The sequence below is a fragment of the Notechis scutatus genome, chromosome 1, assembly GCF_049901735.1.
Source record: "Notechis scutatus isolate UNSWTSFEM ecotype Mainland chromosome 1, rNotScu1.2, whole genome shotgun sequence".
Taxonomy (NCBI): Eukaryota; Metazoa; Chordata; class Lepidosauria; order Squamata; family Elapidae; genus Notechis; species Notechis scutatus.
This window is the reverse complement of record NC_142009.1, coordinates 195,621,519-196,198,234: the sequence shown is the minus strand read 5'-3', so window position 1 is coordinate 196,198,234 and position 576,716 is coordinate 195,621,519. Positions and strand designations below refer to the sequence as shown.

At 38.7% G+C, this 576,716-nt stretch overlaps 6 protein-coding genes across 24 annotated transcripts; 4 read left to right on the top strand and 2 right to left on the bottom strand.

Moving 5' to 3' along the window:
• The first annotated feature begins 4,174 nt into the window (after positions 1-4,174).
• On the top strand, positions 4,175-45,844 carry TANK (TRAF family member associated NFKB activator). 8 transcript variants are annotated; one of them, XM_087949862.1, is made up of 10 exons: positions 4,175-4,211; positions 4,796-4,918; positions 17,017-17,175; positions 19,879-19,987; positions 24,165-24,295; positions 29,429-29,608; positions 30,811-30,884; positions 32,257-32,375; positions 34,741-35,048; positions 45,141-45,844. In XM_087949862.1, the coding sequence occupies exons 3-10, from the start codon at positions 17,077-17,079 to the stop codon at positions 45,315-45,317; spliced, it is 1,197 nt and encodes a 398-aa protein (XP_087805988.1). In that variant the 5' UTR covers positions 4,175-4,211; positions 4,796-4,918; positions 17,017-17,076; the 3' UTR covers positions 45,318-45,844. The 8 variants fall into 8 exon arrangements, with proteins under 8 accessions (XP_087805988.1, XP_087805992.1, XP_026530325.1 ...); XM_087949866.1 differs by lacking the exon at positions 4,796-4,918 and having other exon boundaries at positions 29,429-29,587; XM_026674540.2 differs by lacking the exon at positions 4,796-4,918.
• Positions 45,845-68,279: 22,435 nt separating this feature from the next.
• PSMD14 (proteasome 26S subunit, non-ATPase 14) lies at positions 68,280-178,346 on the top strand. 4 transcript variants are annotated; one of them, XM_087949860.1, is made up of 14 exons: positions 68,280-68,396; positions 100,246-100,353; positions 124,350-124,403; positions 133,053-133,128; positions 134,711-134,763; positions 147,423-147,494; positions 148,830-148,949; positions 149,819-149,889; positions 150,776-150,926; positions 167,268-167,375; positions 170,222-170,296; positions 173,011-173,136; positions 173,801-173,863; positions 176,880-178,346. In XM_087949860.1, the coding sequence occupies exons 5-14, from the start codon at positions 134,716-134,718 to the stop codon at positions 176,976-176,978; spliced, it is 933 nt and encodes a 310-aa protein (XP_087805986.1). In that variant the 5' UTR covers positions 68,280-68,396; positions 100,246-100,353; positions 124,350-124,403; positions 133,053-133,128; positions 134,711-134,715; the 3' UTR covers positions 176,979-178,346. The 4 variants fall into 4 exon arrangements, with proteins under 4 accessions (XP_087805986.1, XP_026530202.1, XP_026530200.1 ...); XM_026674417.2 differs by lacking the exons at positions 68,280-68,396; positions 100,246-100,353 and adding an exon at positions 120,127-120,330; XM_026674415.2 differs by lacking the exons at positions 68,280-68,396; positions 100,246-100,353 and adding an exon at positions 120,164-120,330 and having other exon boundaries at positions 133,050-133,128.
• A 6,281-nt stretch (positions 178,347-184,627) lies between these two features.
• TBR1 (T-box brain transcription factor 1) lies at positions 184,628-197,873 on the top strand. The gene is made up of 8 exons (XM_087949859.1): positions 184,628-184,956; positions 185,023-185,183; positions 185,215-185,580; positions 186,684-186,838; positions 187,261-187,382; positions 188,059-188,217; positions 189,935-189,996; positions 194,587-197,873. The coding sequence occupies exons 1-8, from the start codon at positions 184,657-184,659 to the stop codon at positions 195,521-195,523; spliced, it is 2,262 nt and encodes a 753-aa protein (XP_087805985.1). The 5' UTR covers positions 184,628-184,656; the 3' UTR covers positions 195,524-197,873.
• Positions 197,874-268,980: 71,107 nt separating this feature from the next.
• Positions 268,981-445,984, top strand: SLC4A10 (solute carrier family 4 member 10). 7 transcript variants are annotated; one of them, XM_087949854.1, is made up of 28 exons: positions 268,983-269,350; positions 307,483-307,575; positions 346,309-346,390; positions 354,661-354,807; positions 374,183-374,321; positions 378,451-378,611; positions 387,666-387,854; positions 393,029-393,117; positions 395,411-395,509; positions 402,954-403,111; positions 404,164-404,251; positions 404,512-404,658; positions 405,561-405,661; positions 407,132-407,306; positions 407,461-407,594; positions 408,813-409,058; positions 418,953-419,058; positions 424,386-424,547; positions 425,740-425,853; positions 426,379-426,540; positions 428,080-428,331; positions 429,426-429,494; positions 431,582-431,755; positions 432,073-432,195; positions 435,024-435,091; positions 436,080-436,196; positions 438,533-438,569; positions 442,623-445,984. In XM_087949854.1, the coding sequence occupies exons 1-27, from the start codon at positions 269,303-269,305 to the stop codon at positions 438,543-438,545; spliced, it is 3,456 nt and encodes a 1,151-aa protein (XP_087805980.1). In that variant the 5' UTR covers positions 268,983-269,302; the 3' UTR covers positions 438,546-438,569; positions 442,623-445,984. The 7 variants fall into 7 exon arrangements, with proteins under 7 accessions (XP_087805978.1, XP_087805977.1, XP_087805981.1 ...); XM_087949852.1 differs by lacking the exon at positions 438,533-438,569 and having other exon boundaries at positions 268,981-269,350; positions 393,032-393,117; XM_087949851.1 differs by lacking the exon at positions 438,533-438,569 and having other exon boundaries at positions 268,981-269,350.
• Positions 445,985-448,961: 2,977 nt separating this feature from the next.
• Positions 448,962-525,846, bottom strand: DPP4 (dipeptidyl peptidase 4). The gene is made up of 26 exons (XM_026674536.2): positions 525,739-525,846; positions 520,637-520,724; positions 515,246-515,332; positions 513,866-513,957; positions 513,679-513,753; positions 510,803-510,855; positions 510,652-510,724; positions 509,554-509,674; positions 502,986-503,146; positions 498,998-499,101; positions 497,416-497,545; positions 496,057-496,101; positions 490,205-490,309; positions 489,890-489,957; positions 488,512-488,565; positions 486,561-486,682; positions 484,596-484,643; positions 483,279-483,377; positions 473,148-473,217; positions 468,615-468,809; positions 467,893-467,947; positions 465,303-465,402; positions 462,272-462,336; positions 454,070-454,142; positions 453,795-453,868; positions 448,962-450,843 (listed from the first exon to the last, which is right to left on the bottom strand). The coding sequence occupies exons 1-26, from the start codon at positions 525,742-525,744 to the stop codon at positions 450,745-450,747; spliced, it is 2,262 nt and encodes a 753-aa protein (XP_026530321.1). The 5' UTR covers positions 525,745-525,846; the 3' UTR covers positions 448,962-450,744.
• A 22,557-nt stretch (positions 525,847-548,403) lies between these two features.
• Positions 548,404-571,612, bottom strand: GCG (glucagon). Of its 3 annotated transcripts, none has more exons than XM_087949848.1 (7): positions 571,451-571,581; positions 565,750-565,853; positions 565,226-565,387; positions 558,642-558,695; positions 554,589-554,726; positions 551,005-551,148; positions 548,404-548,915 (listed from the first exon to the last, which is right to left on the bottom strand). In XM_087949848.1, the coding sequence occupies exons 2-7, from the start codon at positions 565,842-565,844 to the stop codon at positions 548,891-548,893; spliced, it is 618 nt and encodes a 205-aa protein (XP_087805974.1). In that variant the 5' UTR covers positions 565,845-565,853; positions 571,451-571,581; the 3' UTR covers positions 548,404-548,890. The 3 variants fall into 3 exon arrangements, with proteins under 3 accessions (XP_087805974.1, XP_087805976.1, XP_087805975.1); XM_087949849.1 differs by having other exon boundaries at positions 548,773-548,915; positions 554,616-554,726; positions 571,451-571,530; XM_087949850.1 differs by lacking the exon at positions 565,226-565,387 and having other exon boundaries at positions 571,451-571,612.
• Positions 571,613-576,716: the final 5,104 nt, after the last annotated feature.

Below are 576,716 nucleotides of genomic sequence, written 5' to 3'. Positions count from 1 at the left end.
AACAAAAATACACCTAGCCTGTATGTAGCCTCCCAAATGTGAACAAACTGCGCATCTTCCTCCAGAAAACGTTTGTGATTATTTTTCATAATCTATACATTTGGTTAAAATAAGCCTTACAAAATACTCCTGAGTCTCTCCCAATTAAAAATCATTCAACACCTCCATCTTTCAATTCACATCCACAGAGCAGAAGTTTTACATGGAATTATTGACAGGATATTAGAGTTCTACACCTAGTTTACATTTTGTTTTCACTTTAAATTCTGATTTAGTGAGAGTACAAATTATAATGATCAGCTCTCTGTGGCTATGTACAAGGAAGTATCATGTGGGGGATTTTTCAGTGGAAGTTCCCAGCTAACATCAGTCATTAGCTGAACAAGATAGTACTGTACTTCTAAGCTCCTGTTGAGAAAACTTTCTGATAATAAAACAGGCATGGAAGCAGACTAAAAAGGTGTGTTGCCAAATGATTTGAAGATTCTGGAAAGCAAAGACTGATGTTGCTAAGATAGAAGGTATATACTCTGCATCAAATCCATGTATTAAAAAGGGTGTGGGTTTTATAATTCACTTTACATTTAGTGCCTACTTCCTCTACATGCTTCGGTGTAAATAATTATAGTTGGGCTATCTGAGATTATTCTGTCCTTTCATAATTTTATAAGCAATAAAAATATTAACTCTGCAACTGGAATTACTGATAAAAACATGTGACTGTTCTTTAACAACATCCCCCAAAATAAAAGCATCACAACTTGTTAAAACAAACCAAAATGCTAAAATTAATACATGTTTTTAAAACTGTATTTCTGTTCATGAAGATACCAATTCCTTCTCCTAGCTATCTTCCATCTGTAACAGGAATTTTCTCAGCTTCTTCCCTTAAATCGAGATGCAAACATTTACTAATCCAAAACACATAAACTAATAGATTATTAATTTATGATTTGTCACACAGTCAGCCAGATGTTCAGACTGGATTTGGCATTTTTGTCTACCTACTGAGACCTTTCCAAGGATCTGAGATAGGTAAATGTGGGTGCTTGATAGTGTTATAGATATCATTGCAGGATGTAAGCTGTTCCAAGGAAAGCTGCCTTGTTGTTGTTGTTATTGTTGTTGTTATTCAGACATTATCATGCTGGGCACAACAAACTGTAAACATTTTATAATGGTGACTTAGTTTTATCTGTAAGGAAACTGTATTTCAATATTGACCACATCAATATGCGGTAAATACAGTAGGCTCAGCCCATTAGAAGCAGAAACATTTCTCGTGCTACTCAAATTTGTTTCTTTAGAAAACTTCCCAGTATTAAATTATACCCAAATAAAGATTTAATCTAGTTGTCACCCACAGTAAACGTATTTTGTTTTGCTACATGAAAAACAAGATGGGCATGGACAGGAACAGATAGAGCTAGAAAAAAATTAACCTGCAGTCACCCCTAAACGTAACTTGGAAATTATACTTCCCTGAACAGAGGAACTTACCCCTGAGTAGCACTAAAAAAAACTACAGTAACAGGAGTACCATCCACAAACAGGGAAGTTCTGTGAAAGCAGCAATCAGCTTTTTAAAAATGTATTTTAAATATTGTTACCTTTTGTGCTTCTTCTGATACTGAAGAAAATCTTAAGAAATGCGGTTAAGCCTATCAAAATAATGCAAGAATAATAAAACAATGGCTGTTAACTAGTTCAGCTATGCCATCGTGAGCTCTCAAATGCTGGCGGTCAATAAACAGATTTTCATTTCACAGCAATTGCTATTCAACCATAGCAAAGTTGGCACGTGCTCAATTTCTAAAGCAGAGAGTGTTTCAAAGAAAGAATGATACAATAGAAAAGTTCTTTCATGCGGATATAAGTGAATGTCTAAAGCATGTGGAACAACTAGGCCAGTTTTCAATTATTACTAAGGGAATATGATTTTTCCATCTCAGCAGAACGAGGTCTCCCACCCACTGATTTGGACAATATCACAAGATTTGCTAAAACAATTTTGTGTTTAAGGTAGGGTAACTATACAAGAAAAGGCTCATCTGAAGTGTCCCATGTTGGTAAGGGATAACAATGAATTCTGGCTTTGAAAGTTCTCTCATTTCTCTATGTCTAAAAGTGTCTAAATTAAAAAGCAAGTAATCTGCTTTTAATGTTCACATAATCTGCTGATCGCTTTTTATTCAAAATGGACCTGTTACATAGTTAGTTCATACATTCTAAAATTCTTTTTTTTTCCAGGCTACATTTTAGTGCCTTAACATTTGTACAGTAATATACATAATCATTATATCAATGCATAATTATATATAATGTACCAGGCATCGCAGCTCTACGATAACACACCAAATTCTTTTTTGCATCTACACCCTTTGATAGAGGATAGTTTTTTCTGTGGTAAAAATTGTGGTATTCTCTTCCTTGTTAAGAATTATTTCCAAAATCTATATATGGTCGTTTGTTCTAATGGCATCAACTATAACCTCCTGTTTTCTTCAGTAAAACAGGAGTAATGGTTTTAGATCACAGAAGAGCAGAATTGTTCCACTTTAGGCCACCATAGGATCTGCCAATCAAGATGGGCTTTATTTTGTCAATATTCTGTTGCAGCAAGCAAGGTAGGCTGCAAATATATATGGAAGTTGAGCACAGTTTCCCTTATTTCCAACCGAATCTGTCTGTGATCTGTTTTCCTCCTTCCTGCAAATACTGCATTATTAGCTTTATTGGTGATCACAGATTCATTTATTTTTTTATATATCTGTTGCAGAAGCCAAATATTTAGCCACCAATATAATAAAAAAAGCTTTATACAAGGTACTGTCCAAATGTTTATGAAAGTATAACAAGCCACTATCAGCCACCAAACTAGTTAGTTAATGGAAAATACTGAAAATGTGAATAGTTTTGTCTCGTAAATGTTCATCTTTGAAACTGCATCTGCAGAACCCACTAAATCATAGTCAGCCACATCTTAAATCTAGTATGATGTGCAACCCCTACTTCCAAAGGGGTTCAGTATGTTTGGTATCAAGTTTTAGTTCAATAGGAGGTCCAAATCCATAAAACTGAGGCAAGGACAGGTGTTCAGGCTGCAAATATTCCAACAACTGTTCCAGGGTAGCAGAGATAACAGAAACATCTACCCATTGTCTGCTATCCGGTACTCATCCAGATTTTTATAGCCTAGATAGGATAGGTGGAGCAAATAAGTCAGGATAAGCAACATCTTCTACATATGCATGGTTCTTAGATGTCCATTACGGTGAGCACTTCACTGCAACTTACTTTAGAAATTAGTAACTAAGGTACTGCTTGATTCACATACTTGGATCACTGCCTCCTGCTGTTCTTTGGATATGGAACAGGGTTACACTAGGCTCTTCCAAGCCGGATGATAAAGTGGCCTCTGTTCAACTAAAATACTGGACTTTTCCCGAATACATTGTGTTGCATACAATGATGTTATAATGCTGTGCTTTCTTACAGGGTGCTTTTCTGATTGCTTGATATTGATATTATTGATATAATATTGATACTGATAATCAATATTGATATTGCCTAGGGAAAGAGTGGAGGATTTCCGGGTGGTCCCCCGACCTTGTACTCCTAGAGACCGAAGGGGGAATGAACAGTTTCTCTCATAGGAGAAACGGAGAAGGCAGCCGTAAGGAGGAGCGCAGGCCGACGACCTTCCTGTCGTCAGCTTCAACCTCTCGCTAGGCGGTGCAGCGACCGGGACGGAGTCCAGCAACAGCCCAATTCTCCCAGTGGGGTTAGGTGCGGTTGGGCAAGCGGGCAAGCCACGGGCAGAGGTTCTTCCTGCCATTTTTTTTTTTTTTTGTTTCCTTCTCCCGGCGGGGGGACGGGCGGGAAAAGTTTCCCTGCACCGCGCTGCCCAGCCAGAGGCAAGAAGACGGGCGAGGGGAAAGCTGCCAGAAGAAGCCCATCTGCCCTCTTTCTCCGACCAGGACGGTCAGAAAAGAGCCCGTCGGGGAACCAGGGAAGCCAGCGGGGAGGGCGGCAAGGCCGAGATCCGCGTCCCTGCTGGCCCAGCTGCCGAGAGCTGGCAGGGCTTGTACGCGGCGGATCACATGGCGGCGGTGGCGGCGGAGGCTCAGCAGGAAGTTCGCTCTGTTCCTGGGTGACGCGTCGGAGTTTCGGTCTTGCTCCGAGGTGCTCGGAGCACGTAGCTGATCACGGTGGGGGCTTCGTAAGTTTCTTTTTGCCTTTATAAGATATCGCCCGCTAAGCGGCCGAGGCCGCAACTTTTCACCGACGCAATTTTTGTTTTGTTTTTGTTTTTGTTTTGACTGTATTGCTTTGCCTTTTCTCCAAGCCACGTTAACACCCAAGTTCTTTCCTCTCGGTTCCCCCAAAGTTTCTTTCTCTCCCCCCCGCCTCCACTTCTTTGTAGTTTATAGCTAGCAAATCTGCTTCCGTTTTTCTTTCCATTTTAAGCCCTGCCCGGGACTTCTTAGCTTTCGGTGGGCAGTCTCTTCACACAGTAAAAAACACTTTCCCTCTGCGCGTTCTTGAAAGCTGCCTTATTTACTTCTAACCGTGCGGTTGTAAACAAGCTTTCTTTCTGGTCCGTCTCCCCTTGATCCGGTTAGCGAGCGTCTCCCGGTTTGAGGTGTTGGGCGGAAAAAGATGCAGCTTAAGCTGCGTCCTGCATTTTCCTGGGCCCGTTTTGCCATTGTTGGCCAGGGCCTTTGGGGTCAACAACAAAGGGGTGTGGATTTCCGCGCGTCCTGTCATTCATAAGATTTTTCTCACAAAAAAGCCGAAAGCGCCTAAGGAGGAAAAGTACTCGGAGGCGCGAGTAGGGGAGAGAGGAGGCTGGGTGGCTGCTTTGTCTAAAACCGGTTCTACCTGGAGCAAAGAAATCGCCGGTTCGTTTCCTCTTGTAAGTAACACACAAACACATTAAGGTGTCTCGTAGCCTCTGGGTGTTTACGACCCAATTGCGGAAGGGCCAGGACCGGAGAAAAGTTCCTGTTCCGGAATCCTTGAACCCAGACCATGAAAGTGTTTTGTTTTGTTTTTAATTGGGAAAGTACACCTCCGAAGAAATAACATTCCAAAGAACGAGTATTTGGGAAAACAGTCTGCTCTTTCTTCCTTGGAAAGGATTGTGACTGGAATAGAAACCCTGAAGGGTGTGAAGCTCCTCCTCCAGTTTTCCTTAATGAAAAGTTTCCATCTTCAAGAGAGGTGGAAATTACCTTACTGAAGACTTCTCATAATCATCCAATGGGCACTATTTCCTGAAAGTAACAGAACTAAGTCTAATTAAGTCAGACTGCTTGTTTAGAGTTAGTGTGTTGTGTGAATCCAGCCATACATTTTGTATACTATTATGTTATATGAGTGCAGTCAATGGAGGGGGGGTTGTTTTTATTTTTTGAGAAGCCATAGCTAAACAAATATGGTTCTGTTAAAATGGTGGGAATTATTTTTTTAATCGCATGCATAGGTTTTAACTAAAAGAGCTAGGTTCACATCTCTGTATTCTTGTGCACATTAATTTAGAAGAAAACTCCTTAAGTGATGGGAATCCATTTTAGTTAGATTCATGTCAAAAGCAGGGTAAAATATGCTCTGATTGCTTTCTGAATGTGATATACAAGAGTACCTTTCCCCCCTCTCTTTGGCTTCAAGACCATTAGTCCGCTCCTCAAGATGCAAATGATTTTAGATTTCCTTCTAAAGTCTCCAATCAACTTACTTTTTTTAATGTATGTATGGTGCCTTCCAGGTAGTATTGATTTCTGGCAATTGTCTGTACAAATTTCTGCAGTTTTCATGACAAGATTTTGGAATGGTTTGCCTACCGCAATCAGGTCGATCACATTTTGGGCGCTTGAAAAGAGGCCCACATTTAGGGCTGTTTGCTGCATCCCTTGGTCATGTGATCATGATTTATGAGCAGCACGGCCTACACCTATATCCATAATTCCAGTATGATGTACATACTGACAAATCATAAATTATGTTATTTGAAAAAAGTCCCATTTCTTTCTCCAGATCTGGAATTAGAAAAAAGATAGGGCTGAAAGGTTGCCAATACAGAGTTTTGTTCAGTAGATCTCATTGTGCCCAGAGAGAGGAATATCTGCCTCTACCTAGGATCTAGGATCAAGCTCACAGGCTCTTGATTGTGAGGCAAGATCTCCACCGCTAGGTCACCACACCACTTTCAACCAATATATATTTGCTGAACATATCTGCTGAATATAACTCCACATTGGTGACAGGAAGGGCATCCGGCCATTAAACACTGCTAGCTCCATTCAGTTGCCCAGATTCCACCTCGCAAGGGTTTATGGGGTAATTAAAAGATGATGATAGGGCTGAAAGGTACTGACAGAATTCGCATATCATTCTCAGCTATAATCAAGGATGCTTAGTTTCAGATTAGTATATATTATGTGCTTGTTCAGCTGCCATTTTAAGCAAGCTAAGCTTTAGTTGAATCCAGCCCAATTCAATATGTATCCTCCAAAAAATGGTCATTGAAAGTATGTTTAAACAGTTAAACCACTTAATCATTTGTCATAATAATGCTGAAATGGCTGAAAACTCCATAGAGGAGGAGTTAAAAAAATTATGTGAGATTTTTATTCCATCACTTCAACTACACTGATGAGTAAGGCGTGTATGAGTGTAAAAACCTGCTTGTATTCTGATGCTAGGATTAGGTTCTATCAAAACATGTCAGAATTACTTTCAGCAATGAACAAAAGAGAAGGGCTGTAGCTTGCTTTCCTAATTATAATAATTAGTTTTATGCAAAATTAAAGAATTTCGGTTAAGCGTGATCATATTAGATATTTTTAAAAAGAAATTCATCACACACATACAGGCATGCTAGAAAATAACGTATTTTTAAACAAGGTTTCTATTCTATAATTCCTGCAAAGAAAAAGATGGAATATATTATATGATGTAGAACAAGCTTTAAACTAATTAATACAAGTAGCCTTTATGATTGTCCCCTTAGGAACTACTTCTTGGCAGATTTGGCAGTCACATTGGAAAAAATGGTTAGAATGAAGACTAAATCTGATTTCATTCTCATGTATTTTAATGTCATTATTATCCTCCAGTCTCAATTAACAATTTCACCCTTCAGTCATACAATTTGATAACTGTTGAGGTTATGTGGCAGTTAGTTACATGTTAAGTTTTAGAGGTTTTAGAAGAATAACACTGTTCAGGGAGTTTGAGCTATGCATCTCTGTGCTAAGAGATTCTGACTTACTCAGAATCAATTGCGAATTTCATGACTAAATAGAGAATCGGAATCAAGTTCCATGTCCAACACTTGTAGACCGTTTATGTGTATATTGACTGCTTTTAACAGTGATGTTTAATTTGTTTGCTTTTTCTACACCTGCCATTCACCATAGGAGCCTCTGTGGCGCAGTGGTTAGAGTGCAGTGCTGCAAGCTACTTCTGCAGCCAGCTGCCTACAATTTGGCAGTTCAAATCCTACCAGGCTAAAGGTTGACTTAGTCTTCCATTCTTCTGAGGTGGATAAAATGAGGACCCAATTGTTGGGGACAATATGCTCACTCTGTAAACTGCTTAGAGAGGGCTGTAAAGCACTATAAAGCGGTATATAAGTCTAAGTGCTATTGCTATTCTTCTCCCCATACTTCTTTGCATTGGTGTGTTTTTTTTCCTCTGACAGGTTTTGCACCTCAATGAACTACTTTGATTTTCAGATATTATCTTTTCCTCTGGTTCAATGAGCTGGTGAATCCACTGAAATATTTCTCCCTATTGTATGTACTTCTCTTTGGTTGGTGAGGTTTTGGTATGCTGCACATTCCTTATATTCTTTGTTATAAATAAAAATATTTGTATTTTTATGTTATTGTCTTGAACACACACACACACACACACAAAAGCTACTACTAAGCAGCTCAGGAGTAGAGATTCTGACTGGACAAATCTTCCATTTCTTTAAAGAAAGAGAGACATTTTTCTTTGCTGGCCAATGGGACAAGTTACAATTGTGGAGTTTCTTTTCTTTAAAAGAATACTCATGTTTCAAGGGGAAAAAAGGCTGACCCCAGAATGGCAACTCTGCATAGCATATTCCAAAATATTCATTTCTCTCTCACACACACATACACACAAACTTCCAGAAACCCTAACAATTAAATTAAAAGCATTTTCTAAACATTGCCGAACTCTCAAGTGAGGATGCTGAAATTTCATTCAATCTCTTTTGTAGTTTTAGTAGTCTTACTTAATAAAATCATGCAGGTTTTAGTGAACTTGCAAGATTTTGGGCAATTTTCTGGGAATGAGATGACATGTTGATGCTTACAGTCGAAGCATGTTAGAAAGCTGTGACAGTATGGAAAAATCCTTCTCCATATTTCTTTTCCAGGTGATTGAATCTCTGGTTTATGTTGACTTTGATTTTTGTTGCAAGCAATGTACCTATCTTGCAATATAGCATATTTCAAAGATGATTTTTTTTAACAAAAGGGTGTCCTTAAGGATGTTCATAAAATTGTCCTATAATATTAAATAACGTGTTAAAAATGAAATAATGAAAAGCATTATTTTGCAATGTACCCATTACTTTTATATATTTATCTTATCTGTTATAACTGAGAGTGGAGGGGAATATCCTACTTAGGTTTTCAGTAGCTTGTGGTAAGAAGTGCTTCTTTTTATTTCTTCAAGACAACTTGCAATAATTTGCCAAGCAGTACCTAGGTATTTTTAAGATAATTGTGAGGCAACTTCAAAACAGCATTACAGGCATCCATGCAAACAATAAACCATGTTTATCGGTAGATTTCACATTAAACAGCATACTTTAAGTGGACAGATATAACCCAAATAATATTCAGTTCATGGAATGAAACATAAAAATCAGCCACTTTTGTTTCTGTTTAAATTACTGTTTGTACCTTTGAAAGAAGAGTGGATTTTGAGAAATGTTTCACCAGGATCTCACTAAGTCTAATCTGGGTTATTATTTTGAAGAACTGTCTTCCAGTTCTATTTCTGATGGTCTTACCTACTTAAAAAGCTGTACTGGCACAGTTGCCTAGCATTTTCTTTAAAGGAAGCTTCAGTGAAGCAATACATTTAGAAACGAATCCCAGTCTTATTGATTTCATCTCTTTCAGTGACTCTTCAATAACATTTCCTGACCATTCAAGTTAATGCAGCATAGCTACAATATTTCTATTGTTCCCATTATCTGAATACTGTATAGTGATAATTCTACTGGGGTCAAGCAATTAGTGATTAAGAGAAGTGAGTTTTTGTACCTGGTACACAAGGAGGCTTCCTTTTCAACTTTTAATTGTAGTGGATAACTGTTTTGGCACTGCTTCTGATTTTCCTGCATAATGATTTAACTTTAGATGTCTGGAAGTTGAGTCATGGCCACTGGACTTCTTTGCTTTGCTGTTTATCCAAGTAGCTTCTTCCGTCTAGGTCCAGTGGCCATGACTCAACTTCCAAATAACTCTACCTGGATGACTGAGATTCTTCATTGACTTAATTTTAGATGGTTTTCAAAGCAACCTTTCTTAACTGTGGGTACCCTTCAGAGGGGTGGGACTTTTATTTCTGCCATTTATAGCTCACATCATCTTTTGCTGATGCCAGCTGAGAATTATGGAAATTGAACTCCAACACAACCAGAAAGTATCCTGTTTGGAAAAAACTGTTTTAAAGGCTTCCGTTGCCATCTCACACTTGCTTACTAGTCTCCGAGGTCAGTGGGAATAAGTCCCAGGTAACTTTTTTCCCCATTTGATTCATTTGTATTGAATTGCAACTGATATGGCATCTAAACCCAATTTTCCAGCCAAGTTTTAAGTCCCTTACATTAGCTCTTGGATGAGAAGCAGAACATGTTCAAGGAAAAACAAAGGAAGTCCAGTTGCCTCTTGAAAAAGAACCTTTGGGACATTACAACAGGGATTTTAAAACTTTTACAGAATATGGGATCAGTTAGTTAAGAAAAAGGAATCCCAAAATCCTTGATTAAAAAGCTCTAATGTTAGACAATTGAGAATAAAATTAAAGTTTGTTCACTATACATTACCGTGTTTCTCATATAATAAGGCCGGGTCTTATTTTTTTTTGAGCCTCGAAAAAATGGCTAGGCTGTCTTTTCGGGGGCGACTTAATTCCCCCCCCCTTGCATCATCGGGCGGGCAGCGACTGCTTGGATGTTGATCTCGGCGTATCGGGGTCAACGCAGGCAGCACCATATCCGGGTGTGCAACAAAAGTACTTCCTAACGGCAAGCCCCCCCACCATTCCCTCCATTTCGCATGTTTTAATATAGGCCTTAATTTGGGGGGAGGGGCTTAATTTCATTTCATGCCTATAAAACATGCTGGAACTTCCTATTGGGGGAGGCCGTATTGTGGAGAAACAGGGTATTTATGCAAATTTAGGAATTTCACAAACTTGGATGTACCAGTAATTACTGTCCCACAAAGTCTGTCCATTATTCTAAGTCAATGTTTCTCAACCTTGGCAATTTTAAGATGAGTTACTTAAGCACGCTGGCTGGAGAATTATGGAAGTTAAAGGCCACACATCTTAAAGTTGCCATGGTTGAGAAACACTGTTATTTTAAATGGAAAATTAAAGGCTTCAGCATACAAAAATTAAAACTAGAATTACACAATTCTAGTTACACAATAGGAGGCTGATGTTTCAACCAAGCAAATCAAAGTTCAGTAATTGGGATATGATTGCTATTCTTGACGGAAAATGTATGGATGTCCCTGGTTGTGTTTGAGCGTTTGGTTTATCTTTAAATTCTCCCAGAACCTCATCAAGTTCTTGAAGAACCTTAAGGTTCCATGGAAAAGTTTCCAAACCCACTTGGGCATTCTGTGAGCAGGGCTTGAACATTATTTTCAAGGGGGTAGGGGGTAGGCAGATACAACCCTGCACCTTCAGTTTCCTTTCATATAATACAAATTTAACCCATCACACGCATATTGCTTTGAGATTTGTATTTCTAGACAGGTATACAGTTTATTTCCTATGCATATAGAATTTATATTTGGTGCGGTGGCCTAGAGGTGGAGCTCTCGCCTCACAATCAGGAGGCTGTGAGTGTGATCCTAGGTAGCAGCAGATATTTCTCTCTCTGGGCACATTGAGAATATATCTGCTGAATATAACTCCACATTGGTGACAGGAAGGGCATCCGGCCAGTAAACACTCAGCTCCATTCACTTACCCAGACTCCACCCCGCAAGGGATTATGGGGTCGTTAAAAGAAGATGATAGAATGTATATTGGGGAGCTGCCTGTCCTACCAATCATTCTTGGTTTTTTTATCTCTGCATTGGGATCAGTTGTTTCCCTCAAAAAAATGGGATGGCAACATGGAAGCTATGGCCTCTCGTTGTGATGTTTAGGCCCCCTAAATCCTCCCCCTCCTTTATCCCCAATGTTGATTCCTGTGACAAAGTATAAGTTCGGATGCTTTCAAGGAGAAACAATGCCCACAGATTGTGTACAGGTAGTCCTCGACTTATAACCGCAATTGAGCTCAAATTTCTGTTGCTAAGCGAGACAGTTCTAAAAAATGAATTTTGCCCCATTTTACACCTTTTCTTACCTCAGTTGTTAAGTGAATTACTACAGTCGTTCAGTGAATCTGGCTTCTGCATTGACTTTGCTTGTCAGAAGGTCACAAAAGGTTATCCTGGGACACTGCAAGCGTCATAAATTTGAGTCACTTGCCAAGCTTCTGAATTTTGATCATGTGACCATGGGGGTGCTATGATGGTTGTAAGTGTGTATTACGGTCGTAAGTCACTTTTTTCAATGCCAAACCGTCACTAAAAGTCACTAAATAAACTGTGGCAAGTCAAGGATTACCTGTACTATATTTGCACATTCTATAAAAAACATTTTTTCTATATTTCTTCCAAACAGTATATTTTATTCTTCTTTATTTAAAAAAAAAAAAAAAAAGAAGTACCAGTACCTAACCAGGAAGTCCAGCAAAGCAACTACTGTAGTCAAGGGCAAGCATCCGTTTGTCTCCCTAGCTCTAGTCCTGCCTGGTTGAGTGACCTGATGCATTAATTATCAAAAAGATGCTCTCATTCCTATTTTGAAGACACAATATTTGGCAGAACAACGCAAATGTCTTTATAGTCCCCCCACTGTGGTGTGGATGCCAATTTGTGACATTTATCAAACTCTGACACATTTGGCTACGGTTGGGTTGGAAAGCTGAGCAATTGTAGAAACATAACACCATGGTAACAGTTGTCATAAATATAGAATTAATAGTTCCCTAGAGCTCTAATCCTGTACCTTTTTCACAAGGGATTCAATGGGGCTTACTTTTGAGTTAACATGAGCATTGCTGGACCATGAAAAAGAATGGAAAGAGGAGACGTCGGCAGTAAGGTCAATATGCCTTCTCAGTCTTACAAGAGGGAAGAGTTCGTTTTAGCCCAACTAAGCAAAACATTTAACTAGACCTCGGCAAAAATACTGAGTAATTTTTGACCTTTCATTCAGATCCCATTTCTTCAGGATGGTTGCACAATGGATGGAGTCGCCTGGAATTGCTCTTTGGCCTCTTTGAGTTCTATCAAGCATCTATTCGGATAAGCAATTAAAGGCTGGAAACTCAAATCTCATAAGCAACCACTTTCAGCCTACACATTTCAGTAAATTCCTTGAGTTTGGTGACACTTATGAGTTAACTGGCTTGGGAATGCACTATTAGAAATCTGTAAACCATTATGTTGTAGCTAAATTGAATGCAAAGGATCTGAGCAGGAGTAATGGCTCCTTAAAAAAATAGTTTTCCCTCAATGATAAATAGGGAAGCAAAGGAATGCTGGTGCCAAAGTTGACTCTGTTTAAATTAGAAATTTGTCACATTTAATTAATTATGTTCTGGAAGCTGTTCTTGTTTGTTTGGTATGAAATCTGAGGAAAGATAATTGGTTTTGGTTTTTCAACTAGCATTAAATCTGTGGTTAAAGAGAACTGCAACAGTTTGGTCTACACAGGGAATAAGGACTGCTCCAGTCCGTAGTAACCTTCATTACTAGTATTGCATTAGATGGCCTCATATTTTAAAGGAATTATAATGGCAACTTGAATATTTTCCTTACATATTCACACTACATCTTGTATTTGTGTTGTCACATGGTAGCGTGCTGCAAACAGGCTTAGCTAATAGATAAATCTCCTAAATGCTTTGTCCACTGATCATTTAAGTTTAAAATAACACTTTGATTTTTAACTGTTTTTATTCCATTATAGTTTTACTAATAGGGTAATATTAAATGGGAAATTATATTTGACTGCCTTTAGTTAGCAGGTTAAATTGTCTCAAAATTCAGTATTTCGAAAGACAACCCATTGTAATAACAAAGGATTTTATAAGTTGCAAATTACAGATGGCTTCTTGGATAGCCCAGTTTCAATATTTATCAGTCTGTTTATAAGGTACCCTCATTGTAACTTTTAAGGCATATGTAACTTGGATTAAATTAATTTGAAACACTTTTTCATCTCATGAATTTATCTAGATGTTAAGATTTTTTGGAAAACATATTTTGTTCCTCCACTGACTTTTTAAAGTCACACTTAGTGAGAAAATTAAGAAAGACCTTTTTAATAGTTTTTCCCAAGTCTTGAAGTTGTGTCTCCAAGATTGGTCTATTTCTTTCTCCTTTAATAGAAGCATTTCTATTAATTTAAATACTTATTATTGGATTGTTGAAGAGAGTTTTAATCAGGTCATTCTTTTTTATTGATTTTGAATCCTTTTAATTTAATTAAACTGTATAATTATATTCCTCTCTGAATACCATTTTCAAAAGAAAAATAACTTTTTAATAAATAATCTATATATAGATTACTAAGTCTAAACATTAAAGACTGGTGAAGGGCAGTGCACATATGACAATCTGATGCTGGGTTTTTCCTTAGTTTATAACTTCAAGTGTTAACTCTTATTAATCACCATTAGAAAACAAATTGCTGGGCTAGATGGACCTTTTGCTTAAAGAGAAAGGATCTTCCCATTTCCTTTGCGATAAATTCTCTGCTTTTTCCTTTCTCTTGCTCTCTTCCTATAAGGCTTCTAGGAGTAACTTATCACTTCAGCTTTTTAAAAGAAAGGTACGGTGGTGTCCATAAGGTCAGAATGCATATCAAGCCTTTTCATTTTTGTTTTCCAGAAAAGGAATACATGCGCATTTTGGATTCAAACTCTTGCAGGTCTTGCGTCCCTCTGACCTGTAAACCAGGATTTGCTTAATTATGATTTCTTAAATAAACCGCAAATGGCTGTGTTCACACAAACTACTATACCCAAACTGCAACATTTACCTTTATGGCTTAAACCAGCAGTCCCCGATACCCAGGCCGCAGACTGATACCAGTCCAAAGTCTATTAAGAATTGGGCCACAAAAGCAGCAGGTGAATGAGCAAACCTTCATCTGCGCATATGTGGGGTCTGTGTTGCATGTAAAACCTTTCTCACACACACCCCACCCACCCACCCCGTCTGAGGAAAAATTGTTTACTACGAAACTGGTTCCTGGTGCCAGAAAGCTGGAGACCACTGGCTTAAGCAATAAATGATGCCTGCTGATTTTCCAGAAAAAATAGATGATGCTTTCAGCCTTAAATATTTGTGATTGTTCCCAAAATGTGGGCCATGGACTCCTTGGGGGCTGTGGAATTATTAGAGGACATTCATTTATACACCAAACATGCAAAACGAAATGAAAAGCATTCACAAAGATCTTCTATAAATACTATTTGGGACGAGATAAGACAGAAATGCTGGCTGGTCTAATAGGGAGATTGAGAGGAGTAACATTAGGCTGTTTAGCCTGATCCTTCCTTCCTTCCTTCCTCCTGGCCAGCGGCAGTATTTCTGTCCCTCCCAGGATGCCCAGTGTATGCATGGCTGCCCACCATGGTAACGTTCCTGGCATTATTTCTGGTTGCGATGCCTGTAAAGCTGCCCATGGATACTCCCATCCCCTAACAACCTGTCCGGCCCTGGGAGGATGGCAAGCTCAGGAAAAAGAACCTGGAAATAACTTTATCGGTTGTAGGATAAATGTAACAAAATTATAAAAGCCTGCCAAAGCAATTCTCCAACTCAGTTTATGCCTAGCATAATTAAGATGGAGTCACCTTCTTTCTCATGCTATCCCCTATGCTGGACTCAAGAATCTCTTCGGTTATAGCCCATAAGTCCCTCCAGAACGTGCCCAAGCTCATCACTCATTCCATTTCATGGCCCTATAGCCACCATGGGGTCTCCAATTGTTCAGTGTTTTGCTGTTTTTAGCTACTGTACCAGGGCTTCCCAGGCACCCCTTCCATTCCAACCTCTTCTTCTTTCTCCCATCGCCATGGGACATCTCAGCTCTCAGCAATGTACTAGCAGCTTCTTTAAGGCCCGTGGTGGCGAACCTATGGCATGTATGCCACAAGTGGCATCAGAGCCCTCTCTGTGGGCACATGCACCGTTGCTCCAGCTCAGCTCCACCACGCATGCGTAGGTGCCTCCCGCTGAGGCACCTGGTCTTTGGTCCTCTGCTGTGCGGGGGCAGGGCACATGCACATGCAGGGCAAGCACGCAGGCGCGGGGAGCGTGTGCATTTTGGGTATGCGCGCGCGCTTTTGGCACTCGGTGCCAAAAAGATTCGCCATCACTGTTCTAGCCTCTTTTCTCACTGTGAGATGAGAGGCCAAAGTCATATGGCAATAGCATAGGGGTTGCCACGACTCCACCCACTTGATCCCACACTACCAGGATCTCCCCTTCACTCATCTGGAAACTCCCACGATGCATGCGAGCTGATGTTCACCTGAGTGGCCAGTCTCACCTGCATACACCCATCCACCACTTCCTGCTAACTCCTAACAGCAAAACAGGGAGAATGCTATTGCTTCTGTAAGCATGCCCAGAGAGCATCCTTACACAATAAGGAAAAACAGGTTAACAAATAATATAGATGGCTCGTTTGTAGCTTTTTTATTTCTTTCTGGAGGGAAGCAGGGATGATTGAACAAGGGGAGTTTCGACTGTGGGTTGCCAGAAAGCTTGCTTTATAGAACATAGTAATAGCAATAGAACTTAGACTTATATATCGCTTTATAATGCTTTACAGCCCTCTCTAAGCGGTTTACAGAGTCAGCCTATTGCCCCCAACAATCTGGGTCCTCATTTTACCCACCTTGGAAGGATGGAAGACTGAGTTAACCTTGAGCCGCTCAGAATTGAACTCTTGGAGTGAGCTAGCCTGAATAAATACTTGCATCGACATGGGACATGCATTTATAATTTATAGAATCCAAATTCATTTAAAAGCATTATCTATGGTTATTGAATTTAGAATGAAATGTGTTTCATTTCATGCGTTACAGGTAGACCTCGACTTAGTAACTGTTCAAAGTTACTATGGCACTGAAAAAAAGTGGTTTATGACCCTTTTTCACACTTATGACCATTTCAGCATCCCCATGGTCATGTGATTTATTCTGCTGCTTGACAACTGACTCACATTTATGATGGGTGCAATGTCTCTTTTGCAACCTTCTGACAAGCAAAGTCCATGGGGAAGCCAGATTCACTTAACAACCATGTTACTAACTTAACAACTGCAGGGATCCATTTTACAGCTATGGCAATAAATGTTCATAAAATGGAACAAAATTCACCTAAAACTGTTTCATTCAGCAAAATAAATTTTGTGACTCAGTTGTGGTCATAAGTCGAGGACTACTTGTATCTGGAGTATCAATGCATCAATATTAAAAAAAGAGATTCTCAAAAATGGGGAGGGGAACAACCCTTGTCCTAGGAAAATAATTCCTAGTAGTGTCGGATGGGGTTTCACCACATCGGTTCATTAATTTGCTCCTTTCTCTGGACAAATGTGAAGAAACAGCAAAAATAATCTACAATAACCAATATTTTTCCTTTTATTTTAAAGTAATTTAACCAGATCTGCTGCATTCATAATCTCTTCAGTGATGAAATATTGCTGGGAAGTATGGATAAAAATATTGCAGAGCAGCTTAATAAGACATACGAAGTGTTTCGACAGGCGTGTATGGAGAGAGATTTTGCTAGAAAAGAACTGAAGCAAAAGGTACGTTATGTTTTTAGTATCTAACCCTACAAGTTAAGATTTCCTTTACAGTTGTTTCTTTAAAAAAAAGGGGGGGGGAGGACTCAGATTTCCCACACAACAGAAATATTGTGTAGTTCAATAATGCTATGTTAATTATCTGCCAAAATCATGCAATCAGGGGTATGAAGCTGTGCCACGATAAAGATATTGTTTGTCTGTTTATGAAATTGAATTTTGTATCCATCAAGGATAGTTTGCCTTTCTCTTTTAACTCTTAGGCAGTTTTAACATGTACCACCAGTTGCCTCTAGGACTGCCTTTGTCAAAGGATGCTGTGCTTGCAAGGAGGGAGATAGTCAGGAGGTTGACAGTAGGGAAAGAAGTCTCCCACATTTGCATGAGGAAACAGCATGTGAAATGTTTTTTCCCCCCTGGTGCTTTGTATTACAGAAGATACAGATGAAATGAACTATAAAGTAGCTTTCAATTTTAAAATATAGTCTAGTGTGCTTGTTTCTCAACCAATTTCAATCCATGACACAATATTGAATATAGAACAGTACTGCACCCACAATTCATATAGTTTTAATAAAAATAGTTTGAAGGAACTTAAAAAAAAGAGACACTGTATGCCCGCCTAATACGAAACTTCAGAAGAGAGCTTAGAGGATAAGAGGAATAACTACTAGGGTTGTTGGACCGGGGGATTGAACGGGGGGGAACGCCGTCGGCTGGCAAGCCATCCCTCCCCTCCATCCACGGCACCCAGGGAAAACCCAACGCCAGGTGGTATTAAAGGTTCGATCTAGAGCGGAAGAACTATTGGTCGGGGGACCAGCAAACCCCTCTGCTGGAGCCTTCCTATTCTCCCTCCCGCCCCAACGAAAATTGCCCACTCCTGATCCCTTTAAGGTGGGCGGGATTAAGGGGCGTTCCTGCTGGAACGCGTGCTTTCTGGTTGGTCGCCCCTCTCCGTTCCCCCCATTTTCCTGCCGTGTTAACTTCGGTGGTTTTATCTTTTTTTCTTTCTTTTTGGCGCGCCTGGTATAGCTTTTTTATCCCCTGCAGGGCCAAGGGAGCAAAGGTTTTCTCTTTGTTTTTTTTTTGTCACGCGGCACCCAGAAACACTGCATGGGCTCTTCACCCCCAACACTGACTGGCACAAAACTTCGGCCCACGCCTTGCGCAACAGCCTTTTCCCCCTCTGGTTTCCAGGGTTTAGAGGCCCTACCGCGACTTTTAAATTTATTGCTGCTGTTTTGGTTATTTGTAGATGTTTTCCAGAGAAAGTCTTTGCCTAGATAAGTTTGTTTACTGAACAGACTTTCTTAGTCTGAAAGAAGGGCCTCTAAATGGTACAATAAACAATTTAGCAAACTTCAGTTTAGTGATCCCACTGGTGCAGGCTCTGTCCCTAAATGCGTCTGTGCTTCTGTGATATCCTGATTACCATTTAATACATTAACAAAATTAATAGATTGTGGGTGTCAAATGCCATTTGGATTCTTCCTTTCCTTAATTTAGTTCATTGGTTTGAAGTTTTCCCAAGGGCAAATTCCCAAGGGCAAAGTATAAGGCAGTTGCTTAAAGTTTGTCAACTTAGGAGTGTCTCCTATTTAACTTGGTGCGACTTAAAGAAGAGGCTTTTGTTCCGGTAACCCTCCTTCTTTTTTACTCTATGGTCTCAGGGACTGGTTGGAGCACCTGTCAGTTTATGGCTGGTGGTGGGTTCTGGTTGGCCACTTGTTTTGCTAGACTCTGCAGATCAAAGCTGTGTCAAATGCATAGAAGCCGGAGTCATCATGGCCAGATGGTACTCAATACAGATGGATATTTGGTTGTCAAGTATATCTTGTAGTTACTAACTTGTTGCTGCCATCTGACTCTAAAAGAATCACTTGTGCACGCTGGCTGTCAAAAGCATCTTTTCTTCTGTCTGTTTTAGCTGTCATGAGTGTGCTCTGTACAGAAGTGTTGACAAGACATTGCTGTTGTACATTTTCAATTTGGGTCTTAATGACTTTTTCTCTTCCTTCTGCTTCCTGAGGTCATCCAGGCTGCTCAAGTATATTGACCTCTTTGCCTTTTAATGGGCTTATGATGCAGCTATTGCTATCTGCTGAGCTCTTGTTATGTTTTGAGAAAGTTGCACCCTTTCCGTTGCCTGCTCAAGGCTACGGTTTTCAGGAGTGGAAGAATGAAAAAGAAAAAAGAAATTGTGGCACTGCTATTGTTCAACCAAATAACTCATCTGTCTGTGCCAGAAAGCTGATTGTTTTCTTGTCCATAATTGTCTTGTCAAAAGTGGGGGGAAATCCAGAACTTCTTTTAAAATGGCAGTATAGTACAGGATACTAGATAAATTTGAGTACAGCCATGAATATGATATTGATACTTTTGACAAGTCACTGTTTTGCAGCCACACCTGCCTTTATCAGATTATTGTGAAGTAAATGGGGGTGGTGTGTGTTAAACAAAGCCTTATATTCCACCCTGGTTCTTCAGAACAACAATCAAATGAGAATATAATAAATAAACAGAAGGGAAACAAGATACAAAGGCATTTCCAGCTCCTTAAGTATAAAATCAAGCTATGGTGTTTAGAGTTTGAGGCAGTAAATCTAAGCGCTAATGCCATGGCATAGCCATTCTTTATGCCTGCTGAGGTAAAACCTATTCATCAACATAAAATGATTGCTTCCAATTACACTATCATTACAGACAGACAGCTATGAGAAGCAGCTACATGAACAGCAGGAAAAAAACCAACTTCTAATGAACATTGTTGAACAACTCAAATCACAGTTGGCTTCTATGACTGCCAACAGAGGTAGGTAGTTTTCAAACGTGCTTTTTACCGACTTATCTCCCTGTTTGTGTCTCTTGCCATCCTCGCGTATCTGTGTGTTTGTGTGTCTGTCTTATGTGTATGATGTCACAGGATTCTAGTTCTTTTCACATGATCCTCTTAGTACTGGAAATACCTACATTAAAAACTTTTTAAAAAGAAAACAGGCAGTCTTTTAAAAGCTGATTTGCCTCCATTCAGAATTGTGTTACAGAAACAATTTCTGGTCACCATTTTATAGCATAAAAGGTTGATGTATGAATATTGAACAAGAAATTGGGATGAGTAAAACACAAGGACTGATTTTAACTGGGCGAAATCAGGGTCAAGCTATTTTCTAAAGCGCCTGTAAGCCAGACAAGGAATAATGGATGGAAACTGAACAAGGAGAGATTTAACCTGGAAATAAGGAGAAACTTTCTGACAGTGAGAATATTCAACCAATGGAACAGCTTGCCCTGGGAAGTTGTGGGAGCGCCATCACTTGAGACTTTCAAGAAGAGATTGGACTGCCATCTGTCAGAAATGGCATAGGGTCTCCCGCTTGGGTGGGGGGTTGGACTAGATGACCTACAAGTTCCCTTCCAACTCTGATTATTTGTTATCTGTTATCTGTATGCCAAAGGGCAAAACTTTTTCAACCAAGATACTTCAAATATCATTTACAAAATATGTCTAAACTCCAGGACCCATAACTCCCATGGAATTCAAATTTGGCAAATTTTATAAAACATGACATAAACATCTGGGACAACCATGACTGAGAATCTCCATAGATATGGTGCGGGAATATGAATGAATTTCCATAAGAATTGCAGACTACAGGAACCATTTGTGCCTTAGTTTGAGATGCAAACAACACAGACACATCCCCAATAGCCTGCACCTGCATTCAACAATGAAGGGACACAGAGCAGAAAACATCGCAGAAAGCACAACTCCACAACCCAGCAGTTTCAAGAAGGCACCACACCCATTTTCACTATTCAGGTTTCCCTAGGACACAGAAAAAACTCCAAAGTGGCCTCAAGGACTGTCTAAAAGAATGCAAATGACCAGCTGTCTGAAAGGAATATAAATCCTTCCATTCCCCACCAGGGGTGGGATTCTACCGGTTCTGTCCGGCTCTGTAGAACCGGTAGCTCTGAAGAGCAGCAGACACAGAACTGGTTCTGTATCTGCTGCTGTTTTGGCCCACCCGCCCATCCGGGCTCTTACCTGACCGTTATTTCCTGCTTTTTTAACCTTGCGCAGCACAGCTATGGTTGAAAAAGCAGGAAAAATTGCTTTTTCAAATGCTGCGCACCCATGCGCAGTGCTGCTCAGCTGTCCAGGCAGCAAGCTGACAATGTTTCACACGTGCAGCGCAAAACATAAATAACCGAACCAGTAGTTACACCGGTCAGATCCCACCCCCGTTCCCCACCATCCAGTCAGAGCTGAAGAAGCTTCTTAGAAGAGAAGCAAAATGTCTTCAAAGAAAAACAAGAAAGTTCAGTTGCCTCTTGAAAAAGCAGCACCTTTGGCATTTCCTATGTGTTGTTTGATTGTGTTATATACAGTTCAGTGCAAGCTATATTGAAGCAGATATATCTCTGAGGCATTGAGGAATCTGGTAAGGAAATAATATCTGAAAGGATGAGCCAAGGAGTCATGGGTTAGCTAGTGAAATCCTAAAAGTAGAGGAAGTGAAGGAAAACTGTGTGAGTGAATCAACAATATTTTTGGCAGCTCATTCTGGACTTTGTTTCCACTTCTTCCAGTTGGCACCTTCCATCCAGTCTTGAAAGTACTCAACTTTTCAGCCTGATCATTCGATCACCTTTTTGGATCTTGCCCTTTAAAATGGCTAATAATATGCTGCCGTACATTGAAAAACAAACTTTCTCTGTGCTATTTCATAATTAATGAAAAGCATTTTAAAAATGTGAAACTGTAACTTTGGAAGCCATGAATAACAGCTAAAAAATAGGATTCATATTTAAGTAATCTATAGGAAGTTTCTGTCCCAGATTCACTCAGCCCTTATGTGGTTTGTTTGATTTTTGATTTTGACACAGAGTTATGTAAGAGCTTATCCTTGTGTTTTAGCATAATGTGGACATGGTTGGCTATGACTTAATATGGTTTAAAAAAAAAACTAGTATATTTTACATTTGAGATAATCTGAACAGTATTTGTGAAACATAAAACAGAATTGACATCTGAATATCCTCCTCGAATGTCTTTTTGACCACTTTCTTCTATAAAGCCAGATGTGCTACCTGGGATAGAGCTGTAGACATACTGGCAATAAATGAGTGTAGCTTGTCTGAGCTAGCTCTACCTTTAGCTAAAGGGGAGCCACTACTCCAATTGGCAAACTGAGAAAGTGGACAATAAGGTCACCCCGATACTCCCCATGCCTAAAATGCTCATTTCCTTGTGCTATAGAAGAAGCAACATCTCCTGTCTCAAATAGCTGGCTTTCTTGAGCTGTCTTCTAACAATAGCACTTAGACTTATATACCACTCCATAGATATTTACAGTGCACTCTGAGCGGTTTACAAATGTCAGTATATTGTCCCCAACAATTTGGACCCTGATTTTACTGACCTTGGAAGGATGGAAGGCTGAGTCAACCTTGAGCCCAGTCAGGATTGAACTCCAAACTGTGGGCAGAGTTAGCCTGCAATACTGCATTCTAATCACTGCACCACCTTCTGGTGTTGATAGATTGACAGGTTTTCTTCTTGAAATGCCATCCCTTTATATGTATAGTACTTTGATTGGAAACATATTCTGAAAAGTCCTATTGTTTAGTTCTGCTTGCAGATGCTACAAAGGGGTTGGGAGACAGAATGGGACACAGAGTGAAAAGGGAAGTGAAAAAGCCTAAAAAATAAAGTGTAGAAAACAAATAAGGAAATAATTTGTTTTAATGAGAAAATGATGAGGAAAAATAAAAGCTTTGGGTATTTTAGTGGGAAAACAGAAAAGTGATTTCTCTTGCAAAAGAAGACTGAGAGTAAATTTTATGGTAGGGTATTAATATTACTTGCAAGAAGGTGCAGACTCATTCTCTGTTAAAAGGGAAGGCAGGTCAAAGATCAGTGAGCTGAATTTTTTTTTTTTTTTTAAAAAAGAACATTATAAGGAATTTCCTGACAGTAAGCCATTCCCACACTGGAGGTAGAGCAGGAGTAATTTAATGGTTTCCTGTAATGACCAGTAGGTTGAACTAGATGATCGAGAAAGGCCCTTCCATTGCAGTGCTCAGTCATATGGCATTATTCTGTTCCTAGAATATCTCATTTAATTATATCATTTTATGCAACACTCAAGCACTCACCCACTTGGAGGAAGCAGGTGAATGCATACATGCATTTTGTGTGCATGTCTTGATATGCACACTGAAATAGATTTAAAAAGACTATATGACAGGTGTGTGTGTGTGTGTGTGTGTGTGGTGTTTTATGGTTTAGAGATATAAATTAGGTACAAGCATTCTGAGGCATTCTAATAGGTTGTAAACTGGATCTTAGAAACTTGACTTCAAGGGATGCTCTTTCCCAAATGTTCACTCAAAAGAGCAGCTGAAATCTAGATAAGCCAGTATTTAAAGTAAGAACTGACACCCCCAGCATTTGTGAAGCAGCAAATGATTAAGGTAAGGTTCTTAGGGGAAAGTTAGCAAGCTGTCTACTTCCTCAGAAAGAACCCTTCAGTTTAGTCACTGACATTATCCCTCTTTGTGAACCCCAAGTTGGATTAAATATACTCCTAAAGAAATAAGCTTTGGTTCATTATGACTTTTAGCCAGAAATAAGTAACTGTTTGTTGCATTGTGTTGCTTATTGTTCAGTGGAGTATCCATTCTGTTTTAAACAATTTAATTAACAGATTTTGCATTGTTTTGCAGTATCATTAAATAGCAATAAAATGCTATTTTAAAATTTATGCAATCTTTTTATGGTTTTCTTTTTATATCTATGAAAAAGGGTTTTATTTAGAATGTGTGTATTGTTTTATCCATGTGATGGTGGAATAGGAAATTTTATGTATTGTATTTTTTAAATTCAAATTGGGATTTATCTGTGAAATAAAAACCCAATGTATTCTACATTTTTTCCACACCCCACCTAAATATTTAATTCAAAACAATACTTTCTTTTATAGTCAACACACAAAGTCAAGTTCCAGTCCATGAAGACAATGAAATGAGAAGAAATGGTACCTTGTTGAACTCAGATTTTGATCAGCTCCAAGAAAAGCTGAAATTGGCAATGCAAAAGGAAAAGCTTTTGAAGGTAGGACACTTTCTTTAAGATATATAGTGGCTCTAAAAATTTGAAAGAGAAAAAAGTAATTTATAAGAGTGTATTACAAATGTTAGGAAAAGCCCATTTAATGGGAATGAACTTGAAGACATCATCACTCTCCTGCTGCCCCTTAGCGGAAATATTTCACCTATGTTTTTGATTGCAGCTTGTTGTTTCTTGTCAAAGCTTGTCGAAATGTAGAGAAGCTACATAGACAAGCCTGCTTGGAATCATTTGACACTCTTCAACTAGCCAAAATTAAGAGTCACCACAATATAGGTCCACTTAAAAATGGAAAACTTCGATTCTCTCCTTTATGAACGTATTGGTCACAGTAAACTAGTGACAAGGAATTTTCTGGTGCTGCTGAATTATTATTCCCAGCAGCATGTCAAATGATGATGGATGCTAAGAATTGTAGTTGAGCAGATAGCTGGAGACCTGCAGGTTGTCTCCAGCATTGTTTACATTCTTTTGCTTTTTGTCTTACTAGAGCAGGAATGTCAAACTCATGTTGTCATGGCAGTGCCATGTGACGTATCGGGACTTTTTTCACTGTCGTTAAACCGGGCGTGGGCGTGGCCAGCGTGTGACGCATCCAGCCCATGGGCCAGGAGTTTGATAACCTTGTCCTAGAGATTATACATGATTATGAAGCCTAGTAGGTTCCCCAAGTCTGTTTGCATTAAGCAATAGATGGAATCTTACCTCAGTTAAATAGTATGTGGTTTACATGTAGTGCTAGCTTGGGTTTTTGGCCAGTTTCTACCATCACTAGCTGACATAAGAGAATTAGTATGTAATGAGAAAAACTAGAATCTTGGAAAGCTCAAAAAGATTAGTACTTGGCTAAATGAATCTTCTGATGTGGATTAAGGCAGCTTTTCTCAATTCCTAATATCGAACTCTTTTATGAAAGCTTATTTTTTAGCTTGCAGATAATGAGCTAGGGACTTGTATTTCTGTCAACTAAGCATATTTTAATCATATGTGTTAATTTGTTAATAAAGAATACCTATTTTGTCAAATTAGTGACACTTGATAATTATGTTAGAGAAATCTAATTTCAGAATCTCTCATTCTCTCTTTTCTCCTTTCTCTTTAAGCAAGCTTTGCAATTTTTGGAATTGGAAACAAAAAGAAAAATTACATTCTTCTGGTAACAGCGTAGTACCTATATTTACAGGCTGCAAATATGGATATAGCAATCATCATTGCCCCTACAAAAATAGCCTCAGTATATTTGCTTACTTGTGTTCAAGTGATATTTGCATTGTGACAACATGCAGATGTCTAACTAATATTGTGTTCACAAAGTAACCTTTCCTTAATCAAGCCTTCGGTGTTTTACCTGTGGTAACACTAACCTACTTTAGAAGAAGGTCGCACAAATTGGAAAAATAAAAGATGGAAAACGCTTTGAAACTCAAATGTTACATGAAGTGCAAATATCATTATTGTTTTTTTTTTAAATTATGTACTATTATTTTCAGTATATATATATCAAAAGGAGAGGGAGTTCGTCATACTTGAAAGTCAGGAGGAAAGAGGTATTTCCTGTTTTATCTAAACACAAGCGAAGACAAAAAGAATACCCCAGTAAAACAGGTAGCAACATGCTTATTTTAAAAAAAAAAAATGTACCAGGAGGACACTCCTTGAAGTCTTCAGGTCACCTCCAGATCAGAAAAGGAATAGGTCTATTGGGAAACACAGGGAAAGAGCAGGGTGGAAGTCGGAAAAAATAAGCATTTTCCCTGCTATACACCTAACCATAAATTGTGAAAGCAACCGCCAAGGTCTTAGTCCCACTCATCAGATGGTAATAGTGAGGATTCCTATTGAGTGTGCACGTGGTTTTGTTGGTGTGGCTATGTCATTTGAATTGGGCTCTTCATACATGTGAAATTTAAGGCTACAAGCCAATCATAGGAAAATAATGATTCCTATTTTGTCTTCTTTTTCTCCATTGTTACATTTATGCTTGATTCTCCTGTGTTCTCTTGAATAAGTGTGATGCTGTTGTTTGTTTACATAAAACATTAAATCTCCTTCAAATCACACTCTTCTCATGGTAACTCCAGGGAGGTATAGCTGTTTAAGCAACACTACAGAAGTAATTTGTCATTGAAGGTTTCAAGTTTTTATTTGGGGGAGGGGGGGGAACATGGGTTTGTTTATTTAAATTCCCAGTAGAACTTACAGCTGGGAATTTCCTGGTGTCCCCTCAATTATTTGCTAGGGTCAGTGAAGTCCTTTTTCAATCTTGTGTAGTGAGAAGCCTTCAGTCTAAAATTTAACAGTACAGAAGCAACAAAGGGGAAAGGAAAAAAATTACCCAGGGTTATTTTTACTTCCAAGGATTCACCCCACTTCCTGGACTACGTCCAAAGGAACAACAAGGAAATGGAGTTCCGGGTGGGAAGGAATAAGTTAACTGACTAAATGTTAACGTTGCTTTGTGACTTTTATAAACAAAATTATTCTTCCAGCATTCTTTTCACTTTGAAAATCAAAGATTTACGACCTTCCAGAGGTTCATAAATGAGCTCCAGGAACAAGACTAGAGACAAAATAATATTGGGAGTTACAGACTGTCAATCTCTGCTTTAAGCATTTTTAATGTGTTGTTTAGTTGTTTTGCGCTTTTAAGGATTTATTTTTAGAAATAAAAAGTGGGTTCAAATATTCTTCGTCTCACAAATAGATATAGTTATGCACCTTCTCCAGGTCCATTCTAACTTCCTTCAGTTTATCATGTGAAGTTTTAGAAAGCCCCCATCCCATTGTATTGCTTTCTATTATATTTTAAACATTTTTTTTTCTTTTAAAAAAAATCGTATGTTCCTTAGAAAGGTCAGCTTGCTTGTTGCTGTTTTTAGAAATCTGTCACTGTCTCAGTACTTTTCACATTTTTCGTTTATTTCTTCTTCTGTTATTTCTCTCCTATTATTTGTTACCATCTTCCTTGGCTCCTCTCTGAGCAAAACATGGTGCTAATAGCTTTTCCCACCCATCCAGAAATAGAAAAATAGATTTCATCCTTCTAAAATCTTTCCATCAAACACGTCCACAAATTTATTTTATTATTTACATTTACGCAGACAGCTAAAAGCACCAAATGTTCTCTAGGTGGCTTACAAAAAGAAAGGAATGACTGAGTAATATTTTTGATAGTGGTTATAGTACTGGTACTATCCACCTTATTTTCCATTTCCTTTTTTAAAAAAAATCATTAAATTTGCCCCCTATCTCGCTGCAAGGCAACTCTGAGAGGCTTGCTATGTCGAAATAAAACCATAAATATATAAATATTTATATAGTTACACAGTCACACATAAATAGAATATTTTGACATTTCAACTGGGGAATTAAAAATGTATTCTACATAGGTGAGTTTTTACCACTGCAGCAATTTTTCCTCTTTTCAGTTTGAGGAAATACTTACCTTCATAATAGCATTTTGCCACCCAATATCTATCCAGAAGTAAATCTTATGGATGAGCCACTAAGAAGGTAATAAGGCTGTACTTTGCTTCTTTCCCCATTCAAAATGGGAACAAAAGCAAATGTATTTTGGTCCTTTTGCTTGTCATTTGTTAAACAGATTGACCAGATGGAACCAACTAAGGCTTTAGCTACTCATCATTTTCACCGTGTTCCTACCTCTGAGACTCTGTTTTCCAGTTTTGACTCTGGACTGCCATTTCTCAAAACATGCACATGCAACATATAACGTGATTACAATTGAATACTGTCCTTCATAGTAAATTGACAAATGTCATGCATCCATCAGAGCTGGAGATTTTGATCTTCAGGAAAACACAATGTTGTTGCCACTGCTGCTGCTGCTGGTATAGCTTTGTGTTTTTCTTTTTTTCTTTTTTCTTTCTTGCTGATGTTTTCCCCTTTCCAGTATAGACTGTCATTATATGCAGAGAATTAATAGATTATATCCTAATGATGCCGGAGAAAAGTAGACTATTTAAAAGTAGACTATTAAGCTTATTTTTGAAGCGTAATATCTTGAATCTTGCAAAATCCTAAGTGCTAAATAGCTACATTTTAACTGTTCCAGAAATTAAGAGCCTTGAAGACTATTGTCACTTTCTTTAAATATATTTTATCTTGATTCTAGCACATGCTGAAACTAATTAAATATTAGTGAAAAGACATATAAATGGAATAAGACAACATTTCTTGCATTTCTAAGCACTAATATGCATAGTGGTGGTATGACTCCTTTTATGTATGTGTTCAAAATAAAGCACAACTGTTTTGAATAATTGTCCACAAGAAAATCAACTGCATGTTGTAAGTAAATGAATTATAATTATTTCATCTTAACCTAATGGTACTTTACTCAAATCTGATTTCATATAGGAGCAGAAAAGGAGTCCTGATCAGATCAAAGGCCTATCTGGTCCCTTAATCACATTACTTTTGAGAAGCCCACAACTTGTTTGAAGACAATAGGATTTCCCACTCAGTTGCTAAGCAGGTGCCATTAAAAAGAGCCATACTATCTTGGACCTTGGATATTTAGCTGTCTTAGTAATCACTTATCAGTACGAACATCCTTGATGGATTTTCCTCATATTGTCAGCCATTGTTCAATGGTGAATGTCATACAAATCCCATCTTTCAGTTCCAATGGATGATTCCAATGAATGAAGAAGAAACTTATCTATACATTATCCACTTACATTGTGGCTTATTATATACTCTTATGTTGTACCTCTCTTAACTTACCATTTCTATTTTCTTCATATAAAAATTGCCCCATTTCCTTGGTAATTTAATTGCTCCTTTTCTGACTCTTTTCCAGCTCCATCACATAATTTTTTTTTTAAATACAGCTACTAAAACTGTGTGCCATATTCCAAGTGTGGTCACACCATAGATTTGTATAAAGGCATGATGATATTGTCAGTTTTATTTTTCAATCTTTTTCCTAATGATCTCTAACATGGAATTCGCCTTTTCACAGCTTTTTCACAGATTGCTAAGACTTAATTTAGCCTATAACAATCTATTCTATAATGACATTCCTCAGAGCTTGAAAATTAACCAACTGTGCTCTTTCTTTCTCTGTGTGTGTATGTGGTTTTTTTTTTAAAGGAACAATTGGAAAGTGAGAGTGTAAAATTAAAAAAAGCTGAAGAAGATAGTAATTTAAAGGAAAAGAAATTTGAATCTATTATCACTGCCAAAGAAGATGAAATAAGGAATCTAAAAAAGCAGCTGAAAGAAATAAATGAAGCACAAAATTGCATACAGGTATCAAGATACGAAAAAGAGGTAAGAAAATTCAGATACTGATCTGAAGACATTCAGATACTGTAGGACTAAAACTAATTTCAAAAGCCAAAAACTAAATGCAGTGTACTCTTCTGTAAACAAAGTACTCAGAATACTGGTTATTATTTAAAGAATAATCAGATTAATTTCCTCTGCTTTATGGAGTAAAAAGCAGATATAAAGTCTGTCCTTCCTTTGTATAACTAATTTTACTTTAAAGAACCTACTATACTGGCTTCATTTACCCAGGAAAGCCTTTTCTAAATTCTGAAAGCTATGTAAAAGATGGATTAGCAGCATGTAGCAACCCCTGGCCAACCTTAATGGGGTTCTAAAGATGAGTAAGATGAGTCCAGTTAAGGGAATGCTCTGGGAAAAAAAATGGGCTGTAGGGAAAACTGATTTGAAAAAACAACAGTGGAATACCATTTTTTTTACAACTGTCAAGAAAGCTTTCAGGATATATCCATGAAGTTTCCAAAGTCGAACTCGCCTTGAAGAAGACAATATTTTAGTTAATAGGCTTTGAAATAAAACGCCCATGTAATACAGGGCTAATCCACAAGGTGGTAGTAAAATATAATAACTTCTCTCCTTACTTGAGAAAACATGTTATATTAGCCCTGGATCAGCTTTAATAAAAAGCAAAGTGGAGTTTTGCCTGATAGTTTTATGATGCATGTTAATGTACAAAGACTGATGCATAAATATGTATGGACTTAGTAATCCCTGCCCAGTTTCATTATGTGGAGAACATTCTACGTGGAAGAATATTTTGTATGAATTCTTTTTGTATGGAAATGACTGAATTATGGGAGAGCCTTTAATAAAAAAAAGAATGAAACGCAAGTCAGCATTCAATGTGTCCCTCTTATTTAGCTAAATTAATTATTTCTGAGGTATAAGTGCAGAACCAAGGTGAACAGCAGTTCTTGGTTAACTCAGCTATCCAAAATACTTCAGGCGTATTCTAGCATCTAAAAATAATGAGGATATAATCCATAGTAGATTTCCAGCATACATATTTCTAAACAATGATTTTGGATTTTATTTTTTTTGCATAAAAAGGCAAGATACCATTAACAAATGGATATTATATTAGAACTTTATGGTTCTGTTAATTTATAGGGTGATTCTTGCAACAATGTTATAATTCAAGTATTTTCTTTTTTTCTTTTTCTACTTCTGATCACCTTCAAAAGGCAAGGAGTGAAAAACATCCTTCGTCTAGACAGGAATTATCATCAGGGGTTTCTTCTACATCTGTCTGTGAAAGGTATGGAATTGAGTTTTTTTTCCCTCCTATAATAATGCATTGTTTATCCTTGCTTTCTGGTTTTAAAAGATATTTCCCCCTTACTTCTTGTCTTCTCCCATCCCACTTTTAAAGAAGATGTCTAGAACTACTTTTAGGCTGGGTTGACAAATCACAACTAATACAATTTGCTTGGTTTTGGCTTTTGCTTTGTAATTTAGGACTTAGGCAATATACGTCGAGAGGCAACTGCAAATAAGCCAAGCTTATCCACTAAGTCGTGATTAATAAAATCATGGCTTAGAATGATGTGTGAATCCAGTGCTCTAAACTGAACAATTAATAACATAAAAGCTGCAGTGGACACCTGGTGCCTTAATTAACAGAAAGGAAAGGCTTGGTCCAAGCAGAAGAGCAAATGGGTATGCCTATGAATTAAAACCTTCACTTGCTGGATTTCACATGGGTCAATTTAATGATACTTGAAGCCTGGATCATTTTTCAAAAATTCTGGATCTGAATTGGGAAAAAAGAATCAGGCTGGAACAGACTGTCTCCAAAGTCAGAATTATGATCTTCAAGAAGAGAAAAGAACAAAGTGATTATTTCACCTTTCATTATACTCACTATTCTGCATCTTTTAGGACATATTCCTCTCTCCAAACAGTTCTGGACCCTCACTCAACCTCTTCTGAATTCAAACTTCTCCAAGAGAACCTTCACTATCTGAATATGCTTAAACACTGCAAATGGGGAGACATTTTATCCATGGATGGTTATCAATAAGGGTTGCTTTCTACATACCATTCAAGGATAAATGGCAGGAATATGCTCATATTTATTTTGCTTTCATCCTGGATACCAAAATAAAGATATTATATTGGTTCATGCTGGATCTCTCTACTTAAAAAAAAACAACCTACGTAGCAGAGAAAAACACTGATATCTTTATGCCATAAGTTACTTCAGTTATTTTAATTTCTCACACTTTCCCCCTGTATAATCCCCTCATGCTCCAATATTAATTTTGTTGGAGGCCAGAAAGACAGATAAAAAATTCCCGTAGTGTGCCTTTTTGTATTCTCTAATGGGGGCTGCAATAAGTAAGAATCATTTAGTTTGTGGGGAGGAGAGGGGAGGTTTAATCACATTTCTTTGTGGTATTGTTTCAGCCAGTTTGAGAATCTCTCCTTCCCATCAGCTACCTTAAGAAGTTACCATTTTATCAAAATTTCTTGAAGGTGGGATCATGGATCCCTTCCCATAATTTCTGGCCTCAAGTCAGGGTTGCAAACATAGATGGTGCTGGTGTTTTTAATGATATGCTTGTTGGGTTAAAGGAAACAGAAAAAGCACAGGATGATACTTTACATCTGAAACCATTAATCTTTAGAGATGAACTGGAAAGTGTTTTCTGGGGCATGAAGGAAGAATTCAGTCGAATACGTGCGCTGGCAAGAGCACAGACCGACCAGCTGAATAAATGTAGCCTAAGGAGAGAACCTACAACTGGTATCATTTTATTGCATTACTTTCTTCTGAAAACTATGCTTTACTGCCTTCTAACTGTTTGCATTGACTGCGTAGAGATTCACTTTAAGATTATCCATACCTTTTTTTTTTTGTGCATAATACAATGCATTTATTTGATATAGCAATAACCCTTGGGTTTTGGGAAAAATACCAGTGCATCTTCATTTATGGCATGTGATTTGACAGCTCACTTTGCTGTGATGCACGAATTCCATTTTGCAGTGGGTTTACTGGCAAAATAAAGACTTTTGGTCACTCCAAAAATAGACTACGTAGAAGGAGAAAGGCAACAGTGTCTGGGTTACCTCACTCCTTCCTAACCACCATATACTGCTAGCAAAAGCCTACTTTGACCTCATTTGGCATAAAACCACTAGATTTAGGAATCTTGGTCAATTAGGTTTGCAACCACATTCTAATGAATACATTTACATCTTTTCAGCAGACATGTTCACTGACTGTGGGAACTCTTAAATTAAGGTGATTGGGCTAGAAAGTGGGGTCCTTATTTCCCCTTGATGCAATACTGAATCAGGGTTTGTTTGTTTTAATACCCACTGTAGTGGGATAATCTCAGTGCAACACAAGCCTCATGTGAGGCTGCTCAAGTTATTTAAGCAGGTATGAATTTGCAAGTTATTGCATGATATATGGAAAGGATACATACTGTATCACTTGAGATATCCAGAAGTATAATTTCACGGATTTAATCCACAATCTAAGATACCTGATTTCTTTTTTTAAAAAAAAAATGGGTGGCACAAAAGGATTTATCTATAACTCACATGTATTTCTAGGGATTGGGCTGCTGGTAACATTTTGAGCAGACTGAAAAAGTGGCAAACTGTGACTTAATTTTCTTCTAGAGATAAGCCGTTTAATGTGAATGTCTAAAAGCTACTGTCAGGCAAAGCATTTCAGGTTTGAGCAAATAAATACTCTATTTCAAATTGAAAGCTATTTTGCATTCAAAACAGATTAATTTTGGAAGTATTTTTCTCTCTGATAATTCCATTTTTGAGTTCAAAACACACTGTTTCAAGCTCGGAGGACTTCCGAGTGATTGAAAGAGCCTTTTTAAAATGCAAACTTGTTTCAGTTTTTGAATTTAAAACAGTTGAAATTTGAAACATTTGCACACCCCCTACTGAAAGCCCTTTCCTCACCTCAGTTGTAAAAACCATCTTTGCTAGATCAAACCAAAATCTGTCTAATCTATGACAGCCAACAGGGGCCGATCAGATGCTCCTGCAAAGTATATGTGCTTATAACCCAATTTTCGACATTCTTTGTTCTCTAATAATAGCTGCATCTGATTGCTAGGCTTGACTGATTTATAGCCAACTTCCAGAGTTTGGGCAGCTTAGGAATAGCTGATGTAAGTGCTTCACAGTATAACATGCATTGGAATAAGTTAAGTCTGGACAGAGCCAGTCATAGCTATAGGGTAAGCTAATTCAGACATGGCTTTTAAGCTGCCAGAATTGTCTGTATTTTATCGGAGACAAATGTGGGGTTAACTTAATCTCTAGTAAGTGCAGATATGTAGTTGTTTTAGCAAATTCTACAACACTGCTGAAATGATACGACCTGATGTGCTAAAAGGATGTTTTACAGTTTCTCATCCAGTAGTATCTCTCTGAGCTAGGATTTAAAACCATGGAAGAAGGAATAGTTAGTGCATTCTTCCTCCAAGGACTCCCCGCAAAGGATCTACGGAATGAAAGGGGGAAATCTCCTTGAGGGAAAGGAGGAAGAAATGCCCCTTCTCTGTGGAGTGAAACAGTTGAAATCTGTGTTAGAGCACTGAAAGAAATGAGACTGGTTTGAATGAAACCAAGCTGAATTGAAAGAACAGATGTAGTTATAGATAGAAAGGTAATTTAATAATATAGAAAATAAAGATATTTATATGTAAGTAATGAGCCCTTGGAAAAAAAGACCTGATAGTCTGTCTAATTGCTAGGCTATTAATCAAGAAAGCTTTGAGACATAAAAGCAATTGTGTAATATTTTAATTTAGTTCCAAGCAAGAATTCTAACATGTTTATACCTGAAAAAAGAAATTATCGGTTTGACATGGAGAAACACCGATATCAGCCTGCTGTGTCAAATGAGGCAATGAAGGGAATAATGCTGTTTCAAAAAAAAAGCTGAAATCTGCCATAGTGCATTGGGGGGAATTTATTTTTATATATATATGTTAAATTTGGAGACTGCCCATCTCCCTCACAGACCGACTCTGGGGGGTGGAATTTGTTAGGAATTTGTATAACTGAATGATATATTTTAATCTGGTCTGTGGGATATCTTTTCATCTTTTCCTTTGCATCTTTTTTACCAGAAATTCCTTTCTCCAAGCCTATCCAGTGCACTGATGAACAAACAGATGACCTTTGTAATCCCTGGGTTAAAAAGGATACCAACAGAGATGTATCTCTTTTCCCATCTATTGCATCAAGAGGAATGGGACCAGACGAGGAAGAAAACTCTGTGGAATCCCTTTCTAAACTTAATGTCAAGTTCCCACCTACAGATAGTGATACTGAATTCTTGGAAAGCTCTACAGAGACTATTCCAATTCTAAACACTCTGATGACTGAAAATGTGCTCTCAAATCAGCCATTTAACATGGACCTTAGGGACCAGGAGGTGAGTTTCAATAAGATGAATTCTATCTGGAGGAGTATGAGCAATGACTGTACTACATCAGTGATGCAAAACAGAGTTGGGTAAGTTTACCCAACCTTCAACTCATCCAAATGTGCTCATCCAGACTCTTTTGAACAAAGCTCCATGTTATATAAAAACATGTTTCTTTATAAGTCTGGAACAAGAGACTATAATAAATAGAATATCTCTGAATTTAATTTTCCCTCTTCAAAAGCTAATGAGAAAAATGTTGGGGCACCTCAGCTGGTATCAATCTTTTAAAATATATACTTTTATTTTTACTTATGATTGAGCTGTAAGCTGTAAGATTGTGTAGGGACTTCAGTTTCTTTCTGCTATATATTTCCAAGGCAAAACTTACTGCTTGATGTCCTAATAAAAATATCTGCATTAGTCCAGCAACATAGGGTCTGTAGGTACCAATAAGCTTTGAACCATCTGCGTTGGTATCTGCCAAGCACTTTATCCACCTGATTTATTTTTTATATTTTTTTAAAAAAATGAAACCAGAAATTGACATGCCTCCAAGTACCACTCTTTACCACAATTTTTATTTGTGCAAGTACTACTGGGTCCACCAAGATCCCAATTGAAGTAGTAAGACATTGCCAGCCTGGAACTGATTTGCTTTCTGATAATGCATATTTTGTGCCTACACCTGGCCAATTTACTGAATAGGCAAGTCTCTCATAGCAGCCTTTTCAGGATCACATGCTCGCAATGTACCCCCAATCCCCAAAAATTTGCCTGGGCATCTATTATACTCAATGTATAATAGCATGATATATTAGTATTTGAATGTTATTTAAAATTTTGCTATGCAACAACTAGTGTTCTCCACTGGTATTTATTTAACTTATTTATTCAATTACTACAGGTGAAACTCGAAAAATTAGAATATCGTGCAAAAGTTCTTTTATTTCAGTAATGCAGTTTAAAAGGTGAATCTAATATATGAGATAGACTTAGTAAATGCAAAGCAAGATAGTTCAAGCCGTGATTTGTCATAATTGAGATGATTATGGCTTACAGCTCATGAAAACCCCAAATCCACAATCTCAGAAAATTAGAATATTGTGAAAAGGTTCAATATTCTAGGCTCAAAGTGTCCCACTCTAATCAGCTAATGAAACCATAACACCTGCAAAGGGTTCCTGAGCCTTTAAATGGTCTCTCAGTCTGGTTCAGTAGGAATCACAATCATGGGAAAGACTGCTGACCTGACAGTTGTGCACAAAACCATCATTGACACCCTCCATAAGGAGGGAAAGCCTCAAAAGATAATTGCAAAAAAAGTTGGATGTTCCCAAAGTGCTGTATCAAAGCACATTAATAGAAAGTTATGTGGAAGGGGAAAGTGTGGAAGAAAAGGGTGCACAAGCAGCAGGGATGATCACAGCCTGGAGAGGATTGTCAGGAAAAGGCCATTCAAAAGTGTTGGGGATTTTCACAAGGAGTGGGCTGAGGCTGGAGTCAGTGCATCAAGAGCCACCACACATAGACGGATCCTGGACATGGGCTTCAAATGTCATATTCTTCTTGTCAAGCCGCTCCTGAACAACAAACAACGTCAGAAGTGTCTTACCTGGGCTAAAGAAAAACAGAACCGGTCTGTTGCTTAGTGGTCCAAAGTCCTCTTTTCTGATGAGAGCAACTCTTGCATCTCATTTGGAAACCAAGGACCCAGAGTCTGGAGGAAGAATGGAGAGGCACACACTGCAAGATGCTTGAAGTCCAGTGTGAAGTTTCCACAGTCTGTGTTGATTTGGGGAGCCATGTCATCTGCTGGTGTTGGTCCACTGTGCTTCATTAAGTCCAAGGTCAACGCAGCCATCTACCAGGAGATTTTGGAGCACTTCATGCTTCCTTCCGCAGACGAGCTTTATGGGGATGCTGACTTCATTTTCCAGCATGACTTGGCACCTGCCCACACTGCCAAAAGCACCAAAACCTGGTTCAATGACCGTGGGGTTACTGTGCTTGATTGGCCAGCGAACTCACCTGACCTGAACCCCATAGAGAATCTATGGAGCATTGCCAAGAGAAAGATGAGAGACATGAGACCGAACAATGCAGAAGAGCTGAAGGCCGCTATTGAAGCATCCTGTTCTTCCATAACACCTCAGCAGTGCCACAGGCTGATAGCTTCCATGCCATGCCACATTGAGGCAGTAATTGCTGCAAAAGGAGCCCAAACCAAGTACTGAGTACTTATACATGCTTATACTTTTCAGAGGTCCGATATTGTTTTATGTACAATCCTTGTTTTATTGATTGCATGTAATATTCTAATTTTCTGAGATTGTGGATTTGGGGTTTTCATGAGCTGTAAATCATAATCGTCACAATTATGACAAATCACAGCTTGAACTATCTTGCTTTGCGTGTAATGAGTCTATCTCATATGTTAGTTTCACCTTTTAAGTTGCATTACTGAAATAAATGAACTTTTGCATGATATTCTAATTTTTCGAGTTTCATCTGTATGTATGTATCCATCTCAGTCTTGTAGTTCTTGGTGGCTTACAATTTAAACATCTATTACAATTAAAAATACTAAAAATATTTTAAAACAGTAAAATCACTAAAAAAAATCACATGATGATAATGCATGTTTTTAAATTAAAATGGACATTAATTTTAGGCAAGTTTACCCATGAGTGAATGATTGCAAATAAGTGATTCCTTTATTATACGTTGTTCTTCGTTTACTTAAGGGCCTCATGTTGCATGCATTCAGATAATTCAGATTTCTTTTTCCTGACCTGTTTGAGCAACTCTCTGGATATAGTCGTGATGTATGCATGGAGTTGCCTTACAACAGGGAGCAATAGGAAAACCTCATTAATTTTTTATTAATGTTTTATTCTCCTTTACTCCTAGGACAGTCTTCCTTTATTTTATGTATTCCAGATGTGTAGCGCTTCAGAGATGGCTCAGTGAAGCCCAATACATTTGGAAGTCCGATCACAGGAAGTCTGCTTTTGGAACTTAGTACGATATCCTTGGTTCCTCTCCTTCTCCCTATTTTTATCCTTCTGTAGCCCAGTATTAGAGACAGAGGTGGTATTCAGCAGGTTCTGACCAGTTCTGGAGAACTGGTAGTGGAAATTTTGAGTAGTTCAGAATACCACCTCTGACTGGCCCCGCCCCCATCTATTCTCTGCCTCCCGAGTCCCAGCTGATCGGCTGGGTCTTCTTTTGTTGCCCTGTACAGGAGAACGGAGCTAGAAAGCAAGTTAGTGGAGTGGGGAGGGAATGGGGATTTTGCAGTACCTTTTCCTTGGAGTGGGGTGGGAATGGAGATTTTACACTATCTCCTCTGCCGCGCCCACCAAGCCGCGCCCGCAGAACCGTTAGTAAAAAATTTTTGAATCCCATCACTGATTAAAGAGCAGTGTTACTTATAGATAGCCTAGTTTCAATTCTTGCAATCCCTAAAGGTGGGTGCTGGAAAGTAATTTATTTATAATGCATGGAAGATTTACAACTTTACTTCTGAAGTGACTCCAAGATATTTAAACCTTTCAGATAACATTACAATGAGTCTTATGATTCTCCATCCACTCACTGGCTCAGCCCTGATTGTTTTTCCCATGCTGCTCCACTTCTTTTCTGTCTCTGCACTGTCTTAGCGTACTGCTGTGCCATATTGTTGCTGCCCTGTTCCATATACTGGTAGCAGATTGGGCTTCTATTAGGCTGCAAACCTAAACACGCCCCATGATCCCCTTGAATTTAATGCAGCTGCCATCTGAGTAAATTCACACCAGATTGTACTGTGCAGGGGTTCAGACACTATTTAAATAAAATCACCATTTTCATGAACAGTAGCTCCTCATCTTTAAATTGTTAAAGATTACATACGTACACCTTTATCTATTAGAGAATTTTACAACTTAACATTCCCAAAGTGTTTGAATTTTTCATACAATAAGATGAAATTTTAAATGCATGCAATCTAGATTTCCTTCAAATTCTGGAATGTTTGTTCTAATATTGAGGGATAACTCCAATTTGTATCATTTGTATCAGAGAATGGGTATCCACCCAGTCTTGCACTAACTATTTTTTTCAATCATAAAAGCATATAATAACCTCTGCTCTTTCTAGTTTTCAAATGATGAGTATCGAAAGAAAACATCTAAAAGAAAATGTCTTCTAGAACAAAATTCATGTGAAAACTATTTTGATGGGAGTACTTTATTATACACTATATATATATACACTATATATATATACACTATATATATATATATATACACTATATATATATACACTATATATATATATATATATATATATATATGTATGTATGTATGTATGCATGTATACATACCCACACCCACACCAAACTGTCTGTTTCCTTCACTAGGTTTTAGCTTTTCACCTGCATTATTTGATGACTAACCAGTTTTTGCTTTTCATTGCATCAAACCCTGAACTGAGTTGGTATAAAACAAATTAAACTATTTTTTCTATTGCTATAAAGATTCCTGTGGTGTTACAAAGCATCCATTCTATTACTTCTTACTTTCCCTTTTCTCCAATATGTCTCCTGCTTGTTCTTTTAACTAGTTAGACTGTGTATTCATTTCTCAATAGATGGCACCCTGCATTGAATAGTAAAGCATGTGAAACAGCTGGTATGGGATTCTAAGTTGATAGAGAATTATGCAGTTTAAAACAGACAGGCGAATAGAAGTTAACGTGTCATAATGTTAAAGATATTAGGCTAAGATTTTTGTTTTTTAAAAATAAGCACATGCATTTTAAAATTCTGAATAGCCAATACTGTACTATAATTCAGTGATAGCCAGGATGTCTTGATATCTTAAGTGTTTACATTTGGAAAGACAACTGGCGACAGAAAATAGTTCCAATATTTGTTAGTTGTATCCAGGAAGGAATGTAGAACATAAGGCCTTTGATTAAAATTATGTATCTTATCCAGAAACGTAGGCATAAGAAGCCAATGCTACTTTAGACTTCATTAAAGATACAGACACATGTATTTGCTTAAATATTTTGTTACTTTTCTTATCCTTAAATTTGTGCATTCCTTTCAAATATAAATTTGTTTTTATAATTTGTTTGTAACTGATCAAAATCACTGCTCAATTATAGGCAGGAAAAGAAGCTTAAATGCATGGTCCTTTTTAGCAACAGGGGTAAATGTGAAAGTTGTTTTGCTTAAAAAAAAAATATGTCCCCAATTCCTTCAGCATGCTAACATGGCTCTGGCAAGCTTGCATTAAAGTGAAGACAGGGTCCTTCACTTTTTTTTTTGTAAATTTTATTTGAGTTTTCACAAAGAGAAAAAAAATACAAATAAAACATCTTTTTTGAAAGTAGCGTAATCCCGAGTTACATTTCTTCATACAGACACAAATTCAGGTTCATGCTCATTTTTATATTCTATTCCATATCTTATTACTATTTTACATTTTCTGCATAGCTTCTCCCCTCTTTTAATTTTCTCAATTTTATTTTAATTATCTCATCTCAATTCAAATCATTGTATTTATATTTTTTGTCTGTCCTGTTTCAATTATCTATTATCTTTTCTCATTAAACAAAATTTCTACTGTAGTTACTGATTGGAGTATGATGCCTTTATATCTTTTCCCTAAAGTTGTAACATTCAATATAATACATAACTTCCATTCGGATTCTGCTTGGTACATTCTTAAAATACACACTGTATTCTTAAAAAAAGAAAAAAATATAAATGTATATAATTAAAACAACATTCCATTTCAATTCAATTCTATCATTAATATTAATATTCATTAAAGTCTTAACATCTTTAACATTACTTTTCAATTAAATATCATACTTCTATGGGAACAATTATAAGCTTTCCATAGTTAATTCCCCCCCTTCACTTATATTTTATAAAACATTAACTAATTAAAATGTTCCCATTCCTTCCTAATTCAATTTTCTCATTTATTTTATTTCACTTATTTTATTCACAAACATTTCACTAAATTACACTATTTTATCCCTCATTTTAATCATATGTTGTTTCCAATTTTCTAAAGTTATTTCTATTACTAATATAACAATACAATCTTATGTACCTTTACAGAATCCCTTTTTCAGTTAGATTTTCCCCCATTATCTCTAAATAGGTCCTGTTTCTCTATATCTTGCTCCTGTCCTTTGTAACTTCTTTTCCTTTCCTTCTTCCCTCTCTTCTTCTCTCTCCCCTTTTTACCCCCTTGTCTCTCTACCTCTGTTTCTCTCTTCTGTATTCCCCTTTTCTGTTGCTTTCCAGTATTATTCTTATTTTTCAAATTATTTTTCTTTTCTTTGGTTGTTTTTTTAAGTCTTAAATTCTCCATTCTCTCCCCCCCCCTTTCCTTTTTCTTCCCCACATAAAATTGCTTGTTCATTAAAGATGGCTTCTTCTTTGTCCCAGTCTTCTTGTTTTGCAGTCATTTCTTGTTGTTTCTCATAGTTTTAAATCTCCATTTCTAAGAATTGAAAAACGAAGCCAAAAGAACCCTTCCCTTCTTGTGCATCTTCTTTGTACTTTTTAAGTTCCATTTTCAATTCATCCAGAAGTGGTGCCATTGTATAAATTTTTAAACAACCACCCGATTGATTTTAGTCATTCAAATATAATAACCAAGAATCCAAAGATCACCAAATAATCCAAAAACACGCAAGCTGTTTCTTTTTTGCTCTTTTTTTTCACTTTCTCTTCCTGGGGTTACTATTTAGTTGCAAAGTTTCAGTTAAAATGTATCTTTTAGAAGTCTTGTTGAAGTTTTACTGTAGATTCTTTTTAATTCCAGGCAGTCTCCTCCCTCTTCCAGATCCTGCCCTTATTCTTTTTCTCTCCCTTCCTGCTTATGAAAAAGAAAGTTTTTAATGTCCAGAAATCTTTATTATCTCTTTGGCATTTTGTTTTATTTTCAGGTTAATTGCCTATTGATGTCAAAGCGGATTTTTCCGATTTCTTATTTAAGTCTCTTAGTTGGCAGTGTAGGAAAGGAGAGAGAAGAAAAAAAAAGCCAAACCTTTCCCTTTTCACTTTCCTTCGCTGCTTCCGACTCTTCTTTGGGAGCGATGTTATTTTTTGTAAGTTTAAATTCCATGGTACCTTGGTTGTTGCTTTTACAATTTAACCTGGTCAGCCAAAACTTTCACTTCTTATCTTCCTCCTGCACATTCTTTTCTGGTCGAGTTCTCCTTTGTGGTGGCCATTTCTGACCACCGCTGCATCCGCCTTCGGGAAAGGGAGTAATGGCCAGCTGAGGAGGAGAGATGCGGCTCTCCTCAACCCTGCTGGCGGTCTCCCCCCTCTTCACCACCTCTATGGGGCGGCTTAGCCCCGAAACCAGCCGGCTCAGGGCACTCCAGCGGCGAGCCCAGACAGAAACCGCGCACGATCACGGATTTCTGTTTGTCGCTGAAGCCCTTCAAACCGGAAGTCCAGGGTCCTTCACTTTAACGACAAATAGTTGGCCTGATTTGAGATGCATTCAATGAGACTGTGAGACTGTACCCTCCTGATAACAGTAGGTAGATTCACTCCCTGAGTCAGCTGAAGATAGCTTGAGGCACCTCATTATCTTGCCTGCAGAGTAAACGTAGACAGTATGAAAATGCATTTAAAATGTTTGGATCCTTGTATACAGGATTAACCTTGCTGACATCCTAATATTGCTGATTTACACACTTGATTCCCCCATCCTTTTTTTTCTTCTTCAGCAGACAAGAATTTCTGTCATGTATTTAGTACATGTGTTAACAAGTAAAGATGAGGAGGGGAAACTTAAATGCAGCGTAATTGGCAACCATAAGTCGTTAGAACTGTGGCTCTCAGTTGATGTAATAAATTTAGCTCTTCCTTGCAGACTAAATATAAAAACTTGAGTCTGCTTTCTTAGTGTATTGCAGTTTCTTAAACACCTGGATTGAAAACTGTAATAATGAAAACAGGAATGTAGACTGAATTGAACAGTTAGGAATGTTGTGCTTCCCTGTACTGTGGCTCATTTAGGAGTCTTTAATTCAGAATGGATTGCTCCCTATTTTGAGAAAAGCAAAGGTAAAGGGTGTGCCACACCTATTAAGTAAAGTACTTTACAATATGCTTAGATGTATACCATTTAGAAATACATATCCCAATACTTATACAAATACATGGTGTTTAACCGTCTGCATGAGCCATTCAGGAGGCCATTCAGTTTCTCTAACTAAAAGCTACGTTAGCAAGGAGCATGCATAAAGTAGGGTACAGCAATTAAAATGCTAATTCATTTATTTTAACCAATGGGCTGCAAGCTAAGGTCACCTTTGTTTATCATTAATTCTCTTTGGATTCTTGTTTGCAACTGAAATAAACACATTAAAGTTTTTCCATTTAATATGAAGTGGCAGCAGTAGTTACTGAATTTTAATTGTCTTTTTTAATATTTCAAACATCTGCATGTTGAAATTATGGAAATGAAAAAATATATTTCATTAATGATTAAAAGGCGACTAATTAATTGCCATATTAAAATTATTGCAAACATTCATAACAACATAACATAAAAAGGACACCATCAGCAGCAACCCAAAATAAAACCTACCCAGATATCTTAATTTCTTCTACAGTGGAAATTTAATCCAAAGAAATGCTTTCTTGGGCAATGTTGTTTTCATTAAATGTTAAGTGAAGTTGTTAAGGGGAGATTTTAAGAGAATTCTAGATGTCTAGTTAAAAGTAAGTTTGACTGTATTCAATGAAAACTTATTTGTAAATAAAACTGCAAATTAAATCAAGTTGCAACACAAAACTCAATTGAAGGTTTCATACAGCTTGTTTTTCATTATGGTTTGTTAAACAAGCTATAGTGACCTACTCTGTACAGAATACTAAGATATAACGGGTGAATTCACACATCATACTTACCCAAAAACCAAACAAATCACATTGTGACTTAGTGTCATATGTTAACCAGGCCAGTAAATAAAAATTCTCAAGAGAAGAGTTGTTGTATATATGATCAAATATTACCAATAAAGCATGAAATGCTTCCTGTTACAGTTATTAAAACTGCCAGTTTAAATGAAGGTGGAGTTGCAAATAAGTAATTAAAAGCACACTTCCATAGTGATACTTAAAACACGCATCAATGCTTAGACAGGTTTCCAAAGCAATTTACACCAACAAAAAGTAGTGTTTGTTAGAACTTGATGTAATTATACCTAATTAGCCTGGAAGGATTGATGACTGACCACAGTACAAGATGTACAAAATAAATCTGCAAAGGGCCTGTGACAAATCTTAAATATTGTTTAGACAAAGCATTAAGTCCTAAGAGAAACAGTAGCTACTTCTGTTCTCCATCCCCTTTAAATTAACTACTGTATTTCAAAATTCATGAGGGCATGGTTAGCAGTAGATATGTATGTAATTTTGTATATTGTATTTAAATATCAAAGAAAACATGTAGATTCAAATGACATGTTCTTACGTAATAAAATAACACAAAGTACTTCTAGAAATATATCCTGGGCTTTGTGCCCTTATCATTTTGTTATTGCATAATCACATATTCAAAATATATATTATCTTTAAAAAGAAAGCCCAGTCTTGAAATACTAAATGAATATTTGCTTACCAAAATTATTCTAGCTTGTGTGCCATAATCAATGAACTTTTTATTTAAGAGTTTAATATTCATGTATTTCGGTTGTTTTAAAAGTATGAAGTGCTAATGATCAAAATTCTCACATAATGTGAATACCAGTGCCTTAGCATTATACTTACAGAAGTATAATATAATGCCTATATTTATCATGCTAGAACTGCTGACCAAATTGCTAGTTAATGGTAATCAGTTCTAAAATTAAAAAGAAATATATTACATACTTCAGACTTTAGACCAATGTCTCAACCATGGCATCTTTTAAAATATGTGGATCGTTTTAGAGAAAATCGAAACTTATTATTTAGTAAAAGCTACATATTTAAGGAAACTAACCAGTACTAAACCATTGTCAGTGAGAACACAACACTTACTATGCGGAAAGCATTTACTCCTTTTTTTCCCCTGCTTCTTACAGCCTCCATGGAAACCTTACTGTACTCAAGATACTGACTTACTGGCACTTGCTTCTGAAGACTCGGAACTCAGTCAGTCAGGAATATGTGAATTCTGTCAGAAAGTGTTCCCACCATCTCGTACATCCAGAGAGGATTTTCTGAGGCATCTGAATTCACATTTCAACTTGAAGTCTTAGCATCAGTGGAAAACAGACAAGTTTTATTTAATTTGTGGGTGCTGTCTTTGATCTTGATCCCAACAGATATACAAATTTCAGAATATAAGGAGGCATTTATAACAATTTGTTGAGTTTCATGGCCAACGTTAATATAATTAAAATCAATACAAAGCCCTAAAATAAATATACCGAAACTTCTTTTGAATCAACATGTCTTGAGTTAAAACTGTAGTTGCAGAGGGATGCTGAATATTATGATCTAATCCGGTATGTAACAAATAAAAAATGGGACTGTATTTTGTATATAGAACCAGTAAGTGTGTATCATCCTTTGTATTTCTAAATAACATTTATTTATTAGTCTACTTTTTTAACATTTGGCATTGTAGTTAAGAGATACATGAAAATAAGTGCTATGCAATTTAGTGCTTACAAGTACACACTGACCCTTCCTGATATTAGGCATTTAACTGAGAACAATTTATTAGTGAACTTCTTATGTTGCCCCTTCTGTAATAAACCAATGACCCACATGTTTCACCTACTTATAAGTGGTATATTAATATCAAAATAAACCATAAATGCATTTACATATAAGTATGCATGGAACACGTATGCAGGTATGAATGCTTTATTCTGGGAGTTGAAGTCCATATCTTAAAAATTACTAAGGTTGAGAAACACTGGACTAATCAGTCGTCAGTTTACAAGTTTTCTGACTTGTGACTTGAGGAGTGACTAGGCCCGTGACTCTGGCACAAGTGCAAGAGGTGGCACTCATAGCCCTCTCTCTGGGCCCACAAACTGTTGACCAAGCTCAGCTCCGCTGTGCATGCACGTGCACACCTTCCGCCAGCCAGCTTGTCTTCAGATCTCTGCCATGCATGTGTGGGGAACGCATGTGTAGGGTCGTGCGTGCATACACAGTGGCAAGGTGCACATGCAGGGGGTCACAAGGGGTGGGGTGCATGCTCAGTGGGTTGCATGCACAGGGCACGTATGTGGGGGTTATGCATGCATGAGGGTACGCAGGGGGCACAAGCACATTGCATTTTGGGGGTGCGTGCTTGCGCTTTGGATACTTGGTGTCGAAAAGGTTAGCCATCTAGGCCAATGATTCCAGTCTAGGTTATTTTCATGTTTCTCTTGACTGGTATTATGACTAATCTTAAAACTGGAATCAAGACAAAAACAAGGAAATACCGTGTTTCTCCAACAATAAGACGTCCCCCAATAGGAAGTCCCAGCATGTTTTATGGGCATAAAATCAAATTAAGCCCCTCCCCCCAATTAAGGCCTATATTAAACATGCGAAATGGGGGGGAATGGCAGGGGGGCCCTTGCCGTTAGGAAGTACTTTCGTTGCATACCCGGATATGGTGCTGCCTGCGTTGACTTCGGCGTTGGTGGGGCACTTCATATCGGGAGACTTTCCGCCACCATTGCTTTCCCTTCTCCCCGTGCTGCCGCGGCATTTAGAGCAACGCCACAGCATTTGGCGCAGCCACGCACAGCCAGCCAGGCTCCTCCCTGCAACCGGAGCCCGGCGGAGACACTCGGCTTCAGGTGCTCCTGTTGCCGCCTTCCCTTCGCCTTCGAAGGCAAAGCCAATTCTTTTAAAAACGACGGCCTACTACTGGTATGACAAACCCTCTCCTGCCCGAGAGGGCAGCCCAACTCCACGTGGGGAGGAGAATCTCCCGGGGCTGCAGTGCAGGATCGGCCCACCCCGGGAGAAGCACCCAGCCGCCGTCCCTGCCTGGCGCCGGGCAGAGTGTGAAGAGCTTTGCCTGGGGTGCCCAGCGCAGCTGACAGGCGGGCCCTCATGCCCAGTGGCGGAGCTCTCGCCAAGGCAGCGAGCACCTCCCCGCCGGGCCCTCCGCTCATCCTGCCAGGGCCGTGCGGGCTGGGCAGAGCCGGGAAAGCGAGGCACAGGTGCGCGCCCGCCTGACAAGCGAAAGAGCCAGGCTGACCTGGGCTTGGCTTCCTTCCCAAGTCCCTCCAGCCTGAACCCGAAGGGCCCACTGGGAGAGGCCGCCCAAGGCAGTGATAGCGGCCACCCATCCACAGACAGGGAGGCAAGGCGACGGCAGTGCTGCTTCCCTGGCCGGCGGGTCTGGCGGAGAGAGCCCAAAGCCGCCTGTCCTTTCCACCCCTTGCCCAGCCCATCCCCATCCCCACGCATCTCCAAATGCGCTGGCAGCCCCAAACGCTGCAGCGGCACAGGCATCGGGCAGAGGCACTCACTCGGCAGGGCTCAGCTCGGAGGATGCAGCGCAGGCCGTCAACTCGCCTCCTTGTCCATGGATGGGTGGGCGCTATCACTGCCTCTGGCGGCCTCTCCCGGTGCCCCCTTCGGGTTCGGGCTGGAGGGACTTGGGAAGGAAGCCAAGCTCGGGTTGGGCCGCCTCTTTCGTTTGGCAGGCAGGCGCACACCCGCAGCTCACTTTCCCGGCTCTGCCCAGCCCGCCTGGCTCTGGCACGGCCCTGGCGGGATGAGTGAAGGGCCCGGCAGGGAGGCGCTCGCTGCCTTGGCGAGAGCTCCGCCGCCGGGCAGGAGGGCCCGCCTGTCAGCTGCGCTGGGCGCCCCAGGCGAAGCTCTTCACGCTCTGCCCTGCGCCAGGCAGGGACGGCGGCTGGGCGCTTCTCCCGGGGTGGGCCGATCCTGCACTGCGGCCCCGGGAGATTCACCTCCCCACGTGGAGTTGGGCTGCCCTCTTGGGCAGAAGAGGGTTTGTTGTACCGGTAGTAGGGCGTCGTTTTTAAAAGAATTGGCTTTGCCTTCGAAGGTGAAGGGAAGGCGGCAACAGGAGCGCCTGAAGCCGAGTGTCTCCGCCGGGCTCCGGTTGCAGGGAGGAGCCCTGGTTGGTGACGCATGGCTGCACCAAACACCGTGGCGTTGCTCTAAACGCCGCGGCAGCACGGGGAGAAGGGAAAGCAACGGTGGCGGAAGGTCTGATATAAAGTGCCCCACCAATGCCGAAGTCAACATCCAAGCCGTCACCGCCCACCTGCCCGAGGATGCAAGGGGGGGCGAATTAAGTCACCCCCCAAAAGACGGCCTAGCTGTTTTTTCAGGGGTCAAAAAAAAATAAGGCCCGGCCTTATTTTGTGAGAAACACAGTAATTATATTAAGGCCTAGTCTAATAATTGTGGGATATGACAGATGAAGTTTGAAACTTCTAGATCAGCAGCCCCCAACCTTTTGGGACTTGGACTGGTTCCATGGAGAAAGGGTTTTTCGTGGACTGGAGAGTGCGTGGTTTTGCATGTTGCCTGCATCTCACAGATGGGGCTTCACTTGTTTGCTCAGACTTGTTGCTGGCTAATTTTCTGCAGTTAAAGGCTGTTCCTGGGAGAGTTTTTCTGCAGCCAGAAGGTAACCTGGACATTGGGGCAGGAGTGGGATTCTACCAGTTTGCACCTATTCGCTAGAACCAGTTGTTAACATTCTAAGCAGTTCGGAGAACCGGTTGTTAAAAGAAATTACTGGCCTAATCCTGTAAGGAAGACAGGAAGGAAACATTCTGGTGTTGCTTACAGAAACTGCCTCTCCATTAACCGTTATTACATTCTTGGCAGGACTAGACTTCCTGTCTCTGGAACTTCTCTGGAGTTTTTTTCCCCTCCTTTGCTGGTACTTTGCTTGTGTGGAGTGACCATTCAACGTTACAATGGCACTGAAAAAAGAGACGTATGACCATTTTTCACACTTACAACTGTTGCAGCATCCCCACAGTCATGAGGCCAAGTGAGGAGATGCGTGCCTCAATGTGAGTGATATTGAGTTGGCCACGCCCAGCCAATAACATGACCACCAAGCCACGTCCACCCAATCACGACCACCAAGCCACGCCCATCAACTAAGCCACGCCCACAGAACCAGTTGTTAAAAAATTTGAATCCCACCCCTATATTGGGGGCTGTGGACTGGTGTCGGTCCACAGTCGGTGGGGGGGGAGGGTTTGGAGATCCTGCTCTAGATGTTGAACTATACCTTCCAAAAGTTTCAGGCCAGCGTGACCAATAGTGAAGGATCCAGTTATGGATCAGCAACATCTGAAATTCCCTACTTCTGAATTAAGAGGAAACTATGTAGTCCTAAATTGGTTTTTTTTTTTATGAAATAGAACATACAAGAATCCAATCTACAGAATGCGCTATAGATTAAATACAAGATTTTTCCCTCCAGCAATTTCCAGCCAACCAAGATGAGTGATGGTACAGTACATAAAGTGCAGTGCTGCCTGGCAATTACTTCGTTCTTTAAAGGGTAAAGAAATCCTGTACTGGAATTGTAGGATAGAATATAGTTTACAGATAAGGCAATCATCAATGATTTTCAGCCTGTGGTGCACCACAGAAGCAAAGCCAAAGAGTATATTGTATATTAACCTCTCAGTATCTCCCATCGTTAAGTGGAGGCCATTGTCTTGAAAGCAAAATTCTGCCAAGGCCTATCTAACAGGATGCCACTGTATATTCAGATCTGACCATTGCAGAAAGTAACTACCGATAAGCAAAAACTCACACCGGGATTTGGGAATATATAGCATACATGGTTTTGCTCTCCCAGATTCGGCTGCGCTATTTAGCCAGGGGCGGGTAGGAAACAATGAAGAATACATGTGTTCCTCCCGGAGCTTTTTTTGAGGGGGGGGGGAGGACAGCAATCCCCTTCTGTTAGCTCTTCTGTTACCTCAGACGGCAAGACGGAGTAAAAGCGGCCTTAGCTCAGCAGAAATGACTGCATTCAACAGAGGCCCAGTTTGGTTTTAGCGCGCAGTCATGGAAGGAAGCAATAGTTGAGGAAAGTGAGAGGTCCCTCCTATGTTACCCCACCTCGGATAAGGCGCTATTGCCATTCTCTCCTCCCGTACTGCATAAACACTCTACGGAAGGGCCCATTTTCCACGCTCTGGCAAGCGAGCGGGGGGTGGGGGGGCAACTTCCAACAAAGCGCAACAACCAGAGAAAGGCACCGAGGGGCGAGGAAGCTCGTCCGGCTTTTGCCTTGGATTCCTTTCCTCAGCGCCCGTCCCCTACGCACCGCCGCGCACCTTTCTTCCCCGGCTCTCTCCCGGCTACCTCGCCAGCTGCTTCTTGCAATTGCCGTTCCCGTAATTAGGCTGTCACCGCTCGTTAGAGGCGAGCGGGAAACGCTCTTGTGACAGATTCCACTAGTTCATCGAGGGGGTGCGATTTTCGAAGGGAAATGTAGTATATTAATTTCAGGTCTCAGCTCTGTCCTTTTTGTGGAGGTTCCCTCCGTAGTTTGTTTATCGCCACACTCAGCTAGACTTTCTTTCCTTTCGCCTTCCAGCCCGCCAAGAAGCGCCAGAGCTGAGCCAATCCACCATCGCAGCTTGGCCGGGCCTCGGGGCCTCCTTTGCAACGATCTGCCGTGAGCTAAAGGAGGCGTGCTAGAACTGCCACCCCCACCGGCCCGGGAATGCTCGCCAGGGGAAGCCGGCGACCGACCGAAGCGCTTCCTTTCGCCTGCGGCGGAGCTCAGGCGTTTCCCCCCCCCCCCTCGTCCTCCGCCGCCACCCCACTTACTAACCCACCTATTTGTCGGAAGCTTTGGTAGGCTCGCATTTCCACCCCCACCCCCAAGTCTTCCTCCCTTTGCAATTCGTGCAAGGTTAACTCAACAGAGAAGACTCAATCCAAATGGCAACTGGCATTGCATTTATTAAAAAAAAAAAAAAAAAGGAAAATCTGAAGGAAAAGAGGGAGCGTAGGGTGGGGGGGAGTGGGGGGAGGAGATCAGAAACGGAGAAAGAAAAGAGAAAAAGCAGCAGGCTGATTACGAGGTGTCAAAACTGCCAGGAGCAAGAAGGTGATAGCAATCAGGGGTGAGAAGAGTGCGCCATTCGTGCGGGGCAGCTAATTATCCGTCTCATTTGAGGTAGCAGCGTTCGAAGCAGCAGCGTTCGCCTGCTGAACGGTGACAGATTGGCGCGGAGGAGAGGGGAGGTGTTAAAACAATGGAGCCGGGCTCGGGAGCGCTGCTGCATGCTAATCAGCCGGGCCTCCTTCCTTCCTTTCCTTTGCTTCCTTCTTCCTTCCTTCCTTTTCGCTCGGCTCGGCTCGACGCGATCCCGCCTTCCCTGCTACTTACTTACTCCTGCGCCGGAGAGGGAAGCTCATCGCCGACGCTTCCGCGGCTCAGGCGCATCGCCCGCACATATGCCCATGCTCGCTTCCATGAATCGGGGGCGAGGGGGGAGGGGGCACGGTCCTCGCTTCTCCAAAACCCATTTTTTTTGGGGGGGGGGAATCCCCCGTTGCCTTTAACCCAGCCGTCGCCACCAGCGTCCCTAATTACGCGAGGCGGAGGAGGGGGGCGAGAAGGGCCATGGAGGTTGGGGGCGGGGGGGAGAACGAGCGTTTAATGGCTTGCTTGATCTTCCACAGACCAATTAGGCCGACTTTCAACCGGCTGGCGCCCCGTTATTTACCGACCACCTTATTTAACTAGGGAAAGAAGCAAGCCTGGTCGACGAACCTTGCATGCGCCCGAGTCAAGAATTCCTGCTTGCTGAACCTTTTTTCTGATGGGGCGATCGCGACCTGGACGTGGCTAAATCAACAGCTGGGGCTATTGGGTGGGAACTTGGGCCCCACAAGGGCAAGATGCCTCTTTTGATGCAAGCAGTTTTGGACGAACTGGTATATAAGATGTTATTATCTGCCTTTGGGATTGAGTCCTTTACTTGAAAGCCCTCTGTTTCACGGAAAACCTGGCTTTGAAGAGCCAACTGCCTACTTTTAAAACAAGTAAAAACTCAGTTGGCTCGCTTCCAAATAAAACATTAATAGAATTGATTTTACTAATGAATTATTTCTTTCTGTCCTGGTTTGCACTCTGCAGGTCCCTCATGCTTCTCAAAACGTCTTAAATAATCCAGCTCGGAGTGAAATAAAACCACAACTGGCCAACTTAAATCAATTCAAAATCCAAGAAACCACTACTCTTTCCCACACCAAATATAAGATTTGTTTTCCTTCAATAACAATATAAATCCTATTCAATTGGATTTACTTCTGAATAAATTGCCTAAACTAGTACTGTAAGTATGAACCTTTGCTCCAGACCATGGCAGAAATACCTATGTGAAAATGAAATCTAATTTAGCAGATAGCATCACACTTTCTTTTCTTGTGAATGTTTGGGAACAAATTCTTCAGAAACCAATTCTTGATGTAGATGTTTCTCTTCAAATAATTGATTACAGGTTACAATACATTAAACCTATAGATTTGAGTGTTAAGACTGCCCTAAAATAGCCATATTTTGGCCTATACTGTTATATGAATGCAACAATAAATTAAGATGATGGAATACATTGGTTTTAACTTTTCCCCCCATTAGCATTACTGTTTATAACTTTATTAGCATTTGTACATGCTGTCCCCACTGTATCTTATTTCAGCTTTAGAAACTATTTCTGTTCTGAGCTTGACAACAAAGGTCCTCTAAACAGTGGCTTAAAAAAACCCAACCAACCCTTGTGCAAATAAAAGAGGCTGCTACAATAGAATTCACCAGATTGTACCTTCTATTTTGGGTTGATACAGGTAGTCCTTAGAACCATTCATTTAGTGACTATTGAAGTTACCATGGCATTGAAAAAGTGACTTATGACCATTTTTCACATGACCACTGCAGCATCCCCATGGTCATGTGATCAAAATTTGGGCACTTCGCAACTGGCATGTATGGGTAACAGTTGCAGTGTCCCAGGGTCATGTGATCACCTTTTGCAACCTTCTGACCAGCAAAATCAATGGGGAAACCAGATTCACTTACATGTTTTACTAACTTAACTGCAGTGATTCACTTAACTGTGGCAAGAAAGGTCATAAAATGGGGCAAAACTCACTTAACGACAGCCTTGTTTCGTAATGGAAATTATGGGCTCAATTGTGATCATGTCAATGACTACCAGTTGCAACCTAGTTATTCCAATCCATAATTGTCATGCTATCTGAAGTTCTAACTTTTTCAGGCCAGTGACATGAGTAAAGCATTCTCTCTGTCACCTAGGGAAGACACTGACCACAGCTTTCCATATGACCTCCCTTTCCTGAAAAGGCTAGTGAAGCCCTATGGAACGATGTATACTTTGTTGTGTGCAAGTGTGGAAATACCTTGTTAAGTTAAGCAGGAATAACTAGTTGCTTTCTAGAGAATAAGACTGTCCATATTCTGACACAGATCAGCCGTATACCATCAAATAAAAACATTGGAAGTGCTAGCATATTCTGGTGCTGATGGAAAAGTATAAGGAAAGGTTGCATTATGCAATCTGTAGACCACAGACTGGTTTTGACACAACATTCTAAATGAAATTGACCTTGATCTATTTGTGGTTGATGTGTTCCACAAACTCAACAAAAGGATTTTGTCTGTGGCAGTGGTAAGTATGATTTCTCTCCATTGAGAAATACGAAGCCCATGGCTACTTTCAGTATAGTTTGGAACTTCAGACCACACAGAATTGCCCATATCAGAGTTGTAAATGGTGTTTTGCATAATAAATCACTTTGCATAGTGAAAGTGCAGCATTCCCAGCAGCATAAGACATGCCATGATTGTGAACTAAACTGAGAAGTTAAAAATGTTGAATTTGCTAGGAATACACAAATACAAATTGTAAAATTAAATTATGGAAGGATATGGTAGACCATTTTGTATTCTAGGAAACATGGAATGAAGACTTCCCAGTTCCAGTGAAATATGTTTAAATCAGTAATGGCATTTTTAGGTATTATCCAAGCTTACGGGTCATATTGGAAGAAGCACGACCTTAAATATTGTTGTCTCCAAACACAGACCAATGAGCTCACACAATACAGTATGGTAGGCTAAAATATGGTTACTTTATGGTTCAGTGGCTGTGCTCTTACTACAGTACGAAGAGGCACCAACTGATTACATACACTTTAAATCTAGCACAGTGTGCACTCAGGAAAAAAAGGAATAAATGAGTATTCCTAGAAAATGCAGTCAGGCTTACTAAGAACACTTCCAGACCATGGAGAACACTGTATTAAGTTAATTCTACCTATCATCTGTGGCTCAATGTTCATCCAAATCCAGGCAGTTAAGACTAATTTAGTCAACTATGTTTCAACTGAGTATGAAAACAGCTGTAGCATGAAGATGCCACTCCACTGTCTCAAACGCCTGGTTCCAAGTGTCAGAAAAGGGCAGCAGTTATTTGATCTGTCATTCTTCAGTTTTAACTGCCTAAGAAAGAAAAAGCTTGTAAAATTTTCTGCCAAAATAATTTTGATAGTTTTGGCTCCTGTACCTTAGATTAGGTTGGGGTGGGGGGGTTGCAGTTCCTCCAGATCCAGCACCAAAATGTCTTCCACTGATACATTCCTCAGTTCAGAATAGATCTCTAATCCCAGGGTTCAGAATTGCAGCTTAATATGACAGAGGACTCAGATAAATCCCCAGAACAATGAAAACACACCAACGGTGCCAATCTAGCTGAGAATCAAACCTTGTGGGTATGATGCAGTTCCCATGCTTGCACTAGCACCCCACTTCTCCAAAGCAGCCCGAGTTCCTCTTTCAACCCCTAATCGCACCTTCAAGGCTTGGACTCTATCCCTGCATACCACCTTCTTTTTTTAAAAAAAGCCATATACTTCCTCCATGGCAACTGGAAGCACCCGATGCCTTTTACTCGTCTTGCGAGGCAGAGGAATGAGCGTTGGATTGTTTACAGTCAAATCCTTCTCAGTTTCCATTCCATCCTGCCCCTAAAGATTTTGATTCCTATACACTTCTCTTTTAACATTAAAATATTATTTACTACAGAGTTACACAAACGGCACGGCTGTTTTTAATGTGAAGAGAGCAACATATTGAGGCGTGCGTGCTGGAAAAGGATCCCCATTAATAGTCAGGGAGCGAAACGCTTGAGAGCCGCGCGTTCCCCGGGATAATTTAAAAGGAACCCCCCCCTCCCCCAAAGCCAACGCCTTTGGGGAAACGAATAGGTTAGGCTCGGCCCGCCCTGCCAGCATTTATTCAACCGGCGAAGCCCCTTCGAAACAGGTTGGGGAAGAATGTGGGCATTTCCCTCTCTTTAAAAAAATTCGCACACTTTCCTTGGTTTGAATTCCCGTCCCGTTCATTCTACCCTGGGTCCCGCAAGTGTTAAAAAAAACGGAAGGGATCCAGTTGCTTTAGTTGGCGGGTTATTTATCCTGGAGATCCTCAGTCTTTTACTTGTGGAAGACTTTCAGAGAGGCGCCCGAGCCTTTTGCAAGGCGGCGGCCAGGGATCCAGAAGGCTGCAAAAAAAAAAAAACACCGGGGTGAGGGTGGGGGGAGAGCTACAGAAGCGGCCTGGAAGCGGCTGGTCTCTTGGACCCTCTGTCGAAAAGAGTGAAGGTCGTCGAGCTTCTTCCCGAGTCACTCACTCCTCGTTGTAAAGAAAGGGGACAGAAGGGGGACATGACGCATTTTACTCTGGTGCGGTTCCCCCGGCCAGATGGCTCTGGATATCACTGTTGTTGGTGCCTCTGGATCGTCTGTCCACGGTTTTTCTGAGATCCCACCAGATTATGCTCCGGGGGACAGAGGAACACACGGAGAGAGAGAAATAACTGAGCGGAGACAGATCCGCAGCCGCCTGCCAGGGACGTCACTTCGTTCCCTCGCGTAGTTAGGCCTGGTGAAGCGCGCGGGAAAACAGCGTGTTTAAAACTGCGGTGCGATTAACCTCGAAACGAAGCGATTTGAGACGCCTCCGAAAGTGTTTCCAGACGGGATCCGGACAGGGAATGCTATCAAGCACTTTCTGTATGTGTCCGAAAGTGATGTCATTCAGGAGAGCGGGTGAAGTGGACTTATACAGTCCACCAAATCTGATGCTGAGAAACAAGTTTTAGATCCTGAAAGTCCTCCTGGGCTCTTTGGGGATATTTTCATTAAGCCTAATGTCATTTCCTTCTCTAGGAAGCGGGAAAGAGGCGGAATAAGAATGAGCAGCCTTACCTTCCGTTTATCAATTGGACAAGATGAAAAATAGGGCAGGTGGTGTTTGTTTTTTTTCCCCTCTCCCAAATAAGTATATCAGCTCTGTTGTTCCTTTCTGGTTTTACTTGCAGTCCCAGGTGCTAAAGCGAAGAACTGAGGAGATGGTTTTCCTCCTTAGTGGGCTGAAGATAATGACAGGGATGGAGGCCAAGGCGGCAAGTAAATATTGATAACCAAAAGGTAAAATGTTTATAGGGCCTGACTTGATCAAGCAAAAATAAATAAATATCCAGCACTGTAGAATTTTGATGAGCCTGCTGGTTTGGTATATTTGCACACTCTTGTTTTAAACTCCATTTTTTCTAAGCACAAAAGACTCCTGAAATTTGCAAGCTTAAGATACTTATCTGGGAGTAAACACGGTGGAATTTACATCAGTGTAAATCTATGTACACTGCAAGACTACAGTAAAAGAAACCAAAGCATGCCACAGCAATTTCACATACAATGTGTGCTTTTTGCTGAAGAAACAGGTGTATTTAGGTAGAAGCAAACTGCACTGGATTTGTTGTTTGCAGGATTCACCAAATCCTTTGATACAGGTCCCAGGCTACATGGTCCACTGATTTTAGCAGCAAAGAGCAAACCTGATTTTAGGAACTGTTTGCTCACAAATACCCCCTACTGAGTTCCATATGGCTTTCTCTCAAGTCCTTGTATGTAGATTTTCAGACTTAATCCTTGAAATTTAAGGACTTAAAAGTTCTGTTAGTCTTGATGGTACTCATAACTTTTAAAAACATTTATTTCCACACTTTCATGCTAAAGCACCAGACAGCCTTCCAAGGCAGAAAACCTACTGATTGTAGGTTGTTGTAAACTTACTCAGAAGCAAAATATAGTTTTGGGTTGTGCCAATCAGAAGTGAAAAAAACACTTTAAAAAAAAATCATAACTGCTGGATGGTAGGTGGAGGGCTTTACTTTATTCCAAATCCTGCTTTCCTGTCTACAATCAGACAGAAAAGCAGGACTTGGAATAAAGTAAACCTTTCCATCTACCACCCAGCAGTTATGATTTTCTCAAAAAAATGTGTTTCTTTCACTTGTTGACACAGCCCAAAACTGTATTTTGCTTCTGAGTAGGTTTAACATGCTCACAATGACTTTTGCCGCAATTCAAGGTATAAACTTGTCTATATTATATATTATATATATATAATATTATATATATTAACTATACTATTAACAGTCTGACAAATAGGAGCCCAAGTGATGAAACTTTTCCCATAGAATGCATGCCATGAACAGTATACAAAATGCTCCTTGACCAATTGTAACTAGCCTAAAAATCACTCCTGTCTTTTGATACAATCCAATCTCAGCTGAAATTTGGGTCCCCTTTTTAAACTTAAATTATGCCAACTGAGTTGATGAGATACACAATATTCAAAAAGAGGTATTGAATGGCATCCAATATGTCATTAAATGTCATCGCCTATATTCAAAAATGTTTGAAATTAGTAATTTTTCCAGTAACATACATAAAGTTTAATTATTGCCACTATATATTTAAATATTACACAAATGAAATAATGCTTCTTTATTAAATCACATCCTTAAATTGCAGTAAAATGTTTTTTTTTAAAGTCTGGGTGTTCCAAGAATACATACCAGCATAAAAGGCAAGGTTATGGCTGGACTGACTGGACAATTATTCCCATTTCATAGAGGGGCGGGGGGAGGACTCATTTGTCCACAAAGCAAATAGGACTAGCTTAATGACACTGAATGGAGAACTAGAAGGGAAACTCTTCCCAATATTTTGTGGATTAAGATTCTGGCTAGTTTTAATCGATAGCACGGATCAGTGATTGGGGAGTGTCAAATACTTAACCTTTGAGTCAGGAACAGCCTTTTTAGTTGTTGTATAATTGACATACAGCCTCAGGTGTCACTGGTGGACTCAGCTACAACTAAAAACAATAACTGCTAATTAAGGATAAAAGCAATAGCAGGACTGAAGGAGAAAACACTCCCACTCCTCTGAAGAGGCTGTCCTCCATCGAGAGCCATGTGAAAGAACTGCCTATCCCTCTTGGAGGCCCAAAGTAGCTCCATCCATCCAGCAGAAAACCAGTGGACTCATTGTGGTTTTCCTCCCACCTGATGAGGTGTGATTTTTGCAGGTGGCACCACCTATCTTTCACTGAGGCAGCGGCGTAACCTCCCCCTCCCCAAATCCACAAGAAAGAGCTAAAACTGAGAAGGGGCAGTTCTATACAAGCCAAAGTCAGTTGTCTCTTTTCCTATTATGTGGGCTTCACAGCAGGTGGTAGGTCCAGATTGCTCAGTGAACAGTAACTTTACAGCCCTTTTGATTTTGAAAAGACCACTCAATCATTTGTCTTGGGGACCCTTAAACTCGACCTACCTCATGGATAAGGCTACAAGGCAACACATTCCTGAATAGCAATGAACTCTCCTGAATTGGTATAAACATCCTGAAGTAACAATTTGGCCCACTGGGTTTTAGCCAAGCACTTCCTGTGCATTCAGCCTTTGAAAACACATTGGCGAGAAAACTAATGTGCTTCAATGCAGTGAAGGATATTTAAAAAGCCAAGTACCCTTTTAGATGTTATATTAACATTAAGCAATGGAGAGAAGCAAAGGGGCCCCCCCGAAGAGATTATTAACATGCTATGCTTTTAAACAATCAGCGCAGGTATTTCTTTGTGGTATGTCTGTTAAAGAAAAAGGAAGTCCCTGGAGACCAGCCTTAATGGCGAAGTCCTGGGGAGGGCACCCTAGAACGCTGCAGCTCCTTTGCCCAAGACAGTATATTGGCACTTCTTGACAGTAACCTCATATTAAAGGGTGAGGACAATAAAATGGGGAGCCCCCAGTCTTCCACTAGATGTGAGGCCTGCCTGAAATTTTCCAAAAGAGGCTGCTTGAAGCCATGTGGCCGCACCATTGTTGGCATGCAGAAATGGGCCGCAGAGTTGAGTTGCTTATTCTCCACCTGGAAGGAGGAAACACCAGCCTGGTTTCTTTTGGCTTCTCTTAAGCACCCCACATGTGAATCCCCAGCTGCTGTGGGACTCTTCCAGGTCCATTTTGCAATTGAAGGGCCACCCAATATTTTACTTTTCGTCTCTTTGCAAGCAGAAATACAAATCGGGGCTTTGGCTAATACACCTAGTTATTTTCTGAGTAACCAAGGAGTACTGATTAAAAAAATAGTAAAGCCACAATGGGTTTGGATATACAACTGACCAATCAAAACAAACACTCCTATGGTTTAGTGTGATGACTACATGCAAGGCAGCAGCTACGGGACACAATGTTTGTGTTTCCCTTCCTGTCTCTTCTAGGATTGAGTTTACACAATTTACAAACCCATAGCATGGTTTGCTTGTTGGCTCCTGGGTTTCTTTTTAATCTGACACAGCATCCAAACTTCCCTTTTCAGGTCATCTTGCAAAAACTCAGTTGACTTACAAGGCAACAGGACTTAATGTTGAGATTCTACTGAGTAAAGGTGTGGAAGAGAAAAAATCAGTGCTGAAAATCAGGAGTGGAGAAAAGCCAGGCCTCTTTTCACAAGCTAGATTTTTGTTGGGTGCTAATTGACAAATCTTAAGTCTTTATCAGGATGTGACTTCACTTTTATTGACTGAGACCACTAACCAGAATGATTAGGGAACAGGTCCGAGCATGGGACATGGAAGGGCAACATATTGGGTGTATTCATAGGAAAGAAACTAGCCAGTCACATTTTAACCTAGAAAATTTTGTCAGCAGTTTGATAGCAGTTCATACTTTCTTGCATCATGCAGAATCGCAAGATAGGATTACAGAATAAAAGTGTGTGAAGCCAATCCAGTCACGTGCTTCTTATTGCTATCCACTTGACTATGCTGAAATCTCTTTTGCAATTTAGTGATTGGAAGTGATCACAGTATTTTCAGTGGGCAATGATATCCACAATTGTTAGACACTAAATTGGTATGCTATGTTCCATACATATTTGTCTAAATACATTTAAGATTGCTGTGACATCAGTATTAAAACAGACTGAGAATCTTAATATTTGATTTAAGCAACCTGGACAATCACTAATTCAAGGATCCTTTCTGCTGGCAAAATACTCAATCACAGTAGCTATTTCAATATTAATTATTGGGCGGGGAGGAATATAAAATATTCATTTCCTCCACTTCTATCAGATACCCTGCCAGCTTTAAGACGAGGACAGTCTTAGTAGGGCTTCAATACAGGTAGTCCTCAACTTACAACATTTAGTGACCATTCAAACTTACAAAAACACTGAAAAAGTAACTTATAACCGTTTTTTCACACTTACAACTTTTGCAGCATACCCCTAGTAATGTGATCAAAATGGCAAGGGACTTATGACAATTGCAGTGTTCCAGGATCACGTGGTCCTGTTTTGTGACCTGACAAGCAAAGGCAATGGGAAAGCCAGATTCACTTAATCATATTTACTAACTGCAGTAGTTCACTTTTCTGTGGCAAGAAAGATCATAAAATGGGGCAAAATTCACTTAGCAAATGTCTCACTTAGCAACAGAAATTTTGGGCTCAATTGTTGAGGGTCACCTGTATTTGTTGCCCTTTTGCAATTGGCCAAATGCAAAACAGTGGGTGTGGCTTGAAACATTGAAACTAATCAGTGTTTATTAGACAATATTTAATGCTAGGCCTTCATGTACAGTACTGTGCAAAAATGCTGTAAATTAAAAATGCTTTCAGAAATAGAAATTTCTGTTTATTTTTATCAATTAACAAAAGAGAAAAATAAAAGAGAAATCCAAATCAAAACAATTTTGCTATGACCACCCTTTGCTTTCAAAACAGTATCAATCCTTAGGAAACTTGCAGAGTTTTTGAAGGAACTTTGCAAGGTTGTTCCAAACATCTTGGAGAACCACAGATCTTCTGTGGATGTAGGCTACCTCAAATCCTTCTTGTCTCTTCACGTAATCCCAAAGACATAGAACATTTTGAGATCAGGGCTCTGTGGTGCCCAACCATCACTTCCAGGACTTTTTGTTCTTCTTTATGTTGAAGATAGTTCTTAATGACATTGGCTGCATGTTTGGGGTCATTATCCTTCTAGAGAATAAATTTTGGACCAATCACCCACCTGCCTGATGGTATGGCATGAAGGGTAAATATCTTCTGGTATTTCTCAGCATTGGGGATACCACTGATCCTGACCAAATCTCCAACTCCATTTGCAGAAATGCAGCCCCAAACTTGCAAGAAACCTTCACTATGTTTCACTGCTGCCTGCAGACAACTCATTATTGTACAGTTTCTCCAGCCCTTCAGCGAACAAACTGCCTCCTACTACAGCCAAATATTTCAAATGTTGAATCATCAGTCTAGAACACCTGTTGTCATTTTTCTGCCCTCCAGTTCCTATGTTTTCATGCATAGTTGAGCTGCTTTGCCTTGTTTCCACATTGGCAGTATGGCTTTTTGGCTACAATTCTTCCACAAAGACCACTTCTAGCCAGACTTCTCTAGATAGTAGATGGCTGTACCTGGTAGTGGCACTGCTGAACACCTTCTGATGTCAAAGAGCATTAAGCATGATGTGTCTTTTATCTGCTGCATTAAATTTCTGACTACTGCGTTCATGGTCTTCAACATTGCCCATATCATTTGCTTCTGCAAAACAGCTTGAACAGCATATCTTGAAACCAGTCTACTCTGAAATCTTTGCCTGGGAGAGACCTTGCTGATGCAGTATAATTACCTTGTGTCTTGTTCCTGTGTTCAGTTTTGCCATGGGGTATGGTGTATCTGTGACATGAAACTGTCTCCCACCTCACCTTAGTAGCAGAGTTTGGCTATTCCTCACCTATCCTACACAGCTGTTTCTGTTTCAGTTAATGATTGTTTCAACCTACACATGAAACTGATGGTCATTGGCACCTGCTTGGTATAAGGTTTAATCATATGCCTGCCTCTAATCCAGGGGTATCAAACTCGTGTCGTCATGGCATTGTCACATGATGTATTGCAACTTCTTTCCCCTTCGCTAAATCGAGCGTGGGTGTGGCCAGTGTGTGACGCATCCGGCCTGCAGAGCCACAAGTTTGACTGCTTTAATCCTACAAAATCCCTGACTTTGTGCAAGCATAAGAATGGATGCTGGTTTGAAGCCAAAAGGTAAACCACACCAAATATTGATCTGATTTAGATTTTTCTTCTGTTTGCTCAAAGACATAAACAATTAAAACTGTATCTTTTAAAGCGTTCCTAATTTACAGCATTTTTGCACAATTACCTAAAGCTCCTGCATGGTACTGTATGTCTCTTCTGACTCTGACCCTCAAAAGAACCATTTTCTGACATCTGGTTACTGCCTGGCACTTGGCAAAATAGGAACCTCATGACTTTCTTAGGCTATAAAGGGAATGGAGGAAGTGATACACTTTCAGATTTGTAGGATTGTCCTGGTATGGAAAATCAGACAGGAAATATGGCCAGATGAACTAATTTTACTTATTTTAATATTAATTAGGTTTTTAGATTTACACATTAGATAGAGATGACTTAGCTGTGCAGATACAGTGTGAGCACAGGGTATTTAATAGATCCTAATTACCATACTGTACTTAAAACTGCCTCCTCCTTAATCCCCCATACAAAATATTCAACAATGCTCCTTCTGATATCATGACCATCTATGATGTTTGGGAGGTCAGGAATTAGATTTGCATCTGCAAGCCTCATAATGGTTGAATATCAGTGCAATAGAGGGATGAAAAAGCTAAATTTGGGGATGAGATTTTTAAAAATTGTAAGCTGAAATGCATTGTGAAATGAATTGTGAGCTCAAATGCAGTGATTTCAGAATTACTGTGTAGAATAAAATATTCAAGTAAAACTAAAAATATATATGAAGGCAAAATTGTACAATAATGTGAACTAAAACCTATTATGCTTTTAAAATTATTACAGAAAAATATTTTATTAAAGTATCTTGAAGTCAGATACTGTTTTCTAATTATTAAACTTATTTTTTATAAAACCCTACTTGCCCATGGATTTCAACAGTAGCTTCCTACAACAATTGGACTGTGCAACTTTCTTGTGTCAATGGCTGTACAATTTTGTTAAATTGAGCAGCACCTGTCTTTCAATTGCTGTTGAACGCCTCAATGCAAAGAGCATGGAGCCACATTAAAATATTTTAGATAGTGGGTAGGGAATGAAAAATCAAATTAATTTGGCAGCAGCAGATGTACACAAATAGATGAAGCAGTTTTTGTTTGACAAATCCAGAGAGAAGAAAAATGAACAAGATTGAATATCTAAAAAAATAGGGGGAAACAGTAGAGAGATAATGTGTTGGTGCTGTAACCAAATACAATTGGCATAAATCTTGGTCATCTTTTCTCAGTTGTCATGCAAAGCATCTAGAAGGCATTAGCCTTCCTAATCCAGCAAAATTATGCTTAAAGGGAGAGCTCCAATAACACACACCCCTTAGAAATTGACGCTACTTCTGGATTCCAAACATTTAGGGGATCATCTTTTAGCTTTCAGAGCATCTTTACAAAAACTTTCTCCATGTTATGACTGAATGCAATCAAAATATATGCATGGACACTAACTCAAGACACGCTGCTCATTTTTTGAGAGTACATGTTTGAGGGTCACTAGATTCAACTACCCAAACATCTGCAATTAAAAAAAGAGTGGGTAAACCTTTGGCACAAGTAGTGCTTTTTTGGTCTTCAGCTTCCACCATTTGCAATCACTGGTCCTGGAGGGGAGGGGGAGACTGAAATCCAAGATGTCAGCGAGCATCAAGTTGTCTACTTCCTTGCTCTAAATGGGGATCTTCTTCCTCTCTATTTTCCATTTGTTGGGGGGTCCAGCAGGGGTGGGATTCAAATTTTTTAACAACCAGTTCTGTGGGCGTGGCTTAGTTGGTCAGCGTGGCTTGGTGGTCATGTGACTGGTGGATGTGGCTTGGTGGTCATGTTATTGGATGGGTGTGGCCAACTCAATATCACTCACATTGAGGCACGCATCTCCTCACCTGGCCTCTCATGACTGTGGGGATGCTGCAACAGTCGTAAGTATGAAAAATGGTCATAAGTCACCCTTTTCAGTGCCATTATAACTTTGAGTGGTCACTCCACACAAGCAAAGTACCAGCAAAGGATGGGAAAAAACTCCAGAGACGTTCCTGCGACAGGAAGTCTAGTCCTGCCAAGAATCTAATAAGGGTTAACGGGGAGGCAGTTTCTGTAAGCAACACCAGAATGTTTCCTTCCTGCCTTCCTTACAGGATTAGGCCAGTGATTTCTTCTAACAACAGGTTCTCCTAACTGCTTAGAACAGGGGTCTCCAACCTTGGCAACTTTAAGACTTGTGGACTTCAACTCCCAGAGTTCCTCAGCCAGCAATGTTGGCTGAGGAACTCTGGGAGTTGAAGTCCACAAGTCTTAAAGTTGCCAAGGTTGGAGACCCCTGGCTTAGAATGTTAACCGATTCTAGCGAATAGGTGCAAACCTGTAGAATCCCACCCCTAGGGTCCAGTATGCTATGTGTTTTCCTCAGAGTAAAACCCAGATTTCACTTTCTAGAAAATATTATGCTGCATGCCTACATTTGTAGATTCTCTTTACAACTAGTGTCACCAAGATACTTAAAATGGAAGATTTAATTTTATTACATGACCTGGGAAAATACATGTTTATTTATTTATAAATAAATGTGTTTATACAGCATACCAATGAGTTGCTATTTTCTTCTAGCAAATCTGTTTCAAGCAGCTTTAGAAGGGAGGAAAATCTCCTTTGAATCCCACGACTCCTGGTAACTTATAGCAACTTACATGGAAGTAGTTGCTATTCCCTTCTTCTTGCCTAGTCTGCAACTTTGGGTTTTCCTGCTTACCTGTCCCAATTCTAATCCAGTGAGACCCTGTTTATTTTTTTTTCCACACCAGCCAAAGTCAGAAAATTGACCCTACCTAGAAGGGTAATGATATTGATTGTGGTGCAGTGGTAAAGGCATGAAGTGGGAGATAGAGTTCTAGCCAGCTGAAATGACTCTGGGCCAGTCCCTCGCTCACAGCCCTAGGTAGAAGGTAATGGCAAACCATTTAAGAAATCTTGCAAAAAAAAACTGCAGGGACTTTTTCCAAGCAGTTACCACGAGTCAACAATGATTAAGAGGCACCAAAAAGAAGTCACCTAAGGTCGTGCTGTCAGCTCCCCCCAGTATTTCAAAGAGTTAATAGCTTGACCCTGTTCATCTGACAGCTCTCAAACTGTATCTATAGAATCGCAGGCAGGCCTTTTTCTAAAACCTGTTAAAATGCAAGGAAGCCAAGCATACCCGGCAGCCATGATCAAAAAGAAAAGGCAAGATGGCGGCCACCCCCCACCCCCACGCCTGTTTTGACGTTAATTGGAACAGGAGGAGATTCGTCTGCTCTCTGCCGTCCTGGCCTCCATCTTAACTTTTTTGACCATATGCAGCGGTCACCCTTGAAACGTAAGGGACCTGGTGCAGCTGAACTCGTATTCTGGGTTGCTCGCACTGCAAATGCTCTCTGTTACCTTCTTTATCCAGGAAATTAAGTACGGTAATCATTTTACTGTACAGAGTAAGACAATCTTGTTTTATTCAGCAGAGCTCTGCAGCTGCAAAACTAAAGACAATCTGGTTTCTGGCACGGGGCTGGCATCGCCTGGCGCTTAAATGTACGGCACCTTTCCAGTTGGGAAATGCAACTAGCTGCAAGGCGCTTGGATGAACTGGGATCCCTACCATTTTCCCCGATCTGAGACGGCGATGCTGTGCAAAAATAAATTACCTGGGGTCAGATTGCAATTCTAGACTGTTTTCTGAGAGTAAATCCCGTCGAATTATGCGGATGTTAAATTTGAATAAAGATGCAAGGAGGGTGCTCAGGTAAACACTTTAGAGTGGGACGTGGAGTGTCGGGTATCATCACGTTCTTCCCAGATATACCCGTTGGACTACCACTCCCATAATCCCAACCGGCCGAGACTACAGGTTCGGGAGAGCGGAGTTGTAGTACAAGGCGTCTGACCTGGAGGCCTCTCCAGGGAGGGAAAATTACGCCCACGGACGCTTCAAAACCAAACCAGCGAGAAACCTGGTTCAAATTGCACCCGGGGGTGGGGGAGGTATTCAGTAGATAACCGGAGCTGCTGGGACACCCTTTGCAGCCGGGCCCGTCGTAGCACCGAAACGTCCCTGAGCAGCAGGAGCCCTGGTCTAGTCTTGCCCACTCCTCCGGCGGTATCTTTCCCGCTTTGAACCGGGATCCCTCCGAGAGTGGCTGTGAACGCTATTGCCAATCCCAGAGGGACAGCTCTCTCTCTCTCTCTCAGAGCGCTAGCTGCCAAACTGGAGCCGCCCTCCTGGGTCTCTCGTCAGCTGGGGCTGTGGCGCGCTGGACGGCCTTGGCTGCGCTGCTTTCCGCAGGACGGTTCTCTCGGTTGTTGCATTGTTTGTATTAATACGAATATCTTGTTCTGTTTGTTTTGTCTCTTGGGAGCCAATAAAGCTGTGAAGTTTTTCTTTACACCAAATGCAGCTCTACGGGCGATCAATCAATGGGTAGTTTTTGGATAATCTGTGAGAGTGAGAAATCTAATAATGCAAGCAACTCAGAAAAGGAAAACAGTCTATTTTCTCTTACGTTAGCAGAGCCAGGACTAGAACCGCGTATGCAAGAAATTAGTGCATTCTGTGTGTATCCGCGTGTGCGCGCGCGCGTGCCTGTACATAGACACATTGCATATGGCTATTTTTATCGATGCACGAAAAGCATATGAAATTTATAGCTTTAATCGCATATTCTACATTACTGGAAGCACACGACTAAGGTGGGTGGGTGGCGCATTACTGAAGGCAGAGAGGAAGGAAGAAAGGGTGCAGGTTTCAGCTGGCGGCTACGGTGACAAAGGGGGAAACTTTTCTGACATCCCAATGGCCCAATTTATGCAGGTGGATTGTAGCTGTGGCAGGAAGCCGGAGGTGCCGCCCTCTGTGATCCAGGGACGAGCTATAAGGCACCTTATGTGCTGGGCTGTCCCGCTTATCATAACAGCTTTTCCGCCCACTTTTTTCCATCACCCCTTTCCCTTTCTCAAAGTGGCCGGAGGATGGAAGTTTCAAGGACAAGGCTCTCCTCCAAACTGGTGTTACCTAATAGGCCCGGCTCCTGAAGATTACATGAGGGACGTGAATCCGATTCCTGCAGGGTTTATTTTCTATTAAGAATGGATAGGATTTAGACCTGTTGTTAAAGATGATAATTGATATACCCCCACCCCCACACACTCACTTTTTTTTAGGCCAAAGATCTGACTTTAACACCTGTGGGAGATGTCATCACCCCAATCACTTTGCGAGGCAGAATTGTTGAAACGCAGGGAAAAGGCCAGGAAGCCTTTTTCAGTGTGTTAGCTTCGTGGGAAATTTAACTAAGCCACCAAAAGACACTAAATAGCTGTGGATGACCCAGCCAAATCCAGCGCTTTAAAATCTTAGTGACTTTGATCGGAAAGTTGTAGGTGTAAATTTGAAACTGAAATCAGTGGACCTGTGCTTTGGGGGGGGGGGAATCCACCCTTCAACTGCAGGTGCGTCCTAACTTTTGCATCCTGTATCCGGAAGTAACTTTTTGGGCAATTAGGGGAATCCACACGCTTGGCGGCCATTCTGTCGCCTTTATGCCAGAGACTGCCCGCCATTTCACATCAGGATTGCCTTGAGGGGGTGGGGTGGGGAATGATCCAGAAGGCCGTATTTTGACACTCCTGGGAAGGTCTCGATCCCTCCTCAGTCACGTTCATTACATCTCCTAAATCGCGGGAGATGCGTCGCTGGATTCCCACACCACGGGAGATTGCGTGTGCTGGTTGAATGACTTAATTGTGCCGTGGGAACCCAGCCAACGGAGAGGTATGACACAGCAAGGGAAAACGAACGAACGACGTGAACCTGGTCTTTCTCTGCACAACGACTGGTTCCTCACGCGCCTACTCAAAGGTAAGGCCCCTCGAGTTCAGCGAGGCTCTCTCTCCAGGTAAGGGGCAGCAGGGGCTCCACTTTAATCAGGCTGGGCTGCAAAAGAGCCCCAACCCCGCCACTCCCATTAGCGGCTGGCTGGCAGCCGGAGCCCCGCTTTCGACGGTGATGAATTGCGAAGATCGCTGGAACCTTGTTTTAAAGTCACGGGTAATAATACAACAAGTGAAGCCACAACCACCCCCGTGACTCTGGAGATGACAACTGAAAATCCCTACAAATTATTTAATCAATGAAGCGTCGAACACAACTCTCACACTTCCCGGTCGCCTTGTTAATAAATGTAATTTGAGGTAGATTTATTAAAGAGGCGGAGCGGCGGGGGGAAGAGAGCAGCTCAAGCCGCGTTAGGCGCCGTTCGCGTCTCCCAGATGCCTACGGACCCTCGGAATGAGGTGTTAAAGAGACAAAAGTGACCCATACCGCCTTTAAAAGCACAGCATGGCCATGGTTCTCCCCCCCCCCCCACCTTTACTTCTCTGCAAACCGCCTCCCCAACACACACACACTTACTTTGCGGTTAAAAAAAAAGATGAAACTTCTCTCCAACTAGCTATCACCCAGATTTAGTGTGAAAAGTAGTGTAATTGTAATTCACGCCATCAGGGTCTATGGCTGATAGACTATCAGCTGTTCTGTAGTTAGGGGAGGCCGCCTTCTTCCTTTGCTTGCTCTCTCTCTCTCTCTCTCTCTCTCCTTTTTCTTCCCTTGGAAAGAGGAAAGCTGCCAAATGCTCCGCCATACCTCCAGCAAGTTAAGCGGATGCCAAAACAGCAGCTGCACACATATGCAAATTGGCAATTAATAATATAACATTCTGGGTTGGGTGGGGGGGAAGAAGAAAGAGAGAGAGAGAGAGAGAGAGAGAGGGATTTAATATTTTCCCCCACCCCCAAAAGGGAGGAGGAAAAGAGGAGCTACCTGAAGGTGTCTAGCCTTCCCAGTGCCTGGCTAACTTGATCCGAATGTCACGCAATTAATGAGCCACTGGAGAAAGACGGTGGCCCGCCCTGCTCTCTGCTGGCTGCTCTCTTTCACACGTGTGTGGATCTTTGTGATCCTGCCGAGTTTCCCCAGCTAGAGAGTCCCAGCCATGCTGGCTTTCCAGAAGGGAATCTCTCCAATTAGCATCGCTTTTGTCTAAAGGAAGGAAAAGAATTCACCATAAAGGCAGTCTTTTCCACTAACAGCCTTGATGCCTTCACCTATGGTACCAGAGCATTATTACAGTATTGTGGTTAGTTGCATTAACTCTTATTAGTTAAGCATAATAATAATAATAATGCTCTGGTACAGTTTATTATTATAGTTATTCTACTAATTATACAAATATAAATACAATATCAGTATGTTATTTGTGGTTGTTAGCCAAATATAGTGCACATTTATCAAAGGGCCTTTCCAGATCATGTACCACAATTGTAGCATCAATTGCTATCATACAAACTGGGATTGCTGGGACTTAAGAGGCAGCTGCCTCAAATCTGATTAGAAAGGGGCTGCAATTGTTTAGCTCTTGAAAAGATGGTAATGATCAGGTCTTTTGGATTGCCCAGAAGGAGAAAGCCTCCGGGGAGATGCTCACTGCTCCTGTCCATGATCTGGTCACAGCACAGAAAATATTATAAGCCATGATTCATAGTCTGCCTCTGACTTGAAATCTGACAATGTGTGTGTGTGTGTGTGTTCATATCAGCAACCTTGAAATCGAACAGAAAAGGAAGCCGGATCACAAGCCCTATTTTTATTCCCCAATTGAGGTTGTCAAATTTGCTTTGAGCCGGCCCCTCTGCCTCGAACAGCAGTTCCCTATGTGTACATGAAGCAGAATGATTTTACTTCCATGCTCAACAGGTCTTCCTTTGCTCCATTTCTTGCAAAGTGGGCCTGTGCCCAAGTCTGGAATTACATGCATTTCTCTAGAAATATAGCAATAGCACATAGACTTCTATACTGCTTTACAGTGCTTTTACAGCCCTCTCTAAGCGGTTTACAGAGTCAGCCTATTGCCCCCAACAATCTGGGTCCTCATTTTACCCATCTTGGAAGGATGGAAGGCTGAGTCAATCTTGAGCCTGGTGAGATTTGAACTGCCAAATTGCAGGCAGCTGGCAGTCAGCAGAAGTAGCCTGCAGTACTGCACCCTAAACCACTGCGCCACCAATATAGCTTACCACCAGTAGCTGTCTTTTACCCATTTTCCCCACTTGTTGGAGAAGACACGATGGGTCACCCTCCGGCTAAAGGTTTTCAGGGTCTCCCAGCTGGAATTTAATAGGGTTGTGGTGGTGGACCTATGGCAAGTGTGCCACAGGTGGCACTCAGAGGCCTCTCTGTGGGCACACGCACTGTTGCCCCAGCTCAGCTACATCGTGCATGCGTGCATGCTTCCCGCCAGCCAGCTGGTCTTCAGGTCTCTGTAGCACATGTGCAGGGGGCGGGGGCATGCAAGGACACACACATGCACGGGATGCGCGTGCATGTTGCATTTTGGGTATGCACTTGCGCACGCTTTGGGCACTCGGTGCCAAAAAGGTTCGCCATCACTGGAATAGGGGGTCAAGAGGAAGGAGCAGAACAAACCAGAAAATTGTTCTTTTTGAATTTGGTTCTCTGGTGACATTAAAAAAAGAAAAGCTGGATGGGCAAAAAGATGGATAGATGAACAGCAGATACACAGCTTAGCATGCTAGGAAATTGATGTGTTTAATTTGCAGAGAAATACCATACACATTTATAAATAATCTTAAGGCTGTTTCTAATGATTAGCTAAAACCTCACTGGACTCAGAAATAAAATGGGCATTTGAATGGGATGATTACTACTGAAGCATGCATTTATCAGTTTCAGGATCAAAATGAGTGTTTTAATCTTGCTTTGCAAAGAGCCCATCCAGATTTTGACAGCTTGCCTCCTAATGACTATTTCCTTCAAGTGTACAAAGTGTACACTTATATTTAATATATTTCTTTCTAGTGTCATGCATATTCAGTTGCCAAATGCTATGATTTTCAGAACTTTTAATTTTTAAAAAAATAATAATTCTAAGCATAATAGGAAGTGTAGTACCCAAACAAGCACTTGGTACATTTAATAAGTATAATCATTCTGAATCTTCTAAATGAAGATAATTTAAAAGGGAAAGAAAGTAAATTGGAAATCTACCTTTGTCTTGAATACTGTTTTTCAAATTTCATCCACTATTTTTTTTTAAGAGTATCACTAATACTGTAGTTTCTTTGAGGGATACTCAAAGCACAAAGTGTGAAGCCTGCATGAACATATATGCACACATATGTTGAACATATCTTCAATTTAAATATCTCAGTAGGATATAAATAACAACCATCGTAAAATATATTAACGAGAAACGAACAAGACGTGGCCTCTAAAAATAAAATAGAGCCGTCAACCAAATTCCTAGGTATTTAACTTTTTTTAACTATTTGTAATCCCATTATCCTTTCCAATTTTAGTTTTTGTTTTTCTGTTAAATTTTTAGTTATTAATTTTGTTTTCCCCCCATTAATTTTAAGTCCTGCAACTTCCCCAAATTGATCTAACTCTTTCAGTAATTCTTGACCTGTTTCAATTGGTTCCTGTATGAAAAATACCATATCATCCGCAAATGACTGGAGTTTATATTCTTCTTTTTTAATTTTTAGTCCTTTTATTCGTGGGTTCTGTTTAATTCGTGTAAGCAATGTTTCCAAAGATAATATGAAGAGCAGAGGGGATAATGGACATCCCTGCCTGACTCTCTATTTTTATTGAGCACGTGTATTTTCCATTAATTATAATATTCGCCTTTTGTGAATCATAAATTGTAGTCACGATGTTTTCAAACTTAGTGCCTAGATTCATATTGTAAATTTGTTGAATTAGGAATTGCCAATTTAAATTGTCAATGCAAAACTCTAATGGAAAATAATTATAATAAATTATTACAGCAAGTTAAAAAAGATTTAGAGATATGGGTTAAATTACAAATCTCCTTATTAGGGTGGATTGCCACTATAAAAATAAATATTCTGCCCAAATTTATTTATTTATTCCAAACAATACCAATAAAAATACATAAAAATTACTTCGTGGAACTTAAGATAATCACCAAATTTATTTGGCAAGGGAAAAAACCGAGGATAAACCTAAAGGCAATGCAAGATATGAAGAGCAGGGGAAGTATGGCACTCCCAAATTGGGAATTATACTATAGTGCAGCCTCCTTACTCTGGTTGAAAGAGTGGGTAAATCTGTCAAATAAAAGGATCTTATTTTTAGAAGGCCATGATTTACAGAGGGGATGGCATGCATTTTTATGGGACATTGGGAAAATTAAGCAGAAGTATTTCCACAGACATATAATTAGAGATTCCTTATTGGCTAATTGGAACAAAATAAAAAAAAAAACTATTTAAAAATCCCAATTTGGATCTCAACGATGGAGGCGATGATACACCCAAATAATCTAGATCTTAATAAAATGATAAAATACAAAGACCTTCTTGATGCGCAAGGAATTCCAAAATCATGGCAAGATCTCCAAGAACAGGGGCTACAAGTAGACCAGTGGGCTTACTTGCAACTTCAAAATAGATATAGCCAGGACAAGAAAAATGTTGGAATTTATACTAAGGCACAACAAATAGATAAAATTTTATTAGGTCCAGATAAAAAAAATATAACTAAAATTTATAATTATTTACTAGAGACGGAATTAGAAGAGGAAGTAGTCAAAGGCAACATGATAGCTTGGAGCAGAAACATAGGACGTAGCATTACATTATTAGAATGGGAAAAGGTTTGGACAAGGAATAATAAAAATTACAAGATCAGCAGCATATAAAGAAAATGCCTATAAAATGTTTTATAGATGGCATCTCTCACCCTTGAGAATAGCGAAAATGTCTCCTAACATGAATCCGAATTGCTGGAAATGTAAAAAGAAACAGGGAACATTTTTTCATATGTGGTGGTCCTGCACTGAAGCCCAAAGATACTGGCATAGAATAAAAAAATGGTTAGAGGAAATAACGGTGGAGCAAATTGAATTAAAACCAGAATTCTTCCTATTGGGGATATTTAATAGACAAATTCCTAAAAATGTCAAATATATAATACTGCATATTCTTACTGCAGCCAGAATAACCTTTGCACAGTGTTGGAAACAAGCAGATATTCCAACAGAGGAGATGGTTGTACAGAAGATAACAGCCTGTGCAGAGATGGACAAGTTAACCTTAGCACTTAAGGAAAAAGAAACATCAGAATATTATAGAAGCTGGGAATGCTGGTATGACTGGATAGAACAAAAATAGAAAATATATTAGTAAATAATGTAAAATGTAAATAATAATTATATATTCGGAATAAGATGTATTTGTAAATGTATCACCAATATTGATAACAAACAAGGAACCATAGACTGTCGATAGTAGAATTGTTAGTTTTTTAATCATTTTCTTTTTTTCTATTTCTTTTCTTTCTTCTTCTGTGTGTTGTGTTTGTTTGATATTTTGGTTTTGTAATCAATAAAGTTTGTTTTTAAAAAATAAAAATAAAATAAAATAGAACAGTTTTTTAGATATTTCTATATAGATGTGGCTTTTCTCCCCGTAGCAAGAACTTTTCATATGTATTTTGATTGATTTGATGGTTCTGTAATTTCTATTTTTATAGGATAAATGTATTAGTCTGTGACAACTGCAGGATAAATATGATCAGTATTAATTTTACATGAATCATGCAAGTACCTGGAATACTTTGTTACCTGGTTGTGTCCTCCAAAAACCACTTTCCCACAACTGCTATCAAAATTAATGGTCTAAAATCAACAGCTCTCTATCCAAAACCTACATTGCCAGTTGCAATTTAATGCCAAATCACTTCCTCTTCATTGGCAGGCACGGTAGTAGTTTTGTGTGATGTTTAGTCTTTTAATCTGGTTTTGTTATTATCCCCCTTGGACAAATCACTAGCTAATGGGAAAATATCCACAAACCAGAACACTGAGCAGTTGTGATACTTCACCTTAATGTTCAGAAACTGATTTGTCTTTCTCATCCTCTCACGTCTTATTTGGGCACCTCTGAAGTTAAAGTAATGTGAAATTAAGAAACATATGGGGAAACAGCTCCCAGTGATAAACATGTGTCTACCAACAAAAAAATAAAATCCTTTAATTGATTGAGAGCAGCACCAGGCAATTTCTAATTCAATCAGATATAATTAGGCATACAGAGGGAGACCTAAGGCAGAAAAAGGATAACAGATATCCTTCCTACAGAGGAAGGATAACAACCTCTGATGTATGCCTGGTAGATCCTATAAAGTTGGTAAGCTAAAACTAACCAACCCATGGAGTATCCAGCATTTTACTTCCTTACTTTCAGTTTATTGATATTGACAATTATTTATTAAAAAACCACTTCAGTCTTTTGAATTAATTTCAGAATGCTGTAGATCTGGGCCTCTGTGTCTACCTTGACACTTTAGAAGTTGAAGAATCTACCTATAGAGACTTTACCTTCTCCTTTAATATGATTCTCCCCAGAATTACATTTGCTGTGGTTTTCCTCTGATTTTTCCTCTACTGTCCTCACAGTATGGTTGGAAGGAAGACAGTGGGAGAATTTGAGTTTAAAAATGGGAGATCAACTAGGAAAGGAAACAGCATGGAAAGAAATTATAACAGTAGATCCTGGACAATGGCTAGAAGGAAAGGCCTCCCAAAACACATCTAATAATATACCTATAATAGTTCATGTTTGTGTATTACAGTCAAAGACCAGAGACCAGAGCAAGTTAAAAACACTCAAGGAATATCCAGTTAAAAAAGCTAGAATAAAATAACAAATAATAGATAAAATCTATACGGTATTAAAATCACAATTTGGCATCCAATCTGTCAGTTGCACGTGAGCAAAACACAGCATGACCTAACTATAATATATCACTCCTTAAACTGTGAGGTTGGTAGTCATTAAACATTATTGAGGCTATCATCTGTACCTCTATAACTGTCTGGTTTGGTTCTGCAACCCAACAGGACAGACACAGACTTCAGAGGATAATTAGGACTGCAGAAAAAACAATTACTACCCACCTGCCTTCAGTTGAGGACCTGTATACTGCACACGTCAAAAAGAGGGCTGTGAAAATATTTACAGACCCCTCACATCCCAGTCATAAACTGTTTCAACTCCTTCCCTCAAAACGACGCTATAGAGCACTGCACACCAGAACTAGACACAACAGTTTTTCCCCGAAAGCCATCACTCTGCTAAACAAATAATTCCCTCAACACTGTTCATCTATTTACAAAGTGTACACACTACTATTACTGTTAATCTCATCACTCCTTATCACCCATCCCCTCCCACTTGTGATTGTAGGACTGTAACTTTGTTGCCTTGTATCCATACGATTTATATTGACTCTTTCCTAGTATGATTTGATTGTTGATTGTACCCTATGACTATCATTAAGTGTTGTACGTTATGATTCTTGATTCTTAATGAATGTATCTTTTCTTTATGTATACTGAGAGTATTTACACCAAGACAAATTCCTTGTGTGTCCAATCACACTTGGCCAATAAACTATTCTATTCTATTCTATTCTATTCTATTCTATTCTATTCTATTCTATTCTAAAATGCCAGAGAATGATAATGCTACAATAAATAATAGATAGCCACTATAGTTGTTATAAGAAATAATGCTACAATAAATAATAGATAGCCACTATAGTTGTTATAAGCCAGCTAGGTGTGGTGTTTAAAGAATCGGGCTAGAAACTAGAAGATTGTGAGTTCTACTTCTGCCTTAGGCACAAATCCAGCTGGCTGACCTTGGGCTAGTCACTTTCACTTTCTCTCAGCCCCAGGAAGCAAGCAGTGGCAAACTACTTCTAAAAAATATTACCAAGGAAACAGATGATTGAACGGAAGGAGAAGAAAATTTTATGCCTCAAATCGAAGCTATGGCAGGGCAGGAGGGGCAGGGGACTATTTTTATTCTGGTACTGTTAAAAGACTGGAGGCACTTTGGTACCAAGATGAAACATGGGGATTGCCCAGGCATTGTTGCCATTTTATCTACAAGTGGGTAAATACTGTCGTGAAGAAAGAAAAAAAATGAGGCAATGATTTGGAAAATTCAGTTTAAATCTGAATTCTTGCTTAGTTGCTTCAGGTTATTAGCATAAATTATCATATCTAATATTTTAAAAATTTTAAACATTTCAGGTTATTATCATAGATTATCGTATCTAGCTAACATTTTAAAAATGTCTTCTTTGATGTAAAAATAATCTCTAGTGTTGTGCTTCATTATCATACCTGTGCTATTTCCTAGCTGAATCATTGCTACTTCTGTTGTTTTCCACATTATTACTAAGAGTGAGATAAGCACATAAAGTAAACAACACAATGGGATCTATACAGTGCTCTAAAAATGTACACACAATTTCCTGAATCTAAAATTTAAGGACAGTTTGAAAAAAGCAAACAAAGGCCATCTTCCCTAGGATTTGAATCTTGTAGAAAGCGGGCAAAGCATAGAATTTAGGGCTTGGGAATCTTTCACTCTTAGTTGCATTGTGGCACTTGGATTAAGCAGACATTTTGTGCTGATAAAATCATTAAAGAACCATGGCTATTATTTCTGCCATATTTGTTTGTTTTGTAGTCATTTATTCGTTTATTCATGTGGAAAAAAAGAACAAAACCCAGATGCATGTCGATTCTTCTCAGCTGGCACCCACTCACTTTCCACTACACCTCTTCTAAATAAATAGTTCTGCAAATGTGTAACAAGAACACATTTGTGAATATGAAGCTGTACAGCATATTGATGACTTCTAAACAAGACAAAAAGAGATGGCACAATAAGCTCAGTTTTAAGTTTTTTGAAAAAGCTTATTGAAATGCACAGATTTTACAGACTTTGGCTTCTTTGCTTTTTTCAAAAAAGCTTCTGTTTCCCAGGGTGTTGTCAAATTTTCAGTGGAGAGTTTAATTTTCTGTAGTGTGTCCCTAAAAGTATCTAAACAAATAGAATGGTTGCCTGTGTTCTCCATGAGCCAAAATTGCATTTGTGCCGTGTGTTCTTGGAGAGAATGAAAACAGCGACACTATTCCCCATGTCTTGATGCAACATAGAACTGCACTGGGTTTTTTTTTTGGCAGTGGCAGCACACTACTGACTCATACTTAAGTCATGATCCACCAGGACACTTCTCATTTATTTCTGTTGAACCAGATATCTCCTATGCTATACCTATGAGTTTATCTGGCAAGTTTTTCCTGTCTAAATGCAGGAACTCATTTTTCTCACCGCTGAACTGCATCTTGTTGGATAAGGCCCAATGTGCAAGTCTGTCAAGATCCTTCTGAATCTTGAGTTTTACCTTCCAAAGTGTTGACAATTTCCCCCCAGCTTAGTGTTGTCAGCAAATTTGATGAGTTCCTTCTATCCTCTCATCTAGATCATTTATGAAGTTGTTGAAAAGCACCAGGCCCAAATCAGAAGCTTAAGGTACCCCATTACATGCTTCCCTCCATGTAGCGCTATTGAGGACTATATGCTGAGTATGGTTAATCAGCCAACTGCAAATTTATCTCATGATGGTACTGTCTACATTGTTTTATCTTACCAAGAAATAGGCTGTGGTCTACCTTGTCAAATGCCTTACTGAAATCCAAGTATACTAGTATGTCCACAGCATTTCCCTGATCCACTAACTTAGTCACTTTATGAAAGAAAGCAATAAGGTTTATCTGGCATGATCTGTTTTTAAGAAATTCATGTAACGTTTTCAGTAATTGTTCATTTCTACATACTCACAAATCCACTGCTTGGTTATCTTTTTCTGGATTTTCCCACTGTATCATTCTTGGCTATTTCTTGTCTCTTGCTTACTGAACTTTATGTATTTATATTTTTAAGATTTATAAGACCACCCAGCTCAAACAATGTAGAGGAGAAGACACCACAGCTTTTGATGGCAGTGATATTCTTATGTTGATTTTACAAGCAGTGTTTGTCCCACTGGCATGAACTCTTTACAGACCTGCTTATGTGGAAATGAAACCTGGCGGTGGCACATGGCATTGGAAAATTGGTTAAGAATGTAGAGTTGGATTTGGAGCAGGAAGTGCTTTTATCCCCAAGGGAGTGAAGGAATTCTACTGGATTAACACACAGCTGTCAAGAAGAAAGCCGCCAAGCCAAGATTTTAAAGAGATCAGGCCTTGAACGTGCCTCAACAGCAGCCTTTGATGGCTTCACCTAATGCATGCCAACATTGCAGGCACCAAAAGCAGGGCACTGGCTGGAAATGCATAGTTAAACCATAAATAGAGCAAGAACTTGAGGGCTTGGAAGTCAGGCTGGTAGTAAAAGCAAATACTATGAGCAATAGCAGTATATTAGAATCCTTGTCACATCTCATCTCACTTCAATACAATTTCTATTTGAGTCTCAGCTTCTGATGCAAATATAATCTCACTCCGGTCACAATCATGCAACTCAGAAGGGGATGATAAAGCTGGAGATATTCTAACAAGTACATTATATTCTAACCCAATTTCCTGAATTGAGATTTAGTTTTAATCCTTTCTACTTCTTTAAGAATTATGTTTTTGGTTAGGTTATCTGTCTTTTCACTCAAAGGGCAGGCAAGAGACCCGGACTAGCTCCATGATCCTCAAACATTTTTGTGATCTTCAAGGAATTCTGAATTTTGTGTTCCTTTTATTTGTTTACCTCAGAAAAGGGGCAAATATCCTTTATTTCCCCTCAGGTAGGCATTTATTATTTCTCTTTTATCTGTGTCTCTTGAATTTCCTTTCAAGGCAAAGTCTGTATCTCTACAATTTATCTAATCCCTAAGAATTGAGTAACAATTTTCCTCTGAAGTAAACTTTCTTCACAAAAATAATATAGGATATTCATGGTTTTTGCATTCACCAGTGGTGGGAATTATTTAAGTAGAACGATTAAATTTTACACCTACCTCTTTTATTTGGTCCAACAAATATATGTATAACTCTCAACTCTGTTCAGTAAATCTGTGTGCCTCCAAAAAGTATATTTTATTTCAATTATCCTTGACTATCATTATATAATTAACATCATATAATCTCTTGATTTATAGTTTAGATTGTTTTCCATGACATTGTGGATATGATCCCTTATGAATCTCCAATTAGCCTGAGAATTATTATAAAAATCCAGTGAACACATATAAATATTATTTTGCCTATTTAGCTTTGATCATAAATTTACCTCAGGTAACTTCAAGAATACATTATATATTCTACCAGAGTTAGACATTAGTTAGATTTATATTCTATGGAAAATGAAAATAGCATAGCTGATATGTATTCTTCAACTTTTCCTGTAACAATACTCCTGTGGGATAAATCGTGCTGAAAGAAAGAGATTGGCCACAGAATCAACCAGTAATGCATCACCATTGGATGAACCAGTAAACTTCCACAGCTGAATATATATTTTATTTGGGTCTTCCTAATCATAGTTCAACACCTTAGTTACTGAACCACACTGGCTCTTATTTAAAAGGCTGAATGCTAGTCCTATTAAAGTTGATTAACTGCCTAGGCATACCAGATATGAATTGCAAAACGCTGGATAACTATCTGATTGCAACAAGGAAAAGATTTGGTAACCTTGATCTAATATTCCTGTGATTGAGTTGAACTCAATACAATATTCAGAATCCATCTTCAGTGTAAAGGCTACATATCCCAAAATCTCAAGGTTTTTTTAATACCTTCAAGAATTAAATATCAATAGTTAAAAACTGCTAGAAGCAGTGGTTAAAAATGCTTAAAGTCATTCCAGCATCAGTATCAAAAGAAAGAACTAAATTATGAAAAAAAAGTCATCAGCATGAGAAAATGAGGTGGGAGAAACTGTATTGGTACAATTGTATATGTAGGGTTTTTCCCCCCAGTTAATTGGTGAAAAAGAGATGTAGATAGATTTGACCATAACAATTATAGAGTAATCATGATAAATTATGAATTAACAGCAACCATGTATTTAATATAATCATAATATTGATCACAATTATATCAATGAAATAAGTAACAAAAATTGTGAATGCAAATGATGGAAAACATTTAAGATAAATCAGAAAAATAGAACATAGAATTCTTTAGAATAGAATTCTTTATTGGCCAAGTGTGATTGGACACACAAGGAAAAAGAACACGCAAAAGAAGTCTTATACCAAATAGGTCCAGTGGGCCACTGAAGCTTAATAATACCAGTTATAATCACCGCTAATCATCATATTTAGGAACAGAAACCGAACTTGGGTCTTTTATATGCAGAGCAAGCACTATCTCTGAACTGAAGCCTTCTAATTATTGTATTTTATATTGGATGTAATATCAAATGTCTGTACAGTACAGGGGTGCAAGAGCAATGATGCAGCAGTGGCAAGAGACCTGGTGTCAATTGTTGACCAGGTAGCAGCAATAACATCTGTTTAGCTCCCTTTGTGTGAGAGACGATGTGGAGGGCAGCGGTCATTCTCAGTTCATTCTACCTTTAGCGGGGACTGAAGGTGGTGTTTATGCCTTTAGCTGCCCCACTGAAAGTGGGAGTGAACTAGGGTATATATTGGGGTAGGGTCAACTAATTCTTGGGAAAATAAACAAGAAATCTGACTTACCAGCTAGCTGGAAAATGGTTTTATTGGGTTGTTAGATGGACTCTGGGAGAAAGATGGCGGGGTTTCATTTCTCTACCTCTATTCTACTATTTTCCCTCAAGCTGGGATCTCTAATCTGGGGATAACTTTGATAGCCAATATATTGTGGCTCACATACCATCAGCCAGATATTAATCTGGTTTATTCCAAAATGTGCTATAATTATTCTAACTCTTCTCACAGCCTATACTTGCAATGAAAAATTTGCCTACACATAGCATGGTTACTTATTCCCAAAGATACAATTTTCCAGCACTATTTTATATCAGAAATACAGGGCTTACTAGTTTTATCATCTGCTTTGCATCAAAAATATGTCTCAAAAGCTTCTTTAGCCTTTTGGCTTCCCAACATCTTCAGCAGTGGTGCCTTCAGATTTCTGCCTTCATGCCCACCTACCTGTCTTTTATGACATCACAGTAGCTTGATTGTTTGAAAGAGCTTCAACTTTGATTATCTTTCAGAGTTGCTGTGAAATTTTTACTATCAAATTAGTAAAACTGAATAACTTATTTCCTATCTCATTTATATTTCTACAACCATCATCATAGGAAGAGCTCAGTACTGTATTATAATATAATTTGTTAACATTTCCCCATATGATTTCATTGTAAATATTAATCTTATCATTTGCCAACAACTGCATTACAATCTCTGATTCAGCATTAATGTCAGGCCCTCAAGAAAAAAATATCAGCAAGAAGAAAGAAAACAAATCTCTTTGAGAATGTGATAGATGGGAATTCATTGCGGAAGTTCAATTACTCAGCCTTCAATTTTGAAATCAAATGGATAAATTGTCCCTTTTTCTTTGCATAAAGATACATCATTTCTCTCTTTTCTTTTCCACTCTTTTTGTTACAAGACCCTATGTGTAACTTCATGAACATCGACAGTTAGGGAATATATATTCCAAGTCACCAGTGTCAAAATATTTTCCAAAGAGATCTGGTGATCTTTGCCCATATATGACTTGTTTATATAAATACACAGAAGATTTCTGTAAGATATATTTAGCTCGTGTATTGTAACTTGCTCATTACTTCTTTGCTTCTTAATGATGCTTCTGCTAGTGAGCTTGACTAGACTCTTATTATTATTTTACATCTGAAATGAAGGGATTCTATTAAAATATGGTCTAAATTAAGAGAACCATTTAGGAAATTCCTCACAGACATCTGATTAGAGCTGCCATATACTGCTAAGTGTTTCCAGGATCAAATGCTTTATACTTAGTTTATTTAGATGAGTATGTGCTCAATGCAAATCTCATCTGAGACTTAAATAGCTTTCTCAGAGTTAATTTTGTAGCTCCCATTTCATTAATTGGATTATTTTTAAGTTGTGCTCAAATCTTTTCAATTTAGCATTCAGAAAGGAAGTGTGGTACCTTTCATGGGATTTCCTTTTTTTTAAACAGGAAGGGAGGACTTCTCTATAGGTGCTCAATGACTTGTTGAGGAACATGCATGAGCTACATTCATTAATGTAGTAAGTTTCTTGTAGATTCCCAGTTTTCAAAAGTGGATTAGGACGTGGGATGGATGGTGGATGGATGGATGGATGAATGAATGGATAGATGAATGGAGGGATGTGTTGTTTTTTAAAAAAAATAAGGAGATATCATTAGGGTACTTCATTTAATGGTTCTCTGAATTGTGGCCAAGAACTTGAAGGTCATTTAGCCTAACTCGTAAGATAAACAATTCTGATCTGGTCTTGTTTTAAATATTTTAAATAATGCTGCTCTCAAGTGGCATAGAAGATTCATGCCATCTTAAAAAAAGGAAACCATTCTAACTAGGCCTTGTTGCTTCAGAACAGATGACTGCTTCCCATTTGGAAGGGAGAGAGAAATATAACAGCTATTACACACACAGCATCACTCAGCCTGAAAAAAGCAAGGAATTTCTGAACCTATCATTGACCTTTCACTTCCAACCCTCCCAGCCGCCATATTAGTGCGCTCCCACCAAAATACCAGCTTGTGTTTACAGTCTGATTTCTCCTGATGGTGAATGGGCGCATACTCACGAGCACTCGCTCTATGTGCACTCAATGGGATCATGATCTGGAGAGCTGAAAATGTAAACACAAGCTGGTATTATGGTGTAACTAGCGGTTTATGGAGCTTTGTTTGAATATTTAAAAATGGGCACACTGGGCAGAACAAAAGGAGGCAAAAGCTGTGCTGCTACACAGAGGAAACTTGGAAAGCTCATGATATTCCTTCACAATTCAAGTCTGGAATGTGGGGGATGGGAAGGGAGAGAGGCAGAGAGATGACTCAAATGTGCCCCCCTACTTTCTATTGTCAACTGAACTGATAACACCATTTCTTTTTAAAATGGGGTGGTGTTATTAACACTTCCTTTTCATTTTCCACTTTCTCAAAGATTGTATGTTATGGAAAGTTCACGGCTAGCAGACACTGAGCTCAGAGCAGCAAATTTGGTAGCACTCTTTTCGGAAGGGAAGAGAAACAGGGCCGTGGGCCAATAGGAGTGAAAGAACCTGTAAAATCAGGTAATCCATTCTCAAAGCTAAGTAGGGTTCCTCTCATTTGCTATCATAGCTCAGAACATTGGCACAGATACATTAGCAGTGGGAGAAGAGCTCTGAGATTCCAAACATCCAGAGAATGAGTGACATCATCTTTGCGGACCACTTGAAGAGTAGCCAAGATAGAAATTTCCATGGGTGAAGAAAAAATGAACACCAGAGAACATCCTTGGCTGAAGGGGAATGCTCTCTTGAGAACACTCTTCATTACTAATGAACCTTCTCCAGAAGTTCAGCTCTAGAAATTTCAGCTTCCCTATCAAACACTACTATGAAGGGACATACTACCTCCTGGTACATATCAATAACTATAAACATATATAATATCTCAAATGTCCAAACTGGTTAATTGATTTTTTTTAAAGTAGCTCCGCACATTAGTGTGGACTTTTAAACTAATCTGATCCAGCCTGACTTGCTTGTCCAATGTGGTTATTGAGGTATAGCATTTAATTTATTTAGTAAATTAGGAAGACCTGACTTGATATCCCGAATTACTTTTGAAATTCTGTGGGTACCTTTGGGCCAATCATCTAAGCTTTCTCTTCCAAATCTGCTCAGAAGGCTGTTGTGAGGATAAAATGAGAGGGAAGAAGAAATGATTTAGACCATCTTGAGCTTTTTGGATGAAATACAAGTGTAGGACTTCAATTGAGACATAAGTACTCAATAGTAAAAAAATCTAAGCATAAATGGTCAATAGTAAAACTTCTTAAGAGGAAATATGCCCTTTATTATGTCATCAGGTAGTCACACTTAAATCAACTGAAATCTAGGGAATTACATTTTCATATTAATTTCAATGGTATGATCAGCTTCAGATTTTACTAAGTTCTACTCCCTAATCGTTAATAATCATGGACTTCTTTTAGTTCAGGTTGATTAGCCTAAAATGCTGTTAGATATGGGTCAAGAATATTGTTACATATTTAACAGTTTTATCTTGGGTTTTCGAATACAATGAAGATTTGAACTGACACCTGTCTGCAGTCTTTGCTTTCTGACTATTGCACTCACATCTTTCTTGTGCACTGAAGAATCTTCCATGCAGTGAGTTTTATATAAGTGTAAATCCCAATTAATATAAATGGCATGACAACTACTGTGGCACCTGCTGTTCAAACTCAGAAAAAATAGTGTACTAGTTAAATTACTGTTTTAATCAACGTAGCAGTTAGCTTGGTTTATCTTATTATGAAGTGTCTATTGAACTTCTGCATGACATGGTGGTTGGAGTCAAGATATAACAGTTCTAAAAATGCTTCCAATCAGAAAGTGATTTAACTCCCATTTCTCCGTGCAGCTTCCTCGGCAGCATTATAACTGTTTTTTTCCAGAATGATTTTCTACATTCCCAGCCTAGCCAATAGCCCTGGAATTTCTCCATAGTCCCTCATCTAATCTAGTGAAAAGAGTGACAAAATCTGGGGGCAGGGTCAAAAGAGGGATCAGCCTAGAAGCTCTATGTAGCCACAAGCAAGTTAAGTCCCCACCCCCAAATTCTGTTGACCCATATCTAACTCCTAGCAGGAGGTAACGGTTGGTTGATAATATTCCTGTGCGTAGGCATGAGTAGCAATACATAAATTTAATTGGATCTTTCATGTCTGACATTCAGCTGATTTCCAAGCCAAATCTTGCTTAGCTTTCAGCCAAGACCAACAAGGTATTCCCAATCAAATTTTACTGGAAAATATTGTTAAGATATTTTACATAAGTAATAAAATACAAATTACAATGCAATAAAGAAGCAGAAAAACCTAATTAACATGAATGATATATGTGGAAACAGTAACCAAACATATATGAATCCGAAACTTTAAAAATATGGGAAACAATTAGAAATGCGTTTTCACTTGGGTTAATAGAAAGGTAATGTAGAATGCCAAGGAATCTGTTTGGCTATAAACTGTAGACAATTCCTATAATTCTTTTTTCGCAGGCAGGAAATGGTGAAATTGGACCTGATGATTTAACAACTGTAATTTATAATTTTAGTATGGCCAGTGTTGTAGAATGCAAGGACTTTAAGGATGAAAAGAAAGGGAGACTTTAAAATGAGAAATGAAGAATGAAAAAAATGTTCTGATTCTTATTTATCATTTAACTATGTAATTGAACTTCAAATCCAGTATAAATTTTTATATTGGTGCTGTTGCAATACCTGGTTCAATCAAATCCAATTTTAGACCCATTACCACAGGGAAAAATGTGAGTCCTTGTCCCTACAAAATGCTATTTTTAGTAGGTTATTCCACAACTTCCAGGGCTATATTAATCGTATTTGCCCACTGAGATGAAAGACTGAATGTCATCTCCCAAATACTCACTCTAAATTGGCTTTCATAGCAGGAATAGAAAACACAATTTTAATTCAGTTCAGGGGTTTTTGTTTGTTTGCTTTTTGGTTTCCCCAACAGCAAAGAAGAGCAAATATAATACCATTATATAAATCCATGTCATCTTCATGCTTACAATATTGTGTACGATATTATGCACTCCAATTTTTATTTCCTTAAGAAATTTAGATGATGTCTTTCAGGGAAACTTCCGAATACTTACATTAAAAAAGAAAAGAAAAACAACACATTTTTAATAATGACAATAATGTAGTAAATCAGTAAAGAAAAACTACATAAGGAGAAAATACTATAAATCAGATCTCTGTTCCCTCTAGATAAATTAATAGTGGTTGTTGAGGGAGGAAAGTATTGTAAGCTACTCTATATTAAGTAAGCCAGTAATGCTGTTCCCACTTTTTGACCTCACTTTGGAATAGTTGTAGAGCAACTCTATGGCCCTGAATGACAGGGAGCAGACCACATTCAATAAAGCCCTGTGAAAAGAAACTATCACTTAGGTACATGTGAACTACTAACATTATACCTCAGTTCACATGCTGTAGTCAGCTATAATGCAGTTGGTTTGATTCTGACTTGGCCCACAGAATGAATTCAACCATTGTTATTAATGCATTATGGAGTATGCTTTAGCACATAATACAAGTCAAATAAATTAAGCATTAATCTACATTAATCTACAATTTTATTTAAGCAACGGTTTAGAGCAATGAGCAAATTGAACTACTTTCCTGTGTCCTACCTCTGCATACTTTCTCTTCCTTTTACAGCAGGGATCTCCAAACTTGGTGGCTTTAAGACTTGTGGACTTCAACTCCCAGAATTCTTCAGCAAACCAGCTTTCAATTCTGCCAGTTGAAGTCTTAAAGTTGCCAAGTTTGGAGACCCGGTTCTATAGTATTGTGTGATACAGAGTGGGATACAAAATAAACACAGTCACAAAAAACAGGTGAAGCCCCTTTTATTCCTTCACTTTGCTTCCAAGCTCCAAATATCCTTGACAAGAGACAAAAAACTCCCACACATGCAGTTACAAGAAGGAGGAAATGCTGTTTAAATTATAAAGAATAAAAAAACAACACAAACCAGGCAAGATAAGGGCTTGAAGACATCCACAGATATCGAAACACACACTGGAAAGGACGCCAAACTCAGAGAGGAACAATAAACTAGAGATATTTCCACGCTTTGTTTCCAGCACTCACCCATACACATCCAGTTGTCACAGCTGCAGCCCATGAAGAGGATCAAGGCTCTGTCCTTCCTAGTAGACCATGTCTCTCCCTTATCCTCTCCTCCCTGCATGCCCTAGGATGGAGAGGGGATGGGCTTGGGTCCTCCTCTGACTGCCCAGCTAGCCTCTGCCCTTCCCCAGCCTCCTCCACAACCTCTGGAGCCACAATTCCACTCCGTCAGCTGCTCCTCCTCTCCCTCAGAGTCAGTCTCCACCAGGGGCATGACAGTATTGGTTGTCTACTCCCTGTTCAGCTGAATAAAGGAGAAAGGAGCGAAGAGAGGAAGTAACTGAGTAATCAATCAATGGGAAGATGGGAGGCAAGAAGAAGACAAGTTTGTGGGTGGGATCTGTTGGAAAGGTTTCCCCCTCTCTCTCAAGTGGAAAAATCCAGAGATGAGGCAGAAAGATGAGTTTGCAGCACTGCTGGTTTTGTGACCCACCTAAAAAGCTACATATGATAAAGGGACTGGTCCCGTGTGTGGAGAACAAACACAAAACTTATTTGGCAGTTTGAATAGATTCATCCCTATCCCCAGGGGCGGGATTCTACCAGTTTGCACCTATTTGCTAGAACCGGTTGTTAACATTCTAAGCAGTTTGGAGAACCGGTTGTTAGAAGAAATTACTGGCTTAATCCTGTAAGGAAGGCAGGAAGGAAACATTCTGGTGTTGCTTACAGAAACTGCTTCTCCATTCTTATTACATTCTCCATTCTTCTTATTACATTCTTGGCAGAACTAGACTTCCTGTCTCAGGAACTTCTCTGGAGTTTTTTTCCCCTCCTTTGCTGGTACTTTGCTTGTGTGGAGCGACCATTCAAAGTTATAATGGCACTGAAAAAAGTGACTTATGACCATTTTTCACACTTACGACTCTTGTAGCATCCCCACAGTCATGAGAGGCCAGGTGAGGAGATGCATGCCTTGATGTGAGTGATATTGAGTTGGCCACGCCCAGCCAATAGCATGACCACCAAGCCACGTCCACCCAGTCACATGACCACCAAGCCATGACCACCAACCCAAGCCACGACCACCAACTAAGCCACGCCACTGAACCCTTTGTTAAAAATATTTGAATCCCACCCCTGCCTATCCCAATGTGTTTGTGTTTTCCTGTCTTTTGCTAGGAGATTGTGCTAAAAAAGACGAATGGGCTTTTTCTGAAATACGGTACATTTATTATGCAAGATTTATGTAACACAAAAAGATGCTGATTTTAAAAAAAAAACCTCTGCAGGGAGTTATTTATTCCTCACCTTCAGCAGAGATTTGCACTGGATTTGTTACAAGGAAGTTTCAAGATTCTGGCCTCTGAGACTCAAAATTGTGTGTGGCTTTCCTGTTTTTGTTGTTTCTTTCCTCCGTTCTTCACAGCATAATTTTAAAACATTTCCTTATGACACGTTCAGTCGCTTGCATAGGCTGCCCAAGTGTAACTGCCATTATAAGGTAGAACATCTTGCCTCGTAATACATTATTCTATGTACAAACCTTTACAAAGACAGCTTGTGAGCATTTCACAAATAATAATAATGGAACCACCTACATGTATAGCCGTGTTGACAGATCTACATCATCTTATTTTCACCTGCAGTAAGTTCACACTCAGCTGCTACAGGAATATGCATGCCTCTCCTCTAAGAATATTCTGAGAACATAAGCATGCATGCTGTTTCATACAAATGTTGAACAGCAATGGCTCGATAAAAGCCTATTAGTTGTGATGAATTTCAAAGAGCATAGGAATGTAACCCTCGCCCCATCATCCCTGCATTCGCACAAAGCAGGAAAACTCTAAAAACAGCTGTAACACTTTGGTATGCAGCCATTGCTTTTACACCAGATGGACACTGCTTCATCCTTAGACAGCAGAAGACTTGCAGTGCTTAAGCAGTTGGCACAAGTTGGCATTTTCTATGGGTTTCTGTTAACAGAAATGCAACCTTATTTGTGAGTTATCTATATTATGCAACAACTGTTTGCAGGGTTGGTAAAGGATGGGACAAGCTGAGTTGTAGGAGGAGCGGAATCAACATATTAGACATGACTTCCAACAGCAGTGGTGGGATTGATCCTCTTTTTGGCTCAGCTTTCTATCTGATGGGGAGCAGTACCCCATCTTCTGCTTAGTCCCCAGCACCTCTGGGCTGACATACCCAAATGCCTTCAGATGTGCTCTGCCACTTTACTAAGGGTACTTACCACGGTGTGTCAAAGAATGAGTAGAAAATTGCCTATCTTTTAAAGGAAACCTGAGACTAGACACATCCAGTTCCTGCTCATGGTCTATGAAATATACCAGATTGCTCCCAGCCCATTCTCTGCTTAGAAAAAAACAACAACAACACAGCAACCATTTCTCAAGGTGCAAAAAGTTAAGACAATTTAACAATAAGTGATAACATTTTATCTTATGAAGCATCAAAAACAGTGTGTTTGTCTATCCTACAACAGACGCCAATCTTGTTGAGATAGGTTGATATAGGTAAAAGATTTCAGACTAAATATTAATGGAATGTGCTGAAATGAGTAGATTGACATTTGAAATCAGAGAACAAGAAGATAAACAATTTTATAAGATTTGGGATTTATTCTATCAGTGGTTAGACAATAAAACATGGTAATGAAATATGTAGATTCTTAGAATATAAAGAATATATAAAGATGTATTATTTTTAGCATAATCATAATATAATATAGGATAGATTTGGGATGATAATATGAATTGTCATAAAATAAATCAATTAAAATATGGATTATCTTGCAAAACATGAATGAATAATAGTATAGTCAAATGATTGATTAATTTTCATAGATGGATTGCAAGTTATAGTTTAAAATGTATTGTATGACATTTTTCTCAATTGGAAAACTGCTTTGTATATAAAGGAAAGCAATATGTGTGTGAGAGAAAGAACAGAACATAGTTATGTGTATTGGGAGCCATGCAGAGTCATTTGGAGTTGAGTGGCATCCAATCAATCAATCAAGAGAAATTGTGTGTGTTTTTTTAAAGAAATTGGAGCACGATAACCAAAATAAAAGAGTTTTTTAAACACTGATGATATGTGAATAGCACCACTGGACAAAAGTCTTCTTCAAGCGTGATGCTACATAGGTCTTTTAGAAAAAGAAAAAGAAACAACAGCAGTGCTCCTGTCTGTTCCGATCTCTTCTTCAGACCCCTGCTCATCAATTTATACTTCCAAGAAGAAAATGAAGATATTGAAACATGGCTGAAATTTTCTTAGCAGAACATTCAATGGCTTTTAATAGTCAGAGGAAATACAAGGGGAAATACAAGTACGTTCCCTTGTAAGTGTATGTGCACAGAAAATGTAGGGAGAGCTGGTGCTCAATGAAGAAGAGAAAGAAAGAAAAGTGCCCCGAGTAGGGAACTAAATGGAAGCAGGACAATTAAGTGCCTATAGGTGTCTCCCTGGACATCTTGCCCAATGCCATCAACTCAAAGGCTAAAAATACATTGAGTGTGTAAGGCTTCTTGCTAGGCGCTTGTTGTAAAACAGGGGTGTCAAACTCAAGGCCCGGGGGCCAGATCCGGCCTGCGGGGTGATTAGATCTGGCCCGCAGGGCCACCCTGGAAACTGCGAAAGACTGGCCTGCGGTGCCTCTGCCAGCAAAAACAGAACTCGGGTGGGCTGCACACAGCCCTCTTGAGCTCTGTTTTCATTGGCAGAGGGTTACTTACAGGAGGCCGTTGCAGCCGAAAACAGAGCTCAGGAGCCTGTTTTCTCTGGCAGAGGGCTTGGGCCACCACAGGCACCCCTGACACGAATGATGTCGAGCGGACCACACCCACTCTGGCCACGCCCACTCTGGCCCTCCGAGGTAAAATACAATCCTGATGCGGCCTTCAATGAAATCGAGTTTGACACCCCTGTTGTAAAGGAATGGACCTGCAACGGAGCCATGCAGAATTCAAATGCAAAATAAAAGGGCTTTGCAGTACGCAGAGATCTGCATGTAAGGTTAAAAATAAGGTCCCACAAACCGTCGGGGATGAAAGTGCTTTTAATTGTTTTCTGATTTTTCTTTCTACTCTTTTTTCTTTCTTTCCTTTTCCTTTCTCACATTTATGTATGTGTTGTTTGTCTATTTTAATTGTAAAATTAATAAAGTTTTTTTTTTTTTAAAAAAAAGAGATCTGCACGTAACTCCTGGCTACAGGTTCCTAAATCAAAGAGTTCTTTTCACAGGATAACATTGCAGCTCCTGAAGGCAGCTTTACAATTTTGTGGAAAATGGCAGCTGCTTTAAGAAGCTGCAGACAGGTGCTACAGCCATGCCTCTGTTCATGACTCCAAAGCAACTTTTTGCCCTTGAGTCTGAACCAGTTCTCTAAGGCTACAGAGCCCTAATCTGCAGCCTTATAGAACTCCTTCTGTCTGTGCTCTGCTTCCACAACTGCATTTAAAGCAAATATGAGAAAGAGGCACATCAGTATTCTCCCACCCAAAGGAAGCAAAATCTGAGTAGTCCTGCTCCTATTGCTTCTTACTGCTAAGAGAACAAGATTGCATCAGCTACATTGAAGAATGCAATTAGAACCCAGGGAGTACTGTATAGCTCCCTGTGCTGCCCAGCCAGGTATAGTTAGTTAGGAATTGGGAGCGGTCTCCTAAGCAGGGTCCCCAACAGGTCCGTGGACGGCCCGTCCATGGACCTAGTCCCTACGTTGGCCGGGCGCCCCCCCCCCCCCCCCCATCTTTTTGATGAAAAGTGGCCTTCGGTAGCTTTTCCCCCCCCCCCCCACCCCCCCCCCCCCCCGGGAGCAGCTCCCGGCACTGACGCCCAGTATCCCGGGCAGCTGGCATAAGGTTGGGGATCACTGCCTTAAGGTATCCCGGGAGATGTAGTTCATGTCATGTGGCCACATCTGTAACCCTGATTGGTCACTGAATTGACCCTTGGTGGGTTGGAGGAGGTTTCTTCACTCTTGCCTCATGGTAGCATATCTACCCACTGCTTCTACTACTGTGGGATGAAATATGGGATAGAAAGATTACTATCATTTACACTACGATTTCAACTGTTCAAAGAATTGGACATTAGATGCATCTCGACATAACTGTGAGTTACCTTGAGGATACCTACTATAATCCAATAAAATAAACTTTGTATGGAAGAATTTGTAGAGTTATCTATCTGTCTTTATATTCAGCTAGTGAACCAAAAGACAGAATACTCCCAAAATCTTGGGTTCAGCCTGTGCCCTCAATTTATTTATTTAGTTTAGTTTGTCAAGCATGTATAAGAAAACAAGTATAAGTATGAACCAAAGATACAAATATACAAGTATAAACTGGTATAAGCATATACATAATAAATGAGTAAGAATAAGTGGGAACAGTAGGACAGGGACGGTAGGCATGCTGGTGCGCTTATGCATGCCCCTTTACAGACCTCTTAGGAATGGAATGAGGTCCACGGTAGACAGTTTAAGGTTAAAGTTTTGGAGGTTTGAGGTAGTGAGTCAGGTAGTGAGTCAGGCATTGACCACTCTGTTGCTGAGGTCGTATTTTCCGCAATGGTCACTAATACATTGTAATTATGAATATTGTATAGAAAAAGAGAAAAGTGTTTACATATAATGGGAAGAAACATATTTTTATAAAAGTAAGTGCTTGTGATGAACCTTAAATAAAGAGTCCTTATCTTGCTTACAATTGGCTCATGCCCACCAAGGTTGGGATATGTCAGCCCTGTGTCAGCCTTCAAGATCTTCTTTCTGGCTGTCATGAGTAACGGGGGGAGGAAGGGGGGAAAGTATGGGAAACGGGCTGGAGATGTTACTAACTAATATTGTATAAACTGGGGAGGGTTTCTATTTCTTGCTTGGCGTTCTCTTCTCTGCGCAACTGCAAACCTTTATCTGAGTAAGCCAAGGTCAACTAATCATCACCACCTGGAGATGTCCACATGATGAGGTTCACAACTTTTAATTGGAAGAACCGTTTGAACTATTGGGGGTGGGGACATTTCACTCCCTTGATATATGTGATGTACGTGCCTATTTCCTCAGATTCAGCATTCTCTTGTTGCTACCACTTGACTTCCAGTAAAAGATATCTTTTCTCTAATTATAAGAGTCTAGGTATTTCTTTCTTGGATTTTGAACGGAGCACCAGCTGACACCCTGGCACATTAGTCAAAGGCCTTACCCTCCTACTTCAAAAGACGGTTAAAAAAACAACCAAAGCAAGTGAAACATCACTATTTAAGGTCCAATCTCTTTCCAAATAAAATCTCTATTCTTGAGCATTATTAAGTATTGGCTTTATTGAATTAAATGGTGCCATCTGTTTGTTTTTTAATACTTATTAATTTTATTTAATACTTCTTAAAGAAAAAGGATAGAAAAGATTTTAAAATACAAAGAAACCAATACAATTCCTGTGCTCAGGTATCTTGTCCTCCCTTGAAGCAAGATGTAGTACAATGTAGTACAACTTAATGTCTAGTTATTTTAATACTGTATATGTTTTGCACGCCCTTAATAGAATTCTCTTTTGTTCTACAAAAATGATGCAATGACAACAATGGTGATATAGCAAGAAAAGCAGCATTGCTGGGTTGAGTAAATGCATTTTGTTTCCAGGTACAGTAAATGCCTCTAGAAACTCCTAAACCAGATAGCAAAATTGTTCCATTCATCCCCTGTATTCAGAAGTATATTGCTTGCTTTCATTGATGATACTTACTTAGTTACTGTGTGATATATTCACACACATACCTAGAGGTCAAGGAAACAAGCAAACCTCTTACCATCATCATTTTATTCTTGTAAGTTTTTTTGTAAGTGAAGGGCTAAGAGAAAAGGATCAACCAAAGGTTGTAACCAGTTTGGTTTTCCCAGCTGGTCTGTTTTTGTTTTTCCATGAATTTATATGGAACAAGTAAACTCTTGTCAGGGCTACATAACTTGTAGCTTACCAAACATGCTTGCTAATGCTACTTTAGCTATTGGTTCTCTGGTGGAACATGCAGCCTGGTGTAGTACTATAAGTTTCAGGAGATGCTGCAGCAAACAGGAAGAAGGCAGACTAAGGAAAGGAGGGGAAAGAAACAAAATGGGGGACTCAGAGAATGTTATATCTCAAAATGTCATGCAATAAATAATTTTATGTTACAATTTATTCTACTATCTGTGTTAAGAATGAAAGAACACAACAAATAGTGCTCAGAGCTATTTAAGAGTATCAAATGTTCTCTATGTAACAAATACGCTCATCATGACTGCTTGGGATTACCCAAGCAAATGATTCAATACCTAGAATCATCCAATGAGTTTCTATATCTCTGCAAATCATGCAGACCCAAACTGGATCTGTTGGAAAGAGTTGATACCATTGAAACACGAATAACATTCCTTGACACCATAGTAGCATCCCTGGATGCCTTAAAAGAGAGAATATCCAACCTTGAAAAAAAAGACACAACACAAAAACCTGAACATCCAATAGCTACAAACCACATCTCTACCCAACAACCACAACCCAATCCACAACCCAATCCACACAAAAACAAGCCAGACAAATAATGATATCCCAATCCTCATCAGAGAAGCTGTTGAGTGTGAATGGAAACGTCCAAACGCCATCTTATTTGGTCTAAAGGACATCAATGATAATGATGACATCACAACTGTCTGAAACATCATCAGTGATTATCAAGCATCAGCTATCTCCCCTGATGAAATACTTGACATTTCCCGCATTGGCCGAGAGCTCAAAAACAGAGACGGCTCTGTGGCCCCACGCTTCTGCAGGGTCATTTGCAAAAATGAATCAAGCAAACGTAAATTAATTTACACTATAAATTCACTCGCCAAAACCAACACCAACCATAAGAACCTCCATTGTCACCCTGACCTAACCATACAGCAATGTGCCCGCTCCAGTGTACTCCGCACTGAACTCAAAAAACATCTAGACAATGGAGAGAAGGACCTGTACATTGACTACCATGCTGACTGTATCAAAAGTAAGTCACACAACCCGCAACTCAGCTTTAACCTTCAACCACAACCAATCCACCATCACCCAAGACTAGGCATGCACGCCCCTAACTACCTCAATTCCAACTACTGCTGGCCTTAAATGCAAGCTACTCAATGCAAGAAGCCTTGTGAATAAAATACCTGAATTTCTCCTCTTACTAAATATGGCTAAATTCGACATCATATTTGTCTGTGAAACATGGCTCAACGCATCTCTCCCTGACTCCATTACCACAGTAAGAGACTATCATGTTTACCGATCAGATCGTGAAATTCGTAGAGGAGGTGTTGTTGTTATCTTCTATAAAAAGTCCTTACATCTAAAAAACATCCAAGTTACCCAGGAGCTTGCTCTTCCTGAGACCATCATCTGTGAACTATCCTTAAATATCACATTTCGATTCTTACTATGTTACAGAGCACCTGATTATGACATCGAACATGTAAACAAGCTAAATACACTACTAACATGAGCAGCATCCTGCCCACACGCTTTTATCTTTCTTGGTGACTTCAATCTACCTCATATTGACTGGACTCTAAATGAATGTACAACTGAACCCATACACGCAACCTTCTACAATGCTGTTACAAATCTGCAACTGGAACAACTAGTAACCAACAACATTGCCTCGATCTCATCTTCTGCAATAGTTTGAATTTAATTTATGGAATACAAACTAAAGAACCCTTTTCCAGCAGTGACCACAATATGATTGACTTTTGTCTCAACATACGCCCACATAAAAATCACCACAATGACGTAATCCCCAATTATAACTTCAAAAAAGGCAACTATGATCTTCTAGACAACGATCTCTCATCCCTTGACTGGCAATCTCTATTCACTGGATGCAATACTGTTGAAGACCATTACAACATATTTTTACTTGAAGTCAAAAGAGTCATCAAACTATATGTACCAACAACAACTCCCAAAACAAAACAAAAAACAGATTACCCATAACAACAAGGAAACTTCAATCCAAAAAGAGATCACTCTGGCAGAAAAACAAATTTGGTCACGTTGCCAATTTCAAAAGCCGATATAAAAATTTATGCCACCAGATAAAGACTGAATGCACCAATTATCACATTAAAGAAGAGGAAAACCTTCTATGCACCAATTCCACCCGCGCTTTTTACAATTTTGTAAGACTCAAGGTCCATCCCACCCCTGATAGGACCTAATAGTAAAGACTGCAACGACGACACCATTAAAGCCAACATCTTTAACACATTCTTCGGCTCAGTATTTGTAAACAGCAATGGCTCATGCCCAGTATTTCCTAGCCAAACCACAGACAACTACAATGATCTAATACATATTGATTTTACAGAAGACAATGTTGAAAAAGCACTATGCAATCTAAAACCATCTCTATCTATTGGACCGGATGGAATATGTGCCTACTTCTTAAAAAAGCTATCCACTGCCATAGCCAAACCTCTAAGCATAATCTTTGAAAAATGTTTCAGGACCAGCTCCTTGCCTAACCTATGGTCACAAGCCACGGTCATCCCCATCTTCAAAAAGGGAGACCCCAGCCTAGTTGAAAATTACAGATCAATCTCCTTATGCTGCGTCACCTGTAAAGTCATGGAATCAATTATTAACCAATCCATTATCCTCCACTTAGAAACAAACAACCTACTCTCCAATAAACAATTTGGTTTCAGGAAAAAACTATCCTGTAATCTGCAACTCTTACACTGCAAAAACATATGGACTACACAACTCGATCAGGGCAAAGCAATAGACGCAGTCTACATAGACTTCTGTAAAGCCTTTGATTCAGTGGTACACGACAAACTACTCCTAAAACTAAAATCTTATGGTATCTCTGGACAACTGCATAACTGGATAGAAGCATTCCTGTCAAACAGACAACAAATGGTCAAAATTGGGAGTGTCCTATCAAACTCTGTACCTGTCAATAGTGGTGTCCCCCAAGGCAGTGTTCTAGGACCAACTCTCTTCATACTCTATATAAATGACCTCTGTGATCATATTAAGACCAACTGCGTTCTTTTTGCTGATGATGTAAAGCTGTTCAATACCACAAACAATACTGCTACCCTTCAAAAAGATCTTGACTATGTATCAGAATGGTCAAACAAATGGCAACTTCAAATCTCAAACAAATAAATGCTCTGTCTTACATATTGGCAAAAAAAATCAGAAAATAAAATACAAGCTGAATAGTCAAGATCTTGTTGATGATCCAAGCTCTGTAAAGGACCTTGGAATACTCATCTCCAATGATCTAAGTGCTAGAGCCCACTGTAACTACATAGCCAAAAAGGCATTAAGAGTTGTTAACCTAATAGTACGTAGCTTTTTCTCTGGTAATATCACACTAGTAACTAGAGCATACAAAACATTTGCTGGACCAATACTCGAATACAGCTCATCAGTCTGGAACCCACATTACGTATCTGATGAGAAAGTCCAGAAATATTTCACAAGAAGAGTTCTCCACTCCTCTACTCGTTGTAGAATACCTTATGCCACCAGACTTGAAATTCTAGACCTAGAAAACCTTGAATTACGCCGTCTTCGGTCTGATCAAATTATGGTATATAAAATCATACATTGCAATGTCCTACCTGCCAATGAATACTTCAGCTTCAACCCAAGAGCACACAATAGATACAAACTCAAGGTTAACCGCACCAAACTTGATTGCAGGAAATACAACTTCAGCAACAGAGTGGTCAATGTCTGGAATACTCTACCTGACTCTGTAGTTTCTTCCCCAAGCCCCCAAAACTTTAACCTTAGACTGTCTACTATTGACCTCACCCCTTTCCTAAGAGGTCTGTAGGGGGCGTGCATAAGCGCACCAACGTGCCTACCTTCCCTGTCTTATTGTTTTTTTATTTTTCTTATATGTACCCATTTCATGTATTCATAACTATGTATATACTTATACCTATTATCTTGTAAGCAATTGACAAATCAAATAAATAAATAAATAAAATAAATAAAGAGTACACTCCTAATGTATGAGGAATACAAGTAGTCCATGTTTAGCAACCACAATTGGGACTAGCAACTCAGTCATTTGGCAAAACAGGTAAATGAAACCACAATTGTGCTTACGATCTTACTTCAGCTTTCCTTTCCTCTCCAAACCTCCTATGTCTCTGGGTAATACCTTAACTGCAGGATAACTGGTCCCCCCACCCACCCACACCCCATGGAAATACTTGAAGTAAGAACTTGTAGCCATAGGAAGGGAAAAGTGTATGAGTTCAGGCATCCAAGCAAAAAAAAAAAAAAAGGATGGTAACAAAGAGGTAAGAACTTCAAATAATATAGTTGACTAAATGTAGTTTCTTGTCTTTGTGTTTGAATAGAATGAAGAAACTTACATTTTTGAGTTGGATGAATTTGTGTTTTCTTCACTCTAAAGATGCAGTGCAAGCTGTATTTCAGTAACATTGCACTCTGTGTATAATGAATACTTTTAACTGAACATGTATCAACTGTCTAAAATAACAGAATTTCATCCAACATTCTGTGAGTGGATTTTTGCTTGTCCAGTGAGACTTACCCTCCTATCATCCCCCCCAATCTGCTCCAAAACATTCCCCAGCAGATATGGGATGCCAGGATGAATTTGTTCCACTGGCAGATGTCTTTCTGTCAACTGATTGTCAATTGGATTCAACCCAGAAAGAATAATTCAGCCAGTTTTGTAATTCAGATACTCCGAATGGTCATATCACATGCCCCATTTCAGATACAATTCTAAACACAAAACCAGTCATTTTGGAACGATTGTGTCTCTAATGTCATTATACTTTTGAGAAGAGATAATCTTTCAAACATATGCTTGCTATTCTAAATATGGCCGTTTGCTATCTTGCCATCAAAACTTAGATAACTTCTATACTTTTTTTTTGGCTTAATCATCCTAAATTAACTTTTTTCTCTGAATACAGGAATGTACATTTAACTTAATTAGACTTGATCTGGCACTTTTGATTGGGTACCAGGGTTGCATAATAGACCCCAGGAAAGAGGGTACAGCTTTATTCTCCATAATTTCCCAAAGTAGGATATCAACTAATGGGTGGTAGCTTTACAGAAAAAGATCCAAACTCAAAATTAAGAATAATTTCTTGTCCACAAAAGCTATTAAGCAACGTTACAACCTGCTTTTTGGAGATGTAGGGGCTTCGTTGCTGGAGATTTAGATAACCATTTCTCTAAGATGGTTTGAGGATTGTTCTGCTTCCAAGCCATAGGCTGCTAACTCTAAACAGCACAAGGATTCTTGCTCTGGGTAGTGATTTAACCGGAAGACTTCCAACATCCGTGCTAGCCCTATGATTCTATGAAGCGGACAAACAGAACATAGTTCTGAAGCAAAATACTTTAGGAATATAACTCTTAGTGAACAAGACTGATAAGTAGAAACGTGCAGAGCCATAGGCCCAACATGTGGAGGATAGCAAGTTATGGATGCCAGTATTAAAGTTGGAGGTTGCTTCCCTAGGAATGAAGCCAAAAGGTGACTTAACTAAGTTGAAGAAAAATTTTCTGGAGATGCAGAAACAATACTGGATGCAGGAGCAGACTCAGGCTACAAATTTGTGTGCCTTGGGGGAAGTACCAGGGAAATCACTATGGTAGGCTGATCCATTGACAAATAGTATTTGTTCTTTATCTGGATCTAGCTTTGTTTCACCAGCCTCCTTCTTATTGATACCAGAACCCGCAAAGAACCTTTACCGTGCAACTTATTTGATGAGATTTTTTTCAAAAAGGATTTCATGTGAATGGGATAATAGCGTGGATGGTGTTAGATCGCGGGTGAAAGAAGACGCAGGACGATCAGATCGGTGAAAACGCTTTATTTTGTCTCGGCAGGAACTGAGGAACTCAAGCCGCGACAGCACCTTTTACAGCTGAGCAGTCCGCGGCTTCAGCCAGTGACGGCTATTTATTTTCCCGCTTCCGCAGTTCAACCAATCAGAGGTAGGTATGCTAATATCGAACAGATGGGATAATAGTGTAGATAGAATAATAGTGTGTCCAATGTGCTACTCACCTGGGCTGATGATACACACATAAAACATTCTGGATCTGCTGCAGAGTTTGAGAAAATCCTGCTCAACACTGCCTAGCAGAAAGAAATGTATGATGATGATGATGATGATGATGGAAGTATAATTTAGAAGATTGTATTCTTGAGTCTGGTGCTTGAGTAAAAGAAAATAACATGGTGAGAGGAAAGCCTTATGTCTTATCTGAGAAGAAACAATTGTGTGTTTTCTTACTTTATGGAAAGTGAGTGAATTGGGTGCGAACTTGAATTGAATGAATTGAATGAATGATCATTACAAATAATAAGGACAACGTTATCTAGAGGCATATAAATTAAGTCCTTTAGACAAGGAAAAGAGATAAACGTGCAGAGTCCCTTTGCCAATTACTATTTACTTAGTAATTATTATTCAACATGTCTATTGATATATACATGCCTAATATAAAGATTTTTCTAGGAATTTCTAGGACTAAGAATCTCTGGATTCCCTTCCTCTTGTATCTTTCACCACTAAATAACTGAATTAACAGGGAAGAGATCTTTGCTTGTTAACCGGCTGTGCTAGAGCAACTGAGTTTATTTTGAATGATCTAGCGGTGATATTTATTCATTTGCTTACTTTGTAAGATAATTTTTTTATCTTAAAGCTTATTCCTTTGTTAAGCTCACGCAATTAGTGGTCTTTTATTAAAATGACACAGATGGTGTGCTTAACACACATTTGCATACTGTTACTTATTTTAATGCCACAACTACTGCAAAAATGTTCTATTGCTGACTGCTAGCAAAATCAGTGCATAGAACGGATGGTAGCTTTTGACCTTATTTTTTCCTATGGGGGGGGGTCAATCCTTTAGGAGCCAATGAATCCAGTGAAAGAGACAGCCAGGTTGGTCTTTTGCAGCAAAGTGAAAGAATCCTTCAGCAATGTAATCACATTTATTCTGCCAGAAATCTAATGTTTAAGCCATGATAAATGCCATGGGGGTTTGTGGCTTGTGCATTTGCATAGCAATGTGTATGCATGTGTTTTTCAAAAAATTGTGTCAAAAAATTGTGTCAGCCTAATATCCTTGCAAGATAAAAAGCCAAGAAGAAACTAGGCCGCATTTGTCTAAAAAGGAAGTGATGGTTTTCTTTACAGACTAGGATTGAGATCAATAATTTATAAAGAAAGTAAATAAAAATGCATTTTTAAAGTTTGCAGAAAATAGTTTGGAAATTTGTATTTATAATTCCTTCAGTTAGCAACAACATGCTGAACAGATGCATATAGATTTGCTCATTTGGAATCTCTGGCCTGTAGTAATAAGGGCATTTCTGATTGAAGTGTTGCAAAAAGAAAAGGTTTTTTTAAAATAACACCATACTTGCAATCTGAAATCATGATTATATTGTCCAATTTCTTTTCCTTAAACACAGACTTTTATGAGTGCCAAGATAATGTGTATGTATGTATGTATATTTTATGCTGAACTTAGTTGCAGGCTATATAATCTTTTCAACTCCTCCAACTCTCTTAAAAAAATGTGGCAGCTGAATTTCAAAGCTGACACCTTATATATTACAGAAAACGTGTAATTTATTACAATGTTGGTAAAAATTATCAATGTACTGACTTTAAATGGAAGATCTCAGCATTAAACGGACAAGGTTAGTATTTGTTAGCTCTTTGAAGAAGTCCAGACAGGATACCAAAACCATGAATACTAATACTACCTATATTGTAGGGTAACAGTAACAAAATCTTTCAAGTTTGAAAGCACTTCTTCCCTTGGCTTTATCTTCCAGAGAACTTGAAAGGTTCTTCTGAAACCCTTTCTCTGCTCCCATTCCTTCTGTGCGCTGAAATATCTGCCACACCTCCTCCTCCTGCCTCCCAAGGTTATTCTCACAGCCCATTATGGTATTTGGATGGGAAACCTAGGAAATTCCATAGCTGTGGGCTAGATTAATAAGCTGAAAAAGCAACTTGGAACAAAGCAATGACAAATTATTTCTATATTACTATAGAAATGAACTGCATTGGTTCCAACTCAAGGGTTTCTTTGATTAATTTACTGTAAGGGCCAGGCATGTCTGTACAATGTGCTCAAATAGTCAACATGATAGCCATAACGATTAAAACTCTGCCTGTTTTTTATGTGTGTAAAAAAACAGGTGGCGCTATGTCTGCATAATGTCATGAGTACCATTTGACTTTTTGATCATATCCTGTGGCTACCTCTAGAAAAGCACTTACTAGCATATACCTGGAGCAACATTAGTTTTCTTCTATTTTTGGAATATTGTCATAAGATCTACGAAACTATTATACAGCAATTAACATATACCCAAACAGGAAAAGGGTTTATAGCCCAATCGTATTTGTAGATAAATAACAGCTGTATAATTTTGAAGCAATAAATGTTAAGATAATGTAACAATAAGGTTAACTAACTTAATGCATGTGATTTCAATTGGAATGGTATATTGATATGTTTGTAAGTTTATACGTAGACCATAAAAAGGACATCACATAAATATATTTACTTAGCTAATTTCCAGTTCATCTTGAGCTGAAAAACATTTCTAAATTCTTGTCTGCAAATGTTGATATATGATCTTAATGAAATATTAATATTTTCCCCAAGTAATCAATATTGGTGCTTGATATTCAGGTTAAAGACAGTGTTTGGTGTTTGACAGTTAATTATCCTGCAATGGTATCGGATCGCATTTTGCAGTTCACAACTCAAAAAGATTTTGTATTGGACATCAACCAAAATCAAAGCAATCAAATGATGGCAACAAATATGAAGCACTCCAAATTCATATTTTGAGATAAAATGTCACATTCATGATTGATATTTTCAATATCACTTTCAGTGACTGGTTGGATAAACATTATATCAAATATCAAATAAATAGGACATGTTCATATTCAGAATGTCCTTACCCCCATCCACCAAAAGCTGTCCACTTAACTACGCTTGCCGAAGATGCTGACTTTCAGATTTTGCAGAGTCACTAGAAGACAAAATAATGGTGTTTTTTTTATTTTGAATACTTTTGTATAATATCTCTCATTGCCTTAATAAAAAGCCAGAATTGCTACTGATACAGAGATCATTCAGTAAAACAAAAATAACATAACATAAATAGTTACGGAAAAGCAATAAAAAGCACAGGAAAAACTCAATCAAACAGATAAGTAACAAATAAAATTGTCTTGAAATGACACAGCTACTATCACCATTACCACCAATATATCTCCTGGAGGAAGTACACCATTATTTCTATTTCCGGGGTGAAAAACAAGACATCTCCTTCCATAAGTATTGACTCTGCTTGCATCACGGGCATATCACTGGAACAGTACCAAAGTGACATGGCCTTGTTTTCTAAGACAATGGTCAACACTGGTGGTCCACGAGAAACTTTTGGTGATCCACAGAAAAATTATTTGCATTTTTGATATTGCATTAAATCAGGGGTCCTCAAACTACAGCCTCTGGGCCAGATATGTGCAATGAATGTTTGTGTTGCTGCAGAGAGTCTCCCCCTTCGGGGTCTTTTTGTGCAGATCGGAGGGGGGCAGAAATTCTGACTTGGGGTCTACTTCAGCCTCCTGGTGCAGGGCTTTGGGTGAAGATTGAAGGGAAGTGCCACTGGTAGCGAAGAGCTGGAGGGCCTTGTTCCAGTGGGACTGCATCATGGCCTGGAACTGGCTGATCATTTCAGCCACTGAGCCTGCAAGTACTGGCACTTGGCCTTGTACTCCCGCAGGTCTTCCCTCTGCTTGGAAAGTCTATGCTCGTAGTCCTCAGTGAGGTGCTTCTGCTGAGCTCTTTCTCGGTCAGATCCAATTTGAACTGAGCCAGCTGTTTTCCCAACTCTTTCTCGTGCTGGCTGCTTAGCTCCAACAACTGCTTCCTGTTGGGGCCCTAAGGAGTTCAGGCTGGCAGGCGAGGAGTGGCTGGGAGGGGAGGGGTGAGTACAGGCTAGTGAGGCACCCCTCAATGTGAGTGACATCAAGGTGGCCACGCCCACCCAGTCACATGACCTAGCCATACACATCCAGCCAGGGGTGGGATACAATTTTTTTAACAACTGGTTCTGTGGGCATGGCTTAGTTGGTGGGCGTGGCTTGTGGTCATGTTATTGGCTGGGCGTGGCCAACTCAATATCACTCGCATCGAGACATGCATCTCCTCGCCTGGCCTCTCATGACTGTGGGGATGCTACAACAGTCGTAAGTGTGAAAAATGGTCATAAGTCACTTTTTTCAGTGCCATTGTAACTTTGAATGGTCACTCCACACAAGCAAAATACCAGCAAAGGAGGAAAAAAACTCCAGAGAAGTTCCTGAGACAGGAAATCTAGTCCTGCCAAGAATGTATTAAGGGTTAACGGAGAGGCAGTTTCTGTAAGCAACACCAGAATGTTTCCTTCCTGCCTTCCTTACAGGATTAGGCCAGTAATTTCTTCTAACAGCCGGTTCTCCGAACTGCTTAGAATGTTAACAACCGGTTCTGGCGAATAGGTGCGAACTGGTAGAATCCCACCCCTGTATCCAGCTGGTCATTAGGCAGATCATATTAGTGGTTCACAGGATTTAAAATTATGAATTTAGTGGTCCCTGAGGTCCGAAAAGTTGGTCACCCCTGTTGTAGAATGTATTTACAGCATACCTTCAGAGCTATAGGATTTCCTGGTAACTTCTCATCCAAGTATTAACCAGCTCTGATCCTCCTGCTTAGGTTTTGTAAATCTAATTACATCTAATTACTATCAATTTGGACACTTTTCTAGAAAGAAATAGACCAAAAAGGCCTGTTTGCATTACCAAGGCCCTTATAGTGATTTGACTCTATACTACCTCTCTCCAGTTTAGAAAGGGCTCAGAACATATCTATTTAATTCCACTGGTCTTTTAATTCCACTGTTTATTTTGTGTTGTACATCTGTCATGTTTCAAATTTAGTTTTTACGGGCGTTTTTTTTTAATCCTATGAAACTTTACATTAAGGGTGAGGGAGGCAAACAGATCTTCAAATAAATTAATAAATTCAATGTGCAGGGGGAAAAGATTATTCAGAATCTACAGGGAGGTGGGGAGTTAAAAGATCAAAATAGTCACAACTACATGATGGAAGTCCAGTCCCTTTTTTGTGTGTGTCATGCAAAATCATGAAGGTTTTTTTTTTTTAATATTGTGGTTTTCAGCTACTTAGGGTTTTGTAATGTTCACTAATCCTTTGACTTGCTAGTATAAGAAATAGTTAGTATGTTAGCATGCTAATTTGTAAGGTTGTACAAGGCTCTGGATTCAGCTGCATGCATCAGTTTGCAAACATGGTTTATACTAGAGGTGGACAAAGTGTGGCCAGCAAGTTGTGTATATCCCCAATCCCATATTTGGGGAAAAGGATGGTTTGAAAGAGGGGATCAAAGAGGCCATATATATTGAACAGCCTTCTCTCAACAGAGTGGGAGTGATACGACACCACCTATCTCCTCTTTACAACATAGTTCTTTCAACGGTTCCAAGAAGGTTCCACACCGATTTGCACTATTCAGAGGATCCTGCAGGCACCGATAAACCTCCAAGTGACCTCAACAACTCTCAGAAAGAGTGAAAATGACCAGATGACTCCAAGGGATATAAATCCTTTCATCATCCACCATTCAGTCAGAACTGAAGAAACTTCTTGGATGACAAGCAAAATCTTCAAGGAAAAACAAAGTCCACTTGCCTTTTGAAAAAGCACCTTTGGGACAACCATGATTGGATGACTGAGAAACTTCATAGACATTTAGCAAGGCAATAAGCAGCAAAAGTGGGGAGATGAATCAACCAAGTATGCTACTGGAGATCTTGAATTGGTCCCATCTGTCTCATGGAGGAAGAGGTGTCATTACCAGTTTATAAGAAATGAACAAGCCAACCCAGGGCTCCATGAAGCCCCTGTGCCTGATGCCCTGGGAGCCCTATCTGACCGAGAAGAAGGAGAAATCTGGTGGTCCTGCTTTGATTAGCAAATGTTATCAGAGGCTTTCATGAGCGAAAGCTCACTTCAATAGATGGTTGCTAAAAACTGATGGCATAGCTTTCTGCAATTTTGAGATGGGGTTATTTTAAAAACGTAATGGCTGAAATAGCTATGATGTTGTGGTTGTTTCTTTTTTAAAAAAAAAAAATTCTCTCCCCAACAATCTATTTTAAAAATTCCCATAAAATCCTGGGCAAACCACTTTGGATTATCACCCACCCTACCCATTGCATCTCCCCATCCCCACTAAAAAAAAAATACGATGCATGGCCTCTAGCCAGCCAAAGGTTGCCAATCCCCATCTGGATAGGAATGCTATCTTTCACTGTTTTGATTTTCCATTGCGTATGGTTGAATTTCTAAATGAAGCTTTTTAAACATACTGAGGATTATGATGGCTATTCCTGGCTCTGGGTTCCTGGCTGCCAATTCCCAGGCTGCAGAGGCTTTGGGTAGCCTCCAGGCTACTTCCAGATAAAGTATTTGCAAGCTAGTTGCTCATTGTTTCCGTGTTCTTTCCAATGCCATATGCAGGAATCATTTTGATTTGATCATCACTTGTAATACAGCTACATCTATCTAATTAGTCCGTCTGCTTCTAGCAATTCAGTCTTATACTACTTAGATTTATTTGTGGCTGCAACAATTTGTACATTCAGAAACGCACAGCAATGACACTCTTGCATGGAACTTGTAATCCTAAAATCATTTGAGGGTAGCTTTCAAGCACTGGATTAATAGCTAAGATACAATCAATTAAATAATACCTGCATGTACACAGCACAAAGAATATTAACTTACCAATTCCAGCCCTGTTTTTTCCATTTCTCTGCTAATTTTGTCTCCAGACTAATAGATTCAGAAGCTTTTATTTATTTTTACTGAATCCTATTTACTTCTCACACCATATAAAATCTGCTATTCCTGAACCTTATTGGGTTTTTTAAAAATTTCTTGTAAGCACTTGTGGAGGTAATCGAGAAAAGTGGTAATAATGTTGATTCTATACAGATTATTTAACTATGAATGGTCATGGTACTATTTTGAGAGGTATACTATAAGATGAATGGAAATGAATGAATAAACCCTTATTAGGTTCTCTCAACAATTGTAGAGGAAACATACTTCAAAATTATATACCTTGGCACTTCATTCCAAATAATAGGTATGATGCATTGCCTTAATGGAAAATTAACATAGGTATTGGCAGCAGTTAAAGAAACAGAAGAAAAATCTTCCTGTATCATATGATTTTATAAGTAGTCTAAACATGAAAATTTAATCAACTATGAAAGAGATAAATATTATGAACTGAATGTGGGTGGGTGTAATGTTAATAATAATAGTATTCTTGCCTTGTAAACTAAGTATTTATTTGAATTTATGAAATATTACTATTTGTATAGCCACTAAAATGAAATAATTTATATATGTGCATGTGTGTGTATGCACTCTCTCTCTCTCTCTCTCACACACACACACACACACATCATCATCATCATCATCATCTTTCAATATCCATGCTATCAGTTCTCATTAAAGAAAGATAACAGTTTCTCATATATTCTGATATAAAAATTACATTGCACAGAATGTCCGTGTACACTGTATTTAAAAAACTTACCAAATCTATTAGATCACAGAAGACTGGGTTGGGGAGTGGAAAATAAATGTATGCACAAATTATTGCTAATATTGCTATTATTGCACTGTTGGTTTGATATTACAAACTGTTGCCTTGAGCTGAGAATTTCCTATTTTCACATCTCTTCATTTTCTTTTCTTTAGTAAGAATAATTTTGCAGTTTTAAAACGAAACAATAACATATTTTAGACATTGATATTATTATTTTTAATTTCCATTTTTAAGGTATGGTAAGTCTAGTCCAGTATGTGAATTAAATATTTCACATACTGGATCAGACCACAGCAAAATAAGGCTGCAAAAAGATTGCCCTTCAGAATAAATGATAATTTGGAACTGTTTAACAACATATGGTCTCTTTTGCTTGACATATATATATTCTTAATCATTTTGATGTATATTTTACATCAAAATATAAAATACCATCTGTCAAAAGTAACAACTTGGATATTGGCTTTACAATATGCAATTAATTCGCTGTATTTCCTAATGTAAATATTTCTCCTGTTTCCTCTCTTTTCTTGTTTTGAATATGTATTTATTTTACAGTATTCCAGTATATGTATCAGTCATTAGAAGACAATACTATGACTTGATATATCATTAAAATTAACAGTGGGGATCTGTTTTCACTTTGTATGCTAAAAACCAGAGACATCTACAAGTGATCTTTAAAAATCTGTATAATTCCATCAATATCTATGGCAATTGTGACATTTATTTTCATGTTTCCTAATAGCTGAATCCTATAGAATCAACCATGTATGGGTAATATTCTATCTACCTACTTACCTACCTACCTATCCTGCCTTTCAGATAGATTTTACTTGAGGCATCTACATGGATGAGATTTCTAGGCAACACTTCCAGAAATACCTTGACGTTACCTTCTTGCTAAAACTGGATCCCAGGTCACTCAGATGACTTTATTGCTTAAGGCAGGATGGAACTAGTCTAGTACCTTAACTACTACTCTAACCTGACTCTAATTTTTTATTGCATCTGACTCAAAGGCAGGATAGATGGGTGGGTAGGTAGGTAGATATGGATGGATGGATGGATGGATGGATGGACAGATAGATAGATAGATGGATGGATAGATAGATAGATAGATAGATAGATAAAATAATACCCATACATAACTTGATTAAATAGTAGGTTATGATTATTACAATGCGTGAACAAAGTCTATGTAATCTTGAAATATTGATTGAATGATAACCATAAGTAGACCTGTATTCATTTAGTGGGCTGCCCTACTTAATTCTGTCTGTAGCCCTTCCTTTAAAAAAATATATTTTGTGGCTATGGGATCATCTGGAATGATACTTGATTTAGCATAGGAATGTACACTTGAAATGGTAAACACTATTATGTTTCTAATATGATTTTGCACTATTTTGTACTATTCAGTTACACAAATTCAATGTACAGCCAGTTCTCTTGCAAGTTTGTGCCAAGAGTTATTATGATATAGAGTGCATAAAGCAGTAAATACTTAATTGTGGAATATGATTTTGCTGCACAGTTTATTTTAAAAATTCCTTTAAAATGGAAACAAAGATATATGCATCCATAATCATTGTCAAAAACTGCACTAATACTGCCATGCTCTTCACGACAACATAAGGAGGGGAATCTTTGTTCCATAAGGTGGTCGCTTCAATTTCTGAATATTTATATATTTTTTATTTTTATTTGGTTTGTCAATTGCTTACAAGATAATAGGTATAAGTAAAAACATAGTTATGAATACATGGATACATATAAGAAAAATAAAAGAAACAATAGGACAGGGATGGTAAGCATTGTTCCATGATTGCTAAAAGCTTGAGAAATACTGATCTAATATGACAAAACCAGTGACCAAATCGTTTAAGCTACTATATCTGGTTTGGGGGGGGGGGGTGTCCAAATAACTCAATGGCAGCAGTGTTTTTAAAATCTCTTTCCTGTTATCTAGCGATCCTCCAGATTTTTGCAGCCCATATTTGGTAGCACCAAGAAGCTTCAGTAAAATAAATTACTGTGAATTCACTAGAGTGCAATGGAAAATCTATAGGCCTCCATATATTTTCAATTTTAACTCCCTGTAGTCTTGGCCAATGCAGCTAATAGAGAAAGCTGGAATCCTGGAACATCTGGAGTCCCTTCATTTTTTCATCCCTGCATTTTACTCGTCTGTTAAAGTCTGACTGCATAGTTAAATATATCTCAAAAAAGTACCCATTATCTCCATTAGGAGATACAGTCAGTTAGTACAATGCAGCCAGTTAGTATGTGTTAAAATTTCATGTAAGTTCTGTAAAAACCTGCAGGGTAAAGACAGTGCATTTTAATTATTATTTCTACAGGAATAAAGTACTCATTTGAGACTCCAAGTGTACTTAGGTCATGCACAAACCGGCTGTTATCTCTCTGTTTATTAGTGCAAATTGGCAGCAGAAATTCTGTCCGCTGAAATAAAGACTAAAACACAAATCAGGATGTATGTTTATTCATGTTATTTGTGCTGTTATCTTGGATTCATGCAATAGGTTTTAAAGAGCTTAGAAAAGAGAACCGAAGAAGCCTTGAGGACGCTAGACTCCTGTCTGGTGAAGATGTGTTTTCTCCCCTTCCTGCCTCTATTTCTGCGCTAAAAAAATTAAAGGACAAAGATCTTTCCAATAGCTTGGTGACCAATTAGAACTTCCCCACCACACTGCATTCTCGATAACTTTGTAATAAGAACCCCATACTAGAAATTATGAAGGGAAAGGGAGGAATCGTGCCAGTAAGACTGTCCCGTTCAAATATACCAAATCTCTGTGATTTTTTGACTACATTAGAAATACGGGAATTGTGATATGGACGTGAATCTCATTTCCAATTGGGGAGATTGTGGGGATTTATAGAGAGTCGGGATGGATTTGTAGTTTTTCTATAATATATAATGCCTATAATATAAAATGCAATGTATATAAAGAAGCAGAATATAGAATGAAGATTCATAACATTAATGGCCCAATACATTCATGCTTCCTATTAAATTTCTGTGGGAACTTTTGTTGTCCCAAGATTTTCTGTGCAGAGTAAAACCAGCTCTGCCTCATTTTCAGTAAGGCTTGTTGATATAATCTTTAGGTCTGCTCTTCACATGTAGTTGGGAAAAGAAAATTGACCCATCCATCATATTTTCTTCTACCTTCTAAATCCGTAGAAATTTATGTAGTCATAAATTTAAAGTTACATATTTGAAGCATTGTTCTTCAGTTAGAGCAGGGTTGTCAATCTCGATATTTTATCCTCAATAACACTCCTCAAATTTTAATAAAATCAAAACAGAAAACAATATTCCGATTTTAAGCTATTCTACTGAAAACCAACAGAAAACAGAGCAAGTAGCTATTACACTCAAAACTCACAAACATTTGTCATAATATTTAATAAGCAAGATCAAATTACTTTAAAAGGTATCCTGTCCTTGTTCTTTTGTTTTCATACAATGTATTAATTAAGCCATAATGATAAATTCTCATATTTTCTTATATGATTACTCATTGTAAGTATGACTGGTGATCTTGAATTTGAAATATAACATTCTTTATGTTTCTGATGTACTGATTAACAGAAAATATTGGGTGAAGTGGAATTTCAAATCCTAAAAACTCTATTATCTGAGGCTTTTCTTTTAATTTCTTTTTTGCTACCGTGTTTCTCCAACAATACGCCCCCCCATAGGAAGACCCAGCATGTTTTCTAGGCATAAAATGAAATTAAGCCCCTCCTCCCAAATTTAGGCCTACTTTAAAACATGCGAAATGGGGGGGAGGCGGGGGGAACTTGCCATTAGGAGTGCCCCGCGGGCAGCTACGCCTCACCATCAGCCGCTCCTAACAGCCAATCATGATGGAGCACAGAGAGCTCCCTTACCCCTCCCTTACCCAGGTCAGCAGGCAGGCAGCGTCGGCGTGGATGTTCGGCAGCGTTTCAGCCGCTTCTCAGGCCTCCGTAGTTTCCACTGTTCCCACCGGTGCTGGTGCCTCTCTCGCCAGCGCCGTCTCCAACAACAGCGTCTGAGTTGCTCCCGCTTTTCCCTCATCCCCGTAACAACAGGGAAAAAACATTTTGAACGCGCGCTGCGTTTTGGTTTAATCCCGAGTGGCTGGGTGGGCGTGAGAAGAGCCGAGTGAGTGTCTCTGCTGAACCCTTGGTGCTCCCACCTCGGGCTCTGCAAGTTTCCTGCATTCCAAGAGCCCAGGTCAAGCTGCAGCTGTCCCTCTCTCGCCAGCACCGTCTCCAACAACAGTGGCAGCAGCGGCGGGAACCGTGGAAGTTAAGGAAGAGGCTCCCCCACCCGAGAAGTGGCTGAAACGCTTCCACAGTTCCCGCCGCTGCTGCCGCGTTATTGGAGACGGCGCTGGAGAGGGACAGCTACAGCTCGGCCTGGGCGCTTGGAATGCAGGAACGGGCTGCGCACCGGGACTTTTGCAAACTTGCAGAGCCCAAGGCAGGATCACCAAGCGTAGCAGCAGCAGACACTCGCTCAGCTCTTCTCACGCCCACCCAGCCACTCGGGATTAAACCAAAACGCAGCGCACGGCGCTCCCAGGTACCTCAAAATCTTTTTTTTCCTGTTGTTACGGGGACGGGGGGAAAGCAGGAGCGACTCAGATGCTGTTGTTGGAGACGGCGCTGGTGCGCGGGGGCGGGGAGAAATTAATTCCTCCAAAAAAGACGTCCTAGCTATTTTTTGGGGGCTCAAAAAAAAATAAGGGCCAGCCTTATTTTGTGAGAAACACGGTAAGTGATATTCCCGTTATGTATAAATGAAAAGTCAATTTTCAGCAAACGCATGGAACCCAAAAGGATGAGTGCATTCATGAGGTGACTCCATTAATATTGATATCCCTTTGTCTGTTGTTTCTCTTTTCTTGTTTAATTCTGTTTTTAGAGTTTTTAATGCTTCTTCACAATTGCTAGTAATTAAGTTTTTAAGTACTGCAACTATAGTTTTATATTTATTGATTATTGGATTGTTGTGTGCTACCTGGAGACGTGAAATGGGTGCCCATATAAATTTGCTAAATAAATTGTAAAATATGAGACTTTTCCATTGTTAGTATGAAATTTATTAATTTAATCATAAGTCACTGCAGTTCTAAGTCAAGACACCCATATGACCCATGGCAGCTTTCCCCATGGTTGGTGACATTAAACATAACTGAAATTTCCAATCACTGTCCTCCCAGGTTATGCCATAGCAATGTACAGAGAGCAACCATTTCATCTCTACTCCAGATGCATTCAGGGCACACTGGGGACAGCAGCTTGATTTGGGACGATGTGATTTCTTTTCAGCCCCAGGACAGGAGTAAAGCATGGCAAAGTGGCTACGGTAGCAAAAACAGATCATGGTTTAGAAATAATTGAAGATAAGGCATTTAGTAGAGTTGGTGCTCCTATTAAACTGCCCCTTCATCATTCCCTGTTCCTTGGTGTCTTTTTGTCATTGGTATGGACAAATTTTCTTCTAAAGGAAACCAGCTTTATCATTTCATTGCTGTAGCTATAGCACATCCTGGCAGTCCCTATCTTATCCCTACCAGCGAGGTGCTAGCTTTATCTTATTCCCAGGCCATAATTTACACAGCTTTTTTGCTTTCCATACTGCCAAACACCTGGATCCATAAAATACAGAAGGGGGCAGAAACAGGTAGAGCAGCATGGCCCTGGCAGCTCATCCTGTCACCACAGCTAGGACCAAGGCCATCCCAGCAAATATGGCTTCCTTTGAAGTACAGGAGATGGCTGCTTTTCCGTAAGAGGAAATTCTGGAGAGACAATTAAGGCTTGTTCATAAAGCTATTCATCATTTTAGCCGTTGTCTATCCACTTCAGGATGAAGGCCTCTTCCACATGTTTAGAACCAATACTGTCCTGAGCTTTCTTTTGCCAATTGGGCCCACCATATTTGCTGATGTCATCAGTCCATCTTGTTTTAGGTCTCTTTCGTGGATACTTTTTATCAAGTGGAATCCATTCTATGATTGCCTTGTTCCACCTGCCATCCGTTCGTCTTGCTACGTGATCAGCCCATTTCCACTTGAATTCTTTTACTCTCTTGATGATATCGTATATTTTTGCTTGTCCTCTAATCCATGTGCAGGTCTTTCTATCTTGTCTTGTGGTGCTGAGCATGGATCTTTTTGTGGCTCTTTGCGCCACTCGTAGCTTTTAGATCAATTGTGAGGTTAGTGTCCATGTTTCACTGGCATATGTTGGAGCAGGTAGCACAAACTGATTGAAAATTTTTCTCTTCAGGCATAGAGGGAAGCTGTTCTTGAAAATTATGCTTAAAAGCTATTCAAACCTGAAAATATCCCTATAGATATACATCTTCTGGAAAGAAAAACAGTATCTGTTTTTCTTCAGTATAGTATCTTGTTACTATTGGCTACAGAAAGCAATGATTATCTCAATGAGGAAGTGTCCAATACACTAGGTATTTTATTATTATGAAAATTTGGTAGTCACCTAAACATGCAAAAACATGTCTTTTTCCAGTATGGGACCAAAAAGCCCAATGCTCCAGTTTCTGAACGCAGTGGATTTTCCACAGCCACAACTACACCCCTTAATCAAAACTATCTATTTGAATGAAAAAGTCACCTGAAGTTAAGATGACCCCCCCCCAAATTGGACCAACCGCCCCCCACATCTGTCTCAATAATCTTCTTCACAGCAAATCCTTTTCAATTTTTCCCATTTTAAAAATAAATTATTTAAGGAAAAAACTATTTCTTTTCAGGGAAACAGAACTGTAATGTCACAGTTGGAATCAATTATAGTACAACTGAGCAAATAATAGCTACCAGACTTATTTCCCTTTGTACTGTGGGTTCCCAAGAAGATGGAATATTTGATTTACATATCTTCTGGGTAGTCTGTCTAGGTTGTAGGACTACTAATTTATTTGTATTTACAGGAAATTGTCCAAGCTATTGTTAACTAAATTGGAGAGGTAGGTTTCATTGCCAGATAATGTATAGAGAGAGTGTGAAATGAAGTAGCTTTGCTGGCTGTTTTCCAGGAGAGCTTTGCTGGCTATCACCCAAAATAGTTTTGGCAGTAGCCATGTCAGGAGCCAGGATCATCACAGATGGCTATCACCATGATACTCTGCTTGTAATCTTCCCAGATGTATCTGGCAGATTGTTGCTAGATACAGATTTTGGGACTGTGGAAGGATCTTTCCATTTATCCAGAAGAACAATTGCAGATCCAGATCCCTATTATATCAAGCCAATTTCAATTATGGAAAAGTATTCCTAATCTAGAATCCTCTTATCAACTATCAGCTGTCCTTGGCCTGACGATCGGCTGTTCTTGATCTGATACTCAACAACAGAACAATAATAAGTAGAGCATATGGGCATCCACAGCATCCTGCTGCTTTTATCAGAATGAGCTACCTGCCAACACACTACTAGCTCCATCCCTTTGGGACTTGCATGGGACATCACAACACATATACAAAAGGGATAGGACTTGCATTGCAATGGCACCACATTACTTTTATCATTCTGCCTCCTGTGCACCTCTGCAGCTTGATCTCTCTGCTGATGCCATTGCCATGAGAAGCTAATGGGGGAAGGCTCTCTGGATGGATCAGAATGCTAAAGGAGGGACATATTGTTCCTCCTTTAGCATTCTGATAAAACAAAACTGCAGAGAGGAGGAAAAAACAGAGGCAGTAAAGAAAGCCAATGTGAGTACATAAGAAGCTTCATTAGTATCCGAAAAGAAAAGAAAAAGAACACATATAAGAAATGGGAAATTGGCCAAGCCAAAAAGGAAGAGTACAGACTAGAAGCTCCAAATTGTAGTGTTAATGTAAGGAAAGCAACAGAATCAGTATTCCAGCTGCTCAATTAAGAAAGCAAATAATAACAAAGAAAAGCCTTCTATTTTGGTTTAGACTTTTCTGACAAAAATATTGTAGGTTCCATAAGATCAAGCAATGGTGAAGACAAAAAAAAAAAAAAGGACAAATTCAACGGTGAGATGGGCCGCATATAAATTCAATAAATAAATAAATTTGAAAATTGAGACGGATAGAAACAGGGTTTGAAACACCTCTCTGAATTACTGTAGGTTTAATCTCCAAGACCAGGTGATTTCTATCCTGGGGTAATAGAAGTACTAGCAGATGGTCTGGCTAAACTCTTAGCTATGATTTTTAGAAATCCTGGAGGATATGATTGGAAGGTAGTAAGTCTTTCCCCTCTCCTTCACAGAAGGGAAAAGAAAAGCCCAACAACCTACAGACCAATCTATCTGGCTTCAATATTTGGGAAAATTCTAGAGTGGCTTATAAAGAGATCAGTCTATAAACACCTAAAAACAGTGCAACAATAACCAGAAATCCACAAACATTTGTCAAGAATAAATCTTGCGGTGTCACCTTATCTCACTTTTAAATTAAATAACTTCCTTAACAGATTGTAAGAATACTACAGATATCATATAATTTGACTTCAGCAAAGCACTTCACAAAGTATCCCATGATATGATAATTAGTAAGCTTAATGAAGTGTGACTGGCATGCCAATTAAATGGATACATAGCTAATTCAAACATCTACCTCAATAAGATTTAATCAGTGGTCTCTCCTCAAACTGGAGAAAAATATCAAAAGGGCTGCCACAAGAATCAATACTGAGTCCTCTGCTCAGCAGTAATTAATGATTGGGATGAGGAGGCAGAAGAAATGTTTGTCAGATTCACACAGAAGATACAAAGTTGGGTGGGACAGTTAAGACTGCAAAAAATATTAAAACCTTGATGCTGATGTGGAAGAAATCACCAGAAAATAATCAAATTAAATTCAAGAGAGACAAGTGCAAATCTCTTAGAAGACTAGGGATTCCTTGATTAATAATGAAAAATGTGGAAAAAGGTTATTGGAAAAATAGTTGATTGCAAACCATGAATACCAGCAGCAATGTACAGCTGCAAAAAAGACAAGTAGAATTTTAATTTGTACTAACAAGTATAATTACCAAATCAAAGGAAGCAACAATCCATTCCATTCTGCTTTGGGTAGACATTTACACTATTAATGTAAACATTGACCACCTACCATTGCAACGTTGAGATGGGTGACTATATAAATTTAATAAATAAATAAATTTTAACAATGGAACCAGTTGCCCATTGAGGTGTTGTTCCCTTCCATGCAAGTGTTGAGCCAGAGGCTAGGCAGCCTTATTTGCTGTAGCTGTGGTTCCTGCACTGACCAGGAAATTGGACGGAATGGACTAAAGCAGACCTGTGCAACGTATGGATCACAGACTATCAAGCAACCTTGTGTGCTTCATTGGCATTTTTCAAAACTTCAATACTCACCACTGCCGAATGTCGCATTGCTATTGTAGAAGGATCTGTCTTCACTACTCCAAAATATATACTGCTGAGCAGATACAATGCATCACCAAAACCCCACTCTAATGCTGCCTCTGGAGTTCTAGTCACCAAACAGCTGATCAACGTCAGTATTCCATTGTGACGCACAATTCTTTTTACCATGGTGGCTCTTTTTCCTTCGACAAGTTGTGCAAGCCTGAACTAAAGATTCCCTTTCAACTCTATTATTTAAGGTTCCATACCACAGTTATGAATTAAGTTTGGACAACTATTACAGTAGATGGTAGGAAAGAGATATAGTAATGGAACTTCTAAATTTGTAACTATCCAGAGGCCACTGGATCTTTGCAAGCCAGAGCTAATAAGCTCTAATTAATTCAGAGTTTAAAACTCTGATACAATAATAGTAATACCACTTAGACTTATATACCGCTTCACAGTGCTTTTGCAGCCCTCTCTAAGCAGTTTATAGTCAGTATATTGCCCCCCAACAATCTGGCTCCTCATTTTACCAACCTCAGACGGATGGAAGGCTGAGTCAACCTTGAGCCTGGTGAGATTCGAATTGCCAAATTGCAGGCAGCCAGCAGAAGTAGCCTGCAGTACTGTATTCTAACCACTTTTGCGACCACAGCTCTTTCTTTTTATAATTAGCTTTTTTTAAAAAAAAAAATCAGATGAAATCAAATGAAAATGAAAATAACTGTTGAATGTTTTAGATGTGAATCTGCTTATTTGAGAATATGGGAAATATTTCTCTCTACTTTGGTGTAATAGGGTTTTTAGCATAGATATTTGAGGATTTAGTATTATCCCATGTTACATAAGTGTTACACTTTATGAATTTTACCATCATACAAGATTAAGTATATGACTAATGTTATAATTCTATGCAAGCAGACTTAACTGGAATTCATCAGAACGAACACACTGAAATGTACAGTTGAGTGAATTCATAAAGAATTGCTATATATGTAGAAGATGGAATGCATTATTTTTGTAAATATTTCATATACCCTCCCTAATGCCAATAAACATGGTGGCAGAGAATGTGAATAATTATGTAAACGCTGAGGAAAATGTGAGGCATAAATATTTGAAAACATTAACTCGGATCCATAGCTTCTGGTAGGTCTATAGATGTTTCTTTACCTCAAAGGAAGCAGCAGCTTGGTACGCAAATCAGTTTCTGCCTTGGAATTGCTCCATCCATTGATAAGAAGCCCCTTGTCTGGCAAGTGAATGTGGGGTGTAGATTCTTGCACCAGCAAGAGGCTGTGATATCAAGATGATTATCTGGGTAAAACACTGGAATCTCATAATACCATTGCAGTAGTCACAAACTGTCTTTTCAACAGAAAGAAGAGGGAATTGGCTCAGTTCCCAGTCAATCCAATCCATACAGCATAAACACAGAACAGACCTTTTGTTATGAAAAGGTGGAATCTTCAGGCACCTTGCTGTAAGTGCCAGAGAGTGAAGCTAGATTTCCAAGGTAATTTAATTCTCATCAGTGACATTCTAAATACGCTCTAGGCACATAATTTATGGTCCACTTAAAAAAATAGTCTAACAAGAAGATGAAAGATAATTCAAAGATGTTCTTACATGATGTGTTTTGTGTTGTACTGTGTTGTGGACCAGTTTTCCACCACCTGTTTGGATGTCCTCAGCTGCAAGTGCCACAGGCCATGTTTGCCCCCAAATGGCAGAACTCTCAGCCAATGGACCAGTTTGAGGAAGGCTGAGGGGCACTCACATGCCCCTTTTTGTTAGGTGTAATTCCTTGAGATCTTGCTTTCTGCCCTGTGCAGTGAAAATTAAAAAAAACTGTATTAATCATAAAAGTATCCAGCCTGTGATGTTCCCTAAGAGCCATTTCACCTCCACCAGTTTTCTATACAGGTAGTCCTCGACTTACATCCACAATTAAGGGCAAAATTTCTGTGATTAAGTGGAACATTTGTTAAGTGAGCTTTGCCCCATTTTACGATCTTTCTTGCCACAGCTGTTAAGTGAATCACTGCCACTGATGAGTTAGTAAATCATTGTTAAGTGAATCTGGCATCACTGTTGACTTTGCTTGTCGAAAGGCTGCAAAAGGTGATCACATAACCTTGGGACGCAGCAACTGCCATAAGAACCAGTTGCCAAGCATCTGAATTTTAATCACATGATCCTTGGGAGGCTACAAATTTTGTAACTTTGAAAAATGGTCATAGGTTACTTTTTTCGGTGCCTTTGTAACTTTGGTCACTACATGAACTGTTTTAAGTCGAGAATTTACTGTACTGACGATAGCAATTTTCAAGGGCAGCATTCTTGGAAAGGGGGGAAAAGGCACTGTGTATAAATCACCAGAATTGATCTTTGCAAATTGCTGCTTATGCAGCATTCCAGCGATATTATCTTCTTTAATATCCAGTGGGGGGGGACGGGGACCTGCTGTCTACCTACAACCAAAGGACATAGACAATAGTAAGTCCAAAGCTACCCGCCTCCTCAGGGTGCAGAAGCAACTCCAACGTGCGCCTTGAGACGGGCAGAACACAGTGACGGGGCGGGACAACTCGTTGCTAGGATTCGCAGCTTGACTTATACGATTGGCTGCCAATGCAGCAACGGAAGACGGGGCCTGTAAGTAGGAGCGGGTGCCGCTCTTTGGCCCCGGAAGTGTTTCTAGGGAGTGGGGTGCTTGGGACGCTACACCGGGTTTGAATGAATCGGGCTGATTCATCGCGGCCCGGCTGAGCGGAAGGTGTCGGGCGGGGCGAGGCGAAGTGGGATTCCAGCAACCACACAACGGCGACAGACAGGTAGGCCGCGTGCGAGCTACGCAGGCGCTGACTGCGGGTGAGAGCGCGACCGTCGGGTTCTGCTGGTGGGAGAAGAGGGAGCCGGTCCGGCTTGTGAAGGAGCGCGTAGGGGGCTGTTTCCAGGCGAGCGGCCGTTGGTCATCTCCTCCTCCTCTCCCCGTTGTAAGGGAGTAATACTTGCTGAGGAGACGGCGCCTTTAAGCTCCCTTGGAGTCTCCTTTTTTTAATCCCAAGAGCGAGAGGCCCTCGGTGGAAAGAGGAAGGAGGGAACTTCACGGAGGTGGTGAGGAGAAATAAAAGTTCAGCCGGACGGAGCTCATGCCTCGAAAGGCGTCTTATCTTGACCCGCTGTGGGGGGACACTTCGGTCCTGAGGGAGCTCAAGCTGGATCTTCGTCCTGAGGCGGCTGAGAAAAGAGGCATAGGAAATTTCGCAGGCTGAGGTTGCTCTTGTCTGCCCTAAATGTCTGTGGAGATCCTCAGTCATCCAGGTCATGGTTGTCCCAAAGGTGCTTTTTTTTCAAGAGGCAACTGGACTTTTGTTTGTTTTTTGAAGACGTTTCGCTTCACATCCACTGAAGCTTCTTCAGCTCTAGAGAAGAATCTGAAGAAGCTGCTTGGATGAGAAGCAAAACGTCTTAAAACAAACAAACAGAAAAGTCCAGTTGCTTCTTGAAAAAGCACCTTTGGGATGCCTGTCCTAAACTACCAGCGAGCTTTCCTGAATTCGAGTGAACTTTCCTGAATTCGTTGAGAGCTTATATTTCCTTTGAGCCCTCCCAGCCTCAACATGATTGTTTTGAGTTTGGGAAACTTCCTGTAATCCCTTTGAAGTTGGAGTGATGGGCCCCCTGTTAAAACAACAACAACCCGGCAGCTGCTCTGGTCTTGTAGCCGAAAAATGGGCTTGTTTGGATTATGAGAGTTCGGAGCGACTCTTCCGATGCTGAGCAGCTCCAGTGTGCTTCGCTTGGCCCATTCTGTATATTTCTCATAGGAATTTTAGAAACCTGAAACAAAAACCTAAGGGCCTTCCTGAAAGGCATAGCTCCTGCTTGATCAGTAGATGGTAGCTTTGGCCAGGAAGACTTTTGTGCTATTTCATCAGATGGGACAGCTGCACCTCCTCCTGGATCTGGAGACCCAACAGACTCTCGCCGCTTAGTCACTTCATAGCTTGACTGGAAGCTTGAACTGGTCCAGAATACAGTGGCATGGGAATACTTCGATAACTTTTATTGTCATTTTTTTTCCTATGGGCACACTGATACACATTAAAAATAAAATTCTGCTGCCTACTCTCAAAAGCGTACACGTACATAACACACATATAGATATGCTGTATACGTATACTATATACCTGGGGTGTTAAAGTGGCAGCCCACAGGCCAGATGTGTTACGGGCAGGCCACGCCTACCCTAGCTCCACAAAGGCAAAGTCATGATACATCGTGATACACCACGTGATACTATCGAGTTGGACACCTGTTCTATATACATTTCTTCATACATTATACATTAAATGGGTATACTTTGTGAGCTGCACTGGTTGCCAGTTTGTTTCCAGGTGAAATTTAAGGTGCTGGTCATTACCTATAAACAACACCTTGCATAAGGCCTAGCCAGTTTGATCCAGCCCGATCAGCCCATTTTGGGTTCCTTCAATTAATACCATCAGTTGGGTTCCTGGAAGACAGCTTTTCTGCCTGGCACCTGCTCTTTGAAATTAGGTTCCCCCACAAGGTCCAGATGGCCTCACCCAGCAGGAATTTTGAGTGGCCTTTCCTAGCTCTTCATCCAGGCTTTGGTGAGATGATTAAAGACTCCCATTAGGTGGTGTGGATTTTTTTTCCCCATTCCTGTCCAGTTTTTTATTCCTTGTTCTTGTTTATTATAATTGATTTATTCCTTGTTTTCTTGTGAACCCACCCAGAGTTGTTGGGGATTGGGTGTTATGCGAATTTTAAAAATAATTTCTTTTGTAAATATGTTGAGGAAATCGAAGGCTGGCATAGAAAAAACCAAAGTTAACTCCTCACATTTGTTTCCAGCTTCTATAGGTCTAGTATACATATAATCCTTGAGTTACAACAGGACTCTAATTTCTGTCATTAAGTGTTGCAGTCATAAATCATGTGACTATTGCTTAGCAATGGCAATCTGGGCAGTTCCCATTGCTGTTGTTAACTGAATCCCATCAGTTGTTACCTGAAGATCAACCCTGATCTGAACTGTTCCAGGCTTGGTCCTCCCAGACCCAAACCTCCATTTCCCAAGCCAAGGTAGGGAGTTGCCTCCCCCTCAACTCACCCAAGTGCTTATTCTCCGCCTCCCCCATCTCTGCCCTCTTGGCTACCCTTCACCCTGCCTTGCAAGAAACCTCTAAGCCACAGTGCAGCCCAGAGAAGCCCCAGTTGAACCCAGCACTGCAGCACTGCCCTGGGAAGGTCCAATCCCCCAGGAAGCCCCAGCTGCCCCAGCCCTGCAGCATAAACACACAGCCACCCTGCACTCTGAGGTCCTGCCATCCTGTGTGCTTCGCTGTCCAAGTGATCTTTGCACTCTTCTTGCTCCTGCTGCTATAAGGCATACCCATCCTGATCCTTTGTGAATCAACCACACAAGGCCTTTTTCCTCACCTCGTATGAGGAAGCTGCTGCTACTAAGCTCAAGAAGAAAGCCTTGCCCAGCCAGGGCTTGTCTCCTGGAAGGATCAGACTGGGCATGCTTGGTCAGCAGGAGGAACAAGAAGATGCCAAAGGTCAGCTGCGGGTGACAAAGTGCAAGGTGTTAAAGGACTGCAGAATGCATGGGCCAAAATTGCAGAGATGGGGGAGAAGATGGGTAGGTAGGAGTTACAGCACCTCTGCTGTTGTAAGTTTGGGTGGACTGCCAAGTGCCTGAATTTTGATCACATGACCTTGGGGGTGTTGCAGTGGGCATAATTTGAGGAACTGGGCATAAGTATCATTTGTTCAGTGCTTCCATAACTTTGAACAAATGGTCTTAACACAAGGACTACCTGTAGTTCATTTAGCATATTTTAGCATAAAATATTTTCACTAGTTATTTCTCAGAAGTTATTCTTGCCAAGAAAGCTGTTGGATGCCTTTTGCTTTTGTTGCTGTGACAACATTATTTAACTCCATTATTATAATTTCTGTTCATTTTTTCTGTATTTCTGCTGTAAAAAGTAGATTTGAATGCAAGAATGCAGATGTAGTTCTGTAGATGTACAGATAGATCTGAAGGATTCAAAAATAAAGCATTTCCGTTTACTATCTTTTTGCCTATAATATCTTGCCCTGTATTCATATAGGTAATCTTTGGTTAACTGTTACTTCTTCAGTGACCATTCAAAGTTCAAACAGCTCTGAACAAGTTGTATTTATGACCGGTCCCCAAAGTTTCAGCTGTGCTAGCACCACTGCTATCACATGATTGCCATTCAGCAACCAGCTTGAAGTTATGATGGTTGCAGTGTCCTGCAGTCATGATTACTGGTTTTGACCTTCTCTGCCAACTTCCCACAATCAAAGTCAATTGTACCACCACCACCTTTTCTCTCAAGGATCCCAGCTACGGAGTATGAGATCCCGGGGATCTTATATTCCATAGTGTGTGCCTGCAGCAGCCACCCACCCTCACCCAGCATCAACCATTACATTCTGGCTGCGTTTGTGCTATGACACTGCAGTCACCCACCCACAAGCCTGCTTGCAAGCTGCCCAGGACTTGAGATTTCCTGCCAGCTTCCCCATTGACTGTGCTTGTTGGAAGCCAGCTAGAAATTGTCAGGTGGTTCTCATTGATGAGTTTTGGTTAAGGATGGCAATACAGACTGCTGGGATTGCTGTTGCTAAGCAACATAGTCATTTGACATTATGCTTTACAACCACATTGCTTAGCAATGGAAACATAAGTCCAATTGCTGTTGTTAAGTAAGGTATACTTGTACTTTAAAACTCAATTGACTTTGTTTTAAGATATATTCAATTATATATTGTATTTATCTTTCAGCTATTGTTGGAGTACATTGTGTGAAGTTTGTCCCATCTCAGTGATTTAGGACAGGTAAAAAAAGTAATTTTTCTATTACTCAGATTTGCACAAAAATGTGTTTCTATATCTGTATAAAGTCCTCTGATTTCAAGGTAGCAAATGAAGTGAATTACCTCAGTGTTTTTTATTTGCATTTTTGTAACAAGCATGTGTTTTATTTTGTTTCTGAACAAACAAGCAAAATTTAAAAATTAAAGAGGGGGGAAGTAGAGCAAAATTTGGGCACCAAAATCTATCACTAGTTCTCTGTTTCAAATAAATAGCTCACTCGGAAGATTAAAAAAATGCTTGGTGATAATTTGTTATACATTCTTATCTGCCTCATAAAGTCTGACACAGGGATGCCTTCATAGTAAGTGTTAGTTAATTGGGATATTTTAACTGGATGAAGAATGAAAACTAGGAATGTATAATGTAAAATGCTCAAGGTAATTAGGAAGTCCTGTTGTGGACAGTTCTTGGTGCTCATATTCATCAGTTATTAATTTTTGACAATTCAACAGCATTATCTATGTCAGGGGTCTCCAACCTTGGCAACTTTAAGACTTGTGGACTTCAACTCCCAGAGTTCCTAAGCCAGCAAAGCTATGTCATGTAAAAATATTAAATGTCATTCAGGATTTAGAAATGCAGGCATTCTGTAACAAATAGTTACAGAAACTTGATAATCATCCACTATTTAGAATACCATAGATGCTGGTCTACAGTTATCTTGGCTGTTGAGATGAATTGTAAAATCATATATATTCACCCCAAATTTACCAAACATTTATTATTAATGGGATTCAGATAACATGCAAAGTAAAAAAACCCATCAGTCTAAATACACATTCATTTATTTTATGTCTCATGAAGCCCTGCTTTGTTTTTAGCCTAGTTTCCTGGGTGAACACATCTGTCTGGCTTCAAACAGAACATTAAGCCAGTGTATTGAGCACTATATCCATTTATATCTGGTAATTAAATGGAGGATAGAATGCTACACTTAGTGTTTCTTTTGGCAACTGTTCTTCCATGTTTGGGAACTCAGTCCTCAGTAATTCATAAAACAAATCTCTTAGTAGTTTTAATATGTTGATTTTAATTTATAAACTTGACTTGGATAAGAATGGAACTTGCCCAGTTAGTTCAGCTTATATTATAGAGACAGTTTGATTGACTTTTCCACCTCTCAATACACAGAATAGCATGTATTTCTTAAATAAACAACTCTAACTTTATTTGCCAAATTGAAACTATTTTCTTTTTTAGGCTCTATGATAGTCTGAGATTTTTTTAAAAAAAGTTTATTTAAGCTTGATCCATAGTATGTATTAAGAGACCTAACTCCAAGATGAAATAGCACATCTTCCTCATCATCATCATATATTTCTGCATTCTGCCTTTCTGCAATATTTTAAGATATTTTATTGCATTAAACTAATTAGGAAGAAAAGAGAAAAACATATATTGTTTTCTTAACCTGAAACTAACTATCCTATTGGTGGAAGTGGGGTAGAAAAGAAAGCAGGACCTGCAAAAAACTTTTTTTTTAAAATTTTATTGGTTTTTAAAAACAAACAAAACATAAAAACATCAAGCTATCTTCCATAGGTGTACATACAATGTGCCGGTTGGTTTACAAATTGTTTTGTGCTTCCATTTCGTAGTCTTCAATTACAATTACATTACATATAATCTCATATTGTCAATCAAAAATTAAATACCTTAGTATCATTATTAATCAGTCATTTGACTATGCTTTTATTCATTCATGTTTTACAAGATAACCATAATTTACTTAATTTATTTTATAACAGTTCATATTATCATCCCAAATCTATCCTAAAATCATTTTGTAGTTATAATAAGAAAGAAGTACATCTTTATATATTTATTATTTTCTAAAAATCTACATATTTCATTACTGTACTTTATTGTCTAACCATTGATAGAAAAGATCCCAAATTTTATAAAATTGTTTATCCTCTTCTCTAATTTCAAATGTCAATCTATTCATTTCAGCACATTCCAATATTTTCTTAATGATTTCCTCCTGTGATGGTATTTTCTCATTTTTCCAGTTTTTAGCAAATACAATCCTAGCCGCTGTTAATACATTTACAATCAGGTATTTCAAGCCTTTACTATATATTTCAGGTAAAATTCCCAATAGAAATATCTCTGGTTTCAAGTCTTTATGTTTTTTTGTCATTTTTTCCAATCACATGTGGATTTTAGTCCAGTATTTTTTAGCATCCGCACAAGTCCACCACATATGGTAATATGAGCCAGGTGTCTGATGACATTTCCAACATTTTTCGGATTTATTCTTGAACATTCTTGCTATTCTTGTCAGGGGGAAATGCCACCTGTAAAACATCTTATACAAATTTTCTTTATATGCTGTTGACATTGTCATTTTATAATTTTGAGACCACAATTTTTGCCATTTCTCTAAATCAATCCCATATCCAAAATTCTTCCCCCAAGCAATCATAGTTTCTTTAACTTGTTCTTCTAGTTTAATTTCTAATAGATATCCATACAATTTTTTAATCACCTTTTCATCAGTACCTGTCAAAATCTTATCTAAGTCAGTCAGTTTATCATAGAAACCTTCTGTTTTAGAATCTTTATCATACCTTGAATGTATTTTGCATATGAAAACCAATTCATCTTTATACCTTGTTCCTCTAGTTTTTGCATAGATTTAAGTTCACCCTTTTCATTCAGTATTTCACCATATCTAACTGTTTGTTCCTTTTTGTATATTATAGGATACGAGAATGCTTCAATAGTCGATAACCAGACTGGAATTTTCAAATAACATTGTCTTTTAATCTTCTCCCAGTTTAACCACAGAGACTCCCGTATATAATGTCTTCTAAAATACCCCTGTGTTTTAGTTCCTTTATACCATAAAAAAGCATGCCACCCCAACAACAAATCATGTCCTTCTAATGTCAACAATCTAGCATTTCTTAATGTTATCCATTCCTTAACCCACATCAGATTTGTAGCTTGGTAGTACAATTCCCAATTAGGCAAACCAAATCCTCCTCTAATTCTAGCATCTTGCAAAAGTTTTAACTTTATTCTCGCTTTCTTACCTTGCCATATATATTTCAACACAGTTTTATTTAAATCTACAAAGTAGTCTTTTCCAAGCCTAATTGGAATTGTTTGAAACAAATATAAAATTCTGGGTAATATATTCATCTTGATTGTTGAGATTCTCCCTATTAGTGAGAGTTGTAAGTTTTCCCATTTCGCCAAATCTAGCGCTATCTGCTGTTTAAGTTTAATATAATTATTCTCTTTTAATGTACTACATCTTGCTGTCAAATATATCCCCAAGTACTTGATCTTATTCGTGACTTGAATTTTCAATAGGTCTGCCAGTTCTTCCTTTTGTCTTAATAGCATATTCTTTGTCAAAATCTTTGTCTTATCTTTATTTATTTTCAAACCAGCCACCTTTCCATATGTCTCTTATCTTTTTTATCAGTTTTGATGCTGTTTCTAAAGGGTCTTCTAAAATGAAAACCAGATCATCCGCAAATGCTTGCAGCTTAAATTCTTCCTTTTTGATTTTCATTCCTTTTATATTCTTTTCATCTCTAATATTTCTGTTTAACACTTCCAAAGTTAACACAAACAACAAAGGTGATAGTGGGCACCCGTATCTTGTTCCTTTTCTTATATTAATAGAGTCTGTCAGCTCTCCCTCTATCATTACCTTTGCCGTTTGCTTATAGTATATAGCTTCTATTGCTTGGATAAATTTTCTAGCAAAACCCATCTGTTCCAACAGTAATAACATGAATCGCCAATTCACATTATCAAATGCCTTCTGTGCATCTAGAAATATCAGAGCCATTTGTTTTTCAGGATGTGCCTCGTAGTATTCCAAGGTGTCCAAGATTACTCTCATATTGTTTTTAATTTGTCTCCTTGGCAGAAATCCATTTTGATCAGGATGGATAAAATTATTTAAATATTTTTTAAGTCTTTCTGCCAATATTGAAGCAAAGATTTTGTAATCTGCATTTAGTAGAGAGATGGGTCTATAGTTCTTAATTTGTAATGAGTCAGCCTCCTCTTTAGGAATAAGTGTAATATAGGCTTCTGACCATGATTTAGGTATCTTCTTCTTTAACATAACTTAATTCATAACTTCTAGCAATGGAAGATTCAACGATTCTTGTAATGATTTATAAAATTCTGCCGGAAGTCCATCTGGGCCTGGTGCCTTTCCATTATTTTGCTTCTTGAGTGCTTCAGTTAACTCCATCATCGTTATTTTGCTTTCTAACATTTTCTCAGTCTCTTTAGGTATCTGAGGTAAATTAGCATTCTGTAAGTACTGCTTGACTCTTTCTTCAATATTCTCTTGCATATATTATTTCCCATAGAAGTCTCAAATGATTTCCTTCTTCTCTTTGCTACCATGGCAAACTTGGCCTTGGTCATCTATTAATTGCAATATTTTCCTTGATTCTTTCTCCTTTCTCAATTTGTATGCTAACCATCTACCTGGTTTGTTTGCGTCTTCAAAGTAGTTCTGTTTAGCACCTCTAATTTTCTGTGCTAATTGTTCTTTTTCTATTTGACCCATTTTGTGTTTAATTATATCCAGTTTTAGCTTGATGTCCTTTTTCTGTGGCATTTTCTGTAGCTCTTTCTCAAGTCTTTTATGCTCATCCTCTAGGGCCTTAGAGGCTAGCCTTTTCATAGTATTCCTTTTCCTTGTATAGTCTATTATCAAGCCTCTAACATATGCCTTCATTGTATCCCATACATTCTGAATTGATGTATCTTCTTTTTTGTTTTCTCTAAAGAAAAAGGCCAATTCTTTCTCCGTCCACTGTGTGAAGTCTTTTTCCTTTAAAATAGTATTATTTAACGTCCATCTAGATCTTCTTTTTTGTCCTTTCCATTTAATTGTCATTGGATTGTGATCTGCCCAAGTACTTGTTTCAATATTTATTTCTTGAATGTTAGATATTAATTCTGTTGACATCCATATCATATCTATTCTGGACCATGATAAGTGTCTATTTGAATAGAAGATGTATTGTTTAGTTTTAGCATTTCTTTCTCTCCATGTATCTTTTAGGTTTATTTCATCTACCATTTTAAAAAAAGATTTGGGGAGAGTCTTTCTGTTTTGCTTCATTGTTTTCTGTGCTGTATAGTCCAATTTGTTGTCTACAGTTCCATTAAAATCTCCCATCATAACTATATTAGCATAGTCCAGTTCAATTATTTTCATATGTAGTTTTTTGTAGAATTCTTCTTGTTTGTCATTCGGAGCATAAATTGCAATCAGGAGTGTTTTCATATTATTGTCCATTATTTCCACCATTAGTATTCTTCCACCATCATCAGTATAGGTAAATTTTGCTGGGGTGGTCTCTTTAATATATAAAACCACTCCTCTTTTCTTACATTGGGTCAAGGAAGTAAATATTTTCCCTAATTTTGGCTGTACCAACAATTGTTCATATTGTTTTTTAATATGTACTTCTTGTAGACAAGTTATATCAAATTTTAATTTCTCCAATTTATGAAAGGTTTTCCTTCTTTTAACGGCTGAGTCCATTTATATTAATTGTAATCATTTTTTTCTCTTCCATGGTTATATTTTATAGTTAGGTTTAGCAGCTCTCGTAGATCTTAATTCACATTGTTCTTTGGCTTCCACCTTTCCACCTACTGCGCCTTCTTCTTTTTCAGTCGCCATTTGGCAGTCCTCTTGGAATTCAATTAATGAGATCTCTTTTTCTGCCTCTTCCTCTTTCCTTCCAAAAAATTCTGTATAAAATAATTCCGCTTTCTCAAGTGAGTCAATTCTGTGTCTCTGTTCTTGCCATGTGAACATTAAACCTTCTGGAATCAGCCATCTATAATTCACCTCTTTTTAAAGTAGCATTTTAGTTAGGAATCGGTATTCTCTTCTCATCTCTCTCACTCTTCTGGGTATTTGTTTCAAGACCACAATCTCCTTGTCTTTGTATTTCAATGTTTTCTCTTTTGCCACTTGCAATATTTGCGTTTTAATGGCTTTCTTTGTAAATCTAATGTGAACTTCTCTTGGTAAGCTATTTCTCATCGCATATCTTGTGAAGACTCGATAAACCTCATCTATTCCATCCATCATCTTCTTTTGGGTTATTTCCAAAGCTTCAGCCAGTATTTCTATCATTATCTCGGCTAGGTTTTGTCCTTTTTCTTCCTCTACGTTTTGGAATTTAAGATAGAATTCTGATCTATCCATCTCCCATCTCAACATACCACTTTTATCTTGTTCAACCACCGTTTATTATCAATATCTCCAATCTTCTTGTATCTTTGTTTATCTTCTTCAATTTTTTGGAATCTCTCATCATACTTCAACATCATTTGTTGGATGTTCTCCACTTTTTCATCAGTTTTCCCTATTCTTTGTTCAATGTTCTCTGTTCTTTGTTCGATGTTCTCTATTCTCTTTTCAATATTCTCTGATCTTGCTTGAATATTTTGAATTTCTTGCATAATCATCTGCAGAGTCACTTTTTCTTGTTCTTTTTCTTGCTTTAACATTGTCTGTATTGAACGTTGTCCTCCAGATGGTGGAGAGGAAGAAGTAGAAGTTGAAGAACCAGGAGCTGTGAATTTCCTACTCATTTTAAGCAATTCAAAATCTTCAGGTTCTTCTAAACCTTAATCCAATTGTGAAGTAACCAATTATAGTTCAAAATAAAAATACTAAAAAAAAGAAGCCCAATAATAATAATAAAAAAGGGGAAAAAAAGAGAGGACAAAATTTCTTCAGGTTCTTGTATACCTTAATCCAATCAATAGTAGGATAAAGAAAAAGAGCTTAAAAAAAGAAAAAGGAAAAATTCTTCAGGTTCTTCAACACCTTAATCCAATTGAAAGGTCTCAAATAGAAAAAAGTGCATAAGAATAAACCAAAAGGGTAGATGAAAAAACAAAAATACCAGGAAAGGAAAAAAAAAAGGCTTTTAAGGCTTTCCCTTTAAAATAAAAAGCAAACGTAGAGATTGGACTTCCAAAAAAAAAACAAAGAAAGAAAAACAAAGACAAGCTCCAACAAAGCCAAAAACCCAAATAGTTATTACAAAAAAAAGATAAAAAAATACAATAAAGCTGGAGAGGAGGGATAGCACAACTTAGGAAAAGTAAAAAGGGCACACTGCACTTTATTTAATTATCCAAGGCTCTTATTATAGCTCTCTTCTCCAAAAACTTATCACCTTTTCCCCCCCTACATTTCAACACCAGACTCCAGCTGTTGATAGAAACCCAGAAGAGCACCTGCAATAATACTCTCTCATGCTCTTCTCTCTATCTTAATCAAATAGCAATGTCCTTGAAAAAGAGTCTCAGTTCTTTCTTTCTCAGCTTTGTCTGGTCACAGGGAAATAGAATATTTTCAAACCTCTAGTTGGCAGTGTTATAAAGTTTCTTTGCTCTCACCTTTCCCCCTCCTTTTCCGAGCAGGATATAATGAGAATTAATTTTTTAAAAAAAGATATTTAAAAAAAAAGAATTAACTAAAGGGAGCCTCTAGCCTAAAATATTACAAAATCAAAAAGGAGAAGAAAAAAATAGATATGAACGAAAAAACCAGTCCAGTTTCAAAATACAAGATCGTAAATAGAAAATCCAGCAATGAGAGAAAAAAAACACATTACTTTGACATTCCTGTTTAAAATCGCCGCTTAATCACTTCTGTCAAAACTTTTACAGATTCTTTCTTTTCCTTAGGGTGTCCTTTCAGATCTTAGAGAAAAAAAAAGTTCACTCTTACAGTACAGCTGAACCTCTGGGTGGAAGCAGATCTTTTTATACTCAAGAGAACTGGCACCAAAAGACCTGCTTCCTACCCACCTTCTCCCAAGCAGGGAAAGCAGGGAGAATATTTCCAATATTTGCTTCCAGTTCTCTAATTTTACAGAGATTGGAGAAGTAATCATAGAAATCCCACTCCCCATTTTTCTTTTGGAGGGGGGGTGGGGTGTTTTTTTGTTTTTGGGAAAACTTGTACAGGTAGTCTTCAACTTAACCAGCACAATTGAGCCCAAAATTTCTATTACTAAACAAGGCAGTTGTTAAGTGAGTTTTGTCCCATTTTACAGTTCATTTGCCACAGTTGTTAAACAAATGTCATTAAGTAAATCTGGCTTCTCCATTAACTTAGCTGTCAGAAGTCGGCTGGGAAGCTTACAAATGGTGGTCACATGAACCCAGGACAAATTTCTGTTGTTAAAGGAATCACTGAAGTTGTTCAATTAATAACACCATTGTTATATGAGTCTGGCTTTCCCATTGTCTTTGCTTGTTAGAAGGTTGCAAAAGGTGATCACATTATCTTGGGACATTGCAACTGTCATAAATGTGAACCCGTTGTCAAGCATCCAAATGTAAATCATGTGACCATGGGAATGCTGCAACAGTCATAAGTGTGAAAAATGATCATAAGTCACTTATGATGCCGTTTTGCTTCAAACAGTCACTAAGTGAACTGTTGTAAGTCGAGGACTACCTATATAGGTTGGGTTGTCTTTTTTTAATAGAACATTCTTATACTGTAAAAGTTTGCTTAGAATTGATGTTTCAGTATATAAAGGTTTTTTAAAAGATATCTTGATTGTTACTTGTGTTTAGTAGAGCTTAACTTTGCATCTAAACTTGGAGACTCCACTAAATACTGGAAAAACATTGTAGAAAAAAAGCTGAAAACCAGGTGAGTACAATGTAAAATTAAGTACATGAACTTGTTTCCTTAGATATTCATGATAGTTCTACTTAAATTGCTCAAAAATGTCATTCTAGCATCAAGGATATTGAGATGGGCTGTGGAACTATTTGTGTGTTCGGTCTCAGTTCAGCTGATGTGTTATGAATAAAAATAAATTTTTATTGATTGATTTTTACTGAAATATTCACATTGTATTAATTAGATCCTTGATGATCTGAGATAATTAACTTTAATTAAAAGTAATGAGAATTCTTTTGGATTGTGCCCTGTGGGCATGATTATAATTCTAAATAGTTTTTTTTCATCTTTAGGGAAACCTTTAGTATTGTTAAGTTTTTACTTTTGTCTGGCTACAGTTAGACATAATGTGATAAGACAAGAGATATAGAGAGCAGCATGCAGATACAAATAGATATTAACCTATAACTTCAGCTCATCTTGCTTACTGCATTAAAGTTCATGAAAAGCACTTATTGATTCATAGCAGCAGCTACATCTTTTGCCTTGGAAGCTGTTCCCAGTTGTCTCTGCTTGCATGTGCATGCAGAGCAGCCTCTGTCCTGTTGTTTCAGAAGCATCTCCTAAAGGTTTGGGACAGCCCTCTTGAATACTGTATTCAGTCTAACTCACAGTCCAGGTCACCAGGACCAGCCAGATGTTGGTAAACTACTGCTCCAAGCAATTCTAGCCAATATGGACAATGGTGGAGACTTGGGCTGTTCAAACAAGTTGAATGAAATGTTCCTTTAAATCATTTGCACAGTCTTGTTGAGGAATACTAGATGTTTTTATTCATCCAGGAGTCAGCACTTGGTGACATGCTAATAGTATTAAAAATGTTTCTAGTCATATTACCATGTTGCATGTTAAATATTTTACTATTAAAGCAATATAACAAACAGCAATGAGATTCATTTTCTTTCCACAGTATTTCATATTTAATGATATATGCAACAACTATGTAGCCCTTAATATTTTAACTAAAGGCATTTAATGTTTACTTTATGGTGTTCTTTTGGTGTAATGAGTTCATTAAAAAAAGCTTTTGATGCTAATTCAGAAATCTAATCTGTTCAGTGTCTTTCACATGCAGTTTTGATGCTAACTGACAAGCTGTAAGTTAATTAGCACAGAACTTACTAATGAGGATGTTAAAAATCTTCACTTTTGAATTATTTTTATATTGATGTGTTCTGGATAAATTGAAGGAAATTAATCTGCTGGTGTTGAGTTTTCTTTGGTTTGCTGTGCAGATGCTTTTGGGGGTAGGTGGGATCAGAGGAGGAAATAAATGAATTTTGCAATAAAAAAGGGAGTTAAACAAAAAAAGCTTATCTTTTTTAAAACTGGGGATAACCCAAAATCAGTACACTTAAAGTGCAGTTGTTAATTAGTATGGAAGACAGCTTCTTGAATTAATATGTGGTGTTAATTAACAGGAAGTCTGATGTTGTGTTGTAATTACGACCAATATTTTTGACATAATGAGTGACTGAAGGTGAATTTTATGGAGAACAGTTTGGTAAACACATTAGAACCTAGGTATGCTATCTGTTTGTTTCTTTAGGAAATATGGATCGACTTCTACGACTTGGAGGAGGAATGCCTGGTCTAGGACAGGTTAGTATCCAGATTATCGGTAACCTTTTCTGAATTTAAATTACAAATTTAAGTCTTGCCCCTCCCTGGAAAAATAACCATTTGAGGAATTACAGAATTACAATTCCAGAAATTGAATGTATAGTAAGTGCAGAAAAGTAAGCATATGTTTTTGATATATTATTTGTCTCATTGTAGAAGAGTACTTGCACGTTTGCTGCAACAAAACATTGCAGTGTCCTCCTTCACCTCAAAGTTTGACCCTGACTTTAATTTTCCAAACAGAACTTATATTTGGTCACTTTTATTAAGAAGCAAGATCTTTTTATTTGTGATATATTATTATATATTGTGATCCATCAGGTACTGGAAAATTTCACATAATTTTATAAACAAAATCCTCCATAATTAGTTAGCAGATGTTATTCTCAAACCATTTTTGTGTACTCATTTATGCCGCTGCAACAGGACTGTCACTTCTGCTCTATCACCTCAAAGTGAGATACCAGATCTGCCCCAAAGTGTCAATAGAAGAATATCAGCAATAGAACATAATCACACCATTGGATCCAGCTATGGAATACACCATCTTTTTCACTCTTGTAATCAAGATTAATCTTTCTCATCATTATAGGAATGACAATTTCAATCATGTTATTGACTTACCCATATCAACAGTAGTTGAGAAAGATGCTCATGGATGTTTATACAACTGCTATCCACTGGTTTCAAAACAGATAAATTATACCAAATAGCAATGTTGATTTTATTAGTGTTAGACAGATTACTTACTGTCATTTTTAAATTTATAAATCGGTCTTATAGTTTTGCATATTTTAAAATATGATCTACAGCAGTAATAAAATTGTAAGAAAAAATTATCAGAACTATTCAGCCAACAAGTAATCTAATGAATACTTGTGTATTTTTTAATGTAAATGTAAAATGCCTCAGCAAAAAGGAGTGTTCATATATGATGCTGAAAGGAAAGCAAAACATCTCTCTCTTGTGAAGACTTTCCAAAGTAAAAGTGCCACCACAGAGAAGGCTTGCTGTTTTGCAAATGCATAATGTATTTCTGATATTCAGAACTATCAATGCACTTCTGACAATCTTAATGCATAAGCAAACTTTACAGGTGAAGGTATTCTTTGGCAGTGGAGCTAGATGTAAAACTATTCCTTTTGACTTCATACTGTAAGCTGAGTTTATATCTCTCCATATTTTCAATTATAGACTTTCTGCTTTAATACAAGGTAGCTTAGGATACAGATATTTCACTGAATTTTTAGGACTGTGCTATTAGGTTAGGTATTTACTTTGGGACAGTGGTTGTGCAACTAATCAAGAGTATAGTGTATTACCCAAAGCAAAGCTTTTCTTTTTAAATTTTATAGCAAGTATTTGCATTTTGCACTTTCTTCCAGGTGTTTCTCAGTGAATACTATTTAAAGATACATTTTTAACACTATGCAATTGGAACACTTCTCCTGAGCCTCATTCTTTAACACAATAAGAGATTCATAATTATTGAAGTTTTTCTTAGTCAGAAAATTAGGAAAAGAGACACATGCTGAATTTAATATATTAACTGTTACTTTGTTCTTGTAATGCAGCATGGTGTAATGGTTAAGGTGCTAGACTAGGAGTGAGGAAACCCAAGTCCTCTCTTAGGCATGAAAGCCAGATGTGTATCCTTGGTCCAGTCACTTCCAGTTCAGTCCTAATCAGCACACCACTCTGCATAAGATCTTGTTGCATCATGTACTGATAGCTTTCTTCTAAGAACAAAGTGACACAAATAATAAGTAGACTCTGCAATCAATCATGCAAGACAAATACTAGGGTAAAAGCCTCAACTTAGTTGTTTTTTGTCTCCTGTGGGGATCTATTTTGATAGTGCAGCTTTGTGATAAATAAGTCAACATATTTTTAAAATAAGCAAGAAAATTGGTAACTATCAGCCTCCTTTGGTTAAGTAATGACAGCATCGTTAAATTAATCTCTCTCATCATGACTGACACCTTTTTCTAAGGTGTATTGTCCAAGATGTGAAGCTAGTCCAATTTGTCCAGGAGGGCAGAAATCTAGAGGCAACTTGTATCTAAACATGGAAGACTGAATACTGGTTGCCTGGAGCCTCTGATTGAATGGATACTGTACTGTCATTCCACTTACTGCAAAGCATTAAATCTTTTCAAAGAAAAGTAAAGAATTTTGTTGAGTGTTTCCATCCATGCTATGTCTCATGCTGGTCTGAAGTTTCTCAAACGTTTGAGGACAGATTTGGGGGGGTTTCAGACAATAAGAGAATGGTCTCTTCCAGCTTCAGTTAGTTGAGGCATCCACTAAAATAAGTCTTTCCATGAGCATAAACACCTTAGGGGTGCTATCTGCAGTATTTTCTTTCATATAGAATATTATTAATGTATGGAAGTATCTGAAATACAATTGAACAACTGTAGAAACAAGTCTTGGATAACATGGGAGAAAAATCCTGCTTATAGCGTGTTGAAGATATTTTTTAGACTAAAAGCCGAATAGAAGTCCTTTGGAAAATCATGAAATTCTGATGCATTTCTGCTTGTTAATGGCCTAACAGCAAAATAAAATGACTTTCATCCATTGTTCCCTGCCTTCTAAAAACTATTCTGGACAATCAGAGGATTCAACAGAGAAATGGTGGTGGCATGTAGTATGGAGAGCCCCAAGAGAAAGGAGAAATTGAGGGTAATGACACAATTTTTCTGTAAGCAGAGATAGATGCGCAAACAAATGCCACTGTTGTAATAAGAGTCCATATCATGAATATTGTAATAATAAATTACAATTTACATGTGAAAATAGATTTTGAGTCTCTTTTACTTACAGTATATCCATGCTTGGATTTGGACTCCATCATCACTTACAGGGCTGTACAGGATTGTTAATTTGAGGATTTCTCGGAGGATTTTTGTACCTTAGTAGGTAAACTTGGAAGGTGAGCAGAGTTGGTCTGGTTAGCATTTCTATAATGGACCACAATCCCAGGCTCTCGGTTCATCTGGGATTTTGAAAAAAAAAACAGACGCCTAGGAAAACCATCTATGCAATTCTGCCAAGAAAAACGGCATGGATGCAATCATCAAGAATTAAGCTGAATTTTTTACTTTTTATCTCAAGATTAGATTTAGACATGTGACTGTTGTAATTGGTAGGATTTTAGCAATTTGAAAGTTGCAGTTGTAATTATGCATGCCAGCTATCCTTGGGACCTCACAGAACTACCAATGTTACATAGTCTTCCTATGTTTTAAAAAGATTATTTTGGGTTAAAAAGATTATTTTGGGTTAAAAAGATATGCCTCATTGATTACATATGAATTGTTTTCTATTACTGTATAACAAATTCTCTCATTCAAATACTTTCTTTACTTTTGAAGGTAAAATGTGTTAATGGCTTTATCTCCCAGAGCATTTTAACGTGAGCATTGTATGTATTGTTCCCTGTTTACCCATACAATTTAGAATACAGTAAATACTGGTAATAAAATATTTATAATGTTTAAAACTTTTCTTCATGAAAAGTAATGCACATTATGTTGGATAAACTTCTATATGTGTGATCTGTTAAGATGTGTTAAGATTTAAGTAGAATACAGCTTAGTTGGTTATAAACTATATATTTGTATGCCCGTGACTGACTTGAACTGAAATTTTTATATATATATTTCTAAATTTAAAAGCAGCTTATCTAAAATATTGCATACTATGTAAAGTTGCATAATTATGACAAAAGTCTAGATAAACAATTCCAACATTCAGCATACATTTTTAGAATTAGACCCAAACTATTTTTGAAATTTTCTCAGTTTTTGAAAGCAGTTTACTTTCTTTACCAAAGAATTCCTATTGTTGCAAGAAAACAAAATAATATAGCTACAATTGTGTGAAAAGAAACTGCTCCAGTATAGAAGATTGACAAAAACATGTTAATTAGTACCACTTTCTGCCATACCTGTCTGTTTCAAGAAAGCATATAGAAGTCAAAATCTGACCTGTCACATGTTTTTGAGACAACCTGGATATTTTTGTGATACCCTTTGGATTTAGACTAACTGGATATAGTTTTGCTGCTCCTGGCTATGACCCACTATATATTTTTGATTATCAGCTGAAGGCCTGTGCATTCAAGCTTTAGAAGTGAGCACTCTCATATCTCTCTTTTCTGTGCCCAAGAAAATACTCGCCTATAATAAGCCAAGGTTTGTTGAATTCATAGTTTGCTTGCAACTAAGTTTCCAGAACATTGATTTTGGATTGGACACTACATATGAATGTGACTATTACCTCCTGGAGAAAAGGGTTAATGGTCTTTTAAACTAGTTGATTGCACTTTTTCTGAAACAAATACATATTAAAGAAGGTAGGATATGGCTAAATTTTTCAAGAGCTAAAAATGTTTTCATGAATTGTATTTTTTTTAAGTTAAAGTTCTAATACATACACAGTATTCTGAACTAATTTTTTTTTGTAACAAACATGCAGAAGAGCAAATAATTCTCACTTCCCAAATAGCAGATGTAGGTATGCATGCTTGTTCATAACCTTTATAATGAGCAGAGTTAGAACCATTCTCTTGTTCTTACATTTTCTGGTATCCATAATGTACACAAGGCATGTGAGATATAGGACATAGCTATACAATTGCAGTGTTCTCAGCAATGGTTCAGAATTCACCCATGTTATCTGGTAAATTTAAATTGAGAGTTCTTGCTGCATTTCCTCTTCTGAATTTTAAAATGTCATTTTGAGTGCACAATAGCACTGACAGCTGGTGACATGATGACGTGGGTGGGTAAATAACCCAGAGTAACACTGTATACAGCCCTCAAAAAGAGTAACTGAAACGCTAAAAAGTCTGTCCTTCATTACAGAACACTATATCTTGTCATATTTGCTTAGTGCAACTTCAGTTCAGTGCTTTAAATGGTACCCAGGGGGAATAGCTAGAAAGGTAGATCTTTTATTTTAAAAATGAGCATGGAGGAGGGGTGACCTGTCTCTTAGCCGTGTTAGCACTTCTACTGGAAATAAAGAAGCAAGAATTGCAAATAGCTATTTTGTTTGAATAATCGGCTTGCCAATTAGCCATCAAGTGCTTCCATCTGTGAAATTGTTGATCAGATGGGTTGGTTGGGACACTTCCAGATTAGGGCATTGTACATGGCACTTGAAAACTGTCACTTTGAAAGGTTTCAAGAGCTGCACTGCTTGATGCTGTAGAATTGATAAAACCTGTAGCACTTAAAAGACCTGCCACTGATCTAAAAATCTTGTTGAATCTACTGGTCTAATATATGTAGATCTTAACCCTGTAATCTAATTTCATTTTGGATTATGTAATAGTAATGCTTTTTAAAAGTTCTAAATGTAAGGACTTTTTCTTTTAATATTACAAGAGTAATAGAGTAAGGTTGCTTTCAGATACTGCCTTAGGCCTCTCATTTGAAAGCTTTATGAAGTTTAATATTTCAATAGACTGATGTATTAGGAATTCCTGTAATATCTTTTGCTTTGCCATTTATCTGCTTACAGATAATTTTTGTATTTTTATTTAACTGTAAGGACATTTCTAAAGCTGTAAAATAATAAATATGATCAGTCAGATTTAAAAGATAGAATAAAAGACATATGTTAAATAATATTGGTCCACCTTTTTTCCTAAATAGTTTCTTGGGGGGAAAAAAAGCAAGATGAGGAGACTTTTTATATTGGTCTTATTATGCTGAGACTGTCTTTTTCCTGTTCTGCTCTTTAAGTAAAATTTGAAAATATGAAGTCCACTTGCTCCTAAAAAGGAGAAAGAAAAGAAGAAGAAGGAAACTTGCTTCTAGCTTACACATTTCTTTTATGTATTGGGCTAAGCATATTGGGCTATCCTATGCACTACAAATCCTCCTTTGAAGACAGGAAAGAATGTCTTCTGCTTGACAAATGTGGACTGAATCCCTATCATCCTTAAGTGCTTTACTTTTGAATTTAACTTCTTAAGTAATATAACTGAGTTTAAATGTTTTTAAAGTTTCCCCCCCCCAAAATAGAAATAATAGAAATCTGTATAAATATTGAAATAATCCGACAATGAGGCATAGGCAACCACTTGTAGCCTTTTTTTCCTTTCCAAAAAATATAGCTTTCAACGTGGCTTTGCTCAGAGGAGTCACCATATCAACCTCTTTGCAATTCTAATTTTTAAACATTGACTGTTCCCTCTGACTGCTGCTCTCTTAGTCATTCATTTTCTCTCAAATAATTCATATAGAGTATTATTTACATTATTTTAAGTTATAAAATCCAAAACACAGATATAATCAATATTCCACATCCTTTCCCTTGATCGTAAGCTCTTTAAAGCATTGTAACTGTCTGTAGCTGTTCTGTTTTTAACGTTCTGATAACCTCATGGATGGAAAATAATTTCTACTGTACCTAAAAAGGCAATCTTACAGTACCTTCCTATAAAAAAGATATTTGGTTCTGGTATTGTCTTCGCTTCTTCCATTGTGATTTCTTTCACAAGTACTTATTGACTGCTATAACATTATTTAATTATCTACACAATTTCTCACTACATTTAATAAAGTAGATTCTTTTATGGTTTGTTACTTAATAAAGTGCAGATATTATCTAGTATAATCTGTGTGCCCAATTTAATGTTCAAGAAGTAATCCAATGTATTCTGGAATGGACTGAACATAGATATTCTGGATCATTGCCAGGATCAGAAATGTAAACTGGAAAAGTGATCTTTATTATTCTATAACCTAATATAGAAAGAACATAAATGTCTATATTCCCTTTGCTTTCTAGCAGTCTAGAATGAAATTGGCAGGCAGGGTGATGGGAAGGTGATATGTACAAAATGTCATACAGGTTGATACAATGATTTTTAAGCCATGCTCATTTTAAATATATGTAAATACATAGCTGTCTGACTGAGACAAATTGATGAAATTTGCAACAGTAGTAGTCCCTACAATGAAAAAGTGCTAACAAGTTTGTAATGGGCACAATTAAAAATGTTTTGTGCAAAGACAACAGGTGTTTGTAACAAATTATGATATCTGTTATAGCTGCACTGGAGTTGATTGTTGCTGATTAAGATGGAAGTGTAAAAGTTTAACTCACTTTTATATTACCTTTCATAAAGTAGAGCAGCATTGAGTCTACAATTTTGGTCATAATTTGTGATGGTCATTAAGCGGCCCATCACATGACTGTGCCCAGTTTTATGACCCTTTTTTGTATGGTCATTAAACAAACACAGAAATCATTAAGCAAGCCTGCTATTTGCTATGGGACATTTTTTCCCTCTGAAAATTGAAAGTAAACACTGGTTTCCAGTGAAATCATTGTAAATTGCAATGATTGCAAGACACACCAAATGGCTGCCATTGAGTTGCCAAATACCCAAAATGTGGCCAGATGACCAGGGTGGGTGGGTGGGTGGGGGTTTGTTGAAAATTTGAATTTGAGTCTGAGGCCTGTTATAATGTTAAGGGGTTGCTAAGTGACCAGTTATAAGTTGAGGACTACCTATATATCGATTAAAAATAGAGTCACTGCTCAACATGAGAATCTGGAAGTGGAAGTGGAGTGAATCATAAAACAAGGTCATTAAGTAAACACGGCAGTTGTTAAGCAAGTCTACAGTTAAGGGGTAATGTTAAGGAGTTTTCTTACAGATCAAGAATTATGGAAAAGGTTATATAATTGGCTGAAGCTTGCTTGATGAACTTTATAGTGGAGCAGAAGTCTAAGCTTCTTATTTGGCCTACAACTACTTCTTCACTCAAAAGCTGTCAAAATGGTGGTGTTTAGATGTTGTGTTCTACGCTATATATGTTACTACAATTCTTCTTAGATGGCCTAATTATTAGTAAAAATATAAAATTACTTAGTTATTTACTTCATTCTGTTTCTGTGCTGTTCTATTCCTAAGACTTCTTGTCAATTGTGCCTAATATCTTAAAGATATTTGTAACTTTTGATACAATTAGGCACAATTGCAATAACATGTTACCATTTCCTTTGTTAAAGAAAATCATTTGTCCCAGACTTCTATTGTAAGTCTGCAGGCTGTTGTGCATTTCAGAATACTTGTACACTTGATTACTTGTACGTCTCCATGTAGTCATGTGTGCATTAACCATTAGATCATTCACAGATTACTTCTGGTATATAGTGCATAATAAACGGTACACATAATACAATTATTTTTAAGAAGAAAATGCCTCTTTTTGTGCCATCTGAAGTAGCACACACACTCAATTGTCTGTAGGTGTAACAGCTGAAAATCTGTACTCCAAGAGTTAAGTCAGCATGAAAGAATTCATTTCCACTTTAATGACCTAGCCTTGCTGGGTTAGGACGATGGGGAACATGCTTCTGACTTGCACTCCTATTGCCAATTAACACCTCCTATAACAGGTTGTCTCAGCTAGTCATTGAGGCAGAGGCAGTAGAAGTAGTTTACATGCATCTTGTTTTTCACACTAGTTGTTTAATACTCACAAAATTAAGTATTAAAAGGTTCCTATTTTTATTTTATTGGGTAAGAATAAACATGACAGTGTTGGATAGTTGTACATTTGCTTATGTCTGTTTTGTTGTGTTTATATTTTAAAGGGGTTTTAACTAAAGAGAATGGATGGAAATAATATTGGATGTAGCTATCTAATAATTTTGTTACAGAGGTATCCTTTATAATGACATTTTTAAGAAGTGGACCACTTTTTCCACATTTAAAAACTGTTTTTAATGTAGCATGGTTAAATGGGGAAGATTATTCAGTAGGAGTTTTTACTGATTTTCTATGTCTGTGGTTCTTTTTGTAGCTGTGGCTTTATTTATTTTCCATCATTTACATTGAAAGAAATGTATGGTGACGTAAAGGGCAGTGCTCTAAAATGACACTTTGATTCATGATAAATCAGCAGGTATTCTAATAGCATAATAAAACTGGCTAAATAATTGATACCAGTTCACACTAAGAGAAAGGTGGAGTAATATACCTAAAAGTGTTAACAAATTTGCTAAAAGGCCTGAGTAGATAACACTTTAAGGCGTTAGTTTTATGCTGTTAGAATGGCAAATGCCTTTTTTAACACTTAGTCAACAAGGGCTGCCCAAGGAAAAGTCACAGCTTTTATATTTGGATTATATTCGAATGCTCATGAAGAAAAGTAATGCCTCATTTTTAACCTCACTGGATTGATTGTCTTGATCATTCTTCTATTAGATTTTTAGAAACATTGTATATGTATTTTAAAATGCAAAAAAAAAATTAATTGTGAAAAACTACCTTAAATTCTGCATTAGCTAATAAGGAATGGCTAAAAGAAATGATTGATGCAGCTTACAGCTGATGCGATTGCCCTGCAGGCAGGTCAGTTCACTGTCTAACACTTGGTAGACAGTTTAGTCAGAAAGAAGCATCTGTTTCTTTTCTTTAAAAGTATAATCAGGAATGATTTTCCTCACTTGTTTTCTATGCACTGGATACAAAGGAACTTTTAAAAGCCATAAAGTTGTGTTATTTTATTTTTGTGGCTTACTTTAGTTGTAAGTAAACGACCAAATTTAAAGACTTGCTTCAGTTTTAGTCTTTGGTGATGATGTTAGCACATTGATTCTCTGGGGATTCTGATGCATCTGGTATATCAGCGAAAAGTATATTTACTTTTCATCACCTTTGTAGATCACTGGTTGGAATGGAAAGTGACAGGCAGATGTGGTTTGATGTATAATCTTAACAATTTAATATACAAGCACTGTGCATCTTCATTAATATTGCCCAGTGGTAAATGGGAAGGGAAGATAGGGGAGAAAACACAAGAATCTTCTACAGCTTGTGGTGTACAGATGTGCCATCTTGCATATCAGTGAGCTTATACATAGTAAAATAATCCATCATTCTGTGGAACTAAGGGTGCCCAATGTGTTTTGCTATCTACAGACAGTATTTTCTGGCCATCATTCTTAATTCTAATTTGGTGGATCAATATCTGTGTGTTTCTTCTAATCTCTTAAAAATAATTTGCTGTTAATTACTGTAGTAATTATTACAAAAATAAAAATTATTTACTTTTGTACTTAGGATGGTAACTATAAGCAATTTACATGACCGAAGATTTAAAATATAGTTATTATAATAGATATCCAGAATTTTGCTTCAAAACAGTAGCATAAATGAATCAAATTTATGTTGTTGCTCTGAAAGTATTCATTCTAAAACAGTAATATTCAGAAAAAAAGTGTCCCTGTGATAGGAATAGCAATTTATGCACTCTTATACAATACAGCATATTTTCAAATTAATATGCAAATAGGCTATATGGCTGAATTGGCACATGTAAGACTAGCTAAAAAAAGCAAGCCTAGGGTAAAAGAATCGGTTCTCAATTGTACCTGAGAAACATACCAGTGGAATGGCAACATCCAATGGAATCGATTCATTTGCCATTATTATGTCCTGAACACTAGATCTATTCTACAGTAATGATTGAGGAACCCTCAAGATTAAGCACTATGAGTAGAATGAGAAGTCCTGTTGACCAAATGGCTCTTGGCTTATGTCAAATGAAACTATCTAGTTTTTCCTTGTTAATCATAATATTTGGCATATGATTTGAAATCAACTAGTTGAATATAGTATATGGTGTAGAGCATGTTAGGAAATTTTGTTTTAAGAAATTTTGGAAGATTGAAGGAATAAGCACATAGTTGTGTACTAACAAGTTGTGGTTAAATTAAGAAATTTTGTTGACATCCATCAGTGTTGGCAAAGCAGTTATATTTAAAAACCCATAGGGAAAAACGTCTTCTCTAAGCAAATACACAAAATAACATAATAGTTCAAAAACTGGTATTAGCAGAATGAAGTATTAAAAGTTGCACTCTGTACTTAGTATTATTGAAAATAGTATGGTAATATATTAAGGATCAATTGTGTGACAAATCCAGATTATTTAACAGTAATACTGCTGTTTTTCAGAAATTAATTGAAAATGATGATTGTGTATAAAAGGAGAAAACAGAACTGAGTATTCCAGAGTTGTGAGCAATAATGTGGAGAGATCAAAATTGCTGAAACTTTCTGTCACTAAATTTTATATTTTCTAACATATTCCTTTCTTATAAAACATTCTTAATGGTTTTAAATATTACATGCTCCCTATTAATGGTGCTTTGCCATTAAATTTTCAGGACACAAACAATGGCAATTATTTTCATAATGGCTATCAGGAAACTTCTGTTTCATTGTACAGCTGTTGCCATGAACTACTCTCTCATTTGTAATATTTAGAGTGAGGTCATTTTCAGGCATTAAAAGCAGGATTTCTGAATTGTGGGCTGAATTATTTGAATCTCTTGTAAATATCCATCTTTGAAAATTCACATATTGATATTTTAGGGCTAAATAGATCTTCATTATATTTAAATATTTTTAAATATAATGAAGCAAACTAATATAGTGTTAAGTAGAACTGCTTATTGAATGCTTGATCATTAGCACATATTGGTGGATGGTGAGTTTTGGTGAAGTTATCCTTGGTCACAAATCACAATTAAAAGATCATTTTGTACTATTATGTCATTATTTATAGTAATTGCATAATTTTAATTTTGCAATGCTGTAGATGGCATTCTGCACTTGAACAATACATAATTTTGGCCTTGGTCGTCATTCACACCTGGGACAATTGTGCTAATTTTTTATTAGCTACTCATAAAGCAAAGAGCAGAATATTTTGTTCACAGCTTTTCTGCCTAGGGATTGGAGGTCCATTTTTTCTTCTCACTGCACCAATGGATCTGCAAAATGCTCCTGTAGCCTTTTTCCAAGTTCTCTTTAACTAAAAACTGATGAAGCAAAGGGAAATTGTGTTTGTGTTGGTGCCAGTTAATCATGCTAGCCTAGCAGCATTTATATTCACACCACTGTAAGAAACATGTAGTTAATTGGAGATTGTGTGTTTGTGAGAAGGAAAGGGAGAGGGAGAAAGAGCAGTATGTATTTTTTTATTATTATTATTCTGACCAGATAAATGCTGCACAACCAAATAGATTTGACTGGAATTGAGAGATGTATAAATAGTAATCAGCACTGTATGAATGGGAGAAGGATCTGTGTAATCTTCATAGGTGCAGGGCCAATACTTAAGAGTGATAGGGTTCAGGTATTGTGCTAAAATACAATGTGACATGTAAGGTTTTTGCTTAATATATGGGAATAACCATTATGCTTATTCATCAAACTATGGCACTGAGGTATTGCAGTGTGTGAAGCCAACTAGTGACTTGCTGAAAAACACTTAGGAGTTTATGACAGATGCAGAGTTAAATTAGATCTTCCAATTCATAGTTCAGTGTCTTACTAAGCTTCTTTTCATACGTGCAGGGGAGGAAATACAACCACAGTATTCTTCATATGAGTCTTTTTAAATAGTCAGGGAAGGAAAAGTTGAAACTCCTCTATATTAGAGTAGGGGTTTGAGATTGCTTACTACCATTTTTGTTTCAAAATTCTGCATTTAATAGAACAGAATATATTCCTGCAGTGTCTTTTTAGATGAAGCTCATTTTATTTATAAAATGGAGTTGTATATATTATAGAGTGTTGTTTCTTTATCTAGGGACCTCCTACAGATGCACCTGCAGTTGACACAGCTGAGCAAGTTTATATTTCTTCACTTGCACTTCTAAAGGTAAATATTTGTGTGTTTTTTTAAGTATTGCGCAAAGCACTGAATATATTATAAGCAGGATGTTTTTGCTGTGTCTTACATTGAAAGTTCCATTTTCTGAGGTGTTTAAAAATCAGGTATGAGAAATGGGAAACCGGAAGCTTTCCAGGTGTTGCAGAAGTACAGCTCCCAGCAATGGCAAAGGATGCTGAGAGTGATGTGGTCAAGCAATATCTAGATCAGGGGTCTCAAACACAATTTACCTGGGGGCCGCTGGAGGCAGAGTCTGGGTGAGGCTGGGCCGCATAATATTATACTTTATATTATACTTTATATTTATATTATACACTAATATTATGCTTTCATATCATGGTGGGGGCCACAGGATGTCGTCCTGCGGGCCACAGTTGTCCCGTGGGCCGCGAGAATGAGACCTCTGATCTAGATAATGCTACTTTCTGATACAATTGTTTGTCATATTCTTACTTCCGTTCAGTTTTTCCTCCTGGCCAGTAAAAATTGCTCAACACTTAGCATTCAATGAGTATATTCAGTTATTGAACTCTTTATAAGTTTTTTGTCCTTCATTTTTTTCTCCACTGTATATTTTATGTGGTTGATGGTATACTGGTAAGTAGCTTTAATTTTACTACTATGGGCAGCTATCTGTTCCATGCCTATAGATGCTTTACACATAACCTCTAAATGTGACTTATTCAAATTATTCATGGTTTTTATATACGGTACAATATAGAATACAAAGTAAAATGGTGCTATTTTTATAAGCCCCATTATATGGCATATATTGCATGATCCTAAATGAGAAGCTAGCAAGGCATTGATTATGACAGTTAGATGGTTGGGCAATAACTGGCACACTGATCATAGAAGAGCAGTTTTATGGTCAGAGATGACACTTGTGCTATAAAAGCAGAGATATTTTTCCCCACCAGCGTCTCACTGTTCGGTGTTGTCGTGCTCTTCGTAGGTCTCCGGGTTGTTTTTCCAATGAAGGTATTTTGAGCATAGATTTTATAGATTGTTTTATGCAAGCAGAACTAATAGGCATTGGAGGGATCATATATTTTATAAAATACACTTTTCTCTTTTTTAAAGGCATCATCTTCTGAGATAGGATCCATTCTCGTACCTGCCCATTGTCCTTTGCTATACGAATAATAGTTTACTATGAATCTTTGTGTAAGACAAGTGATACTATAGAGTTTTCAGAGAAAGTTGCTTTTGGCCTTATAGCTCTAAAAATATGAATATATAATAGAAAAGAAATTTAAAAACCACCAGAGAATCAAGCATCTGTTCCCTAAATATTATTCAGTAGAATTCTGATCTTTCCAGATGTTGAAGCATGGTCGAGCTGGTGTTCCCATGGAAGTTATGGGACTCATGCTTGGAGAATTTGTTGATGACTACACTGTCAGAGTGATTGATGTGTTTGCTATGCCACAGTCAGGAACGGTGAGTTCTTACAGTTAGCACGTGTGCTATAATACTGTTATAATTGTACCTCAAAAATGTTCCTCCCCAACATGCTTATTTTTTTGAAGAAAATATTCATACATGCAGTACATATATCCAAACTTATAAATAATGTGATGCTTTATGTTCTATATAACTTCTCCAGTCATAAATAGCTATGTTGTTTTGTAACTAGATGCTGTCAGTTGCATGAAGCATTAAAGTCTATGGTAAACAATATGAAAGGTGCAAACAATCAGGCCCATACTTGAAGATTCCAATTAATTGTTTATTGTTCAAGTCTGTGCCCAGGATCTTCTCAGACTGACAGTTTGTATCTGATTGAGACGAGATAAAGTTAAACAGCATTCAAGAGGGGTGATTTCGGACTTTGCCCTCTTGTGCTCACATAGAGATTCTAGACTAAGTCCGCTTTTGACGACTCCTGAAGCTCATTCTTTTCTTCTAAAGTATATCTCTAAAAAATTTTAAATACTACATTTATAAACTTGGGGTATTAATTAAAAGGCTGGATTTTGATGGGAAAGCTACTAGCTAAAGGGCATAAATAGTGGTGATTTACTTTTTGAATTGCTCTCAAAGCAAGATTAGATTGGATACATGGTGGGAGACAAAGTAGATCTTAGACAAAGCAGCCACAGCTCACTTCATAAAATCTTCTAGGCTTTAAATTGCTGTGCACTTCTAAAAAAGAGCAGTGAATACAAATGGATTAAATGTGTTTGTTAAAAGAAATATTTTTGTGATTTCTGACATTTCTCTTCATTAATAGATCATATTATTACTGTCCTGAATTGATCATGAAAGTTTACCTAAAATTGCCTTTGTTAATCTGCTTCCAAATGCAGGGAGTCAGTGTGGAGGCAGTTGATCCTGTGTTTCAAGCCAAAATGTTGGATATGTTAAAACAGACTGGAAGGTTAGGATTTTCTTTATTGACTATAAAATATGTTATAATAACAGCCAAGTCCTCTTGATTTCCTGCCCTATCATTTACTAGTGTTTAAACATAACCTTCCTTCTGGGTGCTTTATATGATAGATTGCTTACATTTAATAATGGCTTTAATATATTGTCAAAAGCCAGATAAGCGTTTTCAGATTCCTATCACTGTTTTTCTTCAGGTATGGAGAAATTACAATATTCAATAAGATGTTACATTTCTGTATTACCACAATAGAAAAGGGACAACTAACCACCCTTTGCAACTTTTCAACCACTGTTCTGTATACCCAATAAAGATTATTTGACATTCAAATATTTTTTAAAAATCAGGACTTCATTTGGAATGTGTCAACAGATGCTATCTTTGTGCTGAAATTTTATACTGATATAAAAGCTTATAAGGATTAATGTTAACAAAAGTCTTGACCACCAAACAGAACAGTGCAAATTGCTTTTTGAGCAAATCTCAACTTCTGGTTTAATTGATATTTAGTCTTTTGATGTCATTTGATCCTATCATCCATGCTCGAAATAGATATTCCACAGTGAAAAGCCAACTTGGCTCTAGTGTGTTCAGAGGAGATATTTCCCAGAATGTGGAAAGGATAAAAATTGGATGGGAGGTGTGGCATCAGGATGAAAAACTGAGAGCCTGAGCTGCATTTGTTACTACACCTCCCTTAATGCTAGCACTTCTTCACCACATTTTCATGTTTTTATTATAATGTGGTGAGCATAAATATAAATGTTTCTACTGGCGCTTTCTTTTACCTTAGTATTTTCTTATATAAATTACACTGTTGCCTTTCATATGTCCTGCTGCAAATAATTGATCATCCCAGTGCCTCCTTTTTTTCCAGACCTGAGATGGTTGTTGGCTGGTATCACAGTCATCCTGGTTTTGGCTGTTGGTTGTCTGGTGTGGATATCAATACTCAACAGAGTTTTGAGGCCCTTTCAGAAAGAGCTGTGGCAGTAGTAGTGGATCCCATTCAGAGTGTGAAAGGAAAGGTATGTGCTATTTTTTATTAAGTGGGCGAAATGCCTCTTTTAATGTTTTTTTAATCATATATTATGGATGGAAAAAATTACATGGAAAAAAATGGAAAATGTGTTATTTCAACCATCTCTTTAGAATATGAGAATTATCCTTCTCCTTTTTTGCTTAAATTAAATATAGCTAACTTGAGCTTAATAGAAAATTTTGATTTCCTTTAATTATTTGATTTCCTGTACTTTTGTTCTTGAAGAGCTCTTTGGTCTTTATGGGTAAGTTAAAAAGAAACTAAAAAAAACCCTTTTCCTACATAGTAAGCATTTCTATTAAATCCAATGCAATTTGTATCTTAGGGTCAAGACTATAAATACAATTTAGGTTGGTAAAACCTTCAATCTTTTCAAAATGAAATAGCAGATCAAGATAGATTAAATCCTTCTCTAGAGATACATAATGTTCATTCTTGAGATGAAATAGGGTACTTTTTGCATATTCTCCAAAATAAAAATTTCCCTAACAACTTTGCAACCATTCACATTTTAGGGCAAGTTTGCAGATGAATGATTATGCAGAATCCTTATGAAAAGAGATTAACTTGCAAAGCATATTGGGTTATAGTTTGTCCTTTGTTGAAATCTCTTTTGTTCTTGTTTGATTCTTTTTTTATTTCTTTCTAGCCCCATATGCCATTTTCCTATTTCCTGCCTCATGACAGCAGGGAGCAGCTCTATTATCACCTTCACAGAGCTGTCTGCAAATGTGAGAGGCAATTCGATTTTGCTCAGCCACAGGGAGAGTGGATTAGAAAAACTACAGAACATACAGAAATTGGCTAGGTGGTTACTGCTTTAAAATACTGCTGAGGTGTTTTGTTTCAGCATGCTTTCCTATTGTATTACAGAATAGTCATTCAATTAATATGTATGACATTTGTGCAATGTTATAAATATTTTAAGTATTTAAGTTTTTGTGTTAATGGATCTGTGATCGTAAGCTGGTTAACCAACTATAAATGTTGCCACTTTCTTGATAGGATGAAATGATCACTTGTATGAGTATAATAATAGCAACATATGGCCAAGTTAACTGTTAATTTTCTTTTTAAATGTCAGTATATTTCTATATGTGTGTCCAGTTAACAATCCCTCTGCCCAACAAAAAACCTCAAATGAGGTGACTTAAATGGGTAATTGTAAAATATAAAATTATGCTTAGCATTTCAGATTGAAATGATATTAGGAAAGGAGAAAAAAATATAAGGCAAAGAAATTACTTCTCAGCTTCAAAATTTCTCCTATGATGCAAAACAATGCTTTTGTACTATTGCAGATTACCCATTGATTCATATAAAAGCTGACAACTACGGTGAGGATTTGGGCATTGTGAATGTTTCTAGTCTGTATTCCCAGGCATTTTTTTTTATTCACTTTTCTTGATAAAGCTGGCTAATATAATCCCATCTCATTAGACATTTTTATAATTGATTGGACACATTTATAGTTGATTAGGTAAGCTTTTGCATTTCTCTGGAATTCTTAAAAAGTTAATATCTATTTTTTCTAAAATTGAACTTAATAAGAGAGATGTTCGGAGAATGAATTCTACAAGTTTTTCATAGAGTATCTCCTGACGAATCAGATTAATACTTGAGAATATTCTCCAGCTCATTTGTGCACATGAATATTAGGTAGCAGCTGAAACAGCAGTATTTTTGCCTAACCTACCTTGTTGTGCCAACTCTGTTTCTGACAAGGCCTCAAACCTGATGGTATTGCATTTAGTCTACATTATTGTTGTGAAGTTTTATATTTAGAGTGTTATCACTAGAAACTTTAGAACTGGGCCAGAATGTTGCAGAGAAAATGCTGGTCTGTGCTTCTACCTATCCTGTAAGGAGTGTTTTAGTTACCTATTTACTTTCGATGTTACCAAATAACCTTGAACATGGTGCCTTAATTCCATACTCCTTTATTTATAAGCAAATCCATAAAATATCAACTTTCCAATCCTGATGTCAGCAAAAAGTCCACAACGTTTTGGCAGAGCATGTCTTATTTAACTTTATCAAATAAGCAAACTTTATATTCCTTTCTTTTACTACTAACAGTCTTAATATTTAATTCAAATATTGTTGTAGGATTTGATTTATCTTCAGTTCTTATTTATCCCATTGCACAGATTTCTTCAAGACTTTAAAAGCCATTTTTATAACTCTAATAGAAAACATTTTCCTGGTCATTCTTTTGGTTAATCATTTTCCTTTTAATTTAGCCAGTTTTATTTTTGTATTTCCAGTAAAGTGTCCTTTTCCAAATCATTATCCTGGCCTGTCATTTGTAATTCTACTTCCAGTATTTTTTCCACACCTGTCATTCTTCATAACATATTTTGGCCATTGTATATACATAAAAACAGACATCACTGACAGTGTTGACATCATAGTTATTAATTTCTGGCTCCATTCTTCAAAGATCTTCTTTAATGTTTCTGATGTTTTGTGTCATATTCTAAGTACCAGTATTAACTGGTATCAGAGAACATGCTTGTATTTGATGACTTTTTAGATTTGTCATTCTGAAGGTCTTCAATAGCTTTAAAATGGTTAATAGACAATTTCTGAAAGTGAGTAGAAAGTGAGATTCCAAACGAAGTGTCTTTTAAAAGGCTCTGCTGGATTGTGAGCAAGGGGGATGATCTTGTTATCTCTCGGTGCTCAATCCCGTGCAAAACTAATATCCTATGGTCTCCTTACAAGGAGCAACCATCTGGAGCATGTGTGGGTGATCTCCCATCCTCACCTTATTCAGACTGACTTCTATGGAATTAGTTTATTCACTGGTTCCTTGGTCTTTCTTCAGTTGTCAGCTCCACTTTTCTGGAGGTGTCTTCAGTTTGCCGTACTGACCCCGGACGTTCCTGCAATCAATCACATTGAGGAAGATGGAATTCAATTCCTATTCCTTTCTTTTTCCAGAAAAATAGAAGCAGCTTTTTCATTTTTATAACCCAATATCTACTACTACAGCCATGGTAGCGCAGTGGTTAGAATGCAGTACTGCAGGCTACTTCTGTTGACTGCTGGCTGCCTGCAATTTGGCAGATCGAATCTCACCAGGCTCAAGGTTAACTCAGCCTACCATCCTTCTGAGGTGGGTAAAATGAGGACCCAGATTGTTGGGGGCATATGCTGACTCTGTAAACTGCTTAGAGAGGGCTGTAAAAGCACTGTGAAATGGTATATAAGTCTAAGTGCTGTTGCTACTATTGTCATAAGAAAAGAAACACGAAACCACACACTTTGATGCCCCAAGCACAGAAAGAATTGAAAAGATCCAGAAAGATAATTTTATTGGAAAGAAAGTACAGATAAAAGTTCAAAGAGTGCCTTCAAATTGGTTATTGTCCCAAATACTGTGAGATTGACAAAAAGAAAGCAGCTCGTTGAAAATATGACAATCCAAAATATACGCCCACTTCTATAACTTCTGAAAATATATCAAATTCCCTTCTAAAACCAAACTCAATTTCAGTGGACCATCTTAATTTATACTTCCATTTCATCAAAGCCTGAATTTATACAAGATTCTTGGCAGAATTGATTTCTTGAGTATGGTTTGTAGAAATATCTTGTTGATTCATAACTGCAAACACCAAGAACTGTTGTGTGCCATCTGCTCTGAGGACTAGTGTGCACACTTTGGTATGTCTTTGCTTCTTCCCAAGTCACATTGGATCATCTGGTCTCTTGATGTTCCTGTAGCTTCAGTTTTTCTTAAGGCTTAATTTTTTGTGCTTCCGAATGTTTGCCTTCATCAACTACTCCACTTTCGTATGATCTCCCATCCAAACCTAGCTCTTCGCTAATTAGTTGTATACAGCTAGCACATAACTGCTCTGGGTCTGGAGAGTTCTTTGGCGTGTAAGTATACTATAAGAGTGTAATATATTCCCAATGTCAGAAAATGACAAGTTTTTGAACTTCAATATTCAGGTGAGAGATTTGCATATAACAATGGATGCAAACTCCTCATCTACCATATTCCTATATATATAACATACACTGTTGATTAAAATTCAGCCAAATGTATCTTATTTCCGCGAAACCGATGTGTCTCTAAAATATAGAGGAAGAATCCTTAAAATACTGACAATAGAAGCATTCACTAGAAAGGAGGAGCTGAAATGTCCCCGTCTTAATAAAATGTCTATCTTTATACCAATTGTTGGTCAAATGAGCAGTCCTGTTATGTATTATGTAACTTTCAAAAATGGTTCAGCTTGAGTTCTATGCATAGAACTCAAGTACTGTTTAGAGACGTTGTTCTCTGTAGTTCTGTTTAGAGACATGATGGGCAGCAATGTCTGAAGAATCCTTCATCAATGTTTCTTACTCTCAAATCAATTAACTAATATTAGTCTATTCTCTCCTCTCCCTTTTGTCATTCATACACTCTCTGGCAGTTCTCTCCAGCCATCCAACCATTACCTTCAGTGATTCTCAATGTAGGTATACTGTCTGCCATCCACAGTTTGTTCCACTTTGTTCCCAGAGCCAGCTAATTTCTTTTCCCTAGCCTGCATTACTGTCAGTCCCACAAATAGACCACACTAACAGAGACCATGTAGACATAAATTTTATTTTTTTAAAAAAGCCGTAGTAACAGAATCTTGCAACTCTAAATGTGCTTCCTTTCTCTTCTTTATTTTCATATAAAAAGGAGAGGCTGTCTAAAACATTTTTGAAAATCTCTTTGTTAGTATGAACTAAAACTTCATTTATGTGTAAGTAGTACACAATCTGTAACCTGTTCAGAGATATTTCCTTACTAAACTGAGAAACAGAATGACCATGGTTGGGCAAAAAGGGCAGTGAGAGTAGGAGTGACTTCTGACTTCCTGCCAGCTTCCCACTAGACTTTCCTTGTAGGAAGCTATCAGGGAGCATTGAAATGAAGATCATGTGACTGCTGCTGACCATCGCAGCACTGAAGCAGCCACAGTTTTGCCAATTTTCAATTCCACGGGTGTTATGGATCCCACATTTTGGATGCATTCTGTAAGTTAGCCCGTTTGAAGTATATTTATTCAAAAATTGTTGCCCTGATGCACTATTTCACCCAGCTGACAGTTACAAATAATCAAACCAACAGGAGAGTTTTGGATGTATATAGATTGCTTTTATAACAGATCTTCCCTCTGTCCTTCAAGACATTTTTAATGCTTTCTACAATGTCTTTCTCTAATGTTTCTAGTCTGGGCTTCCCCTTGTTGCTACTTCATGTTTGGAGAGTCTACTGAGAACAACATCTCTACTTAAGCTCTACTTAAACAACAACTTACTCCCTTATAACACCCATCCAAAGTACCTTGGAGTAACATTGCACCAGACTCTCCTATAAGATATAACTGGAGAATATGACAGCAAAAATCAATACTAGGAGCAACATACTTCAAAAATTATGTAGAACTAAATGGGGGCTTCAGCTGCCACCCTCAGATCATCTGCACAAGGGCTGATCTACTCCGCAGCAGAATACTGTGCCCCTGTATGGCTTTACAACTGCCATGCTACTAAGCTAGATGCCAAACTCAACAACACCATGAGGATTACAAGTAGATGTATTAAAACCACTCTGATATGCTGACTTCCTGTTCTGAGCCATATAGGGTTGCCAGCTTTATAAAGGCAAGATGCACTAATGAGAGAATACAGAAAATTATGAACAACTCCTACCTACCACGCTGACCTTCCTTATTTATTAGCTGGAAGACTTAAATCCAGAAAGCCCACAACATCTGCCCAACAACTTTAACATTTGATTCCCAATCAGTTGTGGGATGCTCAGACATAGGAAGACATATAAATGACCCTACAAAAAAGGTACCAGACTTTGAACTACCACATTGACAGTGGACAATCCTGAATAGGATTTGTACTTCACACGGCGTTTGCCAGGACTCACTATATGACTGGGGCATAGTATTCTCCCCTCAGTGTAACAGCAGGATCCCATGTCAAACTATATGTCCCATCATGACTGGCTATAAGCTGAGGGCAGACACCAGTCCAATATCTGATTTTTTAAAAATAATAAATGATGCTGTGCTTCATTGGTTAGATAGCCTAGACATTGGTATTTGAACATAGATCCTTTTAATATTTTTATTTTATTGTGTTTTACTAATCTAGATGAAATATTAATATATATTGCTAGTCTATGTATGATATGCCATACATTAAATAAAAATAGCCAAAGAATCCATGAAAGTAGTCCACAGTACACTCGACCGAATAACCAAATACACCAAGACAGAAATACCCAGAATCATGGATCTTATCAACCTCTGCCTAACCATTTACCTTCAATTTGACAGACAAATATGTCAACAAAACAAAGGGACACCCACGGGATCACTGCTTTCATAGCAGAGACCATAATGCAATGCCTGCAATTGATAGCACTCCTTTGCATACAGCTCACAATATGGATCAAATATGTAGGTGACATCTTTGTCGTAATTTAAAAAAGGACCAACTAGAGAACACACCACAACCATCAACATAATCTTCAAATGTATAAAATTCACAAGGGAAGAAGAAAACAACACACTATCCTTCCTGAATATCCTTATCAGCAGAGATAGCAATGGCAACACAAGTTTATTGAAAACCATCCACACCCATCAAGTGCTCCACTACCTAAGTGACAACCCAACCTCCACAAGAGAAGCTGAGTAAGAACACTATTTAGACTAGCACAGACACATTGCGACAACCCTGAATATCAGAAAGAGGAAATATAGTAGATCATCTATGCAACATCTTCCAACAAAATGAATATCCACACACCTTCATCAAAATGTTTCCTGATCACTCAATGCAATATAGCACAACCAGCATAACTATGAAAAGGATAACACTGCCATACATCAAAAACATCTCAAAATCCATCAACAGACTGTTATAAGCACAGCATAGCATACAAACCAACTAAACTTATCCAAAACTTCCTAAGGGAATCAAAAGACACACATTGCAGCCACAAATAGAGCTCGGGAGCCCATTTTTGCTGGCAGAGCACGAGGGCCCCCACAGGCGCCCCCAGTACAAGAGATGTCGAGCTGGTCACGCCCACCCCAGTCATGCCTACCCTGGCGCCCCAAGGTCAAAGACAACTCTGATCTGGCCCTTAATGAAATTGAGTTTGACACCCCTGGACTAGACCATAGTTTCAACTGGGAAACTATGGCCATCCTAAACCAAGCCAAGTCCAAAAATGTGAGAGATTTCCTGGAAGCCAGGCATCTGACAAATTGGCCATCAGTGTCACGTAGACATAAACAACATCTAGATACCATTCAGAAGAGACAATCAGCAAACCAAAGACCAGAACACCCCCTCACCAGCAATCAACATCCAGATGAGCAGAGATTAACACCAAGATTAACATTAGAGCGATAAGCAAGAAGCAAACAATATCCCAATCAAGCAACTGTTGAACAAGCTAACAGTAAATAGCCCAACCAAAGAACTACCAAGACCACTTCCACCAGCACTGACAGAGCAAGCCACTAGAATATAAAATGAGAGCAAACCCCATTCCCTAGATTATGTTATCTACTTTGGGTAATGAACCGTCTACAAGAAAACAACCAAGCACAGCAAACATCAAGGACCCTTCAATCCTACAAATATTCTCCTCTAATCAAAATCAGTGGGTTGTCCATTTTTAAAAACTGACAGAGAATCTGATGCTATTTCTCCTTATTATATAGTAAACACACTGGACAAATTCAGAATTGTGAGCAAGGAGTAACTTATACAGGTAGCCCTCAATTTATGATTACAATTGAGCCCAAAAATTCTAAGTGATAAATTTATTAAGTGAATTTTGCCTCAATTTTGCCTTCCTTGCCACAGTTGTCAAATGAATCACTGCAGTTGTTAAGTAAAACAGTTGTTAAGTGAACCTGGCTTCCCCATTGACTTTGCTTGTCAGAAGGTCACTGAGGAGGATCACATAACCCCAGGACACTGCAACCGTCATAAATGTGAGTCAGTTGCCAAGCAGCCAAATGTAAACTATGTGACCATGGGGATGCTGAAACCACCATAAGTGTGAAAAATGCTCATTACTCACTTTTTTCAGTGCCATTGTAACTTTGAACAGTCACTAAGTAATCTGTTGTAAGTCGAGGACTACCTTTAATTCAATCTCTAGAACACTCAGCAATGGCTAAGTTGCTTGGTGAATTATGGGGGGGAGGGGGGAGAAACTCACTTTGCGAAAGAGAGATTCATAAATAGATTGAATCTGTTTATTGATGTCTAACTGGGAGGTATCAATTTCACAGATTTTGTTTACTAAGAACTTCAGCTGAATGATAGTAAGTACTAGCTAGCATTTGTAATTATGCACAGCTATATAACCATGTTTTAGCTCTCATGATTAGTCCATATTCTCAAAAAAAAAACCAAAAAAAACAACACCAGAAGGTATGGATCCACACAAATAGAATCTTATTTCCTCCATACCTTGACATGTTCAGCTTAAGCTGTGGTTTGCCATGTTTGCCTGAATCAGTGGACATTCTGAAACATATCCAGAAATTATACTTGGCTGGTTTCTGATTCTCCATCTGGAATGTAGGCTCTAATAAGCTTGACATTGTGGCGAACTTTGGTTAGTACTAAACAAGCAACAGAGAAAAATGTGTACTGTGTTAGCATGTGGAGAGGGAAGGAAGATAAAGAAATGTATGAGTTTGCAGCTCATTTGCAGTTGGAAGTTCATTTGAATTAAGCCCTTGTGTATTTCCAGCTTTATTTCTCTTCCATTTTTATCTCATGTTTTCTTTCTCTCTAGTAATTATTTCATAGATAAAATATACATATATATGGCATACAAATAATAATTGCATGCTTGGGTTTTTTATTGCCTTCTCAACTGTGTATAGTTATATGAGATAGTCGAATAAAAGTTCCAAATAGAATGCTTCATTAAACAGAGAGAAACTTTGTGCTGAAGGTGTTTTTTTTAATGCAATAACACTCAATTTGGTATATTTCAGAGCAGGCAGTTATTTTTGCTTGTTAAACTGCAACGGTTTATTTCCCTTTTCTAAATGAAAAAGTTTTTGAGTACATTTTTCATTTAATAGTATTAATTTTTAAATGCCTTTTACCATGGGAGATGTAGAATAATCCATCTCTCTTTGGTAAGACATAAAGCTTGGAAACTTGTGGTTTTTCTGCTTTTGGGGTTATAAATGCATGTCTTTGCTTGTCAGACCAAATGTATTATTCTGTAGTTGTCTCTCCATTCTGGATATTCAGGTTGCATAGTAAACCTGACCAAAGCAAGCAAATCCTCCAAGGATAAAGAAGGAAAATGTATGCACTCCTAAGAATCTTTTTTTTTTCAGAACTAAAATTGACATTTTTATAAATAATTACCATGTGTAAGACCTCAAAACTCACAATCACAGCAATTCAGTGGTATGCATTTGGCATGAGTCAATTTCTGTTCTTAGTGCTTTTCATTGGAAATGGCATAAAAGTAAGATTTCTCTGAATTTTTTATGCTGTGGGCTTACAGGGGACCCAAGATGTTCTTTGGTCACGGTTTTTAAGTGTGCACACCAGCATAAATATCAAAGTGGTCATAAACTTCAGCTGCACTTCGAGGGTCATAGTTCCATTTAATTTTTCAAAGAATCTAGAAACCAACTAAGCAGTTGATAACAGTTCAGTTGCAGGTGATAAAGGAGATTTTAGATGGGACATTACTTTTCCTTCCACACCTGGCAATAGTTACATTATAGCCTTTACACAGGATTTCTTATACAATGCTGTTTTCTTATAAATGTGTATGAACAATGGCTGGATGCTTGAATTGCAAAGCATCTTAATGCATTTTTTAAAGATAGCTTCTATTTGCTATGGGGCTTCGGGGACATTTTCTGCAAATACAGCGATGTTAGAAGGGGCTTCAGTTCTAACTAACAGTGCTAAGTTAACTGATTGCAGTCCATCACTAAAGATATTACACTCATATTAGGAGTTTGTTCTCCCTCCTCTCTCCTCACCCCCAAAAAAAAGTACTGTAATGATATGTTGAGATATTTAAGAAGTAGATATCTGGTGGTATATGGGCACTTGTCAATTGCAATACCTCTGGAAAAAGCTTAATTATAAAAATAAATGCATTGCTGAAATATTTTTAAGTAATAAAACTATCAAGCATATTATTCTAGAAACAGTGTCCAGAGATGGATTTGTAGATAATAGTAGGATGATTTGATGAAAAAGTTACTAGAAGAGCTGTTTGAAAGCCATCTTTTGACAAAGGCAAGTGATGGTGTAGATAATTGATTTTGAATAACAACTGAAAGTAAGACAGAAAGTATTTTCTAGATAGTGATGATTTGTAAGAAACAAGATGTAAATAAAAATGTTGTTTTGATTTTTTTATGTAGTTTCCAAATATTGGATATCCTACTTGCAGTCATTGCAATTACTAAACAATCTATGCTTTTTAATTCCATGCATCCTACAAACTAATTATATTTACAAGGTCAGAATGAATGCATGTTTTCAGAAAAAAAATATAGGGTTATATAAATGTGTCTTCTCTTTGGCTGTTATATCACAGTTTGTTGATCTGGAGTATAATGTGTACAATTCACAAATTTGTCTGATAACAGAAAGTGGTGTGTGATTGTGTTTATTTTACTAACCAGTATATTCACAGCAATCACTTCCAAATATCTCTCCAGTAAAGATGTGTTAATTACAAAACAGACAAGGTCTTCTATTATATTAAAGCTACTAACAAGAAGACAGCAGGAATCACACATGTAAATAGCATCATCAACCCCTATTTTAGTCCTCTGTTTTGATCTGTGAGTTGCGCATAGACCAAAGGTGCTATTAAAGACTCACTGTATGAAATAGGCAGCATTATATGAACAAAATTTATTCAACAAGAAAACAGACCTTTAACATGAATTTAACAAGCCTGAGAAATTATAAACTATCATATGCTGCAGATTCATGCAGTGATAATAAACAAAAAAAGAAAAGTAAGAGGTTTCCTTAAGCTAGCCAAACCGCTAATGGTTTTGTTATAAGCTGTCTACTGTTGAAGTGACCTCTGCAAAGTCTCAAGGCACTTGCACCAGGCAGAATTAAATCGTCCAGTTGGTGAGAAGAATTGTAGGAGCAGATATCATGTAATAATAAAAAGCTACCTTAATCTATACCCTTTTCCCCACCATGACATTAGAGGAAGCTCTTTATTTCTTCATCTTTGGAAGTAATTTTGCATTAAGCCTTTAGGCTGCATTTTAATGCACTTATAAATCAAATATTAATAAATCACAATATAAATCTTATAAATCACAATATAAATATTGTGGTCAAAGAAAGCTAAGATTTTAAAACAGTCAAATGCTAACAAAATTAAAGCAGTACTAATTTATTTTTCTTCAATTGACCCTGTGATCCAACTGCCTGTAAAAATTTCTTTTGCAGACTGTAAGGTTACTACATTGCTATTGTGCTTTGCAAAGAACTTCAAAGTACACAAACCTAGTGAAGGCTTAAGCTATAACATATATCCAAGAGCTCACCAGGGCTTTATCCTTGAATCTTACTGTAGCATAATTAACACCTCCTTCATCCACTGCTCATTAGCGTACTGGACATTAATGAGCCTATTTATTCTCATACGATTCTCTAAAGAAGGAACTTATTTGTTCTTACTGTGCAAAAAAAGCAATTATAAGATAGCTTAGAAATCAAAATGTAGGGTGTGTTGCTGCATTTATGCTTTTTATTGCGTCCTAGATCTAATTTTAGGCTGCAGGTTGTTCAGCATGTTAGTTTTCCCTAAGACAGTTGCTATAGTGATTGCAGTGAATTCCTTTAATCTTGGTGTAGTTAAAATGTTCCTTCTTATGGTTTGAATTGATGCTGTTAAGTAAAAGCAGAATGTCACTCAAGAAATACTTTTGTCCAGTAGTTTATAAAAAAAATTAATAAGAGTAAGGAATTGAGCACAGTAACATTTTGTAGTGCAAGCCCATAAACACATCTTCCACCAAAACATATACAACTACTGATCAAAAATATAGTGTAATAAATAGATGCAGTAACATTGGTATTTAGAATTGTTAGCCCATATTCTGCACAATAAAAAAATTAAAATTCAAGTATGTGTTCCAAAACCATTTTCTCCTTGAAATTCCACTGCAGAACACTAGATGGCTGAAGGCATTTTCTCAGAAAAATGATTAAAAATGACCTTGTAAAAATGGGCCACTGTAATCCCAGCACACTTGCAAAACTGATGCATGGCCACTTATTTAGCATCCATTCAAATAGCTCATCGTGAAAAGTGCATATGGAGCTCAAATCTGAGTAGAAACAATTCTCTTATAAAACACTGCTGTCTTGGATAGGTTCCATGTTTTCTAGTGGAGCAGTCAGTTCTAATCCATTCTAGGAATGCAAGTGTTAGTAGTACTCTAAAATACAAAGCACCTTGTGATTCTGATACAGTGCCAAGTAATTGTATCTTCCCCTCTGAGTAAATTCTTTATTTGTGTCATTTCTTATCGAGCAAATCTCTAGAGGACTACAGTGTAGGATATTTAGTTCTGTTTTTGCTTACTTTTAATTTATACTCCTTTGTGGTTGGGCATTTGCAGGTGTTCAAAAATTAGAACATATGGCTGAAATGCTGCTTCAGGAGTTTGGGAGATTCATAAGACTCAATCCATATACTACTAAAACTCTCCTGTCTGTTTCTAATCTTCAGTTAGCCAAACAGTGCATCATAACGCAAAAAGTTTTAAATCAAGGTACCTCAAATGTACTAACTAAAAAAAACAGCATATAACTGGGACCCATTACTGTCATGGCATTGAAATGTTAACAATCTTCAGACCAGTTGTATTTGCAAACTTATGGTCATTATAGCATTGGTGATTGTGATTGTGATTGTGACTTCTGACACTCCCTGCCGGCTTCCAATAAGCAAAGTCAGTGAGGAAGCCAACAGGAAGTCAGAAGGAATACAATGTCAGTATTTTTGTATTATAAATCTAATCCCCTCATTATTTGGTCAGTGGTTTTGTTTGTGATAATAACCATATACATATTTCTTGAAATGGCACATGGAATGCAACTGGTATCCAAAAGTGGTCATGAGGCAGCAATATGCAGAGCATTGGGTTACTGCATAAAGACAATTTCTACCTCTAGGAACTACTGCTAAGGAGAATCATGTTCTATTCATTCACACATTTCAGTCTAAGCAAATTTCTTGAGTGGGGGAGGGGAAGGACCCTTAAAATTATGATTGGGTGATCTGTAAAAACATACATAAATTATGCTCACTCCCCTCCCCTCCCAGGTTCTCTCTGCACAAGTTAATGCTACTGTATAATATTAAAGGCCAAAGTTGCTTGAAAACAGAGAAACACTGTTTAATATAGACCTAGGAATAAGGGTGGTACTGTAGAATTTGAGAGCAAGAAGAGTAGGATGAATATATTATAAAACCTATATACCTATTCCTGAGGTTTTCTTAATTCTAGAACAAGTTAGGAAAAAAATATGATTTTTTAAATTAATTTGTTCCACCCCATTAGGGGGGAGTCTGTTGCTGAAATTCCATATTTTAATGGGAGCCATATTGATCAAATTAGTGTGAGAACATAAGAAGCTTCTTATGTCTTCAGAGTTTTATGTAAGTGCATTCTTACCGTAGTCCTATAATGGAAATGCCAGGAGGTTTAGTATCTCTATACCACTAAAACCTAGGATCTGTAACCTTTAATTGAGCAAAGTCATAGGGGAACAGTTTTCGAACCAAGGTACCTCAATTGGGCAAACTGAAGGAATATGTTCAAAATTTGGAACCCTTGACTTTAGTGGGGTGAAATTTGGTGAATTTGTAATTGCTTCAGTGTTGCTGTGCTGCCACCCAGAGATTCAGTAGACTGATCCCACCCTAGCCTTCCAGAAGCCAGGTAGACCAGCTCATTTTTTGCCTGATGGTGATCAGGTAGACTGAATTCACCAGAGCCCTCCAGAATCCCACCATGAGCCGCTGGAGGGTTGCCGGTTGTGGTAATGCTGGCAGGAGATCAGAAGTAACTCCCTTTCCTACTGGTGTTTTTTGTTGCTGTTGTTGTTTTGCCTTTGGCCATTCGGTTTCTCTGTTATCTCTTAAACAATGATTCAACAGTCACAGGATATGCAGTGTAAAATAAATGCTTTGCCATTGGGCTTTCTTCCTTCCCTTATCAATTCATATCACTGCTCATAGAATGCTAAGCCATCATTGTTTTAATCATTGCTTGTTGAATAAATAGTATGTCTGCAAACAATTCATATAACATGCTAACAGCATGGCTTAGTGCAATGTGCAACTCAGATGTTATCTATTCTTTTCATCATTGGTAACCATATTAAAATATACAGATTGAATATTGTGTGAACTAAAATATGAAGATCACATGAACTCTAATTTAAAAGTGAGCTTATTATGTCAGCAAACAGATTTCAGATTATTTCATTTATTCAGTGCTTAAAGCAACTCTTTAGTACAGGATTCCCATTCAACTCTCTTGTTTGTTGACCAGTAAAATGTGTAGATGATACATATTTCATATCTTTGGAGCATTAGTATATTGGTTGTAGCTGTCTTGCCCTTCTGAAAAAGCATAATGACTATAAATTATCTTACATCATTTTTGAGTAACGTTTATGCATTTACCTGGTACTTCTACTGCAAAAGAGGTACAGAAGACAGCTTAAGTTCTTATCTGCTGCCCATGAAAATAAACTGAAATAAGAGCCAAACAATTGTGTAGTTTCGTAATTATTTTTTGTTGGTGGTCACAAATTTGTTTTAAAAAAAATAAATCTTCATTTATTTTAGTCTTAGGGATCTTGTTGGATGCTATTGAGCCTCCAACTTCTTCCTTATGCTTCCCTTTGTGTAACGAAACGATTGTCCTCTCTCATTGTGCCACTGTTTTGTATAGAAGCAGCATTTGGATTCAAATGCTCCTTCTATGCAAGAACATCGTACACATAGGGATATGATTGCTGTTCTTGGACAATTCATCACATGCAAATGCATGCACATTTACTGAAACCCACTGTTACGTTTCTCCAGTTGAAATTTATAGCCATGTTCATTCAATTTATACTGTTCTGTATATCATTGTGTAGGACTGGTGTACAGCGGAGAGAATGCCTTTCCAAAAGGCACCTATGAAAAGCAGACTGCAGACTGTTAAATATACAGCTCATCCTAAACAACACAAACATGCATATCTTCTTAGAATGTTGAGCTTGGGTAAATTAAGAAATGACTCAACTCTGTATGAGTATACTCTAGTTCAGAGGTTTTCAAACCTTTTCAGGCTACAGCACTGTTCACTTAAGAAAAAAAATACCTTGCCAGCTCCAATCAAAAGGCAAAGTTTTAGTGACATAAAATTGACTCATTTGAGTGAACTCCCCCCCCCCTCTTAGCCTCTCACAGAACCCATTAAGATTTAGAGTACCACAGAACATAGTTTGAAAATGTCCGTTCCAGTCTTTAATCTGCATTGCTCCACATTCTATCTTTCTTAGAATCAGGGAATCATTTATGGCATTTTACAGAATTAAAAATACATCATAAAGTTTTGAAAGTTACCAGCTATATTACTATCCTTGTGACCTTCTTTTTGTTTCCCTTTCTTTTTGCTCTCTTTTACTCTTGGTCATGACACTGACAAGGTCATCATAATCCATCCGACAGTGTGTAGCCTCTTTCTTACTTGCAGGAAATAAAAAGCATCTGACTAGGAGGGAATACATGGGGCAAGTTCCTTGCTGGCTATAATTTTGTTGTCATTTCAAGTGTTCCGTTGGTATAATTGATGTGACACGAGTGGGCTTTACACAGGGTCCCTTAGCTTGTGCTCAGTTTCAGAGTTAGTCTCCCTATTATTCAGAAGATGTTTTTAAAGTTACAATGTGTGTATATGTATATATGTATGTATGTAAACATAACTATCAAAAGCGGGTAAGAGAGCATGAAACTTAATTTATTTTCTCTCATCACCTTGAAAAATACAGTAATTGGTGTCCTCTTGCAATACTAAACTGAGTTGGTGTGCTGATGGCAGAGCCAGCAGGCGGTTCTTTTTTATTAATATTATAATTAAATAATTTTCTGGAAAAAGACCAAAAACAGATGCGACTTGATTGTGATGTCTCTGCTTTTCCTTGGTGCAATCACTTGCATTTTCTTCAGAGAATTGACTTTTCTGTCTTGTTTTTACAGGTTGTTATCGATGCCTTCAGATTAATCAATGCTAATATGATGGTCTTAGGACATGAACCAAGACAAACAACTTCAAATCTGGGTCACTTAAACAAGCCATCTATCCAGGTATTTAATATTAATGTACTTACTTTGAATGTAGCTTAAAATGTATGTGTCTATGAATATACAGACACACACAAAATTTGATTTGCTATTTAGATCTAGTGATTACTTCTTGAATTTTTAATCATTTCAGATGGCATGAAGATGTTAGTAATACATACTACTCTTTTACAGTTGCTGTGTCCTGATAAAATGTGCTGTTCTTTTAGAAATTGTCTGCAGATTTTTTCCTTAAGTTGTTCAAATCATTTTATATGCATGTTTGTGACTATTACATGATGGGGAATGGGTTGTTAATTGATGTTAATGGGTTCTGTTACTCTTCGCTTTAATTTTCCTTATGGATACAAAGGTCAGTAGAGCAGTTTAGATTATTTCTTGGAAAAAAGATACTGACTACAGTACATGTATGCCACAAATACATTTTCCTCAAGAGGCGTTGTTTATAGTTTCTCTGAGAACAGGCAAGGGACCTGTGCTTTCTTCATGAACCTGTAGACTATGGGTGATATTCATTATTAACTTTGTATGTATGGTAATAAATCTAAAAGCCCACTCATAGTATTGGGCAGAATCCAGAAAATAATTTCAGAATGAAATCCTTAATAATAGTTTATGTCTTTTAATGGAGTTACTTCCATGAAATATGCATAGGATTGCAAATTACTGTTCTTAAACTTATTTCCTAATAATAATAATCCCAGGTCCTTTGGAAGGATTTGATAGGTGGATAAAAATGCCATATAAAGGACTTGATAAGTGATCTAAAATCTGCCGAACTGCTCAACCAAGTATAATAATGATTTTTTAATAAATAAGTAATAATTTACTATTTCCTAAATAAGTTGGAACCTCAAGACTGCAGGTCAAAAAAGATGAAATCCCTCAGGAAATAAAACTTTATATTGTTATTAGTTGACTCCATTTTTCCTTTATAAAGATGTTGATTTTTAAATTTCATTTTAGAAATATGAAGCAGCCATCAAGCATGTTCCCATTCCATCATAATCTGCAGATGAATTTACATTTTTTGTTTACTGTTAAGAATTACAGTAGTACTTCTCTTAATTGCAAGCAATGCCTCTCATATTCCCCACCGGTCCAGGTTTTAAGATGATTTAGAGAATGTTCGAGAACACAGCTTTGTCTTAGTTGCAATGAAGTTTGGTGTGGATGTATTTACATCTTCTGGATGAGCTGAGAGTAAGGGAATTTGTTCTGGAAACTTGCTAGAAGGAAAGAGGATGTAATTATGCAGTTTGCTGTTTGTTTTGTAAGTTCCAGACCAAGACACTAAATTAACCTTATAAATAACATTGAAATGTGAGATCTACTTAGCCATAGTATGTGATGCATGTTCTTAAAACAAGTATTCCCCCATGAATGATTATTGCTTTGTCATTATCATTTTCCTATGCTAAAGGTAATATTGCCAAAAATATTATTTTTCTTTTCAAATGAATTTTAAAAATCCCAGTTAGTTGCCACCAGAAATCTAATTATTTCTCTGAAGATTAATTACAGGACTTCTAATAGCAACACATGCTGCAAACACAGTACTAGTAGTTGAAAACAGCAAATACTACTGTTGACTTGCAATTTTTGTTCTTATCTTGACAATAGTATCTGTCAATAGTTTATGCTCATATTTCAAACACTATATGGGCTTCATGAATAATTATCTACAGATTTCCCCAATAAAATAGAACAACTTTTTCAATACTAAATAATTTCTATTTAACAAGAATGAATAAAATTACTCCCTATTAGAATTGGTATAAACTACAAAGCCTAATGAGTATGGAAGAACCCTCTAATGTTTTTGATTGGGTGCAGGCAAGCCTGTGCTTGTATGTTTCTAGAGAATATATTACTGGGCCTTTCAAGGCAGTATGTAATGACCTCTTATGCAAACCCCACGGTATTGTACTGCTTCCTAATTTTTCTATTTTTTATTGTTTGCTTTTGGAAAGTTAAGAAGTACCAGTATCTTACTTTCAGTTTAGCCATTATATACAAGTATAGTTAGCCTATAAGATTGCTTCTTGCTTGTTTCAGCTATAACCCTGACTTGCTGTACAGTATGTTTAAACATTTCCTCTAAAATTATTCAACTTACCACATCCCATTTGTTACGAAAAGAACTACCAAAAAGGGATCTGCATAATATTTGGTAATATTTCCTCATATAAGATGTAATACAGCTGCTTCCACTACTGAAGAGGTAGGCTGCTCTTTAGTGGAAACACTAGCAACAGAAGAAAAGCTTAGCAGCAGTATTCAGTTGAGGATTTAATTCTACTTTGTACATCTGTGGCTTTTTTGGATCCTAATCAGAAATAGTTCTGGGCATTTATTTAACTTTTGTTTGAATTAGAGAATCAAATTAGAATTGAATTTTAACAGAAATACAGATTCTTGCTGGTTTGCTTATAATCATTTGAAAAACTTTTGAATTATAAATTCTCCACAATTATAATCTGTGATATATTTATGTGTTCCACTCCATTTATATGCTACCCCTACTGTAGATTCACACTACAAAACAACTGAAATCCTTTTAAGTTAAACCCATTAATTAGGACAATGATTCATTATACCGTATACCAAGGTATTATTTTAAAAGTATCTCTGCCCTATTGTATATTTATTTCCTTGCCATTAAAATATGTTTCATTGAGTTTGCAACACTAGAACATCTAGCTATATTTAAGTAGCTGCATATGTTGAAGAAAAAAAGTTCAAGTAACTCACAGCCTAAATGCAATATTTTAAGATAACTAATCTGTTTTGTTGGCAGAAATGATCACGTGCATTTTAGTAATGCTTTTTAAACATTCTCTTTCTAGGCTTTAATCCATGGGTTGAACAGACATTACTATTCCATTACTATCAACTACAGGAAGAATGAATTAGAACAGAAGGCAAGCTCTGTTTTCCTAGAATATTTTCAGTTACTAACAACAAAAAATGTATTTGTCACTTTGATTCTTTATTACAGCAGGGAAATTTTTCTGACCAAGAGCTACAGCGGATGGGGCAGCGTTACCAACATATATTGGGCGGGGAGGTTAATTACCTCAAAATATTTTTCTTTTGTTTTTTATGTTTTTCCCCAAATTATATTGAGCCTATTTTAAGGTTTAACACTACCATTTTTGAGTATTCCTTTCCAACTAGTAAGAAAATGCTGTTGAAATTTATTAACCACAATAATTTGGCGTCTCCACTTCTGACTAATGTCATATAGCTAATCTATTGTCACCGCAAATAAAATCTCAATGTGAACTCTGGTAGAAAGCAACATTTCTTCCAGAAGGCATCTGCATGCATAAGTAGTCAATGTGCTAGTAAATATGTGGTTGGCAAAAATCAGTCTGACTTAGAGAATTTATGAACATCTTTGTTTAAATTATGATAAAAATATGGCCATTCTATTTTTAAAGCTACATGTTTCTGAAAGCTATTTTCTGTTTTTGTAGTGCTATTACAATGAATCTGTTAATTTTCTTGCCTTTATTTATTTTTAAAAGCATATACACTCTTTTCTTACAAACCTGCTTACACAAGCTAGCTTATCCATATAATCCATCTAAAAATAATTCAGCTATTCTTGAATATTTACAACCAACAAAACATATAAACAGAAGCAATTGATTGAAGATTTATTTTGCAAAGCATATTAAGTAAGTTTATCAGCCTTCTCGAACACTTGCATGACTGAGCACTGGCATCTTTGTTCAAGGAGCTTCTTGTGTAACACCGGGACTATCATTATTATTCTTTGAAAGAAAAATTGCATGTTTTAAAAAAACATTTTCTGAGATAAATTCGGTGAAGGGTTATTAGATCAGCCACAGGTTTGATTCCCCCCACCCAAATATAACTATAGGTATACTTTTGTATCTATAATTCCAGTAGTCTAACTAAAAACATAACTATCCTTTTTTTCAAGTTTGCTAATTCTTCCCAAATGCAGACATTTTAATTTTTATGCCCACAACAGATTCCATCTGTTGATGATTAAAGTTGATTTTAGAGACAATGTAACTGTTCAGATACCTTTCCATACTAATTATCTTTATAGGAGAATGTAGACATTAACTAAGGTCATTGTTCAATCATAAGTGTTCAGTAGTGTTCTTCAAGGTGACAGATTCAAACTGAAAAGCAGTCTCCTCACCAGAAGCTCAGTTGGGCTTGCAAGAATTAAGTGCTAAGGTCTTTGCGGCTTCAAATTCTCACTGCTGTAGTAAACACAGGAGGGCAATTTTGTTGAAGCAGGAAACAGGCTTTGTGAGCTGAGATGCTCTATATGATATACCTGTACTTTCAAGAGATGGAAAAAGTGATATTTGAGCTGGGTTTTTTGCATCTTCTCTCCCCCCCCCTTTGCATTCTGGAGGTTGAGTTTTAAAATTAAGCTATGGAAACATTACTTTGGTTCATTTCACGGCATACACTTTTATAAAGGTGATAACAGTAATTGTCAAGTGTGATTTAAAAAGGGTTTAAGAAATGAAGACTACAGTATTTTCATCAACGTATGCAGCCTTTGCACAGTGTCCTGGCATCCATGTTTCCTGTATCTTCCTTGTCTGTATTCATGATTTCATACTCATGGCCGAGAATAGGACTTCTGCTGTTTTAACACCAATTATTTATTGGAAGCTGATAGTCTGGCAAAAGGCCTAAAACCACATGAACCCAAACATGTTTTAGCACTCAATCATGTCTTCATAAATCCCCCTATGAGTGTGGGTTCAAATTTCACAGTGACCTTACAGAGCAAACAATTTTTATCTTCTCAGATGGACTCAGAGGGAATGGATAGTTAAGTCTATGGTGTGCTAATCTATGAGACAGAAAAAGTTATCTGAGGTAGCCTCGGTAATTCGAGCTTGACACCAGTTTTCTAAATTTAAACTCCCATGCTAGAAACTTTTGTATCTCTTTGTATTTATTATGATAAAGCATAACTGGGCTGGTTTTAGGTCTGTATTCTGTCTCCTATAGACAACATGCTTCTGGTATGGCACTGGGATGTTGTCCCCCTTGAAATGAAGGATTCAGCAGTCTTTGCAGATTTCCTGTTTTTGTGCCATGTTTTCTCCTGCCCCTCCTATGTTAAAGAATGGAGGGAAGAATCTCTTTAAAAAAAAAAAAAAGTCCACAATCTTGCTGGGAGTTAGAAAGGAAAAGAACATTATTAAATATTCCCTCCCAGTCTTCTGACTCTTTTTCCCCTGTTCTGGATTAGAACTCATCTTAAGAAATGCTTGTATCATTATTTATTTATACTTATTTATTAATTTTATATGCCACTTATCTCACTGTAACAGTGACTCTGGGTGGTTTATAGCGTAATAATGAGATAATACAAAATGATTAAAAATTAAGAAACATTAAATCTTTAACCAGAGTTTTTCTGGACACCAAGACAGGCAACATATAAATTTAATAATAAATTAACAAAAAAATTAGGTCTAACCCAGTAGATATTTGTGATTTCTCATCTGTCCTCCTAATGCTACTTCCATGTTCAAAATGTATAAATTATTTTCCTGTATAAGCCACAAATACAATTATTTTACTATTTGCTCTCTATTGTTTTTCTTCTTCTTTTTCTTTTGGGTAGATGTTACTGAATTTACATAAGAAAAGTTGGATGGAAGGTTTAACTCTTCAAGACTACAGCGAGCACTGTAAACTCAATGAAACTGTGGTAAAGGAAATGCTGGAACTAGCAAAGAACTATAACAAGGTACCATATTGGGCCTCAGCCAGACAATTACTTGACCATATAATTTATCAGATTACCTTCTGGAAGCATTGATTCAAAAATTGATTTCAATGTAATGTGGAGAAAAAAGAAATACCCAACCTTGAAAAAATAAAATGGCATTAATCATTTCAAGAAATTAGCACAACTTATTTTAACATCATGGAAATGGACATACCTTGCCTTTTAATTTTTAAAAAACTCAACTCATTGCTGCAGTCAACAGCAAAGAAACGCTGAGTTTTGTGAAAAGATGTGCAGGTCAAGAATAGTGAAAAGGCTTCTTGCTTGTGTTGTCAGAGGAACTTGTGTTAGAGTCAGTGACATTTGTACAATCCATATTATTTCTGGATTTGTTCTCTATTCATTGTATTGAGAAGGTATGTTGCTCTGACCAAATTGATATTAACCACATCCCACTGAGCACTTCTAAAAATCATTCAAATAATTTTGAGGAAGGCATTGACTTATGTCCTGATGTACTAGTTAGTTCCTTTGGTAAACTACCACAGTTAGGGGTGTGTGTGTGTGTCTTAAAATAACATTAAAGCTTCAGCTTCAATGGAAAAAGACAAAGTTTATATTTTGAAAAGCTTTTGAAATAATAAGATATTAAATACCAACCTTTTCTACATTTGTTTTTCAGGCTGTGGAAGAAGAGGATAAAATGACACCTGAACAGCTGGCAATAAAAAATGTTGGCAAGCAGGTGAGGAATTACAGTGGCATGAAAAAAATTACTTTGGTGATTTTTTTTGTTCTTAATTTCTATAACAGCCATTTATTTCCACTATAATTACTTAAAGTCAGTGATTTAAAAGTGTATCAACAATAGACATAAAATTGACATTTGACATCTGCCACTGATATATCCAGGCAGTCCTTACTTAGCAACCACAATTGGGACCAGAAATCTGGTTAAGTGAAGCAGACACTAAGTAATACCAAGACTGTGCTTAGGATCTTAATTTAGCTTTCCTTTGCTATGAAGGTCGTAAATATGAGGATTGTGAAGTTATTTTTTCATCACCATTGTAACTGCAAATGGTTGCTAAATCAGTCACTAAACAAGTATCTATAAAGTAATTTTTCTTCCTTAATAAACCATCTTTTATCCCTAGCCTTATAGTGTGTTTACATATAATATTCAGGATGCCTGAGTATAATGTTGTAATCAAGAATTTATTTGTTTATTAAATCTCTAGAACACCCAACTCAATTAGTGACTCAATATAAGGAAGTCACAATTTCTGTTACATTGTTCCGTTATAATGTGCTAAAAAGAAAATCTCTAAATTGCAGATTTATAACTCTGCTTTGAAATGAAAGTGAGCGTTACAGTGGATGGATAGAGGCTGGATTATATATCAGAAATTTGCAGTTTAAACATTACTTGATTAGGTGTCTTAAGTTTTGTAGTTGTGTCTCTGCACTTTTCCTTAGTTTTAGAAATAATATTAAATGAACATTCATATGGTATATTGATTCCCATAATTTCTTCAAGCACATTTAATTGGAAATTAGTTTTATGTTGTATGTGCATTCCAGCGGGCCTGGGTTCAGAAAGTCGCTTGTCTAAAAAGTGATCTAAATATTCTTGGATTTATTTTGATAAGTTTAGGAGGGAAGCTGTGTTGAACTGTAGTTTCATCTCCATACTATAAGAGAAATTAACTCAAAAGATACTTATTTAGCTATTATTTTAATTGTGTCTTTATTGTTCAGTATCTTGTTTTGCCTATTAACTGCCTTGAATACTATCAGATGGAAAGATGGGGTACATATTTAAATAACAATAAACTTCAGCAGTCTAACCTTCATAGCTAACTATTGGGAAATATAGCTCAGGAGTCTCTGTATTTCTGCAGAACAATATCGTTGGAAGAGAAAACTCTAAACATCACAGAACCTGCAGGGTTTTTTAAAGTAGTTCTTAAATTTAACAATACAATTAAATAAAATCTGAATTATTACAGATATTAAAATAAAAAATCATCACTATTAGCTTTAGTTATTCAAAACACGGGCCCCCCCACCCCCCCCCCCCCCACCCCCCCCACAAAACAACAAACACCCACCAAACCAAAAACAACCCCAAAAAAAAAAAAAAGCAAAAAAAAAAAAAACCAAAAACCCCCAAACCCCCCAACCCCACCCCCCCCCCCCCCAACCCCCCCCACCCCCCACCCCCCCCCCCCCAAAAAAACCCCCCCCCCCCCCCCCCCCCCCGCCCCCCCCCCCCAACCCCCCCCCCCCCCCCTCACGCCAACCGCCGCTGCCGCCCAGCTTTAGTTATCTAGATGATGAAACAACAATGTGAAGTAGGTGCTTAATAGCTTTTATTTTTTCTGATCCCTTTGAAATGAATTGGGCTTTTCTTAAAAGCTTAGTCTTAGATCAGGGGTCTCCAACCTTGGCAACTTTAAGCCTGGGGGACTTCAACTCCCAGAATCCTGGCTTAAAGCCAGTCCCCCAGGCTTAAAGTTCCAAGGTTGGAGATCCCTATCTTAGATAATAGTAGCTAAGTGACATGTCTAGTGGAAGTGATTCAGGAAAGCATGACCAGAGATTTGGATCCAGTGAGGAATCTTTCTTCCAAGCTGATTTTCTCCTTAATGTAACTATGTTAACCAATCCAGACATGGACATACATCTTTTTTCACTCCAATAGCAAGCTATGCATAAATTAAACACTTCTAAAAAAACACCTTAGTGTTACTTCAGGTTTTCTACTGCAACAGGGGGGTTTTCCCCTTAAGTGTATTTTATGGTTTGTTTTCATTTATTTAATTGGAAAGTGCTTTTGTTTTGAGTGAGTATATCTTAAAATAACATGGGATGAAATCCCAGTTCCATTGGAAGCAAATGGCAAAGCTCCCATTGATTTCATTAATGAACTTGATAAATAAAGAATGTTATGATGGAGTTATTATTTAAATTGACTGGTAATTTACAAAGGTGATGCCTATATAAGTAGTTAAATATAGTATACAGTATGCGAGATGTATATATATCATCATTACTTCTGAATCGCCATGTAAAAGTAAATAATCTACTGTACATCATAAACCCCAGAACACAATTCTTTCCAGCAGCCAGCAGCCAGATAAACAGGAATTAACAGCAGATAGACATCAAGAAAAATAATAATACCCTAATCAAGAAACTACCAAAGGAAAGCCACATCCCCCCCAAACTGGCAGGTCAAGCAGACCACCTATTTATAAATAATATTGATGTTTACTAGCACTGATGATGTTACCTAGTTGGTAATGAAACATCTGAAGTAAACAATCAAATTTAGAGAGCATCAATAACTCCACAGTATTTATATTTGGTATTAAATGACGAAGAAAACACTATAGTTGGCGGTATAACGAATTTAATAAATAACTAATGCATAGAAAGAAATGTAAATCCAAGTGTTCAAAATTCCAATTTTACATCAATACTGGGACAGTAGTCAGATAGATATAAACAATATGCAGCCCTGGACAATCTGACCCTAAACCGCTTAGAAAGGGCTGTAAAGCACTGTAAAGCGGTATATAAGTCTAAGTGCTCATAATTTCAGCAATATTTTTATTAGATACTGCCTTATATTGCTTGCATAACAGAACTCTGAACTTTAATTGCTCCTTAACTATATCAGTATTAAATGGAAACCACCATTTGTAAATGTGATATTTCAATAAATTATAAACATTTTTAACATTATATTTTAGGATCCTAAACGTCATTTAGAAGAACACGTGGATGTGCTGATGACTTGCAACATTGTCCAGTGTTTAGCAGCAATGTTGGATACTGTTGTATTTAAATAATGACTTACTCATAAATGTTATTTGCTGACTATTATCATCCATTGTTTAAAGGACTGAGGCTAAGATATATTTGGATGTCAGAGACATCTGGCATCATTTGCAGTTTAAGAGCATCACTCTTAACACCTTTTCATCTATGTTGTGCAATTACTTTGGCTATTTTTTTAATGCAAGATCTCTGCAGATGCTAAAACAATTCAAGAACCAGGTTAAAAAGTGTATTTTCATTTTGATTTTTGAAGATAATTGGCAGCACATATATATATTCTTTATTGCTATGTGGCTTTTTAAAAAGTCTGTTAAACTCCTTAGTATTTTGCTGACATTGTAACTGAGAAAGAATCAATTATTGACAATACTGTACAAAATTCAACAAGGAGACAGATGCCTTTCTATAAAGACTTGTGCCATGGACACATTTTTTTTCCAAAAACTTACTCAGATTACAGATCCCTTTTATATGAATCACGGTTAAGTCCCACAGTATTTTTACCAGCTTGGACTCAACCTTGCAATACAAGAAAGAAAACAGAAACGCTCACAGACAAATGCAAAGCACTTCCCATTATTAACTATAGTGTTTCTAAAAGCCCCTGGATTAAGGCATTTAAGTCAGAGGGATGTGCCTTCAGGAAGGCCTGAACCTATTTCTGCTGCATTCGCCACAAGGAAGGTAGAGTTGCATAAGGTTTTAAAGATAATTTGAGACTATTTGGCTCTGACCTGACAAAATAATAACTGCTGATAGTAGTAATAGCTAACATTAATTTGATGATATTTGAACAATATTTGTAGATAAGAAGCAATGAGACACGTGCTATTAATCTTGCCAAAATGCCAATGAAAACCTGATCATAAATTTTGTTGAATCTTTCGTCTAATGACATTTCTGTAACTTCCACATCTGCTTTGTCAAACACAAAACTCAGTAGGCTTCCCCAAAAGTACAATTTTCTGTACCCATCCCCAACTTTCCTCCCTTCATATAGCTATAAATGGTTCTACAGTGTATGAACAAAACACAGAAGATAATAAAAGCTTGGAACCAACACCTGAAAAGTTACAACAAATCTGTTACAGACAAGGTCATCAAAATATGGATATTCTTTGTCAACATACTCTGTAAATACCATTGAAGTGCATACTAAAACATCAAATTACAATATATTTTGGTTTTTTTTTTCTTTTTAACCAAAAAAAGACACTTTTGAAAGAAAGCTGCGGGGGCTTTCCAACATTATGTACACAACTAAAGTATAAGGAAAAAATATTGATTGCTTTATGAGATACTGTTATGGGAACCAATTTTTAATTTGTAAATGAAGTACAAATTTATAAAGGAATAAAGGAATACAAATTGGTAAGAAATAGTCTGGGTCTATTTTTTTATTTGTATAATTGATCAATTTAACCATCACAGTACTTTTTATTTTTATTTTTTGTTTTTATTCCACTTTTATTATTTTTATGAATACATATTTAAAAAACCCTAATATGTAATCGCTTTATTTGCTGTGCTCTCTGTGTAAGTCTACAGAAATCAATTATTTGTTGATTTTTATCCCGCCTTTCTTATTTTTATAAATACAACATTTTAAAAAACCCTAATATACAATTGCTTTATTTACTGTGCTCCCTATACAGGCAGATATAAATCAGCAGAGATCTTATATAAGAGCTTAACATTATTTTCAATATAAGGTTTTTCTCTTTGGCATACTTTAAATTTGAAATATTTTATTTTATAAAAGAAATATCAATTTAGGTAAGCACTGAGCAGAATTTCCAATAGTCATGGAGTGAAACATCAATACTTTGCAATGCTTTCTAGCTAATTAACACTTCCTTGAGGATAGGAAATGTTACCCCCTGCCTGAAGGAGGCAGTTATTAGACTTATTTTTTTATTATTTTCTTTTTTATAAATCTTCCCTTGATCCAGCAGATCTGTGCAATTATAGGCTAGTCTCAAGACATTTCATTACTGGAAATGGTAATCATAAATATGATGACCTCACAGCTCCAGATGCATCTAGATTATGCTGAGAATCTGAACCATTTTTAATTAGACTTTTGACTGGTATATAGTAGTGACAATGGTTTGGTCATCTAAGTGATCACCCATACTAAAATGGACAGGGAGAGTGCAGCCTGCTAAATCTTTTGGGCACAGATATGTATATATATTTTTCATACCATCCATTATGCTATTCTGAACTGTGGCAGGATTAGGCGTTTAGGATATTATTTTATATTTCTGCTCCTTCCTCTGTCTAGGATGCTACAGTGTCCCACAGAGATCTCCCATTGACATGAAAAGTCCTGATCTACCTGTCACTGAATTCATAGTTGACATAGTGAATTTGCAAAATTATAGCCAACTGTCAGCTACAATCTTTCAAATCAGACTGGGCAGCAATTTCCCATGGAGTAGTTATATCCCGCCTTGCTAAATATTGCTAAATATTCTGTGTGTCTCTGCCTTTGACCATACCTTGAAACTTCAATTGGTGGAAATGCAGAAGCTAACTGGAACAAAATGCAATAATTGTGTGACACCTGCATTAAAAAATGACCACTTACAGCTAATTGATTACTGGGTACAATATAAGTCATTGACTGATCAAACAAACAGAAGAGAATCTGACAATTAAATTGAATAACTCAGCCTTCTTTTGCGCTTCATATCTGCAGGAATAAACTTGAAGATATTCCCTCAGCTTCTGATCTGTGATGGAGAGCTATTCCTGTGCCATTCCAGGCCATGAATGCACTTTATCAGAAGTCAGAAATAATGTTTCCTTCCAAGTTACATCCTGTTTACAATTTAAGTTGGCTTTAGTATTAAAACAGTTTGCATGTTAATTTAAACTTTGTTAAGTCATTTTGGGCAGAAAGATGAGTTGTAAATAACGCGTACATGCACACAAACATGTTAATGTTAAATCATATACATATGTTCTCTATGTTACATTTATTTTAACCTTTGTTATTGTTCCTAATGCATGGTGACAGCATAGTGTGTTCCAGATGTTTCTGACAGGCCTTGCTGGATAGACCTGATTAGAGATGTAGCTAAAGACACCTTTAAAGGTCTGAGAAACTGGTTGTACACATACCTGCTTTAAAGTTAAACTGACATAAAGCTGCTTAAAGTGAGATCAACTTAGAAACTTAGATCCATTCTTACAAATGCTTGGAAATACTTTAGTGACCTCTGCAAATAATAAGAGGAGATACGCATTTTCCATTGTCAGCAACTCTTAGTAACTATCAAAGAGAAAACCACATCCCCATCAACACTGACAGGGCAAGTTACTGCATATAAGAATAGGAACTAAACCCTACGCTCACTAACACTGATGATGTAACCTAGTAGGGTAAATGAAGGTCTGCAAGCAAACAAGTCCAGAGACACAAAATATTTTTCTCTGACAATTTTAAATGACCAAGAAATTACTATAGTTGGCAGAATAGCAAGTTTAATAACATAACTCTAACACAGAAGGTAATGTCACATCTGAAAGCAAAAAATCAAGCTGCAAGAGCACCAAAGAGTAGTCTTAAGTAATCTCACTGCTAAAAATATATCACACCCACCTCCATCAATGGGGAAAACATCCCAAAATGTCACGTGACTGCAATGTGACACCATAAATTTGACACCCATAATGAACTATGGGGGTCTGGATGCAGTTTTTAAAAAAATAAAAAACCTAGAAATTACAATAGTACTTGTACCAATGAACTTCAACTCTAAGAGATACTGCACTCTGATAATATTTTAATTTATCTTCCACCCTTCTTTTGGTCAGATGAGACATTTTTTATGTCAAAATCTGCATTATGTTGGATCTTGTTAACCAGTTTAAGAATAACAGTTTGCATGTGGCAATCTTTTCTCCAGTAGTGTTAATTGCTACAGAATTAACACACGAGTATTGTCTATTGGTGATGAAAACTGATCTGAAATTAAGCATGAAATTTCTAAGCATTAAAAATATGGGTTTTATTATTTGATCTTTCAAGATGTATGGTAGACAAGCACATTTAGGTATACATATATGTTTCTCAAAAAAGATGGAACTATATATTAATAACCAAGAATATGAAATTTAAACATTCCAACTGAATAAACCTGAAATAAACAAGGGGCACTAGAAAACAAAACGTGAATTTAGTGTTGATCATTCAGCCGTAAAATCGAAGTATTTATATCATGCAAAAACAATGGCTTCCTATGTTAAAAGTCACAAGTTCTCACCATTTTTAATTGATGGGAATATTATTTTTAGCATGTATTCAATCTACAGATCTTGGGCTCCTTATTGTAGCTCATCTTCCATCCTCTACATAAAACCTACCATAAACCAGTTGTGACCATTAGTAGGACATCAAATGAAAGGTAATTAGAAGTTTAAACTACCCCAATTATGTCAGGTTTCTTTAAAGCTCACAAGGCTCACAAGCTATTTGGAATTTTGGAGGCCCTGATGTTTCCATTACTCCTCCCAGTGTATTTGTTTAATCTACTATTATATACAAGCAACAACACAATTTGTTACAGCCCAAGTAAAGTGTTGCTCACTCAAAACAGTGGAAGTGCGACAAAAGTACTTCTTGCAACAAGATAGTTCTTATGCCTGACATTAGTACCATAAGATTGCATTGCTCACAACTTGCACCACCTTAAAACACTAATGACTAGATTCTGGCATAAGCTTTTGCTGAAACAGACCAACAAGAACTGTTCCTCGGGGAATGTATTAATTAACTCCAACTTAGCAGCTTTGTTTTAGAGTTTCCCTTTGAAACTTCTTGTTGTTGTTGCAATATGGCAACTTTATGGGCTACAACAGAATGTCTTGGGAAACAAGAGACTGAAGTGTGTTACCACTTTGGGGCTCGAATTCTGTACTGATTTTATATGGGAGTAAGGCATACACACTGCCAGATTTCTGTCCACTGATTGTATGTGATAGACTCTGAAGTTTATGCCTGTAACAATATGGTTAAAAAGAAAAAGAAAAACTCACAAAATCTCATTCATTATGGGAGTAAGACAAGAAACTAAAGTTTGTTTACTGGACCGGATATTTTTTGTTAAACTGAGTGAAACATTTTTCAATAAAGCACATTTTGTCATTTTCCTAAGAACTCTCATTCCTCCTTTTAAAATGTTATTCCTATCAGTATTGTGACATTGGAAAAGATTAATTCTGGAAATGTGGAATTAACTCTCGTACAGAATAAGTTATGGATTTCGGCTTGAATTCCGGGGGTTTATATAATAACCCAACTCACTTATTTTAATGACTCTCCTCCCAATGTTTAATATCCATCAAACATTGTGTGTCAGAATGGCAAAAGAAGAAAAGGGGGGAAAGGGAATTGTGAAACCTCAAGCAAATTTTAAAATTCAAGTAGGCAGTACAATAAATAACCTGTGATTCAACTAAAATGTGCAGTACCAAATGCTAGGTTCCCAATCTCCCTCCAGCTCTTTGTTGGAAAAACAGTCACCATCATATGGGAAGAGATGGGTGGAATTAATTCGGGGTGGGGGGTGGTGGGGAAGCCTGATATTCTCAACTTTAGCTGTAATCTAAAACAGTTTTTTTTTTAAATGGTGAAGAAAAACTGACCACTTATAATAAATACAGTCCCTATCTTGCCCCAAATTGCCAACCTGTGATTAGTGGAACGGACAGCCAATCAGGGACCACCCTGATCTCCACAGCGAAAAGTAAAAGAGGAGGAGGAGGAGGAGGAATAAGCACAACGGCTAAGGGCTCCTACGGTTCTCGGAGAGTCCGATTCGCTCCCCGTGGCCGCTCTCATTTTCTCTTGCTTACGGTTATGATTATCGCCACTGTTACCTCTGCTATTATATATCTTTCCTATGCTTTTTTTTTTTTTTAATGTCGTTAAAACCCCCGAAGACAATCCGGGCAAGTTTCCAGCGATTTTTAAAGTGTAAAATTCCTCTCAAGGCAAACCTACCCGGGAAAAGGGGTTCTTGAGGGACAATGGCTGAGGGAACGCGCAGCCTGGTGGCCTCTGGACTTCCAGACCGAGGGTTGCTGTTGTTTTTAAGCGAACCCAATGGGCCACGGCCGCGTTTTAGCTAAGCTCGGCGTTCTCAAACCTTTATTATTGTTTTAAAGGTGTGTGTGAACCCCCAAGCCCCCTCCTCCCCCCCCCTCGCGCCCCCCCAAATCAATCCCGGAACATTTTTTTCTCTCTCTCATTCTAGTAAGACGTTAATTTATTCCTACAAAAATCCAGGTAATTATTTGTGACAAGCTTATTATCACAGAAGAGAGCCGGGCGTGAGGGGGAAAGTATTCAAAACACCGAAGGAACAGGAGCCTAAAGGAAAGAGGGGAGAGAGGGCCACGGGGGGAGAGAAGGGGGAAAATCGAGCTCTGACTGGATGCTGGTTTGTTCTCGTGTTTTTCTCGGAGCGTCTCTTTCTCTCTCTCTCTCCCCCTTCCTTTACCCCACATGCCTGCGCGCAAATAAAATATTTATTTACCGAGGAAGCCAAGCGTCAACCTCAAGGCAAGTCAGCAGTCATTCAGGCATTTCAGAGATGACGCTTCTTTCAAAAGCAAGAGAGAATCAGAGTTGGGGTGTTTGCGGATGGCGGTTTGGGGAAGAGACGCAGTGGCGCAGTTACTCGTATCTGCGGCTGGTCGGTGGTTCCTCAGGGCGCGTGGCGAGCGGGCCTAGGGGGAGAACCCGCGCTCCCGCTTGGACGAGGAACGGGCAGCTCCTGGTCAGAATGCGCGGGAACCAGGCCGCCCAATCTTCAGGGGGAAAGTCGGGGGCCGCTTCACCTTAAGAGGTGGGGCCTCTCCTCTACATCTGACGAAACGCCTCCGAACGCCTCCGAGGGCTTTGGAGCTGCCTCCAAGGCGAAGGAAAACGCGATGCTAGGAAGCCCAGCGAGGGTAGCTGGGCTTGGGGGCTCCTGAAAGCCCCGAGTCGCGTGGCCAGAAAGGAGGCCAGCGCGAAAGGAGAGGGGAGGGACGCCAGTGCCCAAAATTCTCTCTCAAGACTTCCTACACTGTAGCCACAGAGGACAGTGAAGGGCTGCGTAGGGTCTCTCTTTATTTCTCACATACACACACAATAAATAACTCTAAAAAGTATTTTATATATTTATCTATATCGCTGTATATATGTGTGTGTGTGTATACACACGCATATACATACACATATACAGTACATATATATATATATATATTCACTTGCCTCGATCGTCGCGCGACCGGGAGCCAGGTGATTATCCTAATTAACGTCTATCTAATTAAATTACTGTCAGCGGTTAACCAATGGCAGGAGTCGTTTCATGCGTTCGGCAACCAGGGAGATCAAAAGTGCGGCTTGGCTGATTGCTGCACGGTGTCAATTGGCCAATCTCTTCTCCCAGGGAGCGGTGCTTTTGGTGGTGGCGGAGGGTGGTGGGGGAGGGAATCGTGGCTTCAGTTCGGGACCAGCCTTGGGTGGTGGGAGAAGCTGCTTGGGGTCCCTCGCCGCCGAGAGTCCCGGGATGATGAGCTGGGGGCCTTAATCAATTCCCGCTCCCCCCACACACACCCCTAAGCAACCCCGTGCTACCGTTACGCTACCCCAGGCAGGCTTTGGCCAAAAAGCGGGCCGGGTCTGGAGCCATGCAGCTGGAGCATTGTCTGTCGCCTCCGTCGATGATGCTCTCCAAGAAATTTCTCCATGTGAGCGCTGGCGGCAATGGCGGCAGCGCTTACCCGCCTGCCGCGGGCGGATCCGAGCTTGTCTTGCACGAGCACCTCCACCCGCACCCCCATCACCATCCGGCTGCCGCCGCCGCCCTCCTTTCGGCGAGCGCTGACAACCTGGAGAGAAGTTCACCTCTGAAAAAACTCGCCAGGGGGGGGATGACGAATCAGGCCGAGGCAGACAATTTCCCTGACTCCAAAGACCCGCCAGGGGACGCCCAGCAGCCGCCGCCGCCGCCGCCTCAGCAGCAGCAGCAGCAGCAACAGCAGCAGCAACAACAGCAGCAGCGCGCCAAACTCTCGCCTGTCGTCTTGGACGGCGGCGGCGGCCAGGAGCAGCTCCGTCCAACCTTCGATGGAGCGGCGGCGGCTGCGGCAGCGGCAGCAGCAGCAGCAGCGGCGGCCGCAGCCGCGGCGGATCGATACCTGCTCTCCACGTCAGCTTCCTCCGGCCAGCCCCGGCCGCTTCCTCGGCTCCCCGGCCGCCGCCGCCGCCGCCGCCGCCGCCGCCACCATGTTCCCCTACCCGGGTCAGCACAACCACGCGGCCGCCTTCTCGCTCGCCAGCCCCAGCCGCTACATGGCGCACCACCCGGTCATCGCCAATGGAGCATACAACAGCCTGCTCTCCAACTCCGCGGCGCCTCAAGGCTACCCGGCTGCCGGCTACCCTTACCCGCAGCAGTACGGCCATTCCTACCAAGGCTCGCCCTTTTATCAGTTCCCCTCTGCCCAGGCTGGCCTCGTCCCCGGCAAGGCACAGGTCTACCTATGCAACAGGCCGCTCTGGCTGAAGTTCCACCGGCACCAGACCGAGATGATCATTACCAAGCAAGGCAGGTAAGCGGCGGCTGCGGTCGAAGGGGGCCAGCCAGGCGCAACGCCGCCGAGAAGGAAGCGGAGAAGAGCCCGGGAGCCTGGCCGCGGGAAAAGCCGGCGCTCCTGCCGAGACTCCGGGCTCTGCTCAAAGTATTATTATTATTTTTCTGGCCATTTTTTCCCCTCTCTTCTTGTCCCGCACCTCTTGTGTTATCATCTTCATCAACTCTTATTATTGTTGCTGTTGTCATTATTCTTTCTCCTTCTTTGGCTGTAGACCTCTGGGTGTTCCTTTTCTTTCCTTTTTTTTTTCTTCCTTTTTTCCTTTCCTTTCCCATTTCCTTTTATTTTGCTTCGGGTTTTCTAAGATTAAAAACACCGGCAATCTTGTCTTTGGGACTGGAATAATCCAGTTCTTAGTTTTTATAGATACATTTTAAATACATCTTTGGGCCTATAAGCTTCCCCCACCCCTCCTTATTTATTGACGATATTTTCCTTCCTCGCTCTGGCTTATTTAAAAAGAGTCATAAACAAGACGAAGAACGATTGCGATGGCAGTCCCTCTTGGGAACTTGGCGCCGGGGTCTTCGGTGCGCTTTGGGCCATTTCTGCCGCACTTTCTGGCGACCAAGTGCTTCGCCTCGCTTCCTTTGCTGACCTCCCAATGGTGGGGAAGTCCATCCCTTCTCGGTTGGTTTTTGCGCATTGAAATGTGAGATTCCATCAGCCGAAGGCAAAAGGCAATGAAATCGCTGGGACTTACTTCCGGGCAAATTACAGTAGAAACCCGCGAGGATCTTTTTGGGTTACGAGCCGATGTGCCAACCCGGCAGCCCGGTTTCCTCGGAAATAACCCTCGATTTCAGCCGGATTCACTTGGAGATGAGTACGCAGAGGACCGTTGTCTCCTAGGCTCGATCCTCTAGACAAAAAGCTGCGGAGCGAGATGCCTAAATCCGTGTACCCTTCGGGTAGTTTCCTCTGCACCATTCGCTCAAGAAAAGATTTTTGAGAATTTTAGGGGGACAGTTATATATATTTATAAAATTATGATCTCCTTCCTTTTCAGTTCCCGTCACTTTTCCTCACCCTCCTTTCCCCGCCTTCTTTTCTTAAAACAGGCGAATGTTCCCTTTCTTAAGTTTTAACATTTCGGGTCTGGATCCCACGGCTCACTACAATATTTTTGTGGATGTCATCCTGGCCGACCCAAACCACTGGCGGTTCCAAGGCGGCAAATGGGTGCCTTGTGGCAAAGCGGACACCAACGTTCAAGGCAAGTCCCTTCCTCGGTTCCTCTTTCCCCTCCCGATAGCCAGGTACGCGGGCGGGCGCAAAGAGTTGCATCCTGGGCTCGGGTGGCTTAGGGGAGAAGACTTCGTTAGTGGACCTTCTTGGGCCAGTAAGACTACACAAAACTTAAAACTCCCCTCCCCCAAAAAAAACACCCTCCCGGCTTTCCCCCATTCCAGCTTTCTTTCCTTCGGTTTCCCGAGCTGAAATGCCTAAAAACATATCATACCCAGTAAATAAAATGAACGAGCAATTTTGTCTTGTTCGAAGCTGGGGAGGTCTGGGGAATGGTAGGAATCGTCTAAGAAAGGTTGGAGTGGGAAGAAGGGAAGATTCGCTGCGGGAATGTCTTTCTCTCCGATGTTTGTTCGCTCTTTGACAAACCCGGGGTTCTCTCGCCTTCAGGAAACCGTGTCTACATGCACCCGGACTCGCCCAACACAGGAGCCCATTGGATGCGCCAGGAAATCTCCTTCGGGAAACTGAAATTGACCAACAATAAAGGGGCGTCCAACAACAACGGGCAGGTCAGTTTGGGGGCTCGAGAGAGGCGGCGTTGAGCCCTGCGGGACCAGCAGATTGCATGCACGGGCATCCTATCCTGCGCTCCACATTTCATTTGCGCCTGAGCTTGTTCTGCAAATCCATTCTCTATTGTACAAACCTGGGGGGAAAAAACCCGAAGCTAAGACAGGTTAAGCGAGGGAGATGCGCTTGCACCAGCCTGTGAGCAGGAGACCGTCTTCTCCCAGTGATCCCGGGCGAAGGCTTCGGAATCAGGCGGTGGGAAAGCCCCGAAAGCGGCCTCAGCGGCGTTTCGATTAAAGAGAAGAAAAAGAGGGAGGGGGGGCAAGAGGAGCCCGGATCGGAGGAATAGCCTGGCGTTGTCCGGGTTTTTTTTTCCCCCTCCTGTTCTTACTTTCTAGCAACTTGGGGAGGTGGGGGGGGGGAGTGGAAGCGAGGTGCAGATCTGCGCTTTTGGAACAGGTGGCGAAGTCCGGCGGCGACCCTCCTTAGAACCGCGAGACTGGGGAGGGATTCAGAAAAGCCGGTTTGGAGAAGGCAAGATTGGTGTGGCGATCTGGGAGCGGGTCTGGGGTATAAAGTTGATCCCCTTCTCCCGCGCAAAGTTTTTTTTTTTTTTTTTTTAAAGTCCCCGACTTTCTCCTCGCTCCCCCTTAACCCTTTTTTCTCCGTCTTCAGATGGTGGTCCTGCAGTCCCTCCACAAATATCAGCCTCGCCTGCACGTGGTGGAGGTGAACGAAGACGGCACCGAAGACACCAGCCAGCCGGGTCGGGTTCAGACCTTCACTTTCCCGGAGACGCAGTTCATCGCCGTCACTGCCTACCAGAACACCGATGTAAAGTGCTTTTCTCCGCTCGTGGGGCCTTTTTCGGGATTGGGGGGGCGCAAGTGCAGCTACCGAGGGCCGGGAGGGTGGAGGCGAAACTCCCCGAACTGTGTAGGGAATCGTGATTTCAGACCGTTAAAGTGAGGTGGTAGATTAATGGTCTTAAAGTGTTTGTGAAATTATTCAAACCTGCTTGCCAGTCCCGATTCTTCCCAACCCCAATTTTTTTTTAAAAAAAAGGGGGGGCGGGTAAGGAGCGTCTCAGATTATCCAAGAGCAGTAAATATTTCAGATCACTTTAACCTGGGCATTTTAACCAGCTTTGAAGGCATGAAGATGACTGGTTTTGGCCCACGAGCAAAGTTCCCTCTCCTTTTCCGGGTCATATTTGTTTGGAACTGTTTACTTTTGCGACCTAAGGTAAAGCCGGCCCCTAGGATGAGGCCGCGGTCTCAAGAGCAGATTTGGCGCGTCTTTCAAGGGCAGCAGATTGGCCGCTGTTTAATGCATGGCTGCAGCTTTTGACTACCGCAGAAGGCGAGAAGGGTGCCAAAATAACTTGGTTGGATCCAGGATATTTGAGCCTTGATTTGTGGAGGGCACCTTTTGCTTCTCTATTGTAGGCCTCAAGAATGCCTTATGCATCCGCAAAATAAATAATAATTTTAAAAAAATCAGGGGCTTGGGGCTGAGTTAAATTAATTTCTAGAAAACGGATGTAGCAGCCCACACGAACAAATTCTATCTAAAGTCTGACTTCGATCACCACCTTCTTTGTGTTAGACTCTAAATCACCAACGAGCCAACTACAGGTTTGGGGACTCTATTATGTGTTTTTACTAGACATAGGAAAGATTAGTCTTATTTCACCAGGACTTTGTTTCATTTGAACCATATAATTAGCCAAGAGATGGAAGAAATCTTTGACTCTGTTTATTCGACCTGCTGAATAGCAAACCAGCCAACCATATTTCTGCCTAGTATTATGGGGGGAAACCAATCCCCTGTAGTTCATTTGTAGTTCAGCCTGTTTTGAAAATAGGAAAAAGAGCATTAAATTAAATTAATCGTGGCAAGTATATTCTACTATATTGCTGCCATTGTCAAAAAAAAAAAAAAAAACAGATTCTGAAAACCTTCCTTTTCACTGCAAATGATCTAGAGTTGTCGGTCCAGACTTAGTTTCTACAATGTTCCTGGGCTAAACATTTTATCCGCCTGGCTAGTAAGAGTCTTGTAAGTGACACTTCTGAGCATGTGACTAGATGCTAATCCTCTCGCATAGGCATAGCTATTCTCGGTGGAATTGTTCCGAAGTGAGTCTTATTAGTCTTATCTAACTGGGAGGAATTTAATTCTAAACAAGAGACCAGGTACCTAAACCGTACCTTAACTTTGTGGTCCTTCGAAGGAGGTTGTCGGAACTGCCTTGAGGCAGAAGAACAAAAAACCAAGGTAAAATTGCTCTGCTCCGGATCACAGATCCCCGTTGATCTTTCAGAATGATTAACTTTGCAGAGAAGATTGTGTGGTGCACGTGCTGGGGAAGAGACCACTTCCAGGCCGTTTCTCTTTATGAGAGAAATTCTCACAAGGAAACGACCAGCGTTGTTCTCTTAAAAAGAATCCACTGTGAAAAAAGCTAGGTACCTGCTTATCTTACACAGAGAATCAGCAGAGGAGAGACCACTGTTTGACGCTTCCCCCCCTCCCCTCTCCTCTGTAGATCACACAGCTGAAGATCGACCACAACCCCTTCGCAAAAGGCTTCCGAGATAACTATGACACGTAAGTTTCTCGCCTTGAGCCTTTTATTGGCCCTGGCACATCCAACCCTGTTAAATGGATGGCGGGTGGGTTTTTTGACTTATCCAAAGAAGACCCTGGGACTTTCGAGAGCGGGTTTATAATGCGCTATTGGGTATCCCCCTAGGCTAAACTTAGCACGTGAACTAGAGGAACGGTAGCTACAACGGCAGGCGTGTACGAAACTCTTGTGACTTTTGAAGGCTTTGCAAAAGGAGAGGTCCGTGGTAAAGACCGTCCATAGGGTAAAACCTTGTATTTGTTTAACGCACAACCTAAAGGCGGTAAATCCCGAAGGATGAGGTCTTTCCGCAGGAAGGCACGAAGCTAGTTGCTCCCTTTGCCTACTCCGGCGATGAAGACCCCAGTCATTCCCAGTTAGCATTAGACTTGGATTCCCACCCACCTCAAGCTCCTGCCGCTGTCCTGCTTAAGCTCTTTTTGGTTCCAGGAAGAGCTTTCGAACTCTCCCTGGAATACGAAACCCGACAGTGGTCCCCCAGTTTACAGTGAAGGGAATATTCTGGATGTAAGCGGCAGGAACTTCCCGCTGGTTCGCCAGAAGCAGCTCGTTATCTAGTGGGATAATATCAGTCCCGACTACAAACTCTATAAGCTTCCTCCGAAAATCAGGCCCTTGGAAACAAGCAATTAGCATTCAGGCGCGAGATGCCTAGAAGAACTCCATTACCCCCAGCGGGTCTCTGTCTAATCAGCATACCCCGTTGTTTGGCTGGACTTCTCCCGGATTATCTTCAATTACAAACGGAGGTGTTGCTGATACCCTGAAGCCTGTATTCCATTTTAAGCTAAGCTTTAGAAGAAACTAGTCATTTATTCCTCTCAACTCCTCCTCCCCCACCCTCCACCCCTTTAGTGTGAGGATAAAATCAGGGTCGTTGTGGCAATAGCAATAGTCCTGTTGGTATTGTTTTGTAGTCCACCTTTCCACTGAAAAAGGCACTCAAGGAAGCTTTATCATTCACCAAAGCCAAGAGACTGTCCTATAGTCTTTCCCCTCTACAGTAAATAGACAAACCGTCTCTGGGTTGGCAGAGGGGTAAAGCTCCATACTGAGTTGCAAGGAAGGAAAGGAAGGGAAGGGAAGGAAAGGAAGGAAAGGAAGGAAGGAAGGAAGGAAGGAAGGAAGGAAGGAAGGAAGGAAGGAAGGAAGGAAGGAAGGAAGGAAGGAAGGAAGGAAGGAAGGAAAGAAAGACCTCTTTCTAGGCGACCTGGATGCTGACGTCCAGCATGACTCCTGAAGTTTGTCACAACCCTCCCAGATTATTCAGAAATAACTGAAGTATGGCTTAGCATTCCCAGCTCAGAGTGAGCAATGGAGGCTGGCAAACACCTTGCCTTGGCTTTGCCTGGAGAAAAAGGTAGAAAGAGTGTGAGCCAGCTGGCCACAGGAAAGTAGGCCTTTGGGAAGAGAGGCAGTTCTTTTGAAGTTTTGCATTGAAGGAAAGGAAACTAGGGTAGCCGAAAGGTTGATAACCTGGCTTTTCAATGCCCTACGATCACACTTTCATCTAATGAGTTCGGTTAGATTGTCCCAAAATTCTCAGTGAGCTGTTCCCAAACTCACGGGAGAGATAGTTGCATACATTTAGATGAAAGTGATTGACTGGGGAGCAGATCAGGGGACAAAAAGGATGTCCCAAGATATACAGTGGAAGTTGAGAACGCTTCCAAAGGGTATCACGTTGTACAACTGCCTTCTTTCCTGTCCCAAAGTTCTCCAATCTCCAGGTGTGGTTCACCAACCAGATGCCTTGCCAGAGCATTAGGTCACAGTGGCCAGAACCAATGTGGGAGGGGGCACCAACCCCGTAAATGGAAAGGAAGTGCTAGTGAAATTAAACCAGGCTGAATTACAGCAGGATTCATTAATCAGCTTGCTCCGAGCAAGTTATAAACTTTCTCCTGCTACTGCCAGGACTGAGTGCCTTTTCAGCCATTTATGTGTTGCTTAATTCAGCACATTTATACAGGTGCCCGACCCACATAGAGTGACTCTGGGTTGCGTAAAAATATTAAAAATCCCAATTTAATGCTAATCCTCCCCACCCCCATCCATGGCAATGACAAGAAAACCAGACAAGCCACAATCCTGAGGAGGAAGCCAAGGGTGAGGTAGCTTATCTGGAGGATTGATTAATCCAGAAGAAATGGGGGGAGAGCATTTGTTTGCCCCCCCTCTGCCCTTGATAGACAGCTGATGATGGCATGGATTTTGAGTAAGAGTGTTTCTCTCGCCCTGCGACTGGCACTCTGGGATAGACAGAGCCAGTGTTTGGTGTAATAGTTAAGGCACCGACTGGAAACCAGGAGACTTTTGAGTTCCAGCCCCATTTTAGGCATGAACATCAGCTGGGTGACTTTGGCCCAGTCAGTCTCTCTCAGCCCAACCACCGTTGTGGGGGGAAATAGGAGGAGAAAGGAGTATTAGCTATATTTGTTACTTTGAATGATCAAAATAACAAAAGAGGGGAAATAACCAAAATAAATAAAAATAAATCTCATAGAATAAATGTGCCCAGACAGTTCCTACCCAATGTCTCTGAAGCAAGGGGTATCTGGGCCTATGGCCACTTGTCCCATGAAAGGAAGAACACATTTTGGGAGAACAGACAAACCCAACAGCAGTTTTGCAGTAATTGGCCAACCAGGGAGAATTTCTGATGTGAATGATTTCCCTCTCCCTTTTAAAAGGGCTTTTTAAAAACATGTTTTAGAGCAACATACTCCTTCGTGTGTATTAGCAAACCAGAACACAATCCATTGTTTCATATCTTGGTTAGTTATCAAACAGATCAGGCCTCTGTTGGATTACCAGGGTCAAAGAAGAGATGTAATGAGTTTCTTCTTTTCTGGATCTCCAGGTGCGGAGACCTTGTTGAAAACTCGGGGCTTGTTATGTGTGGCCTCTATTTCATTTAACGGATTAGGAAAAAGTAGCCTTAGGTGGAACGTTCTAGGAGTCCCCCGTTTTGGGAGGTCATCCTGTTTAATAGATCCAGGGCAGAAATACAGCTTACTCCTGGTAAAGTAAAATTCCTGTATCCGGATTTGGCTGCCGAATGTTTATAAAGGGGAAAGCTATTCTAAAATGCAAAGTGTTACCTGTAACAAGTTCTAAAATTTTGAAACTTTGCAGTACTGTAAGTTCACAATGTCAAGCCTATAATCCTTTGGAATAAGAGAATTTATGCAAAGATCTGCACCCAGGAGGGTTTCCAGATATGGTCAGGTGGCCACATAAGTTAATCAGCTGCTTCTAATTTTTTAATTTCTGAGGCCCACCATTTCCATGGTTCTTCCATTCTCTCCCAGAGCGGTTCTCCATAACTTTAAACAGTATTTTTCCTCCCCCCAAAGCAAGTTCCATTGGGCTTCTATTTTCCACCCTCATTTTAAGGACTCCAGCCTCATTAATCTCCCATTAGTTTTGGAATGTCTGGAGTAACCTGCCCTTGTTGCATTGGATTATCATTCTCAACTCATCTGAAAAGCAGTTGTGGGGAAACAGCTAGTTTATATGCCTCGGAGCAGAAATCAAATGTTTAGAGCGTTTATTCTTCACCACTCCCCCCCCCTTCTTTTTCCTAATTTTAGGAGAATTTTAGTCCTTTGTGCTTCTGTTCACAGCTTGGCCTCTAGTCTTAATTTATGCGAGCATGCAAGTTGATTTCTAGGGCAATCCAAAACCTCAAGCTTTTAGGATTCTAAGCATGCCCTTAGCTAAGCCGCTGTCCCTTATTGGCCGTCCCCATGGACCTCTGGAGGGCTTTTTACCCTGGGTCCACCTGCTAGGCTAGGCACAGTCTATTGTTTTCTCTTCCGCTGGGCCTACACCTGGGGAAGTTTGTGCAGAGTCTTGGAGGCGTTTCGCTTAGATCTTGCTCGGCAGAGGGGTGGAGTGGCTTGAATTGCGATGCCTGCAGTGAAAAAGGCTTAATAGCATCCCTGGTCCAAGAAGGCAGGAATTGTAAGACGGAGCGGTCCCTTTTAAATTTAGCTTGCCCAAAAGGCCTCTTCTGTCACCGGGACGCCGATCTCAGTGTATTTCCAGTCTAGAGACGAGCAGCTCCATCCAGCAGCCATCGAGGCAATATATCGGGATAGAGACGCGCTATTTATCGCCAATGCAAGGGGGCTAGCTTGTTATTTAGTTTAAGAGCAAGGCGGGCGGGGCGTCCTAGCAGTGAAGGTTCTGCTATTTTGCACAACACACTCAGAATAAATTAAGCGGATTAGTGAAAGAAGGCCCCGAGAAACCCAGGGTAGCGCCGCCTCTGCCAGTTTTGGGCAGCGGAGTGCGGGGGCGTGGGGGGGAGAGACTGTATTCCAACTTTCACTCGCAGGCTGAATTACCAGCTCAATGCACACGTTAAGACCGACGATCCTCCGTGTTTCTCGGTGGTTTGAACGCATGCCGTTCTGGTTTTGGGGCTTGGAGGGAAATGGGGGAAAGGTCCGGCTCTTGCACCCCTCCCCCCCCATCTCGCCAACCCGCCCAGTCACACCCCTTCCTGTCTGCTTTGTTTTCCCTGCCCCCTGTCCTCCCAGGATCTACACGGGCTGCGACATGGACCGCTTGACCCCGTCGCCCAATGACTCTCCCCGCTCTCAGATCGTGCCGGGGGCTCGTTATGCGATGGCGGCGGCCGCGGCGGGCTCCTTCCTGCAGGACCAGTTCGTCAGCAACTACGCCAAATCCCGCGGCTTCCATCATCACCACCACCACCCGGGAGCCGGCGCCGGAGGCGGCGTGGGACCTGGAGGGCCCGTGCCCGAGCGAGGCGTGCCTCACCCTAACGGGCTGCTCTCGCCACAGCAAGCCGAAGAGCCCGCCGCGCCTTCGCCTCAGCGCTGGTTCGTCACGCCCGCCAATAACAGGCTGGACTTCGCGGCCGCCTCAGCTTACGACCCCGCCGGAGATTTGGCGGGAAACGCCGCCACGCTATTATCTTACGCCGCCGCCGGCGTGAAGGCGCTCCCGTTGCAGGCGGCAGGTTGCACCGCTCGCCCGCTCGGCTACTACCCGGACCCCTCGGGCTGGGGGGCACGCAGCCCGCCCCAGTATTGCGCCAAATCCTTGTCGTGCTGGCCTAACAGCAGCGGTGCCCGCGCTGGAGGGAACCCCTATTTGCCCGCCGGGGCTGGCGGCGGGGAGGAACCCGACAGCCTGGCGCCCCCCGAGCGTTCCCCTTTGGTGGCGCCGCCGCCGCCGCCGCCCGCTGCCGGGCCGCCTGCAGAGGACTCCAAGCCCCCGAAGGACTTGTCCGACTCCAGCTGGATCGAGACCCCCTCGTCTATCAAGTCCATCGATTCCACCGACTCTGGGATTTACGAGCAGGCCAAACGCCGGCGGCTTTCTCCGGTGGGCACCCCGGCCTCAGAGAGCTCTTCCCCCCTCAAGAGCGAGCCCGCCTTGGCCGCCAGGGACTGCGACAAGACCTGCGTCAAGGACATCGGCTACTACGGCTTCTACTCGCACAGCTAGAGAGGAGGTGCCTTTGGCCACGCCCCCTCCCGCCCTTCTCGTCCGTCCCGTCCGAAGCAGCCGGCGCTTTGCGCTGCGAACCGGGCCGAGCGCTGGTTCCCCCGCCCCCACCCTCCGTCCCCGGTCACTTGAAAGCGGCTCTGGCTGGCCACGCACCTACAACCGCGCACGCGCAGTCTCGCTCTTGCTCTCTGTCTTTTCTCTCTCTCTCTCCCCCCTTCCGCCTTTTCCCCGCACACGCAGAAAGCCCGCAAACCGTGGGGCCGTCCCAACGTCTCTTCAGTAGGAGGTGGATGACGACGAAATGCTGAAAATCAGGACACTTCATTCTCCCCCTTGTATGTCTCTTTCCTTAGCGACCCCCCGCTTTGTTTCCCGCACAGAACAAAGCAGTTGGGGCGGCTTTTTATTTGTTTTTAAACCAGATCTCAATCTCTCGGGTGTTGCGAATAAGTAGATGGTTCCAAGATCCTAAGGAAACCCTTTAATTATCCCTGTGCCCATCCCATGTTCGGTGTGGTAAAGGGTCCTCCCCCCCTCCTTAAACGTTTGTTTGGGGGCGACACGCGCATTCAAATCTTTTTAAAGCTCCCCTAAACTTAATCCGACAACACATGGGAGCGAATCACATTCCATCCACGCATTTGTTTGAAATTAGCTCCGCGAAGTTGAATAGGTTTTGCCGCCAGATAACAGCGAAGGGCTCGCAGCTCTCCTTGGGATTCTGCATATTTTTGGATCAGGAAGGTGGATAGCAGATGCTTTTTATTCTGCCACACTAAAAAGGTGGGCAAGATGAAGGGGTATTGTGCGTGTCTAAAAGGTTTCTTAGTAAATTTGGGGTTCTCCTAGATCCCTCTCCTCCACATCTCCAGTTCCGTCTTCATTTTAGAACACAACCGTTCCCATGCTTGGACTTAAGGGGTCGTAATCCCGAGTAAACCTGGTTTTAAGATTCCGCAGGCAAACTAACCGTTTCTCCATCCTTACATCATACGCTTGAAACTAGAAGGGAAATTCCGCCTTTCTCTTTCCCCTTCCTTGTTCCGAGCTAACTATAAACGAAATGTACATGTACAGTTCGCAAATAACGAACAGGGGTCCTATAGTAGGGTTGGCTGCACTAAGCAAAGCCTAAAATATCTAAAACTCCCTCCCCTTTCTTATTAATCGACATCCATACACTTGCATATTACTATTAGGACAAAGTCGGGTGTGTGGTTCGGAAGTGTGTCAATTATTTTTACACCATTGTCCAAAGTGACTTAAACTTGATTAAACAAAAATTAAACTTATAACCATTTCAACAAAGCTAAACCTGATAAACAAAATTGTCCGAATGGATCCAAATATCTAACATCTAAATAATCACACCTCTGTAGGACTTAATTTTACTTAAATGCATGTCAGACCTTACTGTGCTTTGCACAGAAATCATTTCTGATTTAATCAACACTAAATTTCAAGCGTGGGTCCCGTAGGATAGGATTTATGTTGGTTTTAGAAAGGCAATATTTGGCTTTTTGATGTTGGAATAGAAATTAAACAAGCTTCGTATTAGTTGCCTTGCATTTTAGTGAAGTTTCCTTTAAAGTAAAAAGCACCTTTCTGCTTCGGGGTCTTGATCGGGAATATGTGCGAAACTTGACCTTATTTAAAGTATTTTGAGGAAGAAATGCAGTAGTTTTTGTTCACACACTGCACTAAAGCACTATAGTATATGCTTGGTGTAATGGTGTATGCTTCTCCCAGACATCCAGCCAATTGTGGTTTATTTGGCAAACCATGATTAAAACAAACTGGCTTCGTTTCACACGTAGAGCAGGTGCTTCAGTTGGGGTGTGACCCAATCAAGTATAAAACTCAGCCTTAAACATTTTTACTCTGATTAAGATCAAGAGGAATCCATAGGAGCGTGCCGAATTCCCACTATGGGCTTTAAAAGTCCATATAATTCCACAGGCACTTACTCGGCAGCATATTCCATTAGATTTATTCCAAATAATAACATCTCGAAAACAGCTGGAAAAAAAGGTCTTATACGCCGTTTCCTTACTGTTGTTCGATAGTGTCACCGCACCATCGCTGTGGCGATGCGAAGCCAGTCTCCCTTCCCTCCTGATGGTGCGATGGCACTAAAAATCGCCAGTCAGGAAACGGCGTGAGCTGCTTCTTCGCAGCTGGTTCCACTCGCGTTTCCTTGGAGGGAAGTCTCCTCCGGGGTTTGTGCGATCGTAGCGCCGTCGCCTTTCGCAAAGTGGCGGAAATTACTCCTACTTCTCTCAGTAGGATTTCGCTTCCCGCAAGGAGAGCAATGCTTCAATTCCCTTTTCTGGATGCAACATCTCCCTGGTCAGAACTTCTTCTCAGTGAAAGTAATCCTTTCGTTTAATAGCTCGGGGTCTATAAATAGATGAGTCCCCCGCTGGGTTCAGCAGGACTCTAGTGGACTTTTCCCTTAATTTACTCATACTAACAAGTGCCGTCGTAGGAGTACTAGGAATAAGCAGGTGGTCTCTCCAGGTACCTGTGCCTGGGAGCAAACTCTACTGAAATGGGTGGGGACATCAACTTAAGAGAGAGATGGGGAGATATGAATTCTAAATAAAGCACTTTTAAAAGTTCAAAAACGAAAATTGTGTCTGCTGTTATAGTGAAACCTGGGCTAAAAACTCTGCCTTGGTTCGCATAATACACTGCATTCAGTTGTCATTTGGTTTCAATCACAATAATTTACCCATGAAGTGTTGCACAGGGTTGCGTGTGCATTCAATACACTGAGCTACAAAGTAAGCCTGTGACCTGCTGGCTCGGCATGTTGTATGAACCTACCAGCACAGCCCTAGCAGGCTATGTTAGATTGCCATTGTATTAAGACATGATTCCAACTGATCAAAAAGGCACTTCCTTCCAAGTAAACCTATCTGAGGTTGCACTGCTATAGTTGACTTAAAACTGATATACAGCAATTTAGTTTGCAGGGCTGGAGAGTTATGACTCAGACTCCAGTAGGACCACTCTAGATAGGATGGAATCTTGCAGAGTAACTCAGGTGAATCTTACTCTGGGTCATGGAGGCGCTATTTCAATTAGACTGTAGGTTGTGCTCAATCAGGTGTGCAAGTGGGTGTATGGGAAGGGGATTTGCCCACAGGGCCATTGACTCTTTTATCAACTAAGCACCACAGTTTAACACTCTATTAGAGACAGGTGGCCAGAGAGAGTAAAACAGCTCCTTGAAATCCCACTTCAGTTCCAACTAGCATTTCACATTACCCATCTAATGATCCTTTCTCCTTATGTCCTTTTCTGTCCCCTCACTGATTCCTAAGCCCATCCCTGGTTGGCGTGCAGGTACTCTTCTCTTGTTCCAATATTTTTTCTCTCTCGCCCCTTTCCCACTTCAGTTAAATGATGACTGTAAATCTTTGTAATGAACGAACTACAACCAATGCTAAGCTATTGACCTGTTGGTGCCCGTAGTGTAGTCCAGTGAAAATGAATTTTGTGAGTTGTATATTTAAAAAAAAAGGAAAAAAAATTGCATTTAGTTTGATTTTTTTGGTTTCGTTTCATTTTGTTCTATGCATAAGGAAGTATCTCTGAAAGAGCTTTTTTTGGGAATAGGCAGCACCAGTTTAAAGAAATTTAATTTCCCTCCCTCCTCAGTGATCTTTTTCTTTTTAATTTTCTCGTTCAGTCAAGAGTTTTACACTCAATTTAGTCTTTCCCCTTGTTGATGTAGACTAGTGAGTCTTCAAAATTTTGTGTAGGAAATATATAATTGATCAACCCATGTTTAAATATTGTGGGTGGGTGGGGGCGAGAAATGAACTGTGAAATAGACAGCAGGCAAAATGATTAAGGCTAACTTGCAATCGGCAAAGAAACCTACCCAAATAGAAATTCAGGACTTTCATCCTGTATATATATATATTTATGTCCTTCTGTAATTGAGGGACATGATTTTTCTTTTTTCCTTTTTTTTTTAAAAAAAAGAAACCTCCCTTACACATTTGTTTTGTTTGTGTAGATAAATAATTGTTTCTTCAAATTACAAGTAACCGGGGAAAAATGTTTTGTTTTTTCACCCATTTATATTGTCTGTGTACAAAAAGCATAATAAAACTTGGAAAAAATAGACAGTCTTTATGTGTAGCTCCTTTTAGAAGATCTGAGTAAATTAAGAATAGTATAAAGGCTGGGAGTACATGGGAATTTTTTACAAACGGAGTAGGAACAATTTATTTCATCTAATACCAGCTACTTGATCTTCAACACAAAAATAATGTATTTCTGTTCTTCTCACCTTTATGCTGCAGCATGGCAAGTATAGTCATATCCTGCAATGATCTAAAAAAGGGTGCGAGGTTCATTGGCACCTGGATGTAAGTTACTTTGGGGCAAACTTATGGTTGCAATGCATTTAAAACAATTTTTGGCGGTGGGAAAAATGTAAACATTTGCAGTTTAGAATCACTAAACTGAGGTAAAATAGAATGTGCTGGTTAAGGATTCTATAAAAACGGAAGTAGTTAACAGTAGATCCTATGAAATAATTATTTCCCTTTCTATCTTATTGCGTGTGAACAGTTGAAGAAATCTCCAATTTCCCAGGATTAGGACATCTGAGATTCCCTGTAGTATCTGACTTCTAAAAAACTAAAAAGATTGAGGAATTAAATTTGAGGCTGGGATCTGTTCGTTTGGTGTGTGTATGAGTGCGTTGCATGCACGAACCACACTATTGAGTGATTCTGCAACCTGCCACTAGAGGTCTCTTGATGGATTGTTATTCTCCTTGTCATGAACTGCATTCTATTATTCCACCTTCTTTGCCTTCTGCCATGAAGGGAAATTTATCTTTAAACTGTGAAACTAACGTGTGTTTTTTTTCTTTTTTAAAATGTGTGATAATATTTGTCAATGACCAACTATTCTAAAAAGAAGTTAAATTATTTCAGGAAAGTGTTTTACATACTCTATAAAAGGACAGCCTGTTAGAAAACGGGTTTAACAGAGAACACTCAAGAGCTTTTAGGTATAACATTAACCAATCATTGTTATAGTAATAGTTTTTAGTTTTATTTCCTATTATTTTTGCCTAATTTTGAAAACAGTATCTTGTTCAGCCATCTCATGAGGTACTAGAGAATTATGATTCCTAATGCTCATATACAAACTTGCTCTTAAAACTATCAGATTTAATGGGAATGTATTGCCAAATAACATAACCTCCATCTCATCTAATGAAGCTTTTAAATGGGGTATATTCTGGAAAAGTTCCTTTTTTAGTGAATTCCTCTACTATTCCATCTGGAGACAGACACTGGCCTCCAGTTTCAGGCCGGCCTGTTTTCTTCAACTGTGCAGATCATAAGCCAGAAGCAGTATAAACCAATTGTATATAACATTTGATTATTGACCCTAACCTTAGTGGATGTATAAAATATTCATCCAAATATGTCTCTATAACAAGAACTAAATTATGCTGTAAAATTCTGGAACTCTTGCCTTGGAAATGGTTTATGGATGGCTTCAATAGCATGCTAGACCATTTGTGATTTGTTTTTCTGAAGCTTAGCATGATAGAGGAACCTAGGCTATAGATATAGATTTTCTATTTGGAAATTGAAATTGAAAACTTTTCAGGTTTTTTATATTAATAAAGAGTAATTAACAATTGCAACTGTTAGTAGGACATATATTCCCACTTGAGTTAGATGTGCTTTGTTATAAGATTTGTACAAGATTGACTTATTGTAGCAAATGTTTTAAGGAACTATATGGATCTAACAACAAAAAGAGAAGCAGATCAGACATAGTACATATTCCAGATCCCGTTAGGAGTGCTTGATTTCTCTGAATTTATTTTTGTATTACTATTTTGCTCAGACTAAATGTGGATCTTTATGTATGAGTAATTGTTACATTGAATGTTAATCTTTCTAAATGAGTAAATACGTGTTTTAATGACTAGTCAGTGAGTATTGTCATAAGTCAGGACAATTGCTTGTCTTGTGGCTTCCCTCTTCTTTCCTTTGTTCAAATTCCAATGTGAAATACACACCATTTGATTACTCCTTTTTAATGTTTTGGACAAAGAGTAGTACTTTAAGAAATTTCAAGGCAATATATTGGAATGACCTTTTTTTCCAAAAGTTGGAATAGCAGTAGCTACTCTGAAATGGTTGAGAGAGGTCATTACATGCCTTGCAATATGCAAATTTTATTCAGGGAATGAATTTAATTTTTTGCATTTGGAAAACAGAATTATGACGTTTTGTGGGAGTCTTGTCCTTGTTGCAAGGATTAAGAAATAAGAATGATGGATTAGGATCTCTTTTTCATCAAATCCTATATTCTGGTTCCCCAATATATTTAGGATTCCCTCATCTGTACTCTCCAGATATGTTGGATCTACAATTCCCATCCTTCCCAGTCTATATAACACATGTTGATTGGAGATAATGGGAGTCATTTTCCCAACAGCATGGGAGAAAGCAGGAGAAAGCAGGTTTATAATCTCAGACAATAACTGTGGAGTTCTTCAAACAAAGATATTAATTTGATCTAGTCAATGGTCCTTCGGAGACAGCCTTCTTACATTTAATATCTTGGGAAATAGAAACCTTAGCTGAAAAGGGAATGTGGGAAAAATGCATGGAGAAAAAACATGGTCCAGTCACAGTTGCTCACTTAGGCAAATGTACTGTATATACCTCTCTTTGCTATTTCAAAGTTTCACTGTGTCTTTAACTGCTGAGATACACACATACCTATACTGACAACAGTCAACAACTGCTGGTTTCTCATATTTTCCATAATCATAATCAATGTGCACTGATTCAATAGATGATTGTGCCTGATAGCTCAAGAAGGTGGACATAATATACTACAGAGAGGGGGAAGGGAAGGGAAGGGAAGGGAGGGAAGGAGGGAGGGAGAGAGAGGGAGACAGACAGAGTATACTGTGTTCCTTTCAAAAATAGTACCTCACTCCATGCTTTGGAATAGACTGGGTTGAATTGTAATGGTTGAGTTCCCCAACTGAAACTTGATGGGTTCACAAAATACACTAAGACATGAACCATGGTTTAGGAACAATGGCTGAGTTGCTACAACATCAAGACCCCAAACAGGTCAACCACATTTGGGCATAGAGCTGTGTCAATCACTGGGGCAAAGTCACCCCATATGTTTCCATGGATGAGTATAAGCTTGGACCTCAGCTTCTAGTCAGTGTCCAGGATAATAAACAAACAATCAAATCATATTGATCCACCAGTTTTATAAAGTATCTGGCTTTAATGGAAGTTGACAAACAGTGCAACCATATAGCAATAGCACTATAGCACTTAGACTTATATACTGCTTCACAGTGCTTTATAGGCCTCTCTAAACTGTTTACAAAGTCAGCCTATTGCCCCCAACAATCTGGGTCCTCATTTTATCCCCCATGGAAGGCTGAGTCAACCTTGAGCCTGGTGACAAATTGCAGGCAGCCTGCAGTCAGGAGTGTAGTATTGCAGGCTACTTCTGCTACCAACTTTATAGTTTGTATAATATATTAAACCATTGGGTTTTTTGGTCATTTGGTATGTGGTGTAATCATAGCATAGTTGGCATGGCTTATGTCTTTGTGTACAATGTGAATTCTGTCAAATATGTTTTATTTAAAAAGCCATAGTTAGCTGTACGAACAAATAATTAGTGATATACTGCCAAGTTTCCAACAATCTAAGCTGGTTAGAATTCCTCTAAATTTAGCACCCAACTTGGAGATGTTTGCTTAAAACTAAATCCCAGTGATTCAAATAGGGCTTCCTCTCCTCCAAACGCAAAGTCTCATTACCACCTTAAAAATGTAAGGACAAACATGTGGCACCTTAAAGACAAAGAAATGTAAAATAAAAAATGCAAAATAAAAAGTATGTATGTATGTATGTATGTATGTATGTATGTATGTGGTATTCAGCTTTGTTCGGGTATTTTCCTACGTCATTATAGTTGTGCTTTTAAAGTTGTAGCAACATTTCGGCAGAATCTCATCTCCCATCATCAGGCTTCTGTATTGTGTACACGAACACAATAGACGAACACAATACAGAAGCCTGATGATGGCAGATGAGATTCTGCCGAGCTGTTCTTAACTTTAAAAGCACAACTATAATGACTTAGGAAAATACCCGAACAAAGCTGAATAACACACACATATATATGTTTTCTTAAGTCATTATAGTTGTGCTTTTAAAGTTGTAACAACGTTTCGGCAGAATCTCATCTGCCATCATCAGGCTTATATATATATATATACACACACACAAATATATATTTACCAATATATATTGGATTACATGGCATTGGGATGGAGCAATGACGTTGCAATAAAACTAGATCTCTCTCTTTGCAACCTCATTGCTCCATCCCAATGCAACGCAGTCCAAATCTACTCAGAAGTAAACCTCATTAAACGTATGGTTAAAGATTAAAACCTAAGAACCTGATCTTCTGGAGGGGGAAAAATGTTCTGAGGTCCGTTTCCTTATTCGAGGCGCGAACAGAACTAAAATTAAGTCGAAGCAGCCTGCAATCCGCCGGCCCTTCGCAGAAAATCCGTAGCTGCTCAGCGGCAGCCTCAGGGTGGGTCTGGCCCGCCTTCGCTCTCGCGCACGTCAGAGGCCCACGCGCCGCAGCCCCTGCGCTGTGCCGGAGGAGGGCCTGCATATTTTTGGAAAACCTTTCTGAAGTTGCGCTCTTTGGTGTGGGCGATTTCGGGAAGGAAAGGAAAAGGACAGAAGGCTTGGATTTGACAGGCCCCTGGCGTGACCAGGGAAGGAGGCGGTGTCTGCTACGCCTAAAGGAAGAGGCAGGTGTGTCTGCGTGGGCAGAGTGTTTTCAAGGGTCATGTATTTTGGCGGGGATTTTCCTCCCCCCTCCACCTCTCCATGAGCAGCGTGGCAAAATTGCGTGTTTCACTTTTCCACCAAACGCCGTTTGATCTGTTCTTCTCCAGCCCCTCACTATTGTATTAAAGTTCTCACCAAATTCTCTACCCAGCAGATGCTAACTCTGATTGGATTCACACAAGACAGCAAGCCAAACCGAAGCCAAACCAGGTTACATCTTAGGGGCAACGTGAGAATTCGGCTTACAGGGACAGCAGGCTTTTGAAGCTGCTCAGCTCTTGTTCCCTTTTTGCCCACCACTACTGATAAAATGTGTCCCAAAAGTTTTGCCATCAAAGAGACTGTCGAAATAAGTAGGAGATCCTTAATGTGGCATGGTTATAAACATTCACAGGAGGAACCATGAATGAATAACCCTCACTCATTCCCTAGGAATGAAAGTGCGAGTGGAAAAATAAACTGACATCATCCATTGGTGTGTGAACTTACTGGCGGGCAAAAAAGGAACAAGAGCCCAAATCTCAGCATGTTGTATGAACTTGGTAATTATGATATACTACACACATCATGTTGAAAACCCGCCTTAGCATATTGTGTGAATTCAGACTGTGGGGCAGAACCACTGAATAATTTTCTCTCTCTCTGCTGTCTTCCTATATTTTTATATCAAAGCAGTTTTAATCCAGATTAAAGTTTGTATCTATAGATTTGTCTGTAATAAGCAGAGCCTTTCCCAGCCTGTAGATGGGGGACACTATCACTCCTGATTCCTGTCCTGGGTGTGGATGATGGGGTTTGTAATCTAACATCTGAGGAAAAAAACTGATGTGTCCTTCTGGTCAAAAAGGATGAAACAGTTTTTGTTTTAAAGAAGTGGTCTATGTTTTAAATTGGAGCTTCCAGTAAAAGGATGAACCTAGCTAAAAGCCATACTGTAACCATCTTCATCTTATTTGGAATAATATCTTGTTTCCAGACTCAAAAAAAAAAAAAAAACCCAACAACCCCAACCCCTTGCATTTTCAGTTTCATGCCAGATTTTGATTTTCTAGTTTACTAGTTATTATTCATATTAAAATAAACCCAGTTGAGTTTATTCTCAAGTATGTGTAATGTAAACCAATTTTCATCTTAGTATCTTCCAGAGGCCTTCATACTACACATCTCCAACCTTTCAGGAAATTGGCTGGGGAATTTGGGATTGGTAATCCTGAAATATTTGGGAGTTATCAGTTTGGGAAACACAGGTATATAATATTCCCATCCCTCCCTTATCTTAAGCTCCTCTTGTATAAGCACCTTCGGGATACACGCTGCTCTGATCTGAGCAGTTTATGATCCATTTCCATCATCAGTTTCCTGCTGACATGCACATTGCCTGCTTCTGGACTTACTTTCTGTGGTTTGGTTTATAAAAGCCCCCCCCCCACACACACACACACTTAAGGCATACTATACTTGTTGCAAGAAATAGAAAACATATGAAGTGTTCAGTTCAATATACAGGCTTCCTGTTCCTGGATGTTTTTAATGGAGTGTGGAGAACTAAATGTCACTTTTTGATGCAGAGTGAAGTATGCTTGAAATGAAAGCGCAGTACTCTTTAGTAGTCAATGGATCACACTGCTTCTGTTTGCCATTTTAAACAATTTACTCAAGAGTAATCCTGGTGGGGCTCAATCTGAAAGCATTTACAGGCCAGGAGGTTTTACTGAAAATAGTCCATGGTGTTACACTTTACTTCCAAATTAGCTTGCTGAGGTAATTATATACTACTACACTCCTACTACATGTATACTCAAAAATAATCCCTCTTAAAACTCAATAGATTGAAAGCATGGTTAGAGCTGTAGCCTTAAATTCCAGTAAGTGGAGTTTAGTATTTGGGCCAGACCTGTTTTTTGTTTTTTTTAAAATCTGGGCTACTAGATCTGAGCTGTGCAATCCAGATGGCTGTAAAGAGATTCAGAAAATTATTAATCTTTGTGCCAAGCTCTGTTCATCTGTATTTATGCATGAGAAAATGCCATGAAGATGCAAGTCATTTTTCCCATGGTGTCTGGAATTATAATTAGTGGGTATGTTTGTACAACAAAATAACCCATGCCTGTGGTTTATATAACTTTTTCTGACTTACACAAAGTCCCTTTTGGGAGAGATGGGTGACTGATAAATTTGATAAATCAATCAACTGTATCAACACAGTCAAAAACATATTGAGCCTTATGAGATTTCAGTGCACAGATTGATTGTATGATGAAGCAGCATCATGTTCTTTTGTGTCCAAGATCAGTTTATATGTGCAGACCCCATTCCTCTTGGAGGGATATGGATTAATGACCACATAAAGTATGTATCTTATTCCAAAGGTAATTAGGACGTAAAATTGCTTGTGACTTTTTCTGCCACTGACCTAGCATTAAGTAAACTACTGATGTTTCAGACATGTATGAGTTAAGCTGCAAGCCTGTTAGAGTTTCGTGTTCTGGCAAGGGCTATATGCTGTACAATATACTGCATAGCCTGGAGACAAAATACAGAAATGATGAATGCAGGTTTCTTTCAATATGCACTTTCAAATATCTACTAACTAGAAAGTACATCTATATCCATTAGAAAACTTGGGGCTTTCAAACTTTAATAGTTGTATATGCAAGAAATGTTAACTCTTTATAAATCATGTAACACGTTCTTAGATGCTTGGGACAAATTAGAAATATTTTTCAGTAACATTAAATATATAAGATAATCATTATAGCCTTTTTACAGATGGGAAGGATGAAGTTACAAGAACACTGACTTGCCTAACCCACCAAATGGGTTCACAATTGAAGTGATATTTGAAATATTTATTTTTACACATTTCTATCCCATGGCGATAAAAAAAAAAAATCTATGGCAGCTTACAAAACACAGAAAATCTGATTAAAACATTCATGGAATACATTTCTATAAAAGCAATAGAAACAACACCAAACCAGAAGAAAAAAAAATACCAACAGTAAAAAAGAGGAATCAAAGAGGACATTACAAAATGGAACGTATGCTCTCTGAAACTGGTAGCTTCTGAAACATTAACAAGGAAGAGGCTGGCCTGATCTTTACCAGGAGGGTGTTCACAAGGTCAACATTGTCAGGAAAAAGAATCACTTCTTGTTTCAGTCCCCTGAACTTCCCCCAAAAGGGAGATTAATAACATTTTCTCCCTGCTTGATGTGAAATGAATGGCTGGTATTGGTTGTGGTAGATGGTCTTTCAGGCAGCTGATACATTCCATCTTAATAAATACATTTCATCAACTTTGGGCTCAGTTTGTTCCCTCTGGTATACATTCATTAACACTCTTAGAGGTGCTGTGTTCTTCATGTTAATGTCTTAATTTAATTCCTTGAGGATCATTTTGATTCATGTGTTTGTGAGTAACCTTGATTTACTTGGATTTCTGCATGAATAACTGAGCTGCATTCCTGACTTCAATGGTTGTTGCTGCTTGTGGCATTTTGGATCCAATGATAATTTTTAACAAAGAGGAAAGGAGAACCTATATACTAAGAATAAAAACTAGTGTTGGTTGTCTGTTCAGTGTTAATCACATAACATTTAAATACATTTAACTTTTTGGTTCATTAATAAAAAGGTAAAATAGCTTCTTTGTGAGATGTGTCATTTTTTTTGGCTGCCCTTTATCTTAGAATCCTCTTTATCTGATTAATAGTTTGTCCCTCTATGTCTTGGAAGTTTGAAGAGAAGCAGCAAATTGCAGATTCCACTACGAATGACCTAACTAATACCAAATGGATATTGTTTATTTTAATGCACCTTTATGAAATACAGGGTCCTAAAAAGGGAGTTTATTGTATAAGGAGCACTGCAAATTCACCTTACAAATACAGGGATACAGCTATAGAAATGCTTAGAAATACTCTAAAAATGCAGGATCAGGCCCATAAAATGTAGTTGTTTAGTATCTTATAACTAGTTCAGGCTGTGTGAGTGCTTTTCAGGTTTCAGTTATCCCTCAGTGTTTCCTTCTTATTCTGCAAAATGGAAATAAGTTATATTACTTCCATTTATTTAATAATTATAATTATATAATATATAATAACTATATATTATCCAATAGTTATAATAATAAACTAGTTTGATCCCCTTTTGGTGCCAATTATCACTTAATTTTGCCTCCTATGGACAGCCTCTTTGAGTGGCTATGTAAATTGAATAAATAAATTCATTTTTCAAATGAGAATAAATAGTGATGATTTCCATATTGACATACTGGAACTGCTTTATTCAATTATTGTGTAGGCCGGGCTGGGATGTCATTTGGCCCTGGGGAGGTGGAGGTGCTAAAGGGCCAAAGTGGTGAGAGCAATGCAATCTCATTTGCTTGGATAAAGCAAAAAATAAAAGTAATGACATTTTGGTGGGAGATATCTTTATGAGGTCTTCTTTTAAGGCTTAGGCTACAGTTATCATTGGTTTTCTTCACTAAAATGGTAAGGCAGAGAGCCATGTAATCAAGGGTTCTGAGGTCAGGCCCAGAAATGGGAATTAAGATGACAGATTATATGAGTATATTTATTCCTCATCTTGATTATTATTAAACAATAAAATACCTCAAGACCAACCAAAAGGTCACAAAAGAGTGTGCAAAGTTTTAAGTTTATTAGATGATATAGGGGAAAAAAATGGCAGGAGAATCCTAAAATTTGGCCTGATGTTGCATGGCCATGAGGACTTCAGCTTAGAATCTCTTCAGTGCATTACTCACTGGAAAGGGTTGATGGTGTCTCTGTTTTTCACCAGTCTGTATTTATCAGTCTAAATACACAGAACAAAGTATTTAAATTGCAGGAAGGCAGATTTTGCTTGATTATTAGAAGAATCTTCCTAATAGCCACATATCTGGCATGCTATTTTGATTCCTGCACTGATCAGGGGCTGATCTTTTAAAAAAAAAAAACACGTTTTATCTTGCCTTTATTATTTTTTATAAACAACTCAAGGTGGCAAAAATACATACTACTCCATCCTCTGCGTATTTTTCCCACAACAACAATCCTGGGAGGCAAAAGAACAATGACTGAACCCTTGTACTAGAAATATAAAATGCTGCTCTTTTTTAGCCCTCTTCTTAGCTTGGATGAAAGGTTCCTTGTTTCGCAGAAAGTGGTAACAAACAGAATCATAATTATATTTATATATTAGAACTAGAGATTCGTTTTAGGTATTCTGATAGGCAAAAGAGTCCATTTGAAGCCAGGCAATGCAGTATTATCTTACAGGTAGTCGTCGACCCTCAACTCTAGCTGAGCCTGGCAATTACGATTGTAAGTTGTGACAATCATAAAGTGAATCGCCATATGACCAGACTCATTTTTATGTTCTTTTTGCAGCAGTTGCTAAGTACATAGGGCAGTCGTAAAGGAAACACTGAAGCTGTTATATGACCACCATGGTAGTTAAACAAACCCATTGTTCCCTGTGTAGTGTTTTTTTTCCCCAGGGAACTGGAAGTAAATGCTGGTTTCTGGCAAAAATGTAAATAGTATTCACATGTAAGCAGAGTACTGCAAATAGCCACAAATATGGGCTGATTGCTAAGTGCCTAATGTGGTCATGTTGGAACTTTAAAATGAAGTTGTAAGTCCCTTTTGCGGGTCCGACATAAGTTCACTCAGTTACTAAGCGACCAGTTGTAAGTCGAGGACTACATGTAGCTGGTCTGATTGTTTGATGAAAAGTGAAGCTTTAAACTGGTGGTGTAACAATTTAGGGGCTTCCTTATTCTCCTCCTGATTTGCAACTGGGAGTAAATCATCACAGGCAGGTGGCTTTCTGGAATGGCTTCCCCCGTTGTGGTCACTTGGTGGTCTCCTCACAACCACTTCACAAGGCACTGCACTTCCTTGAGCAACCATCCAGCTACTGAACGGAAGCTAAGTGGTGAGGCTGTGGTTATCTAGCTATCAGGGGAGAGCTGTACTGATCCAAGGAAGAGGTTGAGGATGGTGGATCCATCTCCTGCCGGAAGTGGGGAGTCTTTGGGGGTAGCTGTGGGAATTACCCAGTGCTGTTCTTTTAACCTTAGAGGACTGTCACGTGAGGATTCAGCCCCAATTTGAAAGCAACTTTGAGCTCTCTACCATCTTGGAAATACAGCTGGGTTTGAGAACTAAGCTGATTTCTTTCCCAATCTTTTCAGTCACTTGGGGTGGATATTTTTAGGGTGGTTCTGTGCAGCTGGCGAATCGTTTCTCCCTCTCTGCACCTTGTAACTCCTGAGCTTTTGGGAGGTGGCTTTGGTTTAATTCTTTTCAGCATGCGCTACCCAGGGGAATTGCTAGGATTTCTGTTTCTTTTCCTTTCTTTTCTTTTTTCTTTTTTGCATGCAGTCACAAAATGGTCCACAACATGAAATATAGATTTAGAGGGAGGAGTAATGTATTTTTTATTATCCTTTGTCTAGAATGGAGATGAGGAACAATTTCCCCTCTGTGCTGTCAGAATTAGCAGAAAACAATCATGGATCTTACTCTGACTGTTCTTAAGGACCAAGGGGAATAGAAGCAGTTATGGCATAGAGGTACCCTTAATTTGTAACAGTAAAATCTACAAATATTCCAAAATGACTTAGAAGTAAATTGTGACATATTTTTTGGGAATAAATTGTCCTCACCCTGAAATTCCTGAAGCAGAAGAGACAAGTAAATTTTCATACAAGCATATACAACAGATTAAAGCATGTCACTTGAGGTATTGTCATTGCTTTGGGAAACGGCAGGATGGATAAGTAAAAAAATATGTGCAGTTACATTTTTTAAAAAAATTATTTATTTATTTAGTCACTTTATATCATTACTGTGTGTGTGTGTGTGTGTGTGTGTGTGTGTGTGTGTATATATTCTTAAGTTTTCGTGGGTACTTACATGTATGGTATTCAGCTTTGTTCGGGTATTTTCCCACGTCATTGTAGTTGTGCTTTTAAAGTTGTAGCAACGTTTCGGCAGAATCTCATCTGCCATCATCAGGCTTCTGTATTGTGTTTGTCTGTGAGTCAGACATAAAACAACTGTAAAAGTCTGACTCACAGACGAACACAATACAGAAGCCTGATGATGGCAGATGAGATTCTGCCGAAACGTTGCTACAACTTTAAAAGCACAACTATAATGACGTGGAAAATACCCAAACAAAGCTGAATATATATATATATATATATATATATATATATATATATATATATATATATATATATATATATGTATTGTGTATGTATATGTATATGTGTGTGTGTGTGTGTGTGTGTGTGTGTGTGTATATATATATATATATATATATATATATATATATATATATATATATATATATATATATATATATTTGTGTATTGCAATCATTTACATTAAACCCTGATTTTGAAATGCATCAAATAATGTAGTAGGATGATATCCTATTGGCCTGGAAAAAAAAATGTTAGGATTTGGTCTCACTAATTTCTGAGGAGGAAAAACAAAAGTTGCTTCTGGATTACTTCAAAGAGAGTGTAAATTACAGCCCTGAGGAATGTGTAACATAAATATACATTTCTGGATGTGAGATTTAAATGTAAAATAAAATGATTTTTGGGCACCAGAAATTGCTGCATCAGTTTTAAATCAAAATTTGGACCCCCAAGGACTTAAAAAACAAACAAACATAAAACCTCTATCTTCCCAAGTCTAGACTCTCTCCCAAAGACATTTACTTTGAGTAAGAAAAAACAAAGAGAGAGAGAGAGACCCTAGTTTATGTTTAAAATAATATGGATATTGTTACCCTTTTGCCTGAAGCGATGAGTCTGTTAAGTATGCAAGACAGCAGTAAAATCCTAAGCACAGAAGTCTAATGCTGAAGAGGAAGACGAGTATGGAAAAAGATATTGCAAAAAATAAATAAATAGTGAACAGACAAATGGCTGAAAGGTGACAATAGCAGAAGTATTGTCTGCACACTGATAGCTTCCATATGTGAGATCTGATGAAGGTCAAATACAACTTGTGTTGTTTGTGTGAGATCTGTTTCAGTCATTCCTGGGTCACAGGTGTATGGTGAACATGGATAGATACATCAGCATACAGTCTGATTGCAAAAGAGCAGGCAGTTCTAGTGTTAAAATGAAAGCGTACATGAAGATGACTGTATGTGAGAATTAATTATCTCTCCATTGGAGTTCTGTCAGATCAATGTGAATACAAATTTGACACTTTGGAAGCACAATCTTTTTTATTTTTTTTCCCCACCTCTAAAACTAGTGGAAGCGGAAGTGAGCACCTTCAAGAGGCAAACTGCTCCAGTGCCAACCCCTTATCTCAGCCCGTTCTCACCAATGACTTCAAACCTCTCCAAAGTCAGGGAGAGAAGTAGGTACCTCAGGGAAAGTAAAGGAGTAATGTTTTTTTTAAAAAAAGTTTCTGCTGGGATTTAATCCATCAATTTTCTCTTTGCAAGCCCTGATTTGATGGAAGTTATTAAGATCAGGACAGTTCAACATCAGGTCTCAGTAAGGAGGAATAGTAAAAAAAGGCCGAAGGGAGAATTAAGGTAGGCCCCACTGAACTGAAGCAGCAAACACTCCAAATTAAGGGATGACCTCCCAGACCCATCTGAAATAGAAATTCCTATAGATCTCTCTTTCTAGCATCTGTTGGAGCTTCGCTGTTAAAAGTACCCTGTAGCTCTAAAAGGCAGCGGGAAAGGAATCTGGATTTTAAAGCTGGTTGTTGTGCTGCATGTATAGGTTGGTTGCAGCAGAACAACCAACTTTAACATTCAGGTTCCTTATTATCATTTTTCACACTTCAACTGTTGCAGCATCCCCATGGCCACGTGATCAAAATTCAGATGATTAGCAACTGGTTCATATTTATGACGGTTGCAGTGTCTTGGAGTCATGTGATCCCCCTTCATGTGACCTGACAAGCAAAGTTAATGGGGAAGCCAGATTCACTTAAAAGCTGTCTTACTAACAAAACAGCTGTAGGGATTCACTTAACAGCTGTGGCAAGAAAAGTCATAAAATGGGGCAAAATTCACTTAACAAATATCTCACTTGGTGACAGTAATTTTGGACTCAATTGTGGTTGTAAATCAAGGACTACTTATATGTACATTTAGATTCTTTGTAAAATTACCTTTTGTGCAGTTGTGTCCCAAAGGTACTTTTTCAAGAGGCAACTGTACTTTCTGGTTTTTCTTTGACGACGTTTTGCTTCTCATGCAAGAAGCTTCCTCCAGCTCTGACTGGATGAAGGGGAATTCAGATTTTGAGGGGTTGGATTTAGTGGCTTAAATTAAATAACCCCTTCCAACTCTAGGATTCCATGTTCTTTCCATAACTGAAGGATAAAAACCACTTGCTTTGGGGGTTCAGATCTCCATGATTACAAATGCTACCATTGTGGTTGCACCAGTGTTTTAAGATGATTCACCTGAAGCTTAGATGTTATGGCTAGATTCATTCACTGTGTTTAACATAGTGGCCTGGTTCAACCATAAAGCTAATCTATAAACACATACATCTCTAAATCAAACCACAATAAGCTCAATTTACATAACATACTGAGCCAAAATTAAAAAACCACATTATAGCTTTGGCAGAATAAATAAACCTAAACAGATAAGAAACTGAGTAAGTCCCTAGTACATTATAGGGAGCTTTTTCAGATGATGTTTAGAAGGTTTAAATCTTTCTAAAGATAAAAGAGAAGTGTTTCAGTGAATTTCTAAAATCAGAGTGGATTTTTACTTAAATCAGCAGTATTCATCTGTTAGTTGATTTGATCCTCTAAACCCAACTCTACCGCACCCTGTTCCTCTTCCCCACTTGCTCCAAAGGTAATGCTGTCAGCCATTTTTTAAAATGCTCCTTTCACTACAAAATCAATTTCTGGTTAGTATAATTACCCTTTCTTTATCTTCTCATAGTGCAAACTACAAATTTAAGTATGTCCCTGATTTTTACATTGTGGGACTTGGAACTGCTGCATAACTGGATAAGTGTTAAGTTGTTAAGAATTATTTTTAAAATATCAGTGCCTTTTTTAAAAAGGGAAGATTATACATATTTACTTTAAAATGCTAATAAACTATTAAATGAACAAGTAACACAATATGCAACAATTTTTACACCATCCCTCTGGTGCCTAAAATTTGCAGGATAAAGTTGGTGTATACTTGATAACAATTTACATGTTTATTTTACCATCTGGTAAATGTGTAAATGATATTTTGGGAAGCACATTTCAAATTCACTTTAACAACTTATCCTCAACAATATGTATCCTATCTTATGTATTGACTGGTAGGTGTTTATGTGCGTGTGTGCAGGGAAATATCTGGAAATGCAGTATTGGTAGAGGGTAGAGAAGATTAATTTATTTATCCAGTAGATCACTAAGCCTAAGCTTCCTTTGAGATGAATGGGTTTTCTGTGTCTCGAATAGTGAAGGAATGAAAAACAGGAGGGTAATTCTGAGTATTTGCCATGTCTCATGGATTGCAGAGGTTCTATCAAGTTCTCCCAGACAACAAGCTAGACTCTTGGCTACGAACAGAGCAACAAATGCAATCTATAACTCTGTCACATCTTTTCCAAGAGGTTGGATTTGCTGCCCAAGGTCTAAATGGGGACAGCTCATTATTGGATGTGTTATAGCACAGCTCAAGTGGGTTGCCTGCGTGATGTAGTTTAACAGCATTTTGACCCTAAAGCTGCCTATCTTCTTTTCCCCATCACCTTCATTTTCACTCTGCTGGTCTCCCTTGGGTTGATCATAGGCATTTTTAGTAATTATTACAATATAAGATCCTGGTTTTTCCCCCTCTCTTAACACCTTCTTCACCCTTTCCTAGCCAGAGCCAATCTCCTTCAGTGAAAGCTAACCTGTCCTCCAAGCTGAATAAAATACACCTCCATACTAATTGCCATCTGGCTGATTTGCAAATGAAGTCAGAGATTACAAAACATATTTCCAGTGTGGGCTTTAACTTCTGTAGCTATATATTCAGCGAGTCCATCTTCATATAGTATTATGAAGTCCCTCATAGAGGACTGCTTTCTAATTGGGAAATTTGGGATAATGGAGATCACCCTACTGACATGTTTATATTAAATCCCTTCCTCAAATGAATCAATCCTTCTATATTTGTTCCTGTCATGTTGACTGAGTGCCTAAATGTGCCAAAAAAGGAGCTTTTAGTTGGAATTTGAACTTCAAAGTCTCCAGTGTGCCTAGAGGCATCTCCTTTGGTAACCAATGTGCCTCATCTAATATTTTTTATGGTGCTTTCCATTAAACAATACAAAGTAAAGCTAGCTTGCACTATCTTTGCATGGAAGCATTCTCATAAAATTAAAATTATTTGAAGGACAGCAGTCCAATGCCCTGTTTGGATGTGGGCCCACCTACTCTCCCCCAAAAGACCAAAGTAAGTTGAGGTATGCAGAGCACCACACCTTCCTCAGATTTGTCAGGGCCTCTATAATTCTTGAAGGGATGCAGTGGCTCTGAAGCAACCTGGAAGGTCAAAAACAAAATATGCATTCACCAGAAATCCTCTGACCCCTTACCTTGCTTCTTATAGAAATATTGTGCAAAACCACGAAATTGCTGAACTAAAGAACTGAAAGTAAGCATGTTTCAGTGAATAAGGATGGGTCTGGAAAATAACAGAAATGGACTTCTCCTTTTTGGTATAGTTTAACATAAGAAACGCCCTGGGCTAGGCTGAGGTTATGAAATGTATAAAAGTGACGCCTCAGGAAGAGCCAGGGGTTCATAATATGCCATTCTAATGCTCTGAACTTTGTGCACAAATAAAAACCTGTATTCTCCAACCTTTCGTGGTCTTGTGTCCTGATTTGGAAACAGGATCTGCTGCAACAGCTCAGTGGCTAAGATGCTGAGCTTGTCAATCAGAAAGGTCGGCAGTTCAGCAGTTCGAACCCCTAGCGCCGCATAAAGGATTGAGCTCCCATTACTTGTCCCAGCTTCTGTCAACCTAGCAGTTTGAAAGCATGTAAAAAAAATGCAAGTAGAAAAATAGGGACCACTTTGGTGGGAAGGTAACAGCATTCTGTGCGCCTTCGGCGTTTAGTCATGCTGGCCACATGACCACGGAGATGTCTTCGGACTGTGCTGGCTCTTCGGCTTTGAAACGGAGATGAGCACCACCCCCTAGAGCCAGAAACGACTAGCATGTATATGCGAGGGGAACCTTTACCTTTACCTATGCTTCTGGTTTTTAGTTAAAATTGAATGAAACTTTTTGCATATTTTCCTATGTATCACTCCTTATTTATTTTTGATTATTTTGGATATTTGAAAATTACTTTCTTCTTTCTTTCTGCTGGTTCATGACTGCAATAAAGTTTCTTTTTAATTTGGAGAGCACCATGGTAGGCAGTTTGTTATCTCAAAGTATTTTGACTGTCAGGAGGCCACAACCACTATGGCTATTATTGTATAAAAAGAAAAACTTCCCATTTTTCAGCTAAAAAGATTCTTTTGTCAAAATAAGGTGGTTTCTGCCTTCAGCCTTACATTCTAAAACATATGATAAACATTGTAAAAGGATGAAGGGGGAAATAACAAAGCCAGGCACCACTTGGTTGAAGTTACATGCTTTTGCCATGGGACATCTCAACTTGGGGGCAGCAGGAGTCAAATGGAAGAGATGTTTAAAGAACTGATGGAAATCTCTGCCTTCCATCTCTCCTTCTTCTGTAGTCTGACAGAACAGAGCCAGCTAGATAACAATAGTATTTGGACTTATATACCACGTTATATAGCTTACATAGCACTTTACAGAACTCTCCGGGCGGTTTACAATGTCAGCAAATTGCCCCCAATAATCTGGGTCCTGGTTTACTGACCTCAGAAGGATGGAAGGCTGAATCAACCTTGAGCCACGTCAGGATCAAACTCCAGGCTGTGGGTAGCATTTGCCTGCAGTACTTCATTTAACCACTGTGCCACCAGGGCTCCTGATAGTGGAGGGCATAATCATATTACAATTTTCAATCGAGCCAGTGGATTAAGCCTGCTTCCCAATTCCCAGTCTTGTGTGGCTAAACTCCTGAGTTTATTGTGTGGCTAAAACTCCTGAGAAAGATGTCTCACATAAATACATGTCATTTTCAGTATTGAATCTATTTTGCCTGGTTGGATTAAGATTGCCGGGAACAGAGATATTTAAGGGATTTTTCTTAAAATCAAGCAGTAAATAATACAAAAAAGGTTTTTAATCTGTGAAAAAGAGGTTGCATGCTAATCACAGTTAACGTGATTTATTTGGAATTGCTTCTTGAAGTGTCACATTCAAATACATATTCGAATACAGCGGTACAGTACTTTACAGGCAGTCCTTGACTTACCCAAAACCGAGCCCAACATTTCTGTTGTTAAGTGAAACTTTTGTTAAGTGAATTTTGCCCTATTTTATGGGCAAACAAGAATTTGCAGTTGTTTAGCAATTTACAGTTGTTAAGTGAATCACTGCAGTCATTAAGTTAGTAACATGGTTGTTAAGTGAATCTGGCATCCCCATTGACTTTGCTTGTAAGACAGTCTCAAAAAGTGATCACTTGACACTGTGACCATCATAAACATGAGTCAATTGCCAACCATCCGAATGTGACCATGGAAATGCTGCAAGAGGTAAGTGTGGAAAAAACAGCCATAAGTCACTTTTTTTTCAGTGCCATTGTAACTTGGAATGGTCACTAAATGAACTGTTGTAATTTGAGGACTGGTGTATTGGTTTAGAATGGGGATTTGAATCTACATCTCATCTATAGGGCAGGATTAAATGACTTTAGCCTCTTCCTGGTTATTAATAATTCTATTAAGCTTATCAAGATACAAAATACAAAAGAAAATGAAAATAGTGGAGAAATGAGGGAGGGGGAAAAGGGAAGAGAAAGAAGAGTAGGGCAAAGGGAAGAAAAGGGGAAAGAAAGAAAGAAAAGCATTGACTTCTAGTTCTTTTGAGTACAGTAGAATAAAATAGCAACATTATAGCCTCAACTTTTTATTTTTACATACTTAATATATATGCTTCATTTAACATCTTTATAAACATAATAAAGTAGATTTTACAAACCGGTTGTAGATTTCTCCAACATGGAGCAAACTCAGACAGAAAGATGTTGCAAGTAACTTCAGCAGCACAGGGAACAGAGAGAACTCCCAGTTTCGCTTTAGTTCAGTAAGCAAGCAGAGGAGAGAAGCAGTTTCATTTTTAACAGACAGACTCAGAGCTCAACATAGCTTCAGAGCTGCAGAGGTTAATACAGAGCCACGCCTAGGCTACTTCTAGTTTCAGTTTCCAAAACAGCCCTCATTGGCTGACTTAGTTGCTATGCCTATTCATTGGCTGACCTTGTTACCAAGTTCTATTCCAGTTCATGAATATACTCTGACAGTCTTCAACTTGCAATAGTTCACTTAATAACCATTCAAAGTTACAACATCACTGAAAAAAGGGACTTATGACCATTTTTCACACTTACGACCGCTGCAGCATCCCCACGGTCATGTGATTTACATTCAGACCCTTGGCAACGGGTTCATATTTATGACGGTTGCAGGGTCCCAGGGTCACGTGATCCGTTTTTGCGACCTTTTGACAAGCAAAGTCAAGGGGGAAGCCACAGTAACCACTGTGTTATTAATTTAACAACTGCAGTGACTCACTTAACAAATGAGACAAGAAAAGTCGTAAAATGAGGCAAAACTCACTTAAAACATTTCTCACTTAGCAACATAAATTTTGGGTTCCATTGTGCTCGTAAGTCGAGGACTACCTGTAACCAGCATGGCACCCCATTCTTAAATGGCATTCTTCAAGCTTCATTATGTTTTTCTCTCCATGGAATAGAATTTCCTAACACTAAATTAAGTCTTGCTTCAAGACAAAAAAACCTTGCTATTTATAATGCCTACCAATTTTTTTTAGTAATCTCATATAATACTACATGAAAACAGGGATGTGTAAACTTATGTTTAACTGGTGTAAATGAAATGGTCACATTTTTTGCTTTGGCAATGTTATTTTATTTATTCATTTTATTTATTTATTTTGTCAAAATCTTACAATACAATAGAAATAAGAATAAACATAAGTTTAAATATAAGAAATAGGAACTAATAAATGGGGACAATAGGACAGGGATGGTAGGCACAATTGTGCGCTTATGCACGCCCCTTACAGACCTCTTAGGAATGGGGTGAGGTCAGTAGAGGTTAGTTTGAGGGTAAAGGAGTGGGGGGTTTGAGCAGGTGACATCAGGTAGTGAGTTCCAGACATTGACCACGCTGTTGCTAAAATCGTACTTCCTGCAATCAAGTTTGGAGTGGTTTACATTAAGTTTATATCTGTGGTGTGCTCTTGTGTTGTTGTGGTTAAAGCTGAAATATTCATTAAATGGTAAGACGTTGTACCATATGATTTTATGTACTATGCTTAAGTCCAATCTTAGCCAGTGTAGTTCAAGGTTGTCTAAGGCTAAAACCTCAAGTCTGGTGGTGTCTGTTGCGAACAGAGGAATGTAGTACTTTTCTCGTAAAATACTTCGGGACTTGCTCAATTGTATTTATGTATTTATACAGTGCGGATTCCAGACAGCAGATCTGAATTCAAGTATTGGTCTAGCAAAGGTTTTGAATGCCCTAGTTTGCAAATCAGTATTACCAGAGGAGAAGCTTCGTAAAATTAAATTTAATTAAATGTTTTAGTTTCCAACTATTGACAAAAGAAATAATACAAATTCGAATGACATTTAACGGTAAAAACAATTGCACAGGTTTAGCTAGGGAAAAAAGATCACTCATTGAAAAAAAAAGCTACTCCAGCTAGATCACTGATGTAGATCACATGGAAGTTTCATTCCATGAAACTCATTACCTCAATGGTGCTCTTAAAACTGTGCAGCGATCTGCTCATCAGTGTATCAGAATAATCAGAGTTGGGAGACACATCAAGCGTTTGGATAACTAGAGTATTAACTGAAACAATATAATATTTTTGATCAGCTGCTTATCTAAGGCTATGCCTGGTGTCGCATGAACAGACATCTGCTTGCACAATGTGAGCTTTCCCTGCTGTCCTCTTTCTTGTCCCCGTGTGCCTTCAGTCATTTATTTCAGATTGTCTTCCAACCTTTCCGAGCAGATTTGTGGGTTGCAGTTATGACAACAAGAAGAGAAGGAATCAAACCACCAGCCATGTGTGCTCTCCTGGATACAGCCGATATCCACAACTGGGTATCAGCCACAGAAAAGCATTTTGCTCATCTATCACAGCTCTCTTCCCCTCTACCCTAAGAGCTAGAATTACATACACCGAGTAGTAGTTCTGAGCCAGTGCAACCTACTTGTCAAGTTTGCTCTGGGGAAAATAGGAAGCAGTAGCACTACGTATGCATGCTGCCACGAGCTGACCCAAAGTAAAGGAAGGATAAAACCCTATTCATAAAAATTTAATTATGCTAGGACCAGTGCACTGATAATCTCTTCCTTACGAATCAAGAAAAATAATGATTAATGGTAAAAACTGCACTGCTTAATAGCGATATGCAATGCATGGGATTCAAATAATATGTCATCTGAATTTTAACAACATCTGCATGTTTAGAAGCTCCAATAAGCTTTGGAACTCTCTAAACAGTGAAGTTTCCTCAACATTATTGATCACAGTGCTATTCAGTTTTATTGTCATCTTATATTATAGACCTTTTTTATTTTAGAAATTCATCCTGATCAGGATTAATAAGTCTGATGAATGATACGTTGAAAAAAAAAATACTTGTAGGGATGTTTGATCAGAATAAATCTATTTGAATACCATGGGATTTTTTTTTCTAGATAATAAACACTGAGATTATACTCTCTGCCTGCTAGAAATCAAAATAGCAATGAGGATTGTACCATTCATATTAAACAGACACAAGTCTGCTAAATTAGATCTTTTTTCTTAAAATCAGAGCTGGTTATGAATATTTTCTTGCATGCCACTAGTCTCATCAAAATGGGATCTAGGAGTTGTATGGATGTTTGGATACATTTCAGTATCTATTAGCTCAATTCTCTTTAGCTATTAAAGAGTGTTTGCGGTCTGTCTGATAATCTTTTATTTCTTTTTAATATTTTTCTTAAAAACAATATATAACAACATAATGCTTCATAATATTTACTCAGTTCTCTCTTTTATAACAGGAGGAAATATAGTCCTCTTTTATTCTATTATACCTAGTTGCCAGATTAAAAATGGTTAGATTCATTACCTCACTAACAACAATGGTTAGATTTATCTTTTTATAATATCCCCAATTGTTTATATGTGTTTTCTAACAGGTTAACCTTGTGTGTGCATCTAATGTGCTTTTTTGTATTCAAAATATCCTCTATTTAATTTTGCTACATTATTAATTTTATATAATAACATCACATTCTGATGTTTCAGTACCCAAGCCAGGTGCCATCATCAGTGCTAGTGATCATTGCTAGGACCTCTCATTTCAATCCTGAGCTACAAATATTCTCCTTTATTAGGACTGTTGGCATTCTTGAGTTTAGTTTGTTACAAAATGGAGTGTTAACAAGCTTTTATTGTAACCCATTTGAACCTGTTTCTCTAATTATCTAGATATCACTCAGTATAAACCATTACCTACTTTTACCTAACTAGGACAAAAAATAAAGGCACAAGGGCTTATTGTGAGCTTTCATTGTGTTGAGTTTTCCTCAACACAATGGGAATTCTTGATATTCCAATGAAATATTTTCGAGATGTTTGTTCTGTTCAAAGTTTAAAATGTCTTCTAATTCTTTATACACCACATTTATTCAAAAAATGAAGAGCCTTTCTGGGGATACGTGGAACAGATTAATATATCAAAAATTGATCTTCCTTTGCAATGAAAATGGACCCCTTTTTTGTTGAGCGTATGCATTGATTATTAATAAATTCTAATTTGACAATCATTAAAAGCTGAGAAAATAGGGAAACAAAAATAGGAAACCCGTGTGTGGTCTGTGATTATTTGAGGCTATTCTGAGGGTTCTATTTACAGTTTGTGAACTGATGGGTTAATGCAAAAACAATAAAATTCAGGCCTTTCTTCCAGAGACCCAGAATCAAAAAACAAACTGTGGAGCTTTCTTTTTCGACTTGGAAGAGCGAAGGAGACTATATGGTTTTTAAAATGTTACAATATTGAGCTAAACCTGCTTCAAAACTGAACCAGAAAGGGTCAGTTGGTGCTGTTTAATGCTGGCACATCATCAGCCAATGCATTATGGAAGAAGAGACAGTGGTGTGAATATTAATATTTTGAGTTACCAGTCTGCATAGGCTGAGTCAGAGGTGATGTCAGCCTCCATAAACCAAGAAAGATACACAGAGTATTTCTAAGCAGTTTACTTTATTGTTCCTCACCTGTAGGCAGAATCTTACCAAGCTAAAGCAAGCTTCGACAAAAATTTACTCTGACAACTCCTAGGGAGGAGCCTGACCCTCTTCCTCCCAGCCTCACCTGACCCTTTTCCTCCCAGCTATCTTTTATCCCTTGGGATGCACTGCTATCCTCCTGGGAATCTGGATGCACTTCTATGCTCCTGGGAATCTGGACCACCACATCCTCTATGCTCTGTCCAAGAGATGAAACATGCTCTCTACGTTTTTCCATTCTTGGCCCATTGTATAGCAACACGTCTTTTTCCTTCTTGTCCCTCCAATCTCTGTAGGCACATTGGAATGAAGTCACAAAGGTACAGTGAATGTTACTTGGATTCTTTGAAGTTGAACCATCCATCCTCTCTTGCTATAAAGTAGTGTTTCCCAAACTTTACCCCAAATTGGGTAAAGGTGGCTTTTCTTTGGGTAGCCACGTACAAAACCATTTCCCAACCACAACCTTTAAAGTCACTTTAAATGGACTTAAACTGTTTTACCTCCACTGATTAAAAAGGACTTTCTGATAGGCCATTTGTGGCAATGAAGGAAAAACATTGGGAAGCACTGCTATAAAGTTTCTATGGTCCTACAGTGGGATGTACTGTAGGAGCAAAGGAAAACCCTTTCCCTTTGCTTGAACCATTGCAGCATCAAATGATAGCACAATATGAAGGAAGGGGGAAAAAAGAGTTTACCGTATGTTAAGTGTCGAAAAGAGAATTTGGGAAGGGAATATGAAGGTGTCCATGTGTGCAGATATCTGGGAAAACAACGGAAAAGGACAAAGACTAAGAAGGAAGAATAAAAGGAAAAATCAAACACAGGGAGAATCAACACAAGCAAACCATCACCTCTTGCCTTTCTTTCATGGACAGGAAGGGCATGAAGTAGGGGAATGGCCAGTCAGATCCTTCAGTAGCAATACTTTGGTCTGAGCACTAATTTAACCTTTTGCCAAACGCAGCAATCTGGACTCAGGAATTTGGCTTCAGAAACAGCTGGGAGCAGCAGCTGAACTATGCTGAATTGCCCCCAGACACAGGAGGAGCGAAGAGAAAGTTGTGAACGAGTGCCAGGCAGCACTGGACAAGCTTTCAAAGGAGGCCAAGTCTTTTGGGCACAACATGATGCTTATTCTGGAAAGTTGAGATGATAAGAAGCGAGGGAGGTGAGGTGTTAGATCAACAAGGAAAAGAAGAAGGATAACAAGTCCACTTTACCTTCCAAATTTAGCAGGAAAAATATAAAACAAAAGCCAGCCATCGTGTTTGAAAGCTAATATAGGGATTATGAGATATCTTGCATAGAGTAGGTACAAGATAGTCCTCAACTTACAAAGTTACAACAGCACTGAAAAAAACGACTTAAGGCCATTTTTCACACCCTCCCCCTTTGTAGTAGCTCCGTGATCATGTGATCAAAATTCAGATGCTTGGCCCCTGACTCATATTTATGACGGTCGCAGTGTCCCAAGGTCACGTGATCACCTTTTGCAAATTTTTGACAAGCAAAGTCATCGGGGAAGCCAGATTCACTTCACAACCATGTGTCTAACTTTACAACTGCAGTGATTCACTTAACGGTGACATGAAAGGTTGTAGAATGGAGCAAAACTCATTTAACAAATGTCTCACCGAAGAACAGAAATTTTGGGCTCATAGGTTGTGGTCATAACGTTGTATACGTTCAATGCAGTTTGCTTTGAGGTGGGCAAAATCTTTTCCATTCCATGAGCAGACTGGGGATGTTGACAGCATGCCATGAATTGCTCACAGAACAGCTGCCATGATTGGTGGGACCAGACTCAACATAATCCCCTTAGAAAAAAAAAAAGACAAACTAGTGAGATTGTTCCCTGTTGTCTCAACCTGTCTTTGTTTGTTTCCTAGGTAAATCAGAGGACTTTCAAGAAAGCGCTGGGCTGCAGCCATCCAGCCTTTTGATTTTCTAAAAACACCTTTGTTGCTGTGTGAAGTCTGAGATACTCTTCCCAATAAAATTATTACAGCCTCTCGTTTACTTCCGCAGGATGCCAGAATCCTGTTAAAATAACTTTAGAGGAAAAGTAGAAAAATTCTTTTCATAATAAAACTAATAAATTAACTGAACTCAGCTTCTCCATTGAAACTGAGGGAAACAGAAACTGGAGTAAGAACATTCCAAGAATATGAGCAGTGCCCAGGGCAGTGATGGGATTCAATTTTTTTTTACTATTGGTTCTGCAGGCGTGGCTTGGTGGGCGTGGCAGGGGAAGGATGCTGTAAAATCTCCAGTCAGAGGTGGTATTTGCCGGTTCTCCGAACTACTCAAAATTTCTGCTACCGTTTCTCCAGAACTGGTCAGAACCTGGCTGAATACCACCTCTGCCCCAGGGTGATGGCTCTTCTGCTGTGGTGAAATGTGAGAAGTCCTGACGATGGGCAAATTGGATGACTACAAATAGAGAGCAATAAGACCGTGATGTGTATGTAGATTTGCTACTTAGGTTGAAATTTGCAGGAATCTCACCATCCTGTGTAGTTGATAAATTGTGCTGGCCCTAATGCACGTCACCTTGGGTAATATGAAAGCCGGGAGTGCCAAGGTAGCAGTCCCTGAAAAACTCCCTGTGCAAGGTGAGCCAAATGTAGAAACGAGAGGTTTTCATTCATAGAGGCAGCAGGATTCATTTATTCTGCAGTACAGGTTATGTTTGGAATATACCGAGCAACACAACAGAAATAGGATCCATTTGAACCACAGTTGAATGAAACCGACAAATATAGAATACAGAATAACAGAGTTGGAAGGGACCTTGGAGGTCTTCTAGTTCAACCCCTTGCTTGGGCAGGAAATCCTATACTATTTCAGACAAATGGTTGTCCAATATCTTCTTTAAAATCTCTATTGTTGGAGCATACCCACAACTTCTAGAGGCAATTCGATCCATTGATTAATTGTTCTCACTGTCAGGAAATTTCTTCTTAGTTCTAAGTTGCTTCTCTCCTTGATTAGTTTCCATCCATTGCTTCCATCCTGCCCTTAGGCACTTGGGGGAATAGGTTGACCCTCCTCTTCTTTGTGGCAGCCCCTGAGATATTGGAACACGGCTACCATGTTTCCCCTAGTTCTTCTTTTCATTAGACTAGACATACCCCATTCCTGCAACCGTTCTTCATCTGTTCTAACCTCCAGTCTCCTAATCATCTTTGTTGCTCTTTTCTGCACATTTTCTGGACTCTCCACATATCATGGTGACCAAAACTGGACAGTCTTTTTGCCTGAGGGAGCATAGTTCTTCTCACATTCTTATATTTCATTTCCTTCAAAAACCAGGTTGGTGGCCAGAAGAAAAATTACTGTATTTAGTAAACATCTTTCCTTTAGGTTTTTCTAAAAAGGCTCAGATGACGTTTGTTCCCTTGGAAAGCCAACCTATCACCCAACACTCTTTTCTTCAGGAAGCAGATTAGAAAATCCTTCCTTCCCAGTCAAGATAGTTTGGAGGTATTTGGAGGTTATCTGCATTTTTATACTGTTGCAATCTTTTTTTTAAAACAGGTACTGATTGGTTTTTTTTAATTTCTGTGAAACCAGGTTAGATCATGCTAACGTCCAAGATTACTCCTAATTTCAGTATGATTTGCTCAGCAACATGAGACTTTTGTGTTCCTGTGATTCTGAGAAGAGATTTTAAAAACTTTTTGTTAAAATAGCATTTGAATCATATCTTCCCTTGAAGGAGTTCTGCAGGATGTAGGGTTTAAGTTTTCTGGTTTTATATTCTGTATAATTATCCCTTTTAAAATGTTTACGGTTTAATGAGTTGTAACCATCTTTAGTAGAAGGTAGAATGTCCTCTATTAAATAGAGAAGAGATGTTTAAAGATATAAGGAAATGAAATCTCTAAGGAAAACCTGTTTGATGTAGTGGTTAAGGTGCCAGGCTTGAAACTGGACTACTGTGAGTTCTAGTCTTACTTTAGGCATGAAGCCTTTGGACCAATCACCTCACTCAGCCCAACCCACCTCACAAGGTTGTTGCTGTGAAGGAAATAGGGGGAGGAAGAAGTATTGTGTGCCTTTGCTGCCCTGAGTTATTTATAAAAATGATAAAGGTGGGATATAAATAAATAAAACATTTAAAATAAATAAATAAAATATGAAAACCCTAAAGGAGAAGCAGAGCAAGTGACCCATTGTTAAGGAGAAAAATGGAGTGGGTTAAGATCCATAAAATTAGCCTTGTCTTTGTAAAGGGAGGCTACCCAGAACAAAAGGGGCTGGGTAGAACTGCAAGTGCACAGTTTTCCAAGAATAAAACCTGGCTCACTGGTGTAGGAGGCACTCAGGGTTACAGAGAGCATCAGGTGTAAGGATGACATGGTAGAGTGGGAAGCTAGTAGTCAGGGGCAGATGGTAAAGTGATGTGACCTTCTGGGGAAGATATTCTTAAAATAAATGAGAACAAATTAATTTCCTGAAAAAAAAGTGAGCCATGATTTCCTCCCCAGTATTTCATTCAGAATATTAATGAGACCATTATTCTTGCTTCTGAAGAAATTTGTTTGTATGTGACGAGTAATTGGAAAATGACATGAAATGATTCTCCTTTTCATCCTACACATACTTACGTTATTTGACATAGTGTCAGAATCTAAACTGAATTTTCCTATCTGTCAGAATACGGAGGATTTTACTGTTACATCAATTCCTGATTGTGGCATATGTTATATTGGACATCCCTTTCCTTTTCTTTCCTTAACAATTTGATTAAAGATGTTAATGTGAAGCATCTCTTTGTTTTAGTGTTTCTTTTTATTTCTAGAAAACCATTCTTGTGTGGGGTCATATTAAACCCAAATTAAACTGAATGTTTTTTTACATTTACCCTTCTGGATTTGTAGGAGGTGCCTTGGGATTTCAGAATGGCTTAGAAAAAGAATTTGGAGATGTTCTTAGTAGACTGGAAAAAGATAACGTGGTACTTCCAATCTATTTTGGTTCCACTGCTCTGATCAACTTCATGGCCTAAATGTGAGAATGGGAGTACATAGCATCTAATTTGGACCTGAAAGTTATTTCTTGCTGCTCTCAAATTTTCATTCTCATTAATGAGGAAGTTAGCTTTGACTTCTTTGTGAGAGAGGAATTCTTATTATTATTACCTTTATTGTCAGAGTACAACATGTGTACAATGAGATTGGATGAGCCTCCCTTTGTGCAATTGTTCTAGAAGTGGGGAAACTACAGTACTGCTCCTAAGAATTCTGCACTATTATGTAGAGAGTAGTGGAACAAAGTCAAAGGCTAGAGTCAATCTGCTGTTTCTATAGATCAGTTAATCCATTAATAGGGCTTCTGTCAAGACAAGTATGGCAGAACATCAGAAATTATGAAATAATTACAAGGGCTTGGACATTAGATTTTGAAGGCCATGCTAGAGCCTTCCATACAACAGTGGGATTTGTTTTGCTTCAAATTATGTATAATGCATTCCAACTAGGAATCTTTTGCACTTATGGATTCTTGGAAAACGTTTCCTTATCTCTAAGTCATTAGGTTATACATGTTATGTTTTCATTGTGCAATATTTTTTTTCAGGTGGGGTTTTAATGTGAAAGTAAATTAAAGATAAGTTTTTTCTAGATTGAACACTATTTGGGGCATTATTGTACAGAACGATTAGCATAGCAGAAGAGGGCAAGCTTGTTTCTTCCATTTATACCTTACCTTTCTTCAAGGGTATTTCATGGGGCTAATATTGAAGGACTGATTGATTATATGCCGTCAAATTAGTGATGATTGCTAGTGACCACATGGAAAGATTTTCTCCATGACAATTTGTTTCTAACCTGGCTTTTCAGGTCTTTCAACAGTGCACCCATTGTCACTGTTACAATGCCCATCTATCTTCCAATTGGTTGTCCCGTTCTCTCTTTTTCTCTTTTTCGGCATCAGGACCTTCTCCAGAGGTTCTAATGTTTTCTCATAATGTTCTTTGCCTATCCCTCTGAAGTAGGATAATTTGAGCCTGGTATTTTGTGCTAATATAACATGGGACTAATATAAAATTCCGTAAAATAATGGGATTGGAATACAATCACAATTGAACGTTGACGATATTTATATACTGTATACCAGGGGTGTCCAACCTTGGTAACGTTAAGCCTGGAGGACTTCAACTCCCAGAATTCCCCAGCCAGCAAAGCTGGCTGGGGTATTCTGGGAGTTGAAGTCCTCCAGGCTTAACGTTACCAAGGTTGGACACCCCTGCTGTATACATTTTAATATCTCTTTCTCTCCCAAACTTATTAAGTCTTCTCATAAATATGTTGTAAAAAAAATGAAAACAAACGCTCCATGAATATGAACAGCCAGTCTCTCTATTAAAATTCTCTCATATTCTCAGTTGTTATTTATTGCTTTTTTTTTTTTCTGTTGGTAAAACAAGCCGATTACTTTATAGTGAATTGGTCAGACTGAATACACGTTTGAAGTGGCATGAAGAAAAACACAGCTGTAATTTCCCCCTCATACTGAGCAATAGCAGTCTTCTCCAATCAGGGCATTCTTTCAGTACAATTTCTATCATCCTGCTTAGAAAGCCTACGTTGACTGGAAGGGATGGATGTCATAAATGAACATACCTGGAAGATGCCAGATTGAGAGGGAAAGCTGGGATAAACAGATCCTCTGAATTTATTTTTCAGAATATTTTTTTTTAAGCACAGCAGCCTGCCCTCTGGTGGATTACATTATCGAGATCTAGATATTTATTTTGCGATTGAGAATGGCCAACAGAAGGCTATAATTAAAAAGGAAAGGGTTTAATGAGTTTCTCCAAGATGGTCTGTTACACCCAGAATGCTGCAAGGACACCTGTCGTTCTTTCCACCAAAAGCCACGAAGTTTTCTTTGTCTTGCATTGCAACTCCTGCCAGTCATCATATCTCAGGTAGTTTTTCTGGCCCAGTGGGAAAATATTTGACGGTAGATGGACCTCAGGGAACTCTTCGTTTTCTACAGGGGAATTCTGCAGATTTCTTTTCTTTCTCCTCCTCCAGGTTCAGTATGGCCATTGCACAATGGAAGGCAGGGGCAGCAGCAATTGTCTCCAGATATGCAATAACACTGGCTGGGTTTACACCATTGTTTGCTTTGTATATGATTCCTTGAAAAAGCTACAGTAGCTTAAATGAAAGTCAAATAAACCACATTATGGTTAGTGCAATGTGAGACTCAGGTCTTCAACCTTTTTACTTCTTCTTCTTCAACTTGCCTCAATTCTCATCAACGTGATGCCACATGGAATTGATGTGGCAATTGATGATGCCTCCTGCATGTGTGCATAGCCAGCCTCTGGTTCATATCACATGGAAATTACAATGAGATGAATAGACACCGTGATAAGCCATGAACTATGCATGATACATAAACATACTCTGTGATTTGGAAAACCATGGTTGGTTTGGGGTATTGTGGGAATCAAACCAGTATAAACCTGGCTAATACAAGCCATTGTTTAACTGGCATACAAAAACAGCTCTTTAAAATTCTTTCTTTCTAAAAATTTGATGCAGAAAGTGACTAGCGAAGTTAATTTACATCCAACCAGTTCAGCCTAGAGAAGGCATCACGACAGAATAAAACCCAAAGTGTATATGTAAGTCAAAATCGTGAGCATGACAATCCAATTGACTGCTGTGTTGTTGCTTCTTTTTTTGTCCCTTTGGGAGAGTTTTAAAAAGTCCCGAAGTGGCTTTTAGCCCACCTCCTCCCAAATCTGAAAAAAACCCTCGAAAGGAAGTATATGGGGAGAACTTTTCCTTGAGTAAGAAGCTGACTCCATGTTTGCTCCCTGGCTAGAGTTGTTCCTCTGCTCAAAAGCTCCCCATCAGTCTTTTTCCAACTGGGGGGTGGATTGTTCTTTGTTTGAACTAATGTTGACCCACTGGGTGACCCAGTGAGTAGAAGCAGTTGCCAGTGCATATTAATAGCAGTGAAATTCATTCAGTGCTAGCAAAGAACCCCATGCGTGAATGTAAGTCCAGTTGGCAAGGTAAGATAAAATCTGAAATGGTGTTGGCTTTGCGGCAGCTGTCATTCCGTGACAATTGACTTCGTCCAATAGAAAGCAGGTGGTTCGCACATATTGTTTTTAACTATATAGCGTTTTAATTTTGCAAAGTCTCCCTGAAATAAATGGGACATTTGTGCTATTCATCGTAGGGCAGTTTAAAAAAAGAAATGCAAAGTCTGAATTTGAATATGCAGGGATATTACTTCCTATGTAGAAAAATAGCAGCTGGTGAACCTGTTTGGCTGCAGTTGCACACTACCCTAAAATATAACTAATTAACATATTAATTAGGAGGTGATTAAACAAATGTACTCAAAAGAAATACAAGTTAAAGCTTGTCTTGCTTAAGCGGGCCTTTCTAATTGGCTGGTGGAAAGGCTAATTTTTCCCATGTCTGAAATTTTTCCCATTTGATATCTTGCCTTTCCTACGTTCCGAATTCACATTTCTTTTATGAATATAGGAAGGGACAAATCTGCTGTTAGGTTGGATATTAGCATTTTATGACACTGTAATTTTATATCATATGAAAATAATAGCCAAGCAGCTACTATCGCGTGGTACATTTTTATCAGCAATGAACTACTCTTGAAGTAGTTCAGGCTCAGACCTTCCGGTGCCAGGGTAAAGCAGAGGTGTGACAGAAGGGTTCTGAAGACACATAGCGTCCCCAAAAACTTTGAGTACAGCCCCAACGTTGTTACACATTTGAATCCTGTGTATTTGCCAGTATCTGTTTGGTACTGTAGAGTTCCTGGCTTGAAAAGCATGAGCATGCCTGGAATAAAAGTGAGTGTTCAAAAATGGCTTGTTCATGTAAGTAAACTGCATGGTTGCCCAGGGCACCAAGTTAAATAGGGTGCCTAATTGTGAGAGGGGGCAAAAAAACCCTGCCCTTAAGAAGCGAGACACTGATTCCATCATTCAAGTAGTCTAGGATTATCACAGGTTGTGTTTGTGGCAAAATGTCAAAACTGATAGGTGCTGTCCTCATCCCTATTAATGAATGCTGTGTGTGGCACAATTGTCATTGAGAGCCTGATCTATACCTTCTTTATATTGCTAAAAACCACAGTCCCTTTTTAGGAACCTGTAATTCCTTAATATGGGGTAGAGAGTCAGGGTGACTGAATGGAACTGAGCGTTTACTGAGCTGGATGCCCTTCCTCACCCCAGCCAGAGTTTGCAGCAGGTATTTTTTTTCTATGTGCCGTAGAAGAGAAAAAATCTGCTGCTACTTAGGATTGAACTCTCAACCTTCTGAGTGGGAGGCAAGTGTCTTCACCACTAGACCACCACACTACTTGATTGATGAAACCCTGATGGGTGGCAGAGATCAATATCAATGGAGTTGAGATGATCAATGCTTGCCATCTGGAATTCAGAAGGCCTAGATGATAAAAAAGCATGAATTAATAAATTAAAAAATAAACATGTGTTTGCGGAAGTAAGAGAGAAGGGGAGGATGTAGAGGATCTAAAAGAAGGTCATTTGATCTTTTGGAGTTGATGACTACATGCAGTGAAGTGAGGATGTAAGCTTAATTATGAATGAAGGGGCTAAAATGTGTGGCAGAAAGTATGAATTGGTATCACCCAGGTTGTTACGGGTGTATGAAAGTATGAATCCATATTTTGGGGTTAATTGCTTGTTACACTCCAGTGAATGGTGATAATGGAAGAACCAGAGACATGTTTTTTGGGGAAAAAGTGTGTAGTATTTTGAATGAAATAATCCAGGAGAAAAAAATTATTCTGCTAAAAGACATGGACAAAATGAGAGAATACAGAAAAAGAGACCGAACAATGAGTAAGAATGAGCAATGATGAATATCTGAATGGAAAATTTTCCTTTGGATTATGGGGTTTAAGTATGTCTGTTCATGCATAAACTGTATATTACAAAGAAAGACATATGAATCTAAGGGATGATTGGTTTGATTGTGACAAAGGACTGAAATCACTTGTACGATCACACTTGGAATACTTTTGTTCACTAAGATACAGGGGTGGGATTCTACCAGTTCGCACCTATTCGCTAGAATCGGTTATTAACAGTCTAAGCCGTTCGGAGAACCGGTTGTTAGAAGAAATTACTGGCCTAATCCTGTAAGGAAGGAAACATTCTGGCGTTGCTTACAGAAACTGCCTCTCCATTAACCCTTATTACATTCTTGGCAGGACTAGACTTCCTGTCTCAGGAACTTCTCTGGAGTTTTTTTCCCCTCCTTTGCTGGTACTTTGCTTGTGTGGAGTGACCATTCAAAGTTACAATGGCACTGAAGAAAGTGACTTATGACCATTTTTCATGCTTATGACTGTTGCAGCATCCCCACTGAGGAGATGCATGCCTTGATGGGAGTGATATTGAGTTGGCCATGCCCAGCTAATAACATGACCACCATGCCATGCCCACCAACTGAATCCACCCCTGCTAGGATACAAATGTTGAGACGCTAGAAACAAGAGCAACAAAAATGATTGGGCACAGGAGGATAAAACATACAATGAACCGTTGCAGCAACTGGGTATATCTAGACCAGTGATGGCGAACCTTTTGGTTGTGGTGTGCTGAAAGCGCACATGTGCATGATAGCATACATGTGCCAGCGCTGACAATTCAATGTGCCACCCCCGTGCATGCGTGCGCAACCCCCACCCTCACCCCGCCCATTTACTTGCAGTGCACATGCTGATTTTCGGCCCCTTTGAGGCTGTTTTCGCCCTCCTGGAGGCTCAAAGGAAGCCTCTGGAGCCTTGGGAGGTTGAAAACGGGCCCGTTTCAGCATTTTCAGTATTTCCAGAAGGCCCATTTTTCGGCCTCCAAAGGCTGCAGAGGCTTCCCTCGAGCCTCTGGGAGGGTGAAAATGGACTCAAACAGGCCGAAAATCAGCTGGGAGATGTGCGCATGCGCAGTGAAGGTAAGTTTGTCTGGGGCTCGCAAGACCACACAAACAGCTCTACGTGCCACCTGTGGCATGCGTGCCATAGGTTCACCGTCACAGGTCTAGACTAACAAGGGGAAGGAATGGGGGCGATGATAATAGTCTTCCAATATTTAAAGAGCTGCCACAGAGAGGAGGGGGTCAATCTATTCTCCAAAACATCTGAGAGCCAGAGAAGACATAACAGTTGAAAACTTAATAAAGAGAGATCCAACCTAGAACTAAAGAGAAATTTCCTGACAGTAAGAACAATTAATCAGTGGAATGGCTTGCCTCCAGAAGGCGTGGGCGCTCCATCACTGGAGGCTTTTCAGAAGAGATTGGACAGCCATTTGTCTGGAATGGTGCAGGGGGTTGAATTAGAAGACCTCCAAGGGACCTTCCCACCCTGTTACTGTTATTATTAATGAAGAAGACAAGAGTAATGAGAAGTTTTAATGGGGCACAGACCATTGTCCATATCAATCAGACCATATCAAAATAGGAACTTGGGAAAAAGGGAATGTCAAAAAAAAAGGAAAGGAAAAAAGTGAAAGAAATGAGAACGAGAAAATATGACTCCTGGATGAAAAAAAATATCAAAATGATAGTTTATTTTCCCCAAAGAATAAGTGAGACATACAGGTAAGGAAATGTAATACGTGCATGATTTTTTTTTCCAAAAACGTCTATGGAATGGGATGTATGGAAAAAAAATGGTGGAATAATGAAAGATGATTTGGATGAGAAAAAGAATACATTAATAAGCTGAGCATTGTAAATTGAGGCTGGGACAAGCTATAATATGTACAGAGAAGAAAAGATAGCTGTAAAGATTTCAGTGAAAGAAAACAGAAGAATTTAACTGCAATTTGCATTGTGGTTGTTGTTTTTTTTGCCACCTACTCCTTTTGATTTTATTGGAAGCCAGATATGAAGTTGGCAAATGGCGATTGCATGACTGCAGGATGCTGCAATTATTGTATATGTGGACCAGTTGCAAAATGCCTGAAGCAGGATGATGTGACCCTGGGAACCTGATAGTCTAAGTTCCAGGGTCAATCATAAAACTACTTTTCCTACATGATCAAACATTTAAATGCTGCTGAACAGGACAGTAATTAACCAAAGACTACCCATAATACATAGACAATAATCCTATTAACTTGTATTTCATTTCATTGAAAAGTAAAACTAATTTTAAATCAATTTAGGTTTTTAACCTGACTTCAGCCACTTTGAAGAATGTGATCCTAATTTAACAAGTTGCACGCCTTGGGGCAAAGTGTCTTAAGTCAAGAATCCACATTCAGGACACAGAAAGTGTAGTATAGCAAGAGTACAGCAAGAGTACAGCAAGAGTAGTATAAACAGAAATAGGCTTGCTCCTTTAAATAAAGCAGACTTGGATCATACTACTTTGAGGACAGCCCTCTGTTTGAGGGCATTTATCGAGAGACGCAGTGGTACAGTGGTTAGAATGCAAACCTGCAGGCTACTTCTGCTGATCGCTGGCTGCCAGAAGTTTGGCAGTTTGAATCTCACTAGACTCAAGGTTGACTTAGCCTTCCATCCTTCCGAGGTGGGTAAAATGAGGAGCCAGATCAGTGATGGGATTCACATTTTTTTCTACTACCGGTTCTATGGGCGTGGCTTGGTGGGCGTGGCAGGGGAAGGATACTGTAAAATCTCCAGTCAGGTGGTATTTGCCATTTTCTCCAAACTACTCAAAATTTCCGCTACCGGTCCTCCAGAACTGGTCAGAACCTGCTGAATACCACCTTTGAGCCAGATTGTTGGAGACAATATGCTGACTCTGTAAACCTCTTAGAGAGGGCTGTAAAAGCACTGTGAAGCGGTATATAAGTCTAAGTGCTATTGCTATTTACAGCTGGAGATCAGGGGTTTCTTAGGGGAGTGAAAAAACCCCAGCTCTTAAAAGAGGTCTGCGATGGAGGGTTTTCTTCTTTTCTTTCATAATGCCAGAATTGAAATAGCAGAAAAAGCAAGCACTTCTTTCCGGATGATCCTATGAAATGTACTGCCATAAGGCTGGGTGACATTCATTAACGTATAGGTAATCTTTAAAAGATAGATTGCTAAAGGAAGGTGGAGTTAGCTGCAGTTATTATGTTTTATATCCCCTCCACTCACCTGGCCCGAAGACCAGGGGTGTTTGGAAGGAATAATTTCAATGGAGTGAACACCATCTGGATACAATCTCCCACAAAGTTACAGTATACACGATCATTTGCAGCTTATTATGATTCCATGCATACGCCGTGCATACCATATTTTAGATATTTCTGTTTCTGCTTTAGTTTTCCATTTGTTCACCATTCGTTTCACGGGTTTCCCCCCACTTTTCTCCATGGAACAAGTGTTTTTGGAAGTGGGGTAATGGTTTGTCAGTTCCAATACGTGACCAAAATCCTGTTAACTATGGGATTCTTCAAACATAATACTAAACTATAATATGTTTTTTACAATTCTGACTTGATGTAATCTCTGAAGTGGGCCACTATGATTGGCTGAACAGATTGTGATTGCGTTATGCATCATTGCTTAGCACAACAGAATAGGTACAACCTATGGTCAGAAAACCAATCCCAAGCCACGTTTTGTTATCCTGCTTTGATATTGCATCACAAACCCAATTTATGAATTGATACAGGTCTGGTGGTTCTCTTTTTTTCACTTAGCCTCCTGCTTGCTGGCTTCTTGTGACTTTTTTTGGTGTTCTCTCTCTCTCTCTCCCCACCTCCCTCCCTCCCTCCCTCCCTCTGTGGCTTTTCTCCATCATAAACATTTCCCTCAAGATGCTGTTTTCAGCAAACAGATCCTGCTCCTGAATCTAACAGATGATTCAGGAAAAGGACAAATTGTGGAATAGGGACACGGTCATATTGTGATGATGCTTTATTCTTCTTGAGAAAGAAACCACTTGTGGATTCATAGTTAGAACTTTGACTATATGACCTGGGCACTCAAGGATCGTTCCTAGCTGTCCCTGGCTTAGAATAACATACAGGTAGTCCTCAACTGACAACAGTTCAGTGACCATTCAAAGTTACAACGGCACTGAAAAAAGTGACTTATATGATCATTTTTCACACTTACAGCTGTTGCAACATTCCCCATAGTCATGTGATCAAAATTCAGATGCTTGGCAGCTGGTTCATATTTAGGATGGCGATGCAGTGTCTTGGGGTCATGTGATCCCCTTTTGTGACCTTCTGACAAGCAAAGTCAATGGGTTTCTAACTTACCAACTACAACGATTCACTTAACCACAGTGGCAAGAAAAGTCGTAAAATGGGGCAAAACCCAATTAACAAACGTCTCACTTAGCACCATAAATTTTGGGTTCAATCGAGGACTACATGGACAGCAGTGCCCCCCCCCCAACCATTTGGGGGACTGCTGGACCAGTTCCGTGGATAGAGGTTTTTCCGTGGACCAGAGGGGGTATGGTTTCATGTGCTGCCTGCATCCCATGGATGGGGCGTCACTTGTTTGCGTGGCCCAGTTTCTGGCATGCTGTGGACTGGTGCCGATTCATGGACCGTGGGTTGGGGACCCCTGCTGTATAGTACTGATGAGGTCAGCCCCGGAAGAATGAGATAGAAACATACTTCCATCAAAATGGGATCGACTATCTGTAAACACAGACATAAGGCTATTGGAAGGCATTTGCTTAGAAACCAATTCTATCCTGTAATTACTGTACCAAATTTTGGGGTTATTTATGGTCATTATTCACTGTAGATGATTAAGTTTACACATTTAAAAGGCTTTGGTTCACCTCCTTCCAAAATTATCCTGCCCTTGATGAGAAAGAGGCTTCACTTTGTGTTCTCGTAATAGTCGGATACACTGAAAACCCCTTCACTATTATTGCCATAACTATTTGAAACCACGAGGATATAAGGTGTCATGATGCCTTAATGCAAATGAGGAAAATGATGTATTGAGGTGTTGGAAGAAATATCCATCTGGTTCAGTTCCAAGCTAGGAGAAAGATACTGGAAATAAAATGGGGGCTGGAGGCTGATTGGAAAGAAAAGTCCATTTATTGAGGAACAGAACCACCAGGGTTTGTGGTGTTTGTACAGCTGACCGATTGGTTTGATGAGTAGATGGATTTTGATAAGTTTCAGAGATACTGCTGGGGGTGGGGGGTTGTGCAATGTCTGAAATGCTCTTAGGAGATTGTGCAATGCAGTGAGCTCTGTGTCTTCTGCTAAATGGGTTCATCCTATTGTGTCCTAAAGGATCATGTTCTGTTCTTCTTAATCCCATCATTCTGGAGCTGAAGGTCTTTTGTTTTGTAGATAGGCTGGCCAGGGGTGGGATTCTACCAGTTTGGACCGGTTTGGGCAAACCAGATGTTAAATTTACATCTGGTTCACTGAAACCGGTAGTTGAACTGACTGGCTAGCCCCGCCCTGCCCACTCCATCCCTCCCACCCCAGGAGTCTCCATGCAGCCCGTTTTGGATGCAGGTAAATGCAGGGTCCACGTGGAGGTTCTGGGAGGGAGAAAAATGAGCCAAACCGGAAGTTCTGAAAGTCTGGAAATGGGCCTGTTTCCGGCTTCCGAAGGCCCTTTGGGGGAGGCCATTTTCACTGCCCCAGAGGCCCAAGGGAAGCCTCTGGACCCTGGGGAAGGCAAAGAATGGGCCTCCTGGAAGTTCCAGTAGGCCACGCCCACCCTGGCCACGCCCACCCAGCAACCAGGCAGTGAATTGGTTGCTGAGATTTTTGAACGCCATCCCTGAGGCTGGCCCAGTTTTTCTTAATGGGCAAAAGATATCTGCTGGGGGAGAAGGTGCTATTAAGAAAGACTGAGCACGTTTCTCCCTTTGGGGAAATATAATATTCTGCCTTTTTAATATTTCCCAAAATACTTCATCCTTCTTGGAGGGAATGTTTCCCCACAGAGGCAAATCACACAATTCATGTCAATGAGTGCTGTAGTAGTTAAGCAGTAAGATTGGTACCAGGATACCTAGGTCTTAGCCCATCCTTAACCAGAGGATATCACTGAGGGATGGTTAGCTTAAACAATCCCTTACAGCAGAGGTCTCCAACCCTGGCAACTTCAGAGCTGGCTGGAGAATTCTGGGAGTTGAAGTCCACAAGTCTTAAAGTTGCCAAGGTTGAAGACCTCTGCCTTACAGGGTTACTGCACAAATATATAGGAGGAGAAAAGATTATGTGTTCTACCTTGAATTCTTGGGCAAAACCCAAATATAAACCCACAAATTAAACCAAGAGCCCTGTGACTTCGTTCACCCTCCTTTGTATCTATGAATGCCCATGATTCTTTTTTTATTTGTCAATTGCTCACAAGATAATAGGTATAAGTAAAAACATAGTTATGAATATATGGATACATATAAGAAAAATAAAAAATATATAAGAAAAATAAAAGAAACAATAGGACAGGGACGGTAGGCACGTTGGTGCACTTATACACGCCCCCTACAGACCTCTTAGGAAAGGGGTGAGGTCAGTAGTAGACAGTCTAAGGTTAAAGTTTTTGGGGTTTGGGGAAAAAACCACAGAGCCAGGTAGAGTATTCCAGACATTGACCACTCTGTTGCTGAAGTTGTATTTTCTGCAATCAAGTTTGGTGCGATTAACCTTGAGTTTGTATCTATTGTTTGCTCTTGTGTTGTTATGGTTGAAGCTGAAGTATTCATTGACTGGTAGGACATTGCAATGTATGATTTTATATACTATACTTAGATAGGACTGAAGGCAGCGTAGTTCTAGGTTTTCTAGGTCTAGAATTTCGAGTCTGGTGGCATAAGGTATTCTGCAACGAGTAGAGGAGTGGAGAACTCTTCTTGTGAAATATTTCTGGACTTTCTCAACTGTGTTAATATCAGATATGTAATGTGGGTTCCAGACTGATAAGCTGTATTCGAGTACTGGTCTAGCAAATGTTTTGTATGCTCTATTAGTGTAATATTACCAGAGAAAAAGCTACGTACGATTAGGTTAACAACTCTTAACGCCTTTTTGGCTATGTAGTTACAGTGGGCACTAGCACTTAGATCATTAGACATGAGTACTCCAAGATCCTTGACAGAGTTTGGATCATCAACAAGGTCTTGACTATTCAGCTTGTATTTTATTTTCTGATTTTTTTTGCCAATATGTAAGACAGAGCATTTATTTGTTGAGATTTGACGTTGCCATTTGTTTGACCATTCTGATACATAGTCAAGGTCTTTTTGAAGGGTAGCAGGATTGTCTGTGGTGTTGAATAGCTTTACATCATCAGCAAAGAGAATGCAGTTGCTCTTAATATGATCACAGAGGTCATTTATGTAGAGTATGAAGAGAGTTGGTCCTAGAACACTGCCTTGGGGGACACCACTGTTGACAGGTACAGAATTTGATAGGACATTCCCAATTTTGACCATTTGTTGTCTGTTTGACAGGAATGCTTCTATCCAGTTATGCAGGTGTCCAGAGATACCGTAAGATTTTAGTTTTAGGAGTAGTTTGTCGTGTACCATTGAATCAAAAGCTCTATGTAGATTATGTCTATTGCTTTGCCCTGGTCGAGTTGTGTCGTCCATATGTTTTTGCAGTGTAAGGGTTGCAGATTACATGATAGTTTTTTCCTGAAACCAAATTGTTTATTAGAGAGTAGGTTGTTTATTTCTAAGTGGAGGATGATGGATTGGTTAATAATTGATTCCATGACTTTACAGGTGACGCAGCATAAAGAGATTGGTATGTAATTTTCAACTAGGCTAGGGTCTCCCTTTTTGAAGATGGGGATGACCGTGGCTTGTGACTATAGTTTTGGCAAGGAGCTGGTCCTGAAAGATTTTTCAAAGATTATGCTTAGAGGTTCGGCTATGGCAGTGGATAGCTTTTTTAAGAAGTAGGCACATATTCCATCCGGTCCAATAAATAGAGATGGTTTTAGATTGCGAAGTGCTTTTTCAACATTGTCTTCTGGACATCTTCTTCTGATTTACAGATAATTTTAAATAGCAATCCATCCATTACAGCCTCTGGGAGAGCGAAGTAAATAGCAGCTCCTAAACAATTAAATGATGTAGTGGTTCCTGCTTGTGTAACTGTTGCTAAATCTGTGCTTTGCAATTTGTGTGATGACCACTACGTGGCACTACAACCTTGGCAACTGAAACCAGAAAATTGTCTGCATTGAGAATTACTTTTCTTAAAAAAACAGGATAATTTATTAAATATATGCAAATTATAAACAAGGGAACCTATTGTCTCAGATTGTTAATTCCTCTAAGTAGTTTTCTGAGTGATACCAACTGTTTAATTTCATGGTTTTTTAAAAATATGTTTAAGCTTTTAAATTAGAAATGCAAAAAGTTATTTCTGGGTCTGTATACAGTGCATATATTTTCCATTGAAGTATGGCTCCACATTTTTGAATTGACATTGTTTATAGGAAAAGTTTGCTGTGAATTGCTAGTTTTTATGGGAACACTTTAGAAATGAAGTTGGGAGAGAAATATATATGTGTGTTACAATTAATTTTTCCATTGAGCTGAAATCTTTGTCTTAGCATAAAACTTCAATAGGTTTACTGTTCATTTATTAATTTTTTACTCTGGTACTATTATAGAGACTTTTGATGCCTCACATATGTTAGCTGGAACATAATAAAACATCAGACTATAAAAACAAATAATCACATTATAATCAGTTGATCTGATAATATTTCCCATTAACTCCTGCTTCTTTTTTAAAAGATAACTTTATTAGCTTTTTTATATAGATAATAACTAACAAAAATGAATAATTAAGTAGAAAAAAGAAAAAAACTAAAGAAGGAAAGAAGGAACAAAAACAAAACTGCAAAAAGAAAAAGAAATACAGAGAAATGACATTTGATTTACAACAGATGTAAATATATATTTACATTGAGCTCTTATAATAAAAAGAGAATAACTTTTTTGAAGGCTTCTCTTTGATTGGGAAGGAAGGATAACTTGAAAAACAAAAACTGATCAAAGCTAAGGCTGATTACAATACAGGGTAATAAGTATGTTTCCTAATGTCCCCTTTGTGCAGGAAATAAGAGTCTTTCTCAAGTCATCGTTAATATCTGTTGGATACATGGATATATCCTTGTTGTTTTCTTTGTCATTTATATTGTCATCTGCTTTCTGGTGCTTTACTTCAATTGGCCTTCAATTTCCACCAGCCCCACCTCTTCCAGTGGCAGAGATTATGGTTTCTGAAGCTCAAAATATCTGGACAGCATCAGGTTATCCATCTCTGCATATTGATTTAAATGTTGAGCATTATATACATAGAATTTAACTATTTTAGCATCTGGCACTCAAAACTATTATTCTTATATAAATTGACAGGAGCTTACCTAAGGCTGTTGTTGTTCATTATATCTGAATATAGTACAGATCAGGAGTGTCAAACTCGATTTCATTGAGGGCCACATCAGGGTTGTGTTTTACCACAGGAGGCCGAGTGGGAGCGGCCAGAATGGGCATGGCCATCTCAACGTCCCTTGTGTCAGGGGCGCCTGTGGTGGCCTGAGTGCTCTGCCAGCAAAAATGGAACTTGGAAGGGCCACACATGGCCCTCCCGAGCTCCAGCTTTGGCTGCGATGACTTCCTGAAGCCCTCTGCCAACAAAAATGGAGTGTTTTGACCTAGGCTTCCTTAGAAAACATAAAACACAATCTTAGTTCTGGCAAAACCTCTTTTATTTCCACAGCTGTGAATTACGTTCATTCACAGCCTGCAAGGCTTCACAAACAGTCTTTTGGGGGAATGTTTATAAACACCCACCTTAGCGCACTTGGAATGCTGCCAAAGAACTAATTGCCAAACGCACGGCAAGGCCAAACTTGACACAGAGTCAAACAGCACTTTTCAAAGCTTGAACCGACCAGACAAACTAATTGCTTCCTGCAAAAGCTCACGTCCCAGTTGCTCCTCTTTCATGTCCTATGGGAGGGGCCAATCATCTCTGAGATGTGGCCTTACTCCTGAGTCGACCCTGCTTTCTCAGTTGTTCTTGTCTTCTGGTAGCCCTGCACATACGCAGGCTGGGAACCGGTTCCAAAAATTCCCCCACTTCACTGCTGTCTGAGTCTGAAGGCAGCTGCTGACTGCCAGCCTGCTCTGGCCCCATCTCTGCCTCTGATGCAGAGCCCTTGCCTGAGCCCTCCTCAGCTTCCAAAACTGGCCCAGGTTCCTCCCCAACCTCCTCACTACTGCTTGACTGCTGCCAATTCTGTCAGCCGCTGGCAGGCCACAACACAGAGTTCGGGATCCGCCCTCGGGCCTTGAGTTTGACACCCCTGGTATAGATCAAGACAAGACTTCATTTTATGAAGAACAGGTCTGCCAGTAGTGATCAATCATGATTCAAGCATCTGAGGACAAACAAGACCAAAAAACTGTCATCCTTATACTCAAATTGTAAGTTCCCCGACTTCTAAGATTTCTGAATTATTATTTCTAGAAATAAGATGCTTGCTTCCTGTTCTTATGCTTTTGATACTTGTAATTGTGAGTCTATTGAAGTGAATAAAAAAGGTTCAGGCTAGTCTAAAATATCCTTTGATAATGTAGAGATGATACTTTGCAGTAGGAACTAATACTTGGAATTATGAATGTTACTATTCAGGCATTTCAGGAATGTTCTGTAAAAGAAAAAAAACAGTCTACCCCAATCCCAAAATAAGGATGATGTCAGCTAAATGTATGTGTCAAGGTTCCAAGTAATACGTCCATAGCAAACAGAATCCCGAGGCAGGTATGTTCCTCAAAGAATAGTTTTATTTGACATATCATATTGGCACAAGCTGGTGAAAATCGACTCTGAATGTTCCTGCAGTTTTCGTCTAATTAAAAGTAAAAGTTTCCCCCCTTTCCCAAACAATCAGTCATATGGTCCAATCATGATGCCATCTAGTTGCCTGGTAACTTCACTCCTCCTCTTTCCAGCCACCTGTGGGAATGTCCTTGGTTCCCAGGAGAAAGTAATTTGTTTTGGCTAAAAAAAACCCAGCTATCTAAATTCCCCCCTTCCTATCCCTCAGCTCCAGTGTGGCAACACTGAAGTCTCAAAATGGCTCTGGTCAGGTCAGCTTCAAGGTTGACAGTATGTGTAAAAAGCAAAAAAGAGGACCACTCTTAAAATATTTAGGATTAAGCATAAGTGAAGAGACGCATAGTTTGGTTACTTGGTCAATCACGATTCTAAATATGAGTTTGACTATATGTACTTTTATATCTAGTTGTCATGGCCATTGCTATAGAAGTTGGAGTTTGTCATCCAACACATATAATGGGTCTAGTGAACTAGGTTGGGGAAACTAACAGTATTCTGTGGAACTGATTTATTTTTCAGGAGCCTAATACGGTCTCTCTCTTGGAATTTTAAAAATTGTTTTTCCTCCAATATTCTTCCCAGGTTCCTGTTCAAAGGAGTCAAGTTAGTGGATCTGTATCAAAGTAGTGGATCTGTATCAAAGTGCACCTGTGTCTGTAGGTGCTCTGTGCACCTTTTGAAAATGATTCAGAAAATTATTTCAGACTTTGAATGAGCAGAGACCCACCATTTAGCTATTCACTAAAACAACCTGACCTTTTTCAGACCCCCACACAAACATGGAATTGGCTGCTTTAAAAGCCACATTAAGTTTCATGGGTTGACTCCTTTCACAGAAGCTTGGAAAAGGTTGGGCTGCCCCAATGAATAAAAGGTAGGTGCTGTGTTCACACAAAGTGAAGAGAAACTTCTTAGAGGTCATTTTTGAACTACCCACTACCCAATGAATATAATGGATTAAGTCCAAAGTCTACCCATTTGAGTGGGATCCCCTAAAAAATTTCAAGCCTCAGTACTCTATAATAAAGAGAAGGGAAGGAAAAGCAGTCACACTAGATCCAATTCTTCCAACCCCAGATGAATTTGATAAATAACTATAATCATGGCTTATGAAAACACTAATCTGAAAATATGGACATACAGCAGGGATTAAAGGAGAATATCTCCATCTGTAGCAACACAGCATTTTCCTGTAGTAGATTAGTTCCCTTGTAGATTTGCTTCTTACAAACTCTATATCTGAATATAACAGGGATTATTAAAATATATTTAAAAGAAGGCTGCTTCATTATAGAGAATGATCAGGCAGGTATGATTCCAATTCCACATTAATAAAAATCTAACAGATTCAGAGAATCTGGGAATCTTTTTCGAAAACTAGTAAATCACTTTGAAGGCTACCAAGCAGGATTTTATAGCCACAGTGTGGCTATGATTACATAGTATGCTTGCTATAGCATGATTAACTCTTGTTGAATTAAACCTGTTGGTTGGGTTTGCACCATAGACTGAACCATAAACCACCAGCCAAGTTTTGGTGTCATGTAATCAGAGTCCAACTTAAAAGGTACCCTGCAGATAAAACATAGATACCTAAAATTGTAAACCTGCAAACCAGTTTCTACTTCACCACAAGCATCTGAGCAGCTGACAGAACTGGTGTTCTTGTTTGGCCTTGGAGATTAAGTTGGGTCAAGCCTGATTAGCACTTGGACTGTCCTATTAGACTTTTTAGCAGCATTGTATACCAGTCATCTTGATGTCTTTACAGATTAACAGAGTTGGAAAGGACCTTGTAGGTCATCTAGTCCAACCCACCCACACAAGCAGGAGACCCTACACCATTTCTGACAGATGGACGTCCAGTCTTTTCTTGAAAGCTTCCAGTGATGAAGTTCCCATAACTTCTGAAGGCAAGCTGTTACATTGGTTGATTGTCGTCACTGTCAGAAAAATTCTCCTTATTTTTAAGTTGAATCTCTCCTTGATCAGTTTCCATCCAATATTTCTTGTCTGGCCTTCGGGTGCTTTGGAAAATACCTTGACCTCCTCCTCTCTGTGGCAGCCCCTCAAATATTGGAACACTGCTATCATGTCTGTTAGGAATAACATGGTTACCTAACTTAGTTTGGGTAAAATAATATATATAGACTATGATTGTGTGTGTCACTTTAAATGCAGAGCATGTAATTTTGGGTGCGGTTGTAAAATCACCATAAGAGGGAGCAAGAGAGCTCACTGTTTGCTGGCTTTTACTGGATTGCTGACAATGATGGATTGATGGTGATAACTGCGTGTTTTCCCTGCTATTGCTGAACGAAGAAAAGAGGTTTGATTTTCTTCATATCTCTACTGCAAAAAGAGATATATTACTGGACTGATTATTTGTAAGTTTACTGACCTCTTTTTCGACACTGGACTTTGCTAAAGGATAATCCCCGGACGGACTGAACTAAGTGTATGATATATGGACTGTTTGACTATGCTATAACTCTTACTGGAATAAAAACTATTTAACTGGCACAGTGTATCTGATTTACTGAGTGTAAGCTACAACAACGTTTATCTCATATATCTGCCTGCCTGACTGACTACCGTTGCACGTTCTGCTAGGGTGTATATGGTCCCCTGGTCCTTCTCTTCACCTCACTAGACTAGCCGTACCCAGTTCTTAAGTTTTCGCGGGTACTTACATGTATGGTATTCAGCTTTGTTCGGGTATTTTCCCACGTCATTATAGTTGTGCTTTTAAAGTTGTAGCAACGTTTCGGCAGAATCTCATCTGCCATCATCAGGCTTCTGTATTGTGTTCGTCTGTGAGACAGACTTTCACAGCCATTTCTGTTTTAAATTTGGGGCTAGCCTACTGCTGTGCCAGAATGTTTTTTTCTTCATTCTGATTGGTTGGGAGTCTTGGTCTGTGTTTATTGTTCTTGGAGTTTGCTGTGTTCTGCTTGATTGGTGTTTCTAATATCTTCTGTCTGTTTTGTAGCTTTTTTTTTTGTCTTGATTAGCTGGCAACATTGTGTTTCCTGTATTGGAGGCTTTTAGTGCGGCTTGGCTTCAGGCAAATGGACGGCTATCATTTACCGTGTTTCTCCAACAATAGGGCCTCCCCAATAGGAAGTCCCAGCATGCTTTATAGGCATAAAATCAAATTAAGCCCCTCCCCCCAAATTAAGGCCTATATTAAATATGCAAAATGGGGGGGAATGTTTGGGGGGGCTGGCTGTTCGGAAGTACTTTTGTTGCATATCTGGATATAGTGCTGCCTGCGTTGACCTCGCGTTGGTGGGGCACTTTGTATCGGGAGACCTTCCGCCATTGCTTTCCCTTCTCCCTGTGCTGCCGCAGTATTTAGAGCAACGCCACGGCATTTGGTGCACCCATGCGCAGCCAGCCAGGGCTCCTCCCTGGAACCAGAGCCCAGCGGAGACACTCAGATTCAGGTGCTCCTGTCGCTGCCTTCCCTTTGCCTTCAAAGGCAAAGCCAATTCTTTTAAAAATGACGCCCTACGACTGGTACAACAAAGACTCCCTTACCCAAGAGGGCAGCCCAACCGCACGTGGGGAGGCAAATCTCCCGGGGTCGCAGCGCAGGATCGGCCCACCCCGGGAGAAGCGCCCAGCCGCCATCCCTGCCTGGCGCCGGGCAGAGTGCAAAGAGCTTCGCCTGGGGTGCCCAGTGCAGCTGACAGGTGGGCCCTCCTGCCTGGTGGCGGAGCTCTCACCAAGGCAGCGAGCGCCTCCCTGCTGGACCCTCTGCTCATCCCACCAGAGCCATGCAGGCTGGGCAGAGCTGAAAAAGTGAGCTGTGGGTGTGCACCCGCCTGCCAACCGAAAGAGCCAGGCCGACCTGAGCTTGGCTTCCTTCCCAAGTCCCTCAAAGCCTGAACCCGAAGGGGCCACTGGGAGAGGCTTCCCGAGGCAATGATAGCGCCCACCCGTCTGCAGACAGGGAGGCGAGGCGACAGCAGCGCTGCTTCCCTGGCTGGCGGGTCTGGCGGAGAGTGCCCGAAACCGCCTGTCCTTTCCACCCCTCGCCCAGCCCGTCTCCGTCCCCACGCATCTCCAAAAGCACCAGCAGCTCCAAACACTGCAGCAGCAGGGCTCAGCTCAGAGGAGGACGCGGCGCAGGCCATCGCCTTGCCTCCCTGTCCACGGATGGGTAGGCGCTATAACTGCCTCTCCTGGTGGCCCCTTTGGGTTTGGGCTGGAGGGACCTGGGAAGGAAGCCAAGCTCGGGTCGGCCCAGCTCTTTTGCTTGGCAGGTGGGTACGCACCCACGGCTCGCTTTCCCAGCTCTGCCCAGCCTGCATGGCTCTGACAGGATGAGCAGTGGGGAGGCACTCGCTGCCTTGGTGAGAGCTCCACCACCGGGCAGGAGGGCCCACCTGTCAGCTGCACTGGGCGCCCCAGGCGAAGCTCTTCGCGCTCTGCCCGGCACCAGGCAGGGATGGCGGCTGGGCACTTCTCCTGGGGTGGGCCGATCCTGCGCTGTGGCCCTGGGAGATTCGCCTCCCCACGTGGGGTTGGGCTGCCCTCTCGGGCAGGGGAGTCTTTGTCATACTGGTAGTAGGGCATCGTTTTTAAAAGAATTGGCTTTGCCTTTGAAGGCAAAGGGAAGGCAGCGACAGGAGCGCCTGAAGCTGAGTGTTTCCACCAGGCTCCGGTTGCAGGGAGGAGCCCTGGCTGGCTGCGCATGGCTGCACCAAATGCTGCGGCATTGCTCTAAACATCCTGGCAGCACAGGGAGAAGGGAAAGCAATGGTGGCGGAAGGTTTTCCAATACGAAGTGCCCCACCAATGCCGAGGTCAACATCCAAGCCGTCACCGCCCGCCCACCCGAGGATGCAAGGGGGGAAATTAAGTCACCCCTGAAAAGACGGCCCGGCCTTATTTTGTGAGAAACATGGTATTAGGAGGCTAGGTTTCATCTGAGTGCCTGGTTGGGGTGTGTCTGAGCTGGAGGTATGAGGGGGGATCTGTTTGTACCCAGGTGTTTGCCTGGCTTGTGATGTGGAGATTTTTTTTGTTTGTGAGTGCAAGCTTCCAAATGATTGACAGTCTGGTGGAATCATCTCTTCTATTCATGCTTTCTGGTCTTTTTTCAATCTCTATGGCTTCTCTGATAATTCTGTGGCTGGGGTTTTCTATAGTGGCTAGGGTTTTGGTGCCATTGAAGTCGATGCTATGACCTGTTGCTTTCATTTGTTGGATTAGTGAGGAAGTGTGTTCCAGCTTTTTTACTGCATTTTTGTGTTCATCCAGGTGGGTACTTATTCTTCTATTGGTCTGTCCAATGTATGTGGCAGGGCATGATGTGCTGGGGACTTCATGTATGCCTTGGTTTTCCAGGTCAATTTTATCTTTGGGATTTCTTAGGATGGCTGCTATTTTTCTGTCTGTTTTGAAGGCAGTCTTGATGTGATGCCTGTGTAGTATCTTACTGATTTTGTCTGTAGTACCTCTTATGTAGGGCAGGACAGCTGTTCCATAGGTCTGTTCATCTTCTAGGTCTCCATTATGTTTCAGTGTGTTTTTGTGGATCAGGCCAGTGATTTTGCTTTTGTGGAAGCCGTTAGCTGTCAGTACTTTAATCAGGGTGCATAGTTCAGTCTTTATGTGTGTCTTGTCTGCCAGGCGTTTGGTTCTGGCAATTAGTGTTTTGGCCACGGAGTTTATCTGTGCTGGGTGGTGGTGAGATTGGGCGTTGAGGTAGCGGTTGGTGTGTGTTTTCTTCTGGTATATGGTGTGTCCTAGTGTGCCATCTGTTTTTTTTTGTAGATTAGTACAACTAGGAATGGTAGTTCTTTGTTTGTTTCTGTTTCCATGGTGAAGTTGATTTTGGGGTGTGTGCTGTTTAGGTGTGTTAGGAAATAGTTTAGGTTTTCTTTTCCATGGGGCCAAATCACAAATGTGTCATCGATGTATCTTAACCATAGTTTGGGTTTGTGGGTGGCATTGGCTAGGGCTCTAGATTCGAATTCTTCCATGAACAGGTTTGCAATGACGGGTGACAGTGGTGATCCCATAGGGGCTCCTTCAATTTGCTTGTATCTTTGTCCTTTGTATATGAAATATGTGTTGGTTAAGCAGTGTTCTGTTAGTTCCATGAGGTGTTTGGGCGGTTGGTATTTATTTTTGATGATTTCGAGAGTTTTTTTATCGGGACTTGAGTGAATAGTGAAACCATGTCAAAACTTACAAGCAGATTTTCTTGTTCCATGTGTAGATCTTTGATCATTTCCAAGAGGTGGTATGAGTTTTGTACATGTGAAGCTGCTGTTTCAGCATGGGGCTGTAGCTGCTTTGCTAGGTATTTGGCTAGGTTTTGTAGTGGTGCTCCTCTGGAACTGACTATGGGTCTGAGAGGTATGCCTTCTTTGTGTATTTTTGGGAGGCCGTATAGTTTGGGGCATCTGGAAGATTTTTCTCTTGGGATGATCGTCTGTTGGATCTCTTTGCTCATGTTGCTGGTTATGATTTTCTTCTTGGTTATTTTTTCCAGAGATGTGGTTGGGTCCGTGTTTATGGGTTTGTATGTGGAGTCTTGGAGTAGGTCTGTCAATTTTGTTTCATAGTCTTTTCTATCTATTACTACCGTGGCATTACCTTTATCTGCTGGAAGTATGATTATGCTGCTGTTGTTCCTTAGGGCTTGCAGGGCTTTTAGTTCCTCTTTGTGCAAGTTGCTTTTGGGTGGTTTGCTTGTGCATAGGATGTTAGTGACTTGGTGTCTTATTCTATCAGCTTCACCTGTATTAAATTTAGTTAGACTGGATTCCACTCCACATATGATGGATTCTGTGGGGATTTTTTTGGGTGCTATAGCATAACTGAATCCTTTGGTTAGGACATCTGTTTCTGTTTTGGTGAGTTCTCTGTTGGAAACATTGTATACTAATTGTTTCAGGTGTTGTTGTGAGTTGTTGGGGGCTTTCTTGTCATGCTCTAATTTCTTTAGTTTCTTCAGGAGTTTGTCATTTTTGTAAGTGGTTTCAGTTTCAGCTCTCCAAGTTGTAAGTTGTTTTATCTTGTCCCAAAGTAGAGGGTGGATTTTGTTGCTCAATTCCAGGTGTAGAATTAGGAGATCTTTGTTTAACTGATAGAGTTGGAATCTCTTTCTGTGGAGCTCGTTCCTGAGTAGAGCCATTTCAGTTCTTTTCAGGATACGTTTAGTAGCTGCTGTGCTGTGATGAAATGTTAATTTGAAGCAGGTCGGTGTTGCATTGTTGTCTCTGCAGCTGCATAGGAATTTGAGGTCACATAGTATTCCTGCTCTTTTAACTTCCAGCTTCTCGTAAGTTTTGGTCTGGCTGCTTTTTTTTTTAAAACAAATTTTATTAGTTTTTAGAGACAAACGAAACATAAAACATAAGAACATAAAACCTCTTTTCTGAAAGTTATTTGTACATTTTAACAAAGCAAATAAAACATTATTTTATGCAGCATTGACACATTTCCTTATAAACACATACATATCCTTTCAAATTTCTCATTATTTCTCCCTTTACTTTTATTCAATTATATTTCTTTTCTATATTTATCTATTTTATGTTTTTATTCATTATACTTATATTTTCATCTGACTTGTTTTATTCTCTTCTATCTTTTATTCTCAATTATGCTCTTCTAACATTCCTCCAAGGTTTTATTAACTCAATCAAGCATAAACACACAAAAACACAAAACATAGAAACATAAAACTAAAACATCTTTTCTGAAAGTTGCTTAGTCCCGGGTTACAACTCTTCGTACAGACACAAATTCAAATTCATATTCATTTTATATACCATTCCATATCTTACTACCATTTTCAATTTTCTATATAGCTTCTCATCTCTTTTAAACTTTCTTAGTTTTATTTTATATATCTCATCTCAATTGAAATCATAATATTTATTATTCTTTGTCTGTTCTGTTTCCAGCTATGCATTTATCTTTCTTCTTTAAACAAAACTTCTCCTGTACACTAATTGGAGTATGATGCCTTTGTCTCTTTCCCCTACATTTATAATACTTAATATAATACATAGCTTACATTGGGATTCTGTTTGGTACATTCTAAAATTATACAATATTTTTTATTATCAATGCCAATACAAATCTAATCATTAATATTAGTATTCATTTATATCTTACACGTTACTTTTCAGTTGAATATCATACTTTTATGGGAACACTTCTGTTTTCCATAATTATTTCCCCCCCACATCACATATTTTAAGTCATTATTTCATTAAAATGTTCCTCCTTCTCCTACTTCAAATCTCTCATTTATTTCATTTCCTTCTTTTTCTTCACAAAAAATTTCACTAAAGTTACACAATCTAATCATTAATATTGATATTCATTTATATCTTAAACACTTTACACATTATTTTTCAATTAAATATCATACCTTTATGGGAACACTTATGCTTTCCACAGTTATTTCCCCCCCACATCACATATTTTAAATCATTATTTCGTTAAAATGTTCCCCCTTCTCCTACTTCAATTCTCTCATTTATTTCATTGCTTTCTTTTTCTTCACAAAAATTTCACTAAATTACACTAAATGTTTTATCACATTTTAAATTACATATTGTTTCTAATTTTCTAAGATTATTTCTAAATACAAATATAAAAATACAATCTTATGTACCTTTCCAGAATCCCTTTTTCAATAAAGTTTACCCATTATCTCTAAAAGAATTTTGTTTCTTTCCATCTTGCTCCCCACCATTGAGGCTTCTCATCCCTTCCTTTCTCCCTTGCTTATTCTTCTCCTTGCCCTTTTTACCCCCTTGTCTCTCCACCTCCCATTTCTTCTTCTGCTTCCCTCCTTTCTGTTGTTTTCTAACATAGTATCCACTTTTCACCTTATTTTTCTCTTTTTTGGTTGTTTTTCCAAGTCTTAAAGTCCCCTTTCCCTTTTCCTCTTTCTCCTTTCCTTCCCCAAATAGAGTCACTTGTTCATCAAAGATGGCTTCTTCTTTATCCCAGTCATCCTGTTGCGCAGTCAGCTTTTCATAAGTACAAACCGCCATTTCTAAAAATTGAAAGAGAGTGCCAAGAGAGTCCTTCCCTTCTTGTTCTTCTTTTTTGTATTTTTGGTATTCAAATTTCAATTCATCCACAAGTGATGCCATTGTAGAGAGAAAAAGTTTTTCCAAACAACCACCCAAGTGCTTTTAATCAAAGATAGTTCTCAGAAGTTCCAAAGTCACCAAACAATCCAAATAAGCTGTTTCTTTTAATACTTTCTCCTTTCTTCACTTTCTCTTTCTGGGGTTACTGTTTAGTCACAAAGTTCCATTTAAAATATATCTTTTAGAAGTCTTATTAATGTTTAATAACTCTTTAAAATTCTAGGCAATCTTCTCCTTATTTTCAAATTCTGCTCCAATTTTTTCCCCCTCTCCCTTCCCACTCACAGCAAAAAAGGTTTTTGTTTTTTTTTAAAAAAAGTTCAGAAATCCTTATCCCTTCAGCATTTAATTACCTCCAATGCAGGTTTTCCGATTTCTCTTATGGTTCCATCCGCTGTCACGTTAGGAAGGAGAGTGAAAAGAAAGAAAAAAAGCTTTTCCTTTTAAAATTCCATTCGCCGCTTGTAAATCTCTCTGGAAACAAATTATCTTTTGCAAATTTCAAATTCCAGGGTATTTTCTCTTACTTTGTCCTGGTCAGCAAAAACCACTTTCACTTCTTCGCGACTCCTCCTGCACTTTCTTTTTCCGGCTGAGCTCTTCTATGTGGCGGCCATTTCTGACCACCGCTCAGCTGCCTGTGGAAAAGGGGGTTTTGCTGGCTAGGGAAGAGAGGTGCGATGTCTCTCGACCCTGCCAGATCCCCCCTGTCTTCGCCACCTTCTACGGAGGTGGCGTAGCCCCGGAGCCAGGTGGCTTGGGGCACTCGGGCAGTGAGCGCAGGCAGAAACCGCTACAGTCGCGGATTCCTGCCTGCCCCGAAGCGCTGCAAACCACATGGCCAAGTTTTGGTCTGGCTGTTTATTTCCTCCCTGTAGAGGTCTGATATTTGTTTTCTTAAGTTTTCGCGGGTGTTTTTATGTATGGTATTCAGCTTTGTTCGGGTATTTTCCCACGTCATTATAGTTGTGCTTTTAAACTTGTAGCAACATTTCAGCCGAATCTCATCTGCCATCATCAGGCTTCTGTATAGTGTTCGTCTCTGAGTCAGATGAAGGATGAAGAAAAAATCATTCTGGCACAGCAGTAGGCTAGCCCCAAATTTAAAACAGAAACGGCTGTGAAAGTCTGACTCATGGACGAACACTATACACAAGCCTGATGATGGCAGATGAGATTCGGCCAAAACGTTGCTACAACTTTAAAAGCACAACTACAATGATGTATACGACCAAAATACCCGAACAAAGCTGAATAATATATATATATGTTGTGACTGGAAGGGTTGAGCCTGCTGTGAGTTTTGAATCTGATGCATCTGAAGATGGAAGGTTTGAGCCGGCTGTGAGTTTAGAGTCTGATGTATCAGAGGACACAGGTGTGAGTGGTGAGGAGGATGAGAGAGTGTTGGAGACACGATCATCTCCAGAACCTTCTACTTCATTCATACCTCAAGTGTCAGCAGCTGATTCACAGAACGTGCCAGAGGCTTCGAGTGATGATGAGATTGATGGATGTTGGCTTGATGCTAGGACTAGAAGAAGATTGAAACGTCAATCACAATCTGAAAGGAGACGTCAAGCCAGAGATTAATTAGAGAGACTGACACGCCCCTCCAGGGGATATAAGGAGGCGTGCTGGCTCTTAATCCTTGTTCGAAGCAAAGTGTCTTTTGGTTTGGAGAATGCGTCTGACTCTCTTGGCTGCAGCGTCTTGATTTATGGTTAGCTCGGACTTGCCAGACAGATTCCAGGAAGACTGCCAAGGACTGTGTAAACAGAAGCAGTTAACTCTGCCCTGTCTGTGTTTGTCTGTTTGAGCATTTGAACTTTGGAACTTTGGATTCTCACCTGTGGATACAGGTGAGACATAACATATATATATGAACATGGTGTGTATTTTAAGAATGTACCAAGCAGAATTGGATTGTAAGTTATGTACTATATTGAATGTTATAATTTTAAAGGCATAAATTGAAGTTTAAATAAGAGTTGAATGGATAAAATTAAAAGATATAAAGGTGTCATACTCCAATTAGTAACTACAGTGGAAAATTTGTTTAATGAGAAAAGATAATATGAAATTGAAACAGGACAGACAAAATTATAAATATAATGACTAGAAAGACATTGAAACTTAGAAAAAGATATATAATTGAATTTAGGTATGAGATAATTAAAATAAAGTTGAGAAAACCAAGGGAGGGGAAAATTATGGAGAAAATGTTAAAACAGTAATAAGATATGGAATAGAACACAAAGATGAATATGAAATTGAGTTTGTCTGTATGAAGAAGTGCGATCATGCTATTCTCAAAAAAAGATGTTTTATTTTATTATGTTTTTGTGAAAACTCAAATAAAATTTATATTAAAAAAAAGTACAGAAAGTAATTATTCTGAGCCTTAATTAATTGTGTAGGTGTTCATCAATTTCCCCGCAACCCCGCCCCTGAACTCTTTTTTTGTATACTTCCTTGAACATTGTCCAGACTCTCCGGATTCCTTTGGATGTAAAATATTTTAGAATATATTAGTAGGCCAGAAATTCTGACCAAATCTCCTTTGATGGCATTACAGATAATCTTTACTTAGCAACCAGTCACTTAGGGACAGCTTGAAGTCATGATGAATCTCTCCAGAGCTACTTGTTATCTTGTTCTGAAGATCCATTTCCCCCTCCTCCCAGGGTCATGTTATCGCATTTTGGGCATGTGGCAACCAGTTTGCATTTACAGTTGTTTGCAACATCCCGTGATCACATGACCACGGTTGTTTTGCATTTATTTTGCCTGGCTTTGGTGTTTTCTTCTGGATTCCAGCAGAAAACAATCACTGAAGAAGATGGGTTTGCTTAATGACTATGGCGTTCACTTATTGAACTGTAAAATCTGGCTCAATTACAGTTGTAAGTGTGAGGATTACCTATAAAGTTGAGGACTACCTATATCAGGTCCTTTTAAGGCTTCCTGTAACTCTTGGTTGCTGAGTTTGTTTATTAAAAGTGCAGTTTTACAACCCTCTACCCACCCACCCCCTTCTTTAGATAGAACGTGCCTTCAGGGAAAGATTGTAAAATGGGACATGCTAAGTTCTATGTTGTTGCTTATATTGAATTAGGAATTAAGAAGAGTTAGACTGCCATTCCATATCACCAGGTTGTCCGGCTGAAATACAGATAGAAATTTCAGCCCCTAATTTGGATAGAAAGAGGAGGGAATGAAAAACAATGGGAATCTTTTTCAGACAAAGGCAATGTTATTGTTTGAAAATTGTACTTGTGAGATGATTTATCAACTTTTGGCATAAAAGATGACAGAGAGTCCTGACTTTAGAAAATCTTTATGATCAAATTATCACATTATAGTAAACAGACCAGTTAAGTCACCCTGGTGCTTGAGGATTACACAACAGAATACAGAAAGGTTGCAGATCATAATGCAAGCATCCCACGAGGCCTTCTCTGTATTTGCAGTGATGTTCTTTTGCAGTGTAAATCTTATTACTCAATCCCAATTTATAGTTTTCCTTTGACACTTATATTGCAACAGTGAATAAATCAGCCCAGAGAAATATCTTTGTTAAGAGTTAATGAAGATCCAGTTTGAATGATCAATAAATGTGATTATCTTAGGAACTCAGAAAAAATATAAGGAAGTAATCTAAGTGGTCTACTTGTAGTCAGATCTGATTACATATTGTTGTGTGTGCCTGTGTATGTAAAGTATGTATGAATGTGTGTTTATACAGGTGACTCCAGACCCACATATATGCAAAATATTACACAAGTGGGCCAACACCCACATATGCAAAATATTAAATTATATTTTGGTATACAAAATGAAAGCATCAGAGTATACCTACCAGTGGTGGGATTCAAATTTTTTTACTACCAGTTCTGTTGGCGTGGCTTGGTGGGCATGGCAGGGGAAGGTACTGTAAAATCTTCAGTCAGGTGGTATTTGCCATTTTCTCCAAACTACTCAAAATTTCCGCTACCGGTTCTCCAGAACTGGTCAGAACCTGCTGAATACCACCTCTGGTACCTACATATAACATCAACAATCAGCTTTAAAATAAAACTCCTTTTCTTACTTTCCTGGCAGGCTCTGTTGTCTTCTAGAGCTACTTTTACTAGAGCTACAGATATACAGTACATAGTTATTTACTTTTTTAGTTATTCCTTCACTTTGTGTCGCTGCCTTTCTTTGTCTGTGACTCTGGATGGCTTACAGCACGAGTGTGAAACTCGTGGCATCACGCCGTCACGTGACATTTTGTGACATTTTATCTCTTCGCGGAGCTGGGATGGGCGTGACCTGCACATGATACAGCTGGTCTGTGTGCTGCCAGTTTGACACCCCTGGCTTACAGTAGTTACAACACTGGCTTTGTGAATAAAAGCATGCTGGTTCAAAACCCAGTAGTAAATATGTCAATGAAGTCTCAAACAATGCCAAACAACTCAATCATCTGGCTGCTTTAGACACTAGCAGGAAATACTATATTTCTTTCCTTTCCTCTGGGTTTAAAAAAATATAATATCCTTTTTCTGGTTATCCTGGGGCGGGGGGGGGGGGAAATGCAACCGCATGGTTGGATTTATTTATTTACAAAAACATTCTAGGGAAAAGTAGTATCTTGGGGGAAATAAAAATTGTAATTTGAAAAAAGAAAGAAAGAAAATTTTACGAGGTTTGAAACCACAATCTTTTATTCATGAGACAGATGTTAGAAGTAGCTGATGAAGATATTAAAGATTATGGTGATTACTGATTCAGCTGAGGGAATGTTTCTCTGAGAAGTAGCTAGTAAACTTCTGGGGTGAGCTTATAATGGAGTAAAAGTGCACCAGCCAAAACAGACAGAAGCAACGGAAGCAACATTAAAAAAGAAAAAAAAGGGGGGAGAGGAGAGGCAGAATACTTTAAAACCACAGTTGGAAAATGCACCTGAAATTCAAATTTGCAACGAGAAAGGTGATATTAGCCATTTGTGCCTTCCAGAAGCAGTGGCTAGCCTGTGATGGCCAGGGAGCAGCCAGACAGGCACAACTGATGTAAGGCATTCAAATCATTTAAGCTTCTGGGATTTCTAACAAAACAAAACACCCCACTGTTAGCCAGAGGCAGAAGCATATGGATTGGGGCATATGCAAAATAGAAGTTCAGTGGAAGAAACTAATTGCTTGGTGTTCTCCTAAGAGACAGTTTTTTTTTTACTGTACAAATACAATATTAACACAATTTAGTTTTCTCCTAAAATATCACGTTAAAATAATGCCCCACTTGGCCAAATAACTTGAAACTTGGGTTGAATATTGGACATCAGAAATGAGGAGCTGTAGACTACAGTCCTTATGAAAGAGTCTTCCCTCAGAAGTCCATTCCCTGCTAATCTGCTTTGCCTTCACCTCATCTTTCGCTTTTGTGGTGAGAAGTTCAGAGAGAAAAGAAGCAGAATTCAACGTTGTTCGCCTTAAGGTAGAAACGTTAGAAGGATCAGATCTGTTTTTGCTATGCTTTGCCTTTCCTCTTACAAAGACCGTTCGAAGTTACAACAGCACTGAAAAAAGTGAGTTATGACCGATCCTCACTCTTATGACCCTTTCAGCATCTCCACAGTCATGTGATCAAAATCTGGGCACTTGACTCATCAGGTATTTATGATGGTTGTAGCATCCTGGGTCATTTGATCACCATGTGCAACTTTCTCAGAGGGCTTCTGACAAGCAAAGTCAATGAAGCTGACTTGATGTGTGATTTGCCTGACTACCACAGCAAAAAAAAAAAAAAAAAAAAAGTTTGAAAATTCACTTAATGACTACATGGCTTAGCACAGAGGATCTGGTTCCAATTGTGGTCATAAGTCAAGGACTATTAAAGCTAGGTGACAATTTTAAAAAATGTTATGAGTTGAATGATTGGGTGGAGTCACCCTTTTTCTCTTTTCAGTTTTCCTTTCAAGGTCTGAGATGGATGACAGACATGCAGTACAAATGTTTATGCTACCAATTAAAATTCTGCATTTACAGGGAACCTTCAGGGAATGAATGAATGAATGGATTAATTAATTAATGCTATTATAGCTGAGGTAGTAAGTAAGGTTTTATTGTTGGATTTGTATTAACTGATATAGCAACAGCGCTATAGCACTTAGACTTATATACTGCTTCACAGTTCTTTACACCCTCTCTAAGTGGTTTACAGAGTCAGTGTATTGCCCCCAACAATCTGCATCCTCATTTTACTGACCTCGGAAAGATGGAAGGCTGAGTTAAACTTGAGACGGTGAGAATTGAACTCTGTCAGTCAGCAGAATAAGCCTGCAATACTGCTTCTAACCACTGTACCACCATGACTCAATATATGATTATTATTTTTCTCAGATGCTGATTATTGGTCTGCTGATTTGGGATTATTGGTTACTTTTGTTGTGATTTTTTCATTGTACTAATTATAAACTGCATAAATCTTTGAAGCAACATCCATATTTTGCAAATAAATACAAATTTAAAATACTTTATGTACCCACACAGTATAATGCCATTGAGCCATGGTGGTGCAGTAGTTAGAATGCAATATTGAGGGCTGATTCTGCCCACTGTCAGGAGCTCGATCCTGACCAGCTCAAGGTTGATTCAGCCTTCCATCATTCCGAGGTCAGTAGAATGAGGACCCAGATTGTTGGGAGCAATGTGCTGGCTCTGTAAATTGCTTAGAGAGGGCTGTAAAGCACTATGAAGCAGCATATAGGTCTAAATGCTATTGCTATTGCTATGGAAGCATGCATACCTACTGTATTTACTGGGATTTCTTCCTTAAAAAATAATGGAACCGTTCATCAAAGATTTTTGGTATCAGAAAAAAAAAATCAAATGTAACTTGATGACATTATTGGAGCAGACAAGACTAACCATAGCATAGCATGTCTTTAAACTTGTATCCTTCCAAAGTGCCGGAAATGACAATTTTTAGGATCCTATATTGGACAGCACAATTTCAGTGGAAATTCTGTAAATAGTAGACCTCACATGTGAAGGGACATCATCAGCTTGGACATTCCTCCTGGATGTCTTCTCTAATCCTAGCATAAGGCATCTACTCCAGTTTTAACACCATTCTGGAATACCATTCTTTTTTAATTTCCATGAGAATCTAAACAGCTCTAATGTGATTCATAACAACGTCCTCTGTTAATTCACAGTAGATACACCTAGGTAACATTGTGTCAGTCATATGATAGTAATTGCTACTTTTCCTTCTATAAATAGCTCATCAGGATCTCTTTTGTTATTTTACACTCACCTTTGACTCTATATCAGGAAGCTGCTAATGGTATAGCTGTGAATAGACAATGTCAGGAGGTATCAAAAACAATGATACAGCTTTTTGTTATTTGCGGAGTAAAGTGTCCATATTGCCTGGCTCAATATGGCAGGGCTCAAAGTAAAGACAATATAGATCCCTTTACAGAAATTTGCCAGGACAAAGCTTGGTGGATTGTTGCTTTAAAGTTGTTCCCCTGAAGACAGTAATGGACTTATGTGTGACACGCTATGAGACAAAGAGAGATTTGGCTGCTGCTTGTCTGATTTTAATTGGTGGCTGTTTTACTCACCTATTTTTTAGCTGCTTTTGTTTTCCAGACTGTTTATTTGACAGGACTGTTTTAATGAGAATATCAATTTGAAAAAAAAATTAAAGGAAAACTTTAAAGGGGATCAAAGAGAAGAAAATTCAGCAAGATTCTTTTTAGAGTGGGGAGAGCAAGCAAAAGAAAACTTAATGGGAGCTTTTGGAAGGTTGATGTGGGAGTTGCGCCCCTCCCCTAATGAATTTGTATCTGGGTATTCATACAGATGTCACTTTGAATCGGATGTTAGAAAACAAGGGTGGGCCATCCCTTTTCTGTTGCAGGCTGTGTTCCTTCAAAATATTTGGGGTTAGGGCTGCAAGCTGTTTTGCCCAATGGCAAAAATAAGCAACATGTATTAATATGTGCAAATATGGTACTGTGCTCTCCAAGTCATGGAAAGAGAGATAAGGGCTAAAATCTAGAGATTATGTTCATTCATCACTACAAATAAGAGGGCTTGGTTAACCATAGTTATTGAACAAACAACAATTGGCTGGGTTCACCATATCTGTGAAGTCAGAGATATGCGATAGAACCAATTAAACAACACGTTGGGGACTCCAAGGCCAATATAGAGACAGGCCCTCCCCTCCCCCAAAACTACAAAATGAGCATCACATTGTTTTAGTTAATTGTTTAATTATAGAACACAATACAAACTCCTTAACAATGACGTTACTTTTAATAGTATGGTGTAGTGGTCAAAGTGTTGAGCTAAGATCCAGGAAATCCAGCTTCAAACTCACTCTTAGGCATGGAAGCTTCCTGAGTGGCTTTGGGCAAGTCCCTATTTTTCTCCTTCACAAATGTGTGGAGAGAGTTATTTTCTACTCTAAACTTATGATAAGAGGAAAGTCAGGCTATAAGTCTAAAAAACAATTTAACTGTTCCATCTCACATATGTGTAAATATGTAGGACAGTGATGGCTAACCTATGACACGCATGTCACTCGTGACACGCCAAGGCACTTTGACTGACACGCCTGTTGGTGTGGGGAAAACCTGCACATTTAGAGGCTGCCTGTGCTCTGCTCCAATCCCTGCTCCCTGCTTGTTGCGTGGAGGTGTGGTGTCACCGCTGCCGCTGTCATCTTTGCAGCAGAGAACCAGTTTTAACCGCCATAAACTGAGGTTTGTCAGTTTCATTACCTCAGGAACGCTACAGGAGGAAAGGAGATCCATGAGGTTCACAGCCCTGTAAGGTGGCCTTCCGGTCCCCACATCCTGCACCTGCAGCCCTGAGACCAGGGAGACGAGTTTCACAGCCCTGTGTGATCACCCCAGCCCAGTCCGTCATAAACCAAATTATTGATATTTCTTGAAGTGACACACGACCTGAGGAAGGCTACACTTTTTCCCGATTTTCAACACACCAAGCTGAAAAGGTTAGCCATCACTGATGTAGGAGATGTGAGTCTCCCTCCCCAGTGAGTATCTGTGTGGATGTATATAGGTGTACGAGTGAAGCTTATGAAAGGTTTGTATTCCCTGGTAGACAAGGGGATCTGGGGAAATCTAAGGAGACTGCAGCTGGTTCCCTTTTGTAATGTTGTGGTATTCCATCAAGCATGGTTGACTACCTACCAATACAGAGTTCACACAATTTATTAAACTCAAACCAAATATTATTATTTATTATTATTATAAATATTAGCAGTGTAACACAGGTCATGGCGATATAAAACAGGAAAGGGGAGCAGAGAAGGTTGGAAAGAGAAATAAGAAATGGGAAAGGAAGTTGAGGAAGAAGACTGATGAGAGGACAGGAGCAAGGGTGGGTGTGGATAAGAAGGGTTAAAGGTAACAGGCGGATTAAAAATGACCCTACATTTTTGGCTGAAGGCTTCCCATTCAAGCACACTCTCCTGTAAGCAGTCCTGTTAAAATGTAACTATAATTTGCCTGGCTTGCTCCAGAAACATTCCTGCTTTCATTGGTTTTCATCCTTCCACCCCCCCTAAACCATGTCTGGCAGGGATGAAGGGCAGCTTGCTGTAATTAAATTGTGGAAGGATTACCTACTGGTGTTTTCAATCTTCCTTAGCAAGGAAAAGAATTGAGGACTTAACTTCCACTAAATAAGCTAAGCTCAATATAACCCAAGCCCAGTGTGGGATCCAGTCATATTCCTCAGGATAACAATAAACATAGAAGCAGTCCTGGGTCCTGCGCATCATAAAACGGCTAAATGGATTAGTTACCTCCTCAGTGCTTTCATTCAATTATCTAAAGAATGTGCAACTTGGCAATGTTAAAACACTTCAAATCAAGAGGAGTTCAAATAATGTGGATATATTGTACATAATTACTTGTAAGCTGTTAAGGAAAGGTTGTTTACACATGCAACTTTGCATGCGTTGGTTGTGTTGGTGGTGCTTAAAAGTTTTTGTCTCATTAATTCTACCTATATTTTTTTCCAATTTCATTTCTAAATTTATTATTAAAATATAAATCAGATTTCTTCTTGGTAGCTTTCCAGCCTTAATTTAGCACATTTGCAATTAAAATGCAGTATAAAATCAATAATTTCATGCTAGGTAAGAAATAGGCATCTGCTGCTCTCAACGATATAGTTGCCGACAGCTCCAATAACAATTCAGTGATGGATTTATGGGAACTATAGTCGAAAACAAATCCTGGAATAGCTTTTCAGTATTCCAATGTTATGTGTGTGCAATGATTGTCTACATTCCACAAAATATTCACATTTAGCATTTCACAGAATTTTATCTGAGAAATCTTAGAGTACACAATTTACATTTAAATCCCCAAGGCATAACAAAACATACAAAGAACATAGGTATCAATGCATGCATGTATGTATGTATGAATGAAAACTTATATGGCTGTCCACACATTCTCAGTGATTCTGGGCAGCTTACAGAAATAAAAAACCAATGTACCAACAATTAAACAATAACACCCTACCCCCTAGTGACAACAATGAATCAGATTGTTGTCACCTTTAACTCTGAAAATGCCAGCGAGCTATCAGAGTTGGAGTCTTTGTTTTAGAAATGGGGAGAAGTTTGGGATTTCTGATGAATTAGGGAAAAGGGTGGTAAGCTTGAAAGATGGCCATCTTCAACTTAGTATTTTTCAATAGATTTGTGCAGGGTTACTTTTGGTAGCAATCAGTGTAAAGAGTTAGCCTCTCCAATTCCAGAATTCAGGAATTGCTTCTTTGCAAGAAGCCACGCGACATGGCTGGGGCTATGTTTACTAGCCAGTTAAGACAATTGATCAACACTGATTGTAACAAATTATTTCTATGTAAGTGAATTCAAACAGTTGCATTTCATTTTCCATAATTTTGGCCTATGCAAATCTATTTTTTTTTCTGTTTCTCAAACCTATCAATGCCCCTCATTCATTTTGGCACACTTCTCACAACAATAAATAAAGCATTGTTTTTGATCTGAGAAATCTCCTTACCTCCTCGAAAGGGAATTAAAAATAATTAAAATGAATAAATTAGCTAAAGTTGACAAACTAGAAATTGTGAAGAAATCAGAGTACTGCCATTTTATTGTTTTCTCTCTCTCTCCTTTTCTTCCCTCCCTCAGTATGCATGCTCATCTGCTGATGAGTATAACAGATCAAAAGACAACAACAAAGGGTTTTTATATTATCAGCAAATGCAATTTTTATTCAGATGTGTATCATCAACTGTTGAGTGGTCAAGTCCTTTCATTTGCAAGTACAAAGAATGCAACATTTATATCAACCGATGTAGCATATTTAGGATATTTAAAATATTTAATATAGTTAAAATGATTGAAATATTTAATATTTAGGGTTGCACCTTTAATAAAGTATTTGTGAACATGAGGTGGCCATTTGATTTCATTACCATTTCATTTTGTAAAAATATATTTTATGCCAATACCATTTTGCATTTATGTTGTCCTGCTGGTTGTAGGCACGTTAATTGCATGTGTTCTTTAAAACAGATACAGTATAAGTTTCCAGTCAACCCTGGAGCCAACTTTGAGTGTCTTCAGGGTTGCCACAAATGGAGGCTGAATGGAGCTGTGGGAAAGGGACGGGGGAGTAGAGATAAGTGGGAGAGTATGTAGCCAAAATAACATTCTTGCCAGCACCTGGAGAGGAGTGGGTGGGAGGCTCCACGATGGGAAGAAGGACCTGATTGGGGCATGTGATGGTTGTGTGTAATGGGGGGAAGAACTTTGGACTTTGAACTGGGTGGGGAAAACCCGGGGTCTTCCGAGTTGGGTTTTCACCAGATGTGCCAATATGACATGCCTAATAAATCTATACTTCGAGGGAGCCTTTGGCCTTGGAGTTTTGATTTCGTCTGGGCTGTTACTTGGAACCCTGACATTGTGATTGGATATTTCGTTAAAATATCAGCATTTCTTTGGAGCACACTTTCACTAGTTAGAGGGAACAATGACTCTTAACAGACAGATAAAGATGAATAATGGGGCATGCTAACTAAAAATTAAGAAAATTAATTATTTTGCAACACCGAATAATCCATAAAGTATTCATGATCACTTGAAACTCATGCAGTATAAGTTGGGTGAGACTTGGCATCTAATTTTTCTTGATATTTGTGATTAAAGTTAACAGATTAAATTAAAAAAATAGTCTCATTCATTCAATGACCCCATCATGATGGAAATGCTATGTATGCATTCCTTAAATACACCAATTAGGTAACTTGGCCATTCTCTTTCCTTTGAGTGATCTACTGAAATTAGGTTCATTTGTTAAATGGTTTAGGAAAAAAGCTATCTTGTTGGAAATGTCTTTATTTCATCTCATCTAGTATTCTGTTTTTAACTCTATGCCTGAAATTGCCCAGCCAGAAGATAAAAGTGATTGCCATCTCCTCCTTGCCACTAGCAATTGATTCTCTGGTCTGCCATTTCTGAATGCCAAAAAAGCTACTTCATTATGAAGTTGGTAGGCTTACTTTTTAACAATTGTCTTAGATGTTGGCCATTGTTGAATCTCATGGTGAAGAATTCCCTCGATGTGAGATCAGTTTGGAATAGAAAGGGAGAAAATGTTCTCTTTCCCTAATATCAATCATTGCATAAACCGATCAGCTTCTCTCTTCTTTCTCTCTCTGTTGTAGTTCTACTACACAAAGCTGAAATAAAAGCTCACTAAAACAGGAGGCCTTAATAAAACCACTAATAGGAAGAAAAACTGGTTTTTGCAGTGAACGATCTTCTGCAAATTGCTGCTGAAAGTATGTTGTACACTGGTTAAGTGCAGAACTTCCTCAAGCCTACCAAAATTTGCCTGTTGAACATTAATAGCAATAGCACTTAGATTTATATACCACTTCACAGTGCTTTACAGTCCTCTCTAAATGGTTGACAGAGTCAGCATATTGGCCTCAACAGTCTGAGTCCTCATTTTACTGACCTTAGGAGGATGGAAGGCTGAGACAATCTTGAGCCAGTCAGGATCAAACTGCTGGCAGCCAGCAGAATTAGCCTGCAATACTGCGCCACTGTGCCACTAAACCAGGGGTGGCAAACTTGATTTAATTGAGGGCTGCATCAGGGTTGTGTTTGACATTGGGGGAGGGGGTAGGTGTGGCCAGCTCAACATCACTCATGTTGGGGGCACCTGGGGTGGCCAAGTGCTAAGGCAGGACTTCCCCCAGACCCTCCCTTCCTCTCATTATAATCTTCCTTCCTTCCTTCCTTCCTTCCTTCCTTCCTTCCTTCCTTCCTTCCTTCCTTCCTTCCTTCCTTCCTTCCTTCCTTCCTTCCTTCCTTCCTTCCTTCCCCTCTTTCCTTCTTTTTCCTTCTTTATCTCTTCCCATCTTCCCATCTTTTCTTCTTTTTCTCTGTCTTTCCTCTTTCCCTTTCTCCTTTCCTGTCCCTTCTTTGATGCTCAAATGCCAAAGGGGGAAACATTTCACCTTTTGTTTTGCTTTTAGTTTGTTTTGCTAGCCCGAAAATGAGCTCCATTTTTGCTGGCAGAGGCACTGCAGGCCAGTCATTACTAAATGGTAATTTTGACAAGAGGACTTTCAGTAATAATCAGCATGCAGTTAATCCAGCTTTCTCCAGTCAGGAGCATCTGAACTACAGCATTATACCGGTTTAGTATTGTGGAAACTGCAGTCTCGACATATCCTCGAGGCACCAGATTAAAGAAGACTGTATTAATAAGGTGGCTTGAAGGCCTCAGACAGGCCATTAGTGATGGTCTGGTCCAGAAAGCCTGGAAAGTTTGATGGGGATAAACAGAGATGGAATCCTGATGGGAATTCAGAAGCTCCTGAGTCCAAAAATAGTACATCCTTGAAGAACAGGTAGAGGCTGAGTTAAAGGGATCTTTTCATAATTCCATTTTTATATGTATTCTATGGCTTTTCTGGGTCAGGAGAATTTATTCACAGTCACTCATGCCTTGTCACTTCATGGGTGACTGCAGAGCACCCTATGCAGAGCTGCCCTTAAAGACCATGTAGAACAGGGGTGTCAAACTCGATTCCATTGAGGGCCACATCAGGATTGTGTTTGACTTGGGGTGTCCAGGTGGGAATGGCCGGGGTTTGACTCGCTCAACATCACTCATATCAGGGGCATCTGTGGTGGCCCGGGCGAGGCTGGAGGATCTAATTCCCTCCCTCCCTCCCTTTTCTTATTTTTCTTCCCCTCTTCATTCTCCTTTCTTCTTAAGAGGCACAGCAGGCTGGTCTTGCGTGGTTTCTAGGGTGGCCCTGCGGTCCAGATCTAAGCACCCACGGGCTTTGAGTTTGACATCCTGATGTAGAACTTTCAGCCAGTGCTGAAAGGATCCTGGCTGCCATCTTTAAAGCCCCACATAGCTAAAAGCTAAGCCTTATATACATACTTCTGGGACCACCTCCTCTAAATTAAATCTATCAGTCCAGACAGATTTGGTAGAGTAGGGAGAGAGTTCCACTGTTAAGGGAATGCTATCTTCATGTTGCTCCCCCTCTCCTCTGGAACAGCCTGTCCCCAGATATATGGACCATAAATTTGGTTTTTGTAACTTTTTGGAAGAGCCTTAAACACATGGCTCTTTGGAAAGGCATTTGGGGATGAAGCAAAATAATTTTATTCTTGAACAGCAGTGCATCAAGTAAGTTGAATTATGACTGTTTTTTTGTTTTAATACCAGTGTACTTAATGATACTTTGTCCTTGTAAATGGAGGGTCACATAAGTAAAAGTAATAAAGTAGAATTAAAAATGAAATAAATTCAAACCAACCCAGATTATTTTAATACGTTCTGGAGAGCTGAAATCTATTCCTAACGCCTTTCCAGAATTCAGGTGATCTATTGATTTCTGAGAGTGAGATCTGTGGCTAGTATCAAAGAGGTTCAAAGGATTTAAGTTTGTATCAATCTCCTCAGCATAAACTTCACAGGAAAAAATTCATCCCACCTTATTTTGGGAATATGACAGTCCAGCTTAAGGGCTCTGAAGTCAAGATAAGCAGACTCTAATGCAGGGGTGTCCAACCTTGGCAACTTTAAGACTTGTGGACTTCAACTCCCAGAATTCCTCAGCCAGCTTTGCTGGCTGAGGAATTCTGGGAGTTGAAGTCCACAAGTCTTAAAGTTGCCAAGGTTGGACACCCCTGCTCTAATGCATCAAATATTTCACTGAGCTGCTACCTAAATGAGATTTGGTTTAGACTACCATTTCTGGGCTGCAAAACTCCAGACAGTTGCTAGGTGGCAGAAAAGCCAGATTTTTTTTTTCCTGAATCTCTTTGCTGCCACCCACAGTGGTAATTGTCTTGAACTGCACAGCCCATATATAGTATTGTAGTCCTGGATATTTTGAAAGAGCGGTGACTGTATTTTTTTCTTCTTCTGATAATGGTTCCTTTCAGGTTTGAATCTGAAGTTGGCAGAATCCAATTGCTGGGATGTTCTTCGTGCAATTATATTAGATGCCCATGGGCTGTACATTTGCCTCAGTGGCCTACTGGATAGTGTGACAAGGAAGGAGGAAGGGATAAGGAGCAGCTCTGTCATGCACCTGCTTTCCCCCAGCCCGCCCCCCTAGCCCCCCCCAGCCCCCTTCCATGGAACTGGAGCTGCAGCACGTCAGATAACCCTGGCGTGTGATGGGTGGGAATCAGTTTTGATCGCATTTTTTCAAGGTCACAGGTGGTGCCCAAGAATGACCTTGGAAAGTTGTAAGCAACAAAGGAAGCCGCTCCTGTGGCCTGGACTTAGAAATGGATTCCAGCTGTTTTGGATGCAGCATCCTCGGTGCTGCTTGGGGAATGGGGGGTGGGTGTGTGGGGTGTGTGCATGCTTGGCTTTGCCACCCGTGGCCTGTAGGATTGCAAAGCGCGTCAGGATGGGCAGCATCTCATCTCGGCTCGGAGCCTTGTTCGGTGCGTTGCCTGCTTGGGTAGTTGGATAGGCTCCTCCTCCTCCTCCTCAGCCAAGTCAACCCACTGTTACCTTTCTCCGCCCTGCGGTCCTGCTTCCCAGCAGTGGGCACTGTGCGGATCGAGGAGCGGAGGGGCCGCCGCCGCCACCGCCACCGCCGCCGCCTTTCGAGGGCGACCGGGGAGCCATGTGACTCGTCGGTGAGTCCGAGGCGTGCGACTTGCCTCCTCTGCTTCAGAGCTACCTGATCCGACTCCTGAGCGGAGGCAGCGAGGGGTTCGGGCGCCGGAGGCGGGGAAACCCTCGAGGGAGGCGCGTCGCCAGCCGAGTCGAGCGCCCCAAGCTCGCCCCTTTCCAAAAGGCGCTCGGAAGATGGAGATGAAAGATCAAGGCGCTCAGATGGAGCCGCTGCTGCCCACGGTAAGGAGCCGCGGCGGCGAGGAGAGCCCTATTGGCGAGCCCGTGCCGCAAAGCCAACTCGGGGGAGGTGGGAGAGACGTGCGTGGCGGCTCGGCGGGTTCCGGGCACCGGGAGGGTTGAGGAGGAAACTAGGGAAGCCTTCCCACACGCTCGGCTGCCCCGGGCTCGCCGTCCTCGGTGGGCTCCGAGGGCACGGGTTCAAGACGCGCGCCACCCCGGGGTTTCTCCGGGCCTCCTCCTGTGGCGGCGTAGGCGGGCGGGGAAAGGCGAGAGGCCTGTGGGCCCCAAGCGCGGGGACGGGGGGTCGGTGGGTGTCGCGCCTTGGATGGAAGGGCGAGAGAGAGAGAGAGAGAGACCCCCGGAGTTGCCCAGCGCCGCTCCTTGCTTGCCCTGCACCTGATCTGCTTCGGAGATGCTGCGGCTCCTGGCGCTCCGTTCGCCGCGCATTGGCGAGTGTTGGGCCGAGGGTGGCGATCTGTCTCTTGTTATCCCGTGCCTGGCCCACTGGATCTTGTGAGGCAAGCGCAAGGACTGGTCCCTCTGCCTGATTTGTCCCAGATAAGTGGTTTGGCTTCCCATGTGCACCTGCAAGCTACATTATTATTCTGTCCTTGTGCAAACGCAGGACGCACAGACACACCGAGATTGAATGGGGAGGGGATGGGGGGAGCTGTCTTTTATACCCAAACGCGTATTTTTGCAGCAACCTGCTCTTGCACGTGGATGCAGAAATGGCTGGGAGGGGACTGCTTTACAAACCTGCACTCACCTGTTGGGTTGGTTTTTTTTTAAGGGTTCTTACAGCAGAGCTTTCACATCTGTGTTCTCTCTCTCTCTCTCCCCCTCTCCCCCCCCTTTGTTGGCATCCTCTGCTATGCATAGGTTGCCTGATTGAACAATTTTTCTTTTTCTGCCTGACATAGCATGTGTGCATACATATAACTCCACGGAGGGCTGACATGGGTTTTTCTGAAGCTCATGCATGTCTTTAGGGACCTCTTAGAAGCAAATCCCATCAGCCACATTCAGTAACCTTGCCAGAGTGAGAAGTTCTTAGACAACATGGCCTTTGAGATTCCACCTTTCCTTCCTTCCATCCTGTTTCTCATCTCACCTGTTTTAGGCACCTTCGTTTCTCTAGAGGCTTCTAGGAGAAAAGGAAGGAAGAAGAGAAGTGGAGCAGGATAGGATTTCTGCTGCCCTTTTAAACATGATAACCATGATGATAAAATAATATCTACTTCTCCCAGGTCCTTGGGAAACACTTGATAAGTGGATAAAATGCCAAATTCAGTCTCAATATCGAGTTGACTGCGTCACCAACCATAATAATGTGGTGCTGAATTTGGTGATCTTAGCAGTATCACCAACTATATTCTGTATTATTGTGATTGCATGTGGGTGTTCAAGTCAGAAGTCACTTTTTTTCTGTAAATGTGAATAATTTGGGGAATATTTTTAAACCACAATGAAATAGCTAGGTAGTAATGTCCATTGTATCTATTGATTGATTTATTGAGCAAAAGTCTTTATATTTCAGAATTGTTGCAGATGTTTGAACAGAGGCCTTTCCCTTAGAGTAAGGAGCATAGAGTAATCTATATAGTTAGGGAGCTTTCTTATTAGTGTTTGTCCATTATATAACTTGAAAATGGTATCCATCACATCTCAAGATGCTTACAATCTGCCATTCATCACCGAGTATACGCTCTCCATATGTTCAGACAAATCTGATCAGTATAGTGGAACAACAGCTGGTTAATAAAAGGTGTGCTTTGAAGTGCACTTTCTATTCCAACTTTAGATTCTCTGTTTATTAAAAAACAAAACACAACAATCTTGACCTTTATCGTATGGTGAAAATCAATTGCAGTATACATCCCTAGTTTAAAGCTCCTTTGTCAATCAATAAAGTAAAAAAACAACACCCCAGGATAGCTATTTACTGCATGTTTATGGCAAGATGGTGGTTTGCTATGTGGATCTTTTAACAAAAATATTAATTAAAGAGTTTATGTTGAACCGAAAAAATAATAATGCTAGATTATGTGATATGACCATTACATATGCTCTGTTAATAGTCTTTCCAAACCTGGGGCCTTCCAGAATTGCTAGCCAACATGCTAGCCACCAGCACAGTCAGAAAATTCCTAGAGATACAGTAGGAGGCTTAGATTACGGAAGGCTTTTCACTACTCTTGCACCTGTGCCCTTTATGAACCAGTTAATTTCTAAACCCTCTTATTTTCCCTTAGTGTAAGGCTGATGGCGATTAAGGAAGGAGGAGTTGGAACAAGTCACACATTTGAAAAAATATGCACAGCCCTTTACAATGCCTTGGTTTCATCTGAAAGAAATGAATTATAGTTTTAGAAGTTGCAAGAATTGCCAAGTTGATTAAGAGCAAAATACTGTGGTTGAAGGATCACGGAAGAGTAGGCATGCATGAAGATATAACTGTTCATGAAACTGTATAATTTGCAGTCTGTTATGATATGCTTTTTGATGCTCAGGTGAATTTGAAAGAACTTTAACCTAGTTCTTAAACAAGTTTTGCATAAGTTTGGTACCCTATGAATGTGTTGCATTGCAGGCTCCCTAATTCCTATCTAAAGGCCATGCACATTGGGATTATGGGAACTGCATTTCTGTATATCAGAAGGGTACCTGGTTGGGGAGGTTTTCTTCCATCAAAAGATCAACTGGATCAACTGGATGACTTGAGGCCATTCACCAGGAGACTGTGAGTTCTGGTCCTGCCTTAGGCATGAATGCCAACTGGATTGTCTCCTGCTTAGGTGGGAGGTTGGACTAGATGACCCACAAGGTCTTTTCCAACTCTGATTATCTGTAATTATCTGATTTAAATATCTTAGAAACCCTATTTAGGATTTCTTTTCCTTCATATGAAGCTTATTAGCCTTCCTCAGCTATGCAAATGGATTTTTAGATTTCTGAGAAGTGCGGTTAGTAAGATGATATTTCTAGGTTTACGAATGGAGAATTAAGGTCCTAGTTTGACCACAGAACTTCTTTGGCTTCCAGGATATCTCCTCATGCAGAGCCACTGTACTGTTAGAAACTGGAATAATATTTAAAATGGCAAATGCAGGGGACAATAGCAACCTCTAGGGCAACCTGTTTTCCCAATCTGTTCCCCCCTCTACAGGTGTGGATTTCCACTGGTGGAATTTTCCGCAATGGCCGTGCTGGCTGGGAATTTGGAGACCTGACACCTACACTCTGAAGGGTATTCAAGTTGAGGAAAGCTATTCTAGAGCCAGGGGTCTCCAACCTTGACGACTTTAAGCCTGAAGGACTTCTACCAGAATTCCCCAGCCAGCTTTTAAAGTTGCCAAGGCTGGAGACCCTTCTAGACTGTTCCTCCAGTTTTTTTTGATTGCAGAGTAGTTCATAGGGCCTCCCTGACCCTAAAATCTGCCTCTGGTGTGTGATGAATGATACCCTAGCAATTTAAGTGTGTGTTCACCTGGGGAATAGAAATAGGACACCATTTTGTCCCTCTCTGGCAACAAAATGTCAGAGTGAGCCAAAATCTGAGTCAAAGAGCCCTGTAAAGTCATTCTGATACGTCTTAATGAACGGTACTGCTGAGGAAAATCAGGCCTTTTGAACTTTACCCATATGATGATGGTGATAAAATGCATAGGAGTGTGGGGGAGTGTGGGGAGATATTCTCTGTTGCTGCTCCTACTTGGAAATGGCTTGTAGTTCATGAGCCCCTTACTAGGGATTGGTGTGATGAGAATGGATGCTGTGAAATTGCTTTCTTTCCCAGGCGAATCTACCCTTCAGTGCGAGGCAGGCTTCGTTTTGCCTTTTATTCTTTCAGAACATATGCTCAAGATATCGCTAGGTTGACCACTGCAGCCTCTTTCTGGATGACCAATATTCAACATTAATAACTCTGGGGAACATTATTTCAAATAATGCAATGACATTTCAATAGTAGCTTTTTAAAAATGAATGCGATTTGACTTTTTTTAGAGGGTATTCCTAAAATATATATATTTCTTAATATAGCAAGCACCGTATATATGTGGTACTCTCAGCTTGATGCAGATCCTTGCCCAGAGTGTGATTTCTAGCGAGGAGGTCCATGTTTCGTTACCCAAACTAGGTAACATCTAGCACTGATTACGTTACCTTTGTTGGTAATGAAACATCTACAAGAAAACAACTAAGAAAACAACAGAGAGCACCAAGGAACCCTCATTTTAACCCTGAGCTACACATAAAGGAGACTTTATTGGAATTCCAATGTGGTCTTATTTGGCTTTTATACTTGTGTAATAAACCCATGCATACTGACTCTGTCCCAGGTACTCTCACATGTTACAGCTTTGCCCTTTGACCCTCCTGATGTCGAAGGGTTTTTTTGCTCTCATGTACTGTAAAGTTCCCACTGTGTCAAGAGTGGTGCTTGCATTAAAAGAAACATGAGCACTGCAACTTAACACAAGAACATGAAATTTGGGGAATGAAAAGATGGGGGTTGGCTTGTTAGGAATAGCCTCATCTCTTTCACTTACATTTTTTCTAGTCTAATTAGTGTATGAACAGACTTTGCTCTAATTAATTTAAAATTTCATTTTTTTAGGAAGCAGCTAGAGTTTCTGAAGAAGCCATGCATTGATTTGAAAAAAAAAAAATCAACACAATTGTATTAGAATCAAATAATCAGAGAATAGTAAAAAAAAAAGTTTCAAATTCTTCTAGAATTCATCAACAGGCTGGATGCTAAGCAAAATGAAGAGTGGGTAAAGAATAAAAAATTAGCTTGTATTTTCTGTAGATTTCAAACAAATTGCTGAAATAAAAGGAAAAAACAACAGCTGATTTTTTATTTCTTTAAAATATGAACAAATTATTCACTAATGAGTGGACATGCACATAAATTTGTACTCTCCTTCATGCATATGTGCCTGAAATTAAATTCTATTACGAATGTTTATGAGAGATCTCTTACTTGATGGATTCATTGTTTTAATCATACTCTGACTCATTTACTGGATGCATCATTTTTCTCCTTCAAAATATGTGGAAAAAAAAACATATTTATTAAAATCAGCATTCCTTCCCTTTTCTACTGCAAACATCTTACAAAACATATGAAATCTAACATTAATAAAGCATAACACAATAAAACGTGAAGTAAAAGAAGCAGAAGTTACAGAATAAATCCAACACATTAAATGTCACTTAATTTTTTGAAATGCCAAGTTGGTATATATTTTGTTTCAGTTACTTTGTCCCAGTTCATCACTGAAAGTGAAAAGTGTTGTAAAATTTTCCAGAGGTGCTTTTTTTAAAGAGGCAAGTGGACTTTCTGGTTTTTCTTTGAAGACATTTCACTTCTCATCCAAGAAGCTTCTTCAGCTCTTTTGGGACAACCATAACCTGGATGACTAAGAATCCCCATTGATGTATTGTTACATGGATATTTTGAATCACAGAATTCCAAAGTTCTGGGATAAAAATCCAAAATGTCACATTTTGTACAACTTTCTTCACTTTCAGACTAGAAAGCATCTGGATAAATGCTTTTGTTCACATGTATGTGTGTATCTGTGTGGTGGGAATTCAAAAGAATTCACATCCTATTAGAAAACTAAATATATTTCCAGAGAAGAAGTCTAAATGATGTGTACTTGGACAGCAGGCATATTCAAAAATTATCATTAGGAAATCACTTTTTAAATGTAGGGGTATATATTAATACCATTGGTAACGTTAATACTGTTGATCTTCTCTCATGTCTGAAGCAACAACACAATTGTAGGGTAAGAAGGTAGAGTTGCTGAATTTTCCCAACAAAGTACTATATTTTGGATGTTGGGAGAAAAATGCATTAATATCTATCTTGGGGGGAAAAGTTTAGATTTTTTTTTTTGTCCCAAATGAGAAGTAATGCTATTTAAGTTCTATTCTAATCAACTTGCAAATGATGTTGGCATTCTTTCCTTGCTAGTCAGTGGTTTTATGTAACTGCTCCTTCATGAAATTCAGATGTCTCTTCCTTTTCTAATAATCCCTTGCATTTTCATATCTTTCCCTTTCACACACACACACACACACACACACACAGAGAGAGAGAGAGAGAGAGAGAGAGAGAGAGAGAGATGGAAGGAAAAACTGCAATTGTCTTGTGCAACTTTTGGATTGGTAGTACTAGGAGCTGTCCATCTGAAAACATCCTGAATTATTGAAGATAAGAGACACATTTTGGACATAAATGATTTGGCCCATTGGTTAATACATGAGGGCATTTGAATAGAGAAGAGTAGAATATACATTTCAGCTATACTTTCTTTGAGCTTATTAATTTGACTGTTACACCCGCACTGTTTTGTTTTAATGAACATTAGGTTCATACAAAACTTTAAAGCAACATCGTAGAAAATCTGGTTATTATTTGTAACAACTATGTTGGTTATCACTTCTGACTACCTTCACCTGCCCCTTCAATATTTCAGAACTAACCTGTAAGGAAAGGGCTTGGCATTATGTCTATATGTGATTCCTGGCATTTATTCCCAAACCAATTATCATAATTAGTCACATTCAAATGGCTTCAGAATCAGCCTAATTTGCAGATGAAATTCAAATTTTTGAGCCATGTGAACAAATCAATATGGCCTGGTGTAGATGCCAAGGACTATTGTTGATCTCACATATCACGCTAAATCAGAAACAAACATGCTTGTTTCTGATTTAGCGTGATATGTGAGATCAACATTAGCCCTTAACATCCACATCAGGCTATATTGGTTTGTTCACATGGCTCAAAAATTTGAATGTATAAACTACCTTAATTCTTGCTGAAGGAGGATAGACTGGAAGTCCCAGTTCTGATTTTATACTAAGCCATTTTCTTAACATATTCTTGTTTGTAAGATTGTCTTGCTAATAATAGGAGCCAAGCTGGAGAAATTAGAAACACACACTACCATATCTGTGAACATCTAGCCAATATATTCTAGAATTCTGGTGTCTTCTCTTGTGTAAACGTAACTTTGATTATTTTCTTTTTGCTTCTGTGGAGCTAAAATTAGAAAATATAGTTAGGGATGTATCCTCTTTTTTGGTATCTTCCTCATGAAAAAAAAACACACAAAGACACTCATTTCTCTTCATTGCATAATAGAGGCCATGAGTGAGTTGCTACACCTCTTGACTCCTCCGTTATATTATTTTTATAACAAAACACTGAAATTATCTCTGACATTCTACCTACAGTTTTTAAAGCTTTGCAATCAGCTACATTTTTATGAGGAAGATGATTATGTCAGAAAGCTGCCTGTGCCTTTTATATTTAGGGAGAAGTGGTACTTCTTTAAGAGAATGATTACAAATTTGTATTAATCAAGCAACTAGCTCAAGGCTGACTGGTTATCTATTATGGCAGCTTTCCTCGAGCTCATGAGTCTTCTAGATACATTGGGCAGACCATGCTGGACAGGAATTGAGATGCAATTCAACATGTATGGAAATGAATTAGGTTGGGAAGTCTGTGTGATAATGTTCTCATTGTTCATTCTCAGTAGACCACCAGATCAATCCTTTAGTGAAAATACAATTGAATGCTTTGATCAGCAGCCTTATCACCATATTAGAGCTTTCACAAGATCTGGTTCAACAGGACAATTAAAGGGACATTTAATGTACATTATTGCCAACAAAATGACGAGCAAACAGAAATAAAGTAGAAGAAATAAAAAAATTGACATTGGTACATAGGTTTCATTATACTATTAGTCGAGTTTGTTCGCATATGAACATGTCACAGGTGGATTTGTGGATATTGGATGTCAATTAAATATATAAGTAGTGCTACTTCACCTCTGTTTTTTTTAAATCAAATATCAGGTTTTTTTTAAAGAAAAAAGGGTATATTAGTTTCTTCCTCCAAGTTTGACAGAAATAATACAGTTTAAAAGGCCTGCCCTTTATTCAGACAATCCACTTTCGGATGAGTGCTCTGCAGAACACTTTCCAACTTTTTAATTTTTTTGGGCAAAGTTGAGCAGTATTGTATAAGCCGAAAACACTTGATGTTTGCAAGGAATATTCAGAAATAATCATATGAAATTTAAATAAATAATATAAATCATTTTTGCTTTTGTAAGGTTTTTGTTTCCTTTGTTTTGGCCAATGCTTATAAGTTTATATAGTTTTTATATATTTATATTGCTCAGTTTATACAGTTGTGCCATTCTGCCTTATGAGACAGACTTTACTGTCAGAAAAAATATATCTGTAGGTATATATCTAGTTCAACCTTTTCTATTGTGGTATGTTGAACTTAAACCCCCAGAATTTCCAATGAATGTGGGCTTTGGTTTTGATGGCTTAACATTCTGAGTTATAATCTAATATTAGTTTGTCTGTTTATGGCAATATAGCGTAGAGCAGGGGTGTCAAACTCGATTTCATTGAGGGCCGCATCAGAGTTGTGTTAGATTTTGGGGGGCCAGAGTGGGCATGGCCAGCTTGACATCACTCATGGCAGGGGCTGTAGTGGCCTGAGTACTCTGCCAGTGAAAACGGGCTACCAAGCTCCATTTTCGGCTGCAACGGACTCCTGAAACCCTCTGCCAATGAAAACAGATCTCGGGAGGATCACTCACGGCCCTCCCGAGCTCCATTTTTGGTGGCAGAGGCACCGCAGGCCAGTCCTTTGCTCTTTCCAGGGCAGACCCACAGGCTAGATCTAAGCACTGGCCCCTGGGCCCTTGAGTTTGACACCCCTGGTGTAGCGTGTTTATACAGTCTAGTATCTACAACATAGGCTAACCAGAAGTAAATGGTTGGATTTCTCCCAGAAAAGTGGAGGGAGTGAGGGAATGGTTACAGTAGCAGATTTTTAAAAAGAATGCTGAAGTGATTCCTTTATGAAAGAAGAAACAATGACATTGGCACCAGGTCCTTTATATGACTGCTGTACTCAGCAGGAATATTGGACTCACTGAAATAAGGAATGGAACCCCTCAAACGGCAACCTCCAATTTTCACAGTTTTACCCAGCAGAACATTAGGTTATCTGATATCTGATAGGATAGCTGATAGTCAGACCAAAGGTCTTATCAATTAGACAAAATTGGCCACTGAAATGTCTTTGGGGATCCCCCAGATAATATAATAATACAATAATATATTATAATATAATAATACCTGAAAGCAATAATTCTCTTCTATTAATAATTTTCAACAATTGACTTTCATAGTGTGATGAGTATAAAGATCTTTCCTTTCATTAATTTATCTAAATCCCTTTTAAAGGCATCTGAAAATCCATTGGTGATGTATTGATTGTGCACTGTGCAAATATCTTTGGCCATTTTAAATCTTGTCAGCCATTTGCCTTCGATGCTCCCCAGCCAGGTGTTGATTTGTGAGAGGAAAGTTCACCTTACCTTCTCTTTTCTTATTAGCTGTACCCTCATATGTTGGTGATAGGGCAGGATTAAATTCATAGTATTCAGGATGGGTGCCAGGAGAAATAATTTGTAATCCCATAAACCCAACCAAGAGAAATAAAATAAATGAATGCACTGTGTGAGATTTTACCTCGTGTGTCAAATTTGAGTGCCTTTTCATTTTGCTTGGAATACTTTCGCCTGGAGTACATGTAATACATGTGTTTCTTATCTGGGATAAATTAGTTTCTCTTTTCAGTAACTTGAATCTTCTTCCCCACCTTTCCGTTTATATAGTTTTCTAGAACAAGGAACACCAAGCAATAATATTTTTATGAGGAACACCTATTACTGCTTCTTTAAAAAAAAAGGTGGGGGGGGGGACAAATACAGTTGTGAAATAGAGTATGTTTTAATAAAACTCTTTATTCATCTTACATTTGATATATTGATTATAGAACAGAATGGCACATGTGAGTCTGCATATAATGGAATATTTCATCAGATGGTGCATCAGACCATTTGATAAAGTGCAATTGGTACAATGTTCACCTTTTCACATTCAGTCTTGGTTTTGTGAATAGCTAAAAATTCACTTTCACAAAGATGTCTTGATTGTACATCTCTTTGACTTCACATAGGAAATACCTTCAAGTTCTTTGGGAAATGTATTTAAGAACATTGTTCTAGAACAGGGGTCTCAAACACAATTTACCTGGGGGCCGCTGGAGGCAGAGTCTGGGTGAGGCTGGGCCGCATAATATTATACTTTATATTATCCTTTATATTTATATTATACACTAATATTATACTTTCATATCATGGTGGGGGCCACAGGATATCATCCTGCGGGCCGCAATTGGCCCGCGGGCTGCGAGAATGAGACCTCTGTTCTAGAAGATCCTTTTTATTCATTTGGGAGGATGAAGTTAGATACACGCTTAATTTTGTTGACGTTGAATTTTGCAAGATAGTCCAGAGCAGGAAACCAAAACCAAGAATATTAATACTACCTATATTCTAAGGTTACAGTATTTATTTCAGTCTGAAAGTGTTTCACCCTTCTACTGCCTTTATATTCCAGAAAACTAGGGAGGGTTAATTTTGAGATATTTTCTGTACCCCCATTTCTGCTTTGAACTCTCATTAGAGCTCTTCCTCTTATCTTTCAAAGCTAATCCCACAGAGCAACAGCTTCAATTCCCAGGTATCTTAGATAGTGATTATTTTAGGATTATTCATTGGGCTTCATTGCTTGAAGCAGATAATTCAACTCTGGTCTCCCCAGCTGTTAATTCCCTCTTTTTGCTCTCACACCATAATGGATCTTAGGTCTTAAAACTGAAAAGACCAAAATCACTTTTGATAGCAGAATCACATGAGAATGCTAACAAGATTCTAGCCAGAAATGACTACTTAGAAGAAAAAGAAGAGTGAACAGTATATAATAATAAACATAGAACAATACTAACCTTGAAACCTACAGTATCTCTTGGAGACAGTCCAAAGAAGACTGAAGATATTCAATAGTCACAGAATGTAAAGATGAAAAAATACATGGGGTTGAAAAGAGGCAATAAAATGGTCTGGAAGGGAATGGCCAAATCATTGAATGACTCTTTCGGGACAGACCATCAATTATGCCACAGGAGTCCTTTTGTTTTCTTTTGGCAGAAGCCGATGTCCAAAGCAAAATATGATGAATTTATCTGACACTGATAATAATTGCTGGCCTGTGTCTGTGCGTTGGTCTCAAATGAGGATTGTGAGAAGTATGGACAACCTTTGGAGGAACCTTTATTCATAGTATATATTAAGAAGTTGTTAGATTAGTCCCTTGTATATAAAGTTAGAAGAAACTGATAGCAGGGGATTGGAAGTTCAGAGAGGCCTGCCTCTCTTCTCTCCCCCAGTCAGGGGAACATTTGGCAAAAATTGTGAAGGGAGTATTTTGAAGGTCATAAGAAGAGCCCTGTTGAATCAAACAATAATCCCATCTTCTTCAAGCTTCTGTGTCATCAGTAATCAACTGAATACTTTTTGGGAAACCTACAAGCTTGGCCTTTCCACTTTCTTCTCAGCTATTAATATTTGAGGGATGTTGCCTATAATCTAGGACAGCAAGCAATAGAAATAGCTATTAACATCTTGAACTTCCATGAACCTCTCCACGAATGCCTGTATCTTCTGCTGATTTTGTCCAGATAATGAAAGTGTCATGCTGCAAATCCCTCCCCCTTTCCATGTTTAGATGATATCATAATGTATATACAAAAGAGTTGGCATTTTGATGCAATGTTGCTTCCATTAAACTTGATTTAGACTTGTCCTCAACTGCACGTAGGTGTCGACATATACGCATCCTGCAAAGGGGTTGATGGGTAAATGAAGGTTGCAGATGGTTACAGATGGGCTGATGTACACCTCTCCCAAATCTCAATGACTATGTGGAGATGCACATCCTGCATGCTGATTGGTTTATCTGACTTCCTGTTGAGAGGAAAGTGGAGGGCAAGACACATTTAAATGATGTTGCAGTTCACAGAAGTATAAATACAATAATTATGCAATCGTCTCTGAACAACAGACAGATATGTTCCCTGATGTGCTGTGATGCAGAAGTCTAACCCAAGCTTTAGACAGGTCAGCTTGTCAACCCTCCAGAAGAACTAATTGAACTTGTCCATCTCTTTTAAAACCATCCAAATTATCTACAATTACCACATCTTGCAATTATTTTGGATGGCCTTCTATGGTGTATTACGTAAAAACCTCTTTTGGTTCTGAATATCACAATATTTAGTTTAAAGAGACAAAGCCCATAAGCCCATAAAGGGTAAATAACTCAATTACGTTTTCATTTCACAATCAGGTGTCTGCTAAAATAAAACAGCGGTATTGTTATTAATCAGATAAATCAGATAAATTACAGCCACCTTTCCCAACTAGTAATCTCAATTTAGCCAAAGAAAATCTTACTATTTGATCCACTATGTCAAATACATTTCTTAAATAATTTATCAAACCAAAGAAAATATTCATCAGGTACTAACATAAATCTGAGAACATAAATCAAATGAGGGACTGTAGTCATTTTAATAACATTAATTTTACCTCACAGACTTAAAAGAACTTTAACCTATGAGTTAACTTCCAATTCTACTCTAAGAGATCGGGGTTAATATAATACTCTAAGTTATTTTTTATTTATTTGATTTGTCAACTGCTTACAAGATAATAGATGTAAGTATAAACATGAGTAAGAATACAGGAAATAGGTATGAATAAATGGGGACAATAGGACAGGGATGGTAGGCACGATGGTGCACTTACGCACGCCCCTTACAGACCTCTTAGGAATGGGGTGAGGTCAATAGTGGATAGTTTGAGGTTAAGGAGTGGGGGTTAGAGCAGTGGTCTCCAACCTTTTTTGTACCAGGGACCAGTTTCAAGCAGAAACACTTTTTCAAGGACCGGCGGCGGTGGGGGGGGAGGGGGGGGAAAGAGAGATTCTATTTTCCATTCCCAAAACTTTATGTTTACCCTACAACTAGCATTAAAGACACCTGACTGCAGTCTTTCTAGTTCTAGGTCTTGCCCAGCTGTGTAGCTACAAAATTTCATGCAGATGTTTCTCTTATCTCTGTTTGGTGAAAACAGGAATTGAATGAGGAGCATTTAGTCAGTGTGTTTTCCCTAGGAAGCTCCTGTAGTCCTTGTTTAGGGATCATTCAGAGCTACAATGGACCTCTAACATCCAGCCCAGGAAGAAACTGCTTCAAATAAGCCGGGGGGTTGGGGTGGCTTTTCCTGTCGCCGCACCTCCTCCGAAGCGCCCGTTCACCCCCACCCGCCCGCCCGCGCGGTTCAATCCAGTGCTCCGTTCTGCCTGCCTGCCTGCCGGCCCGGTGGTTGGGTACCCCTGGGTTAGAGGATGTAACAACAGAGTCAGGCATTGACCACTCTGTTGCTGAAGTCATATTTTCTGCAATCAGGTTGCATTGAGTTTGTATCAGTTGTGTGCTCTTGTATTGTGGTTGTTTTGTCATGGTTGCCATGTTGCCATAACATGCTACACCAAAAGAAATAATATTACTGATTAACATGATGGCTTGTTTTACTGAATAAACTAAAGCAATGTCTGAATTCCCACATCATGCTGAACTACAACTTCCTAGTCCAAGTTTAGCCTACTTATGTGAATCTAGCCTGAGTAAAAAAGAGCATTCTGCATCTAAATGACTAGATGAATGCTAAACTCTTTTCGTCATTCTAATGGCACACAATCTACTGCTTCTCCAAAGGAATCCCTGAAAGCAGTTTGGAGTGAGGGGATGGTGCTCAACTAAAGCTTAAACTAGGTAGGATAGAAGTTCTGGGGTGGGAGAATTTGTGAATCTGTATGAGTAACAGAACAGAATTAACAGAATTGGAAGGTACCTTGGAGCACTTTTAGTCCAACCTCCTACTCAAGCAGGAGACCCTATACTGTTTCAGACAAATGTTGTCAAATCTCTTCTTAAAACTTCCAGTGTTGGAGCACCCTAAACTTCTAGAGGCAAGTCGTTGTTCTAACTGTCAGAAAATTTCTTCTTAGATGGGTTGGTTCTCTCCTTGATTGGTTTCCCTCCATTGCTACTTGTTCTGCGTTCAGGTGCTTTGGAGAATAGGTTGATCCCCTCTTCTTTGTGGCAGCCCTTCAAATATTGGAACACTACCATCGCGTCACCCCTAGTCCTACTTTTCATCAGACTGGACATACCTGTTTCCTGCAACCATTCTTGATACATTTTAGTCACCAGTCCCCTAATCATCTTTGTTGCATGGATACAATCAATAATAATCTAAAAGAACAGATGAGCTTGGCATTTCTGCTTCAGTTGCCTCTGAAGATGGTCCAGGTTCTTTAAGTAAACAAATACACACACCTAAGACATTTCTCAGGAGTATTTGAGGAGGATGTGAATGTGATCTGGAACATTGTGAAATTGACTCTGTAGCAGCTCTTCAGGCAGCCAAGCAGAATACTTTCAGACCTAGTAAAATTATTGTGTGTGGCAATAAAGCTGGATGTGGCTTACATCAATGGGAGTCCGCCTTGTCGTTAAGTTGTTTTGAGGCTCTGTCTTATCACCTTACAATAGGATCCATCCGGTTTTTAGTTGGAACATGCCTTTTAGTGTGGGAACTACTTTCTGTAGGAAATGTGCCTAGTCAACTCATGGTATCAACAAGACAAAGTTGTTCATTCTGCTTCTTGTTTGATTACGGGTAGAATTTGGCCCAAGCTTTAATATGCTGATGTTTTTATTTCATTGACTCACCTTCCATCCTTCCGAGGTGGGTAAAATGAGGACCCAGATTGTTGGGGGCAATAGGCTGACTCTGTAAACTTCTTAGAGAGGGCTGTAAACCACTGTGAAGAGGTTTATATAAGTCTAAGTGCTATTGCTATTACTGTTAGTTTTTAAAGAATATGAATTTTGTAGTTGTTGTGTACTTACTTCTCTGTTTTTTCAATAGTTATAATGTGTAACTATTAATTGTCTTACATTAATTTATCTATAAATAATATAGTGCTGAGTTAAGACGTCAGGTATATGTAATAGATGGGAAATCAATGTTATTTTCCTTGCTTAGCCGGGGAAAGCAAAACTGCTTCAAAAGCAATTCAAGTATTGTAGTACAAATATCCACTTATAGCTTCCTCAATTGTTCTTTTCCAGAACTAATTTTGATGGGATGGATAAGTAGAGCAGGAAGATTTGTTGGTATTGCTACTGCTTGATGGTTAATATTAAGCAATCTTTGTGATAGCAATAGCACTTGGACTTATATACCACTTCACAGTGCTTTATAGCCCTCTCAGCAGTTTATAGAGTCAGCCTGTTGCCCCCAACAATCTGGGCCCTCATTTTACTGACCTCGGAAGAATGGAAGGCTGAGTCAGCCTAGTACATGTTGTACAGAGATCTATCAGTAGCTGCTGATGTACTTTTTCAAAGAGAATATTTGTACCTCAGGGTTCAATTGTGGGGTCCTTGGTGCTCTCTATGCTTGCTTGTTTTCTTGCAGATGTTTCATTACTAGGTAACATCATCAGTGCTCTTCATCATTGATAATGTTGCCTTGTTTTGTAATGAAATGTCTGCCAGAAAACAACCAAGCTCAGAGAGCACCAAGGACCCCACAGATTTACTTATTTTCCATAATTAGAAATGTATTTTCAGTCAATCTGGAGTCCTCTGGACGTTTTTCATTATAGGTCACATTATTTTTGGTCTTTGACTGTGTGGTAAATTAATCGAATGGGTACTGTGAACTGCATTGGGGAATTTGCCTATGTGATGTTTTAATTGCTATATTTTTTCTTCTTCTTTATACTAACCTGACAGAATACAGATAACCCGGAATGGAACACTACATTTTGTTAACTTATGATATTTCCGTTGGAAGTAACTTTTTCCATGAAAATCTAATTTGATCTATGAACTTTAATTAGGCTGATTTTTAGAATACCGATTAAACTGGTTCATGATGGACAAGTATCAGGCGTTAAATACTGAATATAAATTCACATTTAATAGCTAACAATATATAATTAGCTGAATTCATGAATACTAAATGGCAGGTTCTGTTTTCTATAGCAATCATTGTATATTTAAGCCGCCCTTCGGAGTCAGTTTCCCATTGTGAGGGTTTGTGCAGCTTTGTGAAACTTGAAGTTTACTTCAACATTCAGTTCAGTTTTAATAAGAATGCAATGGCTCAGCTGTTAGTTTTGGAATATCATTCACTTGCAAATGATAATAGGTAATAACCTGGTCACTGAAAAAACAAGCCAGAATAAAGTTGCAGTGCAAATATTATCAAAACCTTTCTGAAAAGTAATCATCAGATTATTTTTGTGACCCTTTAAGTAATTTAGTATAAATTTTGTTGGCTGTAAGCGATCCTTTTCCAGAAATATATATTACAGAGTTATAAATTTTTCTTGGTTAAAATTCCTATTTGGGAATTGGGGTTTATTTGGCCTTTTAAAATATGTTAGATATTGTTTGGTATGAATTATACATTAATGGGCTGTGTATTTTGCCTATCTGCTATTCTTTTTGAGGGAATGGATCTTCCTGTGCTTTGTAACAAAACGGTTTCTCCTTCAGTGCAACAGATCTATTGGTCGCTTAAGGAAAAATAATGGAAAGTAGCAATAAAAAACCCTTTAATTTCAAAATGGAAAAAATAGCAGGCTAATGCAGAATGTGGCAAAGTGTAATAAGAATGAAGATCCTCTGCTTGAGCTGGCACCTATAAAAGGAGGGGAGCTGGGGATTGAAGCCTGTGCTTGATCTTTGCCCTTTGACACGAAAACTTTACTTCTCTAGGTGACACATAGGATTGTTTGGCAAATCAGAAAATAGTCTGTATGCTTCTGTCAGGAGGCAGCTAAGATCCTCACACCTATGGGCTGATAAGAATGTAAATTTAAATTTAATAATACATGTATTGACAGTGGCAAGAATGGTATATGCACAATATTGGAAGAATGAAATCATACCACCAGAAAGAGAGATAATAAGGAAAATAATGGCTTGTGCAGAATCAGATATACTAACCTTAGAATTGAAAAACAAGGGGGAATCAAATTATTATGAAATGTGGAATAAGTTTAATCAGCGGTTGCAAAAAAGAAGGGAAGGTCGGAACAAAAATAGCCAGGATGAACAGAATCAAAAAGTAAATATTGTATCAATAATATGAATGTTAATGGTCTAGTAATATTTTTGTATGTAGAGCAAATGTAATGCCAAAACGGTTGCACTGTATTGTATACTAATAATTGTAAATATATGTGTGTGTGTGTGTGTGTGTGTGTGTATGAATTTAAACATTGAATGACTTTTGGTTACAAATACTTACAGCAGGGGTGTCAAACTCATGTCGTCACGTTGTCGTCACATGATGTATCGGGACTTTCCCCCCCCTTCATTAAATCGAGCGTGGGCGTGGCCAGTACATGACGCATCCAGACCGCAGGCAGGGAGTTTGACAGCCCTGGCCTACAGTATTTGATACATCTGATGAAGAAGCTGCAGCCACTTTGTGCTGCTTAGGACCACTTTTTCTGTTCACCAAATCTGAACTTACATCGGAAAAAAAAGATACCTGTGTCTACTATTCCCATAATATTTTGGTTACCAATCATGATTGACTCTCCTAATTGATCATTTAACTTATCTTGGTCAGCCCTTTGAGGGAGACTAAGTCATGGAGCAGACAACACAAGGACTACTGGAACTCTATTTAATAACAGAACTTTGAGGCAGAATTTTTGAGTGTCTTTCCATGCCTACTCCCTCCTCAGGACTAAGTTAACATTTACTTTTTCATAATGGTTCTTGCATTCCTTCTGCAATCTGTACTCCTCTAGACCTAATTAGCGATAAGCAATCATTTGGATACTCTTTTTTAATTTAAAATTTTTGTAGCACCTTGTTTTGTGCTTCTGATTTTCAGTCGGTTGCTCGTCTCTTGAAATAAAAGCTTCAATATGCCCATTTTTGTCACAATTATAACATGTTATCAAGTCTGTGCATTTCAATAGCTTTTTGTTTTTCAGATTTCTCTAAATGTTTAGTACCTGTTTGAAATTTTATATCCTTTTTTGAATAACTCTTTTTTTAGTTGAGCTCATTCTTGTTTATTCCTTGTTGTCTCCTTCATGCTGGAGATTCTATTTTTCACATTCTTTTATTAAGGTAGGATCGCTCGTTGTTCATCTTCTGGCAAGCCTTCTGATTTTCTTTTCCTTTTTTATGTAAATATATTTAATTCTTTTTCCCCTCAGACCTTTCCCCTTTTTTGCTTCAGACACTTTTGGAGTAGGACATACTTAGTTCTACCAATTCCTGACCCTATTTATTCTTCAATATTTTTGAGACTTCTACAGTTTCCACCACTGCTACCATTTGTGATGAAACTCTGGTTTATTTCAGTGGAAATGGCACAATTTGTTCCACGTTTGGGGGAATGAGTAGATAAACAACCTTTGAAAACACATTACCATTGACTACAGATATCCGAATTATTATTTATTTATTTATTTTTATTTATTTATTTGATTTGCCAATTGTTTACAAGATAATAAGTATAAATGTATACATAGTTGTGAATACATGAAATGGTTACATATAAGAAAAATAAAAGAATAAGAGAAACAATAGGACAGGGACGGTAGGCACGTTGGTGCGCTTATGCACGCCCCTACAGACCTCTTAGGAAAGGGGTGAGGTCAATAGTAGACAGTCTAAGGTTAAAGTTTTTGGGGTTTGGGAAGAAACTACAGAGTCGGGTAGAGTATTCAGACATTGACCACTCTATTGCTGAAGTCGTATTTCCTGCAATCAAGTTTGGTGCGGTTTACTTTGAGTTTGTATCTATTGTGTGCTCTTGTGTTGTTATGGTTGAAGCTGAAGTATTCATTGACAGGTAGGACATTGCAATGTATGATTTTGTATACCATGCTTAAGTCAGACCGAAGACGGCGTAATTCAAGGTTTTCTAGTTCTAGAATTTCAAGTCTGGTGGCATAAGGTATTCTACAGCGAGTAGAATATATATAATATATAATATTATATAGAAGTTTAAACTTAAATTGTTATTACCACTTATCCTTTTTGTGAACTTAGATGTGTAAATGTGAAGGGGGTATTTATATATATTTATTTTGATTTACGTATGTCTAGTGTTTTAAGATTGATCATGTTGTTTTAATTGTTGCTATGGTTATACTCTGTCCAGATTTTGTTATGTGAGATGGGCAGCCATATAAATTTTCTTCATTCTCGAGAAAGAGACTCTAGAAAAAGGGCAGAGAACAGCAACCAAGATGATTAGGGGACTGGAGGCTAAAGCATATAAAGAACGGTTGCTGGAACTGGAACTCCAGGTCCAGCCCCTACTTGAATTCCACAAACTCTTATCTAATGCCAATTTAATGCTGATCATTAGTTGATCAGATTCTTGTACATAGGCTTGAGTAATAAATCTTCTGAACTGGAACTTAACTGTGATATTGATTCTTGACATTGGTTGTTGTTGTTGTTTTCTTTGAGAGAAAGGATGATGAGGATTATTATTTTGGAGAAACATCTGTCAGGTGTTTCTCCAAAATAACTCCTCCCATTTCTTTTTATGAATCAGACTAGAGGTGGTATTCAACAGGTTCTGAGCAGTTCTGGAGAACTGGTAGCAGAAATGTTGAGTAGTTCAGAGAACCAGCAAATACCACCTCTGACTGGAGATTTGACAGTATCCTTTCCCTGCCACGCCCACAGAACCAGTACTAAAAAAAAATTGAATCCCACCACTGGACTAGGAGTGACATGATAGCCGTGTTCCAATATCTCAGGGGCTGCCACAAAGAAGAGGAAGTCAAGCTATTCTCCAAAGCACCTGAGGGCAGGACAAGAACCAATGGGTGGAAACTAATCAAGGAGAGAAGCAACTTAGAACTAAGGAGGAATTTCTTGACAGTTAGAACAATTAATCAGTGGAACAACTGGCCTCCAGAAGCTGTGAATGCTCCAACACTGGAAGTTTTTAAGAAGAGATTGGATAACCATTGGTCTGAAGTGGTGTAGGGTTTCCAGCCTAGGCAGGGAGTTGGACTAGAAGACCTCCAAGGCCCCTTCCACCTCTGATATTCTGTTCTATTTACTTGGAGGACCAGGTGATCATGAACAATTAAAAATAGCTTGATTTCTGGTTTATTTATGGACAATATTGATGCAGTTTTCCTAGAAACAGCGTAGAAGTCGTTTGCCATTCTGTTTTATTCAGGATTTAAAAGAAAATCTTTTCTAATCTAGTTTACATCCCTCTTATCCCTTTGAGGATTCTCTTCCCTGCTCCCCTTAAGCTACACAACACAGAGAAGATCAGCCTGTCTCTATCCTCTTACCCTTTTCTAATCATGAAATTCTCTCAGCTTTATGGCTGCCTTTCTTATTAGGAAGTGACCAATTAACCCTTTAATCATACTAAATAAAAAGCAACTCTTTCATTACAGGGTGAATGCCAGTTTGATTATTTAGCCCGCAACACCCCAAGATGAGTCCTAAGAATGACAGTGTGCTTACCAATGACTCGTGGCTTCCATAAATTCCCTGCTCCATTGAACTGCTTTATACTTCTAATTTTAAAAAAATGAATAGGAAGCAATAATGCTGCAAATGAGAGGGCCTCCTTCAAGCACAGCCTGTATTTCCAGCAAAGCTTCTAAGTTCTATGTAAATTACTAGGCATTCTTAGAAATTGAAAAGGTGGATGGTTGCAGTCCTATGTTTTCTTTGCCTTCTGCTGCCAGGATGTTTTGTGCCAGGTCTTACCTACCATGGCAACCACTGTGCAAGAATGCGAACAACATATTTTCAAATTTCAAAATATACCCACTGATTCCAAAAAGATTGGGGAATACCTAGAAGTATTTCATAGGGGTAACAGTCTGATAGTCCCAATAATACGTTGAAATGTATCAAAGAATGACACTATGGTAATTGCAAATAATCAATGTTAACCTAATTGCAAAAAGATAAATAAACTGGAAATGTCTGTCTGTCTGTCTATCTCTATCCATCATTATCTATCTATCTATCTATCTATCTATCTATCTATCTATCTATCTATCTATCTATCTATCTACCTACCTACCTACCTACCTACCTATCTATCTGTCATGCTAAAATTAAGGTATAATTTTGATGTTTATAGATTTCCACCTGCTCCCAATCTACTACAGCCTCTTGAATACAAAACATTCAAAGTTTGTGAAAACTGACATATAAGCAGGATAGGGAAAATTACTAAAAGTTGGGTGGTCATCTTAGATGTGTAGAGGTGTTTTCTGATTACACAAAATCACCATTGGGTGCAATATTTTACTAGACTCAAATAACAAAATCAAATAGATTTTAGTCCAAACTAACAAGACGTTTTATGAAGTTGTGTTGATGTGCAAACCATTTTTACATTCATATGTCTCCAAATCATAAATGAGGATAGTCTTATTACATAGTGACCTGGTATTCAGTAGCAGAACCAGAATATACCCTCTAAGATCCAATGACCCGTTTTGGGAGGAGAAAAGTAAAGAGAAAAGTTGGGATTGGTTTCAACTATCTGCCCCACTGTCATCTTAAGGGTCTCAGATTTCCTCCATACCTTCCTCTGAATATTATGATCTGCCCTCTACTTTTCTTTCCAACTATGCTCCAAGCCTCAACCATCACCAACCCCATCTGGGAAAAGAACCCATTCATCCACTTTTACCCTCACAACAGATCTCAGGACCTTCCCCTAAATATTTCTGTGGGTTCTCAGCAGCCTGTGAGGCACTATGCTGCTGTAGGTAAGCCAACTCCAAAGTCACATGCACACCTTACCCTTCAAATCTCCATTCCCTGATTCCCCAAACAAATAAATCTAGAATGGGTCACAGATCCTGGTATACCCAACCATCTGCAACATTTTATATATGAAGAAGTCCAGCAAAACAATTTCAAAGAACTAGTACTGGTCCAAGATACAGAAAGCAAAAGGCCGAGCAGCCATAGAACTCAGGTCTATGGCTTGACCATCTAACTCCCTCCAGTCCTTAGGTCACCACTGCTTGTTGCTGGAGAATTCAAGTACTATGAGTTCAGGTACTCTCAAGTACCTGTGAGTTCATCATTATTGTTCTCCCAGGTCTACCATGTTTTTCAAAGATGAGCAAAAACTTCTGGCCAAACCTTCTCTCCACAATTATATTTTTCTGGTCATCTCCATCCAAGTACTAACAAGATCTAACCTGGGATAGCTTTTGCAAGATCAGCCAACAGTTGTCAACTGCTGTGATTTATTTACTTATGACTAATTTTTACTTAATATTGTGATGATTGGGTGATGGGACTGTCAATCACAACCAGATAACTGAGGGCTTTTCCTTCTAGTCATGTTCTGGAGAGGAACAGATGAGAGAGAGGAACAGATGAGAGAGAGGAACAGATGAGAGAGGGATTGGGAAGCTATGGATGAAAAACCAATCTGAAGGAATCTCAGAATCCTAGTTTAAGAAAACCTCCAACTGTCAGATTGGTGACAGATGGATGGAGGGATAGAGAGTAGGTAGGGGTAATTTCAAATGAAACTGTTGAATTATTGAATATGATGTAATTTGTGCCACCTTGCATCCCCCCTAAGTTCTAGTCATGTTAACTCAGAGACATAAAGGAGAAAAATAAAAGGAGTGGGTGCAGCAAAACAAATAGATCCTTCAGAAATCTTTCACAGCTATTGGGATTTGGCCTTTATTTGATAGAATAATGTCTGGAGGACACGCAAAGAGGAGATACATGGCAATCATGTATGATTGGGTCATTTAGCATGTATATACCTCCTTGTAATTAATTACGGGTTATATGTAGCTGTAAATCATAATGTAAACCATTGTAGTTTGCTGTACGTAGTTGATTGCTTAATGTATTGTATGAATTAGTTCACCATGGCTTATTCAGCAAAAGATAAGTTAAAGTAGTATGACTTGGAATGATGGGTGAACCCAAGCTACTGTATTTGGTTTTTTGTTACCTATTTAAGAATCAGGCATGTGCTGATTGAAATGAGGGGATTTTCTTTTGCATTATCTTCTTATATGGTGAACTCTGGAGCATTATAGCTGGTATGCATATAAAATAAATTATAATTTCAGTTTTAAGCTTTGTCTCTTTGAAAATTGTTGGTAATTAAATTAAGAATTTGGAAGTTCAATATGGAAAAGAAAATGTTATTCAAATGCTCATCTTACAACTTTTCCCTGATCTGGCTCTTGTTAGGCTTGGTGGAATTGACTCAGATGATAGCAATATGGCATCTTGTTCTCCCACAACTGCAGATGTTCTGCCTCTTTTGTAACCCACTTACCGCGTGGGCTTCTTTGACTCAGATCTGAAACCTTCTTAATCTATATTTGGGTTAGAAAAAACATGTACTTGCATGTTGGTTTTTCATACAACTACAGATACATTGTTCCAAAATCAAGAGGACTTGTCTAGGCTACAAATCTATGGTTGTTTTACACCACTTCACCCATGATGACTTTTTTCAAAGGATTCTGGAAATTATATTTTTATATCTATTTATTATTCAGCATGTTTATATAACTGCCTACCTCACAAAAATCTACTCTTAGCACGTAGAGCACGATGGCCCTTAAAAACTATAACAATATGTAATATAACAAATATAAATGAAATAAAAACATAAAACGCCAAAATTGTGAGAGAGCAACTATCACCCAACCTGTGATGACCCAGGGTGGGATACAAAATAAACACAGTCACAAAAAACAGGTGAAGCCTGTTTTATTCCTTCACTTTGCTTCCAAGCTGCAAATATCCTTGACTGGAGACAAAAAACTCCCACACTAGCAGTTACAAGAAGGAGGAAATGCCGTTTAAATTATAAAGAGTAAAAAACAACATAAACCAGGCAAGATAAGGGCTTGAAGACGTCCACAGATATCAGAACACACACTGGGAAGGACGTCAAACTCAGAGAGGAACAATAAACTAGAGATATTTCCACGCTTTGTTTCCAGCACACATCCGTACACATGTCCATCCTCTTATCCAGTTGTCACAGCTGTAACCCATGAAGAGGATCAAGGCCCTTTCCTCCCCAATAGACCATGTCTCTCTCTTATCCTCCCCTCCCTGCGTGCCCTAGGATGGAGAGGGGATGGGCCTGGGTCCTCTTCTGACTGCCAGCCGGCTTCTGCCCTTCCCCAGCCTCCTCCACAACCTCCGGAGCCACATTTACACTCGGCTGTTCCTCCTCTCCCTCAGAGTCAGTCTCTACCAGGGGTATGACACAACCCATGCAGGCGCAAATGACCATTCATTGAGTTCAAAGCATAGAAGAATTTGTTATTGCTACTATACACCAGAATCTGGTCAACAATTGTTTTAATTGTAAACTTAATAAAGTTTATTTAAAAAAAAGAAAACCATAATCCAATGTTCCAAAAAATCAATAGACTGATATTTCTCAAAGGCAGAGAAACTAGTCAAGTAAAATCCCAAGTACTGAACTGTAGTAATCTTCTGATAATATAATTATGCAGAAATAAAATGTATCCTTAAAATTGAATTGCTTCCAAAAGAAATATGCTTAGAATTCCTGTGTATGACTTTGAAAACACACGTACGGTGTTCTTTTTAGTTCAAGTGACTCTGTTTACCCAAGGGTTTCTTAGAATGTGGGTACTTAAAGGAGAATACTTCTTCTGAAGCTCAAAATACCTGTATGTTATTTTATTCCTGGAACTGCAATTAATGTTCTTTACACTTGTTGGAAGTTAAAACCCACCCCTCTCCTAGAGAAATGAAATATTTTAGGATATATTAAAAAGGCAGAATATTTCCCCTAAAAGAGAAGTAGAAACTCAAGAGAGGCAGAAACTCAGCCCTCTCCCACCTTTTGCTAATGGGCCATTAAGGCCTGGGGCGGTCTATTCTACATAACAAAGATCTACCTCCTTCAGGCAGACCCATAATAAGCATCCCAAAGGCCTTTCATTACATCATCATCCAGCAAGTCTCAACCAAGCCTGGGACTCAGGACAGCCTACAGAGTTGCCCCTGCATGGCCCCATGACAGTCTGACAACCAATCAGAATACAAGCTCAAATTCAAATCCCAACAGAGGGCATAAAACCCAGGCACTCTCAGCATTTCTTCCTTTTTCTTCGCCCAGGAGCTCCAAGGCATGTGATCTTGTTCATCAATAAACCTTCTTTCCAAGCAACTTCCATGATTTCCCACCCACCCCCAACTTGGAACTGAACCCAGACGGATATTTCTTCCAACACACTGTAATGAGGACTTCTTTAGATGTAGTCATTTTTAGCTGACCCCTGATGCCCTGGAAGACATTGTTCAGTCTTCTTGCTGGAGTCCTTGCTCAGATACCCATGGCAAACACAGCACAAATGGAATGATTATCTTTGTTTAGGAATTATCAGTTATTAATGATGACCTGGAAGATTCTGTTCCTGAGTTTCTTTTTTCAGTACTATTTCCCAGACGCACTGTTGGCATTCTAACAACTCTCTGACAAACCTCCCACAGCCGTCTGTCAGTTCTCAGCCATCATTTGGGAATTGCTCTTCTAATATAGGCCTTTATTAATAGGCTTGATGTCTGCACCAATCAAAGAATTCATTAATTCTGCATCCAGTACATTTCAATGTGAACAAAAGTACCATATGGTAGCACTCGACTAACTAGATATTGGAAAGACTTCTGAAGTGTATGTTGTTCTGCAACGTGGAATACTTCCTTTCCTCATTTTCTTAATTTATGAAGAAATTTTTTTTAACTTCATGAAAAAAAGTTTCTGAAGGAAATGATCTCGCCTAGGAAATGAAGAGTGGAAAACTTTGGACTTTTTGTCCTCTCTTCTCTTCTCTTTTTGTCCTCTCTTCGCTTTCTTTTCAGGAACACATGAATAAAATAGTATGTTACCTGGAAGTTTTCTGAATTCATTCTTGAAATTCAGGAACAGTATTCAATCATGAAATGCTTACATGGGAGAGGAACAATGGTGGAATTGAAAATTTTTACTACCGGTTCTGTGGGCATGGCTTGGTGGGCATGGCTTGGTGGTTGTGGCTTGGTGGTTGTGGCAGGGGAAGGATACTGTAAAATCTCCATTCCCTCCCCACTCCTGGGGGAAGGTTACGGCAAAATCCCCATTCTCTCCCCACCCCACTAACCTGCTTTTCAGCTCTGTTCTCCTGTGCAGGGCAACCAAAGAAGACCCAGCCGAGCAGCTGGGACTCAGGAGGTAGAGAATAGATGGGGGTGGGGCCAGTCAGAGGTGGCATTTGCCGGTTCCCTGAACTACTCAAAATTTCCACTACTGGTTCTCCAGAACTGGTCATACCACCTCTGGAAAGGAAGATGAATTTTGCCAGTTTGCTCTTTGTTGTGTCATCACACAATTCTTTTAAAACCTCAGAGAAGCCGTTTTGATGTTTTTCCCCCCTAAGTTGCAAATGCATTTAAACATAATTGATGAAACAATCAAAAGGCAGATGCTTAAGTAACGAATCGTTTTGTACATTAATATACATCAGTTGCCCTAAGAGAGATAATACGGGTATATTTTGATAATGCTGATAAATTTCCTATTATATTTTTAAAAAGTGATGCTGCAGCATTTGGGGGGTGGGCCTCAGAAAACTCTTTGATTCAAACAGATGAAATCTGTTCAGTTGCTCTGATCAATTTCATGCTGTCCCTGATGGAGACATTCGTCCTACAGCTTGAACTCCTTGTCTCCCATGTGCAAATTAGCTGGAAAATGAAGTTGGATTAAGAATTTTTTTTCCTCCTGGATTTCAGCTCCATTTCTCCCCTTTGGCCACAGGGATGGTCAGGTATTCTGGCCAGACTACTTGGACAGTTCCTGCTTCTCCTCCCCTCCTCTCCATCCTAGAAAAGAAGCACCGTCTGCTTTTCCTTCTCTGGACAAGTATTTTGAGAACTGGTGGGGAAAGGGGAAATTTTTTTTATAGCTCTTCCTATCATTTGGGCCAGAAGATGATAGCAGTGTTCCAATATCTCCAATATCTCAGGGGCTGCCACAAAGAAGAGGGAGTCAGGCTATTCTCCAAAACGCCTGAGGGCAGGATAAGAAGCAGTGGATGGAAACTAATCAAGAAGAGGAGCAACAGAACTAAGGAGGAATTTCCTGACATTTAGAACAATTAACCAGTGGAAATACTTGCCACCAGAAGTTGTGAATGCTCCAACACTGGAAGTTTTTAAGAAGATGTTGGACAACTATTTCTCTTGAAGTGGTGTAGGGTTTCCAGCCTAGGCAGGGGGTTGGACTAGAAGACCTCCAAGGTCCCTTCTAACTCTTCTCTTCTCTTCTTCTCTTCTCTTCTCTTCTCTTCTCTTCTCTCTCTTCTCTCTTCTTCTTCTCTTCTCTTCTCTTCTCTTCTCTCTCCTCTCTCCTCTCCTCTCCTCTCCTCTCTCTCCTCTCCTCTCCTCTCCTCTCCTCTCCTCTCCCTCCCTCCCTTCTCCTCTCCCTCTCCTCTCCTCTCCTCTCCTCTCCTCTCCTCTCCTCTCCTCTCTCTCTCCTCTCCTCTCTCCTCTCCTCTCCTCTTTTCTTCTAAATGGTCCAATGTTTGAACTTGTTAAAAAGATAAAAGAAAAGGCCTATCTTTTATTGTTCAGCTACTGGATCCAGGGAAAAAACACCGAAAGGTTTAGCCCTTCATAGCAGGCGGATGGACCTCCCAGTACAAAAATGGTCATTGAAGGCAGAGAGTTGGGACCAAGGCCAGAGCCAATCGGAATGGAGGCATTTGTCTAAGATGGAATGAGATGTATGAACCAAAGTGCCCTACTTTGCAACAGTAGAGAAGAGAAAACGCTACTTCTGATGTGAGCAATAAAATTCCTAGCAGCCTAGGAACAGAGAAACAGACAGTATTGTTTCTTCCTGTCCATGGTAGTTGGTAAATTATCCATTGTTTTTTTTTATATATATAAGTTTTATTTGAGTTTTCACAAAAAGAAAAGAAATACAAGTAAAACATCTTTTTTGAAAGCAGCATAATCCCAGGTAACATTTCTTCGTACAGATGCAAATTCAGGTTCATGGTCATATTTATATTCTATTCCATATCTTATTACTATTTTACATTTTCTACATAGCTTCTCCCCTCTTTTAATTTTCTTAATTTTATTTTATTTATTCCATTTCAATTCAAATCATTGTATTTATATTCCTGTTTCAATTGTCTATTATCTTTTCTCATTAAACAAAATTTCTCCTGTAGTTACTGATTGGAGTATGATGCCTTTATATCTTTTCCCTAAAATTATAACACTCAGTATAATACATAACTTCCATTCGGATTCTGCTTGGTACACTTTTAAACTACACACTGTATTCTTGAAAAAAGATAAAGTTATAAATGTATAATATAATTAAAACAACAATCCATTCCAATTCAATTCTATCATTAATATTAATATTCATTAAAATCTTAACATTTTGCACGTTACTTTTCAAATAGATCTCATACTTCTATGGGAACAATTATGAACTTTCCATAGTTAATTCCCCCCCCTCTTCACTTATATTTTATAAAACATTGACTGATTAAAATGTTCCCGTTCCTTCCTAATTCAATTTTCTCATTTATTTTATTTCATTAATTTTATTCACAAACATTTCACTAAATTACACTAACTATTTTATCCCTCTTTTTAATCATATGTTGTTTCCAATTTTCTAAAGTTATTTCTATTACAAATATAACAATACAATCTTATGTACCTTTACAGAATCCCTTTTTCAGTTAGATTTTCACCCATTATCTCTAAATAGATCCTGTTTCTTTATATCTTGCTCCGGACCATTGTAACTTCTTTTCCTTTCCTTCTTCCCTCTCTTCTTCTCTCTCCCCTTTTTACCCCTTTGTCTCTCTACCTCTATTTCCCTCTTCTGCATTCCCCTTTTCTGTTGTTTTCCAACATTATATTTATTTTTCAAATTATTTTTCTTTTCTTTGGTTGTTTTTTTAAGTCTTAAGTTCTCCATTGTCTTTCCCCCCTTTCCTTTTTCTTCCTCACATAGAGTTGCTTGTTCATTAAAGATGGCTTCTTCTTTGTCCCAGTCTTCTTGTTTTGCAGTCTTGTTGTTTCTCATAGTTCCAGATCTCCATTTCTAAGAATTGGAAAATGAAGCCAAAAGAGCCCTTCCTTTCTTGTGCATCTTCTTTGTATTTTTTAAGTTCCATTTTCAATTCATCCAAAAGTGATGCCATTGTAAAAATTTTAAACAACCACCCAATTAGTTTTAATCATTCAAATATAATAACCAAAAATCCAAAAGTCACCAAGCAGTCCAAATACACACAAGCTGTTTCTTTTTACACTTTCTTTTTTTTTCACTTTCTCTTCCTGGGGTTAGTATTTAGTTGCAAAGTTTCAGTTAAAATGTATCTTTTAGAAGTCTTATTGAAATTTTACTTTAGATTCTTTTGAAGTCCAGGCAGTCTCCTCCCTCTTCCAGATCCTGCCCTTATTCTTTTTCTCTCCCCTCCTGCTTATAGAAAAAAAGTTTTTAATGTCCAGAAATCTTTATTGTCCCTTTGGCATTTTGTTTTATTTTCAGCTTAATTGCCTATTGATGCCAAAGCGGATTTTTCCAATTTCTTATTTAGGTCTCTTAGCTGTCAGTGTAAGGAAGGAGAGAGAAGAAAGAAAAAAAAGCCAAACCTTTCCCTTTTCACTTTCCTTCGCTGCTTCCAACTCTTCTTTGGGAGCGATGTTATCTTTTGTAAAATTTAAGTTCCAGGGTACCTTAGTTATTGCTTTTCCAACTTAACCCGGTCAGCCAAAACTTTCACTTCTTATCTTCCTCCTGCACATTCTTTTCCGGTTGAGTACTTCTTTGAGGTGGCCATTTCTGACCACCACTCCTACCGCCTTCGGGAAAGGGAGTTTGGCCAGCTGAGGAGGAGAGATGCGGCTCTCCTCGACCCTGCTGGCAGTCTCCCCCCTCTTCACCACCTCTACGAGGTGGCTTAGCCCCGAAACCAGCCAGCTCGGGGTGCTCCAGCGGCGAGCCCAGACAGAAACCGTGCACGATCACGGATTCCTGTCTGTCGCTGAAGCCCTTCAAACCGGAAGTCCGTAAATTATCCATTGTTATGCTGGAGCAAGGAGAAAGTGTGGATGAGCCCACCTACTGTTTTTCTTTCTCTCTTTCTTCCCTTCCCCATTCAAGGCTCCTTCTAGGAAAGCACACTTAATGCCATTTTACCTGTGGATGATTTATCTTCTTCCTGTCACCAGTTAGGAACAATGGAAACTGAACTGGAGCAATGTGAGACTGTTAAGACAATTGTTCCTCATCTGCAGTTTAGAGCTAGCTGCTCTCTTTGCATTCTGACTTTCAGAAATTTGTTATTTCCTTGAGCAATGACTGTGTCTTTGTGTGTGTGTGTGTGTGTGTGTGTGTGTGTGTGTGTGTGCTGCTATAGTTTTGAAGCATTCAGCATGAAGCATAAATTATAAATGTATTTTTCAGTTGAAATCCTAATTTTGGATGGGGAGGGTGATTTTAATGAATTTTACTCCATCATAAAGGCAATGCAATATTTGTCACAGTTACCAGAATAGGACTTTCCAAGGTTCTCTGTAAACATAGTGAAGTACACATATTTAATTAATTAACCGGAGATCTAGTTTGATTGAGGACTGCCCCATCATAGTTTTAAAAACAGAATATTGTATATGGTGAGAAGAAAAAGCAAAATAATTTTGCTTGTACAGATTCTGAAATGTTGGTAGATACACTTTCACCCTTGAAAACTGAAATAGAGTGACTTTTTATTGCTATGGAAACCTTTGGTACATAGTATAATAAGAAAATGTTAATGGATGAATGTTGTATAGAACAATGCTGGTTGATTATGGATAGTGCTCTATCTCAGACATGTCTTTGAAGTTTGCTGTTGGGGTTACCTAGCATTTCTTCCTCCGCCTATTCTTTAATGGAACATAATGTTCCTGTATACAATCCTTAATCTGCCATTTTGAAAATATTACTTTGACCAGGCTTCTGGTTTGTGATATAATCATAATTACCTCACTATTCAAAAGCTCTGAAATTTCCATAGCGAGCCATGATAACATCAAGATGACAACATGTAATCATGCAAATGACAAAATCATGTGATTGCATCACAGTGTTTGATGTAACTATCCAAATTATATCATTTACATGATGATACCTTGGTGTCATTTGCTGTCCCTCCCCCAATCTTCCCATCGGTATCCATTTCCCTGGCACTGAATTATAATACTGTTTTTTTTTTCAAATTGCAGTTTAAAACCGAAAAGTAGGCATTTCTGAATTGTTCTGACATGTTTGTTCAAACACTGTATTCTAGAGAAACTATTTGTTATAAAGTCATAGGTTTGGAAGGGAACGTATAGATCCTCAAATTCAACCCCACTCAATTCAGAAATATTTGAATTAAGCATCTCTAATAGTCTTTTTAAAATTTGGCATGGAAAGACCCTTTTCCCAAAGAAGCAGGACAGATTTAATTTAAATTACAAGTTGGAAGATTGTCCCAAAGGTGCTTTTTCAGGAGGCAACTGTTTTTTCTTTGAAGACATTTCACTTCTCATCCAAAAAGCTTCTTCAGCTCTGACTGGATGGAAGGATTTATATTCCTTACAGAAAGCTGGTCATTTGCATTCTTTTAGAGAGTCATTAAAGCCACTTGGAGGTTTACCTATTTGATTTCTAGCAGCTCACTGGTGTGAATTTTTTACACATTTCTTTAAAATATTTTTTTATTTTCTTCCTTAATCACGTCGCTTCAGGGGTGGGATTCAAATTTTTTAACAACTGGTTCTGTGGGCATGGCTTAGTTGGTGGGCGTGGCTTGGTGGTCACGTTATTGGCTGGGCATGGCCAACTCAATATCACTCACATCGAGGCACGGATCTCCTCGCCTGGCCTCTCATGACTGTGGGGATGCTGCAACAGTCATAAGTGTGAAAAATGGTCATAAGTCACTTTTTTCAGTGCCATTGTAACTTTGAATGGTCACTCCACACAAGCAAAGTACCAGCAAAGGAGGGGGGAAAAAACTCCAGAGAAGTTCCAGAGACAGAAAGTCTAGTCCTGCCAAGAATGTAATAAGGGTTAATGGAGAGGCAGTTTCTGTAAGCAACGTCAGAATGTTTCCTTCCTGCCTTCCTTACAGGATTAGGCCAATAATTTTTTCTAACAACCGGTTCTCTGAACTGCTTAGAATGTTAACAACCAATTCTAGCGAATAGGTGCAAACTGATAGAATCCCACCCCTGCGGGACTTCATTCATACCCAAACTTTGTAGTCTTGCCTAGTTCTAAAATTCTCAGTTCATTTATCTTCTTCTTTTTTGAGAGAGAGAAATCTGCTAGAGTTTGTTCACTTCTATCTCATTTCACGTCCGTATTACCAGTAGCGAGTAGGACAGAATACAGTTAGAAGTCTTGTTCATATCTGCATTTTTTAAAAGTTAGGTTCATTTTTATGAAATCTCTCTTTCAAATTTGGATTTAAATAAACGGTTTGGATTTCAATTTTAAATATGATTTCTTTCATAAGTCAGTCTACTCCACAGTTGCACATATTTTAGTGCTAAATTAAAAGATTTATGTTTAACCCAAAATCTCTTTTTAACCTTCTGCACTTTAGTTCAGCTCCTCTTTGGAGCAACAGAGGTTGTGGTTGAAAATATTGGTTCAGTAGCAGGGGTGGGATGCTACCAGTTCTGCCCGGCTCTATAGAACTGGTAGCTCTGAAGAGCAGCAGACAACAAACCCGTTCTGTGTTTGCTGCTGTTTGGCTCACCCGCCTGCCCTGGCTCTTGGCTGTTCTTTATTTCCTGCTTTTTCAACCTCAGCTGCTTTGCGCGGCACAGCTGAGGTTGAAAAAGCAGGAAAAAAGAGGCTTTTCAAATGCTGCACAGCCGTGCACAGCGCTTTTCAGCTGTCCGGGTGGCATGCGCGCGCAAAATGTAGTCACCAAACCGGTAGCAACACCGGTTGAATCCCATCCCTGTTCAGTAGATACAAGATCTTTCTACCATACCAATTGACCATTAGGCAGTGTTTTAGGACTAGATACGTCTGAAATCTTGAAGAAACATTGCAGGCAATCTCACAAAATGGGGAAGAACTGTCCTGTTTATAAAATGGCTGCCATAAGAAGTTGCTCCTGTTACAAAATACAGCTTACCCTAAAAACTACTTGGAAAATTGCTTCTAAGCCAGAGGATCTTTGTCTGCATATAACAGAATGGAGGAAGGGATTAAGGGGAAGTACAATCTGCCTGAACTTTCTGGAACTCTAAGCAGATCTCCTGTCATTTTTTAAAATAATGCTAATGCCTGGCAGGTTGCCATTTTAAAAATAACAATGGTCCCCTTGGAGTTAAAATAATTTGCCTGGCTGTTTTGCTGCATTGTTATGAAAACTGTACCCAAAAATTCTGACATCTTTCTAGTGTCGAGGAGGGGGGAGGGGAAGGGAAAGGACATAAATGGTCCTTAGAAGCAAACCACTTTGCCTTCTGAAACTGCAGCTGTCTTCTGTGTGCCACTTTCCTGTGGATATTTCTCAAAGCTCTGTGAACAAGCTTTGCTGAAATTGAGTTCCCCCCGCTCCCCGAAATGCAAATTCCCTCTTCCCGTGCAAGAATTGAAGGGTGGCTTACATTCTTACAGAAGCCCCAGGCAGAGAAAGCAAAAAAATAAATAAATAACATACTGTGAATTAGCTGAAGAGAAAGAGAACCAACAATGAGCAGATAGAAGGACTGCAGCCTATCAGCATCAAAGCCATTTTTGCCCCTGGAGCTGGTACAAAATAACATCTTATGTGGTGTGACTGATTGGAAAAAAAAAAGAGTGATGGAGAAAGGAATCTGTAAGTTGGCAGCTGCTGACAAGATCAGGGGGTTATAACCTGGCACCTCTACAGAAAAACAGAGCGGCTCTACCAAACAGCCAGACCTGAGCCTCTGCCCCAGTTATGTGTGAAAAGTCATAGAACATATAACAAAAGACATAGAATCATAAGGCTGGATCCTGGAAGGGATCTTGAAGATCTTCTACTCCTGCCTTCTGCTCAAGATAGGAGATCTTATACCATCCCAGTCAAATGGTTATCCAATCTATTTTTGAAACCTCCAGCAATGGAACAGCCACCACTCCAGGAGGTGAACAATTCGTTGATTAATTGTTCACACTGAGAAAATTTCTCCTTACTTCTAGGATGGATCTCTCTTTAACAAATTTCCACCCATTACTTCTTGTCCTGCCCTCTGGTGCTTTGGAGAACAAGCCAATCCCCCTTCTTTTTGACAGCCCCTCAAGTACTGGAAGACAATTATCATGTCCCGCTCCCAATCCTTCTCTTTGATCGGCTAAACGTACCTGGTACCTTTGGCCGTTCATCATATAATTTAGCCTCCAAATCCTTTATCTTCTTCGTTGCTCTTCTCTGCACCCTTTCAGTTTTGTTCCATATAGCATCATCCTTGTGAACTCTCAAGCTTCCTTTTTCCCACTATGTATTCAAAATGGACAATGAGGAATGTATCTATGCATCTATATAATAGCATGTACACTGTTCAAAAAAATAAAGGGAACACTTAAACAACACAGTGTAACTCCAAGTCAATCACACTTCTGTGAAATCAAACTGTCCACTTAGGTAGCAACACTGATTGACAATCAGTTTCACATGCTGTTGTGCAAATGGAATAGACAACAGGTGGAAAGCATAGGCAGTTAGTAAGACATCCCCAATGGGTCCTCCCCCCCAATGGGGAGTGGTTCTGCAGGTGGTGACCACAGACCACTTCTCAGTTCCTATGCTTTCTGGCTGATGGTTTGGTCACTTTTGAATGCTGGCGGTGCTTTCACTCTAGTGGTAGCATGAGACGGAGTCTACAACCCACACAAGTGGCTCAGGTAGTGCAGCTCATCCAGGATGGCACATCAATGCGAGCTGTGGCAAGAAGGTTTGCTGTGTCTGTCAGCGTAGTGTCCAGAGCATGGAGGCGCTACCAGGAGATAGGCCAGTACATCAGGAGACGTGGAGCAGGCCATAGAAGGGCAACAACCCAGCATCAGGACCGCTACCTCCGCCTTTGTGCAAGGAGGGACAGGAGGAGCACTGCCAGAGCCCTGCAAAATGACCTCCAGCGGGCCACAAATGTGCATGTGGCTGCTCAAATGGTCAGAAACAGACTCCATGAGGGTGGTATGAGGGGCCGACATCCACAGGTGGGGGTTGTGCTTACAGCCCAACACTGTGCAGGACGTTTGGCATTTGCTAGAGAACACCAAGATTGGCAAATTCTCCACTGGCGCCCTGTGTTCTTCACAGATGAAAGCAGGTTCACACTGAGCATATGTGACAGACATGACAGGATCTGGAGATGCCGTGGAGAACATTCTGCTGCCTGCAACATCCTCCAGCATGAGCGGTTTGGCAGTGGGTCAGTAATGGTGTGAGGTGGCATTTCTTTAGGGGCCGCACAGCCCTCCATGTGCTCGCCAGAGGTAGCCTGATTGCCATTAGATACCAAGATGAGATCCTCAGATCCCTTGTGAGACCATATGCTGGTGCGGTTGGCCCTGGGTTCCTCCTAATGCACGACAATGCTAGACCTCATGTGGCTGGAGTGTGTCAGCAGTTCCTGCAAGACGGAGGCATCGATGCTATGGACTGGCCCGCCCGTTCCCCAGACCTGAATCCAATTGAGCATATCTGGGACATCATGTCTCGCTCCATCCACCAACGCCACGTTGCACCACAGACTGTCCAGGAGTTGGGGGATGCTTTAGTCCAGGTCCATCCTTCAGGAGACCACCCGCCACCTCATCAGGAGCATGCCCAGGCGTTGTAGGGAGGTCATACAGGCACGTGGAAGCCACACACACTACTGAGCCTCATTTTGACTTGTTTTAAGGACATGACATCAAAGTTGGATCAGCCTGTAGTGTTTTTTTCCACTTTAATTTGGAGTGTAACTCCAAATCCAGACCTCCATGGGTTGCTAAATTTGATTTTCATTGATAATTTTTGTGTGAGTTGTCAGCACATTCAACTATGTAATGAACAACGAATTTAATAAGAATATTTCATTCATTCAGATCTAGGATGTCTTATTTTTGTGTTCCCTTTATTTTTTTGAGCAGTGTAGATATGTGTGTTAAGGGTATGGGTAGATATATACTTTCTTTTGAGGGCAGGGAACAGAATTTCATTTTTAATGTGTGCCACTGTGCCCACCGTAAAAAAAAATGACAAGAAAGGCTATCCTATCCTATCGTGTCTTGTCCTGTCCTGTCCCTTCCTATCCCGTCCCATCTCATCTTATCTTTCTAGGGTTTAATCATCTTTTTTTATATCATGATGACCAGAACGGGACATGGTATTCCAAATGTGGCCTCATTAGTGCAATATAAAGTGGCATTATCACTTCTCATGACCGTGATGTTATCCCTCTGTTGTTCAGCCCAGGACTGTATTGGCTTTTGGGGAAGCTGTAGGACATTGCTGGCTCATACTTAAGTAGTGGTTCACTAGGAGACCTTGATCTCTCTCAAAGTTACTACTGTTAAACCAGGTACTACCTATATTGTACCTATGCATTTGGTTGTTCCTGCCTAAATGCAAGAGGACCTTATTTTTCTCCACTGAACTGCATCTTGTTGGAGAGGGTTCAGTGCTCAAGTCTATCAAGATCCTTCTGAATCTTGAGTCTATCTTCCAAGGTGTTACCAATTCCCCCCCGTTTGAGTAAAAAGCCTGCTCCCTAAAAGATAGGGCTCCTTTACTTAAAACAGAAGGAAAACAAAATGATTTAGCATGTTGCTAAGCAGCAAACTCTTATCTATCAGTTCCAAACAAAAATAAATAATAATACAAAGTAAAGTGTTCTTTTAAAAAAGAAAAGAAAAGAAAACATGCACGTTGTAGATGCACATTTTTTTAAAATACAGGTGATAAAATATATTTTATTTATGGATGAATGTGTGTGGAGTTTGAATCTATCCTTGAAAAAAATAATTTCAGTTTAATAGCCTGGGTTTGGAACAGGTCACTATAGATCTACAAAATGCATCTTAAGATTCACAGTGAATATAAGCTGCCTTTGAATAGGTGGCATGCGATTAGATGTATAAATAAATTTTAAAGTAATGCATTTTCAGTGCTTACACATTTATTGTAACAATACAGTAATCTGAACAGGCTTTTACACTAATAGAGCATCAAATTCCTTTTGAGAACTGAACTGAATTTTGAGAATTTGTATGATGTGATACTGTGCTCAGAATTTCTTTGTCAGACTTCTTCTATGTGCTGCTTTCTCTAAAACATTTTTCAGTGACACTGAAAACATTTGAGGTCCCTGGCTAAGAACCACTAACTGCAGAAGTCAATGGATGTAGCTTTGACAACTTATTTAATGCTGACAGATTTTCAGGGACTGCAAATACCTTTGTATTCTGATTTTGTCTTTATAATTAAATTGTCAATCCTTTATCAATCATTAGAGTGGCCTTGGCCAAAGACAAGTTGGCTATTCCTGTACTAAATAATGACATTATTATTATGTACTATGTGTGTCTGAGACCCTTGTGTATTTTTCTGTGCTTCAGTAGGCTGGGCATATCCAAGGATGAGTTAAGATACCATGCTGAGGCATAATGCTTTGTAAACCATGATCTGTGATGTAAAGACCCTAACAAATGTGTCTTGTTCCAGAAAATTGTAATTAAATTATGATTTAGCGCAATGTGTTTATCCAACCATACTCTGTTCTTTTATGACATGTCCAGTCACCTTCAGGAAAATAAGAACTATGAGGGTATTGAGTGTTGTTTCATAAACACTGAAACAATTACTCATACCCACCTGATCCTTTGCCTTGTCCTGGTTTTTTTGAAGTCAGGCAGTAACTTTTCCTGTGGAGTCAGTAATATTTGTCTTTGCTATGTTTGTTCCCAAAGCAACATGCTACAATCACCCCTTCTTCCATGCAGTTATTAGAGGAGCACAGAGATGAAGACCGGAGGCAGGAGAATGGTCCCCCCTCTGGAATCTGCTGTCCAAACCCAACAGCTTATCACTTCATGGTAAGGATCACCCTGGGAATAAGCTTATTTGATGTCTGAATTGTTTCTGGTTGCAACAGTGGAGAATATCAGTAGCTCAGGATAGACTTGTTGATGTCGTCTGAGCTTGTTTTCTTCTAGCAGACATTTCATTACCAGACTAGGCAACCACATCAGTGCACAGATAGTATTTTTGCTCATGCAAATGTATCAGAAACCCAAGAACTATTAACTGCAGAGAATTAGCTGCTCCATCCACACATGGATTTATTCATAGAAAAATACACACACGCATATATATGACCCTGAAATATGTTTAGTAAAGATCTGTTCCTGGACTGAATGTATTCAGATGTCTAGAGTGATTATCTGGAAAGAGCAATAATACACTTTGCATGCTCATCTGGCACATTGGAACTTCAAAAAAACTTCAGTTCCAATCATATTTTTTAAACATTTCTCTGATAAAAGCATGTCCTCAGCATTACAGATTTCAGCCATTTCAGAGGATAAATTGCTTGGATGAGAGTTAGAGCTAAATTATTATGAGCTTTTATGCAGGGGTGGGATTCAAATTTTTAAACAACAGGTTCTGTGGGCATGGCTTAGTTGGTGGGCGTGGCTTGGTGGTCACGTTATTGGCTGGGCGTGGCCAACTCAATATCACTCACATTGAGGCACGCATCTCCTCACCTGGCCTCTCATGACTGTGGGGATGCTGCAACAGTCATAAGTGTGAAAAATGGTCATAAGTCACTTTTTCCAGTGCCATTGTAACTTTGAATGGTCACTCCACACAAGCAAAGTACCAGCAAAGGAGGGGAAAAAAACTGCAGAGAAGTTCCTGAGACAGGAAGTCTAGTCCTGCCAAGAATGTAATAAAGGTTAATGGAGAGGCAGTTTCTGTAAGCAACACCAGAATGTTTCCTTCCTGCCTTCCTTACAGGATTAGGCCAGTAATTTCTTCTAACAACCGGTTCTCCGAACTGCTTAGAATGTTAACAACTGGTTCTAGTGAATAGGTGCGAACTGGTAGAATCCCACCCCTGCTTTTATGCTTCTGTAAAAGTAAAATGGCTGCATGAACCTTTTCCTCTGACTTTGCTTTCCATACAACCTTTTCCTAAGAACATTTACTTGTTCTTTGATTTTAATTCAACAGGATGCCTGGGAAACCAGATCTAAGCTGTGCTGGTAGGGGCTTTTTAACATAACCTGTGAAAAAGTGTCAGATTTTAAGGTATCGTAAGACTTTTTTTAAAAATTGCAGCAGCCTAACACATATTCTAGAATTCGTGGATTGGGCTTATGTTTCTCGCATGGGTTTTGCTTTGCTTTTAGATTTATAGAACCAGTTATCCACAGTTGGATATAGAAGCAATAGTTGATACTGATCCATTTTCCATCCTACCACCTCATAAGTATGCAAACCTTTCCTATACTAGCTGGGCAATAGTTCCAGTCAATGGAAGTTTAGATGATGAAACATTGCAACCTAACACATGATGAATACCTGCTGCTCACACAATACAACAAGCAGCAGTAGAGCAACGCAGATCATAGAAAACTCTTGAGAACATCATCTTATTTTCTGTCTCTCCACTTCACAGCTAAATGCAACACAGCTGGTCATATGTTGTTTCTGTCCGTCAATTGGTCAAACTGCTTCTTATCTTGCTTCTGTCCTTCCTGGTGAGCAAGAGGCTTACTTCTTTGATTCATTGGCTGTGAAGTCAAACTAGGAGAGAAGTGGGTTGATTGGCACCCAGCCTCCAAAATGGCAGTGTGTTATCTAGGATAAATTTGTCGGTCTAACCTCCGGGTCATAAATCCAATCCCAAGTTCAGAATGCAAAAAGAACTTCTCAGGAGAACAGCATCTGAACAAATAAATAAATAGAGAGGCCAAGAGACAAGTTGCAATCAAATGCTAAGGGCTTCTTTTTAGTGAGGACCCAGTGAAGCTGGGAATCAAGATTGGCTTCCACCGCTGCAACAGGAAAGTAGAAAGTCAACATCCTTTGCCATTCTCAGATTGCTCCCTAAATGCCAAACATCTCTGGTCCTGCTCGAACATAGCGAGTTACAGGTAACCCTTGAGTTATGACCACAGTTGAGCTCAAAATTTCCATTGTTAAGCAAGACAGTTGTTAAGTGGAGTTTCCCCCCCTTTTATGATCCCTTTTGACACAGTTGTTAAGTGACTCTGGCAACAAAGATGATTAGGGGATTTGTGCTGTCCAGACAGTTTATAGTTAATTGGGAATTGGGACAGTTAGTTAGGAATTGAGAGCTGTCCCCTTAAGGGAATGCATCATGGTAAAAGGCATCCTGGAAAATGTAGTCCATGTCATGTGGTCACATCTGTAATCCTGACTGGTCACTGAATTGACTCTTGGTGGGTTGGGGGAGGTTCCTCCACTCTTGCCTGGACCCCAGCAGCGTGCTGGTGCCTCACCCCCTTGATTATGGGGATGAAAAGAGCACTATCCTTTTACACTATGAATTCAGCTATGCAAAGATTTGGACATTGAGATGAATCTCGATGTAACCGTGAGTTATATATGAGGATACCTGATGAACCAATAAAGAAACTTTGTATAGATGCTTTGTAGAGTTATCTGTCTGCCTTTATACATTCAGTCAGTAATTAAAGGGCAGAACAGGATTGGAGGCAAAAACATATAAAGAATGGTTGCTGGAACTGGGTTGTCTAGTTTAATGAAAAGAAGGACCAGGGGTGACATGATTGCAGTGTTCCAATATCTGCCACAAAGAAGAGGGAGTCAAGCTATTCTCCAAAGCATTTGAAGGCAGGAGAAGAAGCAATGGGTGAAAACTAATCAAGGAGAGAAGCAACCTAGAACTAAGGAGGAATTTCCTGACAGTTAGAACAATTAACCAGTGGAACAACTTGCCTCCAGAAGCTGTGAATGCTCCAACACCGGATGTTTTTAAAGAAGGGATTGGACAACCATTTGTCTGAAATGGCGTAGGGTTCCTGCCTGAGCTGGAGCTTGGACTAGAAGACAAATCCCTTCTGACTCTGTTATTCTATTCTATTCTATTCTATTCTATTCTATTCTATTCTATTCTATTCTATTCTATTCTATTCTATTCTATTCTATTCTATTCTATTCTATTCTATTCTATTCTATTATCTGAATCATTGCAGTTAAGTTAGTAACACAATTGTGAAGTGAATCTGGCTTCCTGATTGACTTTGCTTGTCAGACGGTCGCAAATGGTGATCACGTGGCCCTGGGACACTGCAACATTCATAGATGCATGCCAGTTGCCAAGCATCCAATCTTTGATCACATGACTACAAGGACACTGCCAAGTGTGAAGAATGGTTATAAGTTGCTTTTTTCAGTGCTGCTGTAACTTTGAATGGTCATTAAAGCAATTGTTGTAAATGTATTCCTGAACAGACCTTTTGAATCAAGCAGTTTCTCAGCATAGCCAAGTAGTCTGATGCTTCTCATGTTCCCATTTGTTCATCCACAGACAGTGGTGGTATTCAAGAGTGGATGGAGGAGGTATAGATCAGCTCCTGGTTTAGGTCAAATGTTGATCCTCTCCTGACTTAGGCCAATGTCTGTTGGGTTCAGAGCACGGCTATAGGCGCACCTTTATATATAAGCACCATAACTATATTGAAAGATCAAATAGTGTTGATAAGTCTTCATGCACTTCTTCATTGCACTGTGATGCAGTACAGAGGGCCTTGATTATTCCTGGTGGTGTTTGAAAGCAACTGCAATTATTATTATCTTTGGGGAACTTTGTGTGTGTGTGTAACTGACTTGTCCACCATTTGCTGACTGTGTTCCAGTTAACCATTGTGCCAGCTTGTGGTTGATATGAGGAGTCATCAGAACATTGAATTTTATTGAGGATTGGGAGAAGGAAATTCTGCTTCTGGTAAGCTACCAGCTGTGGTGAGGGTTTCACAGCAAGCTGCCAGGTGAGTCAATTGACTTCCTGGAGCAGATGATGATGTGTATTATTAACATGTCTTGGCATTATGCCTTCCTCTCGGTGCAGAAGTAATTAGAGCCATAGCTGAAAAGACAACTTTGCCTTTTTGGGAAAAAAAACCATGAAGAATCTCAGAGAGAGATCCTTTTGCTAGTTTAGAAATTTTATTTGATGCAAAACTATAAAATGATGTCATGCTTCATTCCAAAGTACTACCTGGTCCTCAATTGTTAATACTGGCATTAATTTTTATATTAAAATGGAGTTACTTTCTGTGCAGCTCTGTACATTTACCTGCTTGTAAGGTCACAAATCCAGCTTTCATCTTTTATCTGGGTTACAAAGGATCAGTCGAAGTAGTGTCTGAATCAGTTTGGGGATTATAATTCCAACTAGGTATATGAGTACAATGGTCATATTCCAAAGGGACATTAGGCATCAACATAGCCTTCATGACACACAGATTCCTGGCATACTATTGCCAGTGTTGTTCCACAAAAAAATCTCTCCCCTGCAGAGTCTTAAACATCCAAGGTTCCTTTATTCCTCACCCAAACATAGCTGAAACTGAACACCTTTGATTTATTGGTATTAAACAGTACAAAGCTTCCAGTCCCATTACAGGTATGAAATTGGTGCTTCCTACATTCAATCTTTATGGATAAATTCATATATTGAGGGGGGGGAAATCAGGGATAGCAGTTAGCCACTCACAAATAGAGGTTTGCTTCCCAAAATTATAGCTCTTATCCAATCCTACTGAGGAAACCCCAAGGTTGATCGGCCTCCATTTCAGGAAACAATCAATTCCTATGATTTCCCAGGCAGGACAGAATAAATCCCCTGGTTATAGGTGACACATTCTAGCAGTTATGGAGCGAACCTCTTGTCTATCCTTCCCTACTGATATTCCTTCTGATGAAAATCCTTGCATAGAAATCTACCCACTTGTATCTTCATTGGATCATAATGGTGTCAGAAAGAAGAAAAAATTCTGATCCTCTTCTTTATATTTCCCGCCCCCCCCACAGGTGACCGTGTCAGCAAACAAATTGATCCTCTTATTATATTTCAACCCCCCCATCACCCTCATTGATAATGATAAAACTTGTCCTATCTTTATTGTATCTTGAATGATTCAGTCTGCCTTCAGAGGTCTACCTAACTCATGGGAAGCCCGTTACAAGAATGTATAATACAGCTAAATGGATGTAATTCATAGACTGTGCACTAGCACCCACTTCAATGTCAGCTTCATTGTATTTTCCCCTTTCTTTATACTTGAAGCAACATGATTTGACATTAACTTTTATAAGGGTGTATTATACTAACCTAGCAATTCTTGTCCCCAAAAGATATTATTGTTAGCCCAGAAAAAATGTTACTGTAGATTCTAAAATGTTGCTTCTAGCCTGTGTGCCAGTGTTTTCTGTTTCAGTGAAGTAATGCCTGTTTTTAATAATGGTTATATGGTAGGGATTAAGAATATGGCAGAGATTAAGAATCCCAGAATGATGGGACACACATTAGCTGTATTCAGTGTCATGCTGATTTTATAATTAGATTTGCTAGTTTGTGCTTTAATCTGATGTGTGATTCCAGCTTTTGTCAAACCTCTATGATTGATCCACCAGCACACTGTTAAAACAAACCATGATTTATGGTGATATATAAATCAGTTATTGTGTCTGGCATCTTTAAGAGCAGTGGTCGCCAACCACTGGTGGGTGGCGAGAAAATTTTGGTGGGCCGCAGAGAAATCTCACCCCCAGAGCACCCCCCCAAAGCAATTAACCCAGGCTGCACAGAAACACAAGGCTGTGCCACCCACATGGCCCCCGGGGAAACCTCCCCACCCACTCACTCCTTACCCGGCAAACGTGCCTGCTAAGTTGCTATTTTTCCTTTTTCCAACCATCATCTCTTCTGCTATGCTGGGAGATTTAGATTAGCTAAAAGCAGGAAATGGTTGGATTTCTTGCTTTCTAGCTGGTCTTTAGATCTTTGGCTCTGCTTTTAAGCACAGCCGAACCTCCCTTAGGACTGAAGGTTCTATTATTCAGTGCAGACTCACACCAAGCAAATTTTATGTGACAGACTAAGCTAGCCGATGGCAGATAGATAGTACACTGAATGATTCTGTGAGCAACTCAATCTGCCTGCTTGCTTTGCCTCATTTTGGGTAAAAGTTGCTTTTTTTTATTAAAAATTCAATATTTATATAAATATTTATAATATTTACATAAAAGCCATGCCCAGTCAGTCAGATGACCACCAAGCCACACCCACAAATTAGGCCACGCCCACAGAACAGGTTAGTGGTCCCTGGGATTTAAAATTATGAGTTTGGTGGTCCCTGAGATCCAAAAGGTTGGCGTCCCCTGTTTAAGGGGGCACAATTCAGCAAACGACCACTTTCAATCACCAGAATCCTGATTCCACTTCTCCTTCTTTTTGCTATCATTCTTGGTAGGTTGAGGTCTTGGTAGATTTGATGGTGGAGAGTTCAGGGATGGTAGTATTTGAGTGTGGATATACTTACACCAGTGGTAGGATTCAATTTTTTTTACTACCGGTTCTGTGGACGTGGCTTGGTGGGCATGGCAGGGGAAGGATACTGTAAAATCTCCAGTCAGAGGTGGTATTTGCCGGTTCTCCGAACTACTCAAAATTTCCACTACCGGTTCTCCAGAACTGGTCAGAACCTGCTGAATACCATCTCTGTCTTACACCCCTTATTTCTCTGACATGTTTTTCTCCGAAGCCCTTCAATAATGCCATATTTTAACAGGCATAGATATTTTCCTCCCATTAGATGCAATGGGGAAAGTCCTTTCCTGTGGGCTATAATGTTCTGCATACTGTAGGACTCTCAAATAACTAATTCACTACAAGAATATTTAACTATATCACTTGACTGATGAACCTAATAGCATTTCAATGCATGTTCAGTATATTATTTGCAACATGTTACATTTATATTCCTTTGCAAAAACGTTTTAAACCTGCCATGCACTCATTTGTATTAGGCCAATTATTATAATTATTTGCTGCTCTGAATTCTGTTCACATTTCCCAGAGGTGGGATTCAAATTTTTTAACAACCGGTTCTGTAGGCGTGGCTTAGTTGGTGGGCGTGGCTTGGTGGTCATGTGACTGAGTGGACATGGCTTGGTGGTCATGTTACTGGCTGGGCATGGCCAACTCAACATCACTCACATCGAGGCACACATCTCCTTGCATGGCCTCTCGTGACTGTGGGGTTGCTGCAACAGTCATAAGTGTGAAAAAGGGTCATAAGTCACTTTTTTCAGTGCCATTGTAACTTTGAATGGTCACTCCACACAAGCAAAGTACCAGCAAAGAAGGGGAAAAGAACTCCAGAGAGGTTCCTGAGACAGGAAGTCTAGTCCTGCCAAGAATTTAATAAGGGTTAATGGAGAGGCAGTTTCTGCAAGCAACACCAGAATGTTTCCTTCCTGCTTTCCTTACAGGATTAGGCCAGTAATTTCTTCTAACAACCGGTTTCCGAACTGCTTAGAATGTTAACAACCGGTTCTAGCGAATAGGTGCGAACTGGTAGAATCCCACCCCTGACGTTGCCAGTAATGAATCTTTCAAGGCATGTTAGAGAGAAATGGATATGTTGCATTAGGAAAGAAGAAAAAATGGTGTGTATTATACATGTGCACACGACACCAGAAGGGCTGTCTGGTATAAGCAAGCAAAGATGTGACCTCTGTTAAAAGTTACAAGGAGATGATTAAGATCAGAAAGATAGACATTACAGAGCCATCTAAGAATGAGTGAGATCAGCCACATTCTCCCAATTAAACTGTGATATGTTATTATTGTGGTTTACTGAACAAACCAGAATGTATATGGAGATTCTCAATCATCCATGAACAACCCTTGTTGTCCCAAAGATACATTTTTTCAAAACGCTTCTTGGGTGAGAAGAAAAATATTTTCAAAGAAAAAAAACAACAAAAAAGTCTGGTTGCCTTTTGGAAAAAAGCACCTTTGGAACAAACCAGAAATTAACCAAGATCAGTTTTTCAGATAAGCAGAATAATACATTTGAAAATTTTTTCCGTATCCGAGACCCAAGGAGCATAAATGAATGTTTTTCTGAAATACTGTTTCCATTATTGTGTATTCGTGTTTCCTTGGGTTTGCTGTATGTTCAGTTCAAATGGAGAAATTTCCTTTTGTTGAGCAAAATAAATTAGCATAGTTTTCATTTATGGGTTTCAGACTGATATCAATGGATGCTGTGTTGTGCCATCATGTAGTCTGAAAACATTAAAGAATCCCCTTGCAAACACTGACATCATGAACAACAGAGAATTGGCACCACATAATGCACATTTTGGATCCTGGTTTCATTAAAACTGGCTCAGATCTTCAAAAGCTTCATGGCTGGCTGCCTTTTATGCACTGAACACAATGGTGGAATGTAAATAAATCCAAGGCAAGCAAGAATAATGTAAATAAATTCTAAAGCGAAGTGATGGCAAATCATGTTAAGGCCAACCTCAAAAGGCTGTTAATTCTGAACAGAGTTATATCCGTATTCTCTTAACATGATGATATACCTAACTTATTTTTGATTATGTAAGTAGGATGGATGAATAGATTGATTGATCTTGGGAAGTAAGATCGTGACTAACTTTAATCATCCATATAAATACTTTCTGCAATAGTACTTGTAGATGCGGCAGCGGTGCGTGAGGTCTGTTGCACTTTTATTTCTGTTGAATGTCATTGCTTATGTGGTTGTTTTGCACCCTGATAGAATTTCAGCCTATAAAACTCTTTGATTCTTGATTTTGTCCTCTTAGCTATCCTTTCCAATTTGTATTGTGAATCTGATATGCCTGATTATTTTGAAGTTGATAAACTTTTGCAGTGTATTGCAGGAGTTCCCTGAGCAGGCCGTGGGAAATATCAGTAAGTGGTGTTGGCAGGGACAGTTTATGCCAGAGGTGGTATTCAGCAGGTTCTGACCAGTTCTGGAGAGCTGGTAGTGGAAATTTTGAGTAGTTCGGAGAACTGGCAAATTCCACCTCTGACTGATCCCACCTCCATCTATTCTCTGCCTCCCGAGTCCCAGCTGATCGGCTGGGACTTCTTTGGTTGCCCTGCACAGGAGAACGGAGCTGGAAAGCAGGTTAGTGGCATGGGGAGGGAATGGGATTTTGCAGTATCTTTCCCCTGGAGTGGGATGGGAATGGAGATTTTATAGTATCTTTCCACGCCACACCCACCAAGCCACGCCCACCAAGCCACACTCACAGAACCAATAATATATATATATTTTAATCCCACCACTGGTTTGAGCCCTTGGAATTCCGATATGGGGTGATACAAGGCTCTGCTGTCTCTCCATTACTGTTTTATATCTATGTGAAGTCACTAGGAAAGATCATTTGCTAATACAGGCTGAGGTATAATCTGTATGCTGAGCCAATCTTAGGAGAGGCATTGAACTCGTTCCCAGTATCTAAAGACGGTTCAAGTCTGGATATGGAAAAAGAATGAGGTGTAATGATGGTTGATTCAGAAGCTCTCTTGACTCCAAAGGGTAATAAAAAGGAGACCCAGGGATGAGTTTGTGCTTTGTTATACTGCCCCCGTTATGCCCTCCCCCTCTTATGGAACAGCGTAGTCATGGAGACAAAGCTGACCCAGTCCTGTTTGTATTATGGAGGGCATTCAAGACCTGGCTGTTCCATAGGGCCCCGGAGACTGAAATGAGTACATGAATGATACCTTCCTGAGGTTGACGGAATATTATTAAATTATTATTTTATTATAACAATAATAAACAGTGTGTTTGCCTATTTCAGTAAACTTAGCTGTTTACAATGCTGAGATAAAAATGGCATAAAATCCATGGGTGGTATTCAAAATTTTTAACAACCGGTTCTGTGGGTATGGCTTAGTTGGTGGGCGTGGCTTGATGGTCATGTGACTGGGTGGACATAGCTTGATGGTCATGTTATTGGCTGGGTGTAGCTAACTCAATATCACTCACATTGAGGCATGCATCTCCTCGCCTGGCCTCATGACTGTGGGGATGCTGGGGAATCATAAGTGTGAAAAATGGTCATAAGTAACTTTTTTCAGTGCCATTGTAACTTTGAATGGTCACTCCACGCAAGCAAGGTACCAGCAAAGGAGGGGAAATAAACTGCAGAGACGTTTCTGAGACAGGAAATCTAGTCCTGCCAAGAATGTAATAAGAGTTAACGGAGAGGCAGTTTCTGTAAGCAACACCAGAATGTTTCCTTCCTCCTTTCCTTACAGGATTAGGCCAGTAATTTCTTCTAATAACCGGTTCTCTGAACTGCTTAGAATGTTAACAACTGGCTCTAGCAAATAGGTGCGAACTGGTAGAATCCCACCCCTGACAAAATCCCAAATAAGGAAATATATAAACAAATAATCCGGAGGCCTCCCACCCTTCTTAAATATTGGTTTTCTCCTGAGGTTCTACTCCACTTTCTACTTTAATTTGAATCAAGCTATTCTAAAGAACAGTCTCTGTGTCCGATTCTTCAGTTTCCAAGACTGCTTACTTCAAATGGAATCGGTCTGACCTATACAATCATGTTGGGAGAAACCTCTGAGAGTTTCTCACATCTGGGAAGTGAAGGGCACGTAGTCAGAAGGTGGTGCTTTTCAGTAGCAATGCCAACTCTTTAGTGTTGCCCTGCAGTTAAAATTGGGCTGGGCCCTTTGACTGCATTTATAAGTAAAAAGTGCTAACAACTGAGGTTCTTATACTGCATGATTAGTGCAAGGTTAGCCATTGATTAAAGTTTTTATAATGATGATTTTAGATATTTTAATTAGTCATGCCATGGTTGTTTTAATTCTGTTTTTCCATATCTTGTAAACCACTAACAATCTTTTGAATTGTGGGTTATTTTCTTACACTTCCCATATTTCCCCCCACATCTGTCAGCAGCCAGTTAATGGAGTAGTAGTTTCAGCATTTCTTACAATACCAACACAAATCCTTTACGGTTTGAAAAAACAAATGCTCCCTTGAGCAGAATAAAGGTACTATATAGCTCTTTTAGATGCTGACTTTTCTTCTAATACCTCTCCTGTTTTCTCCAGGTAAGGCTAAGTTGGAAATCCATATTGGAATTCATTTTACCAATGAATCTCAAATATCTGCCCATAAAATGCTGACTATTCTTATTAAATCTCTAATGGCAAATCCAAGAGGAATTCTATTCTCACGACTTCTGGATATAGCAAGAAGCAGAAAGCTAAACTTGTGATATGTCAGCCTTCTCAGGAGCGGAAGTTTATTTTATCCACCGCATCATAATTTGGAAGTATAGATATTTTCTGAAGACTGGATTTTCATTTTAACATATTGCCATGTAATATCTCACGCCTCTGGTTTAACTGCAGGCATACATTTGTTGTTTAGAATAGGATAAGAATGAGTAGAACAGGGGTGTCAAATTTTTGGCTCATTGGCCAGATGCATCAAGTATTGGCCCCACCCCTGCCCGGGAAAAAAATCCTGATATGTCATGTGATGATGCTGTGACGATGCAATTTTGACACCCCTGGAGTAGGATGACAGAAGTATTGGGTTTGAATGTGAGAGAGTCAGTGTGTGTGTGTGAGACACACATACACACACACACACACACACACACACAAAACACACACATATACTGTATACTGGGAGAAAACTCCCTTGAATTTAGTAAGACTATTTTTTTATTAGACAGGATAGGGGCACTTCGTTGACAAGATTATCGTCATCTGATGTATACCAAACCCTCTGAAGGAAGATGTGGGAATGCAAATAGAATAACCACTGAAGGTTATTTTCCCCACCATAAAATGATTGTAGAACAATAAATGAAATGGTTAAAAAAAAGCTACATTTGGTGAAGGAAAGATCCAAAAAATTTCCCTTCCCACAATGTCTCCACTTCCCAGATGATCCTGGGAAATCACAAGCAAAACATGAAAACAAGTAAGGGTATGTGAATTAACAGCGTGCTGTCAGTAAAGGTCCATCTTGGTAAGCTTCATTTTATTGGGTTTTCCAGTATAATGGAACTTCAAAAGTAATAATTATAATAAAACATAAGACAAAATGATTTGAAACATCATCTTATAAATAGAACGTGCTTCTTTGCAGAAACAGTAATAAATTAAAATTTGGACAAATAGTGTTTATTTATTTAATCCACTATGTGAAATATACATGGCAGAGGTGGTGTTCAGCAGGTTCTGACCAGTTCTGGAGAACCGGTAGTGGAAATTTTGAGTAGTTCGGAGAACCGGCAAATACCACCTCTGACTGGAGATTTTACAGTATCCTTCCCCTGTCACGTCCACCAAGCCATGCCCACAGAACTGGTAGTAAAAAAATTTCAATCCCACCACTGATACATGGCTGCTCAATCATCAACAAACCCCATCATATATCTTTGAAATGCCCATTCAAAGCAGCATGGAAAGCTAATAAAGAAGATACGAGGTGTAATTCCAGGTTATTGCAAAGTGTGGATACCATTGCAAAGAAGGCTGCCTTTGGATCCTCTGAATTCTCATAAGTGTTATGAACTAACAAAAAACCATTTAATAAAACTTATTAACATTATGTTAAGCAGGCTGGAAATCCTGCACTTTGGATTGGCCCTTGGATAGCAAACTGGGATTGGTCCTCACGGAGCAACCTGATTGGCTATTAGTTTAACATCTTTCATTGGCCAAAAGTTAAGCATGTGGACACAGGTCATTGGTTAACAGGTCAGTAGCTAGCTCTATAAAAGGGCTACTGCTGCCCAAGGGTTTTGGCTCTCTGTTTCTGATCTTTAATAAAGAGTTGAAGTTCACTAAGTCACTGGACTCGTCTCAATTACTTGCACCCATGCCCAGAATATAACACTGGCGACGAGGATGGGATGCAAGAGACGATAGAGCTGACTGAACATTAAAGAGCGCCAAACAGAGCACGTGGCTGAACACGCACCAATGACGGCAACATGGCCAGCGGTGCTATACCACCCGCTCCATTTGACCCGGCAAACAAAGACTGGGACTCATATATGGATCGGTTCCAGATGTTTCTGGAGACCAATAACTTAAAGGACGTGACAACCGGCAAGAAACGAGCAATATTCCTGACCCATTGCGGGCCAGCCGTATTTAAAATGGCGAAATCACTTGCAAAACCGGCTGAAGTGAAATCAATGGACTGGGACGCCCTCGCTCTTCTCCTAAAGGCCCACTATGCACCCGCAGTGCCCACACTTGTCCGAAGACATGAATTTTACCAGAGGGACCAACGGAAAAGCGAAAGTCTCGCAGACTACATCGCTGACCTCCGGAATTTGGGAGGCCTCTGTGGGTTTTCCAACCTCGAAGAAGCTTTGCGAGACCGCATAGTTCTGGGATTAGATGACCAGATGGTGCAAAGCAAGATCATGGCCAAAGGGGACATCGATCTTGCCGATGCCATCGCAGACGCTACTGCAGCAGAAGCAACCAGGAAGTCAGCCGCTCGAATGCGCTGCACCAATGCACCGCTCCGTCAACTCGCGAATGACACCTCGCCTCGCCCCGAGAGGCACTCAACAACGGCGCATCATGAACACCTGGAATCCCCATCAGAAAGTGATGAGGAAGAGGTCAACCGACTCCGGTCCGAACGAGACCAACAAAACCAACGATTCCCGTGACAATACGCGGGTTGTGGGGCAAACCACCCATGATCCGATTGCAAATTCCTCAACGCACTCTGCCATTCCTGTGGAAAAAGAGGCCACATTGCAAAGGTCTGCAGAAGCAAGCGAGGGTCCAGTCCCAAGCGCAGGGAGAATAACTGCAGCCAGTCTTCGGGATTCGCACCCGCGAATCGGAACCACCCGAACCACCAATGGAACAACCACTCCTACAGAAATAAAGCACCTGCCTCTTCAACGAGACGGGAAGAGGCACACCAAACCATTACCATCGGCCACGCTACATCCTTAGACGCAAGGAAGATCCGAGTAAAGGTCGCCATCGAGAACCAGCCTTGCGTGATGGAAGTCGACTTGGGGTCGTCCCTCTCAATGGTTTCCTGGAAAACCTTCAAGCAACTAATCCCGGCCATCCGTCGACAGGACCTCAGCCCCCAAAGGATCATACTCAAGGATTACCAGGGCAACAGAATCCCAGTCGTCGGTTCCAGCCAAGTCCAAGTCTCCTTCAAGAACCGTATCGCATCACTACCGCTGACTGTCGTCGATCGTGATCGGCCTAGCTTATTAGGCCTACAATGGTTCGCCCCGCTCAGGATCGAGGTAGCCGGCATCCACCGAGCTGAGAGCAACGACTGGGAGGAGTCTCTCGTCCAAGAATTCCAGGACGTTTTTTCAGACGGACTAGGCAAGTACAAGGGAACCCCAATATCGTTTAACCTCAACCCTGAAGTAGCTCCTATCCGCCTTAAGCCTCGTCGGGTGCCTTTTGCACTAAAACCAAAGATCGACGAGCAACTTGATAAATTAATAGCCCAGGGCGTTTTAGAACCAACCGACCACGCCCGTTGGGAAACCCCAATTGTAACACCCATTAAACCAGATGGATCGTTAAGAATTTGTGGGGATTATCGGGCCACTTTGAACCACGCACTTCAACAAAGTGCTTACCCGGTACCGGTGGTTCAACACCTTCTCCACTCCCTGGGTGGTGGGAAGATATTCGCTAAATTGGATTTGGCACAAGCGTACCAACAGTTGCCCGTTGATGCGGAAACTGCGGAAGCACAAACTATCGTTACGCATAGAGGTGCTTTTAAGTGCAATAGACTCCAATTCGGAGTGAGCGTAGCTCCGGGAATTTTTCAAAGTTTAATGGAGAGACTCTTACAAGGCATAAAAGGGGTCGTAACATATTTTGATGATGTGTTAATCGCCGCCCCTAATAGAGACATCTTAGAAAAGTGTCTCAGAATGGTTCTAAAGAAATTTAAAGACGCCGGCCTGAAGGTTAAAAAAAATAAATGTCAATTGTGTACTGAGAGGGTGGAGTTCCTGGGATACCTTCTCGATAGTCAAGGAATCCATCCCACTGATAACAAGCTAAAAGCGATTAAAAACACCCCAACGCCCAAGAATAGAACAGACCTCCAAGCCTTTCTGGGGCTCATTAACTTCTACAACATTTTCTTGCCCCAGAAGGCGACTGTAGCGGAGCCCTTACACAGACTTCTTGATAAAAGAGCTACCTGGGTCTGGGGACGTCGAGAGGAACGCGCCTTCCAACAAGTGAAAGACTTGCTAACCTCCGACGCTGTTTTGATGCAGTACAACGAGACTTTACCTTTAACTATTACTTGCGACGCTTCACCGTTTGGAGTGGGAGCAATCTTAAGCCATGTACTTCCAAACAAAAACGAAGCACCTATTGCGTTTTTCTCACGAACATTATCAAAGGCCGAAAGGAACTATAGCCAACTCGATAAGGAGGCCCTTGCTGTTGTGTCTGCTGTGAAGCGTTTTCACGAGTACGTGTATGGACGAGCATTTACGATAGTTACAGATCGCAAACCATTGCTTGGTATTATAGCGGGAGACAAGCCAACCCCCTATATATTATTGCCAAGAATGACTCGATGGTCTGAGTTCCTAGCTGCCTACAATTACGTGTTGCAACATCGCCCAGGAAAAGCCATTCCCCACGCTGATGCGTTGAGTCGTTCTCCACTTCCGGAAGCCATCGACGACCCAGCTCCAACCCTCACAACGCTCCAAATCGAAACGCTGCACTCGCCGCCACTAACAGCGAGAGATATCGCGATCGAGACAAAACGGGATCCTGTCCTGGCATGAGTCCTCAGCTGGGTCAAACGAGGATGGCCAGCCGACGAAATCCACGACGATTTCGCACCCTTCAAGAATAGGCAGACCGAGCTTTTCTCCCAGAGAGGTTGCGTTCTCTGGGGGGATAGAGTAGTCGTCCCAGAGAGGCTACAACAGACTGTTTTAAAAGTATTACACGAGGGACATCCGGGCATCGTGCGCATGAAGGCGCTCGCACGAAGCTACGCATGGTGGCCGGGCATTGATAAGCAGATTGCAGACTGGGTAACCACGTGCCAGAAGTGCCAAGACATTAGCAACGCCCCACCTAAAGCGACGCCAACCGAGTGGGAAACCCCTCGAGGTCCGTGGTCCCGTATCCATGTTGATTTTGCGGGACCCACCAAAGGACACACGTTTTTATTAACAGTTGATGCCTATTCAAACTGGCTAGAAATTCAAAAGATGAAGACAACCACAGCAGAGTCAGTCATTAATAAACTGAATAAATTATTCGCAATGCATGGGTTACCAGACGTTTTAGTTTCTGATAACGGGCCCCAGTTCACGGCCCTAGCTTTTGAACAGTATCTAGCGGACCGGGGCATCCGCGATGCGCTCACCTCGCCAGCGCACCCTGCGGCTAACGGAAGGGCGGAGCGAATGGTACAGTTCGTCAAGAAAACCCTACATAAAATGGACTTTGGGGACATCGACGACAAGCTCAACCGAATACTCCTGCTCCAACACATCACCCCACACAGCATCACGAATAAGACGCCTGCCGAACTGCTAATGGGGCGGAGACTTCGCTCTCACTTCGACCGCCTCCATCCCTCTTATTCACCAGAAAAACCCTGTGGATCTAGCGGGAAGTGCCGCGAATTCAAGGTAGGCGACTTGGTGTTTGCTAAAAACTTTTCAGGCGACCCATTATGGGTCCATGCAACTATTACCCAACCCACCGCCCCCAGATCCTACCGCCTACAGACTAATGCCGGGAGGCTTTGGAAACGCCATATAGATCAACTTTGATCCAGAATGGCACTCACCTCCCGTGACTTCCATAATTCACAAACTAAGGGGGGAGGAGATATTGAGGAGGCTGAAAATGGGCTAGATGACGACATAATCACGGGGACCCAGCAACCTAACCGAAGAAATGCGCAACCTGAAGAAGAATCAGGGAGCGGGGTGATATCTCCGCCCAGAAATAGCACGAGGGAGGCAAGCCCACGGGACCTGGAAGTAAGCCTAGGAGACTGGGATAACAACAACGAGAGCCGCGCCGAGTCCTCCCGCGCGGAAACGGAACTAGCCGCACCAGAAACCCTTGCTAGCGTTCCACCGGAATCGGACTGCAGACAAAAACCGGTGGAACTGCGAAAATCAAACAGGCAGGTGAAACGACCTGCATATCTACGCGAATATGTTACCGCACCCCTCAAACGGAACCTAGGGGGGAGGGGTGTTATGAACTAACAAAAAACCATTTAATAAAACTTATTAACATTATGTTAAGCAGGCTGGAAATCCTGCACTTTGGATTGGCCCTTGGATAGCAAACTGGGATTGGTCCTCACGGAGCAACCTGATTGGCTATTAGTTTAACATCTTTCATTGGCCAAAAGTTAAGCATGTGGACACAGGTCATTGGTTAACAGGTCAGTAGCTAGCTCTATAAAAGGGCTACTGCTGCCCAAGGGTTTTGGCTCTCTGTTTCTGATCTTTAATAAAGAGTTGAAGTTCACTAAGTCACTGGACTCGTCTCAATTACTTGCACCCATGCCCAGAATATAACAATAAGGATGGGTTACATGAACTGTTTGTACCCATCTGACCCAGTCAGGCAGGATGGGCAATATTGGGCATTCTTTGGGACCCACTAGCCAAAGAATGCCAGTTGGAAGGACCTGGAAGGTGTGCCTTTTTTGATGTATCACCACTGTATAGAACAGCATGCTCTGGAGATCAGGATGGCCCTGTTGGCCTTTTATAAGACCCTTAAGACCTGGTGGACCACCTTTGCCCAAATTGCATAGAAATACTGAACCTTTTAAGATAGCAACTGAACCACGTCAAATAGTAGCTTCAACTCTAAAAGTGCTTCAGTAAGATAACATGGTTGCTGAGGCTAATGAAGTAGTCTGAAAGAACCAAGAACATCTACTGGAAGCCCGAGTGCAATTTTCATCTCGTAATCAAGTCTGAATACATATTGAAAATAATCCAGACCATCCACTTTTTCTATGATCCTCTGAAGGTGAAATTTATTTATTTGTTTTTTTCGAGACATCGCTGAGATACCACAATGTTCTCCTGAAAAGGAAAGATTGGAAATATAGTTGTCCCAACTATAAGACATAATTGGATGTGGCTGAATTAAGACATGAGTTTTTCAAGAAAAGATGGGCTCTTTTCTTCTAGGCCCATAACTGACCTGCTTTTTTTTCCTCCAGGGATCTCCTCCTGTTCCAAAATCTTGTTGTTTTCCTTCTTTTCCTTCCTTCTTATGTCCTTTTTGCTCCTTCGATCACGCTCCCTGTTTCATCTGAAAATTCAATAGCATCCATTATTTAATGTCTACAGGTAGCTCTCGACTTGCTATCTTTCATTTTGTGGATGTTAAAAGTTACAACAGCACTGGAAAAAAAGTGACTTAGGACCAGTTTTCAGACTTAGGACCATTCCAGCATACCCGGCGTCCTGTAATCAAAATTGGGGTGCTTGGCAACCGGCATGTATTTATGACAGTCGTACTCTCCCAGGATCATGTGATCCAGCCGTAGTATTCAGCCAGGTTCTGACCAGTTCTGGAGAACCGGTAGTGGAAATTTTGAGTAGTTCGGAGAACCAGCAAATCCAACCTCTGACTGGAGTTTTTACAGTATCCTTCCCCTGCCGCGCCCACCAAGCCACGCCCACAGAACCGGTAGTAAAAAAATGTGAATCCCACCACTGATGTAATCAACATTCGTTACTTTCCCAGCTGGCTTCTGACAAAGTAAATGGGACAAGCCAGATTCACTTAACAACTGAATCGATTTGCTTAATAACTGTGGCAAAAAAGCTCAGAAAAGGGGGCACAACTCAGTTTACAACTGTCTTGCTTAGAAACAGAAATTTTGGACTCAGTTGTGGTTGTAAGTCAAAGACTACCCGTAGTTTCTTTTCCAAATCGGTCAGAGCAATCCACAAACCTCTTTAATTCTCTTGCTTTGCAATTTAATGTTGTTCTTCCCTAATCAGTCATGGGAAAACACAATGACAATGACTCAGTGTGGGAGAGTCAAGTTCTGATTATTATGTCCATTCCAAATTGTTTCATGAACTTTCCCCATTTCCATTTCATGGCTGGATTATACTGAGCCCAGCAGTTACTGGATCACCAGGCTACACTCTCATCTACATCTATTGGTAAACAGGAGTGCCAAAACGTACCAAAATTGTGTCACATGTCTCGGTCTCCCGAGTTTTATCTCATCCATTGAAAAAGGGGATATCAAAAAGGGTGGGCAGCCCTCTAGGGATGGGCTTTTGTGAGGGGTGCTGAGCTTCACACCCAATGGAACAGCACCCAATAGTAGGGCAGATAGGCATTGCACCTCATCTTGGACAAGAGCCTAGGTCTACACTTAATTGAGGCAGCCAAGGGGTCCACTGTCTGCTCCCATCAAAGTACAGCACAAACTGCTAGGGCTGGAGTGGTGGGGATATGTTCCTAATGTCACTCTTCTTTGCTATGGCCATAAGATGTGTAATTCCATTCCCTGATGGAGAAGATCAGAGGAAACCTGCCCTCCAAACGCTGAGGTGTCATCGCATCCAAAGATACTCCTCTTCCTCTGCTGTTGCTTCTCCCTAATAACCTTGACAAAATACGGTTTCAGTATTTTATTTATTGGATTTTTAGCCTGCCTTTATTATTTTATAAGTAACCAAGTCAGTGAACTCCTTCTTCCTATTCCCCCCAACAACAACCCTGTGAAGTGGGTTGGGCTGAGAGAGAATGACTGGTCCCAAGTCACCCAGCCGGCTTTCATGCCTATGGCTGGACTAGAACTCATAGTCTCCTGCTTTGTAGCCTGGTACTTTAACCACTAGACCAAACTGGCTCTCCTTAATGCTTAGGCTAAGAATCTTGTCCTCATATGGCACCTCTGACAATTCCATATGGATGTCCCTGCAGTGAAATGTGATTTTCAAGCAAGTGCTGAAAATAAATGGGATTGTTTTTCAATCTGTTCAGTCTTTCCCCCCGTCCAGTTTTGAAAGAATATTACTTGCGTAGCCATCTTTATGTCCCTGACTCAGAAATAATCCCTTGGAAAATTCTGTGGTATTTCTGGTTTCAGGATCAGCATCTCTCTAGGGGAAATGCTGGGGTTTTTTGGGGTTTTGTATTTAATTTAAGAGCAAATTCATTTGTGTAATCACAATTTAAAACATACAGGATGATTTGTGCTGAAATATTGTGAGATATAATCAGATTATACTTGCATGTTGTTAATAAATTATTCACAGTTTTTCACGAGGGAGCAATAAAAATTGTGATGAATAAGATGGCTACTAGAACACAAATAAAGACATTTGATTGTGCTGTTTGGTCCTGAAATACATTTGTCTTGTCATAACACTGGCATGATTTTAAGCCAAGTTGATTTCTGGATTGCTGCTGGAGAAACTGTGAAAAAAATGGAACAAAAATTTTGGAAACAGAATGAAACTGATGGATGTATACAAACACACATGCATTAGATACATATTTAAAATATTTTCAGTGTAATAGAATTTGAATAAGAATACAGCTTATTATCAAGTGGCCTTGCAAACAAAATTAATTAATTCCTTCCTTCCTTCCTTCCTTCCTTCCTTCCTTCCTTCCTTCCTTCCTTCCTTCCTTCCCTCCCTCCCTCCCTCCCTCCCTCCCTCCCTCCCTCCTTCCTTCCTTCCTTCTTTGTTGCATAATGGCTGTGTTCACTTTTAATCATCCAGAGATTAAACGCCACTGTCTTCCTCCTCTGAAATAGTAACACGCATGAGGGGCTGGAGGATGCAGCTTGTTCTGCTTGGATGCTGCAGGATTGCTTTAAGCACTAAGCTTAGTGCTTTCAGATACCGTTGCCGGCATCACTGATGTAGCTTTGCGGTTGCCTCTCTCGCTACTAGATGAGGGTGACTGATGGGGGCTGGGTGGGAGTAATACATTGGAAATCTGGCATTTCAAAAACTAGAGAAGGCTGCTCCTTGCCTCAGAATGGAGAGGACTGGCATTCTCTTTGCTAGCCAAAGGATGCCTGGGAGAGAGATAGCTGAGTGATTCATTGTTATAAGGCGGGAGATGCTCTCTGGGAATAAAAGGGCCATGCAGCTTGGAATCGGTGAGCCATTCCAGTCTCTAAGTCATCAGGTATGGCTCTCTGCTTGTTATATTCCTATTTCCTATTGCAGTGTAGATGAATAATGCTATCTGGTGGCGATAGATGCAGGGGTTCATTTTAAAATGGGGGAGAAATGGGAGGGTGTTCTTGCCGGTTTTAGAGATCCACATGCTTGTTCAAATGGTAGGAAATAAGTGTGTGTGTGTGTGTGGGGGGGTGCGTGCATGTGAGAAATCAAAGCGTACAATCACTCTCTGTCAAAAGGAATTTTAAAAGCAAGCAAATGCACCATGGTATTATGTTGGTTCTGCTAAAGCACCTGTACATGGTGTAAAAGCCCTTGAAGGTTTTTCGTTTATATTTTATGTTAAAAGTTCATACACATAGTAGCAAGCTGGTAGAGGTATGCCTATCTTCCCTGAAGATACATTTTAATGCAGTTATGAAAACGGGCTGAAAACAGGTAATATAATCAGTAACAGGGCTCAATTATTCCAGAAGGTAGTATAGAGGCAAAGAGTTGATGTTAGCATTTTTAAGAGATCTGCCTGGCTTCGTTCAAAAGCGTACTGAAAAGGTTTGTCCCCCGATCTCTCTGTTTCTTTTAACTGGTGACAAACGCACGTATAAAACAGGCTGACATGATTTTCATGGATATAATATTTTGCAGCTTTTTAGACTCAACTTTCACCAGCTCCGTTATTTCCAGAGGTTATGTTTCTGACAGAAAGTTTCAGAAATAGGAGCCAGCTTCCTCTGTATTTTATATAAATCAGGGGCGGTCTATTTTTATGTAGGGGAAAAGAAATGAAAAGCACTCTAATCAATTTAACCATGTTCATGCTGAATCACCCAAGGAAAGAAGCTCTTATCAGTGCATCTCGCAGAACACGGAAAGCGATTATATCTATAAGTAAACACAAATGTGACTATAAGGGAGAAGAGGGACTTGTTAATACACTAACTTGTCTACTTGGAGTATTTTCTGGGCATTTCCATGGTAACCAATGAATTAGGGTATATTTTAAAGCTAAGAAAAAATGTTCAGGCTAATGTTGCTTATATGCAATCATGTTACACCTCATGAGGTTGTTGATGTATAGTTTGTGCAGATTGTCCCAGGAGGCTGGTCCATTTTAATTCTTGAATCCTAAGAACAGAATTTCAAGTTTTCTTTTCTCTTTTTAATAAAGGCATATGTTTAAAGTTCAAGGGAGGATAGTGTTGGAGATGCAGCTTCCAAAAATGAAATTTAAACTTGCATCTATATTGTTCCCCTGTCAGTTTATTTTCTGAGATACATATAGGAAGAAGTCTAAAGCTATGGCTCGCTGAAGAATAAGGTTCATTCAAGGCCATGGATTTTTAATTAAAAACATATATTAAAACAATATTTAGCTTGTTGTTAGTAAGTGTAATTTATATGTTTTGCAGAATTCTTATCCAGCTTATATTTTGATTAACAGTAAGTGAAAGGACACATTCTTAAGCTTGATTAGTTTTAGAATGCTTTTAATGTTACTTTTTCAACATCGCAACAAACCATATTTAATCTTTCAGAATTGAATTTTGGAGAATTTTAATGCAAGGAGTACATTCTGTTTCTTGGCAGCCTACTGAAATTCCTGAGAGAGCAGATATTCTAAATGATTTCTCTGGCAAAGTTTATTTTATTTATTTAGCAATCATATCATTCTTATTACTTATAAAGTCTTGTATAGAGCTGACTCAGAGTTTAGTGAATAATTCCAGGGATTAATCTATCATGTATCTATCTATCTATCGCTATCTATCTGTCTCTCTGTCTCTCTGTCTGTCTTTCTGTCTTTCTATCTCTGTCTCTGTCTCTGTCTCTGTCTCTCTGTCTCTGTCTCTGTCTCTGTCTCTGTCTCTGTCTCTCTCTCTGTCTCTCTCTCTCTCTCTCTCTCTCTCTATCTCTCTATCTATCTATCTAAAGACAATTTTTGGTAATACAGGCCCTCCTTGTCATTTTGGGATAGATCATTTAACCTTCATGACATCCCCAAACATGATTTGATTAGTTATGGGGATACAGTGACTTTGCTTCATTTATTGCACTGGCTGGAGATATCTAGATAATTAATCTCAAAAACATTGTTCTCCTTCTCAATTATTTGCCTACAACACTCTCCTCACTTACCCATTTGCCCTTTTGGGAGACTTGGGCAGTTTATTTGCAGCTGAGCTACTGTATAGAATGAAACTATAGGGAAGTTGCTTCTGCTTGTTTGCTTGTTTGCTTCCGATCTTTGGCTCCATTTTCCCTATGACAGGAATTCTTACATCACCCCTCAGTAGCCCAGAAAAATGAGTAGGAGTGACATTTACAGATTTCTCCTCAAAGTGCCAGACTACAGTACTGCTTTTACTCTATGGTATGAACTGAAAGGGGGAGGGTTGTTTTTGTTTTTTTAGTGCTGCTGGATCTATAGCAGCTTCTGCCAAGGTAGTGATTTGTTTACTGTTTGTTCTCAGCTTCTCAGAGAAGAAGAAGCTGAGGGGGTCACCTTCAAAACGATTCCAAGGTTTAGGAGAGTGAAAGTGGTGGCCACGTGAAGCTGTCCCTCATTGGTTGCATGGCATTAGGATGCTTTCTCAGTCACAATTTGATTGGCTGGCCTTACAGATGTCTGAGCCAGTGAGAGAGGAGAGGAGAAAGTATCATGGAAACAGCAGCAGCAGACAGAAGGAACCAGACTTCAGTTCGTGACAACTACAGCAGTTCTCAGTTCCTTTGCTTCCTAAAAAAAAGGGACATAGGGAAATGTTCAGGGGTGAATAGATTGGAAAATCAAGAGTCATGCTTTGGGTTGGTGAACTTTGGTTTGCTGCTAACTGGCTTCCACATACCTTGCATCTGGGGTGAGAAAGTAGAATTTTATATTGTACAGCGTAAGCAGAAGACATGCTGCACAATTACAATAGCAAACGATAGTTTGCTGATAATGATAAGGGAAGAACTGAAGCAGGTAAAGGAAAATGTTGAAGGAATGTATAGGTAGTCCTTGACTTACGACCACAATAGAGCCCAAAATATCTGTTGTGAAGTGAGATATTCCTTAAGTGAATTTTGCCCCATTTTACGACCTTTCTTGCCACAGTTGTTAAGTGAAAAACCGTAGTTGACAAGTTAGTAACCCAGTTGTTAAGTGAATCTGGCTTTCCCATGGACTTTGTTTGTCAGAAGGTCACAAAAGGCGATCAAATGACCTTGGGGACACAGCAACGGTCATAAATATGAACCGGTTGCCAAGCGCCTGAATTTTGATCACATGATTATGGGGATGCTGCAAAGGTCATAACTTTGAAAATTGGTCATCGTAAGTCACCTTTTTCAGTGCCGTTGTAAACTTGAATGGTGACTAAACGAATTGTTGTAAGTCAAAGACTACCTGTATTAGTGATGCATTTATATTTCACCAAAACACAGCTCAAGTGTCTCATTTTTAAAATATATTTCCACAATCCTTTGTGAAAGCTGAGGTTAGGCTTACGAAGACTAAAACAAATGCAGTCTATATTTCTGAGGGTGAGTTTTGGCACACTTTGTTGGGTACTAGTAAAGGAGAATATTTGTACTTCAGGGTTGAAATCCTTGGTGCTCTCTGAGCTTGGATGTTTTCTTGATGACATTTCATTACCCAAACTAGGTAACATCATCAGGGTACTGATGGGTAATGGGTGATGAAATGTCTACAAGAAAACAAGCAAGCTCAGACAGTACTAAGGACACCTCACTTTGTTGGGTTCCCAAATGCTGCTCTGCGCATTGAAACCAGTTTTTTCCCCCTCTTCTTTGAAGTCTGTCTTGAGAGTGTAGGCTCATTCATTGACTAAAGCTATTATTTTACCCAGAAGACTTACCTCCCTTGACTTATATGATCAGCACCATTCCAAGTGGATAAGCTCTCTGGAAAATAAACTAAGAGGACATGGCTTGTCACCATTCTTGTGTCCATAACATTATCTAAAGGCCAAAGAAGCTATAAAGCGGGTTATTTGAAACACCTATAAATCAAATAATTTTAACAGAATGGTTCAATGCAGAATCTTAGGGTACTTTGAAATCTCTGCTCTGGCTTCTTACCTTTGCAATAACTTCCTTTGAGGGTACGGCAGTAGATTTTTATTACTCCTATTAAATGTTCTATCTTCATGCAAGAAAGATATTCAGAATGGCTAAACTTTTGACTTTTGAGCTCTGTTGAGTCTGTGGCATGGATTTTATTATGCTCCTTTTAAAAGGATCCCTTTCATCTACAAATTGCACTTCTACTAATAGCATTGTGGGTAGATCAGACCTATTTTATTCCATTCCCTTTTGTTTCATTCAAATACAGATGTTACTTATAAGCTTGGTAAAGTTTGCTTCTGGAACCATCTGACTATGAAACAAATGCCATCTCAGGTGCCATAAAGATCAATACATAGATTCAAATCCAATTCAGCTTCTGCACTTTAAAATTTATTTCATGCCATTTCAGTTCGTAGTCATGCTTGTTATGTTTTCTTGGTCTTCTCTGGTCTTGGATCAAAATAAACTGTCTATTTCTCTCTCTATATATAAACACAATTTTCCTTGGGTGGGATATACATACTGTTGTGGTTCGCCGGCTGCCTGCAGAGATGGCAGCAGAATCGAACAGTGGGGAAGAATAGGGACCAGTCCTGGAGTTTGGGGGGGACTCGGACAAGGGTCCTGCGTCCGATACAGAGATGGGACCAGGACCACCTGGGAGTTGTGTGCTGACTCCGGAGCCTCCAGAATCTGACAGCAGCGAGGCAGAGGAACAAGAGGAGCCTGTTCCCAGTGCACATGTGCGCAGAGCTCCCAGAAGGCAAGAGCAGCTAAGACAAAAGGGGCGACTTGAGAGTAAGGCTTGGAGGAGATTGCCCCTCCCCTAAGGTATAAAGGAAGTGCAAAGGTAGAGAAACCTTTGCAGGAAGCAAAGTCATTCACTCTGTTCAGATTAAACCTTGAAGCTCTGTGTGGACTTTCTACTTTGGTTGGTTTTTTACAACTAATTTGGCACTTTAGTTGTTGGCAACAATTCAAAGGAGATAAAGGTGAGTGTTTATCTTGGGAAACTGTTTGGGACTCATTACAGGCTGGGAATGAACAGAATTCCCAGTGTTGAAATAAAACAAGAGTTGTTTGAACTAAGTGTGTGCTTAATTACGGTATGAGTAAGCCTTGGTCAGAACACGTGTGTGTGTGTGTGTGTGTGTGTGTGTGTGTGTGTGTGTGTGTGTGTATGATGACCTGAACTAATAACATGAAGGAAATATATATTGGGTTAGTTTTTTTAAAAAAATTATGCATACACTCAGTAGTTATCATCGTGAGTGGGATATTGGTGACAGTGTACTCAAGGCATGGTGGATCCTGGATTAAGAAGCCTGATGAATTGCTGGAAGAATACCTAGCCTTTTCAGTTCTTAGTAGATGCTGTCAGTCAGTGGTAGAGGTATGTCAATAAGATTATTCCTTTGTGAACAGAGTTATCATAAAACAAGACCATTGACCATTAATTGGATTAATATAAATATATGAAATTCCAAGACTGCTGCGTTATCGCCAATCTGTTCCCTGGGTTCATTGGAATTTGCTTCCAGGGTAATGTTGTAGATTCTAAGTCTGAAAGAAATGTGTCTCCTTCTTTTATGAATTCAATTTCTTTTCAGGTAGTCCCCTACAGGTTGCTTAGTGAAAGTTCAGAATTATGACAGATCTCCCAGAGCTATTTATGACCAGGTTTTGAAGTTGTGATGGCCACCCCCACCCTTGCAGTTACGTGATTGTAGTTTGGGCGGTTGACAAATGGTCTTTGCAGTGTCCCATGACCACAATATATGAAGGGTTTGTTATTGTTGTTGTTGTTGTTGTTGTTGTCAGAAAACAGCATTTACTTCCAGTTTCTGGCATAAACATTGTCTAAAATGGGTTTGCTTAATTACCTTGGTGTTCACTTAATGACCGTTGAAAAAAGGTCATAAAAATTGAGCATGGACATTGATTGGGTGACTTGTTTAATAACCAGCACAGCTTACAACTCTAATTCTGGGCTCAATTATAGTTGTACGTCAAGGACTACCTATAGTTCTACTTCTGGCTATTGCCAGATCTATTCTTGCTTTGATCCTCTTCTGCACAGTCACCATTGTGTGAAGCTTCTGTTCTGTTGCTGTTTCATGAAGCTGCTTCCATCTAAATTTGTGGTTATTTTTCTCCTTTGGCACCAGAGTCAGCTTGGTATAGAATCCTTGAACAGAATTTCCCCTCATATTCCCATCTGAGAACCACTTTTTCATATGTAGCTGCTTAAGATTTTCAATCAATAGTCTAAATGCTTGGCAAACCAGAATTGTTACCCTCTGGAGGTTTCTCCCGGATGATTCCAGTTCTCCATCCTGGATATAGTTATAAGAAAAAAGTATTCTCATTCATATCAACAGACTATTTTTAAAAAAATAAAAATAGATTCAATAAAGAAACATTAGACTCAGGATCACCCAGTTTATGAAGCTTGACTGGGTTGCACTTTCTTGTCATTAAAATATAAGGAATACATTTATAACCAACCTTTTAATGTGCATGTTTGCACGGTTAACTTATTTCTTATCAACTGTATATTTAAGATGAAAAGTGACATTTGCTTTGTGACTCGGCTTGGTTATTTTTTTAAACACTATTTGCCTTTTTGTGATCTCATAGGTTGGTGACAGCCTCCATTAAAAAAATAATGGATAATTTCTTTTGTGAAAATTTGCTAATCTTATCTCCAAGATCTTGTGTGATCTTGTGAGAAAAATGCTGAACTTCTCAGATCTTGCCATCTTTTTATAGTTCTTGTGTAAAATCTAATGCTAGAACACAGGGTCTCATAAGATTTGTTTATCTTGCAAGAATTTAGACCTTTTAAATTTATTTACGGTCATTCTTCCTCCAAAAGATTTGGAATGAGGGGTGCATGAGAAACTGTGTGCATGAGAAACTGTGTGCGGGGGTGTACACATACACACACACACATGGCATGTATAGATTCCAAGAATGCTTAATGTGTAGTTATGTAACACTGTGTTAGCAATGTTGCATCCTCAAATGTACATATTTATCTGCTGCAGAAATATTGTACGTGCAGGACTTATGCATATTTCTATATGGAAATGACTTTTTTCCGGAAAGCTATCTTGCACCGAAGCAACTTTATTTCACCTCCCAAAAGAATGGTGTTTGTTCAAGTAGCTCTAGTTTTACTATAATTGCATATAACTTTGAATTCATAGCAGGGACATAAGGAGAAGAGGATAGATAAGTAGCTCCCCAAAAAAGAACTGTTGGAATAAGTCTTCAGTTCTGGTGTAGAAGGCAGAAAGGACATACTATTTCTGAACAAGCATAAGCTGCACTTTGACCAAGTAGTCAGAGCATTTGAATTTGAAACCAAGATAGCCCAGAGTGTATGACTCATACCAGATTATTTTTAAACCTTAGCTTGTTTTACAGACAGTGCATTATTTTCTTTCAGCATATGGAAGAATCGGAAGAAATCTCAGCGGGCCTTATTCCGAGAAACCAGGGAACGAATTTCACATCTGTTTCTTTAATCACTGTAATGTACAAATCGCGAAACGAGTTAACGATGATCAACCTAATATTCCTATAATACAACCCAAAATGAAAGGCTTTCAGAAGGAATAAATAGGTCGTCACATCTTTTTCCAGTTTCTCTTTCAGCACAGTCTCATTTTCTTCAAGATTTTGCCATTCTGGTAGTTTTGAGTAATACACGCATGAGAGACCTCGCATGCAGTGGTGGGAACACGGGATTCTGAATCAATACCTTTCTCCAAAAAAAGTTTGTCTGCCAATTCTACTGTATTGAGTTGGAGGTCATATTCTGCATCTTACAACTCTATTAAAATTCATGAAATTCTTTTTTTTTTTTTGCTGTGGCAAACGGCAAATTGGTTTGTCTATAATAAAACTCTTCAGAAAGGGTGCGACTCCTCCTCCTCCAGCTCCTAGTCAGCTGCTGACAGAAAAGGCTGGAAAATATTGAGAGGCTTATTACCCTTAGCACCTGCTTTTTTCTCCAGCTGCTTATTTCAGGCAGTGGAAGATCTTACTATATCATTATTTTAAGCTAATGATACAGCTATGGGAGAATGGCCGGTAGAAAATTGCCATCATTGATTAGGGCCCCAAAACAAACAAAGCTTGTCATTTACAAGGAAACAACAATAGTTGTTTAGAAATGGGGTCTTAATATAAGTGAAAAAGAGGTACTTAGAAGCTAGTTATCAAATTTGTGGAAAGCAATAAATGAAAATCTGGGTAGGGAGAGACTTATAATGTGTGTGTCATAACAGACAGGAAATGAATATATGTAGGTGATTTATATTTGTGGAAATCTGTACAAGATGTGCTATTATAAAAAAATTTGGGCCAGCTAAGTAATTCCCAATGCCACAGGGCACTGGGAATTGGTCTCTGAGGCGATAGATCAACAGGCTGTTAACAAAATGTTCTAAAATGCCCCTTTTGGTATCTGTGCTGTAAAGGAAAACTGTGATTCCCATTGGGTCTGGCATTTTGAGTGTTGAAGGTTTGACATTTTTAAAGTTTTAGTTGAATAACATGGCATGCTACCAATATCATCACTCCAAGGCCTTTGGTCTGTTGCAGTTGTAGTAATTGTGGTGCCTATATATTTGTACTTTGGAAGGCTACCAGCCCCCTCAAATGTGATCCTTAAAGGAAGGAGATTAACCAAGGCAAATCCTGGTTAGGGTAAGGGGACTACAGTCCTATGACTGTAAGCTAGTTATGGATGGATTTAAGGCACCATGAAGTAGTTGAATAAATCTTGGGGACATGGTAATTAGCAGATAGACATAATTGTGATGAGACAGTAATTGGAGGCATTTGCAGTTTTATAGCTTAGAAGGAATCTAAATTCAGGACGTGATAGTACATATTATTGGAGGTTAAAATACATTGTCAGTAAAGTAACCTCATTAATTTAATCTAAAACCATTTTATGTTGGGTTTTTTTTCAGTGCAGCCAGTGGGGTGTTGGAGGATCATGGTTTTTTTGGTGGAGGAATTAGAAACCTAGGATTTTCTGAGTGTGCTATTTTTATTGGTAGATAATTTATTTCATCCTCAAAACTCTCATGAACTTTCAGGGAGGCTAACAATGAGCTGAAATCTTAGATGCAGCTTTTCCCGTGCAGGTCCCACTTGTTTCAGCATGCAAAATGGCAGCCTGTTCTTTTTTCCGACGTGTGAGGAAACCACCATCAATTTCATGTACTTCCAACGCCTTTGGTGTTACAAAGCAGTACAACAATTTAATGGACTTTGTAACAAAATGTTTTATTGGAAGTCTGATTAAAAACATTGGATCAATTGATTTGCAATGGGTATTACAAAGAGAGTATTTCAAGAATTTTGTGGGTTATGTTTTCAATACAATATATTGGAATTATTTCCTTGTCAGTATATATAATTGAAATATGTATATTATTATTAAAACATTATGGTCCAGATGCTTTAGCAGCATTTCTTTTATTCTAAATGAAGCAAACCAAAGTTTTCCAATTAAGAGAATACTGTGAATATAAGCTATATGGCTGTAATGACATTGATCAGTTTTGGAAATGACATTCTTATCTGTAATTTCCCAAAAGTTCGTCCACATATAAAAATAGTGTATGGTATAAGTTGATTAAAATTAGGATTTTAGAAAGGTACAAATGCACTAAAGGTCCACGTGCATTTGAAACAAGGCTTTGGAATTATAGATATAATAATACATGTTTTGAATTAAAACAATATTTAAAAATTGGACACGTGAGGAAAATAGAGGAACTAAAGAATACAATTAAACAAGAATGCTCAAACTTGACTTACAATTACAGAATGAAGTAAAATATTTTAAGATTGGATATATTGAAATATATTTTTGAACAATGAACCCAGAAATTAATTTTGATAGAGTCTGTATCTACAGATTGTATCTAAAAGGTGTTATGGAAGAGTAACAAGTAAAAAGGGAAGGAATATAAAGTTGCTAACTTCCCGTAACCCTTTGTTGACTTGAGAAGTTTTATGGATTTGTTTAAAGATAAGAGAGGCGATATGGGAAACAGAGATCATTTGTAATATTTTAAGAGAAGGAGATGCATTACTAAAATTGTTTATACTTGTGATGAAGGTAGGAAAGAACTTCTTTATATATTTCTTTTTCTTTATTATATTCTTTTTTTCTTTCCTATTTTTTCTATTTTTCCTTTCCCCCTTTCTATTCTGCACATTGTATTTTTTACTTTTTTTCAGTTGTATTAGTTTTCACTGTTATAATTATAATCTATAATAAAATTACTACTGTATTAAAAAAAAAGTTGGAGGGAAAGTGCTAAAGTGTTCTGATGCATATGACCGACAGGCAGCCTCAAGGAAGATAAAACTCTGGAATGAGAACTAGATGAGTTCTACTTTCATGCAAATCCTGTACTTCATGGCATAGAGATGGGTGAAAATATAAATAAAATCTAAATAAAAATAAATGTAAAAAGTATCATATCCTTCCAATAACCTTAATGCAGTAAGTTGTTGAGGTTAGGCTATTTTTAAAAATGTTGTTTTAATATAAAACTTCGGAGAATCTAGTTTTAACTGTATTTTAGAAAACAGCAACAAAACCAACAGGTATTTTTGAGGGAGATTTATTTTTCCGAAATAAACATCAGAACATTTTCCTCAGTGCTTTATGTGGAATGAGTGGTGCAGTAGCTCAGTGGCTAAGACCAGTAGTGGGATTCAAATTTTTTTACTCCCAGTTCTGTGGGTGTGACATGGTGGCCATGGTGTGGCTTTGTGCGCATGGCTTTGTGGGCGTGGCAGGGGAAGGTTACTGCAAAATCCAATTCCCTCCTCATCCCACTAACCTGCTTTCCAGTTCTGTTCTGCTGTGCAAGGCAACAAAAGAAGACCCAGCCGATCAACTGGGACTTGGGAGGGAGAGAATAGATGGGGGCGGGGCCAGTCAGAGGTGGGATTTGCCGGTTCTCCAAACTACTCAAAATTTCCGCTACCAGTTCTCCAGAACTGGTCAGAACTGGCCAAATACCACCTCTGGCTAAGACGTTGGGCTTGTCAGCTGGAAAGCCGGCAGTCCAGGTTCGAGATCTAAGTGTCATGCAATGCAGTGAGCTTCTGTTTTTGTCCTAGCTCCTGCCAACCTACAGTTCCAAAGCATGCAAATGCGAGCAGATAAAAAGGTACAATTTCGATGAGAAGATAACAGTGCTCTGTGATGTCATGCTGTCCACATGACTATGGAAATGTCTTCGGGCAGCACTGGCTCAGTGGCATTGAAACAGGGATGAGTACTACCCCCTTTAGTCAGCGAATGACTAGTGGAGTAAAATCTGCAGGGACCCCTTTACCTCTTTTTTAATGTGAAATATAATACAGGTGGTCCTCAGTTAATGACCATTCCTTCATCAACTGTTTAAAGTTACAACAGCATTGAACAAGGAGACTTATGCCCGGTTTTCAAAGTTTGCAGCCCACACACTATCCTGGCAGTTATGGGATCGTGAGTTGAGTGCTTGGCAACCAGCTTGCAATTGTATCAGTGGCAGCATCCCATCGAAGTGTTAATACCACTTTATTAATGCCTTGGTAAGGCCACACTTGGAATACTGCATCCAATTTTGGTTGCCACAATGTAAAAAAGACGTCGAGACTCTAGAAAGAGTGCAGAGAAGAGCAACAAAGATGATTAGGGGTTTGGAGGCTAAAACATATGAAGAACAGTTGTTGGAACTGGCTATGTCTAGTCTGATGGAAAAGAAGGACTAGGGGTGACATGATAGCCGTGTTCCAATATTTCAGGGGCTGCCACAAAGAAGAGGGAGTCAAGCTATTCTCCAAAGCACCTGAGGGCAGGACAAGAAGCAGTGGATAGAAACTAATAAAGGAGAAAAGCAATCTAGAACTAAGGAAAAATTGTTAGAACAATTAATCAGTGGAACAACTTACCTCTAGAATTTGTGAATGCTACAACACTGAAAGTTTTAAAGAAGAGATTGGATGACCATTTGTCTGAAATGGTATAGGGTTTCCTGCCTAAGCAGGGGGTTGGACTAGAAGACCTCCAAGGTCCCTTCCAACTCTGTTATTCTATGCTGTTGCCATTTGTGACCTTCACTGCCAGTTTCTGACAAGCAGAGTGAATGGCATTGCTGGCAGCAGGTAGCAAATGGCGATCAGATGGTGTTGCACCTAATGAACCTCATGGGATTTGCTTAACAAGGGCAACTGGAACTGCCAGAATTGCCATTGTAAGCCAGAGCGGCCACGGGACATTGTGCTTTAGAACCGCGTCACTCAGTGACAGGAGTTTCTGGTTCCAATTACCATCATTAACCAAGGACTACATTTATCCCATTCAGAAGGATAATATCATTACGTCTGTAAAAAGGGAGGATAGCGGTGGCATCAGATGGGTGAATAAATGTTAGCCTAATAAATCAGATGAGCACAATGGCTTTCATCTCATGGACAGCTTGCAGGGGTTTGTTAGCTTCTACAACCAAGACAAGAACTTGATAACCTTTGAAAAGATGTCTTCTTCTGTGCTCTGAGCTATCCATATGTTCTATTAACATGCTCCTCTTTGGCTTTAATGAAGCTAATTGTTGCGCTGATCAACGTGAATATTAACAAAAAGTGCTGAACATAATACATGTCCAGAAATACAGATTGTAATGTATACAGATTAATAATGCAGTTGAAAGAGCTGTTTGCTCTGGATTTGTCTAAATGCCTAAACATAAATGGAATAAATGGAACAGAAAAGAAGGGATTTCATTGCAGAAAATGCATCTTAGTAATGAGCATCTGTTCAGGTTTTCTTATAAGATAATCAGGACTATCTTACAATATATGTTTTGTATGAAGGACTGTACTGGTCATAATGGCATGAACTCCTTCTGTAGTGATATTTAAATCAACAATTGTATTATAGACCTACATTTCGAAAGAAGGAGCGGTTGGATGACACATGCATGCCCACAATTCTTTTAATGAGACACCGGCCTGGCTTGCACATTATTCTAGCCAGAATTTTAAACAATGGAATGTAGAATAAGCCCCAGAGACATAGTTAGTGCATCATACTGAATTATTTATTTATTTGCAGGGGTTTTTTTTATAGCTCTCCTCAGTCGCGAACTTTTGGGCTGATTACAACAGAGTAAAAATTAAAACGATGCAAAAATATGTGTAATATATAATTATAATGTATAAGAGGCACAGGTGTGATGGGTGGCATAGATATGTGATAAATCAATCAGTAAAATATACCTCTATTAGCTATATACATTAAATATCTCTCCAAAAATAAAAACCTTACAGCTTAGCATTATGGCTTCTTAAAAGGGGATTCAGTTTATACTAGTTTTTTTTTTTAATGTCTACATTATCTGAATGACATAGTTTCATAATTGCTTTAGTGGAAGCTTTTCATTTCTTGTCCCAAAGCTACTCTTTCAAAAGGCAACTGGACTTTCTTTGTTTTTCCTTGAAGACATTTCACTTCTCATCCAAATAGCTTCTTCAGCTTTGACTAAATGGTGGGAATGGATGGATTTACACTGTTCAAAAAAATAAAGGGAACACTTAAACAATACAATGTAACTCCAAGTCAATCACACTTATGTGAAATCAAACTGTCCACTTAGGTAGCAACACAGATTGACAACCAATTTCACATGCTGTTGTGCAAATGGAATAGACCACAGGTGGAAAGCAGAGGCAGATAGCAAGACATCCCCAATAAAGGAGTGGTTCTGCAGGTGGTGACCACAGACAACTTCTCAGTTCCTATGCTTTCTGGCTGATGGTTTGGTCACTTTTGAATGCTGGCGGTTCTTTCACTCTAGTGGTAGCATGAGACGGAGTCTACAACCCACACAAATGGCTCAGGTAGTGCAGCTCATCCAGGATGGCACATTAATGCGAGCTGTGGCAAGAAGGTTTGCTGTGTCTGTCAGCGTAGTGTCCAGAGCATGGAGGTGCTACCAGGAGACAGGCCAGTACATCAGGAGACGTGGAGGAGGCCATAGAAGGGCAACAACCCAGCATCAGGACCGCTACCTCCGCCTTTGTGCAAGGAGGGACAGGAGGAGCACTGCCAGAGCCCTGCAAAATGACCTCCAGTGGGCCACAAATGTGCATGTGGCTGCTCAAACGGTCAGAAACAGACTCCATGAGGGTGATATGAGGGCCCGACATCCACAGGTGGGGGTTGTGCTTACAGCCCAACACCGTGCAGGACGTTTGGCATTTGCCAGAGAACACCAAGATTGGCAAATTCGCCACTGGCGCCCTGTGCTCTTCACAGATGAATGCAGGTTCACATTGAGCACATGTGACAGACATGACAGGGTCTGGAGATGCCATGGAGAACATTCTGCTGTCTGTAACATCCTCCAGCATGAGTGGTTTGGCAGTGGGTCAGTAATGGTGTGGGGTGGCATTTCTTTAGGGGGCTGCACAGCCCTCCATGTGCTCGCCAGAGGTAGCCTGACTGCCATTAGGTACTGAGATGAGATCCTCAGACCCCTTGTGAGAACATAAGCTGGTGCGGTTGGCCCTGGGTTCCTCCTAATGCACGACAATGCTAGACCTCATGTGACTGGAGTGTGTCAGCAGTTCCTGCAAGACGAAGGCATTGATGCTATGGACTGACCCACCCGTTCCCCAGACCTGAATCCAGTTGAGCACATCTGGGACATCATGTCTCGCTCCATGCACCAACGCCACATTACACCACAGACTGTCCAGGAGTTGGGGGATGCTTTAGTCCAGGTGTGGGAAGGAGATCAAGAAACCACCCCCCCCCCCCCAAAAACCCAAACATAAGAAAAGGAAAAAAAACCCACCCCAAACCCACCCCCCCCCCCCCCCCCCCTTTTTTTGTTTAAAAACCACCCCCCCAACACCCACCCTTTTTTTTTTTTTTTTTTTTTTAAAAAACCCCCCCAAAAATAAAAAAATATCCTAATTTTTTTAAAAAAAAAAAAAAAAAAAAAAAAAAAAAAAAACCACCAACCACTTTTTCCTTTAAAAAAAAAAAAAAAAAAAAAAAAACCAAAAAAAAAAAAAACCCCCCCCCCCCCCCCCCCCCCCCCCCCCCCCCCATAACCCCAACCACCCCCCCCCTACCACCCCCCCCTCCTTAGCCCCCCCCCCCCCCCCCCCCCCCCCCCTCCAGTATATTCTTTTTTTTAATTTTTTTTTTTTTTTTTTGTTTTTTTTAAAGCCCTCGGACTATCCTCCACCTCATCAGGAGCATGCCCAGGCATTGTAGGGAGGTCATACAGGCACATACTGGAGGCCACACACACTACTGAGCCTCCTTTTGACTTGTTTTAAGGACATTACATCAAAGTTGGATCAGCCTGTAGTGTTTTTTTTTTTCACTTTAATTTTGAGTGTAACTCCAAATTCAGACTTCCATGGGTTGCTAAATTTGACTTCCATTGATAATTTTTGTGTGATTTTGTTGTCAGCACATTCAACTATGTAATGAACAAAGTATTTAATAAGAATATTTCATTCATTCAGATCTAGGATGTCTTATTTTTGTGTTCCCTTTATTTTTTTGAGCAGTGTATATTCCTCGCAATCATCTGGTCTTTAGCACTGAAAGTAGTTGAGACCACTTGAATGTTTATATTTTCTTCTTCTGATACTACTGATAGTTAGGAATAACAGTGGCTCACTCCAACCACCTAGCATCTATAATGGCAGGTTGTACATAGTGACAAAAGCTCCTGTTGTTGCAAACATTAACTGTGATTAGAAGTAGAGAGGTATGGTGAAGGAGAACAAGGGAAGATTGTATATCAATTGCAACATGCAACTTTTGCATTATCAGTAGCAGAACACTTGATTAGCTGTTTCAAGGAGATGTATGACTACTGCTGACTTACATTTCTTCCTGGGTCACCTTGCTGGAATGCCAAGTAAGAATAGTAAGTTGTGTTTTATTTGGCATTTTCCCAGCCAGAGCATAAGAAATACTCAACATCAAAACACTGCATCCAACATTTTTTTTTACTAAATGAAAGTTTGAAAACACAAGTCAGTGGCAAATCTCTTCATGTGACAATACAGGATCAGACAGATTTTTCAGACTTGCTCATGATGAGAAGATCTGGCAATAGCACATGAGAATTATTGAAGATGGAAATCGTGATATTGTTCATGTGAATTAAAACAGGATTAGTAATTATAAATAGTGCTATAGTAATAAAAAGACAGTGGATGAATAGAAATCTTAACTAACATCTTTCTGTTGAAGTCAATCACTTCTGGAATCATGAATGTTATTTAACCATTCATTTGTGTGCGACTTTATAGGCAAATGCTATCCATGCTACCCTTCAAGCACAGCTTCTTACAGTTGTTGGAGGTTCATCTTTGTATCAGTTTTGATGTTATCAAAACATCATGTTCTTTGTTTGCCCCTTCTTCTTCTTCCACTAACTACCATTCCTAGCATCATTGACTTCTCCAATGAATTTGCATGCATGACATGGCCAAAGTAAATCAAGCATAGTCTTGTGATTTTGCCTTCCAATAATGTGTCTGGTTTTATACAACTCATCACCTCTCTGTTGGTTGCTCTGGCTGTATCATATATTCATGTATTCATGTATCATGAATATCATGTATTCATGTATACATGATATTCCTGATACATGAATATCATGTATACGTGATATTCATGATACATGAATACATGTATCATGAATAGGATGCACTAATAATAGATCTCTAAGCTTAATTCTAACTCATTCACTGGCCATGATAATTCATTTAAAAAGTCTGCAGTGGTTTGCACAGTGACAGAGCCATTGATTGAGATGGGCAGCTACAGAAATTGAATCAATAAAATAGTGGCATGCCATTTTAGAGTTTAAGTGATCAATTCTAACCAATTAAGATTCATGTTGTAGTTTCCTTGGTGAGATCTGCCCTTCTATATAAAGGAAGTCGCCTATCACCTTTTGTTCTGTTTGGCTCTCTCGGTATTGCTTAGTCAGTATGGCTTAGTGGCCTAACTCATCCTGTTTTGTTATTTTTACGTGCTAATTAACCTTATGCTAGGCAGTCAGAACTTCATTAAGCAGGGAAAGCATTCTATCAGCAAAAGCTTCTGTGAAGTTATATGGAAGTGTTAAGGCTATCCGCAGATGCTATTTAGAATGACCATGTTAAGTTCTCTAGAGTGGAACCAGTCTTTAAAACAGCAGCAGGGAGCGTTGAGATCTGCTTCTTAGAGGTATTTTTTGGTGCTGATGGGAAGAAGATACCGCATTATCTTTTAATTAGAGCCAGCAATGCTTATTCTGATGGGGATTTTTTAAAAATTATTGTTGTGTTAAAATAAATCGTGCAGAATTTCAGCATGCTGGAAAATGATCTCTACAACCACTTTTATGTTACAGAGGAATGATGAAGAGGCGGTGGTGGACCAGGGAGGAACACGCTCTATCCTCAAGACTCATTTTGAAAAGGAAGACTTGGAAGGTGAGAGCTGCTTATTTCTGATTGAAGCTTTTATTGCCTTGAAACACGTGTAAAGAAGGTACGCTGTTGCTAATCTTCAAACAACTCAAACGTTTGGAAGTAATCTAAGTTTTGGACTCCAGCCAAGTGTGATTTGGACTTTCTTGATGACAATTTGGGATTGAATTTTTTTTTTTTAAAAAAGCAATGAGGTAAAAGGTGGAAGTGCTTCAGGCAGATTCCTCTTTAATTCACTGACAGTTTAAGGGAAAGGGTCATCTGTTTTCGTCTAGTCTCTTCCGATCGGAGCTGTCCCAACTTCAGCAGCTTTAATGGCTGCCTCTCTGCCGCCGGCAAGAAGGGCTTCTCCTGGATCAACCAGGGACTTTGCGATGTCCCTGGGATCTACAGGATGCACTCTTCCCTATCGCCATCTCTTCGGGACGGTTTAGGTCTGTTTGGACCGTCCAGGGGCAAAGATATCGGCTGCGATCTCAGACCTCCGCCCCCCTGGGAAAGGGTCATTTGTTCAGCAACCATTTGAACTTGCAATGGTACCGAACAAGTGGTACTTATGGTCCTTGAATTTTGGCCGTCCCAGCACCCCTAGACTCACATGATTGTGATCTGAGTGCTTGGCAACTGGCTCACACTTACAATGATTGCAGCATCCTACAGCCACATGATCACTATTCTTTGCTGGCTTCCCACAAGCAAAGCCCATGAGGAAGCTAGCAAGGAAGGTCGAAAGTTGTTCTGGTAAGCTGCTTGCATTGCACTCACTCAGCAACAGCCACCCCTGTCTTTTTCCAATTAAAACTTTTTTATTGGTTTACCAAAGTACAAAATACAAAGAAAAAAACATGGAAAAGTAAGAAGAGAGTAAGGGAAAAAGAGGGGGCAGTGGTGGTATTTTACCGGTTTGGCCCAGTTCTGCTGAGCCAGTAGCAGCGATGAGCAGGGGAGACCAAACCGATTCTCTCTCCTGCTCTGCTGTTGGGCCCACCTGCCCACCTGGGCTCCCATACTCACCTTTATCCTCTGAATTTGAAGCGCAGCTGCTTTGCGCGGCACAGAAGAGTGCCGTGCGGCAGCTGCTGAAGCAACCGGGAGAGTGCAGGCTTGCAGGAGGCGAGTTAGAACACCTCTGTGCCTGCGCAAACACCCCTGGCGCCTGCGCAAAGTGCGTGTTTGGCACAAAGTGCGCCCACCAAGCCACGCCCACTGAACCCGTGGCAACAATATTTGAATCCCACCACTGAGAGGGGGTATAGTGTAAAGGGAGAAAAAAAGAAAAGAAAAAAGACACCCACTTTCAACTTTCTTTGGCACAGTCAAAGGTAACAACATGACAACTACAACTTTTTGCTTTTACACAGCAATATGTACAAGCCATATAGAATAGAATAGAATAGAATAGAATAGAATAGAATAGAATAGAATAGAATAGAATAGAATAGAATAGTTGGAAGGGACCTTGGAGGTCTTCTAGTCCAACCCCCTGCCTAGGCAGGAAACCCTACACCACTTATTAGCCAAGTGTGATTGGACACCCAAGGAATTTGTCTTTGGTGCATATGCTGTCAGTGTACATAAACAAAAAAGATAAAATACATTCATCAAGAATCATAAGATACAACACTTAGTGATAGTCGTAGATTACTAATAAGCAATCAAATCATATTAGGAAACAAATAAAACAATATAGATTGTAAAGATACAAGCAACACAGTTATAGTCATAAGTAGGAAGAGATAGGTACTAGGAAAGATGAGACTAATAATAATAATACAGTCTTAGTAAATAATTTGACAGCGTTGTTGGAATTAGTTGTTTAGCAGAGTGATGGCATGTGGGGAAAAATTGTCCTTGTATTTTATTTCTATAACAATAAGCCCGTCTAATTTACTAATTTCATTTTTTTCCTCATTGCAAACACAAAATCCAGAAGCAATTCTGAACTAGGGACAAAATAAAATATAATCACTTATTTGGATAAAAGAAACATTTTTAACCATCTCAGCTTCCCTGTCTTGTCTGCAATCATGCTATTCTTTCTGGCCACCCCATGCATGCTTCCCCTGCTTGGCAGCAGCTGCTTACCTGTGATAAGTCATGACAGTCATAAGTCGAGGCATTCATGTGACCAGTCCTTATGGGTTTTACACAGCAGTTGTTAAGCAAATGACACTGTCACGTTAAATGAATCAATGTATTCCCATGGTGTTTTTTGCGTGGAAACCCTCAATCATGATCTCCTGAGCACCGAACGCTGCAACCAGCCATGAAGATGAATCAGTTGCCAAATGCCTGAAATGTGGTTGTGTAACTGTGGGAATTGTGTGAAGCCATCAAAACTCCGGAACTGGGTTGCACAGGTAATCCTCGACTTGTGGCCCCAATTGAGCCCAAAATTATTACATGAGATATTTGTTAAGTGAGTTTTGCCCCCATTTTGCGACTTCTGTTGCCTGAGTTGTTAAAGTGAATCATTGCAGTTGTGAAATTAGTAACTCGGTTGTTAAGTGAATCTCAGTTCCCTATTGACTGTGTTTGTCAAAAAGTTAGTTGCAAAAGGGGATCAGATGACCTTGGGATAACAGCAATGGTCATAAGTATGAACCAGTTGCCAAGCACCTGAATTTTGATCACATGACCATGAGGATGCTGCAAAGGTCGTAACTGTGAAACACGGTCCTAAGTCACTTTTGTCAGTGCCCTTGCAACTTTGAACAGTCACTAAATCGAGGACTTCTGCAATTAGCTTTTGGAGGAATCCATCATAACTTTGAACAGCTGTTGGGTGACTGCTCGTTAAATGGGCACTTCCTATATTTTGCTGTCAGATTTGTAGGGCCTTCTTTGCTATCCCAGTAATATTGAATACCAAGCATTAAAAGGAAATTGTTCTGATCCAGCTCCCCAAACACGACAAACCCACTGATGTGAACTCAAAAGATTCCTTTATTAGGCAGCCCCGGCAAAATGTTTCTCTCTCAACGCAGGCTAACAAGTCTGTCCGTCTGGAAGATGAATGGTTGTCTGCCACACCCATTCATCTCCGCCCCCTGTCTTTTATCCCCAGAGCTAGGGTGGGGCCTTGTTAGCAGTGGTGGCTCTTCCTTCCCCAGGATCGGCCCATGGCTTTTCACTGCTCTCTTCTTCTCTGCCTTCTGCGCCTCTGCACGTCCGGGCACTGGACTCAGCTGTTTCTCCTCTTCCTCATCAGCCACCTCCAGACCTGGGGGCTGCTGACTCTCCATCTGAGGGCTGATGGATGGCCCAGGCTCCGCCTCTGTCTCTTTCTCTCTGCCAGCTCCATTCCCTCTTCCTCCTCAGAGCTCCCGGGTTGCCCTGAAGCTGACCCTGACTCCCACGCTTCTCTCCCTCTCCTCTTGATTCGGCTGCTGGAGGAGGGGCTGGTGGCCGATAGGCCACAACAGAAATTCACGTCAGGGGCAGACTTACTTATATATATATTTAAGGTTGACTCAGCCTTCCATCCTTCTGAGGTGGGTAAAATGAGGACCCAAAATTGTTGGGGGCAATACGTTGACTCTGTAAACTGCTTAGACAGAGTTGTAAAGCACTATGAAGCGGTCTATAAATCTAAGTGCTATTGCTATACTTATTGCCACTCATTATCAATCTCATCAATGTGAGTGAGAGTATCTCCTTTAGGTCATGGAGCTTTCGTTTACATTTTATTTCATGTGTGGGGAGTTAGTTGACTCAGAAAGCAAAGCTCCAGTCTGCTCCTTTAAGAATTATATAGGGAGCTATAAATTCTTCAGTTTCCTTCTAGATCTCTAGGTTGAGTTGATTGATTTGACGAGCTAAAAACCTCTTGGCCGCTTCTGTCTTTTGTATAGAACATCCCTACTGGTTATTTTTATACCCTACCTTTTTGTTGTGACCTTATTCACAGAGACACAAACGCAGCATCATTGTCTCGGGTGACTTGTTCAGATCACTTTGGAGACTGTGTCTCAGCTTCCAAATGTTGTAAAAAAAAAAAAAAAAAGCGCAAAGCAATCCTTGCCTGGAAAGACAATAAAAATAAATGTTTGCCTTATAATAGTATACTTGTTAAATGCATGTCATTATACATTTAGGATAAAGATATACTTTATCTGTATCCTAAATGTAGAATCCTAAATTTAACACGGGTTAGTTATAGATTATGATTAAGCTGTTTATTTCTTCAGATGGGTTTGTGAAAGCCTTGTATGTATTACATTCTAATAGGAAACCCTTCATGATTTTACCAAAGTCATGGGACATCTCTCCTGTCTGCTCCAGACTTTTAAAACTAGCTGTGAAATGTTTCCAGGTTTTGGAAAGTACTTTTTGAAACCATCTAAGGCCTACAGAAGGGAACTGAGTTACCTTTCTTTGAGTTGCGCTGTAGTAGAAGGACCTCACTAGCTCCCACTATTTGTAAAAAAAAAAGTGCAGGTGATTACCTTTTAATTTCCACATACCTCTTAATGAATATCAACTTATTTATTACTGGGGTTGATCAGGGACTACCACATCAGATGCACGAAGTGGTTAAGTACCATGGGTAGGTGTAGCAGAATAGTCCTGCTAGATCGGGACAGGTAGGTGTTTTCTTTCTCACAATGGCCAGCCAGATGTTCTTGGGTCTTCACGATGAGATGAGCAGTGGTGGGATTCAGCCAGTTTGCACCAGTTTGGAGAACCAGTTGTTAACTTTCTGAGCAGTTTGGTGAATTGGTTGTTGGAAAAAACCATTAGGGCAGAGAACCGGTTGTTAAAGTATTTGAATCCCACCCCTGAAGATGAGGATCTATTCTTTGCCCTATGTTGTTCCCCTGCAGCTGTCATTTGAAAGCATGCTGCCTGCATCTGGAGGTGAGGCTGAGTTTCAAGTTTAATAGCTGTTATCTTACCCTTTGATGATTTTTGTTTCAAACTATTGGTCTACACTCTACAATACCCAAAGAATCAATGTTTTTTTTTTAAAAAAAAATATTAGTAGCCCTTGATTGACCTGCCCTCCATAAATTTACCCAATTTCCTTCTAATGATTTATGTCCTCCTTCAATCCCTTTTTCCTTGTAAAAGACTTTTTAATGAAAAAATATTTTCTGCAGGCTTAAGAAAACAACAGAAACATAACTGTTCAATCAATAAAAACTTGACTCAGTCATAAACCAGCAAATAAAATACAAAACTCACAATTAATTAAGATAAAAGGGAACATGTAGTTATTCTAAAAAGGTTTAGAGTTAATACTATGGCATTCTGTGCAGAGGAGGAACAGTACTTGGCTGTGGATAAGGAAATAAGGTCAGATTGATTTGATAATAACATCTTTAGATAAAACAAGTTGGAATAACCAGGATATTTTGTAAAGAATGGAGATATTAATTTCTGGCGAATACCTACATAGAGAGGGCAATACAGAATAAGATATTCCATTGATTCAATTATTCCTCCACCACCTGGACACAGTCTCAGTTTGAAAAGTACTTCTTCAGTAACAACTGTTGGAAGGACACTGAATTTGGTTAAGAAAAGAGAAAAAAGAAGAAATACAAAAGAAAATACATGATAAAATGTCTCTTCATATTTTCACATCTCCAAGAAGTACCTTAATACCTTGGTAGACAACTGCTTTGAAATTTGGTACTCAATCAGAGGTGGTATTCAGCAGGTTCTGACCAGTTCTGGAGAACCGGTAGTGGAAATTTTGAGTAGTTCGGAGAACCGGCAAATCCCACCTCTGACTGGTCCCGCCTCCATCTATTCTCTGCCTCCCGAGTCCCAGCTGATTGGTTGGGTCTTCTTTTGTTGCCCTGCACAAGAGAATGGAGCTGGAAAGCAGGTTAGTGGGGTGGGGAGGGGAATGGGGATTTTGCACTATCCTTCCCCTGCCATGCCCATCAAGACACACCCACCAAGACACGCCCACAGAACTGATAGTAAAATTTTTTGAAACCCACCACTGTACTCAATGCATTTTTATGCAAAAATTTTGTCCCAATATTCACTGTTTGGTACTCAGTGCACAAGCTAAAAACCAGTCAGTGTCGCTTGCCTTATGACTCATTACATTATTCCTTGTGGGAAAAATTGTTTGGTACTCATAGAGATACTCATTGGGACTCCCAGAACCAATTAAAATTGAGTACTGAGATATCACTGTACATCATAGACAACTTTTCTGGAATCATATACCAATGGTGCGTCATTTTGTAAAGCTACTCTTTTAAATTGTAAGAGAATGTAAATTTCATACCTTTTAACCATATTGTCTCCATTAATCCATTTAAATAGTGATCTCCTGCTTTGGGCAGAAAGGAGATCACGGTCCCTTCCAAACAAATATAAAAACCAACCAACCAAACAAAAAGGTTCTTGGCCAGTTTTATCATGCATTCTGTAACTTCTTCTATTTCAAATTGCATACAGTATGTTCTAGCAGTCGCATGTTCATTATTTATATACATAATTCACTTTCATTTCATTTTATCATATTCTATTCATGGGATCTTATCTATATTAAATCTTTCTCTTAATTGTGCGCATGGAAACCATTGAAAACTAAGTCCCTCAGCAGTCAATTGTTCACTTGATTTCATCTTAAATTCTCTATTTTCCTGTATTAACAAGCTCTTTTATGTAACCATTTATCTTTGACATTGATTCTTTTCTGTAAAACATTTCTTTGGCTGAGACATACAAAAGTACAGCCTGGGTTTGTATCTATTTCATATTTGGAATACAGCACTCCTGATAATAATGATTTTTAAAATCTACATTTACTTTAGCTTTATCATACCATAAATGACCATGCCGCCCAAACCTCAGACCATGTCCTTCTTTTCCCGAGAGTCTTCAATCCCATTCTTTCCCAAGCTAAAGAGTCTCAAGCATTCTAACCATGTTTCTTAAGAAGGGCACTGAGCAGCAATAATTCTGGGTTCATCTTTGGTTAATAGCTGCTGCATTAAGTTATAATGCAGACAGCCCTTCTCTGAGGGAGATGGTTGGATAAGAAATATGAAATATAAATAAATATAAATAAAATAATCCTTCCTCATGTGAATGAGCTTTCCGATAGATGGAATCTTTCTCTTTTCTTCTTTGTAAAGATATTTGATTTAATGTAGATTAAATGTTTGCTTAGTTGTATAGCCTTTAGTTCGCAGTTCCCTTGGCCTCTGATTGGGCAGTGCAGGAAACAGAACAGAAAATGTGCCAGGGTGGAGCCATTATGTTCAGTAACTATTATTTTAAGAATATTTCACAATAGTATGGGAAACCTGTGGCTGGGACTGCAGTAATGAAAAAGCAGGGAAAACTCACATGATGTAACAGTTCCTATATACAATGTGGGTCTGTTTTTGCCTTTTGTTTCTATGCTGTGGGAAATTTTTTATCTGGAAGCAAACAAAATCATGGGAAGCCCCTGCCCGCAATTTGAAATGCTGCAAACAAGATTTATCACCTCAGTGTGCATTAGGCCTCATGTTTCCTGTTTATTCCTTAGTTCCCATTCTGTCTTCTCTTCAGTAGTTATCTTCCGTTACAATCCTCTAATTTCCCCCTTTTTTTGAATCCCAAATTATTGGTTTCTGGGCTACAATTAACTTTAGGAACACAAAGTTTGAATAGTGGATTGCAGATGTTCTGTTTTCCTTCCTTGTTCCTTTCTTCATACTTCAGTGAATGTTTGCATTGCCTTATATCAACTGTTCTTTCTTATTGAATTTTCTATCCCTCAATCTGTTTTTATTTAGAATCCTGTCTAGGGTACAATGCCACTTTGATAAAGCCATATTACATCATGCATGATCAGTTTTAATGAAGATTGTTTCTAGGGAATTCCTTTTGTCTTGTTTCCAGAGAAACTGTCTTCATGGAGAAGGTGATAAATGCTGTAAGGTTTGGTGAGACCCAATATGGTGTAGGGCAGGGGCGTCAAACTGGCATCGTCACGTTGTCTAATTTTAATGCATTAGAATTCAGTATCCCAGAATTCCTAGTCAGCATTGAAAAGACTGGGTACTATATGCCTCCCCATATGTGCATGCGCATGCACACACACACACACACACACACACACACACACACACACAAAATAGTGTGTGAGTTATGCATTTAAATCTGTTCGGCCTTCCCCCCCTTTCCCCCATTTTAATACATTTTTAGAACTTCCATTTACCCCAATCTAATGCATAAACATTATTGTAGTCCTAACGTCTTAGTGATAGATGCGTTATCAAATCTACTTACTTGGACTGTATTCTGTCGTGTAGGTCACAGGACTTTGTTCATCGGTGTCCATGTGCCATTGGGTGGAAGAAAAAGTCATCGTCGCCATAGGCACCGTGGACACAAACATAGAAAGAGAGACAGAGAAAGAGATTCAGGATTAGAGGATGGCCGAGAGTCTCCTTCGTTTGGTAAGTCTTGCTTTATTATTATATATTTTTGAAAAAATAGTTCAGTGAAATGGGAACTGCAGTAAACAAGAGTTGATACATTCTAGTCCTTTTGAAGTTTTGGACGACAAGGGTAATAGTCTCAAGAGGAGCACATTGGAGCAGACATGTCAAGATGACACCAGAGCATATATGATAATAATGGATAACAGATAATCAGAGTTGGAAGGGATCTTGTAGGTCATCTAATCCAACCCCCTGCCCAAGCAGGAGACTGTACACCATTTCTGACAAATGGCAGTCCAATCTCTTCTTGAAGGTCTCAAGTGATGATGCTCAGACAACTTCCGAGGGCAGCCTCCAGTGATGGCGCGCCCACAACTTCCAAAGGCAAGCTGTTCCATTGGTTGATTGTTCTCACTGTCAGAAAGTTTCTCCTTATTTCCAGGTTAAATCTCTCCTTGTTCAGTTTCCATATCAAGTTCCTATTTCCTAGAACAAAGCAGGGCTGGTATAGCAGGTAAAGCTTGTAAATATTGCTACATACCTAAACAACTAAGAAATTATGACAGACCAAAGAATACTTGTCTGCAACCTTAATTCATAAAAGAGTAATCAGAGTACAGTAGTATATTCCTCAAAACTGATTAATGAAATCCCCCTACCAGCAGCACCTCTTTCTTCCCAGGAATTGAGTTGTTTTATTCTACTTTAGGATGACTTTTACTCTGTAAAAATCTAGAAAATGGTAAAATGAAGAAGATACATCAGTGCGGCTGAAGGGTCATTTCCTTACTCAGAAATGTATCTACCATATAACAGGAACCTTGTAAACAGGAATCCATGGTACAGCCATGTTTTGCTTATTATTATGAGGAATTAGAAGGATTAGGCTTTAAATAGAAATGGGAATATATATTTTTGTTAACTTGTGTTAAGTTTACTGGCTTTTGCTGTTTAATAAGGTGAGCTGAGGACCTAGAGATGAGTTTATAGAGAACGGGGGGAGGTATGGAATAAAGAAATATTTGGTTTAACAGATTAACAGAGTTGGAAGGGACCTTGTAGGTCATCTAGTCCAACGCTCCGCCCAAGCAGGAAATCCTACACCATTTCTGACAAATGGCAGTCCAGTCTTTTCTTGAAAGCCTCCAGTAATGAAGCTCCCACTCCTTCTGAAGGCAACTTTTGTTCCATTGGTTGATTGTTCTCACTGTCAGAAAGTTTCTCCTTATTTCCAGGTTAAATCTCTCCTTGGTTGTATTTTAAAAGGCAGAGATAAATTGTTAATGTTGAACATACTTGCTGGGGATGAACCGGATGTTTCTTTTTCTTATTTTCCCTGTTTTGGGTGGGAATGGGGTGGGTTTCTGCAGCTTCTATATTTTTAATGTATTTTTGTATCTGCTTTATCTGTTTAATGTAATTAGCAACATTACTGAAAAAGAAAAAGAAAACAAAGCACAGCCAATCTTTTATATCTCACATGGACTTGGTTTTCAGACTACACTAATTCTCACAAACTTATAAACCCTACAGAAAACATCAAATGCCATCAGTGGGAACCGCAGAGGATATTGTTATAATGGTTTATCACCAGAGTGCTATCTTGCTAGATCTATGGAGGGACTCATTACTAGTTCTAATTGTTGCTATTATTTATAAGAAAATGGTGGTTTGGAAGCAGGTAGAATAGTATCACATGAGGATTTCTTTGTCTCCAGATTCCTTCAGATTCCTGCCTACTGTAATTTGAAATTCCGGTAGACCTTAATCTCAGAAGCTTCCCTGATTCTCACCTCTCATTCTTCAAAAGAGGCATTCGCTTATTAGCCTTTGGATATTTTATCTCTTAATACAGAAACATTTACTGAAAGTATGCTTCTCATTGGCCATATGGCCTTTTTGCAATATATTTTCTTCTTTGGAGGTTTATTAAAAACCCTAATACATTATAATGCTTTAGAATTACAGCTTTACATGGAAAATTTATAACAAAACGTTGATTTATTAACTTACCAGGTTAATGGTCGTCATTTTAAATTCTGATTTCTCTTCTGGCATCCTCCACCCCCCCTGCACTTTTTCTTTATTTCTGTTTCATTTCTCTTCTTTATTCCCTTTGAACAACAGAACAATTTGCCATTCTGTCTTCTCTTACTGCCAGCTATCTCAAGTGATAAACTGCCTTCCTCCCCTCTCCTTGGATTCCTGATTCTTTTGTTCCTCCTCACTAGAAGGTACAGTGAGTTTGTTCCTCCTCACTGGGAGGTATAGTGAATTTGAAAGCCCTCTGCGAAAGCATTGAATAAACCACCACCGTTGTTATTTGCCGATTAGTCTGTACTGTACTAACGTTTGCTGGAAGCCCTCCAGGAATAAATTAAAAAAACACCTCAAAATATTAACACGAATGAAGGCGAATATATGAGTCTCAGGATAATGTTGCAGGATCCAATCTGGGTCAGAGCTTCTGAGCTTTCAGACTTGTGTTGGGAGCCCCATCCTCAGGGATCTTCTTTCTCCCGATTCTTGTGAAGAGAGACATTCGTTGAGGATGGACTCCAGCAGGAGTCCAAAGGCTCAGAAGGCTGAACCTCAAAATATTAAAATCCCAAAACCACTAGACATTTACAAACGTAACAAGAGCCATGTAAGTAACTGAATGGTCAATGTCTGGAATACTCTACCTGACTCTGTGGTTTCTTCCCCAAACACTTTAACCTTAGGCTGTCTACTATGGACCTCACTCCTTTCCCAAGAGGTCTGTAGGGGGCGTGCATAAGCGCACCAACGTGCCTACTGTCCCTGTCCTATTGCTTCTTTTTCTTATATGTATCCATTTCATGTATTCATAACTATGTTTACACATATACCTGTTATCTTTTAATCGCTTGACAAAATAAATAAATAAAAATAAAATAAAAATAACTGTAAGTTTGGTATATTTTACATATGTATGCAGGGAGACATTTCCTTCTGTCTTCCTCTGCCTTGAATATCATATTCATCCAAGCACGAGCCCCATTCCCTTGTCTCAATGGCTCGGCTTTAACAATGAGTTCAGCTTTAACAATTCCAGAGTTGTCCCATGCTGCTTATAATGGCGTCGTTCCCCAGGAGAAATTTCTGATGGGTTTAATAATGATAGAAAGTACTTTTCTGCCTGAATAAGAATATATATAGCCACTAAAAGTATATAAAGGGTGTGAATACTTTTAATATTATACTAAAAAGATAGATACAAGATCCAATCTGGGTCCAGAGGTTTTTGTCTTCTGAGCTTTTGCACTCGTGCTGGAGCCCCTCCTGAGGGAACTTCTCTGTATGCTTTCACAGAGAAAGCCCGCAGAGAAGTTCCCTGAAGATGGGAACTTCCAGCTCAGAAGACAAAAACTCTGGTCCCAGTGACCGACCCAAATTGGATCCTGCAACATTATCTTGGGACATGTATATTCGCCTTCATTCGTGACAGATCTTACAAAAACATGGCTGAATAACTTGCTGTACAGTACTGCAATATCAACAAATATTTTAGTTTCTTAGACGTGCCAGTGGAATTTCTGGAGTAAACTTAATAAATCTTTTATTTTAAAATGTATTTAAATGCTAAGCATTAGAAGCACAAAAGCAAAATGATATGAGCCTTTAGAGAAGGAGTTGAAATAGTTAACATCCTTCGTGGAAGAATATGAAGCAGAGGTGTGGTATTCAGCCAGTTCTGACAGGTTCTGGAGAACCAGGAGCGGAAATTTTTAGTAGTTCAGAGAACCGGCAAATCCCACCTCTGACTGGCCCCGCCCCCATCTATTCTCTGCCTCCTGAGTCCCAGCTGATCGGCTGGGTCTTCTTTTGTTGCCCTGCACAGGAGAACGGAGCTGGAAAGTAGGTTAGCAGGTTGGGGAGGGAATGCGGATTTTGCAGTATCCTTCCCCCAGGAGTGGGGTGGAAATGGGGATTTTACAGTATCCTTCCCCTGCCACGCCCACAGAAGACACACCCACCAAGCTACGCCCACAGAACTGGTAGTAAATATTTTTGAATCTCACCAATGATATGAAGGCAGAAAAAGTACCTTTCACAATCTGTTGTTAATAGGAATTAAGAGAATAAAAATGGTCACAAAAACCAACAGGTCAATTTAAAAGAATGATTTACATGAGTTTGTGTTATATGAATTTACAATGGGGGGCGGATCCTAATCTAGAAATTTCCTCCCTTTCTTTCCTGTATGTTACTCATCACTTTAAAACAGGTGTTTGTGTTGATTCAGTATGTGTATTGTTCAGATTTTTTTAAAGATGAAATTTACAGATCTCTCTTGAAAGGAAATCTACAATACAGGTAGTGTCCTCAATGTACAACCACAATGGAGCCCAAAATTTATGTTGATAAGTGAGAAATTTGTTAAGTAAGTTTTGCCCCACCTTACAAATATTCCCTGAAGGTCACCCATCCCAATATTGATTAGCTTGATCCAACCTAACAGAGATCAATCCAGTGCTGTTAGCTGCTGAGATGTCTTCATATATAGTACAGGCCATACAGAGAAATTGAATTCATGTTTTCTGCCTTTTAAATTTCCACACACTCTTCCAGAATAACATTTATTATCATCTTAATAGACGTGATATTTCCTCTGTCATATTTTAGTTTATTGCATTAAAAAAACCATACAAAGTCCTATGAAAAAGTTTTCCTCTTGACGATTGCAATTTTTGGAAGTCCTGTTTGCCATGTTTTATAATCAATCTTTTATTGATAAGCATAAAAGCACTTACATAAGAGGGAAAACCCAGGGAGAACTTCACTTATAATAGATTTTTCCATTGATCGATGGTTTGTTCAAAATGGGCTCATTACCCAGGCTGTTACTTTGTGGTTGGCCTTCTGAGTCATTGCCTTTCTTTGGAATCTGTTTCTGAATCTGTTTACTGAATCACAGGCTATGGTTAACTGCCCACAATGCCCACAATGATTTCTTGCTTCTGTCATAAGGATGGCAGTAAGGTAAGAACAACTATAATACTCTGCATTTTCTAGAAGTTATACCAGTATTGTTTACATGATAGCCCAGTTGAAACATTACTCATCCCACCAAGCTGTTTGGGTACAGCAGAGCTATTGAGTGGCACACAATTATTTTGCCTCTGACATTGGGAACTTTCTTTGGGGCATTTAAGTGATTAGCAGGTAGTTTAAAAACAAATAAAAAGGCTAAACAAGTATAAGTTTCTCAGGCTACCCGTACAGTTTAGAATTCTGTGTATATATATATATATGTATATATATATATATATGTATGTATATATGTACATATATATATATATATATATATGACCCACAGACGGACACAATACAGAAGCCTGATGATGGCAGATGAGATTCTGCTGAAACGTTGCTACAACTTTAAAAGAACTACAATGACGTGGGAAAATACCCGAACCAAGCCGAACACCATACATGTAAGTACCCGCGAAAACTTAAGAAAACATATATATATATATATATATATATTTTCTGAGGTTCTCGCGGGTATTTGTATGTGGATCTTTGGTTATTCGGGTTTTCTCCCGCGTAAGATTGGAAGTTTCTAGGCAACGTTTCGATGAAGTCTCATTCATCATCTTCAGGCTTCTGTCTTCAGCTCTGTGCTTCTCAGAGTGATGTGAGCTTGCAGCTGCTTCTTCCAAGATCACAGCTCACCAGCTCAAATCCCCCAGTAACTAAGACCAACCTGAGCACAACCAAGCCCCCACCTGAACAGAACACACCTCCAGCCAATCAGAACATGGCCAACCCCCCAACCAATCAGAACACAGCCAAACCCCCAACCAATGAGAACACACCCCTACCCAATCAGAACACAGCCAAGCCCCCACCCAATCAAGTCACACCCCCACTAGCAGTTAAAAGGAAGAAGCAGCTGCAAGCTCACATCACTCTGAGAAGCACAGAGCTGAAGACAGAAGCCTGAAGATGATGAATGAGACTTCATCGAAACGTTGCCTAGAAACTTCCAATCTTACGCGGGAGAAAACCCGAATAACCAAAGATCCATATATATATATATATATATATATATATATATATATATATATATATATATACACTTAAGTTTTCTGGTACTTACATGTATGGCCTTCAGCTTTGTTCGGTATTTTCCACGTCATAGTAGTGGTGCTTTTAAGTTAGCACGTTCAGCAGAATCTCATCTGCCATCATCTCATCAATACAGAAGCCTGATGATGGCAGATGAGATTCTGCTGAAACATTGCTACAACTTTAAAAGCACCACTACTATGATGTGGAAAATACCCGAACAAAGCTGAAGGCTATATATATATATATATATATATATATATATATATTCTGAGGTTCTCAGGGTATTTGTATGTGGATCTTTGGTTATTCGGGTTTTCTCCCACGTAAGATTGGAAGTATCCCACCCGCGGCTCGCTTTCCCAGCTCTGCCCAGCATTTACGGCTCTGGCGCGGCCCTGGCAGGATGAGTGGAGGGTCCGGCGGGAGGCGCCGCTGCCCGCCACAGCTGCGCCAGAGCCGTAAATGCTGGGCAGAGCTGGGAAAGCGAGCCGCGGGTGTGTGTGTGCCTCGCCCTGCCCCTCGTTCCCAAATCTCACCTGGGCGAGCCGTGGCTTCCTCACTTCTCAGCAAGCAGGAGGAACCGGCTGCAGCCCTCTCCTCCGCAGCGCAGACGTTGACCTTGCGGGAGAGAGAGGGAGAGATCCTCTCGGGCGAGTGCATTCCCCGCAGCCCTCCGCACGAAAGGAGGACCCGCCAGTAGGGGAAACCGAGCCGCGGAGGCGCTCGGTGCAGGTGCCTCCAAAGGCAGGAAGGACGGGCTGGCGGGCGCTAACCTCGCTCGTTCTCCCGCGCCGGGCTAAGGGTGGTGGCTGTTTCACTGCGAGCGGCTCAGACCCGCTGCTGCTGCTCTGCAGCCGCCCGCCTGGCCTTTCTTTGAGGTGAAAGAGCTCGCTGGGCTGAAGGGACCGGCGCCAGAGGCGCGCAGTGTAGGGAGGTCGGGGAGGAACGGAAGAGGCCCCGGGAAATTAGCCTCCCCACGTGGGGTTGGGCTGCCCTCTCGGGCAGGGGAGGCTTTGTAAAATAATTCGCTTTACCTTCGAAAGCAAAGGGAAGACGGGAGCGCCTGAAGCAAGTGTCTCCTCAGGGCTCCGGTTGCAGGGAGGAGCCCTGACTGGCCGCACGTGGCTGCGCCAAACGCCGCGGCAGCAAGGTAGAAGGGAAAGCAAGGGAGAAGGGAGAAGCAACGGTGGGAGATCTCCCGATATGAAGTGCCCCACCAACGCAGGTAGCACCATATCCGGGCATGCAACAAAAGTACTTCCTAACGGCAAGCCCCTCGCTTCCCCCATTTCGCATGTTTAATATGGGGCTTAATTTGGGGAGGGGCTTAATTTGATTTTATGCCAATAAAACATGGTGGGGCTTCCTATTGGTGGAGGCCGTATTGTTGAGAAACACGGTATATATATATATATATATATATATATATATATATATATATATATATATATATATATATATATATATATGGTGTTCGGCTTGGTTCGGTATTTTCCCACGTCATTGTAGTTCTTTTAAAGTTGTAGCAACGTTTCAGCAGAATCTCATCTGCCATCATCAGGCTTCTGTATTGTGTCCGTCTGTGGGTCAGACTTTTACAGTGGTTTCAGATTTAAATTTGGGGCAGCCTATTGCTGTGCCAGAATGGTTTTTTCTTCATCCTGATTGGTTGGGAGTCTTGGTCTGTGTTTATTGGTCTCGGAGTTTGCTGTGTTCTGCTTGATGGGTGTTTCTGATATCTTCTGTCTGTTTTTTGGCTCTTTTTGTATCTTGATTGGCTGGCAACTTGGAGAGCTGATTCTGAAGGTATTTACAAACAGGAAAAATTATTGAAAAAATTAAAGAAATTAGAACATGACAAGAAAACCCCCAACAACTCACAACAACACCTGAAACAATTAGTGCACAACGTTTCCAACAGAGAACTCACCAAAACAGAAACAGATGTTCTAACCAAAGGATTCAATTATGCTATAGCACCCCAAAAAATCCCCACAGAATCCATCATATGTGCAGTAGAATCCAGCCTAACTAAATTAAATACAGATGAAGCTGATAAAATAAGACACCAAGTTACCAATATCCTATGCACAAGCAAGCCACCCAAAAGCAACTTACAGAAAAATGAAATTAAAGCACTACAAACCCTGAAAAGAGATAGCAGCATAATCATCCTCCCAGCAGACAAAGGAAATGCCACTGTAGTAATGGACAGAAAAGACTACGAAACAAAATTGACAGACCTACTCCAAGACTCCACATACAAACCCATAAACACAGACCCAACCACATATCTGGAAAAATTAACCAAGAAGAAAATTATAACCAGCCACATAAGCAAAGAGATCCAACACACGATTATACCCAGAGAGAAATCTTCCAGATGCCCCAAACTATACGGCCTCCCAAAAATGCACAAAGAAGGCATACCTCTCAGACCCATAGTCAGCTCCAGAGGAGCACCACTACAAAACCTAGCCAAATACCTAGCAAAGCAGCTACAGCCCCATGCTGAAACAGCAGCTTCACATGTACAAAACTCATACCACTTCTTAGAAATGATCAAAGATCTACACGTGAGCAAGAAGATCTGCTTGTAAGTTTTGACGTGGTTTCCCTATTCACTCAAGTCCCGATAAAAGAGACCCTTGAAATCATCAAAAATAAATACCAACCAGCCAAACACCTCATGGAACTAACAGAACACTGCTTAACCAACACATATTTCATATACAAAGGACAAAGATACAAACAAATAGAAGGAGCCCCCATGGGATCACCACTGTCACCTGTCATTGCTAACCTGTTCATGGAAGAATTCGAATCCAGAGCCCTGGCCAATGCCATCCTCAAACCCAAACTATGGTTAAGATACATCGATGACACATTCGTGATTTGGCCCCATGGACAAGAAAACCTAAACAATTTCCTAACACACCTAAACAGCGCACACCCCAAAATCAAGTTCACCATGGAAACAGAAACAAACAAACAACTACCATTCCTAGATGTACTAATCTACAAAAAAACAGATGGCACACTAGGACACACCATATACCAGAAGAAAACACACACCAACCGCTACCTCAACGCCTAATCCCACCACCACCCAGCACAGATAAACTCCGTGGCTAAAACACTAATTACCAGAACCAAACGCCTGGCAGACAAGACACACATTAAGGCTGAACTATGCACCCTGACTAAAGTACTGACAGCCAACGGCTTCCACAAAAGCAAAATCACCAGCTTGATCCACAAAAACACACTGAAACATAATAGAGACCCAGAAGATGAACAGACCTATGGAACAGCTGTCCTGCCCTACATAAGAGGTACTACAGACAAAATTAGTAAGGTACTACACAGACATCACATCAGGACTGCCTTCAAAACAGACAGAAAAATAGCAGCCATCCTTAGCAACCCCAAAGATAAAATTGACCTGGAAAACCAAGGCGTATCGAAGTCCCCTGTGCATCATGCCCGGCCACATACATTGGACAGACCAATAGAAGAATAAGTACCCGCCTGGATGAACACAAAAATGCAGTCAAAAAGCTGGAACACACTTCCTCACTAGTCCAACACATGGAAGCTACAGGTCATAGCATCAACTTCAATGGCACCAAAACCCTGGCCACTATGGAAAACCCTAGCCACAGAGTCATCAGAGAAGCCATAGAGATTGAAAAAGACCAGAAAGCATGAACAGAAGAGATGATTCCACCAGGCTGTCAATCATTTGGAAGCCTGCACTCACAAACAAAAAATCTCCACACCACAAGCCAGGCAAACACCTGGGCACAAACAGATCCCCCTGATACCTCCAGCTCAAACACACCCCAACCAGGCACCCAGATGAAACCCAGCTTCCTAACTAATGATAGCCGTCCATTTACCCGAGCCAAGCTGCACTAAAGACCTCCATTAAAGTAACACAATGCTGCCAGCCAATCAAGATACAAAAAGAGCCAAAAACAGACAGAAGATATCAGAAACACCCATCAAGCAGAACACAGCAAACTCCGAGACCAATAAACACAGACCAAGACTCCCAACCAATCAGGATGAAGAAAAACCATTCTGGCACAGCAATAGGCTGCCCCAAATTTAAATCTGAAACCACTGTAAAAGTCTGACCCACAGACGGACACAATACAGAAGCCTGATGATGGCAGATGAGATTCTGCTGAAACGTTGCTACAACTTTAAAAGAACTACAATGACGTGGGAAAATACCCGAACCAAGCCGAACACCATACATGTAAGTACCAGAAAACTTAAGAAAACAATATATATATATATATATATATATATATATATATATATATATATATATATATATATATATATATATATATATATATATATATATATATATGAAAATATTAATGGAAATAGCTTAGAAACTATACACAGACTTTTTCATGAGAAACAGAGCAGAAATGGCCATGGAATGACTTTGTACTTGAGAATATTATTGAAAGCAGAATGAAAAAAATCATCCATTGCCATTTGTATCGATGTGAACTGAAAATAAAATACATATAAAATATCAATAAAATATTATTGATAAAATAAATAGGGAGGTTTTGCAGACATCCACAGTCAATTTATTCAAATGTTAGTCCAAATGTTTAAAAGAAAAAAATTGGAGGGATTTATGGTTGGAATTAATCAGAGATTAGCAGGAGATTTTTGTCCATGTCTAAACCATAATGAGTTCACTGGAACTTGCTTACTATGCTTGGTGAAAGGAGTAGGAGAGGATCTATATGCCACTGGGTCCCCCTCTCCTTGTTTACTGAGTCAGTTTTATAAACACTTGATCAAATCACTGCTTCTCAACATCTCAATTTATCAATAGCATTTTGATTTGTCAAAATATGAGCATTTATCAATATATCTCTATCTTTCCGCATCCTGATTTATAGAAATTTCACTGGGTGCTGTAGGAACGCAGGCTGAATTGTCCCGTTTCCTGTTTATATCACTGGAATTTTTGATATAGTTGTTTATGCTAGCAAAACTCTTCAGAGATGTGGATATTTTGGCACACTCAAACACACTCTGCTTTTTACTTAATCCTCTTTCATGAATTTATGTTAAGCTCTCTTTCATAATCAAAAATCTACGTCATTTGGGAGCCGGGCTACAGAGTAGTCTTTTTAAAAATATTTAATTGCTATTGGCTACTACATCATAACAAAGTTTTGCCTTGAAGAATGTTGACTTGAAAAATAGTATTCCAAAATTTTCAGATGTATTTATCTATGGAGGGGTTTTTTTTTTCATATGGAGTGTGCATGCGCACAGCTTTTACACATGAAATGTCATGCTGAAAAAGGACATCAAGGTCTCTGCATCCATTTTGACAGCAGCATTACTCATCAAGATCAGTTGTAGAGATAAATAACGAGACATTAGGCATTGTAGTGTTTTATGTACTGAAGAGAGCTTTGCGCTTAGAGAAAGCTGACAACATGGTTACAATCCTTTCTTATCAATTGCTGAAAGACAATGTCTATTTATAAAGACCCATAATTCATTTTTTATTTTCATGTCTCATCTCATTATATCAAATTAATTAAGACAAGAAAAAGTATGCGGAATGCACTCTATTCTCAGCCTTCTCAGATAAACTAGACAGGAAACTGGACTAGATGAACTAATAGTACTTTATTGAAAGGCTACATTAGCAATAGCACTTAAACTTATATACCCCTTCACAGTGTTTTATAGCCCTCTCTAAGCAGTCAGCATATTGCCCTCAATAATCTGGGTCCTCATTTTACCTACCTTGGAAGGATGGAAGGATGAGTCAACCTTGAGCTAGTGGGAATCAAACTGCTGGCTGTGAGCAGAATTAGCCTGCAATACTGCATTCTAACCACTGCACCACCACGACTCTTAACATTAACAGAATCTTGCAAGTCTGAAAGGACAAACTTCCCACCTCCAAACTGATGATGTATTTGACTCTGCCCTTGGCTCAGCCTGGTCATCTCCTACAGCTGTTTTGAAATCATAATGTTCAACTCCCCTTATCCATAACAAGAAAATCCTGACTCAGATTGTGCCTTCTCATTTTAAGAACACTAACAGTGACACAAATATCTTTTTGTCTTGACCTTCAATTATATATTTTCATTTAAAAAAAGAGACCCCAAACTGCCATCATACATTAGTATCCATGTATACATTTAGGGTTTGGGGAAATAACCTAGTACAAAAGGGGGAAAAAAAAATCTTCTTTCCAAATGACCTGGAAATACTCAAGGTTCTGACAATGTTAAGCAAGTATGAACTACTTCCCTGTGTAAAAGAAGCTTCCGAGACACTTTGAAAGTCTTCCTAAAAGGAATAGGATAAATGTGTGATGAATTTGATAATACATGGCTCAACTTGACATGGCTGGGTGTTTGTTTTTGAAAGAACATTTTCAAAGGTTAGAGAGGAACCCTAACTAATATGTGTTTTAAATACCTGTTTTATAACTGTCACCTTGGTAACACCAATTGAAAAAATATTATGAAATTTTCAGCTGAAGCTGTTAAAACTTTCAGCATATAAGGAGTTGGGCATATAGCTATTAAAGCATTGTTCAGCTTTTAAAATGACATTTTTAAAGCCCTGGCTGTTGTCAGCTTGGAAGATTTCTAACTAATTCATGCTCCCCTCACAATCTGCATCAAGCTAGATTTATAGACCTGCTCAGAGCAGAAGTGGAGGAAGCCATTCTCATCCCAATATTCCTTTGTGCTTTGGAAATGGACAAGCTCTGAAGAGGATTTTGACTTGCATAAGCTCTCTGTTCAATCGTGGATTTTGCATTATGCAGGTTTCCATCAACTGTGAAAAAAATTCTTGTTCAAGTAAGTGTGACTAGAGTCGTAATTTTTGCTGTCCAACATGGTTGGTTGGAGATCAAGCAAACAGACCAGGTGTTCATGTAGATTTTAGGTAAAACCAGGTCCTATGGTCAAGACTTTCTTATATGTTAAGTAAAATATCTGTTAAGGTACAGTAGAATTTAAGGAGTTTTTCCCTTTGATTTTGTTCCATTCTTTATTTCATTCAGAGATGCTTGCTTAGGAAGTTCATAGTGCTGCTCCAAAGCAAAACAATATGTGCTGAGTGCAAAACTGGAAATAAACTTGTGCAATACATACGTATAATCGAAAAGAGAGTAAGTTTAACTGAGCAATAAATAATAGATTTCACAGACTTTTCTAGCGTGCCGTATGCTTCTTAAGGAGCTGTTCTTGAAAAAGAGAGCGGGAAAAAACCCTGTCCTCATGTTGGTTTGATTTTCTGAACCTGATTATTTTTTTGATAGTTTTGAGACCCCTCCAAAAAAGTTCACAGAATATATATCAGTAATATTTTTGTGCTATACACAGATTCACGGGTAAAATATTTCATCTGAAGTTTTTCCATACCTTTCTTAAGGTGTTCTGTCTTTTTAAGATGCTTCGTGAAAATAGCAGTCCATATTCCCATTTTATCCTTCATGATACTTTTGGCTTGAACAACTTAAAGAGCTTAACAACACAGATATTCATTTGGCTCTGGATTTTATAGCAGGCTAGACTTTATTCCTCAGGCTTATTTAAAATATGGCTCTAGGGAGTCCATAGAAGAAGAGCTATTTGTGTATGATTAAAAATTCAGCGTAACCTATTTTAAACTCATAATAATTGGGTCCTTGTTTGTAACTTCCCCTGTTCTTTCTTCGGAATCCTCTGTGCACATTTCATTTGTAAGTAAGTAAGTAATTTTATTGATTTAAATCTGTGTCCTTAATCGGTTTTCATTTCCACAGTAAGATGTAATCAGTGTGCTGGAATATTAGTGCTTTTAGCAGTATTTTTTATGAACTGTCATCACGCTTATTTTATACCTCCTTTTTTACTATTATTTTTACTTTATTGTCACAGTCAGTGTTATTTACATTTATTTTCTTTCTCTGCCTATGCATGTACAATAATAGTACTTGCTAACTGAAAAATCACAATTTCATGCAGATGACAAAGTATATACAAATTTATAAAAGCTTGGGATATTATAAGTATTCTACTTCTTATCAAGCTCTTTAGGATGATTTTGTTGTCAGTGTTATAGGCCAGGGAAAGGGTGTTTTTTTTTCTGGTCAGGGACAACATTTTATTTTTTAATCAAAGAGATAGGTAGGGAACTGCAGAGACATATTTGGGATCCTATGAAGTTACTAGGAGACACAGCATCCTTTGCTAGCTTTTTGTTTTGAAACAATTTGTGGGAATTAGTTCAAAATAAAACATAGAGATTCATGGAAACTTAAAATATCTATTCTGCACCTCTTGAAAGAAAAAAAATATTGAATACCTATAGAGCACTTAGGGTGCTTTAGGTGCCATAGAATGGAGTTGAGAGGCATTCATACTGATAGTACACTAAAATAGTTATTGTTGTGGGAACTAATAGAAACTGAGGCAAAATGGTAGTTAGGGGTTTGGCAGCATCATCGGAATGAAATGATACCTTGGTGTCAGCTCTTCAGGGTAGACCAAACTAGAAATCTAGTAACATGTAGATCGGAACTACTTTTATTGTAAAGCTATAGTAACAGAAACTTGCATGTCTGAATACACACACCCTTTATCTTCATGTGAAACTTGAGAGAGGCTAGTCTGAGAAGTTTACTTATGATATTTTCTTGGGCACTTTTTTTTCTGACTCTTGCCTTGGTAGTGTTATGGCTCACAGTAGTCCATCTTCTTCTTGTCCTTCAAGGCCATTCCCTCTGTCCTCCATATATTCTGTTCCTTTCCCTTGAAGATTCCTCCAAGAGGTGCAAGGTCAGCATCTGCTCTCAACTGAGTTCATGCCCATGCTGGATTTAGTCTTTGTATAGATCAGTTTTATGACGGTCTTTGGCATAGGATTTTGCAATCCAGGTGGTCCTCCAGTTACAACTGTTTGTTCAGCCACTATTTAAACTTGTGATGACTGAACAAAGGGGACAGTGACTGATCCTTGGAGTTCCAGTTGTTGCAACATCCCTACAATCACGTGAAGGTGATTTCCAATGTTCCCTGCCAGTTTCCCACAAGCAAATTCAATGGGAAAGCCAGCAGGAAGCCTTAATGTGAGGTCCTTACTTAACGACTCACATGGTTTTCACTTAACAATGGTAGCGGGTATTTCTGGAAAGGCTGTCAGCAAGTGATGTGGTCACATGAGACCTGTCCGTCTGCCATCTTAACCTGAAGACTACCTGTAGTACACCATGGTTGTCCATTTGTAATTGTTGTTGCAGTCGAAAAGTGTATCCATCTTTATTTTTGCCATCTCAAGCTAGTTCTTTCCTCCCAATTCTGTCCTGACAAACTAATTGACTAATTGGCAGCTGGAAAATTAGGTCTCCCATCACCTTGCAGTAAAGCCATGCCGTAAGAATGCACCACCATTGCAGCTGAAAACCCTTGATTGCTGCTTTGCCTTGAATAAAGAATGGCTCTTGTGCAATTAGGACAATCTTGTCCACGGTGAAGCAGAGTGGCAGAAACAGCAGCCATCATTTTGTGTTTCCCACAAATGCAGATTCTATTCAGAGTGTAATGATCGAAAATATCCTTCTCTCTTGAGACTGCTGAGAAGAAGCAACAACCCTTTTGGTGTTGAGATAACAAAGAACACTGTAAATATTGCCTGGACATAATTTGTTATTTAATACTTCAGAGGCAACACAACTAGGAGCTTTCCCTCCGTAACACAACATTCTGTCTATCTTGCATTAACACAAGCTTTGGTGCATTCACCTGTTAAAATCTGGAACAAGCTTCAAGGATCATTTACATGCTCTCCTATTCATTCAGAGATTTCATTTGAGCCAATTTGACATCCTGGTTAAAAGGCAGGTCTAGAAAGCAGGAGACTATGAATTCTAGGCTGCAAAGTCAGCTGAGTGACTTTGGACCAATTGCTCTCTCTCAGCCCAATTTCTCCTCATAGGTTTGTTGTGGAGGCAGGAGTATCAGATACGTTTAGTTGCTTTGTGTTATCTAAAATTTAATAATTATTCCAACAACAATGATAGGGAACTATACTACTTTTGCATAAACATTTCTTAACAACGAAGTATGACAGCAGAAAACATTACTGTCTGAGCAGACATCTAGTTTTGTACAGAATTTTACTTTCTTCTTTTATTTTCACCCCATGGCTGTTTTTATGTCTGTTTGTCTATAGAGCACATTTGACAGGTTTGTTCATTTATAGAGCTTGCAGTAAACCATTAGCCAGTCTGTGGTTGCTGTTTTGGCTAATAGCTAAGCTCAGAGAACTGTTAGTCAATTAGTGCTCACTTAAAAACTCAACTGACAACTAGTTTGGTGTAATGGTTAAGGCATCAGTCTAGAACAGGGGTCCCCAATGCTCGGTCTGTGGACTGGCCCTGGCCCGTGGCATGCCAGTAACTGGGCCATGCAAACAAGAGAAGTCTCATCTGCAGGATGCAGGCAGCAAATGAAACAACACCCTCTCCAGTCCGTGGAAAAACCTTTCTCCACGGGACCGGTCTCTGGTGCCCAAAAGGTTGGAGGCCTCTGGTCTAGAAACCAAGAGATTGTGAGTTCTACAGTAGTCTCACTTTAGGCATGAAGTCAATTGGGTGATTTTGGGCCAATCACTTTCTCTCATCCCTAGGAAGGAGGCAAGGACAAACCTTGCCAAGAAAACTGCAAGAATGTGTCCAGCCAATCTCCAGGAGTTTCGTAGGTACAAATAATAACAATACAAGCTCAATTAGTAGTTCACAACCAAGTGGCTCATCCTACCCACTCAAGAGCCATGCCTAAAACACATTTACCCTTTGCACAAATATAAAAGAGAATGAATTTCTAGCATTCCCCCCCCCTCCCTGTTTTTGTGCCTGTTGTGGTGGCAAAACTCTGCTACCTTCCAAATGCCTGGCACGCTGGCATGTTCTCCATTCGGCTCCTTGACTTAATCAGGTCAGCATGGAGCTACAGCAGGATCCCAGGAAGTGGGAGGTAGGGTGAGTCAAAAATCCCCTATAATGAAGGCCCAGACCGCCCCTTCAAACACAAGGCAGTGAGACATTGCTCTTTTATGAAGAGTCTTTCTCTGCCAAGGAACGTTTCATGGAGATAGGCCAACACTGCTCACACAGTTCATTCTACTTCTTGTGTAGAAGTCCTTCAGTTCATGACTTTCTCCAAAACAAAAACAATTGCTTTAAAGGAAAACTTAGTTACTTGTCTACTGCTTATATCTTCAATGCATTTAATTCCTTTTTTAAAAAAGTTGTTTTTATTTTTAACAACAAACATAAACAAACACAAACCATAAAACATTAAATAAAATCTTATTTCCATTGTACAGTGTGTTGGTTGGTACATATCTCTTGTGCACAATATCAACAGCCATTCCCTCCTAATTTTATATTAAAGTTCATAATGTATAAGGCTACTATCTGCATAAAATCATATTATTGTCAAATCATTATTAGACTGTAATTGCAAATTCGCATCATCCTTTTCGAGCAAATCTCAACTGTTATAAAGCTTAGTTCAAAATATCCATTTCACAATAATCAATTATAACATATCATTACATTGTATTATCTTAACTATTATGTTATATTTGTATTATAGTATATTTTATTTCTCTATTTTCTTATCTAGCCATTGATAAAATAAATCCCATATTTTTATAATACTCTTTTACTTCTTGCTCTCTGATAGCAAATGTCAATCTACTCATTTCTGCACATTTCATTATTTTCTTTATCACCTCCTCTTCTATTGGGATTTTTTCATTTTTCCAGTTTTGCGCAAATACCATTCTAGCTGCTGTCAAAACATTAATAATCAAATATATCAATTCTCTACTGTATCCTTCAGGCATGATACCCAATAAAAATATCTCAGGTTTCAAGTCTATATGCTGTTTTGTCATTTTTTCCAGCCATGTATGAATTTAAGTCCAGTATCTTTTGGCTTCCACACACGTCCACCACATATGGTAATATGATCCAGGTATCTGATGACATTTGCAACAGCTTTAATGCGTTTAATTCCTATTGGCATTATATTTTTTTGATGTCTACTGCTTCTAAAAACAAGAAACCTATCAATTTTAAAACCAAACCAACTCAGAAACCTTGAAGAAAAGAACCAGTATCTAAAAGAAACAACAGGAAGTATATAGGAAGTATAACCCAACAGGAAGTATAACCCAGAAGCAAATACGGATTTTCAAACTAGATATCCGTGTAGTGTCATATCTATAACCCTCAAAGCTTTACATGCCTCTTCCTTTTCTTCAGGGATGTATAAAACTCGCCCAGGACTATGCTGAATTTCCTCTGGAAATTAATCCTCTGGAAAGTAAATCCTTTGAATCAGAAGTAGGTCCAAGTATTTGAACATGGTGTTGCAAATGGAACAGATTTTGGGGGGGCTGAATCACAATGGACCACTTCAGACTGCCTCCAATTCACCAAATCACCAAATAATCCCCATAACAAGATCCAGAAGAACTTTAAGATAATCCAGAGAGAAAGGAATATTCCACCGAATATTTTTTTCCTAGTCATGAATTTTGCCTATCCTTAGTTTATTCTTGTTGGACACCCACACATTCATTTCCTTTTTAAAGCAAATGTGATTACATTTATTCAATGTCATGTTTAAATTCATCTTACATTTATAGTGAACATTTAGTTTCCTCTCCCCAGTGGAAAAATAAAAAGAATTCAGGAACATTCCTAAGGGAATTTTTAATAGGGGCTACATCTACTTTAACCATTTTTATCTACAGCAGGGATAGGCATCAATATGACCATTGACATTTCCTCTGCACTAGCCAGGCTCTGTCCAATCTATAAGTGCTAGAGGTATTTTATGGAAATCATTAATAAAATGGTGTGGGGATAGAGGTTGGTCTAGTGCTCTGTTTGGAAATACCTACTCTGAAAAGAAAAGAGGTGATCTGGGATGGTGGACGGGATGGTACAAGAAAGCATATCCTTATCTTTTACTAAAGGGGTATTTTTCTTTTATGTTACTAACTTATCAACTGACAAATCTCCTACACATGGCAGCCATTTTGTGAATGAATGAATATTTTTGAAATTTCACATTGGTCCTCTATCATATAATGTTTGTCTACGATGATGTATATAATGTTTCCCTCAAATCATAATGCTGGCTATTCAGCTGCTTTGGTAAAGTCATGCCATCTGATTAACTTTCTTAGTACTGCTCTTTTTCCTCTCTAGATACTCCTTCACAGAGGGTGCAGTTTATTCTCGGAACAGAAGATGACGATGAGGAGCACATCCCACATGATTTATTCACTGAGCTTGATGAACTTTGCTTGCGAGAAGGAGAAGATGCAGAATGGAGGGAGACTGCCAGGTAAATTAGATTTTTTTTCTCCTTCCTTAAGCAATGGCCCATTGCTTAAGACCCAGTGAATATCAGCAGAAAAAACATATATCTATTTAAATTTAGCAATAGCACTTAGACTTGTATAGCACTTTACAATGCTTTACAGCCCTCTCTAAGCGGTTTACAGACTCAATATATTGCCCCCAACAATCTGGATCCTCATTTTAATGACCTTGGAAGGCTGGAAGGCTGAGACAACCTTAACCCGGTCAGGATCAAAGGAATCGAACTCCTGGCAGTGGCAGTATGTTAACCTACAATATTGCATTCTAAACACTGCACCACCACTCTTGGCTCTCGAAGTCAAACATATAGTTTAAATTTGTGTAGAGTTAGAGTTGTTGGACCATTCTGTTTTCTTCAAAACCAGGATTTAACTTTTTGTCATTATAACTGGTTACTCAGTCAGCAAGATGTTTAGGTTGAATTTGGGATTTTTATCCATTTGTTGAGTCCTTCCCAAGAACCTGGGATAGGCAGTGGGCATTGTTTGATAGTGTTAAAGGTTTTGTTGTGGAATGTAAGCTTCTAGGGCAGGGGTGGGCAAACTACGGCCCGTGAGCCACATCCGGCCCGTTGGTCTTTTTAATCCGGCCCGCCGAAGATTGGTACAGAATTAAGGTTTGATGTGAATGATTGAATGATTGCATTCATTTGATTTTGACTTGTAATGACAGGCATTTCGACACCAGGTGGCGCATTAGGCGCAGTGACTTGATTTTGCGGAGATTTTGCAGTTTTTTTTATATGTATCGTATCTTGTGCTGACCCGGCCCGTCTGTCAAATTTTAAAAGTCAATGAGGCCCCTGAGCCAAAAAGTTTGCCTACCCCTGTTCTAGGGCCTATAGTTGACTGGGTTGTGAGGCTCATCTACCTCTGAGGATGATGAGAGCTATGTCAAAATTTCAACCATAATGGACACGTCTGATCAGAGAAGTCAGGCAAAGAGTGCTTTTCTCATAAACAATATGGTGAGGAAAGAAAGGCACATCCATTTTGGGAAGGTTTAATAGCATGAAATATCCATGAAAAAGACACAAATGCTTTATTATGTACACAAGAATGTGAAATCATAGCTGCCAGTTCTTTAGTTGGTTCTGACTTCATGCCCATCTATTTATGTATTATCATGGTTGGTCATGTAGTCTGTCTAACTAGTCCTTTAATAATATTAAAGATTTTCAGGATGTAAGCTGTTCCAAGTAAAGCTGCCTTTTGCAATTGACTGATGGCAGTATTGTCAATGCTGATGGTGTTCAAGTGATGCTCCAGAGATTTTGTGGTTGCACCCTAGATGCCTATTATTATTGGTACTGTCTTTGCTTTCTATTGCCAAAGTTGTTCTAGTTTTATTTGCAGGTCTTTGCATTTTGTAATTTTCCCTAGTTCTTTCATTTCTATTCTGCTGATTCCAGGTACTGTCACATCCAATCTCCAGACTTTTATGTCTTTCTTATCGACAGTTAAATCTGGGGTGTTATATGGTAGGAGTTTGTGTGTTTGATGTCTAAAGTCTCAGAGTAGTGTAGGTTTTTCATTTTTATTAGAATGTCTATTTTATGGGCCTACCAGTTCTGTTTGTAGGCAAATGGTATTTCTTGCATATCTTCCAATGCAGGATCGTTGTTACTTTGTCATGCCATTGCTTGTAGTCAGTCTGTGTGATGTTCTTGCAGCAGCTAACTAGATGGTCTACTATTTCTTCAGCTTCTTTACAGAGGCGGCACTTGCTTTCTGTTGCTGTCTTCTCAATTATGACTTTGTATGCATTTTTAAAGTCTTGGTCTTGTGCAATCAGAATAAGCCCCTCTGTCTCTTTTTTTCAATTTCCTGCTTTTAACCATTGCCAAGTTATTATCTGCTTTGCCTTTTTTTAACGTATTGGCCATGTAATATTCTCTTTTCTATTCTTCTGTTGGTTTTTCTTGTAGGCCATTTGGTCTTTCCAGCATTCAGTAAGCCTGCCTGGTGTAATGTTGTAAATATACTAGACAGTTGAAGAAGCAAAAAGGGCAACTGTCCTTCAAATATTCTTCTAATGCCCTTTTTTCTCTCCTTCAACTCCGTGGTATATTTGCAATATTCTATGTCCATTTATGCTCCTTGGTAACTAGAGTCTGTCAATGTTCCTGTGTGGATGAAGGACATGATCCATTGTCATTATTTTTCTGGTCTTCCTATCCAGGATTTTTAGTTCTACTTGAATCCAATCACTATTCCAGCTATGAATCTAATGAATCTAATGAATTACCCAGGTGTTAATTGACTTGATAGTGTTTCCTTCCACTGAGTTTTAGACTTGCTTCAAGCAAAAATCATGCAGTTCATCTTCTCCTGGTGCTGACCAATTCTTAATCTTCCTTGCCCTTTTCTTCATGTTTACTGCTGTTTATTAAAAGTTCTTTCATTTCCATTTTTATTTGTATCTACCTTATTTATCCATGTTGCATTCTTTCTGTATTTCTTTGGGCTGTCCCATAGCTGTGCTCAGAAGTGCGCTGTTTTTGAGGTGGCAAGTGGTTTATTCAGTGGTGCGATTCAACCGGTGTAACAACCGGTTCGGTGAGCACGCGCTTTGCATAGCCCCACTTCCTAGCTCTGGTAGCTTTAGGACATTGTACAATGTAATTATCAAGTGTTCTGTCTTCAGTTGGCCAGGTCATGACTCTGTAACATAATATCATATTCAGAGATATAATCCATGGAAGAACTATCCTACACTTTGAATGCCATCCAGCAATGTTCCAGGAAAGTATGTTAGTTTCTGGTGTGTACTTTGTAGTAGTTTATGGATGGTGTATACTTTGTAGTAGTTTATGGATGCTAAAAAGTATGTTGAGGAGTATATCTTAAATGAGTCTTTCAGTGCAGGTGAAAACTATCCACAGTACACTATTTGATTACATTCTTGTGTTTTATTTGATCAATTCTTGTTTCATCTTCCTGAATCTCCAAGAATGTATTTATCCTATCCTAAATCTACATGCAACACAGAGGTGGTATTCTGCAGGTTCTGAATCAGCTCTGGAGAACCGGTAGTAGAAATTTTGAGTAGTTAGGAGAACCGGCAAATGCCACCTCTGACTGGCCCCGCCCCCATCTATTCTCTGCCTCCCGAGTCCCAGCTGATCTGCTGGGTCTTCTTTTGCTGCCCTGCACAGGAGAACAGAGCTGAAAAGCAGATTAGTGGGGTGGGGAGGGAATTGGATTTTGCAGTAACTTTCCCCCAAGAGTAGGGAGGGAATGGGGATTTTACAGTATCCTTCCCCTGCCACGCCCACCAAGCCATGCCCATCAAGCCACACCATGCCCATCAAGCCATGCCCACAGAACCAGTAGCAAATTTTTTTGAATCCCACCACTGATGCAACAGTATAAGACAATCATAAGAAGAGCCACAAACAAACAGAAAAAAAAATCTGTTGATTCTGAGTTGGGTAAAGATGGTGTGGAAATGGTCTGGAATCCAATTGTTGAGTAGATGAGGTTAGGGAGAAACCACTGAAATTGTCTATGTGGATCAAAATTCATCAGTCCAATTTTTTTTAGAAAGTCTTAAAAAGGAATATTTTTCATCATTGCTTTCCATGCTTTAAATGAAAAATTCCATAGGATGTCCAGCATAGTAATTGTTTAGCAAGAATGCCAAAAGCTGCTCTCAAAATTCTAGTACATTCTTAGCTGAAAGGATAAGTGGAAATAAAGTAATAGGCTTTTATCATATTATTAAAGTAGCATAGTGATTTCTGACAATTATGTACCTTTTTTCTTGTCACTGCTACATATACAATCTTGGAAATCCTTGTACTACAGAATTCATGACATTATAGCAGTATTATAATTTTCTCATCTTAATACAAACTGAATCAAAAATTCAGAAACAAAGATGGATTAGTGGTAATCTCCTGTTCATAGGAGGCTATCTGATCCCACAAACTGAAAACCTAGAAAGATGGTTTTGACAATTCCTTTTTCTCTCATATCTCTTCCCATACTATATTCTATTTACTCTTTGTGGATTATTTTCTATGTTTGGTTATCATATGGCTTACTTTTCAGCTGAGGAAATCTGACTAAAATGTTTTGTTTACCTAGGTGGTTGAAGTTTGAAGAAGATGTTGAAGATGGCGGTGAGAGGTGGAGTAAGCCATATGTTGCTACTTTGTCACTTCATAGCTTGTTTGAATTGAGAAGTTGTATCCTTAATGGCACAGTCTTACTAGACATGAGAGCAAATTCTTTAGAAGAAATTGCAGGTGAGTTGTTTATTTATTTAATCTTTTAATATAACCTTATCCGCTCAGAAATCTCTCTCAGCATATTAGGGTGAGATAGCAAACTTTTTAAAACTTTAGACTAAAGGCTCCAACATTATTGCATGCATTTTTAGCACGTTATATATATTACATAGCACTGATATTGCACTTTACATTATTTTCTCCAAGGCAGGAAGGTATTTGTTGTGGATTTAGAGCAATAACAATTAACAGAAAAGTTCTGTTTGGATGAGGTTGTCCTTGAAAGAAATATACCATTTAACAGAATAATAAGGGAATATAATAGTACGTAATGGAAAGTAATTACTAATAATACTAAGGGAATCAGATGGGATGCTGAAGAAGGACCCAGTTTTGTATTCAGCTACACAAAGCTTCAATAGTAAGGCCCAAAATATCAGTGTTAATATCTGTATGTTGTAAAGAAATAAAATAATAGAAATTTCCAAACTCATGGTGGTAATATTTTAAATTAATGAAAGACAATTGAAATGTTCAAAAGAAAATGTTTTTACAGGTAACAGTAACATGCTATGAATGCATTTCCTGTATACTCCATAAATTGCTGAAATAGCATTTAGTTGGTTTGAAAAGCTGAAACTTGCACTTTAACACTATTGTTAATCATTCAACTTTATATTGTGTAATGAAGGAAATATGAAGCTTATTATTTCTAGGTTGCTTTAGTTATTAAATAGGAAAATGTGTTTCAATAAATACATAGTGTATTCAGAACTAAGAGTTTCATAGCTCAGCCAAATCTATTCCATGACTCTAAGTAGACTATTAGCTCTCTCTGTCAGTTTTTCTGGAAATCATTATTTTCTGACAGTAAAAAAAAATCTACAAATATTTCCATAATACCAAATATTTCTGTAATCTTCCCTCTAATATTTTTATCTGACTATCTCTGATATCTGGGAGGATTTTTGTATGTATACAATTTCTCAGTTGTTTATTTTGTTCCTCTCTCTTTCTTTTATATAGAATTTTTCCAAACTGTGCTCATTTTTATTTGATTCTTTTTTTTAGTTAGGTAATATATAAAGTGTACATTAGGTGGACTTTATAACCTATCACAACAGATTTTGTTTTGCTGGATGATACCATTTTGTTTGCAAATAAATCAGTGAAAGATTTCTTTTACATTCTAATTGAGAAGTGAGTTTTATTGAGGTCAATGGGACTTACTGCTAGGTAAGTGAATATAGGAATGCAACCAATAATAAACTGGTAAAATAAATTAACAATTAAACATAACTTCCATTTTGAGTAATAAACATTTGTTATCAAATGAAAAATTACTTGACAAAATTTATCTGCAAAGCTGTTAGAAGAGATTTCTCACACTATAAGTGAGACTTAACCATTGCTGGTTAGAAGTCTATCCCTGTATAAGGTCCAATTTCTGTTTTGAATAATTCTATTATTAGATCATGGTGATTTTCATGTTAAGGAATCAAATCTTCATTTTTATTAAAATTCATTTTTATTTAAGTGGGGATAAAAAAATAAGAGATAGTGATATGTGTTAGGGTTGAAGCAGGCAACGTGGGAACCAATGATTCTCATGCAAGACTGAACCATTATATAAACAGATACAGTCTTATCTTGACTGTCTGGCTGAGGGAATTACCCGAAAGTCCACTAATTCTAAAGAACTGGAAGAAAAGTCTGGTATCTGGAGACTATGAAGATCTGAACAGGACAAAATAAGAGCAAAATAAGTACAGATGAAATCCTGCTAAAATAAATTGCTAATAAATAATCCTGCTAAAAATAAATTGCTAATCTAACAGTGACTAGGAAAGACTTCACCCAGCTTTAGCAGGTGTACCAGTTACATCTCTACCTGGACAAGACTCCCTGATTACCACTCACTCAGACTACTATTAGGTGCTCTACATAGGGTTGCCTTTGGTGACCGGGAAGCTACAGGTTGTACAATGTAAACTCCAGGATATTTCAGGTATAACTTTCCAAAATTGAACCTGCTTATTCAGTCTGGCAATTGCAAGAGGGCCTGTTGTGGGATTGTCCCTTCCCTTCACAAAGTGCACCGAGCCTAGATTAGGCAACAAACTTTCTCTGCAGTGTCCTTGATGTTAAAGAATAAATTTTCCTGGAATATTGGTAGCCCCAACCTTGTTTGTTTTTCATAAATAACAACGTTGTGCTTTCATTTATTGGTCACCTAGACGCTTTATGTTTACTTGGCTTTTAATAATTTTAAGTCTTTGTACTGGGTTTTAGTGTCTTATTGTTTACTTTTTTTGTACCCAGCCCAAAATCAGACAGGATGGGGGCAGGTTATAAATATAATTAAATAGATCAAACAAATAAATACATCTTGGATTTACATTCTGACGCAACCTTAGGTATATGATTTTGATTCTGCAGGAATCAGATCTTCTGAGCACACAGTACGTGAGTTTGTTCACATCTGCAATTTAGAAACTTTAGCTTAGATAGCAATATATAAGTTTACAAAGCTGCTGTTCTCATCTAGTTGGACTTTTGGACAATCAACATTTATTGCTGGGCGCCATATGAAGTCTGACAATTTGCCTGTTTTGACATCTCTCTTAGCTTTTATAGCCATAAAGAAGCTGTTCTCTGCAAGTCTGAATTATAGCTTCGTATACAGCTGTTACAATTTACCGTTGCTAATGTTGAGTTCAGAGACCTACCACCAGCAGGATTGAGTATAGGAAGGTCTTGGCCTCTTAGACTACTTCCAAGTAGCTAGTGCCTAGTATCACTCAAGTATCTGCACTGAATGTCTTTTAACTGCCAAAATATTCTTAGTGGAATCCCTGCTGAAATATATGTAGGCTGCAATTCTTTAAAAGAAGAATATTATTGATCTTTTTTGCTGTAATTTCCTTGGCTGTTCAAACAATTTAATGTTAATACATTTATATGGCACCTTACTTTGCAGAAGGAGTTAATTTTTTTAACTAACATTTTAACTTTACTGTTTTAATGTTTTATATACTGTTTTATATTTCAGTGTTTTATTATATTCCACCCAGACTCACTCTTTGAGGGAGATGGGCAATTTAGAAGCAAGAAATATAAACAAACAAACAAATAAACCAACAAACCAACAAACAATTCAATTAAAATTAGAATGGGATAAATGAACAACTGCACTTTGTAAAGACTTTGAAAGTATGTCTAATCATATTAAAAAGCAATTCAAAGATATGACTATCTACATTTCAGAGATTGAACAGATAGCTAGCATTTTATAGCAATATATTGCTATAAAAATTAGAGTGATATTAGCATAATTTTAAAAAGTTTTGATGAACATGAAATTGGACTTGGCTGATGTTCAGCATAGAAACAGAAGGAACAATTTAAAGATTGGAGGCATTTGGGAGAATGCAGATAAGACTGACTTATTAGGATACCTTATTCCAAAAATTAATGTGCCAGAAATATAACTTACTGAGAAAGATGTGAAGTGTGCCCTTGGAATTTACAGACCTAGGCTCACAAGAATGCAAAACCCACAAGATGTTATTATAAGATGTCTTAATCTTGGGCCAGAAATAAGATTTATAAATGGCTCATTAGCTGAAGAAAATAAAACAGAGGGGAAGAAACTACATATCTTTTCCCGGATGTAAATCCAGCTACTTTACAAGGAAGGAGAGATTTCAAACTTTGTACTGAAGAGGTTTATAAAACAAGGAATAAGCTAATTGTCTTTAAACTTCAGATAAAAGAAAATTTCTTCTACTCTTTCCAAAGTGAACTGAGTTTTGACAGCCACGTGAATAATTATCAGAAGGTAAATTTGTATACTTGGAAAATGGCTGACTTACCCTGAGAATTTAAGTAATAAGTGCATAAGTGCACTAACATGCCTATTGTCCCTGTCATTGTATTTTTATTCTTTTATTCTTGTTCTCATTTTGCTTGACAAATTCCAATAAATAAATAAATAAATGGACTTGAAGAACATAGTAAAGAATTAGATTTTATGATTAAAAAAAAAAGAAGGGAAAGAAAAAATGTTAAAGGTTAGAATAAGTGTCTGAGAACAGTTAAGGAATAATAGGATGGATATAAAACAACCTATTTTATACAGTAGATAAAAGGCCCAAGCCTAGCTGGGATATGAATTAAGTCCTACATAACCTCTCCCCACACTTCCCCAGTGCTCCATTTTAGATTGAAATGAGGACTCTTCAACCTGCTATGAGACTTTTCACATCCAGTCAAGAGGGTCAGGGAGAACAATATTCTCTGGGAGAGATTAGATGGAAATTAGGGTAATGGAATGGAGAAGAGAGGGTTCAGGTGAAAGGGGGATGATTAAATTAAATAGTTTTTTTGAAATCTACTCCAACTTATCAAACAATCTGCTTGCTGTTGTAGCTGTTATTGCAATGCCTTATTTAGGGAAGCAAAATGTACATTGGAGAAATGTAAAGCAGAAACAACTGAATGTAAAATACAATAGTAACTTTAAATGTTAGGGGAATGGGAGAGTTGATTAAAAAGAACTAGAATTATAGAAGATATAGAAGAAGATCCAAGAGAAGAGAACATCTGTAAATGTTGAAAGCATACACATATTATTTTGGTAGGCATCAATCCTGGTCAAGGATAGATTACATTTATTAATGTATTAATGTAAATTTTGGCTGTTTTTGACTGTTTTTGGCTGTTTTGTAAATTAATTGTTCTGTCTACCTACCTACCCCAGAAGCTATTTTTTTTAAAATATACATACTTGCCATTAAATGCTGGGAAAAGCTTACATTACTTTGCTAGTACGTTTCAGAGAGCTATTTGGCTGGCTATAGATGAAATAGAAAGTAGAACCATATGATGCCATTTTGCATAGTCTTTTCTTAAACAGACACAAGCTATACTATTGGATTAGACTTTTTTTCCTGAAGTGACCTGATACACATATGCTCTTGAGACTCTTAAGTTGGGCATGAAAATGACAGTTGCTCATAAAAGTGTTGTTACATGACATGTCAGGTCAAAGAGTGTGGGGGAGAAGGCAGTCTTCTTATATTCTTCCTCCATGTGCTAATCCCACGAAAGATGTCAATGTGATTAAACAGAAAGCAGACTTCTTCCCTCTGTGTCAACACCTGCACGCTTGAAAGATTCTGCACATGTGTACTTGTCTGAGAGCCAAAACTTCATGTAATTGGATATTTTTTTGGGGGGGTTAATGAATATACAAATAAGATTCCTCTTGATAGACATCCATGCAGAATGCATGGACTTGACAATAGCACAACTTTGTGTTCTTCGAATCACATGATCTCTTTTATTTGAGAAAGATATAAAAGGATGACTGTCACATCATTACATGGCAAGCTGGTTTGTTCTGTAGACGTACATAATTAAGAATTGTGCCTTTTATTCTGAGTACCTGTGCCTTTTTTTCTCAAATAATCAAACACTTGACTAATCCCATCTGCTTTTGACATCTGCGTGCCCTTCTTGTTTCACGCATGAGTTTTCTTGGAAAAGTGGAATGGCTCAGAAAAAGGCTCATGAGCCATCCAAGGATTTTCAACAAAACCGTTGATGACTCACTCTGGCTATGTCAGAGGGGCTCTGTGACATTGTGTCTTCTAATGAATATGCAAACTCCTTGTGGTTTAATTAATGTTGATTCATTGGTTGTACTAAGAAACTTGCTTTTTAAAGTGATACCATTTTCTAAAAATATCTAAAACTTAACAGCATAAAATTTCTCTCTCCATTTTCCTTCTTTGTTTATTTCCCTCTTTAATTTTCTTACTGAAGAAACTGTTGTATCTATCCAGCCTATTAAATTTTATATAATTATTAATAGCGTGCTGAAATATATAAATTATATATCTATATCAAATATATAGATATTTATTTTATTTATTTATTTATTTATTTATTTATTTAATTTGCCAATTGTTTACAAGATAATAAGTATAAATGTATACATAGTTGTGAATACATGAAATGGGTACATATAAGAAAAATAAAAGAATAAGAGAAACAATAGGACAGGGACGGTAGGCACGTTGGTGCGCTTTATGCACGCCCCTACAGGCCTCTTAGGAAAGGGGTGAGGTCAATAGTAGACAGTCTAAGGTTAAAGTTTTTGGGGTTTGGGGAAGAAACTACAGAGTCGGGTAGAGTATTCCAGACATTGACCACTCTATTGCTGAAGTCATATTTCCTGCAATCAAGTTTGGTGCGATTAACCTTGAGTTTGTATCTGTTGTGTGCTCTTGTGTTGTTATGGTTGAAGCTGAAGTATTCATTGACAGGTAGGACATTGCAATGTATGATTATATATAGTATACTTAGATCGGATCGAAGGCAGTGTAGTTCTAGGTTTTCTAGGTCTAGAATTTCGAGTCTGGTGGCATAAGGTATTCTACAAAGAGTAGAGGAGTGGAGAACTCTTCTTGTGAAATATTTCTGGACTTTCTCAATTGTGCTAATATCAGATACGTAGTGTGGGTTCCAGACTGATGAACTGTATTCGAGTATTGGTCTAGCAAATGTTTTGTATGCTCTGGTTAGTAGTGTGATATTACCAGAGAAAAAGCTACGTAGGATTAGGTTAACAACTCTTAATGCCTTTTTGGCTATGTAGTTGCAGTGGGCTCTAGCACTTAGATCATTAGAGGTGAGTATTCCAAGGTCCTTTACAGAGCTTGGGTCATCAACAAGATCTTGACTATTCAGCTTGTATTTTATTTTCTGATTTTTTTGCCAATATGTAAGACAGAGCATTTATTTGTTGAGATTTGAAGTTGCCATTTGTTTGACCACTCTGATACATAGTCAAGATCTTTTTGTAGGGTAGCAGTATTGTCTGTGGTATTGAACAGCTTTACATCATCAGCAAAGAGAACGCAATTGCTCTTAATATGATCACAGAGGTCGTTTATGTAGAGTATGAAGAGAGTTGGTCCTAGAACACTGCCTTGGGGAACACCACTATTGACAGGTACTGGATTTGATAGTACGCTCCCGATTTTGACCATTTGTTGTCTGTTTGACAGGAATGCTTCTATCCAGTTATTCAGTTGTCCAGAGATACCATAGGATTTTATTTTTAGGAGTAGTTTGTCGTGTACCACTGAATCAAAGGCTTTACAGAAGTCTATGTAGATTGCGTCTATTGCTTTGCCCTGGTCGAGTTGTGTCGTCCATATGTTTTTGCAGTGTAAGAGTTGCAGATTACAGGATAGTTTTTTTCTGAAACCAAATTGTTTATTGGAGAGTAGGTTATTTGTCTCTAAGTGAAGGATGATGGATTGGTTAATAATTGATTCCATGACTTTACAGGTGACGCAGCATAAGGAGATTGGCCTGTAATTTTCAACTAGGCTTGGGTCTCCCTTTTTGAAGATGGGGATGACTGTGGCTTGTGACCATAGGTTAGGCAAGGAGCTGGTCCTGAAAGATTTTTCAAAGATTATGCTTAGAGGTTTGGCTATGGCAGTGGATAGCTTTCTTAAGAAGTAGGCACATATTCCATCCGGTCCAATAGATAGAGATGGTTTTAGGTTGTGTAGTGCTTTTTCAACATTGTCTTCTGTGAAATCGATATGTATTAGATCATTGTTGTTATCTGTGGTACGGCTAGGAAATACTGGGCATGATCCATTGCTGTTTACAAATACTGAGCCGAAGAATGTGTTAAAGATGTTGGCTTTAATGGTGTCGTCGTTGCAGTCTTTACCATCAGGTCCTATCAAGGGAGGGATGGACCTTGAGTCTTTTAGTTTGTTTGTTGTTTATATATGTTTTGGTTCAGTTCAATACCTGCATCCCGTCTTCTACAGTGACTGATTCTCCAATGTCTGTTTTATAGCCATGAAATCTGCTTATGCTTAGAAAGAGAAGGAGAAAAATAGATATCGGAAGCTGATCTGGACATATTTATTTATATCATATTTTTTAGCTGCCCATCCACCCTTGGATACCTGGTTATAATTTTAAAACTGATCAGGGAAACGCTGCACTCTTGATGACTGTATGGTTTTATCTGTATGGTTTTATCTTTTATCTTTATCTTTTCAAAATTCATTTTCATGTGCGAAGGTCCAATCAGAATTGAGCTTGCATAGCAAAATTCATTTTATTGTCCTGATTAGAGTTTGGGCAGTTTTTATATCTGCATAACCAAGGAAGCAGTTTAAAGCAACTGCTTCTCAAAAGCTGCTTCCCCTAAAAGATTCTATCTCATCATGCAGTTTGAAAAAAGACTCTCCAATAAATAGTTGCAAAGCAGTAGAGGCAAACCCAGTTTGAAGTGAGGGTGGAATAGTGATTAATCCTTACCCTGCTTGCTTATTTTGTTTTCTTGAAAAAGCCCACTCCCTATAATTTTTGTACAAGAAAACCACAGTGGGAATGCCAGTAGGTGGAATGAAAATGATGTTTGAGGAAAGAGTTAAATCCCACTTCATGGCTTTCTCTAGGGCCTTAATCCCAATGTCTTGACTTTCTATAGCCGGTAGCTTGATTACTCAAATGCTTACATAAATTTGAATAGTTGGATATGGAAGTGAATAGCAAACTCGGTCTACCTGTTTGTCAATACTGCTTATCTTTCATGTTCATAAACATGGTTACAAGATAACAAAATACCAGTACAAAAACTGGTATTGTGAGGATAGAGTGGTCTGGGCAAACATTTATCTTGTGGAAACCTTCTTGCAGGTTCACTAAGAAACAAATGTAAGCAGAGGCCACTTGCAAACTTCGCAGTTCAATCTTGGAAGGCCATTGACCAAGCAAACCTGATTTGGTGATTTCAGGGGGTACCTTTCACACATTTTTTAAAAATCCCTTTAGCTCTCCCATGGAAATCTGAACCATCAATACTAGGTATTACTTGCAATGATACTTGCAGCACAGTGATCAAATCTCATATAAGTAACAGATTTGACCGAATGCTTCAACTGAGAATCCATTAGAAATGTGGCTACTTGTTGCATAATTGACTCAAAACTCAAAATATAATTCAATTGCTGTTTTATTTTTTTTCAGATATGATTCTTGATCAACAAGTAGGGTCCGGGCAGCTCAGTGAGGATGTTCGTCACAGAGTCCACGAGGCTTTACTCAAACAGCATCACCATCAGAACCAAAAGAAATTAAGCAATAGGATCCCAATAGTCAGGTCCTTTGCTGACATTGGCAAGAAACAGTCTGAACCCCATTCCATGGACAAAAATGGTAAAGTGTCATGTTAATGTAGCTTTGATACAATGAATTTGCCAAAATCCGTGATTTATGCCACATTTTGATTTTATATGGCATTTCAGTCTTCTTGTCCAACCCAGGCATTTTCTCAAGTTCCCTTCAATAACTGTGGGAAATTGGAGTTATAAGGGATGATAGCAAATCTTTGACAGTGACTCAGAAATTATAGAGTAGGACACCTCATAAAATGAAACAATTTACAGGCAATCAGGAAGGGAAAGCGTAGGTTTTTGGTACAGATGTGCAGGAGCTTAACTGGCTTCTTTATTTAACAAGTTGTTTTTACAGAAAGATATATTCAGCAGTTGCTGTATACCTCGTTGGTTTTACCTGGATAGATTTAAATAACATTTATACATTCCTAAGTGTACTTCCATCAATTTAGAGTTTGAGATAAAGTGAGAAGAGAGTTATAAAAGAAAGAAAAAGCAATCATTTTTGCGGGGTTATGTAAGTGTGTCTGTTGTCACTCCATTTCCTAAACAATTATGAGTTGCTAAGATTAAGATGGGGGGAAAAATGATATTTTCAGAAAAAAGCAAGGCAATTATCCTGACTTCAGGAGATCAAAGCAATACATTTTATAAAACCCCTTATGAAAAAGATTTTGCAAATTAGTCATCTTTTGTCTTAAAATAAAGCCTTTAACAAAGTCTGATTTCTCTGAGCCTATTTAGGTAAGCAAGTTCAGAACTGAACCATATATATGTCTTCAGCATTTTCCCTCTAAATTGATGGCTTGCACCTGTGCTAGAATACAATTCCAGACTTAACTTGCTCATTGACAGCTCCTTAGGAATGATACAAACTCTGGATCAATATATTTGAACAGTACCAATTTATTTTGACTCATTTTCCAGTGACAATGATGCAATTACAATGATGCAAACTAACACTGATGCATTTACATTCTGTTTACATTTAATGAGTTCTATTAAAAGCCTATGAAACAACAAGGTATTTGAGTTGGTTGTATTCAAGTGCAGATTGTAACACAGGTTAACAGATTATTTTCATGACTTTAATGACCAAAATTTCACAACATTGGCCATTAAAGAAGCAATATTTTTGATTGATTCACAAGAAATTTGATAATTCCCTGGGTAATCCCATCGATAGATTACAGATAAAACTGATTAAACTTAATCTGATTAAGCTTAATTTGATTAATCTGAAGAAGCTTCTTGGATAGAAACAAAACATTTTCAAAGAAAAACCAGAAAGTCCAGTTGCCTCTTGAAAAAACACCTTTGGTTCAATGCGTGGAATGTTTTTGTTTGAATGCTGCTGGAGGAAAATTCTATGCTATTTGAGATTCTAGTTTGTATTCCTTAAAATTTAGGTGTTCCTGGCTTCAAAATTTCCACAGCCTGGTCACTTTTTCTTTTACAACAGTACAGCAGTTCTTATTTTCTCACTTGTTCCCCTCTGTTCATCTTTTCCACTTTTATTATTTCTTTTCAGAAAAAGTGTTATCGTATTACTATTTTGAAATAAATATTCCATCATTCTTAAGTCATTTCCACTTCATATCATACCTTTCCTTCACCATAGGTTTCCCTTTCCCTGTTCATGAATAATAGTGCACGATCTAAACCAGAGTTTTTCCAACTATGTTTCATGGAACCCTACTGTTCTGTGTGAACTTGGTAGGAGGGTTCTTTGAGAGATTAAGGACAAGGAAAAAAAATTCACTAGCAGGTAGCAGGTTTTTTTAATCACTAGAGGTTTGCCTCTTGATCAAGGTTTCCTGAATATGTTTTTTTCTAAATAACAGATTTCGCAGTCAGAGAAGGTTTGACTATCTCTGCTGTTGTGCATGATCATCTCCATGTTCTTTCTTTTGCTATATCTTTATTGTATCTGTCTCTAACAGGCTCATCCCATCTTTGTCCTCCTTCATCTCTAACCTTTGGGTTCTGTAAACTCCTTGAAGGTCCAGAGGTAGTGTACTATAAATCTATCTTGCATGAACATTAGGTCAATTCAGATATTCACTCTTCACATCAGTCCTTTTTTAGCATAATGTGTCATCGTGATTAATCATGATTAATCACTTTCAAGGTCTTCATGGCCTTTTTGCAAAAAGGTATCAGATTTTTTTAATGGCTATTCCACTCTAGCCAGGATAAGTTTCTTTTGTAAATGGTCTTACTGTTTTTCTAATCTGAAAAGTATAAATTAGAAATGGATTGTGCTGTCAGAAATATTTTATCTGTCATTTTATTTCTATACACACATACACACAAACACACACACACACACACACACACATACACACATACATACATACATATATATACACTGCTCAAAAGAATAAAGGGAACACTTAAACAACACAATGTAACTCCAAGTCAATCACACTTCTCTGAAATCAAACTGTCCACTTAGGTAGCAACACTGATCGACAATCAATTTCACATGCTGTTGTGCAAATGGAATAGACAACAGGTGGAAAGAGAGGCAGTTAGCAAGACATCCCCAATAAAGGAGTGGTTCTGCAGGTGGTGACCACAGACCACTTCTCAGTTCCTATGCTTTCTGGCTGATGGTTTGGTCACTTTTGAATGCTGGCGGTGCTTTCACTCTAGTGGTAGCATGAGACGGAGTCTATAACCCACACGAGTGGCTCAGGTAGTACAGCTCATCCAGGATGGCACATCAATGCGAGCTGTAGCAAGGTTTGCTGTGTCTGTCAGTGTAGTGTCCAGAGCATGGAGGTGCTACCAGGCAACAGGCCAGTACATCAGGAGACGTGGAGGAGGCCATAGGAAGGCAACAACCCAGCATCAGGACCGCTACCTCCGCCTTTGTGCAAGGAGGGACAGGAGGAGCATTGCCAGAGCCCTGCAAAATGACCTCCAGTGGGCCATCCGCAGGTGGGGGTTGTCCTTACAGCCCAACACCGTGCAGGATGTTTGGCATTTGCCAGAGAACACCAAGATTGGCAAATTTGCCACTGGCACTCTGTGCTCTTCACAGATGAATGCAGGTTCACATTGAGCACATGTGAAAGACATGACAGGGTCTGGAGATGCCATGGAGAACATTCTGCTGTCTGCAACATCCTCCAGCATGAGTGGTTTGGCAGTGGGTCAGTAATGGTGTGGGGTGGCATTTCGTTAGGGGCCGCACAGCCCTCCATGTGCTCGCCAGAGGTAGCCTGACTGCCATTAGGTACTGAGATGAGATTCTCAGACCCCTTGTGAGACCATATGCTGGTGCGGTTGGCCCTGGGTTCCTCCTAATGCAAGACAATGCTAGACCTCATGTAGATGGAGTGTGTCAGCAGTTCCTGCAAGACGAAGGCATTGATGCTATGGACTGGCCCGCCCGTTCCCCAGACCTGAATGCAATTGAGCACATCTGGGACATCATGTCTCGCTCCATCCACCAACGCCACATTACACCACAGACTGTCCAGGAGTTGGGGGATGCTTTAGTCCAGGTGTGGGAGGAGATCCCTGAGGAGACCATCTGCCACCTCATCAGGAGCATGCCCATGCATTGTAGGGAGGTCATACAGGCACGTGGAGGCCACACACACTACTGAGCCTCCTTTTGACTTGTTTTAAGGACATTACATCAACGTTGGATCAGCCTGTAGTGGTTTTTTTTTTCACTTTAATTTTGAGTGTAACTCGAAATCCAGACCTCCATGGGTTGCTAAATTTGATTTCCATTGATAATTTTTGTGTGATTTTGTTGTCAGCACATTCAACTATGTAATGAATGAAGTATTTAATAAGAATATTCCATTCATTCAGATCTAGGATGTCTTATTTTTGTGTTCCCTTTATTTTTTTGAGCAGTGTATAATAAAATAAAAATGGGGAAAAGTCTGAATGAAAATGTAGAGTGGATTTGGACAATGAATACCTCTAGCACTAAAACCTGTGTAGATTTTAAAAAATAATGATTTCCCTCCCAGTATTGCTGGGATCATAGTTGAATGAGCTCGCGCTCACAGAACCGGTTGCAGCCCACTACTGGCTCTATGCAATTTTGTAAGGAAATATGCATCTTATTGCAGTATAGAGATGCCTTCTAATAGTGATCCTGGGAAAATGTATTTATTGCAATAGCAATAGTCAGCTATTATTTGATTCATATTTTACACATTACTTGATCAGGTACATGTGTTATAATTGGGATTAGATTGTATGTGATTCAATCCCTTGCCCCTTTGTCAGGTATTATATAGGGCACTTTATTGTGCTTTATATAGGGCACTTAGCTTCATGAGCTATAATAGATGTGTTTTCAGTATTTGCAAGAAGGGGGATATATTAATAAGCTATGAAGGAATAGCTTTCCTTATTTGAACTCCCAGAGTAGAGAGATAGAGTTGTTACCTTATGTCATGCTTTTTGTATTCAATGTTCCATGATACCACCACCCAAGAGGGGTGACTATTTCAATAATTTTATTATTTTATTTTATTATTTTATTTTTATTAATTTATTTTTATCTTATTATTATTATTTTAATCCCGCCTTTGTTATTTTTTATAAAGAGCTCAAGGGAGCAATGCATATCTAACACTCCTTCCTCTGCTTGTTTTCTTCCAGGAGACATTAAACAATCAATTTTACATTCCCTATTTAAATACAAGTTGAGTCATGAGTTTTAGTAAATCAATAAAATAATGGCTTCAGCAAACTTTTATAAAGTGATGCATACTGCAAATAGACTAAACATTTTTATTCAGTTGGCCCTAATTATTTTCAGTAAGTTATGATCAAGAAAATGTATTACTTATATATGTAGTAATGGCTTATACTTTGCAACATGAAATGTTTGTACATAGATATGATGTATATGAACCTTTCATTTAAATGTCTCTTCAGTAGAAGGCCCTTTCAGGTGGTAGCACCAAGCAAATCTTCAACTAATTTGTAAAAGCTAAGTAGCATTTGCCCTGATTATTATTTGAATGTGAGACTAGACGGGGAAATCCAGAACTATGGACTGATATTTTTAAAATCATTATTTATCTACTGTTATCAAGCAAATTGCATCCCCCTTCTCTGAGGTTCACTGGACTCAAGCTGACTTAAGGGAGAATTTACTTTTTATTTCAATTGACTGTTTTGTAACAATAATACAGAAAAGTGTTAGTATTCTGTAATAACAATTTTTTCCAGCAGGTCAGCTTGTTTCCCCACAGTCTGTGCCAACCACTGAAACCAAAAATGATGTCAGCCGAGAAAACAGCACTGTTGACTTTAGTAAGGTAAGACTGTAACATAAATCTTTGAATGGTAAGAGTACAGCTTAGTTCTGGCAATAAAGCATGTTTCATTTCAGTGTAATAAATTATAACCGCCATTGTCTCATACTACATGCATTTTATGTAAATAAATGGAGGGGGATACGTTTAACCATTTAAAACAAACAATACTTTTTTTAAAAAAAAAAAATGGTTCATTTCATTCCATATCACTGTGAAGACATCATTAAACTTTAGAAGAGATGAAAGCTATGTTTCAGTATCTGAGCCAAAAGATCTTTGAAATGATGTGGTAGCATTCTCAGGCATTTCCTATCTCTGAAAATGAAACATGGGGACAATATATTTAAGGCTTAGTACAGTAGAGTTCTGATTGACTCACTCATACTTTCCATACTGTCACTACAATATTAAGGTATAAAAATTGCTTTGTGTGATTTCAACCGTGAAGGAGCCAGGTAATTTCTGTTTGGCAGAAAAATCCTGAAGTCCCTCAATAAAAGCTCTACAGCAGAGGTGTCCAACCTTGGTAACTTTAAGACCTGTGGACTTCAACTCCCAGAATTCCCTACTCACCCATCCTGGCTTGGGAATTAAAGTCAACAAGCCTTACAGTTGCCAAGGTTGGACACTCCCTCTCTACAGTAAATCTTAACACATTGAACTTCCTGAATATTTTGTTCATTGACAGCTGGTGGCTATTAATAAATTATCAATCCATAATATAAAGCCCCTGCATTGCACACATGAGGATTTGATTCAATTTAGCCATTCCTAAGGAAAGCTGGAAAAGATTCTGCTTGAAATGCAGGAGAGCTATCTATCAGTATTTATAAGCAATTTTATAAGCTTGTTTATAAGCTCAGGAAAGAGAACCATCATCTAACTTGCTAGAAAAGAAATGTTGCCAGGAGTTGGTGTGTCAGTGATTTGGAGGAAAGAACTATAGCATCAAGGGAGATGCCAACATGGTGACAAACTTTGAAGAAAGTTTATTAAATTGTCCCTGAATATACTCACAGCACAGGGGGATCTGCCCCAATGAGCCCCAATGATGAAGATGATCTCTGGAATTTGACTCACAAAGGAGATGCTTTCATTGGCCAAGTTTTATAGCCTTGCAATCTCTCTTTCTCCTTTCATCCCAGAATTGCTTAGGTTAGACATCAGCAAAGGATATTAATGAAGATTAAGTGCCCAGCAGGTACTGGGCCCCTGCTATGATAAAAGAGAGAAATAATTATTTGACTGAGGTTAAAGCAAAAAGTTTTGTTATGTCACAATTTGCAAGAGTAAATAGGAAGAGCTAGCTTGTTTAAGGAGCCTCTCTCTTCCAGGTGTTAATTGAAAAATGCAAGGTAATAATAGGGCAATAAGCTCCATGTGCTTTTTCCTTTCTGACTTCTGCCAAGTTTTTACCCCTAAAATCGGCTTTTCTAAAGGAGCAATTAGACCAGCCAGGAAGATGCCTCCCCGCCCAAGATTTCTTATCCCATATAACTTACATACTTAGACTGTTCCCAGTAAAATATATCCCAAATATTTAGCTACAGCCAAACAATCTTTTCTGTGTTTCATTTTCAGAGTATTTGTAGAGATAGCTTCCTGTTAAATTAGAAAATTGGGAAAGAATCTTCTGCTGGATTAGCGTCCAGATTTATATTGGTTCTAATATATTCTATGACATTTACCCTTTGGCAATATAAAAACCATTTTTAATCATATACAAAATCTGAGGTTTTGTGATCAAGTTGCGATACTTCGTTGCTCGCTGCAAATTGTGACAAGCAGCATGGCTGTCCATAAGAACTGAAAGGGAAAACATGGATTTATTGGGAATATTATAACCAATGTAGTTAAAAATTGCCTAAGGCAGGGGTCCCCAAACCTGGCAACTTAAAGACTTGTGGACTTCAACTCCCAGAATTCTCTAGCCAGCTGGAGAATTCTGGGAATTGAAGTCCACAAGTCTTAAAGTTGCCAAATTTGGAGACCTCTGGCCTAAGCAGTGTTGTGTCACCAAATCATGGTTATATTAGGCTTTGGCTCGACAAGCCTCTAGCCATGGCCGTTGGCCTCAGCTGAACCAAGCGGGGCAGCTGAGGCTTAAGGTATCTTTAACTGAGTTTCTCTTCTAAGGGAATTGATGCCAACAGTGGCTTGACTTGTGGTTGAATGTGACATCCAGTCAGTGTGGCTGAGCCCGTTCTAGTTATGTGCTTGCTCCATCTGGTGCCAGGCAGAATATGAGAAGCAGCCTTTTGAACCAGCTGAAGTCTGTTAATTGTGCGTGCAGGGACTAGGAGACCAGCAAAAAGGGCATAACAGTAGTCTATTTGGGATGAAACAGAGAAATGAAAAAGGACACCTTCATCAGGAAGAGAGAGAGAGAGAGGTGAGGACCCACTCGGGCTATCTTTCTATGGTGATTGCAAGCAGCATCTCTTGCTAAATGTTAGTACCAAGTCAATGCTGTGTTTTGTCAGTGCAGTTGGCAAAAACTCCAGAAGTTCTAGATCAGCCTTCCTTGGTCTGGCTCTCTCTCCCTGGTCCATGCCTCTTCCTCCCAGCAGTGAACATGCTTCTCTCCTGAGGAAGATAGGATGTAGTCAGGGGTGGGATTCTACCAGTTCGCACCTATTCGCTAGAACCGGTTGTTAACATTCTAAGCAGTTCAGAGAACCAGTTGTTAGAAGAAATTACTGGCCTAATCCTGTAAGGAAGGCAGGAAGGAAACATTCTGGTGTTGCTTACAGAAACTGCCTCTCCATTAACCCTTATTACATTCTTGGCAGGACTAGACTTCCTGTCTCAGGAACCTCTCTGGAGCTTTCTTTCCCTCTTTTGCTGGTACTTTGCTGGTGTGGAGTGACCATTCAAAGTTACAATGGCACTGAAAAAAGTGACTTATGACCATTTTTCACACTTACGACAGTTGCAGCATCCCCACAGTCATGAGAGGCCAGGTGAGGAGATGCGTGCCTCAATGTGAGTGATATTGAGTTGGCCACACTCAGCCTATAACATGACCACCAAGCCACGCCCACCAACTTAGCCACACCCACAGAACTGGTTGTTAAAAAAATTGAATCCCACCCCTGGATGTAGTCCAGTCTTTACGGAGGGCACCAGGATGGGGAAAGCTGGTCTAGATGCATGTATTGAACATTTTAAACATCAATAGTCCTGCCACCCTTCATTTCATCTGAAGATTGTCCTCATAACTTTCAAATATACAAAGTATTTTTTTAAGAAATGGAAGATATAAATTTATTTCATACACCCGCAAATCCAGAAAAACAGAATCATTTCCTCAGCAAAACTATCTTTAATATTACCATAGTAGCATAATTCTGTATAGGAATTTCCATTGAATTCAATGAAGCTTACTATCAGGTAAGTTGATACAGGGCTATAGCCTAGAATAAACTCACTAAAATCAGGTCCAAAAAGGAAATGCCCTGAGAGGCATTGTGTTCATCTGTACTGCTGGCAAAACAGAAGCATCCAACATTATAGCTTTCCTTTCTCAACCTTGCTTGGCCCTAGAAGCTAAGCAGGTTCAGGCCTGGGTGATATTTGGATGAGAGTCTATCAGAAAACTCTATGGTGGTGGACATCCCAGAAAAAGGAGACAGTGAACAACTTCCATATTGTAGACAAGAAAACTGCATGTGTGTGTCCATTAAATCACTAGGAGTTGAGGTAAACATTCTTAGCATAAACACGTACCATAAACTGTACTGATTCATATTGCAAAATAGGAAACAGTAATGGCTCTTTTCTTTTCTGGATACAATTGTCTTAAATTGATTGGTGATGCATCAGATATAGGCATCAGATTAAGAAAACTCGCATTCAGATCTCCGCTCAGCTTTGTAGTATGGCAGCTTACTTGAGCTTGTTAGTGGCTATGCTTCCTTTAGGCTTTCTGAAACCCTGCTTTTTTGAACTAGCCATAGAGCGAGTTCTCATTCAAGGTGTGTATGAGATTTCAGCAATTTAAGTGATTATTTTATGTGATATTGCACAGGAAGGTCAAAGTACAGTAGAACCTCTGGTCATGACCATAATTCATTCCATAACATTGGCGATTTCTTCGTCTTCTAATGTTTCGTCTTCAGGAATTTCTGGGTCAGGAATCGTGTTTGATCACCACCTGAGTATGTGTTCGTGACCGTATTCAAAAAAATGGTGAATTTTTTGGTCAAAACCCGATTTGGTTGTGGTCAGAAGTGTTTGTGACCAGAGGTTCTACTGTATTGTGGTACATCTTATAAGGTTTAGTGATGTAATAAGATTTGGGTTGATACTTTTTTTAAAAAGTGCTTAGATTACACAGTGGTGTTCAAGACCCCAAAAGTTTGTCAATCCCTGAGAGATGGTATTTTTAATAGAAGGGAGGGAACATATGTAAACTATGGAATCCTTGGTGCTCTCTAAGTTTGGTTGTTCAGGGAAGACTAAATTCAGAAAGTCTCCACATGGCATTTTGTTGGAAAAACCACAGTAGCTTAGTATACATAGAATGCTAAACGAAACACAATACATCTCGTTAGGACTTAACCTTACCTATAAGTGACTAGGGTCAGTGTTGTTTTTTTCTCCGTCTAATTGACTTAATCTGCTTTTTATGAAGAAAAGATTAGGAGGGAGAAGAAGCAATGCTTAGAGTTGCATCAACATCTTTGGAGGCTAAGAAGGATTGAAAGACAAACAGATTGCCGCCAACAACAAGCAAATAAACATATTAATGAATGAATCACGAGTAGAGTCCTCTGGAATTCAGAAAAAAATTAATGCAAATCTCTATAAAACAGTATCTCATGTCATATTATCTCTTTCAATTGGCAAAGCAATTTTTGCAGCAGCCAAACCTTAACTAATGGAAGATAAGAAGCATTATTTGCATTCTATATACTTTTTCATGCTTCATCCACATTTGTGCTTGAAAAGCTACCAGCAGCCTGAGAATTAATGGACCCAAGATCTCTCTCAAGTCATTATGCATCTCTAGCATGATCTGCAGGACTACATGACAACGTGATCATACCTCCAATTCTTTTTTTAAAATAAATTTTATTACGTTTCCAAATTTTAAAAATATAAAATAAAACTTTATACATTGTTATCAATATCAAGACATCTTTTGCATCTCCTCACATTTTTCAGTATATGTATTTACTTATTCCTTTACCATTACATCTTACTCTTTCTATAAATCAATATCTTTTATCCTTACATCTCAATCTTCTCCATGGTATATTTACATATTTACATATTCCCTCATTCTTTTCCTAATTGCCATTTTATTTTATTTTTATTTCTAAACCACTCATACTAGGCATCCCAGGCCCTATAATAAATTGAATCTTCTCTGTCTTTTATTTTCATTGTTAGCCTGTCCATCTCTATACAATCTATTATTTTTTTTATAACCATGCCTTCCGGTGGAACCCTTTTTTCCTTCCAGAGTTGTGCGTACAAAATCCTTGCAGCTGTTAATATATGTAACATAATATATCTATCTGTTTTATTGCATTTTTGTGTTATTATACAATAGCGCATAGTTTCCTATGGGATGGGAAATGTAAACAGCATGCATATTTTCAGAGACACATGATTAGAGATTCATTAATTCGGATATGGAACAAGATTAAAAAGTATCATTATACTAAAATACCGAAATGGCTGTCAACTATGGAAGCACAAATCTACCCAAATGCAATGGATCTGGGAAAAAAAGAGGAATTACAAAGACCTATTAGACACACAAGGAAGATTAAAAACGAGACAAGAATTACAGCAACAAAATATAAAGATAGATTGGTGGCCATACATGCAAATTCAGGCAAGATATCAGAAGGACAAAGAACAATTTTGTTTCTGCATGGAAAAGCATCAATTAGATAAAATTCTACAAGAAATGGAAAAGAAAATGATTTCAAGAATATATAACTTTCTACTAGATTTTAAAATGGAAGAGGAGGAGGTCAAAGAGACGTATGGGAGAAAAATGTTGGCCACAATATAGACCTGGAAAATTGGGAGAGAATGTGGGGATCAAATTACAAACTAATTACATCCACAGCATACAAGAAAAATCAATACAAAATGTTCTACAGATGGCACCTTCCTCCCGCTAGATTGGCAAAAATGTTAAACTCAGACCCAAATTGTTGGAAATGTGGAAAAGAAAAAGGCACTTATCCACCTGGTGGATATGCCAGGAAGTGAAAAAATATTGGAATACAATTAGACAATGGATAGAAGAAATCACAAATCAGAAAATTGAATTTAATCCAGAAACTTTTTTATTAGGTATAAATAACACAGATCATACCTCCAATTCATGGATTGTCAAGATCGATGTCATTTGCTGGCCAATTACTTCTAGATGTGGTGAACGACGTTTTGCAAATTAATTGATTTTTTTTTAATGTTAAAAACTGCCAGGGGGCATCGCAGAGTGCATTAGATGACCTCTAGTGTTTCATTGGACGATCTCTTTGATGGCAACAATTGACTAACCCAGTTGGAATTGGGCAGAATACTTGCTTTGAAAACTCCCAGCCCTTTTGGTTTATTTGGTTTGAGCAGATGCCCTGAGCCACGTTGATGATCAGTGGAGTTGAGACTGAGGATGAGAGGAAGGGCAGTTTATCTGTGAACATACGCATGCCACTAAAAAATCTTGGCTTGGCTTCCTCTTTGCTGCATTGTATGAGGGCTCAATTACAATCCTGCCATCAAAAGTAACTCAAATCCTTCCAAGCATGTGCATATGCTTTCTCCCATCTGTGAAGTAGTCCTTCCTTAAAAGAATTGTTCCATTTCAAGCAATCAGTGATCATTCCTCGGTACCGGATAAATATGTAGATTTAAATTATTATTCCACAAGAAATATGTAAATAAGATGGCAAAGCAGTGAAAAAAGAACGCTGGGTTCAATTTTTGGAGATGTTAAAAGTTTTGAGAATGATTTCATAACACAGACAACGCCGTGGCGCTTAAATTCTGTCCATGTGCCAGAGCCATTTGCAGGAAAACAACTTTGTAAACACTATTGAAGACACACTGCACACTGCTACTGACAGATGGCTGGGAGATAGACATTAAAATGGTCACTTTAACAGTTTATATTGGATTTGGTCACTGTTTTTGTGTTTAGATTGGTAATGGGAAAGCAAATGGGAGAAAAATGCAGTAATTTGAAATTCTCGGAATATGAAGCTGTGATATCAATTTGAACATGTTGTTTTGTGAATTACTCTTCATAACATTTAGAAAGGTATTATGAAGAGAACACAAATAAAATATGGTTGTGAACACCAGACAGTTAACATAAAGTAAATGACACAAATCAAGGAGGAAAAAAAAAAGAATGCTTTTCAATAATTTGACGAACAGAATAGCAAATCGGAACCATTTCTTCATGTGGATCTTTGCATTGTCGGTTTCAAAGATCACCCTGAAAGCTTGTTGGAAAGATTGTGCATGATCACAGATGGTGTTTCACCCTGAAATTTTGTGTGATATGGGGAAAAGGACAGTAAAATCTTGTGAGATTTTGAAGCAAAAGCGCCAAAATTTGTAAGATTTGGCAGTTTTCTGAGATTTAGCCCATTTAATGTTTTATTTGATTTATCAAGGCTACTTATAATATCCTCAGTCATTTGGGGCTTGTGTTCTACTATAATAATAATAACAATAACAAACAACAACAACAACAGCAATAATAATAATAATAAATTATATAATTATAGTATTGCATATGTTACAATAATTTCTAATAATTCGAGAGAAATTCTAGTTTAAGCACATTAAACTAGGATTTTAAAAAAAAAGATTTTGTGGTTGTAGAATGTTATTTTCAGGATTGTGGACTACAATAAAACCACTGTATCAAGTGAGTACACAGGCCGTATCATAACTATGTCCACATAAAGGAAGGAAGGACCAGGAAGAGAGAGAGAGAGCTTTTGCTATAATCCTATTGATTCCTTATTTTTGTATTTGCCTAAGCACAATACCTGTTTTAACATTCCCAGCATTAGCTGAACCTTTCTTTTTATTTCTCTCAGTGGTATTATTTAGTTAATCTTTGGCACAGCAGGAATTTGAATACAGTTAGTAACAAATTGCTTTACTGTAAGGCTGCACTCTCTTTGCATGTATAGAATTCCTCCTTACTTTCTCAAAAAGCTAACATGACCCCTTTCAACCCCAGCCCACATAGTTATGGAATTGCTTTTCTGGTTTATTGTTCTTGCATTAAATAATGCTCCTAAGTTTTCTCACATTGGATTTTGGGGCAACAGGAAGTTCAGTGCAATTAGTAGGTAACTGTTCTCTTTCTTTCTTTCTGTTTACAAATCCTTGTTTTCTCAGAAAGCTATTACAACCTTGATTCCAAAATAATGGTTTCTGGAGAGAGAAAGATTAGAAGTCTTTCAACTGGTTGCTTACTATCTTTGCAAGTACCTTGGCCAACATAATCTAATGAGAGATCCATTATGCTTAATACTAACAATGTAACATAATAAAGCAGTGAAGGCTTCCAGTGGATTTTCCCCCTGAATGCTTAGGCATCCTACTGAGGAATTTTTTCCCCCTCAGAATGAGGCATTGTAGGTAACGTAATGAAAAATGTTTTGTTACAGTAGCAGCAAGCACAATTTAAAGTATTAAAGTTTAACAATGCAAGTATGATGTGTTGAACTTTTAACGGTATTGTTGGTTTTGTGACAAGGAGCACCTGAGCAAGCTCTGTGTTGAGCCATTGGCTCCTAACAGGAGTGTTTCCCAACCTTGACAACTCCAACTCCCAGAATTCCCCAGCCACGTCATTGATAAAAATTATGTGGAGTGGAAATCCATGGAAGTTGTCTAGAAACACTAATCTAATGCCTTATTCTGTAAATGGAAAACTTCATTGGGTACTTTATGTATAGCAGCAATTGCCAGTCGTGTTTCATTTTACAGACAACAGGAATCGCTGTTGAGGCCTGGGCACAGCCATGATAATCATGGAGCAATAATTATGGCCCTGTGAGCAGTAGGTGGGGACACTGAGTGTATCTTTCTTGATTCCCATGGAAATGAATCACGGGGTTACAGTGTGAGCCACCTGGCTCATTCTGGGTCATGGCAGAACTGCCACATTGAAGCATCTTCCATATAATAAAATGTGCTATTTTTCTTTAGCAATAATAAAAACATTGTGAATTTTGTAAAGCAAAACCACAATCTCATTTTTATTCATGAATTTACTTAAACTTTTACATGGAAGTAAAAATAACAGTGCTACTTTTGTCAGCAAGCATGAATGATTCTAATTTGTTTTTTAAATGATCAGATCTTGGTCCTATTGGAATGAATCATGTTGAACAAATTCATTAACTCATTGGTTGAAGATTAGTTGGATCGGAATTCACATTCTTAAGCTGCCTTTTCAGGAGTTGTAGAATCAGCATCCCTAAATAGACTTTTCACAATACCAGAAACATTAGCCTTTTATAAGGTATCAATAGGACTAAAATAACATTTGCAGACAGTGGATTATATTTAGAGCACAAATATGAGCATTAATTGTTCAATTAACTGCCAGGTCTTATAAACCTATAATTAAAGTTTTTATTGATTGATAACTCCAATTAATTTGTCAGAGTCTGTACCTGCACTAATACATGTTTATGCTAACTTATTCTGTGGTTAGTGATCCATGATGTATCAATGTGTCAGTGAAATGAAATGCTAGAAATCTTCACATCTGTTAGGTTCTCTCATTCCCCCTCCCATCCTTCTTTTTCTTGTATGGCTTTTTTTTTTATGATCAGGTTGACCTGCATTTCATGAAAAAAATCCCTCCTGGAGCTGAAGCTTCAAACATTTTGGTTGGTGAGCTTGAATTCTTGGACCGTGCTGTAGTCGCTTTTGTTAGATTGTCTCCTGCTATGTTGCTTTCGGGATTGACCGAAGTTCCAATCCCATCAAGGTAATTTATACCCATTATAAGAAAGAAATGTAATTATTCCAGCTTGATTTAAATTCTGCAGCTCACAGATAAAAAGAATAAGGGCCAGCCAGGGAATAAGGAAGACTGCTCTGAATAATATTAAGGATTATATATTGCTACAGGGCATCATTTGTGAAGACCACCTTACCCCCCCAAAGAGGGCAATATCATTGATGCTAGACTTACAAGATCTCTGATTAGTGTAACAAAACTCCTGATTTGTACAGCAAACAGCTGTAGCCAAAATGTGTTCCATCCATCCATGAGATAAGAAGTAATTGAAAACCAATATCATTGAGTACTGTATGATGTATGCACAATTTTACTTTGAAGGTTAAGTTGCCTCAAACATTATATAAGGTAGGGTTAGGGTTATTTAATGTCCTGCAATAAAGTCAGAAGAAGGTCTAAATTTCATAGGCTATCCTCTTTCTCTTTTTCCTTTTAGAATTTTAAAAATTTAAATCCATATGTGAAAATTCTATGAGAGTTTGAAAAATTCAATTTAAATTTGAGAGAAAAATGGGTTTTGTATTCATGATTAACAGGGAATCAATGTTTATAGAAAGCTGGGAAGAAGTTCATGAGCTTAAATAGAACATAATAAGCATTTAACTATTCTAAAAAATGGTAAGACAGCTGCCCAAACAGAAATGATTCTCACTTCGTTTTGTGTAACATTAGGTTTTGGTACAGTTACTGTTTAATAATACATTAGGAAACTATTTGTATGTGTATAATTCTGTTTAGTTTTGAGAAATACATGAGCCCAAAACTTGCTAGGTGAGAAGGAAATAATTCCAATTACCTCATCACCAGGGAAAGTGTTTATAATTTTCTTAAAAAATAACATATTCTTGGGTTTTTAAAAAAATTGGTATATCAATGTTTAAAAGAAATTATTTCCCAACTTATAAAATACAAGTTCAAGAGTGGTTAAAACTAAGACTAAGTTTTTTCTAACTTGTATTTGTTCGGATACTAGAATTATGTAAAATTAAATGAATATTTTTGTGTTCTATTTTTCATAGATTTTTATTTATTCTTCTGGGACCCTTAGGAAAAGGTCAACAGTACCATGAGATTGGCAGGTCAATTGGAACATTAATGACAGATGAGGTACTTATCCATTCACAGGGATTGATTAAACCTATTGAAAAGTTACCTATTTTAAAGTGCTTTGTATGAAGATTTATTGTAACACCATGCTCTTCTAAAATAACTAGCAGTTTCTTAATTCAGTGTTTTGAATCACAGTGAACAATACTGAAAATGAGCAGGAAAATTATTTTTATAATTTGTTGAGAAACAACTGTGTTTGGATTTCCCCCCCCCCCCTTAGAAAGAAAATTTCATGGAGTTCCTTCTTTCTTTCATAGGTATTTCATGATGTTGCATATAAAGCTAAGGATCGCAGTGACTTAGTCGCTGGAATTGATGAGTTTCTTGATCAAGTGACAGTTCTCCCACCAGGAGAATGGGACCCAACCATTCGTATAGAACCTCCCAAAAATGTTCCTTCTCAGGTATTTCTGTTTATTTATCTTTTACATTTATATTCCCCATTTCTTCCAGTTGTGATACAATTACATAAGATATCATCAGTGCTCTACAGTGTTTACCTCTCCTATAGATCATTGGCATCTCAAATATTTTTTCCATGATTTTTCAGAGATATATTACCATCAACATTGCTTGACTAAATTCATAAAGATTCTGTTCTGTTCTACTCTACTCTACTCTACTCTACTCTACTCTACTCTACTCTACTCTACTCTACTCTACTCTACTCTACTCTACTCTACTCTACTCTACTCCACTCCACTCCACTCCACTCCACTCCATTCCATTCCATTCCATTCCATTCTTCAGCTTGTATGAGTCAGTGAAAGTCTGAGCATGATTTTGTCATTGTATATTTTTTATTATAAATAAATTTTACCAGGTAGATATAGAAAGAGAGTTGAGAAAGAGGTATGATAGTAGCACACATGTGGCAGTAATATGTCCTTGTGCCGTAATAATAAGCCAGCAGGAATATGCTCTTTCTCTTGACTTGGATTTCATTGTACTTGAAAGTCTCAGCAATGGAACAGATGTGGTGGACACGGCATCCCACAAACCTACAGGAGAAAGATAGCTGAATAGTTTTTAATCTCTAGTGCTGAAGCCTCGCAGGATGTTATTAACTGATAAGAAGGCTCTTATTGTTGCACTTTTCCAGACGCTTCTCTCAGATTGTGCTTGGCATCTCCAGATGCTAGAAGTCCTGTTAAATAAGTTACTTTGGTGACTTTCATTTGTGAAAGGTGCCCACCAAAGGAAGCTAGACATGATATTTCTAACTTACCCTGACAGTTTCTTTTCAGTCCACAATTTGGAATGGAAAACAAATTCAAAACAGACACATCCATTTTTTTTCATTTAGGAGAAACGTAAAATTCCAGGTGTACCAAATGGAACTGCTGCTCATGGAGACCCAGAGCCACTTGGAGGACATTCGGGGCCAGAATTACAACGTACTGGAAAGTTAGTACTAAGATTGTATTTTCATTTTAGCCATACATATGTAAATGTTCATCCATAAACACACATACAAAGACATATAAGGATCTTTTTTAAAAATATAATCTGGCACCCACCTGAAGGTCAATAGGTGTTATGATAAATATAACACCTCATCATTATATATAAATGATGGTTAAAATGAAAAGGGTGTCCCATTTATTTAAAATACTTATGTAAATGTACTTCCTCTATTAAAATGGATTGGGTTCGCCTGCATATATATTTATCCCTTGCAAACAATTACTAAATTGGTATGCATATCATTTAACACATTAAAAATAGCCATGCAATAAACAAAGTCATGACAGCCTCTATGTTTTAAATGGCAAATTCCAATTCCATATTTCCTTGTAAAGTGCAGATGCAGCTCTTTTGTATGGAGAAACCCAGTCCATTTAATGAAGGAAGGAAGGAAGGTTAACTTTCTGTATTAAATTTTGCTTGCATTGTTTCAAATACTGTTAGGCAGATTATACTGTAGCTGTCTTATGTTGTTAAGGAAAAAACAGTATAATTTTTTTTAAAAATACTGACCTTTTCACTTTAGAAAGTTGTTATCATTGTTCAAACTTTGTTCAATTGCTAAAATACTGAAATTCAGTATGTACATACATTTTTTAACAAGTTAAGAAACATTCAAATCATAGCTGTCATCCTGTGGATGCTTACTAGGAAGTATACATAGGAATAGGGATAGTTGGAACATTATATAATATTGTTATAACAATGTTCCAATGATTTTAAGTTCATAGGAAATTGTTCATCTCAGCTAATGCTGAAAACATGAAGCTGACCATTTTGGCTTTCTTTCAAGCAAAGCCACTGAATTTTCTATTTGAAGCATCAGTTCACCATATTCTCTTTTGGGCCTAGCAGCAACTTTGAAGATCTCTGCATGCCATTGGGCTGTGTTTGTATATGAACAGAAGTCCTCTTGTCAGGTTTGCTGCCAAAAGGAAGTGGCCACAGTTCTGCTTTCTCTAATATCTCAGTGGCAGTAACCCAGAAGTGGTATTCAGCAGGTTCTGACCAGTTCTGGAGAACTGGTAGCGGAAATTTTGAGTAGTTCAGAGAACTGGCAAATACCACCTCTGACTAGAGATTTTACAGTATCCTTCCCCTGCCGCGCCCACCAAGCCATGCCCACAGAATCAGGAGTAAAAAAATGTGAATCCCACCACTGCAGTAACCTATTGCCAAAAAGGATTTTTCAGTATCTAATGCTGATGTTAGAGAACCAGTTTCATGTAATGGTTAAGCATCAGGCTAGAAACGAGAAGATAGTGATCTGGAAACTTCTTGATGATTTCATACCTCATTTTAAATAGCACATTAAATTTTAGTGTAACTATAAGTTTCTGCTTAATACAAAATAATAATGATAATCACCATCACATTTTAGTAACATTCATTCTTTTTCACTCTCTTTAGGCTCTTTGGGGGCTTGGTTTTAGATATCAAGAGGAAAGTGCCATTCTTTTTGAGTGACTTCACCGATGCATTCAGCTTGCAGTGTCTAGCATCTTTTCTATTTCTCTATTGTGCTTGTATGTCTCCTGTTATCACATTTGGCGGTTTGCTGGGAGAAGCAACAGACGGTCGTATAGTATGTGTTGCAATTGGATTTTCAGCCTTACTCTATCTATTTGTCCCTATCCCTATCCCAATAAATAAAATGTTCTGGGTGGCATTTTCTAAGGATCGGTTCCCAAGTCACAGCTGTAACTTTTCAATTTTGCTTTTTTTTTTTTTATACACAGAGTGCAATAGAATCTCTGTTTGGTGCATCGATGACTGGCATAGCTTACTCATTGTTTGGTGGGCAACCTCTTACCATATTGGGTAGCACAGGACCAGTTTTGGTGTTTGAAAAGATATTATTCAAATTTTGCAAGTAAGTGCTCTGTGTTCCTCCTTTTTGAGTTTTACCATTTCTACCTTCAATTGAACAAGCCTCTTAGAAAGACTCAAAAAAGTTGTGCTATGTCTTTTGATATGTTTAACCTCATTTTTAAAAGACTACTATTGATTGGTATTAGCACTGGAGTAGAGCGATGAGACTTGCCCATAGCTCAAGTGATCAGGGATGATGGGATTTTTAAGTACCATCTTAAAAATTCCTGAGTGTCTTTGAGCTTCTATCAATAAAATAGCATTAAGAGTGGTTAATTTAAGGCCAAAGTACTGCAGTTTGGACAGACAAGGGAAAAAACAAGATGGCAGCATCCTTGAACTGTGGTGGCGCAGTGGTTAGAATGCAGGATTGTAGGCTAACTCTGTTCACATTGCCAGGCATTCAATTCCTTCAATCCTGGCTGGATCAAGATTGATTCAGCTTTTCATCCTTCCGAGGTCAGTAAAATGAGGACCCAGATTATTGGAGGAAATATGCTGATTCTGTAAACTGCTTAGAGAGGGAAGTAAAGCACTATATAAGCAGTATAGTCTTCGTGCTATTGCTATCCTTAAAAAGTTATATTCCCTGACCAATATAGAGTGGCCCCTAGAGTTATTTGCCTACATTGATATTTTATGCCCAAACTCTTCTATATATGGGATTATGCCTAATTAAGTATTTGTTTTAGTTTGTATATTTGGATATCACTGTTCTTTAAAATGGATTCCAGGTGTTTCTCCTGGGTGAGGTGAACCTGCGAAGTACAAGACCTTGAATCACAACATAACATAGCATTGTATTTATGTATTTGTTGACTCACATATGTAGCTCCCCTCCTATTTGCAGAATATGTCAACAATATAACATCTATCAAAATTTAAAATAAAACCAAAGATAAAAACAAGAGAATAAAATCCAGTAATAAAATCCTGGACTCTTCAAGAGCAGAATGGAAGCCTTTTTATTTTTTAAGATTTTCAAGCAAATCTAGGAATTTGCCTTCAAGGTAATAACCACAACTATAAGCCAGAAAAACCAGCCATATTACTGAAATATGTTTTATGGCTCAGCATTGGCAAAAGACAATAAGTAGTTATAGCCTTTGCAATGCTTTCCAAAAAAGCTATTTTGAAGAATAATTAATTGTCTAGAGACCACATGGAATTCCCAAGTGTATTTGACCACCGCAGTAATATTTTTTAAATCTATTAATAGGGATTACGGACTATCTTACCTTTCTCTGAGAGCGAGCATTGGTTTATGGACTGCAATTCTGTGTCTCATTCTTGTTGCGACTGATGCAAGTTCTTTGGTGTGCTATATCACTCGGTTTACGGAAGAAGCTTTTGCATCTCTTATCTGCATCATATTCATTTATGAGGCCTTAGAAAAGCTCTATCATCTCAGAGAAACATATCCAATCAACATGCATAATAACTTGGAACTTCTAACACAATACTCGTAAGTAAGATTTTCTCCATTAATCATTACTGATATTATTTGAGAGTTTCTGCTATGAGAATTAGGGAGGAAATGCCCAGGAGGAAGAGAAAATTGCTATTTCTTGCTCAGGTTTGACGCCCTGTTCATGAATCTCATGTTGATGAACTTGTCAAGACCATCAAGATCACATTGATATCTGTTGTTTGTCAATACTTTAATTAGATTTTAAAATAAATGGGACATAGAAGAAGGCTTTCTATGATATGGACTCCTCTCCCCTTTTGTTATTATCATACTTATTAATTTTGAAAGTTGCATTATATACTGTTCCTATACTGTTTTTTTTCTGTTCATATAATAAAGGAAATCATTACAAGTTTCAAAGAAGGGTAACCTGATGTTTTCCAAAAAGAAAATTTATTTCATGAATGTTAGCTTTAAAGCAGTAACTAATAGATATGGTAGGATGGGGGTTGGTTTTATTTATTTATTTAGAGAAATGTCTGTGTAGGCCAAAATTCTCCTTTTCAGATAAGAGCTACAGCACCCCCCTCTTCATAGGAGTGGGGTAAGCCATAAAATATTCTGCAACGTAAAAACTTCAGTAAAACCATTCTGACTCATATAAAATGTTCACCTAACCCTAAATTAATTATACTTAGTTCTCTCTGAATTAAATGAAAAATAACCAACTCATTTGGTAGAACTAAGTTTATGCTAGCTTAGTCTTTATCTTAGTCTTAATGCTAAAAATCTGACTAGTTTGTGGTTAAATTATGTGGTTGCATGGGTTTCCTCTGAAAATAATCTAAATGCTGCAGATAGTGTAGAATGCTGTGAAGTACTGCAGGAATAACTTTTATTAGATACCATATAGCAATGGCCCTCAACCTTTTGGGCCCCAGGGACCAGTTCCGTGGGGAGAGGTTTTACTATGGACCAGAGGGGGCATGGTTTTGTGTGCTGCCTGCATCATATGGATGGGGCTTCACTTATTTGTGTGGCCTGGTTTCTGGCATGCTGCAGAGAGGTCCTGTCCATGGGCCTGGGATTGGGGACCCCCTACCATATAGGATCTGTCCTGGCTGCCTATATGTATGCTAATGGTTGGGTTTTTAAGATTTTAGAAATGACATTTCAGAGGCCCTTGGTACTTGAAAGAAGGCCTTCCCCAATACATACATCAAGATATTCAGGACAGGGCATCCTCAGCACCCTAGCTAGGAAAGGGGCATTGTGAGAGAAAGCTCTAGGACATGAGTCGCCAACCTTTTGGACCTCAGGGACCACTACATTCATAATTTTAAATCCTGCGGACCCCTAATATGAATTTTTAAAAAAGATAAATAGTATTTAGTGTAATATAAAAAATGCAGATAATTTTTCTGCGGACCATGGACCGCTGCTCTAGATGGCCTTCTTTGTCATATTTCTGTCAGCCCAACTACGTAGACCAGGCTAAGAAATCAACTCCTTAAAAGACTAAAGCTATTATTATTAAGATTGACTGTGATAATGTCACCTTATAAGTCTAGTTGTGCTATTATCTCCTTCCCTTTCTCATACTCTTGTGAATTAATGAGATGTCTTTTGAACCATGTGAGAAAGTTATTTTGTGGGCTTAATATATGGTTTTCCACTCGTCATCTTGGTAACATAGTTCATCTATTTCTATCAAGGTTATCTTCCTCTCTACAGCTTTGGAAAACTGTTTCCCCAACTATAACATTGTTTGGGATTTGATGCCAAGGAAAGACTGGCTTTTTACTTTTACACTAAAATTTCACAACTGCAGCCCACTATGTTGTATTTTATTTTATACATGTTGGTGGGATATCAAGGTGTAATAGTAATTATCTGTGAGGAAAATAATCAAGTGCGCTACCATTTAAAATAACTTGTATTCAGATGCAACTGATAGAGAATGAAAATGTTCATATTGTCAGAATCCCATTGAATTGGGCTGAATGGTTGAAGGGAGCTGAACCATAAAACATAGCAGAGGTAGAAAGTTACTGAACTACAACTCCCATAGTTCCTTCACATTGACTATGCTGGATAAACTTGATAAAAGTTAAAATTTAAAGCACCTTGTAGATGCTAGATTACCGATTCCATTTTAGTGAAAGAGAAGATGCAAAAATGAACAAAAGGCAATGGGAATAGTGAGGAAGCAGCAAGATAATGAGCAGGATCCAGTGGTTGATTTGCTAATATGCTTATCTACAATTTTGTAGTGAAGTTTGTCTCAGTGTTCTGAAAGTTGGGCAATCCTTTGTTTTTCATGTAGGTGCTTATACTGAAATTCTTTCTAGAATGGTTAATTATATGATCAAATATTTCTAAAGAAATCAAATAGGCATTTGTAAACAATGTATGAGTCTGCTTATAAGTTGGTACCGTAATAAATTCTGAAAGACCTGTTCAGTTTCTAAATCTATCTCAGTCTCTCACTTGTCAGAGATGGCAAATGAAATTCTCTGTCATGTTTTTTTGCTAGCCAGTATCATTAATAAAGTAAACACACACACTTGCTCATTTTGTCTTTTTCCATTTCTTTAGCTCAATACCTATTTAAAAGCTCTTTCACATTACAAATAACCACCTCCCAAACACGTTATCTATGGACTTTGTCACTGGCCAAACATATCACTTTACTGATGGATAGCTGATGGATAATATAAAGACATCATATGTTTTCCGAAGCTGAATAACTAACCATATGGTTGCAATTCTCTGGGTACTTACTGAAAGCAATACAATGAATGTCAATAAATTTTATTTCTTAGTGTGTGTGTTTGTGTGTATAAATAATAGGTATATTTATGTAGAGATTCTTGTGGGAAAATAAATTAAAGAGTTAAAGGTATATATCAAGTTTATACTACTCTATAACAGTTCTTTGGTTTTTATGAATAGTTGTGTAAAATCTGTCCTTTGTACAAGAATGCCTCATGTGGGTATCTGTATGTATCTGTGTCTGTGAGTATCTCTGTGTGATACTTTATTACTGGGTATAAAAATAGGCCTTCCTTGAATGTTGAATTATACCTTTACATTTACCTCATAATGGATTCCACTGTAAATACTTACTTACAAGCGAATCTATAAGTGGAACTTACTGTACTATATGCCATATTTTCCTATTATTATTAAAGGGTTTTTAAACTGCAGTGTTATAACTGGCCTTTTGATAACCACACACACATTTTTTTTAGGGTCTAATGGCCACAGCAGTAAAGTTGGCAGGGTTTTGGGCTTCCTTTTGGCAACTGAAGTTTTGTTATTCACAGTTTCATGATCCATAGTTTTATACTGGAATGAAATCCTTGAGAATAGCAATGGTGACTTGCAAGAGTGGGCTTCAAAATTTTTACAAACTGGTTCTCTGCCCCGTTGCTGGGTGGGCGTGGCCAGGGTGGGCGTGGCCTAGTCAGCCTCCTGCATCACAGTGGGGGTGGCATTTTTGCCCTCCCCGGGCTCTGGAGGTTTTCCTCAAGCCTCCGGGAGGGTGGAAAGCGGCCTCATCGGGCTCCGGAGGCTCTCTGGAAGCTGGAAATGGGCTTCTCGAACTTCCAGGAGGCCCGTTTTCTTGCCCTCCCCAAGCCTCTGCCCATGCCCTGCACTTAACCTGCATCCAAAATGGGCTGCATGGGGATTCCTGGGAGAGGAGGGGCAGGATGGGCAGAGCCAGCCAGGAGTGGGGTTTGGGAGTTCTCCAAACTGGGCAGAATATTAACTAGAGGGTCTCCCGAACCCCTGCGAACCCACCCCACCCCACCCCTGGTTGCTTGTATTTGCATTGAACTGTTGGATATCTACCTTCGCTGAGAAGCCCCACCCCCTTTTTTTGGCTGTGTGTTCTTTAAGTGCTGATAGGGTCTACGTGGGAAAAAAAAATGAAGACAAGTGTTCCAAATAAAATGTGAATGTTTAACTCTTTTTTAAATAGATTTTTGAAATCATTTTTAAATGCTACCAGTTTTTTTAAATCATGTGTTACCCTGTGAGGTAGTCCAGAAAAGAAGCACAACCAAGAGTACAAACTCTATTTTTTTTATTGTAAGGTTCCATTAATAGAATCTTGTGATGCTGAATGCATTTCTCCTCTTTCCTTTTACCAGGCTGGGGCCCTTCTGAAATCTTTCCCACACCACCCCGCCCCACTTTCTATAGGCTGAGACATCTTTGCGTGCCAGTTGTCTGGTCTGCAGCTCTTCCTCCTGTCTCCTAAGTTCATCTGCCTCAATGTTCCCTAGATAATATTCAAAAATTGATTCACTAATTTTATCTTTACGTCGGCAGTTCTATTCTGTACTTCAAAAGAGATGAATGGATGTTTTCTAACAAAAAAGAAAAACTAATTCTTTACCAGACGTCCCTTGATTATTAACAGATTATACTGAATAATTTCAAAGAGCTTTGGCATGGTGATATGCATATGACAATCTGTCCATGGCATATATTTAAGAATTGGGAGCATAATATCCCCCTGTGAAAGTTGTTTAAGGTGCCAAGTTCATGTCATTCTGATGTATAACTGAGCTAGATTCTTTCAACTAAAGGATGCTGGTATTACTTATCTTTGTTTGTTTGTTTGCTTGTTTTAATTTTGGGGTTAAGTCATATTATATTTAAAACCTGTAAACCCAAACTATCTTTGAATCCTAAATACGAATGAGGGGACTTAGCAACGGTGTTTGTGTGTTGGCCTCATAACCATCAGCTCTCTATGGGTAGGCTCCATTGTAAGGCTTTAGCTTCTCAGGCACTAGGTACTGAGACTTGTACATACTCACATTTGACTAAGCATCTTTGAAACATTAGTGAAAAGGAAACACGAGTATGTTCTTTTATCTCATGGGGAATTTTGGTCAGTGGTGCCTGATTGGACAGAGGAGCCTGATAAGCATACATCTGTATCTGGCTGTATATGGCTGCTTCCTTAATGAAGCCAAATGCACAATCTCAAAATCATAGTCAGCAGGCAAACTGATGTGGGAGGGATCTGGGCTCCATCCATCATGCTTCTGCTAACTCTTCTTACACCCATTGGACAACCTTATACTTTGCAGTCATCAAGAAACATGAAGCATTGCATAATGATTGTAATTAAGATAAATTACACTCAATCTAACCAATTATATGCCCTTACTATGGGTTGTTAGCTGATATCAAATGACAGTGAAGAGACTGTTTCCTTCCTTCCTTCCTTCCTTCCTTCCTTCCTTCCTTCCTTCCTTCCTACCTACCTACCTACCTACCTATAGTAGTTCCTTTTCAAGCTTGTCTGTAAACATTGATGTAGGAAAGTCTCCATGAAGTCTCTATTGCAGGACTGATAAAAGCTAATTTTTTAAGAGGAGGAGAGAGAGGCCAACAGTGAGCTTCTCCCATATACAGCAGCAGAGGTATTGAAATCTTATGGACAGCAGCTCATATTTAAACTTTTTACTCTGTATCAAATAAAACAATAGAAAAACAACAAAAAGAGTCTTAGAAGAATACTGTACATTATTCACACACACAGACATATGCACACCCATATGCTAACATATGTACACGTGTAGTTAAATACACTGTATGTACATTGATAGAGAATTCAGTCTCCAAGTTCTGGTGCTTTTGTCAGACAATGTGTATGTTCACACATATGAATACACTTATGCACAGTCACTCTTCAGTGGGGGATGGGATTTAGAACCACTCAGGCATTCCTGAGGTTGTTCAGTGGGTGTGGAATGATTGACAGAGGAGGAGATAGAATGGAGTCCCTGATACTCTCTGAACTTAATTGGTTGCTTACAGACTGATGATGTTACCTACTCTGGTAATGAAACATCTGCAAGCAAATAACAAGCTTAAAGAGCACTAAGGATTCCATAGTTCCATCCTGAACTACAAATACTCTTTTCTGTTTGGAACAGAGAATTTGGAAAACCTGTACAGGTGGGCACCTCTTTTAATCAATTGCTCCGATTTCTAGTTTTAGCTGCCCAAGTCAAAAAATACTTTCTAGATCTGAAGATAACATTTGTATGTGTGCGTATCTCCTTCTCCCTCTCCCTCCTTCCCTCCCTCCCTCACCCTCTCTCTCTGTGTATATATATATAACCTCAGAAAACACACACACACACACACACACACACACACACATACATTTATATTATATGTCAAAGTTTTGGATAGAAAAGCTCATTGTCTGCTTTAGATGGTTTTTCCCTTCATTTTAAAAAAAACAAAGCAATGTGTAGAATAATCTCCCTCCTTGGATCCACAGTTGCTTCGGAGTTTCTTTTTTAATGCTTGGATACCTACATGACATCTTCTGTAGATCTTTCATTTAGCTTCATAATTCATTTTTGACATGAATGAATTTTAACAGCAGCTGGGAAACAGGCAAAGGTGGAGTATTCTTGCGTGTCCTGATAAAACTGATCCAACCTCTTTTGCACTACTATTTGTTTCCCATAGTAGGGGGCAAATAATTTTTTGTATTTTCCACAATCCCAGAGGTGCTTGTTCAAAAGGCAACTGGACTTTGTTTCCACAGTATAGTTGCATATCATTCCAAATGGAATGACAAAAATAAAATCTCTGTTTTGTTCCTGAAACATGATAAAAACTTCGATGGGGCTTGAAGTTGCAAATAGAATTACCCCACTGTATGATCTTGTTTGTTTTCCAGCCAAATCCCTTATTTTATAATCCCTACTTCCTGTTTATCCCTAACCTTTTCATTTAGTTTTGCTGCAAATCCCCGGATGACAATCATGAAAATTGATATTAGCAATTCCATCAAGCTTAATAACAGAACAGAGGCCTTTTATGCCCAGGTTCAATCCCCAGTTGGTATTAAAAAATAAAATAAAGATTAATATTCTGAGAGGAAGGTTTCTCTGCTTGAGGTAATCTGCTGAAAGCCAGAAGGAACAACATAGGGCTGGGTGAATTAATATTATTTATATTAATATTACAAATTATGGCTTAATGGGGCAGGATCCAAGTTCTAGAGCTGGGGGGCAACTTGAAATGTTGAGAATGTGTGGCACTCCTGCAGAGTACAGGTAGTCCTCAACTTAAAAACTGTTCATTTAGTGACCATTCGAAGTTGCAACTGCACTGAAAACGGTAACATACAACCATTTTTTCACACTTATAACCATGGCAGCATTCCTGTGGTTCCATGATCAAATTTTGGATGTTTGGCAACTGGCATGTATTTATGATTGTTACAGTGTGATGTGATCACCTTTTGCGATCAACTGATGAGAAGAGTCAATAGGTAAGCCAGATTACTGGCTGATGTGTTACTAATTTAACAACTGCCATGATTCACCTAACAACTATGACAAGAAAGGTTGCAAAATGAAGCATAACTTAGCAACTGTCTTGCTTAGCAACAGAAATTTTAGGCCTCAATTGTGGCCATAAGGATGACCTGTATCTGCTGAGCCCAATAAAGAAGAATATGTGTAGCTCAGGGTGGAAATGAAAGGTCCTTGGTGCTCTCTGAGCTTGATGGTTTCCTTACAGATGTTTTATTATCCAGACTAGGTAACATCACCAGATGGAGAGTATTTACAGAATAGGAGTTCTGCTGGGTTTAACACCTATTTATCAGAATGGTACTTATCCTACAATAATGCCAAAATGATGATATGCACACCCGTTATGCAAGTGTTACCATTATAAACTGAAATCTCACAATCTGATACAAATATTGAAGTCAGGACATTTGTGTAATGACATTGAACACATGTCATCATGTACTCTCCTCAACAGGCATCTTTGTTTCTCTTTGTAGTCTGGTTCTTGCTTATTTTAATCCGTTTTTCTGCCCAGTTGGATCAATTTCAACCAAGTTCTGGGTTGAAGTGACAATTATTCTGGAAAAGAAAGGTGTTCCCAGAAATAAAGGTTTCTCCAAGTTATCTTTTCTTGCAACAGTTTTAATGAGAAAAGTCAAGGGAAGGAAGTCTGGTAGATACTAAAGGAATTTTTTAAGCACAGTGGTGACTCTGGGTGCCATATGGCCACACCAGGCTTTGTATGATGCTTAAATCCAGCTAGCAATTTCAAAACTACTGTTTATACATAAGCATTGATTTGTGCACCATAGCAAATTATACTTAATGCTCCATTTGAGTCTAACAGCTATGTTGAGGAAGATGAGGCAGAGTGAATTGCTTGGGCATTACTCGGAGGCTTGTTATGTCTAATTGTGCCATTTTAAGTGTTCTTTAGCTTCAGTCATTTCGTTCAAAATATCAGCCAAGAATATTTCACATTATGGGAACACAGAGAGTCAGAAGCATCCTCCCTGCACAGGATGGGCAATCTTTATTTGGATTAGATGGCCCTGAAGTTAACCATATCCCAAACCATAAAGTATTTTATGGATCTTCACCAGCATTTTGAATTGAGTTCAGAAATCAATTGGTAACCAAATTCATGTAAGTGAGTTCATTTAATGAATCAGGAAATACAATGGCTTCTAATCAAAAGTTTATGAAATTTCAGGAACTATTTAATCATGCAACCAATGGCTAGAAAATATTTTCAATCTCTGATGATTTTTTGGTTGGTAAATAGGACAGAATGGCAATGTCACCAGCAGCCAATACCTGCATTATACTTACAAGCTTATGCTTATGTTTCATGTATGCTTTGGAGCAATTGGTAGTTCATGGAGTAATTGGGAGTTCATAGGCATACACAATGACTTCCCAAGGTTTCTTCAAGAGATGAGACAAACCAAAGAATTAGGTAAAAGTTGATTGAGAAGGAGTCCCCACAATTACTTTTCTTGCAGTTCTTCTGACTGATGTGATACACACCATTCCTTGGATAATGGTACAATCCAATTGTATCCACTTAAAATGCTGGTTTAGTCCTGGAATGCGATCAACCTACAGATTTACTTTTGGTAATAAACCTAAAAGATATGAATTTATGAATTATTGTTAGGAGATTATATTTGTACAATTTGAGCCTTATCAGCTGATTCATAAATCTGTGAATAGATATTGCAAAGCTTTCAGTCAGCTGTAACTAAAGCAAAGTAAATTATTACAAAATCCAACATCCAATTAATTTTTATTGTAGGAAATTGATAAAAAGATACAGGAACAGAGTATTTTTCAGCTATTATTCCTTTGCACCCTTTTCTTGAGAATAATTCAAACTGAATGATTGTAAAGTAATTATTGTAATGATATAAAGGATTTCAATGATACGAAGTTAGGAATTCCGACATAATTGCAATGCAGAGAGCTGTTAGTGAATGAAGAAGGGTTATGGATTTGTGCTCTTTTTAAACGTGTGAATGTGGACCATGATTTTAACAAAAATGATTCACAACAGTTATATATTCTCTCATGTTTTTCAGAGAACCTTTCCAGTGATGCAGTCCTCCTCAATTTACACTGTAGTGAAGTGCATTTCTGAACAGAATAAAATTTTGTTCTACTGAGAACCTAGTTTTGTAGATTCATCATCTTCCTTCAAAGTGGAGCAATGACTTGACAATTGAATTGAATTGAATACTTTAGTTGGCCAAGTGTGATTAGACATACAATAATAAGGATAAATAAAGGATACATAATAAAAACAAATGGACTGAGGCAGAGATTGCATTTTATACAGGGCTTTTACAAATGAATCACCAGGCCACTTTTGGAATGTACTATGAAAACAAGCATCCTATGTAACATTTAATAAACGTCAACACAGGAGTACTTCAATTCCATTGCTGCCTTGCTGGAACTGGAAAATTATGTCTGGTATCATTCAGGGCTGATTAACCAACTTTAATTTATATGTGATTGTTCCAGACAATTTATAAAGTGATGGCGAATTAAATTATTCGTTTCTGATTGAGATAACACCAATCATCGATTTGTTTTTCAGATGCAGCTGTGTGGAACCAGATAACCCAAGCAATACTACCTTACAATATTGGGAGTCAAAGAACATGTCCTCATTTGCAATACCTTGGGCAAATCTTACTGTGACTGTAAGTATGTCACCAAATCTTTTCATGAATTCAATCAAAGTGTACCTATGGAATATATCTGGGTAGTATACAGAGGCTAATGTCAGGCTGTTCTCCCCAGTCTGTAAACTAGTTACAGTATTAATACTTATTCATTCATTCAGTATAGATCTCTCATTGCTATACAACTGAGTATCCAAGATGATTAGCCAAAAATAAAACATAAAGGGCATAAAAAGTCTCAAAACATGAATTACGATTTATGCTAAAATTAGTTAACAAATTGAATCCTGGAAAATAAGATGTGCCTTGACTATTCTTTTAAAAGTGTTCACAATGAAGGAAAGGAAGATAAGGCACCAGATATGCCTGATAATCAGTTCTGAAGACAGATAATAGGGATCTACTCTAGGAAATGTGGCTTTGTGTATTTCATTGTACTCCCTGAAAAAAGCAGATTCTGATTTCAAGTAAAAGAACTTACTTCCATCAAATTTTTGAACTGGGGTCCGTTTTGAAAAATTCCTTGCCACCCATATAGCATTTTCTGTAGGCCATAAGATAGTAGGGAAGTCATAAACACAAACTCTTTTTTTACCAGCATGTTGAATGCGAATCAATATGACGTTTTTTTTATTATGGTCGATAACCAGGAGACCTGCTAAGACTGATAGCACAGTAATAAAAACAAAAGCAAGCAGGAAGGGAAAAACGCAGAAGATAAACTGACCCTGCTTTCTGTATAGTAGCCCCTACCTTTTGAACTAATTTCCTCCAAGGCAGGTGTGGAGGCCCCACCTTGTTGCAATTCTCTAAACCAGGGATGTCAAACTTGATTTCATTTAGGGCCGCATCAGGATTGTGTTTTACCTCAGATGTGGCCATGGTGGATGTCCCCATGGTGTGTGGGGTCATGGTGGGTGTGGCCAGCTAGATGTCACTCGTGTCAGAGGCGTCTATGATGGCCCAAGTGCTCTGCCAGTGAAAATGGAGCTCCATTTCCACTGGCAGAAGCACTGCAGGCAGGTCCTTTACTGTTTCCAGGGTGGCCCCGTGGGCCAGATCTAAGCACCCCATGGGCCAGATCTGGCCTGCGGGCCTTGAGTTTGACACTCTTGCTCTAAACAGTTCAAGCTGTTCCATCCCACCATACTTTGGGTCGCAGGTAACTGACTGTGGGCCCTTATTCTGAGTTTCATTTTGGCTTTTCATTAGTGGTTAAGTTTTGTGATATAGCTTTTGAAATGCTTATTATGTTTTCTTTTTGAAATAAGTAAACAAAGAAAAATCAGACATTGTCATTCCGGCTAGACAGTAAATAGTAAGGATAGAATTAATCTGAGTGGCCTGAGAATTTTGCTAAGAGGGAAGTTGTAAAATGTATATAAATATCTTTATATATTTCATATATATATATATGAAAGGAGCCCCAGCATAAGTGATATCACTTCACAGGGATAAAAATAGGCAATGTACAGAATTTTCCTAAGTATGCTTTCCAATTCGTCTCTGATAATGAACTATGATCATCATTAGCTTCTACTAAAATCTATTTAAGGATCTTTCTAGCCTCTGAATGACTTGGCTTCCTAAAAATACATGTCTGGGAAGACAAGACTGGTCTGATTGCCTTCTGATGTGCATAAATCTCCTAGATTTAATCCTAGCCTGACATAATCAAAGCTCCTTGTTAATAAACGATCCCCAAAGCCTTGTGACAAGCTTGCCTATAATATGAGTGCAGATAATGCTAAAGAAGAACAATCTTGATAATAAATGTGTAACTGTTATTGTTATTTATTATTATATCTATGTCACCATCCTGGTAACTCTGGCTTCTCACTGCAGAACTTCCAAATATTGGGAAATATTTCTAAGAATTTTCAACTGTTCAGATTCCACTAGTGCAGAATTGTGATACAACCTGATTTGTGTATCATATGGGAACAAGCTTTATCTAAGAACAGTATGAGCCCTTTGTAAAGCATCAGAAGAATATTACGAAGACTGCATGGTTGCAGCAGAAATATTTGTGCTTTAGGGCATTTTATGAAACTGTATGTAGCATATTATGTTGTTATTGGATACCCTTTTGGTTGCAAAGAGCCACACTGAATATGTGGAATGAGGACATCGTTAAGGGCAGCAATAGGAGGATCTTGTCTTAAACCTGTATGGATGAACTGGGTTGCTTTCTTTTCTTTTTTCCCCCTGAAGTTTTTGGGCTAGGAAGGACCAAGTAACTCTGGATGACACAAAACGAGTATTTTAAGGAGATACATGCAGCCCTGGGATTATTAGTTTCAAACCATGTTTGTATATGAATACAATTATTTAGCCTGAATCTAAGGTTAAAATACTTTTTTTGTGGTTGAAAAATACAAAGCTTGCAGGAGAAGCTAAAACAAATGGAAACATTTTTTTTTTTTAAAAAACCCTCTTTTTAAAATATAAATCTGGTTTTCTCAGTACTGTGGTTTTTAAAATGGCAGGCTGGCTTAAGCAGCTCAGTTATGCAAATACTATAGCATCACACTTGTTAGTGTCTGTGAACCTGAAGGAAGATTTTTGAGTCATACATTTCCTTCTTCTCTATTTTCTGTCATTATATTTAATCAATCAGAAGTGGTACCCTTTTAATTGTTTCCTGGGTACTATATAGAGATGTCAAATAATCTAGACCTTATTTAATTGTGAATAACCCAATAATTTTTTTAAAAACCATTACTCCTGCTTCATGGCAAACTAGTAATTGAGAAAGTGATGGAGCATTCTTGTTAGCTACGCAAAAGAAGGAGCTGTTGGAAGAAATATCCTTCTGGGTTCAGTTCCAAGCAGGGGAAAAGACACTGGAAACATGGAAGCCGCTTGGAAAAATGGTTTATTGATGAACAGGATAGGTTCCTGGGCAGTAAAAGAGAGGAGATGCTGAGAGTCCCTGAGTTTTATGCCCTCTCTGGGCTTTGAATTTCCTAAGGCACAGGAAGAATATCCTGATTGGTTGCTGTCAGAGGTCAAAGCTAGCTTTGTAGGTTGTCTGTGTGCTAAGTTTGGTTGAAACTTGGTGGGTGGTGCAATGAAGGGCAATTCAATGGCTCTGCCTGAAGGAGGTAGATCTTTGTTATGTAGAATAGATTGGCCCAGGCCTTAATGGCCCATTAACAAAGGTGGGAGGGCTGAGTTTCTGCCTCTCTGAGTTTCTTCTTCTCTTTTAGGGGAAATATTCTGCCTTTTTAGTATATCCTAAAATATTTCATTTTTCTAGGAGAGGGGTAGGTTTTAACTTCCAACAGAGCAACAGTAAGGCTGACAATAGTAATGGAGTAGGTTTATGATGCATTGATAAGTACTAACCCCGGTTCAGTTTTGTAAAGAGAAATCCTCCTTGGAAACCGGTTTTCCTGGATAAATGGCTCCTTAGGCTACTTTAGAATAGGCATGTCCAACCCACAGGTAGCCCTAGATAGCTAGCAGTGAGGAGTCCACATGATGGAAGACTTTTAACATTATTATGTGATTTATATATATTATATGCGGCCCAAAACAATTCCTTTTCACTCAGTGTACTCAAGGCAAGTTAAAAGATTGGACACCATGCTTCAGAACCTATGGCAAGGAATCCTAACCCATTCATGTTTTTACTTGCAAAAAACTCCACTTTCAAAATGTTCTCTCCTCCACTCCCTTCCCTGTTTAGGAAGGGAAAACATAGTCTAGGCAAATTCCCAATAATCTGTCAGTTCAGCCGTATAGACTACTGTATAGTGCAGATCACTGACAGATCTCATTTAAATGGTCTTCTAAACGTTTACAGTGAACAAATGAGCATATCATGTGCTGCAGGGTTTGATATAGAAATACATTTTAAGGAAGATGCTATGTATGTTTGTACAAAATGTTTCTGCACATAGAAAAGGACCATGAAAAGCTTGGGATAGCATGTAGAATGTGTGCCTTTTGGAATGAATATTCAAATATTTGTCTGGAGTCTATGTCAAATTTTATTATAATGCGGTTGTGTGGAGTCTATCGTCCCCTGGTGGCAAAAGAAAGTCCTCTCTAATGTAAAACTAGAAGAATTATTTAAACGTTTGTATAGTAATCTAATGTTTTCCATCACAGAAGTTGTGCTTTACAAATCAGTTACTTGACACCGATCCAGAGAAAATGGCTTTGAGCTTTTTACGTGTGCAGTTCAAGCAGCTTTTCCTGCCTTAAGCTGACTGTTAAAACTTAGATATTTTTTTTCTAAGACCTGCATTAGCAACATGTTAGATTAAAAACAAAACAAAATGAACAAAAAACATTGCTACCAAAAATGTAAAATAATGATTACTAACAAACTGAGATGAACTGCCAGATTAGAATAGACCTCAGAACTTTCCAGTAACATTCCTCATGTAACCATAGTCACTAGCTGGTATGAAACTTGATATCAACCAGGTCTGGACCTCGCTTTGTTCCTCACTGTCTCCCAGTTACATTAAACCACAGTTAATCCATTAGTTGTTTTGAAATTACTGTCCGAAGCTGATTTAATGTTTTGACTAGTTTTGTGTGTTTTTTTAATTGAGCCAGAATATAAGGGCCAGAAAGAAGGGAGAAACAAAGGGAAAGCTAATAAGAAAAGATATAATTAAGCCTCTAATTTCTGTGGCTTCAGTGCTGTGAAGGTGAAAAACAACCCCCTTCCATGCTTGCAAGTCAGAATCAGCAAGGGGAAATGATGCTATTTAATCTGTGGGGTCCTTGCCACTCTCTGAGCTTGCAGACATTCCTCTACCAAACTAGGTAGCATCATCAGTGCACTGATGATTATGTACGTTTTAATCTTCCTCCAGTATTTCCAGACAGCAGGGATAAAAAGGCATAATACTTTTTAAAACTTCTTTAGCAGCAGAATGTAGTATGCTACCAACTGCACCATCAATACAAGACCAGAGCCAATTCTAGACACCCAGATTAGAGTTTCTGTACATAATATGCCCATCTGTTTCAAACATGTAAGATATTTAAATGTACAATGTAAACTGATGGGTGGGTTTTTTTAAAAAAATGTCTACAATAGCCTTCAGTGTTAGGTTTTAGTTCGTGACAGTGAAAGAGTATTACTGATCCGAGAGTGTAAAGTTCTATCTTTGGTTTCTTAATAACAGGAGTAGGGAACAAAGTCCCTTTTATGACTTCTGGACTTCAGCTCCCAGAATTCTTGAGCCAAGTATGCTGATCTCAGGAATTCTGGGAGTTGAAGTCCACACAAGTCATAAAGGGACCATAGTTCCCCACCTCTGCTTTATAGCATGCCATTAGTTAGCAAACAGAAACAGTGCCTTTACTTTCTCTGCTAGGAATGTAAGAACTGGAAAGGGCTGTTTGTTGGACGAGCCTGTCATGAACATGAGCCTTATGTTCCAGATGTCCTCTTCTGGTCAGTCATCTTATTCTTTTCTACAGTCATACTGTCGTCCACACTGAAGCAGTTCAAGACTAGCCGATATTTCCCAACCAAGGTAATTTTTTTTTAAATCAAATCATGAAAGAAGTATTGCAAGCACATGATGCAAGACACGGTTTCCCCAACTCAATTCGTTATGACTATCACATCTTGGTTCCGCATTGCGGAACAGCATTTGAAAGAAGTTTAATACCTTTGGGGCATTGATAATCTGAGAATAGAAACGGAGAGGAGAGAAAGTATGTTTTAACTTTTCTTCTTATTCCAAACTGGGCAGGAATTAACTTTCAGCAAAATAAATAAATCAGGAATTTATAAATTTTAAATGTGCAGATAGTCCTGGGCTTTGCAATGTCCCATGGTCATGCGAACATCACAGTTTTACCATGGTTGTTCCAATGCTGTGGTCATTGAACAAACCAGTTATTCACTATGAGCAGGTTTTGATGAAAACTAAAAGTAAATGTCAGTTTTCAGCAAAAATGCAAAACACGGTGGTGTGAACATGGGATGTTGCAAATGGCTGTAAATGTAGATTTACAGTTGCTGAATACCCAAATTGCAGTTATATAACCTCAGGGGGCAGCAATCATCAGAACTTGGGAACTGGTTGCAAGTATGCCTGGAGAGTCCATCCTAAGTCAAGGGTTACCTGTAAGTAGCATGCTTTACGTGTCAGTTCCTCCTTAGGGTTAACATCTCTTAATACAACGGCAGCTTTAGGCATATTTGTACCTGAAGCCAAAACTCAAATGCTTCTGCATCCTGTGGCTTAGTGCTAACCTTTTTTATAGCCTGTAGAGTTATAGATTGCTTTGTAGCCAGCATTATACCAAATCTACCACTGCTGCTTTCTCACAATTCAGTCTTCACGTATTTCCAAGGGTATTTAACCAGCCTTCCCAAATTGCTGCCCTCTAGACAGATAAAGTGTGTGTGTGTGTGTGTGTGTGAGAGAGAGAGAGAGAGAGAGAGAGAGACAGAGAGAGAGAGAGAGAGAGAGAGAGAGAGAGAGAGAGAGAGAGAGAGAGAGAGAGACTGTTGTCTGTGTTGAGTAATTGTCAAAGCAGCTGTACATTTTTCAGATTCATGAAGAAGACTTTAAAGAACAACAAAGGTGCTTCACAGGTAGTTTGAACCACTTATTCTGTAAGGTTGTTGAACTACCTTCTGGTAATTGCTTTTTCTTTCTGCTCATCTATGAAAACTCTTAGCATTCTCAGTGATGATTGGCTTAATATTTACAGGTACGGTCTGTGATAAGTGACTTTGCTGTCTTTCTCACAATCCTATCTATGGTGGTAGTTGACTATTTCCTTGGGATCCCATCACCAAAACTTCAGGTTCCAAATGTTTTTAAGGTAATTCCTTATCAAGTTATGCTAGACCTCACAAAAACGTGGCATTGGTGACAACCAATGCATCTTATAGCTATTTCATGCTGAACTTGATTGAAATATCAGGGATATGAAGTTTGTATAACACATTTTTAATGGAGGAATTTTTAGAATAAATTTAAAAGGTAAATGAAGTACAGATTGCTTTGCTTAACTAAGCTTAGTAAGGACTTCCTTGCCCCGCTCCAATATCCATGTTAAATCCCTAAAGATCTTACAGTATTAACGGTGGAATCCTGTATAGATTTTTAATATGTTCCTTAACACTTACTCTTTTATATTTTAAGAACAAGCACTGTGCACATTTGAAATTTGCAAGGATTATTTTTTAAAAATTCTGAACCATCACCAGTGTATTATAATGGTCTGAACCTAATGTAAAACATTTTGAATTTATAACATGTATTATATTTTGCCCTTTTTTACAGGGCAAATGATGTTTTGTTTTAATACATTTCAACTATCTGAAATGTGCTTGAATTCTTTTAGCCTACCAGGGATGACCGTGGTTGGGTTGTCTCCCCCTTGGGTCCCAATCCTTGGTGGACAGTCCTAGCTGCTCTAATTCCGGCTCTTCTTTGTACCATTCTGATATTTATGGACCAACAAATTACAGCTGTTATTATAAACAGAAAAGAACATAAGCTAAAGGTAAGAAAGTAACTCCACCGAAGTTATTTTAACCTTTTACTTTATTATTCCAGACTCTCTGCATACTTTAAAATGCAAATTATCTGCTTGACAGTATTTAAAAGTATTTGTATTTGCATCTTTCACTACAGATTGTCGGTAGAAAAAAGAATATATTTCTTGATGCAAAAGGGGGCTAATGCATGTCAGAAACTGTAGTTGGTGGTTTGTTTGTTTTTTTGTTAACATGAGTAGGCAAACCTGCTCCAGCATAGATGCTATTCCATAAATATTGCCTGGTGGAGCATTTATGCAACAGTTCTATACATCAGAAATGAAGATGTAATTTGAAACTGGTTCCAACACACTTAGTGGACTCTGACGTTATTTTGAATTGCATTACAGACCAGAATATGAAGAAATAAATACCTGTGACACTGTAAAACAATCACATCAAAATTAATGTCTCCTGGATCATTTGAGTTACAATTTCTGTCATCCGTACACTAACTTGGCTAGCGTCTAGAGAGCTGAAGGTTTTAACCTAAGGTTATTAGATAAGGAGAAATGGGAATAAAATAACACCCTTGAAATAGTACAATCTATCAAGCATTGGGCTGTGGTTTCTCACCTGGACAAAGAATGTATAGAAGGAACTGAAGATACATCTGTTCTTGTATATGACTGTTCTGACTCAGGCTTCATTCAAATCAACAAAACACACGCTATGTGTGAAAGCAAACCGTTTTTAATGTGATGCTGGGAATTATTTGCATTCCCAGCCAAAACTCATTAAACACAATTGTCTGGGATAAGAGCACGCCTTTCAGGGTTGTAAAAGGCTGCCAAGAAACAGATGTTCACTTAATTAACAGATAAACCGACAGAAGTTCCAGCAAAGATAAACCAGAGTCTGCAGGGCAACGATGAGAAATCAGAATCTAATGAACTTCTTTGCTTCCTGCAAAGAGCACATCACCAAGGGATGGCTTTTATCCTTTATGGGAGGGGCAATCACCTCCCAGCCTTACTCCCAAGTCACCCCTGCTGCTTCAGCTGCTCTCTCCTTTTAGCAGCCCTGTGCACAGACACACTAGGAACAGGCTCCCTGGGATCCTCTGCTTCGCTGCTGCCACACTCCAAACTCCGAAGGCAGCACCCCACTCTTAGATAGTCCTGGCCCCATCCCTGCATCAGATGCAGGACCCTCGTCCAAGTCCTCGCCAGACTCCCTTTCGTCCTCACTGTCCAATACCTCTGCTGTCCGTACCGGCTGCTGGCGAACCACAACAATGACTATGAATCTTTCCCATCCAATGGCTTCTAGATGTATTGGACTTCAGCTGTCAGAATCCCATCTAGGACAGAAGATATTAGATTGAGAATAGTTGATACACTATAAGAGAGAAAAACAGAAGAAACTTTCATACAATTTCATATACTTTTCACTTATTGGCATATAAACATTTATTAAGTTCAATTGTTGGGTCATACTCTATCTAAGTAGATGTTGCCTCCTACCCTTCTAGCTTTGTCTGTTGTAAACCTCTGTTTTAACAGAAAGGCTGTGGCTATCACTTGGACTTGCTGATGGTGGCCCTCATGCTTGGCGTGTGTTCGATCATGGGCCTGCCTTGGTTTGTGGCTGCCACTGTCCTGTCCATCTCTCACGTGAACAGCTTGAAATTGGAATCCGAATGTTCAGCTCCAGGAGAGCAGCCCAAATTTCTTGGCATTCGTGAGCAACGGGTCACTGGTCTCATGATATTTATCCTTATGGGCTCCTCAGTTTTTTTAACCAGAGTGCTTAAAGTAAGTATACACTTCATAAAACCAAACTAAAAGTGAATTGAATTTTCATACATCTGATGTCAATTTGGAACATACGGATTCTTATTTCATAACAAATAAATTGTACTTTTGTTATGCACTTTTTGTCCATTTCACAATAAAACGTATGTTTTGGATCTGGAGGTCCACGGGTTCAAATTTCCATTTTAAAGAAAGGATTTTAGGTTGCAAAATATTAGAAAGACACCTGGATGAGATCCTGGAGAACTGTTGTCCATCCAGATAGACCTGAGCTTCATAGACTAAATATTTGACTAGAAAGATATTATCGGTATCATATATTTGTAGTACTACTAATAAATATTGAATATTAGTACTATATATTTATAGTACTAATTCAATATGAGTAATACCTATTCAGTAATAATTTAAATAATTCTAGTAATGGTTAACTCAAATTCCCTGTGCCATATAGAATCTTTAACATTTCAATAATGATGTAATAAGTTGGCATTTCATTTAATAAATTCACAAAAAAATATGGCAAAATTCAGGGGATTGTTAAGATAAGCTCTTTTTTCTCTTCAAACAGCTGACCAGCAGCTCATTTTTTTTAAAAAAAATCTATTCTATTTGATTCGAAAGACCTTTCTGGGCATGATAAAATTTCAAGAGAAAGTTTTCCTTCTGTGAACAAAGCTAAATTTGAAGCAGGGTGAAGGTCAAAGATTTTGGGGGAAAAAATGTATTTAGTTATTTACATTTATTTGCTGCCCTACTCTCATAATGGCTGGGCTCTCATAATCTTTTAACTGTGGTTTGTTGAACTAGTTATGGTGACCTGCTAAAGCCATAAATTGTAATCGACAATTTCTGAGTTTACCCATTAAATTAAGCCAAAACCTAATACAGCATGGCTCCCCATATGAACCCTGCAGGCTTACAGTAACCCTGCACTGTTACAGTAACAGTGTCACCTTCTATCTGCTCTTCTGTGAGATATGGATAGAAAAGTACAGTATAAATAAATAAATTGCCAGATTCTTCATTTTTTCATGCCTCCTGTCACTACCAATTTACTGAGATGATATACATTTTCCTTCTACTCTTTGCAGTTTATTCCCATGCCAGTACTTTATGGTGTATTTCTTTACATGGGTGCCTCTTCTCTCAAAGGAATTCAGGTAAAGCGAAGGATGTGAAATATTTATGTTCCTGTCTCTTTTGTTGCCGTGGTCAACACAACTAAGTTATTACTGCTTGCTTTGCATTATTAAATTGGACACATTTCCTGTCTCATGCACAGAGGTGGATTTGTAGCTGTGCAGATGCAGATAGATAATTCCACAAAACATCCATAACAAAGTACATTTATTGGTACATCAGGTATCTTCATGACTCACATTTGTGATGAAATTCTTCTATAATGACCAATCCTTTGTATATCTGCCTTGTAGTAAAAGATGGTTATCTCCTAACCCATCTCGTAGCGATAGAAAGCAGCTCCCATGAGTTAGGGAGTTCAGGCAAAAGTGAGGAAAACTCCCCCGATCCATTGAGGGTCAATTTAGTGCCCAATCAGGATTACAGATGTGGTCACGTGACATGAACTACATTTCCCAGGATACCTTTAACTACGTTTACCATGATGCATTCCCTTAAGGGGACAGCTCATAATTCCTAAGTAACTATCCAACTCCCATAGACTGACTGGGACAGCACAACACAAATGTGAAAAAATGTGCAGCCTACATAAAAAGAGGTGGCTAAACTTCAGCATTGGTACCAAAGCTCTGAGTCATATCTCTAGACTGCCAGAATCCTCGCTCGCATCTGACATATTACTGGGCCTATGATCCTGATTCCTTTCCCACCACTTTTTGCTATGTGTTTCCTGCTTGGGAAACTTAGAGACACAATAGCTAGTAAGGATATATAAGGTCATTTCAGCTTCCCAATCTACTCTTTGTCACCTTTGTCGTATGGTTCTGGGATTTAGGAACTACTCAGTATTAACAAACAGTATTTTTAATCCAACATCCACTATGAGATGGGTTGTCACAATTCCCTGTTTATTAGATTTTTTCAGAGAGGCCAAGAGTTCTTGTTATTAATGCTAATATAATAAGTGGGGTCAAGGGAAAAGCATTGTGGAAGATGCTTACCTGGAGGAAAAAAATCTTTATGGGTAGTTAAAACGGAAACTATTTATTTGTAAGTGAAAAGACAAGATCGCTATATAGTGTTGACAACAAAGAATACCATCCAATGTACAAAATGAAATTTCAGTAAAAGGAATAGATTTATTATGATTTCAACAAATTCCATTATATATCTTTCTGATATATTTTTACTATAAATGTGTGTTTATGTGTGAGTGTGTGTTTTTGTGTGTGCGCGCACATGACGAAGGGAAGAGAACAGGTTTGAAAATGGCCACTTCCAATCCTTCAGGTGAATCAGTCAATTTTCAATTGTCAGTGAGAAAAATTTCTCTCTGCTCCATCCCTGAGTTTCTGGAATGACTGCTGCCAAATTATTTTGCTACATTTGTCTGTACTGATGGATTTCAACCAGTTTTCCCCAGAATCCTAAGAATCCTTTGGATATGTTAGAATTGAACTTTTCATCAACCCCAGTGAAGAATCAAAGGCCATGCTAGCTGGAGTATGATGGTAGTTTAATTTGAATTGAGAGGAAAAGGTTGGAAGAGGGCTATTTTATATATGTGTATGTTTTATTTGTTATTTAAAATTTCAGGTGTGTATTGAAAGAATGGAATTTTGATGCAGATCACAAGCAATAGCAATAACACTTAGACTTATATACTGCTTTACAGCCCTCTCTAAGTGGTTTACAGAATCAGCCTATTGCCCCCAACAATCTGGGTCCTCGTTTTACCCACTTCGGAAGGGTGGAAGGCTGAATCAACCTTGAGCCTGGTGAGCCTCCAATACTGCATTCTAACAATTCTGCCACCATGGCTCAAGATGTATTATTTCTGAATTATTTCAATCTCACTCTGGATCTGCTAAAGAACTTCTTGGAGATACTGGAAATTCTAAAAACTTTTCTGAATTATGGTAGATTAATTCAGAAGATTAATTCAGGAATCAGGAATCACACGCATGAGGAATCATGCGAATTCATAAGTAGTGGACAAGCCTTTGTTTTACCATAGTAGTTGCCTTGTTCTCCTAAACTTTTCATTTGAAGATCTCTAAAATCATGTATTTTCTTAAGTATAAACAATTAGTTTGTTCTTTGTTAGCTTTTTGACAGAATCAAGTTATTCTGGATGCCTGCCAAACACCAGCCAGACTTCATCTACTTAAGGCATGTTCCCCTTCGAAAAGTCCATCTCTTCACAGTAATCCAACTGAGCTCTCTTGTGTTACTATGGGTTATTAAAGTTTCAAAAGCTGCCATTGTATTTCCGATGATGGTATGAATCCATTATTTCTAAATTTGTATAAGATTCAGTGTTGTCTTTAAGGAACAGTAGTCATTTTGAGCATGGATGTGATTATTACTGAATTCTTTTTCATAATGAAAATAGAACATTTCTCTTACAGATCATACCCACTTCATCCTACAACTCAGATAAATTACTTACATGCATATAGCAGTAATTATTGGTGTTGCTTGAGGGAATTTTGCAAAATAATTTTAGAACTGAATTCTTTGACTTTTTCCTTCTAAGAATAAATATGTCATCTGTGCCTGTCAATATTCTTATCATAGTATAAATATTTGGATTAGGTCTTGGCATTGGTGTTTGTCAGAAAACTCATGGACTTCTTTTTCACCAAACGTGAGTTAAGCTGGCTGGATGATTTGATGCCAGAGAGCAAGAAAAAAAAGCTTGAAGATGCTGAAAAAGAGGTATGCTTGCAGTGTCTTTTCTTTGATTTTCTCTCTTTGTTCCTTCTCCAATATTATTGACTAAGCTTATTAAAATTCTATTTTGAAGCAGCAAATCTAGCAGGTAGCTGTGCAGATAAAGGTGGACAATTCACCAAGAGGGGTTTTGTATGTCATCTTTTTTTTTAAACATAGGTATAAACCAAGATTTTTTGCTTGGTTGATAGGGCCTCTTGGTACATTTTTCATGCAAACAGGAAGTGTATTTCCACATGGAGTAGCCAAAGCTCTGGTTTAAATGAAGCGCAAAATGAAATAATTACAGATACAATCCACTCAAAGTTAAGTTATTCCTAGAAATCATTAAGATGTCAGTGAAGTGTCTATGCTCAGTAATTCTCTGAATCATGCAGGTTTGTGCACAAGAAATAGGAAAGTCAGCATGAGTTAGAATGACTGGATGATGGCTGCAAAAATACCAATGACTTCTTGATTATTCTAACTCTTTGCTGCCATCTACTGTTTATCTAGATTTTTGCAGCTTGGAACAGGTAGATCTAATATAAAGATCTAATGGGTAGGGATTTTCCTGCTTTCAGATTTCTTTTATCCATCTTTTCTGTAGAGAAATAATTCAATCATGCACCCATGTCTAGCCGAAGTGGTATGTTCTGTCTCCTACAATGGGAAGTGTGAAATGTGGACAAGATATTTCTTTGGATTGTCCAGGGATGCATTTGTTTTGATCTGATTTGCTATGTTGCACTTTCTTTTTAGAAATATGAATGGTGGCAGAAAGCAAAACAGAAAGAAATCTTTTTTTTCCTTTTCAAGTAATTTTCCGAGCCCCTATTTTTACATGTTATGGCATCACTAAATATTTGAGGCTATTATTAAACCTGCTCAGCTGTCAAAATCCTGGGAAGCTGTGAAGCTTAGAAATGACAAAATTAACTAGAAGTAATTTTTTTTGACATGGAGCCTCTGGAATTTAATTGGAAAGGCACCATTATGCTGGCTTTAAAAATAGAAATCTGTTCCACATACAGATAGAAATGAAGTTGACAAGATGTTTTTAAAAGTCTGATTTGACTGGATCAAGATTTTCATTTTGTGGCTTGATCTTCAATATAACAGTAAATTTCCATCAATAGTAACCATTAAACATCAAGGTGGAAAATAATATTTATTCTCAGCCACTTATTATGTCATGGATTAATGTGATATTCCTAATTGAAATTAAATTTGATACAGACATACATCCAAAAAAGGAAACCCTATTATCTCAACAGTTCCTCATCATAATGAGTTGGCAGTTAGTTTTATTTAATTCCCATTGAAGTAAGTGGGAAACTAACTTGTATTGTTGATGTTGACACAGTCATTTAAATGCATTTGTTCCAAACCCCCCCCCGCAATTCTCCCTCTGCCCACACAATACATATGTCATCATTACTTACAAAGGGGTGCTTAGAATAGATTTGTTATTACGAATCTGTATGGCCATTTTTATACCTTGACCACATTTGAATGCTGCTTTCTGGTATTGCTTTTCCACACAGTTCTATGTTTATAAATAAACTTGTTTTTTTTTTTAAAGGCAACTGCAATTTTAGGCTGCATCTACATAAATAACATTTCCAAACCATAGGGGATAATAGTTGACAAACCAAGAGTTTCACTATAGTATTTCTTTTATCAAGTATGACCCTTGAGCTAATAATACCTGTACTGGCTATTTGTCCAGTAGATTGAGTTAAAAAAAGCCTAAAAATAATCAAAAGTTGCTGATTTTTGAATGGAAACAAACTTAGAGTTAGCAAAATTTGAGCACAGTTAACCCTAAGACTCCAAGAAGGCATTTGGTTTAAGAAAATATTTGTAGCTCAAGGTTGAACTATAGAATCCTTGATGCTCTCTGAGCTTGGTTGCTCTCTTGCTTGTAGACTGAGGATGTTACTTAAATTGATAATGTCTGCAAGAAAACAGCCAAGCACCAAGGACTCCATAACTGATTTCAGCTTCCTGCCAATGGGCAAAACCAGGGCAAGGAATCAGTATTGTTTGGCTGAGCTGGACTGCTTGATGGAGGAGAAAAATATCTTGAAATGAAAGAAGATACAGAATGTTCCCAAAATGTAATTGTGTTGTTTCTATTGAAATGAACAGGAATTACACACAAAACAAGAGAGAAGTACTACAAATGAACTATCTACAGCAGGGGTAGTCAACCTTTTTATACCTACCGCCCACTTTTGTACCTCTGTTAGTAGTAAAGTTTTCTCTAACCGCCCACCAGTTCCATAGTAATGGTGAATTATAAAGTAGGGGACAAAACCCCTACCGCCTACCGTGAAAGCTGGAATGCCCACTAGTGGGCGGTAGGGACCAGGTTGACTACCACTGATCTACAGTATCTTCTAACTTCTATTTATATCTATCTCTCTAGATATCTATGATATATATCTATATCATTTGTCTGTCTATCATCTATTTATCTATCTATCATCTATCATCAATTTATCATCTATCTATCTACCATCTATCTGTCTCTCTAATTTCATAATTTTTATTTTCCTTTCTCACTTACTAATCCTATTTGTACAGCAAAATTGGCAGGGGAGAGGAAATGCCTAACTTCTGGCATCTACAACATGTAATAGGATTTATGAATGAGAAAAACCACCGAAACGACATTTCATTTTCTCAGAACATTTTTTTAAAAAAGCATTTGGATGGAAAAGAAGTGAAGAAATTATGCTCTTTTTAAGGGCAAGGGATTGGATCTGAAAACTGCAATATTGCTGCAATAATTTATTGGTCACCCTCTCCATTTTTTTTTGTCTTAGGAGGAACAAAGTATGTTAGCAATGGAAGAGGAAGGAACAGTCCAGTTGCCACTTGAAGGACACTGCAGGTAAACTACTCAGAACTAATTGTGTTCCCTGTCAGTGAGGAAGTGAATCTTGGCTTCTCTTGATGCTTTAGAACCAAAAGAGATGCAATGCAGTTGTTTCATAACTGGATTGAGGATGAGTATATTTAACTATTTCCCCCATCCGTTTTTTTCCAGTTAAACCACTATTAAAGTTATAAAAAAATATTTTTCCCCTTTATCCAGCAGGATTTAAACCAAATTCTGTGATTTCTATTGAAATCCCCCCTCCCAGCTTTCATTCCATGCTAGAAGAAAGCCTTTGCATCTGCTTTGATTATTATGATGATAACACTGGTGCAAAATTAAAAACTAGCAATTGATTATATATCCCCCAACTTATTTCTGGTTTGGCTCTTAAAAGTGCCTATTGGGTGGCTCTCAGCCAGAAGCCCCTGGAGGTGCCAGGGTTCAAGCTGGGGGGGGAGGGGGGTTGCCATGTGAAAACCAAATCCTTTGCCACGGAGGGATAGCTCTTCCTAATGGTGCACAGCCACTCAATTCTGAAGTGGGAAAGGAAATTCGGAGGGGATGTATGCACACCTCAATGTTGGTGACTCCTGAAAGAAACCACCTTTTACGGAGCCCCTCATGGTAACCAGGAAAATGGTATGGGGTCCAGGAAAATAGGTGTTTGAACAAAGGTGGCACCAATAGGGTGAGATATAATCATTGAATGTTGTTGCCACTTTCTGAACTCAACCAGGAAATCCATTACATCTTCAGTTTGCAATCGAATCACTCCAAACTAGAAGGCAAATAATTCAATTCATTTGATCAAAAGTTTCAACTTGAAGAACGCTTTGACTGAATCTCCTTTGAAATAAATTGCCCACCCCATAAATTTCACACCATTCTGGGAGGTAATTTGAACGAATACCTTAAAACAGACTGACACACTTCCTCTTTGGCTGCACTAAATGGTAACATTGAGTAGTTTGAGACTCTGAGCGTGCCAATTTTATTCTAGAGATGACCCATCTGTAATAAATATTTCTGATGAGATGGCAAAAACAGCTGTATGGAAGACAATGTTGATATCATCAGAAAATGCCAAGGACAAGGAGTCCAGCTTTCCTGCTAAAAGGTTTTAAAATATTTTTATTTTATACAATCTTTAAAGTGGGGTTGGTTGACTAAATCAGTATATTGAGCTGAACAGGTTCCACTCTAGATCCCTTTTATTTCATAATTCATGCTAGTCAAGTATTTGTTTTGTTTAGCAAAGTAAAAGCACTATACATTTATTACTTAGATTTAGATAATGTGATCATGGATGCATTCAATTGATTTTGGGGGGGGAATAAATAATATAGTGTCCTCTGAAGGAGCAGTCTATAAAAGTGCACCCTAAATAAGTACACACTAAGCTATTGCACCAACATGCAGCTTCTATCATAGTGGCAGTGACTTTGTGGCCTTTCAGACGTTGCTGACCAACATCTTCAAGCAACCTTAGGGTCAAGATGGCCAATGACAAGGGATCCTGTCAACTCTAGTTTGGAACCTCTTGTCATTAATAACTGCCCACAATTGTTTTAGTAAAGATTTTACAGACCTTGGGATATATACTGTAACTTGGGATTTGATCCTTTCTTTGCCAAAATGGTGAGAATTCCAAGAGAATTTTCCAGGATGTAGAAATGGAGCCTAGAACAAAATGTTGTGATGCATCTTTGCCCCCTTGAAAAAAAATGCTTCATGTGGGCGAACTTTGCTTCCCTCCAGAATACCATAAGCTAGAAAAAGCTCAGGCAAATATTTCCACCCCATTTCCCCTCTGTCTTCAATCCAAGTGGTGATTTGCGCTGGGGCTCACTGGATTGAGACAAGGATCTTTTCAGGAGAACTCATATTGAAGAACACATGTAAGATCCCTGGCACAGCAGTCTCTGGACAGCTGCTGTGCCACCCACATGGATCCTGCTGGTCTGTTTGGACTAGCGTAAATCATCAAGGGAATTGGCCTAGCTAGAATCACCCTGGGGATCAGTATAATTCCTTGACACAGACACAGATTTTCATGCCTCATACATTCAGAGTCCTCCATATGGGAAATTATCGTACTAGAGGTGGGATATAAGTAATGTCTCATCTGTGCCCCCCTTTCTTTGTAAAACTACACAACAGAAGGCTTAGCACACTTCTCAGATGCATTCTCCATTCTGTCCCTTTTTCTTTCTTGATGTTCTTGTCTCACAAAAAAAAGCTTGTTTCTCACCATATAATTATAGTAAAGCAGTAGGCATTTCATAGCCTTTATAGACTCTTAAAACTAGCACAAGAGACTGTGCTAATAATGCTAAAGGACCTCTTGCCTTATTCCTTATGACGGATCTGCTCAGTCCCTCCTGTCATTTTAAAACTGAGATGAATTACTGGGGGCTACAGAGATTCTGGTGGATATAAGATGGTTCTCATATCAACCAGAATTGATCTATTTTCTGGTGTAATCTGATTAGGAAGGGTATTACAGACAATGTTTTTAAAAAACCAAAACCATCAAATAGCTTCTGCCTTCAGGTTTATAATCTAATTGATACAACACAGAGGAAAGGAGGAGCGGAGGGAGACAAGTAATGGCACTATTTCTTTTTAAAGTACACTGTGCTCCAGGGTGAGAACTTAATAGAATTGCTACCCCTAAAGGTCAGGAAGAAAAGACCTAAAAAAGGTCGACTTTCCTGTCTGAATAAAATATCATAAATGAAAATGTAACATGCCTATAACTAACCATTGAAAAGGGCCCTTCCTGTTAGATGACTTCAAGTAGCTTACTTCTAAGTGATCAGAGCACAGAAGGATGGGCATAAGGGGCCCTCTCTCACTTTTTCCATCTTTCAAGGCTGCTGGGCCTCTGGATAGGGGTGGGCTTCAAAAATTTTAGCAACTGGTTCTCTGCCCAGTTGCTGGGTGGCCATGGCCACAGTAGGCATGGCCTAGTCGGCCTCGTGCACCACGGCAGATGGGCCGTTTTCACCCTCCCCAGGCTCTGGAGGCATTTTCAAGCCTCCCAAGAGCACGAAAATGGCCTCCTCAGGCTCCAGAGGCCCCCTGGAGGTGTGTTTTTTGCCCTCCCCAAGCCTCTGCTTGGGCCCTATGCTTACCTGGCATCCAAAATGGGCCACGTGGGGACTCCTGGGAGGGGCAGAGTGGGCGGGGCCAGCCAGGGGTGGGATTTACTGGTTCACCGAACCGGTCATTAAAAATGATAAAATTAGCTACCGGTTCAAGTCAACCGGGCAAATCGGTAGCAGTCCACCCCTGCCTCTGGGTAAAAGGCAGATTTATTTGTGTGATAATCTCTGTAGGTTGCTGAGGTTCAGTGCAGTCTTGTTTAACTACTGTTCCCTCAGTTACTATTCCTTCTGAATTAACATGATTTTCTACTTGATTGTTCCATTACCACATTCCTACCATAAGCTCCCCTTCCTAATCTCTAGAAGCTGATTTCCCAAAGGTAAGATTCTTTCCCCAAACCTTTGTCTTGATTGTTACTGTGTGGTATCTTTTGAAAAGTTCACAAACACGCTGTGTGTAAATTTTGGGGAGACAAAATGCATTTCAAAAGGGTACAAAAAAACACATTTGGAAAACTGTGTGAATGCACTCCGCTTCATTTTACCCAATATCGGGCATAACACTGACATATGAAACTTGGAAGAGATAACTGGATTTAGCCACAATCCTTCACTTTAATAAAGTAGCAGGAATGAAAGGCGTCAGATTGAGTCTTGGTATTTTGTCACCCCAAAATAGCATGCTGGTTTTGCCATACCTCCTTCTCCCTCAGCAGCATAAACAAGATGATATGTACATGGTTGAGATTAATTCATACATTCCATTGGGTGAGATGCTGCAACAGCATAATTTCAGACCAGGATCAGCCTCATGGTGCAATCAGCATGGTCACTGGTGATTTTTTTTTCTTCATGAAGGGAAGAATGCATTTGGGCAGTCATGTTTCTTTTCCCCCCCAAAAGTAAGGATGGGAAGAGAAGCAGACGGCTCTGGGTGCCGTACTGCTTTCATTCCCTCTCTTCACCACCATCATTACCATTCACAAACATAAACTCAAAACAATATCCATTTCCCACCCAATGCTTTCATGCTGCAACTCTCTGGAAAATAGGCTGAAAAATAGCCCCCAGTCCCCAACAGATGCCCAACTTGACTCTAGGTGAATAGCTGTGGTCCAAGACTACCTTGGATGAAAGATAGACTCACACCCAACTAACTTTTGTGCCATTTTGATCCTTGATGGAGAATGCCACCACCATACTTTGCCAAGGTGGGAGGAAAGGTTCAAACTATTCTCCCATCCTGCCATTTTCCTGGCTTCTGAATATATGAGTTAGGGTAACCTTTTAAAGATTCCTTGGGAATCTAAACAATAATTAGCTCTCAAATGTCTTCCTGCAAGCTGCTCTTTTAATAGCTTAAGAGAAATTTCCCGACAGTTAGAACAATTAATCAGTGGAACAACTTGCCTCCAGAAATAGGGCATTTGTCTGAAATGGTGGAGGATCTCCTGCTTGAGCAAGAGGTTAGACTGGGAGATCTTCTGTTATTCCGTAAGCTTCAGTGACAAGAGAAAAGTCTGTGCTGACAGGAAATGGTGAAGTTAGATTATACACCAAGAACAACAGAAGTGTAACAGAACAGCGTCTTTTCAAAAGAGCTCCTTCTGTCGTAGAGTGCCGTGAATTGCCCATCTTCTCTTGTTAGATTCTGAAAGGGCCTGGTTGTTAGAATGCGGGACCGGTGTGTTGGATTGCAAGACAATATCTAGTTCCTAGAGGTGAAACTGGGCCTTGGTTATGCCAGTAATATACTGACCAAAATCTGCCAAAATTCTGCATACTGCCCTTACGATTAGCAGGGAACAATATTTGTGGCAGAAGAACAGCTAAGGCTGGTAACAATCCACATAGTCTCATCTTATGAAAATGCATTATGTGAAAGCTTCATATGATCAAAACTATGATAGGCAGTAGAAGTCAATATTTAGTGGCCCCTTCTAATGCTAACCCTAGCATATGGAAAATAGCTATGTACAATGTAATAGCAAATGCTACAGACCACGAATGAATGTAATGAAATAAAAAAAATAATAGATATGAAGAGAAAGAATGGAAAATAGGAACAGATGTGGAACAGATTGAATAAAGGTGGACTGATCTAGGAGAATGGAGTTGATGAATACATGGCCAAAAATTAAGCTGTAATTTGATTATGAATGAAAGGGATAAAATGTAAATCAGTAAAAGAGATAAAATGTAAACCATACTTACTGTAAATCAGTAAGTATGGATTAGTATTATTTAGTTGCTGTGAAGTTGTATAAATGTTTAGGATTGTGATAACAGCATATTACATGCCAGGGAATGATGGTAATTGGCTGATTTCAGTTCTGATGTAGTGGAAATTATGTAACAGATATGATGGAGGGAAGCATAATTATTTTGTTAAGTGACATAAACCACATGGATGGTTGGAGACAAGGCAAGGTGATGCAGAAAAAAAATATATTGCACCATTTGAATACAAATAGAATAACAATGATGACTATTTTTCAAGTATCTGCATAGAAAAAGATCTGTTTTGAACGTGTGGTTTAAGTTTTAGTCTATTCATGAATACATGCAACAAAAGGATAAAAATAGATATAAACAGCTAATTTATTTGATAGTTTATTATGAAATTTTGAGATAATTCATGAAGAATAAAATGATGAAATATTTTAAAGATGGGACAGACCATTGATTGGTAATGTCAAGACTGGACATACACACAAAAGGAGAAATGAAAGAAATTCACTGAAGAGTGAATGAAAGTAGAATAACTTTAGAAAAAGAAAGTATAAATCCTCTGTGAAAAAAATATTAGATCAATATCACGCCAAAATGAATGTGGATGTAAGGAAAAGGATGTGGAAGATATTTAGAACAAAGTAAACAGAGTTATATTATGGAGTATTACTGAAGTAACTGGAATGGATAGCATGAAAAACAGTATTGAAGGGGGAATGAAGTGAAAGTTGCCATGGATGAGAAAAAGTGAACATAAGAGAACAATTACTTCTAAAACTAAGGAGAAGTGAAAAATATTAGACAATGTCTATAGAGAGAAAAACAGTAGCAAAGAAAGCAAGTGATAGTGAAGAGTAAAAAAAACAAAGAAAGTTCAACTTTCATGCAAATACAAAACTTTTACAGTGAAAAGGATATCCAGCAGAATAAATGGAATTAAAAATGATAAAATGATGGTGGAATGAGTGTTTTAGAGATTTGTATGCGAATGATAACGATATGCTGAAGAGTGAAATTAAAACAAATACCAAGAAAGAAGAAATACCAAGAAAAAAGTAAGGAAAAGGTAGTCTTGTATGTGGCGAACATGTTGAAAACTGGTAAAGTTGCAGAAGTGGATGATCTAACTGAAGAAAATGCTAAGATATGGTTGGTAAGGTTTTGCAGATTAATTAATGGAAAAATACTGTAATCATTCCTAAAAACAAAAGGAAGGTTAGTAAGAGGGCATAACAGAACAACAGGCAAATAAATGTATCTGGGAAATTGTTGAAAAAAAATAATGATTGAGACGCTATGAGAGGAGATGGTGACCACAAATTTAATCTTCATGCCTGGAAGAGCTGTGTAAAATAAATGTTTGCTTTTCAGCAGAGCATCAATAAATGCATGAACACGAGAAAATGATATTATAAATTTCTTGATTTATAGAAGCAAATGATAGAGTAGGTGTCATGGAATTACACAGCAGCTGTCCAGATGAAGTTGGAGAAACTAACACAAATTTCAGCTACTAAATTCAATATCCTCAAAGTAGGCTTGAATTATATTATTTATTGTGCAAATACAGAATGAATAAGCTTTCAAGTAAGGCTTCCTGCTTATGTTGTGTTGTAAATATTGCACATCTATTTTTTTTCCATCCCCACTCCCAACAATATGGTATTTTTTCTTAATGTTGCATTCAATTATTAAACGATAGAAAGCATTTTGCACCTGTACATATTGACTGATTGACACTTTTGATCCCACCTGTCAAACGGTCATGACAATAAATGATGATAATAATAATGCAAATAAATTGGATGAAGTTCTCTTGTTTCTGCAAATAAAATACCTTGTCAATTGTTATTTGCACGAGACATTTTCATTGCCGTTTGACCGTCATGCTATGTACTTTATCCTTTTTTTGTCCTTGTGCATGTAGATTTGTATGTCAGTTTTTTTAATATCTCTGTTGCCTCCTTCCTTATTGATCTGTGATGTTGACAGTTTTCTTTGTAATCATAATCCACAAACAGCAGTCCCATTTCTGTTCTTATGTCCCAGACTGAACAGTGTAGCATGAGAGCATAGCCTGATAGCATGGGGGCCGGGGGCCGGGGGGGAAACGAGCTGCTTCATTTACTCAGTCCCCAAAATGAGGCATTGTGGGAATACAACTGTTCAACTTATTTCTTTCTCTCTTCTTCCCGAACTAGCACTGAAGGCCGACGAGAGAAGAAAGCTGACTCAGGGAAAGGTGTGGATCGTGAGACTTGTCTGTGACTTGCTCTTCAGTGTGTTTGTTTAAAAAAAAGAGAGAGAAATGCAGGAGTACCGCAATCATTAATGTTCCAGATTTGATTGCCCCCTTGTACATCTTGTGCATCATCTCACAGTAGCACTGGTATAATGTAAGTCGTGCAGTATGTGCTTCAGTTCATTGCCTGCTCTTTGGTTCTGGCCAAAGCAATGCAGAAAATCGGGTTAGCCAATGAAACCTTCTTAGGTCTCCACAGTTCAAACCCTTGGGATATGTGAACCAGTGTTTCCATTCCAACCTCTCTGTAGAGTTGGGCATATTTTCCTATTTGCCTATGTGACTTATTTCGATAGCTTTTCCATACCAGAAGAAAACAAAGCAAAACAAGAACAAAAAAAAACTGGAAATAATCTTTATTCATCTGAATAAAAGATTTAGTTATTGAATCCATACTCCTACAATTGAAGAATTGTATAGTTTGGGGCCAATTGTTTCAGAAACCTAAAAGTAACAAAGAAAAATTCATTTTTAGAGCTATTTTTCAACAATAAGTGCTTTAAATCCTCCAAACTGATAACATTCTAATGAGTTACCTACCCCCCAAGTTTAAAATCATGGCTTGTATGTGTGGGCGTATGATTGTATGTGTGGGTGTGTGGTTTACAGGATGAGACTTATATTTGTGCAATTTCCTTGATTTAATACTGGATATTTAATATTTAAATTTATATATAACTGGAAAAATAAAACAGTATAATATAATATAAAGATATATAGAATATAGTTAACATTCTCTCATCTTGTTGGGAAAAAAAAGCCACATCCATCGATGTGCACTATCCGTACTATATTTGTTGTGAATGCAAGCTGTTACTATTGTATCTTATACTGTACTGTACTAAATGTTGCAGTGGTAAGTCCAACAGCTGCATTGTGGAGATAAATAATACTTATTTTTTCTTATTTTACTTTCTGGATGATAATCTTTGACAGAAATTATCAGTAAAAATGATCCAGAGTAATCAATAGGGCAATTGCATCTAATTTTCCCTCAAGTGCATGCTTCCAGGCACAATCCATCCATAGTTAAATTTTTAAGACCGATTCATTTCAGGCTAATTGTTCAAGCATGTATTTTTTTATACCAATGGGACCAAGGCGTGATTTGATTGTAATTTCATTTATTTCCCATTGCTAATTAAGTTTGAAGTCAGACTCCTAATAGGAAATAAAAGTGTTAACATTTATGGACATGGCTGTTACCGATCAGGTCTCCGTTCTGCACAAATGTATGTTCAGTCTTTCTTAATAGTTTCATGTATTTGGAATCCACACTCTTTCTGTAGAAGCCATATAATATTATTATTGTCTTGAATATTTATGATAACCAAACTACATATTTTCATCCTAGAAAACAATTTCAAGCATGTGCATGTGCTGGACAGCTCCCCATTCTTGGCCATTTTCAGCTGTGGTCAAATGCAGCCATGCCAAGTATGGAGTCCTAGTTTTAGTAGTGTGCCTGGGCACAATTTCCTTAGGGCACTCTCACCATAATGATTCTCCCCATAGCCAAACCCATTAGTTGCTCATGTTTGGAATTTGCATAAGCAACCTGTGGTTGCATATTCGTGAAGGAGGCTGAGAGACTGCGGGTTTTTTTTTCTTCAGTCTAGCTGGTTGGCCGATCTGTAGAAGAGAATGGTCTCATTACGTGAAGGCAGATGGGAAGAGGAAAAAAATGCCCCAAGCACCTGTGAGAATGAATGTGTTGTGAGTAAAATAAAAGGGCAATATCAAACATTTTTTGAAAAAGTTTATATATTTTTAGCTTTTTTGTGGGGAGGACATTAACAAAAGATCAGATCTTACAAGCTCACCAGTGGTTTCAAGAATCAGGAAAATATACCTATAAGATTTCAACATTCAGGCTTTTTCAAGTTCCAAGTTGCCGCTAACATGGGAAGAATCCTCAGCTGAGTTCTGCTGCCAGATATGGTAACAGCTGTGAGCAGCAAGGCTGGCATAGCTAGAAGAGAGTAAGGAGGCAGAATCAGTGATAAGAACTAGCCCCGATTCTTGTTTGCTAATCGGGGACCTGGAAAGATTGCAGTTGTTGAACTGACTTCTCAGTTGAAATGTTGGAGTGGGTGCCATACACGAAGTTAGCTCTGTGCAAGAAACAAATGGAAATCTTTAGATGAAGCATTTGTGCCTGTTTCTCTCCAAAGGACCATAAACTTCAAAGCATATACAGTACATGATGACAGGAACATAGGACCAAAGAATAGGGATCTTCCAGGACAGAAAAAAAGGCACAGTTCTTTTTACAATTTGGAAACGGCCTTTTTAGCATACCTTTTAAACACAGTTTGTGTATGGGAGGCTTCCTCCTTCTGTACAACCTCCCACCCCATTAGATCCACTTAATGGGACCAAGCAGCAGCAATATAGATTCTGGTCTTTCCTGTAGAACAGGGGTTGGGAACTATGTAGTCTAGACTTCAATTCCCAGAATTCCTGAGCATGGCTGGTTCAGGAATTCTGGGAGTTGAAGTCCACAAGTCATAAAGGGGCCATAATTTGCCATCCTTGTTGTAGAACATCTGCTATGGTTGTAGTCAAATGCACCCACCAGCTTCAGTTTTTTTTTTCTCTTGCCTGTTCAAGTAGGAAATCTGTGGTGTCAATTCCACCTTGCGGATGGAAAAAAAACAAGCTTAAGGAGCCAAGGCCTTGCCGTAGACATTTCTCTTCTATCATCAGCTAGAAGAGAATGTATTCTTGCCTTTGGCAACAAAGGTGTAGCCTTAAGAGCCATGTGTGTCAGATTCACAGCATCCATTCAATTGCAGGAGCTTGGGAATGGCTGCATTGAGAAATGGGCCTCATCCATCTGCACAGGCTACGCTTTCGTCAGTGATAGCAGAGTAAGAGTCTAGGGTACTCAATTCCATATGCCTTGTGCTTTGAACACATTATCACAGCAGCTGCTTTTGTGCCAAAAGTAGGCAAAAATTAGATATACGTAATGAAAAGCATTGCTTCTGAAGTTATTTTTGATGCCCAGTATTAGCAGGCTCTCGGTGTTGTCTAAATTCCTCAAATTCATGTTATGCAAATGATAAATTCGAAGAAAAAAAACAAACCACATTGACTAAAATGTATGGATAAATTTAGATAGAAGTATGACTCTCATAAGATTAAAATGCTTTGTCATTGTGTACTGGATGATCCCTTGTAACATTCCAAGTGAGTCTCTTAATAGCCATGCAATGCAGAGTGGTCCATGAAGAGAGACTGCCGGTAATTTTTTTTTTTTAAATGCTAATGTGCAGAACAATCTGCTCAGCTTTCTGGACACTAAAAATTCATGGACTGAATTATTCTGCAGTATTGCTGTTCAATATTTTGGAGGGCTCTTTTTTAAAACAGATATCCTGTTTTTGTGTATCAATCTCAACATTTTCAAATCACAATAAGCGAATAAAATGCAACTGGCAGTAGCATATTAACTTTTAATTTCCCATTTCCAGATCAAACTGCTTAATTTCTTGGATGTAATTTATTAAAATGTTTTAAGTGTAAACATGAATAGAGTATTGTTTTTTCATGACTCAAGAAATGTTATCCAGAAATAAATATTTATCCTAACTGTTCTTCCTGTTTATATTTAACATGCCTACGTTTATTGCTTGTGATGCAGGCAAAGTACATTGTCATTAACCTTTTCCACAAAGACAAATAAGATTTTATACAAGGATTTATCCAACATGCACAGCTAATCAGCACTCTCTCCTGTGACCATTGCAACAGTGAGTTGGTGCTAGCTAATCCTGGTCTCAGGCCTCTCTTATAGAAAACATGCAAACTTTAGATACTGCAATTCTCTAGATCAGGATTCAAATATTAACATTCTTTATTGAGCCTTGCCACAATCCCAAGAGGTTCATTGCTTTAACAGTATCTATCAGATTTTAGCTACTCTCCAAAAAGCTAATCAAGGTTATACTAGATGGGTCATTGGATGGGAGGCTACCAAGATTTTTTTTAAAAAAATTGAGGAGACAACGGCAAACTACTTACATCTTGTTGTCAAGAAAACTATATGAATATATCTATGAAGCCACCAGAAATCGAGTTCAAGTTGGAGAGTTTATTTGCTATAGAGCAGGGGTCCCCAACCGCCGGTCCCGCGGACCGGTACCGGGCCAGCGGAACAACCCTTACCGGGCCGCTGGTTGCTGGGCGCCGCCATCTTTTTTGGTAAAAAAGCGCTTCTGGTGAGCTTTTCCGGGTAGAAAGCTCACCGGGCGCTGTCATAAAAGATGGCGGCGCCAGCCCTTCGGTGAGCTTTTCCGGGTGAAAGCCATTTCTACACCGAAAAAGCTCACCAGAAACTTGCTGGCGCCGCCATCTTTATGATGCAAACAGCGCCCGATGACGTCACGGAAGCGCCTTTTCGTCATAAAAGATGGCGGCGCCCAGTTGACGCCAGTATGCCGGGCCGCGGCGCCCAGCTGATGTCGGAACCGGGCGCGGCGTCGAAAAGGTTGGGGATCCCTGCTATAGAGTACTATTAACCATTACTACATTGATGAATTCTACACATTTGAACTGATATGAAATTACACCAAAGCCTATTTTCAATTCTCTGTTTGCAACTCACTCTAGGATTTTTTAAAAAAATGTAAGATTGTCTATATTATATCTAAATTAGGGATGAGCAACGAGAGAGGAAGACTAAAGCTTGGTTTAGACTTCTCTGTTACCCCATGTATGTATTTATCATTCAGAGATGGTTGCATAGTTGTTGCATTAGCACTTCTATAAATGTTAATGTCATTTGAATGTGCCTTGCCTTCCGCCCGCCTTCCAAGAGGAAGTTGAATCAATCAATCAGCATGCAGGATTTGAATCTCCATATAGTTCAGATTTAGGAGCTGTCTAGCTGTCTCAACAATTCAGCATAAACGACAGTCGTCCACACATCCATCAGTCCCACAGCCCCAGCGATGTGTCGGGTTCCGAGTGAGTGCCAGAGCCCGACAGTAAATTCCCAGAGCCCGACAGTATGCACATCAGCATGTCTGCAACCATCTGCAACCTACACTTATCCATCAACCCCTTCTCAGCATAGGTATGTGTCGATGCCTACGTGCAGTTGCAGGCAAGTCTAAATCAAGCATTAAGAGGAATGGGGGTGTTAAATGTCCTTGAATTCCCATTTGTTCCCCACACAAAATGGCAAGAAACTAGGCTGCCAGAGTTTAGCAATCATGATCAGAGCAGGCTGTGGCTCCTGGGATGAAGATTGTCCCTCCTGTTCTACACAATTACAAGCATGTAGAACTGCATACCCATATATGTAGACTCTTGAGAAAAGCCAATGTGAACCCATTGGGACTAATTCCTTACATATGTATTAGATGGTGTTATTCTTAGTGGACCTAATCCGGTCTTTTTTTTTTCACTGCAAGTTTACAACTCCATTTATGTAGGAGTAAATTCGATGTGTATTTGATGGACTTCATGAATGATTTCCTGTTTCTACTTTAAAATTCAGGCATCTGTAGATTTTAAGTAAGAGAGAGCAGGAGGTATTTGAAAAGTGACAATATAGGTTTGCTTCCTGGTGCAGAAACATGAGGATTGTGACACTTTATATCTGCTTTATTTAACAAGCTTCCTGCACAACTTTCACTTCGAAGAAATCAGAATACATTTTCTTTCTTTGCTGAATTTAAAATCTTTATAACATGTATCACAAAATGATTTTTGTTCTCCACATAGCTCTCCTCTCCCTTCCCTTGTCTACTTTGGCTTCACACCTAATGTCACTGACAACTCACCATGCCAGAAGAAGTAAGATTTGACACTGACTTACAGAATATAAAATACTCAAGAAACTTTGTTACATGATACTAATAGGAACTGTCACAATTATGAAAAGCTGCTAATATTCACCAAATCAATTTTTCCACTCATTAAAGAGACTCAAAGTACAATCCTATTAATTCCGCTTTTCCCAACCTGGATGCCCTCCAAATGATCTCCAACTCTCAGAAGGGAAGGGAAGCACAATTAATAAAACCATAATAAAAAGCAAATTAAAATAACATAAAATCATGATCAATTAAATTGAAACACTATGACTTGATGCCTGTTATGAAAATGTTAAAAAATGTAGGCCAGAGAATTTCCCAAAGTTTAAGACCAACATTGGATTGTACTCAAAATTGTTGCTACATTTGCGGCTGAGGCTAACAAATAAGGGCCCAATCACGTTTTAGTCTTTGGTAGTAGAAAATGATTTTATTGCATTACAGTTAAAATACCAACATTTGCAATGCAATTTATTTTAACAATCTCCACAGATTCCTTTTTAAAACCATAGTGAACTTTTAGAGGATTGTGTTAACAAATTACATTAATCCAATATGAATTTTATGCATAGAAATGTTCTCAAACCATGTTTTGCATCCCATTCTCATAAATTATATTACTCACCATAACAGAGGAACTAGACTTTTATTGCTGTCTTCATGATTCCTATGTATGATGGGTACATATAATTATATCATACAGAGAACCAAACATGTACCACAGGTCTTAAATGTGATATTAATTCAAATGAGGTATGATTAATACAGGTACTAAATATCTAATGGCTCAGATGTCGGCAATCTGGTTCCAATTGGCAATCTGGTTCCAATTTCTGTGCTAATTCTCACCCTGAGGCATCTAATCTCAGCTCCTAATTCTCAATTCTGTGGAAATCATGGGCGTTTTCTAGCGATTGTTTACAAATGTGCATTTCAGGCAGATTAGACATTCACGATCACCCAATCTGGAACCCACTGCAAGTAGTATCACTGGAAATGCTGCCTGTGTGTGGGCTAATCATACAGGAAAAGCACTTTCCACTTTCCTGGATATATGTTAGAGGCAGGAAGTGTGAGATCATCTGGTATAGCAAGCATATAGAAAGCAGAAGGGAGAGGACTGGCTGCTTACTAGGCTCCAACAACCTTAATAAAATCCCTGAGGCACCCAGATGTAGCCACTCATACCTCCACTTTGCTTAGAGCTGGATGCACAAAAAAAACACCTGTTGTTTTTCCCCCCCCGAGTGTCCTGCCATTCTCAAGGTTGAAGCCTGGCATCATTCGCTGGAACAGATTCATTGAAGCCCTTGGTGAGCTGGTTCTGGCCCCTGCCTCCCAACTGCCCAAAAGGAATAATTCAAGTAGCTGGTATTTTCATTGTTATTGTCAATTGCAGCAGTTCTGGAAGTAGTCTGACTTGCTGGTTCTAGAGTGTCTCCTGGAATTTCCCCCCGAATGTTCAAGATAGAAAAACCATTTTAATGTCCTTTCCCTTTCCTTTTCCACCTATTTGGAGGCATATTCCTAGAAAACGGCCATCTTGACTTTAAAGAAGTTGGCAGCTTCTAGGGCAGGATGATCTTCCCTCTCTGTTTAAGCAAGAAGCTACTTGCAAAGCTCTCCCATCACAGATTGATTTCCCTATATCAGCTACTGTTTATTTTGGTAGAAATCCACATATTTGTAGAGAGCTGCCATACAAGTTTACGTAAAGAAACATATGTAAAACTGGTACTTGTCGAAATGCTAACTTTTCACCTAAAATCAATACAGAGAGAACTCAAGCAGAAATTAAAGTATGTTTTCCCTAGTTTGTAATGAACATCTCATGAGGATTATGGATTAATCCTTGTTTCAAAAGAACAACAGTTCCATATAGAAATGATGAAGGCAGATTTCTGCACCCAAGGCAATGGTGGCTTACTGCAAGAAAACATTTTAAAAACACTATTATGCAAAAATAGTCCTTGAGGGGAAAAAAAAAAAAAAAGGATTGGAGCAGCTCCTGCAGGAACAAGGGAGCTCTGCAGTTCTTTGGCTTGTGCTCAGTGGATCATGTTTTCTTCATTCAAGTGTCCGCACAAATTAAATTGACTGTGTCATCCAATGAAATATGGGACAATTTACGAGAAAAGTGCTCTTAAAACTTCAGAAGTTGACCAGTTTCGCATAGATAAGGCACTCCCAACTTTATGGCAATTTAAAACAACGTTTGATAAAATGACTCATGTGATGGTAAATATGGCTGTGGGCATGTCCTTCGATTCCATGATCTTTATCTGTATACCACTGAAAAAAGAAAAAGAAAAATATTGATTATAAGTAGCCCCTGTCACTAAACCGGAACACTGCAAGAATTCAGAACGCCTTTTGCTTTGTATCAGAGCAAATAACACAGTCTATTACTTGGGATGATCAAACATACAAAAAAAACAGCGCTTTTTATGCCACTGAAACCAGAACGTAGTGAAAACATCTGAAGAAAGTTGATTCTGTTTGTTTGTTGGTTACAGGCTAAAAATGGTAAATCTCAATTTTAATTTGCAGTAAAAATTAACGGGATTCCTTCAACTATGGATCGTTTCACGTTTTGTAAATTTCACAGATAAAAAGTTCCATTGAAATCAAGGGGTCAACATATGATAATCATGATAATGGTCAACATCTAATATTTATGCATACTAAAAAGGGCAGAAGACAAGATGGGTGTCTTGAGGGTGGGGTAGGAAAAGAGGGAAAGAAAATACTGTGTTCTGACTGTTTCCTTCTGAAAGGGAAGGGGGTTAGAGAGGCTTTTCTTCCAGATACTACATACCATAAAACCACTGCCTGAGAACTGACTGAAATCTTCTCCATGCTGGAAACCCACTGTTGCCATATATAAGTTATGGACACAGATCTTTTAGTTTACCTTGGCCAAATGAATCCTCAAAATGTAATTCCTGCCCTAAGCGTAGCATCCAGAGCAAAAAGAAACTACAACTAATCATCACTATTTTGAGCTGGGGAACTGAGCCTAGTTTTAGAAGTGTCCTATTGGGATGAGGGAAGCTAGAAGTGGGTGAGGCTGCCCACCTCAACAGGTCCATGCACTATTTATGCCAGAGGCGGTGCTATACAAAGAGGCTCTTGTGCTACACTACACCTTTTTTCGGGTGCTATGAACTAGCATGTTTGCATTACTCACTCGGATAGGGGGGAGCAGATCTGAGCTAAGACCTCCAAATAAGGAGCCTCTGTGGCGCAGTGGTTAGAGTGCAGTACTGCAGGCTACTTCTGCAGCCAGCTGCCTACAATTTGGCAGTTCAAATCCCACCAGTCTCAAGGTTGACTCAGCCTTCCATCCTTCCGAGGTGAGTAAAACAAGGACCCAAATTGATAGGGGCAATAGGCTAACTAGAGAGGGCTGTAAAGCACTATAAAGTGGTATATAAGTCTAAGTGCTATTGCTATTGCTAAATGGCAGTCAATTACTAAAGATTCCATGTTTCTTTGCTACAGATTTTTGTAGCCCAGATCTGCTCACCCTAGATTAGACCAGAAAGAAATTTGAGAGAATATACACATTCTTTGTAGAAAAGCTGAGAGCTGGTAATACACACATGCTGTGGGCGTTGGGTTAGTGTTAAACTCCAATTAGGACTGGAACAATACCTGAGAGCACTCTTACAGATAACACTACTATGGTGTAGATAGTATTAGCACAACTATGCCAGAATCTAACTGAAGCCCTGGCCAAATATCCCTCATCCACTTTTATGGATATATTCCTCTCTTGTGTAATGGAACATTGGTGGGTTGGATTCCAAGGAAGGAGGGGTGCATTTCAGAGGAGTAGAGACAACTCATTTCAGATATTTTGGGTGTGAGAAAGAAGATGAAGACACCCTCTCTCTCATGGCTTTCTGAGCATAGGCTTGGATAGAGAGCAGACTGCTTTAGCTTGGCAAGATTCTGCCTATAAGCATGGATCGATAAATAAATCTTCTTAAGAAGAATCACTACGTATCCTTCCTTGATGCCTGACATCTGCAACTTTCAATGATAGGTAAGAACATTTGGGAGGAGATGGGATTTGCGTAACCATAGCAACAGTTTAGTTGTTCTCATCAGCAAGCCCTTTGTGTGCGTGCAGCACCCACAATCACCAAGTACCAATGTGCCCTACATTCCACAGTGCTTCACAAGCTCTCTATTCCGCCTGGTTTCTCTTGAAAGGGCATTTGAAAGAAAAATAAATCAAGTAGCTATATTTTCTAGGGCTGTAGTTATTTAGAAGAGTATATCCCCTCCCCCCCAAATTCTACTGGGATAAACATCCTGAGGAACTAACTTACAAACATCCTGAGGAACTAACTTACTTTCTGATAAATGAGTGTTCTATACATTGATCATGCTCATTATTGAACCCATTCTGAGGATGGGTAAGTTTCTTCTTGGTGAATGTATCCATCGTATATTCTCAAGTCCCCCCACCCTTACCTTAGTTAGTACCTCTCAGTAGCAGGAAAACTAAATCAGTGCTGCTTAAAAAGTGGGGTGGGAAACGCTTTGCTAGCTACCTTGTATCTTTTCCCTTCCCAAATGCTCAGAAATATATTATTGATGCTGCTGCTGCACATAATTGGAGCAAATGAAGCCAACTCTTCACTTTAAAGGAAGTGTGCATGCATCTTTTTCTTACAATGTCATATTTTGTATGATGTGCATATCTCCTTTTACGAACTTAGCCTCCTCCTCTTATACAGATAATCCTTGACTTATGGCCAGTTGCTTAGTGACCATTCAAAGTCAAACGGACACACACCCCCATACGGAATTATGACCTGGTTCCAAAGTTACAATGGTCACCTGCAGTCACATGACTGCATTTTGGGTGCTTGAGAACCGGTCCACATTTATGGTCATTTGCAGCGCAATTATGTGACTGCAATTTACGATGTTTTTGCCAAAAACTGGCATTTATTCCTGGTTTTCAGCAATAATGCCCCATAACAAACCATGGGTTCGCTTAACAACTGCAATGTTGGCTTAATGATCATGGTGATTCACTTAATGACCACTGTAAAAAAGGTCATAAAATCAAGTCGTCATGGGACTTATAATCTGCTTTATGACCATCAGGACTTATAATGGGCAGGCTCAAGTAAAGTTGTAAGTTGAGGGCTACCTCTATTCATTTCTTCACTGAGAAAGCAAACCAACATGTATGCTAAGTTTCGATGAATCCCTTCACATACCATTGCTTGGAAATCCACCTGTGCGTCAACCAGAGCTTTTGAAATCTGGGCTGCTTGTTGAAAATGAACGTTATCTGGGAAGTAAGAACAGACAAACGGTCACAATAAAAGCAGACTGTTACTTAGATGGAAAGAACGAAGGGAGAACTCATCACAGAGCTTTATTAGAGATTTACCAAGATGTGAACAAGCAAGTCCTCAAGGCCAGTTGCTTTTTTGGGTGGGTTGTTTTGTTACTAGTAGATGTATGACCAGTAAGATCTAACTCTGCTTACCATCTGCTGTTCCATGGATCAGGAGATAGTCAACCATTTGGAAGTTTTCTGCTCTGGCCATAACTGTAGAGTTCTAAAATGTAAATGCAAACAAACAATATAATCCTCCGTGTGAGTGACTCAAATACACATTAATGTAACAAACTGCTATTTTAATTCAAAAGAAAAATAAAGTGTCTCTCTGTATGACCTTGCTATTCATACAGCATTCATAAATGTGAAAACCTCTCTGCACCTGTCATGAAGATGCCCTTAAGTTGACTTCAGAAGGCAACCGATGCACCTCTTCTCCCTAAAGGGCTGCTGAGGACCGTTCACTAAGATCCAAAATTCTGCACCAGCAATGAAAATGAAAGGTTCGACTCTCATCACCAATATCCAAAGGCAGAACTCTGATGGAAAAATGACACTTCTGAATCTTATTTTATTTTCTGAGAACAGAAATGGAATGGTTGTGGGTTCACTTAGGGAAGTTTACAGACATAAGCTTTTTAACTTGCAAAACTGATGTTCTAATTACTGCACCAGGGTCTTAATGGAAAAATATAACTTCTTCATTTATCTAAATGGCTGGACAAGTACCGAACATTTCTGGATAACTAAAGGATTGCATAAAAGCCACTGCTGCTCGTGCTCTGAAGATAAATTGCAAAACATGAATCTAAATAAGTGGGAGTAACACATTGAATGAACCAAAACATAACTTATGGGAAATTACTTCCCCACTGATACTCATTGGTAAAAAGAGCTCTCTGATATGTATGCTACTAATCATCCAGAGTCTTAGTACCTGTTAAAGCAATCTGTATAAAAATGTTCTGTAAATTTTAAAATTTATCTCGCACATATATACCGTGCCCACGGATCAGCGGCAGCCATTGTGTTCGACCCTGCAAAGCTGTGTGTGCATGTGTTTGTGAAAGCTCACATCCCACTTGCCAACCTTGTGTTGACAGCACAGGCTTCTAGCTTAGGGGAATAAACAGAAATAACTCCATGTCTGTTGCTCCCCTTTTGTGATTAGTGCCATCAAGGTAACCACAACTTGCTGCTTTTCAGCAGGAAAACAACTCAGCTTCCCACATGCAGCGAGTAGATGTGTAAAACTAAAGTATGACACTGCAGAAAGTTGAACACTGCATTTCCCTGTGGTTCTCCATGGCTCCTCTTTGGGACTTGCAGTGCTCAGCATGGATGCTCTATGTGGAGTCCAGTGACAATCAAGAAAGAGATAACCTATGCTCTATTTTGATAGCTCTTCGTTCTCCAGGAAAACAGACCTGATTTTTTTTCACCCTTCAATGGTTCAATTTGTTGGCTGTGAACAATGGGCGGAGGGGAAATAAGTTTTGAATATAACTTATTGCCAAGAATTAAGACCAGACAAAAATGGAATCACCATTTGTTGATGATCCAAACTCTGTCAAGGACCTTGGAGTACTCATCTCTAATGATCTAAGTGCTAGAGTCCACTGCAAGTACATAGCCAAAAAGACATTAAGAGTTGTTAACCTAATCCTACGTAGCCTTTTCTCTGGTAATATCACACAACTAACTAGAGCATACAAAACATTTGCTAGACCAATACTTGAATACAGCTCATCAGTCCAGAACCTGCATTACGTATCTGATATTAACACAGTTGAGAAATGCCATCAGACTTGAAATTCTAGACCTAGAAAACCTAGAACTACACCGCCTTTGGTCCGATCTATGTATAGTATATAAAATCATACATTGCAATGTCCTACCTGTCAATGAATACTTCAGCTTCAACCATAACAATACAAGAGCACACAATAGATACAAACTCAAGGTAAACCACACCAAACTCGATTGCAGGAAATACGACTTCAGCAACAGAGTGGTCAATGTCTGGAATACTCTACCCGACTCTGTAGTTTCTTCCCCAAACCCCAAAAACTTTAACCTTAGACTGTCTACTATTGACCTCACCCCTTTCCTAAGTGGTCTGTAGGGGGCGTCCATAAGTGCACCAACGTGCCTACCGTCCCTTTTCCTATTGTTTCTTTTTATTTTTCTTATATGTATCCATTTCATGTATTCATAACTATGTTTATACTTATACATATTATGTTATAATCACTTGACAAATAAATAAATAAAATAAAAACAAACCATCCTCAACTGCTCTTTATTAAGCCATATTTGCCTAATTCATATCGAATGAATCTTTACAAGGGAGAATCTGCCTCAGGGCTCTCACCCATACAGCCAAGAAATAGGCTTCAGGGAGCTTTTTCAGCCAAGGCAAGGCAACCTGTGTCTTTTCATGTCAGTCCAGCGGTAAAAATGCCCTTTAACACTAAGGCCACAGCAAGGAGTGCTCGCTTTGTGAAAAGATCAAACAGCAGTCAACATTTTACCACCACTCAATAAACAAGTTAATATTTGGCTGGAATCTGAAGGTCTCTCTCCCTTTGGCATATTTCTTGGATAATAGAATAAATGTCATACCAGTACAAGATGGCATATTTACAAAATTGTACCCTGTTTTGCATAACCTAATGATGCAGCAGTTCTTGAGGAATGAACATTTCAAATCTGCTAAGAGAAGATTGCCAAATCTATGACTGCTTCGAATACTTGCCAACAGCATATCAAATTCAGAGAGATCTGCAAAACAACCTCTTTCACAAGTTTAACAGTCTCCCCCCCCCCTCCAGTGCATGGTCTTCTGGCAGCACATGACAGCTACTATCTGCATCACCCTTCATTCCCACCCCTCAAGTCATCAATTCAGCCCTCCCCCCTCCCTTGCACATGTCAGTCTGGTTTCTTTCAGGCCTTCTCTTGATCTTCCTTTGGGGGAACTGTTCAGTTTTAGGGCTCACCTCTCTCTCTCTGGCTTAAAATCTCTTCTAGTTTGCAATCCGGAGACACTTGTGGAGCGACTTGTCCACCATACACTTGGCATTATTCTTACTAGGCTTAATGCATCCAGGTCTCCACCTTGTTCTATTTTACAACACTTGTTCCAGTGCTGAACACCACAGTACAACATTCTGCAATATTGAACAAGGCACAGGGCTCTGACCTGGGGATGCTTCACACACCTTCATCACCTGATGACGGCCATATCAAGGGAGGATATTTAAAGGCAAGGCCTCAGTCCAATGCGATAGTCGGGCTGATTGTAGCACCAAAGCCACCTCACAATCTCTGGTCACAATGAATCCCTTTGAATGTTCACATGTTCAGCGACTGGGCAATTCCCTGAACGGAAGTACATGCTTGGGTAAAATAGACACCAGTGTGTTGCATCCTCAATGATAGTTGCGGGTAATGTGTGATGTTGATGCCCCAATTGGTATGATCAGCCTTTGAACAGAAATCACTTGCCATGGGAAGACAGACGCTGTAGGTTCTGATTTAAACTGGGTCTCACAAAATCAGAATTCTTAAATGGTGGGTCAGTATTACACACCACTGTGAAATGCCTAGGCTCCAGGACAGCTTGCCTGCAGCCTTAATATTCACAACGATTGGGGGTGTGAATTCCAGCCAGCATGGTTTTATTTCCTTGAGAAAATAAGTAGGAATTTTTGGAAGGGCAATCAAGTACGTGACCATCCATTTAATAGCAACATAGGGAATGTACTTCTCAACTTGGAGAAAACAAGACAGAATTCTGTAAATTCTGCCTATACAATTATCTATCCTAGGAAGGTTTTTGTACCATAAAAAATGAATTAATGAACCTCTGGCACTGTTACAGTTGATTCTGTAGATTCTACACTGAGCTGACTGCCTTTAGGAGGATTTTTGGTGGAAGGAAGGAAGGGGAAATATCAGGATCATTGAAAGTGAGGATATTCTGAGGAGGGTTTTTTATGTTTTTTGTAGTCAAGAAGGGGTGAAAACTGTGCAATTCATTGTTCCACGATAAAAAGAAAACTTGGGCCACTTAAAGGGGAGAAATCTACTCCAAATAATACCTTAAACCAAGAAGATTTTCATTCCTTGCTACTTATAACATGAACTGAATTAAACAGTTCTTCCCTAAGGGGATTTGCAATAAGTCTCTTCCGTATCTCCATCTCTCTCTAACTTTCAAATTCTCCAATTTAATCCTCTGAGTAACACACTGGAAACCTTTAGCTTTTGGGTACTGGCAGTTTCAACGTGGACACTGCCAGCAACGAATGCCGTGCCAAGAGAAGTCGGCTTCTGGCAAAAAGAAAGATTACACGGTCCTCTGGAGCCATCTGTGCTGTGAAGCTGCAGAGTGACATAGTGCACCCAGAGCACTAACATTTCAATCTGTAGAAAGTTAAGAGACTTCCAATTCCATAAGGGCTTTGTGGATCTGCTACTCGACAAAGCGACTTATCAGAACCCAAAGTTATTCAGCAAGCAACCTTCTTCCCCAAATATAGCAAGCACGGATGGGTAGGGTAGAATAAAGATTTCATAACTAGTTGGACTTAAATTAGAAAGCTTTACTGAAAACCCAGACAACTTTTTAAAGTTTAAATCTCTCATAGCGCTTGAAAGAAGGGCAGTAAGTCACCAAATGGCCAAACTGTGACTCCAGAGTTTTACCCCAGGGACTGTAACAATTTCTTTCATAACTTGATCAAAACAATGGAAGAACCCTCCTGGACAGGACCAGGCCAAATGTACCTCACAACGACCTTTGACTCAACTGCTTGAAGGAAAGTCACAAAGAGGGCATGGAGCTAATAGCTGCTGCCTACATTTGATCCCTATTTAAAAGTAGCCTATCTATAATTCAGGAGGTAGCTTTTAAAGCCATTTCAAAAAAATAATAAATAACAGGGAACAGCACCACTGAGGGCAGGGAGTTCCGACAATTAATTATGAATGTGTAAACAAGTTCTTTCTTTTTCTAGTCCCAAATTTTTCCACGTGTTCTTTCATGCCATGATTCTAATCCTTCTAAGGGGGGGGGGGAGGGAAGACTGTTCAATTTTTTTACATTATGCATGACTTTCAACACTTCACCCATCATGTTTTTTTCTTTCTCATCTTCACACCAAGCTTTTTGTTTTGCTTTTTAGAGACAACCATAGGCGACTACAGTAAATGAGGACCTTCAAGTACAAGCTGCACATTTTACACCACGATATACATTTCATCGCTAATTGCATCCCATCAGTTGTTTTGAATGTCCTTTTCTTTGCCTTTTTTTTAGCTTGTAGAACTTGTAGTACTATTTCTGAGGGGTGGTAGCCAGAGAGGTGTAGTCAAGAGTAGTCAGATTAAAGAATTCTATAGTGACTTTTATAAAAAGTTAAAGCTTTCCCCTGTCCAGTGGTATTTGCCTGTAGGGGGTGGAGCTCCATCTCCATTTTGTAGCTAAAGGAGCCAGCTTTGTCTGAAGACATTTCCGTGGTCATGTGGCCAGCATGAGGCACACAGAATATTGTTACCTTCCCACCAAAGTAGTACCTATTTATCTACTCCCAGTTCCATGTCCATGGAGATTCTCGGTCATTCAGGTCATGGTTGTCTCAAAGGTGCTTTTTCAGGATGCAACTGGACTTTGGGGGGGTTGGACAAGAAAGTTCAGTTGCCTCCTGAAAAAGCACCTTTGAGACAACCATGACCTGAATGACCGAGAATCTCCACGGACTTTTAGCTGTGTGCTTTGGGGTGAATACCCTCGAATCGTGTAGGAGTATGTATGGATTTCCAGAAAAATTGAAAACTACAGGAACCATTTGTGCTTCAGTTTGAGATGCAGACAACACAGACTCAGCCCCAACAGCCTGTGCCTGTGTTCAACAATGAAGGGACACAGGGCAGAAAACATCATGTAGTCAACAAGGCTCCACACCCATTTGCACTACTCAGGTGACCCTGAGGACACAGATAAACCTCCAAGTGGCCTCAACGATTCTCTAAAAAAGAGTGCAAATGACCAACTGTCTGCAAGGAGTATAAATCCTTCCATCCCCGACCATCCAGTCAGAACTGAAGAAGCTTCTTGGATGAGAAGTGAAACAAGAAAGTCCAGTTGCCTCTTGAAAAAAGCACCTTTGGGACTCCCAGTTCCATGCCTTTGAACTGCTAGTTGGGCAGGAGCTGGGGCAGGAATGGGAGCTCCCCCTGTCATGTGGTTCTTGGGCTCAAAAGGCCAACTTTCCAGTTGACAAGTCCAGCATCTTAACTGCTAGGCCACCATGCTTCCTGCACAATAGTGGCAGTTTTATTTCCTATCTAGGATGTGTAGATCTCAAGGGCAAAACCGACTAACTCATTTGGACCTACCCACAAACAAGATCCAGGCCACCTGAGATGACCCCATTCTGTCCTAAATATTTTGTGAGGTAGCCTGGAGTGAATGAATGGGAGTGCCCTCTTCTAGGTTTCAGCAGTGATGGAAATTGGGACCTGAATAGGTGAATCTGCAGAACTCCAGGTTAATTTATTTAATAGATTTGTACAGTTGCCCAACTTGGGTTTTTAAGGGTTGGGATTTGATTGTAGAGTGTATCTTTGAGTCAATTTTTGACTCCTGGTGACCCAAAGCCTCTGAACTTTCCTTGGCAAGGTTTTTTTTTTTTTTTTTGCCAGGACTGCCGTCCTAGGGCTAAAGTCACTAGCCCAAGGTCTCCAGCTGGCTTTGTGCTAAAGTAGAACTCACGAGTTTCTAGTTCAGGACGTTAATCACCACACCAAATTTTTCAAATTTCAGAAATCCAGATTTATTTATTTAAAAGATTTGTATGGCTTGCCCATCTTAGGTTTTTAGGTGTAAAAACAAATTATCTGGTCTTCAAGCTCTTATGATTATGGCTTTTATTTATTAGAAACATAGACTTTTTTCTCCATAATTCACTCTTCTCTGTACAGCAGATGCCCAGTAGCAGCATTTGTTACATGGCTGCTACTTCATCAAGTAGCAACTTGAAGAGTAGAGATAGGACAACTTAGCAATTTTTTTCTCCCTTTGCCCACAGTGGGTTTTGTGACTAATGTGCTCAGTGTGTTAATTCAGTTCCATATCTACTTCTATTTCAATACAAGATATCTCCCACCCATTTTAGATCTCCTTATCAGATATATACCCTCAATATGTACATGCATTCCATTCCTTTCTGCTTAGTTTCTGCACACTTCAACAGGTGTTCAAACACTGTGGATTTGTCAGAGCGCATGAATTTTTATTATGATGTAATGGAAAAATAAAAACAGTATACTTAGAATCATAATTTACTATAAAGTTCTTTTTGGAGCAAAGGCATCATAAACATGATACTGAAGAAACAGAAACATTATGTACACAACAGACTTGAGCACAAAATGTATAGATATGCACTGGCATGTAAAGACGCTGCAATAGCAGATATAATAGAAGATATGCTTGTTTAAGAGCAAGGTTAACAGAGATATATCTTGGGCTAATACCTCACTGCTCCTGGAGACTATGCCACCATTTCAATTGCAGTGCAAACTGCAAAAGTCAAAGAACAAATTCACTGCCTAAATCTGTTTTAGTGAAAAAATGCTGCAGATTAAGAAAGAGGGAAGGAAAAGATAGTTTCATAAGTGTCTGGTCAGATCCATGAAACCACATTTTTGTATAAATGTGCCAAGTGATGCAATGTTAAATGGTTTCTCTGGGTTGTAATTAGTATTCAGATTACACTAAATGGTTGCCTAGATTATTGCAACGTAGAGATGGTAGAGTGTCTACAGAACCCAAATCTCTATACAAGGCTATATCAAATAGCATACCAAATTGAATTTCCCTAATAAAAAAAACAGTTTTGCAAAAGTTATTTATAAATATTTATATTGTAATAGAGAACAGATGGAATCCATATTCCAAACAAATGCAGTCACCTAACCTCTACAGTATAGCAAAACACTGTAAATAATTTTGGAAATATCTGGAATATATTAGCAACACTCAACAGAAACTGTTAGAATATTCTTCACCTAGAATAACTATTGCTTCTGATATCCTTGATAAATTACCATATAACCACTTCTCTATAAGTAAGGAAGGCGGGGGGGCAACTGCTACCACAGCTTGCTTCTCATCTTCCCCACATATTCTTTGGACTTGGTGTGTGTAAGTGTGAGCCAAAGTTGATTGTAAAAGTGCAGGGAAGAAAGAAGTATGTGTGTGGAAGTCAGGTTCAGTGAGATTCAGCTTGCGTTGTTGTTTTATTTTTGTACAGTAAAAAGTGAAAGACATTTTCTTACCTCATAGAAATACAGGTTATCATTTTTTTCAGGCAAACCCATGTAGCGTTCAGTATATATAGAATCTAGGATGGAGGGGAGCACATAAAGAAGGCATTATGCAATATCAGAAGACTATGCTTGCTTATTTAACTCTGGTGTTCATTGGCATCTATTTACCAATATAGTGAGTGCTTTATTGTGCTAAGTTTCCCCCAAAATTTACTGTTTTCTTAATAATAGGCACTGGAGATAATCACATTTTAAAATATTCAGTATGCAGTTGTCCATAGCAACAGCATTATTAATTATTCTCAGCAACCTTATGCCAAAGTAATATTATTCTCTCATCAACTGGAAAGAAAATGGAAGTTTTATTAAGTCTGTTTCTCTGGATGAATTGCAATAAACTAAGGATGCTATCAAAGCAGGGCTATTTCTTTTAGGGTCATCAAACCATCAAAATAAACCATTGATTATTTCTTGATCCCCCCCTTTAGCATATTGTTTGTTTACTTCATTTTAAGCATTTAAAAAAATAATTCTCAAACAAAGAGATTCTGTGTCATGTGGCTATGAAGTTTTTGGACGTTCCCTTGGATACCCTCATTCATAACCATAAAAAACTAGATCATTTCCTCAATCTCCCCAAACCTGTAATTGACAATAACTGGACCTTACCCAATTCTAGTTTAAAGTTGTAGTTAAGGTCTTAGACAAGGGGTTCCCAAACTTTTTGCTATAACTCCCTTTATTGTAACCTTAATGTACACATCTGGCCTAAAAATTCAAACACTAAAACGAACACAACTGAACAAAAAAAGCAATACAATGAAACTTTGGGAAATGTGGATTTATTAACCAAAGGGTTTTCCACACTTCTCCTGGACTCTATCTGCACCTGCCCAAAGAAGGTACACCTCACAGTTTGGGAAACCCCAGATAAGTGTGTGACCAGGTTTAAATTCTGATTCAGCATATAGGACAGGGGTGGGCAAACTTTTTGGCTCGGGGGCCGCATTGACTTTTAAAATTTGACAGACGGGCGGGTCAGCACAAGATTTTTTGGGAATCGCCCCCCCTTCCCCCCTTCTCCTCCTTCCCCTCCCCTCCCGGAGGCCCCTGAGTCAGGAGTTGCTACGCCGGCACGGCTCCGCGCGGCTCGCCGGGCTTCCCTCTGCTGCGCGGCTCGGGGCCAGGTGCGGCGCCGCGAGTTAAAGGAAGCCGAAAGTTGCTGCGAAGTTGCTCGGTGCTGGGAGCAGGCTTTTAAAGTGCCGCCCGAGCAAAGTTTAAGCAGCCCGCCCGGCCGCCGGGCGGAACCTTCCCGCTCCTCGCCCGAGGCTGCAGCCTTCCTGCTCTTCCCACGGCCCCTGGAACTCTGCCCTGCCGCTGCAGCCCCGGGGATTTCTGGAGGGCGTTTCCGGTGGTGGTGGGGGGTCGTCTTATACGCCGGGTCGTCTTATACGCCGGCAAATACGGTAGTTAAGGTCTTAGACAAGGGGTTCCCAAACTTTTTGCTATAACTCCCTTTATTGTAACCTTAATGTACACATCTGGCCTAAAAATTCAAACACTAAAACGAACACAACTGAACAAAAAAAAGCAATACAATGAAACTTTGGGAAATGTGGATTTATTAACCAAAGGGTTTTCCACACTTCTCCTGGACTCTTATCTGCACCTGCCCAAAGAAGGTACACCTCACAGTTTGGGAAACCCCAGATAAGTGTGTGACCAGGTTTAAATTCTGATTCAGCATATAGGACCTTGGTAGAGTCTGTACTACTCACTAGGTGGGATCCAACTTTATGCTTCCATCTGTAGAAGCAAGCCTACCAAATAATAAGGAGGAGATTTTCTTTTCTCCAGAGCAAGAAAATACGCAAATGTCCCACTAAGGAGGTGGAGAAAGTCCTGATAAATTAGGAGGCATGACACTATTTCAAATATCTAGCCACTTTGCAGACTTCCAGCAAAGGAAAAGTGGAAGGCGGACCATATTTGTTGCCTTGAGCTCCTTGATGAAAGGAGGGATAGAGATGACTTAAAAATAAATACTCCAACACTCTGCAGTTGGCATACTGGAAATCATTTAAAAGAGATTGCTCCCTATATAGGCATGTCATACAGTGTTGCCTCTTGATAATCAGATTTCTGTAACATTTCAAAATATAGAATAAAACTCTGATTTGTCTGCAGATAGCATACTCATTTGCAATGAGAGCAATCTATGAATAATTATGTATATTCTAATACGTAATTATTTTTTTAAAAAACAAATGGTAAAATTTAACCATTGAAGGTAGGACAGAAGAAGTAAGCACTGATATTTAAAAGGAAAACATGAAAAGAGGGGCTTAATTACACAAATGTCATCCTTTCTGACTTCCAGAAAATTTAGCCAAATCATGTTTTCTCAATGAAAAGCAGCAACTCAAGAAGCCATCACAAAGTTTACCCAATAAACTCATAATTAGAATCAAAATGTAAGGCAAAAATATACAGCTTTAACATTCAAATTTTCCTTTTGGGAGTTTTTGGAACATTGAGCAAACTAATAATAAGCATTTGATGATACTTTAGTATACATAAGAGGCAATGAGCAATGTCATTTAATTGGTAAATATTGTAATAAATGATTAAAATTATGACCCTTCTTTCCAGAGCTCATTGTCATAAAGGAAGTTGATAGCAGTGCCAATGAATTCTATGACATTCAGAAATGATCCCTCCACACTTTGGAACACATGGCACTTTTGAGGAATGCAAATGCAGACATTTGCATTATAGTAAAATTTCAAATATTAAGTAATTTTGTGCCATTTAAAGCAGATTATCTTCCTTTCAAATCCAAGTTTCCAGTTGGGGAAAAATATTAATCCAGGGACAGTGTGTAATACCTCACATGAGTTCAGGAAGGCAGACCAAATGATAGCTTCATGTGGGAGAATTATGTACCCAACTATTCATACTCGATACCATTGCCCAGTATGACTTTTGTGGTACTTGTTAAAGGATCTTCCTACTTTATTGTGAATAAATAAACACATACCATAATATTGCCAGCGTGAGACAGGTGCCACAGCTATTCCGCACTTGAACACACCACTTCCGGCTCCGAGGGCCATGGAAGTTACATAACCTCCATAAGACTGAGAGAAAAGAAACATTATTATTTCAAATAGACCAAGAGGGATACAATGTTCTCCTCACAAAGAATATGTATGTGTATTAAAGAATAGCTTTGCTTGGATCTCAGTTTGCCAAGTAATGAGGCAAGGCTTGTTCTGACCCCAATTTTTTGGGTAATGAAATCCTCTGTAAAACCTGTATAGTATCTTCATATAAAGGGAGATCAACCCTGACTGCTTTTCAGAAGGCCAGATCCTGAAGTTGAAACTCAAATACTTTGGCCACCTAATGAGAAGGAAGAACTCACTGGAGAAGAACCTAATGCTAGAAAAGATTGAGAGCAAAAGAAGAAAGGGACGACAAAGAATGAGGTGGCTGGATGGAGTCACTGAAGCAGTCGGTGTGAGTTTAAATGGACTCCAGAAGATGGTAGAGGACAGGAAGGCCTGGAGGAATGTTGTTCATGGGATCACCATGGGTCAGACACAACTTCACAACTAACAACAACAGCACAAAGGGATATAAAGGGAGCCCCATTAGTCTTAGTTTCAAAAAGAGACACCTCTAGGTTGGGTTAGGCAGAATGAGATATAGTCACATCTTTATGTTCTTTATTTTATACAGCTGCCAACTTGACATGTGACTCAGGGCAACCTGAATCAGAAGGAGTCTGGTTATTTCTGTTCTAATTAACAACTTTTACTAAAAGGCAAATATTTTGTCAGCAACAATTCACTTCTTCGTAACTAAAACTTTGATTTAGTTAGCTGCCCAGAGTTGGTTATATGACGGGTGGCTATATAAATTTTTTAAATAAGTTAACTAACTGATGTAGGAGTTAAATTGTGATGACATTGGGAGAGGGGAATTTAGATTGGTTACTGCCGATACAGGTTACATATGACAAATTACAAGTGATAATTCTATCAATTATCAATTTTAATGTGTTAATACAAAACACTGTGTTTGCTGAGATCTTTCGAGATAGCCTAAAACTAATTGATATATGTTCAGCAACCTTTCACTTAAAAGATTGCTTTTTCCCCCAAAGATTAATTTTAAGGTCTGCAATGAGTGTCCTAGGAGGCTGAAATACTCTATTATTTTGATCTTGTTTTGGCTCCTGATGTCAAACTTGTGTCCATGAACTCTTCAGTATATGTGCAAACGTTGTCCTATGTAGGTAAAGTCCAAAGGGATAGATGCTGGGGCATATCACAATAGAGGACAAGCATGTGAAGGCATCTCTGATTGTGTATGTTTACTTGTTGGGATCCACAATGGTGCTGTTGGTATAAATGTGGGGATAAGCTAGACATCTGGATCTGTTGCTGGCCCTGGTTCCCCTCATTATCCTGTTGTTATTTGTTGCTTGTGACAATTTGCTTCAGGTTGGATGTTTTTTGTATTCAAACATGGGCCTGAAAAAATACATTGTCATTGTCCAGTATGGGCTGAAGCATATTAATAATGCATTTGAGTGGTTTGAGCTCTAAGCTGGAGGAGGCAATCAGTGAAGTTCTGTTGTTCTGTTCTTGGGGTCTGTATTTTAAGAGGACCTCCCTGAAAACTGATCTGCCTTTATAGATGTGTCTATTGATCTCATTGGATGGGTGGATGAATACCATGATTAGCTGGTTTAATTCCAACAGTTGTACATCTCTGCAAAGCACAGCTAAAGCATTGAGATTGGCTAATAGAACTATCATCTATAGCCAGACTATAGTTGAAACAGGTTCCTTTCAACTCTTTCTTAAGCTAGCCTAGACTAACATAACTTTCCCACTCCAAGGATGAACTTGAATATTTGTGCAAGGAGACGTTCCCTTATATTATAAAATATTCCCTTGATATCATAAAAATATAATAAGAATAGACTTTTAAGTGGAAAGTTGACCCAATCAATTTAAAATACAGTCAAATTTCCTGCAACCTTGTATAGAAGCCAACCTACACTAGAAATGGAGGACAATGTAACAGACTGGATTCATAGATAGATTCAGTGTAAAACACAATGCAGCTTGCTTGATTTTGGCTTATCATGTTGTGTGAACAAGCAATTAAAGTTTGCACACAATGCTTTTATGGCTTAATGTAGTGTATGAACCTATCTAACTATGGTTTACTCAATAAACTCTGAAAAGCAACTCATGGCTTAATGCAAAGTATGAACCCAGCCACATAGTTATTGTGGCCACTAGAAAATGTGAGAATGTAGAAAAAGTCTTGCTGGATCAAGGCAATCACCCAACTGCTCCAGTTTCTATGTGTTTGAGCAGTCCATCAGATGGCATAAAGATGTGGGGAGAGATAAATGGAAGCAATAATTCAGGTTTTGAATGGAAACATTTCTCTACTTAGAAAGAGGCCCAACTAAAATATAGAGGCGTATCTTATAAACAACATCTCCTGTGTCTCCACAAACAGCAATTTCTCACAATGCGTATTCAAGTGAAGCACCTTTTCTTACTAGCAAATCTGAACAAAACAATTAATACTTTAATACTTACCCAGCCCCAAATAGCCATTCTGTCCTTATCAACAAAGCTCATTTCGGAAAATAGCCTAAGAAAAAACAGAAAAGTGCACCTACTCAGAAAAATCTTATCTTATTCTTCTTTGCAACACTTCCTTTCCCCCACCAGCCTTGCTCCTTGGAGAATAGGTGTATTAAAATGTAATACATAAATATTAATATTCAATACTTATTTCCAAACAAGTTTTTTTTGTTTTCTACTTTTTTAAACAATTGGATTACCAATTAGAAGCAAAGGAAGTAGAAGGCTACTGGGGTTAGAAATAGAAGAGAAATGAGCGTATTTGTGTTAATCAAATTTTCATTTGCAAACTAATATATGATTCTTAACTCAACTATCCATCAAAATTAACTTCCCTGAAAGTCTAATTCATCAATCAAAAAAGTAGGGAAAGGCTGCACAAAATGTTTCTATCATGCAAATACAGTAATTGACTATGTTATACATTAAATGTTTGCAAAAACTGTGTATTAGGTTAAAAAAAAATACTGTTAAGTTGGGAATTAAAAGAACAAAAACAAATCTCAAGCTTTATATTAAAACAAGGAGGGGATGATGAAAGTTACTAAACAGAAAAAAAATGAGAAATGAAGAAAAACCAAGCCTACGAAATTCTGCAAGAAGGAGAAACATTGAGAGAAACCCAGTTAAGATGTTAACCATCCTAAAGCTAAGGCAATAAGGCACAAACTTACTTGGCTGCTGAGATCTGATCTTCAACTTCATAGGTTCCCAGTCTTCGGTATATTGCATGCAAAATTTTATCTCCTTGAAAGCCACTTCCTCTACCATCAAAGCTAGCCACAATAATCCCTTCAGAGCTTGCGAGATATGTAGACCAGTTGATCCGGAAGGCAGCATCTGCTTTCTGACTACAAGGCCCTGCATATCTGTGGAAAAAAATTTGGTTGACTTGATCCATGCTGTGCTCTATTTGTTCTGCACTTTCTACATTCTTATATAAACAGAGACTTTGGTTAGAACAGAAAATGTCCAGCAGCCTACTCTTCAACTAAGTTTGCCACAAGCACTGTAACAATAGAACTGAGATTCAGGCCTATGAAACGTATCCTGATGCTAAACTGGATTTTGTATTTTCTTATTATTAGTCTGGCTTTAGCTGTATTGAATGTTTATTTCGCTATACACAAATATGGCTGGAAATTCAAAAGCAGCAATATAGACAGCAATTTAGGTTAAAATTAATACATTCTAAGAAGAATGGTATTTACAAAGAATAGAGAATAGAATAGAATAGAATAGAATAGAATAGAGAAAATTAAATTGAAGCCCAAAATGATAAGAACTGAGACTGAATCATATGATCTTTTTCTGGCATAATCAGTATATGAACTCTATGGTAGAATTTTATCGTAATTTCCATTTAACTCTCTCCATTGAATTATTTCCATCATTGTCTTGTAAAATAATGAACTGTTTTTTTAACTTCATTCCTTTATGGTTGCTGCAGAACTTTGTTTAATTTAGAGTATGTCCAACAAGAAGTCAATCCCCATTCTCTCATGGAACACAAGGACTAACTTTGGACCAACCTAATCTAATTTATTGTGAAGTTGAGGCTAATCATGAAACTCCTGGAAGAAATCTCAAATAACATTAAATGCTCATGACTAAATCTTATTGAAATGACTGCCCATGGAGATAATTTCAATCTATATTTTCTACATTACAACTCTCATCCTGGGCCTTTGTGTAAATACAACAAAACTGAGTTTAAGCTGTAAGCATTTGTTCTTGCTTCACTGCAGGAATGTCTCAATGTTTCACACCTTTTTGCTTTATTCCATAATAGAAGGCATGGGATGCTCAATTATTCATTTTCTGAATATTGTTTGCCATTGTGACATTTGCTAACAGATTACTTGCCTTATCCAGAACATTCAAATACCCATCAGCTCTTGCATCAAAGTCCAGCAAACATAATTAGTGGCTTTTGAGCTGCTGCATGAGAGTACTGCTCTTGCCTATAGCTACTGGGGCTCCTACAGCACTTACAGCCATGGTCCAACACACTTGCTTTCTCAGTTCCCCATTGAATAGACTTATCTGAGAATATTAACATTTCTGGAATATATGAAGAGCAAACACCCTTAATCAGTTGCCCAATTATATCTCCCCAAATGAAAGTCCCCATGTTGAGGCCAGACACAAATGTTGATCAGGTGCAAGATGGCAGCTATGTGGCTCAGATCAGAAAAGCTTGTTCAGAATGATAGGCATAGCATCCTTTTCAATGTATTAAAGCAGCTGCATCCTGCAGAAGGCTTGTATGGTTGCTTCAAAGCCTGCTTTTGGTGGTGTGTGTACTGTGGGACCAATGAGACAAAGAATCTGTACCCGCATACACAGTTCATGTACAAACACTGTGATCAGCCTTCAAGGCAGCTGCACTTCTGAAAGATGCAGCTGCTTTAATGTTTTGAGGATGCCTACTTTACTATCATTAACAAAAACAGCAAACTCCTCTTTCAATGTTTTTCACTGCCCTACTTTTAAAATAAAATAAAATAAAAAAATTAAGGGACACAATGGCTCAGTGGCTAAGACGCTGAGCTTGTCGATCAGAAAGGTTGGCAGTTTGGTGGTTCGAATCCCTAACACCGCATAATGGAGTGAGCTCTCATTACTTGTTCCAGCTTCTGCCAACCTAGCAGTTCGAAAGTATGTAAAAATGCAAGTAGAAAAATAGGGAACACTTTGGTGGGAAGGTAACAAGTTTCTGTGCACCTTTGGCATTTAGTCATGCCGGCCACATAACCACGGAGATGTCTTCCGACAGCACTGCTCTTCGGCTTTGTAACGGATATGAGCACCACCCACTAGAGCCAGAAATGACTAGTACGTATGTGCGAGGGAAACTTTTACCTTTACCTTTGCTTTTTAATAAAGTGGTCAAGTGCAAAAATGAAGAAGTCTGTTTTTCCCCCTCGCAAAAGATCTGAGAGCTAATTATATATCATCTGAAGAATGTACATAATTGAAGACAAATAATCTACGACTCATGGTCATATTCATGTCCCCCTGCATACTACCCTAAAATCCAAATGCTAATCTCTAATACATTTAAACAGTGTACCAAGATCCACCTTTCTTGTTCAGAATCTTAATAAGCCTTTGATCATTATGGTTCACTGAAATTTTAATTAGTAAAATGGTTAATAACTCTAATGATTATGATATATTATGTTAAGATATTGTTGAGGTAATTCCCCGTTAGGAGAATGAGCGCATACAGGGAGACGTATTTGAGAGTAGTGTTTGAATAATACACATACAGCACACAGATACACTGTACAGTAAATGTAGGTTTTTACTTCCAGAAACGTTAAGCAAAGTCCAAACAAGCAATCCAAAATCATTCACAGGTAAATCAGTCAGTTTTTTCCAATCCAAGGATAATTAAATAACAAAGTCCAGTGTCAAAAACAGTTCAGTATCAGACTTACATTAAATCCATGAATATCAGTCAATTAGGAAAAATGGAGGAACGGCAATACTTTCCAACAGAAGGAAACAGATACTCACTCAGACACACTCTCTTCTGAGACTAAGACTAAACAACCCAGGTTTCTGTCTCCATCTTATGGCCATTTGAGAAACCACACCTAATTACAGTTTTGCATTTTCTTACAGTTTTAAAATGTTTATCCTGGTTTATATATATCTAACCCAAATAGCTGTTAGGTGACTCATATTCCTAACAGATATGAATTAATAGGATGAAGAGAAATTAAGTACTTGTAACTACTGTATTTCTTCTACATTTCTTCTACAATTAATTTTCACCAAATATAGAATATTTGCATTTTATATTTACTATAAAAAGCAAATTTTTATAATTTGCAGGTTACAAGAGGAAGCTAATTAATGCAAATCCTTTAATATGTGCAAAGGAGTGTGAGGGAGGAATAGCATCAACAGCATATGTTCAGGATCCAGGAAATGTGTCTTCTTTGTTAAAAAACTAATATATATTATATTTGCAGGGTCAGGTTCAGTAAAGATGTACGTATACGGTAAAATTGGTATGTGTACAATTGTCCAATCCACATTTTCCTAATGGTAGCTATCCTTTGCCAATTGTTTTTATTTAATGGCAAACTGTACAGAAGTCTTGACCTAGAGTACACCGATTTATTTAAATAGGCTCAGCAACACATGTTAAGATTTAAGCCCATTTGGGGACAATGGATTTGCTTAATGATGATTCACTTCACAATTCCCATAAAAACAGTCATAAAATCAAATTAGGTCTCATGGTGCCCTGCTTAATGACTGCAACAACTGATGATGGAAATTCCAGACTCGGTTGTGGTCATTAAGTGAGGACTGTCTGTATCTCATTGGTTGGAACAGCTGGGAATACTTGAAGGCAAGACTTTTGAGGGATTGTCAAAATATGTGGCATGATGCAATTACTAAGGCTTATGCATTTGTGTCTGAGGCATATGTATGTAAGAGTGAAGTTTGCCTCTTAACATCATCACTATGACTTTTTCAGAACAGGGCACTCTTAATGATCACTAAAGTTTCTGATCAAACACTAGATGGCACCAGTGAAACTCAGAAAACTCTTCACTGCCCTATAACCATGGTTTGGCTTTTTATAACTTATATCTGATAACCCTATTTCAGAACCACTATGCTTTTTTCTATATCCTGAATTAATTGTCACTATGATAATTTGCAGAGCAACAGCCAAATCAAGCTCTTTTAGTAAAGGCGACAAGTCTTGAAGCACATTCAAGTCTTAAATGTTTGTCAATTAAATTTCTTGGAAATCTTTTTGTTGTTATCCTGGCTGCTCTTTTTCTTCTAATTTTACTAGTACAAAGCTGTTGCTTGTATTCATCTGGTGACTGCATCACAGTCCTCCAAGAGAATATGAAACCAGATGCCAATAAGTCCCTCCTCTTCCTCAACTAGGAATTTATTAGCAACAATGCCTTCTGTGTGGAAGAAATGGGCCATCAGCCTACTGAACGATGGCTTGCATCTCCCTGAGCTGTCTGCATCCAAGCTGATTCTCAGGGGAACAATCTGCAGCATTCAGAATCGAGGCCTGAGTTTTGCCAAACTTGTCTCGCTTTTTAAATCTTTGTACAGCACCCACGAAGCATTAGGCAGACAATACATAAGTATAAACATGATTGGCATCATGAATTAAGCATAAATAACTAAAGGTAAAAAAGGGCAGTTTGACTTACACATCAATGAGCAAGGGATACTTTTTTGACTCATCGAAATTTGGAGGCAATATCATCTGATACCAGTATGCTGAAAAATAGGAAAGCAAAACAAAAATATGAAACATTTTTCTGTCTCTGCACAGAGGTGGATTTATAAGCTGTACAGATGCAGATAGATAACTCAACAAGACGTCCATAACAAAGTACATTTATTGGTTCATCAGGTATCCTCATAACTCACATTTGTGACGAAGTTCTTCTTTAAGGACCAATCCTTTGTATATCTGCCTTGTAATAATAGATGGTTATCTCCTAACCCATCTCGTAGCGATAGAAAGCAGCTCCCATGAGTTAGGGAGTTCGGGCAAAAGTAAGGAAAACTTTGACAGCAGGGCTGTCAAATTCGTGGCCCATGGGCCGGATGTATCATGCGCTGGGCACGCCCGGTTTAGTGAAGGGAAAAAACCCATCGAGGGTCAATTCAGTGACCAATCAGGATTACAGATGTGGCCACGTGACATGAGCTGCATTTCCCAAGATACCTTTAACTACATTTACCATGATGCATTCCCTTAAGGGGACAGCTCATAATTCCTAAGTAACTATCCAATTCCCACAGACTGGCTGGGACAGCACAAAACATATGCATTAATATTTATAAAGAACATATGCAGAATTAGCTTGAACTAGGAAAGGCAGGGAGAGGGACAGGAACTGAAAAAGTTCTACAGCAGGGCTGTCAAATTCGTGGCCCACGGGCTGGATGCATCATGCGCCGGGCACGCCCGGTTTAGTGAAGGGGAAAAAAGTCCCAATACATCACATGATGCTGCTGTGACAACGCGAGTTTGACAGCCCCGTTCACAGGATCAAAATCTTGCACTTTAATAGGAAAAGTCTTCCAGCTGCAAACTTTTGCTAGATAAAATTGATTGCCATAATAGCTGGTGACGGTGTTAATTACAATAAAAGGAAATGCTTTATGAAATTGTGAACTAAAAATCCAGGGAAAACATGACCATAAAAACACTCCAAAGCACATTTAATAGTCAAATTAACCTCTGGTATAGTCTTACATCAGAACCAGCAACTGTGAATATTAATTTCAACTCCCCCAGTGAATAAGTGTGGACGCATCTTTATGGTGGAATAAGTTGCTAACTCCATAGTAAGCCTCGCATTTGCATCTCAGAATGAGGATGAACTATGGAAGAGGCATTATGTACTTCATTTTCCAGAGGTTGTTGGAACAAATTTAGAAAGGCTGAACTTAGAAAGTGCTGAGGCTTATGAGAGATCCCAAAACAACAAAAAGCTACATTAGAAATAGAAGTAAGGCCAGAGAAGAGATTGTAGATCTACTGTTATGAAAAATGAATAGGTTACAATGCAGAGAAGGCAGAGCTTTTAAAGTCCTATGTTACATTTATCTTTTCTCAGAAAGGAACAGGAACCTTAGCAGGTCATTGTCACACCATTGAGGACAGCCAAGGGACAGAATAGCAGAGCTAATAACTTAGTTAATTTAAACGATTTCAGATTTCCAGGGGCAAATAGATTACACCCCAAGGTACCGAAGAAGCATTAGCTGAGATTATTGAAAAATTGTTCTTGGTCATTTCTTCCAACCTCTGGAGGCCCGGCAAAGTCCCAGAAGATTGGAGTATAGCAAATGTAATCTCCATCTTCAAAAAGGAAAAGGAGGAGGACTCAAGAAGCTACAAGGCTGTCAACTTGATGTCTATACTGGGCAAGGCCTTTGAACAGATTATCAAGCAGCATGTGTGTGATCCCTACAACAATTAACAAAAGCCAGCATGTGCTTATTGAAAAACAAGTTGTGTCACGCTGACCTTATTTCCCTCTTTGAAAAATGTCTTAGTAAATACCTGGACCTCAGCAAATCTTCATAATATTCCCCTTGAGCTACATGTTACTACTGTGGAGGAATTCACAATTGGCTGAGCGGCTGCACTCAAAGTGCTCATTAATGGCTCCACTTCAGCTTAGAGGAAAGTACTGAATGGAGTGCCACTAGATTCTGTGCTATTCAACACTTTTATCAATGACTTGGATCAATGAGTGAGTTGAAAAGACACTAAATGACTCAGATGAATGAATGAGTTGAGAAGACACTGAATTAATATGCAGATGATAAAAAGCTGGGAACAGTAGTTAATATTTAAGTGGGGGTTAAAAAAGAAGGTTCAAAAGGTTCCAGCCATATATTTGTTTTCTTAAGTTTTCACGGGTATTTATATGTATGGTATTCAGCTTTGTTCGGGTATTTTCCCACGTCATTATAATTGTGCTTTTAAAGTTGTAGCAACCTTTCGGCAGAATCTCATCTGCCATCATCAGGCTTCTGTATAGTGTTCGTCTGTGAGTCAAACTTTCACAGCCGTTTCTGTTTTAAATTTGGTGCTAGCCTACTGCTGTGCCAGAATGTTTTTTTCTTCATCCTGATTGGTTGGGAGTCTTGGTCTGTGTTTATTGGTCTTGGAGTTTGCTGTGTTCTGCTTGATTGGTGTTTCTAATATCTTCTGTCTGTTTTGTAGCTTTTTTTGTCTTGATTGGCTGGCAACATTGTGTTTCCTGTATTGGAGGCTTTTAATGCAGCTTGGCTCCGGGTAAACGGATGGCTATCATTTATTAGGAAGCTAGGTTTCATCTGGGTGCCTGGTTGGGGTGTGTTTGAGCTGGAGGTATCAGGGGGATCTGTTTGTGCCCAGGTGTTTGCCTGGCTTGTGGTCTGGAGATTTTTTTTGTTTGAGAGTGCAGGTTTCAGATAATTGACAGTCTGGTGGAGTCATCTCTTCTATTCATGCTTTCAGGTCTTTTTCAATCTCTATGGCTTCTCTGATAATTCTGTAGCTGGGGTTTTCTATAGTGGCTAGGGTTTTGGTGCCATTGAAGTCGATGCTATGACCTGTGGCTTTCATGTCTTGGACTAGTGAGGAAGTGTCTTTCAGCTTTTTTACTGCATTTTTGTGTTCATCTAGGTGGGTACTTATTCTTCTATTGGTCTGTCCAATGTATGTGGCAGGGCATGATGCACAGGGGACTTCGTATATGCCTTGGTTTTCCAGGTCAATTTTATCTTTGGGGTTTCTTAGGATGGCTGCTATTTTTCTGTCTGTTTTGAAGGCAGTCTTGATGTGATGCCTGTGTAGTATCTTACTGATTTTGTCTGTAGTACCTCTTATGTAGGGCAGGACCTATGATACCTCCAGCTCAAACACACCCCAACCAGGCACCCAGATGAAACCTAGATTCCTAATAAATGATAGCCATCCATTTACTCGGAGCCAAGCCGCACTAAAAGCCTCCAATACAGGAAACACAATGTTGCCAGCCAATCAAGACAAAAAAAAAACGCTACAAAACAGACAGAAGATATTAGAAACACCAATCAAGCAGAACACAGCAAACTCCAAGGCCAATAAACACAGACCAAGACTCCCAACCAATCAGGATGAAGAAAAAAACATTCTGGCACAGCAGTAGGCTAGCACCAAATTTAAAACAGAAACGGCTGTGAAAGTCTGACTCATAGACGAACACTATACAGAAGCCTGATGATGGCAGATGAGATTCTGCCGAAACGTTGCTACAACTTTAAAAGCACAACTATAATGATGTGGGAAAATACCTGAACAAAGCTGAATACCATATATATATATGTGGATCTTTGGTTATTCGGGTTTTCTCCCGCGTAAGATTGGAAGTATCTAGGCAACGTTTCGATGAAGTCTCATTCATCATCTTCAGGCTTCTGTCTTCAGCTCTGTGCTTCTCAGAGTGATGTGAGCTTGCAGCTGCTTCTTCCTTTTAACTGCTAGTGGGGGTGTGACTTGATTGGGTGGGGGCTTGGCTGTGTTCTGATTGGGTGGGGGTGTGTTCTGATCGCTGTCTGGAGAGCCAAAACACAGACCACCCTCAAGACAGACACACACACCAACAAACTCAGAAAACTACAACAACGCCAGAAACCAACTTCTCCCCCCTCACAGCCACACATGAAACAAACAGTGCACAACATCTCAGACAAGATCCTCACGCGAAACCAAGGTCCTTTCAAAAGGATTCAACTTTGCTGTCGCTCCCAAACACATCCCCACAGAAACCATCATATGCGGAGTTGAAACCAGCCTGACCAAAACCAACCCTGATGATGCTAATAGAATCAGACTCGAAATCACCAACATCCTCTGCACTAGCAAACCACCCAAAAGCAACTTATCCAAAGAAGAACAAACTGCACTACGTAACCTGAAAGAAGACACCAGCATAATAATCCTACCAGCAGACAAGGGCAACGCCACAGTGGTTATGAACACATCTGACTACCAAACCAAGTTAACCAACCTACTCCTAGACCCCACATACAAACCCCTAAAGACAGACCCCACCACCTACCTAGAAAAAACCACCAGATCCAAAATAAAAGCCTCCCCATCAGTGAAGAAATCCAGCAAAGAATCATACCCAGAGAGAAATCATCCAGATGCCCTAAGCTTTATGGTCTCCCCAAGATACACAAAGAAGGAACTCCACTTAGACCAATAGTCAGCTCCATAGGCTCACCTCTACAAAACCTAGCCAAATTTCTCGCCAAACAACTACAGCCCTATGCAGAATCCATCAACTCACATGTAAGAAACTCATTCCAGTTCATCGAGATCATAAAGAAACAAAACTTACAACCCAGCGACCTACTAGTGAGCTTCGATGTCATATCCCTCTTCACCCAAGTGCCAATAAAAGAAGCCTTGACAGCCATCCAAAACAAATACAACCCCCCAGCACATCCTAGATCTGACCAACCACTGTCTATCCAATACATACTTCACCTACAATGGACAAAAATACAAACAAATAGAAGGAGCACCCATGGGATCACCCCTCTCACCTGTCATCGCAAACCTCTACATGGAACACAAGCTCTAGAAAAATATGATCACAAACCCAAACTCTGGCTCAGATACGTAGATGACACTTTCATAATCTGGCCACACGGGAAAGAAAAACTGAACAACTTCCTCACACACCTCAACAGCCTACACCCCAAAATACAATTCACCATGGAAACAGAAGCTAACAATCAACTTCCCTTCCTAGATGTCTTGGTATACAAAAACCCAATGGCTCCCTAGGACACACCATCTACCAGAAGAAAACACATACAAACCGCTATCTACATGCACTCTCACACCACCACCCAGCACAGATCAATTCCGTAGCTGAGACACTCATCTCCAGAACAAAATGCTTAGCTGATGAACAACACCTAAAAACCGAATTAAACACTCTCACCAACGTACTCACAGCCAATGGATTCCAAAGAAAGAAGATTACCCACCTAATCCAAAAAGAAACCCCAACCAAAATCCAAGACAGAGAACAAGAGAATGGCAAAGCCCTCCTCCCATATATAAAAGGCACTACAGACAAAATCAGCAAGATCCTCCAAAAACACAACATTAAAACAGCATTCTGCACAAACAGAAAAATATCCACCATCCTAAGAAACCCTAAAGACAAAATCGAGTTAGAAAACCAAAGAGTATACGAAATCCCTTGCACCACCTGCCCCACCACATACATTGGACAAACTAACAGAAGAATAAGTGCACGCATTGAAGAACATAAGAACTCAATCAAAAAGAAGAACCGACCTCTTCCTGGTCCAACACCTCAAAGCCACAGGACATGAGATTGACTTTAAAAATACCAGAACTATCGCCAAAACCGAACACTTCAACAACAGAATAATCAGAGAAGCCATAGAGATAGAAAAACGCCCACACAGCATGAATAAAAGAGATGACACCTCCCGCTTACCAGCCATTTGGAAACCCGCCCTCATGAACAGACGAGTACCTAACATGATGAATGACACCAGACCCACACCCACGAGGGTCACACAAGATGCCACCACCACACTTCCACGTAAAAGCAGACTCACACCCACACAGAAGATGAGACACGACCACAGACCAGAAGCCGCACTGCAGCTGCATCATTACCCACTTCAAACCCCTCTGAGCCATACATGAAGCGAACTGACCCCCACCATGAAGATGCGGCACGACCACGAACTCGAAGCCAAACAGCAAGATCACAGCTCACCAGCTCAAATCCCCAGTAACTAAGACCAACCTGAGCACAACCAAGCCCCCACCTGAACAGAACACACCTCCAGCCAATCAGAACATGGCCAACCCCCAACCAATCAGAACACAGCCAAGCCCCCACCCAATCAAGTCACACCCCACTAGCAGTTAAAAGGAAGAAGCAGCTGCAAGCTCACATCACTCTGAGAAGCACAGAGCTGAAGACAGAAGCCTGAAGATGATGAATGAGACTTCATCGAAACGTTGCCTAGATACTTCCAATCTTACGCGGGAGAAAACCCGAATAACCAAAGATCCACATACAAATACCCAGAGAACCTCAGAAAACAAATTATATATATATATATATATGTATATATGTATATATGTATATATGTATATGTATATATGAAAAGAAATGTAGAAAAGAAATGAAATGTAAAGAAATGTAAAGTTTTGCATTTGACTATTTTTTTAAAAAACTAAGCCACTAAGAATAAGGTGGGAGCTGGTTTGGTATACTGTAAAATGATCTGGGTATCCTGGTTGACCTAAGCTAACAGTATGATGCAGGTATGAAAAAGTAAATGCTCCATTGGGGTGCATTAACAGGAGCATAGAGTCCAGTTCATAGAAAGTAATTGTTTCAGTCCACTCTGCCTAGGTCAATATTTATGACCAAAATTGGATTTATGTATCCAATTCAGAGCACCACAGCTTCAAAAAGGATCATAACAAATTACAGTAAGTTTAGAGAAGAGCGATGAAGTCGTGGAAGGGTCTGGACAGCAAGTTATATTACAACAGTTGAAAGGATCTGGGTATGTTTACAAAAAAGATGATGATGGAGAAATATAATTACCATTCAAATATATGAAGTGGGAATGAACTTATTCTCTTTTGTCCCAGAGGACACGATCAGTACAAAGGGTTACAGAACTACAGAAAACTAAATCAGACTAGACATCATGAAACGCTTCCTGACACTAGGAGCGTCACAAGATTCTCCTTCACTCGAGGGTCTTCTAATGGAATTGTATGGTCAGAGATGCTATACTGGATCCTGCACTGTGCAGGAAGGATCTGTGGTCTCCTCCAACTCTCAGATTCTGTGATAATACATTAGATAATTAATTTTTCTGGACAATGAATGTAAAGGTTGAAATCTGTACACATTTCCATGTAAGGAGATGCCTTTGATTTCCATAACTTTCAGTGTTACACTCATTTAGTCATCTGAAGTCATCTGAAAGAATTGGCTGCAGAAAAGTACAGTTACCCCATATTAATCAAGGTTCACAAAAAGGATAGCTGTTGTGGCAGCTGAATAAGGGGACTAGAATGCAAAATTAGACCAGGTGCTACTGACTTGCACTGATCAGGCAAATGGAAAACTACACATAGGTAGTCCTTGCCTTACGACCACAACTGAGCCCAAAATTTCTGTTGCTAAGCAAGACAGTTGTTCAATTAGTTTTGTTCCATTTTACGACCACTCTTGCCACAATTGTTAGGTGAATCACTGCAATTGTTAAGTTAATAACATGGTTGTTAAATGAACCTGGCTTCCCCAATGACTTTGCTTGTCAGAAAGTCACAAAAGGTGATCACATGATCCTGGGACACTACAACCATCATAAATACTGTATATGCCGGGTTGCCAAGGGTCCAAATTTTGATCATGTGACTATGGCAAAATTGCAATGGTCGTAAGCACGAAAAACAGTCATAAGTCACTTTTTTCAGTGCTGTTCTAACTTCAGTCACTAAAAAGAATGGTTGATACTACCTGTATTTCCATTCATATAAAACATTGCAAAATTAGCAAAAAATAGGTGAGAACAATTTCAAGTAGACTTTCTCCAAATGCCAATTTCTCTTACAATCAGTTTTGTGTTGCATTATCACCTGGAAGGCATGGTGAAGAGAGAGAGAGAGAGAGAAAGAAAGAAAGGAGGGAGGGAGGGAGGGAGGGAGGGAGGGAGGAGGGAGGAAGGAAGGAAGGAAGGAAGGAAGGAAGGAAGGAAGGAAGGAAGGAAAGAAAGAAAGAAAGAAAGAAAGAAAGAAAGAAAGAAAGAAAGAAAGAAAGAAAGAAAGGAAGGAAGGAAGGAAGGAAGGAAGGAAGGAAGGAAGGAAGGAAGGAAGGAAAGAAAGAAAGAAAGAAAGAAAGAAAGAAAGAAAGAAAGAAAGAAAGAAAGAAAAAAAGGAAGGAAGGAAGGAAGGAAGGAAGGAAGGAAGGAAGGAAGGAAGGAAGGAAGGAAGGAAGGACATATCTTGAGGCCTTCCATCAGCTTGAAGGCTGCCCTGTGCTTTACACAACATGAAAAAGGTCAGACCAAACGCTGTTTGTTTCATACTTTATTCACTGATGTTTTAATTTTTCCCTTTAATTTTCTGTTTTGAATGATCACTAAATTATATTTTACTTTGGGGAGTGATGTTTGTGTTTCTGCTTTTTAAATACTTTATCAATAGAGGGTGCTATGACACTATTATTTTGGTTCATAGCCTCTCCTGCTGGTGAAAAAAATGCTGCCTCCTTTTTGAACAAAGGAAAGAAGGAAGTTGCTTTTTCTCATTATTCCAAAGTGAATGGTGGGGGAGAAAGGTGAAACCTTTTTTTTCTCATTACTAGCAGAAGCTATCAATTAAGAACAGAATTCTCTTTACTAAAGAAAAAACAACAACACTGCAAAGAAGTTGCACCCTTCCAATAGATGGGCTGGCTGGCTGAAAAGATGCTACAGGGTTGAAGGCAGTATGGGTTTTCTAAGAGAGTGAGTACACTGGGAAGAATCAGGTGGGACTGGGAAAAGACGATGTTTGAGGTGACAAGGACAAATTCCAGTAGAAAGATGGGGTGGGGAATAGGGGGAGAGGAAACCAAGCTGTTCGATGCATACAAAAAGAGAGTGGATAAGGAAGCATAGACAAAAAGGAGGGACAAGCAATATGTTGGGAAGGAAGGAAGGAAGGAAGGAAGGAAGGAAGGAAGGAAGGAAGGAAGGAAGGAAGGAGGGAGGGAGGGAGGAAGGAAGGAAGGAAGGAAGGAGGGAGGGAGGGAGGAGGGAGGAAGGAAGGAAGGAAGGAAGGAAGGAAGGAAGGAAGGAAGGAAGGAAAAGAAGGAAGGAAGGAAGGAAGGAAGGAAGGAAGGAAGGAGGGAGGGAGGGAGGGAGGGAGGAGTTTAATGGTTAAGGCATGAGGCTAGAATGTCCCACCTTAGCCAGCTGGGTAACTCTAGGCCAGTCACTCTCTCTCACCTTTACTCCCCTCAGAATAACAGGATCCTTGTTATTGTGGGGAAAATAAGAACAAGGAGAATGTGTTGGATATGTTCACTGTCTTGAGTTATTTGTAAAAAAAAAGGGGGGGGGGATAATTGTTGGAAAATAAAACCCACCCCTCTCCTAGAAAAATGAAATGTTTTAGGATATATTAAAAAGGGAGGGAGGGAGATTTGGAGATGGGTGAATGAAGCAACTTTGTAAGCACAACATTCAATTGCCTCACTCTCCCCTCTTCTGAATTAAGACAAATGTTTCGGAGCAATCATTACTCTTGTGTGCTGCTGGCAGTACAGACCTTCCCAGTCCAAAGTGCAAGCTGAAACTGACAGGTATCAGCATGGCAATAATCAGAATCACACTCAGGCTGCAGAAGTCATATCCTGAATCAGCACACCTGAAACAGTTTATAGCCTCCAAATGAAAGCAGGAATTCATGGAGGTATCAAGAAAAAGATAACCCTGCTTTCAGCAATGCTGTCTGAGCAAGCTGCTTGGTCTTCATCTACAAAGTCTCATATTAGACATTTTTAAACCTAATGGCTCCTTTCCTGTTATGAATCATAGGAGAAATTGTTTTTCTAAGGCATGGCTGATAATAATTAAATAATAATTATGAGCTGCAAAACATTTATGTCATTCAAAATTACGATTTCAAAAAACTGCAAATATACTGCTTCATTCAGTTTTTTTTAAAAAAATGATTTGTTTCATTTTGTTACAAAACTACATTTTGTTTGCAAACTTACTTTGTCCATGCAGAGTAATATTTCTCAGTCTTTTGCTGGGCATCTGAATTTCTTTCAATACATTTTTCAAATTATCATTATTTTCTAGGATCTTAATAGCTAGGATTAAAACAGATATATTTGATAAGTGAAAGAATTAAAACAACATGGAGAGCTGGTTTTAAAAATCAATTACATAGGGAATGGCACTCATCTTTTTTTAACTGAGGGAGCCATGGTCATGTGGCTAGCATGACTATATGCCATTACCTTCCCACCGAAGTAGTGTACCTACTTATCTATTTGCACTTGCTTGCTTTGGAATTGTTAGGTGATCAGGAACTGGGACAAGTAACGGGAGCTTATCCCCACTGTGTGGCACTCAGATCTCGAACCCAGGCTGTCTTCTTTAACTGCTAAGCTATTGTGCCTCCTATCTGGAAGTGGGACTTACTTCCTAGCAAACATGCGTAGGAGATGATTGATGAAAAAAAATTGCCTCTGATTTCAAACATTAATTACAAGCAGGGAAGGAAAAAGAAAAGCAAAAGACACACACATAAATCAACAGAAAGAACAATCGAGATTCTTTTCCACAAATATATTTCTTTTCATACCAACTGGAGTGTTTCTCAACAATGCTGTAACATTCAAGATCTAAGTAGCACCAGCTCAAAAATATGAGCTCAGCTGGCAACAATCTCATCTTGTCAGAGTTGCTACACACAGAAGGGACTTTTTTTTTAGAAAAAAAAAAAAATCACAGACTCTTGTCCTAGGTCTGTACCCTTTTGCCAACTATTATTGGAAATTTGATCTCCTTGCAAGTATGCGTGCACATACACAGTACACACACACACACACACAAACTCTTATCATTTTTTTTCATCAAGTTATATAAATGATAATGACATATTAGGTTGATGCCTTTAACACAAAGGTTACAGCTTCTTAGTAATGAATCTCATTCTACCTCAGGGATCTACTTCTAAATAGTGTGCGTTACACAAATAAAATCAAGCTTTCTTAAATTGGTGCCCTGCAGACATGTTAGGCTAGCAGTCCCATTGTTAACAGCCAAACAGCAATTTGAATTGGTTTCAGGTGTGATGGGAACTGAAGTCCATCACATGTACTGCACCCAACTGGGGGAGGTCACTGAATTACATCACCAAAACGTAATCTCATGCACTCATACCAGAAATAAAGCTAATTATGTATAATTGATTTTACTGCAAGATATGTATGGACAAAATGTTACAAACTCTAAATCATAAATATCCCAGAGTAGACATGCATTCACATTGTTCTAATCAGGGGGGGAAAATTAAAAAATACCTTTGTCTGTTTTGCTGTTTTGCAAGGTGAAGTAGGGCATGCCAGGACCTGTTATTCACAGAGTGTTAAAAAAATCCAATTAATTAAGCTAACTTTTCACTGAATTTGATTTTATTCCAGTTATTGCTATTGTTTCTTTGTCAATGTGTTTTGACCGAGTTTTTCTTATTTTTTGCATTTTATTCTGCGTTTTCTTTCTTTGCAGCTTTGGATTTAGTGGAAAGATTATTTAATCAGGTGCCACATGTAATCCATAAATATATTTAAAATAAATGAACACTGTAAATAAAAATTACATTCAATTGAATCAATTAATACCACTTGTTATACTAATTTTATGATTTTGGAATAAGCTGGTCACTTGTATATCTTTTTTTCCTGTTCGACAACACATAATTCTGTCAACAAAAATGCTTTTTCTTCAACAATTTAATACCAATTGTCATATCAGTCAATTAATTGGAAATTGGAGGGAAGGGTTTTTTGTCTTTCTGTTCTGACCAGCCTAAAATTCATTTTCTTCTTCACATCTGTTTTATGGATGTCCAAAGTACAGTGTAGTTATTAGAGGTTTTCTAGTCCAACTTCCTGCTCAAGTAGGAATCACACTATATCATTTCAGACAAATGAAAATGTTCAGTCATTTTTTTAAAAAAAACCTCCAGTGATCCAGCAACTTGCCAATCTTGATTGGCTGCTTATGGATCCCCTCTGTCATCACATCAGGAAACAAGGGGGACTCCCTGCTGCCTTTAAAAGTCCTCACAGCACTAAGAGGAGAAGGAAGGAGAGGTGAGCAGTTGTCAGGGGCTCCTTGCACTCTGCAGCTGTTCAGGGAGAAGAGAATGGATGCTCTGGGAAATGTGAGAGGCAACAGAGGCAGCACATTCCAAGAAATGTGGTTAGGGGAGGAACATGTCTCCTAATAGTATGTGGGTGGAAAGTCATCTCCACTAAAGTATCAGGAACAGGATTGTACTCCTCCTGAAACATTTGCAGCTGCCCTCGGCTGCTTATTGCTGAGGCAAAGGAGCTGCCATATTCTCAGTATAGCTTTCCCTCCAGGGATCTTCCACACTGAGCATAGTGGGTAGAGTAGCATTGGCCTAGTGCTAGAGTAGCATTGGCCTAACTCATTCCAATATTATTCCCCCCCCCCCCCCACACACACACATACACAGTTCAAATAACTGGTCCCTGCTTTCCTCTCTCCACAAACAATAGTCCTACAAAATATATGGGGATGGTCAATATCATTTTACTTCTTTAGTGGTAAATATTCAGGCATACTGGCTTCCTTTAAGGAGATAAATTCTGCCAAATTGCAGATGATCAGGTTCAAGAGTTTTATACTGTCATTCAACAGCAGCCAAACCAACTGCTCCTGTTCTGGTTCATGTGGCCAGATAAGCAACCAAAGTGGAATGGAAGAAAAGTAGTTTTTCTAGTAGGTCTTTAAAAATAAATTTATGTTTCATGATGCACTGTGATACTCCTCATTTTTAAACCAGTGGAAACTTTTACATCAGTGTATAAGAAGAGCATAATTGCAGCCCATCCTTTAGTTCTCATAATGCTTCCAGTGATAACTAGAAGAAGGGAGACCGAGCTTCAAACCTTCCCTTGACCTTGAAACTCACAGGCTGACTTTGGATCAATCCCTTTCTCTCAGCCCAATTTCTCTCACAAAATTGTTCCTCTGAGGTTAATATGTTTTAACAGCATCATCCGTCTTGACTTCTTAAAGGAAAAGCAGGAATAAAAATGCAATTAAAAAAAAAGCCAAATGGTGATGGCTGTGACCCAGGTATCCTCTGAAATACCTGAAAAAGTTTGTGCTTATAAACCATCCAAACAACAATAATTCTTTGAATCATGGATTGGAGAAGCATCATGTAAATATGAGGATCTTAAAGATTAAGTTGCATTTCTGTAAGGATGGGAGGGGGGATCTGTAATACTTGCCGTAACAATTTAGTTTATAATATCTTGCATCTGTGCTGAAGGATACAGAGAAATACTGACATGCTTCCTCATTTGGATCACAAGTGATACATGTTTTTTTCAAGTCATGTTTTAAGTCCACTCTGTAAAAATGAGGGAAAGAGAAAAGTAGAAGAAATGTGTATTCTATTGCACATCATAAAGGCACACACCACTACAAAAATGTTTGATTTCAACAGGACCGTTCCTTAGGGTTTTTTTTTTCTTTGCATCCTTATGATTGCCAGAATAATTTATATTTGTGTGCACCAATGCTTCATGTTTTGTTTTATATGCTGACAATGTCATGGTTTACATCTTGAGTTTTCTAAACAGTTTTCCAACAATTCACCTTTATACACAATTTTTGCCTCTGTTACCCTGAGGGTGTTTTCTTTGCAAACTAATTTGAACAGTTGCCTTCATGTAATTACTTAATTCAGATTTCTCTTCTTTTTTTTCTTCAGTTGTCTACTTTACCTGCAGTAAAGCAAGAGCTCCAGTGTTTTAGTGCTAAATATTGTCAATCAATACCATTCCATGGATTCATCATTCCATAAATTCATTATTAGTTTTTCTCATCTAAATAATTCAATTCAAGTTGTGTCCAATTTACTCTACCAGCAGCATACTTGTTTCGCCCATCAGTTTATGACACTGCTACCCTTCAAAAAGACCTCAACTATGTATCAGAATGGTCAAACAAATGGCAACTTCAAATCTCAACAAATAAATGCTCTGTCTTACATATTGGCAAAAAAAATCAGAAAATAAAATACAAGCTGAATAGTCAAGACCTTGTTGATGATCCAAACCCTGTCAAGGACCTTGGAATACTCATCTCCAATGATCTAAGTGCTAGAGTCCACTGCAACTACATAGCCAAGAAGGCATTAAGAGTTGTTAACCTAATCCTACGTAGCCTTTTCTCTGGTAATATCAAACTACTAACGAGAGCATACAAAACATTTGCTAGGCCAATACTTGAATACAGCTCATCAGTCTGGAACCCGCATTACGTATCTGATATTAACACAGTTGAGAAAGTCCAGAAATATTTCACAAGAAGAGTTATCCACTCCTCTACTCGTTGCAGAATACCTTATGCCACCAGACTTGAAATTCTAGACCTAGAAAACCTAGAACTATGCCGCCTTCGGTCCAATCTAAGTATAGTATATAAAATCATACATTGCAATGTCCTACCAGTCAATGAATACTTCAGCTTCAACCATAACAATACAAGAGCACACAATAGATACAAACTCAAGGTAAACCACACCAAACTTGATTGCAGAAAATACGACTTCAGCAACAGAGGGATCAGTGTCTGGAATACACTACCTGACTCTGTGGTTCCTTCCCCAAACCCCAAAAACTTTAACCTTAGACTGTCTACTATTGACCTCACCCCTTTCCTAAGAGGTCTGTAGGGGGTGTGCATAAGCGTCCCTGTCCTATTGTTTCTTTTTTATTTTTCTTATATGTATCCATTTCATATATCCATAACTATGTTTATACTTATACCTGTTATCTTATAATTGCTTGACAAAATAAAATAAATAAATAAATAAATAAATTTAATTTTGAATTTATAATTTTTATATCAGCATTATCATCCTTGCATTAGGGTACTATTTATTTGATTTTTATCCCATATTTATTATTGTTTAATAACTACGGTAACTCAAGGCAGCAAACAAACCTAATATTCCTTCTTCCTCTTATCCCTCCCCCCAACAATAACCATGAAAGAGATATACTGTCCCAGTCATGCATAAGGTGGGGCTAAAACTCAGTCTCCTGGTTCCTAAGCTAGCATTTTAACCATTAGAGCAAACTGGAGGAAGGCAATTCAAAAATGTGAAAAATAAATAAAGATATATGCTATGTATGCTCTTTATAGCAGAACCATAATAAAAAAGCATCTTACTTATAAAGATGTCTTCCTCCTGGTCTACCATCAAATTCATTACTAATAAAGTATCTGTGAAATAAGCAAATGGGTTTTTGATGGATTAATTCATGAACTTGATAATCATTTAGATTATTGTAATAAAAATCACCTAGGACAATAATACAGAAGTAGCTATAAAAGGTTAAATGGTTAAATAATAAAGTTCATTTCTACATGAGTCTCTAAACTGGAAAAGACATTATGTTACCACAAAAAATGGAAAGTATATCATTATACAGAAAGTAATAGGCAAAGGAGAAAGTTTATTGTAAGGTGAGTTTTAAATTTTGTAAGCCATTCAAGGGTCACTGGGCAGCAATATAAATGTGTTAAATAAAGGAGAAACAAGTGCACTAATTACTTAATAGACAACTGCCAGCATAGGTCTGTAATTCTGAATTTCCATTTTTCCACTGAACTTGTGGAGTACTTTTAGAGAATATATTAGGTATTTAGCAGCTATAATAAATAAATATTAAATCAAAGGAATGTATTCAAAAATTTTAATGTGCTTTCTGTAGAACATATCATCAAGAGAAAATATAATAGGTGACTAGCTTGTGGGAAACAAATTGATGAAACACTCCAGGACTTATTTCTTAAATACCATAGCTACAATCTGTTGCTGACTTTGTTTAGATTTGTATGCAATGGGGGAGGGGTTTAGCATGTTTATATTACATTGCATTTTATTCTTGCTTTGTATTACATCTACATTTTATATTTGTGCTTCTGTATATATTTGTTATACTTATTTGATGATGCAGTGTTGCATTTTCTTATTGCATTCTAATAAAGAGAAAGTACTAACAGTGGGTCCTATGTAAGGAAAGCAGACAATGGAGGAAAGAGAATATATTTTCCTAATCATGGATAGAAGACAATGTACCTCAATGCCATTCTATTGTAGAATATTACTCATTGAGCATGGATTATTTTGACAGATAGGCTCCCAGTTCAACTAAAATTAGTGGCACTTGGGTCTTGCAAAAATCTTAAAGCTTAAATTAGTATGATTAATTTGTCACATAGAATTCAGTGGGATGTAAAAAGAAACTTGCCTTAATAAGATTGGGATAGAAGATTTATATCTGAAAAATCATGAGATTTTGGCTTATCAAAAAGACATAAAGGAAAGGAAAGTCAGCACACTCGGTATGGCAAGGGAGCATAAATAGTAAAGACAAGGGAGCATAACATTGCCATGCAAAAGTTCTTATGCTAAGCTTTCATCCAGTCTCAATTTTAATACAACAGACAAAACCAGAACAAACAGAAAAGGCTATTTCTAGAAAGGGATGATTTATGCATTTGCATGAACACACATATTCAAAAGTTATCAATGGATACTTACAGGGTGTTATTTGTTACAGCAGCTATACTGATTACTTCCCATTTTCCACTTGTAATAGGTTTAACATTCTAAGTATAAAGATTAGATAAAATATGAATCTCCATAAATATAAGGTTACACATACATACACAAAACAATGTCTGTAGCAAACTCTGATAACTCCAAACTAACAACATTATCACAAAATTGCTGCCATTATGTCTTATGCAAGTACATAAGCCATGGCACTGAATGATGACATCACACAGGTTTGCTCCTCCTTATGAACAACCCTGCACAAACATAAAGAAACATGCACAAATAATCATTACTTACGCCTGTGCTATCAGTGTAGTGAATATGATTATATCCTTGTGAATCACTGATAATTTTATAGTAGCTAATTTTATCAGAAGCAAAGTAAGGTTCCGATGGCTGAAACTGCAAAAAAGAACAATAACATGTTTATAGATGTAATGATTAGTAAGTATTCTATTTCATAGGTTTATTAATTTTAACCTCTCAGAAAAATACGTAGATGATCACATTTTTGTTTAGGGATTAAAAAACAAATTATTTTCCAAAGGTCAAGTTATTCCTAATGTTTTCAAAATAAATGAAACAAAGCAATAGGTTTCTACTGTTTTTACAGGACTCTTCAATATGAAACATTAGCAAATTGCAGTTACTTAGCTCTTTAACAATTCATTTTTCTTTACTTTTTATTTTCTTTTGTTGTTTTTGTAATATAAAAAATGGAAGGTAATTAAAAAGGAAATTATAATTTATGATTTGTCGACATACAGACTTTTGAATATTTACAAAACAATAAATAGTTTGAAGGAAGCAAAGAGATGCAAACATTCTAGCTCTACCCAATTTTGTGTTTCAAGTTCTGATACCTGAAAGTTTACAACCACTGAAATTTAACCAAAAGATTCAGTTCAACTGTTTTATACTGAGCATGTTTACTTATGTTACTCTGCTGAGAAGGCTGGCTTGTCCAGTCGCTCTTCTGTAAACTGAATATATCATTGATTTAATACTATTCTGCAATTCCGTACATTCAACAGAAATCTTGGAGAGTTGGATCAATGATCTTCAGCCTTTTTTGGCACAAAACCTAGTTGTTCAATATTTTTATATCTGCAGAAAGTACACTGTACTACGCAAAGAAATTGTCACTTTTTCTAATTTTTAAATCGTTACTGTTGTTAAGTTGCTAGATTTTGGTACAGTCAATCATTAATTATATTTATTAATGTTAGGTTTTAAGTAAAATTTTCTAAATAGTATATTAACAAATCTCAAGGAAATGAATTTGTTATTCACAGAAACCTATTTACAAAACAAATGAAATTATATTTGAAATGGCATAAATGAGTCTATGTGAAAGATTTAGGATTTCGAACTTCCTCACTCAGAAACCTTCTTTGGTTTACCCTAGACAACACCAAAAAGACCCTGCCAGAAGTCTTTTGCCTCTCAGTTACCAATGCCACAAGGTCCTTTACCTGTCACTCCCCTAACCATGATCTCTCAAGATTAGGCTCCCATTGTCTTACAGCTTTCTGATAGGTAAAAGTAAAACAATTCTATAATGCACATAAAATTGTTTTGTAGTACAAAAACATGATTAGGATTTAGTTTCTCCCCCCCTTTGAAAGACAGTTCAATTACAAATGAATATTTACAAATATGTAAATTTGAATAATAATAAAAATAAATAAACAACAAAATCACATTGTATTTTAAAAAATGACTCAAAAATATATTTTTATCTCAGGAATGGGGAGATTTTCAAGTTACACATCAGCTCCCAAGAAATTAACAAAGAAAAAAAAATTCAACTCAATCTGATATTGCGCAAAATGTCCACATGTCCACAAAAATGGAAGTAAAAGAGAACAAGATTTAATACACACAGACAAAAGAAATCAAATTCTAATGCAGTATCTATTGAGGGCAGTTCCCTATTTCAAAGAAATAACTTGAATTCTGAAACGAAGTCCTATTATTTTGTCCTTACACAGTCCCCACTTCTTAAGGTAATTCTAGTTGTTAATCAAAATATCAAAATTCAGAAATTCCTTGGTATTCAGAGTGGTGTGCAGGCTGCAGTGCTACAGGGCTGTTCGAAACAATATTAAACTAATGTCTCTCTTATTTTTCATTTCATTTAGTGCTTGATATTCTTTACCAAGAGAACAACTGTTAGGGTTTCAATTTAGTATGGTGAGATTTATTTATTTATTTATTTATTTGATTTGCCAATTGTTTACAAGATAATAAGTATAAGTGTATACATAGTTGTGAATACATGAAATGGGTACATATAAGAAAAATAAAAGAATAAGAGAAACAATAGGACAGGGACGGTAGGCACGTTGGTGCGCTTATGCATGCCCCCTACAGACCTCTTAGGAAAGGGGTGAGGTCAATAGTAGACAGTCTAAGGTTAAAGTTTTTGGGGTTTGGGGAAGAAACTACAGAGTCGGGTAGAGTATTCCAGACATTGACCACTCTATTGCTGAAGTCGTATTTCCTGCAATCAAGTTTGGTGCGGTTAACTTTGAGTTTGTATCTATTGTGTGCTCTTGTGTTGTTATGGTTGAAGCTGAAGTATTCATTGACAGGTAGGACATTGCAATGTATGATTTTATATACCATGCTTAAATCAGACCGAAGACGGCGTAATTCAAGGTTTTCTAGTTCTAGAATTTCAAGTCTGGTGGCATAAGGTATTCTACAACGAGTAGAGGAGTGGAGAACTCTTCTTGTGACTCTTTCTGCTTTCTTTTTAAAAAAAGATTATGACTGCACTTAAACTGTCTCAATAATGTATGAATTGGGGAAATTAGCATTAACCACAATCATTGACATCTTGTTCTACCAGTGGTGTAAATAAACTTCTCAGTTGAAACTGGTTGTGTATTTGTCATCCTCTTGACACATTTATATCACATAGCTTGAATGGCTTAATCACTCACACAGCAATCTTCAAATTGATTAGCTCACAAAATTGAGTCAGGGGGCCAATTCTAAGTTACCTTCAAGTGTCTCTATGTCAGCAGTTTTAAGTTTGTCTTTAGAAAACTTTTAGGAATTGACATATTTTTTTCTGGAAGACATTTTGCCTGAGGAAAGCTATTTTGTTGATAAATGCAGAGAACATTTTTGCAACCATCTTACCATCTTACTTGAAGTTACTTGAATTTAAATTACTTGAATTTAATCTCATTAAATATTCCAACTGAGTAAAAACCATCTTTTTCACGCTTCATAATTTACTACAGACAACAAATTTATTTCAGTACAGTAGAACGCTAATATCCATTTGAATAACTCCACAAAACATGTCAAGCAATTACCTTTAAAAAGCCATTAACATCCTCATAAAATCACCAGTGAACAAATTGCTCACTGTTATCTTATTGGAGCTATTGGAACAATAGTTCATTCTTGGAATTGAGTTTGTTCTTATTTATTGCATTCAACAACAATATTTAGAGTGTCATATACACTTAATCTTAAATACTTGGTAAAGAGATGAAATACAACTGAATAAAAAAAATCTATTGGAATATCTTTCTTCAAAAATGCCATACTATTATTATTGTAATCCATCTATCAGTATTCAAATGGGGGGACAATATACATATTTGTCTTTTTGTCTTTTTAATGAACATTTTTAAATGTTTTGTTTAGTTTAATTTTGTCTTTCTAAAAATTTTTTAATTTTTTAAAAATAAAAAAAAAGTTTTTTCTTGTAACGAATAAGCATTATAGCATCCATTTCCACTAGTTGGCTAGCATTGATGGGAGTTGGAGATGTAGCTCAACAACACGAAGAGAGGTTCATGTCCATCCAAATTATTTTATTCCTGGTTCTACCCATTTTTGATTCTATCCCAATCAAATTTTTAGGGACATTTAAAACAAGGGATGTTTCAGGTAATCTGTCTTATAGAGTAATAAGATGGCTTGTATTTTCTTGATGCAACTGACTTATTTGAGCACATAAACCATAGTGGAACAAGTATGACAATAATAATGTTAACCTATTTTTTCCTATTTTATAGTAGTTTTATACTCCTCCTTTTTTTCTTTCCTTTCTTTTTGCTTCACTGTTCACACACCATAAACAATCTGCTTATCACGTTGCTTCCTGAGATTTTATCATGTAGAGCTAAAATGTGTTAGCTATATTAAGGTCTTTCTTTTCTGATCAGGTTTGACAGCAGAAAATACTAACTTCCCTTATTTTGCAGGGTAGGTCTATATTTGATGCTTTTTTTAAATCATGACTTTTTTAAGCAAATGATAAAGGGGAAAAAAGCATTATTCTTACATATAGATTCAGTGGTGTTATTGTACAACTCCTTGTTCCTATAAACCTGTTCCCAACTATTCATTTTACAACCTTGATTTACAACCATTTGTTTAGTGACCATCCAGAGTTACAATAGCACTGAAATAAGTCACTTTTGATTGGTTTTCACACTTACAACCATTGCAGCATCTCCATGATCACATGACCAAAATTCAGGTGCTTGGCTACTGGCATGTATTTATGATGGTTGCACTGTCCAGTGGTGATATTCAATTTTTTTTTACTACCAGTTCTGTGGGCATGGCTTGATGGGCATGGCTTGGTGCGTGTGACAGAGGAAGAATACTGCAAAATCTCCATTTCTACCCCACTCCAGGGGAAGGATACTGCAAAATCCCCACTCTCTCCCCACTCCACTAACTTGCTTTCCAGCTCCATTCTCCTGTGCAAGGCAAAGAACACTCAATGGGGGAACCTACAATTGAACCCAAAGTTTTTGTTGCTAAGCAAGACAGTTGTTAAGTAAGTTTTGTCCCATTTTATGACTTTTCTTGCCACAGATGTTCAGTTAATCACTGCATTATTAAGTTGGTAACATGGTTGTTGGGTGAATTTGGTTTCCCTGTTGACTTTGCTTGTCAGAAGGTGATTACATGCCAGCTGCCAAGCATCCGAATTTTGATCACATGACCATGGGGATGTTGCAATGGTTATAAGCGTGGGAAATTTTCATAAGTTTTTTTAGTGCCATTGTAACTTCAAACAGTTACTAAACAAATGTTTGTAAGCTGAGGATAAATGTGAACAACTACTAGTTGTAGGCATTAGATATGAAAATGCCAGGTTCCACTTAATATATTGAAGCAATGTACTACTTTTTAACTAAACATGCCAACCAACAAAAGATAATCTTAAATATGAAATCAGAAATATTAATGTTTGCTATGCTGAATCCCATCAGAGAAGAACAAATTGCCAACGTCAGGATGAATATCCATATCAGCAAATAATAATCTACATTAATTTCATTAACATGAAGTCCTAGCAATTTATTTAAAAATAAATTGATATGATATCTCACAAAAATTGAGTTCCTATCCAGTTTCATCTTTTCATGTGCACTTGTAACAACTGATTAATATAACTATAACTTGACATCTTGGACAATGTTTGGTTCTTTGACTACTGCTTGAACAGAATTAGAAAAGACTGCAAAGGCATTATATCCTTTTTAGAAAATTAGGGATTGCAAACAGAAATGTGTGAGAGATGTGGGTTCTATATGACCTACAAAGTATAACAAAGACTATAATAAAGACTTTGTTACAGGGTTAATTAAAAAGTTGAGAAGCCAGTGTATTTCACACATCAGGGGATGGAGATATAATTGCAATGCTAAATAACCTTGAAAAAAGTCCTCAACATTTTACTTGGGGGGAAAAACAGGTATTAAGAGCTAACTTTGTGTCTGTATATTAAACTATACATTACAAAATAGTAACATACAGTATTGCCAGGTTCTTTGTTGGCCAAGTGCTTTTAAGAAGCAACATAGAAATAGAAGTTCTAATTCTACTCAACTAGTTATTTTTCCTGCCGTGAAACCCACATATATACACATGCTAAGAAATATTTCTAACACTGTTCGAAGCTTGTTTTTATTTTACTAATACGGGGCTGGAATGTGGCAAGGAAGAAAAGAGTATAGATGTTTCTGATAGAAAACAGCTGGCAGGTACAATGAAATGCTCCCTTTCCTCTCTGTAAGATATTTCTTCAGCTGTGGTCTCTCTGCAGGAAAGGATGCTTGGCTGCCATACAACATGTAAATCGATCCTTAAATCACTGTACTTACTCTGCCAACCCAGCCAGTTTTACTTTCTTCAGGATGCTCCCTGTTCTGAAAAAAAGAGAAAGATCGTCATTGTTTAAGTAACCTCTGTCTGTTAATCTAGCTCTTCTCTCTTTCAAGATGAATGGCAATATTTTCAGAATTTTCTGCAAATAGACGACTATTTTATTGATTGATTGATTCACTACCCCGCTCCCAAGACTGAGGGAATTACAATACCCAGACAAAAGCATGTATATAAGTACATAAACTCTACCCAGTTGAATATCAGCAACCCGGTCACCTTAAAATCTTAAAAACAGAATTGTAAAAGACAACCACTACAGAATCCCTATTTTAAATAGACCCATTAGTTTTGCATGCATGAGCCGTTATGTATATGAAGGAGGTAGTCCCTTATGTAGTCAGGAAACAAGCTACGTATGTTTTTAAAGCATTCTGAATTCAACTCAGAAACCTGTTCATATCCAATGAAGCAACCAGAGAACCAGGATTATAGCAGTGCTTACCTGCTAATACCCTGGCCATTACATTTTGTACCAACCACAGTTTCCAAGTTGTTTTCAAAAGAAGGGCCATGCAGGGCATTTTACAGACTCTAGGGGACAAGGGTGAAAATCTCTGCTGCCAAGCCTTCATGGTTCAGATAGGGCTAAATTTGGTAACTAGCCTAAATTGCTGATTACTGTGGAAATCTGCCTCTAGAAGCGAATATTTGTAATCCAGGGTTGAACCATGGGATTCTTGACAATTCCTGAGCTTGGGTTTTTTTTTTCTTGCAGGTATTTCATTAGTAGGTAGCATTGTAGGTTGTAACAGTGATGATGTTAACTAGTTTATTTTATTTATTTATTTATTTGATTTGCCAATTGTTTACAAGATAATAAGTATAAGTGTAGTAATGATACATCTAACAGCCTGGTGGCACAGTGGTTAGAATACAGTACTGCAGGCTACTTCTGCGGATTGCCGGCTGCTTGCAATTTGGCAGATCGAATCTCACCAGGCTCAAAGTTGACTTAGACTTCCATCCTTCTGAGGTCGGTAAAATGAGGACCCAGATTATTGAGGGCAATGTGCTGACTCTGTAAACCTCTTAGACAGGGCTGTAAAAGCACTGAAGAGGTATGTAAGTCTAAGTGCTATTGCTATCTGCAAGAAAACAATGAAGTTCAGGACTCCACAAATCTGCCTCTCCCGTTGCTAAGTCACGTTTCCCGAAGCATCTTTCCACCAATTCCATTATTTACTCCACCTACCAACCCCCACTCCCCACTAACAAAAAGAAGGCTACAATTGTCTGTTTGCACCGTCAAGCTAATCTTCACCCTTCAACCTCCTAAAATCCATCTCCACTCGTACCTTTGGGCACTGCCACACATCGCTAGAGTAGTCACAGATGGTGAGCATAGAAAAGTTTTGAATCCGTCTAAGCCACTGCAGACAAATTCTTTCATCAGTCACCCATGTTACAACACTCAAGTAGTGATCCCTGGAGATTAAAAGAGAGAGAGAGGGGGGGCTACTCAGCATTTTTCTATATAGGTTCACTTGAATTCTATACCTGAATGCTTATCATTTATATGCCATTCGATATTTACAATAGGTACTGTACAGGTAGTCCTCGACTTACAACAGTTCATTTAGTGACTTTCTAAAGTTATAACAGCACTGAAAAAGGTGACTTATGATCATTTTTCACACTTACGACCGTTGCAGCATCCCCATAGTCACCTGATCAAAATTCAGACGCTTGGCAACTGCTTCATACTTATGACCATGGCAGTGTCCCAGGGTCACATGATCACTTTTTGCGACCTTTTGACAACCAAAGTCAATGAGGAAGCCAGATTCACTTAACAGCCATGTTAACTAACTTAACCGCTGCAATGATTCATTTAACAACTGTGGCAAGGAAGGTTGCAAAATGGGGCAAAACTTACTTCACCAATGTCTCACTTAGCAACACAAATTTTAGGCTTTATTGTGGTCATAACTTGAGGACTACCTGTACATATAAAATTCAAATTTTAGTTCTATAGAATAAGGAACTACAGATTTTGGAAGCATTCTATGACTAGAAACAGGGGAGCACAGGGTGGAACAAGATAAAATAAAGGATATAAACTCAAAACTGATACCATGATTCATTCACAGAATATAAAAGTCAGAAGTGTGGTTTGGAAAGTTGAGATTTACCTACAAATAATTCTTTGACTTCTTCCAACCTAGCTAGTAGATAAGAAGGGTCCACCCTCTCTTCCTGTCCATGTGTGTACTATGTATGTATGTATATGAGTTAAAGAGAGTATATTTATATTAGCATTTGTATATGTGTCTCTGTGTTTGAAGAATGTGTTCAAATATGGAAGCTGATGTGGTTCATCCTTGCTTATGTGGTTTTTTTAAAATTTTATTTCATTTATTTATTTGTCAAATGCTAACAATATAATAGAAATAAGAATAAACATAAGTATAAACACATGAAATAGGTACGAATAATTTGGGGATAATAGGACAGGGATGGTAGGCACAATTGTGCGCTTATGCACACCCCTGACATTGCATGTAATATCCTTTATATTCTACAACATCAAACACACTTCTCAAGTAATTCAACTTGTATATTTCTCTTCACATACCCACGTTTTGTCACTACAATATAAATTTTTTTTACAGTGTTTTAGCTTGGACGATTATGTGTATATCCTATTATTTGCCACCCAGAATCTTCTTGGAGTTGGGCAGTTTTAATAAATATGATAAAAAGAATGAATGATCCAGCTGAGTACATATTGGAAATAAGGTCACATATTAATAAATGAACTCTCCACAGGATTTTTAATGCAATAAGTGAATGTTTTTTTTAAATCTTATATTATTACTCAATAATTGTAAAATAATAACAATAATAATCTAAAACACTCACCGTAACAAAACTTACCCTGATATTATACTAGATGGTGCAACAATTTCCGATATATTTTTTTGAGGAAGGGCTAGAATATCCACAACAAATAGTCTTATTGTTGGATTTGTAGCACCTGCCTGGATAAAATTAAAACATTTTAAATCAGATTCTGTACAAATGGCAATGTTAATTAGAAAATTACAAAGAAGTTAGATTTTAAAGCTCAATACAAAATGTAAAATATATATATATGTGTGTGTGTGTGTGTGTGTGTGTGTGTGTGTTTTATAGAGGTTCATAGATAAAAATTTGAAAGCCAGTACTGAAGATTTAGTTCAATGCTTATAAAAATAATGTAATTTTTCTAAGTTGGTAAAAACAGTCAATACAGTATACATTATGACCACCCACATTTTGTGAACGATTATTCTTTTAGAGATCAATGTAACGTTAACTCATCACTTGACTTAGTAAAAATTTCTATTACAGAAAACATTTTTCTATTTTCAGATTAAGACTAAAAACACTAAACATACCTTTTATAATAAATTAGAATTTCATACATTAGTCCTGGTCCATTATTAATTTATAATTTTTAATCTCTGAAAAAATCAACAATGAGCATATCATTTATTTATTTATTTATTTATTTAAATTTATATTGCTGTCCATCTCACTAATATCTAAAACCATTAATATTAAATCATTAAAAACCATTTTTAAGAACTATAGGAACAGAGCTAAAACAAAGAATAATATATCAATAGCAATAGCACTTAGACTTATATACTGCTTTATAGTGCTTTACAGCCCTCTCTAAGCAGTTTACAGAGTGAGCATATTGCCCGCAACAGTCTGGGTCCTCATTTTACCCACCTCGCAAGGATGGAAGGCTGAGTCAATGTTGAGTCTGGTGGGATTTGAACTGCCAAATTACAGACAGCCGATAGTCAGCAGAAGTAGCCTGCAGTACTGCACGCTAACCACTGTGCCACTGAGGCTCTTATACAAGGGATGTTAATCAATGGAGCCACCTCACTGGTTTACCTGTCCCTGTGGGTCCCCAGGCATGCTGGCATAACAAAGTTTGAGGGACATTTGGAAGTTCACTAGAGTTTCAGTGGGGAGAACATCCTCAATGCAAGCACCACCCAAAGGAGGAACCACCATCCTCCCATGTCAGAGAGGATGCAAAAATTGAACCAGTGATGTATCTATTCCATACCCAGGTAATGTAACCTGACTGAAAAGGATCCAGATAATCTGTTTCATCCATGGTCCTTTGAAGATGCTGCACAACCACCTTCTTAATCGCCCCCCTCAAAAAGAATACATTGAGCAAAAATTTCCCAGTATTAAGAGGTCCAATGATGGGTTCTTGAAGAGATGGTGAACAAAGCTTCCTTAAGAGGTAAAGGGGGAAAAAAACCTCTCACTCAAAGAAGGATTCACCACCACTAGAATTCACTCACATGCCATACCCCAGGAAGTGGCTTAGATCTAAATAGAAGGGGTTTAACTCACATCTCTGTCTACTTCCTCAGCTCCAACAGCTTCAAAACATTCCCAGATATCTGGGCAAGATTTCACCTTAGGCATCTGCTCTGGACCTGCAAACAAGGCCACTGTCAAACTGCAAATGAATCTAAAATGCTGAGCAAATTCCTTCACACATCCCTGCCAAACATTCCTGGCACCCGCTTATGCAGGAGGTAAACGGGATGAAATAGGGCTGCAGATGCCAATCTGCAATAAGGGTGGGATAATATTGCTGCTTTGCCATCATACTGCCACAAGATAGGCCTTAATAGTGACTCTAGCCCATATTCAATCAAGTTCCTTCTTCATTGAATTTAATGACACTCTAGACCAGGGGTCCCCAACCCCCAGTCCACGGACTGCCACTGGTCCATAGCATGTCAACAACTGGGCCATGCAAGCAAGTGAAGCCACATTCATATGATGCAGGCAGCACACAAAACTATGTCCCCCCCCAGGAAAGGAAAAACCTTTCTCCGTGGAACAAGGACCCTGGTGCCCAAAAGGTTGGAGTCTGCTCCTCTAGATGTTTCTTCTCCCAACTTCTCTGTAAAATACAAAGGATGCAATCCAAACCAAAGTCTCTGCTGCCCCTTTATTCCAAGCAACAACCAAGACTTCAGATGAAGCTTCTCCAGAACCATCAGTTGCTGGGGATGGACCAATCTAATGAGCTCAGACTCCTTGCAGTGGATAGTGGCACCAGAGAGTCTCATAATAATTAGGTCATGATCTGACGATGACAAGGGGGACACCAACAGCTCTGTTTGTACTTTCTATTGAAAAGTACATTGTGCCCCCAAATCTAATTGAAGTACTGATCAAGGGAATAATCCTCCTACGTTACAATCCAATGAAAATTCCTCTCAGAACTATTCTTGATCTTTGATCCACAACTGCTTCATCTTGAAACAAACCATAGCTTTAATCTTGATGATGGAAGCAATCTCATCAGGACTAAGTTGAATCAATTGCAAATATGCATAAAAACCTAATTTAATTTTGCCCTGTAACAATTGTACTGCCTTTCTGACTTCCAGAACTAACTTTAAGATATATCAAATATTTTCAGTTACATGATTCTGAGAAATAAACAGAGCAACATATGTCCCATGACAGAATCTTTTAAGAAGATTCTGCTGAAAGTGAATATGGGTGACATACTTCAGAAGCTCCATGCCAAGGTGAATGGCAGCAGGAATAAAGTCCCACTCATATTCATTCTACTCCAGAAAAGAAATTACATTTACTTTCTAAAATACATGACAAGTTGGGACATTTATCCTCACTTTGGTGAACCCCTGAAAATTCTAGCACATTTAAAGCCAATATCATACTTTCTACATTCAGACTTCTTCCCCATCACTTCCTGGACTAGCCATGGCATGTTACAGCCACATGATCAGTCTATGGAGCTGATCAAAGAAAACAGCCTCTGCAAAGACCCTAAAACTGTGATGGTGAACCTATGGCACGCGTGCCACAGGTGGCACGCAGAGCCATTTGTGCCGGCATGCAAGCTGCAGGCAAATTTACCTCACTGCACATGCGCGCGCCTCACAGCTTATTTTTGGGCAGTTTGAGGCCTTTTTCAGCCTCCCAAAGGCTTGAGAAGGCTTCTGCAGGCTCTGCAGGCCGAAAACTAGCCTGTTTTATCACTTCCTGTTTTTTCTGAAAATACCAGAAGTGACAAAACGGGGCTGTTTTTTTGGCCTGCAAAACCTGCAGAAGCCTGCAGAAGCCTCCCTCAAGCCTCTGGGAGGCCAAAAAAGGCCTCAAACTGGCAGAAAATCAGCTGTGAGGCACAGTGCAGGTAAGGGGGCAGAGGCGGTGAGTGGGTGGGTGGGTAGGGATTGCATGCACATGTGTAGAGGGCATTGGGGTACACGCATTGCTTTCTGGGTGCTGGCACGCAAGTGCGAGCATGCAAATGCGCACATATTTTTGGGCACAGGAGCCCAAAAAGATTAGCCACCACTGCCCTTGGAACTATTGAGAACATACCAGTTTCTAAAGTTTGAAAAAACTGAAACCAAGTATAGTTCCATTAAAAAAAAAAAAAGGAACAATTGACATCTGCCCTGGCAAATATATCAGCCTGGAAATCTGTCTGCCAAAGGAGAAATAGCTATTACTTAGCCCACTCCTCCCTGTTCATGACAGAGCTAATAGTTCTTAGTCCCTTATTAGCTATGCAACTCATTGAGTTGAAGTATTCCTTTTGCCATTGATCACCCAAGTGCTCTTCAACAAATCATCTTAGAAACTCAGATATTCCATAGCCTTCAATTGCTTTCATTTCCTGTTTCCCTAGAGATAATAGAATACTTCAGAGCTGCCAGATGCTATTGACTTAAGTCACAGTAATCACAGCAAGCTGTTGAGGAGAGACAGACAATATTTTTGTTAGCAGCAAATGATTAAATGTGACTATTCTCTTAATCAAGCCACTCAACAACTATGTTTAAGAAATAACACAGACCTTAGGATATGGGATTTTAATGGTCTTTGGATATTGCAGTGTATCTTCTGAATAAAACGAATACTCAATAAGAGGAACTTCGGTGTCATTAATCTCTGCAAACGCCAAAAACCTGCCACTTGGAGACCACCACAGAGCAGAATGGGTGCCAAACATTTCCTCTGAAAAAGATGCAAATGTGTTCTTTTGAAGCAATAGTTGCTAGGTTGGCTTTTCCCTCTGAAACATTGTTCATAATAACTTGCATGTATAATTTCAAATGGAAGTTCAGTAACTAAAATTCAGATTACTTGCAATGTTTTGCAACCAAAACAGTTAAGCCAACTCTCAGAAATGCCTTTTTATAGAAATACGGTGCTATGGAAATTATTCTTTATAAAAATCTGGCTTTAAATAGTACTTTGATTTATCTTAGATTTCAATATTATGGATAATTGTTTCTTGTTTGTACTATAACATTTTCAAATATATCATCTATAATGAACAATAATAAATGCAAAGAAACATAACTTTCCAATTATATACCCAAACTTAGTATTCCTCTGTAAGAAAATATACAAGTACAAATTAAACAATTAAACTGAATATTTTATTCCTAAAAAGGCACTTTAATAAGTACAATTATTATGGGCTGTCTTGGAGGTGATAATAACAATATAAATGTTGAAGACTTCCTAATTACTTTATAAAGAGAAGTATGTTTATACAACATTTTTTTCATTTTCAATCATTCATTACTAAAAACTATATTAATACAAAGTAGAGTGAGCAACACCTGCATGCAATAAGCTTGTTTAATGAATTCAAAGGAATGGTTGATAATTCATACAGAAATATAATAAAATTAGAAAGTGGATCCACTTTCTAATAGCCTGGAGGATTTTCAGTGCACTGGATTTGCAGACAGACAAACTGAAACTTTATTTTGGTCCTTGTCCAATAAAAACATATTCAAGAAAATGAAAACACAAATATCTTCTAACAAGAATTACTATTTGTGGGCCAAATTTACACATAATGTAGCAAAACTTTGCTATTTTTATAGAAATACATTTATTTTGATTGTTTAATAGATACTGCAAATAAAGATTATCTGAGTGCCCTGGAAATTTAAATAAAAAGGGGGTAATCATCTGACGGCAATACAGAAGAACACAAAATCTTCTTTCTATGGTACTCATATCACAAGGGCAATATTGGGTTTCATGTGGAGTTTTCTTATATTTCCCTTCCACGACAATTGTGGAGAGAGCATTAAATCAAACCAAAGATAAAGCTCTCCTGAATTTAGGAACAGTGATATAAGTAAGAGACTGGTTTAGGGACTAAACCTTGTTCATTTGCAATTACATTATGAGAGAAAGCAATTTCTACATGATCTTTTATATCTAAGACCCTTTGTCTTAGTATGGGTCTAACTTGATCTGACTCTAAGGTTAAGATGGCATCACCAAAGAAACCACAGCGGGCTCAGTTTCTTTGAGACCGTTGTTTCCCAGGAAGGTTTGTAGCTGTCTGCCAATATTACACGGGTCAATCCACTAGGGTTGTGATGTAGTTTTAACCAGTAGATAAATATATTTATCAGAGAATAGATTCAAGTTCACTGACTCCTGCTTCTCACTGAAGTACTGATTTGGAACACAGCAGGTAACCTGGAAGATACTTAGAAATTTTGTTGGAATCCTTTCTGCAGTGATCATGCTGTTACAGGCTCCTATTTGAGCCCCATATAGCCCCGTGCTTGGACTATAGATAAAAACAACTTAATTGCAACAGATGAACCTAATAAGGGGAAAATAATAAGTTCGTAAACTGATACAGATATCTGTTCACTGTGGGATACATATAGTCCAGACAGGCATTTCTGCTTCCTGGAGTTTGAAAAAACTATTTCTAGATATCTAAAAATCATAACCTGCTCAATGGAATGCCCATCTAAGTTCCAGTTTCTCTGTTTTGGGCGTTTAGAAAAAGTAAAAACTATTGCACCATCAGCATACAATAATAAATTGAATAATATGGGGGGGGGGGAATGAAAAATAGAGTTACTTAAGTAAAGAACACAATACTTATGATGTTTTTCACATTTTTGAACTGCCTATCTCCCTCAGAGAGGTTCTCAGGGGACAGAATATTCAACAGGGCAAGTGAAATGGCAGAGAAGGTTCTTTTCCTTGGACCCCACCAGTCAAAGTTCTTTAACTGATGGGATCGGCTGCACATCTTCCCTGCATGACTGGCTGATGTAATGGGACGAAATTGTTTCCGTAGGTGGTATGGAAACATATAGTAGTTGAATAAAACAAGCCAATACACATTCCTGTCTAACCTCCTTCCTTAGGGATATTTCCTTTGTATTCTATGGGGTCCTCAGTGGTCTCTGAGCTTGGTTGTTTCCTTGCAGACGTTTCATTATACCAAACTAGGTAACATCATGTTTCATTACCTAGTTTAGTAATGAAACATCTGCAAGGAAATAACCAAGCTCAGAGATCCCAAGGACTCCACTGTTCAGCCCTAAGGGACAAATATTCTCTTCTAATCTTGTATTTTCATGCATTTTAATGAGCAGCAGGAGTAGACTTGTATTAATTGTGGTATTTTAAACAATTTATGCTGAAGTTTAGTTTGAAATACCGTAACTGACCTGAAATCAATAAAAGTTGCATGCAGAGATTGTTCTGAGTTGGTATATTTTCTACTAAGCAATGCAGCACTAAGGCATGGCCTAATATTGATCGTCCTGCTCATCCCTCAAAATATCTTCAGATTCAAACAAATCAATTAGTTTTTCTTGTTGATATTTAGCATACATTTTGCTGACCTGACTTAGCTAACTGATTGTCAATAGTTTATAGAATCATCTCTTTTGCCTTTCTTTTTTTTTTAGTATATGTTTTATTTTTATTCATAAACATTTTGAGTACAGTGTATTGTCAGGGCATATCATTTATGAAGCAGCAAGGGAAAAACAAATAGAGATATCAATATATATATACTAGTAACAATAATAATAATAATAATAGTATAACAAAATAGTTTTAACTGAATTTCTTTGTATTAGCTTGTTCATAGGTCTATTAATTATATCAACATGTTGTCATGTTGTCAACCCTCTTTGTATTTAATTCTTACATAAGACTTTCTTAATCTAATTTCCACCTCTTATCTCTAGCCACTTGTAAAATCTGTTCCATGTTAAGTAATATTCTGTCTTCTTTATCCTTTATTTTTAATGTCAATCTATCCATCTCTGCACAATCTAGTATTTTCCGAATTACATCCTCGTCTGGTGGGGTGTTATCTTTTGCCCTTCTTACATATTTTTATTATAACAGTCAAACTCTCAATCACTTGGTATCATGGCTGAACAACCTATTGCCAAGAAACTAGCACTGGGACCCACCATTCCAAAGAATTTTTATTATTACATACATAATAAAATCTGAGCTGGTTTAAATTGTTTAATTATATTTCTGATTACTGAACTTGAGACCAGAGGCCAATGTGGAAAAGAGGTCACATCTAAATCGGGGAATTCTCTGCCTGGTTAATAAAGAGTAACAAAATGGTGTTCCCATATACTGGCTGGTATATGCAGTGAAGAGCTATCAATGTTATTGGCAAAAGATGGGGCCACTATCCTCCAGTAGATGACAGTGTTTTTTCACACTGGCATTTACATCAAGCGTTGCCAGGATACCCAAATTGCACTCCTTTTTTTTTTTTGACAGAATAATTGTTCTTCTGTTTTTTAAAAAATTCACATATTGCATTTCTTCTTCTTCATGTGTCTCTTGGGAGTTAATAAGGTAAGAATAAATAAGAAGCTTTTACTTATGATTTGCCTTAGCTTGTTGTCGCATCCTAACTTAAATTATATTTTACAATTAAACCAGGACCATTTGATCCTGTGACTCCATTACAGAGCAAATGCTAATTTGACAGCTGAAAAACCCTTTGAAATAATTAAAAAACGTGTGATCTAGTATATTTCAGAACTGGAATAGTTATTCATTTGTTTATTTGTTTGTTAAAGTTGTATTCTACCCATCTTGCCTGGAATACTATCACAGTTTTAACATAAAAGAAATATAAAACGACTACTAAGAATTCCTCCATTCATTTTTGAACATTACAAATACATTTTATGTAAGAAACCTTTTAGGGGTCAACATTTAGCAAAGGAATATTCAACTATTCTGCAAATATCCTTTGGGTTATCTTTTTGATTTAAAAATCAGCTTTTGGTTCTATCCCTAGAGACAGATGGTGGAAGAGTTTGGAAAACTCTTTCATTAATCTACAGCTGTTGCTATTAAAATATAACATGGAAATACTTTAATGCAGCTTAGATAGGATATTTAGTGAAATCTTAATTCAATGGGGATTAAGCAAAGCTATGCACTGCCTTTCCTTCTGTTTAACTTCTATAAAAACTTTTATAAGCTAATTATAAAAAACAACAAGCAAAGCAATAATCTTCCTCTAGTATGTGGGAGATGTGCCAAATCTCTCAACAAATATAATAGGCCTAAGAAGTCAGTTCTTCAATTCAAGTTTCTGCCACTTTCTGTGAGGCAGAATACCTAACAGGAAATCATCAGAAAAAAAATACAAGAAGATGCATTTTTCCAAGAGACCTTGAGAAATAAACAGGAACAGGTAACTATGAGGTAATTATAATTATAGGAGTCATGTTTCAGTTTCTGATTCTTGGTCTAGACAAGTTACATATGCCAAGTTACAATTGTACTAGTTCTATCCTGAACTGCCTGTCTATTAGAGATGCCCTCAAAGTATTCAGACCCAAAGTAATTTGCAACTCTCTAAATTTTAGGCCCCTGCAAATTGTCCAGTTTGAATTAATAAAAGAAACTTTTTAAAATGTCACATGGTTTACTTTCTTACTAATTAAATCTGCAGTGATATCCACTGAGACCAGAATGAGTTATTGTATATTGTTGGCTTAAATTAACATTTAAAATAATCTTGTGCATTTTTAGCCTTTCAGGATGATTTGAATTCATTAATCCATTTTAATGGTCCTGTAGCTCTGACCATTTCTCATGAAATTAAGAACAGAAAAAAAATATTACAACCAACTCTTCATATAATCTTCCACCAGGAGGTTACATGCACAACTGGATATTTTTTTCTCTTATTTTGACCTCATGGGAGATGATCTGAGCTAGAGGATCATTAAAAATGGATATCAGATTCTGATATAAAAGCAGTTCTTCTATCTTTAAGAACCACATGGGAAAATGTCTACTGCTAGCTATTTATTTAATACCCTATATTAGATGGAAGAAGGGCTTCCATCTATGTTCAGTGTTTTCTTCTTGGTGTTAATGGTTGGGGATATTTGATAGTATCCCTATTTGATCAATAGGCTGCTTGGTCACATAAGCTAGGAGTGCAACTGTGCACCAATAATGCAATCTAGTTTGGTAATGACATATCTGCAAGAAAACAACCAAGCTCAGAGGACCCCACAGTTTAATCCTGAGCTACAAATATTCTCTTCAAACCGTAAAAGTAAAATCAATCCTCATATAGTATGGTATTCGTTCTATGAAATGTTTGGCCAATTTATGTGGATTATTTTATAGAAAATTTAGAAGGAAGCATATTTCACTCCAAAAAATGGCAATAATGTTAAATTTTATCTCTTGATTATGTATATGTGACACAAACTATAAATAATATTGTAATAATAATAACACTGTATTTCTTGTGAAAGATTCAGCTGTGGTGAGGATGTAACCTTAGAGAAAGACAGCAAAGTAAAAATGTATCTATAACCACTATCAGTAAGATTGGAAGCTGCTTCTTTAATCATCTTTCTTTTCTTTTTTCACTATTTACTATTCTTATTATCTTTATTTCCTTTTATGATTTTACTTCGTTAAACATTTCTTTAATAAAAATGGTATTGAAAGTTCACCTGTGGTTCACCATACATATATTTCTTTTTATCACCTACTTTGATCGCAATACTTCGGTTTGATTCTGGATTGTGTTGTTATTATCCCAGGGAAAAAAAAACACAAGAGGAAGAGAGTAATTTTCTACTGTTTGGAAGCATTCTACTCATCAATCATGTGTGAATGAAAGAGAAAAGAAGAGGAGGTAAAATATGAAATATGGCTTGTTTAATAGGCCAATCCACAGTTATTACCAAAATACAGCTATTACCAAGGCAAGACATATTTCATAAGCCATTGGGGAGGGCTTTTTTTGTCCAAATAAAGAATACACTGTGTTGGATTTGATGCTTTGCAGCTGTATTTCTAAAGGGTATCAAATTTTCTAAGGCTCTTTCTCGGTTTTCTGAGGCTACTTCGTCCCTGTCCAGATAACACTTTCACTGGGATTGTTTCACTGGGAGTTTTGAAAGCTAGAAAGGGTTATGTGACTCAAAGGTGAAGTTGCCCCCCCCCCCCTTCATTCCAAGCAGTGAATTCAAAAGAAACTTTACATAAACCTAATATTTTATTTCTGTTTGTGATGGCAATTAAGTTGCTCTTAAGGGGTTTTCCCCCCTTTCAATGACAGTTACCTTCATATACCCAGTCTGCTAATCCATTTAAAATTTTGTTTTCGGCTCCATTCTCAGTGATTTCAACAGGTTTGGCATTTGGTGTTGTTTTCACATAAACATTGTTACGGTAAACATAAGCCTGCCATAAACAAACATTACAGTATTTACCATCAGAAAATGATTTTATAACCTTTACTTTAGATCAAACAAATTACATTTACTTTCATTTCCTCTATTTCTACACACATCAACTCTAAACGGATATTTTTTTTTAATACTGTAAGATTCTTCTCACCTATCCAAATACAGGAAATTGAATTTCTTTTACCCTTGTTATTTTAAGAATAAAGAAAAAATCAGAATGGTTTACAAGAAAGACCTAGAATGTTGCATTTTGTCTAATTAATCCCAAGAAATCTTAACATTGTTTTATCCAATTTTCTCCACATTAAAATATTGGTTCTCTTTTCATTAACTTCTTGCATTTGCCCCTTAAAGTATCATTGCAGCTTGATGTTTATATATAAGATTCTATACTTCTAAGATCAAGTCCCTTCTTCCCTCTCCTTCTATTACCAATTCAACCAGTTGCTAGTGGGGTTTTTTTCCTGTCAATTTGTCATGCCATTGAGTTAAACCACATCATAAAAATTTAGCATGCAACTATCTTACCATTTTTTTTAAACCTAGAAAGTTTGTGAATTAAAGCCCAGAGTCAAATTCACTCTGATTAACCTGGGAAATCAGGTTTATGTTTTCACAAATTGCTGATTTTAAAAAATGTGCATGTGATGACTTTTAGAATAAGGAGGCAAGAGAGAATTAAGCTCCCCCACTCCCTAATTGCCTCACTTTGAACTGGGCCTCTACGCATTTACTGTAAAATATATATGACACCAGTTCTTTGTATATTTAACGTTTAATCTGATTAAATGAACTGGAGTCCTTATGTAAATATTCTGTAACATTCCTTTCTCCTCTTACATTTTCTCCTCTAAATCTTCCAGAAATTTCTGTTGCAGTTTGGATTATAGAAATGGTGCACAGGAATATATGAATTGGTATTACAAGAAAGCCTTAGTTATAAGAAAGCAAAACCCTATGTATTTTACTCACCAGTTTGTGTCCGGCAGGTGACCATGATATGTACTGGATAGTTGTAGGAAGTGGATTCTCAGTTATTATGGTTCTATGAAGAAACATAAATAAAATTATCAACATAATGTAAGCCATTGAAACATCACAAAAAGACAATGTAGTTACTGACCTGTTATTTAGATCATAGATATGGTATGATGCTGTGTATGAGTGCCTCCACACCTGCAAAAATCATATTTGCATATAAAGAAAAACACTTAAAAAACAAGAGTGTAGTTCAAAGTTAATATTTTTTTAAAAAGTCCTGTTTGCATGAATTTTACCCATATTACATTTAATGATCATAAGTTCATGATAAACAAAATTCAACTTTAACTCAGACCTCTTGATACCTTCTAGAAATAAAGACTTCAAATAATAAATATCAGTCCTAGTGTATGGCTACAATATAGCATGCAATATTTAGCTATACTGCTAAACTATAATTTATTATGACATAAAATAACCCTTCAAGATTAAGGATTGTTTTTTCCCTTATCACAAACACATTGAGGGTATTTCTACGCTACTCTGGTCCTTTTTACCAGTTCTCCACAAAGCAATGTGTAGCTAAATCATAACGATATTTTTTGTCAATCTTGGAATTCTGATAACATGCAGACTGACCAACAGAATCAGTGATATGAAATGAGTGGCACTCTTACCACAGACTTCAGAAAAGGAAAAAAAATCTCCTTATTTCAGGTTTACAAAAAGGCAAATAAATAGTTACCACTCCCACACACATGATCTTATTTTTCAATACCTCTTTGTGACACCATTTCAAGAATATTATGGGCAATTACTGTGACGAGAATCTGACTACAAAGGGTTGTTCCTTCGTTGCATTTAAAACATGAATGGAAATATTAGGTGAAGGTGAGATGATAACAAGTCAGCATTTTGCAACATTCTTTCCAATAGACAATGGTTGTGGTGGATGGATTGGATCAGGTACCTCACTGGAATATATCCTTGGGAGTTGTGGACTCCAACCAGCCATAGGCTAAGATGGAAGTCATTTGTCCTTGCAGACTAAGAGTTGAGGCAAATTTAAGGGTACTCCCTGTACCTTCATATTCAACTGCTTTGAAATTCACCAAATTTGGTACTCAGCGCATTTTGATATGAAAATTTTGTCCTGGTATTCATCGTTTGGTTGCTACTCAATGCACAAGCTAGGCTTGTTGATGTTGGATACTTTGTGACTTTCTATATTTTTCCTTAGGGGAAAAATTTGTTTGATACTCATTTTTGGTTCTCATTGCACCTCCTGGAATGAATTAATGATGAGTCCCAAAGTACCACTGTATCTGTGTTTTGGTTTTTCAAAAGATGCAACCACTACAGTTGTATAATGTTCTGGATTCAAAGAGAAAAATGCGATTTGGAGTATGCATGATATACACCTTCTATCTACCACTGCAGCTTTACCTGCAGTGAAAAGGCAGACATGATTTAAGGAGTGATGTATGTAGCTACACATATTCTAATCCATTGTTTTATTTTGAATCCAGATCACAGTACAACCCTAATATCTATGGCTTCATGGAGTCATAGTGGGGGAAATATATTCTCAGGAGTTACTCACAAGCACATGGTGTTGAAATGCTGAGGGAGAAGTGGGAATTACGGTTGACTTAAATTCAGAAATCAGCAAAGCAAAAATTTCAACCAAAGAGGAAATACATTCCTCAGCACTGCAGTAGTCCAAAAGAAAAAACCAGCCCTGTTCCCTTTTCAAATAAAGCAATATATTGGTCAAGTTCATAGTGTCTTCTGAACTGTTGCAAAGCTGTCATCTAAAGGTGCCCTGAGAATTTGCTTTTGTTTTCAATTAAGAACAAATTAATACCATCTAACTCCTAAACTATGGTGGTGCTTGAAGCCAAGATTAACTTCAAAACTCCCTGCAAGGAATCAAACCAGAACTACATTAAGAGTTATTAGGCCTTCTTAATTATTTGCTTCATCTCTAATTCCCAAGTCAGCTTTAGGAGCCCTCAAAATCCTTGCCCATTTTAATGTAAAATTATGAAAACCACAATTCACAATTGGCTTGTTGGCTTGTTTTCCCAACCTATAGGTAAGGCTAAATACAGTTTATACAGTTGGGAATATAAACCTCTAATTATTTCTAAAAATATTCCCCAGAGGAAAGCAAAGTGTGGGGTATCTTACACAAATAGGATGCCTTCAGAAAAGACTTTATATCATTTATATCATTCTATAGGGACAGCTGGTGTGACAATCCTTTATTTATGCTTATAATTTCAGCATTCTTTGTACTGTACTTATATCTTTAATATTTCTCCAGGATTTTTTCTCTTCAGTACTGTCTCACTCTCATGCCTGCAGTCCTAAAGTTTTGTAAAATAACAAGGTACAGGTAATCCTCAACATAAGACCACAACTGAGCCCAAAATATCAATTTCTCAGCACAACTATTGTTAGCTGAATTTTGCCCATTTTACGATCTTTCTTACCACAGTTGTTGAGTGAATCATTGCAGGTTTTTTTTCAGTATCACTGTAACTCTGAATGATCACTAAACAAATGGCTCTAAGTTGAGGACCATCTGTATGGAATAAGTAATTTGTCATTGTTTACAAAAACCATTGTGTTAGTGGTCAAGAAGTTAGGAATGAATGAGAAATTAAATAGAAGATAACTACTAAAGTAAAATCATTGAAAAGAGATTGGTGCAGTGTGGAGAACTAGCTAGATTTTAATAACCACAAAGGGCCATTCAAGTCCTCGCCTATCTAAATGTCAAAGTGAATCCATATTCACGTTGTAAAGTAGGATCTCCAAACTTGGAAACTTTAAGACTTATGGACTTTAACTCCCAGAATTCCTCAGCAGCCTGGCTGAGTTATTCTGGGAGTTGAAATCCATAAGTCTAAAAGTTGCCAAGTTTGGAGACCCTTGTTGTAAAGGATTAAAACAATTTTTTATCAATACAAATATACTAAACGGCATATAAAAGCATAATATCGTTGCTACCTTCTCATAACTGTATCGCAGAAGAGCAAATTTTTTGTCGGGTGACAATATTGCAACAGAATTATTCCAATTTTCCTGTAGATAAAACAAAACAAATTAGTAATAAAACATTGTTTAAGGAAGAAAATGTTCAGTTCAGAGCACTTTTGAACTGATGAAGTAGTTTTTTTAAAAAAAAAACACGTACTAATGTGTTATTTGATAAGATTATAGTCTCTTTTCCATCATCAATGTTGTACAGAAAAACATTGTTCTGATTTGTGTAGACATACTCATGACCTAAAAAGGGAAGAAAAACAGGAAAACATTCAGTGCCAATAAACAAAACCTTATCTCTCCCCTCCACACAAAGTCAATAAAAAATCCTGCATTATTTATTAAGTTCATTGTCACAACAGTCTATTTATCATGTATGAATTCAAATGAGTCAGGGAACTCTTTATTTTTAAATTGTCTATTATGTGGTTGGAGAATATTCTGCTCAAATGAGTTCTGACACTCCATGTTTATGAAGTGGAATTTATAAAAAATGAAGTGGGGAAGATGGGGCAAAAATGATTTAATTAGTTGGCTAGGACACATCCCAGTTACAGTAAAGGAAATATTTAGAGATGCTGGCTTAGTCTATAACCATTGTAGATTGATTTACATCCTGCCACTTCCAACAAGTTTTAGGAAGTTCGCATAAAGTTAAATATCTAAAACAGTGCATTTTAACAATAAGTTAAAACCCCAGGAACTGAGCTTATAATAATCACAACCAAAATGTTAAAAGTCACACTGCCCTGTACCCAGTCCCAGTTGCAAAAAGCTTGGTGGAACTGCCAGATTTTCATTGCTTTACAGAATGTTAAGCAGATGGATGCTACACAGATCTCAAGGGGGACAGTGCTCAAAAGAGTCATGAAAAAAAAAATTCCTGGGTTCTTCCTGCTTTCCCAATCACCCAGAAGGAACAGACCCATAACATCCCTTCCAGAGTTCATCAGTTCTATTTGGAAGAGAGGTTCATATAGGCAGCCAAGCAATCCAAGGCTTCACCAATCAATATAGTACTCTGAATTTACTTGTGAACATATTGGTAAGCCATGTACTGACTACAGTACAGGGGTTCCATTGCTGAAGCAACTCTCAAATGCCAGAAAGGACTATAATTTCTGGATAATCTTCAAACGCTGTCCAGTATATATAAAAAAGTATATATCTATCACTGTTCTAGGGCTTCTCACTGAAAAAAGGGCTACAATCAAATTTGGATAAAAGCTCATCACGAGGCTGTCGGGACAATGAGAAGCAAAACAGCATTCAATTTTTTCAAATATTTCTTAGATGAATTTTGTATGCTGTTAGCCATATTAGTGATTGGTTAGCTGATCACTGACATAAAGCTTTGAGAAAGAATGTACACTTTTGATTGTGTAAACAAATCTTGTGAGACTGTGATGAATAATGCTCCCAAAGATTGTGTGATTTGGGCACAACTCTCATTCATTGTCCAACATATATTTGTAAAAAAAAAAAAAAAAAGAAACCGCTCTAAGGCATTTCAAAAGCTTACGCTCATTACCTGACATCCACCGCACATTGTATGATTTGTACTGAAAATCATTATTCAGATAATCCTCCAAAGAAAATTTTCTGCGGATATCGGAATCTGTTAATAAAACAAAAGGAAAAAAAAGTAAGGTTCACCTTGAAGGATCCTATCACCCTATTGTAATGGAATAGGACAACTCACAACAGCCAACTCACTATGGCCAACTCACCATGGCCAGTTCGCCAACTCACCACAGCCAACTCGCTACGAGAAAACTCTCCATGGGACAATTTAACAATTCAATTTAGTTATTTATTAAAATATAAAAATAATTGAAATAATTGAAAATTATTTTAATTTTTGTCATTCACATTTCATTCTGTCCATCCATTTGCATCCTTTAATGATTCTATTCCATAATTTATTTGATTATTATTGTAATTCTTGTCCCATAACAATTCTGAATTATCTTTCTTCTGTTTGATGTTTCTGAAACAATAAAGTAATAAAAAATAAAAAAATTAAAAATATTTTTGCTAAGTAATTTCTATATGCTGCTTTATCAATCTGAAGGTGGCTTTTCACTCAATTTCCCAAGAGAGGCTTTGCTAAAAATTAGCAGCTTCATCAATTGTATGGATCTAATAACAGCTTTTATTGTACCATGTTATTTATCCATACATAAAATAAAAATTACAGTATTATATTCTGCCTTTCTTCTATAATTTTATCTCTCAGCTTATAGTATTTTTTTTAAAAAAGCTGTAAAATCCAATTCTATTAAAAGGACAAGAAAGAATACAACAAAATAAACAGGTATTGCAGAAAAAAAAGTGTGAGGAAGCCAGCTGTAGACATGAGCTCTGAGAAACAAAGTTGCCTATAAATTCAAAGCATCATGTATAGGCAATGAAGTCCATGGCTTATTGGCATAATTAATTGTAACTCTATATTTTCTCTAAAGAGGCTCTAAAAGTAGTCCTTAACTGAGGACCACAATTGGGGCTAGAATTTCAGTCATTAAGTGATGCTAAGTTGTTAAGCAAATTGGACCTGGTTTTATGATTATTTTACCATGGTCATTAAGTCATTAACCATGGTCATTAAATGAATCTGGCTTCTCCAATTGACTTTGCTTGTCAGAATCCAGCTGGAAGGTCACAAGTCATGATCACATGACTGCACAATGCTGCATTGTAAATGGGATACCCAAATTGCAATCACATGACAGCAGAAGTGATACAATATGTAATAACTTCAAGGATGGGTCATAAGTCATTTTTTTAGGGCACTGTAATTTTGAACCATCATTAAACAGTCATAAGTCAAGGACTACCTATAATCAGAGATCATTCAGATCACAGATTCATTCAGAAACACCAGGAGTCATCAATCATTAAAAAAAACAGGCATAATAAAAGACAAAAGTTCAACTTTAGTATAAAAGTAATAAAAGTCTAATAAAATCTCATCAGCTGTGAAAAGTTTATAGCTTTTCAGATAAGAGATTTAAGTAGACTTTTACTGAGACACGGTATATATGGTAAACAAGATAAGTTCCCTTTTTTTCTATATGCCAAGTTTCTGTCACAGTTTCATATATAAGACACAAAAAGAAGGTTCCACTCTGTAAGAAGCTGTTTCAATGATTCCTTTACAGATCCACACATTCTCGTGAACAATAAATTCTAAAATTCACAAGGATAATAAATTCTAAAACACACAGGAACTGTGAATGTTCATTGACTACAAATTCATTCAGGATTTGACGTTTAATAAGTGTAATGTTATACAAATTCTAATAAATAGCTACTGAACTGATTTAAGTTAAATATACAGTAATGAATAACCAATTTCATCTGATATAACAAAAATGAGATCAAATTTATGTTACAAGTGGATTCATTTTTTATGGATTCATTTTTAGCATCATATTTTATTCAATTGTATCCCACCTTTATTATTTTTACAACTAATTAAAGTCTGTAAAAATATTGAATACCTTCCTCCTATTTTCCCCACAACATTAAACTCTGAGGTGAGTTGGGCTGAGAGAAATGTCTCTCTCTAGGTCACCCATCTGGTTTTCATGCTCAGGTGGGATTAGAATTGACAGTCTCCTGGTTTCTAGCCCAGTGACTTAACCATTAGACCAAACTGGCTCTCCACACCCTATATGCTCAGAGCAAAATTTCTGAATAACTGAGCCTGAATTTCGGCCTCTTTCCAGTTTTAGTATAGAGCAGGAGTGTCAAACTCGTTTTCATTGAGGGGTGCATCAGGGTTATGCTTAACCTTGAGGAGCCAGGATGGGCGTGGCCAGGGTGGGCATGGCTAGCTCAATGTCACGGTGGCCCGAATGCTCTGCCAGCGAAAATGGGCTCCCCAACTTTGTTTTTGCCTGTGATGGCCTCCTGCAACCCTCTGTCAGAGCAAACAGAGCTTGGGAAGGCCTTGGGCACCCCTCCCAAGCTCTGTTTTTGCTGGCAGAGTCACCGCGGGCCAGTCCTTCAATGTTTCCAGGGTGACCTCACAGGCTGGATCTAAGCACCCTACAGGCCCGATCTGGCCCCCAGGCTCTGGTACAGAGCATCTTAATGTATAAATATTCTAAATGTAATGCAATTATCCGAATGCCAGTTTGAGATTGTTTTTAAAGCTAGAACCCAGGACACCGAGAGTTATAGTTCTGCCTTAGACACAAAGCCAGTTGGGTGACTTTGGCTACTCACTTTCTCTCAGACCTAGGAAGAAGCAGATAATGGCAAACAGCTACAAAAAAAAAAAAAAAAACCCTGCCAAGAAAACTGCAGAGACTAGTTGAGGCAGTTGCTAGGAACCAAACATTGATTCCAATGTGGGACTCCTGGAGAAGGAAATGGAAGACTGAAATGAAGGTGACAAATGTAGCAAAGAAAAAATAGCCAGTAAATAGATAGATTCTTTGAATCTCTCTAGATAAAAGAGGATGTGAGATTGCCTACAAGCGCTCCAAGCTTCTGACCAGGAGACGGTAAAACAGTGGTCTCCAGTGGACTTAAGAGTTTCTGGGAATTGAGGGAATAACTATCTAGCTCAGATTATGATCAGTGCCTTTAAAAACATGCTAAATTCTTTTCTAATCATCTTATTTTTCTAATCACTTTTGGAAATTTGGTATAAACTATTTTTCAGCTATTGGAGATCTTTGAATAGAGAAATCTGAAAATACTGAGTGACTCTGCCTTCAATCCTTAAAGAAAAAAAATACTTAACTACAAGCTTTAGAAATGATTTTTCTGTAAAAAAAACCCAACCCAGTAAAAAACTAATTAAAATTTGGATTTTAGAAAGTTATAAATGGATTAAATTGCAATAAAATTTGGGAATTAATCATAATTTCTTCCTTGGGGAAAGTGGATTTGAATTTTTTCTATGACATAATAGAGATAAGCAATTTTTAAAATTGGATTCTAGAGGGAACTAAAGATTTTAATTAAAAGCAGAACCAAGTTTTAAGGCCCTTCTGAAAGGCCAGAAGGATGGAGGTATATCTCACCTCTGGCAAAGGTGTCCCAAAAGGATGGCAGCCACAGCAGAAAAGGCTGTTCTCATAGATCTCTCCAGTTGAAATTCTTTATCATATTTTTATATTTATAATTTATATTTACTTTATTTACCTTCTATCTTCTATGTCCTTTTTCCTTTGCTTTTTATTCTTTCTTATTTATTTATTTATTTAGTTGGTTAGTTAGTTAGTTAGTCAAGCAATTATAAGATAATAGGTATAAGTATAAACATAGTTATGAATACATGAAATGGATACATATAAGAAAAATAAAAGAAACAATAGGACAGGGATGGTAGACACGTTGGTGCGCTTATGCATGCCCCCTACAGACCTCTTAGGAAAGGGGTGAGGTCAATAGTAGACAGTCTAAGGTTAAAGTTTTGGGGGTTTGGGGAAGAAACCACAGAGTCAGGTAGAGTATTCCAGACATTGACCACTCTGTTGCTGAAGTCATATTTCCTGCAACCAAGTTTGGTGTGGTTTACCTTGAGTTTGTATCTATTGTGTGCCCTTGTATTGTTATGGTTAAAGCTGAAGTATTCATTGACAGGTAGGGCATTGCAATGTATAATTTTATATACTATACTTAGATTGGACCGAAGGCGGCGTAGTTCTAGGTTTTCTAGGTCTAGAATTTCGAGTCTGGTGGCATAAGGTATTCTGCAACGAGTAGAGGAGTGGAGAACTCTTCTTGTGAAATATTTCTGGACTTTCTCAACTGTGCTAATATCAGATATGTAATGCGGGTTCCAGACTGATGAGCTGTATTCAAGTATTGGTCTAGCAAATGTTTTGTATGCTCTAGTTAGTAGTGTGATATTACCAGAGAAAAAGCTACGTAGGATTAGGTTAACAACTCTTAATACCGTTTTGGCTAAAATTTAAATTTACATTGATTTTACTATTGCAATTATAATCTTTAATAAAAAAAATTAAAACAACCCAAGGAGACAAAAAGAGTTTGTTTAAATCTAAACTATTAATATCAGCACAGCTGCTTAGATTTTATATGCCTTTTATTGAAAAAAGCTTTTCAGAAAAATGATTAATTAAATTGTGGTGCTGTGCCTTCAATGTCCAGAATAATTTTGTATTGAAAAAGGAGATCCAATGAGAATTTAATTTTAATTGGAATCTATTCTTGAACTGCAATCTTATACAAAGAATTGTATCACATGAGATATTTGGGGTTTAGAGCTCATATTTTAATACATAATTTATAATATTGGTAAAATGATCATTTTCTTTCAATGATTAATATAATTAACCAATAAATTTAGTTTAAATTTTGCACCTGGCATTATGGTTATAAAAATAATTTGATTCAACTATAATGTTTAACAGGTATACATGAAGTTTGACCAGAAAATGGACATGAAATATCTGATAATACTGAAAGTTTCTTATTACGTTCAGAATGTCTTAATTTTATGTGTCAGATTTGTTGCTCATCCACCTGCATTTCTCTATTTATATCTGGTTTTCTTATTTCTACAACCTATTTCTTATATTATTTGAAAATATATTACAAAGAAAACTATATCAATAATTTTAAAGGTGTAGCATTACATCCAATGATTTATTGGAACAGCTGCCCTTTGTCAGATTTACACAGAAACTAAAAAAGGCTGCTTTAACAAGTAGCAGACAGATGCTGTGTTCAAGCTATAACAAACACACTGAATTATTTGAATTATTTTTAAAAATATTTTATTTTCAAAGTTTTTACAACCCTGATTTATATAACACCAGATACATTTTTTGGCTCTGTTTTAGGTAAAGAGGCTCTGGAAGAAGGCTTTAGAAGGCAGAGTTTCAATTTTTTTTTTTTTTTTTACAATACTAAAATAGGAAGTGATGATTAAACTTACCATCCCTTGTTAGCAAAACTACTGGAACAACTATGGCTGTAATGATAACTCCAAGAGCAAGAAGCCCTAATAAGCATTTCAGTACCGTCTGGAAAGAAACAAATCAAGAAGTTAAATGCATGTTAGAAACTGGGAAAGATCTTCTTGATGAAGCTAAGGGCTTATTTACTACAACATCCGGTTTCCAACAATGATTCTTCGGATTCATATGGAATGCTACTACAGTGGTGATCCAGAAAAGCATACCTACTATGTTGGCATGGATAGCAACCATTGGTAACTTTTATCTTCCTTAAGTTTTAGTAATTCCCTTCAAAAGCTATCCACATTTACTGTGAATTCTGTAATTTAATTGTGTGCTTGTAGGAGGAACATTGTCCTTTAAACTACCCCAAATCTCCATTTATTTTTACTGGAAAGCCCAGGATTGTAATGTTATGAAAGTTAGCAAAATCTCCCATATTATCAAAACGAAGTAAATGTGTAAGACATAGGGAGGCCTGGGAAAAAATTATATAATTTTTCTCCCGAGGACTTTCTCATCACAAAATAAAAAAATTTTCAAATATTTTTCTTTACATTTTTATGCAATGATTATAATGTGAAGGTCTTTTGAAGATGCACTATTTCTGTGTTTAACTAACTTAACATGTGAAAGAATAGAAGAACCTGTATCAAGACAAGACAGCTTTTAGAAGTCTACTGTAAAATTAAAAATAAAGGATTGGAAAAACTAGAAACTGTTAGTAAGTATACCACCTCATCTTCAGAAAAAGGAAGGTGGTTAGAAAATATTTCATGTGACAAAATGAGGTTTTTTGGTCTGTGCCTCTCTCCTTCTCATTTTCTAAAAATTAATACTTTTGATATATGTCCAGAATGCACACTTTTTTTTCCTGCAACATTGGTGGTTTCCTGTATTTTCATTACTCTGAACTTGCTTCCTTTTCCTACAAAGGCATAAAAGAGATATAGTACTAGATTTCTTAGAATATACCACTTTGTAATACCAGTTGTAACATGTTAAAAACTTTTTAAAGTATATTCAAAATATAAATTTACATTTATTGAGTGAATAAACCATAATTTTCAATTTTATACTGTACATCAAACATACTTTTATGAACAAACCAAACTATCTGTCATGCATTTCATAGGTAACCAAATGATTGTACATTCATAAAGGGTGCTCAAACTAAATTCAATTTCCCTCCAAAATTCCCTCCAAATTAAACTCCACCCCCCACCCCCCCAAAACCCCAGTAGTTTTCCTAATAAGTTTCAAAAATTCTAGGAATTTCATTTCTCTAATTCACAGCCATGACATTATAAAGTAGTAACCCTCATCTGCACAAACAAATAGAACAGGTTTCTTGTCTCTCAGTTGAGCGGTTTATTTTAATTTTATGTTAACATTATTTGAATTCACAGTACTTTTAGGTTTTATGCATTTTAAAAGCATCCATGAACAAAAACTTCCTTCAATCATCCTACCAATCATTTTTGATAAAATTAGCCTTGAAGCTACAATATTCAGAGGATTGGGGAGGGGCTTGTTTTTCATGGAGAATAAAGCTAAATACAACTAGATTATCAACAGGCCTTGGCAGATTTTAAAGAACACCCCCACCAATAATCAGGATTGTTCTCCAGTTATATTTATTGTTATTATTATTACTTTCTTTGAATCAGGTTCTTCTTCAGTGTACATGCACAAGTCTTTATTGTTTTTTGGGCAAGATTTTCAGCAGTGGTTTGTCACTACCTCCTTCAAAGGACTAAGATTGGTCAATGGTCATTCAGCTAACTTCACACCCAAGGGAGGTTTAGAACTCCTATAGTTCCTTAGAATTCCTTCTTTAACTACTGCCCCAAATTGATGGTATTTAATTTATCACCGATTTTAGCTATTTGATTTGTTTCTCCTTTGATTACTCATTTAATACAAACAACCTGCCATGTAACACTCTTTTTATTTTTGTAAATCTTATTTGAGTTTTCACAAAAAGAAAAACACAATTAAAACATCTTTTTTGAAAGCAGCATAATCCAGGGTTACATTTCTTCGTGCAGACACAATTTCAAGTTCATGCTCATTTTTATATTCTATTCCGTATCTTATTACAATTTTACATTTTCTACATAGCTTCTTCCCTCTTTTAATTTTCTCAATTTTATTGTATTTATTTCATCTCAATTCAAATCATTATATTTATATTTTTTTTGTCTGTCCTGTTTCAATTGTCTATTATCTTTTCTCATTAAACAAAATTTCTCCTGTAGTTACTGATTGGAGTATGATGCCTTTATATCTTTCCCCTAAAGTTATAACACTCAATATAATACATAGCTTCCATTCGGATTCTGTTTGGTACATTCTTAAACTACACACAATATTCTTAAGGAAAAAAAGAAAAAGAAAACATTATAAATGTATATAATTAAAACAACATTCCATTCCAATTCTATTCTATCATTAATATTAATATTCATTAAAGTCTTAAGATTTTTCACGTTACTTTTCAATTAAGTATCATACTTCTATGGGAACAATTATAAACTTTCCATAATCAATTCCCCCCCCCTTCACTTATATTTTATAAAACATTGACTAATTAAAGTGTTCCCATTCCTTCCTAATTCAATTTTCTCATTTATTTTATTTCATTTACTTTATTCACAAACATTTTACTAAGTTACACTAACCATTCTATCCCTCATTCTAATCATATGTTGTTTCCAATTTTCTAAAGTTATTTCTATTTCAAATATAACAACACAACCTCATGTACCTTTACAGAATCCCCTTTCAGTTAAATTTTCACCCATTATCTCTAAATAGGTCCTGTTTCTCTATATCTTGCTCCGGATCGTTTGTAACTTCTTTTCCTTTCCTTCTTCCCTCTCTTCTTCTCTCTCCCCTTTTTACCCCTTGTCTCTCTACCTCTACTTCCCTCTTCTATATTCCCCTTTTCTGTTGCTTTCCAGTATTATACTTATTTTTCGAATTATTTTTCTTTTCTTTGGTTGTTTTTTTAAGTCTTAAATTCTCCATCCTCTTTCCCCTCTTTTCTTTTTCTTCCCCACATAGAGTTACTTGTTCATTAAAGATGGCTTCTTCTTTGTCCCAGTCTTCTTGCTTTGAAGTCTTTTCTTGTTGTTGCTCATAGTTCCAAATCTCCATTTCTAAGAATTGAAAAACGAAGCCCTTGCCTTCTTGTGCATCTTCTTTATACTTTTTAAGTTCCATTTTCAATTCGTCCAAAAGTAATGCCATTGTAGAAATTTTTAAACAACCACCCGATTGATTTTAGTCATTCAAATATAATAGCCAAAAATCCAAAAATCACCAAGTAATCAAAATACACACAAACTGTTTCCTTTTACTCTTTCTCTTTTTTTCCACTTTCTCTTCCTGGGGTTACTATTTAGTTGCAAAGTTTCAGTTAAAATGTATCTTTTAGAAGTCTTATTGAAATTTTACTTTAGATTCTTTTAAACTCCAGGCAGTCTCCTCCCTCTTCCAGATCCTGCCCTTATTCTTTTTCTCTCCCTACCTGCTTATAGAAGAAAAAGGTTTTAATGTCCAGAAATCCTTATTGTCCCTTTGGCATTTAGTTATATTTTCAGCTTAATTGCCTATTGATGCCAAAGCACATTTTTCCAATTTCTTATTCTTAATTGTCAATATAAGGAAGGAGAGAGAAGGAAAAAAAAGTCAAACCTTTCCCTTTTCACTTTCTTTCGCTGCTTCCGACTCTTCTTTGGGAGCGATGTTATTTCTTGTAAAATTTAAATTCCAGGGTACCTTAGTTATTGCTTTTTCAACTTAGCCCGGTCAGCCAAAACTTTCACTTCTTATCTTCCTCCTGCACGTTCTTTTCCGTTTGAGTACTTCTTTGAGGTGGCCATTTCTGACCACCGCTGCAACCGCCTTCGGGAAAGGGAGTTTGACCAGCTGAGGAGGAGAGATGCGGCTCTCCTCGACCCTGCTGGCAGTCTCCCCCTTCTTCACCACCTCTATGGGGTGGTTTAGCCCCAAAACCAGCCGGCTCGGGGCGCTCCAGCGGCAAGCCCAGGCAGAAACCACGCACGATCGCAGATTCCTGTCTGTCGGCCAATCCCTTCAAACCAGAAGTCCCATGTAACACTCTTATCAAGTAAGATAGTAAGTAAATAGTAAGATTATAATATGAAATTTATTTCTCTAAGGGGTGGTAGAATCTCAAGAGTTATACATTTATTCTAGCAACTTGTCCACGAGGATTATATTGGATTTTACATATAATCCTTTTGCCTGGTAACTCCCATTCGATACTGCAGATCCTTGTCTGGACCTGTGTTTATATCATAAGGTTTAGCTGCCAATTTCTCTACTATGAGAACGTCTATGCTGTAATCATACACATTTATACTGTAGGCACGCAAATCAACCCTCTTTTTTGTACTAGGTTCTGTCTCTTGTTTCAAAAAGAAATATACTTCTGAATGCTGTGAACAAACAACAAAGGGCAGGAGTATTTCTGTGGCCCTTGTCTCCTGCCAAAGGGGATTGGAATATGTGGCTCACCCAAGGACGAGCACAAAATTGAACTCCGAACTCTGTTTAGTCCGAAAGCAAGAGAAAAGCACTCCTGCATTTTTAATGTTTGTCAAAATCGATCTGAGCCTCAAGAGTTTCGCCCCAGATTAAGAAACTCTGCTACTGATTGACGTTTTGTTGCCCTTTTAAAGATACAGCTGGGAGGCTCTTTTGAAGGGACGAGGCTATCCACTTATGCGTTGTTCAGCAGTGCCGAGGTGCAATGTTCCATCCACATGCTCACAGCAAAACCGCCCTCTTTGGAAACGATACCGCCACGTGTGCAGCAGCGCGGGGCCGGCTAAGGAGGCTAAACGTTTGAGTCGTGGGGCGCCTTAAATCACCGGCAACAACACAGAAAACGGCGAAGCCAAAAAGCCTCGGGCTGAGAGCCGAGCGCCACCGAGTCGCCTTCCCTTGCCTTCGCGCAAGGAAACACCTACAGGAGTTTCGCCTCAGTTTTCCGCGCGTGAACAGCCGCTGCTGAGCTAGACGCGAGGGGCGAAACCCGCTTACTGACCTTCATTGCGGGAAGCTCCTGCCGGTCCTTTGGCTTCCAGGGAAATCAGTGTGTAAAAGGGAGAAAACAACAACGGCGGGCGACTTTTCTTCAGGCTCCCTCCCTCTCTCCGTCCCTCCCTCCCTGCCCTGCCGTCCCGGATACGCTGGGCCGCCAGCAGCGCCAAGTTAAACATTAGAGAAGTTCGGAGACGGAGGGCAAAAATCTTCTCTTGGCTGCCACTCTCTGTCAGGATGGGGCCCCGCTGTGGCGTACCGCGGGCGCAGAAAAGCAACCTGGGAGGGAGGAAGAGAAGGGAGGAGTCAGGTTGGGCGAGAGGGTCAGGAAAAGGTGGAGGGGGAACCGAAGGCGGAGAAGACAATATGGGGGTGAGGTGCCAAGGCGTGGGGAAAGGCAACCCCAAAAGAACGAAAGCAAAACGCCCGCCCCTGCCACAAAGGCAGAAAGTTCCCCGCGGATTGGAGAGCGCGCGGACGCCGCTCAACCGGTAGAACTGGGTGTGGGGACGAGGCAGAGGTTTTGGCGCGCGTGTGAAGTGAAGTGAAGTGAAGTTAACGTGCTGTGCACACGGAGGACAAGTCCAAGCAACTTCTGGACTACTAAAAAACGAAGGGCGAACCAGGGCTTGGACGTCTGGCCGAGTGACTCTGAGCCTTCCTGTCGCCAGAAAAAAGGCCCCTGTCAGCCTTCAAGATTTTTCTCCCTTTGCTTTGCATCTTTCGGCTGTCATAAGTAACGGAAGTGAGCTGGAGGTGTTACAAACCAGAACTGTGTAAGGTGGGGGGTGGTACATTTTTGCTTAGGTTTCTATCCTATGCTATGCGCAGCTGCAACCCTTTATCAAACTATGTCAAGGTCAACAGACAGAAGCCTCATCATGTGGGAGATGCCCACATGATGATATACACAACTTTTAATTGGATGAGCCAATTGAACCATTGGGGGTGGGAACGTTGCCATTACTTTGTATATGTGATTTACACGCCCATTTTCTCAGATTCAGAATTCTTTTGTTGCTACCACTTGATTTCCAGTAAAAGATATCTTTTCTCTGATTAAAAGAGTCTTAAGTATTTCTTTCTTGGATTTTGAATGGAGCACCAGCTGACAGCCTCCTTGGTTTGGTCTCTGGGGATAATGTTGCGAAAGTGTGCTAAATAAAAAAAAATTTTTTCCAGAAGCGAAAGCCTTTGAATGGGAAGTAGAACTTCTTTGTGGTTGATGGTTTCTTACTGATTTGTTTTTTAAGTCTCCAGTCCAACTGTTTACACAGAATGTTTGTATTTAATGCAGAACAGCTGCTCTATGATGCCGTTGGAGGCAGCTTTCCCAATCCAGCGCCACATATACATAGCCAACATGACTGGCTTGATGGGAACTGTTGATGAATATTTGGACAAACTTCCTTGGATCCAAAGGCCAGATGATGGGGACAACCAGCAGGAGCGTGTCAGGTGTCGCCTGGAGATTCCCAGACTCATTTGGTTGTTGGAGAATCTTGTTCTGTGTCATTCTAAACTAAAGCATGTTCAGACTAGTCAGTCAAAATGTACCTTGTTTCCTGAGTTACTACTTCTCTAAATGTTTCAGTGCAGTTTGTAGCTTCAGAAAAAGCATACAAAAATGTTCTTTCAGAAGAAATTGTGTATAGAAGTATCTGTTTTAATAGGTAAGATGTAGAGTTTGGGTGTTGCAAGTTAAACTATTTACCATAGTAAACAGGATAAAAAGTAATAACTAATAATAATAAACACAGTAAAATAATAATGCCAAACCAGTCTAAACATGTAGCTGGCTGTTTGATGAACCCTGCAAATAGAACAACTGTGGCAAAAGAAATAAAATGTATCAATAATGATAGGTGTCTCTGGTACAATCCCAAATGATCCATACCACCACTAAATACCATTGGCATCAGTACCACTCACCACTAAATACCATCGGCATTGACAAAATCACCATCAGTTAATTGCAAAAGACAGTTTTACTCGGGGTAGCATGCATCCTTCCAAGATGCTTTAATACTATCAGACAACATCTGCCTATCTCGGGTCTTGGGGAAAACTTAGTAGATGGATAAAAAGGCCAAATCCAGTCTAAACATCTGGCTGACTTTGTGATGAACCATATTAACAAGAGTAATCTTCCAGTTAAGCACTATCTTGAGGTGGTTGTGTGGATTGTGTGCTTTGAGGAAGGCAAGAACTATGCCAGAGTTTCAGTCATACTGGACAGAGGACAAACAACATTCTTTAAGCAATATGGTGAGACATAACTTACTAAAACCCATATCAGATCAGTGATTGCCCATGTCAACAAGGATTGCACTAGGCATTGGAGTTCCTGGACGTCCAGTGACAGGCTACAGGTTTCAATACTGAGGGCTGCCTACCCCAGGTCCTTGGGAAGGACTTGATAGGTAGACAAACAATGCCAAATCAACTTTGAACATCTGGCTGACTATGCAACCAAGCCAGTGGTGGGATTCAAATTGTTTTACTACCGGTTCTGTGGGCATGGATTGGTGGCCGTGGTGTGGCTTGGTGGTCATGGCTTGGTGGGCGTGGCAGGGGAAGGTTACTGCAAAATCCCATTCCCTCTCCCACCCCACTAACCTGCTTTCCAGCTCCGTTCTCCTGTGCAGGGCAACAAAAGAAGACCCAGCTGATCAGCTGGGACTCGGGAGGCAGAGAATAGATGGGGGCAGGGCCAGTCAGAGGTGGTATTTGCTGGTTCTACAAACTACTCAAAATTTCCGCTACCAGTTTTCCAGAACTGGTCAGAACCTTCTGAATGTGACCTCTGAACCAACCGTATTAATAAAAAAGCATGAATAGGTAGAATTAGTGATCTAACACTATTCCAGCAAGTGCCCATCATTTGGATGCCCAAATATCTTTTTCTTTAAATGTCTAAAATCTTGGAAGATCACTATTATTTGATATTCAGATTTTAATTTTTTTACAAGATTTCAGGTTGCAGCAAAAGTAAATGAGGTTTCAGGCATTAATGTTTTTGAACTTCAAATGCATGTTTATTTAATTTGTTGTTAAGTATATTATACTTCTTAAGAAGAGAAGAGACTTCCCATGCCCTCACTGATACCCTGTCATCAAACTCCCTTTTGTGTGATGTGGTCATCAAAAGTAAAGCATGATGGAATGGTCTGCATAAAGGATTGGCAATTGCTGGACCCATCTGTCCATCCAGTTCAGAGATGGTATTCAGCAGGTTCTGACCAGTTCTGGAGAACTGGTAGCAGAAATTTTTGAATAGTTCAGAGAACCGGCAAATACCACCTCTGACTGGAGATTTTACTGGAGCATTAATATTTCGTATATTATTATTAACACGCTCTGATGCTAAGGAGTTCTACTCCCCCTACCCACCTGAAAAGAAATCTGTTCCAAATGCAAAACACAAGCAGAGGAGAAGAGTTTCTGTTTCAGTTTCAGTTCACAGCACCAAGCAGCTTTAGTTCAGTAAAGTTGAGCTAAGCCACCCCCAGGCTCCTTGCTGTCTCTGTCTTGCTCACACAGCAAATACTGTTTCAGTTTCTCAACTCTTTCACACACTGACAGGATGCTAGCCAGATGAACACCGATGGATGCTGGTAGGCAGAGGCACACATTTTTTCCCCTTATTTTCCTCCCCCAAAACTAAGTCTGACCACATGATTTTGTAGCGAAGCACGGGTATTGAGTTAGTGTACTAATAAACTTGGGTTCAACCTTATGCATGAACATTTTTTATAACCTGGGTACTCAAATACCAATTATTCTCTCAGACCAAACTAAAGTTGAAGCAGTGTAAAGGTATGTGAAAATAACCTTGGGAGACAGGGCAAAGAGACACAATCAAGGGAGTGGTCAGATAAAAGTCAGCAGAGCTCACAGAAGGAATGTGGTGAACAAGAGGCTCAGAAGAGACCATCCCTAGTTTCTTGGGTTATAAATGGGAATGAGAGGGGGGGGGGGCTTGGGAGGGAGGAGGGGGGGAGAGGGGGGAGGGAGAAGATTTGCAAAATTATGTTAATGTTATCATACAATAAAGTAGAATTAGTTCATTTGGCTGTGTTTTCTCTCCAATCTAGGCAGACAAGCAATGAGTAGTTTTGAAAAGTGCAAGGAAGAAACAAGAAATGCCCAGAGGTCCATCTGTGCAGTGGACGATACCTTGACAATGCTTTGCATGGGGTCCATAGATAAGCCCTTTGGAATGAAGGTTATGCTTCTTCCATTTAACAGTCATCACTTTTGAAGCATATATGGAGGCTGATGCTGGACTCTTTTATCCACAAAAAGCCCGATTAATTCATTTGGCTAATAGATATCTAAAGCTGAGATTGGGTATTAATAGCATGAGTATTCTTTTATAAAGTCCTGTTGATAAACAAAATCAACAATTTCCAGGCCGCAGAGTAAGCACCCATGCATTCAAAGGCATAGTTGTTCAGTAGTAAATAAACAGATACCAAAAGCATTTTTGCAAAATCAGAATGTAATCCTAAGAAAGATGGCATTACGCTGGGTATGTGGGTTGAGTAATTCTGACGCCTAATTTTGTATCCCCAAAGTTATCTCCATATGTTTTCTATTTTGCTTTTAATTGAAAAAGCTATGAAATATACAAAATAAAATATAAAATATATGAGCAGGTATTATAGACAGGCGATATCTGGCATGTTACACTGTTGATTCTGATCTGTGGTTTGTCCAGAATAAAATAAAAAGAATAAATAAATCCAAAGTCAGAGACAATTGTTCTTCCTAGTTATGGAAGCAGAACTGGAGTGAATTGTATTGGTTTTTTTGTGTGATATAAAAGTGGAACAATTTCTCAAATCTGACAAAAAATCATTATCATCATCATTATCATATTTAGATATGGGCATGTGGAGAAAACTTACTTATGGGCTATTCATCTAAAAAAACTGTCATTTTTAAAATTTTTATCAGAGTCGAAGAAGTCCTATTGAAGCAGCATTAAAATCAGGGTCATTGCGGCAGACTAAAAGTATTTTATCCCATTTTTTCCATTTCAGTAGCAACAAAAGCCTCTTTCACCTAGGATCTCTGTAAGATAAATGTGTCTTTCATGCAGGGGTGGGATACGAAAGGGTTAACTACCGATTCAGGATTTACGAGCTTCCCTGCCCACTGTGAGCCGAGGGGGGGCTGTAAATCATCATAAATCATCATAAGCATGCTGCCTGCCAAGAAGCAGCCTTTGAAACAGCCCTCTTTTCTTGTTTTTTTAACTGCAGCTGTGCCTCGTTCAGCAGCTGAAGTTGAAAAATCAGAAAATAAAGATCAGGTAAGAACCCAGGTGGGCGGGTGGGCAAAAACATCAGCAGACATAGAACCGGTTCTATGTCTGCTGCTCTTCAGAGCTACTGGTTCTACAGAGGTGGACAGAACCGGTAGAAACCCACCCCTGAGCAACACATGAACCAGCCATTGGGAGTCAGCCAAACATGATGCATAAATGCTTGTGACGGTCTACAGCAGAGGTCTCCAAACTTGGCAACTTTAAGACTTGTGGACTTCAACTCCCAGAATTCTGGGAGTTGAAGTCCACAAGTCTTAAAGTTGCCAAGTTTGGGGGGCCCTGGTCTAGTGCAAGGGTGTCAAACTGGTGGCCTGCAGGTCAGAGGTGTCATGCACAGGCCATACCCACCCAGGCTCTGCAAAGGCAAAAAACGTTGCGATACATGGCACTATATCAGGTGATGCAATTGAGTTTGACACCTGTGGTGGTGATATCTGAAGAAAAGCTGCAGACTTTAGCAAAATCCATCTCTTGCCAACAACCATGAAACCCAATCAAAAATAAATACAATAGGTCAGACCAGGGATTATACTATATTTCCTCATGAACTAGATTCAGAACAGCTAAATGTGTGCATAAGCGCACAATCGTGTCTACCGTCCCTGTCCTATTGTCCCCAATTATTCATACCTATTTCATGTATTTATATTTATGTTTATTCTTGTTTCTATTATATTGTAAGCGCTTGACAAATCAAATCAAACAAATACAATAAATAAATAAAAGAATCAAGCCATCATTATTTGAATTTCTAACATCCAATGAATGACATCAGAAAAATGTAAGGGCTTCCTCTAACTTCCCATGCTTTAGGAATAATCATTCAGTATGATGGTTGTTTTTCCACAATCTATTGTATTTTTACATATCATAGTAGGTTGTGTTTTCTTATGTTCAAATAGCTGCTCATTTGGTAATGTCTGTTCAAAGGACAATTAAACTTGCATAATTCGTTGTGTAATCTACTTCGACATAGCAGTTCTTTTCCAGCTATCTTTGTGTAAAAAACTGTGGGTAGGAGCCCCGGCAAAATCTTCTGTAGGAAAGGGCTAACTCAGTTTTCACTTATTGCGCCTCCCTGGAATAAGTAGACTCCAGTTCTGCTCCTTGAAGCACTCAGGCTTGATCCTAAACTACTGGCTCCTATGTATTCTAATCATCAGTATCCATCCTGAATCACAAAGATAGCACTTCAGAATTGTATAATACAATCAAGAGAGTGGTGTACTTTCAACCATCCAAAGCGTAAATCGTAAAAAAAAGCAAATAACTTGCCCTGGATGACATTATGTGGTGGGAAGGACTTTCCTTTGCTCTCTTCATTCACTGCCGCTTCCAAATCTCTTCAGCTTCAGAGAGTCGCCCAGTTCCTCCTCTCACATATCCTACATATCTTTGAGGTTGCGGACTTTTAAGCTAGGAGTAACTTCTATTTTTAACCTCCGTATTTTTAACTGTGCTATATTTAGACATATAGCGAAAAAATATCATCTACTGTAAATGCAGTTGGTATTACTACTCTAGTGAAATTCTGCCATTCTTCAAATTGTATTTTGATTTAAGCAATCGAAGTCTCTCAGGACAACACTTAGCTGGACCTGTAGCTATCTATGAGATTAACTCCACATCAAATTCTCACCTTCTACGGTAATTCGAAAATAATTGGAATTTGTATCCTAGGTTGAAAAATAATAAAATTCATTTTTTTAAAAGAAAGATATATTGTATGAATACCAAATTTTAATTTCAGATGGTATTACCAATTTTGCACTGGATAAATGACTGGATAAATGACTGGATAAATTAAATAATGCTCTTGTTTCAGGTTCTATAATGGTCCTTGTCTATTTGTCAATTGTATACAGTAAATCCATAGCAAAGTTGTTAATTGACTAGCTTAATAAACATCTGTTGTGTTTAACTATGAAAAGGATACAAAAGAAAGTGCTATCCAAAAGAAAGGAATGATGTTTCTGTTGAAATATACATGCTGAAGGTAATCCAGAATGAAAAATATGAAGTAATGGAGGAATGTTTCAGACATAATTGCATAATGGGAATAACATACTTTGTGGAGAATATTTTCAGTCACCTGCTTTTAATTGTCACCAGCTATAAAAAAAAACCCAAACCCTGATGTGCAGGTGTTATTTTAAAATACACAACTGAACCTGATTATAGTGAAGCTGAACAAACAGGTGATAGAACAGCAATAAGGATCCTTCGTTTCATGCTACTAACAACTTCCGCAAAATGGAAAGTCTGAAAAGACAAATTCTGTCCTCATTGATATTGCCACTGATAGCAAAGTTCCAAGTCCTAAGTAATTCACTGACTTCCATTTTTCTCTGTGGATCTCTGGAATGTATTTTGTAAAACCCACAGCTTTTTTTTACTGTAGCTTTTATAAAAAGTCATTTACAAATTAATGTAGTGAAATTTAGCATAAATGAAAAGATTTATGATACACTGTAGATAATGTCAAAATATTTATACGCTATTTATGTATTGCTAAAAATGTATTGAAAACCACCCAGTGTCCTGAGATTGGGCTAGTTACAAATAATAACAATAGATGAATAAAATGAACACATTTCTCTGCTGTTCTTTATTTAAGAAGAACGCACTGGAGAAAAGATGATAGCTTTTAAAAACCATGACATGCTAAAAGGCAATAGAGCTTCAGCCAAGCAGGGATACTCTTGTTTATTTATTAATCAATTTGTATAGTAGTCCACCTCACAATAAAAAAGAACTCTGAGAGGCACACAATGATTGAATTAAACAACAGATATAAAAATATAAAATCTATATTCAAAGATAAGTATTCTAAAAATGAATATACAAAGGCAGAGAGAGGATAAAAATGGCTACCTCAGTGATGGGACCAAATAAGCAACTCTTTGGTTCTCTGGGAGCATAACCAGGACTTGAGGGCACTGTCAAAAAGGATAGAACCAATCTAATTAGTTAGCAAATGGTAATATCTAATTACATGGCCCTATAATTCTCGGGGAGGTATGAAGGCTCAGTGGTTAAAGTTGCTGAGCATGTCAGCTATGATTGAGCGGGTTCAGAGGTATTTCTTGAGAAGAATACTCCAGTCTTCTACTCACAATAGAATTCCCTATGCCTCCAGGCTTGGAATTTTAGGCTTGGACAATCTGGAACTGCGCCACCTGCGCTTCTTCAACTTCAACCACAATAATACAAGAGCAAACAATCGATACAAGCTCAAGGTAAATCACTTCAAATTCGATTGCAGAAAATACGACTTCAGCAACAGAGTGGTCAACGCCTGGAATGCTCTACCCGACTCCGTTGTTACAGCCTCAAACCCTCACAGCTTCAACCTCAAGCTGTCTACCGTGGATCTCACCCCATTCCTAAGAGGTCCTTAAAGGGGGCACTCCAGCATGCCTACCGTCCCTGTCTTATTGTCCCCATTTTATCTGTGTTTACTTCCTTTGTTCATGTTTATGTTCATGCCTATACTTGTTATCTTGTACATGTTTAACAAATAAAATAAATAAATAAACAAACAAACCAATCAATCAATCTGACAGTCCAGATTCAAGACCTGAGTACCGCATGATGGGTGACTCCCTGTTACTTATCCCACCTTCTGCAGTTCGAAAGCATGAAAATGCGAATAGATAAAGAGGTACCACTTCAGTGGGAAGGTAATAGCACTCTGTGTGCCTCGGCATATAGTCATGCTGGCCACATGACCACGGAAAATGTCTTCAGATAAAGCTGGCTTCCTCGGCTAAGAAACTGAGCTGAGCACTACCCCCTAAAGTCAGACAACTTTATCTTTTATCATTCTCAGAGTTCTTCTAAAAGTTTCCACCAATTTATTTATTTTTTTGATATGAGAGAGATGAAAATTATTAAGTACATGGAGAGGATTACATAATTTTACTGAATTCAGTATAACTTTACCAAAACTAATTTAATTTGATTCAGGGGAATTAAATGTTATTTTTGCCCAGACATTAACATTCTGCCTAAATTACCATAAGAATTTAGATAATCCATAAAATATCCATTCAAGTAAGTCAAGAATAATCAGTTTAACACATAAATGGTAACATGCTATCAGTGGCAGCTAAGTCTCTGTGGGGACAATATTTGAAACTCCAGCTGCTGACTATGTGTCAGGAATTTTATACGTGTGTGTGTGTGTGTGTGTGTGTGTGTGGTATTCAGATTTGTTCGGGTATTTTCCCATGTCATTCTAGCTGTGCTTTTAAAGTTTTAGCAACGTTTCGGCATAATCTCATCTGCCATCATCAGGCTTGTGTATTGTGTTCATCTGTGAGTCAGGCTTTCACAGCCGTTTCTGTTTTAAATTTGGTGCTAGCCTACTGCTGTGTTAGAATGTTTTTTTCTTCATCCTGATTGGTTGGGAGTCTTGGTCTGTGTTTATTGGTCTTGGAGTTTGCTGTGTTCTGCTTGATTGGTGTTTCTAATATCTTCTGTCTGTTTTGTAGCGTTTTTTGTCTTGATTGGCTGGCAACATTGTGTTTCCTGTGTTGGAAGCTTTTAGTGTGGCTTGGCTTTGGGTAAATGGATGGCTATCATTTATTAGGAAGCTAGGTTTCATCTGGGTGCCTGGTTGGGGTGTGTTTGAGCTGGAGATATCAGGAGGGGTCTGTTTGTGCCCAGGTGTTTGCTTGGCTTGTGGTGTGGAGATTTTTTTGTTTGTGAGTGCAGGCTTCCAGATAATTGACAGTCTGGTGGAGTCATCTCTTCTGTTCATGCTTTCAGGTCTTTTTTCAATCTCTATGGCTTCTCTGATAATTCTGTAGCTGGTGTTTTCTACAGTGGCTAGGGTTTTGGTGCCATTGAAGTCGATGCTATGACCTGTGGCTTTCATGTGTTGGACTAGTGAGGAAGTGTGTTCCAGCTTTTTTACTGCATTTTTGTGTTCATCCAGGCGGTACTTATTCTTCTATTGGTCTGTCCGATGTATGTGGCAGGGCATGATGCGCTGGGGACTTCACAAATGCCTTGGTTTTCCAGAACAATTTTATCTTTGGGTTTCTTAGGATGGCTGCTATTTTTCTGTCTGTTTTGAAGGCAGTCTTGATGTGATGCCTGTGTAGTATCTTACTGATTTTGTCTGTAGTACCTCTTAGGTAGGGCAGGACAGCTGTTCCATAGGTCTGTTCATCTTCTAGATCTCCATTATGTCTCAGTGTGTTTTTGTGGATCAGGCCTGTGATTTTGCTTTTGTGGAAGCTGTTGGCTGTCAGTACTTTAGTCAGGGTGCATATACCCGAACAAAGCTGAATACCATACATATAAATACCCGTGAAAACTTAAGAATATATGTATGTATGTATGTATGTATGTATGTATGTATGTATGTATGTATGTATGTATGTATTTATGTATGTATGTATGTATGTATGGTATTCAGCTTTGTTCAGGTATTTCCCCACGTCATTATAGTTGTGCTTTTAAAGTTGTAGCAACGTTTGGCAGAATCTCATCTGCCATCATCAGGTTTCTATATCGTGAAGTCTGATGATGGCAGATGAGATCTCTGCACATGCTACAACTTTAAAGCACAACTCGATGGGAAAATACCGAACAAAGCTGAATACCATACATATAAATACCCGTGAAAACTTAAGAATATATGTATGTATGTATGTGTATGTATATATGTATGTATGTATGTATGTATGTATGTATGTATGTATGTATGTATGGTATTCAGCTTTGTTCAGGTATTTCCCCACGTCATTATAGTTGTGCTTTTAAAGTTGTAGCAACGTTTCGGCAGAATCTCATCTGCCATCATCAGGTTTCTATATCGTGAAGTCTGATGATGGCAGATGAGATATATATATAAGTACCCGAAAACTTAAGAAATATATATATATATATATATATATATATATATATATATATATATATATGTGGATCTTTGGTTATTCGGGTTTTCTCCCGCGTAAGATTCAAAGTATCTAGGCAGCGTTTCGGCGAGGTCCCACTCGCCATCTTCAGGCTGGTGCTTTGGCTTAGTGCCAGTGCAAGCAGTGTGTGACCGGAGCTGCCATCTCTCTATATATACAAGTGGTGGGGGATGGTGTGCTGGGCTGGTTGGCTGTGCTGCAGCCTCTTGATTGGTTGATGGAGTTGATGTTGGTATAATGGGCTGTGTAATGGCCTTTTGTTGTAGAGATATCCTGGATCTTGTGCTGTCATCTCCTGGGTCGTTAGCCTCTTGTGTTTTAACGGCTTGGGTAATGGGTTGTGTGATGGGCTTGTGAGTTCTTTTGTTGTGGTATCCTGGGTCTTGCGTTGTAATCTCCTGGGTCGTTTGTGTTTTGATCTCTTTTTGATTAGCCTCCTGTGTAGTAACAGCTTGGGTAATGGGTTGTGTGATGACCTTGTGAGATTTATTGCTGTGGTATCCTTGGTCTTGTGCTGTGATATCCTGGGTCATTTGCTGTGTTGTGACTTCTTGAGTTCTTGAGGTGTAATTTCTTGAGTTTTCTGATGTGATGTCCTGAGCGGGTGGCCGAGAACCTCAGAAAACAAATATATATATATATATATATATATATATATATATATATATATATATATATATATATATATATATACAGACAGACACAAACACACACACACATATTCTTGATAATGAATGATGAAACTACAATAATAAAACACCAGTAGGATCCAAACACCTGTTGACACATTCAGATTTATACACAATCCATGCATCTCCAAATCTGAATGAGAAATTTCTTGGAAACATTCTCTAATTTCAAGTTAGGTATTATTTTAGAATTGCAAAGAAGTTGACAAATGATACATATTAAATTGGATAAATATGGAAAAATTATGGATGAAATTGAGATAAAACTTCAGAAATAGAAATGGAATGGCTGTTCAGTTCTGGAATTGCAGATGGAGTTCTCCTTTTATTCAGATCTTTGATGACAGAATGTCCAATTCAGGATGTATGTGTAAGTGTGCATCTCTGTGTGTAAATGAGTAAGAATTAGAGCAATGTATCATGCATATTGGATAATGCTACCCTGCTAATGTAAGTATAGGTTTTGGACTGACTAAAAGCATTTGGTTAACTAAATGCTTGTAGTCATTAAAAGCACTTAACCAAGTGCTTATTTATTTATATTTTGTATTAATTCATACTTTATACTGCTGCACTACCTCATCTATCTGAGAAACAAGGCTGACGGTGTCCCTATCCATGGGCCACCAGAGTGGGAGAGGCCCAGAGATTGTCCTTCCAAGGGGCAGCCCTCTCCCATTGGCTGTCTTGCTCCGTGAAGTGAGGATCTTCTCCCACTTGATGCTTTAGCAAAACACAGAGACTTGTACTGATGATGTTACCTAGCTGGGTAATGAAATGTTTGCAAGCAAACAACTAAGCTCAGAGAGCACGAAGAAGTGTACAGATTGCTTAATATGATTACAATTTGTTATTGAAATAAATACTAAATAAATCAAGAGATACATTCCAAGTATTAGGCAAAAACGTCACAATATTCAAATTTGTGAACTTGTATCCACTCATCAAAATATTTGGAATTCTAGGAATCAATAAAAGGCTGCAGATGAACTGGGTCATATCTTAGATTCTTTCTTCAGCAAACCTCATCAGAAAAGTGAACATTAGGTACATTTAGAGTTTATATTTGCTATATAAGATAGGAGCTCAGCTTCGCTATTAAGGTATTCAATTTCCCTCAAATAAAATTATCATATATCATAGCCTTATGATCTGAAGCAAATATATATGCAGCTTCCATTTAGCCAGAGTTTGATAGATTTATCATTTGTAAAATGTTCTAATTTTTTTTTTAAAAAAAAGAGCCATGTTGCCATCAATGCTAATTGGCATCACATGTTAAGAGTGCAATGAACTAGTTAGCCAATATGATTAAAATGCTTTCTTTGGTCAGGGCTGTAACAAAAACTTCCATCCCTTGTTAGGTAATCACCAGCTTCTTGAATTAGGCCTGGAAACCCCCTACCCAAAAAAGGGGGAACTCTCTCAAGATGGGTGTTATTCTGCTACAGTGCAGTAGTTGGGTTAGGTCAGAAGATGGGTAACTGCAATTGTTTTGTAATAAATGCCCACTTAGAATAAATTGCAGTAATCTAACCAAAAGATGATGATGGCGTGGTTCACTGTTTTTAGCACTTTTTGCACTTTTGTCTTGGATATAACATAATTTGGCAAAACTGGCCAAAAGCTATAGTCTCTCCACCTGTTTCTGCTTCTGCAGAAAAAGTGAGTCCAGGAAAAGGCCAAGACTCCATACCAACTTGATTTCATTGAGGGCTGCATCAGGGTTGTGTTTGACCTTGGGGCTCAATGGTGGACATGGCCAACTCAACATCATTCATGTCGGGGCCATGAGTGGGCCCAAGCACTCTGCCAGCAAAAAATGGAGCTCAGTCCTCCCAAGCTCTGTTTTTGCTGGAAGTGGGTTGCAGGAGGCCATCACAGCTGAAAACAGAGCTCAGGACGGCCACACACAGCCCTCCTGAATTCCATTTTTGCTGGCAGAGGTACCACAGGCTGGTCCTTCACTGTTTCCAGGGTGGCCCCACAGGCCAGATCTAAGCAATCCGTGGGCCGTATCCGGCCCCCGAGCCTTGAGTTTGACACCCTTGCTTTGGAGACTACCACCCCATGCAGAGCAATAGATGGAGCATCCATGGAACTAGAAGATTTCTGTGTGGACAGCAACTCCACCCTGCTAGGAATCAATCTAAGTCTTTTTCAACCTATGAGGTCCTTCTCAATCCTTCCACTCCTGCATCTGTTCAGCCTGAGGAAAGTTGATGATATCTGACCACAAACCAATGGTTTCATATTAAACATTCACATTGGGTGAAAAGTTACGATAAATGATAAATAATTATGATGAATAATTATGAATGTTTGTTTTCTTATGTTTTTATATTCAGTTCTGATTCATATTTTGAGACCATCAGAATCAGTCTTTGTTCATTACAAGTCTACCTAAATTTCCTTCCTTCCTTCCTTCCTTCCTTCCTTCCTTCCTTCCTTCCTTCCTTCCTTCCTTCCTCCCTCCCTCCCTCCCTCCCTCCCTCCCTCCCTCCCTCCTTCCTGGTACTTTCTCCAAATGCATGTGATCACATACTGTAGATATACTTCTCTTTCCCTCATTTCTCTAGGCATTTTTTATTCCAGTCAATAGTTGCAGCTCATCATAACGGTTCTCATGGCCAAGCTCCTGGAGAGAACGCAAAATTATTGCTCCTGAATATACAGTATATATTTATATCCCATGTTGTATTATTTATAGTGAAACACTCTGGTGAAGAAATGCATCACACAACTCAAGACATGCAAAACAAACCACCAGTAGTAAAAGCACAAATCCTGTTCTGGAAGAAGGAAGTCAATTATGCTTATTTCTGATGGCATTAATTCTAAGGTAGGGGTGGGAAGGAGACTTCATTCATTCATTTATTCATTCAATTTCTTAAAATATAGCAAAGATTCTTCCACAAAATAAAATGCAATCTGTTAGGTTTAATTCTACAAACATGCAAAGAAGAGTTATACATTTAACTGCTGGTAGGAAGCAAACAAAGTGGGGAAGGAAGTCTACGTTTCACTGATGGAGTATCTCTTATTAACTTCCTCATTGGTAAACTGTCACAATCAATTCAAAAACATGGAAGTCATGTTATCATAACAATTATTTGCCAAGGCAAACAACCTAGTGAACTATTCTGCTCCTGGAATGAATGCTGTGTTGTAATTGTCTTAATAGGCTTCCTTTATTTTTCCTTTGTGATTGTACCAGTCAATCAATTTCTCATGTGACGGTTCTCTATCACTCAACGTTTTAGGCTAGATTACAAATTTTCCAAGATATTCATTACTTTACTATCTAAGAGACAAACACCATTGTATTAGGTATATTCAGTCTGCAGAAATACTTTGGTGAAATTTGGATCCTTCTCTTCACAGTAGCACATCACCCTTACTGGCAAAGAATTTCCCCTACAAATCGGGTTTTTATACCTTAACACAACCAAATGGCTTATTTCCCAATCTGATTATGTTAAATATAACAGGTTGTGGTGAGCAGTCTGTCCAAACAAAAGATCTGCATTTACATATTAGTAGAAGTAAGAAGATGGCCAAAAAAGTTATTTTTAAAGGATGCTGAAGAAGCATAATATTTACAATTTATTGCCTCTTTTTTTTCCAGTCAGAATGGAATGCAGGTGTCAAGCTAAAAACATGAAGTATTCCTCTCTCTGATACAGAGGTGGTATTCAGCAGGTCCTGACCAGTTCTGGAGAACCAGTAGCGGAAATTTTGAGTAGTTTCGAGAACCGGTAGCAGAAATTTGGAGTAGTTCGGAGAACCAGCAAATATCACCTCTGGCTGGAGATTTCACAGTATCCTCCTCCTGCCATGCCCATCAAGCCACGCCCAAAGAACCGGTAGTAAAATAAAATTGAATCCCACCACTGCTCTGACAGATCATGAAGACTGGACCGTATGTAAGTACATTAAGCAAACATCCCCACCATTTTTGTAGTTGCCCTACGACATCACATGCAAACATCCAAAGTTTTGCATGTTTTGTCACTTCCTTTCTCTCTGCAGATCATGATGGTTTGTTTTCCGTCACCTCATGTCCCATCTATCATTTCTGAATACATGAACAGGGTTTTTTTTCCCCCATTGTGGAGGCCATGTGGTAGTTCTTTCTTCCTCTTTTTTAATCAATTACTACTTTATGCTTTTGGAAAATAATAACTGATGCAGGTAATTGCTATATACTGAATTATATTAGAGCCTTATGTTTTAATGAAACAGGCGCTGGCTAATTGTAATGAAAAAAGAGGATGGTTTTGAAGGACAGAGGGAAGATCATCTGCCAAAGCCACAATCCAATAAATGAGATTGTTTCAGTGGTGGGATTCAAAACGTTTTACCACCAGTTCAGTGGGCGTGGCTTGGTGGGTGCGCTTTGCACGTGTGCACACACTTTGCGTGCATGCGTGCGCCAAATGTGCACTTTGCGCAGAGGCATTTGCGCAGGCACAGAGGTCTTACAACTCACCTCCTGCAAGCCTGCACTCTCCCAGTCGCTTCAGCAGCTGCCACGCAGCACTCTGCTGTGCTGTGCAAAACAGCTGTGCTGTGCAAAACAGCTGTGCTTCAAAAGGAGAAGATAAAGGTGAATATGAGAGCCCAGGTGAGTGGGCGGGCCCAACAACAGAGCAGTAGAGAGAATCGGTTCAGTCTCCGCTGCTCATCACTGCTCTCGGCTCAGCCAAACTGGGCCGAACTAGTAGAATACCACCACTGGATTGTTTTCCCTGAGCCCAGGGCAAAAAAATGGTTTCAGAAAAGACTTCTGAAAGCTGCACCCTGCTTCACATGAAGATAAAATAAAGAGGAAGGGAAGGATGGTGTTACAATAGCTACCCTAATAAAAGGAACTTTAGGCCTGCGTGATATCTATTCCTGAATCTTATCTATCTGATAGGACACTGAGTAATACAATCAATCAAATGCCGGTTAGTTAAAATGTAGTAAAAGCTATGTTGTGGTATCTTCCCTCCTTTCCAAATGATTTGTTTTCAAAGCAAAAAATATGTGTCAAAATAACATCCATTAATGTCTATCTGACTTTATCTTTAATAACTAACCAACAGGTATCTTATCTTTATTTTCTATCATCTAAGTTAAACGTTTGTTATAGATTTCTTTTAATTGTTGTCATATAAGTATATGAACCCCATGTGTATAAATGCCATTCTTTAGCAGCTATAAAAAAAGCTCAGGGCCGTATGGGTTGGAAACATGTGGAAGAAGCCTTCATCCTGCAGTGGATAGACAATGGCTAAAAAGAGATGGTGATGATAGTGCTAATCTAATATAAAGAGAAATTAGATTCTTGTTAAAAAGCTGCATAGAAAATTGTTTTTGATACAATAAATTATTGATACAATAATCAATAATTTATTGTGTCAAATACAATGTTACATAATAGATGCAATTAGTTAACAGTAAATATTAAATTATCCAATCTATATTTTTAACCCCTGTTTAATTTTGCTGGCTTGGATCAGAATTGTCACTTTAAACATCTTTAGTTAGATTTGAACTTTTTGTTTGCTTTCAGTTGATGTCCTGACCATTGGGTGACATCTGCACCATAAGTAGAAGGGTTCTTAATGAAAATTGAAGTTTCCAATGATTTAAGAGAGATGTTTTTAAAACTGTTTGTAAAACAGGGTTTCCTTAGCAATTGGCAGTTTTTCTCCCTGGAAATAAGTTAACGTCAAAGAAGTGGAGCATGTGAGGGAAATAATATCTTATAAAAGGAACCCCACATAGAACAAGAAGCTGCTGATTTGATTGACAGGCAGATTTAAGGAAAACATTTAAAAAGGAACATATTTCCACATGTGGTGGACTTTCCCATATGCACAGAAATTAGGGCGAACCATTAGACATTGGATATTAGACATAACAAAACAAAATTTAAAATTTGAACCGAAATTTTTTTTATTAGGCATGATAGATCCAAAAATGGAAAAGAAACATCAATACTTAGTTATTCATATTATAACCGTAGCCAGAATAAGCTTTGCCCAAAACTGGAAATCACCCATCATCCCCTCAGAAGATGTTGTAATTAAAAATATATATATGAGTGTGCTGAGATGGATAGTCTGACCAAATTATTAAAAAATAATCAAGACAGCGATTATTACAAAGTATGGAACATCTGGTATGATTGGTTAAAAGAAAAGGTAATATCTGATAATTGGACAAGGTAGTGAAAATAAGGGAGATGTGAGACTAACTATAAAGTGTATAGAGAATTAAAAACATTAAAAGGACAAAGGAATTATCGTAATAAGGTAAAACACGTCAATGATAAGAAAAAACAAATGTAACCATTGCTCAATAAGTGCTGTAAAATGTATATATGTATATATATGTGTGTGTGTGTAATTGTTTGTTTTTAATTGCATAAATGTTAAATAATTATTTTTTAAAAAAAATGAAAAAAGAAGAAGCTGCTAATTTGATTGACAGGTGGATTTAAGGAAATCATTAAAAAAAGACTGCTCCTTCTAAGAACTTCAGTGTTCCTTCCCCTTATTATCGAAGGGCACGATAAATGCCTCAGTGGGTAACACTAAGGTCTAAAGTGTGTGTTATGTTCTTTAAAAAGAAAATAAAACAACAAAAGCAGAAATAAAACAAAAGGCAGCCACAGAGATTGAATCTGAAGATAGGACAAGAGGAGCTTTCTAACCTTCTCCAGCTGCAAAATTCTCCCTTCTTCAACCTTTTGTTATATTTTGCTTTTTATCCCCTGCTATTCTTTGCTTTTTGCTTTTTCAGGTTTTTTTTTCATAGTTTGTTCTGTTCTGTTTTAACAGCTTTGAAATTATGCTGAAAAGTAATAAAATGTATTGTCACCACCACTGGTAATAACAACTCTTTCCCTAGCTGTTTTTTCAGTAAAATACCTCCTCATCAAGTTATTTTGTCCTTGCTGTTGAATAGCATTTAAGTAACGGATGGTTTGCATTAGCAGGGGTGTCAAACTCGCGTTGTCACATTGTTGTCACATGATGTATCACAACTTTCCCCCCCTTCGCTAAACCAGGAGTGGTCGTGGCCAGTGAGTGACACATCTGGCCTGCAGGCTGCAAGTTTGACACCCCTTTATTAGAAGGATACAGCATGCTTTCTCCAGAGTAGTTCTTGGTTTGACTCTTAAGCATTTGGAGTTTTATTATTTATTTCATTGTTTATGAAATGCTTTTGCCTAATGGTTCTGCTGGCCATTTTAGGATAATTGGTATGTTTATTATTTTATTATTTTCAGTGGTCGTATACATGTATGTTTTATTTCTTTATTTATCAAATTCAGTAGATGCCCGTCTCTCTCCCAGAGAGACTCTGGGTGATGTACAAGTAAAACATAAAACATAAGAAAACTGCAGATATAAAATTATATAAAAGGTGAAGAGAGTTAAAGCTGAGAATTAAAAGGTGGTAGTTACCTCCAACTCCCTAACGCGGCACAAAAGGATAGCAATTGCAATGAGCTCAATAAGAACAAGGATGGGTGTACCACCTCCATCTCACTCCTGCCAGAGATCATTCATGACCAGTGCTGATTTTGTCCCCTATCCTAGACAGAAAATTGATTGAAAAAGGTAATAAATTTGCATAATTAAGCCCAGTAGAAAGTTCCATCTCCAGCAACTTTGTGTCCAGAGTTTGGACACAAAGGCAAAAATTTCCAGTCCATGATTTAAAACAATCTCTTAGCTTTTTCTTGTTATGGGTAAAAAGAATGCCAGTGCTATGACAGTTAAATAGCCAACATAAAGCACTGAATATTTTCAATTAATGGAAAAGATGGAATAAGATGCAAAAAGACAAAACTTCATGTATAGAATTATTTGTAGTTAAGAATACTTGGCCTCTATAGCCCTTAGAGGTTTGGCTATACCTTTGAGGAAACACCTTTGAGGAAAGTTTTCTCAAGACTCTAGAAGTGGTTAATATTGACTAACCAAGAGTTGATGGGATCATCCATTATTGTTGCTGCTGCCCTAATTGTTTGTAATACTATAGGTATTTATTAAATTATTTTATGTAAGAAATGTTCAGGAGTTGACGAACAATCTGAAACCATTGGTAAGACCATGGCAATACAAAAAAGATATTGAGAACTTTGGAAAGAGTTCAGAGAAGAGTTAACAAGATTATTAGGGGCCTTGGAAGCTAAAACATAGGAAGAACAATTGCAGGAACTGGGTATACTAGTCTAGTGAAGAGAAGGATCAGGGTTGACATGATAGCAGGCTTCCAATACCTGAAGGGCTGCCACAAGGAAGAGGGGGCCAGCTTATTTACCAATGCACCTGTAGGCAGGACAAGAAACAATGGATGGAAACTAACCAAGGAGAGAAGCAGTCTAGAACTAAGGAGAAATTTCCTGACAGTCAGAACAATTAACCAGTGGAACAAATTGCCTTTGAAAATTGCAGGAGGCTTTTAAGAAGAGACCGGACAGCCTTCTGTCAGAAATAGTATAGGTCTTTTGTGAGAGCAAGACTAGATGACCTCCAAGGTCCCTTCCAATTCTGTTGCTGTTATATTTGAGAACAGAGATTATTGTTTGGGACACAATAAACACCACTGCACATGGTGCTTTGCAGGAATGGCAACCAACAGTAGATATGCATGAAGGTTCCTCCATATTACAGCCACAAAAACATATCCTGTGGCATGTTGCCCCTGAAGTTTGTCAGCTGGAGGTACAGCTTCACATCAACTGCTAACCTCCAGAAGTAGCTCTCAGGGTTCCAAGTAATAGATCCATTGAAAGCAAGAACTCTGAGGCAGGTGAAAAAGAATAGTTTTATTGGAAATATCATATTGGCATATCTGATGAAAACCAACTCTGAGGGGCCCCTTGGTCTTCATCTAATTAAAAGTATTTCCTTCAATCCCAAACAGTCACATGGCCCAATCAATGCAGCCTTCCTCTGGCCAGGTGAGAACATTCTTGGTTCCCAAGATAAAGTATTTTATTTTGACTACACAACCCCAGCTATCTCTAATCCCCACTCCCTATCCCTCAGTTCTAGTGTGGCAGTACTGAAGCTCCAATATGGCTCTGGCCAGATCATCTTCAGGGTTGATAGTAGCTACATCCCACTGGGGGAAACCTGTGCAGGCTGTCCTGGCTGTGTGTAGCTTTGCACAATAAAGCAGGTAGTAGATATTCTTAAGCATTTTGTACACATTGGGACTCTTGTTTCAGTCTTGTGGTGTTCCTGTTGGCATATCTTAAATACCAGCTCCTGAGGAGTGGCAGCACAAGACAGTTTGTGCCTTTCTGAACCAAACAATTTCTTAAACAAATGCAGCACAACTTTTCTTTCATTCTTAGTTTTTGGTGTCAGTTTTCTAACCTTTTATTGTTTGGGTGAAAATTGACAGAATTGCATAATCCTGGTTTTTTTTCCTCTCTTGAGGTTTTATTTCTCCTCAGGATGATGACTCTATTGGGCACAAGTTCTAAAAAAGTGCATTTATTTTTGAATTTCACATAGTTTGCAAAGGGAAGTATGATGCAGACAGTTTTCTTTCCCACTCACCCCTAACAATTTTTTCCAGATGTCGGGCTAAGAATGTTGAGTTTGTACCAGGGAACTATAATTGTAACACTGTTGTTTCCAGAACAGCTTGGCTTAGAGAAGGCTGTTCAATAAATTTATCTTGTGGAAGGACTGAACTGCTGTAAAAACATTCAGATCACTAGTCTGGCAGAGTTTAATGTTTTTAAAACTTCATGATTTTAAATGCAGAGAGCCACATACATCTGGCTGTTTCCTGTTGTACTTAACTTTGCCTAGCTTTGCCTGTGAAAATGCTTCTTTATTACCCACCATCCTGAAAAGTTTAACTTAATGAAATGTTGTAGAAAGAATGTTTCTATCCAGCATCAGAAATAAAACTCTTCCTCTCCTCTTCTTTTTTCTCAGCTAAAATGTGCTGCTTACTGCCGTCTTTATGGGTGATTACTATATCATTTTAGTATAAAAACTTTTCATTAAAAAACACGTTTAAGTTTAAGTAAGGTTTGTTTGCAGACATTGTTTAAAAATCTAACTTGCTTTCAAAAATACTTTCTATGGCATAAAAATAAAGATAAGGATATGAAAAATAAGATGGCTAGGTACTAATTCTTGCTCTTAAGTGTATGAAACCATATCATTAAAAGGGGGCCTTTTTACTAATTGTAGCATCCTCTCACACTATGACTATAAAATGGAAGAAAGCTATTAGTGTATTTTCAACAAGGAAGGCTTTTAAAGTTCATTATAGTGTAAAGTAAACACAATCAGATTAAATGTGTGTTTGTGCATGCATGCATGTTTGAAAATATCTATCTTCTAAAATGTCAGCCAAATTCAAGAGTAGATTTCTCTTTTTTTAGGTTGTTGGTTTTCAACTCCTATAATACCCAGTCTGTACTTGGTTGGAAATTATTGGGACTTTTCCATAGGGTAGTAGCATGGAAAGACTGTATTAATAGTGAGTTGTACAGTATTACAGTTGTAATGTAATAATGAGTTGTTCTCAAAAGAAGGGTCAATTCATCATTCTTGAAAACAAGAATAGTGAACGGAATAGATTTTGATAAGGGTTTTTATTATTCATGCAATGTTCTTATAGGACTTTTAAAAGAGACAGCAAAAGTTTAACTTAAAAAAAAAAAAGTTGGACGCCCAAACAGCAGTATAATTTGTTTTATTTATTCATTCTTTTATTCAAAACTATTCACTGATGGTCTGGAAAATGGAGCCTTTTTATAACAAAGGTTTCAAGAAGGACATTTCCCCACAATTTTAACTGGCAGCCTTGCTGTTGATATTGGTTCATATTGGTTGGATGGATCATTTTCATATGCATATTATCTTTTTAGGAACAAAAATGGTCTTGTCAGCACATTTGCTTGGGTTCCTTTTGAGAACTTCCTTAAAGTTCTTTCAGAAATATTTGAAAACTGAACATTTTTTTGACCAGTAATATTGAGATTTTAGTTGTTTCCAGCTGACGAGACACCCATTTTAAAATCCTTCCATAGTAGGATAAAATAGTGAAATTCATTTCATTGTATGTCAAGATCTGTGGTTTTAGAATACAGAGAAAAAATATTAAAATTCAAAAATAAAATCCAGTGGCTGAGAGAAGACCTTGATGCCATGTTTTTACTGCATCTTACTGGTACTCTCCCTGAAGGTCCCTGGAATCAAAACAAAATAAAAAGTTAAGGACAAGCACAGTGTTAAGAACATTTATACAATTCCCATGAAGGGATACAAACAGTTTTTCAATTAAAACATAGTAGCTGATAATGCCTTTTATAAGACTGTAATGGTTTCTTCAGTTTTGCATATCTACAATTGTCCAAATTGAATTCTAAAAATAATGCATACAATGTAGCCAAAGTTAAGTCCTACTTGCAGGTGTTAGGTTTTAACCTTGTATTAATTTTATCCATAATCAATATTATTGCTTGTAATAATAGCAAATAATAAAAATTGAGCAAATTTACTTTATCAGGAAGAAATGAGATAGAACAAAAGTCTGTTCTTCATTTGCTCACATCAAATAGACAGAATCTTGCCAGAGTAAACCTTTACAACTCTCACTCTAATGGATATACCCTGGGAGAGTCTAGGGAGTGGCTATTTTCACTCTCTTCTTCTGTCTCTTGTGTAGCTCTGAGCTTTTCTGTCTCTTGTCTCACCCCCTTCCTTGGGACATGGTCCTTCCTTTCTGCGAAATTGCCACTTCACTGTAATCTATCTAACAGTTGGAAATACCAAGTGAAAAATTAAAGAATGCTATGTTACCAGGGTGATGCCTTTAAAATTTGAGAATTTGAAAAGCTGCAGAAAATATGTTTACTAACAGCTAGTATTACTATTTTCTGCAAACGTAAACGTATTTTCTGCAGCTTTTCAAATTATTAGTGTTGGTATGTAGTTGTGATGGCGAACAGAGGTGGCATGCAGAGCCCTCTGTGGGCATGCAAGCCGTCACCTCAGCTCAGCTGTGCCACACATGTGCACATGCCTCCCGCCAGCCAGCTGGTCTTCGAGTCTCTGCCATGGGACGTGCATACATGTGGGGAGGGGGGAATGGGGCACATGCACAGAGGGCAGGGTGCATGTGCAAGGGGGGCACATTGCATTTTGGGGGCTTGTGCATTGGGCACTCAGTGCTGAAAAGGTTAGCCATCATTGGTGTATAGCACACCTATACTAAAAAGCCTCTGGCAGTGTGTCACTGTTCTGCAAGAGAACAATAATAAAAATTAACTATGGTTTGAAAATAGCCGTGGATGCACTTGTGTAGTGCCCAGTCCGTGCTCTATATATGAGGCTAAGAGATGCATGTTATGGCCATGTAGATTGGTAGATGTGCTCTTGGTCCCTTGTTGGTGATATATCCTTCCTGACTGATGAATCACAAGGAAATATTTCTCTTGGCTGAATAAAAGAGAATATTTTTTTCCTACCTAATGTTAAGATGGTATTATCATTTTTTATAGAAACCCGAGATTAAATATCCATTCAGGCCAAATTTCCATTTAATGAGAAGATAATGGTGTGATTTCAGACCACATATACATTTTCTATATGCAGGACTATTGTGAAAATAATATGGGTAGTGGGAGATATAGGTCCCCTTCACCTTAATAGAGAAAAAGAACCCGAGAATCAAGGATTCCTAATAGCTTCTTCATTTTTTTTTCCTGCCAGAAACTCCTACCATAGCCTTTTCATGCAAAAACAAGAAAACTGTTTTTTAATGTACTGTACACTTTTTTTAAAAAAAGGGTGGTTTTACAGAAACCAGACAGTAGCTTGAAACTACTGGTAGAAAAAAACACATGGAATCCAGACAAGCTTCTGGAGAATAGCTGTGCTCTTCTTAAAATAGCATCTCTAAAGAATAAGAGCCATCAATTCAGGCCTATCGGGGTGGGGACAAGTTAAAAAAAAAATCAATTATGCCGTTGTGGCCTCTATATTGAGGATTATTATTATTTATTTCCCCAGTGGCCGCCACTGTTTCTTTTAAAGCAATGTACATGGGAGTGATTACTATTTTGTTTATTTATTTAAATGGTTTATACTGACACCCATCTCATAACCATGACTTTGTGTAATATAAAGGAATTACTAAATATATTATAGTAGTCAATTGTACTAAGAAAGTGTTGTAATACCGTACTATCAGCAAAGTGGAAACAAATGAAAATTTTCTCTCCCCAGGAGCCAACCTAAGAACATAGTAACCAAAATTAGTCAAAATTCAGGCACCTCTGGGTAACTTTTTGATTAATCAGCCACTTCAAGAATTCCTGGGTAGCCATGTCATCCAGGAGTTTGTTATAATCACTGGTGAAAGTGCCATCTGCATGTCTTCGGCCAAGATCTTCACCTGTATGGGCTCCTTCTGAGAAACTTAAAAGGGAAAAATGGACAAATAATATCTTTACACTTGATTAAAAAATAGATGTCAAAGGCCCTCAACAGAAGTATATATGACTGACTTTTGTACTTCTTAACAACCAACCTTCAGTAAAATAATCCCTAGATTACTATTTCATGTATCAAAATTGGCTTCTTTTCGAAAGTATAATTAATAAAGATAAATGTTGTATGCACTTCAAGGACTTTAAGCCTATAGTGGTGCAGTGGTTAGTATGCAGTATTGCAGGCTAATTCTGCCGACTGCCAGCAGTTCAGTTCTCACTGGCTCAAGATTGACTCAGCCTTCCATCCTTCCAAGGTCACGAAAATGAGGACCCAGATTGTTGGGGGCAATATGCTGTCATTGCAAACCACTTAAGAGAAGATTGTAAAGCACTATGAAGCAGTATATAAGTCTAAGTGCTATATGATTTTACAGCATGAATTACAGATCATGTCCAGTTATTTCATCCAAATGATTTTTTTTTTGCTGTAACTAACCCAGATTGAGAAGAATTGTTAATTTATATCAAGACACACACACACACACACACACTTGTCTACTACTAAAGTTATCAACTTCCCTCTGGAGATTAGTATTTCCATTCTTAACTAGAACGAAAAGCAGTGACACTATTAATTCCTATGAATCCTATGTTCTTTTTCCAACAGTTAATTCCTGTTGGCTGACCTGGGGAACATTTCAACCCATGACTCTTCTTTTAACTTGCAATAAATACTTTATAGATTGTAATCTTTATTCAGTGCATATCAAGGAGAGAGGACATTCTGTGCCAATCAATTAATAACTAGGAAACTTTGTTGCAGAATACTTTAAAAAATGTTGCTTCATTCTCTGAAATCTGTCTTCTTAGAGGATAAGGTTATTTATTTTATCGGGAAAGAACCTCTGTGCGATAAGAAAGCCTGAACTTTTTAATTATTATTGACCAATGACATTTCTCAGTCCAATGTGATAATGGGAATTGCACCAGAATTAATATTTTGTGACAAAAGTTCTTGCTTATGAGTCAGTAACTCAAAAGATATTTTATGAGTCTGACAATTTTAGCATTATTCTTGCAAACAGTAATTATTTTCCAATTAAATGTTCTTCTATTTGAGCCACTCATCAACATCTTTTCCAACTTCAGATTAAAAACAATAGCTGGGAAAGGCAGAAATATATAAATACATCTTGCTATTAGCATCATCGGATAGTGCTAATAGTTTTGCTGAGAATTTGTAATATGCTGCTCTATTGTTTTCTAAATACTTCTGTAGATCTGCAAGATAAATATAAGGAGAAAGTCCTGATTTGCTCTTATGAACCTGAATGTTTCTTTTAACAGACAATGTTTCTTCTAACAGGAATACACAGCTACATGTGATTGTTCTCATCAGATTTGGATTTTGGATTTTACCAACACAAAGGAACAAGATTAATTTCAAAGATTTGCCAATCTATCTCAAAACGATGTGATTTAAAAATATGGGATACATACAAACAGTGTGAAAGAAACCAACACCAGTAAGAATAATAATGCTAATAATATACATGGCAGCAATCTAATCCTTTGCCCCTAGGACTCAGAGTGAGGACAGCTTTGTATTCCCAGCATTCTCTTAGTTCCTCCTTAGTTCATTAAACAAAAGAGGTCCATTAGAAATCATTTATGTGAAACAATTATTTTCTCAGTGACGTGTCCTTAAGGAAATAAAAACAACAAAGAAGTACAAAGAAGGATGTTGTTGGCTTGGTGGCATAGTGGTTAGAATGCAATATTGCAGGCTCACTGCCAGCAATTCGATCCTGACCAGCCCAAGGTTGACATGGCCTTCCATCCTTCCAAGGTAGGTAAAATGAGGACCCAGATGGTTGAAGGCAAGGTGCTGATTCTGCAAATTGCTTAGAGAGGGCTGTAAAGCACTGTGTAGCGGTATATAAATCTAAGTGCTATTGCTATGTTCTGTACTTGCCTGTCAGTTCTAGATAGCTGCTCTTTATTACCGTAGATCAAGGGGACAGATTTCAAGTAACAAAAAAACAGCAATGAAAAAAAAAAACAGCTGATGCTTACAAAACTGCTTCTTCACTTTTAATCAAAAAATAAATAGATGAATTTGGAGCCTGCCTCACTCCTCCTCCTCCTCCTCCTCCTCCTCCTCCTCCTCCTCCTCCTCCTCCTCCTCCTCCTCCTCCTCCTCTTCCTCCCGCTCCTTCTCCTCCTCCAATTTTATTGTCAGAAATGTTCCCAAAGGATGACCACTGGGTTATCCTAACCAGGTGTTCCAGAAATAACTTTTCGCAGCTTTGCTCCATAATTTCAAGAGACACAGGTGACTCTCAGAACTTATTTTATTATGCTGATGACGGAGATAATCATAAAATTTTATAGAGTGACATGCATGGTACTTTTATAATTGTAGACATGGAGAAGTGAGGTCAAGGGAGAAGGTATGTGAAGTCTTGCTTCAGAGAGCTCACAATCTAAAGTTGTAAAGCTGTACAAAGATGAATTGATGTTCAATGGTCAGGCTCTTCAAGCAAGGTGGAATCTTTCTGTGTGTGTGTGTGTGTGTGTGTGTGTGTTGGGGACTGTGGTGAGTGGGATTGGTGGGGTGGAGGGATTGAAGCCAGAAAAATGTTGTTCCAAATGTTCAGTTGCCAAGAAAGATCGATTTGAGTCATCAGTAGGTATAATGATCCAAGGAGCAAAAAAGAAGGGGAGGTTGTTTTCGTGAAGATGGTGAGAACACGATGTAGGTGGTTAGTGATGGAGTACAGGTTACTGACAGAGGTGTTGGCAGTCTAAAGTTATGGGATGCTTTGAGGCTGGGTAGGGGTAAATGTTCAATATATTGCAGAATGAGAGTGGGAAGGTAAAAAGAAAACATTAAAAGGAGTGGAAAGAGACTGACAGTGTGATAATAAGCTTCACAGCAACTTCTTGAGGATACTTGAGAGAAAGAAGAAGTTCAGGGAGGAGCAATATGCACAAACTTTGGGAAACAAACAAACACATTAAGGAAAAAAAGCAGGATATTGGAAAGTAATCAAACACCTTGTGAGAGATTTGGGATAACAGATCTGATAATTATAAGAATAAGGAAAAAATTAGACGAGAGAGAGAGAGAGAGAGAGAGAGAGAGAGAGAGAGAATTCCATTGGTCTTCCATATGACTTGGCCTTATGGGAAATTTTGACCGATTCATGTATGTAACACCACAGTAAAACTAAAACCTACATTTTAATGGGCATTTAGATCATTTCACGCCTGCAGAACATCTTTAATTTCAAAAGTGAAGTATGAAATACAGCAAGCAAAGGAAGGAAAATACATTGCAGCTCCACTGAGTTTTGATTGGCAAAAACTCCCCAAAGCTAAGACCTTTTTTAAAAGAATAGTAGCAAACAGATGGTTCCTTACTCTCTTCTTCCTCGCCCATTCACTAACCAAGCAATGAACTCCTTAGCTGCTTGACCTTCCAAGTAAGAGCTGATGTCACTGGTATAGGAGCCATCAGCATGTCTCTCGTATTCAGCATGACGCCGGGCAAGTCCATTACTAAAAAAAAAAAAAGAAGAGTTATTTGTTTAGACTCTTACCTCAGTCCCACTTTTCTTTCCCAACATCTTTTCTCCAACTGATCCCTATGTGGTTGGTTTGAATATGTCTTTGCAATGTAGCATGAGGATGAAGTAGGAGAAAGAAATAAGATACATTTGTTGGACCACACATTACCCCAATGGCTGGTGTTTCTGAACAATCACTAAAGAACTAGGAACAGGTTTAGGTTTACCGTGTCAAAGGGGAAGACCAAAAAATCAGAGAAAAAGAGATATCAGATGTTAGGATGGGTGTCTTTCTGGGGGGGTGGAATGGATTGTAGTTCTGTCAGAGAAGATGAGGGATGGCATCATATTTCACCATTTCATCTTTTATGCATTGCCCCCAAACAATCCTTCCGGGTATTCTTTCTCTGCAACCCCTATAAAAAGTACTTTCTATTCTCTATGGAAAAGAGAATGGGTACCATTTACCACCGTGAGAGCAATTCTGCCCCCCTGCAGCTCTCAACAAGGTTCCTGAAATGGGTTTTGCTCCTTCCAAAAGCTCCTTTTATTGGCTTATTTTATTATTTTTTTAGTTTTTCCGAACAGACTCATAATCAAGGGATTGTGTACTTCGCAGTGAAATGACACACGACTCTCTGACAAATCACACTCCATTTGCTTTGTTAAGTTTGTTCGGCTACCCAAAAATATCTCGAGGTGCCTGGCAAAACTTTCTCCAGGCATGCAAAAGGAAGATGCGTTACAGAAGAAGAGCTCAACTGAAGGTCTCTGATGAAGAAAACTCAAGCACATTATTCATTAGTAGGCTCACTTTATACAGGTATTCTCTAATAACTAACTTGACCAACTTATCGTGCAAGCAATGAATGAGTAACTTGCTAAAAAATCATGTGTGTCACCAGATATTGTTTATAACTCAAATGCATGTACCCTTCCGGATTTGTTTGCAGACTCTGACTCAGGCTAATTTATGGCCTTGGTGTACAGTTGTCCAGAATAAGACATGTTTTGACAAATTGAACCACTGTGTTTTTCCCCCCTGATGAAGATTAATGAGGCTTCAGGTTAGAACATCTTACAGCATGTGAGAAAGCTATACAGGTAGTCCTCGACTTACAACAGATCATTTTCAGTACAACGGCACTGGAAAAGGCTACTTCTGACCATTTTTCACACTTACGATCTTTGCAACATCCCCATGGTCACATGGTCAAAATCCAGATGCTTGGCAATGGACTCATATTTATGATGGTTGCAGTGTCCCAAAGTCATGTGATCGCCTTTTGTGACTTTCTGACAAGCAAAACCAATGGGGAAGCCAGATTCACTTTGCAACCGTGTCACTAACTTAACAACTGCGGGGACTCACTTAACAATGGTGGCAAGAAATGAGACAAAATTCATTTAACAACCATCTCGCTTTAGCAACTTGAAATGAAGATGACCGCCGCCCCTTATAGTTGGCAAGGACTAGCGGAATAAAATCCGCAGAGACTCCTTTAACTTTAATTTTACCTTATTAATAAAATAATTCCTGCCTAACCTGTATGGTTTTTTTTTTTAAAAAAAGAAGGATTATAATGCCAAGTCTCACTCAAACAGTGTATTAAGACCCCTTTCTTTTTACCTTTTACCTGATAGTGACACACACACACACACACACACACACACACACACACACACACGTATTCTTTTTTATATAAATGGCAGGTGGTGGGAGGGGGAGACACAGAAGATGAGTATTTATGCATTTAATTAATATAGAGCAGAGGTGTCAAACTCAAGGCCTCGTGGCCAGATCTGACCTGCTGGGCTGCCCTGGAAACAGCGAAGGACCGGCTTGTAGTGCCTCTGCCAGTGAAAACGGAGCTCGGAAGGATCACATACAGCCCTCCTGAGCTCTGTTTTTGCTGGCAGAGGGTTGCAGGAGGCCATCACAGCCAAAAATGGAGCTTGTGAGGGCCACATGCACCCCCCCAAGTTCCGTTTTCACTGGCAGACAGCTGCAGGAGACCATTGCAGCTGAAAACAGAGTTCAGGAGCCTGTTTTCACTGGCAGAGTGCTCAGGCCACCACAGGTGCCCCCGACATGAGTGATGTTGAGTTGGCCATGCCCAGTTTGGCCATGCCCCCCTGCCCACCCCCCAGGGTGAAACACAACCCTGATGCGGCCCTCAATGAAATTGAATTTGACATTCTTGATGTACAGAATAATTAGTTTCTTTTCCATGTATATTTTGTTGGGAATTTTTGATGTAAACCTGTATAAAGCTGTGTGAAAGGTTGACAAAGCATTCCTTCACACATTACATGTTCACCAAACAAAACCATTTCAAATGTAAAGAAATGCTTGTGCAGTTATATCCTGGGGATGTAGCAATTGTCCCTTGCAGTATGTACACATGAATGAGAAGCAGAGGCTTTTTTTGCCTCTCCATCATGTGCCACATAGCCCATATGCTGTGATCATTTGAAAGCACGTATTTGCAAAACAAATGTGCAGATGGTTATTGAAGCCAATTTAACTTGCTTGTGTCCACAGTATAATATTCAGTATGTTGGTATATGGGCTAGGAAGGGAGTTACCTCAAGGGTGGAGTATATGCTTGAATGGAAGAGAGTCCACATGCAGAGTACTTCCAAATGAGGCTTAGCTATCCCTTTCAGGTCAAAGCCCTAATTGTACACTCTCCTTGATATTGGAAGTGATTGACATCCAGCTGACATATGCCTCAAATACCAGCGGCAAAACTTCTGTTCTACAAGTTACAACACTGAAGATCTGCAGGGCTTTGGGGTTGTGGATGGGCTGGGAGGAACCATTATCTCATTGGAAATGACTCCCTTCCCATCCTCTGCTTTTTGTTTTTCTTCCTTCTCCACAATTTTAATGCCATCAAACCCTCACATTGGACTTCAATAGAGTACCGGGGTGGAATTTCATCCAATGAATGTCTTTTGTTACATTTTCTTGAGTCACAAGAATAAATGTGCCAAGCAAAGAATTGAGTGAGAGAGAAAGGCTTCGTCTAGATGCCAGTTTTTGCATTTTCCTATTACTTTGCTGGAGAAAATCTTATTTAGCTCATACAAAATTCTCAGTGGCTGTTGAGGGCTAACTTCATTAACTAACTATCTAACTATCTAACTATCTAACTATCTAACTTTCTAACTATCTAACTATCTAACTGTCTAACTAACTAACTAACTAACTAAGTGCAAAACATAGAACATAAAACTGTTTTCCACTGCACAGGACTTCTGAGGTATGGAATTCAGTTCCTAACATCTACTTGCTAATACCTGTTTGAAATTGGGAATTACTCCAACTCAACTGGAGGACAACTTGTTGAAGGATGCTGCCCTGAGGAACCACTGCTGGTCAGGATAGATTACACTGTGCTAGATTGTATAAAGTAACTTCCGCTGTAACAATCATATGTTTCGCCTGAAGTATGAGTCATTCATTGGAATTTATTTGATCTATAGATGTATATCTGTGTGTGCATGTGTCTGTGTGACTGCATATTCTTTAAACTATTTAGATTCACATGTTTGAAAAGGGATAAAAATGCTTATAATAAATGAATAAACCAAATACATTGTCATCATCGGTGTCACCAACTTAGGCAGTGCAATCCATCACTGAGATAATTTCTGTCCAGATGCCCTCTTTTTCCCCCCCACTACATAATGCAACAGCCAGCATCCGGGCTGGCAAAGGCAGGTGCTCATGTGCACCAGTGTGCTGCAAACATCTCTGAAATAAGGCCAATGTTTTTAGGAATGTGCCACTGTATTGGCAATTAAGGCAGGCTATTAAAAAAATGAGCCAGTCAAGTGAGCTTATGATCTATTTTTGTTGCCTCCCCTGTATTATACAATGTATCTTAGCTGAAAATACCTTGCGAGCTGGTCCAGGAAATTTTCTTTCTCTCTGTCTTCAAGTCCTTGATGTCTGTGGCAGAGACCCATCACAGTTATTAAAAATGGCATTTACACAAGTAGAAAAAGATACACGCTATCCTTAATTAAACATTTCTGTGATACTTAAATGACAAGAATAATTTTTGGACAAGAACCCCATATATGAAGCCTATCACTTCTGTATTTAATTCCAGACAGATTGTAAATATTTTGTGTTTTATTAGCTACAATATTTATGCTTGGAGTAAACTTAATTGCTCAAATCAATCTATCCTGTGATTATTCAGTCTTATAAAGTTTTTTTTTCTAGATTAGAACAGCTACAAAACCCCACAATATATAAGAACTTTAATTCCCCCTTCTCTAGAGTATTACTTCTCTAGAGTTTACTCTCTACAATACACAAAATATAAAAGAAAAATTCCAAAATTGACAAAAAGCGTATAGCCTAAATTTGGAATAAAAAAATGAAACCACTTTCTGTCTGAAGAAACTCTTGTTTCCATTTGCATATCTGTTCAATCGCTCATGTGAAACTTATTATTGAATTACTCATTATTTCACAATTCAGTCAAAAGCTCCTCCTGCAATAATGTGAATACTTTGATTTATTATGAAGTAAGTCATATAATTGCTCAAGTTCACAGTCAACCATTTTTCCAGCCTGGTGGGAATGATCAAGTCTTGAATAACCTTTTGGGAAATGGTTGTCCTGGACATAGGTTGAAGGTTTGTTTGCAATAATTTCCTCTATATTATAAAAAATTCTTGCAGGAAATAAGAATGATGGAATGATCCATATTAAATGAAAATGGAGTGCTGGAAAGTACCAAAAATAAATAAATAGCCAAACAGGAAATGCTGGTTCTGTGAATCAGTTTGAACAAAGCTTCTCCCCAAACAATAGTTTCTTCTATAATTAATCTTTAAAACCAAATATTTGCTCTAAAACGTCCATTCATCTTGTTGTGGATTTCTGTAAATAAACATATTGAGGAAAAGACTATTAACTGCCTATTTCATGATCTACTCAAAAGGGACAATATAATCTTATCTCTCATTTTGGATTAGGAAATCCTTACCATCAAATCACAGCTATATTTTTTCCCCATCAATTCCATTCTTAGGCATTTGGCACCCCCAGTTTCATGTGGTTTTTTTTTTTACTTACTTGCAGAAGAAATAAGTGTCCAGGGATCAAGTTAGCAATCAAAATTAAGGGAAGGTAACTCACTGTCTTCTTGATGTTTCAGACTACAATTCCCAGTTCTGGCTGGGGCAAATAGGAATTGAAGTCCAAAACATTTGAAAGGCAACAGGTTTGATGCATCTGGTCTACATGCTTGAGACTATGATCTATTCAAGAGGAATCCTTTCAATTTTTCACCAAGAACATGCTGGGAACTCAGAATGATTTACTGGGAATCTGTCCACATTTATCTCTGGACATGCTGTTAGAAACCATGGTTCCTCATATCTGGAGGGTACTAGGTTGCAGAAACATGGTACAGGATGATGGCAAGGAGATCCCAATAATCAATTTAGCCAAAATGACAACCTTTTAATAATTCAGCCTGATTTAATTAATCGATAATGCCTAATCACTTCCTTCCTGTTGCCACTAAAATTGCACAGACAAGTTCGTGTGGTCAATAGACAACGATAAGAAATTTGACTTAGGGAAACTCAAAGAACATTTTTAAACCAACATCTAATTAAGGCATTGAGATGAAACAATTACGTTATTGAAACTGTGAGGAGACATAAGAGAAGCAAAATAATATACACGATCATGAAAAAACAATGGAGGATGAAGTATTTGGTCACAATGACCCAAATACTGATGAGTGAGACAGTAAAGTACCAAATTACTTTGACTGTCAGCATTAGAAATGGTGAATGAAACAAGCATTGGAAGAGATGAGCAATAAAATTAAAATCCATAAACTTAATTTCGGAAGTTGCACATTATTCTCGGTTCTAGCAATATATACCACCACAAGGGCTCCTCAGACTGTATGTTAGGGAACTTTGATTCTAAATTCCTCAGTTAAGATCAATCATCACAGATCTATATAACATATTTTAGTTCATACTGGGCAGCCGTGTTGCACAAGAACCTTGTATGCTGTCTACAAGCAGAGCAGATTAACGAGAAACAAAACTAGGATGCTCTTGGGTAAGAACTTTGTAGAAGGAAAATTAGCTTCCTCTAAAGTCATTGTGCATAGCGTTAGTTTTTAAGATCTTTCTGCATGTATAAGAGCAGAAATAAGATTCAGCAGAGTTCAGTGGTAAATACTTTACATACAGTCCTTAATTCAGTGTAGGATATCTCCAGTTAAAAGAGTCATTTATCAGCTGATTAAAAATGGATCTGTTCAAAATTCTAAGCAGCCATTGTCTCAAAGGTGCTTTTTCAAAAGGCAATTGGATTGGTTTTTTCCTTGAGGAGGAAGAAGATATTTTGCTACTTGTCCAAGAAGCTTCTTGGACAAGAAGCAAACATCTTCTTCCTCATGGAAAAAACAGTCCAGGTGCCTTTTGAAAAAGTACCTTTGAGACAACGATGACCTGGAAATCTCCACAGACACTAAGCAGCCATTGTTTGTGTGAATTCATTATGTTGGGATGGATGAACAAGTTTAGTGTTCTGGTTTAATAGACATTTCCTTTGGGAGAAACACCATATATTGATATAGATATATAAACTGGCTCTATTTTAAAGACTGGAAATCAATGCTACAATATGACAACATTCAGTTTTGCTGATTGTATTACAACGCTGTACAATGTCATTATATTCCAGTATATCTTTTATACATACCTTGCTCTGCTTGAGAATGGTTAACAGTTAGTTCAATTGTTTTCTAGTAAACATCTAGCACAGGACTGTCAAACTCGCAGCCCACGGGCTGGATGTGTCACACACTGGCCACCCTCCCGCCCGGTTTAGCAAAGGGGAAAAAAGTCCCAATACGTCACGTGATGACACCTTGATGACATGAGTTTGACACCCCTGCTCTAGCAGGTTACCAGATTGAGCCTACATTTGAGTTAGAACATCTGGAAAACTTTTTCAATCAATTGTTTAAAATGATACTTTTTCAGAAATAGTTTTATTAAAACTTCTTCTTTTTTTTTTGCTATACGTCCGTTAGATAGATTTTAAAGCACATTTTAGGACAGTGGTTTTAAACTATTGGAAAGTGTATATATGTGCATGTGTAAAATAAGAGAGAATCAACATACAAAACTCTGAAAAAAATTTGCCAGATTGGAGCAATAGGCATTAAAGTATCAAATATGATTATAGTACACAGGCCCATTGTGTCATGAAGTAAAAATCCTCAATCAAAAATTAGGAAATGATATTAACCAGGAAAAGGATGTTAAAATTAACCAGCATGTGAAAATTGTAAAATGATAAATTCTGTATTAAGGACCATCTCAAAATTTTAACTTTAAGTATCATAGTGCAGATATACATTTACAATGATGCCACCATACTTGGAATGTTGCGTACAGTTCTAGCCACTTCTCCTCGAAAAGGATATTGCAAAGCTGGGAAAAGGTGTTTTAATTTTATCTTCACACTCACCAGTTCTTCCCTAAACAGAATACACCCACGCAGCACACTTGGCAAATTTTCATGCTCTAAGAAAAGCCATTATAGAAGAGACTGTACAGGCTAAATTATGTCTTAGCAAGCTGTGAAAAAGCTGTGAAAAATGTGAATTTTGTGTTAGAGATCATTAGGAAATGGCTGAAAAATAAAACTGCCAATGTTATACTGCTTTCATAAAAATCTATTGTGCAGTAGTTTTTGTTGCTATAATTCCAAAATGTCACAGTAGCACTGAGGAAATTGGAGAAAAGACTGATTAAATTATCAAGAAGATGATCTCCAATTCCCTAATACAGAAAAATGGCAAAAATTGTTTGTTTTTAAGTCATGGCAACTGAATGATATAAGAAAATGGACTCCACCAACCTTCAATATTTCAACTGCAGAAACATCCGATGGAATGTAATACTATAAAACTTAGGACAGATCAAAGAAATTCTTCTGTGGATTTTTTTTCTTTTACCAGAGATTGATTAAAATCACAGCTGATTTGGCTAATGGTATCAAAGAATGCTATTCATAGTGGCAATACTATATCTTCTAATTTTATAAACATTCTGTTTCTAAACTCTAGGTAGAAAGGTGAACTAGATGTCCCCAAGCTTACAAGAATTGTTAGATCAATATAGCCCAGTATCTCTTGATAGCAGGAAAGAGAACAATTTCCACTGACTTGGAAAAATGACAGGAAAAGTCTAGGATTTTAACCCTGGAGGACTGGCCTATAGATAGGTGCAATTACGTATACGGAAGCATATATGTATATATACACAAAGCAAGTGCACCCACTTACTCTGGACTTATAGCTTCATTTTTGCCTACAGTAAAGAAACTAATCTAGTCATGCTGCTAGAGATAAGATCTCTGCCAAGAAGCTAACGCCCCTGAGGGCTTGGAAAGATTTAGCCTCAAGTCTGGTACGAAGTCTGACAGTGTCTGAGTTAAAGGATTCTTTAAAATCTACTTGGCTTTATGGGAGAAGAACATATCAGAATAGTTAAGCCTTTGAACCAGGAGGGTTGTTAATGCTTTTAATTTGTAGTTGAATGTACAGTATTGGTGTATGTTGTATATATGATGTCTTCTGGTACAGTATATTGTTACTTGAAGTTAAAAAAAAATCTGTGGAATGTATAAATCGGTGTGATTTTATATAAACATCTGTATATATTTTGCAGATAAAATTTCAAATGTACTGATTACAAAATGATATTTTGTAAGATTACAATTACATTTGGCTTCAGACTCCAACAAAACTAAACTGAGTGGGAGTTCATGGCTTTAAACAAATCTGTAAATTACTTGAAATGGAATTAACTTGACATCAACTTTAAACCCTAAGTTAACAATGGACACTAAATCTAAAAGAGAAGCTGAACAATTTGAGCTGCTGTACTTGGTCTTAAGGTATGTAAAGCTAAAGAGTAAGTTCTTTTGGTACATGCCAGCAGTGAAGTGTCTGGATTAAGAACCAGCAATGCTTATATCAGAATCTACAGTATAACCATCCTTCAAACAGGTAAAGTCTTTCCTAAGCTTCTAGAAACTGAACAAGGAGAGATTTAACCTGGAAACAAGGAGAAACTTTCTGACAGTGAGAACAATCAACCAATGGAACATCCTGCCCTCGGAAGTTGTGGGAGTGCCATCACTTGAGACCTTCAAGTAGAGATTGGATGGTCAGAAATGGTGTAGGGTCTCCTGCTTGGGCGGGAAGGTTAGACTTGATGACTTCCCTTCCAACCCTGATTATCTGTTACTAGAAAATAAAGTTGAACACATACAGGAGACCAAAGTTGGGAAAGCTGGGCTAACGTCACATGATTTGCACCCACGAGTCTTTTGAAACCTATACAGATAGTTCTCAACTTATAACCATTTGTTTATTGACCGTTTGAAGTTATAATGTCACTTTAAAAAGTGATTTATGACCTTTTTCACATTTATGACCATTGCAGCATCCCTGTGGTCACGTAATCAAAATCTGGACATTTTGGCAACTGCCATGTATTTATGACGGTTATAGTCTCCCAGGGTTGTGTGATACGTTTTGTGGCCTAACAAGCAAAGACAATGGGGAAGCTAAATTCATCTAACAGCTAACTTAACAATTGCAAGGATTCACTTAACAAATACGGCAAGAAAGGTCGTAAAATGGGGTAAAATTCACTTAACAAGTGTCTTGCTTAGCAATGGAAATTTTGGGGTCAATTGTGGTCATAAGTAGAGGACTACCTGTACTTGTATAGTCTTGAATTCTGCCCTTTATGGACCTCATACACTATGAGGTCTTGTCTATCTAAATTTCATTTTATGTCGTCAAGGAGACCCACTATGCCCCACAAAAATGGGAATACCTTTACTAGGGCTAGTGATTTGTCCATCAGAATACTTTCTTATTTATTTCCTCTTCGTTTATATGGAAGTTGCACATATGGACAGTAGTCACTGTTGCATAATCCCCATTCGTTTTAGAGAATGCTCATAATCCTCCATTAATTAATATCTGTTTTTCACATTTGAAATGTACCCAATATTCAAATCTTAGGCTAAGGAATGAGAAAGTTGTCATATGAAGAAACAGTTCCTCAGATAACTCCCAATATATGAAACATGTCTCTATTTGACCTGACCCCAGAAGGATAGGTTGCAAAATTAGAATGAATGGATAAGATGAATGGATGGAGGGCTTGATGGAAGACTTTGGATGAACAGATGGATGGATGGATGGATGGATGGATAGATGGATGGACGAACAGCAAAGCTCTTAAGTCTTGCTTAAGTTCGGTGAATCTTATGCATAAACTTAATAAGCTAGAGTATCTGTCCATATATTTCATCATGCCTTTCTTTGTGATCAAGTATTTTGTGTGTGAAATTATTTCCCAGTGAGGTAAGGGTTGATTGTAAGGTTGGGCATTCGTTTTGCTTACCCGCTTCTTTTAGTGTTCATTAGCCACTGTACAAAATCTTGAGCTCGTCTGGTGTCCAAGTACTTGCTGTAATCGCTGGTGAATGTACCTTGTGAGTGACGTTTCACTTCATTCAGCTGTCTAGGGTCATCTAATGGTTCAGCCTGGGAAGCTTTGAATGATCTATAAGTGTGGTTTGTAACAAATTAATTGCACTGAAGATTGCACATTTGAAAGGTGCTGCACGGTGTATCGACCTCCTTCAAAGATATAGATGCATTCTAAAAATAACTGCTATTAGAAAGGGTCATTAGTCGCCTAATTACTACAGAGTAACAGGAAAAATAGATGCTGTTTAGACAACAATAAGAACTATGGAAAGCATTAATAACTTGACATGTTGTTGACTTATCCAGTTTTTAGATGTAGGGGGAAAAAGCATTAGTGTTTTAAAAGAATTTCCATTTCTGTCTGCCCTCTAATACAAGAACAATCCACTGTCCACATGTGGATTTCTATTGCATTAAAAAAAAAAAGACATTTACCTGGCTTTCTCTTCTGTCTCTTGAATGGGGCTTTGCCAGCTGCTCTGAGCAATCATTAAAAGCAATCCAGCAACGAAGCACCAAAGTCCTTTCATTTCTGCTACCTGTGGACAAGGAAGGAAGGAGGAAACATAGTCAACCCAACATATTTCAACTCCATTTGTATATTTCTCTCCTAGGACACAAAGAAAAAATATTTGCTGTGAACTCTGTGTGGTGTCAGGAAGGGCATCCAGCCAGTAAATGCTCAGATCCATTCAGTTGCCCTAGATCTACCCTGAATTAAAGAATAAAAGGAAGTTTTTTTGTATATAAAGGTGATCCATCTGCACTCTGACTTCAAGCCATTTAAGGTCAATTCAAGCAACATGTTAGTGCAGTGAAGCCAATCACACTATATAGAAAGCAATCTTGTGGTAGATCTCTTCTAGCTCAATATTGTATACTCAAATAACCAACTCTCTGAACAACTTTCCTTCCAACCTCTTCAGAGGTGGTATTCAACAGGTTCTGACCAGTTCTAGAGAACCGGTAGTAGAAATATTGAGTAGTTCAGAGAACAGGCAAATACCACCTCTGACTGGCCCCTCCCTCATCTATTCTCTCGAGTCCCAGCTGATCCGCTGGGTCTTCTTTTGTTGCCCTGCACAGGAAAATGGAGCTGGAAAGCAGGTTAGTGGGGTGGGGAGGGAATGGGGATTTTAGAATTTCCTTCCCCTGCCATGCCCATCAAACCACGCCCACGAACCGGTAGTAAAAATTTTTGAATCCCACCACTGTACCCCTTGCTACAAATCCTTTTAACTTCAGACACTGGGGACTTGATACTTTTCACTGGCTAAGCCTTGGTGACAACAGTCACAACCACATGATTTATCTCCATGCTAGGCTCTACAGTCTTGGCAGTTACAGCCCAAGGTAAAGTGCTCCTATCCAACATTTTAAAATGCTACCTTAACGCAACATGTTAGTTTTGAATTCCCAAGGACTCTTTATCTGACAACATAGCTAACAATTAAGAAAAAAAGAGGGGGAAAACTCAGGTGGATTAAAGTAACTAACTTGACAGTGGGTTTTAAATATTATAATATCAAGAAAAAAAAATCCAGTCACAATGGATGCAGTGTGTTACTATTGCAAAACTACCAAAATCAACTAGGCAACTTTCCCTGCATTTAAGAATTCAAGACTAGCCTGCCTTGGTGTGAAATAAAACTTCTTACCTATTTGAATGGAGAGAGAGGTGGGGGGAGGGGGGAGGGAGGGAGGGAGGGAGGGAGGGAGGGAGGGAGAGAGAGAGAGAGAGAGAGAGAGAGAGAGAGAGGATACAATTTTAGTTGATTTCCATTTCTGCCATCAAGCAGTAAAATTCTAAGCAAATCTTTCATATCCTGTTGAAAGTCAAATACCTTATCGAGCTTTTTACAGATCATTGCCAACAAGGAGCAGAACTTAACAAGAAGTGATTGCATCAAAATCAAATCAAAAGAAATACCACTGGAGTATATCACTCATAGTTAATTTATACTTTTTATTTCAATGGACTTTAGTTGTGACTTTTTGCTTGGTTATTTTATATACTAACTTCTAAATTATGCATTGCACATACTACTATCAAAGTTCGCATTCTCTTCTCACCTTCAGTTATAATGTGGCTTTGGTTTGATTTGCTGGTGTCCTTTAGCGGTGCAATGCTGCCTCCCAGTGTTTCTATATAAAATGGCTCTTTCTTTCTTTCTTTCTTTCTTTCTTTCTTTCTTTCTTTCTTTCTTTCTTTCTTTCTTTCTTTCTTTCTTTCTTTCTTTCTTTCTTTCTTTCTTTCTCTCTCTCTCTCTCTCTCTCTCTCTCTCTCTCTCTCTCTCTCTCTCTCTCTCTCCCTCCTTCCCTCTGTTCCCCAAAATATCTAGAACCCTTCCTATATATCACAGCAGCTCCCCACAACATAATCTTCATAATTGTATTCAGAAATCAGACATACTGATCCAGAGCAGGTGATGTGGGGGAATATATTGAAACTCAGTTCTCAAGATCTACTCTATGATTTTATCAACATTTCATGCAGGATTTTGGAATTTTCTGGAGACTGCTAATAGCTGGAAGTACAGAGTTGTCCCCTGACTCATGCACTATCCCTGTCATCATGAAATTCAGTATCTTTTAAAGTAATCACACCTTTTTGAAAGGTTGAAATGGAATGCAATTATCATGTTTTGTTTTGTCTTGAAGTCTATGGCAGAAAGAAAATGGTATAAGTGGAACTGGAAGGATATATACCAACCAGAGTCATTCTATGGGGGAGATGGATAGTCTCTAAATACAATAAATAAAAATATTCCAGATTGTTCCCTTAACATTTAAAACACAAGGAATATAACATCTTCAGTCATCCTCAGACAAGATAGTCAAAAAACAGAATGGCTTGACCAGCCTAAGTAATTTCATCATATAATCTTTGCTTAAAAAAATAAAGAGGAAAAAAATCAGATGCATACAGTACCAACAGCTACCTGAAATGGGAGTTAATCTATTGTTTCAGAAATGTTAGAAAACTCAACCATTTTAAGAAAACGAGCAGACCCTGTTCAGGAGACTGGAGATGCAACATAACCCCTACTCCCAGAAAAACATCTACTGGTTTTCAGAATTGGAACCTTGCTCTTATCCATAGCTGTTTCTGTTGCTCTATCTCAGAAATCTTGTTAAATCTAAGAATAGCCTAACTAATGAGTTAAATCACAATGCCTTGACTGATTTATGACTATCTCAAAATTGCCTTCCCCAACTCAGATGCTCTCCAGTCCAGCTGTAGACTTTAGCTCCAAGAATTCTCACCAATGGTTATGCTGATTGGGGGATTCTGGGAGTTGAAATTCACATCTTTAGCAGGCATTCAAGTTAGACAAAGCTGCCTGAGCACCACAACAACTACACATCAACAGAGATAGAAAATTTCAGATGAATCATCCCAAGTTGCATTGACTCTAAAGCTGTCCCTACATTTCTATACATATTTAAAATTGCTGGACAATTTTAAAAAATGACCCGATATTTATATTGATTACATTTATGTTTTCTGGTTCTTCAAAAAGCTTGCTGCGATTAGAGTTTATGAATTTCCAACAATTTTTATTCAAGGCATTGTGTAGTGAGCAGACCGGTTTAGCACTTACCCTTCAAATCTGATTTACCTTTTTTTGGTACTTGTTGTTGGTAAGATCAACATTTAGAATTTCAGATTGTAATTATATTCATAATATACTATAATTAGATTCATAATTACTATTAGTCTATCCTTCAGATTGTTTTTTTTAATTGGGAGCACAGCTTTGCTTAATTTTTCACAGAGAAAAAGAAATGTTGAAACGTCCTATTTTTTTAATAGGAAATGAGTTACATAATTCTGTTTTACTTCTTAGATTTTTAACAAGACAGACATCTCTATATTACAGCTAAATTGCAAATTAAAAATACTAGAAGAATCTTTTCTACCTCTTATTTTTTAAGAAATGGCTCCATGCTATTTTCAGGGTTGCAATAATTATATATTTGGATTCCTTTGTATTGTGATTCACAGCTCAGATCTGAAACATATCTGTTTCCAGATAAGACCCAAGATCTCTGAAGTTATTGTACTTGTCTAGAAAAGATAGATTGCATTTCATACTGCAGCATCAATATACAATCCAATGTCACCCAGAAATTTGAACATTCCAGTTGCAGTTCCTAAGGCTGAAAAGACTGTTGTGATTGCATCTGGACAGCAACAATTTGCCTACTCCTGATATTTGTACGTGTGTATGTATGTACATATGTATGCATATACAGGTAGTCACTGACCACAACTGAGCCCAACATTCCTGTTGTTAAGTAAGACATTTGCTAAGTGGGTTTAGCCTCATTTTACAGCTTTTCCTGCTTTCTTTCTTGTTAAGTGAATCACTGCAGGATACGTTAGTAACATGGTTGTTAAGTGAATCTGGCTTCCCCGTTGACTTTGACTTTGTCAGAAGGTCGCAAAGAGGAATCACATGACCTTGGGACACAGCAGCGCTCATAAATATGAACCAGTTGCCAAGCATCTGAATTCTGATCACATGATCATGGGGATGCTGCAAAGGTTGAACTGTGGAAAATGGTCATAAGTCATATTTTTCAGTGCTATTCCAACTTTGAACGGTCACTAAATGAACTGTTGTAAGTCGAGGACTACCTGTACATAGTCTGTCTGTCTGTCTGTCTGTCTGTCTATCTATCTATCTATCTATCTATCTCTCTATCTCTCTATCTCTCTATCTCTATCTATCTATCTATCTATCTATCTATCTATCTATCTATCTATCTATCTATCTATCTATCTATCTATCTATCTATAATATATACATGCATATATGTCACATATAAGTGTATCTTGTTTCAACAATTTATGGAAAGTTGACTGTGTTAGTCTACAACAGCAAAATCAACCAAGCCTCTCTTAGTATCTCACCAAGAGTCTTTGATTCTAAGTACATTAACACTTTCAACCTAAATACATTCTTTGCCATTCCTAGTGGTTTCAATAGAATTTACATTTAAATATCTTTTTCCAGATGACAGGCTCTACCCTTACGCATATGTATTCAAGTGAAACTGGAATTTGAAACTGAAACAGCCAACGCACAGCAAAAGTGATGTTTCATATAATCCAAAATCCATTAATAATCATGGTTTCCAGTAGAGCTACTATACACCTAACCAATACTTTTTTTTTAAGTACAAGAGTCATATGAATTTTTTTCTGAAAATAAACTCGGGTCAAACGATTTTCAGGCGAAATTATTATTCTGACGAGGAAACTTTGCCAAATCAAAACAACAATAATTCTCCAAGGATAGTACTTAAATCACCTTGATTTAAAGCACTTTGTGGGTGAACCTGAAGCAAAGTAGTTGCTTTCTTTACTGGGAGCTGGAGAACAAACAATGCAAAAATAAAAAGCAGCAAAGTACTTTTCAACACCTATGTAACCACATGTAATCTAAGCATCATTGGTGTTGATCAGTATTTAGTAGGATCTCCTTCTGTAATCCTAATAATAATAATAATGGTGGCAGGAAACATCCTTGTTCATTTCTAAACTAAGTTACAGTTTGCATGCTTAACATAAATCGGCCTGTAGTTTGGAACTAAATTAAAAACATTGGTCTTGCCTTGCATATATAACTCTTCCTGGAAGCTAATATCATTGAATAATACTTAGCTTCGGCCAAAATACTGTGGTTTTCTTGGGGGGGCTTATAAAAACGGTATTTTTTAAAAAAATTAAACAGTAATTTAAAAAAAATTAGGAGAATTTTATAGAGGATTCAAAGAAAATGAATACATTTTGACAAGTAAAACATTGGGTTTACAATGACTTTTTTTATCACAGTAATAGTTAATTTATATGTCTTTATATTCTGTTTGATACACCAGATTTCCCAATATGTCCACAACCTCGCCAACTTTTCTGTCCTTTTCAAATAACATGGAATTTTAAACAATTTTGCAATCCATTGCTCAATCATTGCTTATGATTAAGAAACAGCTCCCCGGTTTTGTCTCTGAAAACACAAATGTAGATGCACCAATATTCAAAGGCAACCTGTTGATGCCTGCTAAGCCTCTAAAAATGATTCTTTGTTCACCAAACTGATACCCTAGCTCTACATCTACCTCTTACCTTTGGATGCTTGGAAGGGCTATGAAGAAGCAGGAAAGGCAAGAATGGTTTCTCTTCCTTTGGCAACTTCTGGAACCCTGGAGAATCCTAAAACAATTGCCTTCTAGTCTTCTTTCACAGCCTCATATATAGTGTTCAGCTCCAGTAAACACTTACGAGACTGCATCATTGCTGACAGTTTACTCAATTTGAAAAAAAAAAATCAAATGAACAAATCGTGTTGTTTGCCATTCGACAATTTTTTACAACTGATTTCATACATTTGTTCTGTTTACTTTGACATCGGTGTTGACATATGATCTACTCTTAGAAGAAAGGCCATGAGAGCTCACTGTCAAAAAAATTACCTGTCCTAGTGATACCATCAGAGTGATCCAATCTGAGAGTCAACTAGCCAAGAAACGAAGTATTACGGTTGCTTTCCAAATAAAATCTATATAAGTATACTGTTTATTTTACCATACTAATTCTAGAGGTACAATCCTGTCCCTGTCCAGCTTTTAACAAGAGGCATAATAGTGCTTGTGATGCCCTTAGCGAAACTTTGACATAATGATCCTTGCCTAGATTGGGGTACAGCGGTCCTGAAAATTTAAGGATAGTCCTGGAAGCAGGACCAGGTTAAGGAGCCAGTGGTTGCCATTCGGTGACAATTGTCCCTTTCCACCCATCTGGGCTACATCATGGATCTGGTTTTTAGCAGTAAATATCACTTGGGTTTCAAAGAATACACTTTCAACTGAATTCTGAGTGAATTTCTTCATATCTGAAGTCAGAAGACTATCCCAGAGGTGGGCTTCACATAATTTAATAACCAGTTCACCTAGTGCAGAACTGAAAATGTGAGCATGTGACCTTCCACACTTGTGCACGCCTTCAAACACAAAGTGATTTTATGCCCGTGGCTCCCAGCACACCTTTTTGGGCAGCCACAGTGATTAGAGCGGGCGAGGCATGGAAATCAGCTGGACTGCATGAGGGGGTTGAGCAAGCCAGAGACTGAGATATATAGGATGGGATAGCATCGGGGCTAGTGTACAGGCCCAGACGGTAGTTGGAACTACTGGTATAGGCGAACCAATCTGAACCAGTGATTTTATGCCCGTGGCTTCCATCACACCTTCTCGGGTAGCCATGCTGAGTAGAGCGGGCGAGGCACGGAAATCAGCTGGGCTGCATGGATGGGGCGAGCAAGTCAGAGAATGAGATTTACAGGATGGGGTAGCACCGGGGTTAGTGGACGGGCCCGGCTGGTGGTCGGAACTACCGGTATGGGTGAACCGGTCCAAACCGGCAGCAGCCCACCTCTGAGTAGCCCTTAACAAAATGAATCTGTTCAGACTTAGTTCAAAACAATTATTTTGTATTTAATATTCAGGAAAGTGAGAATAGCCACTACAACCATATTTTTAGTTCTCCATCATTTATGATAATTTCTCTGTTTCACATCCTCTCTTTCTTCCTCTCTCGGGTACATTCATAGGCATCTACCATGTAACAACTGTCTACTCCCCTGAATCTGGCAATCCCCAAAGCAAAAGTTACGCTATCTTGTATCAGCTTTACAACATGCACATGGTAGATGGTTATTTAGAAGATTGTTGCATTCTTTTTCCTAGCTCCACATTATCTTCTCTTTTACACCTGTGCTTCTGTTACCATCGAAACCCGATGGCACATAAGTCCAAAAGGCAAAACCAGCAGCATATTTGAATCTTAAGGTTGGAATGCAGCCCATAGGCCATTTATATTTCCTGTCCTTTGGTCCTCTTTGCAATAACCCATCTTCAATGTTCACCTCTTTCCTTACTATCAAATAGGCAATATATTGGGAAGCTGCTTATCTAATTCCAGGGACAAGACAAATATCAGCACGGAGAACAGGAAGTCAATGATTGCAGTTTAGCAGCCTAAAGGAAGCTATTAACTGTGATTCTTGAATTTACAACTTTTGGAAATGTGACTAAGTCTATTAGCTGTCTGTAATGTCAACGCTTTTTCCAAAAATAGTCCTTTTAATAATTCTGTAAAACTATATAGCATCATTTGTTCCTGAAGCCTCAGACTGTGATCAATGATCCATGAAATGACAACTTTGATCTATTTTATGGGCCAAACACCACCAGAGAGATTATTTGTCAGAATGTTTTAGCTTACCTTTCCCACATTTAAAAATTTCTCCATACCTATTTTGGGAAAAATTTCCATAAGTAGGGAGGGAAATATGAAAAATCCATTTTTTTTTTTAACTTTGCTGTCCAAACCAAGCATCCTCAATATGGATTCACACATATCTCCTCTGGAAACTGCCAGGTATCACATTCTAATGATTTTATTTGACTTTGTTTTTATTTATTTTACATTGCAACAAAATTAAATGGTAAGAAAGCATGCTGCAAAAAGAAGTTCAACTTTCAATCATAGTTTTTTTAAAATTTCAAATACTATTTTTGATCTCTGCATATATTTCAGAGACATTTTTTTCAGAAAATAAAAATGATAGAAAGTTGGAGTCCAGTGTTTTATTTGGAGGTGTTCCCACCAGAGGTTCCACCACCACCAAAAGAGGATAGGATGGAGTGGTAAAGGACACCTGGAAAATCTACAGAGAAGAAACTTCATCCGTTTGCATTCCAGTAAATGAGGATTTGGGGATTGGTTATGCCTAGGACAGTAACCAACTTTATGAGATGGGCTATAATATCTTCTTAGGATTCTAGACCTCCCAGAAAGATTGAACTGTCACCCAAACAAGACCGTCTGCCTGTCTGTCTGTCTGACTGACTGTCACAAGAATGGAATATGGACAGCAATTCTTCATGCATTTAACTCGGCTCATTGAAATCGTTAAAAATGAAGTTTGCAGATTTGTGGAAGTGTTCGCATGTTAAAGACGTCATTTTGAATTGGGCTTAGAATTTGGCAACATACACAGGGAGCAAGTGGTAGTATCCCTGGCATAAAATGAATTGTGTTCATGTATCTCAGAACCAGTGAGGACACATGCAATAATGGAACATGCAAGACTTTGGGGCATAAATTCAGGATTTTGTGTAGCAGAATCAGCAGGAAGTTTCCCACATGCAGCAGACCTGGCTTAGCACATGCTCAAAGGTGACTCATAAGACGACAGGTAGTCCTCGTCTTACAACAGTTCATTTAGTGACTGTTCAATGTTACAAAGGCACTGAAAAAAGCCATGACAATTTTTCATGCCTATTACCATTGCAGTATCCTCATGCTTATGCGATTTACATTTGGGCGCTTGAGAACTGATTCATATTTCTGAAGGTTGCAGTGTCTATGGGTCATTTTTTGTGACATTTTGAAAGTTAATGGGGAAGCCAGGCTCACCTAACAAAGCAGGTATTAATTGAACAACTGCAGGGATTCATTTAACAAATGTGGCAAGAAAAGTCCTAAACTGGAGCAAAACTCACTTAACCATCTTCTCACTTAGCAACAGAAATTCTGGGCTCACTTGTGGTTCTAAGTTGAGGACTACCTCAATGAAAGTTATCTTTCCCAGTTATCTTTCATAGATGCTGATGAACTAACAATTACATTTTATTTCAACTATAAAAAAGGGACGGCCCCTTGTGGTTAGCTCTCAGTATACAGGCTAATTTGCAAGGCAGATTGGGCAACATGTACAATTCTGTTGACATTGAGCCGTGGTGGCACAGTGGTCAGAGTGCAGTACTGCAGGCTACTTCTGCCGACTGCCGGCTGCCTGCAATTTGGCAGTTCAAATCCCACCAGGCTCAAGGTTGACTCAGCCTTCCATCCTTCTGAGGTCGGTAAAATGAAGACCCAGATTGTTGGGGGCAATAGGCTGACTCTGTAAAACTGCTTAGAGGGGGCTGTGAAGCACTGTGAAGCAGTATATAAGTCTAAGTGCTACTGCTATTCAGTACAGCTAGTCCTTGACCTACAAGCATAGTTGAGACTGAAATTTCCATTGCTAAGCTAGACAGCTTTATCCCATGTTGCGACCTTTTCGTCACAGTTGTTAAGTAAATCACTGTAGCTGTTAAGTTAGTAACACCATTATTAAGTGAATCTGGCCTCCCCACTGTCTTTGCTTGTCCGATGATCAGAAAAGGTGATCACATGACCACAGGATATTGCATCTGTCATAAATACATGCCAGTTGTCAAGCATGCAAATTGTGATCACGTACCTATGGGATACTGCAATGGTTGTAAGTGTGAAAAAACAGTCATATCTCATTTTTTCCCCCAGTGCCGTTGTTACTTTGAATGGTAAACGAATGGCTGTAAGTCGAGGATTACTTGTATCTACTTGTTTCATTTGCAGCCACGATAGTATCAATACCTATCATGTGAATATAATCCATACCCATAATCCATAATCCATACACTCTCATCTATACTGTTCCAATGTTGGGAGCGAGTGATTAAAGAAGACAGCTATCAAAAACAAGCGTTTTCATAGAGCATCAATTGAGGGACAATGGAAGGAAAGCCGATCTACTGTTTGAGGAATCTGTCTGAATCTACCTAATAAAGTGGCCAGACTCTTCTGGAGCTTCAAGTCCTACCTGTAGCATCCCATAGTACAGATAAGTTCCTTTCCATTAAATAAAATTCTATGCGTCTTCCCTCACTGCTGAATTGAGATGGCAGAACACTATAATGGCATGTAATTTGCAGGTCTCTATCCACCTGTCAATACTGATCTGGAGAAAATGGGAATGGGGCGGGGGGAGAATACGGAATGCTATCAGTCTCACTTATGGCGAGGATGAGTTAAGCCAGGCGTGTCAAACTCAGTTTCACTGAGGGCCGCATCAGCATTGTTTTTGACCTTGGGGGGCAGAGTGGGCATGGCAAGGGTGGGCGTGGCTAACTCATCATCACTCATATCTGGGTGCCTCTGGAGGCCCGAGCACTCTGCCAGTGAAAACAGGCTCCTGAGCTCCATTTTCAGCTGCAGTGGCTTCCTGGAACCCTCTGCCAGCGAAAACAGGGCTCAGGAGGGTCCTCCTGAACTGTTTTCACTGGCAGAGGCACCGAGGCCAGATCTAAGCACCCCAATGGGCTGGCTCCAGTTCCTGGGCCTTGAGTTTTATTTTATTTATTTATTTATTTTGTCAAAAGCTTACAATACAATGTAAATAAGAATAAACATAAGTTTAAATATAAGAAATAGGAACTAATAATTGGGGACAATAGGACAGGGACGGTAGGCACAATTGTGCGCTTATGCACGTCCCTCACAGACCTCTTAGGAATGGGGTGAG

What these genes read in the sequence shown, in the direction of transcription:
- TANK (XM_026674540.2), top strand. Translation starts at nt 17,077, where the DNA reads ATGGATAAAAATATTGCAGAGCAGCTTAATAAGACATACGAAGTGTTT. An exon ending in GAAAAGAACTGAAGCAAAAG is followed by an intron (nt 17,176 to 19,878) that starts GTACGTTATGTT and finishes CTATCATTACAG; the next exon opens with ACAGACAGCTATGAGAAGCA. An exon ending in TTCTATGACTGCCAACAGAG is followed by an intron (nt 19,988 to 24,164) that starts GTAGGTAGTTTT and finishes TTTCTTTTATAG; the next exon opens with TCAACACACAAAGTCAAGTT.
- PSMD14 (XM_087949860.1), top strand. Translation starts at nt 134,716, where the DNA reads ATGGATCGACTTCTACGACTTGGAGGAGGAATGCCTGGTCTAGGACAG. An exon ending in GAATGCCTGGTCTAGGACAG is followed by an intron (nt 134,764 to 147,422) that starts GTTAGTATCCAG and finishes TTCTTTATCTAG; the next exon opens with GGACCTCCTACAGATGCACC. An exon ending in CTATGCCACAGTCAGGAACG is followed by an intron (nt 148,950 to 149,818) that starts GTGAGTTCTTAC and finishes TTCCAAATGCAG; the next exon opens with GGAGTCAGTGTGGAGGCAGT.
- TBR1 (XM_087949859.1), top strand. Translation starts at nt 184,657, where the DNA reads ATGCAGCTGGAGCATTGTCTGTCGCCTCCGTCGATGATGCTCTCCAAG. An exon ending in TACCTGCTCTCCACGTCAGC is followed by an intron (nt 185,184 to 185,214) that starts TTCCTCCGGCCA and finishes CCGCTTCCTCGG; the next exon opens with CTCCCCGGCCGCCGCCGCCG. An exon ending in TTCCGAGATAACTATGACAC is followed by an intron (nt 189,997 to 194,586) that starts GTAAGTTTCTCG and finishes CTGTCCTCCCAG; the next exon opens with GATCTACACGGGCTGCGACA.
- SLC4A10 (XM_087949851.1), top strand. Translation starts at nt 269,303, where the DNA reads ATGGAGATGAAAGATCAAGGCGCTCAGATGGAGCCGCTGCTGCCCACG. An exon ending in GAATGGAGGGAGACTGCCAG is followed by an intron (nt 374,322 to 378,450) that starts GTAAATTAGATT and finishes TTGTTTACCTAG; the next exon opens with GTGGTTGAAGTTTGAAGAAG. An exon ending in CCACTTGAAGGACACTGCAG is followed by an intron (nt 435,092 to 436,079) that starts GTAAACTACTCA and finishes ATTTTATTCTAG; the next exon opens with AGATGACCCATCTGTAATAA.
- DPP4 (XM_026674536.2), bottom strand. An exon ending in GCTGTAACAAATAACACCCT is followed by an intron (nt 488,566 to 489,889) that starts GTAAGTATCCAT and finishes CTTATTTCACAG; the next exon opens with ATACTTTATTAGTAATGAAT. An exon ending in GATCAGATCTCAGCAGCCAA is followed by an intron (nt 467,948 to 468,614) that starts GTAAGTTTGTGC and finishes GTTTTTTCTTAG; the next exon opens with GCTATTTTCCGAAATGAGCT.
- GCG (XM_087949848.1), bottom strand. Translation starts at nt 565,844, where the DNA reads ATGAAAGGACTTTGGTGCTTCGTTGCTGGATTGCTTTTAATGATTGCT. An exon ending in ATGAACACTAAAAGAAGCGG is followed by an intron (nt 558,696 to 565,225) that starts GTAAGCAAAACG and finishes TCTCTGCCACAG; the next exon opens with ACATCAAGGACTTGAAGACA. An exon ending in AATCAAAAAGTTACCCAGAG is followed by an intron (nt 548,916 to 551,004) that starts GTGCCTGAATTT and finishes TTTTGATTCCAG; the next exon opens with GGACCTTCAGGGAGAGTACC.